The sequence below is a fragment of the Exophiala mesophila genome, assembly GCF_000836275.1.
Source record: "Exophiala mesophila strain CBS 40295 unplaced genomic scaffold supercont1.1, whole genome shotgun sequence".
Lineage (NCBI taxonomy): Eukaryota > Fungi > Ascomycota > Eurotiomycetes > Chaetothyriales > Herpotrichiellaceae > Exophiala > Exophiala mesophila.
Window position 1 is genome coordinate 4,514,065 of NW_015622504.1, and position 482,258 is coordinate 4,996,322.

The following is a 482,258-nucleotide window of genomic DNA, read 5'->3' on the forward strand; positions in this document are numbered from 1 at the left end:
AGGCGAGCAGGTAGAGCATGGCCATCAAGGGAACCAGGACCAAGTCGAGCTTGAGCAGCATTTTCCGGTCAAAAGCTGCAAGCTCTTGCTCGCCCAACTCGCTCAAATAAAGTTCCTCATTGGAAGGAGAAGCATTGTCGCTGTGCTCCTTGCCGGCAATTTCAACCTCGTTGAGATCAGACTTGTCTAGGGCACCTGCAGAAGCCATGGTTTTAGCTGGAAGAGATGTTTGAAGGGTGGATTTTAGAACAAGTTGCGTTCTGAGGGCACAGCGCCTCCTATGACTTTATAGATGCCAACGCAGGCCAGGATTTGCGAGACAATTTGGACCAATATTCATGGTCGTCGTCTAGCGAGTCCCCACGACTATGCCCCATGCTTCATGCTCCATGCTCCATACCCCATATTGCCAGGGAAGAATCCTAGGATGTACTCCGTAAGCCTAGAAGGCGCAACGGCGACACCCAACGGCAGATGGCTGGGTGGATAACTGGGTCTGACTTGGATAGGATTAGGAGATGGTATATTGGAAGGCCTCCGCCGTTGGGGAGATCTATATCACAATCAAGTGCCGTCAATAGTATCCGGAGCCGTGTTACTTGGCGTGTAGTAGGGAATGTTCCGGATGCCATGGGTCAATGCGAGCAGAACTACTAAGCTCCAGATGCTCTGGTCAGGATGCTGTACTCCGTACTGACGCAGTGAAACCGAAGTGTACTCCGTAAATACTGGCGAGTGGCAAGAAAAGTCGGGGGTTTGGGCGGGTCTGTCAAGCTGCCACCAATGACAATGCACATAATGGGTTCTGACCCATTATTAGGCACTCTTGGGATTGTCTAGGCACGACAGGGCATCAACTCTTGGCACTATCGTCCTTGTTCGCCTACACGATTGGCATATTTTTCTCTCGTTTACTGTAATAACCAGCATTCCCACGACAGCTGTTGTGTCTAGGCGGGCGACTGGCGACTGGCGCTCCTTCAGGGCTGGCGGATGTTTCTTGTTTACCAAGTACGGATATAATGCCATGGCTTCAGTTCGATCCGCCCTGGCAGTTCACTGGGCCATTGCACGTGAGATTAAAGACCAAGTCAATTTAGGCACGTGACTATTTAAACTTGAGCAGCACCTTCTTCCGATCAGTGTATCTGGAGTAAAATTGGGGGATAATGCTTCCGGGCAAGTCATGATACCCGAAAAGCCTCCTTTTACTCTACCTAGGGACCTAGACGCCGATCAGCTCACCCACAAAGGCTGTAAATACGAGCACATGGGTATTTGCGCCCCGGATGCAGCCCCGGATCCCGCCCCGGAACAAGTTTACGGGGAGTACTTCATGTGTTCATGACTGACCGAAAGTGGTAGTGTAGGCCGAGCAACCGAGGTATGCGATGTCTATGCGTGGTGTAACTACCTCATCTTAGACTAGTCGTGCCAGTGTAGGTAAGTATCAGTCAGTCTCCAAGAATTCTCAAAACTTAAGACTGGAAAGAAAAACACAAGATTCAGCTGCCAATTTCCTCCAACACTCGGCGTGGCAATGCCCAGCTCCGTGTTTAAGGGTGCGGACGAGGGGTGCGGGCCCGGACCCCCCGGACCCCCGGAACCACTCGGCCATAGGCTCCCTAAGCGTTATAATTGCAGCTAGTCGGGGGACTCTCACATGCTACTGTCTCCCCTCAGCCTTGGGTAAACCCATTGCGGCATGCAGACGCCACCAACCGCACAATATCCATTCTTCTATTCACATCCTTGTCTAAAGTCTGGCCTTGCTTTTTGTGAATTAATTATCAACTGAAGAGTGCTTTATATTAGTAACAATTGAACATTTTCTCTAGAGACAGATCCTAGCAGGGAGAAAGATGGTAAGTACTGGGGATTGTAGGTACGAGGAAGGTAAGTCGATCTTTGTGGCACCACGTGTTGTTACTTTTTAGTTCAATATTCACATGGAGGAGGTCGCGCCTTCCTCGAGGGGGCCAACACATCTCAACCAACACACATGAGGCAGGTACCGACCTACTTCATGGTTCCTTCCTGTGGCAACTGCATGGCGTACGGAAGTCACGAGCTGCAATTGAAAGAAACGCAGAGATCTCAGTTTATTGTCACTCTTCAACATCATCTCTTTCACTATTAACCTTCTTGTTCTACTTGTGCTCGGCTCCAGCTGACTCTAGTCACTACTCAGGACTCCCGCAATCATCCAACGTATGCTATACCTCCCCTAGTACCACGGACATAATCAACATCACACCACTACCAAGCCTTTTCCTCCTTTTTATTTGTCCTCTGACTCTACCTATCCAGGCCAGTCCTGTCCCGTCCCGTCCCTGAGTTTGGTCAACCCCGCCTCCCAGTTTCCCTAGCTAGAGCCTTCTGAATATTATTCCAACGTCGCCCAAAATTCATCCAACAATTCGTGTCGCTTGAGAGCCAGGTCAAAGTCAGCATACGGCTTCCCCGTCGCATAGGCCTCATACAGCCTGCCAATATTCTGAGCTGGCGTTGGTAGACCCGTCCACTCCTTCCCACCCTCGTCGATGGTGATATCTTCCACTTGGTTGGTTTCTGAATTGGAAAATCGAATACTCGTGGCGGCGGCAATCTGCGGCCCAGCACTCGCAAACTCAACCGCCAATTCTCCTTTGGTACCATAAATGCGCCAGATGGACCCGGATGTGTTGATGAAGCGATCACCAGCCCTCAGGTGGAAGCTGATCACTGCAGGAGGGTTTCGATCCAGCTTCCCCTGAAGGAGAATCTGATCTGGAGTGTTCTTGTCGTAGAGCTCCTCCGTCAAAGATCCGTCCTCCTTGGTTCGGTGCATCTTCCGTCTCAGGTTTGCTGCCAGCGGTGTGTACGACCCTGGCTTCAACTCGCCCACAGCGAGCAGGATCGAGTCCAGTATATGTCCACCGTAGATGGTCAACAGATTGCCGCCTACCTTACGGTCCATGAAATAGTGATACCGATTTCCTGCGGCGTTGTTCTGCCAGACGTTGATTGCACCCTGGAAATTAACGCTATGAATGTCCCCCAGACGGCCTGAGTCGATGAGTTCCTTGACCTTGAGCACACTTGGAGCGACACGGCCCTGTAGACCGACAATAGTCTTGAGATTCTTCTGACGAGCCAAGTCCGCCATCTCCCTTGCCTCCTCGGTGGTAGCACCCAATGGCCACTCGACGTAGACGTTGCGACCTGCCTTCAAAGCCGGCATCGCCACCTCATAGTGTGTATCCGCTCGCGTCGACACCACATACAGGTCGACGTCCGGGTCTGCTGCCAACTTATCGTACGAGTCATACGCCCTCGTCGACTCCGGCAGACCGTGGGCCTTGATCGCAGCTCGAGTCGATTCTAACGATGAATTACACAATGCCACGATCTGGTAATTTGGCGATGATACTAGCCGTGGCAAATGTGACGTTGTTGCCCATGCTCCAGCCTTGCTCGACAGACCGACAATGCCAACTCGGATTGGCGCCATCACGTTCCAGAGGATTTCCGATTATCGTTGCTCGTTGTTGCAAGTCTTGACCTTGCTTTTTCCCCTCAAAATTCGTCTAACCACATACCCTATGAGAAGAAGTTTGTTCGAGGTCTGGTCCACAGGGTTATAAGCACACTACAAACGACAGGTTTGTCACACAAGGCGATGCAACCAGGTGATCACCATTGCCCCGGGTGCCATGCGGGCGTCCGCCAATAGGCTGGCTGACAAATCGGACATGTCCTCCAGCCTGTGAGCTGTGAGGCTGATTTGTAAATTGAAACATGTTTTGATTTCATCATTCTCCAGTCAGCCAAGAAAATCTCCAACCGTCGTGAGTTTGGGGTAACGAGGGGATGGTGACACTTGGATACAGGGATAGTAGTGGTAGCCCAAATGTAGCGATGCATTGTTGAGGTCCTTAACTCAGACATTCCGCTAGAATTTAAATCACCGAGCAGACTTACTACAATTAAGTTGTTATAGTACGAGGTAGAAGAGCTGGTGCCAAAGGCGATTTTATGGGGCGATAATAGTTATAATACAGTCGGATGCGAGTAGATTATCACAGAAGAGGCTTAAGGGAGATGTTTAAATATATCATCCTATACTTCAGTCTATAAAGGTCGGTGCAAGAAACTCTCAAAGCGTCCAATATTTTGTGAGTGTCCACTTTTCCAGAAGGTCAACTCTCACAGAAAGAGCTGTTGTTGTGGCATCTCCAGGCCATCTGAAACCGAAATATCAGCCAGATCGTTGCTCTTCTTTTCGGTTGACTGTCAGGATTTGAAGTTTGGTACTGGACAGCCGAGGAACCTGATATCGCACAACAGCTGGTGGAGTTCCAATTCCCATCATCTGGGAAGGCACACAAGGTAATGAAGACAATGCGTCAGACTGATCTTGCAGGGGAAGATAGTAATCTGGCAATGAGGATGTGAAATTTCTTGGTAGGGGCATCGCTGCGGCTCGATCTGATCGATTCTGGACATAGTTGCCATTGTGACAAGGATAACTGAACATGCTATCGTATGGTGCCGCGTAAGATTCTCCCTGGCCGCGTTGATAAGCGTACATCCCTTCCGGGACATGCGATGCTGCTTTCCAGAATCCCGCTCTCAGAAGAGGCTAGGAAGGGTCATCTTGACGTAGATAATGGCTTTCCCTCAGGTTTCTTCCATGGTCATTGGGGAATCTGAATCGCAAGGAGCCATGGGCAGCAAAGTTACCAGAGCTTCCAAAAGTTCGACCAATAGTCACTTCACCAGAGACCTGCTTGCCCCGATTAGGTTCCTCCCATTCAAACGAAATCCAAGTTTCTGGAGAAGCTCATTGCGCGATGCCATGAACGACTTGAGTGTGGGGTTCAGCCGTTTGGAAAAAACAATGATCAATGATTTATTTCCTCGCTAGACTATGTTGAATCTAGATCATTCCTTCGCCGGACAACGTCGCCTCGCCAATATTTCTGACGAGAGTGCATCTAGCGTTCGTGTAGCTTATGGTATCGCCAATACCACACGCTGTTTATTGTGTTATCGATAAACTGTCGATTCGAACTTGTCGGATCTATGATGCGCTCCTGTTGGTACCAATGCCAATCTAGCATGCGCCAGAGCACAAACCATAGATTACCTCCTTTCCATAGGTACGAACTTTACAACATCTGAGCCTACAGATAACGCGCAACGGTAGAAAAGTAGGACTGAAGGTGCATTGTCTCTATAACCAATCAGAAATAATTCCATACAAATCTAACTCTATTTGTTAATTTTAGCCTCCGAGGCCCCTCTCTAATGCAACTGACATTGAATTGATTCGTTTAGTGTGGCCTACCAAGTCGCTACAACCCCACCTCGCTGTTCACAGTAACCTTATCAAAGGATAGGATGTCATCTTGAAGTACAGCTGATTATTTGTTTGGTAAGAAGTTTACAATCTGCCCCATCTTGTCGCCTACCGAGTTTGGCAACTATGCTCTAGACCGAGAGACAAGGGCGGTGTTAGGATCCTTTTGGTTAATTTGATCGAGTCGTTTCCTTAAACATTCCCCCCAGATATCGTCCAGATGACCATCGGCAATGTTCTGGTTGGCTGATCTGCTCATTTCTTGGGATTGACATGGTGCTATATCTCGAGCATATAGGTAGATTGCTCGCACCTTGAGTAGTGTTTGGTTGTTTCTCCCTTCAATCCTCCTGCACAGAAGCGCCTCGAGAAGAACTGGTGCACATAGCTACTTTTGTTTCACGCTTCTCTCTCTATCCCTCTCCAACTACCACAGGCACGATGCCGATCTATCTCAGCATGCAACGGGTGCGCTTTTCCAGCCCAGACGCGTACGAAAAGTTCAAGGTTCTCTTTGCCGATACACGCCGTCACCTAATGCAACTTCCTGGCTTCCTACACCTTATCTGGTGGGAGCATCCGGACGACCGAAGCTGGTATAACGAATGTAGTTTTTGGACGAGTCGCGGCGCATTATACGACTGGCACAAGGATACCTATCATAAGCATTGTAAAGCATGGGCAGCCAACGGCGCTATTATGGAAGACATTATCACTAATTTCGAGCTCGTTAATACTCGACTCCTCCGGATCTGCCCCGTATGCAACGAGACCCAGGATAAAAAGTACGATCTTGCACAGGAGCAAGCAGTGTTGCACGAGCAATGTCCTAAATGCGGGTTTCATTTCCCTGTTCTGGAAGAAACACCCTCAAGCTTTGCCGTGTTTAAAGATGCAGTCATGCCCCCAGCCGACAAAGCTGGGGGAGCGGGCGAAACTGCGGCTGCATAATCAGGCAGAAATCAATGAGAAGGGGCTATGATTGAATAATGCCAGTGATGACCCAGGAGGGTCATTCAGGTCTTTCGAGAGCATATCCAACCCAGGTCTAGTAAAGATGTGAGAGAGATTACAATGATACCTCATGGACCAAATCACAATTCCTCGCAAGTAAGAACGAAAAAAAAAGAATAAGATGGTCAGGGAACAAGTTTTTGGCCCCTTGGACATTACATGTGAAAACGCGCCTTCCGCCCAACGTTCTTGGCATGGAGGGACATTTCCCCGCACTTTGCGTGGCCTTGTATCAAAATAACCACGTGATACAATTGCGTTGAATCGTCTAATCGTGTCCTAAGAACTCTATGCTTCAGATGAAGATGAAAACTCTACGAGAGGAAGCAAGGGAATTCCTGCATATACGTATACGCTGTCTAGTCCATCCACAATATAGCGTCCTGCAATCTAGAAAGAGCCACTTGTTCGTCAATCTTCTCGACGTGCACCAAGTAGATAATGTGATGCTCTTCATCATGTCCCCTATCTCACAAATTTGGACCTTTTGAATCCCGTTCGGCTAGTCAATGTGATGACGCGTTGTGTTTGGCATCGCCAATCTCGGTGAAGGCTTTGAAGGTGACAAGCTCGTCCGAAGTACTTTCAATGACCAGCTCGGCGGTGGCACCGATAAAGTAGACCCAGCCTTGTTTGATTGGTTCCTTTTTCGGGCCAACACTGATGAAACCCTCACCACTTGTGGCAATGACAATGCTGGGTCCGTCGATTGCTTCAAATGTCACCTTGGCACCAGGCTTGTTCAAAGCTGACCGCACGACACTGAATTCCTCAATGGGCGGGTCATACAGCAAGGCTGAGCTGTTGGAGCTGTAGGCGGTCGAGTTGAGTGTGGCATAAGCGTAGTCGACAGGCTGGAGAAGTTGTTGTTCAGGAGGATCGTGGTCATAGGTCAAGATATCCGTCAGTGTGTTGACATCCTGGAATTTGGGGGTGAAGCCTGATCGGATCACATTGTCACTGCTGGCCATGCACTCGATGATATCACCAGAGATGTATGCATGGATATCGTCGGCCTTGAGATACATAGCTTGCCCTGGATTGAGCTTGACAAAGTTGAGGAAGAACAGAACAAACAAGCCAATATCGGCAGGGAACTGGCCATTGCAACGTTGAACAAGTTCGCAAAGCTCTTCGCTGGTGTTGACTGAAGGCCCAGGGGTGATGGAGCCAGACTCGGCCAGGGCGACCAAGTCTTTTGACTTGGAGGCCACCAGTGAGCGGTCAGATTTCATCAAATGGCTGAAGGCTGCCTTGAGTCGAGATTTGGCGTCTTCCAGGTTGGGAGAGGACTGTTGGGCTACCTCTTCAAGGGCCTTTGCATCCGCTTCTCCGACGAGTTCACGAAGAGGAGCAATGGTGGCGAGGAAATGAGCGATCTCCTTGAGGGGCCGGAAGCCACAAAGACCCTCAAAGGGAGTAATGGCCAAGGTCATTTCAGGCTTATGGTTGTCATCAGGGTAGTTTTTGGGGTCCTTTGCATGGAGCTGCTCCGCCAACTTTTTGTTGGGATGAGCCTGGATGGAGAGTGCCTTGTTGATGGAAAGGACTTTGAAGAGGAACGGTAATTTGTTCTTGTACTTGGCCGCAATGTCTCCGCCGAGAAGTTGTTGGTTATCAGTGACCAGGTCGATCAAGGACCGACCAGTCTCCAGGTCCTTGGAGGGTAGGGAAGGGTGTGTGCCCATCCATAGCTAGACACAGGACATCGGTATATGCCAATAAGATGGAAGTGAAGCAACTTACCTCGGCATATGGCTTGCTCTCCTGGATGGTGAACGAGTCTGAGGGTGTGGCGGCAGCATACTTGGCGGCAGCAGAATCGTTTCCAATTTTGCCTTGATATCGTCAGTTACAATCCTTGGAGCATCTGAAGAGGCTTGACTGACCCCAGTCATAGCTGTTGACACCTGCACATCGTTAGTATGTTCCTGTGAACTGTGGTTGGGAAGATTACGATTCGGACGTACCACATTGCAGGCGGAAAAGGGGGACTGGGGGCATGTTGAGATGAAGTCTGAGTGAGGCGTCGAATGTCCTGAATAAGGTCGGATTGGCGGGATGAAGCAAAGATCAATTGACCAAACTCGAGAACATAGGAGGATTGGTCTTTAGGAGAAGAAAAACTCAGGAGTAGCATTGGGCGGTGAAAATGACATGGGTTCTGATTGATGACAGCCACAATGGCATCTAGACACCTGAAGGTGGACATCGTCATGCAGGTGGCAAGATCATTGGTCGACGGGCATCGTTCCAGATCTGGCAGCCAACCCTACCGCAGCCTGTATGCTTCGCCGTACTCGGGGATGGGGTCACGTGACAGGCACCACCTACGTTGAAGCATACCATCTAATTCTGCACCTTCCTCCTCAAACGTGATATTCTTCACCAATCAACATGCGAGTTGGTGACCACTCAATTGACAACCTCCATCCTCATCATTGTCTCACTCTTTTTGTCTAAACATGGCTATATCTGTTTGCCAATCCAGGCGTAGCACTAGTCACATTTGATCACCGTCTCGCACTAGGTCTGCGCCGAGCCTGTTTTCTGCCGACAGAGCTGGTCGGACGTCGGACCTCCGAAACACAACGCGCTCACCAGGCCACTGGGCCGCGTGAACTAGTTCTGATGCTGGTGTGACTGCGTGCTTTTCATTTCAAGTTAAATCAGCTTGTTCTCGGCATATTTGTCCTTTCATTTTGTCTGGTCTTATTGTCGATCATTTCTGAGGAACACGCGACACATTAACTACACGGCATCCAACCACCAACCACCAACCACCGTCTTGAACCCAACATGAGCTCTCGACCAAGAGCGGGTCGGGGCGCGACAGGACGCGACGGCAAGGAGTCGGATCTTGAGAATGACATCCTCAGCAGGGTTCTTGAAAGTCTTCGAAAGGCGCAAGGATTCAATGACCATTGCAAGCGGCTAGGACAAGAGATTCTGGCTTTAGAGGAAGAAATCAAGGCTCAAGGCCGTAAGTCCCGGACACCTCCCTCTCGCCAGATCATGCCACCCCTGGACATCTGGCTAACACCCTTCACAGATTCGACCTCTGAACAGCATCGACGTCTTGACACCTTGTACCGAGACAATCTTCGATATTCGGAGATGGAGCGGAAGGTGCACGAAGACGAGGACATTGTCAATAATCTGGCAATTCTTGCTACGATGAAAACCAATGATGATCTTGCCCCCAGGAATGGGCAGCCAAAATCCCGCAAGCATCAACGCCCTGTCGCTGTGGAAGTTGAGGTACCAGCAGAATCCCCTGGCCCCAGCCCCGGTGATGGTCGACTGGAGATGATGAAGCGAGTCAAGGGTACTTCCCAACGAAGCTCGAGTACAGCAAGCCAGAACCGTGCAGCCGCCAGCGGTAAGGACGATGGTGTGGAACTTCACAAAGGGATCCAAGCAGAACGGGCTGGGCAACTGGTCGCTGGTACCGAAGTCTTCTACAAATATCCCAAAGATCAAGCAGATCAAGAGGAAGGAGTGGGCATTCATGGCATTATCAAGAAAGTGTGGCAGGAGAAGAAACCGTAAGTGATGCAAAACGAGATCAGGACTCACCGCAGAAGAAGATGACTCTGACTATTTACAGAATTCAATACGACGTCAGGGACCCTGAAGATGACCTGTCTGGCAAGCAAACCGTGCGCAAAGCCACGGCGCGAGATCTGGTGCCCATCTCACAAGTCAACCCCGGCGTAGCACAATTCCCTAATGGAGGCAATGTCTTTGCCAAATACCCCGACACCGACACCTTCTACCGAGCCAAGGTCAAGAACTTCCAGAAGACGATGTACAGCCTGAAGTTCGACGAGGATGATAAGGAAATGCTCGTGGATGCTCGATTCGTTTTGGACTCGCGGCTTAGGTGATTAGGTATCTAGCAATCGCTTATGAATACATGAGATATGACTACAATTGAAATGAAACGTCCGATTGGCCGTAAATGAAATTGATCAACCCTTCAACTGACCCTTACTAGCCAAGTAAGCAGCACCAGAATCTGCCCAAATCTCGTAGACCTTGACCTTGTTCTCTTGATCGAATTCAAGCACATATGTAAAAACCTCATCCCACGCTTGACCTGTACTCGTCCACGTGAAACGAGCTTCTCCTCGAACCGACACCTTCGACGTCTCAACATCAACCAGATAATTGCCAAACCGCATATTTTCATACGACAGAAGAGAAGACAGGATGTTGAAGTACTCCTGAAGGCCGGACTGACCACGAAACTCTCGTCCTAAGAACGGAGCCAATCCTGGCAGGCCATGTTCGAAAGCCAGGACATTTCCGGAAGAGGAGAAATGAGACAGGATCTCAGCTGAAGGTTTCTGGTTTGCAAAGGCCTCGCAAAACTGCTTAGCTGCAGTCAATAGGTCTTGACGATTTGGATGAGACATTTTATTTCGGACGAGAGAGATAGAGTGATTTTATTGAGATACCTAACGATACGTCGTCATTGTTGTGCTTGAAAGCACCTGGGTCTTAGCGTAGGCAAATGCCAGGGTTGAGTTGCGTGGAAATTCCGGGCTGACCAAAGTGCTTAGCAATGTGGGTTTGGAGGTTTGTCAGGGAACAGGTTGTGCGCTCATGCCGCTATAAGTCACGTGTCAAACAAAGCCCCTCTCACCTGCACCTGCCTTGCCTTGCTTTGCCCAGTACTCCCCCGAGCAGACGATGTGACACATCCAGGCAAGAGCCATAAATCGCGATCTGTCATATTGAGTATCGTCATGATACATAGCGAGGGGGTTTCAGGGCTCGAGCAATCGACAACAGGCAGGCATCGAAGGCTACTCGGTTCGAAGTGGTAGTCGAATGCGTAGGCAGTCGCTCGACTGATGTTTGTTGGTAACCGCCGTTGTGTGTTGGATAGCGATGTTTTGAGCATTTTGGATTTCGAGGACTCACCTTTCTGTTGTGTTCCAGGACATGCATGCTATCCAGGACCTATAGGTATCTACCTACCTGCATGTACGCAGCATGTCGTTCGAGTGTGCAAGTGTTCAAGCGGCGGTCAGAGACCGCTTAATGATCCTTTGGACAGTAGCAAGTGAGCCGAGGCTCAAGCGCGTGTAAAGCGGCGAGCGGCTGATCAGAACGGGATGCGAGGTTTCTGGTCCGAGTACCCGTACCTGCTCATCAAACCCTCCAGTGCTCTTGCCTCCCCCGCGGCTTGGTAACCTTGCCAATAATCTTTTTCCATATTCCGCCATCCTCTCTCCGCTTTGGATTCGAGATGCTTCTTCTTCTGCGTCCTCTTCCTTCTCTCACCAATCTCCACACAGTTCCAACCGCATATCCCGCTCAAGTGACTCCTTCTGCACTTCGTCGTACATCGGATGACCTTTCGACTATAGAATGACGACTTGACGGCTCTCTACTTCAAACATCTGCCCGCCCTCCTCCCTCCGGGACCATCAATCATGGCCGGGCCAAGCGACGACCTCCCTGCCCATTCTTCTCCCATGCTATCCCCTTTGCCCCGACCCTCTGCACAACATACACCCGGTTGGACTGAATACAGTGATGAATCTCCTGTCACTCCTGGCTTCCCTGAAAATCTCCTCTCTCCCGCTTTTACCCCACCAGCCACTCCCGGTGCCTCAACTCCCTCTCGCCATCTTCATGCCGAACCAAAATCAACCCCCGTCGATACTTCCCTCGATGACCCCGACACCAAACAGCCTCGGCTGGTCGAGAAAATTCCAAATGTAGAGTGTCTAGTTCGTGCTCGCATACCCACTACCTCGGGCACAGAAATGTTTCTTCATTTATATCAGAACGACATTGACAACAAGGAACATTTGGCCATTGTATTTGGCAACCACATTCGGAGTCGCAGTCTTGACTCTGAACGTCCAGGAGAAACCGAGATGGATCGCATGATTCGTGGCGCTTATACTGGCAGACTAAGACCTGGCCGCACAAGTTCAAGAATCGACCCAGACCAGAACAAGAGGCCTTCAGGACTACCTCGGTTAAGAAGTGGTTCTGCGTTGAAGAACATGACCACTGTGGAAGAGGTGGACGACACGCCCTCTACAGCCGGCCCTGTTCTGCCTGTCAAACCCGCTCAAGATGAACAGAATTCAGAACAGGTCAAAGATGCGGCTGAAGGTGTCGCAACCCTCCTTGACAGCGTCCACATCAACCACGCTCACTTAAAACCCCCTCTCGTGCGCATCCATTCCGAATGCTATACTGGAGAGACTGCCTGGTCTGCCCGATGTGATTGTGGCGAACAACTCGATGAAGCTGCACGACTCATGTCCCTACCCAGTTCCAATGGGGGTGTCATTGTATATCTCCGACAAGAAGGCAGAGGTATTGGATTGGCTTCCAAGTTGAAAGCATACAACCTTCAGGACCTGGGAAATGACACTGTGGAGGCAAATTTACTCCTGAGACATCCCGCTGATGCCCGAAGCTATGGCCTTGCAACTGCCATTCTACAGGACCTTGGTCTGGGCTCTGACACAGATGCCGATAAACCACCTTCGGAGCAGGGTATTCGTTTACTCACAAACAACCCTGATAAAGTCAGGGCCGTCGAAGGTCCCAACAAAGAAGTTCGCGTGCGAGAGAGAGTCGCCATGATCCCCATTGCGTGGAGGACGGGCGGAAGCAAGGGTGTGCGAGGCATTGAAATTGAGAAGTACCTGGAGACCAAGATCGGAAGAATGGGACACATGATTCAAGAGGAATAGTTTTGAGTCCCTCTCTTGAACAACATGTTACACGGCTGAGAAGCTCGTGGCTCATGATATCAGTCGGAACAAATCCTTCATGGTACACGACAGCAGCTTCCGCACTTTTGACCGCCTCCTGGCCAGGGGCCACAGAATTGTCTTCCCGTCACAAGAGGCCAGAGGGAACGCCCCACCACTGGACGAGCGCTTCAATTTGGCCCACGGTGATTCCTATCATCCGTGCCCATCTCTGTTTGTTCGTCAGGAGATGACTCAACGAGATCACAAACCTGAAGATTGCATCAAGATTTGATGTCTGATATATACCACATGGCTGAAGGGGATCATGTCCCTTCCCCTAATGCCCAGCATCTAGGATGTACATGGAAAGAGCATGCACATAAGTCATAGAGGGCCATATATTGTACAGTTTGGCTAAGAGACTAGCTCGAGGGCGATGAGAGACGAGAGGTAGATACCTAGGTACCCAGAAGAGATGAACAGCTCTTGGGTGGGCGTTCATGGTCCATCAAACCCAAGATGGAAGCTTCTTTCCCATTAATCCGGTGACGGCCATAGCTTCAATATGAGAACGTCCATCACCAGAGCCCAAAATACAACTTTCTCTTCCTCTGCTGCTGCGGCGCCGGCGGCACTTCACCTTGCCCGTCACCCTCACCCTCTCCAACCTTCTCCACACTTTGAGCCTGATGTTCCAAATCACGCTTCTGCTTCATCTTCTCAGCAAAAGCCTCAACATCATCACCCACCTTCCCACCCTTGTTCAAAACATCCAACCCCGTAACCCTCTCTTCTCTCCCACCCCTCGCCCTCTCTTTATTCGTCAACCCATCATCCCACGGCGCAATTCCTCTCACATCAATCCCCTCCTCTTCCTCGGCATTCAAATCCTCCATTCCATGTGCCCGACGATACAAACGCCGTTTCTGTGCATCGAGAATCTTCTGTTGACGTGACGCGTTGGTCTTTTCCGTCGTGTAGTCAATATGGAGCCGAATAATCGACAGAGATTCGGTAATGTAGTTGATGGGATGAAATAAGAACTGGGATATCGGTGGGATCAAGTGTCCATAGGGAGAGGTTTTCAGGAAGGTTTGTGTCAGCGTTATGGATGCGAGGATTACCAATGTACCCTAAAGATCAAGACTGGTCAGTGACAACGTTATTCGGTTCGCCTTGCGAGAAACATGGGTTTCTTGATAAGTAGTTCTTGTCACAATACTCACCATCGTAATCCAGAGATGAATCGCGCGATTCGTCAGAAACCAATGCATGAACGTCCCTTGATTTGGAAACGTATGGGGATATGATCTGGTCTTTTGCTTCTCCTTCTCTTCTCTTGTTGCACCTTGATTATATGCCGCTGGACCAGGTGTGGGTCGTCGTCGACCGAGTCGCGATGGATGCGACGGCGGCCGGAATTGGTCTGGTCGTTCCAAGACAATAGGTTTTCCTTGGCTGTTGTTGTTTTTGTTGTTGCTGGAAGCGCCTGCAGTCACTCGTGACGAGGTTGAGAATGCTGGTCTGCCTGCTGCTGGCGCGAATCCCAGTCGCATACCCGCCGTTCGTCGGAGGCAGGTCCGGCATATCGATAATGAGAGGGAGCTTGTCTGAGATGCCATCGTTGGGAGGGGAGAGGGTTTGACAAGGTTGAGAAGGGGAAGGTCTGCAAGATGGAATATGACAGGGTAAAACAGGACCCAGCCTGCTTGGGCACTTGGTGTCGGTGAGCTTGAGGTGTGTAAATCAATTCCAAAGCTTCATGTTCAGTTCCTTTTCCAGAACTCGGAAACATTTCGAGGTGGAATGAGATCCGCATAATCTTCGGTCTTGGCAAAGCCATTGAACTTCCGTTTTCTTATTGGTTGGAACCACCTACACATACGAAGAACTCCTCATTACATGCTTCCACATCTTTCACATGGACATTTTGTACCAGGTTACATATACATCAGACGATGCTATAGGATTCAATCTGGGCTAAAATTGCTAGACAGTTTAGTCCTGTATTGGGAACTCCGCCGACTCTCCGTGTCCGTACATTTGATTTCTAGCTGTACACTATAGCCCCGTGTTCCCGAGGGCAATTAACAAATGAAATATATGTCGCTGTGAAAAGCTGACAATTGCAGGGATTGGGCAACGCAAAATGCAGCCCATACTCTCCGTTATCCCCGATAACTGCAATCCCGAAGCCCAAACCGCTCAAAGGCTCAAAACCGAAGCCAACCCCTCCAACGTCCAGATGCAACACCAGAGTGGGTGGTTTGGAGCTCCACTCCATCATAAAAATGAATTTAACAAATGGGAGGCGCAGCAAGACTCAATAACGTGCCCCGAACGATCTCATTCGGGGCCTGCTTTTCTTTTTTCCTCCGGTCAACGCAAAACTCCTCGTCATACTCCTGTTGAGCAGGATGCAATCTCTTTGGTGATTTTTCGTACAGGATATCAATAGATAATAATATATCATTCGACGTGGTTGCCAGTCACAAAACGCCCGATTTTAACGAGCGTCGTTGTTATCTGATTGATCAATATGTCTACCGATAGACTGACCCAGCTGTGAAAATGCTATTAGCCGCCGATGTGGCCCAGTCATTTTCCTCGTATGGTGGTGTTGGCCACAATGGCGGGGCCTGCTCGTTTTCGCTTCTCTTCTTGCTGATGTTCAAAGGTTGGGAATGATTGGAATGGGTCGTATTGAACTGCACCCCATCTCTTTTTGCTGAGGGGGATGGTGTCAGATACGGACCCTGAAGCGATGCGCTGGTGGGGATCTGAGGTAGCGATTGTCGGTTGTAATCTTTTTGGGCAAGTGCAGCACGGTGAAGCTGCGAGGATGATTGGCTGTGTTCATCCATGCGTCGTACTGCCCGGTGAGTGGATCGAAGGGCCTCATCGAGGAGCTCGTCTTCCTCTGCAGGAGCTTCATACTGATTTATAGGAAGTGGTCGTCGACTTCGAGGATTTGCGGGCAGCGTATTGTGGTTCGGTCCGTCTCCTGACCGACTTCCCTGTGACCTCGGAACGGAATGAGTCCTCTTGAGAGAGCCAGTATTGGAAGCTCTCTCTGAGGGATTCTTGGTGGTCTGTTCCGGTTGACCAGGTTTGTCGAGACTATATCTCACATTTTGTAATATCCGGTCAAGGTCTGAAAAGTCGTTCTGGTTCTCAGGGATTACGTTGTCCACCATCAATGAGGACCGGTTCGACCAGGGGACAGTAGCAGCAGCATTAGCTTCAACATCGTCACTGCTTGGAGATGCAAGCCCATGTCTGCCAGAAAAGCGCCGAGCTCGTTTCCGCAGATGTGAGAAGAAGCTCTCCTTCTGGCCACTCGGCGGAGAGACGAGCCCGCTGTTACCGTTGAGTGCACGTTCAGCCTCTTGTCGATGAATGTCGGTGTAGTGATTATGATGAGAATTAACAGACAATTGCCGTCCAATCTTTTTCGACTTTTCCTCTATGGCGGTCGAGGTATTAGATTTGGAAGGGTTATGTGTGGTGAATGTGGAGCTAGCTTGTGCAGTGACAGCGTTGGGAAGAGGTGAGATTGGTCGAATGGAAGGCAGAATTGGCATAGGAGCAGCCCCAATGGGATTGGTACCATTGGTCCAAGTAGATCGTTTACTGGCCTGAGGTCGCAGCCGCTTGACCAGAGATTCGGGTTCTGGGTGTACAGGTTTGGTCTCTGGGTTGTGCTGGGGAACAGCGGGTGCACTTTCTCTCGCTATCAGTGACCGTCGGAACCAGGATGGCTTGGAAGTGATGGTCGGGCCCTCAACAGTATCCTTGGAACGGAAGCTGAGATCGGAATGCTTTCGCCCCAATAATCTCGACGAAGACTTTGGTCTCAACGGGTCGATGGCATCTGCAAAGAACTCGTGCTCCATTGCTTGCTTGGACGTCGGGCGGCTTTTGGGATCCCACATCAAGCACCAGGTGACGAAAGAGCTGAAGGCCAAAGGCCACTGGGGAGGCGGGAGAATAGTCTCCATGGCGTGGGGAGCCATCTATCAACAGTCAGCCAGGTCACCTCATCAGATCAAACTAGTCGAGCTTACCTTGGGAAAGGAAAAGCCTAGCTTCTGAGCAAGTCTCGTTCCATCTCTCCATTCGCCTCCACCGACTCGAGACCCAGACTTCGTGTACCAGTTTCCAGGGCTTCCCATGATCTCACAAACACGCCAGACTTGGTCGACCTCGTTTCCACCAGGGAAGAGAGGCTTCAGGGTAGCCACCTCGACCGCCATGGCGCCAATGGCCCAGATGTCGACGGGAGCAGAGTATTCTCCAGCCCGCAGCAGGACCTCGGGAGCGCGGTACCATCGTGTAGAAACATAAGTGGTGTAAGGGAGTTTGGAGTGGGTCTCACGTGCTAATCCAAAGTCCGCAATCTTGATGGAATAAGTTGGCGGTGTGGCGGGTGGAGTAACGAGAGACGAGTAGCGGCTGAAGGTAGAATGGCTGTCTTGAGGTGCAGAGGTGGAGACTAGGATGTTCTCGGGCTTGATATCGCGGTGAAAGAAGTGGTGAGCGTGAATGTGATCAAGGCCGTTGAGAATCTGATACAGAATGCTTTTGACACTCCGGGCATCCATGCACTTGTGGTCCCTTGCCTTCATCAGCTGGTAGAGATTCCCATCCATATACTCCATACAAATATGAAGCTTCTTGCTGAAAGGATCCAGGAAGATGTCCAGGGCGGGAACCAGGTGTGCGTGTGAGGGTAGTGTTCGTAGGAAGATGACCTCTCGAAGTTCTAAGCAGGGGGCAAATGATTCAAACGTCTTCTTCATCGTCTTAATGGCGACCTGTTGACAGTGTCAGTCTTGTTTGTGGGGCAGAGGCAAACAATCCAATATACCATAGTGTTCCTCCGTGCAACACTGGCACCATTGGCTCTCACTCTGGCCAAGGAGACACTTCCAAAGCTGCCATCTCCTATCTCTTTGATCACTTCAAATCGGTCTTCCAATGCAGTCAGGGAGTACGAAGACGCCCTGCTGTTGTAGTCGGTAACAGCCATTGCGTCGGTAGGAAGGGTGACGTTTAGGATCAACTCTCTATAGTTCTCTCGAAGAGAGTCTATTCCGAGCGTGCTTTCGTCTCGATTAGGGCGACCCTTGGATCCATATAATGTACGCCACTTTCAACACGTCATTGCCTGGTTTCGCATGGAATGGAGGGTTGACGGGTGGTGTCTGATCTCTGTCGATTGAGAGAGAGAGAGAGAGAGAGAGTGAGAGAGAGAGTACTAGATGACGAGCTGTAATAGTGAGGGAAGGATAACAAAGGCGCGCAGGAATGATCGTGCAGAGTGGTGAGCAAGGTCGAGGTACAAAAGAATGATGCTCAGGTCCAAGACCTAATTCGCAATAGCCTCGAGGTGCAGTAGCAGTTAGTATGTAGGTTGGTACTGGAAGAGGTGGATTGGCGGTTGAGGATGCAGACCCGCAAGGGGTGGAGGGAAAGTGGATAGAGCCAGATGATCCCTTTCTTGATTGACACAGACTCTAGAGGAGGGTTGAGCTAACTAGGAGTGTGGAAGGACTGGTGTTAAGGGGGGAAAAGTGACAGATGGTTTCGGTTGTGTTGACGATGTGCTCGGACAATTTGCTTTGGGATTTGGGAGGCGCGTCTTTGCGAGAACGAGTGTGGGAGCTGGCAAGTTGCAAGGACAGCCGGGGCAAGGGGGCCTGGAGAGGCGTGAACATGAGGAGAGGAGATGATGAGCGAAGGGTATAGCGGATTCTGGGCCTAGTTGGTTCCCACCAGGGCTTGCTTTACCATCAGCCTAGTGGCGGTGGAATCAAGCTGGTGGAGGAAATCAGATGGAGTGATGTTCAGAATCCAGGAGAGAAACAGAAGCAACCCAGGAAACGAATCTGAGGCAGAGCCGGACGGACCCCAAACCCTGCCAGGATGGGAGAGGAGCCAGAGGAGCTCAGCCAGAGGCACCACTACGGAGTACACGGCCGTCTAGGCCAACGTCCCAACTAGGATGGGTGATTAGGCTGTCCGGAGTGTGTTGGAACCAGCACCCCGGCAGACACTAAACTCTGCTTGGGGGGAATAGCGTGGTAGCGTGGTAGCAGGGTAGCCTAATAATAATAAGGATACAGCTAAATGGTAGGCTCGGGCGATACCTTGCAGTGTTAGAAGCAGCCAAGCCTGCCGGGGATGGCCTCTGACTTTCGGCTTCACGGGCTGGCCCAGCATGCACAGCAGGTGTCCAATCATGTCATTCCTTGTTGGAGCAGGTGAATGCTGCCTACGGAGTACACTACGGAGTAAATCCCAGGTGGTTAACGCAGATTAATTGTCCGTGGCTGCCCAAGTGGAATCTATCGAACCACTGTTATGGTTCTTTGCCTCGCCCCGTTCCAACCCCATCGTGCCCATTCTCAAGCGTCGTCAGCTGTGCTGCACTACCAGCAAGCAAAAGATGCGTCAACAAGGCATATGACGAAGCATACCAGGACTACAAGGTCAAGATTGTTCAGTGGGGATTATGCAACTCAAGGATTGAGTCTTTTAGGTACTCGACGTGTCAGTTGTTCTCGATTATTGACGAATAGAGATGGCAGTGTCAAAGAAGGAACCATGTCAGATCGCTTGTGAGAGACGACGCTGGACGGCGATGGTACGGGGCGCGCTAGAAACTTTTCAACGCCTTACGCCTCACTGTAGCCACACATGAAGACTACACCATTTTGGTCCATCTACGAAGTACGCAGGAGGTCTCAGAGCGAGATTCTGACCTCACCGTAACGCGAAGAGTCGGACTGTGTAGATAAAGGCATTCTTTCTGTTATGAAAATTGTTGAATGTTGACATAATCGACTCGAACCTGAGAACTGTTTGCCGATTTGTAGGGGAATGCTATTCGCGCAAAGCGAATGTTAGCGAAGGTGTCAACCTGTCAACCATTCCTGTCATCACCGTCATTTGTAACCGGCATACGAGATCGCAAGAAATCAGAGCATTGGCCACACAGGATCTCTCCATCCGGTTCTTGAGGTCCTGTGGCCTTGAAAGCAGCTTCAGCTGGCTTGTCTCGCGGAAACGGCGGGAACTGAATTTGGCGGCCACTACTGGTCAAAAGACTTGTCACTCCATCATTGTCAAGACCAATTGCAAGTCGCCACACACACACCGCGTAGATGCGACCACGTTGCAAAACCCCTTTGTAACCTAGGTCAGACAGAATACTACCTGAGTACAAAATGCTACCTACCTACCTTATACCTAAGATTGCGCGCAAGATTTCAATCATTCGCGTATCAGTGGGAGTGCATGCAGACTGTACATAGATAAAAACCATTGCCCTCGTGGTTTTCAACATGGGAAATTTCTTTCACTACCACCAAACAGCAATTTTGGGACGCGTTTCTCCAGATCAGGACGCAAACTACAGCAGTGTACCAAAGACGCAGACTCGATAGCGAGAGCCACGTTGCTGGGAAATGGACACAAGTACGACAGGGCCCCTTATGGACTCGTGCATCGCATCGTACGGCTGTGACTGTGTCACTCTCGGCGGGTGACGGGTCGCTGCGATACATATGACACCAAAATTCAAGGGCTGCGGGCTAAAGTCACTTTAAACATGGCGGACGGCTGCCCCTTGGGCTAAACCTATCAGGATTTGCGTTCCTGGCTGGAAACCTGATGGGAGGAAGAGTCAAAAACAGGTTTGGCGATCAGTGCACCGTCCATGACCCTCCATCGACCCTCGTCGGCCCTCGTCCCTGGATCTACCTCGACGCGGAATGGTCCAAATGGGACGGGGCGTTGATAGTGCCGGCCAACGGTCTTGGTCAATCTCTGATGCCCGCACCATTGGCCCGGGACTCTCCACTGACACCATTTTTGACTCTGGGATGCGTGGCCTGCCGCTCCGGCCTAGCTTGCAGCTTACGCCTATGCGTAGACTTCAGGCCTACTCCGTAGAGATAGAGGACTCACTGCACTCCAAGGCCCAGAAGTCTGCATACTTGAGGGTTCGATGCTGACCTCATAGGCGCACTATCTGGGTTTGCCCACCGCCAACCTTCCTAAGCACTGGAGGCCGTCGAGGGCCGAGGGTCGCTCTGCTGGCTTCGCCTGCTGGCTCCTCCCACGCTCCAGATGGACTACCCGACTTTTCGGTTCTGCCCTTCCAAGCAATTACGGAGTAAATTCTCCCCCAAGTGGACCATGACTTTCCCTCTGGAAGGATGAAACTGCTCTGTGACATTGTGAATTGCCACTCACAAACCAATGCATCTGCTCCAACATTATCGTCACGGCACGAAGGGATAGGATACTTGCAGAAGGGGGTGACGGGTTGAGACAATTTCTCTATGCTCCCCGCTATCAGAATTGCGAGTAACAACAACCCATTGGAAGAGTTTCATAAAGACATCCGAGGCCGACTTGGCCCCAGTCGTTCCATGTTCGAGATTGCGTTGATTTCGCCGTAGTATGGCCTCAACTAAGCAACGCTGCGTGAAGATGATTCGATCTTTCCACCCCTCAGATTGATTCTACCTTTTGAGGTTTTTGTCGAGATTAGATCTTGGCGAACCAATCGCCTCGTTAACAATAATTCACTGGTTTTTGTTGGACGAGCCAGCCTCTGGATATCATGTCATTCTGTCCCTGCATGATTATCGATTATGAGATATGAGATACGAATCGCGATTTCGCCTCGAATATGTGCGTTGGACGACCTTGCTTGGGGTTATCGCATTCGTCTAGGAGATGATCTAGCAGAATGCCTACCCGTACATAGCTGCGGTTTAATCGACCAACGGGTTTCCCAGAGGCATCTGCTTAGAATAGTGTTGTGTAACAAGCCATAGGAAATCAGCCTAGACAGAATGCACAAGATACGGAGATCAGACAGATCCAATCACCACATGAAGGACGACATATATCACAATGCAAAAATACTGCGTGCCTAATAGCTGTGTCCAACCCTCGTACGTCTTGCTTTCCCTCTGTTGTGCCACTACTAGCTAGGAATCATAAGTGACGAGGTCATGTCGAGTGAAGCTTTGTTCATGCTCCATTGCCTGTTGCGTTGCGATAAGAGTCAATGGTATGTGGCGGTGGGGATTGATTGTTGGAGTTTGAAATCCTCCCCAAATATCATGTTTGTCAATCCTGGTATCTTTGGCCGTGACCCTCATCACAGTCATCTACCTCATATTGTATCCACGTGCTTCAAACGCACAACAAGAGTGTCACAATCGCTTCGGGCCCAATGACTCAATCACAGTTAGAATCATATGCTAAGTCCTCATTCTGAATCGCTGCTGCAAACCCTCACCCTCTCACCTTCCTCTGGATTCTCGATTCTTGGCATTGACTTCAACCTCACCATGTCTCGAAACCACAATCTTAGAGAGCAGTAAGTACAGAAGCGGTTTGTGTGTTCAAACTTATCTCCTCTTCGTCCCCCCTCTTCGCCCTCATCTTTTAGACGCCCCGATGCGCATTATTCGCCTTTCTAACCATCAACTTATCCCATCAGGTCGCGCAGAATGGCTTCCCACCACGGTCCTGGTCCCCAGCTCGCCAATGTCGAGATCGGAAGACTGTAAGCATGGACCGATCTTCTTCTCCTCCTCCTCCTTGATTACTCTGACTGGCTACCAGGATCAAATGCCGTGATTGTGGAATCAACGCCTTCCCTGCTCGGTTCTCGAACAAACAGCTTAATGAGTATCGTCGGGAACTCCTCAATGTACGACATGGCAAAGCCGCGACCCTTCCGAGATGCATCAGTTGCACGCCCGGCAATGTCCAAGAGCTCAAGTGCCGAGATTGTCGAGAGGTCAAGCCAGTCGAAGATTTCTCTCGGAATGCCAGAAGTCAACCAGACAATGCAGTAAGCCATCGCCCCCGACATGAACATGACATTCCATGGCAAGATACCTAACACAGTATAGAGGTGCAGACCATGTGTTCAGGCAACAGAGGATCTCGTCCCAGATCTCGAAGAGGCACTGGCCGAAGAGCAAATTCGCGAGGAATATGAGAAACACCCACACGGGACCTCAGTCTCATCGTCCCATCATGGCTCGACTTCAGGCTATTCACATGCCGACTATGCTACATCCGACTCAGCTAGTCAGCCTGCTTCTAATAGGCACGGAGTCTTTGTGAACAATAAGCATGACTCGGCCTGGGATGACCCTCCACAATCTACATCTTCCTCCGTTTCTCCCCCGAGCACAGTACACTCAGCACGGGCTTCCACTTCATACAGTCGAGCTCCTAGTGGTAGCACTCGAGGTGGATTTTCAAACATATCGGCATACAGACCACCAGTGGAGGTTCGTGTTTACGAGCAAATGCAGCGACAGCGACAATTGCAACAGCAACAACAGAGCCAGAGGGACCAAGGCAATCAGCAGGCTCGAGGCACTGCCAGCGGAAGACGAGATGATTCTGATGACGAAGAGGACTCTGACTTCGAATTGTGAATCACGGAGCCCAGATCAGAATGCAAGAGAGCAAAGTGACCTAGCATCAGAGCCATCGCCAACCATTGCAGATCATTACCTTAACAAAGGCCGCACACAATTTTTGCAGCAGCTAGCATCTCGAGTTCCAGCTCTCCATTCTGAGACAATATGCCTCGAGATCAGAGCGACAGATGGGTGCGAATTTGAATTTGCGATCATTTCTGCATGAAGGCTAATTAACTTGGGATGATTGCAAGCGACAGAGGTATGCTGCTTTGACCAGTGGGCGATGCTGCTCCTATCTGAGGCACTCATCGATGAGTTCTATTGAATCCTAGTTATTAATTAGTTATTAATTGAAAAATTGAAAAAAGCTACCTGGACTTTGTGCTTTGTTGCTCGTAAATGCTTGGGGTGGATATGGTAGTATAACTCTAGCTAGCGGGGAATTACAGAAGTTGTTTATTTTTAATCAACTAGATGTGAACTTGAGTGATGATTATTTTACGCCAGGAATGTCCCAAAACTACCTTAGTTGTCTAGCAATAATTTCTTTTGTTGTGTGGGCTCATTTCAGTGCAAGCTAAGTGAGAACACAAGGTATGTGATGGCTTTCAGTTGAAGTTGGGTATCAATGCAAAAGCGATGGTGATGTGTTGTATGGAGGTGCAGGTTGTACATCCGCCATCAAATCGGCAGGTCCTGCGGCCGCATCAGCAGTGTGATGGTCGTGGGAGTAGTTTCAGCCTTCAAGTGAGCGCTTCAACAAGGTCAAGCCCACACATTTCAAATCTATGCAGGTCGGTTCAGACGATAGAAGTGAGATTCTGGTTAATAATAGCTACAAATCCCAGAGGTACCGTTGACAGTCGTGTCTGTTGTTGAGGAAGCAGTTGAGTGGAAACTTTGACGCATATGTTCGGCAGACTTTCTCTTCATCAATGCCCTGCTAATTAGAATATGTCACCATGTTCATTATTAAACTACCACAATGCTCACCCTTTAGCCTTGGCTTCACATGGTCAGACACACAAGTTGGGCAATAAAACCTCACAGAAACCGGGCCATGAAGTTGCGAAAGTTGCAAAGGATGAAGCATGTGAGCAATGATGATAGGGCCAGGTACAAAGGGTCCGACTTGCCCCATGCATGCGGCATGGCTGGTGCCCACACGTACTCCGTTGGCTCTTTGCCGCTTGGCCTTCGCCTCTGCGGGTGCTGGGCCGAAGTCTCCCCTCTTGAAGCACCGAACAACCAGAATCATGGATCCAACCCAAGGAGACCTCATAGACCACCCACCCACACGCCCTTACAAACCTACAAACCAACGGCTCTCCCGCCCACCATAAACTTAAATCACCTCAATGACGAACTATGACAACCTTGATGTTTGCTATCAAATAACCGGTTCTGGATGCGCGGGCGGTGACGTACCATTTTGCCTATCCAGCAGGATTTGTTGCCTATTCCTCCAGTCCTAGGCATCTAGGCAAGCTCGTCGCATCGCACCGTCGAGCAACGTCTTGGGCCACGTGGTATGAGGTTGCGTGCATCATCAAACCCAGCAAACGATACGCAAGACCTGAGGCTGTGGTTTCTTGACTCGATCAGCCTGTGACCTTCCCAGAAGACGTGTAACCCGAGGCATGATTTACTTTTGAACGTCGGCTCAGAAGCCCTTGGTCGTCTGGCGTAGGCACGCTTGGAAGGTCCATCTCTGAAGTGATGCAATCGACAGATCCCGCTCCAGCAGAGCATCGATGCTCAGATATGGCATCTGAGGACCTTGCAACTTGAAATATCAGGTTGGATTGCCTTGATGCCCTTCCACATTGCTGTAGATTATCAGGTTATCATTATGTATCATTAGTGTGGTGTGCTCATAGCAGGAGGGACCCTGGCCTCTCTGGGTGCCTGGCTTCTTTCTTCCCATATCGAGTCGCATCCACCCGGCGACGGAACCGGCCTCATTCTCTTGTCTTCCATCGTCCTACTTACACCATCTCTCTGCCCTTCATTATCCATCGACTTTGACCACAGTGTCGCAACTTCACCTTGATTAAGACGAATACTGTCCAATCCATTAGCACTAGGCGCCTCTATCCTCCACTGACCTTTCGACCCAACTGGCGCAGGCTCGCGACGTGTCACCACCACTCCTCTCCCTGCCCACAGCCTTTCCCGACGAAACCCAGTTCTAGCCTCACCCTACTCCTCCTCCTACCACCCGCCTCGATATGAGATAATATTCCTCTTTCCTCTCAATCGAGGTCACACGGGGTACAAGACGTGTTTCACCAACAGGCTGCATCGTCTACAAGGCTACCTCCAGCCCTTGAAGCCTCCCACGCACCATCTACAAGATCCCCACATACCCGCCTGAATCCACTCTAAGGCTTTCCTAGTCTCTAACCTCTGGACAAGGAAACCTGACGAAATCAGCTGAATGCTTTGTGTCTAGCTCTCGTCCTTGCTGGGACTTATAACTCCCTTGCAATGGCGTCTCATGATGGCGGCCCATCATCAACAACTGCAAATGGCGAGCATGGCGCAGCGAGATATCTTCATCCTGGTCACAACCCCTTGAACCCCAATGATCCCAAGACGAGACCCCGAGGCACGTCAAATGGGTCTCTTGATAACTTCAGCTTTGACCCTTCTAGACTTCAAGCCCGTCTCCCCATCAATGAAGCGCTTCAGTCCGCCTTCAATAGCGCCGATGGAGGCTCGACTACCAGTATCCCCCCGGAACTATTACAACAGATCACGTCAGAAATCACAGCAAATGTGCTATCTCAATTGAAAGCTTCGAGTGTTCCACTGGCCAATTCGCAAGCTGCACCGTCGACCTCACACGTGGATGCGTCTTCCTCCACGGCAGGCTCTCCGCCGCTGGATAGAGCCACCGTCTACACTCCACCATCACCCCATCGGACTTCGGAAGACTTTGGTCAGCATCCCCATTCACCTCGATTTCCTCCGCCTTCAGAATCATCATCCTTCAGAGCTACTTCACCTCTCCCAGACAGACAACCACTGTCGCCGTCTCTTCATCCGACCAATGCCCCCGAAAATGAAGTAACACTTGAACGCACAAGCCGACCAAAGGGTCCTAAAAGACTATCTAGCGGGGGCGATGCAACAATTCTAGAAAAGGCCTGGGGCACACTATTTAGTGAGCAGGGTGAGGCCACCCCGCGCTTTGGCCAGTTCCTTCGAGGGATCGCAGTCCATCTCATTGAAGACTACGAGCCCAAGCAGAGTCTGGTTGTCACCCCAAGCAAGATGCAACGTTATTATGAAGAGACCAAGCTCTCCAATGAGTTGTACCCCTGGAACATCATTTTTGACGATCGAACGTCTTCGATATCGAGGATGTTTCGTGACATTGAAGCGCAGCATCATCTGGTACAGGATAAACTGGATGAAAGGCCAGATATCCCCGGCTTGACCCCTCAAGGCTTTCAGACCTGGGCGACCCTGTTATTAAAGGCCCATCCTGATCAAGAATTCGAAAGATTGGCAAAGACAGCCTTGGACATGCCCATCAGCAACCCGGACGATAAAAAGGAACGCTTTCCAAAAGAACTGTCCAGGCGACTGTTCCCTCGAGCTCCCGATAACCAGGTTGAATCCAAATTGCAAAAGTCCATGTCAACCCATTGCAATGTCACATTCAAATCACGTCAGAACAGCATGGCAGAATCGCGGTCTCAGAGCGTATCTTCGAATCCGCCCCCAGCAGAACCTGCCCCCAAAACAACTCTTCGACCTTCGGCTGAAAACCAAGAAGCAAGCGCCAATGGCGTGCCTCTCAGTCCTGCGTTGTCAAACAGCGGCCTGGAGCGGCAGCGGCAACCTTACTCTGGAGTGCCTACCTCTACTGCCCCAGCGCCTGATCCTCCCTCTCAGCAGGCGGTCATCGATGATGATAGTGAAGACATGCCGACCCCACAGCCGATTGAGCGGGAGCGCAAGCCCTACGTGGCCGCTCCCGGAGCTGGGAAGAACTATGACAACCTAGACAAACCTGTTGCGGCCCCTGAGACTCAGCCGCAACAATCTCAGCCTGAAATTAAGCTGAGCCGTTCAACCTCGATGCGTGACAACGCGCGACCAAGCTTTTCCCAACATAGAGCACCGCCCGTTGCAGTTCACCAGCGCGCACCGCCTCCGCCTATGGATTCAAGCGATAGCCGTCCGCACCGGGCTGGTAGTATGTACCACCGAGATCAGCCTCGTCGGACGCGGTCGCCGTCGGCAAATTACAACAACGGCGATGCGCAGTACATGCGAAGATCGGAGAGTGACGTGTCATACCCGCCTCCTCCACAGTACCCGCCTCCAGCGACTGACGGGTTTGATGATGCCAGAAGATACAGAGATTATGAAGCGCAACGAGAACGACTTGCGAATGACCGGTATGACGCTGCAAGGATGGCTGCATACGACCCTCGAGAGCGAGAACGGGATCGTGATCGAGGAAGTCGACCCCGAATGCAGTCTGTGTCTGATTTTGACGCACCGCCGCGAGGGTCATATGCCGGATACAATGACGAGGATTACTACCGAGAGAAGGGATATTCTGGCGGCAGCGGATCCTATCATGCATCGCCAGTTGTCAGTACTGGATTTCATCCGCCGCCTATTCACACAACTTCAGCCAACAGTCGAGAAGGACTATATGGCTCATACCCCCACAGTACACGATACCCCCCAACCAGTTACAAAGAAATGCCATGACGGAAGAATGATAATCGATGATGAGTGGAAAATCTGTGGCCAGGTGAGATCTGAGAGCTGGTTTCCTGTTGTCACAACCTGAATGACGAGCTTTGGTGCGAGGGCATTTTGTATGATGTCGACTGGAGTCTTTGGGACTCTACTTTATTTCAATTTGTAGATGCTTTTTCAACAATACCCCCTCCTTTTTTTGCATTTAGGCAGACGAATGTACCAAGATTGAAACGAGAAATCAATACATTTGCGGATGGTTTTTCATTCGTTTACGCTCTTGCTGGTGTGTTGAGGGAGAAGTGATGCTTGTCCATTAGTGTGATAGTATCGTGAAGAAGCATTAAAGCTTAGATATAGATTGCAGATTTTAGGCCCCTCGGGCATCTTGGGGCTCCTCGGCCTGCACAAATACATGATAAGCGAAGCCTAATCACGAACCATCAGCCATTCATCCGTGAGTTCGTGATCTGAGTTGGAGCATCGATGATCAAACTCCAATGATACTTGTCCTTGGACCATTTTGACTCTGTTCAACTAAAATGATGCTTAAAACACTCATGCAGATTCCCGATGTTTCGACCCCAGAGATCCCCAATGGATCATCATACGAGTACTCGTGGTTGACGGCCTCACAGACCATCTCATCCCTCCCGCTCCACACCTCGCGCTTTGAGTCCCTCACACACACCCTCGCATACAGATGCTCAACAGAGCCATGACCACCACCACAATTCAGTCACGCGTAATAAAATATACTTTGCAGCCGAACCCAGGCCATCCGTCACCACCATGGACATCTCACTTTTGCCGTTATCAGTACGAGCAGCATTGTCTACAGCTACCTTACTCACCTCCTCCCAACTCCCATCCTCGTCCTTGATTTGCTGTTGACCAAGGCACGCCTTTCCCCTACCTCCTACCACCTGAGTGCCCTGGACGCGAAGCAGCACCTCAACGCCCTCACATAACGACTCATTATGTCTCCTCCGCATCCTCCTCCATCATGACCCCCATCCACTCAAACCATGAGCTATAACCACGCCGAACAAAAGGAGCTCGATGACCCCATCGAACCGTCAATCTCAGACTCCACAAGCTCAGATGTCAGCGCTGATGAGAAGGAGGAAGAGGAAGAGCAATGGCGTCCGGACGAGGAGAGGGATTCGCTCCCGTCTCTCCCGGCCATCAATACCTCCAAACACTCTCGGCCCTCCAAGAGAAGCAACCCATACCAGCAACGTGGCATTCTGAAATTGAGACCTACTGAAGATGACCTTCCCACCAGTTGGTGGTTCGCATCCACTGCAATTCCCTTGATCGCCGCCACATTTGCTCCCATGGCCAATCTCATATCCATTGCTGCCCTGGTTGTCCCGTGGAGAAATAATGTCGTCGATTTCGATGACCCAGCCTTGTATCAATCCACCTCTGTTGGTTTCCCGGATCCGAAATGGTGTATCGACCTCAACATTGCTTCTCTGGTCTGCGGGTTCGTGGGAAATCTCTTCTTACTCTTCAATTTCACAAAACGTATTCGTTATATCGTGGCGCTACCCGCCACCATCATCTTTTTCTTCCTCGCCTCGGGCATCCTAACGGCAATCACGGCGACGATGAATGTCTATGTCCCACCCAATGCCGACCAGGTCTACTCACAAGGCTTCTGGAACGCCATTCTAGCTGCCGCTCTCTACATGTTCAATTCCCTCATTCTCTTGGTCAACATGGCTGGATATTTCCTTGGCCACTATCCCCAACATTTCACCTTGTCTGACGAGCAAAGAAACCTCATCCTCCAAACCATGCTGTTTTTTATATGGCTGGGAGGTGGTGCTGGTGTCTTTTCCAGCATTCAAGAGTCATGGGGATATCCTGACGCTTTGTATTTCTGTGATGTCACTATTTTGACCATTGGATTTGGCGACTATACTCCTACCGACGACGTAGGTCGAGGTCTCGTGTTTCCTTATTCTGTCGGCGGTACCATCATTCTAGGTCTCATGGTGAGCTCCATCCACAGATTCGCCCGAGAGCTCAGCACAGTCAATGTCTTGAGAAAACACGTCGAGACCCGTCGTGTGAACACATTGTCTCGGGTCGTGAGTGTGGACGACATGGTGTCTGAACAGAGACATATGCTCGAGGATGAATATGCACATGGTCTTAGACCCACCATATCTTCTCCTATACCCAATCCCCAGATCCAGCGAGACCTCGACGCCGCGGCACAGAGAAATGGCCTCCACCTCCAAACTAACAACAAAGCCCTTCCGAAGCAAGACCCGGCAACTGGAGACCAGTCTCATCCAGCCCGTCGCATCGAATTCAACAATACACCGAGGGCAACATTGAAAGAACAAGCCTCCGTCGATCAGAGTGAGCCCCACCCCAGTCAATTCCTCGTCTCCGCTCTCCGCAGACGACCCATCCGAAGAACCTTCAAAATCATCACCAAAGCCGGCGTCAAAGGCGCCAAAGGACTGAAACGGGCAACCTCGCGATCTCAAAAAGTCATCATCATGAGAGAAGAAAAAGATCGATTCGACGCAATGCGAAAAATCCAACTCAACGCCAAAACCTGGAAGAAATGGTATGCCCTGATGGTCTCCATCTGCGCCTTTGGTATCCTGTGGTGTATCGGCGCCGTCGTATTCTGGCAAGCGGAGCAAAGCACTCAAAACATGACATATTTCGAAGCCCTATATTTCTGCTACGTCAGTCTCCTGACCATCGGATACGGCGACCTGGCGCCGAAAAGCAATGCTGGAAAACCGTTCTTTGTCGTATGGTCTTTAATCGCCGTTCCCACCATGACGATTCTCGTCTCCGACATGGGCGAAACAGTCATCTCGAGTTTCAAACGCAGTACATTCAAAGTCGGCGATTTCACCATCCTTCCCAAAGCAGGTCTGTGGCATGATTTTCTTAGGTCTCACAGCATGATCTGGAACTGGATCGTCAGTCGAGCCGAGAAAAGAAACCGTGCTAAAAGACAATTACCAGTCGGACCGTCCGAAGACGCCGGTCTTCCCGATCTAACGATCGAAGACCTCGCCGACGATAATCCAAGTGAAGCAGAAATGACCAAACGACTCGCCTGGGCCATTCGTCGCACCGCAGATGATCTGCAACATGCGCCTGGAAAGCGATATACATATGAACAATGGTGTGATTTCACGCGTCTTATTCGATTTAGTCGTGTGGGTCTCGAAGCATGTGATGAAGCGGAAGACGGTGTGGTTGATTGGGATTGGCTTGAGGAAACTAGTCCCATGCTCAGTGGCCAGACGGAGTCGGAATGGATTCTTGATCGCTTGTGTGAATCGCTGCTGAGACTCTTGAAGAAGAACATGCTTGGTTTGGCGGGTACGCCGTTGATGGGTAACACGCCAACATCTTCATCAGTGAATTTCCGGTCGCCGATGAGTGACGGTGCTGGAACTTCGCCTTCGGCTTCGTCTTTCAGTTTCTCGCGTCGGCCGACCTTCTTTGAGAATCAGACTTGGGATTCGGAATCGGGCTTGAATACAGGTACAAGGAGGAAGAGAAGGACCAGCACCGGAACCGCTGGCACCACTGGTGCCGCGCACGGTCAGGGCCAGAGTCGGGGCCACCGTGACAATGCCACCGATCCCAATAACACATCGTTCCTGAGTCCTCCACCTTCTCTCACCACCCAACGTCGGCGACGCGCCTCAGGAGCCGACGCCCTACTCACATTCTTCACCGGTGACCGTGGAGGTTCGCATGCATATGCAACTGAGGCACCGCAATGGAGTAGAAAGGCTCAAGAACGAGCCAAAGAACGCAGAAGGAATAGTCTGACCAACCGTCGGCGAGGGCCTTTCAGCGGCCTCGCTCCTCCTAGTGCCACGTCTGCTGGTAGCAGCGGCGGTCTGGGGGGTGGAAGAGGTGGGGCTGGGGCGAGGACGATGAGGATGAGGCAGAGTGATAGAAAGAGTAAAAGCAAGAGCAGCGATGGGCAAAGAGACCAAGCGAAGGACAAGAATAAAGTCCTCGCGGGGCAAGATGATTGATTAATGATATACTGAACTGGGTCTGACAATAGCATTTGAAATCAATAGTGAGATCACATGACATATCGATGCTACAGCTTCATCTGTGTCGACCATCATACTGGCTCCTTATATCACCGACGAAACAAAAAGATCATCAGACATCATTTCCGGGAGGGATAAGAAAGAATCCATCAACGCACTAAGTTTGGACTTGTCTTCAATTGCCAACCCTGTCAGTAATGCCCGCACCCGCGGTTCAAACCATGATCTTTCGTCTTGTAGATCCGTCCCCTTTCTCGCGAAGAACAGGCCTGTCAGAAGGATCCACAGGAGGAGTTCGTGAGACTTGCCCGTCCAGATGGAATCAAGAGGCGTCAAGGGATTTGGAGGAGGTAAGGATGATGATGAGACCTGTGACGGTGACTGCAGTAATGCCTTGGGGTTGATTTCATTGCAAGGCAGAAGAATTTCATATTGAAGTTGACGTTGGAGTCGTCGGATCCACAGAGTCGACTCGGAGGTTGGAGAGTACATCTCGGACATAACGCATGCGACGTTGGTCTCTAGGACCTGAGACATGTGCCTCAGGACCAGTGCCAAAGCTAGTCGACAGCATAGTTCATTGCCGTAACTCGGAGGAGACAGAAGTCGATAAGTCAACCCACGACACCTCCACTGAAACCAACAGGTCTCAGGGCTCAGGCTCTCGCCATGGTGGAACCGCTGCCTCAGATGCTGAAAGATCCCCGGGATGGAGACAAGGTCCTGTATGATTTGCTTGAGGTCATTGCTGTATGTGACGGCTTCCAGCGCAGATGTGAAGCTAGAGCAGCCCGCCTCAACACAGCCTGGACCACTAGTTTGCAAGCAAGGTGCTGAAAGTGTAAATGGATGCACAGACAGGGGGAAAGATGATCTAGGTGGCTCAAACTTTTGAACAGGAGACACAAACCCGCCCATGTAGGCAAGCATATCATGCAGGTAGTTGTCTATGGTGGACAAATCAGGTTCCAGGGACTTCCAGAACGTCTTGACAAATTTGAAATGGGTGTCGGCGGCCTCATAGTTGCCCAGATACCATTCACAGACGCTTAGGTAATAGATGTCTAAGATGAGTTGCCTGTCTTTTATGGTCAGCTCCGTGTTGAGCATGCCTCGCAGCTTTTGCATTGCCTTGTCCAAGTAGCTCTCGGGCCCATTATCTGCTTGGAAACGGACGCCTGAAACCAGCCTCATTCGGCTTGCAGTTGCAGCCAAAAGGGAATACAAGTGTACTTCCTCTTGCATGCATCCTTGCACAATCGCTCGAATGATGGAAGAATGATGAGTTATCGTTCTGGATGGCGTCAAGCAGTCTTTCTTGGGCATCGACAGGAGGACAAAGGATAGGTAGTATTGGAGGACAGAATCGGCATTGCCATCTCGAGGTAAAGAGGCAGGAATCAAAGGCTTGAAGCTGGGAGATGTGGGGAATCTAATAATGCTTGGAGGCCATGTCACTGGTCTCGGCCCCATGATTGCATTCGCCTTTGTTTCGGAGTCTGATGATGTTGTGCACGATTTTCCCGAAACCGTAGCAGGCTGACTAGATTGGGTAACGATTGAAATCTGGAGCTTTGCTTGTGTTGTTTTGACTCGACGCCGTCTCGGCTTGGGCGGTCGATTATCCGAGGTGACCAGACGATCGAGACGGCATCTTGTTACACACTTGTCAAAACTCAGAGTCTCTGTGTGCGATGGGCAATCGTCTGAGCCAGAAGGTTGGCGAGTATGTGATAGAGCGGCATCCTGGGCCCATCGTTGAGCATGACTATTGATACTGGCTGCTGCACTACGAGATGTGGATCTTGACAGCAGATCAGACTTGGGTGTCTTGACGACGAATAAAAAGGAACCTTTGTTTGGACTCGGTCGCTGAGGTCCAAGTTGTAAGCTGGTGAAGTGCGCAAACTCAACAGGTGAATCCTGTCGCTGGCAAGCCATGGACGCAAACCTTTTATCGTCCACAGATACTTGTTGAAAGTGCCTTCACACGGTGAGTGTTGAGGTAGAAACATTGACAAGCGCTGGAGACTCAGGTGAAGCGGGGTCAAAGAGTCTTCTGGGCCACATGCAACGGGTCCCTCATGAGTACGATTGTAGTAGACCACAGTCAGCATCGGTTGGACTTGAGCTGCGATTGAACTGGCAGTGTTGGTTGGAGTGATTCAAGTGGTGCGGGACAATCGTTTGCCGCTGCTAAGCAGAAATAGGGAAACGAGATACAAGGATTGATAAGCTCGTAGTATTAGTAATCTCCAAACTTCCAAATTCCCAGAATTGATAGAAAAATAGCATGCGAAGATCCAGGACACACGATGGTGAATGTACATTACGAGATTCATTCCTCTCGTGTGGGGATCTTGCCATATTCATGTCTATGGGAAAGGTCTGTTCAACATGGTCTCACGGCCATTAAAACTCATAGAATATTTCAGTTCCAAAGTCCCAAAGCGTCATTGGAATGTTCTCGTCTCCTAAGAGTGTGCTCGTATGGCTCGGCAAAGGGAACATAGAGCTTGTCCCAAAGCCTGGTCCGATCGACGACTGGAAGCTAGATACAGCGGTCCTTTTTGGGCGGCATGACGAAGCTAATCCATGATCCGAAGCCTTGCGTTTCATGGCAGGATTGAGTGCTTGTTGTCGATGTTTCCCGTCGGGGAACTTAGACGAGGGCGAGGATGGCAGAAGCCTGGCAGAGGCTGGGTCCAATCGTACCTCTGTTCCCCAATTTTGAGCCTCTGAGGTTACTTGGTGGTCTTGTCTGGCAATGGTCTGGCAATGTTGCATATCTTGGTGAGGTGGGTAGGCTGATAGAGTAGGAAGGCGAGGCTCTATGGCTTTGCGTTCCCGAGGATGTTGCGATAAAATGGAAGAGGGAGGTGGTATTTGAGGTGGAGAGCTATACTCCTCAGGGAAACGTCTGATTGGAGCACATGGGAAGGTGGCAGGCTGTAGATCTCCAAGGGACACTGGTTGGGAATTCTGGTCAGAATGCTCACCATTTTGATTCGAAAAGCGGGTTGAGGGACAGTCGTCATACCCCACAAAACAGGATTCGTTCTGTTGGTAACAAGGCTGGGCCATAACGTCCTCAAGAGGCTGGAATAAGCCTGGCGATGAATTGTCGGTAGCCAATGATGAGGAAAGCTCCATTACTTCGTCAAAGCTCCTGAGGCTGAGGAGTTTGTTCAATGGTATTAGCGGTTTGGAAAATAAATCCATCTGTGGCATCCGTGAGATTGGCTTGTGAATTCGTGCTTCGTGTCCAGCTGGAGCGGTATGGTTCCAACAGAACTCACGTTCTGGAGCATAGCTAGGAAAGGTGGTGCATTTGCGTGGCATGTGTCCTGGAAAATCAGCTGTCGGGTTTGAGACAGACCTAGCTTGTGAGGGAGGCGGATGGGAACCCTGAGCATCCAAAAGACTAGAGTTTTGATCCGTATGTCTGCCGAAAATCGGGGAGTGTGAGGGCGAAGAAAGATTTCGTGCTGCCGCTCGACTCCATTGATGCCGTACTGGGGACTCAGACACTCGCTCCTGAACTTGCCCGAGATCGGCATCTCCTGAATTCCAAGAAGACTTCATTGGTCTTGTCTTTCTGAGTCCAGCCCAGTCACGTTGTGAAAGTAGGGTCTCCTTGAAGAGGTGGTTTATTCCAAACTCTTTTTTGGGCTGAGAGTGCTGTGGCTGCCTCTCTGAAGGTAAGTTGGTGGTGGGATTGCCTCGAAACTTTGGCTGCAGGATGCTTTGGATCTTGCTCTGGGGCAGTTTGTCCAATTCTGCGTGAAGCTTGCGAATGTGTTTTGATGTTCCTCGCTGATTGATAGGCAAAGCCGGTTGATGCTGGGCATGGATCGAAAATGAAGATCTGGAAGGACTCGAGGTACCTTGTTCGCGTAGTCTTGCTTTTGCAAAATGGCGTTTCTGGGATTTGAGGAGAGTGTTGGAGTTGGCCTTGGAATGGCGGTTCAGATGACCACCAGTCCAATTCATGGTACTGGATCGGACTAAGATCAGAAATGCGGAAGGAGAACCTTGTGCAGCGACTCGATGTTGCACAGACCAAAGATAGAGAGGACTCGGTAGACGGTAGACGTATGAGAGTAGATCTGAAGTTTTAAGAGGCCAGGGAGCATGAAATCATGGGTAGGAAGCAGACATGGACGAGATGCAGCGAGCCGTGGCTTCCTCTGGTTGACGCCTCCTTACCTGAGGCCTTCCTACCTAGTTATCCTGCATTGGATCCAGGCGGCCATCTGATCCAGAAATCCTCGTTTAACACGAAGGATTGTGAGTCTTTGATTCTTAGCCATCAGAGCTCTGATCGAGGTCAAGCAACTGCATCTGCAGGCCTGTTCATGTTTGAAATGGAACTCATGCACTTTGAAATCCGTCGGAGTGGCTCTGACTGTGAACCCCCGCACCTCAAGCAGCTATCCTCACCAGGAGGTTGAGACGCTTCGTTTAGCATCCACTTCACAACATGTAAAGTTCATGATGAATATCACGTATGCCCGAGGAGGGGATTGCTCGACACCGTGTGAGAGGATCACGTCAGTTGGAAAAGAGGAAACCTGCACCAATGACGAGAGCGTCAAGGCGCGGAGTCTCAATCTCGTGTAACATACCTGCTAGTATTGGACTTTTGGACACGGCTAATGGATTGTCGCTAATACTATCATCAAACTTCTAGGCTTAATATTGGCCAAAAGTATTTGATAACCTGTGTGGTGATCCGAGATACGATTTTGAGCTTCATCAAAGTGGTCTTGACATCCGCACGAGATTTGCTTCTCCGTATAGTCACGTGATCTCTGTCACGAAAACTTCAACCCACAACTTTTTTCACAACATGAAACCCTTTTTCTTTGTCACCCAACCAGATATCTCGTCAGATACATACTTCGCGCACCGTAATGCACAGATTGGGCTTCGAAGACCGAGAGCGCCGTTTATGAACATCCTCTGCAGCTCTTTCCCAGTCCAAACCCACGAGGCCGCCTTGTAGCGAGGTACGTTTTCTGCCCTTCTGGCAAGCTTTCTTATAGCCCATAACGACATCTATGATGAACCAAATTACAAAAAGCATAGTTCAACCGAGACATTAACGTCCTTGAGCGAACACCTTACCATCATCAAACTCTCTGAATCACTTAGCAATGCATTGTTGATAATTCTGTTTCTGCACTCGCGTGGTACAGCCGCTGACGGAAATTGTTTAACTAGATTGACTGCTGCCCGATTACCGAGGCACAGAGGTATACCGGCACGTGAGATGGGAAGATGATTGAGACGACGATCATGATTGTCGTGTCCCCGTCATAGGCTCCAGCCGGATCGTCGAAGACGAATAGGTACGGGCAATCATTGTCGTCATTTTTTATGCAAGTGCCGAGATGTACAGTCGCTACTTCGTAGGCGACTCGGAGAGGTGTGTTCCTGTCGATAAACTTCCCCAACTGGCGTTGTTCAAGATTACGCATCCTATACCCTGCTTCCACGGGTCCATGTACGTGGAAATTGACACTGAATTCGCGCAGGGGGAAGGACAAAGCATAAGTAGAAGCCTCCTTCCAAAGGCGCTGGCTGTATGGTAGATTTTTTGTGTTTGTTGATTTTCTTGGTTCCGGTTGGAGAGCTTTCTTTTTCAAACGTTACGTCACCGTACTACCCTGTCCAAGTACATCCTCGCCTTGCAGCTTGTTCTATCAGGCGTCCAGTGGTTACTAGTAGATTGCATTACTCAATAATGGACTCCCCTGAATCTCCCATATACATTTCACTTCATTCGTACTTGCTATACCTTGTCTCTTTGCCATTGTCCCATGACTGCACTGCCCGTCCCGACTCTGAGAACGAGAGAAGAAGACAAAAGATAGACAGGGGATATGTGATGTTCAGGCACCATGTCCGGGCATAGCATGACGCCTGAGAGTCTGTGGACAGGGCTATTTAGGGCGCTCTCCATTACAATGGTAAAGTGGCTAGCGATGGTCTCACCATTATAGGTCACCAACAGCTTGTGGGGTCTCATGTGACTGATTAGGTCGGTGCCCAACGGATGAGGCCAAAAGTTGAGTTCTACAAAATGCAGAGTACTCGGGCTGTGAAACCCAGTTGTCGATTCTCCTGCTTTTCTGTGTTAAGAGGGTGGTGTGGTCAGAGGCACGATACGAGAGGAGTGCAGTCTTCGGAAGACTTGGATCGTAGGAGAAGCTGCCACGTCAGTCGGTCGCAGCTGCACGCTGCAGGTGCTGAGGACGGGTCACAATCGTAGGAGTGGTCAGTTTCGAGGTGGATAGGAGAACAAGATCAAAACGGTCGAAAACCAAAGCCCTTGTTCCAAGGTTAACTACGAATGAAATAGGCCCTGTTGATCAATGCTGGGCGACGATAACCACACATGATCGACCGACGAGGGTGCGGTACGGGTCGGGCGTATCACTGATGAGTGGGGTCGAAGATCAGCAAAGTTGACTCGCCAAAGAAGGTTGCACCGGTGCGCGAGGCTTGCACCGCTGGCGCCGCCCGTTGCGGGTCTCGTTGGACATGACAGGCGAGTTTCCAAAGTCACTCGGTTGCCAACGGTGGAATTGAACAAATATGCCACCAACCATAGAGTGCCGAGTTTGATGCGGGGCCCTGTTGCAGTAAGAAGTGCATGAAGAGGCTTTTATGACAAGGTGGAAAGAGAGAAGAAAGGCAGACAACGGGCGAAGACGTGTTGGGGAGAGGAAATTCAACTGGCCGTCTTGGGAGCGAGGCAAGAAAGGCCAACACTGCCTACGCCCACAGTCGTGGTCACACTGGCCCACTTCCCACTTTCCCCTTCCCGCAGTTTCCAGTTTCCACTTCACGAGATGCCAGTGGCAGTCGCTCCTGCTCTCTCTCTACAGTATCATTCGACTACAGGATGACCTACAGGCTCTCTCAGTACTCGCAAGCACGACAGGCTACACTCCTTGACACACTCGCACTTGCCTTCGATTTGACTCACCGCTACCAATCAACTACTTAGACATGCATGCGGCAGTTGCGCTCTCCTGCTTGTTCCTTCCCTTTAAACCAACTCCCTCTCCCTCCCTGACCTTTTTCTTCTTCTTCCTTTTTCTCCTTGTAACTGACACCTCATACATCTCTTCACTCTCATACCAACTGTTCATGCTATAACATCACCTCTCAATTACCATCACAACTCTCAACACTTATATCGACTTGTCTGTGCAACAACCAATTTTGGCCATTTGTGGAGCCCTACATCTTCCCAGGAATCACTTCCCAGGTTAAACCCAGGCTTGCTTTTGTGCTTTTTGTCTACTGTCTTCACCGTCAATCCACCCAGGACTGCCACTCCAGGATTTGGATTCTGTATCAACTCTGCCGGTGCCACCATCTTCGGGCTGCCTCATAGCAGCCAAGCTTTAGAGGTATTACTTTTCCTTTTCTTTTCTACCTACCTATCTTGTTCGTCGTTGGCCCTCCCCGGGCCAGTTTGACCTAGTCACTACCTTGCCGGGAATATGGATCCTTTTTCTCTGCCACCACGATGGGCCATGTCCATTGCGTGGGTTGGCCTGCTGCGAATGCAGGAAGTGGGCAAAGCCCACTTCCCCGCAGAATAATGAAATGAAAAGCACGTTAGTGCTCTGCACCTTCTACCCAGGAATTGAAAGCCCACCATGGAGTTTGAGCCCCGGACAAATCCGTTGGATATGCCACATTGGATCTACACCCTGACCGGACGTGCGATTGAATCGACAAGGCGACTGGAGGCGTCAGTATCATGCTTGCTGTCCCTCTATGTCGAATGTTGTGACTCTCACCATTGCCCCAAGTGTGCCCGTGTCATGTCATCGACTTGTTTATCTGCCCCAAGGAAATTTTGGGGACAATCACTGTCATGGCCAAAACTCCTGGACAAATTGGCCTTATCCTGACGGTGACCTGCCACAATTTCATGGCCGACAATATCGTGCCCAGCCTAGTCAATCATGTTTGGACTTGGCTGTCACTGTACCCTATGTCTTGTGGCGACAAGATGACGCCACTCCTCTGGAACACCACATCTGGATCTCCTTTTGATTGTTTCGGGTCCCCGAACTGGCAACTTCTCAGCCAAGGATGTTTCCCAGTGCTTCTCTGCTGTCCTCGATCCTGTCGTCTCACGACGACACCCTGGCTCTACCTCGAACGACACTGCTCGGATGATCCACCAAAAGATAACCACCGGACCTTTTCCGTACCAGTCACCTGCACGCGTCCATGAACATTCTTATTTTGCCTCTTCTTGCACCGTAATATGCACGAGATACTAACCTCGTTGGTCAACATAGATCTCACGGGATACTCCTGGCCATAAATATGCAAAACCCCAGACGCTCACATTCGGGATCTAGCTCCCGCACCCACAGTTCCCTTGGACAAACCCCCAGGACCATGCCGATGATGCACCCGGATTTCCTGGATTATCCAAATTCTACCCTACCTGAATCCAATGGCTCCCGGTTTTCATTGTCCTCATCATCTTACCGTTCTCGTCAGGACAACGACTCTGACAGTTTCTTGTTCGAAGGACCCGGCAGTCGTGACTTTGGACTCTTCACTTCAGAGCCATCAACTATGAGTTATGCTCCCATTCATGTCTCGACTGACGCTTCCGGCGCACCGCTGTTCTCCACCGTTGATGCGTATGTATCGGAACCAGCGTTTGATTTTATGACCTCGACAGGCCACCAATGGAGCGAGATTGATCCCAGCAATCTCAGCCTCGGACCAACTTTCCAGGATGCTGTATTAGATCAAGACGTAATGCCTCCATATGTGGATATGTCGACTTACACTCCACCATCCGTGTACAGCTCGCACTTTGGAGACTCTGTCAGCTGGCCTGGCCTCCATCCGCGACCATTTACACCACCTTCTGAGCTTGAGCTTGAGCTTCAGCGGAGCCTAATGACCTTTTGCAATGAACAAGATGATCCCGCAACCACGGACCAGGACTCGCTCAACCGTGACACCAGTGGAATGCCTGGTTTGCTTGCCCGTCGAGCGGACTCATACTCACCCCGCACAACCGCTGTTGGAGACCTGGATCGCGTTAACAGCGTCAGCCCAAAGAGCACCATCCAACCAAGACCAATCCGATGTGCTTCTGAAAGGACCGATTACCTGAAAGCAGACCACCCCATTGTTGACCCCAAGACGACCTCGGAGGAAACAGGCGACCTTTCCAAAGCTAGGAGTCATGCATTCTATGAGGCCAAGGTCCAAGCAGACGGAAAATACCACTGCCCATTCTCTCGAGCGGAGGGAGACAAGAAATGCAGTCACCCACCGACACAGCAAAAGTGCATCTACAAGTAAGTTTGACCATATCCCTGTGTCGAGACATGCTCTAATACGTCGAGTACAGCAAATACCTAGATTCCCACCTGAGGCCTTATCGTTGCCGGCTCGCCGACAAGGGAGACTGTGACGACACCCAATTCTCGTCTGCCGCATGTCTCTTTCGCCATGAGAGGGAAGCCCACGGACTCTGGAACCACGGCATGAACCCTTTTCTTTGCAAATTTGCCGGTTGTGAGCGTGCCCGGGAGGGGAACGGATTCCCTCGAAAATGGAACCGTCGTGATCACATGAAACGTGTGCACGAATACACCGAAGTTGACTCGCCCAAGGATACCACTGGCACCATGGAAACCAAGAGACGGAGGGGATCCGGAGTCCCTACCTCTACTCCTATGAAGAGATCCGACTCTTCCACCAAGTCCAAGTCGCGCGCCCTGGCCGGAGCAGCTTTGCACGCGGATCTGACAGGATACGTGCCCTCACGAGGGCAGTCTTCCCGGACAAGTCATGATGTTTCCGCAACCCGTGCACTGCCCAATGGTCAGTATGCTCCTGCAGGAAACACAAATCCCCGGACATCCAGGAATGCCCAACCATATCCCAGGATGTATTCACATTAGTTTGATTTTTTGAAACTTGTCAATGCATGAAAGCTTTCAGCCAGTCTTGTATTATGTCTTAACAATCCCAAAGGAATTTTCCCAGCAATTGTGCAAGATTGTACATCCATATGGACCCCGCCAGAGGAGCTAGACCGGCACCATTTCCATGGCCAGTAGCATCTACGCGCAGCAGAATCAGTAATTCCATCAGGGCGAACACCGCCCTGGCTCTTCCCTTGTCGTCAATCGGAATCGTTGTTGGGGACATCTTGACCTTAGATGTGATCCATTTCCGAGACAGGCAGCTGGGACATTTTTCTAAGGAAGGCGCTGTATGAAACAATCATCCCGCAATATCTCCCAGGGTCAGGCCACTTTTTGTACGGAACAATCCCAGGATGTTTCCTTCTGGACGGAGCAAAATCTCGTAGGAACGTTCGCTATTCAGCACAGAATAATTGTCAGCATATTCACTCATGCCGAGTCCTCGGAGAGTGGGACACTGAACATAATGATGAATGACATATAGACATATACATAGAGCGCGTGCAAAAGGCTTTTGAATACGAAATGGTTTCGGGTTACTGAACTTGGCCGTCGTCAGTGTGTCCAGATGCTAAGTAGATTGTCAAGGGGGAAGGGGGAGGGTAGAGGGGCCGAGGGACTGACGGGCCAACCTTCAAACCTTGCCCGGGACCCCTAGGCTTTGGCAGTCAAAATTAGATACCTAGGCCTCTATGCGGGAGATCGAGTTACTCTCAGACGTATTTAGAATTACTCCAAGGCTGAGGCTGATGGGGGCCATGGTCCCCGAGGATTGAGGGGCTCTCATGGCTCTCAAGGCTGACGTACCTGATTCTGGGCACGTGAACGTGCACGTGCTTAAGAAATACTCCATGGGAATTTTTGGAGTTTGCATCATGGCCAAAACATCCACCTCACCGTGATGCCCGTAAGTATACCGACCCATCATCGTCTCCAGATGTTGATTTTGATACTAAGTCTATATCTCTGAGTAGCTCATTATCATAACGGGCCTTCCGTGCTCAGGAAAAACCTACCGAGCCGAGCAGATTGCCACCCAGTTGGAAGCCTATATTGCGTCAGACCCGAGTTTATCGAAACGCAGTGTACAGATCATCCAGTCACACCATGCTTCCCTAGATCGAAAAAACACTCCGTCCTCCTCCTCCGATCAAAGTCCGACTCCTGAAAATCAACCCAACGAGATTTCCACCCTCCGAGATGAAATCTACAACAGCGCATCTCGAGAGAAGACGGCTCGAGCAGAAGAATTCTCCGCCATTAAACGAGCCCTGTCCAAAGACAACATCGTGATTGCCGATGGATTGAACTACATCAAGGGCTACAGGTACCAATTATGGTGTGAAGCCAAGGCTGCAGCTACAAGATGCTGTGTCGTTCACGTTGCCGCACAGGAGGACGAGTGTCAGAAATGGAATCGTGAGAGGATGAGAGTATGGGGAATTGAAGAGGAGGATGGTGGAGACAAGCGGGATGTGAACAAGGGCGCAATAGATGCGAATAGTTTCGGTGAACTTGCGCCTGAAAGCCACACGGCCATCTATGGCGATCGAATGGTGGAAAAACCATCAAGCCGTTCGAGATCATCCTCGATGGATGGAATGGATTCAGATGATGAGGAATCCCGACCACGTCGACCCGTGCATGCTGACGACGATGGCATGACTCTGAAATCTCTGTATATCGGTAATCAAGCCCCCGAGACAACTCAAAGTAGTCGTGATGCCAGAGGAATAACCAACGCCACAACCACAACTCCACCAGAACAACGCACTCCCTCACCCCTACTACCACCATCATCAACATCAATAGCCGCACCACCACCACCACCAACCTCCTCCCCACCCTACCTCCCCTCCACCCTGAAATCCCTTCTCATGCGCTACGAGCCCCCTTCTCCATTCTCCCGCTGGGACACACCACTATTCACGATCCCCAGCTTCGACATCACGATACCCACAAGTCAAATCTGGGAGGCATTGTATCCCACACCCGCAAAGCCGACTAGTAAGAAAGCTCTATCTCAGCTGTCGAGTCGTGAACGGAGTGGATTCTCTAGTCAAGAGGATAATAACACCAAGAACGGTATCTCGTCGACTCAACCACCCTCGTCAATGGTCAAGAATGCGTCAAGTGTTGGAGTAAAACAACACGCAGCCACGATTCTACCTCAATCGAGTACGGCGGATGCATTGCAGACACTGGAAAGCACGACGATGGAAGTGGTGAAACAGTTGCTGGCGAGGGCGAGAGAGGTGGGGGTGGGTGGGAGTGTTAATAGTGATGGTGGCGATTTGACCATGACAATGACGGCAAATCCTCTGTCCGGTGTCAGCGGCGATCAAAACGACATCTCAGTTACGATGCATATTCCGCCTGGCTTGACGCTAAGTCAGCCACTCCTCCAGCGCTTGCGGCGGAAATATACACAGATCCAACGGGCGGGGATTGCGCATGGCCAGGGATATGTTCAGGGTCGTGCTGCTATCGTAGAGGGATTTATTGGATTTCTCGACGGGGAGTGGAATCCGGATGAGTGATGTGAGGTTTAGCAAGGGTGTCCGGGTCTGGAGTCTTCTAGAGCGAGTCAAATAAAGCTGTCAGATAATCGATCAACTAGAACAAGATTCCCTGTTTGAAGGTGGAATTTCATCATCACTATCATATCGTAGCAGTCTGTAGAGTCGTGAACCTGATCGATCGGTCTTGGCCATCTAATGTCCAATATCTTCCAAATCACCACTGGATGAAAAGTAAAACAACTCCATCGTTTAATGCGCCTTCAAATGATTGTCGACGAAAGAAAGCCATGTCCCTCAACCCCTCGCAAAATGACCCATCGTAAAAAACAAAATCCCTCGCGAAACAACTCCGATTATTGATTCGTCCTCATAGAAAAATCCAAGGTGGATGCAGATCTGAAAGCCAAGATAATCATCAAAAAGGAGCCGGGGTCCAAAGCCGACTTAAGTCCGTTTCGAAGGCATTAACCTCAACATTCTCACAATGAAAAGCAGGAAAACCTCATGTATTAGTTGTATTCCGGTGCGCAAATAAAAATTGAAAAAGGGGGTATCTGTCTACCACAGTGTTGAAGAGCAAAGTAGTGAGAATGTCTGATTCATGTCAGATTCGAGTGGAGTTTGTGAACGCATGTAGAGTGAAGATAATGGTGATTGGCAATTCCGCCGATAGCCCCGGACACCCGTTTGAGTAAATGAGCTCGGGGTTGTAAGCCCCGGGTATAGGCCAGTGCGTTGGCTGTGTGACGACTTGTTCTCGGGGTGTCGAACACCGGGTACAGTCAGTCCACGGGTGTCGGAACCAGTCTTCGGGATAGAGTCCGTGGGGTAGGAGTGTTTGGTGGGTTCAAGAGCTGAGCGTACTGAGCTGCGCATAGAACTTTTGATTGCAGCCGAGTTTTCCCTGGTGAAACTCAATATTCAGGCCAAGTCGAGACACTATGGTGGATCCCCGATCACATGTGCTGAGCGGGTGGCCTCGGCAAATGCACCCATCATCTCAATGGTGTAATCCCGTGGAATAGTCACCGCCAGAAATCGGGTATGGACCGGCCATGGACCGGCCATGGCAACAATCACGAAATGGACATAGGCTTGTAGATAGCTTGATGTAGAAGAGATATTGTATCGTCAAAGAGACACATCTCCAAGATCTCGCATCAGACAGGCCATTTGAGCGCGCTTTGCAGCCTCGGCTAGGAAGTCGGGAGGTAATTGGCCTGGAATAGACTGGTAGGCATGCGCTGGAGCCTCGTGCGAGAATGAGTTGGTGTGAGGATGTAGTTGATGATGGTGATGATGTTGTTGCTGCTGGCTCGTTTGATCGAATTGTTGCTGCTGGTCGTTGTATGTCTGCTGGCGCTGTTGGGCAGGATAGCCTGATTGTAGAGGCTGCACATTGAAAGTTTGCGTTTGACCATTTTGCCGACCAAAGAATGGCTCTGCGTCCATGGCAGATGGAGACGGCAGGGGCGCATTCATATGGGGATGTTGGTGATTTTGAGGCATTAGGTGTGATTGCAGGTGAATACCGAGCTGGTGTTGTTGGGGTGTGGGAGGAGGAGGGGGTGGTTGGAGGTTGTCACTGATTGGGCTGGGATGTGAAGTCGTCGAGGTACTTGAGGACTGAGAGTGGGAGTAGCTGTGAGGAAAGGCTGATGAGGAGAGACTGTTCGAGGCTTGGTGGAAATGATTTTGGAGTTGTGATTGAGGAGAAAGTCGAGCACTTCTCCTGGGGTAGTTGCTCATTTTGTGCTTGAGACCAGGAGTTGCTCAATTGTATCGAGGTGGTTTCAAAATGTAGCCGCTGAGCGGGCGGCTACTTTGAAGGGCAAGGGCCGGCGTTTGTAGAGGGTCGTTGGTGGAGGAGGTGGAGGTTGAAGAGGAATTTGGTCTGAATGCAGCCGTCGTAAGATTAGAAGAGGAGTGAAGAGGCGAATGATGAATCGGAGAGAGTAGATGTGGTCTTCTTGCAATGAGACTGATAAGTGTCGGTCGCAGGTAAGAAGAGAAGTGGCGGGAGTCAGAGAATAGTAAGAAGGCGCGAAGGAAGTCTCGCCGTAGTCTCCCCGGAAGGCGGAAGGAGTATCCAAGGACTTTGTTTGGAATGGAAGGCGGGAAAGTTGTCGAGTGCGAATGCGGAGGACCGAGGCGACCCCAGGGCTTAAAGTCAAAAGGTCACCAAAGTATGACGATGTTACTTCGGTCCGATCTGGATTGATTGATGATCAACGTTCCAAGTTTGAATTGGAGGCTTGGAGATGATGGTGAAGATGGAATCCTCGGTATGTCGTATTGGAATAGCGATCTACTACGATGATGATGATGATAATAGTAAGTACTTAGTTGAGGTTGCAGTAAGAGGAAGAAACGCCGAGGGACACCGGGTAATCTCGTTGGCCGAAGCCCACCCAGGGTGCCAGGCACGCAAACTAAGGCCCCAGGCACGACAAAAGACAGTCCAGGCACCTCGAGTAAGCAATCGTGGCAATCAAGCACCCAAGCAAGAATGCTGAATGACTCGAGTTCCGGAGCCGGGATATTGGTGGACCTATAGGCTTCGTGGGGGCGGGGCAAGCTCAATTAATCGGCCAGATCAGGGATTTGATGGGTGCAGCTTAGGAGCGTCTGGGGCAGTCACGGGCGTCAGGCGGTCCGAGAGCAACTGAAAGCGTAGATAGGAGTGATTGACAATGACATCCGCCACAATAGCAACAGGACAGCAGTACCCAAAGTACTCCGTTCACGCAGATGAATCAAGTGCGGAGGTGGAATAGCAGGGAAATAATAAACAAGATTGACTCGCTGGCAAGGTGACGGACAAGACAACTAAAAGGATCAGGATCAGGCTCAAAGTTTCAGCTCACTACTGTAAAAGAGGTGATTAAGTTAGATGATTGATGCAACTCCATGTCTGATTTCGATTCGGAGCGTCAAGTCGGTTAAGTCGGTCAAGTCTCTAGGTACTTAGGACAAATAGGTACAAGCAGTGATTCTGTGGTACCAGGTCCGTTACTCCGCTGCATCCGTCCGTCACCATAGGCATAAAGAGGATTGAATGCCAGGTTCAAGACGAGGGACCTTAGGTACCGTAACTGGCATGTTGTTAGGCATGGTGGCAATGGTCCTGCAGGTACCGCAAGTACCGCTAGGTAATTCAGGTTAGAGGCCGGAGGCGCCAGGACCTAAGCACCCAAAACCCAAGAGAGTCTCTCTCGCCTTGCCCTTGTTTGGTTTTACCGAGGGACTTTTGGTTGCTCTCATAGAATCTCCATGCCTGCAAATATAACCACCCACCCACCCATCCACCATGCCACCCCGCAGCCATCGCGACACGCCACCATGACCGGAACCGTCACCACAACCCACCGCAACAATGGATTGATTGCCACTGTGAATTCTTGAAGCAGACACGTGTGCAGCTAACAAGCAGTCGTGTCTGTTTGTCCTTTGGCAATTTCCCCTCCCGATGTTCCTCCGAACCACTTTACCAGTGTCCATATGGACAAGTTGCATGATCTTATCCGTGAGTGTCGCACCACTTGAAGAACAAGCAGCAGATTCATTGTTATTATTTGTTATCGTGCTTGACTACATACCTATTTGGGTCAGTCGTTCCCATCAACTACCTATCTTTGACACAATCTTGTCGATGCCTTCCAACAGTGGACATAGAGACTTCCTTACGTTTGATTGCACTGATCTGTTAGTAAGGTACTCCGTAGGTGCGCCAGTAGTTGCTCCTTGCATGACTCAGCACCGCTGCCAAGCCACAATTGTAGAAGAATCCTTTTGCCAATGCGTGAACATCAGCCTCGTCCCTCAAAAGGACCATCTTAGTTAGCATGGGCGACGAGAGCTCCAGTGATGATGAACCGGCCTCGGCGGCTTTGTTCAATGAACCCGAGGGCTACTATCAACCAGAAAAGCCAGCTACCTTCACCAACTACACCCTGACAAACGGGCGCCATTTCAACCTTCGCCTTGTTGGCCATAGTCCTCTATGGGTGTGTTGTTGAAATTCGACCTGACAGCAGTGTCATGCTAACAATCTCCCAAGGGGCATCTACTATGGAACGCCGGACAGGTCGTTGCGCAATATCTTGAAGAAAATGCGCAATCCCTTGTCAAAAACAAAACTGTCCTGGAGCTTGGAGCTGGAGCTGGACTCCCTAGTCTGGTCTCGGCCACTCTAGGTGCAAAGCAGGTCGTCGTCACCGACTATCCAGAGTCGGATCTCATTTCCAACCTTCAATACAACATCCAACACAACCTGACCGAAGCAGACTCTCCAATCTCCGCCCACGGATTTCTTTGGGGTGCACCTGCACAAGGTTTGAAAGACAAACTCAGCCCTGATGCTGACGGATTCCATCTCTTGATCCTCGCCGATATTCTTTTTAATCATTCTGAGCATGGCAAACTTCTGGCTACTTTGAGAGATTGTCTGGCCAAATCCAACGATGCAGTCGCTCTGGTGTTCTTTACCCCCTACCGACCATGGCTGTTGGAGAAGGACTTAAACTTCTTTGACATTGCCCGTGCTGCAGGCTTTACCGTTGAGCAAGTAATGGAATATACGATGGAAAAGGTCATGTTTGAAAACGATCCAGGGGACCAACAGTTGCGCAGAACCGTCTTTGGATACACAATCAAATGGGTGCTGTGACATGCTGATGCACGCTCTGACGCGAGCGAGAACGCGTCGTGGCGGGCGGAAAAGTTTGGAACAGTTTGGTTGACAGCCTCGCAGCTTCCCTTCTGGAATAACCTCCTGCCTGTACCGAATCCATGGAACAACAGAAGGAACCACTAGCTCTGTTGATCTCGATCGACACTTCAACAGTCGTTTCTGCCATCCAGAAACCTTTTGATGATAAACACCTCACTACCCCTGCACACATCGCCTCTCGTGCACTTTGTATGGAAACTCCTACAGTCCATCTCTTCCAACCAGTATCAGTTTTCCCCACCATCCCTTGAGGTTGTAGGCCCCCCCTGCGCATCCACATCCACCACCGACTGGTGACTCACAGCTAACACATCACAGTCAATCTCTTTCCTACCCCATTCAAACTATAACACAACATGCCTGTAAAGGATCGCATCAAGGAGGTTTGGGGGGACAAAGTTATTGGATGTTTTGGCACACCTGAACAAGACGAGAATCCTGATGCACCATCTTCTGGTAAGCTTCATACAAGGCTATCTGCCTCTAGACATCCTCGACCAAGTATTCTTACATGCTCGCTGTCCCCAGCCATGTATCCCGGCAGATGCACCCATGTACTTGAATCCAGAATGTGGTATCTCATCATCATTATGGCTTTAGTCTTCAACCCGGTGGCCGCGGAGACTCCCTTCAGAAAACCCATGGGCCGTGACTGGAGATTAACACGATTCTTAGCCCCCCAAGCGCCCCCCGCCACCGCAGCTGCTCCCACCGGTACCTACCAAAGAAGTCAGGGTTCCCAGATTCCGAATCCAGAGGTTGGGGTCAAAAATGATGTCAACGCAGAATACAGGCCCAACAGAGACCCCGGGGATGTCCAGGATGCCAACGGCACGTGGATTGTCCGAAACGTAGGAACTTTTTCCAACAAGGCGGTGTATACCTTCTCCGGAGACACATTGCCAGACGGACTCTATGCAAGCGATTACACTGTACAAAACAGGTTGGGTGATGACGGTCCCAGAACGGGCACTCTTTACAACCACAGATTTGACCCCGCCAACGTTCAGTTGAGCAATGGCTTTGTTCGTCTCATCGTGCCTAGTGGCCAAAGACCAAACCGCCGACCGGACAAGGCAATCAGTTGTGCCGAAATAGCCACAACAGAATCCAACATCATCAGCGCAAGTGTACGCACCCGCGCTGTGTTCAGCAAGGTGCCGGGCACTTGTCATGGCAAGTCTTCGGATTTTGTGTCATTGGAGTGTGATACTGACCTCTGCAGGGATGTTCTTCTACAAAAACGATACGCAAGAGATTGACATTGAATACTTGACCGACCCCACGTCCCTTTCAAACAACGGCCCGCGTGAACCGATCCCGATCTGGTACACCAACCAGCCAATCGATCCAGAAAATCCAGAAGACCACGATTCCACCTCTGAGACGGGACCGGCTCCCTTCGATTGTACCTCGAGGGTACATGAATATCGCATTGACTGGACACCAGAGTACACGGCATTCTATCTTGATGGCATCGAGCAAAAGCGTTTCACCGACAATGTCCCCACCACCCCCGGCTCGTGGGTGTGGAACAATTGGGCGAATGGAGATAAAGGTATGCGCTTGAGATCTCACACCCAGCAGCCACATGGAGACTAAGACATTGCTTAGGCTGGTCGAAAGGCCCTCCCAAAGGAACAGCCGACAACGTGTTCAAGATACAGAGTATTTGGATGTACTACAATACCAGCACCGAGACAACATGAATCATTTGAATAGCAGAGGAGGATCGCAACGATGAGCGGATGCAATCAATACAGGTCGTCGGTGTCTTGTTCAATTAGGGCACGGAGTTCGGACATTGAGACGGGCGTTTATTAGTGCATTATTGTGGGACTCTGAGTCCAGTTGTCAGCGGGGTGTGGTCAGAACATTCATTGCTGTCGAGTCGCAAAGGAACCCGGGGGGGATGCGAGTCGGAGGCCAAGGCCGTTTCAAATTGATAGTTACTTGAAGAATCAGCATCAACAAGCTTCAAAGGATTCGAACCACAGCAAACATGGGTGCCAATGTTGGACTGTCGTCATTCTGCCTTTGCTGTATAGATCAGTTATTGCCTAAGACGATGATCACGGGAGATCATGTTGGCCGTGCTCGCTTAAAAGCCGGAGGTTGTGGGACTGATCGTTTGGATCACTCTCTCTTGTGATGTCAAGTACAATAATGCCGAGTAACACGGTTGATCCGTGCCCAAAAGCCGTCTCTATGACGGCGAGGTTGGCCAGGCACGTGCCAGGCAAATTGAGTCTAACACACAAAAGCTGGTTTTCAGACCAAGCAAGGAGGTAAGAACGCAGACAGAATTTAGGGTGTTCGAGTTGACCAGGGGATTGCGATGTGGCATGTCGACCTGCAACTCCAGAAAGATGTCGCGCCCGATCAGCTCCGGGGGTTGTGGTGAGCTGAGAGCTGCAACAGGCAGTGGTTTCCTTTTAACCGAGCCCATGACGACAAAAACCAGCATGGGTCACGAACTCGGCAGACCAGCGTGTTCGCAAAGGACAACTAATAAAATACAGGCATCAATAAAATTAGTACTTGGCACGATAATCTGGAGAAGACGAGCTGAACGTGGGCAAGAAATCTGGGGTTTTCTTCCTATGTGGCTATTTTCCCCGAGGAAATGGGTTGACAATGCCTGGGCAATCTTGGATGAATTTGTTGTTGTGGGGAGGGGGCACTGAGGGGGTAAAAACTACCTAGGTACAGAGTCAGAGAAACACAAGTCATGGGAATTGTGATTGAACGCGTGTGTCGCACGCATACGAAGTTCATGTCAGAGCGGGCGGGTGGCTGGCACGGTGGGAGCGAGTTTCTGGAATTCCCGAAGAACTCCGAATAGCGTTAGATGTGAACAGGGATGATGACGATCGACTTTTGTTTTGTGAGGTGGAGGTGGGCGCGGGCATGGGCCGAGGGGCTCTGTGGGAGTGCGAAAGCCACCAAGCAGCCAAAGCGGCCAAGTGTCGCATGATGACATTTCGTTTACGATACGCTACGCTTGTCGCCAGTCGATAGGCGGGAGTATCGTTGACCAGGGTCAGTTCAATAGCCAAAAGAACACGAGAAGTCTAATAAGTACGAGGGTTTGAAATGTTGGTCGATAAATGTAGGTCTCTAGGTACTGTATGTGTCTCTGCATGTGTGAGGAGATTATAGCGGGCGATTGTTGTAGATAGGTACCTAAGGTAGGTAGTGATGGGTTCATGGGTATCTAAGGGAGGCTCCCAGGCACTCTTGAGGCTCCAATACTCAGATCCACAGCCTAAGAATACCTGTCTTCGGTGGGCGGACCGTCTCGCTTGCAGCGCGGTGGCAGGTCGTAGCCAAATAGTGTAGGAAATCCTACTGCCGTCATCACCACCACCACCCATAAAAGCAGGAGTGTTGCAGTGGGTGGGATTTTGCCTCTTCAAGCAGCCCTGTCTCTATCAATTACTACCCACCATCTAGCTCGAGTCTACGAGTAGAATACCTGATGTCCCCCATTCTTGAAGTAACCAGTGGATCGCGGTGAATAGATCGGTAAAAGAGGAAAGCTTGCATTTTTCCATCCACCTGCATTTTTATTTACAGTTCTGCAGCTGCAATATCACTGAGATGAACAGCCTCTGTTGCTGTGCCATCAGCCTCATGCCATAAACACTGTCAACACATTTCCCCAGCCACCCTTTAGGCACGGGTAAGGCCAACCTTGAAGCCGTTGAAGGTGTGTGCAGATCCAGGTGAGTCCGCGTCCTCAACGGTTTGTAGGTTTGGAGTTGTGGGTTTGCGGTCACAATAATGAGGGAAATAAATCATGCCTAGACAGGGGGTCCGCACATTCACGGGCAATTTTGATTGGCAGCGGGGCTCCAAGGCTCACGGCGGATAAAATCATCCCACTTTTTCACCCACGATTGCCCGCGATTGAGTGCCAGGTACACCTACAAAGACATCATTTTGGGTACCATCTGCAGGACTTGTCCGTGATCCAGGCGGGCCCGAGGGACTCGTCTTCAACTTCATTGGTAGTCTGCACCTTGCTGCAAGTCACCCACGTCTTTCACCCTCGTGGCAAACCCCATGCGCGTCCGACCTAATTTCGTCGCTCGCTCTGCTCCGTCGATCGCGAATACCCTCGTCGTGCTCCTGCCGTTGGTTTGGTTGCTCCTGCTCTTGCTGTTGAGTTGCTGTTGCCGTTGCCGTTGCCACAACCGTTCCTGCCTCACGGAATGATTTGCTTTTTTGTGTTTGATCCTCCCTGCCTGCGACCCTGACTTGGTTACAGCAACTCTGAACCCTCTACGACCTCTCATTTCTACTACACCTTCGCTTCTGTCTCTGTCTGGGGTTTCCTGCAGTTCCTAATTCATTTCTCAAACTCGCCTTCATCCTGGCACATTGTTGTCACCCACGGCCATTTCCTTCTTGACTTGTTCCACCTGGTCGACTCCGTTCTTGTCCGTCGTCTCAGACCAGAACCTTTTTTCTTTCTCTCCCAATTGGCCTGTCTTTCGTTTGAAACCTTTTCGGCTCTTTCTTATTAGTACTCACCACTGCCCCTCCTGGACGCTTGTCTTCCTCGGTACTACTGTGGTTGTCGTCTGAATCACCTCACCCACAGCAAAAGACCCGAGTCATAGAGTCCTTGACCCTAGTCCTCTCCGCAACATCATCCTTGACCCCGGAATCCACCGCATCCCATTCTCTGAACACGTCCGATGACGGGTTGAACCTTGCCTCTTCGAGGAGGACTAACGTCCCTACATCCCTAGCCGGATATCCTGCTGCCTAAAGAGCTCTCCAGCCTCTACCTGGTTAACATCTCTCCTACGACTCGACTTCAACACGTTGGCGGTCTAGTCTTGACCACGCCACCGCCGCCCGGTCTGTCCCAGATAGTCAGTCACCGCAACCAACAAGGGCGGACACATTGTCTGGCCTGACTGGGTCACGAGAATAGGAGCATTGTCATCAGGACTGCAATCACCACTGAGATGTCTCGGTCTCTGTGAGTTATATTCGGTCAGACTCATCTCCGCCTGTTTTCATTGACCGGACCAAATCAACTGCCTCTCCTCACCTCCATCGACACTCTTTACTGGTTCTCTAGGTCTGACAGTAACCAACGCTACCAGCCATGTGCAAAGCTCATGTCTTGAGATTCTGTTGTGGCCATGGCATCCTGATGGGCTTTGAGCTCTGCTCCTTAGGACCATGCGCTCTGCTCAAGACCACCGGAGTCAAGCTTCCACAACAACCCTATAAATGCTACAATTGCCAGAACAAAATCTCAAGCACACCTATCAAGCCTGTTGGCCCTCGAGGATCCTGCTCATCATCTGGAAGTTTAGATTCCGATTCATCAGGCGGCTCCACCATAACACCTCCAGCCTCCCCCATAACCAGGATCAATTCAAGAGCTATGGCACCGCTTCCGGGAGTCATCAAGCAGCCGGCTGAATGTGGCGATCTAGCTCGCAAGTTTAGTCGAACACAGTCATATTCTCAGAAGACATTTGCCTTTGCTTGTCAATCCTCGTCGCACTACCCTACGCCTCACTACATGAACCTACCCAGTTACTTACCTCACCAGCACCATTCATGCCCCCCATGTCAACTGGAGGAATTCAGGCACCAGGGGGATGTCGATGCTATCAGAACAGCTCGCGCCCAGTTTCCTCACCTGACTACCGACATGTTGGTCCGAAACGGCAGGGTCTGGGAGGACTGGCAACATAAGCCTACCCTGGAGAGTTTCGTGGAGGAGAAGAGAGTCGAGGAGCGTCAGATGTGGCTTCACGTGACAAGGAAATGGGCTCAAGATCTGAAAAGGACTCGGATCCTGGTGTCTGAGGAAGATGGCCTGGGTTTGCTGTGATGAGTTTTTATTTTATGCATTCCAGGCGTTTATTTGACGATGCCACGAAGATACATGGCGTTGGGGACTCGACAAGGGGAAACATTGGCTTTGGGAAGCTTTCCTTCGTATCTGATACCCAATGTCCCTCAGCGCGGCTTAGCGAGGAAGAGGGATCATTGGTATTTCACTTCACCAGGCGAACTTCGTTGTGATAACGTTGTTCTTGGGTCGCACGGTTCGATCTAGGGCCGAAAAGCCTTCATACATAATTCTTGCCTTGCTCTTCCCACCACGGAATGGAGCGGAATGTCGATATTACCTATAGTAAATCTTGCAATGATATAGGTGAGCGCGAGTAATGCGAGCCTACAGCATTGATGATAGCCAAGATCGTTGCTCTAGCAGCCTATCTATCTGGGTGCTGGTTGTAACTACCTTCTCCAAGACTTTTATCCTATTATCAGTCGCGACTTGACGCTCGAGAAGGGCAAGTAACCACGAGGCTAGCCTCCCAGCCCTCGGTACGACCCGCCTACACACCCTTGTAGGCTCTGGGCGAGGGAGAGCACGGAGGGGTACGTAAGAAATCAGTACTCATGAGGAGATCACCGTCCGTTTGTTGTATGCTTGTCAACTGGAGGATGTATGCATTGGGGGCCACATCTCAGCCTATGGATGTCCTTCGCGCGATCGAACTAGAATTTAAGCTATCGCGAACAAACTGGCTCACCAAAGCCCAGAAACCGATCCCAAAGTTACTCGATCAAGGACCCTTGTCTTAGGTCTTCGTATAGTCGTTCACCAGTGTCCCAGGCCATGGTAACTCAAAATCCACCTGGTGCGGAACAACGACCGCTCTTTAACATTGAAGACATTACTCGCCATTGTTTCTGATATGTCCAATCCACTTACATCTTGACCGTCGACTGAACTCATCTTTGGTTCCTTCTACTGCGACTGAACTACACATGTAAGACTTCTGGACTGTGCCCCGATCACACCTAGTCGCCCTGTGAAGTAGTAGAAATTGTGAAATTGACCACACCTCATCATGGACACAAAAGAGGGATGTCATTTCGACAAGGAAACAGGACTCACGGAAGGACTCCCATGTGAAGGAGTCATCGTGCCACCAACGCTCGAATCTATATCCGGGCAACGTTATGATGCCATTGTTCTCGGAGCGGGCTATGCTGGCCTAGTAGCTGCAAGAGATCTGGCGACTCGAGGTATACAAGACTTATCACGGCCGACAACTATGGCTATAGTCTGGTGAATGCTGACCTGGACTCCATCAGGACACAAGGTACTGCTTTTGGAAGCACGAGATCGCATTGGGGGCCGTACATGGACATCGGTCATCGAAGGATATCCTTACGAGATGGGCGGCACATGGGTTCATTGGGGTCAGCCTCATATCTGGACAGAGCTGTCAAAATATGACATGGTCGACCAGCTGGAGGACTCGGCCAAGGGTCTCCCAGGCGTCCAACACAGCACTTCATACTATTTTGAGCATGGCAAGCGGACAGTATCGTTGGCCGAAGACGTATGTGACTAGTTGTTTGTTGGCGGCTGGTATTCGAGAGTTACAGATTTGTTTATAGCTAACACATCGTGGAACGTTTCTAGGCCGACAATCTCAAGACTGCCTTGACAGCCTTCTGCGACGTTGATGGGGAGTTGGGCAAGACAGTCCTACCTATTCCCCACAAACCATTTGCTGCAGCCACAGAATTCACGAAATGGGACCAAATATCGGCAGCCGAGCGCTTCGACCAGATCAAAGACCGACTTACTCCTGATCAACAAGGAATCCTGCTCTCCACCATTGTCACAGCTTCTGGCGCTTCCGCAGATCAATTAGCCTTTACCGAGATTCTTCGATGGTGGGCACTGTCCGGGTATGACTCTGAGGCGTACATGGCCTACGTGATCAAGTGGAAGCTCAAGTGTGGTCAGACTGGACTGTCACTCCGTATCTTTCGTGACGCTCTCGCGTCCGGAAGCCTGTCGTATCGATTCTCGACACTAGCGAAGCGGATCGACCAGTCCGGTGGACAAGTAACAGTAACAACCAGCAACGGATCCCAACATGTTGCAAGCTATCTAGTATGTACCATTCCATTGAACACTCTCAACGACGTCGTCTTCAACCCGCCTCTATCTCGAAACAAAGTTCTGGCCGCAGCTAAAGGCCAAGTCAACCTCTGCGTGAAAGCCCACGCCGAGGTCGCTGGCACCGATCAACGCTCCTGGTGGGGCATTGCCTACAACAAAAGGCCAGGCATGATGGCCGGTGCATTTGGAGATGGATTGACTCCAGCCGGCAACACTCACCTTGTGTCATTTTCGTTGAACGGTGCTTTTCAAAACACGGCAGACCGAGGGTTTGCAGAGATGAAGACTGCATATGAGGAATTCACATCAGCTGAAATCAAACGATTGGTAAGTCTTTTCTTATTGTTATCAATCGAGCAGCTCGCTCCTGCTTAGACCAGCGCTGATGATCTACAAGCTATACCACCCTTGGGCTCAAGATCCACTCTCCAAAGGTACATGGGCTATGTACGGCCCAGGTTTCGCTACTCGCTTCAAACGAGACTTGCAGGCGAGTCAGGGGAGAGTTCATTTTGCCAGTGCAGATTGGGCGGATGGATGGCATGGTTTCATCGATGGCGCAATCGAGCAAGGAATACGTGCGGCGACGAAAGTATCTACAGAGCTTCAAAAAGTACCTTCTGCGAGGCTGTAACATGGTTGGATATATGGTTTGAAACAAACAGAGGTTGGTCTAGTCACGTGATAGAATAATCGCTTACAAGATCATGTGACATTTGTTCCGTCGTTGTTGCCTTGTTGAAGCCCGGGGGGGGTTGCAGCTCCTGCCTAGGAATGGTATCCCCGCAACGCCCGAGGAACCTATTGCCCATGGTTCCTTCCCCCATTTGCATCCCTACACTGGTGACACACCTACTCCGTATGCACCTTCCTGCGCATTCATTTGGCTCAGGCACCAGCCATTCCATTTTCCTCGATAATCACATCAACCATCATCGCACTTCCAGTTGACTTCCCTCAGTACACCATCACCAGGCTGTTGCCAGCACACGACTCCCTCGAAACCTCCAATCTGGTCACTCACCATGTTCCTCACTCGTCTATCCCTTCTCCTCGCTCTTCCCGCAGCCATCCGTGCGATCGTCGTCTACCCCGAGGCACAGATATTTCAGGATGCCCTACGACAGCCAGCCCAGCTAGCGCCTGTGAATCCTCGACTTGGTGTAAAGCATGTACTCCCTCCTCATCGCCCCTGTCAACATAATCAAGAGTCAGTGAAGCTTTCGCCCAAACTTGCAAGGCCCGCAGATGATCAAGAGGAGGGGGACGAAGAGGTCTTGCGTTCAAAATACATCACCTATCCCCAGATTCTCGAGGAGGACTTGCAAGACTCGTGGATAAAAATCACAAAACTACCGCCCAAACAGCTAGCGCCCAAGTTCGCGACACCATCGAGGAAGGCCACTGACACTCTTGACGACGACGACGATGAAGATAATCCGCTTCCAGTGGTCATCTGGCATGGTCTTGGTGACACGGCCGATGCCGCAGGCCTCAAAGATGTCGCCGATCTGATCGGAGACATACACCCGGGAACATACACATACATCATTTCTGTGGTTGGTACAGGCGGATCAGGTGACCGCCAGGCCTCTTTCTTCGGCAACGTTACCGAACAATTAGACCGTGTCTGCCATGCCTTGCACCAAGACCAGATCCTCAGCACTGCTCCCGCCATTGATGCAGTCGGCTTCAGTCAAGGAGGCCAGTTCCTCCGCGCTTATATCCAACGCTGCGGCAGTTGGGCCCCCAAAGTTCGCTCACTCATCACCTTTGGTAGTCAACATAATGGTGTCTCCGAATTCCAGAAATGTGCTGGCCCAACAGACTGGGTGTGCCAGGGCGCCAATGCCCTTTTGAAGAGCAGCTCCGTCTGGTCCGACTTTGTTCAATCAAGACTGGTTCCAGCCCAATATTATCGCGATCCCAACGACTTTGACAATTACCTTGCCCATTCCAATTTCCTTGCTGATATTAACAACGAACGAGATGTCAAGAATGCCTCATACGCGGAGAATTTGTCTCAACTAGAAAAGTTCATCATGGTGGTCTTCAATGACGATCGCACCGTCATTCCCAAAGAGAGCGGTTGGTTCGCCGAAGTCAATGTCACATCATCGACTGTTACTCCACTAAGAGAGCGACCTATTTACAAGGAAGATTGGATTGGGTTAAAGAAGCTTGATGAAAAGGGAGCTTTGGAGTTTGTCACCGTCCAAGGCGAACACATGCAACTGGCCGACAAGGACTTGAAGAAGTTGTTTGGTGAGTACTTTGGAACTGCTGGCAAGAAGTTTGAAAAGTCAAAGACAGACGACGAGAATGAATGGAAGGTAGATTTGTAGGACAAGATTCTGATATTTCGAGGCGGTCGTCCTTGCCAGTGATGGCTCCATAGTGTATAGGCCCAGCTTTGTTTGCAGCGGGCTGCAAGAAGTCGGGCGTAAGCAAGGACAGATATTTTGCTATGTACCTCAAATATTAACTAATACAGAAATCCATAAGAAACCAGTCTCTTGAACTGATAATCCACATGGATGATTATCCTGATCTTGACATTGCTCGCGTATTTAGAGTTGCACAAGATCTCCTTTGATGGATAATGACTCAGAGCCTCCCCCACCTTGACGGTCTTCCCATATAGATTGTCAAGGAAGTTCATCATGTTTGATTTAGATAAATCTACACCAATCTTCTGGATATCTGGATATAACCACGTTCATAGGCCAATCGCGGCCCTCCCTATCCCACCATGTCGAGCTCATACTCACCTCTAAACACCCACCAAAGCTGGACCCGCGATGGTTATCTAATATCAACCGACCCAAGTCTCATCCCCATCCCAGACCTGATCAAAGCCTTTGCATCACAACAAGTATACTGGGCCCAACCACTACCTGAACCCGCAACGCGCGACATGCTAGACCACTCACTATCCTTTGGCCTCTATACCACAGCCCCAGAATCACCCGAAACCCCGTCATCTCTGATTGGATTTGCCCGCTGCATCACCGACCAAGTCACGTTTCTCTACCTGACCGATGTCTATGTGCTGCCAGAACATCAATCCCACGGTCTGGGTAAATGGCTTGTCGGATGTGTCCAGCAGGTGGTCGAGCAGATTCCGTACCTAAGAAGGTCGATGCTCATCATTGGGCATAGCAAGGAGGAGAGGAAACGCTTCTATGCGAAACTCATGCATATGACGGAAGTGGTAGAGCCAGCCATGGTTTTGAATTGGAAGGGGCCTGGGAATGTTTTCTAATCGCCCAAGTCGGGTTGATTCCGGCTAGAGAAGAATGCTGTCTTTCGTTAGAAGAACTAAGAGATACAGTCCCTACCTAGAACGACCATCCACCGGACCGCCATCACAGTCCCGAATAGACAGAAATCAATCTTTGACTATTGCTTCGTTCGTACAAGATTCGACACTCATAAGATCCGAGAGCCATACATCACTACTTTGTACAACCATATCTTTCTTGTCCTCTAGACCAATCTTCCGATGGGCTGGTGTAAACGGCTTGGTCCAAGCGGGCGCCAATCACAACATGATGATTGCCGCACTCAACTCGGCAGTTGACCTTGTCGGGGTAAGGACGGGACCCTCAACGGATATCTGGGGATTGCTTCCCCGGAATGTCTCCGCCAAATATATGTGTGTGGATGATATATGTCGACGACATGAAATGGCTGTCACTTTAGTGTAGGAGAGCGTCTCGGTCATCAACAACGTTTAAACAATAGTGACATCGGGTAGTCACACTGTGTCTGCAAAGATGGGTCTTGTGGGTAGCAGTCGATTACACCTTCTCGCAGGGAACGCATCACTCTCACAATCCGTGGGAGGTGCTATCGTCATCATCCTCGCGGTCATTGTCCTTTATGCCCTCCGAGTCAAATATCGACCTGGGTTGAGACAATTACCTGGCCCACTTCTTGCCAGTATCTCTCCTCTGGACCGTGTGCTGAGTGCCGCTTCAGGCCAGCAATTCAGAATTCATCAGGCTTATCATGCCAAATATGGTCCTGTCGTCAGAGTCGGTCCTCATCATGTATCTTTCTCCAATTCCGATCTCATTCCTCTGGTCTATAACATTACTAGTCGCTTCGTCAAGGTAAATTCCATTCATGTCCCTTGGGCTTTAGAAAATTTCCCAATCCAAAACAAATCACTAATTGCTGTCTCTCACAGAGCGACTTCTATACATTATTCGACGTGAAAACCAAACATGGAAACTTGGTCCCCACCGTCTTCTCAGTCCGCAACGAAAAGCAACACAAAACACTAAAACGACCCGTCGCTAACGCCTACTCAATGAGTGCATTAGTCGAATTGGAACCCATGACCAATTCATGCATTGAAATCCTCCAACGCAAGCTCGATGGAGTGCAAGGCCAGGTATTGGACTTTGGCGAATGGTTACAGTGGTTCTCCTTCGACGTCATCACATCCATCACTTTTTCCAACTGTATGGGATTCATGGAACAGGAAAAAGATATCCAAGGAATCATCGACGCCATCGAAGGTCGTCTGGCCTACAACTCCGTCATTGGCGAAGTTCCTTTCCTACACCGATTCCTCCTGGGTAATTCACTTGTGGGTTATCTGGCCAACCAAATCCCATCACTTGCCAGATTGAACTCGGCCAAATATATCGTTCAATTCGCGGCTAAGCAGCTGGAGAGATATTCTTCTCGTGACAAGCAAGCAGATTCATTGAAGGATATGTTGGCTCGGTTTCGACGTTCACGCGACGGCGAGGAGGTCATGTCGAACGATGACCTCCTCAGCCATGCATCGAGTAACATGTAAGTCGGTCTCAGGGTGTCTTGTTGGGGCACAGAGTATTGATATCCTACAGATTCGCCGGAAGTGACACAACAGCAATTTCACTCCGCTCCATGTTCTACTACCTATGCAAAAACCCACGCTGCTACAAGTTGGTTCAAGACGAGATCGAGAAAATGGACAAAGAAGGCAATCTTTCAGAAATCGTCACTTTTGCCGAAGCCAACCGCATGCCCTATCTTCAAGCATGTATGAAAGAAGCCATGCGCATGCATCCCGCAGTTGGCCAATTACTCGAACGTCTGGTTCCAGACGAAGGGTTTGAAATCACTCCAGGCGTTCATCTCCCTCCTGGAACCATCGTGGGGATTAACCCATGGTTACCGGCTAGAGATAAGTCGGTGTATGGCGAAGATGCGGCGGAGTTTCGTCCTGAAAGGTGGTTGGAAGCAGATGTCGAGGGGTTGAAGCTCATGGAACGCAATTTTCTTGCTGTACGTTGTCGTCTCCCCCTTTTTCTCCTGGTGACTCGTAAGACAGATCTGTTGACTGACTAATCTCTTTTATAGTTTGGAGCCGGTGCTAGAACTTGTCTTGGAAAGAACATTTCGTTACTGGAAATGTCCAAACTGGTTCCTCAGTTGATCCGTCACTACGATATTGAACTCGCTGATCAAAAGGCCGAATGGCTTCTGACGGATAATTGGTTCGTCAAGCAAAGTAATGTCTTCTGTCGTTTGACTCGACGGACGACAGAAAAGCAATAGCCAAATCCTACCAGGGAGACAGCGTATGACTTAATAGGAGACAGCGGAATATTAATGATCAGACCCGTATAATGGGGGGTGGGTGGCTGTCCAACAAGTCCTCGGCCCTACCATCGCGAGGCACCATGGTACCTATTTGCTGCTGCGGGTCATGTGATTTTCTTCACGAGAACAGCAGCGTCTTTGAGCCATATCAGGGGTTGGTTCCTGTCGTCGAGAAGCATATTGACCTTGCACCTGCCATGAGGCACGGACCTAGACATTAGACCATCATGTGGTTAGGGTGTGACTAGGCTTAGCATATTACCTCGAGGATATCTTAAGGGATATACGCCTCCCTACTTATACATGAATTAAACTACATCTCTTGCATCACCGTGATATCATGATTCCGGATCAAGTTGAGAGACTCAACCGCAACATGAAGATGGCCGTAACGCAGAAACGATCCTTAAAGTAACATGGCACGAGGACAGCTTTCATTTTGGAACCCTCTGATAACCCCAGTTGCATGGTTCGCATTTCGCTCGATCTTGGCAATGATGACTCAATGCTTTGTGAATGGGCTCAGGGCATATAGACATAGATCTCGACGCGTTTTACACGATTAGATCATGAATGAATGGCTTTACTGGTCAAAAGGCTTAGGAAGCAGACAGAAGATGTAGGAGCATAGAAAGTAACTTCCTCAATCTATAACAACAAGTCTATTGAACCTGACCCTCTTACTCACTATCGCTCACGATATGCGGGTTCCCTGAGCCCTAATGCCCCAAGAATATAGACATGCAACCCATGGTATCAAGAAAATGCATCATAACTCCCTATATCCCACCCATCCGCTTATGATGGGAAATCACTCGACGACTTGAAACAAGGCTGAGCCGGATCCAACTTCAAACTCAAATATTTGCTCGCCAGACTTGCTGGGATAAGGTCCTGGAGGAAGATCTGTTTGCCCATGAACTTGATGGCTGCCTGCCATGAGACCATGAGCTTAACTCCTAAGGGAGTCACACAGGCGGACTCAGTGTCTGAGAGTACAGTTGTCGTGGAGGGATCGACTGAGCTGGAGGTTGTGGTTGCCGCGGAGCTATCGTCATCGTCACGTTTAACGACGCCGCTAGATGTGGCAGTGGGGGTGGCCGTGGCCGTAGCCGAGACGTTGTCGTCGTCATTGGTCTGGGCGGCGGTGCTGGCTGCAGCTGCCGGGGCAGACACGGTTGACACGTCACTGCTGTCGTCGCTGGTGGTGCTGGATGAGGTTGTGAAGATAGTGCTGAATGTTGTAGGCGTGCTGATCGACGCTGTTGAAGATGCGGTTGTGGATGAAGTTGCATCCACCGACCGAGTTGAGATAGTGATCTGATCACTTCCAACTTCCTGAACCCCCGAAAACGAGATGCCTGGTTGGAGAGTAGTAGACATGTCCCAAACCTCGACGTTATTCCGTAGGTACTTGATACCAGCGGCGATCTTCAGACCGGCATTAGCGGATAACTGGTCACCTTGGGCCTTGATGCTGTAGATCTCAATACCGCCAATTCCATTACCATCTTCCTGCCGTGAAAACCCTGGAGTCCCACTGGACGCGTTGAACTTGCCGCTGGTCACCTTGGTGGTGATCGCAAAGTTGAACTCCAGAGAGGCATCACCAAGCATGGTGTACTGGCCGCCCAAGTCGACGGTGAAATACGGCTTTGCTTGCCATTCGGAAGAAGGTAGGCATTGACTCTCGCCATCGGAATCTGGGGGGAGGGCAACGCCCAAATCAGGGATTTGGACTTCAGCGTCGCTGATCGCAGGTTGAGAATCGGAACTGCTGCTCTCGCTGCCGCTGTCTGCGGAATCGGTGGTGACTGGGTAGAGTCTGTGCCAGTATTTGCCGGCCATCCATTTCTTAGGTGCGGTAGACTTGCACTTGATGGTGACAGTGCCGCTGATCTTGCTGTCTGCGGCATTGTAGTCGACTTCCTTGCCGATTTCCTTGCTCCAGTCAGCTTTGGGTTGGTTCCAGAGAACGTTCTTCAGATACACGTCGCAAGGACCATTGGATGGCAGGTCCTTTTCGGGAGGTATGTCGTCGGCAGGGGGTTGGATATCGCACTGGCTGTTTGGAATTTCATCCTCATCTGTTTCAGGTTGGTCTGGGTTGACGACGATCCATGGAGTGACCAGCGTAGTCTTGTAGGTGATGTCATCACTGTATGACCGAAGGTTCTTTGGGTCAGGGAGAATAGCGGTGATGGTCTGAAGGACAGCGACAACTCCGATGACGGCGATCACAACTTCACCGACGACTGGGATGGCAGCTGCACTCCCAGCAATTTCGCCATCGGTAGCGAGCTCACCGCTGAGGATAATGATTGCCGCATCCCGAGTAGCAAGTTCGTTGGATCGGACTTTGTTACGAGACGCAGGAGTATCAGCATCAGCGGCGGCACCGCCTTTCGCAACCACAGGCACTGGCGTCACTGTAGTAAGGCTTTGGAGCAGATTTGCAGCTGAAATCAACTCTGGTGTTGGAGTGATAGAATTGGCAAAAGCATCGCCCAGACCTGAGTTGCCATCACCATTGAGGACGTCGATCAAGTTCTCGGCTTCTTCGTTTGGATCAGGGGTCAAGGCATTGTTGATGGCATCACTCGCTGCAACCATAGCTGAACCGGCATCGAGGACCTTGACACCAGTCAAAGTGTAGGTTGAAGTTCCACTATCAAGGGACCCTGGTCCGGGGAATTGCAATGCAAACATAGCTCCAGGAGGAGTACATTCGTCTGGGCTGTTGGTTGTATCTGTATTGAGAAAGAACATGGTCGCGGGGAATTTCAACAGACCCACGTAGTGGGCATAATTGGAGGCAGAGTCAGGGTCAAGTTGAAGCACCACAGAGCCACCACTACCTTGAGGACAAGTGACTTTGAGGACAGCGTTCTTGACGTCCGTGTTGTCGTCTGTCGACTGGGCACCAACAGACCGGAGCCCAGTGACAACTGCTAAGCAGATGACAAGAAGTGACAACATGGTGTAAGGCTGTCGCAGGATTTTGGTTTAACTAATCATGGAGGAATGGTATTCTGGAGTTCTCCATCTCGTCATTGACGACGCCTGACTTATAGATATCCCAACTTATCATTCTTCTCTCTTCATGCCTACACCTACATCGGTGGCCGAGCTATCTCGCATGGCTATGGCTTTCTGCCATTACTGGTGGCGCGATTCTGCTAACAATAAAACAATGCCAAGATGTCTAAGCATCGAAGCTTTCTGGAACATATCTAAAGCTCGGACCATTAGAGTGTGGCTTGCGTTGCGTAGAATCCGAGAAGAAGATTCTTCGCGTGCTCTCCTTGAAAACTTAGCATGAAGGTGGTCCGTGTTGCAAGGTCTCGACTCACGTGGGTCAACGTAACCTGTGGTGCAACGTAGTAGATGCCAAGAGGTACACGAATACTAAGACACCAAAAGAAGACCAGCGACACAAGTACGTCATTTTTTAACGATGTGCCGTTACATGGATCGGGCGGCATCTAATTCTGTAGAGTCCTAGATCTATAGGATCCATTGTTGGCAGGTCTTTTGTGACTAGATCATAGAAGCCGGGGTGAAATGGGGCTAATTCTCTACTCCGTATGCAAGTATAGGAGTCAAGCATCTGTGGCAAGCGTATGGAGCAAACAGGACAAACATATGGGTAAACATAGCTTTTTCCAGATTCAACTAATAATGATTCGCTATGTAGAGACAATACAATAACCGAGGCCACCAAAATCACCAATTATGTCCACCGTCAGGCAATGGCAGGGCAGTGATGACGCCACTTGGGAGAACAACCAGAGCAACACCGGCAGCCAGGCAGTCAGTGCCTCCGAGGATATCCTTCTCCAGAATGCAGGCAGATCGGTCATCGACATTGAGACCATCATAGATAGTGGTAAAGCCCCAAGATGCAACCTGAGGACTTGAGTAACTGGGTTCCTTTCCTTCGAATAGCGCAGCAATGGCGGTCAGGGGCTCCCAGTTGAAATGACCACCAGCTCCAAGATCGATCATTTGATTCACTCCCGGGCCGATCTTGTACAGTTGCCAATGGGTTAATCCCGCATCGTTCAGTCGATAAGTGTAGACTGGATTGCCACCGACCTTGACATTCATGTCGAGGGTCTTTGTGTTTTCGAAGCAGTGGAGACCCGAGTTCTTCATCTCCATCTCAAAAGACAGAAAATCAGGGGTGCTCCCTGGGGTGAAAGGATGAAGCTGGTGGTTTCCGTTGGCAGCCTGGCTACGGGTGGACAAGTCTGACACCCTGGTGAATTTGCGGAAGGCTACTGCCCAATCGTCGGGGTCCCTGGGATAGTATGCATAATAGCTGTCGATGTCGTCATGTGCGTAATCACCACTGTTTTGGTACACGCAGTCGTTTTCTCCATCGAAGCTGAGGGTGACGTTGTTTTGCGACAGGTTGATTATAGGCCAGATGGCTTGGACTCCTGCTTGGACGCGGCCGGCAAGGACGAGGCCGGCGGCAGCGAGGAAAAGGTTGCGATTGCGAGTCATGGTCGATTTGAAAATTTGAAAGAGTTGAAAGAATGGATGTGGTATAGAATTGAGTGGTTGACTTTGAAGATGAGATCGACGAACCAGGGAATGGAACTTCTACACTTAATATGTATACCGCTTCGACTTGAATTTGATTATGATGAGGCTGTACGTTTGATGCGTGGCCAATATTGGCATATCAAGACTAAGTGGAGCATACTTTCTATCCTTAAACCCGCCGAGTCTTCAGACCGCCGAGACACAAGAACAGTACAGTGAATCCGTCGGGCGTCGATAGGCGGGTTTACGAAAGCCAGATGGTGGACCTTGCGCCATGCGATGAGGCCCGAGCGGAGTTGGTTACTCCATGGTCTTCGGAAAAGCTTTCCACCAAAACCCCACTAAAGATAGATATTCTTTTTCAAGCGTTGAAAAAAATCAAGCAATTGCCTGAGAGTCTAAATCTCTGCTTGAAAAGATGTCATTATTCCTGAGTCGATGGTTCGAGAGGAGTGGTGAGCGGGCGAGTTACAAGTGGCGCAGCGTCGACATGCGCCACTTGAGGTTGGCTTCACCTCCATATTGCTTCAAGCAGCATGGGCCTGCCGTTAATGGATTAGCATAGATGAATGATACCGCGAAGAAGATAGTAGCCTATTTTAACTGGGCAATTCTCATATTGAGCGCACGAGGCTTTCAGTGTTGGTGCAACATGGCCAATTTATCGACCATCCCTCTAGCCTTGAAAGGGTTTGTCTTATCCCCGGCCCTCCTGGAGGTACTCCCAATGGCAGAAATGGTAGACAATTGACCACGAAGACTTTGAGATTTGCATGCACCCATGTGCACAGCCAATAGCTCATGTCATGGTGGCTTAGTCGACTTAGGTATGATCACTTTACTTCTTCATGGACAGCCCTTCTCTGATGTAGCTTCCAAGGTAGACACGACGTAGCGTCTTCCTACCCGCTCTCGTAGCGAAACTTCTATGCAGAAAGTGAGGCGAAGCCCAGTAATGAGAATTTTAGAGCACAAAAGGCGATGATAGAGTTATCATGCACGAGGCTGACAGAGAGGATATCACCTGGCCAAGGGGGCCGAGGGGCTAAGCTAATAGTCAAGGGAGAGAATCTATACATGTGCCAGACATCCTGCCTACTCCATATTCCATTCCTACAAGAGTAGCCTCCTCATACGGCACGAGTACTCCGTAAATCAAGCATTCTCCACGATACCTAAGTAGTAAGGTACCTAGTACCTAGTATGTATCGTGTTTCTCCACATATTTTTCTGCTTATGTTCATTTGGCACCAGATCGACACCAGGCAATCCCCCTCGTCCCCTCGTTCCCCATCGTCTCCCCTCGACCCCAGTGGCCCCTAAATCGCTCGGCGCGACATCGGCCGAGGGCCGCGATTGTCCAGCTCTTAACCAATAACAATTAAATGCTCAACTCTAATTTAATCATGGGTTTATCAGTCAAGTATAAACAAAGCGAGGTGGTATTCTTGAGATGAGCACGGAATGTTCAATGATTGGAATGACTTGAGATCGATTCAAGAATTGAAAAGGCCAGCACAGGATCAACCAAGAACATGCGCTCACAGGCTTTGAAGACATTGAGTCCCTCTCTCGGCACCTTCACTGTTGGACTAAGCAGAGGAGCATCGCTCAAGATTACTCGACCGCAAGCATTCCTACCACTGACCACCATCTCACCACCATCTCATCGCAAAATGTCAACTACCAAAGACTGGAATGCTACTCAATACCTCAAATTTGACCGTGAACGAACCCGCCCATCACGAGATCTCCTGGCCCAAGTCCCGCCACTTCCCACCACCCCAGGCAGACCAGCACACATCGTCGATCTGGGCTGTGGCCCAGGAAACTCCACCGCCGTCATAGTAGAACAATATCCTGACGCCAAAATCACTGGAATGGACTCCTCTCCCGATATGATCGCCAAAGCCAAACTCGCCCTGCCCGCCCATGAATTCATTCTCAGTGATCTTCAAACCTACCAGCCACCACCCTCACAACCAATCGATCTCTTCTTCTCCAACGCCGTCTTTCAATGGCTTCCGCACTCAGACCGTTTCCCCATCATCACACGCCTTCTTCAAACCCAATCTCCCGGCGGAGTATTCGCGTTCCAAGTCCCCGACAACTTCACCGAACCATCTCACGCCGTGATGCGCGAAATCGCCGCTCAAGGCCCATGGGCGGCAAAATTGGAAGCACTTCGTCCAGCGCTAGATAAGCTTCAATCCCCACAGGAAATCTACGATGAGTTAGCTCCAATGTGTTCGAGTGTGGATATTTGGCATACGTATTATCAGCATGTGCTGGAAAGTCATGAGGCGATCGTCGAGTGGGTGAAGGGAACGGGGTTAAGACCGTTTATTGATCCTCTTGATGAAGGGCAGAGAGAAGAGTTTTTGAAGAGGTATTTGGAGAAGTTGAGGGGGTTGTATCCTGTGAGTACTGATGGGAGGGTTTTGTTGAGATATCCGAGATTATTTGTTGTGGCGGTGAGGAAGTAGATGGGTAGATATCTAGGGAGGAGTGCGTCTATAGGGCTTTGAAGACATTTATGCTAGCTAGTCGATGGTAGAGTTCTACGTATATCACCCTTACTGTCTTGTTCTATCGACCTATTCTGCTCGTGTGCTCAGATCTGGAATTCATCTGCGTATCGTGGCCTTGATGATCCACCGTGAGAACCCATGAGCTTCATACGGTGAAACATTAAGTATATCCCGACACGCGATCTCACAGCTTCATACCTAAGCAGCCTCCTTTTCATTCAATTCATTCAATTCCTATTGTTTGAAATTTTTCGCGCCCAATCAGTTGATTCAGATGCAAACACGCGTCAATTGAGTCTATTGATCATTCAACTCGATTCACACCCATTCTTCCACCTCTGCAACCAAGCATAAATATCTCCTTCTTTTTTCTCACAGCACTTCTCTTCTTCTTCCCTATCCCTAATCCTAGCCCTGGTCCTGACCCTGTGATATGTTTCATTTTGCAGCAAGGGGTCAAGCTACTAAGTAGTACAATCAACTGCCAACATTTCGTCATTATTGCACACCGGTCTCAGTCCTAACTTCTCCCTCAATGATCTTAAGAAGATCGAGTTCTCACGCCGAGATCTCAAAGCCTAACACCAAAATGGCCACTTCTTTCACCTCACTCACTCCATTTTCCATGGGAGACTCGTCAGAGATTTCTGGTGATCATTTAGATGAGACACCTCGTCGTCGATCTACGCGAAAGCGTAAGTCGACTGAGAAATCTCAAGCGTTTTCCGCCACTCCTAAGCGTCAGAAGTTGACTTCTGCACCGTCCTCGTCCTGGAGAAGTTCACCACCAGTTTGGCAGTCTTCACCTGCTGGAACCACCACCACTAACATGACCAACGCCATGACCCAGACCATAACTCCACCAACCAACAAGCACGACACTCGTCACAAACCTGCCAATCTCAATCTCAAACACAAAGACAAACAAGACACTGTCTCAGCTTCAGTCGAAGACGACTCCCTTCGCCGTTCGTCGAGGAAGAAACGGCCTACCGAAAAGGTTGGAACTCCCGAATCACTCAAAACCCGTAAATATCATCGTCAACCATCATTGTCAATCCATGCATCTCCCGTTCGAGAGGATAGCACATCAAGCATTATTGTTGGTCCCATCACGGAAGTCGATATCGACATCAAAGTCGTCTCGCACAAACACAAACACACCATTCCAGCTTCAGTCGAAGACGACTCCCTTCGTCGTTCATTGAGGAAGAAAAAGCCTACTGAGAAGGTTGAAAGTCCCGAATCATTCAAACCCCGTCCATACCATCGTCACCCATCGCTCTCCATCCATGCATCGCCCGTTCGAGAGGCTAGCATGTCAAGCGTTGTTGTTGATCCCATTTCGGAAGGCAATGTTGATGTCAATGTCGTCTCGCAAGATTCTCTGCTGGCGGAGGAATCATGCGCTGAAGCGACAAAATACGCCTATACTTCCACCTCCACCTCTGAACAACAACAAACAGGAACAAGACTCTCTCCACCAACTTCCGGATCGGCCAACTTGCACCTTCTCTGGACTGCCGGAGAGCTTACAGACGATGAAATCGATCAAATCTGCGCCAAGATACAAGATCATGACGCGTGGCCATTCCCTCCTGGAGGATGTGATAACAATCCAAGTTTGAGACGTTGGTATATCCGTCAAATCTCGTCTGCTGTCATCCGACACAAAATCCCCTGCTATTCCGATGCTTCTACTCAGATGGAGTTCTTCTCATGCATTGCAGAGCTTTGCACCGAGTCGTTGCCCTTTTCAATCTCCTCTGCCGTCGCCAAAGCCAACAGTGAGATGCGAGTTGAATGGAAAATCAGAGAGGAGGAAGAAATTGCAAAGCAGGAGCGAGCAGACCGGAAGAAAGCAAAGCAACGATTGGACGCAGCGAAAAAGATGCATTCAAAGATGAACGACGATGCGGGAGAAGGTCATGGCGGAGATGAGTCGGAAGGAGCGATCATGAAATCAATCATCGATGCTATGCAACAAAAGGTTGAGGCTGTCAATCAGGCCGGTCGCACGGATGACATGAGGTTGGCAAGGAAGAAATGGTTGGGGTTTGTGACGACGTTTCTTGCCGATGCGGAGACAGTCTTGAATGAATTGGAAGGATTCGACAAGCAACCCATCGGTCTTCCCAGCCCGGAGAACAGTCAAGATGCATAGTCAGTCAGTCAGTGCATGGCGACGTCGCAGACAGAGGGAATCATTGAGCTGGTGAACAAAAAGTGAAATCAAAAGTAACATAGAAGAGGCACAACAAGATCAAAAGCAAATGTAACATAGAACAGCAAGGACTTGACTTGAACCAGAATGCGGATGGATATCTCATCACAATCGACATCAGACGTAATTTCTCGATTCCAGATACTATCATCCAACCAGAGGGAACATTGAACTCAAACTTTGGCCTGTGCGGCCAACTTGCGAACCTGGCTTTAGTCCTCTCAGCGACCTTTTTCTCATCGAAGATAGAAGTCACGCTGGGCAATTGTACCACGGCATCAGCCCAGGCCTTAAATTTGGGAGCTTGTTGCTGTAACTGTGGGAGAAGGTCTGGACTGAGCAAGTCGTACTCGGGTTTAGCGTGTGCCAACAGACGAAGAATAAAAGGGCCGGTTTGGACCTATTTCCAGCACGGAGAGGGTCACACTCGGTCAGCCCACATAGTTCATTACCTATTACGTCGGATCACATCGAAGAGAAGGCTTACCTCTGCCAGCGTTGGCTTGGAATGACCACCAAAAAAGGCTCCCTTTGAAGCATCCCAGGTGAACAAGGGCTCGACCTCCTTGACGACAGCGGCGACCAGATCCTCACCGGCCTTTTGTTTGTCCTCGGGGGACTGCGCACGCAGACTACCGAAAAAGTGGGGTAGGACCTTGGTGATGTATGTGTCGACGAAGAAGGCGACGCGAGCACGGAACAACGCATTGTCAACTGAGCCAGTCGAGGCGGGTAGCAGGTGCGACTCATGTGCATCAGCAAGGAATTGGCTGACGACGGCGGATTCTGTCAGAATGGTGCCGTTGTATGAGATGCTGGGGACTAAGCCTCGCTGGAGTAGACGAAGAATAGATGGTCAGCTCAAGCCCTTTTTTCTTGAACCATGGTCGTCACAGATAATTATGTAATCAATCAGAGTCCCTGACTTGGTGAAGGAGATTCCTTTTTCTTCAATGGGCAAACATAGATGATGCATCTGAATCCATACAAGAATGGTGACTTTCTTGATACGATCATCGACTTACAGGATTAATCTCGAGATACCAAGGATCACGAGGTCGATCAAGATCAATAATCTCCTCCTTGAAATCAATGCCAAGTTCATTCAAGGCAATATGAGCACGATGTGCCCAAGGACAGCCATGATTGGTATAAAGCAGGATATCTGGCTTGGAAGCGACGGCAGCGGCCATATTTGCGATGCGACGAATGAAGTGGGTGAAAGATGGATATTACAGTAAAGAAGATGTCATGAAAAGAAAATGGAGAAAGATAGTCTAACAAGCCAGATGTAGAACTTGTCTTACCAGGTCTCTATAGTAAAGGGAGAAATGGTGGATTGTGTTATTCAATGTCAAGATGGCGAGTCCCCGAGTCTACAAAAGATTTGTAATACACGAACGGGAAGGTGCGATGGATGGTCTCAGACCCGAAGTCGGATTCTAAGGAAGGTGGGGTAATTATGCATTTTAACATTATCCGGGAAGGAACGATCAAGCAATGCACTTTTGCTTGTTGCTCTTGCCTGAATTGCAAACTGTACCCATCACTATATTTTAGGAAGGTACGAGTATCTACTACAAGTAGCACGTGTCTTGTACAATATATCCACTGGATGGTCTAATAGACACTTCAAGATACGGCCTGATCAACCTTGCTCTACGCACAATGCATACTCTCATAGAATATCATGTTCAATACGCTAAATGCCAGCAATGATTACCTTTATCCTTTTATACACATAACCTTCATCCCTCATCTTAGTCCAGTCAACCCACCGTCCATAGTCCTTTATCATAGACCAGAAGCCATGGTCAGCCAGCGTCATCCCAATGCCCTTCCAATGCCCAAACTCCTCTTTGCCCCAGCCTTTCTTTACATGTTGGCTAGTTCTCCATCGATTGCCTTGTCGAGGAATGTCCGCCTCTCTCCAGCGGGTACTTCGCATTGAAGTCTTTGCTCCACCAACGCGCGGACTTGCTTTTTGGTCACTTTGTCCAGATCCACCTCACTCAGAACCATTCGAATTGCATCAACAATGTCTTGATCGCTGGGTCCTGCAGATGGAACTGTCCGGAAATCCATGATCGTCGATGTTGGTCGAGATGTGCCCAATCCTAATAAGCTTGGTCGGCTGGCCGCATGCTGCATCCCGCTCTGATATGGGTTGCGTTCTTGGTATGGGTTTGGCGAAGGAGACGTCAGTCGTGCTTGACTGCCCAAGCTCATCATGCTCATCTGTCTGCCATGAACGCTAACCGGTTGGTCGTGGAATTGGGTCAACCCGGTCATCGTGCTCGCCCGATTGTTCATACCAAACGGTGCAGGTGATCGGGGGGGCGCCACGTACGGATGCTGCTGTTGAGGGAACCCTGCCAGAATCGTGCTTGCCGGCTTGACGGACGAGTACTGGGAATGCATGTCATCCATTTCCATCACTCCTGCATCATCCCGGTAGCCACCTTCCATCCCCTTTTCATGATAGATTCCGCTGTTTCCTCGCTGCCCCGGTAGATTGTTGCTTGCCGCATAATCATCCCACCTCTGCAATGGAATTGATCTCGGGTCGAAGCCTTCATCCTGAATCGCCACCACCTTCTTGTCTCCCTTCTCTCCAATGACAATTCTGGTATTTCCCCAGCTGAAATTGTCCTGTTGCCAAAATGAGTAGATAGGCAGAATAAAGCTGTAGATTGGATACGCCATGATGTAAATGATCATCCATCCAATATGCTGCCATTGCCGTTTGATGATGAAGATGATGGCTTGCAGACCATACACGGCCGCCAAAATGATCAGGGACAGTAAAGGAAATTGCCCAGTTCCAGATGCCACACGATAGATGAGATATGCCAGGTACACACAGGTTGCCGGGAGGATCAGCGTTCCAAAGAGATCGATAAAGACCACAAATCTCATAGAGAAACAGCAGAACCCACACAGATCCTTGAGGAAGACTAATTCTGCAAGGTTGTGGATTGTCGAATTGATCCATCGTCGACGCTGCGAGAGAAGGACGGACCATGTCTCGGGCGCTGCTGTCAGCGCATATGCGTCTGGAACAAACTTGTACTTCATGGCCGGGAAGTGCTTGGTCATTAAAGTTGTCAAGTACCGATCCTCACCCAGAGACAGCAAATTCTTCTTGTGAAGAGTGTCCACGTCGCAATCGGCATACTCGTTGACCACCTTATCCGAAATGATGAGCGGCCGTCCTTTGTCAGCGGTGCGAAGACGATACATGCAGAAACTAAAATCCATTAGTCAACAAGCCAGTGAAAAAAAAAGGCATACACAACATACCATCCAGGCAAGCAGGTCACACTGCCAAAGAGTGATTCGAAAGCCTTGGAAAGATGATGAGAGATGTAGTACTCATACACTTGGATCATTGTCCACCAGCTTCGCTCTTCATTTTCCAAGCTCGTTTCACCGCAAATGCCAGCAATCTTTGCATCGTTGGCACATGCCGCCACCAGTCGATTGAGGGAGTCCTCTTTGACCATCGTATCCGCATCAACCATGAGCAAGTACTCATACAGCTCGGGGTCCACACCAATAATGTTGTTGATTTGATGGAACATCTCAAGTTCCAATGGAGACATGGGTGAACGGTGATGCACCCGATTCAGGAATTGCATCAGCAAGATCTGGGAATCCCGCTTGCCCCGGTTACCTGGTTTCGACTTGGCTTGCTCTGATTCTTTGCCCACCTTGATGACAACCAGGTATGGCACCACATTGCCCTCGTATTCGTACAGACCCGAATACACTTTGCCGTAGTTGAGCTGTTCATTCCCATTACCAACCGATCGGAAGGGTAGTGCAGGAGGGTCAATCTTGTGATCAACTCCGAGAATGTCCAGAACAATCTTGGGTGTAGGTCGGTCATTGCCACCTCCAACGATCATACCGTCACAGATGACACAGATTAGCTTTCTCTTGTTGTCATATTGGAGCGCTGTCAAGGAGTCGAGCGACTTGCGCAAGTGATCCTCACCCTCTGTGTAGGCGGGCACTTGACAGATGACAAACTTGTCCTGAGCAGCGGGTCTGCGTTTGGACCCTAATTGGAGAGCCGCCAAAAACTTGACCAAGATGACCGTACAGACTATGATGGTGAATGCAAGAAGAATCCAGTTGTTGACCACACATCGGGCCGACTGACGGAAATCAACCTTGGCAACGTAGAAGACATTGTCCATACAGTTCTTGCTGTTGAGGAAACTCGCACTGGTCCCCCATTGGTTTGTGATGTCCGTCCCCACGTTGTTTCGGATGAGTTCAGCGACATCTTCTGGAATGAAGTCGTACGTGTTGAAGCCATTCATCAACTTTAATGTGTAAAAATAATCTGTGAGGTCGTAGATGCCATTGTCAATGATGACCCATTGTCGTTCATCGTCATTCGCTTGTTTCTGCACTTCGCTTCGCCGGACCACCAAGTCACCCTTGTAGTATTCGTCAATCTTGGGTAAGAACCTCTGATCGTACCAATTTATACTGTACAGGGCAGAATTTTGGTCGGTTTGCAATTGCGGCCCCGAGAGATGGACGGCAGTAGGATTTTCGATAGCGTTCGGGTCTTGGTGCTGCAAGACGACACTTGGGTCCACGTCTAGACCGGGGCAAGCGACATTTAATGGAGGTGGGAAATAGGCATCGAGATTCTTGCCAGCCAGCTCCAACATCCTGTCAGCCGATGCAGGCGTGTCTGTATCAGAGTGGTCAATCCGGTAGAACTTGGTGATGTCGTACACTTTGCCACGGATGCTGACGTAAACGTCGTTCTCGCCTGTGTGGAAACCCACTTCTCTAGCGTTGAAGGCCTTGTCGAGGTTAGGACACAAAAGATTCCCAAATGCCACGATCCAGAAGATGATAATCGCGTTGATCAAAAATATGATGGCGACCAGTACCACCTTTTCTCGCCATGCCATGCGCACATCTGGACGCTTCATCCGACCGATGAATCGGAGTAGAACAGAAGGAATCCAGAATGTAAGAGCCCACACAAGCGAGACCCATGCCTGCCGTCCGATAGACGTCTTCTTCGATTCAATGTTTCGCGGGTCTCCAAACTCTGGGTCCAAATCACCAATATATCGACCCAGGTCAGGATCCCAATATGGATCTTGGCGAGTGTCGCCTTTTGGACCCAGACCATAATCCCCACCTATTGTGTGGGTGGTGCGAGCCATTGTTGGAGCAATTGACTTGGTTCGATCGCCAGCGGCCACACCAAGCAGGTTTTCCCGACTGTCGAGCATGCTCATGGCGTCGCCCATAGGCGGGAAGAAGCCACTCTCATTGTGTGGGGGGTGGGCAGAATATCCCGAGTTGAAGGGGTTGTCGTAGTGTGAGTCCATGGGTTTCATGTCAAGCATGGACTCGGCTTCCCACCACGCACTTTCACGCATCCAAACGCGTTCTCGTCCAATTATGACTTCGCCGTTAGTCCACCCCCGTTCCAGAAGAAAAGTCTCGATACCATCTGGGCCTTCTTTGCATCCAAGTCTCGAATATCTGGTGACAAACTCATCCACATCGAAGTCGGCGGTAAAATCGAGCTGTTTGTTCCGGTAATTGGCCCACTCTGGTAGTCGCCAAGAGCGGAGCTGGCGAGAGACAGCACCGGCGGACCATGCTGACGTTGCGGTTGCATGTTCGACAAGTGAACTGGGCGGCTCGTCGGTAGGATGGATGGATAGTTGGTACCATACCCTACTGCTGGCCAGGAGGCTTGCAAGGTCAAATCGGCCTTTGCGACCAAAATTTAGACCTTCGCCATCAACCGCATAGAGGAGATTGTGGAGAAAACTACCCTCTTCAACGCCCGTGCCAATCTTGACCAGAATACCCTCTCTCCTATCACGATCGTGCTCCTTCTCACGCATTTGAGCACCCTTAATACCGAGATCGACTTCCACTTCAGAGACAGCATTGTTCATTTCGCGGAGCACAGAGTGTCCCACGGATGAAATCTCGACCCCGTCATCCTTCATTTCGGCGTTGATTCCCAAGGAGTCATCGAAGACATTTCGGAGGGCGATGGCTTTGGCCAATGCTTCAGTTGGAATCTCTACCACTGAAAGACTGACCTCGTCTGCGTTTTCGCTTCCAGAATCCGGTGTAAGCGCTCCTGCTCTCATCTGATCGGCGATGGCTTGGTTGGCTTTCAACACGACCCAGTCGACGAGAGCCTCGTACATAGCAGCAATGAGGACTTCGCGATCATCTGTACTGCACTGCTTGCTCAGGACTTCAGGTTCGATGCCGACCAGTCCACCAACATCTTCACAGATTTCATCGAGGACGTCGGAATCAACGAGGAGACCAGTTGTCTCACCGAGTTTGAGAAGACCGGCAAGGGATGCCAGCAGCCCACGAAAGTCGGCACCCTTGATCCCAATTGCTTTGAGGGAGGAACGCCAGTCTTCGGCCGCTGCATCATCGTCTGCAGAAGGGAGGTAGGAAGGTGGATTGTAGCAGGCGGATCGGTTGAGTAGGGTATATTCAGAGGGATGTTGTAAGCCAAGAAACTCGCGTTCGGAGGGAGTGGATGCGGAGGTCAACAGGTAGTAGAAAACATCGAAAGCTCGGTGTCCAGGTTCGGAGGGGATCCTCAGCAAGCCACGCTCCACATCGATGCCGGAGCCAGACAACGCAAGAGTAAAGCCCGTTACAGTGCCAGCAAGGGTGACTGTATACTTCGCTGACAAGGCTGAATGTCTGAATGCGATGCCATTGGACGGGGTGACACATGAAAGGAATGGCCGCAATGCTGAAAGGGCGGTATAGGCAAGTTGAGGAGTGGCCAAGGGAATGACTTGTAGGGTGGGTACTAGCAGTGAAGGTGTGGACGGGTGTAACGAGCCTAGAATAATGCAACCATCTTCTGCTCGTCGTCTGGCATGTTCCCAGGCCCGGGAGGCTGCTTGAGCATCAACAATGCCTCCAATACGGCCATGAGCATCTGGATTGGTGGCAGTGAGCCAGGTATTGACGGCTATAGTTGTACTTGCATCGAGCTGATAGGTTTGGCCAGAGGAGTAGATGTTATGAAGAGAGTTTAACAAAGTCGTAGTTGATACCTGTGTAGGCTGCTGTGCTGTTGGTCGTCCTCCAACCAGAGAGGACTGGTTTGAGTAAGTGGAATAGCGATTGGCCATGTTGTTGACTCGTTCCTGGCGCCGTACCCCAGACTGACGACGACCAGGACGGTATAAAGGAGGGAGGGAGAAATGCGGAGGAATATGAGGTATGAAATTGTTATTTCCCCCTTTTGTGAGTTCCAATTACAATGTATGGTAGGACAATAATGTAGTGGGCTCGTAAGGAATCAGGAGATTGATTTCGTTTCGAGTCTTCGAGGTAGGGGTTGGAAATGGAGGGCCACAGTAGGCAAGACAGGACAGAACGTAATAAACAATAACAACGCTGCCATCAACGAACAAAAAGGAGAATAGCGAGAGTGATGTGATGATAGTGAGCTGAGAGTAAAGGACAGAGACAAAGAGACTTGTTGAGCAAGCAGTAAAGGGCGACGATGAGGTGCAATCCTCGTGTGTTAGGTTTGGCTGAGTGGTTCCAGTCCAGGTTGATGGGAAGATGGTGCCATGGTTGTGGGTTGTGTCATTCCAGGTTGTATCAACGTTGTGACAAAACCATTACAAGAGTGTAATAATCGACAGGGGCTTGGGGCTTGTTCGTCGCCCCGCCCGAGCAACCAGTTGGCAGTGAGAGTCGACCAGTCGACCAGGGTTTCCAAGGCCCAGGGGTCGGGCATCTAGCGTCCGAGGGAGGCCCTCGGCCCTGGGGTGGCCACTGGCGACCATTGGGGGCCTCTCGGGCCCTTCATCGCTGAAAAATAGCTTTAAGGTTGCGAGGTGGATGTGCCACCTTGGACTTTTTTCCTGGTGACATGAGCTCCACACTCTCATTTTAGGCATGACCCGTGCGGCTCACTGCAGGAATTGCGCCTGTAGTGTTCGCTCCGGGTGCCGAGAAAAGGTGAAAGTGCAGCCTGGAGCCAATCATCAGGACTCTTATGTTGTGCCTCTGTTAGATGAACAGGGCAACGGTCTGAGCGCAGACAAGCCTCACAAGGGTTCTCGTGTTGGAACTGTCCGACACGTGCTGCAAAATCCGAACGTGAGGATCATGGCAATAAACGATGAATAATGTGCCAAAGGATGTCATGATTGGGCGTTCTATCTTCCGTCGGGGTCTTGGTTGATGAGTGCATAGGGGGAAAAGACATGGATTCAGGCCTGGCCAGGACTACCGAATGCCTAAGAATAGGTAAACACCGCTGACATCCTTTGTCAGGATAACAGTTGCCAAGCTGGGTCAAAAGCATGGGGCGATTAAGGAGATCGGGCGAACCAAGGAAGGGAGTTACCGAGCCTCAATTGCTGGAGAGAAGAGTCCAACTTGTCCCCTCAACCCACGATTGAGTACTCGTCGGAGATGCTATAATAATAATTCAATTGGTGTGAAATCCTTTGCTCGAGACTTGCAGTCGCCTTCAGGCTTGTTTCAGTTGGCATGATTTTGATCGCCTGAGACAATGACTCAATCAGGGCCGCATGGACGTCGTCATTCGCTGGTCAAATGCTGCATGTCTCATCGGCCGCCGATGGCTGCAGTCAGGCCCCATTGACCATTGGGACCCGAATAAAATGTCTGGTTATGATTTTCAAGCGTGCATGTGGTAATAATGGGGTCATTTCAGCCTCAGGTAAGCCAGTTTCTCGGTAGGGCTTATAGGTGGTCACTACTGCATGCACTTTCTCTTCATAAGCTTACCCTTTCCAAGGGAAATGGAAGCCTGGTAGTTTAGGTACCTATAGCGATCTGCACCTAACACTGTCCATTATGTACAGCATCTAAAAATTGCCCACTGAGCTGTTTTTCGCACACAACCAAAATTCTTGGATAATTCTCTCCCCACAATGCCAGTGGGCTAGAGGCTTCCATGCTCCTTAGCGAACTGAAGTACGAGTCCTTCGGCTCCCATGAAAATGTTATCTCGACAACATTATAGCAATAGTGATTTCGACAGGCCAATACGTATATAGTGATCTAAGTGTCTTCACTCAACTTCCGGAAGTGTCAAATTCGAATCACAAATGTTGACTACCTCGGAGACGAACACACAGACAAAAAGCCTCACTGTCAGACTGTTTGTGTTCCCATCACCAGCTGGAGAGCGGCGAGGACCTACTGTGTACGCACTAGGGGCGCTAGGGGCTCTCAGTGGGTGTGGAGTTGTGGCGTGGCGCAGGAACCCCACCAACCGAGACTTAGCGCGTCTAATGACTTTGCTTGAGTCAATCGCCAGTCTCCAATCCTCAAAAATCCAGACCCGGACTTGCCTCTTTGGCTCCATTTGTAAACACAGTGACTTAATACCGGTCAGTACCAATGTAAATACACACAAGACCATGCATCCGCCACACGTTGACTGCGCCCAACATTGGATCCGCCCTGGCGAGACATCGACTGCGTCTGCATCTGCACTCACTTTCTCATTACACGATGAACTTCAATTGTCATGAACAGTGTCTGCAGCTTTGAGATCTCATTCTTCAGTATCTCGACAGTTGTCTATCTCAACAAAATCACTTGATCGTCGCTCATTGCCATCTAACTCATCTTTTGCTTCATCTTGCTTCCTACCAAAGTCGACATTCTCTACTGACCATTTTACCCTGTACTATCTGAACTTCCAACACAACCACATCGTCTTCGCAAAGAATTGTCCTTCGATGACTTGAGTTCCTTCCAGAAATAGGCTCTGGCCACACTCTCTATCCACTGGTTTCGTCTAAACACCCACAATGGCCACTCGGGGAAACGCTCCCTCACATATGCAGGCATCTTTGCCTGCACTCCCACCACATCTGCAATCAGATACTCATCTGACCGCTCACCTTGCCAGCCGCTTCCATGTTTCTTTGCCGGCTGCCAAGCTCTCGTCACAAGCCATCGTCTGCCTCAATACATATACGTCCTCAACTCGGGGCCCAAATGGCGAAAAGGAGGGAAGCGCCATGGCTGAGGCCGAAGACCTTGCACGAAGAGCATGGACGAGACTGGGGAACAGGGCTGAAGACCAGTCTATTGTCTTTTTGTGAGTACCGTCGTCTCTTTTCACGAGCCTATCTCATCCTTCAACAGCGGAGAATCTGGGTCGGGAAAGACCACCGTTCGATCGCATCTTTTAACTTCATTCCTCTCCTTTTCCTCGACGCCGCTCTCTTCCAAACTCTCACTCGCCGCCTTCGTGTTTGATACCTTGACCACGACAAAAACCACTACCACTCAGACTGCCTCCAAGGCCGGCTTATTCTATGAATTGCAATACGATGCCATGTCCTCGATCCCTACCCTCATTGGAGGCAAGATGCTAGATCACCGCCTCGAGCGAAGCCGGATCTCTCATGTTCCCACCGGCGAAAGGAGTTTTCATGTCCTCTATTATCTTTTGGCTGGTACAAGTGCCGCTGAGAAGGCACATCTCGGTTTGAGCAACCAGACACATGTCACCACCGCTGCCTCTGGCCTCACACGCTCTGCATCGGTAGCCCAAAAGAGATGGAGATATCTAGGACATCCAACTCAGATGAAGGTAGGGATCAATGACACTGAAGGCTTTCAGCACTTCAAGACTGCCCTCCGCAAGCTCGAATTTCCACGCGCCGAAATCGCAGAGATATGCCAGGTCCTTGCAGCCATCTTACATATCGGTCAGCTTGAGTTTGGCACCGGACAAGCCACATTGACTGCCGCAGAGGAAAGTGGTGGTTACTCGCACGAAGGCGGCGAGACTGTCACTGTGGTCAGGAACACCGAGACATTGGCCACTGTCGCCGCCTTTCTCGGCCTAAGTGCTCAAGAATTGGAAGAGAGTCTGCGCTACAAGACAAGAACTCTTCACCGTGAACGCGTCACGGTCATGCTAGATCCCAAAGGTGCTCGTGGAAATGCCGATGAACTAGCAACGACGTTGTACTCGCTCCTGGTCGCCTATATCATTGAAGCCATCAACCAACGAACTTGTGCGGCTGAGGATGCAGTGGCCAATACCGTCTCCATTGTTGATTTCCCTGGGTTTGCTGATCACCCTTCCACCGGTTCCACGCTCGACCAGTTGTTGAACAATGCCGCCAACGAGTCGCTGTACAATACCTGCTTACACGGCATTTTCGAACGAACCACAGAGTCCCTTGACAGTGAAGAAGTCAGTGTTCCCGCAACAAGCTATTTCGACAACAGCGACGCTGTGCGTGGCCTTTTGAAGCACGGTAACGGCTTACTTGCGATCCTTGACGATCAAACCCGCCGCGGACGCACTGACATACAATTCTTGGACAGCTTGCGTAAACGCTTCGACAATAAGAACAAAGCAATCACGGTGTCGACTGCCACAACAACACTCCCGGGGAGCAACTTTGCCACTACGAATCTCGCAGCCTCGTTTTCCGTCCGACATTATGCTGGTGAGGTCGACTATCCCGTCCACAGCTTAGTCGAGGAGAATGGCGATGTCGTATCTGGTGACCTTATGAGTCTTATGAAATCTACAAAGAGTGATTTTGTTGCCCTCCTGTTCGGCCAGGAAGCACTCAATACTGTCAGCCACCCCGCCGAGAAAAGCGCTATTGTTCAGGCTCAGGTGAGCTCGAAACCTTTGCGAATGCCCAGCATATCAAGAAAGAAGCACGACCAATTGCGGCGGATGGGGAGCATAAGGGCAGACCGTTCGCCAGCTCCTGTGGCAGAGTCTGCAGAGTCAGGTGCTCGTCCTGATGATCTACGGACCCGGCGAACAAAACCTTCGGCATCCGGTCTCACGCAAGGTGCTGCAGCCCAATTCCTGTCTGCGTTGGACAACATCACCAAATCCTTGACTGCTCCTAACGTCAACAACTATTTTGTGTTTTGCTTGAAGCCAAATGATCGCAGGATAGCCAACCAATTTGACAGCAAGTGCGTTCGACAGCAGATCCAGACATTCGGCATTGCAGAAATTAGCCAGAGGCTTCGATTAGCAGACTTCAGTATCTTCTTACCTTTTGGCGAGTTTCTAGGCATCGCCGACACTGACGAGGGTGTAATTGGAAGCGACCGAGAAAAGTCACAGCTGATTCTCGATGACAGACGTTGGCCTCCCAATGAAGCCAGAATTGGCAATACAGGTGTCTTCTTGAGTGAACGCTGCTGGGCCAGTATAGCGCTCACGGGCTCTCAGGCAGCTGCATACTTTGGCGAAGGAAACGCTCTGTCGCGGCCTGATACGCCTGGAGGCAACCCATTCTCAGATTCAAAATCACGGCTCGTGAGCGCCAGGGGCACCCCAGGCTCGATCTATGGAGAAGAGACCAAAGGTGGCTATTTTGGCGTGCGTGACTTGGATGCCAAATCAGAGGCAGGTGCTTCAGCATTCCACTCTGGCGACTTGTTCCGAAATCTCGAGACCAAAGAAGAGCTTGCTGAGAAGGGAAACAAAAAGAAAATGGAAGAGGTCGACGTCTTGCCTGTCAGTGGAAGTCGTAAGCGCTGGCTTGCCATCGTTTATCTTCTGACTTGGTATCTACCCGACTTCACCATTAAATGGGTGGGTCGGATGAAGAGAAAGGATGTTCGCGTTGCGTGGCGGGAGAAACTGGCCATCAATCTCCTGATCTGGCTCAGCTGCGCTTTTATGATCTTCTTCATCGTCTTCTTCCCAGGCTTGATCTGCCCCAGACAGGATGTTTACTCGGCCGCCGAACTCTCGTCCCATGACGGCAAGGGCAAAAATAGTGCCTACGTCGCAATCCGTGGCCAGGTCCTCGATCTCGGAGCGTTCATCCCCAGCCATTATCCCAGCATCATCCCTCATTCTGCACTCGAGAAATACGCTGGCCTTGATGCGACCGGACTGTTTCCAGTTCAGGTTTCTGCTCTCTGTCAAGGGAAAGACGGCAGGGTGGATCCGACTGTCTTGCTCGACTATTCTGCCACCAACATCTCTGGCTCTGCCAACGTCATCAGCTTGACGGATCCAAATCAAAGATACCACGACTTCCGCTATTGGACCAACGACTCGCGTCCGGATTGGTTTTTTGAGCAAATGATCATGCTCAAAGCCAACTACAAGAAAGGCGAGATTGGCTATACACCACAATATGTCAACACGCTGGCACAGCAGTCAAGGGCGATTGCAATTCTGAATAACAGAGTGTACGACTTCACCACGTACAACCAGGGCGGCCGGCCTACCAAAGCCCCATACGATGAAGAAGTGCCTGCCGGAGTAGACGTCAATTTCATGGACGACTCCGTGGTCAGTCTCTTCACCCAACGGGCCGGGCAAGACGTTACGAAGTACTGGAATAACCTTGCCATCGATTCCGCCTTGAAGAGTCGAATGCAACTGTGCTTAGACAACCTCTTCTTTGTGGGCGTGACCGACACTCGTAACTCGACACAGTGTCTTTTTGCGCAGTATCTCCTCCTTGCCGTCTCAATCTTCCTGTGCAGCGTTGTGGGTTTTAAATTCCTGGCTGCGCTTCAGTTTGGGGGGAGGAACGTCCCAGAGAACCTCGATAAGTTTGTTATTTGCCAAGTACCAGCATATACCGAAGACGAGGACTCGTTACGACGTGCGATTGACTCGGCCGCGCGGATGCGATATGACGACAAGCGCAAACTCCTCGTTATCGTGTGCGATGGCATGATCATTGGTCAAGGCAACGATCGTCCAACACCTCGCATCGTCCTCGATATTTTGGGAGTTTCCGAGACAGTTGATCCAGAGCCCCTCAGTTTTGAATCTCTCGGCGAAGGAATGAAGCAACACAACATGGGCAAGGTATACTCGGGCCTCTATGAGGTTCAAGGCCACATTGTACCATTCATGGTCGTGGTAAAAATCGGCAAGCCGTCAGAAGTGTCGAAGCCTGGAAACCGAGGCAAACGAGACTCACAGATGGTTATCATGCGATTTCTCAACCGAGTGCATTACAACTTGCCCATGAGCCCTCTGGAGCTGGAAATGCATCATCAAATACGGAACATTATAGGCGTCAACCCGACTTTCTACGAATTTATGCTACAGATTGACGCCGATACAGTCGTTGCTCCCGACTCGGCAACTCGGATGGTCGCCGCGTTCCTGCGAGATACAAGGTTAATCGGTTTATGTGGTGAGACATCGTTGACCAACTCAAAGGCATCGTTTATTACCATGATGCAAGTCTACGAGTACTACATTTCTCACAACCTGACCAAAGCCTTCGAATCGTTGTTTGGCTCGGTGACTTGTTTGCCTGGTTGTTTCACCATGTATCGAATTCGAGCAGCAGAGACTGGCAAACCTCTCTTTGTCAGCAAAGACATTATCCAAGACTATTCCGAGATTCGAGTCGACACACTGCACATGAAAAATCTGCTGCACCTCGGAGAAGATCGATATCTGACGACGCTTCTGCTGAAACATCATCCCAAGTACAAGACCAAGTACATTTTCCATGCTCACGCCTGGACGATCGCTCCTGATAGCTGGAAGGTGTTCATGTCTCAGCGGCGTCGATGGATCAACAGTACAGTTCACAATCTCATTGAACTTATTCCGTTACAGCAGCTCTGCGGGTTCTGTTGCTTCAGCATGAGATTTGTCGTGTTCCTCGATCTGCTGTCAACCATTGTTGGTCCTGTGACGGTTGTTTACATTGTCTACCTCATTGTTCTGGTGGCTACGCAGACCTCTGTGATTCCTCTGACGGCGTTTATCCTACTGGGAGTAATCTACGGCTTGCAAGCAGTCATTTTCATTCTGCGGCGCAAGTGGGAAATGATTGGATGGATGATCATCTATATCCTCGCGATGCCTATTTTCTCTCTTGGACTTCCCTTGTACTCTTTCTGGCATATGGATGACTTCAGTTGGGGTAATACACGACTCGTCACCGGAGAGAAGGGGAAGCAAATTCTCATCTCGGACGAAGGCAAGTTTGACCCTGATACAATCCCGAAGAAGAAGTGGGAAGAGTATCAAGCCGAGTTATGGGATGCGCAGACTCAACGAGACGATGTGCGGTCAGAATTCTCTGGACACAGTTACGGGACCAAGTCGTATCACCCTGCTGGGTCGGTTTACGACATGGACAACCAATACCTGATGCCAAACTCACGATCGGCCTCGCAGTTGGACATGCATCCACCGGCATATAGCGGAGGGCACAATCAATCCAGATTATCCCTGGCTCCAGCAGAAATGCTCGGAGAGGGTGGGTTTCTGCCGAGTGGTCGCTCCGTTGCCGATATGGAGTTATCTGATCTCATGGGGCTGCCGACGGACGACCAGATTCTCAACGAGATTCGTGACGTTCTGAAGACGGCAGATCTCATGACAGTGACCAAGAAAGGAGTCAAGCAGGAGTTGGAGCGACGATTCAATGTCAACCTGGATGTCAAACGGGCATATATTGGAAGTGGTAAGTCGACTAACTCTGAAGAGCTGCCAAAAACATGCTAACGATGTTCCAGCTACGGAAGCAATTCTTTCCGGACAACTATAAAATCATGATGTGTTGATATTTTGAGCGGACATGTATAGTGAAGGGAGGCGTACTTGTAAACAAGCTTGTTGGCATGAAGGTCAAAGCATAGATGGAGTTTTGTCAGTTGAGAATAATGGCGGACTTGGTTGATGGATGTAGCGAGAATAGCAGCGACAATTTTTCAACTATGCCAACTTGGTTTCAACTCAGATTAGCCATGTGTATGACGTGCAATGGATCGTCTCTCGTTAGACATCGAGTTATTACTTGGTCCCTGACAAGTTCCAGCATCCGCATTTTATTGACAAGACGCCGCGTAAGCTCATTACCCTGGCACGCCCGGTGGGTGGGTTTTTGCTTTGGTGTATCTCGGCTGGTCGGCAGCCACAAGGCTTGTGCTACTAAATGGCGTCTCTTCGGGTCCATGCTCCATGCTTTTGACGCGATTGAAGATCATTCTCTCTTATAATTGGTTCCACAAGAGACTCAAGTTCAAGGTTGTCAGCCAAAAGGTCAATTCAGTGACGTCGTTGCCCAACTCCCCACGTTTCCCTTCCCATCCAGTGACAGCTTTATTTCCCGGGGTTGGAAAGATACGAGAACCCATGTCATTGTTTTCGTAGGAGGAGGCTCACATACTTGTCTTGTAAGCTGGGTTCTGGACCCTGAGGTTGCGCGGCCTTCTTTGTATTTGACTTTGGGGCGGACATACATAGGAATACATACATAAGTACATCGGTAGGTACCTTGTGGTTGCGCATGATTGAAGAAGGCTTGGGTTGGGATTCTTGTGCTTTACAATCTTTCATTTTAATTCGCCTGGTCGACTAGCTAGCTTCTCGAACACCAAACCCATTGAAGTGCGATAACTAACATCCAGCATGGCCTCGCGCACCGCTGTCTGAAGACCTCGTCCGATAATCCTCAGGCTGAAACGTTATGAGAAGTCTCTGGACCATTAACAACAATAAATAATCACCAGTCACTCGACTCGGCGCAATCATGATACCCCAACATGTCTACGACTTATGCCAGAGTGGAAAGTCAGTGACGTCGGAGCTTGCCAATAACCCCTCTTTGACGCCCAAAGAAGCGGCGAAGGCCTTATTTGGAATCGATATCGAGGATGATGTATGCAACAAAACTCTTGAACTCCGACACCCAGGGGAGAAAGAGATCGAGCAAGCGCGACAGTGTGGGAATTGGGGGGATTCAAAACCGAGTGATTTATTTCTCAAGGTGAGAGAGCAATGCACTACTTAGAAAGCTACAGTCTCAAGATGTCGATACTGACAAGATTAATCAATTCAACAGATCTATCACGATGTCCTCTGCACACTGGACAAGAACCCACTCCTCGGATCCTGTTCACCATCTCTCCTCGGAAGCAGTGGAGTATGTCCATTGACAATCATGGCGCCCGTACCGGATATCTGTCGGCACATGTCCAATGTGATTGCCCGGGCCGAACATGAAGTCTTTCTGGCGACCAATTTCTGGATGCACTCGGAGCCGACCAAGCTGATCACGCAAGGTTTACGAGAGCTGTCAAAGAAGGCAGTGGCGTCGAACCGTAAAGTGGTGGTGAAGATTATGTATGATCGTGGGAGTCCAAAGCAAGTGAGTACTAGGAACAATCATCGCTCCGCGAGTGAGATGGAATCGGATGGGACAACGGACAGTGCTAACGTAGTCTACTTAGATGGTCAAGAATCACCTTATGGTCCAGGAAAAGGAATACGCAGATCCAAACGGCAAGATTCAAATCCCCAGTGCCGATCAGTTGCCCAATGTTGATGTTCAAGTCATGAATTTTCATACTCCTGTCTTTGGAACATTTCATGCAAAGTATATGGTTGTGGACCGCAAGATTGCGGTTGTGCAGAGTAATAATATTCAGGATATTGATAATCTGGAGATGATGACGCAGTTTGAAGGGCCGATTGTGGATTCGTTTTATGATATTGCTTTGATATCGTGGCATGAAGCTATGAAGCCACCTTTGAAATGCTTAGGCAGCCCGGCTATGGGCGGTCCGATGCCGACTTTTGGTGTGGAAAGCTATGCTTCTCTCTTTGAGGACAAGACTGGACAAAGTGCGCAACTCTATCAGGCGTAAGATCTCCTATGTGTCTTGTTGGGTTCGATACTGATTGAACTTAGGACAAACCCCGTTCCTGAGGGTGACAGCACTCTTCCGCAGATCGCGGAACATGGAGCACAGGTTGATCTTCCACAGCATACTTCTGATGACCCTCATTTTGATGAGGATGTCAAATCCGAGGTCTTACGGGCGGTCGCGTCTCTCAATCCACGACATGGAGAAACGAGAATTAATGCCGTGACTCGGCTTCTCAATACACTGATCCAACCGGATACCAAAGGAACAGCTCCAGAGATCGAACCAGCTCAAGGCATGACTCCTCTCATCCCCATCCCTCCACACGAGCCGTTTCCAATTGCCATGGTTTGTCGGAAACCCTGGGGTGCACCAACCAAAACCTCCGTTCACACCCCGCAGAACCAAGCATGGACAGCGGCATTGCGATATGCAACCAAGTCTGTTTTCATCCAGACCCCTGACCTCAACGCCGAAGCCCTGCTCCCAGAAATCCTGGCTGCATGTCGACGCGGGATCCACGTGACATACTATTACTGCCTAGGATACAACGATGCAGGAGAACTCTTACCAATGCAAGGAGGCCACAATGAAGGCATTGCGCATTATCTATACAGCGAACTGGCAGAGAAGGACCGTCAGAACCTAGACGTGTATGTCTATGTTGCCAAGGACCAAGTGCGACCAATCCACAACAAGTTCAAGCAGCGATCTTGCCATATCAAGATCATGATTGTGGATGGTCACATTGGTATCCAAGGGAATGGGAACCAAGATACCCAGAGTTGGTATCACAGCCAGGAGGTGAATGTCATGATTGACAGTGAATTGGTCGTGGGCAAATGGATCGAAGGCATCCGGCAGAATGAAAACACTCACCTCTATGGCAAAGTCGAAAAGGAGGGAGAGGACTCGGGGTGTTGGAAGGATTCAGAGACAGGGAAACAGGCTGAAGGAGCACTGGGAGTTGACCCTGGGAAGTTTGCTTGGGCGCGTGGTTTCATGGGTGCAATTCAAAGGGTCAGGGGTATGGGTGGATTCTGAATGCGTCTTTGGAAGGGAACATGGTGTTGAATGGTTTAATTATTGATACTTGATTCTTGATGCTGCAATACAGTCAGCCTTCAGTCTTTACCATTGACCTTTGACCCTTGAGCCTTCAGCCTGAATGTGGGTGTATCAAAACGTGCCTGCCGCATGTGACATGAATCTGATATATGTACGTGCCTTCCTGATTAATATATCATATGTTGGAAAAATAATCCGCCGCTTCCGAATTCGAAATTGTCACACAAGCCTCAACATTCTGCCATTAATTTGATCTCCTGCGACATCATCTGTCTGTGTCTTGATTGCCATCTCTTCTCCATACCACCATTCACAGAACACACGGCAAAAGGTTGATGACTACAGCATACCCTAACACCGCCTCTCCTCTAGCTGTCAATCACTCCCCTGCGGCCCTGTCCTCGGCGTGCGGAGTACCTCCTCCTCCCCCAACCCCTCCCCCTCCACGGAATTTCCATCCATCATCGGGACTTTGACACGGGACTTGGTCAATTCCAAATGGTCCTGCTTGCCAATCCGCAAACGCGGGAATAGGTTCCAACACCGCTGCTAGCCGTCCCTTTGACCACAGTTACCGAGCGTCCTAGCAACCGTCAATCCCTGAAACGATTGGTTTCCTCCTCCCATTAGGGGTGCGGTCCCCACAGACAATCATCGGGGCAAAACCTCTTAAACATTTCCCTCCAATATCATCATGAATCCCAGAAGCCCTCAATACCGCAAAGGTTCCCCTCGCCGTCACTCGCGCAGCATTGTGCCGAATCCTTTCTCCACTCCCTAGCTGGGGAATCGCTCTTGAGTCGTCCAAGCCAGGAAACAAGCAATAACAATGGATCCGAGACACACTCCCTCTTTCCCCGTCCTGTGCGGTATTGCCCCGCGGCACATCGGCTACGGTCTTACAATTAATGGAGGTTTGTATCTAGAGTAGGGAACTATTTACATGACCCTTCCCATCTCGAGGAGATTTGCCATACCCTTTTTGTGCCAAATCTTGTCCTCTCCTGTAATCATCGCCACACGTGCCACGCGTTTTCCTACTCTGGTCCTTTCACACAGGGTTGCACTCCTCCTCTCTCGTAAACACTTGAGCGCGGGAAACTGTTCGGGGTCTCGCAGACCCATCCTTTCACAAGATGGGTTCAATGGCAAAAAATGAGTGAGATTCTGCTGCCTCGCTTAGGTCGACACGACATTCTGACATCTCCACAGGCTGTATACGACCTCATTTGCCTTCTTTGAGGCACTTTGGGAGGCAAGTCACCGTCCATTCTACGCCCTGAACTATTACTGATGGCTCCCAAGGCGGGCATCACCCATGTCTTTGTCAATCTAGGCTCCGACCACCCTTCAATCATGGAGGCAATGGCCAAGGGTAAAAAGGAACTGGGAGACAAATTTCCACGAGTCATCACATGTCCGAACGAGGTAAGTAGTGTCTAACAAGGTACGGCTCAATGTGCTAACGCCTACGTAAGATGGTCGCCCTTTCCATGGCAGACGGCTACGCACGATACTCCGGAAAACCTCAGTGTGTCATTGTCCACGTCGACGTCGGTACCCAAGGCCTGGCTGCCGCAGTCCACAATGCCTCTTGCGGGAGAGCTCCTGTCCTGATATTCGCCGGCCTATCGCCCTATACCATCGAAGGCGAGTATCGAGGTTCGAGAACAGAGTACATCCACTGGATCCAAGATGTCCCAGATCAAAAGAAGATTGTGGAGCAATACTGCAGATACACCGGAGAAATTAAAGGCGGAAGAAATGTCAAACAAATGGTCAATCGTGCCCTTCAATGGGCGACCAGCGATCCACAAGGACCTGTCTATTTGTACGGCGCACGCGAACCAATGGAGGAAGATATCGTACCATACCATCTGGATCAGACGCAGTGGCAAAGTGTTGCACCCGCTGCCCTGCCAGTAGACGGTGTCAAGCTCATTGCCGATCACCTCCTGGCAGCACAAGAGCCCTTGATGATTGTTGGTTACACCGGCCGGAACGCAGAATCTGTCAATCTTGCCGTCCAGCTCGCCGACAAGATTCCAGGCCTCCGAGTTCTGGATACTGGCGGATCTGACATGTGTTTCCCCGCGAATCACCCAGCTTCCTTGGGCCTTCGCTACAGCTCTGACCCGGCCATCAAAACCGCAGACTTTATCCTTGTCGTCGATTGTGATGTTCCCTGGATTCCCACACAGTGCAAGCCTCGTGCTGATGCCAAGATCATCCACGTCGACGTCGACGTCCTGAAACAGCAGATGCCTGTCTTCTACATCCCAGCCTTCGCTCGTTTCAAGGCCGACTCCGCGACCGCATTCTCCCAGATCAACCAATATCTCGAGTCACAGACAGACCTGGCAGCCAGATTATCTAGCGACGCATACAAGACGGCATCAGAACAGAGGAAAGCGTCGCATGAAAAACGATGGGGAGAGTTCAAAGAGCTTGCCAAAATTCCTTCTGATCCCAAGAACAGCTCCATCGACCCTCATATTCTTGGAGGACAGATCCGAAAGTTGGTCCCAGAGGACACAATTTTCGCTGTCGAGGCAGTCACGCTGTCGTTGTTCATTAGTGATCAGATTGCTGCCATCCTACCCAAGTCTTGGATCAACTGTGGAGGCGGCGGTCTTGGCTGGTCTGGTGGTGGTGCGCTAGGAATCAAACTCGCCACAGACTTCGAGAACAGGAACCCGCAAGCCGGTGACAAATTCGGAACCGGCAAGGGCAAATTCGTCACTCAGATTGTGGGAGATGGTACCTACCTTTTCTCCGTACCCGGATCTGTATACTGGATTGCCCAAAGATACAGCATTCCGGTCCTGACCGTCGTCCTCAACAACAAGGGCTGGAATGCACCACGGCGGTCGATGCTTCTTGTTCACCCCGATGGCGAGGGAAGCAAGGTGGACAACAAGGAACTGAACATCAGCTTCGACCCAACACCAAACTATGCCGGCATTGCCAAAGCAGCAACCGGTGACAAGGCTTGGGCAGGACAGGTGAGCAATGTTGCCGAGTTGCTCGAGGAATTACCAAAAGCCATTGAGGCCGTCCAGAGTGGCAGGTGTGCTATCTTGGAGGTCAAACTCGGCGTAGATCTGGCCAAAGAGCGGGCAGCCAATGTCGATGATGTAGCAACGTCGAGTGGATGATAGATTTGCATTGAACAAAACGAAATACGCGCCTAGATACATATGTATACATATTGGTCTCACTAGCATGTCTCGTCACGTGTCTTGACATGAAAGGAATGGTTGGGAAGTGCGGGGCCACACGCGCCAAGAAACCACTTTACGCGCTTCGCGTCCGACGCGTTCTGAGTTCTGGCCGCCCCAAATTGTCTCAGGGATAGAGACACTCATCAGTCGAGTCTTCCTTCACAGCACACTTTTGAGTCCGAGACCACTGAACAACATCTTCAATAGTCAAAGATTCAAAATGGCGCTCGATAGTCGTCAGCTCCGTGATGAAGCGGTCCGCGACCGAGTCAGGCTCGCAACCGAGTTTCTCGACCCCACAGACCAAAGAGCAAAATCCTACCGCAGCGACATCGTGTTGATGCTGAATCGAGGTCTGCGAAGACTGGTAGTCAGCATTGATGAGATCAGAGCACATTCTCGAGAACTCGCCGACGGAATCCTCTCTCAACCATTCGACTACTCTCTGGCCTTTGACGCCGCCCTGAAGAGCATCATTGCCACGATCCCCAACCGCGCCGCATTCGAGCAAGATGAAGACACGCTCTACTACGTGGCTTATTCTGGCTCTTTTGGCGAGAATACTTGCAATCCTCGAACCCTAGGCAGTGGCCTGTTGAACCGTATGGTGTGTTTGGAAGGTATCGTCACAAAGTGCAGTCTGGTCAGACCAAAGGTCGTCAAAAGTGTTCATTGGAACGAGACAAAAGGGACATTTCTGTTCCGTGAATATAAAGATCAGACGATGACGGCCGACGGCCCTGCTAGTCTGAGTGTTTATCCTCAGGCGGATGCGGATGGTAACCCGGTATGTAAAGACAAATTCCTCGTTTGTGGATGGTGCTGATTCATTCAATAGCTGGTCACCGAGTATGGCTACTGCACCTACCGAGATCATCAAACCATTAGCATCCAGGAAATGCCTGAACGCGCCCCTGCCGGTCAATTGCCGCGTGGCGTCGACGTGATCATGGATGATGATATGGTCGATCGAGTCAAACCAGGCGACCGGATCCAGCTGGTCGGTATTTTCCGATCGTTGGGTAATCGCAATGCTGGCACGGGATCTGCCATCTTCAAGACCATTATCTTGGCCAACAATGTCGTGCTGTTGTCCTCCAAGTCTGGAGGTGGTGTCGCTCAGGCTACCATCACTGATCAAGATGTTCGAAATATCAACAAGATGTCCAAGAGGCGCAATGTTTTTGAGCTGCTCGCTCAATCTCTCGCTCCCAGTATCTACGGGCACGATTACATCAAAAAGGCAATTCTTCTCATGCTACTAGGTGGGATGGAGAAGAACCTGCCCAACGGAACTCATTTGAGAGGTGACATCAACGTCTTGATGGTTGGTGACCCTTCGACTGCGAAATCTCAACTTTTGAGATTCGTCCTCAATACTGCTCCACTGGCAATTGCCACGACCGGTCGAGGCTCGTCTGGCGTAGGTCTCACAGCCGCTGTGACTACCGACAAGGAGACTGGAGAGCGAAGACTGGAAGCCGGTGCCATGGTCCTGGCGGACAGGGGTGTTGTTTGCATCGATGAATTCGACAAGATGAGTGATATTGATCGCGTCGCCATCCACGAAGTCATGGAACAGCAGACTGTGACTATTGCCAAAGCCGGTATTCACACATCTCTGAACGCACGATGCAGTGTCATTGCGGCTGCCAACCCGATATTCGGCCAATACGACAGTAACAAAGATCCCCACAAGAATATTGCACTCCCAGACTCTCTGTTGTCTCGGTTTGATTTGCTGTTTGTGGTGACCGACGACATCGACGACACTCGCGATCGACAGATCTCAGAGCATGTTCTCCGAATGCATCAATACCGTCAACCAGGGACGGAAGAAGGAGCTCCAGTACGAGAACAAGCTACTCAGATCTTGGGGATTGGTGTCCAGGAGGCGCAAACAGCCAACCAAACCTCAGAGGTGTTTGAGAAATTCAGCGGCGTCTTGCATTCTGGCATGACAGTCAAGACTGGCCGCGGTAGCAAGCGGGGAATCAATCCCGTGAGCATCGCGTTCATCAAGAAGTACCTCCAATATGCCAAAACACGATGCAAGCCTATCTTGACCAAAGAAGCCAGCGATTACGTGGTGAATGCGTATGCAGACTTTAGAAACAACGATTTGGACGCCAACAAGAGGAGAACAAGTCCCATGACGGCCAGAACTCTCGAGACACTGATCCGTCTTTCTACTGCACACGCAAAGTCGAGATTATCGAGCCGAGTGGAGGAGAGCGACGCCATTGCTGCTGAGGAGATCCTGAAATTTGCCCTTTTCCGAGAAGTTGCCGTCAAAGAAGACGGCCGCCGGAAGAGACGCAAGACCCAAGACGTCGACATGAACAGCTCCGATGACAGCAATGATTCTGGCAGTGACAGCGATGATGGTAGCGATAGTGACGACACTCCATATCGTGGCAACCGGCCCGCGGCTTCAAGGTCGGCTCAACCACAGACTCGCAGCCAGCGGTCGACCAGAACCAATGGCACAACGAATCGCCGGACCCAGGAAGGAGATGACGATGACGAGGAAGAACCTACAGATGAGACCCAGACCACTACCCCATCACGACGGACACGTCAAACTGGAACCGAGTCACAAATGTCTCGCATGTCCCTTGCGAGCTCCATGCCTAGCTCTCAACTCCCCTCGACTCAAGCAGACTCGCAGTCACAATCTCGGAGGTCTCGAACTCAGACCCAAGTTCCAGACGAGTCGTCTTCAGAGTCAGAGGCTGAAGCTGAGACAACTGCGCCTGCGGCTTCGGCAGCAGAAGCCACTATCAGCGAACCGCGTCTGCGAGATTTCCGCAAGGCCCTGGGAGCTCTGACTCGGACAAGCTTGTTCCAGAACGACATGGCCAGTGTAGACGACCTCACGGTAGCTGTGAACCATCGTATGGATGAGAGTGGAAGTGAGGAGTTTGAGGAAGGGGAAATCCTGGCTGCGCTCAGAGCCATGAGCGAGGCGAATCAGATCATGTTTGTGGAGGACAGTGGAGAGGTGTATACGTTGTAAAGATTGGATGGGACTTTGTCTAGATGCAGGCGACGATGACGATGACGATGCTGCTTACAGGGGTTAAAATTGATATTGTATTGTATCGGCGTCCATAGCTGGTTGAGTGAGGTGGGTAAGGTATCTGGAAGTGACAGGACATGATTTTTCTTTGATCCAGTTCAAACTCGCCGCTTCATCTATGATTGTCATACCTTATCTTGAAGACTATTGACAAGAAGATTGACAAGGCTTTTTTACGGGAGAGAACCATCCCTTGGCCCGCCATGTTCTGCCGTGCCGTGCCTGGTGGACTACATGATGACATGCAGAAATATGTATGTGATGTGATGTAGTATGTAGGTATCTATCTACTCCGTACCTACAGTTCGAACATGCGCAGGAGAAGAAATGCCAAGGATGTCCAGCCGCCAAGCCCAACCAAGGCTTGGACAAAATCGGGCCGACAACGCCCAAGTCAAAGATGAGAGGACGAGAGGATTTGACCTTGTGTTGAATTACCCAACACCTAATAGGTTAGCTAACCGTTAGGTGCTTTCCGGCGAGCAAGGGCCGAATTTTAGGGGTCGACATGCACCACTGTGTAGTCCTAGCAGGGGTGAATGCCGGTAACGTGGTTGACCTTTGCAGGCCGGGGTGTCACTGGGTTCGCTGGGGGAGCCTCGGAGCACGGAGAAAGCAGGCGATTCGAGCCTTTTGAAGCCTTTCGAGTTGTTTTTTTTCCCTCGAGGGGCAATACAAACACCAGGGGCACACACGAGGGGCCAAGTGGACATGGCGGGGGTTGGGCGGGGGAACCCTGCGACGTCCACCTTCCACAACTCCTTTGTCTTTTGCTTTGCATATTAGGCGTAGAAAAGGATCACGTGCTGGTCGCTAATTCACTAATTCTTGGGGTTCTGATGGTGGGTTGGAAAGGACTTTTGGGTCAAGCCAGCACCTGCCATCACTGCCACTGCCAGTGCCAGTGCCAGTGCACTTGCCACTAATAAATTGTCTGCCGCACTTGCACTTGCCTCTGCCCAACGAGAGATGCAACAAAGCAAAGACAAACAACACCTGACCTGACAAGACACCACCAAAGGAAGCCACAAGCCACTACCATTGCTCCTGCCTTGTCTTTACCCGCTCCACAAACCACACAAGGTCCTCGACTGACCTTGCTTGCCATGCCAGGCTCCTACAGCTTCATTCATCGATCTTGTCTCAAGTTCAATCACCAGACAACCCCATCTCTCCATAATCAACATCATCATCTTCATCATCATTGAACCGAACACGTCCAGTGGCTTGAAACTCAAAACTCACCAATGCCCACGGTGGCCCGATCATCACGGCGCTGCTGTCCCCTCGCTCCATCATGACCACCTGGATTGGCGGCGAATCAACCTCGCCACCTACAGCTCTCCAGCCTGATGTTTCGACCTCGCCAGGACCCAAGAAACAACATCGCGCATGCTTGAATTGTCGGTACGTCTTTGACTAGGCTTCTTCAAACCCGAATCGAAACTATCTCTCTAATCCACTACTCTCGTCGCACAGTCGCAAAAAGGTCCGTTGTCACGGCGAACAACCTGCGTGTAGCTTCTGTGTCCGCCTGGGTCAATCATGTCGCTACCCCGGCCAGGTCTCTGCCTCCAGACCGAGTGTCGGTGCTGAAGACTCTGGTGCAAATAAGCTCTATGTAAGTGGTTTTATCGTGCGATTTCAAACAACACAACATGTCGTTGACCACTACTCTCTACAGCCAGCCTTATTGTCCAGGATAGCTTCCATCGAGGCTGAGTTGGACGCCGTCAGGAGTGCAAGCAGGTATGCCTTGCCACCCTTTTGTCCGCGCTCCGCACTCTCTCCACTCGCTTGTGGTACCCCCTTGGGCACAAGTTCGACCCCGGTTTCTGACTTGATTGATTGCAGCGACGAAAAGCCCAGAGGTCCTTGGTCTGAGGACGCGGTTGGACCCGATGAAGCGAATGCTCCCACTTGGAATCACATGACTCTGCATTCTACTGAGAGTACTAGGTAGGGATTGAGTCTGCCCTCTGGCAGAGGCACGTCTTGAAAGGATTGCTCACACTCCTGTACAGATCGCCAGGCGCAGTTCTTCCTCCGTTGGATGTTCAACTAGCAGCCATTAACGACTTCTTCCGCTACTACCACAGCCAGCCATATTGCTTCTTTCATGAACCGACATTCCGAACCCAATTTTCCCGAGGACTACTGCCAGACTATTTGATTCTTGCAGTCCTCAGCATCGCACTTCGATACTCCAAGACCTACGACAGTACAGGCGCCATTGCGGTGGATCTTGCCGCCAGAGGCTGGTCTTTGGTAGTCGCTGCTGCTTTCAATAGCGACCAGAACCCGACCTACCGTTTAGTGCAGGCTGCGACCCTCCTGGCTTTGTTTGATTTCACCGGTAAGACTACCGCTCCTTCAAACATGTCAGGACTAACTGCGGCAGCATGTAAACATGGCACCGCCTGGATCAAAATCGGAACCGCCGTCAGCCTGGCGCAGTCACTTCAGATGACGGATGAACCCAGTATGAAGTTGGCACCCGCATCACGGGAAGAACGTCGTCGAACTCTCTGGTCCATTTATTGTCTGGACAAGATGAGCACTTGTGGCAGACGTCGCCCTGCCCTCTTTCTCGACCAACATTGCAGTCTACACCTCCCCTGCAGCGACTTTGCATTTCACGCATCCACAGAAGAAATAGTTCCAACTTTGAATCAGCTCAAGTCATCCGAAGACTTTACTTTGTACATGGTTGATTCTCCTGCCGCGACCGTGGTAGTCATCTCGGTGCTCAGTCAAATTACTGAGTACTTGCTCCAAAAACCGAAAGAAGAGATCCAGAAACCGCCGTGGGACCATACCTCTCAGTACCCGGCAATCTGTACCCAGCTGGCTCGACTGGAGACCATGTTTGAAAATAATCAATCGATTCACGAACAACTCGAAGCCACTGGATCTCTGGATGGGGCTGTATCTACCCCTCTATCGGAATCAGCCATCTTTGCATATGTCATTTACCAGCTGTGTTATTGTGTCTTGCATCACCCTATTATCCTCAGGTGCAGATTTAGTATGACACATCCGAGGATCCCGACCAGCTTTTTGGCCCGTGCGCTAGAAAGTTGCCGTTTTCACGCCACTGAACTCACCAAGACTCTGATGAATGCGAAGAAGGCCGGCTATATTCTGGGGGCCTCATTTTATGGATATTCCATGTTGGTTAGCGGCACACTGCATGCATTGTTCCAGCATTCAGACGACGCAGAAGTTGCATTGTCATCGGCACAGATGCTTCAAGCCAACCTTAAAATGCTCGAGGAAAAGGCAAAGATCTTTGCGAACTCGGTGCGCATGGTAAGTCTGCCTGTGATCCTGGGCATGACCCAAATCTGACTGATGACTTCAGGGAGTCGCATTGATGCAATTTGCCTCCGAGGCCAAAGCATATCGTTCACTCATTGATCCTTCGTGCGTGACTCTTTATTTCGCGCCAAACGAAGTCGAGCGATTGTATTCGGTCATCGATTATGGATCCATGTCCACAACACCGACGCAAAATACCGAGGACCTTGATGTAGAGGAGATGTCCGATGGGATTGGTGGCCCTTATGACACCTACCACAACATGAACGTCTCGGGGGTTGCCACCAACACGTTCTATCCTCCGGCTGACCAGTTTCCCGCCTTTATCGGAGAGCATTTCGACAATGTGTGATCACTCGTCGTCCTGACTGGTTGTTGCCAGTCAAAATTGGAGGATGAAATTGTTTGCCAAGCCAGACCGGTGCTATTGACGTCGTCCTCCATGATAAGACTCAGGAGATGTTCAGATTGATCGTTGTTCAAGCGTAGATGACGAGGCTGAAAATTCCTGTTCCGATGGAGACGATCGTTGCTCTGATGGTTCTTTTCCCTAGGCAGGATGGCGTCTGGGAATGCAGACCAATTATCCATCGACCAGTTTCTCCACGTAACGTGGAAACCACACCAGTGTCAGGCCGCCACAGGCTATTGATTTTGACGCAATATAAGCACAACGTGCTTCTATCTTGAAATGTGTGTTGTCAGACGACTCTTTGAACAAGACCAACTCTTTTCCAAAATTTTCGACCAAGACTCGGACTAGAGGATACATGATTAGGAGCAGACTGAGGTCTTTTGCGGAAGATCAAGAATTCGCTGCAGTTCTCTGGATCCTTATTTGAAGGTTCATATCTCACAGGGAGCTGCGAAAGAACATGAGGAGGATTCGTTGCCTGTTGGAAAGTCAGAAGATGTTTCCCAACATGTTCGGACAGGGCCAGAATGCCATGTCTGGAAGGGGGTGAAACTGGGGAGGTCGATACCCAGCGAAACAGCCATATGTTGAACAATCATGGACAGGCGATGTAGGAAATGTTAGAGACGTGGAGACGCTGATGATGATCTGGCTGTGGATATTATGCCTCAAAACGATCAACTTTGACAATGAGGAGGCGTTTGAAGCGTTGGATACCAGAGACGTACGGCGTACGAATTGAGTACATTCCACAATGTCATTAAGTTAGGCTGAGTACTGCAAATCTGGTATAGTCGTCAGTGTGCGGCTCATATTCGGAATCAAGAAGAAATGTCGCCAGAGCGAGAAGATAGTGGATGAATCGATTAAGTTTTGGCAACATGAGGGATATTCCACCCATGAACAGCACATCGGCATAATGTCCGAGTCTCCTGTCGTCTTCTTGAACGTCGGATTAAAGACGGTCGTTAAGAAGACCATGTGGCGCACCTTATGTTCTATCTGAGCTCTAGAAACAAAATCCACGGCCCGCGAGATCTCGGAGTGGGGACGGTGGACTTGACGAGAAGGATAACGACTGGACGGACCGACCGGGTTGTCCTTACGGATCATCATCTGGATGCTTGAATTAGAGCTAGAAGAAAGCAGTCCGCATTGGTCCATTTTGATGAGTGTGATGGCCATGATTCATGGCTGGGAGAAGTGAGGTTGATTTGGACTTTTTTTTGGGTTCTGGCTGGTTGTTATTTGGGGAAGGTGCGAGGGGTGGGAATGGATGGATGAATTGGTTATGCCTTCCCTCCCATCTTTATTTTGTTGGCGAGGCGTCGTCAGCTTTATTTTCAAGGCAGGCGCAACGAGTTGAAGATGGTGCTCATGGTAGCAGTCATTATTGCAGCTGTAAGTAGTTCGGTGGCTATTCTTGTTCAAACCATCTAGAATGCATCACGCACATATACGCTCCGTATGTACTTCCAATCCAGAGGTGACACACGCCCAAATGACGTTGGGTGGCATGGGTGGGTACGGCGGCCACGGAGCATGTCCGAGTATGCACAAGGGACGTGCTAAGGACTTTGTACCTAGACTTATACTTGCTTACCTACTCAGACGCCAAGTATCGATGAACCGAGGCTTCTCAACGTCAACTCTCATTTATTTGCAACCATGGTTCTACAAAAGTGTGAGGGGTTGAATCAAGCTTCAGTATGTGTATGAGTATACGGTGGGAATACAAGTCCATGGTGTATTACGAGTCTTCTTGTGATCGAACATGTCCATTCAGTCACGGGGATCATGAGCCTCACGTCTGAGTCTGAGTCTGATTCATGATATTCTTACCTTTGATGATTCCAAGTACTGACAAACCATTCCCTTGACTCCTCCATACGAGTCCTTCCTATCCATCGCCCATCTTCTACCGATCCATCTTTTCCTTCTCACCATGTCCATCCCCAATCTCCCCCTAAAATTCGTCGCTGTATCCCCCATCCAAAATGGCGTCTTCCTCATTACGCTCAACAAACCCCAAACCGGCAACTCCATGCACCCGCGACTGACCCAAGACCTCCTCACCTCACTCCAATGGGCCGACCAACAATCCTCCATCCGCGTCATCGTCGTCACCGGCGCCGGCAAATTCTTCTGCACTGGAATGGAACTCGTCGAACGAGGCCCCATGGCATTCGGCCCCGACTCTACATTCCGCGCATTAAACCGCCTGTTGATCCTGACAGACAAAATCCTCATTGCTGCCGTCAACGGTCCTGCCGTTGGCTACGGAGTCACTAGTCTCGGACTATTTGATCTTGTCTATTCCGTCCCCGACGCTTATTTCTTCACTCCCTTCGTGAAGTGGGGCATGACAACGGAAGGTTGTTCGAGTATCACGTTTCCGAGGATGATGGGCCATCAAAAGGCGGCGTTGCTGTGTTTAGCGGGAGATAGGATTGATGCGAATGAGGCGAGTGGGCTGGGGTTGGTGAGTAAAGTTTTACCGAACGATGGGTTTTTGAATTCAGTGTTGGGAATTGCGAACAATGTGGCAAAGTCGTCGCCGGGGTCTTTGGCTACGACCAAGAGGTTGATGAAGACAATGAGTGTGCAGGATTTGCTCGATGCTAATGATCGTGAGTGTGAAGCTTTTGAAAAAGAGAGGATTCCAAGTGGGGATCTGGAATTGGCGATTAAGACGTTTGCAGAAGAGCAGAAAGAGAAACAAAAAGCGAAATCGAAGTTGTAAGCGACATGGTATCGTGAGCTGAGCGAAGGTTCATAATAAGCGAGCGACACAGTATATATGGAGATGCTCACCGAAAGATACAACGCAAAAGACTTCTTCAGGACCAGACCTCATCTCGTCAATTGTCCTTGTCCGATTTTTACCTTCCTCTCTTCACCTGTGATTAACACCTTCTTACCATGAGATGTCCATGAATCTGGAATCAACAATTCACATGTCGTCCAAGAGAACCCTGGTCCATCCAACTAGCAACTAGCAACTAGCAACTAGCAACTAGCGGTGACATGAAATCGAATCCTTCACAACCAGTCAGTATCACAGTCATGATTATGAAACAAAGACATGTTCCCACCGTGTCATGCACTGATATGACTCTCACTGGAGGTTTCAACCTCTGACTCTTCATCAAAGGAAGAAAGGCATATAGGACCATCGTTGCGACCTAGTTGCTGAGTTCTTCACACAGCTCATCATCAACAATCTCATCCGTGAAATCGTCATCAACACGCCCATCCGTGGACTGACCGAGAACTCATCCATCCATATGTCGATCAGGTTCTGATCAACGTCATTACATTCCTGCGTTGAGACTCCGCGTTGTCGATGAAGGGAGGATGCGAGCGTGCCGCCATCCAACATGTTTGCAACTTGATTGTTGGGTTCTTCATATGCTCATCATCGAATCTGTCTCACTTGTCGAACAGACGGAAACCCATCCATCCACATGCCGTCTCGGCCGCAACATCGTCAACGTCGGCTCGAGTCAATGTCAACGGCGTACATGCTGTATGTCTCCTGATGTCTTCTGGAGGTCGCCGATACAGTGAGAATCCATCGAAAAGAGAACGGAGGCCCACCGGATGGTTCGATCTTCGTCTGCTCATCGTTAGCCTCATCGGTCGACATTAAGCCAACACCAACGAATTGTTCTCTCCGTTCCTCCCAGGTTTCTTCTGAAGATCGCCCGATAGAGCGAGAAGCCGATGAAGGGACAACTGAAACCCATCAGTCTCACCTTTGTCAAAAGTGACTTCACAATCGCCATGATGATGGACATCGTCAACGATTCGTCGTTTGAGTTCCTCCCAGAGTCATCCTCAATGCCGCCCGATAAAGCGAGAACCCGACAAAGGTTAACAGAACCATGAAGACCTTGACACAAAGAAAAACCAGTTAGTTGACCGATACCAACGGCGTCTGTCTGTCTGACTTCCAACTCACAAACTCAAACGTGGGTTTGACATCAAACAACAAAGGCGGCGATGGACAACAGCCCGCTCCGCTCACGGCCCCTGTCGCAGTGGCATGAAAGCAATCTGTGGAGAAGAGACAAAGGCGGGTCCGCAGCAGAGATATAATGCCTGGTGTTGACTGCGGTGACTCCGCTTGCCTGCGCTACTGCGATGTGACACATAAAGTGGAATAAAGAATATGTGTAACAGCAACCCAAGACAGCCTTGCGGCATAATTCTCAGCCTGATAATAAACATGGCTTGCGACAATACAACACAAGATAAGTGCACATGTTCAACAAGAGAAGAATCTCTTCTATGGCGAACAGAAGCGAATTCACATGATGCTATTAGGCATGACGATGAACAGGATTTCTGTTCATGTGGAATGACAAGACTACTTTCACTTTTGCAATTTTCTTTTTGGATGACACTGACATTGTGGATCTCTTTACCCAAGCCTTACGGGCTGTCAGATCCGTTCAATCTGTTGGAGGTCCTCTCGTTTTCCTCCTTGCTCAACTCTCTCTCTCTCGATAGGAGCAATCCTTTCAAGGATGTCCAGGGCCATACAAGTCTTCTCCTTCAGCAACCTTTGCACCCTGCTTCACCACAGGGAGAGCCCCCTTCAATCGACCAGAGGTTCGTGCCTCGGCCACATCCTCTGACTCCCTTCCTGCCTCCATGGCCTCGATGTCGTTTGCGGTCAAGATGATCGCCTGGTGGCTCATCCGATCGGCAAAGCTGTCCGCTGACTCTCCAGGTCGAAAGGTGCCTCCAGCCAACAAACGGTCTCGGTAGACGTGAAACAGGTTGCCGTCGTACTCGGCATCGCCTGTGGCGTCCATGTTCCACGCCTGCCTCAACAGATCACATCTCGCCGCGAGCTCCTGCAACATGGAGGCCTCCACCGTCACCGCCTGCGTCTCTCGGGTCAATATACTGAACCAGAGGTCTCCAACGAAGTTTCGACAGATCATGTTGAAAACCCGCCCGAGCACCCCCTCCAGTCGAGAGCTTGCTTGCTCCAGACTCTCGCAGGGTTCCACGTCGAAAACCACCTGTACAGGAGACTGGACCTCCCGGCCCACAAGGCCATCTCCTTCTTCCTGACCCTCGTCCTCCTTTGTCCCATCGACCTGTGCCTCCGCTTTCTTGCGGGGTTGCCGCTTATGGCCCGTCACCTCGAAGTAGATATGGTCTTGTTCTCGACCAATCCCATGTTGGAGGAAGTTCCACGGCCTCCCTTTCTGTCTCTTGGCTCGGGCGTCTTGTGGGAGCGCGTTATAAATTCGCGGAGCATCCCAACCCTCTGCCACAAAAACTCGGAGCATCTGACCCCAGACGTGGTTGGCATATCGCTTTGCGATCTCGTCCAACGTCAGGTGCGCAGGGAGCACTGTGTCTCCTGCTGGATAGTTAGGATACACCGACTTGCCGATACGTGCCCGATCAACGATCAGTGGCCACTTTGTTCGGGGCTCGGTTTCGTCCCCAAACAGCGCCATCAGATCGCTCCCAGAACCAGCCCCGAGCGGAATTCGACGAGGGGTTCGGGGTAGAACGGTCCCCGCTGGATATCTAGTGTGGACCCCAGACTTGGTGATCGATGGCCGATGGTGTTGTGACCCACCCAGTGACGGGAAGGCCACGGTTCCACCTTGGCTCTGGTCACTTGCTCTTGCAATAGGCTGAGTCACCTCAGCAGCAGTATCTTGCTGAGGCACACCAGCACCCAAACCCAGGCTTGGATAAGCAACTGGCCCTGGGCCGACCATAGCCTGGTCGCCATTCATCATTCCGGGATCCACCCTAGCTTCGGCGGTGTCGAACCAGCTAAAGTCAATCGGGAATTGACTGTCGTCGACTAAATATCGGACGCCAAAGTCCTCGTTGTAAGGAAGAGGAACGCTGTGACCTGCGTCATTATCGGGTGTCTGAGTGGCATAGTTGTAAGTGCCATTGGTCATGAAGGGATTCCATTCCAGTCCCTGGTAGGTGTCAGTTGAAGATCGAAGTGGATTGGGCTCAGGTGTCAGGGGCTCCCATACCTCAACGTCACTTGGCATCATCTCATCAAGAGGCGGATATACTGATTCTCGAAGGTGGTCGTCGTTGTTGACGCCACCTCCGTTGTGCTCGGCGGCCTCGTATTGAGGCTCCACCACCCAAGCAGGACTATCTTGTCTTTGTCTCTGCTCGGGTGCTTCACTGATTCGTGAAGCAAGCTCTGGGTTCTCAGTGAATGCCAGCATGTCTTGTTCTCTCAAGACTCGCTTTGCCGACATTTTAACTGAAGGAGAGGATGTAGAGGAGGAACAAGAATTGAGAGAGGTGAAGGTAAGCTTGAGAGAGAGAGAGAGTGAGATCGCTGACTCAAGGTGATGGTGGTGTTGATCTGTATGATCTGTCGAAGGTCAGCTTTCTTCTTCTCGATGAACTTGTGGGAGAGAAAGGAGACAACAAGAAGTTCGATGGAGAAGAATCTTACTTATATGATGACCGTTCTTGTTGTCTTGTCGAGAGGAAGTTGGAACGATGATGACGGTGATATTGAATAAAAAGGAGGGAAAGATGGATGGAAGGCTCTGTTCCAGGAATATTTATAGGCTGTGTGTCTGAAGCCTGGAAGTTGAGAGCGAACGGCCAGGTCAGTCAGAATCAAAGAAGGTCCGGTCACAATGCCTTCTGATCACGAGGAAGCCGCTCACAGGTCAATCCTCAATCACCCAGGAATGAACGCGCCTTGTCTGGTCTATGACCGAAGGAAGGAGTATACAGAGAATGGTTTGAAGGATAAAGAGGAAAGAAACGGATATATTGAGAGTTTCTCTTCTGGTTTGTTCCTGGTTTTCTACTCGGTTTGTTGTGGCTTTGGGCTTTGCTCTTTGCCTCTGGCACAATGGATCTGATAGTGAAGACGCGTCGCTCTATCAGCCGAAGAAATCCCGGTCTGTTCAATTACAGCAGCCTACAGGTTCAGTCTACAGTTACGATCATCTTGAACAGACGGAAGAACAGGTTCTTCCGATGCTTTTACAGTCAGAGGTGATCCCAGGTTCTTTCTCGTGACTGTTTGCTGAGTCTTTCGTGAAGATGGAAGAAGAAAGAAGACTGGACCAAGAGAGGGACAATGACTGAAGGATCAGAGACAAAGCGGCAGAATGGCATCTCGAAGTCGATCTGATAAATCCTATAAGAAGAGACATGCTGCTGCTGCTTCTTCTTCTTCTTCTTGAATCAGGTTGCTTGCAATCCTCAAGCTCTCTATTGGGCGGGATTGTGGGTGATGCCTGAATTCTGAGGACCCACTTTGTTGATCTGCTTCTGATTCTTTTTCAATTGCCACCTTCTTCTTGTTCTCTCTCTCTCTCTCCCACCTCTTCATCCTCTTTCTCTTTAACCTTTTTTCTCTTCCTCTTCCTCCCCTCTCCCTATCTCACTCTCCGTCGAGATCTTTCCCTTCCTTCCTTCCTTCCTCCTCATCTCCTCTCATCCTCGACCTCATCCTCCTCTCCCACGTCCTCATTGACTTGACTCCGTCTTGTCTTGATCTCGTTTGATCAAGACAAGACGGAGTCATGTCAATGTCTCATCATGGTGACAATTGTCAGTGCCTAGCATGATGATGAGGTAAGTGAGTCACTCGGTCGAACAAGACTGTCAATATTCCCTTCGTTTGACATCTCATACTAACAGATTAACCTCAGTATAAATAAAATTAGCGAACGCCCGGGGTGTCTTACCCCCATCAAGGAGATTCTCATCTCAGGGTTCTAGCCCTCCTGGGGCTCTGCTCTTCGTGGCCAAGTATACATGTTCCTAGCTCTATGGCCCATTACAACATGCTAACAGCGTACTACCCGATAGTCTAGGGCCCCTTCTTCCTAACGAAGGGATTCCAACCCGACGCTGATTCATGGCACTGGCGCAAGCAGCGCCATGTATTCGGCGTGTCAACCAGCTCCATGACCCAAACAATGCCCAGGGTCTTTACCCTCCAGATGCTCTGCTCTTTGTTGCCAAGTATATACCATCCTAACTCAATGGACTACGACTATATACTGACAAGTTACCAGTTTGTCTACCCAGCGCTCTATTGAGCAACTGCAAGAGGCATGCGAAGGTGTCTTTGGATCCTATTGTCCTTGCCATACGAAGGTCAAACACGACAAGAATGGGCATCCTTACGCCTTTGTCCAATTCCATGTACGATTTCTTACCCCCCTCCAGCGATACCAGAATTACCTAACGAAGAAAACAGAACATCAACGATGCCCACGTAGCCGTCGAAGGCTCTAAGGACTTATCGCTAAGTGGTCGTAAGATCCGAATCGAGTTTGCTAAAGCAGAGCGTGAGTACCTTTCCTCCATAGAAGAGAACTGTCTTGTACACTGGCTGATCTAACTAGGTGCTGTGATTCTTTCCCGTATCGACGGGTATGCCATCTCAATGAATGAAGCAATGAAAGCTCTGGAGGTTTACGGCGCCATTGAAGCCTGTAAGCCTAGCAGCCTAGGATGGCAGACGATATAAACTTTATCGGGCAAGGAATTACGGAGGATTGCAGAATGGTGGTTTATTATTTACAGGGCTTGTTGGTCATTGACCTTCCACAGTCCAAACACTGTCACTGACAGTACACTTGGGAATATTCGTCGGGCGGAAAAGATCACACTCAGACCTTTTCCACCGGGGTTGCTAGCTGGGACTGATCAAAAACCGAGAAAGGGTACGCCTGGTAGACACCGAGGGCTCTGGTTGTAATCTCCAGAATCAGGAAACAAAGTTTTAATCACAATCGTAGAGCATAGTCTCTTTCTTTCTTTGCCATCGACCAATGACTGTAGCTGTAGCTTGCAACCCTGCCCTCAAGTTTGTTGGGCAACCTCTTGAGAGACAACTACCACCCAGATGCGTAGAAAACGACGTGCTGATACTGATCATTACTCAAAAGAATGACTTGAAGTCTCAAAACAACCATGATGACTCAGAATCAGACTCGGCCAGTAGATGCGATGAAATTAATCATCGATCATCTCATACCCTCACCAACACCCAAATCTACTGATTCCTTGGTTCAACAGTGAAAAGTCACATTCAGAACTTTGGAAATCCAGATCGGCATCTTTTACCATGAATATTGTGTCTATAACCTCTTCCTTTTGAGGGTACCAACTGATCTACCGTCTACCGTCTGGTGGGCGAGATATGACATCCAACGACATCCATTTGAGCCCTCTGAGAGCCTCGAGGAATCTGGTGTACTGTCTTGACCGGGATAGACAGGAGAGGGAGGGAGGAAACTAGTATCAGCTCACATGCTGGTCCACTTTTTTCGCTTACTTGAATTCGCTGCTCTACCACCCTGCGCTGGACGCAATGTAGTGGGGCAGCAGGCGAGACAAATAGCATGTGTACAAAGTAAAGCTGTAGCTTGCAAAAAGACTCAAATGGCTTGAATTTTCTTCGAATATGTGGTGGACACGAATGATATTGAAGTTCCAAGGTAAGTAGACCACTCGAGTGGTGTGGTGGTGTTGGCTCAGCCTGCGCTGACCTTTTCTGAGGAGAGAAAGGATGTTGGGCCAGCACAACCACCACCCGCCACACCACCACACTCCTTCAAATCTATATTTCCTGATCCCCCCCATCTTCAAAGCTATGAGCTGAGGGTTTGGCTAAGCATAAAACTTGACTTTCTTCATCAAGACCCAAGAATGAGAACGACGAAACTCAACCCACTTTTCAGAGATCGATAAAACCATCGAAATCTCTGCAAACCCTCCTCCTGACTGTAACCCACTCCCTGTTTCACAACAACGATATCCCCACCGAACTTGACATGCCCATCTGTCCAGAATATCCTTACACGAGGTGGAATAGGTCCCAAATCGGGGATACATCCTGAATTTGCGGATTGCTTACACTACTCAACCGAGTGGAAAGTGGCGCCGAACGCGAAAGTAACGTCAAGGTAAACAAAACCAACCTTATTTCAGTCCACATATTAACAGAAGCTCATCGTATATACCCGAATTGAGAAATCATCCCAGCAATTTCCCCAAGGGATTCGAGGAGCCCGCTCCAAAGATACAAAGTCATCCTTTGGGAGTCCCCACGATTGGAAACTCTCAGCGACAACTCCTCGAAGGGTTCAATCAGATCAAGTTCGATAGAGACATCGTGAGCAGAAGAAAATAATTGGATAAACGAGGACAATTGAAGTTCTTTCAAAGGAGAAAATATTTGGTTTGAGTCTTCCATTCAATCACATGGATTGGCTCGAGTGTCTGCGCCGGTTGCTTTGATGGGGTTGGGGCCATAAGAGGACCATACTCCCTCCCTGGCTCCACTGTTTGTGCAGGATGTTATGAGGGAGTCGGTGGCATTCCTAGCATCACTGGCCGCCGTGTGTGCCGGATGCTATGGAGGGGTTGGGGGCACAAGATGGTCACCAAAATCCCACGCTGGATTGACAGTCTTGTGCAGGATATCATGAGGAAGAGGGAGATACAGGGGGATCAAACCCCGTCACTGGCTCATGTTCACTATTAGGTCAAGTTATCTGGTCTAGCTATTCGGAGAGGCGCTGGAGCTACAGGGAAAGACCACTTTTGCCAACCAAGTACTAACCACCCACTGTTACATATCACCCCAACTTCCAAGCTCCGATGCACTCTCCAGGAGATCCCACTTCAGGATTGTCACCCGCTCCTCGCTCCTCGCCACTATCAAGTTCTCTCAGTCACTTCTTTACGGAAAAGAAGTATACTCTGCCACAACACAAGCTCTCTAAGAGCGCTTTCGCGCCAGTCGGTTTGCTAGCCAGGTAAGGTCCCCGACTGGAAGATTCACAGGGAATGCAACCGAGGCCAAGATTTGCACCGCCAACAAATACCAGCACAGGATGCAGACGACAAAGCCACATGCCCCGGCCGCAGTCATGAGATTCGTCGCTGCGATCCCCTCGGCAGCCTTGAAAAACACCCCCGAGAGGCACCCTAGCATAGGGACCAAAAGTAGGAACGTCAACATAAGCACCAAGTTGGTTTTCAGGGAGGCAATAAAGTAGATAAAGCAGAGTAAGCCCATATAAAGCGGGAAATATGCGAATGTCGCATTGAAAGTGGGGTTTGTAAGTGCTGTCTCTGGTGATTGTGGTTGATAAGCCGCGGCAGCATTGTAGAATGGAGTCAACGTGGCTCCGAATGACAGCCAGAAAGCTCCAAAGGATCCGAAGACTGCAAATTGGAAGGTGTGTCCAAGGAAGAACTCGAGGAAGGACGCAATAATCATGAGAAGGCCACCGAAGAAATAGAAGACACCGCTAGAAGAAGGTCAGTCTCTGGCTTCTTGCATGGTAAATGAACGATCAGGACTTACACTTCAGCGGCTCCTAGGCCGCCGGCACCACGCCACCCCATCAAAGCATTTGTTACGGGCGTGAGGGACATCAGAAACCCAAGTAAGGCCCTTGATTATTCGTCAGTATACATTGCCAATATTCACCCGAAGCAGGGGGTATATCATACATTGGCATTGGATTTCCCAGAGCAGCCTGAACACCGGCGACCGGATTGAGCTCCATCTCGATGTGTTTAGATTGGGTCTCGGCAGGCACTTGATCTTCGAACTTGTGTTGTTCCACGTTCTCTATATCGGATAACGAGCTCTGGCCGTTGGGACCCATTGGACGTGTGGAAGCCTAGAGTTCGTGTGTGTGGGAGAAGGGGAAGGGAAAGACAGACAACTGGATTACTAGATGTAGATAGTGGAAACCACTGATTTATTGACAAGACGCTTTACTCAAGTCTTGTAAACCGCACAGGGGCTTGGGAATAGTCGGACGATGTTTATATATTCTTCCATCTATTCAATGGGCTTGGTGCCACATTCGTAGTCTGAGTGGAATTGGCCCGGAAGCAGAGCCCAGATACAAGCGAACAGGAGAAACTCAATACAAATTATTGCTGTCAAACCCCAGCTATTACGGGGCGATGGATCTCCTGGATGAAGATCCCTGGCATCAACAATGACGGGGGCTTTCTGGGGCTCCGCATTCAACTCCTAGCCTTTCGAACTAGCGACAGATAGAGTCATTCCCTCGGGCCGTCTGGAGGGGGTTGGCTTGTTTCGGTCAACTGGAAGAGAATTGTCAAAAGATGGCTTGATCTGAGCTGGTTACACATAACAAAGAACTCAGTTCAAGGCTACGGAGAGCGAATGGGGCAGGCATGAGGACCACTAAGAGCTCGCTCCACTAGGAGCACATGATTGGATCGAACGCGCTAAGGATAGCGTTTTAACTCCTTTTCAATGCTGTAGCACTCTGGAGCGGCTCCGCCATGAGGCTCGCAGCTCACAAGCCCTGTCTTTTTGTACTGTAGTCGACAGCAGGGAGATTTCGGTGTATGATTTACAGTAAGACTCGAAGTAGAGGATACTTGATAAACTATGTACGTGTACCTTGATAGAAATGGACAGTAAGGTCAACTAGGCGTGATGTGTGACTTGAAGATACAATCACTGCCGCAGTGATGTATGCCAACATAGAAATAGAAGCTTCAGAGAAGACAATCCAAGAACATCATAGTGTTCTAGATAGACACAACCTCCCTGGTGTTAACGGCCGGATTGTGGTCTCAGCAAGCTCAGTGGACGACAGGCTATTCGATACCTTGTTGCTCAAAGTTAGAGGTGAAAAATCCAAACCATTGCCGTATTGTGATATTTCTAACCTTTCTTTGATAGGCATCGTTCTCATATCTCATAGCGAAGAGGCATCCATCGAAGACCTCATCACGCTGACCGATGTTAAATCTCTGGCACACTTTGAAAAAGACGCAGAAACTGGCGATAGCGTTGCGAACTTTCACTTCGACCTCCCTATTGATGCTCCAAAGCTATTTGGCGGAACTAGATACCTTCCACAGTCAGGCGCAACCAAAGGCCACGCTTCCCAAAGCCCAAGTCCTGGTTGCCTCGGTAGTCCGAGGATAGTCGAAGGACTCTGTGAGGTTTTGTACTGGATAGATGCAGAGTTTCGACTCAGGGGACAAACTGTTGGCTGTCTCTCAAAGCACCTCGAAGTCTCGAACCTCTACCCAGGGTTCCAAATCACATTCCAGCAACCAATTCATCTTCCCCTCAAAGAATCAGGTGGACTTTTTCAGAAACCCAGCCATGAGATAGAGGTGAACCTTTCGTTGGTTCTTCAGCAAGGAGAGCCACCCCAAAAGGCCCAAGATGAGGCACATGGTGGTTCAAATGGGTCTCTTCAATTATGTCTTGCGATGAACGCCCAAAGCGTTTCCGAAAGGCGTCTACCTTGGAACACTAGACAGTCGTTGAAATGCTACATCGACTACAAATGGGAAACGAAGTTCTCTTTTGCAACTGGCAGGGATCAAATGGAAACGAAAACGAACCTCGACTGTAAGCCGCTTGTCTTCCGTTCGAGGTCACAAACATCAACCAAGCGTTGCGGTGTCTACCTCCGGCCTGAGGTGGTGCACTCTTCATCTCACTATTACTCTGCACTCTGTCAGCTCGACCTCGCTGTCCCCAAATTCATCCAAGAGCCGTCTTTTCAGCGAGGATTACTAGCAAGGGAATACAACTTAATTGTGTCCATTACCTTTGACAGGCTTGACGGGCTTCGGTTGACAGGAATCGAGAGGGTTTTCGAATTGGTAGTAAGCCCTGACGAAGAACACACGAAGGCTATCTGTGATGGAGGCATGCGAAATGGAAAGTCGGGTTCAGGCTCGCAAAATGAGGACGGTGCAACGAAAGCTGCTGTTGGGTGTTCAAATCACTTGCCACTCTATTGCTAGCTCCAATCAGTGGAGAATCGACTGCGGACCAAGCTTGTGAAACCGAGGCAGGTTGTAAAATAGTGTCGTGGATAGGTTCAGATCTCTAGTGGAACTTGAAAGAGATGGTACCTGAATAATAGGAGGTTAGTCTAAAGAACACTCGGTCAGAAGGAGGGGCTTTGATAGTAGCCGGGCCATACATAGTGTTGATGCCATAATAGATGCAAGATTCTGAAACTGGGACAAACCAATAATTGGCTCCGCACCTCGCTTGACGTCCAACATAAGTGAAGCCAACTTGTTCCTTTTTGGACCACTGGTCGGCTACAACCATGGTATGTGTGGAGAAATGCGAAACTTCCATTCCAGCGCCAGGTCCTGGCAGCCGAGACTGCTACGCATATTGCTCCATTAGCTTCACACTTTACAATAGGAACTTGAAGATCCGTGTTCTCGAGCAAATACGAAATTGGTGGACGGCGTCTCCACAGCTGCGGCCTCATGGGTGTGCGGAAATCACGAGTTTTGATATCACGCTGGGCCGATGCCGCTTATCTATGTACCGGAGACATGTAAAAGTAACCAATAGAGACAAAATGCAGAATTAATTAGATTCCTCTTTGTTCAAGTCCACTATCGAGTTATGGTCGGAGCCCGCTACGCCGCCGGCTCCGCATGCTTTGGCATCTTTAGACTTCCCCATGGGGCGTGGCGCGGGGACTTTCGAGTATGACAGAAGACACTTTCACCCGGGAACAAACCTCCACCCAGGGATACTTCGACTCGCCTTGGTGCCGAGCACAATTCCAGGAGGTGTGTTAGCTCAAGGATATAATGTCCATAAGAGTAGATCGAGGCCACAAACAGAAGTATCAATTCGTGAGTTTTCATCGCAAAGAGAAACATTAGCAATGGCACAACCAACTGTCTCATCAGGGAGTTCCCTCAAAACGGAGTTGACCCAGTTTGCCCATCGTCGTAACAACGAAGGGCCTTATGCTGATAATTTGGACGTGGATGTCTTGATCGTGGGAGCTGGCTTTGGTAAGACTTGACTTCCCCAACTGCACAAACAATCGAATGAGCTGACTTAGGTTCCAGGTGGTACGTATCTGCTGTACGAGCTTCGCAAAGCTGGTTACCAGACTGTCGTGTACGATGCTGGTACATCTTTCGGAGGCACTTGGAGATGGAACATCTATCGTAAGCCGACCAAACATGCTCGCTGGCCGACAATGCTAACCTCCTCAAGCGGGAGCGAGAGTGGATAGCGAAGTTCCTATCTACGAGCTTCCAATTCCGGAGGTCTATAAAGACTGGCACTGGACCACCAACTATCCAGACTGGAAGGAGCTACAAGCTTACTTTGCTCATGTCGATAAAGTCCTAGGCCTGTCCAAAGATGTTGCTTTTCAGACTGTGGTCGTTGGAGCTGAATTTGACGTCCAGTCAGGAAAGTGGACTGTTACTACATCTGATGGTCGCCACGCAACTGCTCGATTTCTCATCGCAGCCACTGGTTTTGCAGCCAAACGCTATGTGCCTCCTTTCAAGGGTATCGACAAGTACAAGGGTGTTATCCACCACACCTCTTTCTGGCCGAATGAAGGTGTTGACGTCAAGGGCAAACGAGTCGCAGTTGTTGGATCCGGAGCGTCAGGAGTTCAAGTTGCTCAGGAATGGGGACCTGAAGTCAAGCAAATGTACTCTTTCCAGAGAACTCCAAATCTCGCAATTCCGATGGGGAAGAAGGCCCTTACAAAGGAAGAACAGGATCATCTAAAGGTCAATTATCCGACGATCCATGAATTCCGTTATCGATGTTTTGCGGGCTTCCACTACGATCTTTGCGAGCGAAATACCTTCGATGATACTCCAGAAGAGCGGGAGGCCTTCTATGAGAATCTATGGCAAATTGGAGGGTTTCACCTATGGCTCGCTAATTATAAAGACTACCTCTTCGACGAGAAGGCTAATCGCGAGACCTATAACTTCTGGCTTAAGAAACAACGAGCTCGTATCAGCGACCCGGTTAAGCGAGACTTTCTTTGCCCACTTGAGCCACCCCACCCTTGGGGAGTGAAACGACCCTGCCTGGAGCAGAACTACTTCGAGGTCCTAGACCAGGAAAATGTCACGATTGTCGACATCAGTGATAAGTCAGGCAATGAGATTGCTGAGTTCACCGAGAAGGGAATCAAGACGACAGATGGCAAGGAGTATGAGGTCGATGTGGTAGCCCTCGCTACCGGCTTCGATGTCGTGACTGGCAGCCTCACCCAGATGGGCTTGAAGTCTATCAAGGGCACATATCTCGACGATGAGTGGAAGACTGGAGTAAACACATTCCTGGGTGTCACTATCCCAGGCTATCCCAATCTATTTCACGTCTACGCGGCGCACGCTCCAACACTGCTATCTAATGGGCCTTCGTGCGTCGAGGTTCAGGGCCGATGGATCAAAGACGCTATTAACATGATCAATCGACAAGGTATCAAATATATCAATCCCACGACCGAGGCGAGTGACGAATGGAAGGCTAAGATTACCCATCTAGCCAACCAGACACTCTTCCCCAAGGCCAACCGGAGCACATACATGGGAGGCAGTATTCCAGGCAAAGCCCGCGAATTCGTTTGTTATCCAGCGGGATTAGGTACCTATGGAGCGGAGATCAGGGGGCATTTGACGGGCTTCAAGGGGTTCGATGTTGTTAGGCCTTAGTAAATGTGTTGCCCAGACTCACTCTTCAAGAGGGTACTGCTGCAAAGGTGGACCGAGGTAGATAAATAGACTTTACATTCTCTACAAAATATGGCGAGGCTAGTCAGTCCTTTTGCTGTAGCCATCATCGATGTTAGTGAGCATCAATTGAAATTAACTTATGTTGTCTCCCTCAAGGTCCTGGGGCCCTAGCTCCTTTGATTTATGAGTGAAGCCCATTTTCTACTGAGAGAGAATGACACCAGCTTACATACCCAAATCTACTCGCATTGTCAACAGGAAACGATATGGGAAGTGTTGGACAGGTCACAGTGACTATCTGACACTGCTCATCCTGCACCGTTGTATAATTTCCCAATATGTGTTGACCAACTGTCAAGTTCAGAGAGCGGGACCGCCATCGGGAATCACAGAGCTCGAGTCTAACACACTATAACACACTAGCTCTGATACTACGTTGCCCTAGCGCACGGTGTGCTGGGGCGGAGAAGTAAGCTTTTCTTCCATAGGTTAGTCCAAGGTTGGGTAAAAGGCGGCTCCGCTCGCCAAGGCCGGAGCCGCTTCGAATGGGTTCGTCACACTCTTGCTTCCTTTGAGCCTAACGCCCATAGCATACGCGTCAAGTTGTTGCAATGCCCTCGAGTTCTCCTCTGAGATTAAATGACAGACAAAGTAGTACTACCTTTTGAAAGGCGGAGCCAAACAGGCGACAGAACAGCTAACCCCATGATTCGTTCTGCCAACCCCCGCTCTGGGGTTACGGCACGCTTACCCTCCTGGGGAACCCTGTGTCTACGATTTCCAGAAGTTCAGCTGCTTGGTGTTGTTTTGAATTTCAATCTTACTGCTGATGCTCATCATGGGGACAGCGCTTTGTACACATTCGGAATTCTGGAATTGGAGCGGGTCCGAAGTCGTGGATCATTTGGAGCGATAAAGAGAGCGCTTAGAAAGAAACTGTCGCTGCTGACCTCAAGAAGGCTACCATATATGACATGAATCCCTAGAGCTTTACAGTCTCAACAAACTTATTCATATTCACTACCACAGTAAATCAATCTGCCCCCAATGGCGAAACTAACCTCCACCGGTGTCTCGGCTTTGCAAAGCCTGATGGACAACATGACCGCCGACCCTGTTAAGAATGCAGCGGGTGTCGTCTTTGTGGCAGTGAACAAGCAAGGAGAAGCGCTCTTCGAACATGCTTCAGGTACTGCCGGCTTAGGCATAGATACACCAATGACCACCGATCACTCTTTTTGGATTGCGAGCTGCACCAAGATGATCACTGGACTTGCTTGCATGCAACTTGTCGAGCAGGGAATCTTAGCACTGGATGATGTCGAGCTCGTTGAAAGACTCTGTCCTGTAAGTTCTCTGAGTTCTCGCTTGGGCGTCCCTGAAGCTGGCTACAACAATATTTCTGCCCTTCTTCAGCCACATTTCCTGGCTTCATGTCTGGCTCTGGCTAACCCCTTTTCAATTGCAATAAAACAGGAGCTGAAAGAGGTCAAAGTGATTGAAGGCAACCAGCTGGTTCCAAAGAAGCGAGGAATTACTCTTCGTATGCTCCTTTCGCATACAGGTCAGTCTCCTCTAGGTTTTTTTGACAACCTACACATGGTTCCTCAAAGTATATGTCAACTAATCACTCCCAACAGCCGGCTTTGGCTACTCCTTCTTTGACAAGAGATTGAACGATTTCTATGGCGCCACTGGACTTAACGAATTCTCCGGGCTTAAGTACGACTATCTATCCCAACCTCTCGTAAACCAACCTGGAGAGGTGTGGGAATATGGCATTAATATCGACTGGGCGGGCATATGCCTCGAACGCGCTACCGGTTTGACGCTGAATGACTATTTCCAAAAGTATATCCTAGAGCCCATAGGGCTTTCGCACATTAATATGTTTCCCACCGAGGATATGAAGTCGAAACTCGCATATATGCATTCTCGCGACCTACACACAGGAGATCTCCAACTTGCAAGAGACGGCCACATCAACCGCGCTCCTCTTGTTGCTACCACCAAGACTGAAAAGGACGCCATATTTCAACAAGGCGGCGCCGGCTGTTTTGCACGGCCCAACCAATATGCCCAAATCATCAGCGTATTGTTGAATGATGGCGTCCACGCCCCGACAAACGTGAGGCTGCTCAAGAAGGAGACTGTCGAGGCCATGTTCACGAACCAGATTCCACAGCTACCCGATTTCGCGAGACAGGGCATTTCCCCTCCCAAGTTGGAATACTCAAACCCTCTGCCTGAATTATACCCAGAGCCGCACGACGTTCCTCAAGGCTGGGGTCTCACCTTCTTCTTGCACCTTAAGGATAGTGCGGTGCACAGTAAAGGCACAGGCTGGTGGGCTGGCCTACCCAATCTGTTTTGGTGGGCTGATCGGACCCGAGGCGTCGGAGGGATGATCGCAACCCAGATCATCCCGTTCGCAGATCCAAAGGTAATGGGGCTCTGGGCAACCATGGAGGCGACCATCAATGCAAACCTCGCTCCTTGAGCCTAAGTTATGACAGCCCTGCTGCTAGATGGAATATTTGAGTCCTGGGGTATCCACGGTGTATGGAAATAACATGGTCTGAGAAACATCCATAATACACATGTAGAAAGAAACATGGACAACAGAATAGTAGATTTCATGTAATTTCAAGGCTCCCACAAGAGATCTGATCTGGAGATGTCATTAAGATAGAAGAAGCACGATTCCACCCGCAAATATCGAAGCTCTAACAAATTGATCAATTCCGGGCGAAGCGAACCATTCTTCGCTTCAGGGAGATTGCTAACAGAAACGCCAAATCCGACTTTCTGCCAAGGTCAAGCAACGCTTCAACGCAATAACCCAAGCTCGAGTAAAGACGCTCCTGATCTCCGGAAACCCACCTGCCCCAGGATGGGTGGTTCTCTGTAAAAGACTGGCTGTTAATCTCACCAAGCCAAGTCAGAAATTGAGTCGATATTCTGGCGAAAGAGCGAATCATGATCTCAGTCCAGGGCTCTGTGAGAAGGGCACCGTCGTTCACAGTGGGATGAAAGTCATTCATCTGGCTGAAACTGCAGTCTTCCCTCACTCGGCCCACTCGACCTAGATCTCCCATCTCAAACGCGCTTTGCCGCCGAATATGGAATAAAAGCCCACACGATTTCCGAATCGCGGAATGACGTTTGTCAGTCTTCCCAGATCGATCTAATCTCTCAATAAGATCCGCTAGAAGGTAGCAAGCGAGATTCCAGTGACTTGTTAAGACTGAATACCATGACTGGATTTGTGGATGCAATTCGTCATGATGCTGGATGCAGGTGGTAACCAGCCCGCCGAAATTCCGGTTCCAGTGCTCATAAACCTTTAGCGCGTCCACGATCAGCAGTTCTAGCTTTGCAGGCGAGGAGCGCCGGAAATGCGCATTTTGCAGTTGCTTGACTTTCCGGTACAAAAGAGCCTTGACAGGAGCCGCCTCGGAGAGGAGGGTGCTAGCAGTGGTTTTTGAGAATGGCCATTGTAAGAACCCTCCCGTGATGGGCTCATGGTTTCTCTCAAGAAAGTACATACCCCAAGGGTTGGCCTCCATCTCAGGGTCTGTACCATGCGCGCTGTCCGGAACTGAAGAAGATTCTCGGGCAATGTGTACGGCGCGAGTCTGGAGGTCGCTGGAGGTACCATTCCGAGCCGCTTTCTTGTCGTTTTCGTTTAGAATCACTGAATCTTCGTCGGACACAATTGGTAGACGGTTATTGATGGCCGAAGAGAGTGTATCGCACATCATCACTAGCCAGAACAATTGGTTGAAAGTCATTCGATCAGCGAGAAACTCTTCGTCCTCTGGAGAGGTCGATTCACTCGTGGCAGAGGCAGCATCAAGCCGGGCCCGGCTCCCGCTGAGCTTGACTCGCCTGGCAGATAGCCGCATGAGAGAGTCGCGCAAGTGCAGAGGATCTTTGTCCAAGTCTAGCAACTCCAGGGTTTCAGCAAACTCCGTTGTAGTCTCGTTGCAGGCGGATGCAGATGGTTTGCTTCCCTCGTCATCACTCCACATAACACCCTCATTAAACCATGATGTCTCTGGCGTATTCGTCTGGAAATAGTCATTGGTTTCGTGGCCGTAGTTCTTAACGCGTTGGAAGTCTTCCTGAGTTAACGGTCGCTGTGTGAAGCCAAATATCACCTGGGCAAATGTAACCTGGAATGAATCGATGTTTATAGCCTTTTGCAGGGCCTGGTAGGCTTCATTCCAGAGTGTGACCTGAAGGGATCGATCAAAACTTGCCAACTTGGTTTCGGCAAAATCAAATAATGAAGCATTGATCAGTTTTTCAAATTCTTGGAAGTGTTGCTGTCCAATCCCTTCCCTGTCTCCACCAAAGAGATTTGATACACCGGCTCCACTAAGTTGCGACCACTGGGATGCAAACGCCATTATTGTCGCGTGTAGGGCGTGCGACGCAAGCTGCCGTTCTCTTGTTGTCAACGGTCGCTCGTTGAGTACACAAGACGGGCGATCGAGCCTTTGAATTCGGCGAATCATACCGGTCTTGCTGACCTGTCTGGACTGAGGAAATAGATGGACTTGCTGTTGGCGTGTAAAGATACCTTCATTGTTGTAGGGGCAGCTCTGTTCTGTCACCCAACATAATAACGCATTTTCTAGAGTGTCGGAGTAGATGCGCTTTAGGCTTGTTGTAATAAGGGCTTTGTTTGTCTCTTCTGCAAGAAAATGGGCCGATAACGCTAAACGCGGCGCGCTCTGGGTCGATGCTCTTCTTTCATGCACATTTGTGTCGTCGCTGGGGATCGATGTTTGAAGGTGTAGAGATGGGGTCCCATGCCCAAATCCCGTACTCAACATGGAATACAGGGATTCAGCCCCGTCCTGAGAGTTCGAACGTTCACCATCGGTGTAGCTTTCGTCCAAATGAGCTGGTAAGATAGCCTCCTGGGTGGGCGCCCACAGGGCTGGATTAACAATATTAGGCACAGGGGCGTTTGGGTAAAACTCGACTAGATTGTGCCCCGTGGCTGGTTGAGAATTGAACCCATCAATATTATTGACTCGGTTGAAGTAAGAATCAAGAGGGGGCGCATGATACACCTTCTCGTTGTTCGAGCCATAAAGACAGGGGCCCGCCGCTTCTGCATCAGTGTCCCTTCTGCGCCTTCTGGGAATAGGCGTTCCTGTTGCGGGCTTGGATGTAGTCTCTAGTACTGGAGCCTTGTCTTTTAGTGGTGTGTGTGTCTTGGTAAATGCCTTCAGCGGGTCTAAACCCCCAACAGTGCACGTCTTTCCCAGCCTCAAGCAATTTGAACAGCCTGTCCACTGGGAGAGGGCAGCATCACAAGCCCGTTTGTAGCGCCGACAGTAGTCACAGCTCCGGTTTTGGCGCCGAGTGGTTTGATAGCGGTACTTGGTGGTAGAGTCAGTCATTTTACTAGAGGCCATAACCACAATAAGCTCCTTAGCATTCACCGGGATCAGGTAAGCAAGAGTGTGGCAGACAAACCATAACAGGGAGTCGATGGGATGGATTAAAAGGGCCACGAGGGCTTCTGGGTCATCAGGGTTCTGTGGGGTGCCCCAACCTTTGTGGAGCTCGCATCCCATCCACCGATACGGCGAGACCGCGGGGTCGGGTTGGTTGGATTAAAGGTGCGTTGGAGTTCTGGCTAGCCCTCGGCCCCTCGGGCCTAAGGGGGGCTTCGAGAGGGGGAGTGTCTAGCTCGGGGCTTAGCTTACCCGTCTAGCTTGGTACTGCACCTATCAAGACTCCCCTAACGCCAACAAACGTTTTCCCTCAAACCCTCTCTCAGAGGAGACATCTACCTTCTTCCTTCCAAGAGAGATTAGTGTCAAAACTCAAGAGTCAAGAGTCAAGACCAGTCAATAGAATTTCCTGCCACCTAACTAGGTTAAGTCACTTAGTTCGTTCATTCTAACCTGTGCCGCAAAGGTGCCCCGGGGGTCGGCGAGGTGCCTAATTCGAAGTACTCCGTCATAGTCAGTAGGTTCAAATACAGTATTTTTTTAAGTTACCTAGGCTAAGTCCTAGATCTCCAGTTGCTGAGTCTAGTGATCATCATCCAGGGAGTTACTTTCATTTGAAGCTCAGCCCCTAATGTGTTGTCACGGCTACCTGTCATAGGCGGGCGCAATTCTGCTCCCGCACAACGCAGCTGGGCGTGTCATTAATATTGCACAGCTCATTGCGCCCAAAACATACTTGAAGCCAATTTTTTGGTGGCCAGCTCGGTGCAGGTTCCTGGCTAATGATCCAGTGCGCACCTCCTTTACTCAGGTCTGTGGGCTATTTATGCTGTTATCATTTCGTGCTCAGAATGTTTCCTGCCGCCGAGTCATGCTCCATATCTGAAAAAAATTACAGTCATTTGTACTCAGGGCAGAGTTCAAGAGACAAGGCTCGATGGAGAGTCCTCCCAGCTCATTATTGATACGACTGATTGGCATGATGATCCTGTCCTGTGGCGCGGAGTTGTACACGGGCTGCTGGATGCCAACAATATTGTTGCTTGTAATTATAACACGTGACTACTATGACTAACAAGGAAGGTGCAACGAGGTGGATGACTACATCTACTCGTCCTCCTCCTCCTCCTCCTCTTTTAGATAGAACAAGCAACTCAAGACTCAGTCACTTTACCAGCTATTTCAGCTACAGGTAGGTGGAGCGATAGACGTACAGATAATCACTCCATCGTCAAGTCGGTCGTCATTGACCTTTTGGGTATAAGGTGCTGTAAAACGTTTCAGTTGTTGAAAAAAGCCCAACGATTGGTCCCTATACTCGGATTTCTGTTCTAGGGATAGATTAGGCCAAATCAAAGCTAGCGGCAGATCTGGGGCCCGCAAGCTCAATGTCAGTTGTACAGGATCTTCCGAATCGCTGAGTCGTCTAATCTCTTTCACCAGTGGAATACTTAGATCTGGTTGCTCTTGTAGAAACTTCCACGTCATATAGTCGTTCCCTAGGAGCCCATCGTTGATTTGATCCTTTACCAACCATTTGAGTCCCATTGACCATACAACCATAGCGCCACGGGTATGTCAAATCCTGATCCGAGATAAGTACGGCGAGGTGGTGCTGGCTCTAGTTATGGGATCGCAGACAACAAGAAGTGCCACAAACGTCGAGGCTTAACTACATATGGTATTGGTGTTGCAAAGAAGAATTCCTCCTGCCAATAACATGGCCAAGTCGACCAATATCCATGAGGTATCTCTCGCTAGTCAAGAGTCTCCAGGATTCTATCATTTCGTCGTCGTTTGCATTCAATGACACCAACTTTCCCATGTACAACTCCGTTTCTAGCCTCTAGTGTACAGTTGACCGTAGAGTCTCAGCAGTCAACGTTTCAACCCTCATTGTTCGCCGGCATCAAGCCGATATTCTCAAGGTAATCGAAATAGTCGTCGAAATCGTTGCGCTCAAGCATGGGAATGGGAGCGGGAGTCGTTCCTGTCGGTAAGTTAGAAGCTTCTCCACCATTCTGAGCAACTACAGGGACTGCAGGGGCTGCAGGGACAGCAAGGACTGGAGGAAACTGGTATTCTTCAGGGATTGGAGGGAGTTCGTGGTTCATAGGTCCAAAATCGATTTCCTCATCAATAAGGAACTCATCGTCGCGAAATACAGTGTTGGCAGCATTTTCTTCATACCATGCGTCTGGATGAATCCATTGATCCCAATCCACATCGGGCACTGCTTCTTATTGTTGTATAGCCTGATGGGCTTCTCGATAGTCTTGAACTTGACCTGCCCATCGAGCTTGCTGGTCGTCAAATGCTTCTGGATTGCCGTCACCTGTATTATCGCCGCTGATAGACAAGGTTGATTGCTCACGGGCTTCTCGCTGGGCGAGCAAGGGGCTGCGAATTGGCGAAATCGGATCTTGAAGTCTCTTGTTAGCAAGGATTTCGGCGGACAACACCATATCTTTGGACTCACTTAAGAATAGACGGCTCAATGCCTCTAAACGATTGCTCTCGACGGCCAAAAGGTGCTTCATTGCAACGAGTTGAAGCTCAAAACTCAGGACCTTGTTCTCGAGTGTAGAGTAGAGATCTTGTCCTTGATCTTTGAGAAACATAAGCATAGCTTCAAGCAACTTGTTGATGGTCAGCTCTCGAAAAGCATTCGCTTCTCCCTGCACCCGAGCAAAATGCAATTTTCCAGCAAATTCTTCGACGGCTCCCACTCCATTCATCGTAATATGCTCCTTTTCATTCGCTGGTAAAGTGTCCCAGTTCAAAGAGGCTTTGATTGATTGGCACCATGCATGTTGACGGCTCCATGAGCTATTCATACCGGCCACAAAGTCCGCGAATTGGTCGCTGAAGAAGAAGTTCATTTTGACCAATTGCTCTCGGAAAGCAGTCATGATTTGTTCATCTGTCGGCGCCATGGGAAGCTGGAGTCGCTGCTGCTGCGGAGGGGCCAATGGAGCAGGCATAGGCTGACCTGGCACTCGAAATCCCGGCAGGATAGTCAACATGGGATCCACGGTTTGATTCTGTACAGGAAGAGGAGGGTCTGGGCCTCGATGTTTGACCTGGAGTTTGGAATTGCCCACGTAATTGGTAGCGCTTCGTCTCGTAGCCCTGGAAGTCATCAATGCATAGATCTCGTCGTCAGACATGGCTTTTATACGTCGCTCCAGTCTCTTGCCCAGAAAGTTGGCTCGATTTCGCTCTTCTTCAGCTCCTCTCATGATGTATTCCTTGCATTCCTCTTGGCCTTCACGGCTCATTCGCCGCCAGATGTCTCCACCAGTCCATTTGTGCTTAATAAAGGGATCAAGCCTCGCTCCGAACAAGTGGTTGGGGTAGTGGTAGCAGAGGTCTTCGAGGGTGATATTGTCGGCGATTGGAGTCTCCCAGTTTGGAAATGATGGCAAGTGGCGAGAGGTACGAAATCCCAAGTCGTCAACCATGGATCTAGGCTCGGGAAACTTCGGGTTTGAGGGGTATCCAGCATTGTTCATGGCGTTGTTTGCATCTGTAGGATGTTCGCTCGTTGCGGTCGCTTGAAAGACAGGCAGCGTGGGATCGTAGCCCGTTCTTATATTGTAGGGGTTCATTTCTTTTGAGAAACGAGTCGTTAGCGTCTTGATTCCTCGAATCTAGCGGTCACTTGCCTTGAAAGCTTGCAAATAATGCCAGTGAAAGGAGTCTGTGGCACCGAGGAGGACAGAGAGGGTACAGTCGTTCAGATGGTGGTCGTAGAAAGGTTTGACGCTTTGTGGCCAAAGGTGGTTGCGGATGTTAAGATCAATTGACCGGGATCTGGATAGGAAACGCGTTTAGATCCTTGCTTTTGCTCCAAACCCTGTTGAAGTCTTAGGAATTGATGGCAGTATCGAGTCAATCTTCTTGAAAAGGCGAGAGGCTTCGGATCGAGGATTTTAGCTTCGAATATGGAGGACAGAGTGGGATAGATCAAAAGAACGTTAGTTGTTTTATACCTTACCGAGAACTGCTCCTCCTTGGAGGCCTGGAAGCCTGTCACTACAGCCTCGACCGACAAAGAAACGGTAATAAAGAGCCATAACATAGATCTATATACCAGGCAGTTCCCCTGGCCTCACTGTCGACATAGGCAGTGCCGAAATCTTTGTCCGTTCGAGTGAAATCAATATGGTAACGCTGTTCCCTGAATATTGTGGTACTTTCCCTTATTAAATATAAACCGTTGATGTTCCCTTTGTTCCTCCACCATGCCATTTGTACTTTAACAACCAGAGATGTTACTCGTTTGTTACTGGGTTGCTTTGTTTATGACAAAGGGAATACAAAGCTGGCAAAAGTCTGTACTTTGGACCAATCATTTACGCAAACTCGTAAAGGAGAACGTACTCCATGAAATCTGAATGAATTGCTGTCCAGAACTATTCTGTATGCAGAGGTATCAAGTGCGATGAAAATCGCTTTCAAGCTACTTCAGAATTGAGAACCCGTATCATTGAAATCACCTAGAAAATTTGACCATTTTGATTGAGGCGGGGTTTCAGCAGAGAAAAAGAAAACCCAGCCTCAAGAGCTATTGACCTTGTTTCTTTCACCAATTGTAACCCTTGAAGCCCATGAAAACATCATTTTTGATCCCCGTCTGGTGCGATATGGACTCAGTCCCCCTCTCAGAGCGCTCGTAGCTTCGGAGCTTTGCCACGAAGTAGTGAGGTCTCAACGGCTGGAGGATGATCTTTCTAGCTGGATCATTGCCACCCACCAATTCAGGACTAATCGACTGCCTGAGAGCGTTTATTTTGCTGTCCAGGCTCTTGATCCGTTGGATGACTCGATGGGCCTTGATGTCGTCGTCGCATAGAGCCATAAACTCCCGGTGCCTGGATCCGGACAGAACAAGATCGGGAGACGGCACGACAGCTGCTTGACCATCAGTGGGACCCATCAGAGCTGCTGGCTTTGGAGTCTTGTTGGCAGGAGCGTTGGCTTTAGCCTCTAGTAGCCGATCTGGGAGTCGGATTCTCAATCCATCTTGGGGGTCAATCGATGTAATGACGTTCGAGGTTTGTGCCGTCGTCTCTGACTTCCTAGGGCGGCCTCGCTTTCTAGGTGGTTCGTTTTGGGGGGGAGCTTCTGCTTTTCGCTTTCTTGTGGCCATTCCAGGTTCTAGGATATGTCAGCCTTGTTTTATCAGAATTCCCAGCGCACTCACCCTGAAGTCCCGTGTTTGTTACATCCTGAAGTTGTTGGGAGAACGGAATCCGTGGCAATAATGGCCTATACATGGGTGGTGGTCCTTTGGCGAATCTTGATTTATCTATACCATCGTCAGACCTATAGCGAGCTAAGGAAGGGTACATGCCAGTCTCTGGAGGTGCGGCAGGAGCTGACTTTCGAGTTTCCGGGATATTCGATGTGGGATCCATTGTTAAAATGTGATATTACTTAGTCGAGTTGGCCTGCTGAACTTCCACTGCTTTCCAATTGATCGAAGAGGATGTTGGGTTTGGGGACCGTTCGAGGGAGATGGATGAAGGACGAGAAAGTCAAGCCTGTCGATCTAAGGGTTGGAACTGGGGTCTGTAAAGACAGCGTGGGACAAATACGAAGCCAGATGAGACGTCAAATAGAAGACGATTGATGTGTTGTTCCCAAGGGTTCATCGATAGAAAAGGTTGAGATAGGGGAAAGGTTGACAACAGTTAGACAGAAAGCTGATTCAACGTGACTTGTCGGAGGGCAGAAGGTCTACATGACACGATAATTCACGGACGTGGACAAGCTGATACACTACGAGAGCCTTGACTATCACCTACTAATTCCGTGAATTCTCAGAGAAGTCACGACATAGGATTAAAGCAGACTCCCCTACCCCCAGGCTAGGAAACAATGCCGGCTATTCAGGATGCCAAGCGTCGCTAATGGATGAATTGTGATGCCTGGAGCTTCTGAGGCAAAGCAATTGAGTCATAGCACAATAGAAAGGGCAGAAAAATTGTTCTCACCAAGTGAAAGAGATGCCTCACTGGAGCTATTCTTCATCGTTACTCCAGAAGGACAGTTGTTCGCTTCCGGGCGAATGATTCACCGAAGATCTCTTTTGTGCCTTGGTCTGTTTAGGACTACAATCAAACAAACCCTCTGCGCTTCAGTCAAATGCTCCAATCAGTACTATGTGGACTTGACTAGAAGCCGTCTTTTTAAATGCTATTGAAGCTCAAAAGAGAGTATACCAATTCCTCCACCTCGCCCACCTCCCGAAAGTCCTTGCCCCTGGAAACGAAAAGAGAATGTTGAGGAAGAAACACACATCTAACCAACTTGCCCCTGGCGGTTGTCGAAAACCTACATCTCTCTCTCTCTCTCTCTCTCTCTCTCTCTCTCTCTCTCTCTCTCTCTCTCTCTCTCTCTCTCTCTCTCTCTCTCTCTCTCTCTCTCTCTCTGCATCAGTCAGTAATATAGCCATGAGTTGGCTGTAGTCTCAAGACTTTGTACGCCGAGGTCACCAAACCTTCTCTTCCCTTATTCTCGTTCATTTACCCACCCTAGGGTACGACTACAGCCATCCAAGGAAGATCTCACGTTTCTCTCGCCTACTAAAAGCCCCAAAGGAAAGATCAAGGCCTCATTGCTGTCTCAGCCAAACATTTCAACGATGTTCGTCGTCGTGTGGCCCTATTTTTCCAATCAGGGGCACCCAGCCTTGCCAAGACCACAAAGGAAAACCTTGAACCAACGTCCCCATGGAAGACAGAGGAATCGTACCAACAAACTTTTAACATCAGATGCATCATTGCATAGATATTACGACACCTAATACTGATAGACTGATGCGCTCAGATGATGTGAAGCAGTACAGGCCGGCAACTTCCAAAAAGCCACACGGATGCGCCGTAAAATTATCCAGACAATAGTCTCAGTATTTACTAACTCTATTTTCTCTGTTAACAGGCATGAGCTGAGCTTCTGTGAGCAATTTAAGCTTATGAGGAGCTGTATTTGCCATCAGAAATGATCCAGTGATGGTATTTTCTTGCACTGACCCTCGTGCCATGCTGAGATACTAAAGAACAATCGAAGCTTAGCACACCATCTTCCATACTTTTTCTGTCGAATCTCCTTGACTCATCACTTCTTTGAATGAGATGAACCTATTTGAGCTTTCTGTTTGTTCATTTTGGATCTAAGTCTGTCCTTGGCGCGCCGATGATATCTCTCAGTTTTCAAATTCCTGTAGGTTCTTTTGCTCTGGCGTCTTGGTCCGTTGATCTCGAGCTCTTCAAACAGCTCAAGCATCCCGTCATCACCGAGGATCTTCATTCGATACGAAAACTTTCTGTCCATCGTTTTGAAACCGCCATTTTTCAGGAGGCCATGTTTCTCCCACAAGTCTTTGGTGGACTGGGGAATTGCGTACCACAAATCATTTGGTGTGTAGTGATGTTGCATCATTTCATCTATATACTCGTCTCGGATATGATTCGGATAATCCCTGATTAATTCTTGTACTGTGACATGGGACGGCACAGGACTTTCAAAAGGAGGGAATTTACAGAGGTTAAGGTACTTCCCGTGCCACTGGACCTCAACGTCAGACGTGGGAGTGGCGGACTGGCCTGAGGAGGTTTCTGCAACCTGCTCCATGGTTTCAGACTCAGAGGGGTCTAGAGATGCAAGTAGACCATAATTACCTCTTTTCCTTTGAGTTTATGAGACATCGCACGACTTTTACTGTGATGGAAATGAGTATATAATTGAGAGACAAGGGGGAGAAAGGAGTGCTGCCTCGATTTATATCTCTTCAGCCTGGTCGTTTGCAAGATCATGAGTTTCAATTATGTGTCAGACGCACACAAGTGACTGCCAATTTATTGTTTGTCAGTGGTACTACCACTGCCTGTAAGTTGAGCGGATGGCTTCAGAAGCCTACCCGTTGCACTATACAGGTAGTGGACTATTACTTGGACGAACGGTTTGTTCCTCGAGGAACTTGCTCGCTCAGAGCGGCCTACGATGACTACTGAATAAGGTGCCAAGTATAGATGTCTCTATCAGAGTCATAATTACATTGTAGGTTGTAATGGAAACTAAAGATGGTTGTGAGTGTGAGAGTCTTGGTCTGGGTGTGTGACGTTGAAAGGAGGTGATCAATATCAATCGACTCCTGCTCAATCGGTACAGGCAAGGACCATTGAAACAGAATTTTCGACGTCGGAATCTCGAGACGAGTGCTTTCCATTCCCATCTTGGGACATTAATGTGCCCAGACCCTCGCCACTTCAACCTGAGCATCTCTGGTTGCTGACTCATCTCGGTGTTCAAGTAGCCTGAGAAATGGCTCATTCGTGCCGATACACAGGCCACCGGCCCTCTATCCGGCATTCTCAACTAGATTTTCCCGAGTATGCTGACACTTTCTCCCTGTCGTTCAGGGCCGGCACTCTGGCTCCCACAGATGGGCAGATAGAGTAGTCATGCGGCGACGTGATCAATCGAGTGATACCAGATTTCCCATACAAAGCTGGCTCCTGCCCTGAGTCGTAGTTGTAGTCGTTGCCGCTCCTTCCCAGAAATGGCCCAACAGTCCCGATTGGGAATTGTTGAATGTATCAAGTATAGTTTCAACTACCATACATATTGAGCTTCAAAATCTTCCTCGAACCGCGTACGTAGTAGATTTTGGCCGGGTGCGACATTTGCGCTCACCAAACTGTCTGTAATAGCGGGTTCGTTGGCCGGCGTTGAAGCCCCAGTGAATATGGATTCTGGAGACTGTGTATCGTGAAGCGGCAGCGGATATGTCGAGTCTTCTTCGGGGGCTGGTGGGGGTGAACCAAATTGCTCTCCTTCGGGGTTGGCCCTATCCTGTGCTCTGGCGAGTGATTTTGCAGCTTTATCACGTTCCCACTGTCGCACTGACTCTGGAGAGTCTAAGGGAAACTTGTCCCAATATGCCAATCCGTAGCCGTCTTCCGTCGAAGGTCTCTGGCCGATCCCCAATTTCTGTGTCTGTGTTCGTACAGTTGGCCCGTCCTGGTGAGGTGCCGCTTCTCTAAAGGACAACACTAGCAGTTCATCCGGCACAACAGCAAGGAGCTTCGTCAGGACTGCCTCAGTCTCAATCAGCCGAGCAATCAGCCGACTCGTGAATTTCTTCTGCGGACCCCTATCACGATATAGTCGTTAGTTGATGGCACTTTATCACTGACATGACCGCTCGAAACAAATCGTTGCGCTAAATTATTGTTGACTGCACACCTTTTGCAGGGCTGTGGCCACTGACAGGGCGTGTTGTGTGCTCGGCATTGGATACAGAGAGGCCTGGACCATGATTAGTTTGTAATTGGAATGGCAGAGACGGTATAATGCTTTCTGGGGCTGCCCAAAGGACCACTGCTTACTTTTCACCACTGCACTGGGGTTCCAGGCTCGAGTTAGTAGAGTATTACTTTCATTGTGCTTGCATTACACCAAAACGTAGCTCACCCTGTGTTTTCGAGCCCTGCAGGCCAGACATGCTGTCCTTATGCGGCTAGACTTCTGTCTGGAGTCGCTGCTCATGTTTTGAAGGAATCATTCGGTATCAAAGAATGGAATTTGATCACATTACACGCTGAGGTGCCTCAAGAAGGTCATAATAAGGTGGCTTGGGACCATGCGGTTAATCTTAATGCCGCACAAAAGAAATAGAAGATGTCAAGATGCCAAGACATCACGTGCCGTTCTGGGGCCTCAGCTTTTATCTTCGTCGTTTGCCTCTGCCTCCATTTTCATGTCTACGGTCTGCATTTTTACTACCAGCATCTATGGAAGTGATGAAAAGCATCAGAGCCCTCTCCAAGTGCCAGAACTGAGCCACATTCCGCTGAGGTCAGGTCGAGTACTCTGATGTCGCAAAATTCCGCATCGGCCGTGGTAGAAATCGGAAGTCTTTGGACCCGCAATCACGGCCAAAGCCAATTCGTGGGCAGCTCATCCGGCGTCTTCTTTGTTCAGACTGTTCGAAATGCATTCTCAAATGCAGCGACGGACCTGAGTAGAGGTCAACAGCACCGTGGACCATCTCCTGACCCTGCAGGATTGTCATCATGGTCCCCGGAATTGATCTATGGAAGTGAGACGCATACAACCCCGCGGGAAGGTGTATCAGGAGTCTCTTCTTCTGGACAAACGACCCTGTTGCATGATAGCCTACCTGATTACCCTACAGCTCGAAGGCTTTGCAAGTTATATTTCCGGACATGGCAGTCTCTCATACCTTTCATCCATGCTCCCTCCCTTTTGACAGATCTTGAGGAATTGAACTTGGACAACAGCAATTCCAACACAAAGCTTGGTAAAGATCTGGCAAAGGACACCATTCTTCTTTGTGTGTTACAGATAGGTGCTCTCGAGGACACAGAAACGCAGAATCGATGTGGACATGGTGGGTCTTTTGGTGACAGTCTGCTTCCACATCTTGCTGTCATCGCCATGAATGACAGCTTGACCTCAATCCAGGCCCTATTGAGTTGCCAGCTGTATTTTGTTGCCACAATGTCTTTTCATGCGGCCTCGATCACAGGTGGACTGATCAGTCGATCTATCATGAAGGCTGGTCTGCATCGATGCCCCTGGCGCTATCCTGGTTTGACAAGCCTGGAGCGGGACATGCGCAAACGTGTCATATGGAGTGCATATGTGTTGGATAGATTCCTATCTCAGGCACTTGGTCATCCGTTAGGTCTCCAGGATGCAGACATCGATGTGTGTCTGCCAGGCACAAAGGAACTTCATGAACCGATGCAGCGTGGAAATTCAGCTGCAACTTCAGCCTCGGTCGACGACACAGCCATGCCTTTATCTTCAACACATAGAGAGGGACGTACGAACTTGGTTGGACGAGCCCAAACGAGCACTGTTCAGTGTGACGTCCACCCAGACACAGCACTTCCTGAGAAGCGATCTCAGCATGTCAGCTCAGCACCAGACCTACTGTCTCTCCATGCCGAGTGGGTTCATGGCTCACAATTCTTAGGTCGGACGGTCGATACATTCCATGGCTCGATTCACGTACGCTCTGCGTCCCCAGAACGAGCATTACGTCTGAAAGCTGATATCGATGCGTGGGCCAACAGCTCGGTATATGAGGTGACTTCGACTCAGCTCGCAACGAACCTCGATCTTGATGATATCCAACAATCTGCTGAATATTTTGCCAACGTGTTCCTATCCACATATTACCACCATATGGTCTTACTGGTCAATCGGCCAGCTCTGTCCAAGGAGCGCAGTTCTGCAGAGTTTCAGGCTGCTGTGCAGAAGTGTATTGGAGCGGCAAAATCGATCCTGCAGATCTTGAGCGGTCACATGGTGCGACAGCTCCGGATATTCTGGCCTGGTCATCTTCTCGCTGTGTGGATGAGTGGACTTGTCATAGCGTTTGCTGGTCGCATCAACGCGTATAACAAGACCAAAGCTGCTAAGTACGGGTGTGACAGAGCGATTTCACTTAGTCAAGACTAACATATGAATCCAGGGACATATCTTTAGCTATCAAATTGCTCGACAGTATGAGCCAGCGTTGGTCAAGAGCCATCCCTTGCCGTTCTGTATTGTCACTTCTGCTTGACAACATTGTTGAGCAGCCACAAGATCCAGGCGCCAATGCAGCTTCCACCAGAACTTCCACCCAGCCGAATATTGCGGGAGAAATACGAGGGATCCCAGAAAACACACCAAGCAATGCAAAGAGTCCGAGCGCTAATTCGGAGAATTCTCAACATCGGCGAAAACGGACAAGATTATCAACGAGGAGAGATGCTAACTCAGAGGGCGCACTTCTCGGGCTAGAAGACACTCCCAACTCCCTACTAGCCGCCAACATGACTCGTCCTGACATTGCGGATAACGCAATAGGTGGGGTCGGAGAAAACGGACGTCAGTCAGGAGAACGTCAACCAATCCTTGATAACCCCATGACACCGTCTCATGCCGATGCATCCATAGCATGGCAGAATCAGCAAGCGACCTCTATGGCTCCCGCAGCTCTCCAAGAACGTTCGGATTTCGATCCATTCCATCAAATGGACACTTTTGCAGACACAGGCAACCTCGATGACATATATCTTGACAGTATGGGCTGGGATTCTCTACAGCAACTTGTAACAGATCTGGACTGGTCTCTATGACGGGCTAGACCGGATTTCAGGACCATCGATACAAAGTTGCGGATAAACTTGTACAGGTTTAGCCGCTCCCGAGCTTGGCCGTACCGGTTTGTTGTCGGCAGGCAAGTGATTGTCCAAATATAAACAGACCAAAGGCCGCTACATGATCTCGTACTGCTTCATGCTCTCCATGACGGGAGCAAGTAAAACCCGATCATGATGGCGCTTCGAAAACCGCGGGTCCTCTGTTTCAACCCGGTGCGACATGCATTGAAGGAGCTCGAATCCCTGCAAAAGGTTGCAAACGTGGAAGTGGTAAGCAGCAAGTCTCGTGAAGAGTTCTTCCGAGACATTACGAGCAAGTACGAGGACGTCGATGCGATATATCGAACATCTGCAAGCGGGACAGTGAGTAATATCTCTTCCCGGTCACTTCGGACTGTTTCTCTTATGCGACTAAGGTTGCTGGCAACTTCGATGCGCAGTTCATATCCCAACTCCCTCCATCCGTCAAATATATCTGTCACAATGGGGCTGGATACGATCAAATCGACGTCCACGCTTGCACTAAGCGCAATATCACCGTAACATATGCTCCAGACCCGGTCACAGCGGCAACCGCGGACTTGACAATGTTTCTGCTACTTGGGGCTCTTCGTCAGTTACAACCCGGTATCCGAGCTATCCACGAAGGCAAGTTCAAGCAGGGAGTTGGGTTTGGCCATGACCCACAAGGCAAGATTCTGGGGATTTTAGGTATGGGCCGTATTGGGAAAGCGGTGGTCAAGCGGGCCCTGCCGTTCGGCTTGAAGCCAGTATATCACAACCGCAGGCCTCTCCCGGTCGAAAAAGCTGGCGGGGCAGCATATGTGACATTTGAAGAGCTCCTGTCCAAGAGCGACATTATCTCGATCCATGTGCCGTTATCATCCGCTACGAGACACTTGATCGGGAAAGAACAAATCGCACAGATGAAGCCTGGGATGGTCATAGTCAATACAGCTCGGGGAGCTATCATAGATGAGGCAGCCATGGCGGAAGCCTTGGACGAGGGCCATATCGCAGCAGTTGGCCTTGACGTTTATGAGAAAGAGCCCGCGGTGCATGAGAAGCTACTAAACAATGACCGCGCATTGTTGATTCCTCATCTAGGCACTCACACGACGGAAACACTAGCCAAGATGGAGGCATGTGCGATGGAGAATGCCCGTCGCGGTGTTTGTGGAGAGCCTGTTCTGACGATCGTACCCGAGCAGTGTAAATAAAAGAGACATAGGACGAAAACTAGTAGATGTGATGTAATCTCCGAACTGGGAGATGAGTGTGTCACCGCCTGTCGTGTCTTTAGCGGATAATTTAGTTTCTTCGAGATGCCATCCCACATCTTGCGGGTAAATGAAACTCCGCAATGCCCCGAGACGGGTCTTACCATCCGACGAATTTCAGCATTGAACTGATTCAAGCCACAATGATGTTGGCTTTTCACAGGACAATATCTCTCGAGGGAGGATAGTCGTCATCGATGGGTATCAATCGAATTGAAAGGGAAGTGTTGCGCATCGTAGAGAAACATATTGAGCAGAAAGGAACGGTGATTGAGACTTTGGCGCACTTCTTGTGGTCAACACTAAACGCAAGGAACATGTCGCCAATGATGGACCCCGACTTTTCCTACTTAACTATGGTTGAATGTTAACTCTGGTCATTCTTGCTGTACATGTTGTCGCTACCAATCCACTCATCGTTGCGGGACACCTCCAGCTCCTAGCATCCACGATTACGTACTCGCATAGGAGTTCCCCAGATGACGAATCTTGGCTACCGCAAGTTCTATCCTCCGTCCCCAGACCAAGGTCAACCGTATAATTAACTTTCGTGCTGTTATTGGAAGAAAATGCGCGACAACATAGCGCTCGTTACGAGGAAATGAGGAGAAGTGGGGAGACCGCCAGAGAGTCTGTCTGTACGAGTGGGCTGTAACGAACCAAGTACGAGTGTTCCTCGATCATGGCTCTCCATAAAATTGCAAGTCAGATCTAGCTGAGACTCCTCGCCTCCCCACTCCCCTTGCGAGGAGTGTTCCTGTTTGCTCCCACAGGACAGGCCGAGCGAGTCCTCTTCCACCACTGTAAGAGTGGGCACACAATAAAAAGTATATACTGTCCCCCATTCTAACCCACAGCTCAGTGACCCATGGGCTACACCTCCGGGGTCGCTTCTGATTCGACCGTCCTGACTGACGGACCACCACATCTAGATGAAGTATCTCCAATCAGGTGAGTTCTCACCGTCTTGGAGGGTATCGGTATCGACATCTTCGGCCTTGAGAACACGACCTTGAGCCTTGTTTCGGCGGGCGTTCTCGCGTCTCATCCATAGACCCATGGTGAGGACGGAAATGATGCAGACACCGTTGCAGCAAGCGGTGGCGACCAGAGTAGGCCAGTAAGATGGGGCATATTCGACTCGGAAGGTGGCTCCGGAGATGATGCCTCCCAAATTACCCAGGCCGACTAGGAGACCCGTTCGGGCAGCTCGAGATGTTTCGTCCAAGTCGTTGTTGTTGTGCCATGAATGGACCAGCACGGACGGGATGTACGCGCCACTGGCCATCAGGAAACAGGCAAAGTACGCGACACCTTTGTTGTTGAGGGCGTCGATGGCGGCCAGGATCACCATGCCCACGAGCGACAGAGACAGAGCCCCGATGATGTGGAACGTCCGTTCGCGGAAGTAATCGGATGACTTAGAGACACAGAGGAGGACAACGAAACCAGTGGCATTGGGCGCCACGGTCCACAGGTTGGTCTTGATGACGGAGTAGCCCAGACGTTGTACGATCTAGAGATAAACAATGTTAGAAACGGAGATTCCTTCGGCTTTCGCAGTGTGAAAAATCATGTGACCAAACTCACCTGAGGAAGAAAGTTGGAAGTAGTCGCAAATGCCACGGGGTAGGTAAAGCAGATGAGCATCCAGAGAGCAAAGTTCCACGACTTCCACGTCTCGAAAGCGGCCTTGAAGCTGAAGGCGGTGTTGACCTTGCGCGACGAATCTCGGAGGGCTCTGGCGCGGGCGCCAGCACGTTCGCGGTCGTTCAAGAACCAGGCTGTTTCTGGGTGAGCGGGGAGCCAGAAGTAGGCAATGACGCCGAAGATGACGGTGAGAAGACCCTCGATGATGAAGAGCCATTGCCAACCGTGGATGGTGGGATGGTCGATTTGGAAGACGCCGTAGGACAACAAACCGGAGAAGGCAGCTGCGAGCAAGGCGCTACCGAAGAAGATGGCGATGCGGAAAGCCAATTCGCCACGGGTGTAGAAAAGAGTGAGATAGAAAACCACACCGCAGTAGAAACCAGCTTCGAAGCAAGCGAGCAGAAGTCGCAGGGCCAGCATGCCGCCGAAGTTGACCGCGGCTGCTTGAATGGTGGCCATGGATCCCCATCCGACCATCAAAGTGGGCAGCATGATCTTTCCGGAGAAGCGCTTGGTGAGCAAGTTCAATGGCAGATCCATCAGACCAAAAGGAACGTAGAACAGCAGAATCAGCAGCGAGTACTGGTTGCCGACGAAGTTCATGTCAACATCCATGCCGTCCGTCTTTGCATTTCCCAAGTTGCTCTGTCGTCCTTTTGTCAGTTGATGCGTCCGAAATGTCAAAATTGGAGCCTCTAGCATGATGGGGAACGTACACGATCAATGGCGTTGAAGAAGTACATCTGCGCGAGTCGGTGTTAGCATAGTTCAAAACCACAAGGTGACTTTTGTAGAGCAGTTCTCCCACCTACCAAAGACAGATATGGAAGTAGATACATGTCGAGCTTGCGAACTAAAGAGTCCAACTGTTAGCCTGGGCCGATCATAGATGACGGTGGCCTCTCTTACGGTACGACTTTTCCGCCGAAGCGTCGATTGCAAGCAAGACTGAGCCATTCTCGGTAGATTCCTTTGTCTTCTCATCATACGGGATTGCCTTGTCGGTGGTCGGGGTGATAGATTTCTCCATGGTGTCTGTCGTTACAAGAGAATTAGGCTTCGAAAATTGACTTGGTCCCTGCTGGCGAAAGTCACAGTGCTTGTGTACCTTGAGACGTTTCTTGCGTCGCTGCAGAGCTGAAGAGGTTCATAGACAATAGCAAGATGGTCTATTATATGTACAGGAATGATTCCATCTCTAGATGATAGATAGATAGATTGATAGATACTTGGCTAGCCAGGCCAGACTTGATGGCTTGGATGCCGCCCCAGACCCACCTTAAATGTCGGTATCAGAGGATTATCAAGCGGCGAGTCCAACGACATTGGTTGCAGTTTGGTCCATTCAGTAGGAACTAGAGGATTCAGGGCTCTAGTGCACGGGTGACATGCCCAGGAGAAGGTTGGGCCAGGCGAGAGATCAGCCGTGTTGCTTGCTGCCAACGCGGTGCGCACATGGCCGGATAAACGCAAGAGTGGGGGTCCGAGATGGGAGAGGCTGTTTTTGGAAGGGGTCCATAATGAGTACTAGACGTTTCTTGGGACTCAACCCATGGGTATGTTGAGCGCAGCAGTAGTACGGATTGTGTGAGTTTGTGTGTGTGTATCATGACTCAGACGGTCGTGACGAGTCACTTATCGCAAGATTTCTCCACCCTGATACTCCCGATAAGAGAAGTTACGTATCTATACTCAACTACATTCGTCAGAGCCTTTCCGAGACTTGGCAACATTCTGTCGGTGCACATTTCCGCCCTTTAAATAAGTAACCCAGATAGCCCAATCCCCAACCCGTCCATAGGTCCCAAGACGGAGTGAGAGAAGACCAATGGGCGGGCGGGAGGTGGCTTCTTTTCTTCCAGCGATGAACTAGAATCGAATTCCTGTCCGCCAAGATGGGTCATGGCCACACATTTTTTACGCCACATCTTCAGGAGATAGGATGTCCTTGAGATTTATGTGTTTTCTCCGTCGAAAGCAAGGTGGGTGAGATGACATCGGAGAGTTTCCGGTGGGTAAATGGCGGTTCTCAAACCCCCATGATAGGTTTAAGTGATCTTCCTGAATCCAGACTCTAGACTACGAATGGCTAGATAACTATCAACGCAGCCACTGCGAATGCGCCTGTTCGGAACTTTGATTCTATGCTCCACTGTCAAGGTCAAACTCAACCCATCCGCCTACGCCGCCTTGCATTTGTACGAATATGTTAGGATAAGACTTTCCTGCTCTTATCGGCTCTCCCCCATCCTTGAAACAATCCACTCATGCGCTTTTACAGCCAAAATCGTCACGACAGGTGTATCTACCGAGGCTGAGGGTTCTCATTGGTTAACAAGCCAACGCCTTGTACAACATCAAATCGATTATACAAGCGCTTATCAGTCACACCACACAGCGACTTTACTAGGTATACGTATAGCCTATAGCGAGATGAATGACTCGTCTAGCGTAACGACCATAATTCCTAACTCGACCTCCATGGCCCCTTTCGGCTAACTGGACCGGCTGTTAGCAAAGGGGCGCCGGTATAGATCGTCCTGACCTCCCCACCCAAGAGTACCTAATTAGACATCTCTATAGTAGGACTCATACGCCTCCTGGGTGGCCTCTACTATAGCCGTACAAAGTCGCCAACACGGCTTCAGCGAAGATATGCTGTGGTGGCTGGCTTCTTACTGTGCAGTGCAGTCCAAGGCATACGTCCACACATGCCCTCCATCCTCCTATCTTTCTGTCACCCGGGAGTCGCGAGAGATAAACAAGATCGCACAGGTTGATAAATGCCTCAATAGCAGAAGAAGAAATGCTGACGATAACACACAATGGGTAACTACTCTCTTATCGAACTTTTGAGATGCACTTCTCTCGTATTCCGCCATTTTTCTCTCTACTAGTCGTGAGGATTTGGGCGAGCTAAGCACCTTCTATAGCTATCGTATCGAGGAATTCCAATTCCTCATTCTCTGTGCCACTGTTAGGCCGTTCCTGCCGCCAGGGACGTTGCACTTGCTAGGCAGGAGCGGGAGTGGAGGAGTAGGCAGGAGCCAGCTGGGCTGGCCTGCCTACTCCTCAGCAGTTGTTTCATCCTCTCTCATGGGAGATGTCTTAGCTTAGATAGACAGACTTCATTACAGCCACCACCTTTGAATTGAATAAGAGTGTCTAATATTCTATGGCACCACTTTTGCGACGACAGACCTCAATCTAAAACACCTCGAGATCGCTGACTAAGATAGGGATATAACAAATATGATAGCTGCTTCACTCTCGCGTTCCTCCACTTTGGCTTCGTGGGTAATCCTACCGATGGTCTGCCCACCCCTCCTGCTGAGACACTCTGAGTGCCCACTATTGCTGGAATCCAGGTCTATATGGCTGCGTGCTGCTGGGTCTCGAAGGGCAGGCCAAAAGCAATGACACCCACTCCCATCCACATGCCCGCAGAGACATAGATGGGGACGACTGTAAAGTCCGAGAACGTGCCAATCAGACTGGCGCAGAGCCCACCAAATCGCAGTAACGTGGCTGCCATACCTGTGCCCAATCCACGGTGGGGGGCGGAGTAGCTTTCTGGTGTGAACGCGTACATGATGGCGTATTCTGTCAGGGGAGCAAATGAGTTAGACCTTGAAATGAAATCCCGTCTTGTCTGAATCTCTTGCGGGGTTCGATTGCTGGTGGAAGGGGTGTAGACTCACCAAAATTGCCCCATAGTCCGCTGATGCATGTAAAAGCGAGGTCGGCTGCTGGAGAACGAGCAGCCGTGTAGGAGAAGAGGAACACGCCAGTGATAATGGCAGAGATACCCATCATGTACCGGCGACCCAGACGTGTTTGTACGGCAAAGGCTGCGGCCAATGGGCCTACAACTCCAACTGCAGATGCAATACAGTAGTTGCGATATGTCTGGTCGAAGGATGCATCGTTGGTGAACTTCTGTGCGAGGTATGTCGGGAGAAAGTTGAAGTAGAGAGGGTAAGCAATACTACAGGAATAGACACAAGCAACAATTAGTTGATCAGATCAAAAGCGGTTATCAAAAACGCATTCTTGCCACGCGTGAGAAGGGAGTAGTGCTTGCTTACCCAATAGTCAGCCAGATGATCCAGATGATGGTGGTATGCTGGGCGAGTTTGCGGGTGGCGAAGAGGTTCTTGAAATTGGTGGATTTGAAGTCTTTCAGATTCTCTTTCAGAATCTGTTTCCTGCTGAGTCCCTGTCGGCCTGACTCCTCAGGACTGACGATAACACCTAAGTTTGTATCGATCTCTTGCAGCATTTCCAGCCTCAGGGGCTCAGGCTTGCCGTTTCGTCTGGCCACATAATTGACAGCCTCCACGGCCTCAGCGTCCCGATTCTTCGATAAGAGATACCGTGGCGACTCGGGCATCTTGAATATAAACATGCGGATAAAAGCGAAGGACAGGGCCAACGATCCGAGTGTGAACATGACATAGCGCCTGTGGATGAGAAATTAGACACCAACGACTAGGACAAAACAAACAGTGGAGGGTGTCATTTACTTACCAGCCCATATTGTCTTCCCTGCGGCACGTCTCTGGTGTAGAACCTGTTGGACAGGTGAAGTTGGCGATAAAGACCCAACCGATCAGCGAAACGATGACTTGCCCAAAGTTCCACCAGGCAGACAATGCTGTGAGCAGATACTGGTGGCTTCCAGGGACAAATTCAAGGAAGATCATTGAATCGACGGGCACATTACCGCCGGCGGCAGTACCAATGATGGCCCACATGACACAAAACCCGATAAAATTGTTCACCCCTCCTACAGCCAGACCAAAGATACCTCCAATAAGCAGTGTAAAGTTGAAGGCGGGTTTGCGGCCAATGAAATCTGCAGAGATACTCCAGAAGGAAGCACCGCATATCAAACCGACGTAGTAGGCGATGGAACTGTATGCGACACGGGTGACATTAGGCAGCTCGAGCCTGACTGCAGGTTGAATGGTACCGATTCCCTGAGACCAGCTGTCATGGTTGAACATCAGCAATCTTTCCTTTCCCCTTTTTTTAATCCCTCGGACGTGTCCTAAGACCACTCACAAGTTGTCTGTAATCCATCCAAATCCCGTCACGACAAAGAGTTCGTACTGATAGCGCCCCATACCGATTTCCTCCATGCACTTGCTAACAAGCTCCGACTTGAGACGGTATGAATCAGTGATGGAGTTGCCGTAAAACTCTCGATTGGCCTCATCATCAGAGTCGCGGAGTTTCTCCATGGTTCCTGTGATGCCGGACTCGACCCGTATGGGAGCGGTGCCGATCTCTTCGTCGGTCTTCTTCTCAACAGACATCTTGGAGTCTTTATAAAAATCGCAACGCAGTCCGTGGAGGTTTGGAGTCAAGCAGGGAGATTGTAGTTGGACTTGCGATGGTTTAGAGGTTGGTCATGACACTTATAGTGTTTATTCTTTGTCTGCAGTCATCTGTGCGAATGGCGTCTTTCCTACTGTGAAGTAAGTTGTGTTTAAGCGATAATCCTGCGATAATCCTATCAAAGTTTGGTGTGTGTATTTCCCTATCTGCAGCAGGGATGTAAAATCCTTCCACACTCCAACATGTGCATACGCATATACGTATGCGCACGGAGTAAGTCGCTCCAGGGATGACGGGCGGTGGTTGGATGAAGCCAAAGAGGCGGGGATGGGCACGGGTAAGGTGATGCTTGTTCTGGATGCTTGATTTTGGACGGTCGCAGCACGGGGTTACTTTTCCCGAGGGCGAACCAAAGATGGGGGGGTGATCATCAAAGTTTACTGATCTCCCCCTTGACCGGTCGAGGTTCGGAGGCGCTTGACAAAGGTGGGCGGAGACTCCTGGTCAATAACATCTAGGCCTCGTCGATTGAGACCGAGGCATATAGTGGTGCCACAGTGTTCTAGACTGGTATTGTGCCTTTCCAGAACATTGTGAGACACTAGTTATCATAGTACACTGTGCCAACGTGTAGCGTTATGAGAACGTGGGGAGAGAAGCGCATGGGTCACGGGAATTGTCACTTTAAGCGAACCTATGGAAGTTTTGATGTAGATGCAGTTCTTGTCGCAATATCAAAAAAGAATGAAGCTTCATAAACCACTGATACATGACGCTAATAAAAACTACCACTGGTTCTCCTTGTAGCGATAGGAATGGGCCAGAAGGACACCGCTGCGCATACAGCAGAATATAGGACAAGCAACAAGTTTATGCCGTGACCGCAGAAGGACCTGGCGCCGCCGTGGCAAGTGATGACTTGAACGCGGTTGCAGCACCGTAGCTCTGCTTGTAACTCCCTCCAACTGCACCTTCAACCGTGATGGGAGGATATTTGGCTGGTTCGCCTTCTTTCCGGCAGTTAGGAAGGCATTCAATCACGTAGTCGGGGTTACCGCTGTAGAAGAATGGGATCGAGTATCGCTCTTTTCCAGACTTGTTGATGACTCGGTGAAGATTGGAGATGTACTTGTCGTTGGACCTAAGGATGATTAGCGGTGAACTATAGCTACTGGGTCATAGACGTATTTTTTCTTACCATCTCATGAACATGTTGCCCAAGTTAACCACGTAGGCACCTTTAATTGGTTCAACCTAGACCTAGGTCAGTTGCTTCTCAGGGACGATGGATTACTTGGGCAATGACTTACATCGAGCCACTCGTTCGTGGTTTTTTCGTAAACTTGAAGACCATCAACCTCGTCTTGCATCAACAGCGTCACAGATCCGAAATCAGTGTGTGCGCCAATACCTCTGGAGATCTTTTCATCGGAATCCGGTGACTGTGGTGGATAGTGCAGCAGCCTCAGTGTAGCCACAGCGTCGGTGGTGAAGCCTTTGAAGTATTCAGGGTCGAGGTCTAGGGTCTGAGCGAGGACAACCAGCACATCCCTTGCCAAAGCATGCATTTCTCTGTAATATCGCATCGATGTTTCTCGAAAGTTTTCGACATTGGGAAGTCCCTCAGGCCAGAAGTTGGGTCCGCTGTTCAACTTCTTCTGTACAAAATAAGGATGATCTTTGCTGATTTCTTCACCAATATAGTAGCCTTCCTTTAGATCTGGGGAGGTGCCAGCCTCGAGAATCTGGGATCCGATCTTTTCGTAGCCTCTGTTCCAGGTGTTTTTATCTGTCGAGAGTCAGGTTTGTGTTGTTGCCGCCGCCCACGGACCAGGATTGCACACCTTTGAGAACCTTTTCCTTTTCTTCTTGTGGAAGAGCAAAGAACTCTTTTACACATTTGAGGAGGTCTTGTTGCAATTCGGCTGGAACACGATGACCTGTGATCTGGAAGAATCCGTTGTGCAAACAGCACTTTCTGACCTCCTCAACCAACTTGGCTTTGGCAACCTCATCGTCGCCATAGAATACTTGATGCCTATTAGCGGTTACATGCCAAGACTAGATCAACAACTATCTTACCAGAGAAGTCCAAGATGGGGGGAGCCTGTGCGATAGTCATATTGTCGATGGGTTCTTTAGTGGGAGTTGATGGCGGTAAAGTCGTGAAAGATGTGCTTCTTTGTCCACGCGGCCGGTTTAAGAGCCAAAACTTGTAAGTGTTTGTCCTTTCTTAACAAACGTACAGAAGTCTTGTATCTCGGTTTATTCACAAGAGGTTGTACGTTCGTACAGACAATGACGGTGTTGAGATGAACATCAGGTGACCTTGAAACGATAAGAATTGGGCACAGGTCGGTATGACTTTTGAGCACACACCACACAGAGAGTCGAACAACCACGTCTAACTCTCTGCATGACAGTTGTTCGAAATGGCCCAAAGGTGGGAGTGGGACAGAGATGCATGGTTCCACCCCCGGCTAAAAAGTGGAGGAGTTTCTGTTATCTCAAGGTTTATTCATGACTTTGACTAATCGATGGTCCCGCCACCCGACGTCTCCAAGACTTCGAGACTTCAAGACTCCAATTGTACGACTTTGACTGCACAAACATTTGGTACGGCTGAAGTCGGCGATATCTCGCCCTTTGATCTCAATAATAATCCAATGCTATACTCTTTTGGTTCGTCAATACCATAGATATCTCTTTGAGGTGATATTCTATGGTAGGTTCCCACCTATTCAGTCTCTCCACCAGCAACATCATCACCACTGATCACCTTAAAGCACTGCCTGTAACACTCCTTGCCAGTCATCTCTGCAAAATGAAAATGTATCCAACCAACAGGTTCCAAAGTCACACTCGCGATGGCATGGCAGTGAGCTTTCTGATTGTGGCCTCAACTGCCTGGACCCACTTAGCAAGTCCAGCCTTGTGAAGGGCTTGTTTGAGCTCCAACTCCGATGTTTTCGAACCGGTCTGTCGAACCTCTTCGCGTCTGGCTACCAGTTGAGGGTCTTTGGAGAGTAGCTGCAGGCAGAACTGAGTGTATGCGGTACAAAAGCAGTTCCAATGGTCGCCTGAACTGACGTCGATTTTGTATCGATTTTCTCCGATGCAGGGCCGGAGAAGACTAAACACATACTCAATGATGCTTTCAAAGGTAATGTTTTTCGATTTGCTCAAATCGAAGAGCCTTTGGGACAGGCCCTGCAAGAATTTTCTGCGGTCATTCTGGAGCTTGTCATTGTTGTCCTGATGATCGATTGGACCTTGGCCATTCATTGCATGCGGTCTTGGTTTAGGTTGACCATTCGGACGTAGCGCACTTGTGAGGTTTTGGTTGATGGGGGCCTGCATCATCTCCCTGCCCATTGATCGATGCTGGGCAATGGAGGGATTTTGAAGGCGTGGGGTTGAATCTGGCTCGGTCCAGCCCTGGGAAGTTGCAATAGGTGCAGGCGAGTTGTGGTGGTAGAGTGGAGACTGGCTGTAGGCACTGACTGTGGTGGCAGGTGTGAATCCTGGGCACACCGGAAAGATACCCTGAGGATTCGCTACCATAGCAGACGTGGGCTGTCGATACCTTTGTGAGAAGCCGCCGTAAGCATTCGTGGGAAAGGCATATGAGCTATAGGCGTATGCCGGAAAATTGCCTTGGGGATCGGTTGCAAGGACAGGCATCGGTCGATGATGTGTCTGAAAGACCCCATCAGTATTCATAGCAAAGTCACTTGGAGGCTGGTTGGCTCGTGAATAGACAGCAGCAGTTGGTGTTGAATCAGGGCCCGCCATCGGCCCAGCATGTTGGAATGGGGAGCCTAGGGCCCTCGGTTCCAAACTAGGTGAGGGCCGGTGCATCGGGGGTGCGTAGCCCATAGGTCCGTAGGCTGGAGCTGCCGACGCACTGTGAACGTCATGCATGTTCGTGTTCAAGCGGCCTCCTGGTGGCAGTTGGACAGTCGCTGTTGAGGAGGTTGGCGTCTGTCTGTTCGGTGGAACAACATGCTTCGGTGCGACTGTCAGGTTGTTTGGTGCAGGCCTCGGAGGAGGGGCAGGTGGATGAGTTGCTGGTGCTGTATATGCTTTGGTTCTTGGCTTTTTGACTGGTGGTTCTGGAAGTTGTTCAAGGGTTTCAGGAAGTGGTGTGGGGACAGATGCATTGACATGGGTGTACATTTCTGTCATTGTGCGTTTTCTCTTGTTGGAAATTGGTTCAAGAGGATTCTGTGCAGCTTTGTCGTTAGAAGTTAATCTGCAAGTGGACGCCGTGACGCCAATTCTCTCCATTATCGCTGCTTGTGATCTGGGAATGTTGGTAGGAACATTGTGTAGTTGAGCAGGCGTATCCAAAACTGGGGCGACGGCCTTTGTTTCACGTTTGCCAGATCTGTCGCCAGCTGTTTTACTGGAGAGACTAGCAGCAAGTGGATGGAAGACTTGATTCGATTTGACAGGTAGCGTGGCTGGCGCAGTTTGCTTTTGCTTCTCTGGGATGCTTTGTCGGACACTGGCCGGAGGCAGGAGCGCAGCAAGGAGGACAGCCGGGTCTTCTTGTTGAAGAAAGTTCTCAGGAGCGTGCACTTCAACTGCTGTTGCAGATTCTGCCTTTTCAAGGGCTTTTTTGAAGTCGTAGAAGGAGACATCGTCGGTAATCTTGGTGTTGTTTTCCAGGAGCCTGGTGGTGATGCGATACTGCTCATCGAAGTTGGGGGTCTCAAAAGTAGGATCTTCAAAGGTGGCGTAATAATTGTTTTGTTCGACTCGTATACGGCCGTGGAATTTGCGTTTAGACACCGGGTCTTCTTCGAATGTGAAGCTGTCCTCGCCCCATCGATGGCACAAGTAATCTAGACAGAAGGTTAGTGAGTGATAAAGGGTAAAGGGAGGAAGGAGAGGGGAACAAACCTCGTTTAGACTTCATCTGAGTTGCATGATCCATGGCATCCCAGTCATCAGGTTTCGGCATACCAAAGACCAGGGTCTTGCGAAAGATGATTGTAAGGTGGGTGGGAGGTGATCTTCGTTCTTCTTGAAAATCTGCTGCCCAGACGTAACCTGGGGGCAGTGGCGCGGCTGCGTCAACGTCCTGTTTCCTGGTATGTCTCATGGTTTCGCAGGAAGGATGAACGACCAGAGGGGGATCTAGGAATGAGCGAGAGGAGACTAAGCTCGAGGGCGAATGAGGGATGTGGGTAGGAGATGGAAAGGGGGGCTCGAACGTTGAGAAGCAAGAGTCTTGATGAGTGCAAGATGAAGGAGACAAAGTTGAAGAACGAGAAGTCAGGTTGGTTTGAGAGATCTCGCAGAGACTGGATGAAGAGTTGACAACAAACAGATCTGGGGAAAGAGTGGTTTGGGGAAAGGGGAGGTGCGAGTAAAGGCTTGGCAGGGAGATTCTGCCTGGTTCAACACGCTTCTGAGCGTAGACTGCGTGTTGTTGACGAGGACGAGAGCAAGCAAGGCGTGAACGTGGACGTGGACGAGAACGTGGACGTGAATGAGGACCTCTCGGGTCATTCACGCTATCTGGGGTGCTCATGGCTGGGGAAGCTCTGCCGGTCGCCATTCATGGGTCACCAACGATCGTGAAAGTACCTATAGTCAGACGCAGAATGACAAGTGGAAAGGACAAAAGCAGCAGCAGCATTAGCGGCGGATTTGGTGGCTAGTGCCTGAACTCTCTCGTAGATCATTGTGTTATTGGCTTGTAAGGCCACAAACTTTTTCATTTTTCTTCCTTGACCCTTTTTTGTCCAACAATGAATGACACAACCTCTTTTCATGAGAACAATAACAACTCGACACAATAAAGACCATTGTCGACCAACCTTGATTTGATATCGAGATGAATCAACCTTTGACGCCGACGTGAGGGTTGATCTCGTCTGGATAGGGGTTGAGCTGAGGTCGCTAAAGTGAAATTCTGGCATGATAGAAGCAGAAAGAATGATAGGGTCTCCAAACACACTGAAGCCCTTTGACCACGAATAAGGACGAATTCAAGTGTGGCAATATCATCACGTTCTGTCACATTGCCCAGCAGGACGTACAGCTAAAAAAGAATAAAAACACATCTTCATATACCTCTTATCCAAAGGTTGGACCATAGAGAAGTATACAAGTACAGAATTTCGAAACGGTGTCAAAGAAAGGGACGTTGAACTTTGGCCAGTAGACGCACGAGAAAAGCGCATCAAGGGTTGGCAATCGCACAACTAGAAGGGGCAACTTAAGCGGCCGGGAGGACCCATCAGGCCTGTAGTTTACACGTGTGCGTATACTGTATACCTGAGACTGTCCTTGCTTAGGGATCATGCAAAGTACAACGTGACTGAGTGACTTAACTCTCACTGGAATCTCCTGCCAGCGGGAAGGTCTTTAGCTTAAAGCCGAGGTAGAATGAGTCATTGTGGATTGTGCTTCGGCGATAGTGAGTCGTTCTTGCCTTCCCAGTATGATGCGGGGAGGCAGGCGTGGAGATAACAGAAGCCGATTACAGACTCCGTGTCTCAACAACATACCACCCACAACTTCATCCAGTTCTCAATAATCATTGTGATATTTCGACATTGAGCTAGGTGGAGACAACGTCCTAATTCGTCTTGGTATGTTCTTTGGCCATCGAAAATACTCTTCGATCTCCACCACTATATAAAATCCGCTCGTCTCAATTAATGCCACTTACGATATCATCTTCCTTCAACTCTCCTCTACCCACGATACCCTTCAGAATCCTGGTTCACCAAAAATGGAGTACGTCAACCTCGGAAAGTCTGGCCTGAAGGTCTCCAAGGTTATCCTGTACGTACCATAGTCAGCAGCACGTGACAGCTTCCACGAGTACTAATCGTCCCAGGGGAACCATGAGCTATGGCACACCAGAATGGCAAAAATGGGTCCTTAATGAAGAGGATTCGTTGCCACTGCTTGAACATGCCTACAAGGTTGGCATCCGCACGTGGGATACCGCCGACGTCTACTCGCATGGTCAATCCGAAAAGATCATTGCCAAGGCAATCAAGAAGTTCAATATCCCTAGAGAGAATCTGGTCATCCTCAGCAAATGCTACTTTGGAGTCACTCCTGATACTCCAGGTGCACCAATCTCCGCCGTCTCCATCAACGATGGCGAGATGGTGAACCAGATCGGTCTGAGTCGGAAGCATATCCTCGACGCCGTAGATAAGAGTATTGCCAGACTGGGTACCTATATTGATGTCCTACAAATCCACCGTTTGGATCGCGACACCCCAAGAGAGGAAATCATGCGTGCCCTCAACGACGTCGTCGAGTCTGGTAAAGTACGCTACATTGGTGCTTCGAGCATGGCCGCATGGGAGTTTCAAGAACTGCAGAATATCGCTGATCGTCACGGCTGGCATAAATTTATCTCCATGCAGAACTACTATAACCTGATCTACCGCGAGGAGGAGAATGAGATGATACCCTACTGCAACCACACTGGAGTCGGCCTAGTTCCATGGTCCCCCGTCGCACGAGGTGCCTTGACCCGTCCATACAACAGTCGAGACACCACTCGTGAGAAGACCGATGCTTTTCTGAATTTTCTGGTCAGATCACGCAACGACAAGGTAGATGAGGAGATCATCAACCGCGTCGAGGAAGTGTCTAAGAAAATTGGTAAGAGTATGGCTCAAGTGGCCATTGCCTGGGCATTGTCCAAGAAAGATGTTACTCCAATTGTTGGCTTGGGTTCAAAGGAGAGAATTGATGAGGCAGTCGAGGCCATCAAGGTCAAGTTGAGTGAGGAAGATATCAAGTACTTGGAAGAGCCATATATGCCCAAGAAGCGACAAGGATATTGAGCTTGAGCTGAAGCTTCTAGGTTGAATAGCACAAAAGTAGGACAAGAATACATCTAATCAAACACAATAATGGTTAGGTAGTCTAGTTATGGCATGGATGTTCCAGAGCGATTGCAAACTGTGTCCCTTGGTGTGAATGTTTTCAAATCATCTTTAATATTCTCGTCATCTCCGTTCTCACCATCAAGCACCTATGACTCTAATCATTGTGCTTGTCTTATGAATCAAATTACCTCCAGAACAAGTACTGGATCGTCGACTCTGGTTGCAATGGTCACATCGCAAACAGCAAGCACTGGTTTTGGCACATTCATGCCGGTCTCCTATGCTGTGAACACTGCAAGTGAAAATGGAAAACTCCATATCAAAGGAAAAGGAACTGCCAGGTGGACAACGGAAGGCATGACTTCCAACCTCGTAAACTAGGTGATTATTGGTAGTTAGGTAATAATAATGCAAGGCCTTTTGGTTCGCAATTGCCCATGACCATTGCTTAGATTTGACGTGATTTGTGAATGATCTCAGAGATCCTTGTACTTGTACTTGGCGATCCCAAGAATCAAGAATCGACGACCTACATCTGAGCCATGATATACTTTGCTCCTACTTGTCCACAGTAACCCCCATGGCTGAATCACAGAAAGATTCTAATAACATGATGGTGATGGATCTAGCCATCGAACCAGAGTTGGGCATGATACCAATATCTGACTTTTCAAACCGGGATATTTCTTCTACATGGATTCACACCACCAATGCCCTCAAAGGCAGGCCAAGCGTAATATGGCATTTCTTAGATGACACAGATGAAGAATAAGATACCCAAAACATAGCCAGTCAATTACTCAGCGACCCAAACGGCAGCCATGCCCCTATACGAAGAAGACAGGTCAGTATAGACTCGAAGGAAAAAGGCGATGTCGTGGTGGGAGAACGGCGGGGACAAAATAGCAGGCAACTCACATTCCAGTTCCAATACACATACTAGTGACACCAATCTTCTTACCCGTCCGCTTCAACTCAGTGAACAGGGTACTGACTTGACGGGCACCAGTGCAACCCAGGGGGTGGCCAAAGGCAATAGCACCGCCTTTGGGATTGACCTTTTCAAAGGGAATGCCGAGTTCCTTGACACACCAGACGGCCTGACTGGCAAAGGCCTCGTTGATTTCATAGATGTCGACCTTGTCAGGGGTCAGGCCGGCCTTTTGAAGGGCAACGGGGATGGCCTTCCATGGACCAATGCCCATCAATAGGGGCGGTACACCGACAATTGACGACGCGACGTATTTGCCCAGGATGGGCTGGCCTAGTCGTTCGGCTGTCGATCGCTTCATGAGCAAAACTGCCGCTGCTCCGTCGCTGACCTGCGATGCATTGCCGGCGTGGATGGTTCCATCTTTGGCAAAGGCGGCGCGGATCTTGCCCAGAGACTCAACTGTGATTCCTGGTCGGACACCATCGTCTTTGGACACTGTCACGGTCTTCTCCTCATCGGTCTTGGGGTCGGTGTATTTGACTGTGATAGGGGCAATTTCTTCATCAAAAAGTCCAGCCTGCTGCGCCTTGAGAGCCTTTTGGTATGAGCTTGCAGCAAAAGTGTCCTGATCAATACGGGTGACTTTTCGGTCTTTGGCCATTTGCTCAGACAAGACACCCATGGGCACCTTGCAGTTGGCGGCCTCCATGTGATTTTCCAGCAGATCACTGAACTCAGTGACTGCGCCTGGTCCATATTGGCTGGACATGGACTCGACACCAGATCCAATACCAATTTCAATCATGCCAGCCTTGATGGCGTTGGCAATGTCAACAACGGCTTGCAGACCCGAGGAGCATTGACGGTTGAGGGCCTTGACGGCGGTGGACTCAGGGAACCCTGCCACTAAGGCGGCGGCCCGGTATTCAGTGGCACCGCCACCTGGAGCCAATACACATCCAGTGGCAATATCTTCAACAAGCGCTGGATCGATCTTGGAGCGTTCAATGAGGTTCTTCAAGGTCAGGGCAAGGAGGTCTGCGGCAGCGGTGTCTTTCAGGAGACCTTTGCCACCTTTGGTGAAAGGAGTGCGGAGTGCGCATGTGACAACGACATCATCGGGAGATTTCTGGAGAAGGGCTTGAGCAGGGTTGCCGCCGGTCAATTGGGAAGAGACTTGGGATAGTCGTTCTTGTGCTTTGTTTGGTGCTGGAAGATCATGTTAGCTGGCTGTCAGAAACGAGAAGAGGAGGACTGGATCTGTTTGGGATCAACGGTTGTGGTGGAAATTACCTTGTGCCATTGTGAGGGGATGAGAACGGTACAGGTCAGATTGGATGAGTCAAAGATGTGGAATATAGAAGAGAAGAAGAAGAGCAGAGTGGAAAGGATTTATGATTACTCGAACATGGCTGAGATTTTAGTGTCCCAAGAGACCATGGGATGGATTACCATGGATACAGTGTCGGTGTCGGTGTTTCTGAATGCATGTGCGCGAATGACACGGACGCTGCGTTTAGATGGAAAAGACCGAGGCATTTGGAGGAATCACGTGGATGATGATGTCATGCGTATTGGATATTACAATCCGCCCTATCTTTCACGTGACTGTTCTCAACAGCGGAGCATTAGTCTCAGTATGACATTTGATATTCAGGAAATAATTCGCATCGGACCACAAGGACCTCTACACTCATGAGCCCGCCAATTGCTCGCTGGCTTGCCCACCATGTCGACAACGACACAAGCTACCAGAGCAATGGCATTCCAGCGACACTGCCGATCCGGGCTTACAACCCATCGCCCTAACCTCCCCATCTACCGCCACGCTTCAAGCTCCTCATCCTCCTCTCCATACTCGCCCTCCAACTTCACCCGCCAATTCCCCTCTAACCGCAAAGGAACCAACAACTCATCCTCACACTCCCATACCCTCGGAGCCCCTCGGCCTACTTGGGCTCACCCACGAGCGTCGCGCGGTATGCCGATGGACATTCCCGGCTCTAAGCTCACGTTCTGGGTGTGGGTCAAAACGCTCTTTGGACATGTACCGAAATCGAATTTCAAGCCCGCACCTTTCCACGTAAATAATAACCCGTACCGGGCGCGCAAGCAGTGGCCGCCTGACTTTCGAGAGTTGGATCCAAAACGACAATTTCATTTTGAGAAGACGTATCGGAGACGTGCGGCGCTGAAATGGGCGCGGCCCACTTGGAATAAAAGTATTAAGATCCTGCAGCAGACGATGATTACGATGACGATTTTATACTTTGTGTTCTTTCTGGAACCGGCACATGGAGAGGGAACGCCGTTTGATGGAGTATGTTTGTTTCCCGAGTATTGGTTTATGAGTGAATGAATGACTGACTGACATTCGATGCTTCTAGTTTCGAGTTTGGTTTTTCGACAAGATGAAGAATTTGGGTCAGCTGCCTGAGTCGACACGATATGAGGCAGAGAAATTAAGCGATGAAGCAAAAAGCAAGCTGAAGAAATCGGACAGTGAAGAGATTGAGTCTTCTCCAGTTGCAAAAGCTTGACAAATGAGCGCGGTGTATTGCTTTGTATCGACTACTTCTCTACTCTACTCTAATCTTTGATGCGGCAGTGGAGCTATGTGGAGCTACGACACCTTACCTATTCACCTCCCTTCCTCTCGTCTCTCTTCCTCGCGTCACCTTGTATGGCCAACTCTACGGCGATCCGTCTCCTTGAATATCCCAGCGATATTGCACATTGTCTTGGTCGGCATCCTTCTCTCCCTTCTACTCGTCGAGGAGTTTAGGCTTTGCCAAGCCCAACCAGAACTAGTAGGGCAATGTTCATGACGACCAAGACAAGCCAGATGAGGGCAGCGAGAGCGGCAGTCAACCAGTTGTTGCGCATGTTGAATTCCTGGCCACGTTGTTCGCCCTCCAAAGTGTGGACGGTCATGATGTGACTGCGACAGGTAAACCAGATCAAGGGTGCCGAGACAAAGGGCAAAATGACACTGAGACAGACTTGACTAGCGGTCAGAGCTTTGTTGAGACCATCACGACCAATGGCACCAGCAATGACAATACTGGGAACAATGCTGATTGAACGGGTGATGAGTCTGCGCAACCATGGCTTGATCGTCCAATGAAGCATACCTTCGGACACCATCTGGCCTGCCATGGTACAGACGATACCGGCTGAGGTTCCAGAGAGCAGCAACGCAATGGCAAAGAGAGTTCCTGCGGCCTTGGACAGATTCTCGTTCAACAAGTTGTATATGCCGAAAAGGTCGGCTTCGGTGGCTTCGGTCTTTGGGTAGAGGGCAGAACCTGAGACGATGAGAATGGCCGAGTTGATAAAGAGGGCAAATGTGAAGAGAGAAGTGGCGAGTTCGACGATGGAATACTTGAGACACGATTTGATGGCATAGATGGAAGGAACGTACTTGACGTCCTCGTCATCCTCTTCGTCGAGCATGATATGGCCATTTTGGCGGTCGAACTCCTTGAGCCGTGGTTGGACGACTCCAGATCCCAGGAAGATGGAATGAGGCATGACCGTGGCGCCGATGATACCGCACGAGAGGTATATACCATTGCCCTCGACGATGGCCGCGGATGGAAGATAACCTTTGAAGACCTGACCAGCAGTGGTGTTTTCCAAGTAGGAAAGTTGAATGCAGAAGCAGATCATGACACCAAGGACCAAACTCATTACAAAGTACTCGAATAGTCGTAGTCGGCCCATGGAGCCATCAGGACGGTAGAAAATGAGGAGCACGAGCACATCTACCAGAGTAATGGCACATCCGGCCACGAGGGGGATGTTGAAAAGCAAGTTTAGAGCAATAGCAGAGCCAATAACCTGTAGGTTGTCAGAACGAACAAAAAACAAAGGGAAAATCCAACGCCACAAGACTTCATCTCACCTCAGCAATGTCAGTAGCAATAATGGCTGCCTCAGCAAAGACATAAAGGATTAGGTTAAGCCATTTGGGCAAATGCTTGCGACAATTCTCAGCGAGATCCAGACCAGTGACACTGCCGAGTTTGATACAGAGGGACTGGAGAAAGATAGCAATGATGTTAGACATCAAGATGATGAACAAATGACGGTATTGAGTAGCAGCACCGGCCTCAACATCGGTGGCATAGTTTCCAGGATCGATGTAGGCGACAGCAATGAGGAAACCAGGGCCAACGAAGCGGGCGTATTTTTGCAAAGTGTTGACACTTTTCTTGACAACCCAGGCCGAGAAAGCGAGAAACGAAGCTGGGCGTGGGCGTGGGCGTTGAAAGTCCGTGGACGAGGATCCGACATGTGCAGCAGACTCGTGTACCACAGGATCAACCTTGACAGAGAGGGTCTTTCCAGACGTTTTAACAGGCGAGTCACTGGGGAGAGTCTGCACCACCTGGATTTGTTCTTGTTGGTCGTTGTCCAAACTTGAATCCAGGTGTCTTTGTTCGCGGAGATTGACTATCCCATTGAGATCTGCTCGTGTGGTCAAGTCCGAGTTCAGATCTTGAGGGTTCTGGTTCCAGTCAGGATGGTCCTCTGTGTTGTCTGGACGAGAGGGACAATTCATGGTGGGCTGCAGCTCTAATATGCAGAGCGGTGCCAGGCAAAGTAATGTAGTTGTAAAAATGGGTCAAGTTGAATTGCGCGTGTGAAGGGAAGAAAAAGAGTGAGATAGAGAGAAGGTCGGGCTCAAGAATGATATACAGCCATTGCGGTTTCTCCCGAAGAGCTTCGCCGACAATTGAGGAGATAGACTCGAAAGCTAGTAAGGTGGCGGTGTGCCAGTACTACGGTTTCCGAGAGATCCTCCTTCGTTACAAGTGACAGGGTTTTGACACGCAGAGCTTGAACTTACCGCTGTTTCGATTCCTGGGGGTTTGCTCTGTTCTAGGCTGGATTCTTTCGTGTTCGGTAGGGCCAGGGATTAATCAGGGATATGAGACTTGATACAAACACAGATGGATCAATTCGCATGGCTGCAGGTTTGCATCTTTGACATCCGATTGACAGACACAGAAGTCGGTTTGGTTTGACATGCTGAACCCTCTCCTGCCCCCTCTAGAACCGAGTTTCGGGGGTTAAATGCCCCCCAAGTGGCGTCCAAAGATACCTGCCAGGCTTCCTAAATAGTTATAAGCTCAGAGACTGGGGCGCTTAGCATTGCTTCTTCACTTGGGGATCACACCCTAATGGGGTCAAGATTCGGGCGACGGTAGGAATGGGTTCAAAAGTTTCTAGGCATCATGCCTGGGCATTAGCTAAGGTAGCTACTGTAGGCTTGGATTCTCTGCGTCTGACCCAATAAGCACTACGATAAATAATACTGCCACAGACTCAGTCCAGTCACGTGTAGTTCTCATCTGCTCATTCACCACCCCAAGTCATACGTCAATAAACACTCATGGAATATCACAGGTGAACATATGTAGGTAGGCAGTATTGAAATAGTCCCTATTGATATTAAAATGCCAACTGAGAGCTATAATCCCCACTCCACGTCTTCCTCAACCAGTCTTTCACAAGACATACTTGAAATCTGGATGGTGATCACCCAACTTCTCAATCTGTTGTGCAAAACTCAGGTCTCCCATATCTCCCAACAACTTTTGTCTGTATTCTGGGTCCTGCTTCTTCTTGTTGGCTCGGTGGCAAACAAACATGGCTACTGCTGTCAAAACAATAGCAATGACGTTCAAGGCCAACAAGAATTTGGCTGCGAACGGATAGTAAGGCGCATCTGACTGAGGGAAGATCCAAGTGCTGATGATACCACCGCAGTTGACAGCAATACAAGTCATCGCTACACTTGTGGCACGTCGAGTGTGTGCAGCACAGTTGTTGGGGACCCAGGCGATGAGTGCTGGCGCGTTGGCATACACTCCTCCAAGTAGAAAGAAGACCCCGGCATATCGCACTCCCACGCTGCGACCAACAAGGAACATGATGGATCCAATCAACGCGATGAAATATGTGATCAACATGGGAATTCCTCGCATCATGTACTTGTCGGAGTAGTATGATGTGAAGATCGTGAGCACCAATCCCCATGCATATGGAGGTACACTCATCAGTTGAGTTTGAGTAGTGGAATAGCCCATCGACCGGATGATTGAAGGAGAGAAGTATGCCAATCCAAAAATCGCACAGCCTGAACAGAAGGAACACAACCAGACCAGGAAAAGATGAGGGTCCTTGAACACCGACAAGACTCGACCGATTTTGACTTTTTCCCCTTCAGAAATCTCAGCGTCGAGCTTGAGTCGCTCGATACATCGATCTCGTTCATCCGGTTTGAAGAATTTCACGCCTTCAGGATCGTTGGGGAGACAGAGGTAGGTAATGACAGCCCAGACCACGGTAAAGATACCTTCGAGACAGAGGATCCATCGCCAACCTGCCATGCCTCCAACGCCATCCATCTGCGCAATGGCCGCAGCTAATAGCCCAGAGAAGGCTCCACTGAGAGATGCTGCTGACCAGAACAAGGCAATGCGGAGTGAGAGTTCTTGTCGTCGGTAGAAGCTGCTGAGATACAGGATGATTCCAGGGAACAATCCACCCTCCATCAGACCCAGGAAGAAGCGGCAGACAACCAAACCGGCATAGTTTTGTACAAGGCACTGTAGAGTCGAAATAATGCCCCAGGAAAAGCAGAGAAAGGGGATGTAGATGCGAGGACCGATCTTCTTGATGATCAAATTGGATGGAATCTCGCTCACAATGTACGGGACATAGGTAACCGTGATTGCTGTCTGATATTGATGATCTGTGAGTCCAAGGTCGACTTGAAGTCCAGCCTAAAACTATGATTAGTCCAATTTCTAAGGCTTCGCGCAACTCATGTCATGTCATGTACGTACCACACGAGCGTTTCCAAGATTGGCGCGATCAAGGAATGCAAGTAGATAAACCATGGTGATTATGGGAATGACAAACAAATCGAGCTTCAGCAGGATTTTCTTGTCCAGTGGTGAGGTCTCAGGACCGCGCTCATCTTGCAGATTGACATTAGTCTTCTCTTCCTCGAAGAGCTCGGCCTCCTTCTCCGCCGCAACGGCAGTGGGATCCATTGTCATGTTGACTGATGAGATTTGTTTTCGTGTCGCAACACAAAACCAGTTAAAGTGATTAAGAAGTGAATGAGAACCCCTGCTCAACCAAGGCCACGATGTCGTATTATATATTTGCGCCTTGAGCTTCCGCTCTCGCCACGATTTGAATCCCCAGCTTCCACGGTAAGGAGAAAAAGGGTCAAGAACTAGTCTGTCGAGAAAGTGTCGTCTGACAAATTGGATCCATCAAGGCATAACAAATCGCTAACCCAGATTTTGCCTCTGGGGATTTCCCAGTCGCTTGAATAGAATTGATAGAATTCCCCACAGATATACCGACTTTCCCGGGGAGTAAGGGTCTGTTCTGGAGGCTGTTTGCACAGTCTAGGCTTCAATGCATGACCCCAGAAATTTTCAAAAATGGGGAGACAACCTCCAGATCAATGTTGCCGTGGAGAGAAAAACGTGTCAAGGTGGTGTGTGTCAGTACCATAAAAGTCAAGGCGCCGGGAAACCATTGGAAAATTGGTGGGTACTACATCACGACGCCCGGAAAATGAGCGGGTCTCTCAATGCCGCCTCTTGTGACATCCTATCGGAGAATGGGTGGGTCTGTGGTAGCATCACCTGAATGTGTTTTATGTTCGTTCAACTTAGGCTTCTGTATGAGATGATTCGACGACATATCTCTTCAATAGCCAAGAGAGAGGGCTCAATAGAATGCTACTCGAATTGATCTCATCTTGCCGAGTCCGGAGGCAATAACAAAGTGTAACATGCAATACAGTCAAATCGACCCTCCAAATGCTGGATGCTACGGCTGGGAACCCAAAAGGCAAAGGCCAGGCCCTGTTGCTGGTGGCAAGGACTTGGGGCGGGAAACAATTATGCATTAGCCGAGGATGCCTTACTTTTATACTCTCTTGGACCATTAGACCTTGGTAACATCAGGTAGTCGAACCACGATTAGAGTAATCCAACACTTACACACCATCATCCGTTCTTCCATTGACCTGTACCGACATCAAGGTCATCAACATAGACTGAACCTCCCTTAGACACACTCTTTCCATTACCATCATACCAACAACCATGGGTTCCATCAACGGCTTCCCTTCTGACCCAGTCTCCAACCTCCGACCCGTCACCAGATTCATCACCACTCACCGCGAAGACGGTAAAGCAATTGTCCACTCGTCCGAGCACGGAAAATGGCAAGGCATGCGCAACAACGAAGTCGGACTCAGCCTACTATACACAACATCCGAGTTCCCAGCGCAACTCAACAACGACATCGACATCAAAACACACGAACAGGTCGAACAGCAAGGATCTGGGTTAGTGAACCGAGGCGGCAGTGTTTGTCGAATGTGTGATTTTGCGCCTGGCAATAATCCCATGATGCATCGGACAAAGAGTTTGGATTATGGTGTTGTTTTGGTGGGAGAGATGGAGATGATTCTCGATTCTGGGGAGGTCGTCACCCTGAAACAAGGCGATGTCGCTGTTCAACGTGGAACTATGCACGCTTGGAGGAATCCTAGCGCTACGCAGTGGGCGAGGATGATGTTTGTGCTTCTTGATAGTCATCCGATTCAGTTGGGTGGTGAGGCTTTGGGAGAGAAGTTGGCTCCCGAACAACATGAGATGACAGCCAGTAATAATCTTTGAGGTGTGAATAGATTCAACATAGATGATGTACAAATCGATCTATCTCTCGCATGCAACAACCTTGAGTTGGATAGAGAGGATGGGTATTTGGCATGTGAACGCCTACAGCATGGAAGTCAGATACTCTTACAATGTTGAAGTTATCCTTAAACTACTGTTGTTTGACATTCGCTTCACTCGAGGTAAACAAATCAAACATAATCAAGATTTCATTTTCTATCTATCCAAAATCATCATTACTCTTTGTTCATCCAGTACGACCTCTCAGTGAGATTATGATGTTTGATAGCTTCCATGGGAGCCTTCTTGGACCGCTCCATGATATTCTTGCTTGATTCAAGAACTTGCTGTCTCAATTTCGACCACTCAAAGCCCACGAATTGCTTATCTTTCTTGACAACTCGTCCGTCAATCAGCACCGTGTCCACATCGGATGCATTTGCATACAGGACCAAAGCCGCCACTGGATCATGAACAGGAGTCAAGCGAGGAGAGGTGGTTTTGGTAATGATCAAATCAGCTCGCTTGCCGGGGGTAATGCTTCCAATAACATCCTTGAGACCCACTGAAACGGCACCTCCCATGGTGGCAAACTTGAGGACCTCTTCACATTTTCGCGTGATAGTGGCAGGGGGGCCGTCTGATGCTTCGTTGTCGATACCTCGTTGCGATTGTAATAAGAGTCGCATTTGTTGGAACATGTCGATGGGGTTGTTGCATGCCACGTCAACTCCTAAGCTGTGCTTGCAGCCTTTGGCCTCCGCTCGGAAAGACAGATTGGGTCCCATGGCCATCTGCAATTCGGTTTCAGGAGTAACTGAGATGGAAACGCCAGCTTCCTTGACCAATTCCATCTCGTCGTCCTGAAGCGACCCGCAATGGCTGAAAAGCAGATCCGGCCCAAGTAGATTTTTTGCTTTGAGCTTTCGAACAAAGTTGATTCCACGATCGAGCTTTCCTAGGGAAATGTGGCCTGTCACGAGAGCAGCACCAATCGAACGCCCGTATTCCAGCTCTTTGATCGACTGGGAAGGCGAGTATCGCTCGATCTCTGCCGGAGCAAATCCGAATCTCAGCAGATCATGGGGTCCATTCTCAGCTGAGAAATGTTCTTCACGAACCCGCTTTGCATCCGCATATCTCCAGTCTGGGGAAGTAGCAGCAGTAACCGTCCCTGGGGCAACACCTTCCCAGTTATGGTTGACAAAGAGACCGTAGCAGAAGGTGGCGCGCATATGAGAATCCTTGAGAGCCTTGACAGCGGCATCGGCATGTGCGGGAGAGTTCATGATGTGAGAATGGTCAATCATAAAGGTGATACCTGCGTCGATTGACTCCAATGCTCCCATGAGTTCTCCGATATAGACGTCTTCAGCGGTGTAGCATGATCCGTACACACTTCGAATGTATAGGAAATAGTCTGGGAGGAGCATGTCTGAGGTGACATTCTTGAGTTGCGTTTGCCAGGCATGTCGATGGGTATCGACAAATCCTGGCGATACAATAGATTCTGAGGCATCAATGACTGGTAGGTTGGCTGGTGCTTTCAGTCCTTTTCCCACCTGCGTGATGATTCCGTTCTCAACGATAATGTCACAATCTGATTGGACGCCGATGTTGTCGTCCACTGAAACGACGGTTCCGCCTTTGATGAAGTAGCTGTTTGCCATTTTTGATGGAAGAGTCACAGCTGTGTTGAAGATATTGGGAGAAAGTTTGAAGATTGATGTTTCCCAGTTGTGATTCAAAGTAAGGCCGCCCGAGGCATATATCCAGAGCTGAATTTCTCTTTGAGGTTATGCCGGTTTCTAGTAATGCGACAACTTCTTCTTGGTGGCATTGATTAAATTCCGAAGAACCACTTACACATTCGACAGCTACATCTTGGCCTGCAGGTGACCCCTCCGCCCCTCTGGGGTGCATGACCATCATTGTTGATCCTAGCAGCAGTTGGAGATGGATGGACTGTGCTGAGGAAATTACATAATTACCGATACCTCTCCAATTCATGATGCTTTGATCAAAGCTTAATTAAGTTGGCAGAAATGACTCTTAGGACTATGGTGTCGATTCGGGGACTGTATTACAAGGACTTTGTTACACATAGATCAGGCGATCTGAACAGATCATCCTATGAAGGAAACCTAGAATCACAGGCACGTTGAGATTCTTCATGGCTCATGCAATTGCATTATCATATGTCTCCCATCTCGGTCCGAGGTTCCCAGCGCCCTGCTCTAAGCTACAATCTATTAAAGTGGTAATTCATACGACTGTCCTCGTGAGGACAGCACCTCCCAGGAGGGCAACGCATCCATCTCACTCCAGTCAATCATTCCCAGATTCTGGGGCATAGGCTCGAAGATATTGGATGCATCCAGAATTGGCTGGAAAAAGACAGGCTGCTGATCGTAAAAGTCTGGGACAGTGGTGGTCATTGCTGGGGGATCTTCATAGACAACAGTAGAGCCTGTATCCTGGTTGGCAGGACCTGTATCTATCATTCAGTGTCAGTAGTACTCCTAAGTAGAATTTCGAGTGAATAGGTGGAGTGTCACCTTTTCCCGCGGTCGCAGGTGTTTCTCGAGAACCCCAGTCCACAGCTGGCGAGGTCGAAGGGCTACCTATGTTTTGTCTGCCATCAAGCCCGAGATCCATGACTTCATCCCCTTGAACTGAATAGCCATCGTCCTTCCAAAGAATGCCATTCATGCTCAAGATGGAGGATCTTGCGCGAGCAGCTGTAATACGAAACCCGTTGAGTTTACCGGCGCTTAAGTTTTTAGGCTCGTCGTCTAGCCCAAGGGGATTTTGGGCATGAGTTTCGGTGAGATACTTTGCGTAGTGACCCTATAAAGCAAGTCAGCAACTATTTCTTTCTAACCAGTCAATAGATATCCATACCAGTAAGACAATGAACTCCCAGTACTTGGCCATGCCTTGAATGACCTCGAGATTGGCTTGAGTGTTCCTGAGAGTATTTTCTCTCACCCCAGGGTTCAGACACCATCGGAACGGTACTTGGATAGCATAGCTGCAGTAAGCTGCATAGCCAACGAAACTTGGGAAGTCTGCCACTTCCTGCGAGAAGTCCAGTACCATCTGGAGAAACTGAGAAATTGCACAGGCATTCTCATACGCTAGTTGCGCCGATAGCTGTTGGGCTACAGCGTGGTTTGGCTCATCAGGACCCCAGGAGAACAGGGGTACAATTGAAGAGTGCAAGGCACAAAGACATTGGTAGTATACCACGTGTATGAGAATGAGTTTTGTGAGATCCACGCGAAGAAATGATGATAGGTTGGAAGGATGGAGGCGCAAGTTTTGGGGGACGCGATCCCACCACTGCCTAATCTCAGCGTCAAGACGATGAATTGCTGTAATTCGGGCTTGAGAATCTCCGTCAAATGATTTGATCAAGGTGTTTACCGAAGACCTAGTGATTTGTGTCAGCCAGACAACCGAGATGTGATCGAGAGGATACCGACCAATGCGTCATGGCTCTAATCATCTCACTATAAATTCCTCCATTCGTCTTGCCAGAACCAAAAGCACATGGGCGCATGTTGCTGGAGCCACGTTCAAACTCTTCCTCGGCCCACGGCAAGGGAAGAGCAGCTAGACTTTTTGAGGGGCTGATAGCAAACATGCTGTCAGTACTGTGGCAGTTGATTAGATAACAAGCCCAGAAGCGTCGGCGTGACAATTCGACGTCGAGTGAGTCCCTTGTTGTTCCTACTCTATTGACAAGATTTAAGACATGGGCGGTTTGCATTGCATTTCCTGACACGTCAGCACGAAACCTATCGAAAGGACAATTCTAACCTTTGTGGATGTATGATCTTCTCCACGACCCCTGAGTATACCAGAAAAGACTCAGAGTGGAAAATGTGACGATATTGTCCTCATGAGGTATCTCAACTTCGTTAAGAGCTAATTTTCCAGCGCGCTCTGCCCAAACGCGAGCAAATTCTTTGAAGGGATTTTCTGACTTTCCATTGTGATAGAATCTCCGACCTGTCAGCAAAGCAGTATAGTATGCTATGAGGAGACTCACACGGCTCCCATAGCACAAATAGTCAAGAGAACATGAGGCCGAAGCGTCCGCCTCGACCTATCCTCTTCAAACTTAGCCTTGTGGAGAAGCAGTCGGGCGTTGTAGTGATGGGAGAAGAATGTGTCAATGAGCTCGGAGGCAATTGACTCAGGAATGCCTAGATAATCGGGGCTTTGAAGAATAGTCAAGGGATTCATCTGCGGTGTTGGTAGGCGCCTGACTGGAGAGTCTCGTGAGCCATTGCGGAATGGGGAGACGTTATGAGCAAGCCAGGCTCGATCAGACAGCTTTCGACGCTGATTGTGTGCACCTGGAGCATAGATACACTCTGTGTCTGTTCGAGCACATCGTTTACACTTAGGAAGATCACCTGAACACCGAGCCTGCGCGATGGTTGGACTGATTAGCGAGATGCTTATGGATGCAATTATCTAAAGAACAGCGTACCCACCTTGTGGTGTTTACATTGTTGACAAGCAGTGGATGGTCTCCCAGGCGTCAGTGAAGATGCCATCCTTCAGGACTAGTGGAGACGCGGTATTGCTTCCAGGGCCAGAGTTGCATGTATTATGCACATTCAGAGCGCATGGCTTTTGGTCACTTCGTGGGACCATGTGAGTTTGGCTTCAGGGTTGGTGGATAGGACGATACTAGCGCCTGTTAGAGAACTATATAAAATGCTGATAGCGAAGCAAATAGAACAAGATTTCGTCTAACAAAAGATTCGAGTGGCGTTCGATGTCAGATGAATTGTCAATATCGGCACGTGACCAGGGTACCCGCTTTTGCAAATGTTGGTGCTTCGACTTGGGACTTAGTGTCGCTCACCAAAGATGGGCGTAGACCTAGCTGTATGACTCATACAATTATGCTGAGGACTGTACAAGGGTCGAAAATTTCAAGAACCTGGGAGAGACGTAGAGATTGATTTGACTGCGTGACCTGAAATTCAATTCAATAGTCAATCACGTGTTGAGCGTCGCAGCCGGCTTTGGTCGGGAAACTACGTCATTCTCCGTCAATCGGGTTATTGAGGCATGGTGATGGGCCAGATCGTTTGAACATGCCCGGGTTGTGATTCCTAATGCCGTGGGTCTCGACTTGTAGGATGGGATATTGTGTCAGAGGTGCGGACACGAACTCATTTTTAGGCAGTTGGGTCGGGGGTTTGCAGACGCGAGGTCGGGAAAGGGATCGCGTTCGAATATCGAAAGAAGAAGCTAGATATAAACAATAAGAACGCTTCTAGAGTACAATAATATCCACAAAGGTGTGGGATGGTCATTTTGCTCGCCAATACGTCTTGAAGTACAACCATGGTACAATCTTGGATTCCAGTAAGCGACGACTCGGATTTCTCTCTGCAGAACCTACCATATGGTATCTTCAGCACCGCAGAGCATGACCGACGCATCGGAGTCGCAATTGGGGACCAAGTCTTGGATCTCAAAGCACTTTGTCAGTCAGAAGTATTTAGTGGACTTGGGTTTGACACAAGCACTCTGCTGGAGCCGACTTTGAATCTTTACGCAGGTCAAGGCAGAAATGTCCATCGCAAAGTCAGGGCACTTCTGCAGGAGCTATTGCAATCACAGACCTCGTTGGGCCATGTCCTCCGCGACAACCAAGAGTTGAAACAAAAGGCGCTGGCGTCATTAGAGAATGTTGAAATGCACCTTCCGATGAGCATTGGCGATTACACCGATTTCTTCACCAGTCCATACCACGCTCAAAACGTAAGCATAACCCGTCAGGGTGAGAGAAGTTTCGCTGACAGTCGATCTCTATAGTGTACTGACCTTGTTCGACCTGGGCAAACATTACCTCCAGGGTTTTTCAAACTCCCAATTGGCTATGGTGGTCGCAGCTCGTCGATCGTCGTATCCGGCACGCCTGTCCGTCGACCACGGGGCCAATTTGTGGTCGACAATAATCACACGTTTGGGCCCTCGCAAAAGTTAGATTTCGAGGTCGAGTTCGCAGCCTTTGTCGGACAAGGAAATGAGCATGGGACTGCCATCGATGTAAACGATGCTGAAGAGCACATATTCGGACTGGTCCTCCTGAATGACTGGTCTGCAAGAGACATTCAGAGGGCTGAGGCTGGGGCACTGGGGCCTCTGAATGGCAAGAATTTCTGCACCAGTATCTCACCGTGGATCGTTACCTTGGATGCCTTGGAGCCATATCGGACGAATACTTTGACCACGGTAAGTCTTGAATGGGCAGTTGTTGACAAGATCACTGAGACGATGGGGACAGATTCGGCTGCAGCCTTACCTCGAAGGAAAGAATGACTCCGTCCACGATATTCCCGTCGATGCTTATATCCAAGGTAAGAATAATGTAATGTTGACCATAGATGACATACACTAAGTGAGACTATAGTGGGTTCGAAGAAGTACCGGTTCTCTCAATGCAACACCAAGTATACTTGCTTTTCGTTCGGACAAATGTTGGCACATCACACCGCTGGAGGTTGCCCCATGAGGCCAGGTGATCTGTTTGGCACAGGAACATTATCCGGACCAAAAGAGTCCGAGCTGGGCTGCTTTCTGGAAGGGAGTCGAGATGGCAAACAGCCTCGTGTCATGCAGGCTGTGGGCTCGAGCTCTGAAACCATTAGTCGTGCCTGGTTGGAGGATGGAGATATCGTCCATTTCACGGCACGGCAAAAATGCAAGGATGGACCTGGGTTTGTAGGATTTGGAAGCTGTAGTGGCCAGGTCATCAGCAGTGGTTGACAGAGCATAGGAGTGATCCATCAGACAAGGCTGAGATCAGGGAATTTGGTGTTTGATAAGTGCCAAAAGTACCACCTCAGCCCGCCGTAGATCTTGGCACCGATACCCCAGTGATTCAATGCTGAGAAGCCAGGGTTCGCGACTGTTTAACTTGCCGTTCTTGCTAAAAACTGCTGGTGTCTTGGATGGCCCCAGTATTGCCCCACCTTCTCCCAATCTTCATCTGTCAATTGGCTGACTCCCTGGTCGAACCTTCCATTCATTCTGGACTCGGTAATGCACCACTGCCTGCTCATATTGGCCGCCAAGTGCGACGTATGCGTACGAGGTTCCCCATCCATTCCACTTCATCTCAATCTTGACTCGACGGCCTGCGAGGGTCACTCCAGGACCACATCATGACACTCGTCTTGTCTCATTCCATCAACAACAATCAACTTCGCTTTCCCATCACCATGCCGCCTCCATCACCACCCTGTGGCATTCACTCTGGATGATATGTTGGACTTTGTTCGTCAATACTCTTGTGCCTCGAAATTGTGCCGGCCTCTTCTACTTCGACCGAATTCTGCATCCTCACCACTTGCCTGACCACCGAGTCTGCTAGTACCCTCGGTCTTGAATCCTCAAAATGCGAACTCTCGCGGGCCTTGCCACTCCTTAGCCTCAGCCAGGCCGTGACCTGTGACCTGCCTCAGCATGAGTGCAGGGAATATATACCAACCGCTGCAACGTCGCATGCGAAGAAGATCCGATCATGTCTCTCCCACCTCTCCTAGTTATACGAGACGCTTCAATAGGCATGGCGAACCCTTCAGTCCTACAGATGCGCCCCCTCTGATCCCTGAGTCCGACCAACGCTCTCCCAGGCCACGTCTTACCCCGGCCCATACCGACTTCTATCCTGCTCAGGCTCCCCTCTCCCCACATCAATCATATCCTCCGACAGATTCCTTTCCTTACCAAAGATCCTCGGAAGATGCCACCACGGATACCGTCCGACCGTCCGAAGATGTTCACCGACCAGCCACAAGCGATGCGAACAGATCTGCTCCATACACAGCCACTTTGGGCGCACGCCCGTCACCTGTGTCCGTTCAATCGAACTCTGTCGATTACAAAGAGCGATCCTCCTTTGAGCCCATCTCAAGAGTCACCGACAATACTTCCTCTCCGACCCTACGTAATTACAGTTTCTCCTCCCCACCGCAAGATCGATCCCATTTCGACGACCACGCTGTGTCCAAGGGTTCGACCGCCAAGAAGAGCAGGCTAAATCTCTTGAACCCGATGAGTCTATTAGCTCGCCGCCGATCGTCACAGAATCAAAAGCTGGATGATTTCAATCTCACCATTAATACTCTGTCCGTGCCGGCTCTCCCTGACAATTTTGAGCCCAGCATCCGGGGAAAGCTCGTCCATGATTTTTCCGCGCCGCGTTCACGTAGGCAAGTCTCTCAATCAGATGTCAGCTTCGTCGAGTCTCCTGGTCTACGAACAGGCGGACTGCCAGACTCGAGTCGCCTCCAGGATCCTTTTGGTGGTCGAAATGGCCCTCTAAGTGGGGTCTCAAACGCCTCCCACAGTCCTATGTTCAAGGAAAACTTCCAAGATGACCAGACCTCTCTGCAGCCGGAGCGTACTGGCTACTTGCACAACCATGCAGCGTACAACCGATCCTTCGACTCACAAGATCCCACCAATATCCCGGCGTTTGCCAAGCGGCTCCCTGCTGTAGTCCCTCAGTCTGAAGTCAACTCATCGTTACTTGAAACTGACCATCAAGCTGCAGCGGAAATCCCGCTTGCAGAGCCGTCACCTCCTCCTCCATCGCCTCCTCCAAAAAGCACTCCATCACCAAAGTTTGAACCCCCTCCTCCAGCTGCTCTCCCGAAGCACATGACGAGTACCTCATCTCGTTTCAGCTTCCAGATGGGCGGGAGTGGCTCCTCTGTCCAGGAAAGACTCTTGGAGGAAAAGCATAAGCAACACGAAGCAACGCGGAAACCTCCGGTCGGAGAAGTCGAAGAGGAGGAGGACGACGATTATGCAAACTACGACTTTGATGCGGACGATGGATTCGAGGAGGAAATCCCCAGCTTCAATGCTGATCTATACCATGATGGAGGTTCAACACTGAGTGGCATTCAGAACAGCGCTCTGATTGCACGCTATCCCATCGACGAAGACCCATTTGATACATCTGATCTTCCCCAAGGCAATCTGTTGGCTCCCAAGTATTTACCAAGCGAGAGCACAGGTGTTCCCGAAGCCGAGGTCGGACCAGAGCCTGTACTGGAGCCCAATTATGCTACATCACCACCATCTTTGCCTGAGTCTGTGATCAAGGAAACAACGTTACATCGCCACTCGCTCCAAGGCTTCCACTTCACCCCTCAATCTTTGACATTTAGTCCCACCAGTACAAACAACGCCTCCCAACCCACGCCACGGGATCACGAAGGATTCCCCATCGGAATTGCCGACTCCAGAGTATCCTCCCGAGCAAGTCACGATGCCCTGGAACAGAAAGATGCTGGTATCGAGATAGAAAAGCTTTCGCTGATTGGGGGCCTCGGAATCACGACGCCGGCTGCACGTCCTCGGAGACGGTCGAACCACGTCGAACGGCCACACGCCCAAGTCTTTGATGACGACGATCTTTACTTTGACGATGGCGAGTTTGGGGATCTTGGGATTGAATCTATTGTCCCAACATTCGACGAACAAACCTTGGACGATGAGAGTGGACAGATTCGGAACATCCCAGCGGAGAATGCTCGCAAATTGGCTCTTGCACTTCACCACGCCGTTGGAAACGATGATGGAAAACTTGCACCGATTTGGGATGGGCCGACGGCTCATGCGCCCCAAGACGATCTCGAATGGAAGCAGCATGATCACCAGCGCCAAGTGAGCGATTCAAGCCTAGAACAAGGCAATAGCCTGGCCGGTCTGACTGAGACTAATCTGGCGGCATATCACGATGCACTCGCCATGGCAGCCAACCAAGCTGCCGTAGAAGGGCGATTTGATCGCAAGGTGAGCTTCAGTCAGAACTCGGACGACACGTCACAGTCATTCGAAAACAGCCGACAGGGAATCGTGTCAGCAGACAGTCGCTTCGGTTTTAACTACAACATGGGAATTGCTGAAGACGATGGATTCCCTTTCGACGACGATATGGACGATGATCCTATGATCGCCGAGGCGAACGCTGAAGCCTTGGAAAATGATGAGGACGGGTTCTATGGTCAAGAGTTTGGTTTCTATGCCCGATCGAATACCAAAAGCAGTACCGAGATTGTGAATGGGGGTTATTTTGGCGAAAGAGGATCCAGTGGGGTGAAACGAAGTCATAGTGGCAAGGCCAATTTTCAGGAGCCCAGCCTGACGCCGATTACAGAACGAAGTGAGTGGAGCACAAGGAATTCGGTGGTGTCGCTCCAGATGCCCGGTGGTATTCCGGGATCGGCTCAATCAATCCCCAGCCCAGGAATTGCTCAGCTTCTGGAGCTCGATTCTCCTGGATATGATGAGGACATGAGCTTCAGTGCATTGATGCGACTTCGTGGTCGAGCATTTGGGGGCAGCTCGTCGAGTCTGAACAGTGGAGGTGGACCACCTCAAATCAGCTCGCCCTTGGCTTACCCTTCGCACCACCCTTTCGGTCACGGGGATCATCACGGCGTGAGGATGTCTTCAGGCTTCCACGGGCGATCGTCGCCCGTGATGGGTATTCCGGAGTCGGAGGAAGAGGACGAGGAAGATGGTCGTCCGACCTTGACGCAAAATACGCCACGAAAAAGAATCCCAGAGCCTCTGGTCTTTCAGTCGCAAGAAGATTTGCCCTCGTCTCCAATGGCAGTCCCAGCAGAACGGCGCAAGGGCCATCACAGCCGCAATAGTAGCGGCGCCGAGAGCGTCAGTTATCAACGAGAAATGGATGGAAGGTGGGTTTTGGAAAGACGACGAACGGATGAAGAGACTGGAGATGAAACAGTGGACCGCGAATACCTCGCAGGCACACGGATCTGACAGTATAAACATGAAAAGGCGAGTAACAAGTGAAGATACTTGTGCAAAATAGATTGGTTGAGCGAAAGCAACGTCTCAAGATACCCATGTTGGAATTGAATAGCCCTGCCGTCTTATAGTAGTTCTAGCATAGCGCAGGATATTGAGGGTTATTGTTTGGACGAGAAATCTTACATGTGGACGCACTGGTCCGTCCGTTTCTACAATAGCTGTTATGCAAATAATAATAACACTGGTCCAATTTTATGAAGCTGGAGATGAACAATGCGGAATTGGATGGATTCATTCCTCGCAGATAATTCGGAAGATGCGGTCGGGAGCTGAGGGCGGAGCTTTCACGGCGTTATGGAGACTTGGAATTGGGGTTTTGGGGGGTCGTGATTGGATGCAATAAATCCCTTGAGGTTTTTATCCGCGGAAGACGGGGACGGAGCGTCATGGGGTAGATGGAAATGGATGTGTCGACGAGTAGATTGGTTCTACGTATGTTCGTGGTGCTATTGAATTGTATGATACACGTGTGTCTCCGTTGAGCCAATTCTTCAGACTCGAAACGTGTTGACATGGATAGGTACAGTACTTAGATTGAAGATCTCATCTTCCAAGAATTTGGACGGGAGGGACGTGGCGCCGCTGGGGTCACCTCCGCACTTTCGGCTACAGGGGCCTTCAGAAGAGTGCTTAGAGGGCCACGAGGTCTTGGAAAACAGCATCGTCGGCGGCCCCTTTGGGCTCGAACGCGGCAACCATGACTAACGCCCCAGGCGTTTATTGGAGCCCAGACGCCCGGAAGTTGCACCGTCGTGGATCAATCCAGGCGGAAAGCAACCCCAAAAGGCCGCAAATCTGGCGTTTGAGTGGTATTGTCAAACGGGGAGCCGTGACTGGTTCCTTGGACGTGTTAAATGCCTAGTGCCAAGTAGGTGTGGCCACTAACGCGTTGCTAAGTGCTCATCTCGTCGCTTCGTTGGTGCTCACTTGCAGGTGCACCTGCCAAACTGCATCATAATTGCCGACCCCATTTTGGCAGGCACATACAAAGCAAAATGAAGTAGGTGCAGGTGCGACTCCAAGTGCAACTGCAACTGCAACTGCTTCGACTTCTCATTCCGGACTTTCTTAGTGACCTCAAACACCTTCAAACCTCATCTCGTCTCTTTCTCCTCATTACCTCACTACCACCTAACACCTATTCTCACTTCCCTTGTCATTGTTCCTAGACTCCCTCGCTGCTGCCACTCTTTCCGAGGCTCGCGTCCATTCTCTCTTTGTCATTCTCACCTCCTATGGACTGCATCCTGGAATATTGAGCTCCAACAAGCTGACCTCGTTCCGTCATGTATCGATGCGCCGTCGCCAAACTCCCCCCTCGAGCTCAGAGAGCTTCGAGATCCCTATATACTGCCTCGGAAGCTAAACTCATCTCCACAACACAAAGGACATGTCTCTCCAGTGGCAGAAAACCGCTGGCTCTCCTTCTCCGCACTTCAGTGCCGCGTAGAAGCTATGCCATTGCTGCTGAGGATACTAATAAAGGAGTTGTATGTCATTTGTTGCTCTTGCGCCCGTTTATTTCAATGTATTGCAAGCTAACTTTAGCCCAGGATCCCAATGATTCCTTCCTACAGGGCAACACTGCAAACTATATCGATGAAATGTACCTAGCCTGGAAAGAAGACCCTTCCTCCGTCCACATCTCCTGGCAAGCCTACTTCCGCAACATGGAAGATGGCACCATGCCCGTCTCACGCGCCTTTCAGCCTCCTCCGGGACTCGTCTCACAGGCAGAAGGAGCCATCGGAATCGCCCCATCCGCTGTTACCGGTGGTGGAGATGTTACAAATCATTTAAAAGTCCAGTTACTCGTCAGAGCATACCAGGCAACTGGTCACCACAAGGCCAAGACTGATCCCCTTGGTATCCGCGGCGAGGCAGATGCATTTGGATACCGCAAGCCCAAAGAGCTCGAAATCGATCATTACGGGTTCACCGAAAAAGATCTCGACCAAGAGTTTTCCCTCGGTCCTGGTATCCTTCCTCGTTTTGCCACTGAGGGCCGAGAAAAGATGACGTTACGCGACATTATCGCCGCGTGTGAAAGAACTTACTGTGGAAGCTACGGCGTTGAGTACATTCACATCCCCGACCGTGAACAGTGCGACTGGATCCGGAGTCGTGTCGAGGTGCCCACCCCATTCAAATATTCCACCGACGACAAACGTCGCATTCTCGACCGTCTCATCTGGAGTTCCAGCTTTGAAAGCTTTCTGGCCACCAAATACCCCAATGACAAGCGATTCGGTCTCGAAGGTTGTGAAACCCTAGTGCCCGGTATGAAGGCCATGATTGATCGAAGCGTCGACTACGGCATCAAGGACATTATCATCGGCATGCCCCATAGAGGTCGACTAAACGTCCTCTCCAACGTCGTGCGCAAGCCCAACGAGTCAATCTTCAGCGAGTTCTCAGGAACCACCGAAGCCGCCGATGAAGGCTCTGGGGACGTCAAGTACCATCTTGGCATGAACTTCGAAAGGCCTACTCCTTCTGGCAAACGAGTCCAACTGTCTCTCGTGGCCAACCCCTCCCACTTGGAAGCTGAAGATCCTGTGGTTCTGGGAAAGACACGTGCCATTCAACACTACAACAATGATGAGTCAAAGCACCAAACCGCCATGGGCGTTTTACTCCACGGTGACGCTGCTTTCGCGGGTCAAGGTATCGTCTACGAAACCATGGGTTTCTACGCCCTCCCCAAGTATTCTACCGGCGGTACCATCCACGTCGTCGTCAACAATCAGATTGGTTTCACCACTGATCCTCGCTTTTCCCGATCGACCCCTTACTGCTCCGACATTGCCAAGGCCATCGATGCCCCTGTTTTCCACGTCAACGGTGACGATGTCGAGGCCGTCAACTTTGTCTGTCAATTGGCCGCCGACTGGCGTGCTGACTTCAAGAAGGACTGCGTCATCGACATTGTATGCTATCGCAAGCAAGGCCACAACGAAACTGATCAACCCTCCTTCACCCAACCTCTGATGTACAAGCGCATCGAATCTCAAGTCCCTCAACTAGACAAATATGTCAAAAAACTCTTGGATGAAGGCACCTTCAGCAAGGAGGATATTGAAGAACACAAAAAGTGGGTTTGGGGCATGCTCAACGACAGCTTTGAGCGTAGCAAAGATTATCAACCTACTGGCAAGGAATGGTTGACATCTGCATGGAACGGCTTCAAGTCACCCAAGGAACTTGCCACCGAAGTCCTTCCCCATCTTCCAACTGGCGTTCCCTCCGACATTCTGAAGGAGATCGGAGCCAAGATTGCCGACACACCCAAGGGATTCACCGTTCACCGCAATCTGAAACGTATCCTTGCCGGCCGAAAGAAGGCCATCGATGATGGCAAGGGTATTGACTGGGCTACTGCCGAAGCACTGGCCTTTGGCACCCTGTGTCTCGAGGGCCACCATGTTCGTGTTTCCGGACAGGACGTTGAGCGTGGAACCTTCTCCCAGAGACATGCTGTGCTCCACGACCAAGAAAATGAAGGAACCTGGACCCCGCTGAACAATCTGTCCAGCGAACAAGGTGCTTTCACTATTTCCAACTCGTCCTTGAGTGAGTTCGGTGTCCTTGGATTCGAGTATGGCTACTCTCTCTCTTCACCCAACGCCCTCGTCATGTGGGAAGCCCAGTTTGGTGACTTTGCCAACAACGCCCAATGCATCATCGATCAGTTCATTGCATCAGGTGAGGTCAAGTGGCTGCAAAGATCAGGACTTGTCTGCTCCCTTCCCCATGGCTACGATGGCCAAGGACCAGAGCATTCGTCAGGCCGCATGGAGCGATACCTGCAATTGTGTAACGAAGAGCCTCGCATCTTCCCCTCACCTGAGAAGCTCGACCGTCAACATCAAGACTGCAACATGCAAGTTGCGTACATGACCACTCCTTCCAATTACTTCCATATCCTCCGACGACAGATGAACCGTCAATTCAGAAAGCGTAAGTCCAGCCTCCACAGAAAGTGAAACAAAAATGGCTAACAGTTTCCCCAGCACTAATCGTCTTCTTTTCCAAATCTCTTCTGCGACATCCTATTGCACGATCTAATCTTGAAGACTTTACCGGAGAATCTCATTTCCAGTGGATCATCCCGGATCCAGAACACGGCAACGCCATTGCCGAGCCTGAGGAGATTGACCGCGTGGTTCTTTGCACTGGCCAGGTCTATGCAGCATTGCACAAGCACCGTGGCGAGAAGGGCCACACCAAAACTGCCATCACTCGAATTGAACAGCTCAACCCCTTCCCATGGGCACAGCTAAAAGAAAACTTGGACACTTATAAGAACGCCAAAACCATTGTCTGGTGTCAAGAGGAACCCCTCAATGCCGGTGCCTGGAGCTTCGTCCAACCTCGTATCGAAACATTGCTTAATGAGACGGAACACCACAACAGGAGACACGTCATGTATGCGGGCAGAGACCCAAGTGCTTCAGTAGCCACAGGTCTCAAGGCTAGCCATGTCAGAGAAGAAAATCAACTGCTAGAGGACGCCTTCAGCGTCATGCAGGACAAGCTGAAAGGCGAGTAAGTGGTGGTCAGAGTGGCTAGTACAGAGACACTCTTATTCATCGCGTGTTGAGCTATGGGATCTTGCATTGCTTGTATCGATGCAGGCGAAAAAGTGGATTTGGCGTGTCTGGATGCTATGAACGTGTGCAAGAGGCTAGTTTTGCAACAATCTATCTTTACATACCTTGATGAATCGTGTATATTATGGCCAATTGATGTTGGCATGACACAATCCTCACGCCAAATGGCATCGATTACCAGTGCAACAGATATGACTCGACCTGATCCAAAGTCCAACAAGCCCAACAATGGGGAACTGGGCCCATAAGCAGAGAGGCACTTCTCATCGATGCTCCCCACAGAAATGGTCTCCATTTCTATGCATAGAGAAGCCCTCGGTCCTATCTTCAGCCCCAGATTTGCAGAACAGGACTCTAGAATACCGTGGGAACTTTAACCTAGTCTGGTGAAGATCTTCTCGGAAATTGTGCATGAAGCGACGTGGAGATGGACAAGGCGCCCGATACTACTCCGTAAGTGAAGAATCGATCACCAGATTTGTCATGTGTCAGAGTACGTGGATCTCTTTTTCTCGGATGGACTCTCTCCTCTTGCACTGAGACATAACGGAAGACTTCTCCATCCGTGGATGACCCCAGTTTCGAGCTTGATGACCGAGTTGATGCTGGAGACTGACTGATCATGCTTTGAGTTCAGCCGAGATCTGCGGACATCCTGGAATGCCAACCATAAACTCCACTCAATCTTTATATATTCCGTTTGACATGTTCGCATTGGACCTCCCCAATTCGGCCTCATTCTTTGGTTGAAGTTTGTTTTCCCCGTGTCTTGCTGTCTCGCCCACTCGTTCACAACCGTCAACCGAGATCCTAGCGTCACAGCGCGGCAAGATAAGCATCCGCAACTGCAGATGCACGAGATGCAAGAGGTCTCAAGCACAGGGTTCGACACGTTTAGGTTCAGCTTGGGCTGTCCTTGTGCCATCTTTGATGATCTGCCTGACGTCGAAATCTCTTTTGGACCAATCTTCTGTTCTTGTCGGAACTGGCCGGGGCGGGAAGGTTGGCTTGGGAAGAGTGAAATAGTAATAGGGCTGCAGGGGCAGCGCACCCAGAAGACGGTGCAAATCATCCGTCCTCCATGTCCAAATGAAGCCTGGGCCAGGTATGTCTTGACTGACTCCTCAGCCGACTGTCACTGGTTCCCAGGAGGTAGAACTGGAACCAACTCCTGACCTTTTGTTATTTGGACAATGTACATGTCATCATACGCCATCTCCAAACCATCCCTTCTTCTTGAGGACCATTCAGCTGGATGACGGTTGGATTGACCACTTTACCTCCCAGAACTCTAACTCTAACATTCATGACTGCATCTGTGGTTCATTGAAGCGACGCTGTGTGTGTGCAAGCATTTCGTAAGCACTTCGTAGGGGGGCGAATTTCCGACATTGAGGAGAAGAATGCATTTGAAATACTCCTGTGGTCTCGTCGAGGGACCATGTCTCGATATTTTCCAAGCATTACTGACCGCGGACATGATCATTTCACGTAGCTAAACCCAACTGGCAGACTTCTTGACTGCCCAAAAACCACCAACTACGACATGACATCCCACTACATTTCCAATCCGTCCTGCAGCTTGCAAGCGGGCCTTTTAGTGCTCCCATCATTCAGTGAATTTCTGTCGGAGAATGGGATTCCCTCAGACTTTTCTGATCACTCTGGATATCACGATAAAGGGACACGTTCGAGTTCTCCTAAGCCTTTAACACAAGGTCTCCTTTCATCTTCAAGCCCACCATGCCATACTCCCTTACATCCAGAGATGACGCCTATTTTGCGCATCTCACCCTGGGATCCTGTTGGAGATGACTTTCGCGGTATCTCCCAGACACCAATAAACGACAAGACGGCTCTTCCTAAACTCAGCTCATTGCTTCAACATGTCCATGCTGATCATCCTTCTGAACACCAAGACATGAGTCTCACGAAAGCCGGCAAACCAAGAAAAAGATCAGAGCGAGCTTGTACACGATGTCGTGAATTGAAGGTAAAGTGTGAGCCAAGTAATCCCATGTGTTCACACTGCTGGAGGCGTGGTTATGTCTGTGACTTGGTTACAAGGTAAGTCGAGACCTGAGGACTCTATTCTACATCGTCGACATCTTTATACAGTCCGACTAACCAAGACTCAGACCTCGTATTGGTCGTCCAAAACCCGATGCATTGCAGCTGCGGCCTGAATATACCCGGCCATCAAGGCAGGATAGCCCGGTATCTCCATCTTCCGACCAATCATCACGACTATCTCCCAGTCCATCGATTCGAAGAAGCCCAAATCAACCATTCGGCAACGATAGTTGGCCTCTGGAGCAGCAAGATATTTCCTGGCAATCGTTGATTGATCATTCAAGACCAAAGAACACCGTCAACCTAGGAAAAGCAGAATTCTCCAAGGACTTCATAGTTCCAGAAACCAAACCCTCGTCCTTACCAGACCATATCCCTACCCACCGTCTCCACTTCACACCCGATCTCGATCCTTATATCATCGACCGCAACCTAACTATCTACTACATCACTCAATTCCTACACAACCTCGACCCTACACTCGAAGAATGCATTCCTCGCGACCTCGTCATGCCATGGGTCATGGCATGTCGTACCAAGACAGCTGAAGATAGAATGCTCTTATATGCAATGCTAGCTATGGGTGCGGGCACTGGATCTGCTTCTGGATCGAGTCGAGAAACTCAATGGAATAAAGACGGGTGTGTCTTTGCCAGAATTGCGCATTCATTGCTTTTGACATGTGGAAATGGAATGGGAATGGGAATGGGAATGGGGAATTGTGGTGATCAATTCCACAACCAGAACCTCAAAGCTGGCCACGATCATGACAAAGAACCTCTGCAAATCAGCTTAACGCGTCTGACATTAGCCATGCTAGCGATATCACAAGGTCGCTGCGATGAGGCACGAGATCTCTGTCGTCCATCACCAATACCACTACAGGGTCAAAGACATTTCGGTGTTGTGCCGGAATGGGTGATCGATATTGATACACCCTCGACTCCATCTTCGACGGCTGTGGTACCATGTTCTACGTGGGAAGGGATGCTTGGTTTGGATCAGGATAAGTTACTGAGGTGTCGGAGGACTGTGGCTTGGTGTCTTCGTTTGATTGGTTCTTTTGCTTCGTCGTGGTCGGGGCGATGACAGAGGATGGAATGAGATGATGAGCTACAATAAGGGCTATGGTTGGGAAGGAAAGTAGGGAACATGTATGTAGAAATCAATACTTGGATGGCATTGGCATAGGTCTTTAACTCAACTTCTTGACGACCAAATGTACTCCATCTATGCAAGACTTTATGCATGCTCGAAATGAAATGATATTCAATAGATTTGAAAATGCCATGTTATGCGTATGCTTTTCCATTGCTTTAGACCCTCATCTCAATGTCTCTCCTATTTTTGGCCCCCAATGCCCGAGTAGCATCGTCGTTTGGAGTGTTATTGCCGAATCCACAACCACCATCCCGTGTCTGAGCAATGACAGCGCCGGCACATTTGCCAGAGTTGAATCCACAACACCCAGATGCGCAATCGGCATCTCTAAAGCATTGGCCGGTGATGAACTGTCTTCCATTCCCGTTGCCGACGTTTTGTGATCCGGGGATGCTGGTGTCGATGATGTTGTTGCCGTTGCCGTTGCCACCCGTGTTTCCATTGCCATTGCCATTTCCTCCCCCTGTGTTGCCTGCATTTCCAGTGTTGCCCGTGGCAGGAGGGGGGTTGGCTGGTGACATGGCTCCACCGTTTCGGAAAGCTTGTGCCGCTCTGTCATTCGGGGCATTGTCACCAAACCCGCAGCCACCATCACGTTCTTGAGCAACTACAGGGCCAGCACATTTTCCACTGTTGAAGCCACAGCACCCTGACGCGCAATCAGCGTCGCTTGTGCATGCACCGGTAATGAATTGAGTTCCTGTGGCTGTAGTGCCAGGGTTGGCTCCACCGTTGCCACCATTATTGTTGTTGTTATTTCCAGTGTTACCACCACCCGTGTTGGGGTTGGCTGGAGCAGGAGAGGTGGCGCCTCCATTGCGGAATGCTTGAGCAGCTCTGTCGTTGGGTGTGCCATCACCAAAGCCACAACCTCCGTCGCGTTCTTGGGCCACTACGGGGCCTGCGCATTTACCAGAGTTGAAACCACAGCATCCCGAGGCACAGTCAGCATCACTTGTGCAAGGACCTGTGATGAACTGGGAGCCCTGGCTGAAGACGAGTAAAGCGACTAGCGGGGTCAGCAACAGGTCGAGGCATGGCTTGGGTGAGCATCCATCTGACTTACGGTTGAGCAGGAGCAGGAGTGTGACGAGAGAATTTGAGCATGTTGAACGAGGCATTTTCAAAATGGCTGACTGACCCGCAGTCTATGAATTGAACGAGAAGAATGAAAGAAGAGATAAAGACAGTACAGTACAGGGCTGGAGAGAATGAGGCCAGGTGGGCTAACAGGTCATTTTGTACCACGGTGGAATTAGCTTGAGTGAGAAAATCCATTGGACTTGCCTTGTATCTTCTCCTTTTCATGGTGATCAAGGAATTCCTGCGCAAAGGGCAGCGACATGATCCTCGAAGAACATCAAACACGCTACGAGGATGAGGTCAGGTAAGCAACATGAGTGGTTAAGGATGCAAAGGAGATGAGAGGATGAGTCCAATGACCAATGCCAAGTGAACATGAGGTATATGGGATCTCAAACACGGCATGAGGAGGCTGATACGGGGATAGAGGTTGTTGACGATAGTTGACAGGACAGCCTGGGGCGACGATGGGGAGGTTGTTTGGGGACAGGATGCACAATCTTCAAGGCTGAGATTTCATTGGTTGGAGTGTAGCAAGAGATGAAGCACTTTTTGTGGCAGGCACGACCGGCACGTGCATCCTGTGTTTCAGATACGCGTTGGGCTGCCAAGTGCGAAAATGACGCCACGGAGATGTACTCTATGGTTCTCATTGTCTGTTAGGAGACAGAGATGTTGACATGACCATAAGGATGCAAGTTGAATGGGTAAATCGAGTCTGTTGGGTGCGACAAGGGTAAGCATTGATACAAGTCGTTTGGTAGCGAAAGGGTCTGTGTGAACAGTGATGGCTGGGCGAGAAAGTTTGTATGTCATTGCTCTTGCCTATCAAGAAGAAGGAATTCTTCTACGCTCCTTCCATATTCCAAAGGGTTACGCGTCTTCTGCCTGGGCTGAAAAGTATAGGCAAGTGCAACCCTAAAGGTGTTCCCACGGTTCGCCAATCGTCGGGGTTGATTCTCAGGCCATCGGTGACCACTAAAAAGAGTCCGAAGTCACAATTACCTACCTAGGTAGGGATTCCTACGTAGGATGCCACGCATACCTAGGGGTTGATTCCCACCGCCCTTGAAACCTGGAAATTTCGGCGCTTTAGCGAGTGTCAGTAGCCTAACAATGCTATAGCTAACAGAAGTGCTCCGACCCCAATCATGAGTATGTGCGAAGATGTACAGTGATGCAGCAATGACGGAGGAGTCTGCTACCACTCACAGTGAACAGTACCTAGTAGCTACTGGGTCAAAAATGATTGATAACTCATTGTGCACCTTTCTCGTGTCTATGCATCGCTCTGGGTCCTGAAGTGAGAAGTGAGTGTGCTTGGAGACAGCCTTCAGTATACGGACACACGCCAGGGGCTGCCAAGCGATCAGCCTTCTTCAGTGTATCGCGATTCCAAGTTCCAAACCGCTCATTGCGTGTCCTCACAACATGGAAACATTGTGATACTCTCATCCTCGCTAATCTAATCGCTAATCGACAATCGTCATGGCCAATTCGCGATGATGTTTTCAGTCTCAGATTTCGTGGCTCGAGTAAACCACTCCGGGCACAAGACCCTTGCATTACCTCAGTCGAGTATGTCTACATGTAGGTCTTGAGATGCCTGGCTCCCTCACTCCAGCTGTTCAGCCTCTCAATCGCCTTTGATCTATCATTTCCGGCTATACCGTTCCACGAAAGTCATACTGTTGGGCCTCAGTCGTCACCGATACCCTACCTTCGTTGGTACACCTCCGTCCAGAATGGGTGCAGAGGTATCTTGACGTGGACCGTTATTACCCATACAAGTTTATTCAGGCTCGCATGTTATTGCGGTTGGTTACGAAGGGCGGGAACCAGGCCTCAGTTCCATCGATGTCCTTTGACAAGGTCGCCTCTAGGTAAGGATGCATCATGAGCCTGACTTTCCCGGCGATCATCGTTGTACACAACAACCAACTTCCCGTGACGTATCGTGAAATGCTTTGTCGAGTTCATGCTGCAAGTGTGAGTGAGCGTGCGGCGTGCTCCTCACTTCTCGGCACACTGAATGGTTCAAACCACCATGTTCCAACGGCGCAAACACATCTGTTCGCGATGTCTCTGAATCTTGCCTCACCCTTCATCGGTCTCCCCATCTTTTCCTGTCCATCGCACTCCAGATGAAACGACATGTTCAAATTTCAGTGTCTGGTTGTTTTTGGTCGAAACAGTCACACCTTCGATAGCATCAAGCCGATCTTCTTGTGCAACCAATGTAGTGGGACTTGAGATACCAAGCAACTATCAATGGCAAACAGAACCTCCAAGCTTGGCTCTGGTTCTTTGCTACAGGGAAAGAAAGCTGTCTATCAAATTTGCGGCCTATTCAGCAAGAACAACCAACATGTGTGGCCTGCTTTGTAAGTCCTTTTCCCCTATCTCAGTCTGTTACGGTGATACTGACGCCCTAAAGTGCTATGCAAAGCAGACAGCCGGTTGTCATCAAGCAAGCCCTCCCAGGTCAACTTCAAAATGAGATCGAGGCACTTCGACTCTGTCAGGGAAGTCCGTATGTCCGCCAATTGATTGACACCACTGAATCCCCTCCCACAATGGTCCTGGAACACCTAGATACAAGTTTATTTTCAGCTTCACGTCATTGCCAACTCGACAAGACCGACTTGAAGCAGGCCATCAAAGCCTCGTTGCATGGACTCTCACTTCTACACGGGTTTGGTCGAATTCATAGTGGTAAATTTATCTCCTAATTCGTCCCAAAACACTGTTTGGCGTAGATCTAATCTTTCAGACATCAAACCAGACAACATCCTGGCCAATCGTGGCGCAGAAGGTTCATCTCGTTTCAAAGACATCAAACTTTGCGATCTGGGCGACTCGATTATTCAAGATGCCTCTCGGGGTCCACAACGCTTTGTAACTGGTACAGCAGTCTACAGAGCCCCTGAAGTCATTCTACAAGCACCTCCTACAACTTCACTGGACATTTGGGCTCTGGGTGCAACTGTGAGTCAACTATTCATCATAAGAAACCTATTTTACTAACAATCACCCAGGCCTTGTATTTCCTCGTTGGCGACCACCTTTTTGCACCGAAACCACACAGTCGAGATGACAAGATGGTCAACCGCAAAGTCCTCCAATGCCAGATGCAGTGTTTCGGCCCATTTCCAGACCAATTCGTCGACATTTTGCCTGCTGAATCCCAAGCAGAGCTCCAAGAGCTGTACAACTCGAGAGAATTCTACCCCAACCGATGGCCGGATGCATTGGCAAGTGTATTGGATCCTGAAGATGAGGACTTCATTCGAATGTTACTGAAGCCTGACCCACGAGATCGACCAGCAGCTGCTGAAGCACTTCAACACACATGGTTGACAGGTATTTATTTAAATTGACGAGTGCCATCGCATTGAGGTTGGATAGAACCGCGTAAAACACTTGAATTCAATACATCTCATCTCTATTTCGTGAGACATTGAACAGAGCTATCGATAGCCTATCAATTGCTAACCCTGTCAGTTCTACCCTTTATTTACGCCTAATGACCGTCCATGCTTGAATCCATGCCCCTCGTCGCTAATGCCCGCCAGAGATATATCTTGATTGGTCCTGGTATGGGGTGGTGTCGCTTTCTCTATGCATCGTGCAGGAAGCAAGTGGTTACATGCGGGATTCGCGAGTACGGCATTCTCAGGTCGGCTATTTGGGAGGCAACTATCTGGTTTAGCCCGTAGAGTAGCAGAGCCGTAGAGACGTAGGGGCGTTCATGACGTTGAAACTCGCTAGCGGAATGATGGCGCTCAAGGCTTGAAATGAATGAACAACCAATCATTACCCGCTCATGACAGGCTCACTACTAAGGTACCTAGTAGCATATAGTATTGTTAAGGGGCCACATGATTCGCGTCAAACACTTGTAGAGGATGACACGAATGTGAATGGAGGCCTGGCGGATGTAGATATCCATCAGCCTCAAGCTCAAACCCCGCATGTCAAAAACACGCCCTTGATCCAGACCCTCGTATCACATGGGAGCAGGATGTCGATCAGGGTCCGTCATAGGCATCAAGCAGAATAGCATCAGAGGTCATGACAGAATTGTTTTTTGGTAGGAAGATTCAGTTTCAATCAATGCACGGATACGCCTGCAAGTCTGCAAGAGCAGCACAGCCTCTTTGTGACTGAACCTACTTGCTGTTTCACATGTGACAGGATTGATCGTATTTCAAGTCTGAGCGCAAAATCATATGCATCCATATGTAACACCTATACTTTCCTCAAGAGAAACCCAAATCTACAAGGAGAAACCCAACCTCAAACGACGAGAGACTGACTAACACCGACGTCGACTCAGCCCCCGTGGCGTCGACCATCCATACATTCATCCATCAATCAATATGTCGAAACCGCCATCGTCAACCACCAATATCACCACCGTCACAATCTCCTGCCACTGCCAAACCAATCGTATAAACGCCACGATTCCAACGGCAAGTCTACCGCTGAAATCGGCTCTCTGTCACTGTCATTCCTGCCGCCATGTCACGGGGCAGATGTTTGCGACTTTTGCGGTGATTCCTGCGGATGTGCCTGGGGAGTTCCAGCATAGCCATAGTGGTGGTGGTGACGGTGATGATGGCACAGCCAAGGTGATTAGATATCAATCTTCACCGAATATTACTCGTGTGTCATGTCGTGTATGCGGTGCAAGTCTGGGAAACGTCGAGTATGAACGATCCAGCGCCAGTGGAGTCGATGGGGAGGGGAAGGGAGAGGTTTTGGAATGGGAGGCTGCAACTGGATGTTTGTGCATTTCCTCTGATGGTAAGGATGGAGTTGTAGGAGCGGTGGAAGGAGACAATGCAAAGACAGATCTTACAGGGAAATTGGATAGAGTACAGCTTTGGGTGGAGGATGTGCAGGACGATGGAGGTGCTGTTGGTTGGATCAATGCGGGTAAGTTGAGCGGTATGAATCGATTTCGGCGTGGGAGAGATTCAGACATGGTCATGGATGATGAGGTCAAAGCCATGCTGGACTCTGGGAGTGCGACTTCTGGTGGTAAGCCATCGTCAATGTCGATGTCAACGGCCGAAACAAAACTCCAGGTTCGGTGTCATTGTGGGAATGTCGACTTTGATATTACCCGGCCAGAACCAGATTACAATGAAGGCACGGGAAAATTCCCTTCGTTTTTCGACACTTGTACATCCTGTCGAACAGCGACGGGGTTTGAGATCTTGAGTTGGATTACGGTGCCTCGACGGTTGATCATGACTCCCGCTACGGACTTACAGAGTTATCTATCCGACTCTTCCAAGGTGACTCACTATAAGACATCAGAGTCGGTGGATCGTTATTTCTGTTCCAGGTGTGCAGCATCCGTGTTCTACTACAAGCATGGCTTGGACGACCTTGATCTCAGTTTGGGCCTCTTGCAATCGCACAGTAATCGAGAGGCCAGGATTCTGGACTGGTTGGAATGGCAGAAGTATCCGCAAGTCTTGTCATATACAGAAGATGCAGTGGACGAGAACTTGGTTACATCGTTGGCACAAGGTCTGAAAGTTGAACGAGGGGAGTCCACAGTAAACAAGACCTGAACATGTCAACCAGGATACAGTATAGAAGCTACCTCTGGCTCTCTGATATGATGATTAAATGGACATTTCTGATGTTACATGCATCTCAATTTCCGGACAATCTCTTCTCGGCTGCCTTCCAGTTGATAACATCCCAGATGGCATTGAAATACTCGGCTTTTCGGTTCTGGTATTGAAGATAGTACTAGGACTGTGTTAGTGAGGGAGTCCACTTGTATAACGTATTAACCACAGAATCTTACAGCATGTTCCCACGCATCAACCCCCAAGAGTGGCTTATTTTCTCCCACGACAGGGTCCTGGTTTGGACGAGTCTGAATCGAGATAACTCCAGTCGGACGGTGCTGGACCAACCAGGCCCAGCCTGAGCCTTGAATGCCTGCAAGAGATTTATTAAACGCCTTCTTAAATTCTTCCAGGCTTCCCCAGGTCGAGTCAATTTTTTGGGCCAGCTCTCCCGATGGAGGTTCACCACCTCCCTGGTTCTTTGGTGCCAAATTCTCCCAGAACAAGGAATGGTTGATATGGCCACCACCATGAAAGACGAGGGCCGGGGTGAGGGTAATCTTAGTCTGGACGTCGTTGCTAGCCTCAGCAGCCGCAAACTGCTCGGTAGCATCGTTGTATGAGTTCACATATGTTTGATGGTGCTTGCTATGGTGTAGCTCCATAATCTTGCCACTGATGGCAGGTTCCAGGGCGCCATAATCATCTGTGGCATTCATGCATCAGCTTTGAGCATAGATGGACATGGTTCTAACATACAAGCCAAGTCTGGAAGGGTAACCTTTGTTCGGACGAAGGTTCTATCCGCGCTTGTGACGGACCGGAGGGGGTTGGAAGCAAAGGCAGTAGCTCGGAGGGTGGATGGACGAGCGGCGGATCTGAGGAGAGAGGCCATTGCGGACGTCGATGAGGAAAAAGAGGATTCAAAATTGCTTGCTTGGGTTAAAGAAGTTGACAGGGAGATTGAAGGAGGACGAGGATATAGGCTGTTGATATGAGGTATCAATTTGGTGCTTGGGGGGCAGCTCTAGATATCAGTGGAAGGTCCAGGGTGCAATTGAACCGCCGTAACTTCCCCGAGCAACAACCTCCAATTTTACGTCAGCGTTGATTTCGTCATAGTTCGGATCAATATTTCTTCCTTTTCCGGACTCGCTCCTTCCACCCTCGCTGTTGATCTGCCTGTTCTGGTTAGCATCTATTTTCCCCAGATTCTGCCTGCGCATTGTCATCTCCGACGCCAAAAAATTCATATCCCCTCCCCCTCTAAAGTCACCACCACGTCGCATCCTTCTCACAATTCCCACTGGTGACGATGAGTGACTCATCAGATGACGACCAGCCTCTCGACCTCCGCGACTATGATGAAGACGACTCCGAAGACGATCGACCCGCTAAACGAAGAAAAACCACAAAGATTCTTCGTAATCGTGCCCCCGCCTTTGTCAAATCCTCCGCTCAAGAAGAGGAGGATCAGGAAGATGAGGACGAGGACGACATAGACGATGAGAGACCCTCTATGGGTCTGGGATCCGGTCTGGGTCGTCAGGCTGGACTTGGCATGTCTGGCTTTCGAAACTCCTTTAACATTGGGGAGTATGACCAAGATGCTGAAGCCGATGCCACCAACGAATCCTACGACATGTCTGCTCAATCCCAACCAGAAAAGCCTAGTGGTCAGGGCCCATCTGCTTTTGGTGCTGGGGGCAAGATCCAGAAGAACTCGTTCGCTGCTCGCATGATGGCCAAGATGGGATACAGTGAGGGCCAGGGTCTGGGAAAGACTGGTCAAGGAATCACTGCCCCTATCCAGGCAAAAGTACTCTCGAGCAGAGCTGGTCTAGGTCAAGGAGGCTCTGCCGAAGAGCCGAGAAAGAAAAGCGATCGAAAAGAAGGAAAGCCAGCCTCCAGAACGTCGACCCCCGGTGCAAGTACTCCACGCATCAAAGCCCCTCCGAAAGCAAAGTATGCTGTCACAGCCATCGAGTCTCGTGGTCTTCATATACCCGAGACCATGAGGCAGATCATCGTTGATGCAACTGGCGCAGAAACCAAGACTCTGACTTCCTTGTCTGGCTTTTCCACTCCCACGCGCGAGGCGTCTCCTGGTCCCAACCTGGAAGCTGCCAAAGCCACCGCGCGAATCAAACTCCAGCTGCAAGCATTTGCCGATGCCTGGGACTCGACAAAAGAGCTCGAGGCTCGGCTCGAGACAGAAGATACACAACTTGGAGCGGCCTTGACACTACATGACCAAGAAATTCAACGTTACAACGAGATTGCCTCGGCCTTCGAACGAGTGACAGTCGATGATTCGTTGGAATCCCGCGATTGGAGCTCTTGCATAACCCGACTACAGGCGATTCAGTCAAAATATGCCTCTTACATCCAGGACCTTTCCCTACCTGAACTCACAGCCTCGTGTCTCGAAACTCCATTTCGTCGTGAAATGGCGGAATGGGATCCTTTGGGGGATCCAACCCACCTCATCGCATCGCTTAGATCGATATCTCCACTTTTAGAAGTCGACAAGTCCATCAACGTCAAACACCGCAAGCGAACAACTTATTTCGAGTCCCTGCTTCTCCTACATTGGTATCCACTTGTTCGTGCCACACTCACCAAAAGCTGGAACATCTACGATCCCGACCCAGCCGTCAGTTTCATCACAGCATGGACATCAGCCTCCCCAAGTTCAGAATCATCACCCGAACTCCCACCCTCACCAATCGCACCATCATGGCTTCTGTACAAACTTCTTCACGAGGCCATCCTCCCACGACTCATCGAGGGCGTCAAAAGATTTCCCCGAGCCGTTGAATCCACCTCACTCACCACCTCAAACTCATCACGGTCTAAATCGACAAAAGCGCCCCCTCTACACGAATGGCTTTTTGACTGGTGGACCCTCCTCTCTTCATCCGAACTCGACCTCGAGCGATTCCCCGAACTCCAATCCCTAGTCAAATCCAAAGTCGACAGCGACAGCTGGCCAATGTGGAAACCGCTCCTGGGCTCCAAGAGCAGTCAAGGCGACAAGAGATCCAAGCTTGCTTCACAGACATATTCTTCATCGACATTCAAATCAGACTCGGCTGCTGCGAAACAGACTTCGACAATTGAAGACGAAATTTCATTCAAGACCATCGTGGAAGATTGGTGCAGCGAGAATAATCTATTGTTACACTCGAGCCATAAATCCGATACTTTTGGCCGGATGTTGTACCGATTACAGGATGCTGAGGCGAGGAATCGTGGAGTATTGGTATATCTCGAGGATGACGTTGTGTTTGGCGTCCAAGGAGATCCATATGCATTGGATGATCGATTAGTTCGATTAGCCAGAGGGGCTGGCGGATAAGTAAGGCGAACCATGGTCATGATCACCATCATGCGTTGATGTCACCCGCTGTCACGCGCTAGTAGCCACTTCACGCCATTCACGCTATGCTTTCCTCGTACCAGAGAAGGATTATTAAGTCGAGGATCAAGTACTTACCATACAAGGAGATGACTTTGCACGCCTACTCCTACCATGCGGATTTGAATTCCGATTGATACCCCTTATAGACATCCTGATAAATCCGGCACTTGATAATTTATTATTTCAAACCTTCAAAGTAGATAACTTGATTGGTCGTCCATCTTACTTGTTTATTATACACATACCATAATGCTCCCTTGATCACGACTGATGTGTTTCGGACATACAGCGGATCGTGACAAGGGTCTACGAGCAATGGAGGGGGGGCCGAGGGGCCTCATGTGCACACAATCAGCACATTCCAGTCAACCCAAGTGGGCGCAGGTCGAATGTTGTGACGGGGTCGATAAGAAAACAACAAGACTTCAATATTGAGAAACAAGATCAGGACCAACAGGTTTGATTACATGAAAATATAAGCTCTCTTCTCCCAAATCAGAATATCTTTTTGCTGGGGAAAACAATCACAAAAAGAACAAATTCTATCAAATCGACTAACCCCACATGGCGAGATCCAAATGACGCGGAACAGAAGGGAGAACAAGATGCTCTTCCTGCTCCCTACTTCCTCCCCCGGTCACGATCTACGAGCCACAGGTCCTCGTTGAATAATATTTCCCCCAACTGTGGCGTCCATCTTTCAACATCAGACATGTCCACATATCCCAACCATCCATGCTATTTTCCCTCTCTGTTACTCAATCCAGCAGGGTCGTCCAAATGCAAGATGGTGGTGGTGGTTATGGCGATGAGAGAATATGATCTCCGTTCAGGAAGGTGAGGAAGACACTTTTTTACATCTATTACAAAAAGTCGAATTAGTCTCGTGATCTCAGTCTGCTGGGATGAGAAACTTACGCAGGCAGCACCGTCAATGCCAATGACCTTTCCGTTGACCCATTCACCGTCCTGGGAAGCCAGGAAAGCAGTGACACGGGCAACATCAATGGGCATACCGACACGGTTCATGGGAGACCAGGTGGCAGCATACTCGTCGACTTGCTCGTCGTTGAGGTTCTCGCCGTTGGGGATATACTCCTTGCACACGGCGTGGTACATGTCAGTCTTGATGCCACCGGGGGCAACAGCGTTGACGGTGATCTTCTTGTCACCGCAGTCGATGGCCATGCAGCGAACAAAGGTCTCGATTGTGCCCTTGGAGCCGGAGTAGACGGTGTGTTTGGGAACGCCCTTGGCCTGGCCGGTGATGGAGCCCATGAGGATGATGCGGCCGCCAACCTCGAGGTTCTTGTAGGCTTCACGAGCCACGAAGAATTGACCTCTGGTGTTGATGTTGAAAACACGATCAAACTCTTCCTCGGTCACATCCTTGAGATGGCCGAATGAGACGACACCTGAGTTGGACACGACAATGTCCAACTTTCCAAAATGTTTCTTGGCCTCGGCAAAGAGGTTCACAATCTGCGAGACGTCGCTGACGTTGCCCTGAACGGCAATAGCGTCACGTCCGAGAGCCTTGATCTCAGCAACGAGCTCATCAGCAGCTTTTGAGGAGTTGGCATAGTTGACACAGACGTCAGCTCCACGGCGGGCAAGTTCGAGGGCAGTCTCGCGTCCCATACCACGGCCTGTACAAGAAAATCATGGTCAGTTGTGATGCTTTGAGGGGTTGAGGTCGTGACCGGGTTGAGGATTTGGTTTCAGGGGTAAAGGAGCGGTGGAGTTGGAGAGCATGGACGAGGGGAGTATTTGTCGGCAGGGAAAAAAAGATGATAACGACTTACCTGAGCCGGTGACGAGGGCGACCTTGCCAGTGAGGAGGTAGCTAGGGCTTGCCTCAGTACCGTTGGCAACTTTGGCAGACATGGTGGCGGTGAGTGCTTTGGGGGGAGCGGTAAGGGTAAGATGTTAAAAGTGGTGGGTGGAAATGAGTTATGAAAGGCGAGGAGAAGATGGGATGGTAGATGGGATGAGAAGGGGAGTATATACAATTTGAATGGAGGTGAGATGTAAGGGAGAAACTGGAGGAATACGATAGGATAAAATAATATGAGACAGGATAGGAGACAACTGTTTTTTTGTTGTTGGAGGGGAAGGTGTTGATCACAGAGACACGCTGCCAGCAGTACCAGCAGCCGCACCCACACCCAAATCCACATCCACAACCACGCATCCACACAAACACCAGCACCAACGGAGTCAAAAGCCAGGGACCGCGGGTCCTGGTCCTTGCACCCTGGGTTGGTCCTCCAGTCCTCGCACTAAAACCGCCCCCAAGAGGACACTTTTCGTTGTGCCGATGCTATTTAGGGGATCATCAGCCGCAGGCTAGTGCAAGGGCTTTCCCCAGTGGAGGCTGGCCGCAGGCCGTAGCCACCATGCCACCGTGCCACCTTGTCAGGGTCCGTCCACACAGGAGGGTCGAATTGTGTAACAAACCACACACACATATCGTACATCTGCAGCTGCAGATGCAGATGCATCTATCGGTCGCCTTGTAAATGGTAGAGAGCCTGAGATCCATTTTGCTTACAGACAGAATGCCTAAATGGTGTTTTCAGATGATTGTGTCGTCAACAAGTTATCTCAATGAATGTTATCTTGTACCAAGGTTGTCGATGTACAAAGACGGAGTTATCGCTTAACCCTACAGTAGTAGAAATCCATCACCGATGGATCCTGTAAATATACAATATGCATCCCACAACCATATGCTCGCCTAGTCACGAGATCACAAGTATGCCATTCTGATTCTCGATATCATCAGCATCTGGTCGCCAAATTCTTCAGGCCTCTTTGTGTCTCAATGATGCTGTCAGCACTCCATTCTCCAGGTGTGTTTCGGGTTCAGGGGCCTGACTGTTGGAGGCTGTACAGAGGAGAGGACGCCTATAAACTCCTCGAATTCGGCCGAAGGGCGTGGCGGACAGCCAAGACATGCGCCCCAGTGCCCCATTCTGTGGGATGTTGGGCGAGTATCTCAGGCCGAGGGGCCCCTCGAGCAGCAACAGCAGCAGTCAGGGGCACCCTTTTGTCTACAGGGGATTTTGACTCGAAGAAACAAAGCATGCACTGTCTACATCTCGCATGTCTGTGCCCCAGTAAATCTCGTGGTAGGTGGATCGTGCACCAGACAGTTCTTGGGCCAGTTCATGATCCATGAGTGAATCCATGGCTTTCTGCAGGACGTAGAGTATGTACAGTAAATAATCATAACAATGATGAAAGCATCACTCATAATAATGACAACGGCCTCCGAGCTTGCAGCCTTCAAAATGATGCTTTTCAAAACTCCATGCACACATAATGCAGGCCTAGCCAGATCTTGAACCTAGTCAAGGGACATTAATAGATTCGTAGGGTCATTCCGTCTCGGTGTTCAACAACTGTATTGGATCGTACCTCCGTTGATCGTACTGTGTGAGACCCTTTCGCCAGTCGGAATATTAATTGTACAACTTGCATTTGAGAATGAATTCCATACTGCCAATTTGTTGAGGGAATCCCTCGTCACTACTCGTCCACCATCCTTTCGTCAAGATTGTCGTGCCCAGCCCAGTGGTGGCTCACCACATCCTTGGTATCTGGAGGCGGTGAAGCTCCATTCAAAGCCGTGCCTGAAATCGATATCAACATGCAAAGGCAAATGGCGTGGATGCCTCAGGACGTCAGATATCAGGCAAGCAGTGATTTACATACATAGCAACGACTGGACTATATGCCTACCCAAATGTCGTCCTGATCTCCATGTCAATGCCTGATCTGCCAGTATCAACAACTGCTTTTGGTCATGTTAATAATTTCGTACATGCATCGCATCGGACACTGTCAACGGCCCGAGATTTCGCGCGAATGGCGAGGGGGTCGCTTCTGGGCATCAAGGGTGGTACAAGAAAGGGTGTTTCTTGATGGGCGCCGAGATAGTCAATTTCCACGCACGAGAAACAATGTCCGGCGCTAGTCAGACATTCCACGTGACGGGGCCCGTGCGTGGGCATCCAAGCTGACAAAGACATCTCACATTTCATCATCTCACATCATACATCTAAACAACTATTATTATCATTGGAGTGCCAGCAGCCTCGCATCCTCTACAGCCACTCGCATCATCTTCTTGAGTTCGGCTTTCCAGTTGCTCTCTCGCCATCGTTCCCATTCACCAAATCTTTGGTCAGACTCGAGATTAAGCGTCTCATAGCCTTCCTTGATTACTTTCTGTATTGCAGCTGGAGACTGATGGGTCTTTTTTCCATGCTGAGCTTGGAGAAGATTGTGGTAGTGTGTTGACACACTGAGCAAGGCCTCGACTGATCCATTGAGCTGATCTGATGGTGAGCTGGAATCGCAATATGCTTGTTTGAACTTGATCAAAACCTCGTTGGCCTCAATTAACTTGTAGAACAAATCGTCAAAGCTTGCTGGATCAGGGAGAAAGCCGTCGCCCTTGCTGAGACAAAAGGCTGCCAGATTAGCCAGCACACTACACAAGTCTCGGTGAATGTATCGCAGATATTTCAAATCACTGGCGTATTGTGTCAGAAATCGCATCAATGAAATGAGCGAGCCCCAGATGTACGCCCAGTGGTGTTGTAATCGGATCTTGTATTGCTCAAGATGGGTGATTACTCGGAGGATGATACCAAGCGCCAGACCATACAACTGGACGTCGAGCTTCTTGCGAAGATTGTGACTGAGTATGTCGGTGCACAGGTCAAGGATCCCCGTTGCTGGAATCCGCGGTGAGGTGACTAATGGTAAGTGAGGAGCCCTTTGTCGACATAACCGCACCGTCATCTTCGAGTCCGTCGAGGACATCTTTTTCGCCAATATGGTGTCTTCGACCATGATTCTCAGGGATAACAGACTGAGCACGGCATAGGTCGACTGCCGTTGGCCTCGGTACGCATGATGCGAGATGTATGAGGTGGAGGAAAGGAAAGTCGAAAACGGGGCCAGCTTGTCTTTGTCGAGGGGTGAGTTGAAGAGGTTTGCAGCGAACAACTTGTTGGCATGGACAAATGAGTACAAAGACAAAATAGAAGAAGCATCGTAGTCTGGTAAGGATGAAAATAAAACCTTGACTTCCTCCTCTGTCAATGGAGGAGGCTTGTTGGCATCGCCGGATAGACTTCGAAGCCCAACCATGGTCAAGGTCGAGTTAAGATTCCACGGCGGAGGATAGTCGTCCTGAGCCTCGATATATCGATCGCGAGAACTGAGGGAAATTTTGGCAAATTGCTGTACCAGGATCCGGATCGTGTCCTCGTTGACAAAATCCTCCAGACGATTCTGATAGACATTCTGAGATTCGAATTTGTTGTAACTTGACAAGACTCCGACGACGACAAATGCTTTGGATGTAGCACCGGGCGATTGTGAATGAACATCATGCACATACTGGATGGAAGTCAGAAGGAGGAAATAGGAATGGAGACTTTGTAGCGCACCTTCATCAAGGCGGAAAATAGATCCCTGTGCATGAAATACGAGACGAGGCTCGTGTGGAAACCACCTGCGACCAACGCTAGGACGGTGTCGACAGCCTTGGTGCGAAGTACCGGGTTACTGGCCAGACGGATCATTGATTCGAGGCTGTGGACAAGATCGGACATTGATTTGTCGATTGTATCCAAGCCGGCCAGGACATCGATGACATCGGTGTTGGGATTAGGATATTTCTTATCGAACACGGCACAAAGGAATGCGGTGAGGTTCTTGGCTAGTCAAAACGGAGCCAGACACATCTTGGGAGACAACCCACCTCAAGAGCATTCTCATCCCGGGGACTGATGCCTGACGTAGCTTCGACGATTGCTCGTTTGAAAAAGACTTGCATCTGAGTCTAATGTGGCGAAGGAGTCAGGTGAGAGGTCAGGGGTCAGGGGATAGAAGCGCAAGGCTGAGCATACCTGCATATGGAGGAGATCGAAGGCTGTCATTGGTTCAAGGATTTGATAGAGCCTCTGCCTGTCAGGTTTGAGCAGGAAGAATTCCCTCCAAAAGCCCTCAGATGGCACTGAGTCGAGGACATCATCATTCGCAAGGACATTGAAGAGATGAAGATATAATTGAACAATCTTGGGTTCGAAGGAGTCTGGGCGTAATTGTTGGGTCAAGGGAGAATCCATTGGGGAAGGAGTGTGCGGGATAAAGGTATCGTGCCCAAATCAGAAAACATCATATGTCCTTTCAAGGGGAGGAAATCAATTAAAGAGAATAGCGTGTTGGTCACATAGGACTTTCAATGTGATGGCATAAGATAGTCAAGAAGCATTCTGGGGCCAGATTACACCTAGAGAAGAGATGGAGTGGAGGATGAAGAGCAGGGCGTGCGGGTATGTGAGCTTCTTGGCGTTGGGTCAGTCATTGGACCACTGGACGCTGTTATGAGGGCAAAGTACGTAAGAGTTGGGACTCTGGGAAGAGGGCAGACTTGTGCGGTTTCCAGACAGAATCATGTGCCATGTTAAGGCATCACAGTCGGCATTAAGACAGCAATCTTGTTCAAAGCAAGATATGAGTGACATGCATAGAGAATGGAATCACATTCACAACCAACGACAAAGGGGAAGATGGCGGCAACCAAGTGTTGGAAGGGGCATTTTAATTGCATTAATGCTGATTGGAGGGAAGCCTGGACTAAGCGACTCAGGCACCAATCGCACCCGGTTCCTGCCCCGTGAACAGTTGGCCGAGCGCCTTCCCGGAATCCGGCTGACAAAACTCGGAGCGAGATGGCAGAGCAGGAGCGAATGACCTCAATCTTGGCCTTGGTTCCTTCCTTGCCAAAAACACTCAACATCCTCACAGTCATTCAATTCAACCTTCAACCTTTACGCAGTCTCTCACTTTCAACCTGTGTTACTCAGTCGTCTCATTTTACTCCTTCTGGCCATTGAAGAACGACTCCATGATCATCCCCTAACAATCATTTCCCTCTAAACACCAGCAATCATGTCCGGTGCATACATTCTTCCCGTTACAACGTCATCCGCCACCTTCTTCCGAGCACTCGCATCAGCCTCTATTGCCCGGTCTTGCTCTCACGCCTTTCGCACTTTCTCATCGAGTAGACTTGTCCGACAGTCTTCCAAGAGAGAACTATACACCGTCCCCTCGTATCAACCTCACAGCCTGCCCGCCGGCTTCCCTCTCCCACCCCGAAACACCGATGTCCCGGACACTTCTATTGCTGGGCCAAAATCCCAGTCGGAGGAGCCACATCCAACTCCCCACCCGTTTGAACAACTAGGGAAGCAGAACCACAATCTTCAGGAGGCCGCAAGCATACAAGTACCAGAGCGCGAAGCGCAGAAGTCTAAGCCGGTAGAGGCGCCCGAGGTCAAAGCCACCGAAGCGACCGAACCCAAGCCAACCAAGCCTCGACGGAGCAAATTACGGGCTAGAAAGGCAGCCATGTCAATTACACCCACGGCAATCTTGCATCTGAAAGAATTACTCGATCAACCAGAGCCCAAGATGATTCGCGTGGGAGTCAAGAACCGAGGTTGCTCTGGACTTGCATATCATCTTGAATATGTGGACAAGGCGGGGGCATTCGACGAAGTGGTGGAAAAGGATGGAGTCAAAGTCCTGATTGACAGCAAGGCATTATTCAGCATCATTGGCAGCGAGATGGACTGGATGGAAGATAAACTGAGCGCACGATTCGTCTTCAAGAATCCCAACATTACAGAACAATGTGGATGTGGAGAGTCGTTTAGCGTGTCATGAAAGACGGGCAGAACAGACCGCAGATTATATTTAAAAGATACCCTTTTCATAATCAATCACTCTCACATCGTCCCATTTGGAACCGTTCTTTTGACCAAAGGCCTGATGTATCGGGTCTTGCGAGACATAATAATCGCGATCTTCTTTCGAGGCAAACTCGACGACAAAACCATGAGTAAAACCGCCCTGTATGTGAAACACAGCCGCGGAGTTAGATGTGATAGCCATTAGTCGGATTGAACAACTTGATATGACTCACCTGTGCACCTTCAGGACTATTGTCCACCCCACCTGAAGCCGACAAAATATATGTCTTATTGCTGGTTGGATGGATGCATGTATCCTTGAGGTTGAGCATGTCGTCGCAGACCTGGGACAGGGGCGGTAGTGTTGTCAGTGTATGTCACACAATAGTGTATATTCCTCTGACAGGAAAGGGTGGGGAGAGTATATGCACTTACCGCTTTCTTTTCGTCCTGAGAAAGAGACGATTTGAGTTTAAATAAGACAATATGGACGAGTGTCATGTTGAAATTGACTTTGAAGTATTGTTGATGTATGAGATGTGGGTAGATCAAGTGGTACAGGTACAGTACCTAAGTAGGTACCTAAGTTGGTGGTTGAGATCGGTGGTGTATATATTTTTACGATTCGAGATGGTGAGACCACAAGTATGGAAGCTGGAACTCCGATTCAATTAAGGCTGCGGAGACCGTTCTGTAGCTTCGTAACCTATAGCTGCTCTCAACGGTACCTCGATATATTTAGGTGATTGACTCACTCGAAGCCCAAGGATTTCTACATGTATATACAACATCAATATCCTCGATAGGCGGCCCCCCATCCTTGTCCATCCTTGGACTCTGTGCGGGGCAAGCCCTCAAGCAATTATTATTATTTTATTGACATAAGAACAACGCTGGCAGTCTGCGCTGTTGCCCCTCATTGAACTTGTAATGACAAGCTACGCATAATTTGTTATCTTCAATGCCCTTCAACTTGATACTTTATTCACCATACCTGGTACCTAGTACATTCAGCATCAGCTCTTGGTTTGAAACTTACTCCAGGGAGTCTTTGTTAGAGCTTTCTGACCGAAGTACATTTCTAATCCCAAACAATTACTTGCCCACCAACATCAACCACAAATTGGGTTTTATTCCGAATCCCACATCACATCCCCTCGTCCGTCCATTACTCCGATAAGAACATAAGAACTTGGACAGATCGAATACCCAACCTCACCTTTACCAAGCCCAAACCTCACTTCTCTCTCTCCTTCCCTTCCTTCCCACCCAGCTACCTTCTCTCCCTCCCTCCCTCACCCATCAGCCATGGCAACACACTCTCACGACGGCGGGGCCGCACACTCGCACGACCATTCCCATGACCACTCAACCCAACTGCCCCCTCACGGGCACACGCACGAAATCTACAATGGCCCTGGCTCGTACCTCGAACGAGAAATGCCCATTGTTGACGGACGCGACTTCGCCGACCGAGCCTTCACCGTCGGAATCGGTGGGCCCGTAGGATCAGGCAAAACCGCACTTATGCTTGAACTCTGCCTCGCCCTTCGAAAAGAATACAACATTGCCGCCGTGACCAACGACATCTTCACACGCGAAGACGCAGAATTCCTCACAAAACACGGCGCCTTAGCACCTGAACGAATCGTCGCCATTGAAACCGGTGGATGTCCTCATGCCGCCGTGCGAGAAGATATCTCGGCCAATTTATTGGCGTTACAGGGCCTGCATGCGAAATTTCAGACTGATATTCTTTTGATTGAGAGTGGAGGGGATAATCTGGCGGCCAACTATTCGCGGGAATTGGCGGATTTTATCATCTATGTCATTGATGTGGCGGGAGGGGATAAGGTGCCGAGAAAAGGAGGGCCGGGGATTACAGGCAGTGATTTATTGGTTATTAATAAATGTGATTTGAGTGAAGCGGTCGGTGCGGATGTGGATTTGATGGAGAGGGAGGCGAGGAAGATTAGAGAGGGGGGACCGGTGGTGAGAGGAGTGATAAAGCATGGTGTGGGTGTTAAAGAGACGGTGGATATGGTGTTGAGTGCGTGGAAGAGTACAGATGGATATATCGAGAGTAGGAGGAGATGGAGTAAAGGTGCGGTTAGGGGAAGTGGTGAGTCGCCTACTGTCAGTCGGTATTCTCATGTGCCTCATGATTGAGTTGGGTTATATAAAAGTTCATGACAACACACCTCTATAGTATACTTCTGTATACTTCTTATAGACCTGCGGGGCAAGACGTCGCTCTAGATAGCACAAATGCGACCAATCTAAAGAAATGCGGAGACTCAAGCGCAGTTCAAGCACACTTATTCACATCAGGTATATTATCATACACGATGGACGCAACGCAGCGTCAAGTCTAGTCTAGTCTGGTCTTCCTCTAATAGCGCACCCAAACACCAGACACTCGCTTTATTCTATACTCAAACCCCTCTCTTTGCAAATCTCGCCAACGCAGGGCCAAAATCCGCCTTCTCCCTCTCCAACCTCAACCTATCCCTATCTGACCTCTCCTTCTTCATCTCCTCCAACCTCAACCTCTTCTCATCAATAATATTCTTTCCTCCCTTCTTCCTCAAATGTCTTCTCAACGCACTATTCTTCCCTCTCATACGATTCTTATCCTTCAACTTGGCCAACGGATCCAGCGGCGGGGCATCCAGATCCTTCTGACGCGCACGCTGCTCGGCGCTCCGAACATCCAAATTACCAATGAAATGAGGATCCAATGCAATAGTCTCCGGTTGGAGTTTAGTGAGGAGTGATTGCACTTCAGTTTCCTGGCGTTGTTTGGTGGTTTCGTAGGGATTGGCTTCCAAAGCATCGTAATTAGGTTCGCCTGCGCCGGGGACAATGATGCTACTGAACCCCTGTGCGTGTGAAATGCCGAGGATGTCGTCGTAAGGACAGAATTCGACACGTTCCATTCGAAGGCCGTCGTTGCCCCAGCTGAGGTAGGGGGATTGGACTTTTGAGGGTTCGCGGTTGCTTGAGCTCGTGAAGAGGTCTTTCCAGATTGTCACACTGGTGCCGGTGCCGATGGCGGCTAGGCCTCGGTCGGAGATGGAGATGCTGGATGCTGGTTGTCGTGTGGTGTAGGAGTGGATTTCTTTCATGGCGCGGATGTCCCAGAGTTTAAGTCGTAGATCTTGTCCGCCGCATAACATGTAGTGTCCTGAACGGTCGATTCCGATGGAGCGCACAGGGCCAGCGTTGGCTTGGATTTTGACCAGTGGAGTCGTTGAGTTGGGCGACCATAGTGACACTGTACCGTTTTGGTGTCCCACGTGTAAGATGGCATTGTATTGGTTTTGGCTCATCGCGGTCGGTGCTCCCTTGCGCGTCGAGTATTCGGACACAATCTGTCCCGTCGAGGTGTCTGTGTACCGCAGGAACCCGCTGTTCTCCACGCCAGCCAAGAGGAAATGATATGGCAGAAACTCTAGGTGTGTCGTCTCGACGTATTTTCGGAGACAATGGATCTCGACACCAGCATGATCGTAGATATAAGTGTGTTTCTTCTGCGCCACTGCAAAGTATTGGTCGTTGTGGAGCCATTTCGCATCTCTTACTGTCTCGTTCAAATGTAGTTCACAACCTGGCTTGCCGTCTCGCCAGTCACATGTGGCAATGTGTCCTTTCTGTCCCGCCAGGAGCAGACTTCGTCCATTGCGGGTATAGTTGGCTGTGTAGGGGCCCAAATCTAATTTGAATTCGATTGACTTTTTGGCCTGCTGAACACCGACTGCGCTCAGGATATCGTCTTGTCGAACTTTGTATGTCTTTTCAAGCTCCGTCTCTGGCTGCAAGAAACCCTCGGTGTTCTCATACAGAATTTCCGCATCTTTAGCATGTAAGACGGCGGAGCGGTATTTGTTCTCAATGCGTTTGAGGTTGGCACGCAGCTTCTTGTCTTTCACCTCGTTGATCCGCACCGGACGACCTCTTCCGTACTTTTTGCGGGCCTCAGCCAGATGTTTCTGTTCCTCCTTCTGTTGTTTGGTCAGGATTCCAGTCGGTGCTCGCTTTGCAGGCGGGGATAAGTTTTGGATGGTCAATTGACCGTCGCCATTTTCGACAAGTTTCTCCATGTTGGATTGTGAATTTGGGTGAGATGGAACTGGTTCATCAATTGACCATGCACACAGGCTTCTAGAAAGTGTGAAGAAGCCTAGACACGGCCATAGATCTCCCTTGCCCAAACTGAACAATGGAGAATGATTTTTTGGTTCTTTCTACTCGTACTCCAAATTTGAATTTCACTGCGGAGAAACCTTGGCACGAACCATCTTGTTTGGGTCTAGCTCAGCCTTTCCATATCTCTACCAAAAATAAAAGCGGGCCTCGCCTTTTACTTCACGTGATAAGTCTCCATGGAACCGCCCATTGATGAATACGTTTTTAACGGGTGTAGCCTAACTATCGTCGTGTTTTGGATAATAGGCTCGACCGGTTGATCGGTGGCCAATTCCGGTTGCAAGTATTGGTTGGCCTTCTTCAGTCTCTCTCATCCACTCAAACACAAGAAACGAGGCAGATTCTGAAACCCCGCACCAAATTTATGTGTCTGTCTCGACCGACTGGCCGTCAGTAAGCGCCTAAAGCCACGCTATCAAATTGCCTTCCGGCACTCAATCCCCTGCCAACCATCTCTGTTTGAGCATGCGACATTCTGATGATAATTTGGCCATAGAGGCCGGTCAATGGCTTAGTCCTTCTACATGTGGTGCCACAAAGAAGAGCTGGACATTATACTGACCCGCGCTCTCTCCTCATGTTTCAGACGTGCGGTCAAGGCCACAGAGAGGAAGAGACCTTAGAACTACTTCATTACCATCCTTCCCGCAATAGCTAATAGACTGATTCATTTTCCAGACTCTCGTTCAACTCTGTACTATAAGCCCTTTTGAAGCTATTATTCTACCCTTATCCTTTGTGCGGCGTAGCCGCTTTGATTATCACTCACCCCTTCAAGCATTCCGTTGACACGAACGTTATAAGAATGCGACTCGACTCGAGATCCTTTGTTGCCGCCTTGTTACTCGTTGGAGCGCCGACAAGTGTTTATCCATGGGTCATCCCATCTGGAGAAAGCGGACAGCTAATTGGGGGCACTTCTTCGACATCAAATGATATCAAGATTCCAAGTCAACCTGTACCAGCGTTGCTGGACAAACGCACACCAGAACATAGTCACTTCGCCGAGAAAGCCAAGCGACAAAGCTCCGACAAGGTCCTCAGTGATCCCAAAAACTCTGGTTTCCTGCCCATCGAGTTTGACCCATCTCCTCCATCAAACTCCACCCAAAGTAATGAGAGTACCAACTCGACCAATGCACAGCCATCCCTTGACCCGACCACCAACAGCACTACTGCTGCACTACCTCCATTGAATGGCACAGATGTCGTCCCGAGCTCAGCGATTGAACCTCCAGCATCGACTGAACTTCCATCAACCGACCAGAGCATTCCCACCAATGTTCCACTCCCAGATGTTGGGGATGACACTGGGGTAGGTGGAGTTCAGGATACCACGGAGCCTTCCACACCTACAGTCCTGGGTTCTTTGGAACCAGGTTTACATTTTGTGCCCCATAATCCATCCCTATTGCGCAGAGCATTGGAGCGGCTGCAGCGGTTCGCCATTTAGGCGAGTATGACCTCAACCGGAGAAAATGGGCCTTTGATTGTCATCAAACCAGGGATCGACAATCTGGATAGCGCTCAATGGATAAGAAAATGTCGTCATAGTCTCGCCAACCAGAGTAACGGCCTGTTAGTATAGTTGTTCGTATGGGTTTTGGGTGCTTTGTCCATAGTTTTTCAGCCCGCTTCGATCAGATAGAATGGAGCCATGTATTTATGACATCCGAGACGAGGTAAAGAAGCCAGTATCTTCCACAGTCGTCAGCCGCAATGTTTGGATGGTTCCCTGGCCATGGTTATGTCGACCGTGTTAAGATTGTAGAGCCACCGCTGTAACCACTGTGATTGAGAATGGGAACTCTCCTGAGCTTTCATGCGTTGGCCCTCCCTTTCCTGGGATAAGAGTCTCCATGAATACGGCTGGAGATCTGACGTTGTGCCGAGTTGTTTGAATATTCATACATGGGTATACACAGGATTGTGTCTATCATTCGCCCACTGGTTCTGGCCTGCCGCTGAATAGGAGCTTGTACTTGATCACATCAACCAAGTCCAGATCTCCACTTGACTCGTCCGCAACTTGGCTACTACTAGTAACCGCGTTAACCGGTCTTTTTCGGAGAACTCCCAGAGGCTTGGGGAGTTTCTTGACTTCGCCAGTCAGGCGTTGATGTTTTCCCACGTATAGATAGACTCTTTTCATCCATTTCCCTTCGCTTTGGTCGCCGTTCTCGTAGAAAGGGAATTCAAGACGGCCAATAGGTGTGTTTGAGGTAGCCTGGGATGATAGTGTGTCAGTTTGCGCAGTCGACATCGGAGTGTGGATGGTTCCTTGGATCTCGACGATGGCCAGGCCGGAAGGTGTCTGTAAGGTATAAGGGAGTGGATTGGAGCCTATTGAATCAATCCCCGGATCCCGTCCGTCCAGGAATAAGTCTATGGACGGCATGATCGTGCTAGAATTGGTGCATACTTCGAGCCAAAGAGTCAACAAAAGATGTCAGAATAGAGACGATCTCGACCGATCTCGCGACGGGTTAGGCTGCGCCGCTTGCGGAAAAGTGGAACTTCAGGCGAGGAACACGAAATCACGTGCCAAGGCTCAACGACATGTCTACACAAACTCGAGACTTCTTCTGAAAAATGTCGACCAGGAGCTAAATTATTTGTCATTGACCAAGTGCAACATCATTCATCACACAGTAGCTTTAGAGGAATTCTGAATTCTATCACTCTATTGATGGTGGGATTGATAGGAACCATGGAGAACCCTTTTCGACGCTGCATGCAGCACAGTAGTCGAGGCCAAGTTGACCAAGATCTGAGTTCACAAGACCAGGAATCAAGATGCTCGGCACTAAGGCAGATCTTCACATTGGAAGGATGAGTAATTCAAATTGCCCCGCGTATGGATCTCCCGGCCACGTTGTATTCTGATTGAGGTAAGCCCAAATGATGCCTTCTCTCCCTATAGAAGACGCACCATGGCGCTCCTTTGATCGCTATCAAAGACCTACTACTGTTAATGTTTTCTCCGGTTATTTTTGCGATAGTCTGTCAAATTTCTTGACCTTTCTAAGCATTTCCAGAAGGACATGCTGGCAAGCCAGAGTCGAAGATCCGAAACAAACAGGACATGTCGTCGAGGCCTACTAAAGGCAAGACAAGACGTTAATTACGACACTTCATGTGCGGCTGATATAGAAGCCTCTTAAGCACACTTTTCTCTCTCTATCGAGTCACGCCCACATGCCGGGCAGTGGATCTTTACTGGAATCACTGAGCATGGCCATCGTCTTTAGACCGTTTCCAATTGACACTACATCTATTCTGTGAGCGCGAGGGCGAGAAACCGGTGAAGTTCATTCCATTCACTCATGCCTCGACTACGAGACTTCTTTGATCCTGTTCGTTTGATTCGTCGGCCAATCAGCTGGATCGAGAGTCCTGATTCAGATAGCTTCATCGCCGTGTCCAATGGTTAAAGCCGAATGTCAACGCTTTCGAGTCCTGCATATGCTTCACCTCTATGAGTCGAGGACTGAAACATGCTCGCGCTCAACCGGCGATGACGAGGGATGATGAATCTGATCTGTCTGCTTGCAATTAACCCCACCCTAGTCATCATTTTCTCCTCTGGGGCAACTCTTGAATCTAGGTTCCGTTTTCTGAAGCTATTGAGCCAAGTGATATCCATTATCGAAACCTGGAGAGCCCATCTTACAGACCTGTATCTTGTTCGCCCAGACATCGTTCAGTCGAGTCATTCTATTACAACAAAGGGACCAGACAAGGCCTCATTCAACACTACATGGTGACATGAATGTGCCTCGACATCTTTGTTTGATCTTAGTCCTGCCATTATCTTCAAGTCAAAGAGGACTTAGAAGGAGAGAAGCGGCATCACCTAGGCCTCACATGTTCACTCCAGCACCAGCCTCTTGTCACAGCAGACAGATATTAACGTAACTCACGTGAGTGTGATCACAGTGATAGACGATCGTGAAGTTGAACTGCCCTGACCTACTTTCTGCCTCTGGCAACTACAAAAACGCGTCATCTTCGCTGTTTCTTATTGCCTCTCTGAGTCTCTGATTGCTAAACAGTCTTCTAACAACACTCTCCTACTCTCCAACCTCATTTTACTAATATTGTTGCTCCTCCTTAGCTTCCTTGACCCCATCTCCGGCGATAATCCTCAGCAGATCTAGCATTTTGCACCAGACTGCGCCAATCGATCTCTGACAGTCTGCCCACCGACGCTGCTATGCACCCTGAACACACTGAGAGTGCTGACACAGAATCAGCTTCGAACCCTCGTCCCTGTCGTGGTGGTCGTGGTAGAGAGCATAATCACCAGAACATGATCTCTATTGAATCACACTCATCGTCGAACCAATCTTCATCCCAATCGCCCAAGCCCAACGCTGCACGGGCCAGTCCTCCTCAGGCTCCGCAAGGTCCACGAGGTTCACAGGCTCTCATACTGGCACCAGGCCCTTCTCACACCGCGTCAATCACTTGGAAGAGTCCGGCCGTGCTACAGAAGGAAGAATACGAGCGGGCTAAGCAGCGAATGCGGCATTTCGCCCCGGAACAGCTTCGACCGATCGCCAAACCCACCTTTGGACCGTCAGAGATCTTTCCACGAAACGCTAGTGAATACATCAAACATAAAAAGGACATTATGGCGATGCGAGAGACACAGCTCTTACAGGACGCGGAACAATTAAAAGATCAGATGAAGGCATGGGAGTCAATTCCTCCAGGACTGCGAATGGTCAGACCCGCTTTTGGTGGAAAAGTGTTCAGTGACGGAATGAGCCCAGTCTTGATGCAACAGACAGTCTGGCACGGAGAAGGAGGGACTGCGGAATGGCCTAAGATGGAGGAGTATCAATGGAACAAAGACAATCGGCACTCTCACACTGCCCGTGCCCAATCGGGTCATTTCCTTCCCCCTCCGCGTGAACCAGTGAACCCAGAGGCCACCCAAGAGACCGACCAGGCGACCGACCAGGGGACCGCCACAGAGAATGCAACAGAGGCCGCCCCAGAGGTTCACTCCCTCGACAGACCAGTGATCAAGGCAAACCCCTTCGACGAAGTACACCCTCCCTTTTCCAAGGGGCTTACACCGGACTACTACAATAGTCACAACATTCTCCTGAATACCGACCCAACATTTGAAGAAAAAGGTAAAGAGTTGGTCGGAACAGGCTTGATGAGCGAGGTGGGCGAGTGGAAGAAACCATTCGTACCTGACTGGCAGAAGCCCCCTTCTAAAGCAGATGAAAATCATGTCAATAAGCCAAAGGAGCAAACACTGTCGCCGAAAAAACAGAAAAAGCACAACGACATCATGAGGTCACAATTGAGCATCGTGCAAGCCATGTATCAACCCTTGCAGACAAACATGGGGGTTGGACATCGGCAAGCTATGCACCAGGGTACCCTTCCTCCTCCCATGTACTATCCAAGCTATGCAGGAATCGAACCAAACATGGCGCACCAAGGTCAGCAAGGCGAGGTAAGGTACCCTGTCCATGGAATGGCACAGGAAGGCCACCCACCTATGTTTCCGATGGCTCAGGGTCCTAACAATGGCATCTACACCAACGAAGGGCAGTACATGTACAACGGTTTGCCCCTGATCGTCGAACCAAACATGGCCAATGTTTTACCTCCGATTGTTGGCCCAAATATGCCAAACAATCTCCCACCAACGATGCCTCGAGCCATGGAATCAAACATTCGCAGAGGATTTCAACCTGGCATGAATCGGAATATGTATAATGGAGTCCAACCTGACATGGCTCCAACTCTGTATAACGGTGTCCAACCTGGCACGGGCCCGTATATGTATAACGGAGTCTGGTACCCTAACGTGGGATACATGCCGCCTCCAAGCGGTGGCCAAGGCTACCAGTATCAGGGAGCATTCAATAGCCACAATCCTGGTACTGACCAACAGCAAGCACCAGGCCAATACCCAGGTGCAGGTCCGGCATGGCAACAAGGACGCTAGTGGCGTTGAGCTACACAGAGTTACTAGCTGTGAGCTCACGACTTCTTCGTGCTTCTTTGTCATGGTAACAGTCAATACCACACCGGACATTGTATGCACGCACGCCAAGGTCGGGAGAATGTGAAGAGGGTGTTAAGAGGCTGGTCTTGACTGACACGAAAATATACAAAAAAAGAGCTTTGATGCAACGCCAGCGATGATGGAGTACGATGGAGAATCGGGCCGCGAGCAGGCAGCAGCTGAATGGACAGCTTGCCTTGGATTTGTGTTTTGCAAGGGAGAGGGAAATGACTTGAGTATAGCAATCCTTGGAGGCGCCGGAGCAGGAAGCTGCCACAAGCATTGGCCTTGGGATCTGGATATGTGATGAGTACAATGATGGGGAGCAACAGAGCTGGACATTACGACAAGAATGAATTTGGCTTGAATTGGGCTTGAATTTGGGGCTTTCATGAATCAGGGTATCGACCTGGAAGCAGTGCTGAGTCATTACAGACAATAAAACAATGAAGCAATGAAGCAATGCCAGTAGCTGAACAAGAATGCTACTGTGTCTGCCAACTAATGTGTATTTATGTAGTCCAATAGTAGTCACTGGTGTAATTTGGGCGATCTTGGATTAGGAGCCGAGGTGCCGACCGACAATAGATAGCATTGAGTGATACGCATGCCTTGATACCTATCTCTATAACGAGGTTAGGTATGTAGGTACCTAATCTCTATGCGTAGGGGGGGTATTGTATGGATAGGTACAGTACAGTACATATAGTTTCAGAGTACCTACCTTGGGTACCTACCTACCCGCGAATAGGCTGTAAGACTGGGTGTGGGAAGGTCCGAGTTGAATCGAGTCAGTTGGTTTCGATGCCCCACTCCTGCCTCGATTTGATTGATTAGACAACCAATGAAATGCTGTATTTTGACACCTGTGTTGGAGGAAGGTGCGGAGGAGAGAAGCCAAGCGAGGGGACTCCGGGGAGCAGGTACGAAAACGCCCACATCCTGTGGTACGTTCTTCTTCTACTCTTTCTCGTCACTTGTGTAATTATAAGCGGCAAACCTCCACCAAAGTATGGCACCCTCGAGTGTCTCAAAACGTGGGGAAGCCTCAATGCCAAGTTCCCGGCACAAGATCCTAACAGCCACTGCTCCGTGAGACCCGCCAACTCTATTGTCAACCATGAGGCCAAAAGGTTAGCTTTGGAGACCCCGGCCAAGGAGGCTCGAGCAGCCAGTTACATCCCACCTTCACGGTCCTCTTGCAACTCCTCATCTCAAGTCAGAGCCGAACCGACGTCAGGGTCTAAAGACCTCGGCTGAGCAAGGACGATCGGACTTTGGTGAAGTTCGGTTCTCAATCTTATGGACGTCTTCAATGTGGATTGTTTCTTTGTTTTCCATTCTGTACATGTCCCTCACTTCTTTATAGCCAACTCTCGTCAATGGCTCGTAAGTATACATGACCCCGTCTCAAGCCTCCCATCACCTGGCAGTGACTAATACAAAAACTCCAGTCACCGCAGCAGCAGTCGCAGGTGGGCTAGCCGCTGCCGCCTACTTGGATGCCAAATTCCATATCCGCCATGACCTAGTAGGTGCCTCGTTGCCCAAAGGGCCAAAAGCCTTGGAGTTTGTTGCGCAGAGATGGAAGGAAGGGAAACCCCTCATGTACCACGTGTTCAAGGATCATGCCGAGGGCTCCAATGCCGACAATTTATTCCTCATCTTCGAGAATCGCTCCTGGACCTATAAGCAGTTCTTCGACGACATCCATCGAACCGCCAATTGGTTGATGAAGGATCTCGACGTTCAGCCCAAGGAAATTGTCGCCGTCGATGGCACCAACTCTCCAGAGTTCATGCTACTGTGGTTCGGCCTTGAGGCGATCAACGCATGCCCGGCCTTCATCAACTGTAATCTGACTGCTGGCCCTTTGACCCACAGTGTCAAGCTCTGTGATTGCCGATATCTCCTTGCCGACATTGCAACTCAGCCATTAGTCCAGCCATGCGAGGCTGCCATCTCAGAAAGCAATGTCAAGACCATCTACTACGACGAAGCCTTCTTCGCCAAACTGACCGATACCACACCTGTTCCGGCGTCTCGACACGCAGGCATCATGCCCGATGATATATGCAGTTTGATCTATACTAGTGGTACCACCGGTATGCCCAAGGGAGTGGTGATGGGCCGTGCCCGCGAACTTGTCACCGCCTGGGGCGTTTCAAAGTATCTCCGCCTCAAGCCGGGCAACCGGATGTATACAGCTCTACCCCTGTATCATGGAGCCGCACACGGACTTTGTGTGACTCCCTCAGCCTTCAGTGGTAGCACCGTCGTTCTTTCTCGCAAATTCTCCCATAAGACCTTCTGGCCTGAAGTTCGCGCATCCAAAGCCGATATCCTTCAGTATGTTGGGGAGCTTTGCCGGTACCTCATCAACGCGCCGCCTTCCCCAGATGACAAGAACCACAACGTACGGCAAGCCTGGGGTAACGGGATGAGACCTGACGTATGGGAGACATTCCGCCAACGTTTCGGCATCGAGACCATCAACGAGTTGTACGCCGCGACCGATGGGCTGGGGTCAAGCTTCAATGAGAACCGTGGAGAATTTGGTCGCAGTGCCATTGCCCTGCGTGGGGCCTACTGGCATTGGCTAAACAGCGACAACGAAAAACGAGTGCGCATAGACATTGATTCGCAAGAGATTATACGAGACTCGAACGGGTTCGCCATCGAATGCAAGACCGACGAACCTGGCGAGGTGTTGCACCGAATTCTGGACCCGAACAATGTCGATGCAGTGTTCCGGGGATACTACAAGAACCCAGAGGCCGGTCAGAAGCGATTCCTACGCGATGTATTCAAAAAAGGTGACATGTGGTTCCGATCTGGAGACATGATGCGGCAAGACGCAGACGGACGGGTCTACTTTGTGGATCGACTGGGCGACACCTTCCGGTGGCGCAGTGAGAACGTGTCGACCAACGAGGTGAGCGACGTGATGGGCGAGTTTGATCAGATCGCCGAAGCCAACGTCTACGGCGTAACGGTACCTCATGCCGACGGACGTGCTGGCTGCGCCGCCATTGTCCCCGTGCAGGGTCTGTCAGCCGACAAGATTGACTGGCAACGCCTGGCGGAACATGCCATCTCGAATCTACCTCGGTACGCCGTACCCATCTTCATCCGTGTGGTGCCTCAGCTCGAATACACAGGAACCATGAAACTACAAAAAGGTCCCCTGAGAGCCCAGGGTGCCGACCTCGAGAAGATTCGAAAGGCTAGTCCAGAAGACCGTATGTATTGGTTGCCTCCAAATGCTAAGAAATACGTCGAGTACAATGAAAAGGAGTGGGAGGATCTCAAGGCCGGGAGAGTCAAGCTATAGATAGTGGTGTGTATGGATGACGATCTAGAGAGAGAAAGAGAGAGCTATCTATACGTACAGGTGGCACGGATGTAGAGCCATCTATACTAATAGCGATCGTCTATCTGTCTGTCTTGCGGGCTGGCTTGTTTGGATAAATATATGGCAATTCCATCTATATTTATGCAGACGGGAGACTAAATCTACAGGACATCAATCAGGAGGTACTACTTAAAACATCATCCATCCAACCTTCCACTACATGATGGCGCTGTTAGACACGTTCACGCTTATAGTGAAGAGAAGAATCTTTGATGGAAAGGTCGTAATCTATTTGTTTGGTTCATTCACCCATAACCATACGTATCGATAGCGAGCTGCCCTAACACTTGCGAAGCTGCCTTCAATCAGTATCCATCGTGTCATCCTTTAACCTACACTGCCAAAATCCCAAGGTCTTGCTCGCAACAACAAAGTGGCCATTGCTTCATTCAGCTGGTGGCCGACTCATTCGCGCCATTCACCAATTTCGGAGACCCGGTAGGACAGACGTACCGTGTCGCTCCTCCAATCTATAAATGTCATCGAAGCGTGACATCGAGATCCTTCAAACTCCGGACAACAACATCGTGGTTCTTGACCCATCTGCCCAATTCCCGCCCGCCAGCGCTATGCTATATGTGTCGTTTGTGTGGTGGGTCGCATCGCCACAGTGCCAGTCGCCTTGGTTGACGTTATCGAAGTCGTTGCTAGTGTTGTACATAGGAAGGTGACAAGTCACCCGAATCCTGCATGTTGAGAGACAAGGCGCTCTCATACAGCGTTCCAGACTCGAAGGTATCCGCCTGGATTCATCATGAGAGAGAGGCCCATGGATCAGAAGCAAATGGTTCATTCGAGTGCTCGTTTGAGATCGTTCCATCTCAGCTTCAGAGAGTCATACTCGCTGTTGAGCTGTATATCCGTTAGCTCTACGGTCAAGAAATTGACCAGGTTGAACAAACTCACCTCTGCATACTTCATCTTGTACTCGACTAGTTCACGCTCCATCTCGGCCATTTGCTCTTCCATGTGACGATTCTCGTTCTGGACTTCAATGTTCCTTTGCATGACTTGCTCCGTCGTGGCTCGCATTCTCTCCTCGACATTGGCTGCTTCACTTTCGGCCACTTTCCGGAGCTCCTCGACTTGTCCTGACAGACTTTCATTTCGATCTTGATACTCTGTGTTTTCCACCTTGAGCCGCACAAGCTCATTGGCGAGTTCAATGTGTTCGGCGTCTGACTTCTCGGCTCGCTTTTCTAACGAGCGAATTTGAGCAGCTTTGGTAGCGCAGTCTGTCCTCAAATTCTCTAGTTCGGTTTCCCTGGCCTTTTCGGCCTTGGTGGTGGTTTCAAATTCTTCTCGGTAGCGAGCGAGCATCTCTGGTGTCAGATTGACCGCACATGCATCCTGAACAAGGAGGTCGGCTCGATATACCTCGTTATCCGAACCACCGGAACTGCCAAAGAAGCCCGATTCAAGGATAGACTTTGAGGATGGTGCCGAGTCAATATATACGTCGAAAAGTTTCTCCTTCAAAAAGTTGGTCAAGGCTTGCATGTCGTTCATTGTGAGCAGGGTCGAGACATTTCGTTGGATAACAGCCATTCCGAACTTGAGGATGGCTCCTTCGAGGCCTTCGCACAAGATCAAGTCATAGACACGCATGACCAGCTGCAGAGGAAAGCGATAAGCGAAGAGGGTGAGGAACCACTGGGTAGCATACAATTTTGGTGTGACCCCTCTTCGGTTAAGATGGCAGTAGAGCGCGGGCTCCAAGTCTTCCAGGAGTCTCTCGAATTGATAGAGGTGTAGGTGCAGCCCGGGCATGTCTTGGACGAAAAGATCGCGCAGTTGGTATTTGTTCATCAGGCGCACCAATAAACAGAACGTCTCCTCTTCAGGCATAGTGAAGAGAATGGGCATGATAATGAAGTTGAGGCCTTGGGGGTAGCCCACCGCGTCGTCGTAGAGGGCATAGGCACGACAGACATTGAACAAAGCATCCTGAAGACCAGACGCGGCTGCGTATTTGGAGTAGCTCGTTCTTGAACCCATATCGCGTTTGATGACTTTCTCGAGCTTGGCGAGAGCCACGGCATCGTCTTTGGCCTTTTTCGCTCGGAGGGCGGCCAGTTCGGTCTGTAGCTTTGCGTCTTTTACAGGGTCAGGAGACTCAGCGGATGGGGAAGGGGATGCGACTGGGAGGTTGGCGCTAGTGGCAGGATTAGAATGGTCAGATCGTATAGACGATCTCGATGATGCAACCGAATCCTTTTCTTTGCCAACCCCATTAATAGTGGGATGAGGAGTCGTGGGAGTGCTGTGGCCGTTCAAGAGGGGCGATTTTGGTATGGCGTCCTTTGCCTCTTGGGAGGTTGTTTGTGATCGGAGATCCCAGTAGACTGCTTCCAGGTCGTCGTTCTTGCTTCCTGCAAGAACTTGCCAGATGACAGGGCGGATGGTTTGTGGAATACCGCCGCTGATAGCCTGGGTGAATTCTTCGGGGCTTGTTCGAGCGACCGCCTGGGGACCCTCATTGACGACCTGCTGCCAAAAATCCCAATCGATCGGAGTGGTCAGGTCGGCGGGAGCGGCCGAAACACCAGAAACGGTGCCAGGGGCAAGATTTGGGTTGACAGGAACGGAGTCGGTCAAGGGAGATGTGGGAGACAAGATGGGGCTGGAGATGGTATGCTCATTTGGCCCAATGCTAGCAGGACTTGCAAGACCAGCACCCAGACTGCTTGATTTTCCCACCAACCCTGCTATTGCCCCTGCCTCTGGCTTGTCAAGGTCGTCCAAATTGGTAACACCGGCTTCCTCACGCAGTCTCAGCAACTTGAATTGTTCTCGTAATAATCCCCTTGAAGAGTGCTTGTGTCCATTTGAATTCTCTTGGCCATCCTCTGCGATTCGGGTGGGGAGGTCGGGGTTGCTTCCGAGGGTGGAGGTGGAGGCAGCAGTGTTGCGGCGAGCGTCGATGCCTTGCCTTGAGGGGATGGGGGGAGACTTCAGATCCTTTTGAGAGGCCGTCGCTCGACTCAGCCATCCAAAGGGAGTGGTAACTTTGCGACCAAAACCTGTCGGGGGATTCGGTTGTGCCGGTGGCGGCTGAGGAGAAATTGCTCTTGCATCTCCTTTTTTGGGAGGGGCAGGGGGCGCGGCCCAAGGAACAGAAGGCAGAGAGGCAGAAAAGCCTTGAAATCTGGACGGCCGTGGAGGTGGTTTTGGCTGATCAACAGGCTGGGACGCCGTAGGGGCATCAGCAGCTACAGGTGGCTCGATTGACTCGACAGGCTCGCCAGTTTTTGTAGGCGGCTGTTGGTCCTCAGGAGGTTCCTGCGGCTTGTCACTGTCGACTTCTCCTTGGTCTGCTACCGGCTGCGAAGCAACCTTGTCTATGGAGCCTGCGCTATCTCTCGGTCCAGTTTCAGAGTCGGGGGCAGAAGAGACATTGGGGGAATCGGCGGCGGCGGAGTTTCTGCGAGAGGTCGAGCGGGTATTGGTGTCTTCATTAGCATCCTCAAATTTCTAGAATTGATCAGTCACTCTGTAGAGGCGGTTAAGAAGGGGGATGGCCATACATCCTCTTTTTCGGGATTTTCTGGATTCGGCTGATTGTTTTCCATTTTCAAGAGGTACTTCTTCAGGGAATTACCACCATGGTTCAGCAAACTCTAAGGAGAGGAGGGAAGGGAGTCGAGCGAAGGACTGAGAGAGAGTCGTGTGACAATTGGTGAGGAATAATCTGGTGATGGGGCGGTTGGGGATCGAGGACGACGCAGTTGCAGATTGGATTGAAATCTGATCAAATGCGGTAACTGCAGGTGAGGGAGGCACTGGCAGCCAGCGTCCAACCGGACCAATGCGCCGGGGAAAGGGAGAAAACGAGTGTGAGGTGCTGAGTCACTGAGTTGGAAGGGTTGATGAGGTGAAGGATATAGCGAGATTTGGATGGTAGATGGTCGGACAGAGACTTGAGAACATGTCGTTTCGAACAAGGACGGAGGATGGTGAGGACAAAGAGCACACGGTGGAGGGTCAACGTATGTTGGTGTTGAGAAAGTCTAATAATGGGCAAACAGCAAGGCACTTTTTTGAAAGATGAAGTATGAGCCGCTGAGCCTGTGACGGATTGCTAGTTCTCTGGATCGGCATTTTTAGGCGTTAGCTTTAGGGGTAACAGGCCCACGGGCTGCTCGCAAGTCCTTCCAGTATCTTCCCTACTCGCACCCTGGATACTCTCTACAGCGAAAAGTACAGGGCCTGATGGGGATTGGGTTCTGGGTAATTGGCCAAGCACTTGACTAAGTCCTTAACTAAGGTATTTAGGCATAGACTGGCACCCTAGGAACTGATGCGAAACCTGGCACATGGGGAAAGGTCCGAGACTTGAGACTGGACCCTTTGTGGCGGCGGTGCACTTGGGGACTCGATCAGTGCCTTTTCAGGAATCCCTGTCTACCATGTAACTGTTTCTATTTACAGAGCGCACACGTGTGATGCAATGTGGTTTCATCTCCAAGAACCGAATGAATCTGCAGTACTGCAACATTGCAGCAATGGAAGAGAGAAAAGTTGGACAGACTCTACAAGAATAGAAAGAAGTACCAACAAAGGGTGTCAGGGTAAGTGCGGTAGGCACTCTGCGTGTGTGGCGCGTCTCGACAAGTGTGACGCGTCTGTTCGCGTCGAACTCATTTTGGCTGCCATGGTTCTTTAATTACCACTCTCCCTCTTCTCTCTCACTTTCTCACCCTCCAGTTCCTCCCTGTCCAATATGTAGTTCCTAAATGGGTCGCATGACACTCGACTTCTATGAAATAACCTCCTAAAAGGGTCACTGACTGTTTATTGTCACTTGTGCGGACACTGTCACTTTCAAGGAGCCGCTACTTGACAAGTTGACAGTCCTGAACCGAGTGGGCACCAATTATACGACAGTTGCTACTGGAATAGGGACAAGACAGGATTTACGGAGTACACTGGGGGTTCCTCTCCAGGCGCACGTCCTAAGACCTCGCCTACGAGAACAAGCCACTACTTAGAGGGGCCGAGGGGGCCGAGGGGCCCCTCGGGCTCTTTTACCAACAAATCTCATCAAGAATCAACCGAGCGTGCCGACTTGGATTTGAACCATGAAGGCAACGTGGCTCATGCTCTTGGCAGACGTTGATCGTCAACGGCGCCTCGAGAGTCAAGTTCTACGTACGATGCCATCATGCTTGGATGACCCTGCTTTCACCCTGTATTCTAAAGGCCTTTGATTATCAGTGCATTTGCGCCTTCAACTTCTTGAGTAACAATTGACCTCAATCTGGCCACACGCTCGCCGTAAATTATATCTGATCGGCCATATTCTAACCAGGCTTAAAGCCCCCTATCCTCTGTTCTGGACCAGGTTTCGTTCCAGGTCATCCCATCGACCTGCTCTCAGCGGATCCAACTTTTTCACCGCTTGGAGCCACTCTAGAACCTGGCTGCTATCATTTTCATCTTCGTCTCCGTCTGGATTCTTCTTTAGCTTTTTCGCCATCAAAGCGATATCAATGAGTGCCAAATATGCCCATTTGCAATCATCCGCATCTTCCAAGATCTCCTCGATATATTCTTGCTCTCCTTTCAGGTAGTCTCTTCGCTGCTCATCTGTCAACTGTGGTGCCATGCTGTTTGGTGCCCGGTCCCCATCGAAGGTGCACATCAAGTTTTGATGGTAGAACCATAGCGATTGATCATATGGGTCGCAAAGTGCCTTGTGAATTAATTCCAGCTCTGTTCATGTTAGTCGACGAATCGCACCAAATATCGTTCTCGTCATTACCTTCATCGAGCATTTGCTTCCGTTCTTCATCCGTAGCATCTTCTTCGGCTAGGATCCTCGTGATGAGCTGGCTCCGATTATGCCATGCAGAAAAATTCGACAGGTTTGCTCCAATCATCTTCTTGGTGTAATTGAACTCTGGTCGTGCCATGCTCTGGCCCTGGAGTGTCTGACTTTCCAGGTTTTGTACCACCAACCGTCTATACCCCCAACCATGAAAATTGCGACTATCCCGACTCAGCATCTTGCCCACCAACCCCAATTCCTCCTCCCAGATCTTCCGCGATTGCGTACATGGGAGCAGAAGGCTTGACTGCTCCAACAGCCAGAGCCGATGATTCCAGATCCAGTAGCACTTGGGAAATTTGAGGAGAAGCGGAAACAAAAATTGCAAATCCATCTGAATGATATCCAACGTTTCGCTGATGCGATTTTCCGGCGACTTGTCACCGTTTTGGACTGCCTTGTCCAAATCGGAGAATTCTTGGACAAAGATCCGCCGTCGATGGTTCCATACTGTGTAGTATTCTGGATTTCTCTTCAACAGCTCTGCCGTCTTTTGAAGCAACTCGGGGCTAAAGTCCTTCGCCGCGACCTATCCCATTCCGTTAGCTCGTTAGCTCGTGCTACCCATCAAATTCATCTCACCTTCTCATTGACTTCTTCGACAAGGCCTTGATACTGTTGGATTTCTCGGAGCTCTTTCTCCCGATTTTCAGTGGTCCGCTCCTCCCGCACCGCCGTCCGCGGCACGCCATGCTAGAATCACCTCATCAATAAGATCGCTTTTTGTGGGATAATATCATCATCTGCTTACACTGGCCATAGACTGTCATCAATTGGAAGGGTACGAGTAGTGAGCCGCAGGTCGTTGCCCTCAAAATGGGACACGTGTTGAGGTCGAGAAAGTACAAGAATGTGGCAAGAGCGATGTGGTTGATGTTGCCTGGCCCAGCGGCCAAATGCGGAAGGCACTCTTCCACTCCACTACCGCATCTTCTGGCTCGTCATCGCCCCTCCATCTCATGTCCTCCATCTGCCATCACACTATGCACCCAATGCTTAACACTACTATTTCTTCATGCAAGGGATGCCCTGCAGCTAACATTCTTCATAGGTACCTACATCCGCACAGCACGCTATCTCTCTCCCTTTCTGTGCCCTCTGTGTACCAGTGAATTCTTCTTAGGACTGCACCAAGATCTCTTCCACGTCTCTGCTGGGCTCTGCCTCTGCACAAACCGAGCATGAATTTTGAAGCAGAATACATTTGGTCTTTGATGGGCTATCTTTGGGCATGAACCATACCGCCTACCACTTTTCATTCGGTGGTCTACATATCGCACTGCGGTCTTCTTCACGGACTTGACCTCCTTCAATGTCCCTCTCGGCATTCCCAGAGAGTCACCTTCATGATCCCTCTTTCATGGCTCGATATCAGCCCTCTCCCGACCTCCAGGAATTTAGGACTTCAACCACGAGGCCTATCGAAGTAGCCGACATTCGGCAGAATCCCACAACGTCGCAATCTGTCCCAGAAGTCCACTCTGCTCAGCCGAGTACCCCAACCACTGGCAAGCTCTAGCAGAGAAAATGCATTCGAACCAGCAACATTGCCCGTGCTCGAGCTTCGTTTGCATCACCTGATCGCTTCATCCCTCAGAGGCCGATCTATGTTGAGAAGAGGTCATCTTATCAGACCAGCCATCCGCCAGTCCTCCTCCCGCACCGTGAGCAGTACCACAGACAGCGTGACACCACTCTCAGTCCATTTCGGTCCATCAGCGGTACAAGGTCGCGAGATCTGGTCAGACAGAGACGCGCTCAGAATGTATATGATCTCCGGCCCCCGCGTTATACTCCTTCATTTATCCATAGAAATGATACTACGCCGGCCCATGTTGATGCAAACAATGCTTCGCAAGACCTACGTCAACCCAGTGGTGGCTTCTGGACGGTGGGCGGAAGGCTTTCTGCACAACCTGGCCAACTCCAAGGGATCACTTCTGCATCGGCCGAGCTGCTTGTGAGCGGCTCAACTGCTCCACTGCACGCTGCAAACTTCTTGGACCGGCCGACACGAGAAGACAAGGTCAACGATCACGAGCGACGCTTGGCTCTGGCTCTTAATATCGACCCAGCAACCCGTATTCTGCTTCAATTTCACGATAAAGATCACAAGGCCAGAGATATTGTCCTGTCCGCCCACAGCCCCTTTGTATGGACAGACACTGCGTGGAAGAGGCAATTCGATCCACATTGTAAGCTTCTCACTCTCCGCTGAAGATCTCCTGACTTAGACCTAGCTCTAGCCTCGCCCAAACCTCTCGTCCCAGCTAATCGGCGCGAGAAGGGTGTGCCAACCATTCCTTTTCGCGTGTTGGATGCCCCGAACCTCAAGGACGACTACTACTGCTCCATTCTTGCGTATAGTCGGACCTGCCATACTCTGGCTGTCGCTTTGACCCAAAAGGTCTATCTTTGGACAGAGAAATATGGCGTGCGCTATCCTCCAATTCCGCCTGTGAGAGCCACAAATTTCGTAACGTCCCTTGCATTCTCATCCGAAGAAGGAGGCAAAGCTATCCTTGCCGTAGCACGGAACAGCGGAACTGTTACCCTCTGGAGCCTACTAGAATCGCGTCCTCGTTTTGAAGCTCCGCATCTCTCGCCAGCAACTTGCGTCGCCTTCAAACCAAGTCCAACGAGGAGGCAGTCAGCCCGCTCCTCGCATATGGCTTTGAGCGAGGACCTCCTTGTCGGAGACGACACTGGCACAATCCACTACTATTCTCTCGAATGGCCAAACTTTGCTCGTGGATCTCTGACTTTACTCGCAAAGATAGATGCGCACAGCCAAAACATCTGCGGTCTAGCCTGGTCTCCAGATGGCCGATATTTCATGTCCGGCGGCAACGATAACCGCGCTCTTTTGTTTGATGCTGACTTTGTCCTTGAGACCTCAAGTTCTCAATCTGACCGCCAAGTCGCAGTAACTAGTGGACTAAAACAGGGCGAGGATGGAATTCATGGGATGGTCGGAACAGTGATGACTCCTGAAGCGTCACCAGACCGTAGATCTCCAAGATCTTTACCCGACGAGTCGAATTCCAGAGGGCGAAGTTTCGAACCCATCCAAATGATTGGGCTGCCCAGCCCGCCGCCTACTCCATTGCGAAGTCGACCGGCGCCGATCTTCGCTGCCTCGCAAGTCAATGTGCGAGCAGACAACTTACCTGCCACGAATAGTTCCCCTCTGCACCATGATCCCAACGGCTCTGGTATCATAGCCATGTCCGATGTCCATATGTATTCTTTCTACCATGCGGCCGCGGTCAAAGCAATTGCCTTCGCGCCCTGGCAGCCTACACTCGTGGCAACAGGGGGTGGAAGCAATGACCGTCAAATTCATTTCTTTCATGCAGAATCCGGTGCCACCTTGGCTCTGATCAATGTATTCTCTCAGGTCACAAGTCTAGTCTGGAGCACGACAAGGCGAGAAATTGTCGCGACTTTTGGATACTCACAACCAGAGCACGATATTCGGATCGCAGTCTTCAGCTGGCCCAGTTGTGATTGTATTATGAGCATTCCTTGGGACAGAAAACAGAATGGCGAGATTGGGCGTGCCTTGTGGGCCATTCCGTATCCTGGCGGGCCCAACGATGCGGTTCCTACGAGAAGACAAGACCCTGGGGAGGATGGCTTTGCCGCTTAGGAGGCTGTGCGAGTACGAGAATTGGAGCAAAGCCGAAGATACGCACAGGCGGCTGCGAGTATTGACACTCGATTACGGCGAAGTTCTGCCCCTAGCCCTGATGGGTCTGGTGACGGTTCACGGGAATTCAGAGTTGCACGTCGATCTACAACGTGGAAGCGGGCAGGTTCCTGGTCCCGGCCACGTGATGCCTATCGTAAAAATCTCCGAGGCGAAGGTGAGACATGGGCGAGCCGGACAGAAGAGGAAGGAAGCCTGATTATTGCCTGCTGTGACCAGACGGTGAAGTTCTTTGAGGTGTGGGCAGGTAAGAGCAGGGGTACCGGCCGTGGGCTGGGGAATCGAGAGGGTGTTCTTGGTGGCAGCCGTGTCCTGGAAGGGTGGTGTGAAGCTGTTGGTGTGGATGAGGTAGGGTTTGGAGAAGAAGTTATTCGATAAAGATGGAGCCGTCTCGGTCCATCCTGGTCATATTGTTAACTCGACGGAGGGACGTGACGAATCTATCACTACGAGAACCCACAAGATCGTGCACGCAGGGGAGCATTTGGCTTCTATTCAAGGCTGGGACGCCCTTGGCCTAATTTTTTGATAGTCTCTGAATCGGATATCATTATCGAACAAACGCGCTGTATGTGGTAGCATTGCATACAGGACAGGGCTTTTTCGAAGCCTGTCATGTCTTCCCTCGCTGGAAGATCGTACCCCTCATCAAATATCTGCAACGCAGTAGGCACACGGTCGGTCTTGGTCGAGACGCCTCCCTCTAGAAAGGGGGAACCATTCTTGCCTCTGCATCGCGCATAGCCGATCGACCATACATAGGTCTTAACCATATCTCCGTAGAACATGTCGTACACCACCAGTCTATGCAATCAATAATTCACTCGAACATAACCTCGTCCAGTCGACAGCCTCACCCTCGTCCGCTCCTCCAAAGCGAGTCGGTTTTCCATCTCTCACTTTCGCATGCTGCTCGTCTTCTTGGAGCTTTTCTTCTGTTTTGATACAGAGGCTTTCGGCTCAGGCGATCGACCGACATCTACTCCCTCTTCGTCGTCGTCATCGCCGGAAATATGGACGTCGTCTTCATCTTCTGCAAATGAAATCTCGCCATCGTTGATGAAATCGTCCATTTCCGAGTCAGATTCTTCTTCCTCTTCGTCAACGTCATCGTCATCGTCATCGGAGGAAGATCCATCTTTGGATGAAGAGTCCTCACCCAGACTGTCGCCTTGGTCGTCGGGATCTGAGTCTTCAGCACCAGAAACTTCTGCTTCATTATCAATGAGTGAGCGTTTCCCACCGTTAACGGCGAGATCGTCCTCATCATCGTCTTCGGACTCGTCGTCGTCAGAGTCGTCGTCGTCAGAGTCGACGTTTCCGTTGAGAAGAGGTGAAGGATCTTCGTCGTCGGACTCTTCGTCATCATCGTCGATTAGATCCTCTAGAGCGCGGCGAGTTGCTTTGGCGCTGCCACGGCCTTGAACGCGTTTCTTCAATGGGCGGGAAATGTCTTCGTCGAGGTCTTCGCTGTCAGAACTGTCCCAGGTGTCTTTGCCTTCGATGTAGATGACGCCTGGTTCGTCTTGGTCGTCACGTGTAGCTGGTCGCTGGGCAGCAAGTTGTTTGCGGAATGCGAGTTGCGCGTCCAGCATGTCGAGTTTACCCTTGAGAAGGAGAAGACTGTCGAGTGTTTGGGTTCGTTGCGTGAGGACATTGTAGAGAGTGCGGACTTTGGCATTCACATCTGGTTGGGCGGCAATGGCTCCGCCGTGAGCAATGCACGTCCATTGAACCCATGTGATGAGATGTCCGTATCGACCAGGACGGCTGGAGAGTCGTTCGGCGAGTTTAGAAAGCAGGATTCCGGCAAGAGAGCTGTCGAGACGTTGAATGGTGTTCTTGACAATGTTGATGTCGAGAGTGTGTAGACAGGCTTCCAGAAGGTTGTTGTCGTTGGTTCGAAGTGATTGCGTGAGAACAGTACCGAGAGACATGCCCGAGGGGATCCTGGGAAGACCGGGTTTGACTGCCAGTGCGGATGCGTCGGTTCCGAAAGCATCAATGATGGTAATTGTTTCAGGGTGTTTTGAAGAGAGCATCTCTCCGAACGAGGGCTCCAAAACTTCAGGAGCAGCATCGACCATGGCTAGGTCTTGGTCTTGATTAGCCGTATTGTCATTTGCTTCTTCCATCTCCTCGTCTGAGCCAGCTTCAGGATCTTCTTCATTCGAGTTGGGATCGACATTTTCGATGTTCTCATTGTCCTCATCAGCGGAATCTTCTGCCTCACTGTCGCTGCTGAGGATCTCGACTGCATCGGACTCGGGGGCTGCTCCACCATTGACCACAATGGTTTTTGAGTCGTCGACATGTGCTTTGCCCATGTCCTTGACGCCATTGAGGGTGGCTGTGTTCAAGGTAGATGCCGACTTGGTCCGGACCACTTCCTTGACGCCATCGAATAGAAGTTCACCATTGCCTTCGTCTTGCCATCTAACCTTTTGGAAACACAAGTCCACTCCGCTTACTGCTGAAACAATCACCAGATCTGGGCCTTGGAGAGATGCCGCAGTTATTGTAACTCCCGTTGATTTCGTGTCGGCACTTATAAGCCGGACAGACGCGGAAGCTTTCTTGGTGAGGTTTTGTCGGCTAGACCTAGATTCACCAATTGCCGTGGTGGTTGGAGCAAATGGATCCGAAAACAGCTCGACGACACCAGCTTTCGTGATAGCCGCCACCATCTGGCCCTGGCCATAGGAAGAGACAGGAGCATCGGAAAAATGTGCCTCAACGACCCCACTTCCCGCTACCAGTGTCTTCACCAAAGATTTCTGCGTAATGTCGTAAATGTTCAGGAACTTTTCGTTGTCTGCTGCTAGAAAGTATGGCGATGCTTCCGAGTCGCTTAAACCAGAACGGAAAAGGGTGTGAATGGGGTTTTTGAATGCATCGAATCGGTCGATCTGAATGTTTTCGGATGCGGTGAGATGGATTGCGAACGGGGAGGATGATGCACACAGAATTTCAGGAGACTGTGTCGATGGAACAGCAAGAATTGAAATGGCAGGATCGGGAAGATTAATGGATCTGGAAGAAGGGTGGTCAGTCTCAACTCAATCTTGGAATATAGAATGGACAGCATACCTGATAGGTTGGCCCTTGACCAGGTCCCATTGCACAAGGACACTGTCTTCGCCTATGCTCCAACCTTGTTTGTACTCGCCAGGAGTGAACTTGAAGTCGCGTACCCCTCTGTCATGTCCGTGAACAAGGGTACCCACGACTTTAGCCTCTGCAGGTGAGAAGAAATAGATCTCTGAAGTACTGGTGGCGTAGGCAACTACCGCAGACTCGGAGGCAGCGTTGTCTCGCTTACGTTTCCTCTTGTCGGACCCTTGTCTTTGGTCGTGGAAGTCCGGTCCGTAGTAGCCCCAGTCGAGACTTGTGATCCTCGCTCCTGGCTTGGTGTCATGCTGACAACGTAGGCGTCCAGAGGATGTATCATGTATCCGCAGTTGTTGTGAATCAAAACTCTGGATGACGGACGCAAACAAGTGAAGTTGAAACTGGGATGGAGCAAAAGCGGATTTTAGTATGGACGACTTTTGGGAAGAGGTTGTCGCAGAGGAAACTGAGGGCGAAGCCGCAGAGGAAATTTTGGGGACGGCGGTGGAGGAGTGCTTGGGACCCATTGCAGCGATAACCTGAATGGTGAAGGGTGGCAGAAAAGAAGAGAGATAGATTGACAGTGAACCACGACTATGGCATCGCGGTGTCGTCAAGGATTGTTATGGGGAGCAGAATAAATTTGCTTCAAACTGCACCTTTTGAAATTTCGACTTTGAATGTCGACGCAATTGTAAAGCAGAAAAAAAGTAGGAGCGGAGAAGCGATACCACTTAGACGGGCAGACTAAGATCCGTTCCGGTTAGCTTGCGGCTATGGACCTGTCATTTGAAATCGGCAATAGTTTCTCCAAACATGGTCATAGCCTAGCTTTATTAGGAGGAATAATCTTGCCAGTCTACCTGAGGCATCAGAGGACGACGACGGTGATCTATTCATCTTGTCCAAACTTGAAACACCTCTTCTCGCACTCCTCATAGCCTTGTTCTCAAATAAAGATCTACGCACTTGGATAAAGATAACCAGATTATTTCTCATCTTAGAGACAGACATCGTCAGGCAGTGCTGTGGAGAGCAAGTCATAGCCCTGAATGCACCCTGGTTTGCTCATTCTTTGATCGCAACTCTCATGATCTTTTCATTGAACTGCCTTCGAATGGTCTACTTGCTCGCCCGTCTGCTGGAACTACTCAACTTTAAGCTGGTAGCCACATCCTTTGTCTGCAATTGAGTGAGGTGATTTGGCGCCCCAATTCGAGTATGGACTCGACAAATTTCCGTAGATGCAACGAACGCAATACAGAGATGTCAACTGGTTCAGAAGGACAGACTCGGCAGTACATGCCTTGTGACACTTTCGAGTCTTTCAGTGTTTTTGATGAACCAAGAATTTCTTGGAGCCCGTTGAGCGTTCAGGGCCAATGGATGTTCATTCTGCCCGTGATTGGAAACATACTCTCGTTGAGGCCAATTCATATCCTCCCAGGACTTCTTTTAAATACTGAAACGTCGACCATGTTTCTTTTTTCGCAAAATGGCACGATACATTAAGGGTATCTTACGGATCCTTCAGAGATGGTGCGCAACATTGACTTTGGACCCAAAAGGGATAAATCAGTTTCCGGAAAGCAGCATTTCCACGGTTCAGGACCAGAATAGCTTCTATGTGTTAGTTGCGTAGGGTCAACAAATATGGACACCTGGTCTGAGGAGGTCAGGGAGGTAAAGAGGGGGCGGATGCTCCGTCCTTGAGGTTCATTATTTGGTGAGAGCTTTGCCTTGGAACATGGCTTCAGGGAGGAGCAGAGCACCCTACTCATTGAAGAACCAACCAGTATTGAATATCATGAGTTGAAACCCAAAAGGTCTTTCTTCAAGAGAACACGATTCTCATACGGAAAAGGAGCGTGAACTGATTAATCAGATAAGCTCGGAAGACGCCGGAAATTGCCTGGCGCATCAGGCTGCGATAACGATCCAAGCTTGAAAACCGCAAATAATTCAAGGGCTATCAGCGGCTGAGAGTCAAGCAAGTTTGTTTCGCAGGTGCATGCAGTTGTACATCGGAGTTTAAGGTGAGAGTGAGGTTGGGACTTGTTAGATGTAAAATCTAGCCTTGCAGCTAGTTAACTCTGTCTACGGAGTGGTTCTGGAGTCTGATTGTGGTCATGTGATGCAATCCAATTTTTGGAGTTGTAGTATGTGTCACGTGCCACATTTCCGCAGAACGAGTGGCGCCTGGATTGTGGTACTTGGATCTAAATCAGGACTCATGGCCTATCTTTCACCGTTTGACGAAACTCGTATCCGCGTTTGACTATTGATGCGACCAGCGTAGAGAAGACAAATAGACCAAGCATATCATGTTTGTTGAAGAATGCAAAAAGATCGATTTGTACGGAGTAGATGTAGAGATCGACCAAGTAGTCAAAAATGTCGAGGCAAGCCCACTATTTTCTTATGTTCAAGTAGCATTCAACTAGTAGGATGGAGTCTAAAAAGCTTTCCAATGCGACAACCAGACCCAGGCGGGCGGAGGATTCGAGGTGGCAGGGCTGCTACAAGTGGCGCACAGATGCATTTCGCACACGTAGAGTTTGAATCTTCCTTGGCCTTGCCTTGCCTTATTGAGTCATGGTGGATCCTGAAGAATCAATCAAATGGTCCAAGGTCCACGCACGGAAATGGGAGAGCAGGGATTATCGAAGGACAAATGGAACCATTGGTGGAAAAGCCTTCTGGTGGAGGGACTGAGGGTCCGCAAGCCGCAGGGATACGGGTCGGTGCCTCGTCGCAAAGACCGAGGCTACTTAAGAGAAACATTTCGCGCCCCTCGAATTCGCTACTCCTCAAAGTGTGGTGCACCTGCCTGCGAGCGATTTGTCGCCTAACCTTCCCTACCTGCCCTTACCACCACTCACGACCGCACCTGCCTCACAATCGCGTGCCTCCCTGCACTGGTCTGGTTGCTCCTGCCATCGTTCCTTTACCTAGCATCTACCCTGCACCTGCACCTGCACCTGCACCTTCCTCACCACTAAACAATTCGCGTCACGGTCTTACCATTTCCCGCCAAGCCACGATCTGATTTGTTCACCGTCTTATTTATCCTCGCGCATCCCAGAATCAATTTGACGCGCTCAGTTGGTCGTCTTTGTTTCTTCCTCTACTCTTTTTCTCCAACTCCAAAACAACAAACGCCATCTCCAATCGCGTTTTTTACTTCTATCCCGCGCCACCCGACCGTTTTGCATTTCCATTATTCTGGTTCGCAATTCAATCTTCAACGGTCGCCACCAACCTGTCACTGCTGCCTGTTCCAACACACGCCTTCACTGGTTTGTCACATCGCAGCACCGCAGCCTATTCATCATTCTCTCACCAACTTCTTGGCACTTACCACAGTCACATGACCCTTCGGCGCCGGGTTTTTATCTCCGCCAAATAAAACTCCCACTCTCCCAGTGTACTGGTCATCATCAGGCTGGTCGATCTGAGAGATACAGAGTTTCTCGTCCCGGTTGCCACTTCATTGTGTCAGCTATACTCACCCTGCCGACTTCGCGCACGCGATCGACCCTCGAAGATCTCATTGGCTTCTCTCCACTTCCATCGCCTTGCAACGCCACCTCGTACTTTGTATAACAGTACACTTAATAATTAATCCTGCCTCTTTTCTGATTTTCGGCTGGTCCGATCTGCCATCACTCTCATTTTGGCATCATGGACGTTGAGATGCAGTTGGAGTCTAATGGGTTTGTTGAACTACCGCCGATCTTTCTGTCACATGATCTGACGTTTTCCAGACTGCCTAAACAGTTCGAATCCACATCAAATCAACCTCCAGAATCTCATCTTACCGAAAATCTCGCCGCATCAGTTTCAAATTCTGAGGCAACTCTCAATTCACTTCCCCCCAAACCCTTTGTGGCAGAACCTTCACCGCAGCCCGAGTTACCACAGACGGCACCGGAAGCAGTTACTGACACAATACCAGCGCTACCTCCAGAAGTGACGACACCGGCAGTGAATGGTATCAGTGAACACGCCCAGCCAACAGAGACCAGTATATCTACCACCATCCCCGATTCTCTTCCTTCCTCCACAATTCCCGATGAACCTACCGTGCCACTCCCACCACCACCCACAGCAACAACAATAATATTGGCTCAAGAAGACCACCCCACTGACTCTGGTATCCCCTCCTCGATACCCGCCGAGTCACAAACCTTAACCACTCCAATCGAATCCACGCAGGCAACAATGGAGCTTGCCAAGCCCGTTGCTGACCCTATTCAACCACCGATCTCCGACCTACGAACAGAGCCTCATTCAGACGCTCTTTCCGCGGACGCAGTGGCGGCTGTTGAGGCTGAAAAACACAAGCTTGATAATGCCGCTGATGATCCAATCGCGCCTGCCAAACTCGAGACGGTCGAGCACCTTGTTTCGTCCGAAGCAAGTCCACTTGAACCTGTGACCATTACCCCTGCGGAACCATTAACTGCCACGGGTTTGCCCTCTCCTCCTGCGCAGTCCCCACCACCTGCCCCTAGGCCTGAACCAGCGACATCGCCCAGCGAGAAGCCAGTCGAAGAGCCAACTGTGGTATCTGCTCCGTTGACATCCGAACAACCGACCCCAGTTGCAGCAGTATCACCTACTCCGGAGCCAGTCGTCTCTGCCGAGGTTGCGCCTCCCCAGCCCGAGGAACCGGCCGCACCTGCACCAACTCCTGCTGTCATGACACTCCCAAACATCCAACTGGAGGATCAAATCATGACTGAGGCCCCCCCTGCAGTAGTCAAACAAGCTCGCGAACGAGAAGATGACGGAGAGGAGCAAGATCGCGCTGCGAAACGCATCAAGACAGACGAACCAGACCAAAAGACTGAAGAGGCGACGTTCAAGGTGCCTGATGTTCCCGCCCCCGTCAGCCAGAATTCCCCAGCTCCCAATGGTGTCTCAAGCAGCGTTGGTACTCCAGTTGACGGCGACGACTCGGTGACAACTGCGCGACTCGCCCACATGAAGAAAGTTATTTCGAACTTGAAGAAAAGCAACGCCTCGTCTGCATTCAGACTGCCCGTGGACTATGTCCACTTGAACATTCCAAACTACCCCGATATCATCAAACACCCAATGGACCTGAGCACGATCGACCAGCGACTGAAGCAGAACAAGTACACCTCGGTGTCCGCATTCGTGAGTGACTTTGAGTTGATTGTCAGCAATTGCTTCGCTTTCAATGGCCCTGAGCATGGTGTTTCGCAACAAGCCAAGAAGATGCAGTCTTCGTTCAATGGGCAGATGGCGAATCTCCCCAAAGCCAGCATTGAGGACCCTTCCAAGGAGAAGAAGGCGGCTCGCAAGCAGGAGCCCACCAGACAGGCACCTCCACGTCGCCCGTCGGTTTCAACGGCGGTGCAACGCCCGGTGGTTGCCAATCCCTCGCCCAAGGCTGCCGCGCCAGCAACACCGTCTTTTGCTCCCGGTCCTGATGGTATCCCACTGATTCGCCGTGATTCAAGTTTGGCGGATGGCCGTCCCAAGAGAGCCATTGTGCCCACCAAGCGAAATCAAGAATTTGGTAGTGGGCGACCAAAGAAGAAGAAGTATGAGCTGCAACTCAAATTCTGTGAAGAAGTCCTCAAGGAGATCTCGCATCCACGACATTGGACCATCAATCAATATTTCACTCATCCAGTCGATCCTGTGGCCTTGAATATCCCAACGTACTTCCAGATCATCCGCAAACCTATGGATCTTGGCACGGTCAAAACCAACCTAGATCAGAATGTGTATGAAAAGGCCAAAGACTTTGAAGAAGATGTCCGGCTCATCTTCAAGAATTGTTTCAAATTCAATCCCGAGGGTGATCTCGTCAACCAATCTGGACATCAGCTGGAAGCTCTGTTCAATCAGAAGTGGGCCGCCAAAGATGAGTGGCTTGCTAGTCGCGAGCCTCCTTCGGAGCCTCAGAGCGAAGCCGAGGACGATGAAAATGCCGAAGAAGAATCCGAGGAGGAGGCAGCAGACGACTCGGACGAGGAAGAGGCGGCGCGACAACAGCAGATTGCGCTACTGCAAAAGCAAATGGAGGAAATGTCAAAGCAGATGGCAGGTCTGACCCAGAAGAAACCCAAGAAATCCAAATCTCCATCGACCAAGAAGCCGAAAGCGAAAGCCGGCAAGAAGGAGAAACAAGGCCCTGGCGCTGTGTCTTCTGCAAAGGACAAGAAGGACAAGAAGAAGCCCAGCAAGTCCAAGGCGGATAAGGACCGTGCTGTGACTTTTGCCGAGAAACAATATATTTCGAATGGCATTGCCATGCTCCCGGAAAAGCAGATGCAAGAGGCCTTGAAGATCATCCAGTCCAGCGTGCCGTCCTTGGCCAACAGCGACCAGAATGAGATTGAGTTGGACATTGAGGAGGTTCCGACTCATGCGCTTCTCAGACTGCTCAACTTTGTCAAGAAATATGCTGGTCCACCACCAGTCGAGATTCGGCCAGAGCAACAGGATGTGTACAACGCGCCTGCTGTGACCAAAACCAAGAAGAGCAAGCCAATGAACAAGCATGAGCAAGAAGCTCAAATCGAAGAGTTGAGAGGCAAGCTTGGCGCGTATGGTGGAGCTGTGTCGCCAAACGCAATGCAGTCCATCGAAGGTAACGACAGCAGCGACGATGACGATGGGTCGGAGGAGAGTGAAGAAGAGTAGATTGGTGCATATTGGACTTGATGGCTTGTGAGACAAGGGCTATTTTGCGTTGATAGCGTTGCAATGGACACTGCCGTCGATTGGCACGAATACCCGCAACAGAGCAGTTGCATATCAATTCCCGGGACCGGGTCTCGGATAGCTTCAGAGAGAGAGAGAGAGAGAGAGAGCGAGAGAGGCATTGATGGAGCTGTAGGATTTAAATCTGAAGTTATGCATGAGAAAGCTGAGAGAAGAATGCGAGCATGCCCTGACACACGGTATGAATTGAAACAGACATGAAGTATCACATCAAAACCGTATGGCATCCATGCAAATGAATGCGGCTACAAACTTGGCTCTTGCTCGGACGTACCTTGGATGTTTTTGTTGGGGGGTTTGATAAGTAATAGACTTGGTGAAAGTAATAAGGAATGAATTTGATGAAGATAATAAGGGATCGTTGTCGTTGATCAAAGGGTTCAGTCATAACCTTTGAGGGGCAATGTAATGTAGCTGTAATAACTGTGATTTTAAAGAGGCGTATAGAAGAATAAGAGTCTCCTACTCGAAGACCGAAGGCGGATGGACATCTTTTGTAGTTAGGAGCCGTCTGCTTGTTGTTGACTTTAGAAGTAATGTAGGTGTAATGACCATGATGTCAAAGAAACGTCTAGAGCGAGAGCCTCAGGATTTAGTAGTGGACATCGTGGACACCTCTAGTAATGCCCAGTAAAGGCCGTTCCGCCTGTCGTGACTTCAAGTCGTCTGTCAAAATCAGACAGAACGAGAAATTCAAACACGATATATGTCCGCTCGGCTCTCCAATCAGCTTCCAGAACCAACCTACGACCTCGACCTCATCAAGACTGCTTCCATAGACGGAAAGTCAAAGTTCTTGATGCTTGAAATTCACATAAGCGGGTCAGTACGTACGCAGACCCAACAAGCAAGCAGTCACCTTCTTCAGCAAATACTAGTCGCGAATTGAAACATGGTGTCCGCATCATCATAGTTTTTTGAGACCATGGTTCCGCCAATATCACCACAGATATTAGAGCAAAATCCACAGTTTGCAAAATTATGGAAGCACCTGACGACCGAGATTCTTGACGTGGACGCGTCGCAAAAGAGTCTCAATGAAAAAAGACGATGGGTTCCGCGTCTAGCGCCGGACAATATTGTCTCTGGTGGAGATGCGGTGAGTCATTTAAATCGTTCCAAGACGGACGATAATCATGAGGAAGATGAAGAAGAAGACCAAGACGGCGAAGAAGAAGGCGGAGAAGACGACGCTCCCCAGGATTGGAATGGTCCAACGGAAAAGAAGCGAAAAAAGGAGCAGAGGAAGGACATCGACCAACAAATCGAAGATCTCCGTATCCGACAAGCAAGGCGCGAGATTTTGTCGTTTTCACTGAGTCAAGCCGCATATTCTACCGACGGACCATCAAGGGAAGAAAGTCTGTCACGAGAAGAACACCATACCCGCGGTACCTCATGGACAGACTCAGCAACATTATCCCCGGAAATCAAAGACATTCTTCTCCTCGTCTCGACATCTCTCGAACAAGACGACGAAACTCTCCTACCCCAAGAAGACCGTGACCGATTCATAGCAAACTTGGACACAATTTCCTCGGCCGTAGGCCAATATCTCATCACTACAGAAAAGCGACTCGCTCAACTCGCTCAACTCGCATCTCTCGCCACCACCGTTGGCAATGGCAACGGTGATGGTCATGGTCATGACACTGGCAGCGACAAACTCTCCATAACCACAACCGGTCTACCCACCACAAACTCTCCGCAAACACCACCCTCTAATCTCTCCACCCACCTAACCCTCCAACTCCAGCACCTCAACCACCTCCACACCACCTCCCTCCCCACCTCCCTCACCAGGCTCCACGAAGTTAATCTCAAACTCCAAACCTCTCAACTCCACGCCCTGCAAACCCTACTTACCCGACTCGAAAAAAGTAAACACGGCATCGAAACACGGCATAGTCTTGCTCGAGCGGCTTTCTTCGTCGCTGTGGCTCAGACGATGGATTTAAAGGTTCAGGTTATGTTACTTGAGGCGAGGCAGAGATATGTGGTGGAAGGGGCGAAGATGAATGAGTGGGCGGGTGCGAGGTTGAGAGAGTTGAGGATGGAGAAGGAGGGGTTGGATGAGAAGGTGGACGAGTTGAAGAGAGTGTGCGATGAATATGAGGCTGTGGATCCGGGAGGGAAGATTATGAGGGCGTTGGGGATGAGGTATAGAGATGTAGAGGGGGGGATTACTGCGGTGAAGGAGGATATTGAGAGGTTGGAAAGGGGGGGAGGGGAATAGGGATAGAGAGGGATGAAATGTGATGAAATGGGATAGAGATGGAGGGATGGATGGGAAGATAAGTCAGCTACATCTAGATGAGGAGGATTCACGGATCGTAATGGATTGTACTACAAGTCTCGATCCATAAAGATGGTTAAATGAACATAAATCTCGACGCCTATAATTCGGAGTATCTAGAAAGTCTCCATCTCCCTCATTTTCATTTCATTGTGTCATGCTGCTCATTACATGAAATTTTATTTCATCATTCATAAACTGTTGCCGGTCGAGGCCAGACCCGTTTATACAGACTGACACCAATGGCGTCCATCGGGTTGATCTTTCCGTCAAATGTGGCCTTGAAGTATCCGTGCGTACCCAAAGGCTCCTTGATGAACCCCTGGCGACCACGTTTGGTCCACAATGGAAGAGCGGCGAACCAGAGCACGTCTTCTCGACTGAAGAACATGTATCGCACTGTCACGAGCTTCTTGTGAATCTTGAATGGTGCGCCAGTAAGAATGACTCGTTTGGCGATGACGCGCGTGTGTGACGGTGGGATGGTGGTTGCAGTTCCAATAAATTCCAGAGGAGAGGTTGAGGGGTTGCTGGTGCTCGGTGTAGTGCTGTCAATGAGCTGTGGTGGGTCTTGCTGATCGTCAGTGGCAGAGGAACCGCGACGGAACACGAGCACCGGTACAGATCCCCATGTGAGAGGCCCAGTGAAAGTGGCAATGGAGGTGCCACCTGGATGTAGGAAGCGGTCGAATTTGTGTACATCGTTAGGCGTCTGTCCAGAGGCAGATAGAATAGGGTTGATCAGTAGTCTCCGATGGCCAATTTGCACAACGAGTTCGTCCTTAGACTTGAGTGGGCCTTCAACGAGAGAATGGAGGGTCAAGTTGAGATTGATGACTGCGTGCTTGTGTTCGTGACGAAGGAGGGAGAATAATGAAGATGGAGTTGTTGTCTGGAGGGACGTAGGGACGTTTCGAAGCTCGATCTCAACCTTGGTCCCAGCCACAACACCACCACCGAAAGATTCTCGAACGGCCGCAGTGTACGACTTTTTGTAGTCGGCAATCTGAAGGAGACGATTGTAGTCCAACGGTTGATATGGTAAATCCTCGGCATGATTCCATTCGCTGGTTCTGAGACTCTTTAGACCACGATATTTGGCAAGGCGTTCTCGAGCAGCGACCTCTGGATGCAGCTCAATCTCATCAGGGAATTCAAGATCTTCTTCGGCTTCTTGTTTTCGGCTGGCTCGATGTTCCTCCAATTGTCGTGCCTCTTCTTCATCGTCGGCATCCACGTGCATCTCTGACTCTGGATATTCTGAAAGACCACCCTCAGTCATCCCATCTCCTTCATTCAGAACAAATCCATCCTCAGGACCTAACTTTTCAGCCTCCATATCCATATCACGGTCAACATCATCATCCATGAACTCCGAGTCTGAATCTGACACATCATCTAGATACCAGGCCGCTTGGTAATTGGAGGTGCCTTCGGGAAGTTTCTTGGGTCGTGCTGGGATATGGGAGTTGTCATCGGAGAAATAATGGTGATCGTCGAGGAGCACACCCTTGTGGTCGTTGGTTGCTGCAGTGCTCGCAATATCTTGCATGTCCACCTGTTCTGGGGCGAGCTCGGCGAGATCGTCCTGCTCTGCTGATGGTGACCATGTCTTGACAGGTATGTCGGCATCCATCTCATCTGCTTTGCGCTTGTGACCTTGGGCGGGTGATTCTTTAATGCATTCAATCTGGAAATCACCCCATCCTGGTATATGGACCAGACGATCAGCATTCAAACCTTTTCCTCGAATGGTACCGGACACCGTCACATTGCTCGTCGAGCCTCCTTCAGTGTTGGCAGCCCACTCCACATTCTCAATCAACATCCAACTCCGATCATCTCGCCAGCGAATGCCCCTGGTTGAGGCAGTACACAAACTCCGCACCAAGTTTGAGCAGTCTGACTTATTGTCGAGATTTGAAAGTCTATCCAGGCTGGGGAAGTAATGGCCAATCGAGATTTTCAAATCAGTCAAGTGGCGGGACCGTTTCGCGGCAGGGACCTTCGAGTCTAAGTCTTTGACCACAGCGGTAACATTGGTGATGCCTTGTCCTTCAATGGCTCTTAAAAACGAGTCCTCCTCTTGTCCAAAAGTCTGGTCTGCGTCGAGGACAAAGATGACCCAGTCGGCTAATTTGCAAATATCAAGGGCATTGAGGAGGTCGAATCGGGCAGGAAGATAGAGCAAGTTGCGACGAAATCGATCGACTCTGGCGGGGACGGTCCCCGTGGCGGACTCTGGTCTGGAAATATCGACACTCTCATTCAGGTCTCCGATGGCGGAATATACATCGACCTGGCTCGACAGAGGGACAACAGCGATATGTTTGGCGGCACCGTCGGCACCCTGAAAGATGTTCTCCTCATGATTGCGTTTCTCTCTATGGTGCATACGCAGTTGTTTGGCTTGGTTTCGTCGGGCCAATTTGGACATGACTTGTTGATGGGGTGTTCCTCTTTTGCCTTTTTCCGGTCTGGAACTCTCGACCTTGCCTGTTATACAGTCAGTATTCAGTCCCGGCATGGGCTGGGCTGGAGTTGGTGATACCTTTGGCGCGATCCTTCAAAGCACTCTTGGAGGCAAATCGAGATTTGAATGGTTTATGATCGACTTTGGTGGTGTTCCTATGATGGTGGACAGAAGTCTGCGTCGGGGCCATCTTGACTGTAGTCCCCGAGTCTCCAGCTTTGAATCTGAAGGGTAGAAGGGACATAGTCTACACTGCGTCCTCGACTTGTGAGATGGTCTAGAAAAAAAGATGCAGGTGGGATGTTGCCAGAAGGGGTTAGCGCGGGCTCAAGACTTGGCGTCTGGAATTTTACTATGGAGGAAAGAGTGAAGAGCTTATGACGTCATGGCTTATATGTATAATTCCAGCCATTGTTTCTATCATAACAGCAATCATTGGCCCGATGGTGATGCCGATAGACTCATTAGACAATTGTGATATATGATCGAGTGGCTAAGGACTTTGTATCTCTAGTTATGCGACTTTCATATCAGCTCTAAGCCCATCCCATGCCTGCGCATGCACGAGTGTACTTTGTCTACTCTCATCCTCGGCCCAAAATTTCAGTCCCCAGCATCGTTTCGATGCAGGGTATACTCTTGTCGAGAAGGTACATCTCGAGTTTGCAAACACCTCGACCACCGATTCATCGAAAAACACTCTTAATTCCAGCAGTTCTCTTTCCTGGTAACCGCCCCTTTTGAATGAGAATAGGGTAAAAGGAGCTGACTCGGCAAAGGTAAGTATATTGGGGTCGATTTTGGTAGAATCTGGTCGTTCAATCTGGAGTGTTTCCGTTTCCGGAACAAGATATATGGAGGTTGAGGACGTAATGTCGTGGTCTTCATTATGAAATATGCTCAATCCGATGCGGGTACAAGCGTCTGAAACCTGGAGAAGAGCGGACAGCTCGAAGCGGCAAGTCTGAACCCCCATGAAGCAGTCTCCTACCGGTGTCAAGGTCGGTGATCCCTCGATCGCTACTTGCCGAGTGTCCCTTCGTAGTGCCTGGAGACACGATGCGGGTGCAACGCCTAGGGTCCGGATAATAAATGTATCCTCTGACTCCGGTGTGACCTCCAGGGAAGTGATTTCTTTCAGTTTTGAATTAAGTGCCTTGGTGACACCTTTCAACGTGATCAAGCTTAATTCGCGAGGTAATGACAGTAAGCCGCTCCAATTTTGACGGTCAACCAATTTCTGTGGTAAGTCTTCCTCGGTGATCCAACCCCATGCTATCTGTTTGGATGTCGCCGGATCACGAAAGATGTTGACGGCGTAGAGGAGCCCATGGTCGAATTTGCCCCCAAAAGTGTACTCCATCTTGGGCACCTTTTGGCCTTGGTCATTCATATTGGTGGTTAATGTCCCCGACATCCACTGCAGAGAACGCTCTGTTCGAGGGAATTTGGTACTTTCTTGAGGATAAGCAGCAAATGTTGACTCAGGGTGAGAAGTGTCTGTGCCTTCTCCTCCAACAACGATGAATTCTCTGCTAGATTCGTTGTCATGGTCACTCAATGTCATGAAGCAGGCACATTCCCAGTTGATGCCCATATCACCTGACCATCTTGAGATGTTGTGATTCAGACCAACATCGACGATTGCGTTTATATATCTCCACTGAGTCAAATTGGATGGATTGACAGCGTAGAGAAATGCAGTCGGGGTGCGGTGTCGAACACCGCCCGAGATCATGCCGTACATTATATCTTCTGATGGGTCAATGTCCAATAATCGATCCATAGCAGGCCATCTCGACACATAGGGATCTCTCCAACCCGTCACATCAATTCCAACAGGTGGCTCTGGCAGAATAGGATTCGCCTTCGTCTTAGACCAGGTCAAGCCACCATCTGACGACTCTGCAAGGGCCAATGTCTCTGTCCCTCGAGTATATGGCAGGGTATAATGTAACGGCAGGCGACCGACGCCGGTGTAGAGAATTGTTAACTGACCTGGCTGGCCGTCAGGACTTGTGGGCACAAGACAACCGGTGAAGCAGCCCTCTTTATCATACCACGCCTCAGGTGTGAGAGCGCTGATACCTGATATGGTCCAATTGATCATATCCCTGGAGAATGCATGATCCCAATGGATGGAGCCCCAAGCAACGGAGCCGTGAAGATTCCGTCGAGGATTCCACTGAAAGAAGAGGTGATATAGTCCAGTTGTCGCATCGTACCCAGGGCCACAGGGATCATTCATCCACCCTGTCGGGGCTTGGACGTGGTATAGCGGTCGCCAGCGTAGAAAATGCAATGAAGGAAGAGTAAATTCATAGAGTGACTTTGATCCTGGTCGTTCGGGGATCTCGGGTTGGGTAGGTTCGGAGTCGACTGGCGCATTAGAGGTGTCGGAGGACTGGTTGGGGGCTTCGTACTCGGCCAAAGTGCCTGCGAGGCTGCCTGGGGCTTTGAGTTGAAGGGGACGAGCAGCCATGTAATGCTGCGGGCGTCGCAAGTAACGAACCAAGTGGCCCCAGCCAGAAGGAAATGTAACGCGACCAGACGGACCATCTTATGTATGATCAACAATAAGGTGGAGCGACATTATCAGGCGGATAATCTTCAGAATTCGGTAAGAAGCGCCCCGCAGGTATGAACATGTTGATAGCCAGTGAGATCATCGCCTTTCGAGGCTCAAATAAGAAAAGGCCGAGAGATGGAAGAAGCGAGACTCAGAAGAAGAAATCCACCAACGGGTAATCAATCAGACACGCAACCCCGTAGATATCAGCGCCTCAATCCACAATTTCTCCATACATCTTTAGTCTTTACGTCTTTCCATAGAGAAGCTCATCTTCCAAGACGAAGACTCCATGAAAGCGGGTCGACTCCAAGTGACATGGAGGGTGGAGGCACTCATTTATCAGCGATTGGCCTGAGAAGGGCCGAATAGAAACGTCGGAACCTGCGGCCAAGGTTTCTTGGAGTTGAATCAACATATCTTAGGTATCTGACCTGAAAGACGCGTGGCGATGATTATGAGGCTCTTTTGGCTATACGAGATAAGCCAACGAATCCAAGAATCAGCGCAATCCCAGCACACCGACTGTTGAATGATGAAATATCATGTTTTTAGTTTCACGTGATGGTCTTTGTATTAATATTTCTGTAAATTCCTTTTCATCTTCATCACTATCAATATCCCAAGCTCGATGAATTTTAGCCAGTTCGCTCATCAAGCACCACCAGAACATAACAACTATGACTAGAAAATCGCCTGTCTCCCTAGACTGGAGTTGGCTTGCCTCGCCAATCCCGCCATCCAGGTGGCGAGGTATCAGGGACCGTCACTGTTGTTGTCACGGTGATTGTTGAGGTTGTAATCGCTGTTGAAAATGTCGATCCGGTCGATGAAGTCGCCAAACTTGAAGTCCAGGACGTACAACCGGTGGCTAGTGTCTGGGTGATCGTTTGAGTCGATACAGCAGGCTGTTGGGATGTTTGCGTCACGATAAATGTGCTGGTAATGATAGTGCTCGACACAGTCGATGTTTGAATCACGGTGGAGACACTCATCTCAGTAGTGGCTGGCACTGTCTTGGTTACTGTCGACACATTGGTTTGATACACTGTTTCAGTGACCCTTGGTAACGTGCTTGTCCACACTGATGTTGAAGTTACCGTCCTTGTTCCGGTGCTCCCTAGTATGCTGCTGACGAGTGTCGTTGTCGCCTTTACCGTTGGGGTCAGCGTACGAGACACAGTCTGTGTAGTCTCAGGGATATTTATTGTCCTCACAGCTGTTGAGACGACAGTCAATGTAGTGGATGGTACACCTGTTGTCCGAACTGATGTCACTGTGACTGTACTCCTGAGTATCGCCAGCGTCGTTGATGTGGTCGTAACAGTGGCAGTGCTTGTAGCCGTGCAGCTAGACTCAGTCTTGACCAAGACAGATGTACCGGTTACCGTGGCCGTAGTCCAAACAAGTGTTGTAGAAACCAACGTAGATGTTTTCTCGATCGTAATTGTCGAAACTGACGTCGGTCCTGGTGGTCCAGGAACAGTGACTGTGTTCGTTCTTCCTTGGACTGTTGATGTGATCACCGAAACACAAGTCGAGCCAGTGCCGACCACCGTCGATGTCGCATCTACTTGACTCGCACTTTTATCTGCACTCGTGACCATCGTAGTGGCTCCAGCAACGGTGCGTGTGAGAACCACAGTGGATGTCAATATGCTTGTAGAAGTCCATCCAGGAACTGTGATCGTGGAAACCACTGTTGTGGGTAATGTCACTGTTCCGAACGAGCCTATGCTCGTGACAGTTGGACCTGGCACAGTGACGGTCGAGGCAGTAGGTCCAAATGTAGGATCGGTGGTGATTCTCTCGGTCACTGTGATGATACTGCCTTGACAACTGCTCTGCTCACCCCCGTACCCTCCACCCCCGTATCCATCACCACCATATCCTCCACCACCATCGTAGCCTCTCGTAGTTGTCACCGAGTCGCCTCGAATCTGAAGTGGATTGGCAGATGCGAGTATGCTAGATTGCTGTTAGCCAAGTTGCTGCAAACACGTCATGTCGAGCTCTAGATTTCAATTATAAAATTGACACCCTCTGACAAAACTTGTAAATATTGGGAAACTATACTTGCCTTGTTGAGCATATGGCAAAGAGCCATGACTGGCCAAGTGAGGCATGCATGCTGGCCAAGGACGTCTGTATATGCGCTCTTTTGGTCCTTTTGGGAGATCGACCGACCTCTAGGCTTTGGTCAATAAGCGATTTTCATGGCATGCTGGCGAGGTTCGAGGTTATATATACAAAGCGCCAAAAACATGTTCATGCATTGTATTGCTGGAGACTTGTTCACCTTCCACGAACAGAGTCTCGAGGCGAACACATCATTGTTCCTGACGCTGTGTCGCTCCGGGGCAACTTCTGAGCTTGGTGGTCAGATGTAGTCCAGATGTACAGCATCACTACACAGCATCTTCGTAGTCCTAAGTGTGCCTTGCTTTGGCGACCAGGGCAGTGAGCCATCGTCGGACAACCTGGAAGCTAAGAATGACATTCAACACACCATTTCTGGTACCTACAGATCACGTTGCATCCTCGTGGCCACGACCAAAAGTCGGTATATAGTAGACTCGAATGTGTTGTCTCCAGGGGGAGTACAATACAAACAGGGTGTCTCAATCCGACGTTCCTGCACGCCCGGTATGTGGTAGAGTACAACACAACCAAGCCAGTCAAGTTATGAACATATTGAGTGAACGACAACCAGGCCACCGCAGGGATGCTTCTATCCGTCCTTTGGCGTCGTTATCTAGGTCGGTGAACTGTGAAGAAGGCCCCACGCTCTAGATGATCTCCCCAATGCCGTCCTATTAAACATTACAAGTCAAAGGTAAAACGTGAGTGGTGCAGGGATCTACTCCAAAGCAACCCGAAGAAATCATTGCTCGCAGAGGGTGACATCCATCAGGTCTATGCTCGCGGTCACTCACACACAACCAAACTTTGCAGAATGTTTTGATCAATAGTTTGGAACCTGGTCGGTGGTACAACATCTGAATGTTCTGCGCAGGGATGCTTGTGGTGGAGCCTGAAAGACGTGATGATCTGCCAATACCTGAGATGACTTCTGGCAGGTCCTTGTAAGGAGGACACCATGGTCGAGGTGCATTTCTGCCGATGTTAAGAATACAATTTCAAACAATCTTTTCGAAGGGCGTTGTTTAGGTGCAAACCAATTGGTTACACAGGGCTCGGTGACAATAGGTGGACCTTAAAGTGTGTAACGGAAGCGAGGATGGCGATGGCCTAGCATGCTCTCCTTGCCTTCTGTCAGACGATAATCCCGGTCACCCTTCGCTCTCTTGACATTTTCCCAGTGGCAATAAGTTATACCACTCGCAACAGTCAGAATACATAAGACAAGGGCGCCGATGTTGATGCTATGTCCTAAAACATAATCTGGGCTGAGGTAACCGAGTCAGAAAAGAATTAAGAAAGACTATGTTGTACTCACGCATCTTTTGACAAGTAGGTGAAGGTAGCTATGAAAGCTGCACAATTGCTGTTGTGGTTCAGCCTAGAGCGAAAATATAGGTTTATCGGACTCACGCAAATGCAATCTCGAAGCCTGTAGCCGTGGCTCTCACGAAATGAGGGGCTGTATTGTTAGAAAGCCAACCCATGACCCTGACAATGTAGTAAGTGGATGTTTGTGGGGGACAGGAAGGAGACACACATTGGTGAACACGGGAACACGCCGCAGGCGACGAAAAACGTCCCACCATAACGCACAGATGGGCGCTCAGCGGCGAGAAGCATGACGTATCCCACGATTGCCAACACGCAGCCCAGAATCATGAAGGGGCCTCGGACTTTGAGCTTGTCGGAGAGACCAGCAGTTATAAGGACCAGGAAAAAAGCGGCCATGTTAGGCGGTACCGTGAACAGTTGAGCTTTTGTACTTGAATATCCCAGAGCACTGATGATGGTGGGCAAAAATAGCGAAAAGCTCTAAGGACTGGTCAGTCACGAATCGTAATGGGGGAATGATGTAGGGTTACATATAAGGGTATCAGAAGGAAAAACCAGGCCAGCGAGCAAAACCATGTATTTGGGCTAAGAAATGCCATGCGAACCCAATGCCAGTCGAATTTCTCATGATCAACATCTTGTTCCGTGGCTGCACCGCTCGCATCAAGTCTCATTCGCTTTACGGCAAGAAGGCGCTCGTCGTCGGTGAGAAATTTACACTGGGCCGGTGTATGGGGCATGAAGCACAGAGCAAGCAGTCCAAAACACACTGTGATTGCACCTTCAATGAAGAAGATCCATGGCCATCGGTTGTAGCCACCATGCTTGATCTGGGCCAGACCGGACGCGAGTAGGCCACCAAAGGCGCCACTGAGCGGCGCTGCGCAATAGAAGAGGCCAATTCGAAACAGCATTTGGTGTCTTTCGTAGAACATGGCGAGATAGACAATCATGCCGCCTAGCAAGCCACCTTCAAACAAGCCTAAGAAGAATCGGGCGGCGATGAGCCCGCCATAAGATTTTGTGAACCCAAGGAACGTTGAGACGAGACCTAGGAGTATGAAGGTTAGACGAGGAGCTGAAACATGCGTATGACAAGAGAACTGGTGGATAGAAAGGCGAGGACAAACCCCAAAGAATGATCAAAGCTGGAAGGTAATTGCCAGCTTTGAAATATTTGACGACCCAATTCGAAGGGACGTCAACGAGGATGTAGGGGACGTAGAAGACGACTAAAGCAATATTGAATCTTGTCCCATACAGGTTGAGATCTTCTACAAGGCCATCAATTCTGGCATTGCCAATGTTGGACCGGTCAATGAAGGCAAATAGCCTTGTCAAGCCGCGAATTAGCTTTACTCGACTAGTATAGGATAGATGCGATAGAGAAGAACAGTGGAGGGGGGGGGGAGGGCACTCACCAGATGCCAAAGAGCCAGAAGATTATGTGTCTGTCAAATTTACGATCCAAGCGTTTGCTAAGAGCGGGATCTATATCCTCGACGGTTTCTGCATTCTGAGCGTTCTCCTGAAAGGTTTCTCCTTGTTTTTCAGGCGAGGGTTGCTCGACTCGCGTGGAGGTTGTGGATGAGTCGTCACGAGCTGCCATCAGGACGTCTATTCGCACAGTATCGTTCTTTACTTTTAGGTACCTCGCAAAGCCTATAACAAGAGGTAGGATTGCTTAGGAAACTGCGAAGCACAGTATCAAGAGGGGCGTTTTACTCCATTTCAAGATGGGACAATTTCGTTTCGGGGTTTTATCTTGATATGACGAAACCCACGACATGACGACGAAAGCATGTCGATCATTGTCAGGTTTGTGGGTATTCGGCACCTCAACTCATACAATTCTGCATAGAGTAAGTGACTAGGAATAGGATAGGCCAGGGTATGTTATGAGGAGGTGCGGAGAAGCAAACTTGGCGGGGTCTAGCAGGTGCTTAATTGGAGCAAGAAACCGTGAGGGATGAGGTTCTTGAGACTCTTGAGCGCGGTAAGAGGGGAGGCGAAGCCTTGGCTGAGATGGAGTGGTGGAACATGACGTCGAGATCAGGAGTGGCTTGTTGCCACGAGTCAGCACATCAACGGTATTTCATGCACCGATGTGAGATGTCCCTGATGTCCCTGGTGTCCCAGAGGTCCCTGACCACACTCGGTTGTTTATCATGTCCATCTCATCTACCAAGTCCGAGGGTGCCTGGTGGTCACGTTGTTTCTTGAAGTCGAATGAGGAGTGACAATGAGAGCACCTTCCATTCGGGGTCGATAGCACTCCTTCCCTCGGTACTTGTCAAGGATGTAGATCGCTCTTTCCATGGAATTATGATGATTAGCAATGCTGATCGACTGCAAGTGCATCCGTATGTACATGCAAGTACGGTACCTAAGTAGATATCTATCTAGGTTGGTACCTTCCTCTCATCAGCCTCCACAGGTAGACTCCAACCATTGCCCAGGAGATTCAAGATCGGGTATCAAGGTCATCACATTCGTCTCGTCATAGCACTCATTCCACGAACACAAGCCCGCTCCAAATGTCTAGACCTTGAAACTGCTCACGCCCATCTCGCCCGTCATCCAACATGGAACCTTTGAAAGGTTCATATAGCTAGAGCCCATCATCGCCATCTGGCGCAATCCATGAAAGACATCGCTGCCAGAGAAATTCAGATTAACTTGTGCTGATTCGTCTTGCGCTGGCCTTGAATCTTGCTCCACTGATTTCTTTTGGGCATCTTGAATTGTGACATGAAAATGATCCAATGCACAATGCTGAGAGTTGTTTTCGGGTCCGAATCGGATTTCCACGTCCTCAGACTTTGCTTCAATTCGAGATTTCGGTGGTAGGACTTGGCTGGTGGTTTTTTCTGCTTGGACTTGTGCATCCAGATGATAAACACTGTATGCCCCTCCGCCCGTGCCTGGTCTTCCATTCCCTTTCAAGTTTCTGATCGTGCGAAGAGATTTGGTTGTCAATTTAGTTGGTTCCAAAGCCCATCTTTGCTGCGCACGTGACAATGCTTTGGGGATCGCTTCGAGGATAATTCTTTTGGTTGCCACAAGGTCTAACTTGGCTGACAGGCTACCTGAACTGTCATGCATACCTTTTGACTGTCTAGGAGAGCTTTTGGATCCAGAAACCGACACGTAGATGTAGGGACACCCTCCTGGAAGTGCGATATACATAACTCTTCCGCTGTCTGTAGCATGCCTTGCTCTTCGGGGTACTCGCGCCCCCCGCGGAGTGAAAGCTGTTCCTGTGCTAATAAACAATCGGATGATAGACATGTCATCTGGTGCTGGTAGTCGGTGTAGATGATAGTGTGCCTTGACGAGTGGAGAGATCTCGCTGCGTAGTGAGGCGAGGAAGGTAGGAGCGGAAATGTGTGGGTAATCAGCCTCAGAAGTATCATGGCTCAGCTTCCGTCTCTTTCTGCCCCGGTCCCCTTCGTCTTGTGCGATTTGTTTGTCTTCTGACTCAAGTGGCACTAATTTGAGTGCACTCCACCTCAATGCGGTATCGTTTGCCTCGAGGTGCGCCATATCAATCATGGCATATTGTTGTAAAGTCAAGCCTCGTCTCCAGTCCCCATCAACAATTCGATCAATAACATCTCTCTTGCTGAGCTCGTCTGGATCTGTTTTCAAATTTTTCCAAAAGTCGTTCAACGCTCCAATGTCTTCGGCCGGCGCATGCAGGTAGTCTTCTTCTTCGGCTTCGTCGAACCCTCGGTTCCCGGCAAGGTACGGGTTGGTTGAGGTGGTCCATTGAATAGCAAGATCCACGATCGCATCTCGCGACAGTTTGTAAAGGGCCTTTGAGGCCATGACTGCCAAAATGAAAGAACACTGTGTATTAGAAGTTGAAGTCGAGCCTGCTGGTCTGCTCGAAGCGTCATTGTAAACAAACAAGATGCCATACTGAATTAGGAAGGTTAAGCGAGGCTTGGCAAATACCTGCTTCGAAATGTGAATTCGATCTCCTAAGCCATATCAAGCTGGACTGCTCTCTACAACCATTGCCTGGAGCTTGTGTGTGTTTATGTATCAAATTGAGAGGTGAAATATTGATGGTCCCTCGACGTGGTGCACAAGGAGAACGTGTCGGTATCACTCTATACTAGAAGGTTAGTAGACCGTACACGACACTTTGTGCTTCGCCGTGGTTCTTTGACAGTGTGGGGTGGGCGATTGCAACAACCTGCCCGTCAACTACGTGAACAGCACATGCTTCTCGAGATCTCCAGACGCTCAACCATCCGGAAAAGGGATGTCTCTGGGAAGGTGTGCTGCAAAGCAACTTGTGGAGACAGAGGGAGGATCAACGTGATGCCGGTAAACCAATCAGATCATGGATTCATGACGCGATCCGTCTAGAGACCACGATGGGGGTTCTTTACGAGAATGGGCCTGGATTTCGGCACTACCATCTTGGAATGGTGGAGTAGGCGAAAGTTGTCCTGGGATTAAGCAGGTTGCTGAATTGAGAAAGACACGTCCTAAACGTTGTCAGGTCGAGTTGAAGGAAGACGAAATATAAATACCAAGTGACACTTTGGGCAGTGGATTCGACAGCCTCGCAGGACGAACCAGTCAAGCCTGGGGCATTGGGGCTCCGGCCCTGCGCATAGTATCAAGGTATTGTGCGATGGCGAGACAGCCACTCTGAATATGAACAAGCGAGGTCATGAGTTTATCACGATGCCCATCATGCACGCATGCCCACGCTAGTTGCATGACCTCTTTGAAGACGTTTCCTTTCCTGACGAGTTCTGTCAAAAAGGGCACCACTTCCTCGTGTCCCTGCGGACATGCCACGCCTGGACAAAGAAGGACGCTGCTCAGTTGAGCAGACCCTAACCCTCCAGACTTGAGCATGGAGAGACATGACTAAAAGCTAAGTGAAGTTGTACTTAAAAGCCGGTGCACCCAAAACAGCCCCTCGGCGTTGTTGTCCAACGCTCAAGCGATGCTCCAGACTTTGAGTGTCAGAGACGTTGTACTATGTGATTAGGTTCTCGATGTGCTTAGAAATCCACGGCGGGATGCCCTTCGAAAGCGCCCTATAAAACTACGGCCACAGAACCGTCTGGACCCACAATCGGGAGGCCCCTTGGGTCCTTGGACAACTTGTAGCCAGTAACAGCCAGTAGACAGTCTATGGGAACCCTCGACAGTGGGTAACCAGTCGAATCGTCACGAAACGACACCAAAATTGCCATAAATGCCTATCACTGGTGGGATGTTTCTCCTAATTCGATCATCAAACCTTTTGTTCGCGTCATTTGGTCAAATTGTCGACTCTGTGCGCTCGCCCGGAGACAGACATTTGAATGTGATGAACTATTATGGATGATGATGATGATGAGTCGCATGACTTAGGGGATATCGAGGTACAGAAGGTTGAGTCATTGACCAGCTAACGCGTAAAGAACTCGCGTAATGTAACCTGTGATGCTTTTATGTAGAAGAGAAATATTATTATCCAGGGGGTAATTGTATCCCTTTGATGGAAAATGATTAGTCTTTGAATGAATTGTGTAAAGTGTGTGGGATCGGTAAGCGTTCGGAGAAAGCACCGCGGCTTTGTTGAGTTGCTCCGGGCGAGAGACAGCCAAACAACTCAATCTGAGGGGCACTCATGTCCGGGAATTTGGCCTGTTTGTGGTTGGTAGTGGGGGGCAGTTGATGTACAACCCACCGCCCACGGGCCACACTTTCTAGGCCTAAAGGGCAAAGTGATGACTCGTGCGGCAAAAACCCGCAGCAGTTCCTCCCACAAACGACTATTATTCCCGAGTTCTTGGCGCCGCCGCCACACCGAACACCGAGGGTTGGGAGGCACAAGGGCGCAAGGGCACGGGATATTACCCTCACACCTCATAATAATTGTACGAGCACATTGCATTGTACAGGCTGTAGGTTCCGGTGCAGCCCCGCCGTGCCCGTCTCTCTCCCACGCTTCGTCTTCGCTAATTGCACCACCAGGCCAACCCACCCCAAGCCTACCCGACAGGGTGCAGCTGAGGTCTGTCCACTCGCCTTCCTCACCACTACTATTTTCCCTCTTCCCCTCCTCTTTCCTCTTCCTCTGCTAAAATCACTCCATCTACAAACTGCGCCTGCGACTGCGACTGTCGCCCAACTATTCCTCCACCAGCGCCAACAGACATACTCACTCTTTCAGTCTGAATGTCGGGTCTGGAGTCACTCATGTCGCACACCTGATCGCTCTTTTACCCCCCACCTGACAAACTCGCACGGATTGCGAGAGTGCATTGAGTAGCAATTCAAACTGATCCTCTCACCACATCCTCACCGACACCACACCGATTTCCAGTCTTCCCACGTCTTCCTCATCGTGAGTGAGGAATATAGGCCACAAACTCTCTCGTTCAGCATACAATGTCAAGTTATCGAGGCCGAACCGGGCCCAACTTCTCCGAGTACCTGAACAACCTCAATTCGTTGCCCTCTCCTTACGACCCAGATCAATTCCAAACCGAGGAAATCGACGATCTTGCCATGTTCACCAACACTGACTTCACCCACTTTGATATTCCCCCTTTGGCCGATGATGCCCAGTTCAACTTCGATCTGAACGAGTCCAAGAACAACACCAGCGTCAAGTACGAAGATCTCCTTAGTGGATCCGAGCCCATTCAAGGCTTCCACCCGCAAACAATCCCAACAACAGCAGCCGAGTCAACCCAGTTCTTCGGTTCCTACAATACTCCCATCCAGCCCGCCCCGACTCCCGGCTATGGGAACATGGAGAACCGTTCCTCACCAACCTCCACCACAGGCGGCGGGCATCCAGCTCGTCCCAAAGCCGAGTCAACTGACAACCTCAATCTGAACACTGAAGAGCGGTCACGAATAGCTGCAGAAGAGGATAAGCGGCGTCGAAACACTGCAGCCAGCGCCCGATTTCGAATCAAGAAGAAGCAGAGAGAGCAAGCATTGGAATCGACCGTCCGAGAAGCTCAAGAGAAGAGCGCCAAACTCGAGGCGCGGGTCAACCAATTAGAGATGGAGAACAAATGGCTGAAGGACCTGATAACGGAGAAGAACGGAATGCAATCCAAGGAGGAGATGGCAGCGGCCTATCAAAAGTATCGCAAAGACAGTGAAGAGCGTGACCTGAAAGCTTCTGAACACACCACCGGTGTTGGAACCAAATAATCTGGTGACGAAACCCAAAGGGAAAATTTCCATGTTCTTTAGACTGTTTTATTCACGGTAGCCTTGGGCTTTGATTATGATACCAAACAAATCATATTCTTGCTACTCATTTCTTCTGTGCAATATCACTTAGAGTTGACTGATCAGGGCATGGTTCATGTAGCAGTGCATTCGATGGCCATCGACATACTCGACCATTCGTGCCAGCCATGTCATGCAGCCTCGCGAGTCATGCTTCAAAAGAGGAAAGAACAAGACAGCTGCGTCATTGTGCGGCTCAGCAGGCAACGCATCATTTATTGGTCACTCCTCTCAATGCTGGTAGACAGGGATGACGGTCTTGAATAGCCAGGCTATCTCATGAGTAGGTAAGGTCTACATAGCTATATCAGACATGGCTGGACGTCGTAATTGCAACACAGATCACCGATAATCGTAAGTGTGTGACTTGGAGCTCCAGAACCGAGGTACCATTTGCAAATGTATGCCTCTTACATAATGTGGTCAGTTTGTACCAGTCAGTGGTCACTATTCAACATTTGCTGTCGAGGGCCAAGGGACAGTGAACGTGGACGTGGACGTGGACGGTGAATGGGTGATTTAGAAATGATGTGTTCTGTGGCTGTACTGGGACCATTGTGCTGTATCATTTGCGTGTACGGAGTATACACGAAAGAGGGGTAAATGGCATTGAGGCAGGCATAATGCCAGGTGCTAAGCACAAAGCACTACGGAGTACTTACTGCCTGTGTATAGGTGCCTGACCGTAGCCCGTGCACCCTGGATATGCGTAATTGGCGGTTGGCTGTTCGATACCTATAGGCACCTACCTATCTACCTAATAAGTCTCATAATTAAAGGTCCTTAGCACCGTAGCTCGGGTACCCGACGATAGCCTCCTCGGCCTGGATTTGCCACGCTATTGGCCACGCAGTTTGCCTCCAAGTTCTGAACCACTAAACCCCACCAAGTGAAGAGTGTGACTGGCCAATTACCCTGGCATGCTGCCTACCTTACACTCACCAGTAACAAGTACGGAGTACCACCGAACCTAACCAGACTAAACACACTGCCAAACCGGCCAGACTGCCAGCCCCTCGTGACGCTGCCTTACGCGGTGAATGCGGACTACAAACTGCACTCAACATCACAGATTGATTTACTAATAATACCGTCGCAGTCTCACAACCTGCACAATACATCATTCATCTGTCTACGCGCTGCCACCACCTGCTTCGTTCCTCATCGTCTTTCATCTGCCAAACCCTGTCCTTGACCACCTCTTCTTCCTTTATCAGGCCACTCCGCACCACTGAAATCGCCTCGCCGCCTCGCCGCATCATCAGACCTTCGCACTTCTGCTCTACCTACAGCAACCTCAAGCCATTCAGCCATTTTCCACCATTACTGGCACACAACCCGTGCTCTGACACGCTCGCCGAGCGCTTCCTCTCCCCGATCCTCTAGCCATGTCCGTCTCGGTCGCTGAGCTTGACGCCACCGTCAAGGCCTTTCAAGAAGGCAAAGGCGACCTACAGAAACAGGCTCAGCAAAAGCTCAACGAGTTCAAATCCAATCCAGATGCCTGGTTGATGGTCGATAAGATTTTGCAAGAGGCTACATATCTTCCCACAAAATATCTCGGTCTGCAGGTGCTTGACGATGTCGTCAACACTCGTTGGAAGGTTCTCCCACGCGAACAATGCTTGGGTATCCGAAACTTCGTGGTCAACCAGATCCTGTCCTCCTCAGAAACCGAAGAGTCTCTCAAGGCCAACAAGCTCTTCATCAACAAACTCGATCTAACTCTTGTCACCATCCTCAAGCAAGAATGGCCACACAACTGGCCCACCTTCATCAATGAGATCATCTCCGCCTGCCACACCGGCTTGTCCGTCTGTGAAAACAACATGAGCATCCTGCGTTTATTGTCCGAAGAGGTCTTTGATTTCTCCCAGGACCAAATGACTTCGACAAAGGCTAAGAACCTCAAGACCACCATGTGCGCCGAGTTCTCCTCCATCTTCCAACTCTGCAATGAAGTCCTCACCACCGCCAATTCCATTTCTCTCGTCAAGGCCACTCTGGAAACCCTCCTCCGTTTCCTCAATTGGATCCCCTTGGGCTTCATCTTCGAGACCAAACTCATCGATACCCTCGTCTCGCGCTTCCTCGAAGTCGATCAGTTCCGAAACATCACCCTCAAGTGCTTGACCGAGATTGGAGGCCTGCAACTTGGCCAACAATACCAGTACGACGACAAGCTCGTCCAGATGTTTACCGAAACATTGACCGTCGTTGCGCGTACACTCCCTCTCGAAACCGATTTCCGCGATGCGTATGCCAGGGCTGGGCCGAGAGAGCAGGAGTACATTCTCAACCTCGCCATCTTCCTTTGCAACTACTTCTCTGTCCATCTCCAGACCATTGAACGACTGCCAAATACCGACTACCTCCTGCATGGCCACTTCTACTTGATCAAGATCAGTCTGATTGACGACCGAGAGATCTTCAAGATCTGCCTCGAATATTGGACAAAGTTGGTCCAGGAGCTGTACGAGGAGATGCAGCAACTTCCCATCAATGAGATCAACCCACTTGTGGCCATGGGTGGAAGCACACTGTCCAACGGCGGTGCTCCACACCCCAGCACATTGGCGAATTATCCCCTCCGTAAGCACAAATATGCTCAAGTCTTGTCCAGCCTTCGCTCCGTGATGGTCGAGAAGATGGTGCGTCCTGAAGAAGTGCTCATCGTCGAGAATGACGAAGGAGAGATTGTACGTGAATTCGTCAAGGAGAGTGATACCATTCAGCTGTACAAAACCACTCGTGAATGCCTGGTCTATCTCACCCACTTGGACGTCGTCGATACCGAGAATATCATGTCAGACAAGCTGCAGAGACAGGTGGATGGCTCAGAATGGTCCTGGAACAATTGCAACACCCTATGCTGGGCGATCGGCTCGATATCTGGTGCCATGAACGAAGAAACCGAGAAGCGCTTCTTGGTCACGGTAATCAAGGATCTCCTCGGTCTGACCGAAATGAAGCGCGGCAAGGACAACAAGGCAGTCGTGGCCAGTAACATCATGTATATCGTGGGACAATATCCTCGATTTCTCAAGGCTCATTGGAAGTTTCTGAAGACAGTCGTCAATAAGCTGTTCGAGTTCATGCACGAGACCCACGAGGGCGTGCAAGATATGGCGTGCGACACATTCATCAAGATCGCAAACAAGTGCAAGCGTCACTTTGTCGCTCTTCAACCTGGTGAGACAGAGCCATTCATTGACGAAATTGTTCGCAACATGCGCAAGATCACCTGCGACTTGACCCCCCAGCAGATCCATACTTTCTACGAAGCTTGTGGCTACATGATTAGTGCCCAGGGCCAAAAGAGCGTGCAAGATCGTCTGATTGACAATCTGATGAGTCTTCCCAACCAGGCTTGGGATTCAGTGATCCAGCAAGCAAATGCCGATCCTTCGATTTTACAAGACGCCGATACGATCAAGGTTGTGGGAAACATCATGAAGACCAACGTCGCAGCCTGCTCGTCTATTGGAAGTTACTTCTATTCTCAGATCGGCCGGATCTACCACGACATGCTTAACATGTACCGGGCTTCGAGTCAATTGATTTCTGACTCGGTGGCATCAGGCGGTAAGGACCCACTCGCTACCATATTTTCTCATGCTAACAATATCCCAGGTAATGTCGCCACAAAGACGCCTAAAGTTCGAGGCCTGCGTACCATCAAGAAGGAGATTTTGAAGTTGGTCGACATCTATGTTCAAAAGGCCGATGATCTGCAAATGGTCAATGACAGCATGGTGCCACCCTTATTGGACGCCATTCTCCTGGATTACCAACGCAATGTGCCAGATGCGAGAGATGCCGAGGTGTTGAGTGTCACCACTACAATTATCCACAAGCTACATGTACGTTGGAGCCCCAAGCGATCTCGGCACATGGTCAGAGGCAGTGATGCAAGGAAGGAAACATTTGCTAACAGATTGCAGAATCTCATGGATGACAAGGTCTCGCCAATTATGGACAGCATCTTTGAATGTACCCTTGAAATGATCAACAAGGATTTCCACGAATACCCAGAGTTCCGAGTCGAATTTTTCAAGTTGCTGCAAGCGATCAACCTCTTCTGCTTCCCCGCTCTCCTGAAACTAGATGGACGACAGTTCAAGTTTGTCATTGACTCTTGCATGTGGGCCAGCAAACACGACAACCGCGAAGTCGAAAACACCGGTCTCTCCATGTGTCTTGAGCTCATCAACAACATGGCGGAGACCGAGCCTCAGACAGCAGGAATCTTCTTCCAACAATTCTACATCTCCATCCTCCAGGACGTGTTTTTCGTTCTTACAGACTCTGACCACAAGGCAGGGTTCAAGTCGCAGTGTATGCTGTTGGCACGCATGTTTCAATTAGTGGAGCAGAACAAGATCTCTCAGCCGCTGTATCAGCCAGATCAAGCAGCACCTGGAACTTCGAATAAGCAGTACGTCAGCGACTTCACTGCACGACTCCTACAGAATGCCTTTTCCAATCTCAAGGAGGTCCAAATTCAGCATTTTGTTAATGGCTTGTTTGCGCTGAATGAGGATGCTACCAAGTTCAAGACACACCTCCGAGACTTTTTGATCTCACTAAAAGAGTTTGCGGATGACAACGCCGAACTCTACGCAGAAGAGAGAGAACAGGAGAAGAAGAACATGGCAGACGCTGAGCGCGAGAGGGCGATGAAGGTCGGAGGCCTCATCAAGCCATCTGAATTAGATCAAGATGATGAGCTGTGACTAGAAGAAGAACTACGAACCGAGTTCGTGAAGCCTTCGGGAGAACAGCCGGAGGAACCGTCTGTCGCACACTATGCTATGGAGCAGCCCAGTCCACAAGACGAGTATGAAGACGGATGGCTGTTTTACAAGGTGTAAACAGATGTGATGTGACCGGGACGGGCCCAGCCGGGGCAGGACGGAGCACGGGAGAGGGGACGCCGCCCATGGGCTCGGATGCGAGCAGACGAGAGATTACATTGTATGACGTGTTTCCTATTTCTTCGGCCTTGTCAAGATACCATAAAAGTGCAATTGGGCCAGGACTGAGCATTGGGGCAAGTGGTGGATGTCTAGGTAGAAACTTGCTGGGGTGCTGGTCAGAACAGGAGATGACGACGCAGGTCATCTCCTGACCAGACCTCTCAAGCATGCATATGCAGTAAGACGTGAGAAAGGTTTAGAATACAGCAAAGGTTCAAGACAGGAGAGAATTGTATCAGCATTCATCATGTCTGGCCATAAATCAATCATGACAGGTAAGGATGGAGGTGGAGGCGGATCGTCCAGCAGCGCCCGTCGAGTCGTTAAAGGGCATGGTTGCGCCTGACCTTCTTAATGCGGCTGGCTGCAGCAAACATGGTCCCCTCCACCACGTCCACCACGTCCACCATCTCCAACCATCTCCATTACCACCCATCATCAACGTCACTTGACCTCTCTTGGACAGCCCTACACCTTTTCGTCTTTTCGTCTCGTGGCCCTTGGTCGACAATCTCACTCTCACCGTCATTCCAAGTTCTTTCCAAACGTCCACCCGACCTTTACCGACGACGATCAGATCCCACCACCTCAGCCGACTACACGCCACACACGTGCCACTACCCTGCACCTGCATGGGTGTGATCTGACAACTGTTATCAACCCCAGTAACCTCAAAGCTGGGATTCGGTCAAGTTCTAGTACCCTTCCAGTGTTCCTCGCCTTTCTATTTAAGGCTTTGAAATTGTCGAACCTCCTCGCCACCACAAAGACGCAGGCCAAGTCATAGTCACACGAAGGAGAAAGAAGACTAGCCTAAACCCCCACCTAAATCAACACACATTACAGCCATGGCCTCATCAAGATCCTCTCCTACCCCATCATCTCAGTCGCGCACCCCTTTCAGTCCTCAGAACGGTTCAGGGACGACTGGAAGCACAAGAAGCCCTATGCGTGGACAACGACTCGCAGCTGGGTCCGCCACCCAGACAATTACATCCTCTGACGTTTCCTCATCCCATTCACCCTCACCCGACCGCCTCGTCCTCCGTCTCCGCGGTGCACACGACGCATCTACTCGAAGCCCGCGACGTCAAATCACATGGGCCGAAGACGTTATCGACAATGAGGGTCTCGGACGCAAATCCAGCAAGGTGTGCTGCATATACCACAAGACGAGGGAGTTTGGAGAGAGCTCAAGTGAGGACGACAGTTCCAGCGACTCAAGCGATGACAGTGACGCTGGTGGAAGCGACAGCCCTGACGACGGCGGCGCCAGAATGAGCGGCAATAGAAGAGGAAGAAAAGCTGGCCACAATCACGGTCATGGACATGGAGATGACTGCGATCATGCTGGAGACTCCGGTGGCAAGGGAAAGGGAAAGAGTACTGGCAAGAGGAAGCCCAGTCCCAATGCTTACGAAAAGATGCCAAAATACTCCACCAACAAGACCAGCTAAATGGCATGGAGCGTGGTAGGCTGGATAGCCTATCTGCCAGCCAAGATTGAAGGCGCTGATTTCAATTTCCAGGATGTGCCGCCATGCCCTGGACATTTGTCAGTCTCATACGTCAAACACGAGCAAGGCCCACACGAATTTGTCGTAGGGCTTGGTCACCTTTCGTCTGTTCGACCTCGGCTTCCACAACGACACTGACCCCTCTAAGACCAACGGCGGGCGGGTCTGCGACCCGATTTCACGGTCGTTTGTTCCTCGGCTAAAAACTTTTGTTCCATGTTCGCGAATGGTTATCCCCTACGTCCAGAGCGGTACTTGCGAGTCCCACCGGTTTGCAGCACCGGCTGCCCCGTTTATCAACCCCTGAGAGACATGTTTGCAGCAAGGGGCCATGATCAAAGGCTTGACACCTGTCTTGGTGGTCTCATTTGACTTTGCAGGGAATAGAAAAGAAGCCTCGAAATGTATGGAGATCCACATTGCAATCCACACATGGCAGTGGATCTCTATTCTCTCGCATTATGGGACAATGTCTGGCATCTACTTGGCTACAACATTGGCGAAGGTAGTCTTGAGGACATTATGGGTCAAACTCGATGAGATCTTTTACCTTCTCATGTGAACACGTGGGAGATGATGTCTCACGACGAGAATTGGCGCGAGCAAATTCTCCTCGTTACCCCAAAGATACAGGCCTAGAGGACTGTGGGCGAAGTACGGAGTATGCCCACTGTACTATCGCTTAACGTAACCGACTAACGGCCTAGTCTACCGCACACAGGCTTCCCTACCGCAAGCTTCAGGTAGATTTGTGGGCCTTGCTGTCGGGGGCTGTCATTGCGATGTACTCTGTATGCTGGCACGCTGGTACGCTTGGCTCTTGGATAGCTGCACTCCGCAAAGCAGAGATTATCTTTGCGGGTTAGACCCCATTACTCCGGAAGAACTAGATACAGGTACCGGGGCTAGCGAGCTCCACTCGTCCGTCTGACAGGATGACTCTCGAGTCTGGAATGCGTCTATCGAGACATCGTCCCTGATCTAAGCGAATCTCGTTTCGTGCCGGACGAGCCATGAGTTCGTCCTGTACGGAGTAAGTTACGACTACTCCGTACAAGTTGCAACTCACGAGTGCGCCAGACCACGCTTCTCCAACGGGGTTCTGCATCCCACCTTACTATCCTGGGGTGGTAACACGAGATGGCAACCATCATGTCCAATAGCATTGTGTCTCACGATGGGGACGGCCCGCCCTTCAGGGGAGGACGCAAATCAGCCTCCCAGGTAGGTATCAAAGAACTAAATCATCTGAAGTCCTTTTTGGGACCTTTTCCGGTCGCAATTGCCTCTGTAATCATGTACAGTATAAGCACCTTCCATTGCACCTTCGAACCTAGTCGCTCTTTCCAGCCATGGGAGGTTACAGCAACAAACCTGCAGGCAACTCGCCCTGGTCTGGGATTAGGGTGACGCCGCCCTGTGTTCACCACTGGCTCACCCAACCCCTAAGTTAGTATATGTGTACTTCATAGTAAGAAGTCGACCTGTCATTATTGGGTCAGGCTTCGAGCTGCTTCTCTAATTCGAAGCGTATGTCTACACCGCAATGCTTGCAGAATAAAGTCTTGATTTATGTATTGTATCAGTGCAATGGACACATGCATTGACCGCTTGTCCATTGTGCTTTTGATATTCACCAACATTGGAAGGTTGTTGGGGATGCAACGACTTGGTCATGCCCTTCAGTCTCGTAATTATGGCAGATCTTCAGTTTAGACTGGGCCCCATATTAAAAGCGGCCTGCTTTGGCATCGTAGGCTCGAATCTTGGCATTCCTGTTAGGCGTGGTCGGCCTCTCCCTCTTTCTTCAACTCTACTATCAGCCTGATGTCGTTCATGTTTCTCGAAAAATGTCACACTCTCTGGTTTGTGTCTTCTGACCTATCCCGGCATGTGGCAGCTGTCATACCCATTATTACCCTCCGCCGTCAATGATCATCATCTGGTTCTGGCCGCTGTCAATCAACAGCATGTCACAGACTGATGATCGACGGCCGACGGGCGGCGAGCCAAACCAGAATCATCATCATGACACTTTCGAACAGCCATGCGACTCATAGATGCGACTCAACAACAGTCAGACGCACACCCTTGTCCGTTTGACCCTGCAATCAGCCCTCGCTTTACGGCCACACCTTCCGGCCCCTCGGAAGGTCAACGCGGCCAAGGACTCACTAGTTGTTAGCATGCCTCGGAGCGTTTCCGTGTCTTCAATAGACTCAGGCTATACAGGCGAGGTTTTCAAACGTCAAGTCCTCAAATACACAAGGCAGGTACCGCGGACAGACGCACATGGAAAACGTCACACCATGAGAAGCATCCTCATTACACTAACGAGTTCTTGATATGACGGAATCGCCTTTCCCATTGCCCCGGGTCCACACCACCATTGGTCTCTGCATGTGGCGATCCCTGTCTGGTCGATTCTACAATACATCCAATCGCTCATGCAGGACAAGTTGCACTTCTGGTTCACGCTATACGAAGCTATCTATCGTTCATGCTTTGATATGATTGACCACCAGGCCGCTGGCCCCTTGTATGCAGATATTTCCCATTGAAGAAGCAAAGGTCCCGGATCAAGCGAGTCCTAGCGAAGAATCCGCATACCCGCCTCCACAGTTCCCTCTCTTGTTCCACGCTTCATATCATCTTGCCATGTGCTTCAAGAGGAAAGCTTGGTCTGTCACTGAGACAATGCAAGCTAATCAACTGCGCTCACACTTCACTGCAAACGCGGCCTAGTCACTTACTTACCAACCCGCACTCTAGTTCCAGGTTACGGGGAAATCTTATGGAGCCTCCTGGGGAAATGCAACCAGCCCTTGGCATTGTTCACCATGATGCCTCCCTTGTCCCTTATGAACAGATGGTGGTAAATTAATTCGTTTCCATCGATAAAAATTCGTTTGGTGTGTACGGAGCATCTTGATGCCTCCTCTGCCCCTCCAAACCCATGTGGCCTCACCCACAAATTGAAAAATATAACATCTTCTTACCCCTTACCCATACCCCAGTTCTTCGGCGTTAAATTCTGATTCTGATTCTGATTCTCTACGCGGAATGCTCGTTACGAATCTGGCATTTGTTCTCCCCTCGTTTTGTTCTCATCATGCCAATCTCGGAATCCCAAGGACGAACACTCGAAATCGTCGAGAGGGTAGCCTCGACCTTCTCTCTCCTCGGCACTGCCTTTATAGTTACCACGTTTATCTTGGATAGCAACTTCAGGAAACCTATCAATCGACTCGTTTTCTTCGCAACATGGGGCAATCTATTGGCCAATGTCGGGACTCTCATCTCGAGGTCCGCCATCCATATGGGTTCGACTTCTCCATTATGCCAGGCTCAGTCATTTCTCATCCAATGGTGAGTCACACAACAATTCCTCTATCCCTTTCTCTTGCCCAAGACGCTGACTGTTGATCTTGCAATAGGTTCATGCCAGCTGACGCACTTTGGACTTTTGCTATGGCCTGTAATGTCTATCTATCCTTCTTTCGCCATTATGACTCGAGCCAGTTGAGAAGGCTAGAATGGACATATTTTGGTGCATGTTATGGTGTTCCATTGATACCAGCTCTAACATTTCTTTTTGTGAGCACACCAAGCAGAGGCAAGATCTATGGGGATGCAGTGGTAAGTCCAAGTCCTTGTCTATCTATACCCAAAACTCTCCAAAGATATTTCCACGCTAACAAATGTCTTAAAGCTCTGGTGCTGGATTTCACCCAAATGGAGCGTTCTCCGGATCGCCGCATTCTACGGCCCCGTATGGATCGTCATCTTGACAACGATAGTTATCTATATACGAGTCGGGGTCGTCATCTTGAAGTGGCGCAAGAAACTCATTTCCATCAACGAAAGCACGTCACGCGACTTTGCAATGAAGGAATTCACACCACCTGCACCACCACCGCCACAAGGGTCGGAGATCCGTTGTGAGGTCACCGTCACCAGTCAGTTGCACGATACGTCAGACTACTATTCAAAATCACAAGGCCCGAACTCTCCACGGAGCACACACATCGAAGAGACAGAGGTACCTGATGCAATACGAGAGCGACACTCTGTCATCACGCCGTCCCAGCCATCGTTCCGGGGAATTCAGACTACCGTGGCAGCAGCGCGACCTCCTATTCGGACTCTCGATGCCAATAAGGCGACATTAAGCTATTGCAAGACATCTCTACTCTTCTTTTTTGCCCTTCTCTGTACATGGTACGTGATCTATTCGACCATTATACCTTACCTTCTTGCCAGTCCCTCACCTTCTTTCCCCTCTGCCTGCCCTACCTTACCTCATGCTAGACACCGACCTAACCATCATCTTATGATCTCCAGGGTCCCATCCACCATCAACCGCGTCCACGCACTCATAAAGCCCGACGCCAACATCTTCGGCTTCGACCTCGCATCAAGCATAGTTCTCCCCTTACAAGGATTCTGGAATTTCATCATCTATGTAGTAACGAGCTTCGCAGCATGTAAAGCCATATTCCGACGGTTAAGATTCGAGTCCGGGCTGTTTCCATCACGACGACAAAACAACAATCCTTCACATACCCACTCGAATCCTCGACGAACCTCATCCTTGACCCTATCAAAACATAACCGTCGCAATACCCTAGAATCCGACGACACGAGAGCAGAGATTGCAATTGGATTTGAAACCAAGAATCGAATGGTGGATCATAGTTATACGAATCGCAGTTCGACCGATGATGAGATTTTGATTCAAGGAGGAGACGCGGAGAGGGGCGTGGGGTTTGATCGCAGATAAGGGGGGAGAGGGAGAGAGAGAGGGAGGGGGGAGATGTTACTTGTTGGCTTTGGTGTGGAAGTTTTAAAAGATTGGAAAGAGAGAGCTAGCTAGCTACATAGCTGGAAGGCAAGAGGGTGGCGTGGTGCATCCTCAATGTATTTGTATAACAGGAGATGACGGGACCTCGGATATGTATGTACAACGTATACTAGGCATTTCGTAATATAAGGTGTCAGTAGAAGAACCTCAGCCTCCACTATCTGGAGACTACTGAGGTAAGGTATATTTGTGTGTATGTGCATACATTTCTATAGAATAGACGTCCATCCTGGCAAAACACGCTCCTAAGGGATGGGCATGCCACCCACCATCTTCTTTACCAAAAACGATGAAACTTGCAGATCAAACAGTACAAATAGTCTAGGAATGATTCAGTGCACGTACAAACTGTTGCGACCACACATCATGCCACTGCTGCGGCGGTCGGTTGCTGGTGTACGGCCATTATAGCACTATTGACTCAAACCACGACTCCTCGCCACGCCACTCGGGGCATTGACCTTGACGCCCGATTCTAATCATCCAAGAGGTTTGGTTCGCCGTTAACCTGCCTCTCACCCTCTGCATTGTCCCTCGTGTCCTTGTTGCCCTTGGGCTCCTTCTTTTGGTGTCCTTTGCGAGCGTAGAACTCATCCAGCAACTTGGGGTTGATTCGGTTGAGTAGCTCCTTGGGGAAAATGCGCAGCAAGTTCCAGCCAATGTCCAAACTGTCGAAAATGGTGCGCTTGTCGTATGGACCTTGCGAGATGAACTGCTTCTCAAACCTTTCCAAGAACTCGAGCGAAAGTTTGTCTTCAGAGCTCAATGCTTCCTCACCCACGACAGCCTTCATTGCAGCAGCATCTCGACCAATGGCATACTTGGCATACAATTGGTTTGAGACATCACCGTGATCCTTTCTCGTGAGACCTTCTCCAATGGCAGATTTCATGAGACGCGACAATGATGGCAAGACATTGATGGGCGGGTAAATACCCTTGTTGTCGAGTTGTCGGTCCACGAAAATCTGGCCTTCGGTAATGTAACCAGTCAAATCGGGAATGGGATGCGTAATGTCATCGTTGGGCATGGTCAGGATGGGAATCTGAGTGATGGACCCGTTTCGACCTTCAACACGACCGGCTCGTTCGTAAATGGTGGACAAATCAGTGTACATATAACCAGGGTAACCACGTCGACCAGGCACTTCTTCTCGGGCGGCAGACACCTCTCGCAAAGCGTCGCAGTAGGCAGAAAGATCAGTGAGAATGACCAGGACGTGTTTCTCGAGCTGGTAGGCATAGTATTCGGCCGTGGTCAAAGCGAGACGAGGAGTGATGATACGTTCAATCGTAGGATCGTTGGCCAGGTTGAGGAAGAGAGTGACCCGTTCCATGGAACCGTTCTCTTCAAAATCTCGTGTGAAGAAGCGAGCAGTTTCCATGTTGACACCCATAGCGGCAAAGACAATGCTGAAGTTCTCCTCGTGGCCATCGTGAACACCTTTTGTGGGTTTCTTGACCAAGCCTGCTTGTCGACAAATCTGAGCAGCAATCTCGTTATGGGGAAGACCGGCAGCAGAGAAGATGGGGATCTTTTGACCTCGAGCGACCGAGTTCATGGCGTCGATGGCGGAAATACCAGTCGAGATCATTTCTTCGGGGTAAACCTTTATCCCGGTTAGTATTCGTGGGGCGCAGGAGAGTAGAGGGGGTGTACTCTTGAGTAAGGGTTGATGGGAGAACCATTGATGTCCAAGTAGTCTTCAGCCAGCACCTTGGGGCCCTTGTCTATAGCTCTTCCTGATCCATCAAAGATACGGCCAAGCATGTCTTCGGATACACCTAGTTTCAGACTGTGGCCGGTGAACTCGACTTTGGTCTGTAGTTTGTGAGCTTCTATGTAGATCGGCGGGTTAAGGAGGAAGGACCTTCTTGACATCGATACCCGGGGTTCCTTCGAACACCTGTACGACAGCTCTGTTCCCTATACGCAACGTATATCAGCGGGGAACTTGGGGGTAATGCATTGAACTGGTGTGGCGCAGGGGCGAGGAGTAACATACCTCTTGCTTCAAGCACCTGGCCTGATCTCTCGGAGCCATCTGGGAGGGTTAAACTGACGATTTCGTTATATCGAGGGAATTTGACCTGGTGGGGAATGCGTGTCAGTCACCGGGGAGTGAAGCTTTATCTCGATGCGGAACTAACATTGTCGAGGATGACTAGAGGACCGTTGATACCCCCGATGGTGTTGTACTTTAGTCTCGGCTTGATTGAAGGTGCACGGAAGTCGGTGTCGGCCATGATGATGGCCTATGGAGGATGTGGAGGAGAGAGAGGTGGAGGAGAGTGTAGAGGTGCTGGGGGAGCGCAGCGGGAGGCAGAAGGAATTATTTGGTGATGATGGCTGAGAAGTAGAGCAGTGGCAGTGAGTTTAGCAAGTAGAATGGCAGGAGCAGCTGCAGCAAGAAGGCCGATCCACCAATAGATTAGCGACGATGATGAATGGTGTATGCGGACAGTCAACCTAAGGTGCAAGCTCTGGGTACAACAGCAAATCTAAGCGGGAATTATTGGACTAGTCCCAATGTTGGAGCTCATATCAGGTCCAATGGGCCCTTACAAGTGTCGAGATAGCAGACATCGGTACCTGGACCAAAAAGCAATAGTGTCATGATGAGCTAGAGGACTTTATGCTTCGCAGAAGTCACATGATATACGGATGAGCATGTGAAAACTAAGTGAAACTTCCCCAGCCGTTTGCGTTGAGGCTCGTAGGTGGTACGGACCTCTTTGTGTTTGCCTCTTAAGTTAGGGACTCCTCATAAGTGGCCTTGACTGACTGGTTGACCCCTCTGCCTCTGTGTTCGTGGACTTGGCATAGTGACGTGGTGAGTGCCCACCCGCTGCCACTTGCTGCCTATGCACAGCGTCCATTGCCTGACTCTCCAATTCTAAGCCTATCGTAACACTTCGCCGCCCAAACCCTGGGCCCGCAAAAAGATTGAGTCCAACACCCAAATTTTCAGACATACCTTTTTGTCTGCCAGTGTTCCCTCCCCACCACTGCCTGTTTATCCCTGGGTCTTTCATAAAGACAGGACTCCATCTTGACTTGTTTCAATTTTCCACTGTTATTCTTGTCGACTTGTTACTCTGTCTCATCGACAGTCTGGTCGTCAATCTCTCGGACTCTATACCCCTCAATTGGCCCTTGAACCACCCCTCCTGCCTGCGGCTGGCTATTGTTGATAAGACAACACCGCCGCCACCACTGCCTCCTCTCGCCTTCCTCTATCCTTCATCCTTGCCTTCCTAAAACAACAGTCAATATGGTTGTGTCATCCTCCAAGGCTGCCCGTTTGGCCAAAAAGGCCGAAAAGGGAGACAAGAAGACCGTTGCCTCCAGAGTTTCTTCCAAGGCTGGCTCCAAAAACCCCTCCACCGCCGGCTCCAAGGCTTCTTCCGTCAACGGTGAAGAGGATGAAGATGACGCCCCCGCCACATCCGTCGATAAAATGGACAAGGTCAAACAACTAACTGATCAACTGGACAAGCACGGTCTATCTGATCGAGTCACCACCGGTGTATTGGCTTCCGTTGAGTCTAGCCGGGACGTCAAAATCATTTCCGCATCTCTTGTGTTTCACGGTAGGGTCTTGATCTCGGACTCGACCCTCGAGGTCAATGCCGGCAGACGATATGGTCTCTTGGGAGAGAACGGCTGCGGCAAATCGACGCTGCTCAAAGCCATCGAAAAACGAGAATTTCCCTTCCCCGACCATTTGGATATCTACCTCCTCAATGAGGGTGCTCCTCCCACGGACCAAGGTGCTTTGGAATGGGTTGTCAAGGAAGCTGAGAAAGAAGTCAAACGACTTGATGACCTCGCAGAGGAAATCCTGGAGAGAGAGGGCCCTGAGAGCCCTGCCCTTATGGATGTATACGAGGTAAGTCGTGCATCAGATGTTCAAAAACAAACGTGACTCTAACACAATTTAGCGCTCCGAAGCAATGGATCCCAATACTTTCGAAGTCCGAGCCTCACTCATTCTAACCGGTTTGGGCTTCAACAAAAAGACCATCCACAAAAAGACCAAGGACATGTCTGGTGGGTGGAGAATGCGTGTGGCTCTTGGCCGTGCTCTGTTCGTCAAGCCTTCTCTGCTACTCCTCGATGACCCAACTGCCCATTTGGATCTCGAAGCCTGCGTGTGGCTGGAAGAATACCTCAAGAAATGGGACAAGACCTTGATTCTTGTTTCCCATTCCATGGATTTCTTGAACGGAGTGTGCACTACCATGATCGATATGCGCCAACGACAATTGATGTATTATGGTGGTAACTACGATTCCTATATCAAGACCCGAACTGAGCAAGAAGTCAACCAACAAAAGGCATACGTCAAGCAACAAGAAGAAATTGCACACATCAAAAAGTTTATCGCTTCCGCCGGTACATATGCCAACTTGGTCAGACAAGCCAAGTCCAGACAGAAGATTCTCGACAAAATGGAGGCAGATGGTTTCATTCAGCCCGTTCATCAAGACCGTGTCTTCACTTTCAGATTTGCCGATGTCGAGAAACTGCCGCCTCCAGTCCTGTCGTTCGATGATGTCACTTTCAGCTACTCTGGAAAGAAGGAAGACAACCTTTACGAGAACCTCGATTTTGGTGTTGACATGGACAGTCGAACCGCGCTCGTCGGACCCAACGGTGTGGGCAAATCTACATTGCTACGTATCATGACGGGCAAACTCAGTCCCACCAGTGGAAGTGTCAGTCGGCACACACATTTGAAACTCGGCCTCTATTCGCAGCATTCTGCTGATCAGCTGGACTTGACAAAGTCTGCCTTGGACTTTGTTCGGGACAAGTACGCTTCCACTTCTCAGGATTATCAATACTGGAGACAACAACTTGGCCGATATGGACTGTCTGGTGAAGCACAGACGGCTCTGATGGGCACACTATCTGAAGGGCAACGATCTCGTGTTGTATTTGCTCTTCTTGCTATTGAAAGCCCCAACATGCTGCTACTCGATGAACCCACCAACGGTCTTGATATTCCCACCATTGATTCGCTGGCTGATGCCATCAATGCCTTCTCCGGCGGTGTGGTCGTTGTTTCCCACGATTTCCGGTATGTTCCTCCCTACCTAACAACATCCGAGCACTAGCTAACGCAGAAACAGACTTCTCGACAAAATTGCAAAGGACATTATGGTCTGCGAAAACAAGACGGTGCGCCGATGGGATGGCTCAATCGGAGAATACAAGAACCATCTGCGGAAAAAGATGGTCTCTATGGGACAGGTGTAGAGTCTCAATCTGCTACTGCCGAGTCATTTCTGCGTCATATTTTGATGAATGGCCTGTTGTGATTGGCACACCGATTGATTGAGGAAAATTCCTCGAGAGGGATTTCTCCAGGGAGATGTGTGCATCTGAACTTCAAAATTGCAAGACATACTGGTTCGCCCATCTCGCAGCACTGCAGGCGTTTGGGATAGAATGATTGATGATGCAGACGAGGGATTTCTCGGATACCTGACTATGAAGTCCACTCGATACCATGATTCCCACAAGACGAGACGAGACGAGACGTGCAACGCCCATGACTTGGACATCTCGATAGACGTTACCAGACTAGGTTATCCAAGATTCGAGAAGTTCATGCCGGACCTCGCTGACCAGGAAGACATGTCATGAGGGATATGGGGGAACGGGAGACTTCCCTTTGATCTGCAATGATGCCCAGAGCACTGGGTATCACATAGCTATGACGCATTGATAGAAGAAGACCATAGTTTTTGCAATGGTCCAAAAGAACAATCCACACTTCTTTCCAAACCATGTTCATCCATTTGTGGCAAGCGTATCTCGCTGTTAGTCGTCCATTCACTTGACAAGAATATCCTAGGATAGTCCTGCTTATCATCATCCACATCTATCTCATCTCTGGGACCACACTATTCCGCTTCATCATCCTCATCCCCGTCGTCCTCCCCATCCTCCTCATCGTCATCCTCAGGCCCATCCTCGTCCTCTTCTCCATCCCCATCAAAAGCATCCTCCGCCAACTCCACTTCGCCCTTAACATCCCACCTATCCCCCGCCGCGGCACGACTAACATATTTCACAAACCTCAAAGTACCTTTATCTCTGAGCACGACCGAGAATTTATTCCATGCCGGTGAATTAGCAAAGAGAATACCACCATCATCATCATCGCCACCTTGACCGCCATTCGAAGATCGATACACCGCCGGGTCGGATCTTTTGCCAACACTTGGTAATGGTTTGGATGATGATGTGTTCTCTCTATCATTATCCTGGTCATCATTGTCATCTTCGTTGTCGTCGTCGTCGTCACCTGCCATATATGCCTCTTCACCTCCGAATTCGATATGTGATGGTTGATCAACTTTGACTTTTGGGGTTTCGAGGGCTTTGCCTTTCCCTTTCCCCGTGGATTTATCTTCGACATCGCCATTAATGTGGCCTTTAGATCCACCGTTACTGGCCAAACGCTCGTGCGCACCAATAGCTGCAGTTGTGACATGGTCTTCTTGATGATTGATATCTCCGCCTTCATCCTCATCCTCATCTTCATCTTCGTTCTTCGCCTCCCATCCCTCACTTGGAGTCATGGAGATGGTGAATTCCAGTTGTGGCTGATCGCCCTGATATGGATTCGCGAGTGCGTAGTCCTTACCACGACGGAATCTCCTTGCAATGGCGTTCTGACGGACTAGACTCTTGGCTCTGATGCCGGTCACGAGAGCGAGCCATTTCTTGAATGCGTGCGAGTGCAGCAGATCGGTTAGAATGCGTGAAATGGGGGTTTTGTCTTGATGTAAGGCTTCCGAGCCTTGAAGATAGGCATATCGATGTTTATGGGGTGGGCGAGCGACTGCCCATTTGGATGGGTGAGCAGATACCTGCTCCACGGCTGTGTCGTCTGATTGTGAGCTGTCCTGTTCAACTGAGGAGATATAGTCCTTGAGTTCGGCGGCGAATTTGGCGTTGAAGAATTGTTCGAGTTCCAAGCTGGAGGATTCTTCAAAAAAGGACTGAAAGTCGCTGATCATATCTGGAGTTAGGAAACTCGGTGAGATGTAGTGAAGGAGGAAAGTGAGGTCTTGTTCAGTGAGAAGATCATCTTCTGTGTCGAGGTCATCGCCGGGGTCAACCTCGAGTTTTGCGGCCTTGCTGTCCATGACATTGCGAGGTTCGTCGAAATGTCGGAATGTCAACTGTGGTTCATCGAACTCGTTTGCAGCGCCTTTCAGTTGTGCGAGACTGGATCTCTGTGCTTGTGCCTGTTCGATTCCTTCTTCGAACCCGTCTTCGCCTTCTTGAGGGATATGGAACCACCCACTGATGGCCATGCGGATCCTGCCGCCATCGACTTCAGGCTCGCTGGGGTGGTATACCTCTTCGACGTCGTGATAGCTCTCGCCTGGTCGTACGGCGAAGAAACTCAATTGTCCAAAAGAAGGTGGGATGTTGAGACTATGCTCTGCAAGAGGGACTTTGATGTCCTCGCCAGCCTTGTTCCGTTTCGGCTCCGTAGGAAACAATCGCAATCCTCCACCCCATTCCGGTTGCCATGGATGGTCTGGATCTGTCAAGTATAAGATATAACTGACTCTTCGACTGCCAATGACGTCGTCATGACAGAGCAGGTAACTCCCTGGAGTGTAGACATTGACCGCCATATCGGTCTTGCTCCCGGAGACTTTTCCTGCGCCTGTGACATGAGACACCCAGTGTCGGAACTCCGAACTATACAGTGCATCTCGAAGTCTGACCAGGCTCGGTAGATGTTTCAATGCTTCTGCGTCGAGGTTGGACAAGTTGGCTAGGTCGCCAGACTGGTGGATTCGATAGATGTCCGTCTCTTTCAAAGTAAAGTGGATGTGAGTCGTGATCTCGTTGCGCACGGCGCGGAGGAGGTCTTCTTGGATCAAAGAGGGGACAACGGCATGAGGATAGGGACCGGATTGTTCGTAGTAGGAGCGGAACGACTTCTGGGTGTTGGGTTCGAATAAGTCGTTGCGGAATGCTGACTTTGTGTCGATGTCCAAGGTCGACCGCTTTTTGGCTGCAGGAACCTGTGCATGTTCTAACGGCCTCTTCATGGTGATGAGGCTTGTGGTTTAGTCCTTTACAATCAGCCGTACAGATTGAAGTAGAACCGCCGGTCGGGACAGCGAGGTTCGAACTACTGTAGGTGAAGGATTTCTTGTAACATGGACAATAAATAAAAGTATCAATTTATGCTGTGGAGAAGAAATAAAAATGTGGGTCGCCGCAACCAACGTCTGATGATACAATCGATGAAAACTTATGTTTTTGGTTCAGTCACACCACTTTCTGGGACTTGAGGTATTCCCACTTGAAACGATTCTGGCCGGAACATCGACATGACAAAACTCAATTAGTCCCGGAAGAGGGTGGCACAAGAAGTCATGCAGCTATGTGGGAATTCATACAAGATGTGGAATAGCATCATAAGGATCACGTGAAACGAGATGTAATGGGCACAATTCAACATAGCGTTCAATGCAATTCGATAGATATGTACAAGTCCATTCAAGTCATCTGGACTATCATGCCGAGTTCAAACTATGCTCAATCGCTCAAATCAGTTCGCTAAATCACCGCTTTCATATGCCAACCAAGAGTCGTTGCCGCGAAATATGTACTTCCAGAATCAGTTGGGTATCGCAGATTTCCTCGTCGCTATACTGGGCATATCCAGGTTCGTTTGCAAGATTGCTAGTGTTCAAGGGCGTAAATGATCAACCGGCGGGCCTTTCCTTGCCGAAAAGCCCAAATCCTTTTGACTTCTTCGGACGATGGGGTACTAATGAAGTCGCTGAAGGCTTTGCGCCTTTTGCAGAGGTCGTTTGGTGCTCTTGTGCAGTCCAAGGTCTGTCATCATCGTCAGTGTCGACCAACAGACTTGCTCGTAGACCTATGCGTGCTCGGGAACTGTTTGGCCTCTTCTCAAGGTCTCGCAGTTTACGGGAATTGGCCGATGAAGATGAATGACCCGGCCTCAACGGTAGATCCTCGTCCCAATTGCGTAATGGGAGATCTGAGCATCGGGTCTGGGTGACACCGTCCTGAGGGAGGACCAACTCCTGCGCCTCGTCGGCCAAGAAGGCCCGGTCGAGGCTCCGAAGGGGCTTCTGTACAGGTTTGGAGCGTGGGGATTTGGAATGCTGGGAAGGTTGGAGCAAGACTTGATCGTGTAACGAGTCGTTGGTCACTAGGATAGGGTCCTCTTCGGTCTGTTGTGTGGACGGAGTCAGAGGTAAGTTATCGCGAGGGGAGGGAATAGGTGACATGGAATAGTCAGGGACCATATCAATGGTCGGCGGGGACTTGACGTCCGGAATCGCCCTCCGCCTGGTCGAGGATGAAGGCCCAGAGACTGCCTTATTAGGAGGGCAGTCTTGGCTGCTAGTGTTTTGATTTGAATGAGATCCAATGAACTCGCGCAGATACGCTGGTATTTCGGGCATCTCCTCGATAGATGCGTCGGTTGCCTGCCCAGCAGAGCTCTCGGGATTACTCTTGGAGGAGGAGCTCTGAGATTTCATGGAGCCGGCACGTTTGCGGGCTTGGCCAGGCATTTGCATGGCAAGGTCCCCGGAGGAATTGATGGAAGGGGCGTAGAATTGAGTGTTGGGTGCCTCTCTATTCGAAAGTGTAGATCTTCCACGACTTCCAAAGGAGCCAGATGAGCTGGAGTTCCGCCTGTCGTAAGTAGCTCTGGCACCTCCTAGTCCTGTGAACAATGAAGAATCCATCTTCTTCATTTTGGAACCATCCTTGTCCCTTTTGTCTCTCTGCTTGATGCTTTCAGGTAGGCCATCCCATTTGCTGTTGACTTTGGGCACATAATCGGGCATCTTTTCCATCCTCACATGGGGGACTTTGGCCGGATTGGTAGAACCATGTTGCGCAATCATTTGAGCGGCGACTTGGTTCAAGGCCACCTGTGTGGGTTCTCTGACCTGAAAAAGGCCCCCAAACAAAGAGGGTTTCTTTTTGGCCAGAGGTGCATTGTTAATTGAGTTGCCCCCGTGCTCAACCTGAGTAGACTTCCTTTGAGCAGCTTCTTGGGCAGCCTGCCGTAGTTCCTTGATGGTCATGCGGGGTTTTTCACTCGGCTGTTGGGGCGAAACGAGATTCTCCCGCTCTTCACTCTGGTCTGTGTCACGAGTGGTGGATTTGGACCGTGAGTTTGACTTGCTTACATTGCTGAGCTCTCCGAGAGGTACGCTTTCTTGTGAGTGAAAGGACTGGCGATTCTTCAAATTGGGAACTGCAGCAGAAGCGCCGTCCTTGCGACGGCCAACGGGTGCCGGTTGCATGGCTACGTCGGCAGCTAATAGTTCGACGAAACTATAGCATCGATGGTTTATTTCAACATGATGGCCACCGAACTGAGTGTGAGACTGGCCGAGTTCGAAAACGACGAAATGCACCGTCGGAGCAACAATGTGAGCCAAGTGGCAATGGGATGCTGTGGTCGGTGGCCACTGAAGTTCCTAAGTCATAGTGATCCTGGTTGAAGTGGAAGATGTGAAGCTCGAGTAGAGATGGGTGTCGAAAACGCTGGAGGATGGAACGAAGAACCTTAGAGAAGACGCCGTCAAGGAGAATTCATATTAGGCATGATTTTGGCGTGGGCAGTTGGGGAGTGGGTTCATATTGGCAGGGCCATAGGGCGTTGGGTGGATTAAGATCGTAGATCACGCGTCAAAGATTTGACGTACCAGTGGCAACACATCTCATATTTTGGTGGGCGTTGCGGCGGCTCTTACCGAAGTCTACTACTGTACGCCAGCCTACGCATGTTGCTGGAAATGGCGAACAGCCGGGGGATGAGGTCGAGGTGAGGGTGGGATTGGTTAGTGAGGGATAGAGTAGAGAGAGGCAGCAGGGGGGATGGGATGCACATGGCTGGAAGAGGAACGTGCTGGCTGTCATTAAGCAAAGGTAAAGCTCCACATGGATGAATGGGTAGCAGAAACAAGGGGGGTACTGGAGGGCACGTGGGCACGAGGGCAGATCTGGCAGTGCTGGCCGCAGCAGGAATGAGAATTAACGTGGATGACGAGAAGCCGACGTTGAATGCTCGGGACCAAGACGGAGAGAAAAAAAGATGGCATTCGAGGCAAGGCGAGAGGTGCGAAGATGATTCTCCACTGTGAAAGTCTTGGACACAAGGAACATGGAGTGAGTGGCTGACGCAAGTGGAGGTTCGGATTGGTGGCAGTACACGTAAATGACAGCATCAATGGGCAACTGCGGCAGGGAGTTTAAACGCCTCAGAGCAAAAGCTGAAGTAAGTTTGCATTCAACGTGGCAGGCTTTTAATCTCGGAGATCAGCATGAGTCTATTCGTCCATGTAGGAGCCCTGATTCGAAACAAAGAGGGGAGCAGAAAGTGAAAGCAAAAAGAGTCAAAAAGAGCTCTGGGAGTTGAGACTTCCCACCTTCCAACCTTCCAACTTGCGTGTTGAGCAACTGCCAGTCATTCGTGTGAAAAGTGGCAGGCGCTGGTGCCCAGGCTGCAGCCTGCAGTCTTGACAGGGAGCAGGAAAGAACGCCACGCGACTCTGTTAAAATCCTGTACATAATGCATACGGAGGACGAGTATGTACGGAGTCTAGTAGGTCGCACCCTTCTTCTTCCCCACATTCCCATCCAGCGCGTTGTTGTCTCAATTCAACTGCACGGGCCACAGGGATTGTCCCTGAGACACATTGCCATGTGAGCTGCGACACGTCAAGCGTCAAGCGCATCCTTTGATCCATGATCCTGGAGACCTGTAACATGTTCACTCGTTACATACACTGTACGGAGTAGAAGTCTTGCCAGTATACAGTGGTAGCATTGGTAGTGCTCTCGTGCCCGACGCTTACGCTTACGCTTACAGACTACTCAATCGCCGCGCTAATTAAGATCTCGATCAGATCGGGGGGCTACCCCATCGCATCCGCACCCCGAGAGCCGAATCACTCGGTAATCTTAAGCTGAAAGTGTTCGGTGGCTTGTCAGCGTCCTTGCTCGGATGTTCCCATGCCCCCTCTCTTGACAGGACAGGTAGGTTCCTGGCAGGCACATCGTCGTCCCTTTCCTTAAGCCCAACTCTCCACCTCCAAACCAGACTTGCATCCACGTGGAGCCCTTTTGATGGGTTCGACTGTAGCTCAAGGGAGTATAATCTGATACATTTCTCACGAAAATCCTTTGAGACCCCCGGAGAGGGCGTCCAGAATGAGACATTGTCGCGATTGAAGTTCTCCTCCTTGTTAAAGTGCTTGTCTGGGGATCCTGGCCTCCCCCGAGTACAAATGCAGGGGGGCTGAAATTGATATTGCATGCAGGCTGCCTCAGGCCCTGAAGCCCTATGTAAGGTCAGCCCTTTTTTCTTTTCGGGCTTTGGGTGGAGTTTCATGGGACACGCACAGGGCAGAATGAGCCCACGTCGTCTACGGGCTGGCACGTGGCAAAAAGCATCTCAAGCTGCCTGGCGAATCCGACCAGGCTACGGAGGGATAACTGCCTACCATGTTGATGGATTATGGTGATATTGATATGATATCTTGGCTATCACAGGATACACTTGTTGAGTGCTGCCCAAGTACATCTGACAGACATCTTTCAAAGTAGAGTCATACGCTCCATATGGCGTTACTGAGGAGAGACAAATCGAAATGGCGGGAGGCTATCTCCGGCGGGTATTGGTCGCTCATTCCAGGTGCCTTGGCGCCCAAATCATAACTAGAGTCAGGCCGAGGGGCCGCTTGGTCCCCGGGGGGCACTTCCGCAGGTCTCTAACCCATGTAAGCACTGGTGGCACTTCAGATTAACACTCCAAGCAACACCTGAGTTTCTTGCCCAGGTTAGAGGCTGCATCTGCGCCTTCCAGCGCCACAAGTAGTAAACTCGTCGCTCCAAGCTTTGACTCATCATCCACTTTCTTGTTCACACATCAATCAACATAACAAACTTCGACATCAAACATCGTGCGCACTCACGTATTGTCTCACGGCGGCTTTGTTTCTCCGTCTAGATGGTTCAGAATATCGAAGACATCCGAATTTCTTCAAACTCTGGGTATCCAGCACCCTGCATCCTTGCCACGCACCCCGCTATCACTTGCCACGCATCTTGAGAGACTCTTTCGCGCTGGATTCAGCCCCTCGGCCCCATTCTCTTGACCTCTTCCCCGGCTCGCCAATCAGTCGCCAGCCACCACGCCCAAAGGTTGAACCGTTTCCTTGCCCGTTGACCATCCCCACTGCTCGGTGCCTAGAACATCTCCTTTTGCATCATCCAAACCTGGTTCACCAACCTCCGGCTCGCAATACTCGGGCTCTTTCAGCAGCTCCTTGTCACATCCCTCACTCCAATGACCACGCCAAGCGATTCCGGTCCCAGGGACACCAGTGGTCCTGATACGTCCCCATCTGCACCGCTCAAGTTGGTGATGCCCGAAGACCACATCAACCAGGCCACTGGGGCACATGATTCTACAGATCCTGCAGCACACCGTCTCGCCACGCTAGCACACGAGTCTACAGGGAGTCCAGAGAGACCTTCGTATTCTCCTGTCACACCCACCTTGTCCCATTCAAGTGCGGCTGCCAATAGTGCGACTGGTGCAGCCTCGCCCCCGCCTCAATGGGTGGATGAAGCCGACCTTGAAGCATTACCGCTCAGTCTTGATGACAACCCCGATGCCATTGCTCTGCGAGCCGCCCTCTCCATTCTTCAAATTCAACGTCAGCAGGCTCTCAAGGACATGCGAGATCTCGATAGAATGAAAGCTGCTGCGCTCCAAGACCCAGATCAATTTGTCCTTGACCTCGAGCAAGGCAAATTAAATCGGCCATCCAATCCAGGCGTTGGTTCGGACAGTTTCGAATCACCAGGTCAAAGTCAGGCGGATAGCACCTCCAAGTTTGGCAGGTTTCCGACTCCGCAGAACATAGCAAGAACGCCTCCTATCGAGTGGAAGAAGTATCATATTGTGGGGGAGCCACTAGATCGCCTCCATCAAGTCCAGCAGCACTACCCAGGTTTTGGTCAAGAGCCACACCCTGGATCAGCCAAACCACAGCCACACGCAATAGCCGCGCCTTATCGCCCTTTTTCCGACAGGCTCGATGACACCGATCCTCGCATCAAGAGTCAACCTCCGGAAAGCTAAGGCCATTGTGCGCTGCATGCTGTGCCTTGAAGTCATCCCCTGATATCGTCCCAGTCGACCCGACAGCCATCGTCCTTACTGACGGTGCGCCCAGAATCAAGATACCGTTCTCCACTTGTGTGAGTTTGGCTATTTCTGCCTTCTAGACGTTCAATTATTAGCATCCGAAGGCATATCATCAAAGCGTGTGAACAACGAACCCCATCTCTCAACTCCTCAGAGAAATCTTGTTGATTGCCGAGGTGTAGGCTTTGTAGCTTCTGCGATCCTTGGCGAGCCGAATGCGACGGCGTTTCACGCAGAGAGGGCAATGGGGGCCTCTCATCATGGCCGCCTCTGTTGCAAGCCCAGAGCTGACCAGCTGCTGATCGCCTCCCCAGTCACCGTTGGATCTGGATGACTGGACAAGGTCTAGAAACGTGACACAAGAGTAGCACAGCCGATAGTTGATCGGCATCCAACTCCTCAACCGAACCAGGACTTTGAGCCGATGAACTTTGGTGATTTTCGTGGGACGGGGAAGTCTGTGCATAGTTGGAACAGTGTCGCCTCGACGGGTAATCAAGGCCTTTTTGAGACTGTTGTATGCTTCTGCATGGCTCTTGGACGTCATTGCGAGTATGGCACGGTCTGGGACCTCGAGTGAAGCCCAGATCATGTCTTGTAGCTCGGCAGGCAGCTTGCAGATGCCTTGAGGCACAGGGGGGGTGGCGGAAGCGGTGGCAAGGATCTAAGATCAGATTGGCACATATCTACTCTGGCTGTTTCAAGATCACTCACGGCATCTGGGATGACAGTCTCTCGGAGCTTGAATTGACGACCATAAATCATGAACTTGTGGTCCTTGATTGTATCAACGGCCTTTTGCAGTTTGTGGTGCTCATTCTGCACTACAGCCTCCGCAGATAAGACGCTGAATATACGCTCCCGACTTTTTTTGTTAGCGACGAGTCTAGTCTGCGACGCTGGTGGAGGACTTACTCAAGGGGGGGCGGTAACTTGGCTACCGATGCCGCCAACATGTTCAATACTGCTTCAATGGTGAATCGCTCAAAAAGGGACATCATCCGTTGATGTAGAATCAAGAACAGGCAGAAAAGAAGAAGAAAGGCGGGGTTGGAAAAAGAAATGTTCGAGACGCGGATAGAGAAAAAAGAGTCAAGATCTGAAAACAGAACTGCAATCATGTCGTGCAGCGGAAGGGGAAACGTGAGACATCTAGAAATCTCACAAACGAAGGAATGAAATTCACCGTTTTGATTCTGAATGGGATGGACTCTGAACTTGGACATGTGCACACTTCGTTTGTCTGTCTTTCACAGTCTGCATCTTGACTCACAACTTCTACAGTCAATATATCATCCGTGAAGTTGAGGACAAGACGGAGTCAAACTGTTACGAAAGGCGGAAACTGTGTTAGCATCTCAATGATCACATGACAGGCATAGTGAAAGTGTCGACATGCGTGTATCACAATTGACACAACCAAACTCATCTCTTTTTTGACCTAGAGCAGCCTGTTGAAGTAGTAGTAGTAGTATAGATTGTGTCTATCCTATCTCGATGACTCAGCCTTGTCGAAAGGGGTGGATGCCATGTCACGTGCAGTCTTTGATGCCTGTGTAAGTCACGTGATAGCCCTATGACTCTCCAAACTCCTCCACACGTCATCATCATTATTGATTGTCGATCTCAACCTTCCAACCTCAGTGATGTCATTGTAGCCAATTTCCCATCTACCGAATGGTTGACCACCACCGCAATGGCCCTGCAGAGGCCCTGCAGAGACTGTCGCGTTATCATTCGGGGTGCCTTCTCAAGATGACACCATGCAATGACATAGCAATATAGCAGTGCTTCTAAAAAGTCTGACACCACCCTTCACTAACCATCCCAATCTTTCTTATACACTACTAGGTCAATAACTTTGAGCACCCGAGATACTCACCTCTATTCCCAATACTCCTGCCCTAGCTGTATCAGACGACACCGTTAGAGACTTCCGTTGCACCTGCCGCCCTGTCAAAACCAAGATCTATCTATCTACCGCACTCGGAAATTTCTAACTTCCCCAGTTCGTCCTTAATTCACTTTCTCCCAAACAGCCTCCCCATCGAGAGCTGCCGTTACAATCAAGTAAACCTCTTCCCTCACCTCCACATCATTGCCATCATGTCAGCCCTCGACCCTTCAGGCCCATCCCAGCCAGGGCAGCAAACGGGACTAAACCAAGCCAACAACCCAGCAAGCAAGACATCCGCAGAAGAGATCAAATCACAAGACACAAGTGCAACGTCGTCACGAACCATCGACCACCGATCAACGCACGATGTCCCATCATCTCACGGGGAAGCAGCCCAGCCGTCGGCATTGGGCGCTGGCGACACGGGCCCACTCAAGGAAAAATCAATCCCTGAATCCGACCGACAGGGCTACTCGACCGGAGATAGCAATCTTGAAGGCGAACAGATGCGCGCTCCCGGCGAGGGTGAGGTCGTTCAGGCGGTCCGTCGTGGTGGTGGCGGTGGGCATCAGGATGCGGACTCGTTGACGGAGAATCTGGGTAGCAAGACTGAAGAACATGCGCAAGAGTTGCATAAGATGGGTGAGAAGACGGGAAAGGAGCTTGAAGAAGAACAGGAGAACGAGGATTGGACCGGCAAGAAAGCGGATATTGCTCAGGCTTTGGGGCAAGATGATCAGGCTCGTCCGGGCGTTGTTCTTGCTGCTGAGGACTGAGTCTGTAGGTTACATAGGGATGGGTGAGCGGGTCGTTGAGTTTGCGATGTATTTCTAGGAAGCAGGGCAACAGATGATCAACTCAGCGGAGCTATACACATACAGAAAGACAGATACCCAGTGTACTTTTTTCAAACATTCTTCGGTAATTTTCTGCATGTTCCGTCTTCACTACCGTAGATAGCCATCGGCCTCCTTAGGAGGAGTGAGGCTGACATGAATCATTTTGGCAAGACGTTGATGTTAAACTCCTCCATGGCATATCTCGAGTCGTATCTGGACATCGTTTGCAGTCGTTGGTCAGCTAGAATCCAACAAAGACAATGCAGGTGTTTGTTCTTCGTTGGTGAGAAACAAAGATATGCTCACTGTTCATTGACGACTCACGACAAAGCAGACTGATTCGCCGGCTGCTTTCAACTTTGAATACAAAATATCAACATCATGTGTCATCTTTCCTATAGTGGCTGACATGCTTCTGCGCAGTCTCGGATTGATTAAAGACTCTGCATAGATTGCAATCACAAAATATCACTCAGCGCATCTTGGAATAGCGACAAACAAAAACTCCACTCACAGTCATGTGTTATTACACAGCTTATGTCTTCATGACATGCGGCCATGTTGCAATGTCGGAGTTCCCTGTCCATAACTCACCTTGTTCCAAGAGAATCCTGATTAGAGGACGCTGTGCCAGCCGACAGAGCAATACATCCGCATCGCCTCCTTCATCTATAGAGACAGCGGTGCATGTCGAATATGCTAGACGGAATATACCTCATCCAGAAGAGGACGAAATCCTGTCAAACGGGATGTCCAATAACTTGGTGATCGAGTCACCACCCGTGGACCAAGAAGAACAAGGCACGGCTATAGACTCTGTTCTTGACTCCGAATGTCACGAGAAGCTGATCCACCCTATGCATACCATCAGCCTGGAGAGACAGTGTAATGTATGCATTGAAGACCGAGAGACTCGTCTACAAGCATTCTGGCAGCGGACGCAACAGGACATGAACGATCGACTGAATTCGCGGATCTCAAGCATGGGCTCCAACGTCAGCGGTTGGCAAGGTAGAAGATTCCGTGCCACCGGTGGAAGTACATCGCCATCGCTCTTGTCGCGATCACGGTCTTCGACGAATGCTGCGGTCTCAGACATGTCGGCGGACTCACCAGCGGTCAAAGTTACCGTTGCCGCGCCAGAAACCCCCCGTCGTAGCAGTACTGTCGAGTCCGAAGCCAGTTTTAGCACAATTTCGAGTCCTGCGAGTTCAGCAGCGGTCGGTAATTTTATGAGAGGAATGGTGGGTTGGAAGTCAAGTGACTCGATTGATGGTTCGACTCTCTTCTCAAGCCCAAAGACCAATCGACTGTCCTGGTTTGGGACACCCATCTCTCCAAAATCGCGAACACCGGTCGGTCCAATTCCTGCCGTGAAGGTGGTGGATCTTGATGAGGTCGCTTCACCGAGGGCAGAGAGGGTGTCGAGGACTGTGTTGTCATTTGGTGGATTTGACACTTGAGGCAGAGGATCGGTTAGAATCGACCGTATTCGGTAGCGAACATAAACAATAATGAAAAGATATAGAGCGAGAAAACATGGAATCTGGAGTCTTTATTGTGACCATAGTGAAAAGCCAAACATGCATAATTGGAATCAATGAAGACTGCGCAACTGACACAATTGGTAAATATATTTGGTAAGGCAGATAGTAAGTGCCACTGACGGAATGAACAATAATGAGATGGTTCTTACAATGAAACTATTCCTATTCAATCTTATCTTATCGATACCATCAGATTAGATTCGATAACACCCTGACAACATGTCTTCGGGGCAACATTCCTTCTGCTGCGCCGCAGTTCCCCGGCGGAGTAGTAGGCAACAAAGGTGCAACTGCAGTCTTGGCGTCCGGAGCTCTGGCTGGACCGTAGCAAATCACAGACGTTTCAATGTCAGGAACGCATTCGAGACATCGACAACTTACTCTCAACCAGCCCTCATCCTTCACGTCAAACGGGAAGAAACCAGCTGCCTGTTGACGACTGTCTAGACGCGTGGGCGTTGGGTGATATAAAAGCTGCGAGAAGAGCAGTCTGCGCCTAATCACCAATCACTCAACCCGAAACCGTCACGACCAACAGACCGAGGTTTTGCGCATTCCTCCCTTCTTCATTCACCAATATGCCTACTCCCGAGTCCGAAGCCTTTCTTGCGAAGAAGCCCAAGGTTCCACCTACATTCCAAGGTGTTGACTTTGCCGACCACCAGGCCGTGGTCGATGCCAGAGATGCCATCATCAGAGAACAATGGGTCACGGTGATGATGAGGAGATTAGTGGGAGAAGAAATGGGTACGTTTTGACTACAATTGGTTTCATGGGAGGAGAGGGGTGCTCGAGGAAGTATATGGAAGAGAAATGGTTACAGTCATCCGGTGCTGGACGTCAAGAGTCTCCCTCGAGTTTGCACACGTCTCCCTTGAAATGAAGATGATGGATACCTCGGAGAATACAGGGCTAACAAACCTTCTTGCAGGTAAATGCTACGCCCGCGAAGGAGTCAATCACTTGGAAAAGTGCGGAAAATACAGAGGTATGCACGGCCAGTTTTGGTCCAGACTCTTCCACATATCTGCGAGTCAGTACTAACCTGGTCGCCGAACGCTCAGAACGATACCTTCAATTATTAAAAGAAAACCGAGAAAAGGGATACCGAGGCCAACAGCAAAACTACATGCCAGGCGTCGACGGTCCAGCCGGTGGCCCTGAGATTTACACCAACTATCCTACTGCTCAACAGGCCAAGGGCACAGCAGGCTCCGACAGCCGACCTGGAAACACCACTGGAAAGGGCGGCGATGTTTTGTACTAGACAGATTGCGGGGAGCAATCCAACAAGATGCAGCTCAAACACCCAGATCAAGCATCCAATTGCACTCACTGTACATACCTTTGTAGTAGGGATCCGGCCTGAATGGAGTGTGGGGAATTCATACAAAAAGACATGATTGACCAGATATTATTCCCGACTTTACCGCGAGATCTTCTGGCCTCTGGTTTCAACGATAGGCACTGAGTAGCCAGTAGCAATGCACGGCCGAAGATGACATTGTCTGCCATGGCTCTTGTCGAGGAGAAGCCCAGCAACCCCTCATTATGTCGTTGTTCGAACAGGGATTATGAATGGCTGGGCAGAACTTCTCCCTTAGTGTCAGGGTCAGACGTTGGCCTCGCTGGTGTTGTCCGTGGCTGGCAATTGATCGCGAGGTTTTTGGAAGTCTATCATGTCACATCCTCATCACCATCAACATGTGGATTGCTTCGGATAAACACGGTCTCTCTAATAATAATTCAGAAGGAGAACTTTGGTGGGGCTGAGCGGACGTTCAATGCTCCCAGTGCTTCACCTCCAAGCGTAACGAAATACTTCCTACTCTTGCGTAAATAGTACAATTCAACAGACCACGGAGACAACGTCGGACCGAACCTCATCATAAGTCCGTTAGTTATTAATACACTTGCAATAATGGTAGACCAACATCCAAGTTCTTCTCGGTGTTTACGCTGGTCGTCGTACCACTCAATCCTCCTTGGTGCTAAGAAATACTGCACCAATGTGAATGCGTAAACTTGACCAGCCCCAGTTTTGTCGATCAACACGTTTCCTGATTCATCTTTCCACCGGATCGTAGGCATGTATACCATCCATGGATAGGTACGGGCTTTCTGTTCACGACTACTGTACTGTCAACATTGAGTACCTGGCCTCTCTTCTCATATTTTTCCCGTGTGAGCATTTTTGACAACATATCACATGATACTCGGGCCGTCATGTCCCCTCGAACACAGTCCTTCGCTGTGGTTTTCTTCTTACAGTAAGCACAGCGAAATATGGCAACTCACCACACCCCCTACAATTCCCACATGTGATTTGAACAAAAAGATCGAGTTGTGCATTTGTTAAAGGCCTACTTTTTCTGTAAATTGTGGTAGAAAGCTAGCAATATACTTCACTTCCTACAATGTATTTCTCCTGTATGCTTCCTCCCACGCAGCCCCCCCTGATAGATGGACTCATCAATCATCTACCACTCACAGCTTGTTCTGTGCAGCAAAGTCGGCCAGAGCCTGCATCAGAGGAGGGCTGAGGGCATCGTATGACTCGAGACCAACGCTCTTCAACTTGTTGCGCACCTCGTCGAGTTTGCTCTCGGGAAATCCCTGCTCAGCCAAAGAAGGCACGAAGCCCGCAAATTGGGGCTCTTGCCAGCCCTTGTCGTCGCTCAACTCAACGTGCACAAAGTCGAGACCCTTGAATGCGTGATCCTTCTCAATGCGTCCGTACAGATGTGCTCCACAGTCCTTGCATGCGTATCGCTGGATGGTCGCCGCAGGGTTGACAATCTGCAACTTGCTGCCGTTGGCGGTCACCGACAACTTCTCCTTGGGAACAACGGCGACGATGGAGAACAAGGCGCCCTTGGGCTTCCAGCACAGGCTGCATCCACAGGCGTGATTGTGAAGGACATTAGAGTCTAGTGTAACCTCAACTGGGTTGCTAGAGCACAGGCAGTGGAGTTTGCCGCCGACGAAGTTGGGGTCGCCCTTGCTGAAGCCGTTGTCGAGGTTGGGGTGAAGAGAGTAGGACATTTTGAATTGCTTTTTGTGTCTTTTTGTTCTTGTTGATATATATGAATCGGTGATGGATGGGATGGTAGGTGTTGTTGGGCTGGAGTCGAGGAGAGAGTTTATGTGGAAATAGAATCCAAAGAAACCACAGAGGAAGGACCCGGCCTCTTTTATCTAACCCAACCCCTCCTCAATCCTAAAGATCAGCAATCCAAGAAAAAAACCCGCTCCTGGATCGGAAAAGACGTAAGGAAATGCTGCTGAGGAGGGGTAATTTGCGATACAGGGCTCGTGTCTCATGCATATTGAGGAGTCGATCCAAACAGGTAAGATCCTCTACCATATCCGGCCACCCGATTCTCATCCACTGGAAACGGATGGACCCATGCGTCAGGGGCCAGAGTATTCGCACACAACTAACCTGCTCGGCAGTTGGCGGTGACTGGTGCCCTTGCTTGGACGACGTCGGAGCATTGCGTAGATGTGGAGCGTCTTTGTTGTTTGTCGGTGGCCCCGGAATTTCCGAGTTGTACCTTACCTTTCCATCGAGGCCTGCTGGTTTATGCGTTCAGGGACTTACCATCCACAAACAGCCCCAAGCACATTTTGTGCGAGCTGAGCCTTCATCTACAAATGAGAGTCCTACCACTCTACCCACAGGGCACTGTCCGTGGGCAATGGTTACCGATCTGCGATTTTCTCAGGTACCCTCCATGTTGTGAGGAGAGGTTGATTCGTTATGTAAGCGGCAAGTCCCACCCACCACATGTCCCGCTCCCCACATCGCGGAACAACCTCCCAGGCACTCCCTTACTCGTGCCAGTCAAAGTCATCTCACAAGGTTCCCCACCTCGGACATACTCCGTAGACATGGGAAGCTCAATGGGGTCCCGATGTGTCGTAAGTTCCGGAATATCTTGACCTGAAGTGGGAATTAAGTCCATTGTAATAGCATGGGATTCGGACTGATGAAATGCTGTCACGGGTGAGACACCGACATTTCACACAGAAGAAACACCAGGTGAGGTCGGCGCGTACACGGTGTTTGTGTCGATGGCGTGCTTGAAGTTAGTGCTCGTTGCAAAGTCCAGCTGGCTCATGGCCCATCGGGTTAGTGTTCTGGATATAGAATCTGCTTCCGGTGGGTAAGGACGTAGCCTTATTCCGGGGGCTTGTCGGCTTAAATTGTAGGCGTCCTCTGGTAGGATATATTGTGTGGCATTGTGGCCTAAAGGCTGAAATAAAAGATAGAGCTCCGTGTTGTCTGGATCTAGAATTGAGAGCCCAAATGTCACTCAGAGAAAGTCACGTGTGGTTTCACGACGTCACATGACGTTCACGTGACATGGAATTAAGATTCGTCCATGAGCTCGGCATCGTCAACTCTCAAGTTGAACCTGGTCAAAGATTCCAAGACAAACTCTCTATTCATGTTGAGGTTGATCGAATCTGTGGTATTGTCATGTTGCCTGTAGTAATTTGCCCTCCATAATGCCGTTCCCATTCGTCCTATCCACCACATCCAACATCTCTTTCCAATCTCATCTGACTTCAGCTACCCATCCATCGTTCCCCTCTTCAGCCACATCTCAGAGAGCAATTCTGCGCTCAGCGTTGAAAGATCACAAGAGACTTCACCCGGCTGATCAAGCGGCCAACCTTGTCAGTCTTGCCTCGACGACTCAGAACTATCTCAGATATCTCTTATCCCTCGACTTTGCACTAAGTGGGAAACCCGTAGCAGGGGAAGATGTCGACATAGCCTTGGTCAAGGAAGTCGAGATTGAGTGGAGGCCCACTTTGACTTCGAACCATATCCCAGGACGGGAATTGGAGCGAGTCAAAGGAAAAGGTTTGGACTATGAAATCTATTTTGTCCATCATACCCTTGCCTCGATACAGACTCTCGTGGCTCGACAATCACTTCTCGGGTTGTTTGCATCATCAAGCCCCAGTCCAGAACAGCGGACGGCACTGATACAGAATGCCACCAAATGCCTTAAAATGGCGTATTCCATTCACTTCTACCTCATCCAACGAGCAAATTCCTCCAGTGATGGCCCACCAACATTCCCACCCAATGCTGTTGATGTTTCTCCATCAGTGCAAAGTGCGCTGCAGCGTCTGGCGCACGCCGAATTCAATCTTCTCTGTGTTCTCAAGGATGACCCATACCCAGCATTGCTCATACAATCTCGGAACAAAGACGATAGAGAGTGGATGATCAAAGCCCCAGAGATACCCAAAGTCCGGGCTCAAGTCCTCACCAGGTTATGTATTGGCGCCGCAGAACATGCCACCGCGGCGAGTGCCTCATTGAAAATTGAAGGATCGAAAGTCTCCAAGGATTTCATTGAATACTGCGACGGTGTAAAGAGAGCCGCCCGTGCAAAGGCTTGTAGATTTCAAGCCATTGATGAAGATCTATCAGGAAGCACAGGGAGAGGCATCGCGTGGCTGAGAGCAGCCTTGAATGAGCTTGGGGTGGATGTGGGCAAGGACGGCTCGAAACCATCTGGACTTGGCAAGCTCAAAGCGTCATGGAATGAGAGGAGGGAGGACAAGCGGATTGAGAAAGGAAGTGGACATTGGGGAATGGATGGCGGTAAGCTTGAAGAGGTGCGGATCGTTGAATTCCTCCACCAAAAGATGAGCAAAGAAAACGACACGATCAATGTTCAACTGGTGCCCGAATGGAAGCCTTTGTTGGCCATGCTCCCAAGCGGAATGAACATGCCGATTGATGAAAGATGGAAACCACACCTGCTCGAAGAGGACGAACTGGCTTCCATGAGAGCGCCTCCTGACGAGACTGAACTGGGTGATGTCGGGACTTCGGAAGATGAAGATAGCGACCCTAGGCAGCCAGTCGGAGCATTTCCAGGAACGCATCAGGAGTATGGAGGAGGGGACAGGGGATATTACTGAGGGAGAGAGCCTTGACCTTTGTCAGTGATCTTGAACACAGAGAATCCAGACTCAACATCGAGATATGACAATGACAGCCACTTTCTGACTGTCGTTGCCACTTCTGACAGACAACGACCACAGATGATTTCAACGACGATATGTACAAGTATATGTATATTTGCCTAAGGTGTCGTTGGTATGCACGCACGTACAGAACATTCTCCGTATATCGCTGGTCCACTGCAAGGGAAAGGAGTCACTGCAGCCCATCTACCATGATTCGTTCTTTCCTCATGAGTCCTGTTGCGCTGATGCATTGATGGACTCTGATTGGCTGTCGCTCTTTCCCCACCCCTTTTCCCCTTCTACCGCGTTTCATCCAACGTTTCAGACTTGGATTTGTTCTCCCTCTTCAAGAATCTGGCGATTCCCATTCAATCATCAATGCCAGTTTTGTTCTCGACATCCAATCCAACCGGTAAGCACCTTGTGTTGTGGGATGCTTGTATTGCCGCCAGCATGCCAGTGGCCTGACGACCAGCCGAGCTGGCGCCATCAACCCGTCTACGCAGACCTACTTCCCGGCAATGCACACCATCACAGCGCTTCCTTTGGATGACGTCCATCGTGGCGTGGGTGATGGCTTGGACAGGGATCTCCAAGGGGTCATGATCGATTTTGGTCGACGGCGTGTCCCTTGTTCGTGTTGGCGCCAGGGTGTAGGCAATTCAGACCAGGTTTGGACTTTTTGATTTTTGCGCGACCATGACTTCATTGCCCCTCTGTTAGAAGTTTGCCCTGTTGTTCCCTGCGGCGCTTCTTCCTGCGCATCCTGCCTTCGTTCATGTTTTCCTTTCGATACAGCTACCTTGAGCCTCCTACTCACTCTTTCGCCGCGTGTCAGGCGGGACAACTCTACCTGTTGCTGAACACGACGCCCATCACAATGCCAACCATCCATAATCTCGCTGTCGTCTTCAGTACACTGACCATCACATGTGTGTCGACTATGCCACTCGGCACTAGCCTAGAAGGACTTTTTACTGTGTTTGGACTCAATGTTCAAACCGACACGGTCGCCGCAGTTGCATTGGCAGACTCAGCAACCGCGATATTCAGAACCACACCACGATTACGGCGGCATGACCATCATGACTCCACCGACAATGACTCAGACACCTCGACATCGGCAATCCCATTTTATTCCCTGGGACCGATACCCATAATAACTATCATCCCATTAAGCAGCGACGACAGCACTGCGACTAGCGTAACAGTTGATTCAATATCAACGACGTCGAGTGTTGAATTACCAGTGACGACATCAGACCCTTCCAGGGGCAGCCTGCCGGATGGAATCCTCACTCTGCCTCCCACAACCGCCATCAACACCTACGCACCAGCATTCGAACCTGTTCCAGTTCCGATCGCTCCGACTACTACCTCTTCTACTGATTCTCCCACTCAAACAACCACTGTCACATGTCCGTCGCAGCTGGCGTCGACCACATCGATAGAAGGCGATATTTCTTCACCGATTACAGACCTACCCGTCATCGTCACTGTTATTCCTCTTCCGGAGTCCTCCTCGTCGTCAGAAGCTCCATCCTCAGATCCAAAGCCAGCACCTTCAACCGTCCCTCCCTAACAAAAGTATCAGGCCAATGCTACAGACAGCGACCTGTAATATTAGCACGAGTAATGAGTTGAATGGATGAATTTGACAACGAGATCTACGGCGAAGACATTCTATCGACTTTGGACATTCAAGATGAAAAATCATGGTGTGTACTATATTCATACGTCCATGAATGAATGGATGGACTGATTCAACAAGATGATTGGGAAAAGGAAGAGTTTAGAGAGATATGGGTTGATTGATGATGTTAATGTGACAAGATGGATATGATGAGTCGAGACTCCTTTGAGAAGCACCTACCCCTATCGGTGTGGCCCCTCTGGTTAGGGCAAAGGTAGTCGCAATGTCTGATATGATAAAACATGATTTGAGAGATCCAACGCTCCGTCAATAGTGAGCCGGCCTTGCCAGCCTTGCGGTGCCATTCCACGGTTCATTCAGTCCTCGTTTCGTTGTGAACTCCTGTACCAGCGCCGCCTTTTGGTTATAGCTGTCAACCAAACTCTACATGTGGTACATCCCTAGTCTTCAAACACGCCATCTTACAGGACCTCGCCGACAATCTTGGCCGCCTCTTTGTATGTGGCCAGCAGTTTCTCGCACTTTTCTCGTTCCTTCTTGATACCGTCGTCTTCGTACAGAAGGTCCGCAAACAGTTCCTCCTTGTACAGCTCACTGACCAGTCGGTTCTGGACCTCGTCCCGCGAGTGATTGACCAATAGATGCATAATGGCCTTGGGAACCTGGTCGGCAATTGTTTCGCGCACAATGTTGAAATAACTGCTGATCAAACGCCGGATCAACTCGGTCTCGAGGGCTTCTCGGTCTGTCAATGCCGGCTCCGCCGGATGTTCAGGCTGTGAATTGCTGTTAGAGCTGGAAATCTCCCACATGGGGTATTCACTTACGAATAATGAGTTGGACTCGCCGCCATACTCCGAGGGAGCGGTTCCATAATCATCGACCACAGCTGGTGGATAAGCCGGGGATCGATCTGTGAAGCTTCCTCGAGTCTCTGGTCTGCGGATGCTCTGAGAGAAACTGGGCTCGGCACTGTGACTGACATGTCGCGCCCCTGGTCCATTGGTCGCTGTGGCTGAGGGGAGATTGGCGGACTGGATACTGCCGTCCTTACCGAAGAAGTAATTTAAGAAAGAATCTTTGGCCCCAGGAGCTCCAGTTACGCTTGAGATGCTGCCATTTTCCCGGTCTCGAGCGACGGCAGGTGACATGCTTCGACTGAGTGCGGGGTGTTTTCGCACGGGCAAAGATGTTGGCTTGTCTTCGTTCTCGGCCTCTTCATCGTCAGGGGTAGCAACCCCATTCGCGCCAAGCTGCCTCTGTCGTTGTTTCTCTCTTTTCCTTCGCTCCTCTGCCTGGGCAGCCTTCTTGTCTTTTTCGTTCTTGCTCGCAATGACCGAGGACATGGCGGCGGCAGCTCCGAGGAAGTTGGGATGGTTAGTGTTGATGTAGGCTCGCTGGATGGAGATGAGGGATTCGACGTAGGTTGAGCTGGGCCCCAGTCGTTCTCGCAGGAGATCCGACACCACTTCAATCAGCTTGCCCTGCAATCTTGGGAATCTCGATAATTCGGTTGAACCGCACGTGTGGCAAATCTTGATGAGCTCCTCATAAACCAGTTCCACGCACCGTTGGCTGGGAATTTCGAGGAGCTTGATTTGAGGCTTGACCAGGAGGTCGAAGGCCAGCTCAGGCACGAAAAGGCTGGGCCTGGGCCCTGTCGAGTTCCGGATGGCAGTTCGAATGTCGAGGACGGAGAGATTGGTCGTGGGGTCGATGGTCTCAAGGGAGTTGCCAAAGACCGAGTTGAAAATGTAATAGATTCTGGCACCACCACACAGCTCCTTTGTTGAGATTTCAGATGATGTGCCGTCGATGGAGGAGATGAACGAGGTTGCAAAACGGGTCATGAGTTGTAAAATCAAGGAACCTCGATGCTCCTTGCCGCTGAACTGTTTGCTGCCGTAGCTGGCCAACTCTTGTTGTGTCTGGCCCATGAGAGTGTTCAAACGAGCTTTGATGTCTGGTAGTCGGTCGCGAATGTGACCCATCAGGGTGGTATTGAGGGTCTTTGCCAGATACTGCGTTCCACATCTTGTAGCCATGTTCCGGTATGCAGGGTGATGTCTGAAGAATTCTGCTTCGGACCGCAAGGACTCTGACATGGGCTTCTGGGTCTGAATGTCTTGTTGTGATCGATTGACGACACCGATGAATCCGAGCTTGAGGGGGTAAACGCGGCCGGAGAGAATATCCATAGCATTGGTACCATGGTCCATCAGGTCCAGTTTTGTGAGAACACCAATTGTCCGTCTTCCCATGGGATCGACATGGCGGGCGAGCTTGAGAGCTTCGGAATTGACAATGTCGACATTGGCTGGAGAGACGGCGAGGATGATGCTGTTAGGTTTGGCAATGTATTCGGAAATCAAGGTGCGAGTTTGCTTCTCGATATCTGCGGGTTGGTCTCCGATGGGGACCTTTGTTAAACCTGGCAAATCGACCAGGGTCAGGTTGAGGACGTGAGGAGAATATATCTTCAGGTTGATGGGCTGCCTGTTGATGCCTTTGTTGTTGCCCGCAATTCTCGCCGTCTCGTTTTCAATTTCAGCCCTGACCTGGTTGAAATCTGTGAATTTGCGCCCGGGAATATGATGAAATTCGGCCCATTCGCCGTGTGACGCGACACTGGCAGGGGTGTGGGGTGCAAGATACTCGCTTTCGCCATTGACATCCTCATCGTCGGGAGGAATATTGATGAGCTGCAGGATCAACGGTCGTCGTGTAACGATACCACTACCTCGGGGGAGAAAGTCTCTGCCGACAATGTTTTCGAGAACGGAGGATTTTCCCGAGGATTGGGAGCCAACAACAACAATCTGCGGCAAATCGAGAGAATCATTGCCGATTGTGTTGAAGACAAGATCCTGGAGTTTGTTGACGGTGCGGAGGAGATCGTCGCCGAGGGTGGCCATTGTCGACGACCGTGGCCGAATTGGCAGGGGACGTGTCAAAAGAGGGAGAGGATGGGGAGAGGAAGAAAAGTTGGCAGGTAGGTTTGGGAGAGTGGTGACCTCAAGGTGGGTGAGGGAAGGATGAAAGACACGATGGAGGGTTTGTGCGTGTCGTTCGTGTCGTGTCGGGTGGGATGTATCGACCAATTATAGACTGTACAAAGGAGAAGTAGCTGGTGAATAGAGACAAGATGGTAATGGTGATGAAGATAGAGAATGAGATGGAGATGGAGGGCAGCAATCAAGAGCGCAGGCACATGTTTACTGTGGAGATCTTTAGAGGCAGGAGCAGCAGGATATTGGAAACTTGTTGGTCGCAGCTGCCGCACGAGACAAGATGGCGACGCGGGTTGCGCATCAAAAATGGACAGTGCCGAGTCTGGAGTCGCGCAGTAGCAGTTGCAGTCGCTGTGACTGGGTGGTTGTAGAGCCCGGGGGAGATGATGGGGGTCGAGGTGCCTGAGGGGTTACCTAAAACCACCTGAGAAGCTCCCTGTAGGCATCGGCATCAGCATCGGCCACAATCGGGCGCCTGTGGCTGAATGCCTCATGATTGGATTTGGAGAGAGAAGCCACCTTGCTAAAGCAGAGCGAATAATTCAAGTCTGACAAGAACCCAATGCACCCGTGGACCCCCTGACTTGCCCTTTGTGTCCTCCAATTATTCGTCAGACATATGTTCCGATTGACTTTCTCATGATTCGCCCCTCCCAGGCTTCCATCAAACTGCTCTGACGTCTTCGCACCCAACGGGCGGAGGGCCATGTATTCACCAACCTGATTCATCCTAAACGAGCCAGGCCAACTGATCAATTGCGCGACTTTGCGGGGTTTATTACGACATGTTCTAACCAGCAAGTTGTAGTCCTCACCCCGTCGGATTGAGGAAGCTTTCATTGCCCACCATGGTCCCAGTCTGAACATCAATATACCCGCAATCATGAAGTTTCTCTCGAACAGATTGTTGACTTGGCTGGTGATAGCTACAGTCTCCTCGGCATTACCACTGAGAGACCTGGGCCACCAGATGATTGTTGAAAATGACTACACCTTCCGAGACGCCATTCGTGATACACTCAAGGATAGCCAAATCATAGGAGATGTTCTCGACGACTTCACCCCAGATTACTATATCGATATCACCTACCCCAAGCATCATGAATCCGTCCGCCTGGGAAACGACATCCCTGTTCCATTCGTCTCACACCGCCCAGTCTTCACCTTCCAACCTCTGAGCACGGCGGCGTCACCCGCCGTGGAAACCAATAATGCCACATTCACCCTCATCCTTACTGATCCAGATGCAAAGTCGAGAGAGGATCCCAAGTGGTCGGAGATGTGCCATTGGATTGTCACCAACCTGTCATTGCCACTCATTGACCCATCTCCAAATTTTGGCGTACTCGACTCCCAGGAAACCCTGGGGAAAAAGTCGGGCGAACTCGAGGAGTACTTGCCACCAGGCCCTCCTCCCAAGACAGGACCTCATCGATATGTCTTTGTCTTGCTTCAAGGCGATTCGTCCTCTTTGACTGCCCCAGCAGACCGACAGCACTGGGGATATGGCAAGGTCCGACACGGGGTGAGGGATTGGGCAGACCAGAATGATTTGACTGTGGTCGGGGCCAATTTTTTCTACGCCCAGAACAAAAAGCAGTAATTCCCGGCATATATTCACCCGTCGGCCTCGTGTAGTAGCCTTAGTTCGTTCAAACTCCGTGAGATAGAATTCATAGCCTCATTGCCTTGCTTCATATGCGTGTCGAGAGTGGCTGTTGACGCGATATCAGCCGCCTCGGCGGCAAAAAGCCAGGGTTGAAGACGACTCGAGATATCATCTTGATGCTCAGCTTCCATTTTGCCAAACACCGTCGCGGCATGCTTGAGACGCCCTGAGTGCGCCAGCATCGGGAAAGCTTGTAGTAGTTGGCTCTCGTCACTGACTCTATCGACCATCTGGGCCAACCTGACATCCAGACTTGATTGTTGCTCGTCTGACAGATTTTTGTGGGCATTGGCTCTGCTTTCTTGTTGTCGGAGCGGCAATATTGTTTTCTCAATCAGGTTCAGAATGGCCACGAGATCTGCCTGATCATTTCTTGCACCGTTCTGCCCTGCCGCCAGAGGCTGTGACTGATCAAGTCCAAGACTCTTGGGCGCCCGTGGAAGCTCAGACCGAAGCTTTTGTTCGAGAGAAACCACTTGTCTTCTTGCTTCCAGGTAATTTTCGTACTCGTGGTCGATGACCTGCTCCCATGATATTGGCTCGTCACCGTTAGATTCTTCCACGACATAACCTCGATCTTCATCATTTCCATGTTGACATTTGTCCAAATTCTCCTCCACCCAAGTTGTCAGTTGACTTCGAGTTTGCTGCAATGCTGACAGACGTTGTTCTTCACTTGGTAAAGCAGTCGATGAATCCTGGGTCTGCTTCAAGGAATCCAGTGCTTGCCTCTGCCACTTGGCTTGATGTCGTGCTCGAAGGACTGCAAACTCCAGTTCCGTCACCAACTGTTTGACATAATCGGTTGCCTCTTGAATCTGAGCAGTAAGATCCTCGGGTTGATGCGTGGTTGCATTTGTGGACCCCGAAATATCCAAAGTCGACACACTTCGAGAATGCTTGAAAGCATCCAAATCTTCTGTTAAACACACCAAGCTACTATGTCGTTCCTGTAGCCGTAATAATTGGCGTCGTGCAATGAGCAGGGACAGCCGTGCTTCCCGGTCCCCTCTAGCGGGAGTGGAATCCTCATGGCCAAATATTTGCGCCCGTGCTGCAACCTCTGCGTACTGACGCCTGGCTTCCTCATTTGCTTCAATGGCCTGAAGATAGCGCTTGCGAGCGATTTCGACTTGTTGCAGCCCCGGCACGGTATTGTCTGAATTGTCGCTGTCGTTGTTCTGGCGGGTCGAGGTCGAAGCACTGTTTGGCTTGACCAGCTGACCATCGAGAACTGGGCGATACATTGCTTCAAAGATGCCGCGGAGAATTCTAGACTAGTACTTGTGCATCGAAGAATGTCAGAGCTTGGAGGATCTGCCTGTGTCAAGGGGTGTCGTGTATTTGCTGTCGCGACTGTGGGTTGATAATATCCGTCCGCGTGCCTTCCATGTTTGACCAGCGTTCCTTCCTCCCCGTACAGTTAAGTTGAACGCGTCACGCGCAAGTCATCTTCATCGTGTAAAGCCTCTTTTGATACGAGATAGGCACATAGTACTGTTGATTTATGTACGGTGTGTATGCAAGTTGTGGTACCACGATGGACTTGGCTTCATCGTGTTGGAAACTAGTCAGGATTGGCTCGGCAGGTGGGTCGCGGTTCACGAGCACCCCAGATTTTGCTCTCCTACATTCACATTCTGAGTAGCAACGCCGATGGCGACATGGATTAAAGGAACATTTTGGTTGTTCTCATTCTCATACCTATAACTTAACTACTGCACTGACTTGGCGGCCATGTTGCCTGTCGTGGGTGTTACATTAGCTATCCAGAGCCATAGCAGGACACACGAGGACCACCAACAAACATGTCCGCAATATGTGGATCTCCATCGTAGAACAGACCCAGTCCTTTCTGCTGCCCAACCAGTGACCACCGAGGCAGCCACATGCCTGCCTATACAGTGTAGAGTGCCTCTCAGAGATGAGGACTGCACCAAGGTATCGCCATATCAACAATTGTTATGGGAGCATGTCACCAACACGCGAGCAGCAAGTCCACCTCCTCCGTGCGAGGGAGGAGCAGTACTTTTCAACCAGGAAGCCGGGCACGCTCTGTCTCTGACGATAAACTCCCACGAATGTGTGTTCCTCGGCTGTTGGCGCTCTCATGAGGGCTCTGTTCGTTTGGTTCGATAGTGTGCGGCACGACGACGGACTGCCACCTGCGCTCTCGTAGACGTGTTCACCGTTCGGTGTACCCTTTCAGTCCTTTTGGTCAGGAGATCAAGAAGGGCGGATCAAAAGTGTGACCCTGGTTGGAGTGATTGGAAGCATATATGCGACTCCTTTTAGGCTTTCCCACCAACTCGTTTTCTTGCTTCCATCAACATTTGAACCAGTTGACGACAATCGTCACCTTGGCTGCCTTCTTTTTCTAGAGCACGCTCCAGCCAGTCCACAGCATCGGTCCACCGTCCCATCTCCATCAGACATTTCCCACCAACAATCCAAGCCTTTGGGTTTCCAGGCATGCGTTCACCATTTGGTCCCTGGCTGGGGCCGCTCTTGGCTTCTATGCTGCACTCGGCATCGTTGAGGCCCTCAGGCCAGTTCTGAATCCCGACATGCGCTGCACCTCGAGACAGGTACATCAGAGCCAGCTCTTCCTTGACCAGTCCCATTGGTTCCCAGCCTGGTCGAGAGGCTGCCATGTCAATGGCAACCCCAAGGAGACGGACGGCATCGGCGTGATTGCCCTTCTTCGACGAGGCAGCGGCCGAGTCTCGCAGTTTATGGATCTGTGCTGTTCTTTTGGGATTGACTGGCATCGGCGGAGGTGGGACATTGTTCGGAGTATCGAGAGATTTGAATGTTGTGTGTAGACTGTTTAGACTTGCAAGAGCATCTTGCAATTCTTTGTCCGATGAGAGGGCTGTGACCTGTTTGGTCTGAGGGTCGATGTGAAGAGGGAGATGTGTGTAGGTTTCGAGCGCATCCTCGGAAGAAGCCATTTTATGATGTGATTCGATGCCTTTAGTCTTGTATCTGGAGAACAACTGTTGAGGTTTGCGTTTGCAGGAATATATCAAGTATCCTGCGATAGGCCGTGGATGATCTCTACAGACTGAGGAATATCTGGCAACAAGAACAAACATTTGTGATCCGCCGTATAATCATAAAACGCGAGGTTCACTTGCAATCACGTGACAAGGCTCGTCCCCTATACCTCCCATGTATAGAAGTGTATCGGCACTGAACATTAAGTGAGTGCCTAGAACGTGAAGCCCAGCGAGTCTGTTGCTCCCATTGACGCCGCTCTTCCTCTTCCCAAGTCAAGTCATGCAATCCTTGCTCTCTTAGTTGTGCGAACAGTTGGAGTGCCTAGTCGTAGTTTTCATTTGAAGTCCATCTGTCTCAGTGTACGAGGCCTTCCAAGGAGTCCTAGAAATCCGCATCCTCATTTCCGCCGTCTCCATATCGATAAAACTTTTCTAGTTCTTCATATGTAAAGCCTAACGGACCTGGAAACCTGACCATTGATCTCGTCCCAGTGACTGCCATGTGTTTCAGAGCCATTCTTTATGGTTTCATAAGACAGACTGTGGCGTCTGGAAGAGAGTAGAAGATTTCTACACAGGCTTGAAACTCTCACTCCCTCTTCCACCATCTTCTCCGATTGCCCTGGTCCTTTGGGTGATGTCGTTACCACACAACCTCAGCCCCATCATATTTATTAGGCCCTTCAGCATTCTCCCAGCCTGGAACATGAATGTTCAAGAATTTTCCGTTGGTCGTCTGGTTACTCTCCATCAAGATCCTGATGACTTCGGCTGCGCCAACACTGACATCCAAGTCCGCGTCCTGCGAACCCATGTCTGTTCGAAGCCACTTGATGTGAACAAAAACTGAATGTTAGCTTCGTGCGACAGAGAGGGCTCGAGGATAGGAGTGGGCGTACCCCTGGCGAAACGACAAAGAATGTAAATCCATCCTTCTCATATTCGAAGGCGTACTGTTTAGTCAACATGCTCAAAGCCGCCTTGGAGATTTTGTACGCCGCAACTGGAGCTGCTCGGAAATTCTCACTATATCCTATGGAACCAAGCGTGGTAGATCTGCTCGAAGAACGGGATCAGCAGCGAAGAGCTCAACGCGGTGGAGGCAATGGGTATTCAGAAGAGTTCCGGGCGTGGTCCTTGTACTCACATGTTCAAGACCGTTTTCCTTGTGCCGAGTTGCAACAGTGGTAACAACGCCGCCGTCGTATTGTGTACGGCTTCTACATTGACCTCCAATGCTTCCCGCAGATTGTCCATAGCCGCAATGCCATTCAGTGAGAATGGCATCACGCCTGCGTTGTTGATCAAAACATCCAGGCCCTTCCCTCCGAGTTTCCCCTTTAGTTCTTTCACTCCGGCTTGAACTCCAGCTTTGTTTGTGACGGGCAGATTGAGATGGACGACTCGACCTTTTGATGATGTCACCAAGCTCTGGAGAGCTTCCGATGGTTCCGACCTCGTGGCTGCAAAGACGACGGAGGTATCAGGATGTTTGGCCAGTTGAGTGACGAGTTCCAGCCCTAAACCACGGCCACCGCCGGTTACGAGATAAGAAGACATGTCGATCGAAGCTGTTGGTAGGTCAATTATCAATGGCAAGTCTTAGCCAGTTGCAGTACTTGTATAACATCACCCTTGAGGCCAGGTCACTGCCAGAACTCTCGCTTTTTATAACAAAAGCCTATGTGTGAGTGAACGCTGTTGATCACTGGTACCTTCGATGGCAGTCAGCGCCTTGGCACTGACTTCTCCATGTACTCCGAGTCCACTCGTACGAGTGAGTTGTTCTGTTCCGGCGTTAAAGACCTCCATCTCCATTCTACCTCCGAATCGATACACAAATCTTGCCTAGTACATCCCTGTCACCCTAAGATCTACAAAAGTAAAGACTTCTAACTGCCTATATTATATCGTGATTGGCGTCAGGCCCCTGCCTTTCGAAAGAGATACTCCTGTTGCTGTCTATCCACACATTACATTCGATGAGCGTGAATGTGTTGAATGTGGAATTGGCGGGTTAGAAAGCGAGAGACAGTACGAGCGTACGAGGATATACTCATACATAGATACTTCTCTTCAACATCTATCCGTATTGGGAATTGAGATACACAGATTTCAAATGTTTTAGAGTATGATATAGCAGCAGCAAATTGCTAGGTCCCATTTTGAACTCATTTACCTATATGTATGAATGAATTATCCACGGGTCTTTTCAAAGAGGTCTATGGCATTTGGGCGATGCTTGTTCATCTGTCAGGATTTGCAACGAATCAACGATAGCCTGGCGCGGAGCTAGGCAATCATATTATATAGGCCTATGCGTATTTCCAATTGATGCATTGGGCCCGAGGGTCCTTGTACCCGCGTTAGGCCTTCCCCAGAGCTGCAATTAAATGGGCGTCTCGGCCGAATTGTTGGTCGTGTGGCCCAGGCGCTAGCTTCCTCTGACAGCCCCTCACAGCCCTTCTCTTATCTCTTCAGGCAAGCTGCTTTATGTCTCATTTCTTCGAATCATCGAGTCTGCCATGAATCATAACGGCTCAACATCTCCGTGTCGTCTTTCGCTAGAGGGCGATGGGTGACCCGCTTTGTCTCATCTACATAAACTACCAAACGCAGTCATAGCCCTACAGCTTTTTCAATAGCGATGCCGGATGCCGAGGCCAGCCATCGTGTACGGGTAGCCTGCAAAGGCTGTAATGCTCGTCGTGTGAAATGCGACCGCTCTCTTGCGAGCAATCCGTGCTCCAACTGCCGGCGAGCCGGGACAAGGTGCGAACTCATCGTGTCGAGAAGAGGAAAGTATGTTTTCCGTCCACCTTTCGCTGTGGAGACGCAGAGGTGATAACCCTCACAACATTAGGCACAAGCGGGCAGGCCCAAGCCGGCAATCTGATGCACAACAAACAACCTCCAAGGCACGAGGCCCAAGTCTCGACTCGACGCCGGTGGATAGTGCACGAATTTCGGGTCCAGAAACCAGCTCTTCGGAGCAGAGGCAACGATGTGTCAGCCCCTCTCTCCCAGACTTTGCGCTCTCCACGTATTCTGGCAATTCTACGGGCAAGATCGTCTACATGGGCGATTCTGGCAACATGAAGTACGTCATTGATGAAGTCGGCGATCCATTCAAGAACATCGACAAGCAGTATTCAGCATGGGGAGACAACCTGCAGAACTACATGGTCAAGAAGCTGGGATCAGCAACTCAACTGACCATGAAGAGCTTACGATCCCGTGATGAGCAGCATTTGAAGAGTGTTGGTGCGTTCGATTTTCCTCGCAAAGAAATATCCGACCAATTGTTCTCCACCTTCTTGGAATACTCCTACCCGGTATTCCCATTGTTTAATCGAGCAGATTTTGCATCATTGCATGCATCCGGGCGTTTATCACCCTTGGTGCTGAATGCAATATATATGCTGGCGTCATTCCATTGTCCTGAAGACACCCTAGGAGATCTTGGGGCGTCTTCAAGGTATCTAGCTTGCCTGATGTTTTATCGGCGCGCGAAGGCCCTTTACGACGCAGACTTCGAATCAGACAGTATCGCCACTGTGCAAGCGACGATATTGCTCGCAAATTGGTGGGGTGGCCCAATGGAACAAAAGGATACATGGCACTGGCTGGGTCTCGCTGCCGGCCTTGCACAAGCTCTAGGCATGCATAGAAAGTGGGTTTAAGAACTCTTCTCATGCAACATGCTAATTTCAATGTTAGCAAATCCTATGCAATTCTTCCACCCCTTCAACGGAGCTTATGGAGGCGGACTTGGTGGGTTCTCTACGTAAGTGGATGATTCAAAACGAGAAACCGACCGAGCTTGACTAACCATTACTGGCAAGATCAACGACGTACACCATGCAGCTGTCTATGGCCGACCGCCTCATATACATCAGGACTATTGCGATATTGATTTGCTAAACGAGGCTGATTTTCCAGATTATCCTGCTGATGTGCTCGACTTGACGACTCAGAGCAGATCATACCTCGTCCATTCTGCCAACCTGGCGTCACATGTGAGCAGATGTCTCGCTGCTAAATTCTCTCCGGTACACGATCCAATGGTCGAGCAAAAAAGTTACCAGCAGCTTGTTGATTTCGAAAACGAGTTAGAGCCTGATTTCCGCTCTCTACCTACGAACATCAGTTTCAAAAATGGATACTGGCCAGCGCTGATTCACCTGTATCATTCTGACTATCGCATTGTATTCCACCGCATGCTGTCCGCCACTTTGGACCATAATCTCACGTTTATCGCTGCAACCAAGATCAACCGCATCCTGGAAGATCTTCTTGCATCTGGAACATTGTACCGTGCCCCGTTCATGACCCTTCCAGCGATATTTGTGTCCATTTTGGTCAACATCGTGCATATACGCAAGGTCGACAGCCATACTGGGATAGTCGCGGAAAATCGAGCCCGCCTGGCCATGCATATCCTTGCAGAATTCGAAAAGATCTGGCCTATGGCTATGTGGACGAGACATCTGTTGGATGTCTTGCTCAAGCAGTCGATTTCTCCTTCACTAGGAAATGCGTATTCATCAACAGCGACACAATGCTCGGAGACAATTGAAGTCCGAGCTACACAGCATGTGTCTCATGCTGAACATCACCAACAGCAACAATCAATACGAACAGCAGCTTCGCCGCAAGTGGAGCGATGGGGTTTATCGGATTTCGATTCCGGGAATAATCAAGGACCGTCTGCACTGGAGCACGTCTCACCACAGCCGCGTTTCGATTATAACAGTACAACAAGGTATGCTGAGAGTCCTCAGCCGATGAGTTCCGACATGCCTTTGATGTTTCCCATGATGAATTTATTTGAAGATGCAGGATTAGGTCCTGATGACTGGCCAGTGGATGTCAATGTCTTTGAGTATTCCCCAGACGCTTCAGGTGTGCAGCTCGATACTGGCGTGCACGAGTCACCGATGCACATGTGAGGTTGCTGGGGCCTTGAAGTGTAACTGTTCATTTCAGTTGACGGGCCCCGGATAGAGAACAGAGTATTTTCACTGCACCTGTGATGCCTTCCTGGATGCTTATGAATACATAGTAGTTCTTGTTGTGGAGACCGATGCGAACAATATCTAGACAGTATTCAGAGAGGTCATCATATCGAACGTACTCAACTATGTGCTACTAAATAGTATAAGGCCATTGCCGGCGTCCTTCATCCCAATTACATTATACAAAAGGCCCAATCACCATCGGGCTACCTCTACAAGCGACCTCTGTATTTGATCTCGAGCCACCGAGTGGGAAGATACAACAGGATTGATGTGACCGCGCCAAGCGGGTACGCAAGATCTCCTGTGTGCCTTGCAATTGGTCCAACATACCAGGCCGTGGACATTGAAGTAATGATGAGTGACCAAGGCGCCACAGTTGCGATGACGGCCGGAATGCCCGATGGCAACAAGGCGTGACTGTTCCAAATCTTGGGGTCAATGCTTGCTGGATCCGCCTTACGGAAGACGAACCACTCAGTCAAGAATACACTGACTGCGGGCCCAGTGATGTAGCCGGCGATACTGACCAGGGTGGTGAGGGCAGCTAGGAAGGCTCTCGAGGCAGCGATACCAAGTCCGATCATGGCCCCTGCAACAATCAAAACCAAAATGATGCGCGGCATTCTGCGAAGCCAAGGAACAACTCCGACAGCGAACAAGGATATGCTGTACATATCTCGTGCCGAAGTCGTCACAATCGAGAATCCCAGGATGAACAGGACAAATCTTCCAAAGTTGCCAACCCGTGAAGTCAGGATCTCACCAAGGGCCCCGCCCAAGCTACCTTGCTGATAAGCCAATAGCCATGTTTCGTTGGCTGGTATCGAAGCCCCAATGGCAGCTCCAAAAATCATCATGAGGGTGAAAGGGATGTATAGACCGGTAAAGCAGTACAAGGCTAAGCGAGCCCTGGGAGCGCGTGGTGGCATGTAACAGGCGTAGTCTCCGATGATAGTACCCCAAGTCGCCATGTTGGAGGCGCAGATCGCGACTGTTGAGAGGTATGGCCCTGCTCCGCTCGAAGTCGTAGGTACTCGGTTGTGCAAGCCTGACGCACCACAGCCGACGAGGATGAAGAGAGCAATCGAGTTTGGAATCCAGATGTATTGGCAAACAATGTGGAGGCATCTGTACCCGAAGAAACCGATGAATATGGCGACGACCATGATGATAGAGATGCCAGCTTCGACTGGGAGCGTGCCAGGCCGGATTGCGGCAAGGCATTCCCCTCCTGCGACTGCAGCCAGGATGCCGAAAATTCCAATCTCAATGATAATTATGACACACACAAGAGCATTGGGGTATTTCCTGGGTCGTGTGTTAGCCACGTTCCAGCGTTTGACGGCTTTGACCTACCCGAATACATAGCGATACTGCACAGACTGTCTCATGCCTAGAAGTGGCGCCAAAGTCAAGATGTAGAGTGTAGGAAGGATAAACAACAGCTGCATCGTGATAATCATTATTATCGCATGGTTCAAAGAGAGTCCGAAGACCAGTGTAGGCGTGGTGCCAATGCTTAGCCTGCGTCCGACAGTCAGCAATAAATCAAAGTCACCAGCACACCTCAAGCACTCACGGCAAAATAGAGATGAAGGAACCTCCAAAGAGCGTCATTATGTTGTAGTACTTCGTGTGAGTCCTGGCTTCTGGAGGAACAGGCTCCAAGCCTCGAATCTCGACTCCGCCAGAGGCCAGCTTGGTGAGAAGTGACTTCACCTTGTTCCCTGTGATAAAGTCCTCTATGATCGCCACCTCCTCCCCCTTTCCCCCGATCTCAGAGTCTGGCTTCTCCATGTTCTTCTCGACGTCAGACATAGTGGTTTTCTCGTTTACCGTCTGGTGATCTGCCATTTTGGCAAAGGCTCGTGGTGTGATGAACTTGTCAACACTCCGCTGGGTCACGCTGACTTTTGTAGATCTGCATGACCTCTGCTCTGGTCTTGCAACAGACTAAACCACTGGATGAGATACGCTTACAAGCATCTTGATAAGAAGTAGCCTCCACAACACGATCCGAAGGCTGATAACCGCATCTCTGTGAAAGAGGTTCGGCTTCATGAACAACAGTCATGTCGCCGACTTGCAAAAATTCTTCGGCGTTATGCTCAAAATAGCCAATAGCGAGCGTGGTTCGAGACCCACAGCGTTCAACCACCATATTCACTCAATTGTACAGGACGTCGCCAGTCGTGGACCATGTCTCTTAATTTGCACTGTCGTCGCTACCGAGCCTCACTATTGAGACGGATCAATTGCTGGAGAAAGCCTTACGATAAGCAATCACCATAAGCACAGGACTCAAGCAAGCCACCCATCCGCTCCTCTTCCCCCGCGAAATGAATCCTCCAAACACTTTGATAGAGATGTCACTTATTGACGAAATGTGGTCTCGGGGCGCCGCTAGACAGAAACTGCGGCAAGGCACCTAGATGCGCACAGGCTAGAAGCGAGCAGATCGTTGTCTCGGTGTTGCAACCGAAACACAAAATATTGTATGCAAATTATCTAAGATGCACTTTGGGCAATCAAGTCTTCTAGCTGGCCTACAACGGTGTCGGGTATCTCAAGGTCCGGAAAATGTGTCTCTCCCTTCAAGTCTGTGAATGAAAACCAACTGTTCTCCGATGCAAAATCTTCGTGCAGCTTCCGATACTCCGGCTTGTTTAAAGGGTGAGAGAACACATGGCGAATAGGAGTAGGATTTGAAAGTTTCTTCATCCGACCCATTGGCGATCCATGAGCCTTGTACGCACCTTCGATAACGCGACAAGACAACGACCACATGAAGTGTCCATAACTGGACATGCAGAACTTGAAATGGTCATGCACCGCTTTGTTCTTGCTCCCGGCGAGCCAATCATCAAAGAGTGCCTTGCGAGCTGTCCGCCAGGTATTTACTCCCTGCATCGCCTTTAGTCCAGAGGCAAACTCTGGTGGCGGTGCTGTCATGATCTGGTCAATCATCAGAAGACAGAGGACCCTCTGTGGTCCAAGGCGATCAACGATTTCCAGAGCAGGCCAGCCTCCATGAGAGTGGGATATAAGATAGAATTGGTCGACGTGAAGAGATTCTAAGAGGGCCAAGGTGTCAGAGACTTGTTCTTCAACCCCAAAATCATCGATTGCGTCGCGACTTGGGCCATGTCCGCGGTAGCAAACTCTGACTACTCGATGGTTTTCTGCCAGTAATGGGAGCATTTCGTCGTATAGGCGCAAATCGTGCGCCCACCCAGATAGAAGTACCACAGCTGGTCCATCAGCGGAGCCTGATTCGTCGTAGGCGATTTCAACACCATTTATTCGTTGGGTTAACAGCATCGTTTGCTCAACCATGGTTGATGTGAAAGTTGACGTGGTCTGGACTAGACGATCCTGGACTCGTGTGGGTAGTGTTGAATAGAGTGTTAAGGGGTTGATTTGTTATCGATAGTCGTCGTGTTACTTGGACTAGGGCTGATGACAAGCCTGCGTCCGCAGTCCTGTTGTGCTTTAAAGATGAAAGTATATCGATGAGGTCTCGAACAAGTTGACACGATAGCGGATGTGGACTCCTTGGTCGGCGACATGTGAGTTCGCCGAATGGCTGCCATGGTAAGGCGGATAGCGCTTATCCCAGGAACGCGGATGACGCCCAGACTTATCCGAACAGGTGACTGGCAATAAAGATACGTATGGCTAATTCAAAACATAGTAGAAACCTACTGCCTTGAATTCCAACGATAGCAACGACCTTTCTCACGTATTGGCTATGGCGGTTGAGAATAAACCAATCATTGTGATTGGTGCCGGACTCGTTGGGCTTACATTGGCCCAAGGTCTCAAAAAGGCTGGATTCAAATTCGAGATCTTCGACAGAGATAGGAGCATCGATGACAGACCTGCAGGATGGGGCATCACCATGCACTGGGCGTTGCCTTCCCTACAAGCCTGTCTACCACCTGAGCTCTTCGCCAAGATTCAAAGCATTCAGGTAGATCCTGTGGCTGGTGGTAAAGGTGAGGAGTCTCTAGAGATAACTCCTGTCACAAATATGTATCTGACATGTGCTTAGAACATGACCGATATAGATTTCTGGATCTTGAGACTGGACTTGAAAAAACGTCTCTTCCATCATCGACACACTACCGACTGAATCGCAAGAAGTTTCGACAGCTTCTTAGTACTGATATCGATGTTCAATGGGGCAAGCAGTTCAAAAGCTTCGAGACTACTGCCAATGGCGTACTTGTTCATTTCGTTGATGGATCTCAAGTAGAGGGATCACTGCTACTGGCGGTGGATGGAAAGAACAGTCGAACCCGGCGAATGCTCTTGGGAGAAGAGAACTCGCGACTGATTCCTCTTCCTGTGGGCTTCATGGGATTTACTCTGTCTCTATCTCCAGACATGATGCAGCCTTTCCGAGATATCCACCCAGTGCTCTGGCAAGGATGTCATCCGGGGTCCGGCTACTTTGTGTTCTTTTCGATGCTGTCCACTCCCGAGACGAATGGCAGCGCATCCACCGCCAAACCCTACTATGAGGGTCAATTCAACATGAGCTGGCTAATTGAACAGAATGGGCCGACGCCTAAGACCCAGGCCGAGCAAATCAGGAAGGCGAAGGAGGCAGCCATTAGCGACTCGGGCATGTTTCCAACTCTCAAACAAGCAATCCTGAGCATTCCTGAAGACACTCCTTCACTTGAGATCAAGCTGGAAGATTGGCCAACCCAACACTGGCCTTCCCATGGAGGTAGGGTGACACTGTTGGGTGATGCTGCTCATACTATGACAATGTGTAAGTATATCCCCATCGTTGTCCTTTGAAATCAGTTACTAATTGGATATAGATCGTGGTGAAGCGGCAAATCACGGCATCTACGATGCTGCCGGTCTTGTCTATCAGCTTTTACAGTGGCGAGAGAATGGAAAGCCCCTCGAACAAGCTATTCAGGAGCATCAAGCTGAAGTTGAGGCACGGACACATACAGCAGTTCTTTTGAGTCGCTATGCTTGCTTGGAATGCCATGATCTTCCCAACTTGACTGAGAAGAGCAAAGTATTCCAGGTTTCTGGTTTCAACGCTGGGGTCAAGACTCAGAGTACGGCTTATGACTTCTCATCCCTGCAAAGTATGCCGAGTCATAAGATGTGAGCATTATGGGATGTTATGCATGAAGTGGCACGAGTGGTTCTTGACCATTCCTTCTTGCTTGGATCAACAGGGAGGGGCTTGAAACAGAGCGCTTCGGGTCGATATGTTTTCATATTCATGCGATAGTTTTAATGCATCTGACTGAAGCGAGATATAACCCTTCTCTTTTCCATTGCCTTGAGCCAGAATGCCAGGACGTCGAAGTGTTTGGGGAGGCGTTCTAGGCTAAGGCTGAAGAAGGTGATACCGTAGAAATCTGCCAAATCTACTCCTTGGCTATTACGCCTGTTAGAACTGGCCAGCCTAGCCTCACGGGAGCAGAAGGCAGTTGAGCGTAATAAGCTGACGTGGCTGACTTGATTAAGCCGAGATTAGTGATTGCGGGGGAAAGTAGCCGCAGAATCTCGGATAGAAGCATATCGCCGATATATGATCCTTGCGGACAATTGGCGGTAATAACACAATCACTTATCAATGATTAGTTGCCTACCGTACCCCACCGGGAGCGATATCAGTTGGCCAGAACGTACAAGCTATATCGTTGTCTCGGCACCTGGTGGTGGCTGACCATGGTATTTCAATATCAGTTTGAGATAGCATTTCAAACTCCCTAATACCTGGGCAACCCAGAACTCTTTTCCATCCATGTCCCAGCCTGAGGTCGTTCCCATCGAACTGCCTGTCGGCAAAGTTCTCGCCCTCAAGGACAAGGACATTATCCGAGCACGTGGGGTTCCTTATGCTGTGGCGGAACGCTTCCAACCACCCCAATACCCTGCGAAATGGACAACAGCCAAGGATTGCACTCAGCCGGCTTCACTATGCCCTCAACTCCCATCCAGACTAGAGGCTGTCATGGGCCCAGTGACAAATGGTCGAAAACATGATGAGGACTGTTTACACGTGACGGTCACGGCTCCAGTGGATGCTGAGAATGCAGCTGTGATGGTTTGGTTTCATGGAGGAGCGTTCATATCGGGAGGAGGCGACCTCGATTGCTATCAACCTTTGGATCTTGCGAGACGTGGTATAGTATGCGTCAATGTTTCCTACAGAATTGGTGTCTTTGGGTTTCTGATGATCCCCGGGATCGCCCCTGCACATCTTGGACTTTTGGACCAACAAGTCTCGTTACGATGGATTCAGGACAACATATCAAGTTTTGGGGGTGATCCGAGCAATGTCACCCTGGTGGGACAGTCGGCAGGCTCCGATTCCATTATATGTTTACTTGGTGCTGAAACGGAAGAAACTTTGTTCCACCGAGCCATTCTCATGAGTCCTCCATTGCGTGAAATAAAAGAGAGGGTACCGACAGTGGATGCACTATCGGCCAAAGCGCACTCACTATTTCCGGAAGATCCACGCAAGATGTCTGTTTCCGCGCTACTCGATGTCCAGAAAAAGCTGTTGATGGATCCGGTACGATCTCAAGTCATGCTATTTGCTCCGGCTCTCGGTCATTCCCCTCTACCAAAGGAAAATGAATTCGATCAGAACGTGGCCCGACGCGTGAAAGAGATACCCATTCTCATAGGATGGACATCACACGATGGGCGACCCTTCGCAAAAATGATGGGTCCACAGAGGCAGTGGTACCAACTTCCCGTTGTTGGCGATTACTTGGAGGCACTGGGCACCTGGTATATCACCAAAAGCTATTTCCAATGGCCTTCGCAAGCTTTTCACAACCAGGTCCTTGCTGCTGGTGGCAAATCAACTACCTACTCCTTTCAATATCATCCAGAAACAAGTTCGTTGGGTTCTTGTCACTGTATCGAGCTTTCGTCGATTCTAGGAGAGTGGGACAACTGGAAAGGAGCGGCCATGGTCTCTGGAGACAGTGATGAGGTTGGAAAAGTCATTCGGGGCATTGGCGGGAAGTTCTTGGACTTGTGGGTGAGATTTATGAATAAAGGGAACCTCAAGCCTGGTCATATTGTGATAGACGAGCATTTTGATCGACCATACGATTATTTCGAGGCAAACTCATGAAGGGCTTGAAGTTCTCCTCGGAGCGCTTCAGCAATACACCACCCAGCGGGGTCAGAGAATACAAGATACTTCTCAAGTCATCAAAGCAGCCTTATTTCATTGCTCATATCTGTTATCTAGAACAATCCTCATCTTAAAAAAAGCTTCGCCAACTACTCGATCTCCCAAGGCACATCCGCGTTCCGCATATATGGCGCCAATTTGTCTACTTCACGCAGCGTTTCTGCCTTGACTCGACCATTTCCGAGATATGCCCACATATTTCCCTTGCGATATCTATGGTCATAATGTTCCCACTTGACTTCTCGGATCGTCTTCATGAAATGCAGAGCCTATATGAGTCAGTAAATTATGAGACTTTAAAGGGATGTTCGCGTGGAGAGAAGAGTGCTTACCGATCCACCCCAGATCCACAATTTTCCTCCCACAATATTGTTCTTATACCAACTCTTGCAATTCTGATTCCATACCGAACCCTTATGCCACTCATCGATATATTCGTATAGTTCATCCACAGGCTCCTGTTTAACTTCCAAGGCACGAATCCCTTCCGTTTGAATCTTCGCGGCGCATTTAAGAATATACTCAACACAGACTTCGTGCGACGGTAAAGCCGTACCAGCCGCCCAATTTCCTCTCACTCCGTTGACGACGAAGTAATTTGGGAACTTTGGAACGGCCATTGCGAGGTAAACTTGCGGAGCTGGGTTGAATTCGTCTTCCATCGTCACACCATTGACACCACGGACCTCGAATGGTGGAGCAAACGCCAGGTTAAAGCCGGTGGCACAGGCGATAATGTCCACTTTGTGTAACTTGCCCGATCCATCGACAAGTCCTTCAGCGACCACCTTTTCAATCTCTTCATGACATGTCGTCACGTTGGGTTTCACTAGAGCCTCGAGGTAGCCATCCCCTGGAGTAATGCGACGACATCCCGGTGGCCATGATGGAATAAGGCGACTCTTCAACTCGTCATGACCAGGTCCTATTCTTCGTTCCATTTCCAGACGCATTTGCTCCTCTGCGGACTTGGAGACTTCTGAACCTGAGATGAACATGTCGAATAGATTGTTTACTGCAGATTCGAGCTTTTTCCGGTACAGGAGATGGTATTCTGGGTCGTCTTTGAATCGTTGTTTTTCCTCCTCGGTGTAATAGTATTGGGCAGCAGGCTCGGTTTGTTGAACCGGTTCGCCTGATGGATTCTTGACTGATTTGTTCTTCTCCTCTTCCAGTGTGGCACCGCCGACAGGCGGCGAGATCCAGGTCACAGAGCGCATAAAGGAAGTTAGGTGTTTAGCTGTCTTTTGGACTTGAGGTACCATCTGAATAGCTGAAGAGCCGGTTCCAATAATAGCGACGGTCTTATCTTTCCAATCTACACTGGGATCCCAGTTGGCGCTGTGGAGTAGTTGGCCCTTGAAGTCGTGTAGACCAGGGATCTTGGGCCATTTCCATGAATTTAGAAATCCGGTACCGTTGATCAATACATGGCACCAATCCTTGGTCTTTTGGCCATCTTTCTCAACTTCAACCTCATCTAGTTTGAGTTAGTTCGGATTCTGGTCTCATTGGAACGGCAAACTTACAGATCCCCTTCTCTTCAATCCAAGTCGCACTGAGAACTCGAGTATTCAATTGAATCCATGGTCGTAGCTCGTACTTGTCTGCAAAATCTTCGAAATATTTCTTGATCTCGGCAGATTGTGCGTAAAATGAAGACCAATTTGGGTTGGGCTCAAAAGTGTATGTATACGCATGAGCAGGCCTGTTGTTGTTCATGTGACATGAGTATGAGACCTGGACTTTCAACTCAATAAACAGACCAAGACACTTACACATCACATGCACAACCGGGATACCGATTCTCATACCAAGTCCCAGCAACACTAGGATTTTTATCATAAATCTGAAGTTCGTACTTTGGAAACATTTTCTTCATCTTATATGCCACCAACAGTCCCGCAGCACCAGCACCGACACATATTACCCGCAGATCATTTGGATTCGAATGCCAGTGCTGCTCGATGTGGAAGGGCTCATGGCCGGGAACGTCTGTTGAATGAGGCATGATGCTATTCTGACGGAGTATAGGCGCAAACAAATCGTCTTCTCCGTCTTCGTCCTCACGCTTCAAATCCCTGAAACGCGGGGGACTAGCTTATATAATGTTGATGATTAGATTTGGCCTTCACTACATCAATCATATCGGCAAACTTCGCGAGATGTACGGTACAAGTAATTGGGGAGGAGTATGTTCTTGAGCCGTGAGCCGAGCAAATCAAGAACCGAGAACACGGAAGCCTCCCCTCTGTGTTGATGGAATCATCGCGTGTGTTTCTCATGTCATTAATAGTGACATAATGGACATTTGGGGGTGGGCAAATAACCGAGTCATAGTGTACTGACTTCCCCAGGTTTGTTGTGGGTCTAATGGAGATCGGTCGCTTTGCCGTGAAAAGCGGAGTGTTGCGAGTCAGAATGCGGGTTGTCATGGTATGGGATAGACTGGATCTCCATATACCGTCTCCACATGTTTGTGAAGACGGTTGGTAAAGGGTGAATGCTTAGTGAGTTGAATACTAGATCATAATGGTCGGGTGTCTCGACGATTGAAATTGACTAATGTACTGACGACCTACGTCTATTATTCTTGTTACTACTATACTACTCTCCAAGATCTCTCAGACTTTTAAGTATGGGAAGACGACAAGGACCCAATGCCCCCGGAGTGGCATTCGTCACCGGAGCTGCCCGAGGCCTAGGCAATGCTGTAGCAGTATCCTTTGCTAAAGAAGGTGCTCGTGCAGTAGTGATTGTTGATATCAATGATGAGGCGACGATGAACGAGGGAAAAGCCAAGGTGGAAGCACACGGAGCGGAGGTAATCCAAGTCGTGCTCAAACAAGATTCCATCATCTAACATACAACGATGATAGTGTCTCGCAATCAGAGCAGACGTGACCAATGAAGCCGATGTCAAGCAGGCAGTTCAGAAAGCAGTCGAGAAGTTTGGGAGAATCGACTACGCGGCCAACTTTGCAGGGATCGTTGGACCACCAGACTCCATCATCAATCTAGACGTCGACAAGTGGCGGAAGACATTGGAAGTCAATTCGACGGGTGTCATGCTTTGCACGAAACATGAACTTATTCAGATGATGAAGCAGGATTCTTTGGAAGTGTACGTTACTCTTCTTCTACCTTTCACGCCCAAAGGTTAGGGTCAGGTGTACAGTATGCGGGATCAACACTGATGAAAACTATAGAGAGACAGGTCGACCACCACAGCGTGGCGCCATCGTCAATTGCGCGTCCGTCAATTCTCTACAGAGCATGCCGGGTACGGGGCCTTACACGGCTTCAAAACATGCGTGTTATGGAATTACCAAGACGGTTCGTTATCTCTATTCCATTCATCCGTTCTATAGATCGATATCCTCTCAAACTAACTATTTGGTAGGCGGCATTGGAAGCCAGAAGTCATGGCATTCGAGTCAACGCTGTATCTCCCGGGTTTCTCGTGACCAAGATGGTGGAAGAATCTGTGCTGGAAGGAGATGTGGCCGACGTACGTGGCATGGCTATGTGGAAGACCTTCGAGGCAAGGCAAGGACGTTCTGCTGTTCATGAAGAAATTGGAGATGTCGTTGTTCTTATGTGCTCGCCTCGTATGAGTCTCGTGGTGGGACAGAATCTGTTTATTGATGGGTATGTGAAGTTCTATATGGATACAGGATATGACTACTGACGATATTAACAGGGGTTTTACCATCAATGAAGGCGATTCGTAGCCTAATGGGATAGCTGTGTTCTGCCACTGCCATGAGGATGCTCTTGAGTGATGCCTTTGAGATACGCCAAAAATCGAGAAAGGGTGTTGGAACGGGAAGACACATGACTTCTCTCAAAGATGGTTACCTAAGTGTTGGTGGTAGCAACCTCTGAAATCGAAGCATATAGATCGTCCACGACATCTGCATTAATGGTGACTTTATAGTTGGACCTTGGGGACAGAATCAAAAGTGGATATATGGGTGATGCTTTGACTCGAGTAAACACGACTCACAACGCCTCCACTTGATGGGATATCGATCTCGCCAAGGGATATTCTACCGAACTGAATCAGATTTGAAAGACACAGATCATGTGTCCATCTTAGGAAGGCTTCCATGCAATTTCCCCATTCAGAATGAAGTGATATGTAGTCTTCACAGTGTATGTTGTTGTGGAGTAAGGAAATATATGGGTCGCGTAGGCGTGAAACCGGAGATACCTCCGCCTTGGACAAGTCACCCACATCGTTGTCTTCAAGGTTAGCGGCTCAGTGCATGTTCAACTTACCGCAGCTCCTCCTTCCTGGCGGCAATCTGTCTACAGGTGAGTAGTAATACCTCTGGCACAGAGTTCCCATGGACAGGAAGCAATCCTCCAGAGGCTATATCAGACGGGGACATTGACGAGAATGGTCAGAGGTTGAGCAATAATCCAGACTTGAGACAGGGCTGTGAAATGGTATTTCATTACAATTTTGCTTTTGACCTTGCCAGGGTTGCTTTTCCGGCTCTGGAGTCATTTGGACGACCAAGCTCGGCAGTGATCCAGCGACCAATCTCCGCCATTTTGACAATATCTACACCGGTCTCACATCCTAAGCTATGCAGGAGGTGGACGAGGTCTTCTGTGGCGACGTTGCCCGTAGCCCCAGGACTATATGGACAGCCACCGAGTCCACCAACCGAGCTATCGAATATGCGGACACCATGCTCAAGTCCCACAACCGTGTTGACGAGGGCCATGCCGTAGGTGTCGTGAAAGTGTAAGGCAATGTCTTCTTCCAGAATGCCGGCTTCTTTGAGCGTTTGGAGGAGTTTTCTCGTCCGTGGGGCGGTGCCCATACCGGTAGTGTCTGCGACTGAGACTTCATCGCAGCCCATTTCTAACAAAGATGCCGTAATTTCGGCGACTTTGTGAGGATCAGTGTCTGGACCCTCGTATGGACAGCCCAGGGCAACAGAGACATAGCCTCGCACCCGGATATTATGCTGTTTTGCCAGGTCCATGATGGGTATGCATCTTTCTAGACTCTCAGCAACGCTGCAATTGGTATTCTTCTGTGAAAAGGCTTCGGTGGCAGCGGCAAAGAGCGAGATCTCGGTCGAGTTGGCAGATGCCGTGGGAGTCGGGGGTTGTGATTGACCAGGCTGAGGAGAGGGAGGAGGAGTGGGTTCTGCAGTAGGATTTTGGGCATTCTTTGCCTGGAATATTTTAACGAGGTTGTCTAGGCCTCGAATATTGGGAACTAGGTAGTTATAGGCGATGCCATGAGGCGCAGGAGGTGGAGAATCAAGCAGTGTCTCGAGAATATCTGAAGTGGAGGCCATCTTGGTCGATCACGGTCAGTCTGTGGATCTCGTGAGGGCTGGGTACGAGATCTTACCTGAGGTACCCATTTGGCTGGAACGAAAGATCCAGCTTCCAGATGTGTCACGCCTGTCCCAGCCAGTCTCCGGATGAGTTCAAGCTTGGTCTCTAACGAAATGGCGGTCTTTTCGTTCTGTAGGCCATCTCTCGGACCAACTTCAACTATTCTTACATGATCGGCAGCCTTTCGTGTAGTTGTGGCAAAGGTACGGGAGAGAGGTCTGCGTATGAAAGGGAGGAGGCTTGTGGTTTTGTTCATGGTGGGCAGAGGACTGAGGGGGACGAGGTTGTACTTTTGTATTCACACTGCCAACCCTTCCCTGTTTAGCGAGAAGAGGTGCTCAAGTGTAGCTTCGCGACACGACGGATTGGCAAGAGGAGTTTCCACTGGTGGTTCAGGGCAGAGGTGAAATGTGAGTTAGGGCAGCCTTGGTACCTTTTGCAGATGTGGTGTGGTGTGAGAAGATGCGGAGAGAAGCTGCTGCTTGGAGCGGCAGGCGCTTGATTCGGTTAGGCAGGTGGCCAGCCTGGGGCAACTGCGGGGATCTCAACGGCGAAGTCTTTAGTTATGTGGTTCAGTGGCAAGCCCCTCGGCCTCCATTCGGGTGCCTCCAGGGGTAAGCACATTGGGGACTTGGCGGTGTTCTCCAGGCTTGAACTGGGCGGTTTAACGGCTGCCGAATACCCAATGCTTGAAGCCTGGAGAAGACTGTGTGATTTGACTACCTACCTCACCTATATTGCAACCTATGTCCAACAACCACATCCGCTTAGGCTTTGAGTCTGAACTGTCCTTTATCTACAGCATCCAACGCCCTCACTCCTATGACACAAACACTCGACAACATGAGTAAGGCAAAGTCATACCAGATGACGGGAAGATAGGCAGTTGGTTGGGATCCCTCTGTTACAAGGACACCACCAACTGGAGATCCCCAAAGAGCCCCCAATCCTCGTATAAAGTAGATGAACCCATTGACTGATGCGTATGCCTGGGTTCCAAAGACCTCTATGACAGTCACGGGGAACAACGAATTGTAGCCTATATTTGATGTAAGCAGAGCCCCTACAGTCACTGCCAGTCATTGCGTACTCACCTCCAGCAAAGATGCCATATGTCACGACAAAGGTAACCCATAGCGCCATGTCATCGGCGTGGGCACTTGACAGCCAAAAGGCAACGACAGTGATGGCACTTCCAAGCACACTAAGCACTAACGTGTTCTGCCGACCTGCGATATCGGCGACAAAGCCCATACCCAGACGGCTGGCCGAGTTCACGGCGTTGTTGATGGCAAGCAGTGCCGCACCACTGTTGATGATCAAGTTATTAATCAGGGACAGAGGATTCGGGTTTGAGTTCTCCTTACAAAGCAGCAGTATACCCAAGCCTCGTGCTGTATTCAGGCAAGAAAGTCAGCGGGACAAAGTTACCAGCGGCTTGGGCCATTGCCGCCAACGCCTGTAGTATAAATGTTCCCTTCCTTGCTATTTTAATATCGACCAAGGTTGCTCGCCGGGATAGACTACGAGAGGGTGGTGTGGCCAGAGCGACTGGGATGGATATTCCGAGGTTGACGATTCCCAGTATACGTAACGTCCAGGCTGCTCCCGTCCTGTGCAAAAGGACCCTGGTCACGGGTGCATACGTCAACCCGCCCAATCCAGCGGCCGACAGGATGAATCCCATGGCAGAGCCTCGATGAGCGTCGAAATATTCTGGAGCCACAGCCACAACGGGGAAGTAGAGTAGGCAGGTCCCGACACCATAAATGATCCCTTGAGTGAGAAGAAGTTGCCAGATCTGCCATGGACAAGTCAGTTTCAAAGGTGCGAATCAATCGGATTGCAGCGCCCCATTCCTACCTTGTGACAAAAACTGGCAAGGATGTAGCCCAAGCCAATCAGGATAGCACCAGCTATGGTGACATATCGAGGATCTTTGGACCTGGCCATGAGGGGATTGACGAAAATGGAACCTCCCCAGGTCAGCCCAGCACCTGCGGTACCCACAAAGGCAACCATGGCCTTGTTGGAGACTTCGCTAGGGGCCAGAAAAGGATCGACAGGACTGCTGCCATCGGTGAGGTAGTGTTGAAGGAAGACACCGTACGCCTGGTTCAGGCCGATGGTGACGAAGACGTCCGAAAAGGCACACAGCAAGATGGTAATCTGTCGACGTCGCGAAACCGGTCGCATCGCTGGTTGGGCGTTTGAAGGAGTCACGATACGCTCCAGTCCAGACTCATCGTCGCCTCCTACCAACTGAATCGACTGAGTCGATTCTGGGAGAGTGGGTGAGGAGTCAGAGAGTCCATTGTGGCCAGCTCCAGACCTGGTCTGAATTGACCCTGGTTCACTAATGCGTGTTGCCGACATCTTCTCCCTATGCCCAGCATAGTGTGTGTAGACAAGAAGAGAAAAAGACGTACCTGGGAATGTTGGAGATGTCGAAACTAATGTAGATTAGGTAGGTGGCATGGGTTCATGGGTGCATGGGTACTTAGGTAGGTAGGTAGGTACCTACTCCGTACTTCGTATGAAGATCTCTTTCGTCCTGTTACCCAACTATGACATCAAAAGTTCCGTGCGGAGAACAACGGGGGCGACCAACAAGGGTCGAGGGTTGTCATCGGGGGACAAGGGCGCTAAGTGGATCGGCGCGGGGCTTGATCTATGCCCGGAGTGGCCCGAATAAATCTCTCTTCTAGGGCATCAAGGAGAAAGCCTTCGCCGGAATCAACCACTGAGATTGAGAGGATGTCTTATTATTAGCTAGCATCTCTAGAGCTTGCTGTCCACCAATGTGGAGAGGTCGAAATGAGTCATTTTGGCTTTGATGAGTCCCTGCGACCAATGCTAATGCCTCAGTCAGAGGCATGTCTATTCTTCTTCTGCATCATCGTCTCCATCATCGTCATCATCGGTGCTATCCTCGTTGTCCTCGCCATCTCCCTCATCCTTGTCATCGCCTCGTGATGAGAGCTGACAGTTTGGCGGTTCGACCCGTTCTTCTAGACCCTGCTCGGATCTGCCTCGTCTGCCTCTGCCTACGAGCGAGGGAGTTCGCGATGTGGCTCAGACTCCGTATCGGATTCCGCCATTGGTGTTTCCTTGACTGCCTCGGTCTGCTCGGTCATATCCGCATCTTCATCCGTCGCCATTTCCTGCCGAATGATTGCCATGCTGTAAGCGAGTCAATTTGCGTGTAGCTCAAGTTGTCAAAGGATACATACTCTCGTCGATATTTGTCGACCATAGCCTGGTTGCTGAACTTGCGCTTCTTCGTTGGGTTGGTCTCAGATTCCTGATCTGAGGTGTCAGAACTGTGGATGTCAGTAGAGTTAAGGATGCGACAGATTGCCAGAACAGAGATCTAGATCAACTCACACGTTTTCTACCACCAGGGATTCAGAGCAAGGGGGAGGAGGTTCCTGGCGATGGAACACGTTGGATGAGGTGTTGGCCTTTTCAGAGATGATGCGACCATGACCATCTCGCTTGGAGGTGGTAGAAAGCACCGGAAAGTCAGTTTCCTCTGGCGGAAGCACTGGCAGTGGACATCGCAGAAAACCAGTAGAGTCAACGAAGGGCTGCTGTGGTTGAGAAGGGCTGTTGTCAGAAGGAACCGCGGCCGGCAAGAGTAGACTTCTGAGAACATAACCCATCCCAGCGCTAGCGCGGGTCTGGTTGTTATGATGCTCACGGTTGTCCGACATTCTGTCAATTCGGAGGAGGACTTTGGTTGTAGTATGTCTGGGGATAAGACGAGCGCGAGAATTTGGTTTGAGATGCGAGTGTGTGATCTCCAACTCGATCTGAACAGGAAACCAACATCACAGGCAGGGTACGCGAAGGAGGCTGTGAAGATCACAACACACATGCACGTGCGTCTATGTAGTGTAGCGTGACATGTGAGATGGCATATCAATTCATCACCATTGCCCTGGTGGTGAATGGATCTGGCCCATGGTAGTCGCACCCGCTACGATGGTGTTTGACGGGATGGCCTTTGTCCTCGTCTTTTCCGTTATGGTCTCTTCAAAGCTCCATCTTCTCTTTAGAGATGCTCCCCATAGGTGAACCTAACGCAGGGCGCATTATAGACACAGTTCCCCGTAGCAATCTCCACCAAGTTCTGAAAGATAGGGTACTAATGAGGGCTGTGTCTGTGGGAGAGAAAGACCCAGAGCAGACATGGTAAGGTGGGTGGAATTGAGGTCGCCGAAGCCATCGCCATGGCAGGCAGACAGCTTTTCGGAGCAAGATGGAATAGGAAGGATCGTTGTTGCACATTGTTGCTGTCACCATTGCTCTTGCCCTCATGGACCGTCATTCTTAGGAAGGTGCAACCAGGCTCGATGGACGCGTGCTTGCCCCGAGTATACGAGCACACACACGCGTCCACTTTCTTACCATCCTGTAGACAAGGCAAAAGGACCAAATCAATTCATGGTCATGTAAAAATCACATTGGCCGCACAAAATAAACAACTATTACGAGTCGAAACTTGATTGTCGTTCCGGGTCCAAGGCGTTTAGACGCATGCAGGTCCCTCTCCAGCCAATCATTGCTGTGGCGGTCAGGGACTGTGGCAGTGCCAGGCACAACCACTGCCCATTAATGCAACCAAGATTCGACCTACAAGCCAGATCATCCTATCGCCTGCCCCGTTGCTTCTCTCAATGTTTGACTACGCCTCGCCTTGCTTTTGCGACGGGCAATGGAGTCAGCCTGATTCTGGTGCTGAAAGCGCCAGGTCGACATTCAGCATCTGACTATAATCGGTCAACTTCCACCTTCAATTTCAACCGTCGCTTCAGATCCCACTGGACGATTCTTTATCTCTATGACAGCAGTTCTTCATAACCCCCACTAGTGACACGCAATCCCACTGTTTCGACAACAGCTAATGATTCTACGTCGTGATTCATTCCCTTCACGTCTCCATCTTCGGCGTGACACACTCAAACTGACAATCTCCCTCCATCGACTGTCTTTATGGACTCATAGACACCATTGCCGGTTGAGTCAGATTGTTAAACGCCGGTACCAAGATCATGCTATAAAAATGCCCATTTCGACACAACGTCTCATTACTCGCAGCATGATCTTCCACCATCAGTACCCAATGACGACAAACTCACCACCCAGGTGTATTCTCCAGGACACCATTAATCTAGGAAATTTCCTTACTTTGGACGAGGCTACCATCCTCCACCAGATCCATGCCGCGTTTCAACCTGAGCTGGAACGCCTGAAAAATGCCACCGCGGTCGAAGGAACTGCTGAGCAGCGTCGCGCCAACGGCACTCCTGACCATCCAAGCCCATCTCAGATTCTATATGGGACCAATTACGACGAGATCAATCGTACCCTGGTGGGCGTTCTCGCCCTCCGTTGGATCCTGAATAATGATTACCACCGATTCACTCAAGGCCAGCCTCTTGATACAAAGTTGACCCAGTCTTCATTTCAGTGGCTCCATGATCTCTTCTTTCAGGGTCTGACCTGCTCTGAAGACATGTTTGCCCTGATCTTGTCCATGGTGATCAATGACTTGGGCAAAGACCCCAACCTTGTCACAGACTTTGAGTCGCTCACTCATAGATCCATCCCGGACCAAAATCATGATGCCATCTTACTCGAGGCTGCCAATGTCGATATGATCCCTGCCTTGCGATACCTGACCGAAGAGAAAAAACAAGAAGTCTTGAAAGGCCTCGAACTTGGTTCGGAGCTCAATGCGGGACAATTGGCCCAGGCGGAAAGTGTTCCATTCAACCTAGAGGGCCTCTACGAGATGCGCGGCCATCTACACGCATTCGAGCTCAAGTTTATGGAGCAGATTCTTGACGTTGCCGCTGCAGCTGGTCACCTCGATTGCAGAGGTGCCAAAAACTTCATCGAGCCCGTTCACCAAGCTTTTAAAATGGTACGCGAAGTCTCTCTGGACATCATCGACGGCAAGTCCAATCTACGTCAGGGCTACGATAAGGTCCTTACAAAACGTGGCAATCTACTCGTAAGAGCTGGCTTCCGCAAGCTGAGCGTTGGTGCCGATGAAGATAGAGCGCTCCTCCGTCTGCTCACCATGGGACGTACCACAGACAAACATCAAGCCGAGTTGTTCAGCGAGGCCTTCCAAGCCCTTGAAGACCCTGTCAAGGCTCAGCTTGTCCGAGGTCTGAATATCGATGGCAATGTTAACGAGACTGCCGTCTTGCCCTATTACATGCCCGCAATCATGTCCAAAACTCTCGAGAGGACGCGAGATTTGAGCCAAGAAGATAGGCAGAGGGCTCTAACGAGCTTGATGAAGTATCTCGCTAGAGTTCTGGCCACTGACCCGGGAGACACGCGCTATACCCCAGACGGCCAAGTTCCAGGGATCATAATCGAACGTAATATGTCGATTGTCCAGGAAGTCATCGATAGTCCGGCTTTCAAAGCCAACCCAAATTTCGATGCCTTGGATGTTCCTGACGGACATGTCCTCCTTCGGCGGCGTACCAGTCAGTCCATGTGATCACTGGGTCAATGGTCAGAAGAAACACAACGGACCCAAACTTCCCTGAGGGCTTAGCGGCAAGCCTTTTGTGGCAGCGACAAAAACATCCCTGATACCCGGCTCAAGCAAACCTAGATCACGATTATCATCTGTTCATATGATGTGCGGACACGCTAAGTGGGTATACAGAGTTTGACCGGTCCGTAACTTAAGGAAGTCCGTGTTCGGGTTGATAGGTCGAACCATCTATTCCTTGAGGACCTCCTCAAGTGCGTTGTGGATCACGATATCCATTTTATCTACCTCGCTGCCTTCCACCAGACCTACATATTCCCCTCATGCCTACGACTTTCCCTCAACCATTCTGACCTTTCTCCCAATCACCATACCGCCTCCTTTAGTCTTCGAGCCAACAATATGGACGCCGTAAACCTCGCAATCCAATTAGTCACCTCACCCGCGGGCTCACCTCCATACCACAACCATACAGTCAACGACAGATATTCCGGATGGACTACGGGGGGAGGCACCACTTTCGGCATTGTCGTTCTCGCCCTCCTCTGCATTCTCGTCCTCCTAATTCTAGCAACCGCCCATGGCGTAGCACGACTCCACGAATCTGGTTACGACCACCCATACGTCAGGGCAGTGATAAGACCCAAGGAACACAATAATTACGGCACGGTTGGCGACATGGATAAACCTCAATACATTGACATCGAGTCATCGGTGGACTGGAAGGTGGACGACGACCGCCTCGCCTACTTGGCTATGGCAGATTGGGATGTTGTCTAGGCATATCTAGAGATTGATTTCGAGTTCCATCAAATCAAATCAAATCAAATCCACTGGTTAAGGGGGATAGGTTCAGCGACACCAGGGCTGACGGACTTTCACAACTTCAATGGTCTGTAACATACCTTACTACTAGTTAGATCAATTTTAAGATGAGCCACAAGGCAGCAGTTTTATGAGTGGATTCAGCCTGCTTTATATCTCCTTAGTATCCAGCGTAAGAACCATAGACACACACGCGTATATTATACATTCACCATTCACTGATCATGACGATAAATTCTCCCTCCTCTTCCCCGCCTTAGCATTCCCAAACAAATCCCTCCAAAACTCCTTAAACCCATATCCCTTGGTCCCATCCTCTTCACGAATAACGCCCTCATGTCCTTTCCACTCCTTGGCACCAACCGTGGACCCAAACCGTTCCAAAACCCCTCCTTCCTGATGCGGCATGACAGCGATCTTCACCACGGGTTTGCGACTGCGCTGGAGTATCTCGTCTGGCAATGAAGGTGCAATGTCGGCAAAACAGCGCTTCAGTTCACGCGCTAATGTGTAGTAGGGTTTCTGTGCGATCTTGGGCGCCATTAGGTTGTAGCTCCGTGTTAGACTGTTGAGCTCTTGGATTGCAAGGGTGTGGTATTTTAATTCGGTCTTTTCCCAGTGAGGGTCACGGAAGGGGTGGGGCATTGGTAGGACGCGGGGTGTTGCTGGTGATGCTGGTGATTGAGAGGGAGGGGATGAATGAGAGTGTAAGGGTGAGTTGGTGGAGTCTGTGGGTTCTATGATTGTACTGGGATCTGTTGTGGTGGTAGGAGTGGCGTTTATCTCGGTCGTACCTTCTTTGTCGTTGCTGGTCTCCGTGGCAGACTTCTCTGTCACGGTGATCTCGACCTGGTCTGGTGATTTCTGCTCCGACTCCTGCGACTCCATGGGCAAGCCTGCTGCGAGCCTCTCTTCGACCGTCACCGTGGTCAGCACCCCGTCACTCGATATGGAACTCAACGTTTCCCTTTTTTGTATTCGAGGATTCACCAGTTCTTCGGCCAATGCGTATCCTTGTGCTCGGCGAACCTGGTCTTGCACTGTCCCTCCGGAGCTGGCGATACAGCGAGCCGCGTGCCTTCGCCAGTCGTTCCGTAACCGACTGCGAAAAGTGGCCACCAATTTAACCAATTCTTGCTGTTTCTCAATCCAAGGTGGTACGATCTCTTGTTTCTGGATGATCTTGTTCATGAAATACTCGGTCGTGTCGAGAAAAGGGCTGTTGGCATTGTAGTCTCGCTCCACATTGATACCTTTACCACGAGAAATGTTTTTGAATTGTCCTCTAGCGATGGCGTCTTCGATCCGTTCGTTTGCAAGACTTGTCAGGCCTTGGAGAGATGTGGGCATTGGTCGAGCACCTGGGCTGAATCGTTCTTTTAATTCTTTGCGCCATTTCTCCCGCTCCTTCTCATCCATATCATTTTGCTGGCTGATGGCGTATATGCTTGTTTTGTCTCTTGCATTCGCTAATCGGTTGGCGGCCGACACGTTCTTCTTTGGGCCTGGATGGAGATTCTTGTGGGGGAGCGCCGGAGGTCTGTAGGGCGACCGGAGTTTTTTATGACTGTCATCGAGCATTCTTAAAGCTGCGTCATGTAGAGACTCGGAGCCTGTCCATGGTTCTGCTCCAGCTATGTCGCGTGTGCCCTTGCCGGCGGCGTCCTGCGACGGAGAGCGTTAGTAATTTCGCTGGTGGCAAATAAGGACGGGATGTCTCTTCGAACGTACTGGCATATTGACTTGACTGGCAGCTCGCTGGTTCTGTCCGGGAAAAGATGTCTGGGCTATCCTCTCCTCAAGTTGTTTCTTCAATTCGTCTGAGAAGACCTCCTTCATAAGTTTCTGGTCACTTTTGCTGCCCGTGTCCATTGTCTCCTCCGCCATGTCCGCCAGACGTCGGGACATCGCCCCTTGCTCCTTAACCTCGTCATTGGAAGCATTTCCGGTCTTCCCGGCTTTTGGAGGTGTTGGATTCTCGTCTTGAAGTGGCGAGAGGACGCGGAATGAACGGCGGATGAAGGTGCTATCGTGGACGATCGCAGGGGCAGGAATTCCCCGCACTTTTTGAGCCCGAAGGCAACGAGCGCATGTCCAGACACGTCTGGTCGGCGAGCTCATCTCGCCAGGGGTTGAAACAGTACAGATCTAGTACTTAGTAGATCTGACGAAGGAAAAAGACGCAGAGATGACATGGCGATGGAACTTACTCAAGTGGCCATCTGAAATCTACACATTCTGGATACATGTTTCGACGAAGCTCTTCTCCGCAGTTTCACTTAAAGCCGTTATCAGCGGCAGGTGGCACTCAAGCAAGTGTTAGGCACGTGACCATCAAATCATGTCACCCACTCCCACAGTACCCCACGACTTCCCACTTATTATTAACCCCTGCCGAGCCTAGCCTTGCCAATACCTGTCATTAACAACGAAGTACTAGGTATTCATCCACGTCTTAGATTACCCTTAGGCGGGTACGATTAGAAATAAATCTAAACGAAGCAGCGATGGAACGATTACTACGACTTATGCGTACACCGACCTTTCATACCAGAAAACTCGATGTTGATTATATTCGTATCTCAAATCCATCTATGTATTTTCTTGTCAGAGGAATGAAATACATAAGGTGAGGCTTATGGGAAAACATTAATGGTGGATAGGGGATTATGATTAGCGGTATATTTGCTTCCTCTATGCTTTTTCTTTTTGGCTTTTTCTGATACTCACCTTGAACTACCTCTCATGTACTTACCTGTCTCGATGCATCAACTGCTGACTAGTTGCATCGCACAAAATTGCTACAACAACAATGCCTCCAACTCTCCATGGACAGCGTTTAACGACGATGTCTATGACCGGTTCCTCGCGGAGCACGCACAGGCATTAGAGTTTGGTCGTCACCAACTGTGGCCGATTGCCGAGGATGGCTAGTAATATTGTCACGTTCGCGATGGTTCGATCCGGAGCGGCCTTCTGAACGTCTCGTGGACACCCCACGTCTAAGGTCGCTTGACTCGCGAGGGACGAGTTGGTGCTCATTTCGCTGTCGGAAAGTTTCATCGTTGTAACGGTCATTTCGGGAACTCTCACCTGATCGCCGAGCCGGACGCTCTCGAGCAAAGATACGTTCCAGCGCATTTACAACACGGGGTCGCTCCCGAGTCTGACGGGTCTCGGATGGCTGGATGGTGCGAACACGCTGAGTAGCTCGCTCATGCCCATCTTCTTCTGCAAGCAGGAGGCGCATCTCACGAGGAGTTGCCAGACGGCACAGATGAGGAGCACTGGACTCATCTAAACGGATGTAATGCCGTCCTCCACCGCATTTTGAAATGCAACCGTGGTCTGCAGATGACATGACTACCGTCGCAGGGCTGTGACTGGTGGCCTTCTGCATAACAACTTCAATTGCTCCTGACATGTTGATATCTTGGCCGGATGGGACAAGCTAGTTGGTGCTGATAGTAGTGTTGTTCTCGCACGCCCGCTGTTGGATTTTGATTTCGAATGTTGATGATTCTGACAGTGGGCGTTGCTGTGTGGTGAACGAGGAAGTTGGAGAGTTCGAAGCATCCCATCGACTCTTGAACGACATATAAACATATTCTCTTCGGTCCCTTTGTCGGAAGACAATAAAGAAAGCATTCATGCGAAATTCTCAAAGTGCAGCGCATACGCCATAGAGCTCTCTTTCTCTCGTCAACAATGTTCTTCCTAGGTGCATTGTGTCGATCAATCAGTTGATTGTGTCACTGGATCTCAGAAGGATTGTTTCATTACCTTGTCTGCACATTGTCTGAAGGATGAGTAGCCCGAAGCATGCGTTGCGCTGTTGGGCTCCAACGGTGTCAGTATAGGGTAGGTGCCGCTTTTAAGTCTACAGGGTACATGACTCGCAGCCTGCACACCAAGACCGCCAAGGTGTGATAAATGTTGCAAAACCCGCATGAGTTCTAAGTCACGTGCAGAACTCAAATGTACGTTTCTGCGCTTCACTCGTCACAGATGCTCTACCGTAGAGACATAGCTGGAGCTACATTCCACCGTACTAAATCTTGGCCAATTTTTCGACTGCAGCTTCAAGCCTACACTGTGCTACTCAATGTCGATGGTGGTCTGCTCATTACACCTTCAACGCCGCCATTTGAAGTCACTACCTACACTCGCTTCGGAGCCGGTGGAGCGAAGAGGAGGAGGAAACTATACTACCGTGCCTGGCCTGGGATCTTCAGCGTACCCGTGACTAAAAGATCCCGAAATTATCACGTTCCATCGCAAGCTGCGGACGAGTCGTCAACGACTTTTGCCAAACAGCTCTATCACTTCGACTATACCTTGCCGACCCCCCACCGTCCACTCGACCTCGCCTGTGACTGAAAAGCGCCTGGTTAACAATGCCTCCTAAAGGCGCTTCGACGGCGCTGAGGCCGATTCGATTACAATCAGTGGACAAGCTCCGAATCCGACACCCTGACACACAAGCACCCACGCCATGCCTGGGAGCCATGAGCGCCATGCTGAGTGAGTGACTGAATGAGCCCAGACTGACCGGACCGGATTAACTGACGGTTGGAATGTATAATAGACTGCTGGGCTTCGAGTGCACACGGCGGCGGGAATTGCGCTCATTTGGAAGTTGCGTTGAAGAATTGCATGGACGCGCCGGTATGTGGAATGCCCTCTTATCATAGTCTAGTGATTTCTGCGAGCGAGTCCCCGGTCAGATTTGTTGTGATGGATCAGTGTTTACGTGCTGTGCATATGAGCTAACGGAGGATTCAACCCCCTGCAGAAACAAACGAAAACAGGCAAGAGCACGATCAACTACCATTTGGCAAGATTATTCCCCAAAGTCTCGGGTCCGAGGAAGAAGTAAACAGGGTTTCACCTAATTTGGGACAAGAAGTCTCTCAATATCGGGGGGAGTATTCGATATTTGGCTACCCTCGAGCGAACTATCAATTTGTCTCTGGGGACAGAGATCCCACGCACATCCGGTCCTGACATCAGGGATTCTGTCTAGTGACAGACGAGCTTGTCCCCCATCTCCAAGAGGACGGATCACTCACTGTACCACCCCTCTAATCGGCGACATCCACGATGTGTCGCACGACCGCGAGACTGTAGGTGGTCACTTGGGCCATACGGCCTCTCACTGCCGCAGTCCACGGCATTTGGGGTCCTGGAAGAGGCGATAGGGGATGACGATTGATCGAGCTTATAAGGCCACGAGTTGATAGATTCACATTCCATCTGTACAACAAGATACCAACCAATTCATCCAGCATTTGGAAACCGCCTACCGTTTTGCTTCGAAAGACAACAACAGTCTTGGCTCAACTCCTGCCTGTGGTGCGATCGGAGTGGGGTTGACAGTCGTTTGATTGATCACGGGATGGGATTATGATTATAAGTGAGATCTGCCACGAGTGTAAGACTAGTAGCACTGAGGAAGAAACTCATGTCGGATCAGAGAGATTTTATTGTACAAGAGCTTGACAAGACTAAAGCTATTTATTAATGTGCAAATTTGAGTTTGCTACGTTACCAGTTATGCTGCTGTAACGTTATCGCCGATGCTATAAATCGAAGTAATGCTAGAATGCTGATGCTGATGCTGATGCTGATGCTGATGCTGATGCTTGATGCTAATGTCGAGTTCGTGTCGTGTCGTGTCGTGAGATGCCACATGAGTCCTTTTTCCATGCTGTCCCAACCGTCAATGTCGCTAATATGCTAGTGCAGTGAAATCAACATGCTTTTGACCCTGGCAATATCCAATAAATCCAACGCAGAACCCGTGTGTGTGTTGCGATCAGCCATGATACCGTAAGAAAAACAATCCATATGAAACGCTGTTGAGCCGATACCCTGAAGGCCCATGCCTGTTGACAATCCATGGTCTCGTTTCAAGCTGAAAGGAGGCTCCTTTGATCCCCTATGATCTTTTGAACATGAAATACCCATACATTCCACCCACATCTTGTTCAACAATGGGTACTTTTCTCATTCCCCACCAGCGGGCGCCCATCTTCCAAGGTCGAGAGCCATCGTCGATAGTTGAACCCTGCAATGGCTGTCGGACATACCAACCTCTCCGTCCAAGTTCCTTGACCACCCATTCGGGCCTTTTGATATGGGCGTTGCGGCGTTTGACCTCCTGGAGTACCTCTGAGCTAAGTTCGATGACCTCTAGAGGAAGAGACTCCTGGTCGGTGATGCAGAAAGAGGGTGAATAGGAGAGAGACATTTGCGTGACTGACTTAATATTGGTAAGGTCAATGTAACGCAGAGAACTGTATGGGGTACGTTTGCTTGGAGACGAGCTGGTGTTGGAGTCATCATCTTCGGACTTGAAGAGCTGCTTAATGTCGGAACTGAGGCTGAGATCTGCGCCGCGAAGGCCGAGCTCTTCGAGATGGGGAGATAATCGTCGCAAGGCGGGAATGTGCGTTTGATTGACCCGGGCACCTCCCAAGTTTAAAGAGCGTACAGTTGGTGGGAGGGATGCCAAGAGTCGGCTGACATCGACCTCGCTCAAAAGTCTGTGGCGTGATGAATCAGCGGAAAGGTTGAGATAGACGATGCTGTCTTTGATGGCGGGGTGAGTGGTGATGAATTTGACCACTGCAGACCCCTGCAGACCTGTGCATCGCTCCAGGTTGAGGTGGGTGATCTTGGCAGTTTCTGGAATCGAGAAGAGGGCCTTGTCGTTGATCAAAGTATGTGCAACGTCGAGATGAGTGAGACTGGCAAGGCGGGGGAGAAGAGTCTCGAAGACGACCGGTTGAAGGGTGGTGCATTCGTGAAGAGACAAGCCTTTGAGGCTTGGCAATGGGGTTGAATCCATATTTTCACAGACCTGAGTGAATGCCTGTGTGAAGGGGCGACAGGAGCAAGCGCAGAAGTCCAATGCAGACATTAGAGGCATCTTGAGAAGGGTGGAGATGATGTCTGCGTTGAGTTCGTCGTCGATATGCTCGTGGACGAGGAATGCTTGGAGATTAGGGACAAGGTCGAGACATGCTTTGAGGGTAGTAGGGGTTAGGTAAGGCTTCTGGTTACGAGCGTTTCTGGCACTACCAAAACCCATGTTGGAGTAGTGAGAGAAGTCAAGCCACTGGACCATCTCGCCAAGTGCCTTGTCGTTGCCAATGCTCCTCATAAGTTTGAAGAAAGCCTTGGACTGAGGAATGGAAACATGTCGATACATGACGCGGACAGCGGCGGCATGCAATCTCGATGATGCTAAAGCACACGAGGCCAGGTCGACATGAGGGCGAGCATAAGGATCAGCGGTATGGTCCACTGTGACATAAGAGAAGATCAGGTCGAGAATCTCTTGGGGCATGCTTTCCAAGTATGAGACGGGCTGGTCTTGGTGGATGGGGTACACTGGTAGTTCGTCGAAATCATCGAAAATGGCGACCTCGTTCGAAAGGTCTGACTCATATGGTCCGATGGACTCCCTGACCTTCTCCCTCCAGATGTCGAGGCTGAAGCTAGCTGGGTGAGGTTGAACGCGGGTGATTTCTTTGGCGAAGGGGAGGTTGAAGAGTTTCTGAGCGGACCGTCTCTTCTCGAGCTCATCGAGAATCTTCTGTAACTTGCGGGGTTGACTCTTGAGATACCCGGAGAGGCGAGCAGAGACGTGATCTTCATGTGTGCCGCCGTAGTGGTATGAGCAAAGACCCTTTGTTTTGCACCATTGTGTGCAGGGCCATGCAATCCACTCGACTTCTTCGAGGTCTGAGGAGGATAGGGAGGACTCGAAGGATTGGGGGAGCCCATCACCCGGCTCTTCCTTGACCGAAGCATACGAGAACTTGCGTGTCGAGTTCATATCTTCAGGTGGGAGAAGTAGGTGTGGGCGAGGCTGTAAGGTGAGGCTTTGCCGAACTGTGTGTAGAGGTGGCGTCGCTGTTGAAGTATCAAAATCCTGCGACGGGGTAGAAAGTGAGCGCAGGCACTTGGGTGTAGATGGCGTTATCTGTGGCGAAGATGTGTGCATTTTTGCTGATGAGGGTCTTATGAAGGTCTGAGGGTCTGTCAGGAAAGAAAATGAAGGCTCGGAGATGCATCCACTGTGCAAGGGGAAAGGACAGGGTGGGCAGGGTTGGTATAGATGAATAGAGGTTTCATGGGGGTAATGAAAATGGCAGACTTTGCGGTGGTGACACATTGTTTTGAGAACTCCGCAGGTTGCCGCGCTCTCATTCATCAGAGTTTGAACGTGGCGAGGGACAAGCCAGGGGAACCACTGCAGGCCGAGCAAAGCCACTGAAAACTCACGCTTGACCTCAGGCAGGCTCCAGATGATGTTATTTTTCCCCAGATTTTCAAGCGGGAGGCGGCAACACTGCCCAAAGGGGATCACGTCAAAGGCTGTCTTTGTGCGTCTTCTGATCTTTTTTTGCTCGGCGCTAGGTTTGCCCTCCGGTCTGCGCTTGGTCTGCGCTTTCGGAGTCACATGAATCCGGCTGACAATGTCCACCACCTGGTAGAGACTTCTAGGCTGTGTCATAGCGTACTAGCACCTACGGAGCTCATAATCACCTCACCTCGTGACAAAGCCTACCTTGAGATTTAGGCAGTAGTTTTGGGAGCTCTCTTTATCCATGGCTCTGGAAGCCGCCACCGGCCGAATCATTGTCCATGCAGCCCCTGTACAAACAAGGACCCGAATTTCCGACCTTGATCGTTGATGATGTCTGTTGGCATCTTTACCAGTGGTAATGGCAGAGACAGTGGCAGCAACCGCCATAGGCGGAGAGTTGATGAGTCGAGGAAAGTGGGCGAACGATGCAAAACTCTGTGTCAATGTTGACACAAGATTACTTGATGGAAATTCCACGCCTGGAGGGACACCTTGGCACTACCGCAAAAGGTCTGCACGCGCCCCTGCAAAGTTTTCCTAGTGGTTGAAAACTTGCGACTTTCGCCCTACTTGTGTCGCCATCGCACCTGCCCTTGACCTCATCTATAGGCATCATCCAGGGCTTCATTGGAAGTTTCAGGCGTTGAATAAGCGGCAATCTCCTTTTCTGGTCCTCACTTCCTCAGGCACGGCACGCCAGGTCACGTTGTCTCCAACTCTGCCCAGACAAAACGTCGCTTTAGTCATAAAAATGCCTTGTCCCTTCCACTACCATCCTCCTTCCTTTAACGCTGCATTTCATGACACACCCGTACTACATCGCTGCATTGTATCGCTGTATTCTGGGGTCTTCTCCGCATTTTGATCCCTGGCTATCGGTTACACCGGTACACATTGTGAGGGTCTACTAAAACTGACATCTCCGCGGCAGCGGGACTTCCCCTCGAAGGCTGGGGAAGCCGTCCGAAGTGCGGTGCATGGACCTATCTCAGTAATTTGACTCACTTTGACTCAGGTACTAGACCTTGCTCCCAACCGATCGATTGCTCATCTACTCGCAAATGCCGTCGAAGGCTTCACTGAGAAAGCCATACCGAAAATTGCACGAGCTCTTCCATACGCTTCAAGGCTAGACAATCAACAGAAGCCACGTTGTGTGATTGGAGATTAATACCATCCTGTGGCTGTGAACATGTACTCCGTATGTCCCTTTCCTCACCCGTGATCAGGTCAGGTGACCGTCTCATCATCACCTGAGTTTGGATAAGGTTTCCGTCAAGAAGTGATTGTCCGACGAGGTTTCCAAGCCTGTGCTCGTACTGCCCCTGAGAGGCTAGACCGGTCTATCAAGACCTTGTACATCTTTCGACTCTCATCGTACATGATCGGACTATGCTATGCCCATCCTACTTGGCTTCTAGCCCGGACAGTCTTAGCATCATCGAGGGTCTTGTCCAGTGGCAGCTAAGACATATCAACAACTGTAGAAAGGAGATCAGCCAGCGCAACACTGACAGCCTGGAGAACATGCGAGCCGATGGTAAATGTGACAGTTATGTGGTGGGTATCATGCACACGCTATAGCATCGTGTGTTGATGCTATATACTTGGACACCATACAGGGCTCTTTTCCCGGCTCAGATCGTCAACCGTTGTATGGTTCTAAGCCACTGCAACCTTGGTTGTCGGGTTTTGTACTCGATGCAGTGTCTTTGGGCTATTTTCATCCTCACTCCTTGTTCCCTCCTTGGTCGTTCTCCACTGCCACTCCCATAGCACGGGCAGGAAACTCCACAGGTCAAAGTCGGGCCACAGGACATCGAGGAATACAATCTGCGTCGATTCGTGACACTGCCAGAGCAGGAAATCTGATAGTCGGCTGACTCCACTTGTCCGTACCAGTAAATCCACTGGTGGGTCCGGCCCTGTATACATGTGAGAGGTGAGTGTATCGGCTGTGATGTTCTCAGGATTCAGAAATTGAGCTTCTTTGTTGGAGGCAGTGGCCTTGGATAAAGGATTCAGACCAGTTGGTGGGGAACAATCGTCTTGGTGGAGTGTTGTGGATGTGGAAACGCTCGAAGCGTCGTTTTCCTGATCAGACTGAGGCTGTGAGTTTGACGAAAGAGAGGTCGTGCTTGAGTTTGGAGACTGGAGGTTTGTGCTTGAAGCATATATAGGCAGGCTTGGTGCAGTTTCCACCCGCTTGTGATCCGAGAGATGCTGCGACCGGATCGTATTTGCTATCCGCTCTTCCTTAAAAGGACTTCGATGGCTCTTGTCCGATCCTGGCTGCGGAATCGGCCGACTGTATTCGACAACAGTGTCTCGGACTGCAGATGTGATTTCCTCCCTGCTTGTATACGGGAAGCAAATGTTCAGCACGCAGTTGCCATTACGAGATGTCATTTCAACGGCGCGGTCAACGGCTTCGAGGACGTCAGGTTTGATGAGTTCTCGCTGGCCAAGGATTCGGACACGAGCACCGTATCGATCGAGCAAGTCGCCATGCTGAACAAGCTGCTTCAGCTTGATCTTGGCCATTTCCATAAGCCCATCGACCTCATACTTTGATCTCTTGAAATTCTCAATGCTGAAGGCGTAGATGGTAACATGTGTCACACCTGATTTATAGCAGACCTCGAGGATCTATTATTAAACAATCAGACCAAGTTCAACATATGCAGCATTGCAACAGAGCCTACCTTTGCCAAAGCCTCAAACCCCAGGTTATGGCCTTCGATTGTTTCAATTCTGTGGTCTTTGGCAAACCGCCTATTTCCATCCATAACGAACGCGACATGCTTGGGAACCGGGCCCTGACGAAGGGCACCAATGAGTAGCTCCCGGAGCTGATTCAGTGCCCATTCTGCCGGTGGGGAGGAGAGAACCCATTTGCGGAATCTCGACATGATTGTGGGAGTCTGTGTGTGAGGAGCGGTGAGTTGGAGATGTGGTTTGGGGTTTGGTTCAGGTTTTCGGAGCGACTGAAATTTGGTGTCAGAGAGCCATGATGAATGACTTAAGGTAGGTATAACATGATTGACAACGGCATCTCTGACAATCAAGGATTAGAGGGAAAGGGCAGCCACAGTACACGCAATGGCAACAAGAATGATACGTGGCTGGAGTGATGATAGACAAGCTGCGCCAATGTCGAGAAATCTTGTTGAATGTCTCCGGGTGACGTACGTGGGAAGGATAGTTCCGCCGCAGCCACCAAATCTAATAAAAGTAGGCCCTGTGGCCCCCGGAACTGGTTATCCAGGTGGCCAGGCACGCCAGGCACCCAATTATTGGCCTCTACGCGTACGAGTATGTAGCCTGAGGAGTCGCTAGATAGGTACATTGGCCTACCACACCAACCATAGTCATGTCTCATGAAATGTAGGTAGGCTGAAACCTGGAAGTCCCAACCTTTTTCCAGGATTCGACACTGATGGCATTGCAGGGCAGAAGTTACTCGCCACTCACGTGGAAACACATTCGCCACAAACGCTGAGGAATTTGATCACGTGGACCCAGCCTGCCTGCCTTTTATGGCCAGGCGATGACAAAGTCATGTGATCTTGTGCGACTGCGGTGTTCGTACTCGCAACTGCTAGTGGCGCTGCGTTCTAACCTAATAAGTTTGTGATTGCAGCTGCTTTTCTACTCATGACTCGTAACCACACACAATCACGTGCATGCGTCAGGGCCAGAGCAGGGTGATGAAATACTGACTTACGAAGTGTAGCCTAAAACTTAGAGGCTGGTCAAGTGTCACCAGATATGCTTCAAGCCCGAGGGCCCGCCTCGGCCTAAGTAGCGTGCCTAATGGGCGTTGATTGCCCACTCTAACAGTAGCGATGCTTTGGTACTCCTTCTACTTGATGGATATCTCACTCTTAACATCTGGTTGATATTCCAAAATACCCCTGCCGTTCGTCACTGAAGCTTGCGTTGCTTCACAAGAAGTGCAAATATCAGTCCAATGGTGACAAAAAGAAGTGATGCTCCTATATAATAGGTCAGTCTCCATTCATACTTCTCACATTACACCAAACGCGGTAACAAAGAACTCACCATACGTCCACTTGAGCGCATGGACATAAGATCCAACAAGTGCTTGTGCAAGCCGGGCTGGCAATTGATCGATGTAGTCGACATTCGCAGTGGCTTTGTCGATGATCTGTAAGTTTCAGTTTCCTGGACGACTTCCAGAATATGTGGCAAAGCAATCACGAACCTCTTTGCGTTTTGCAGCATCGACACCCAGGGCAACAAGCCGAGCTTCGAAGCCAGCTCGCAAGACGGCTTGCAGGATAAAGTTCAATAAGGCAAGTCCAAGGATGCCGCCCAAGCCAGTGAAGAGGTAGAGTGCAGATATCGCTGATGCCATGGTCTCCTTAGCGACACTCGCTTGCAGTGAAATAAAAGCGGCACTTTGCACCAGTCCTGTGCCAAACCCCCTGATTTACATGTCAGTATGTGGGATCTGATGCCTTTCTGCAGAGATTCACTCACCCGGGAATAATGTAGAGAGACTCAGGCCAGCCAGTATTTCCATTCCACCGAAGTGAAACAAGGATATAGCATGATCCTGCCAAAAGAGTACCAATGATCATAATGGTCTTATACTTTCCGCTCCTATAATTTGTGATATCAATAAGCATTGCTTACTCAACACAGCCTGTGCCTAAGGACGTAGGTAAATTAAGCAGAGGCACAATAGATCATACCTTTGTATCGCTACCCCTGAGAGTATTCCAGCGATAGTGTTGCCGAAGACAGCGGGGAAAAGATGAGCACCGGCTTCCGTGTTTGATACCCGTTCAGTGACTTGAAAATACAGAGGCACAGAGAACATGAGCTAATGTCCATGGAAGTCAGCCTTGAGTCGCTGATTCAAAAGAAACTTCGGAGAACCGGCGGAGCCAACTTACACCAGATTGAGCAGCAACTTGCAGAGCCATAATGCCAATAGATAACACCACGCCCTTGTTGTAGAATATCTCGAGCGGAAGAACAGGATCCTTAGCCCAACTTTGCTCAATCAGAATAAATATCCCGAAGAATATCATGGCACTGACAACCAACGTAGGAATGGCGGGGTGGCTCCATGGGATGATGATTCCCCCAATCTCGAGTGGAAGTAGCAAGGAAAGGATCAAAAGTCCCAAAAAAAGAGCTCCCAGGAAGTCAATCCGACCTAGCTTTTCTGAGATCGATGATTTCTGTTGCTCTTCATCGTCCTTGGTCGACACATTAGACGGAACTGTCAGTCCAACACAGAGCATGGCCAGAAGCATGAGCGGAGCCTGGCCAATAAAGGAGAATCTCCAGCCAACTTTATCGGCTAGCCAACCACCAAGAGGTGCTCCAATGCTCCGTCCCAGTGTGCTTAGAATGTTCACAAACGCTCGCCAGCTGGCTACTTCTCGAATAGGTACGAGATCTGTGATAATGATGGAAACCAGCACAGTCATTCCGGCTCCTGCGCTGCCAGATATAATCCTGCCTAGGATAACCTGTGGCATTGATTGACCAAGGCCACTGTGACTGTCAGAATGGCAACATGGGGCAACACTAACAACTCGGAGGCAGATTGGGTTTTCAGTGCACTTACACCACTAAACTATAGGCACCGTATGTTAGCCCTGCTTTTAATACGAATGGAGAATGGAATCCGAATTTCCACTTACCAACCGATGGCAAATACCAGATAGCAGGTCAAGATCGTACGCTTGTGCCCGAAAATGTCGCCCAATTTGCTCACCTAGGAACTTCAGTAAACGATTCCAGGCTTCCGGTTATATGATTTGTTTTGTAGAAGTATCGAACTTGGAACTGCATACCGTATTCTGTGTCGCAGCGCCTGCAAGAGCAAAAGCTGTGAACAACCAACTTGAGGAGTCTAGTGCATCGAACTCCGATGCAATGGTTGGGTGAGTCGCCATCACAAGGGAAGTATCTGCGTGGAATATGAAAACACCTGGAGACATGGATCGGTCGTCAGTCAGACACTCTATCAATGAGAACCTTCCTCTCAGCAGAGATCAAAAGTGAATGCAATACCGATTGTCAGCACCATAATGGTACGTAGCATGCCTTTCCTATTTGCTGGTGTTTCCTTCGGCGGAATAGCCTCCTCCACATCGTCTTCCTCGGCTCTTTCATGTTGAGTTCCATACACTCTCACTGAGTGTGAGGAACTTTCTGAGGATAACGATGAGCATGATGACGATGACTCTGAACTCGTTGTCGACTTCGAATGATCTATAGTCTTTGTGGTGACCAAAATGTCTGATTTCTTGCCCAAGAGTCCAATAGACTCTGATGGCTGGTCATCACTGGATGGGATATTGTGGTTTGAGGCGGTGGATTCCATTGTTGCTGCTGATTGCAACGAAGTCACGCCGTCTCGATTGTCGAGTAGTAACGATAGTCTCACAAAACCACCATCTCTAGAAAGGACCACCGCAGTCTTGCAAGGCTACCGGTGTCGAGAGGCCCCAAACTAGGATGCAGATTTCCATGCACGGAACCGGATATTAGGTTAACATCCACGAGGACTGCGATTCCACTATGCAATTGTGCAAAAGGCCCGTAGCGTCCTGCTCCCTGGCCTAGATGAAGACGACATTTTAGTGTCAATGACGAGCTTCGAACCGGTACTCGGGTCCATCTCGCCTTTAGACGAACCAGTGTCATATCAGGTCGAGATACCAGTGATTGGCAATTACGACCCGCAGAGCCGCTAAGGTACCTCAACACAGACATCTTGAAAAATACAGCTAATTCATGTCCACATGAAAAAATTTTCTTATCTCAAAGATCTATGGTTATGCAGATGCCGCCAAATGCTTTGACTATACGGAGTAGACTGGAGGGAGATGCGAATGCGGAGTTACGGGGTCGTCGACGATGAATTGCGTGATTTGAGCGAAAAGAACGACATCGTCGGCAATACTTCAAGATACCTTGGCAAACCACAAACGGGCACAACCAGCAAATGTGCATAACGTGTGTACAAAAACTATACATGGGAATGTCCTTTTGACTGTGGTCTGGAATTAATGCGTGGGAGAACCCAGAACTTCAAGTTTGGGCTTGCTCTTGATTTTAGTGGGGATAAGCGAACGTTTTTTCGCCCAAGTCGACATTCACCATATTTTACATCTTTGCACCGTCATCTGACATTTTCTCAGGACTTTTCTACTTGCTCTAACCGTTCCTAAAGGGGGAAGAAAAAAGGTGGATCTCGTGAGTTCTACCACCATTCGCTCGATCGGATTCCATTTCCATAGACCAGTCCATCCTTCTCGAATTGGGGGCCTTCTGACTCGATCAAGTACCCAAGCTCGCACCGATTGAAATGCACACGTGTCTGTGCTGTGTAGAAATCATCAAACCGTGCTGACAGGGCATCTGGCAGGCTCTGCACATTGCCTTGTGGATGGAGCGACTCCCATGGTTTGACGCAAACGCGACCCTTGCACGATTTGAGGACAAGAATCAGTGCGTCCAGCCTGGAAACAAGCTGTTCAAACGGCACTTTGAAATGTGTAGCCTTCTCTGCAGTAGGTGCTAGAAGATTTTTCACTTGGTAAGGATCCGTCTGCGCAGCATTAGAATCAGCATTATGGTTGGTCTGAAGAAGGGCTTGTTATATTTCTTACCTTGAGATCATAAAGCTCGTTCTCGCCATTGCACCATACGGAGTAGTAAAGGTTATACTCATCGCTCACGACGCGGACTGCCTTGTAGGTATTGTTGAACTCCATGTGTCCCACATCTTGCTTGCCGCCACCTTCGAAAGTCGCCATTCCCCAGTACTCGACGGTGACATGCTCGTTGCGCGTTGTTTCTGCCTCTTTGAATTCTGGCTTAGTGAGTGGAATGGCAGTTCCATCCAGACCATCAGGTAGAGAGGCCCCAGCAAGCTTCAGAAAGGTTGGCACAAGGTCCGTGTGAGTTGTAACAGCTTGAGTTTCCCCATGAGGAACATTGGGGCCGCGAACAATGAGAGGGATATTGATGTCTTCTTCAAAACCACACTCTTTTCCTGGGGGAAGCCGATGTTGGCCTAAGTGGTAACCGTTGTCGGTTGTATAGAAGACATAGGTATTATCAAGAAGACCCAGTCGTTCGAGTCGGTCGAAGATGCCGTCCACCAGCTCGTCGACGGATTGAAGGGTGCGCAGTCTTTGGCGGTAAAAGTGGTCATACAGCGGGATATCCTCCTCAGGAATTTGTGGCCGTTCGGCGATCCAGTTGGCACCCGACGGAGTTTTGGGGTTGAAGTTAGGAGTGCGAGGTAGCTTGACGCCTTTAAATAGGTGTTCATGACGATGGGCAGGCAGAGGCGGTTGAAAGGTCACCAGCTTTGCAAGGTCATCTGGATCTGGAGGAATGATGATGCCATCTTTTGGGACATCTTCAATGTTGAATTGGACGTTGGTGTGAGGAGCGGGTGGTGCGATGCCCAGAAAGAATGGCTTTTCGCCCTTTGCAGCCTCTTCTAAGAACCCGTTTGCTTTGCCTGCAATCACATCAACGCTATGCTGGCCTTCGTAGCTAACCGGGGGATCCTGGTTTCGCTGAAAGGTAGCATTGTAATAGCGATAAGTGAAAGGATCAAGCAGGAAGTCCGACTGTGTCCAGCCAGCAGGGAAAGGCTTATTGTAGTTGGTCACATCGTGCGCATTGAACAATTTGCCCACGTAATAAGTGTCGTAGCCAGCCTGTTGAAGCCAGACCGGCAAGTATGCAGTTTGAAATCCTTGGGATACGAATTTTGGATATCCACCTAGCAGTTTCGTCAGCTTAACAGTCTCCTTGGTCATAAATTTCAAATGAATATAACGAACCATATGGTGGGAAAACATCCGTGACATTAGTGTTATGTGCGAGTTTTCCTGTGAGCAATGACACCCTCGAAGGACAGCAAATTGCAGTGGTGCAGAAATGTCGTTTATACTCAGTTCCCTTTTCCCGCAAGTGCTGCTTGATCAGAGGGAGGTAATCAAGAGAATTCATATGCAGGTCTTGATCGTCTGTGAGAACCAAGATGATATTTGGAGGCCGCGATGATTTTTCACCGCTGTCTGGAGAAATAAAGTGCTGCTTATCGAGTCCCCATCCTGCGACTGCTCTGACAAGCAGAGCAGCTGTGAGCAACCAGGTTGAATGCATGTTCACGGCACTTTCCTCGTTGTCGCTCTGTACCTTATTTCATGGGAACAAGCTCTTGAGGCGAGCAGCTGATAGCTGGATGTGGCTTGCTTATGTATCGATCCAGTCTCCATAAGCTGGATCCTGTACAATTACGATGAGCTAGTTCCTTCTCGAGTATCTTTCCTATACGAGCAAGTGAATGAACGTCCGAAAAGTGGAGCTCGCCCCGCTTATTACCGAGTGGAGTCATTACCTGTAACTGGCGTTACCGTATGAAGGACACCATGCATTTGGTACGCCATGTGGTTTGTCAAATACGATATCGATATCGTCCACCGGCTTGTTACGGGGCCTTGTCTTTTTTTATGTCCTCTTTATGCTTTCAACGCGGTTAGGACTTCTCACTGCTGTTTCCACACTCATTTTCCGCACTCATGCAGTGCACCCCGGTCTGACCACGCTCTCACTTAGCTTTCTGTCTGCATCCTAGCCAAGCGAAAAGAGGGGACGGTTCGTTGCCACGACTGAGTACGAGCACTGTAATTCGCTCTGCTAAGCCCTCAGAGATGTCCATCCTTCTAGATGATTTCTCATTGAACCCCTGGGCAGACCAAGACAATGTTGAGGGACCCAGACCGATCTATTCTTTTCGGTTTAGCGGATTCGTCACTTTAGCAGCGATAACACCATTTTCTCGAGCATTGTGCTGTCAGCTATCTTTATCGAAATCTGAATCTATTCCTCGTTGTGGGGTCATGGGTAAACGAAAAAAAAAAAGATGGGAAAAAGAAGGACCGTGGAGCCCGTGATAGGCAATCGATTGATGTGGCTCCATATAAGGCAAACCCGAGTCCCATGAATAGCAACTCCGACTCGTGAACCACTCTGTCGAAACGGCGCTGTCGACGATCACCTAAGTTACAATGGCAGAAATCATATTGGAGAAAGACGCCTTGGGTGATAAGGGTGTCCAAGCCACCGAGACACCCCTGGACATTGACGGAGCCACGGAACGTGACTGGACAGAGCAAGAGGAAAAGAAATTAGTACGAAAGTAAGAACTGACGACAGCAAAATGATGGCGTTTGAATTTATTTTCTAAAGATATTCGCAGAATCGACTTTATCGTCATGCCCCTATTGATCTTGACATTCTTCACTCTTCAATTGAATCGCGGCAACATGTGAGAAACCCGCCTTCTTTGCATTCGTCAATTCTTCTGACATGGGTTCGACTCTCTTAGAGGGAGCGCGCTCACCAACAACTTTTTCCAAGATGTTGGTATCACTCAGAATCAATTCAATATTGGCCAGCAGCTACTCTCGGCCGGTATTGTGGTGTTCGAGGTATGGCTCCCCTAGAACACTACTGGAATCACATTTCGGAGTTCATTCTAACTTAGATTTGCAGATCCCAAGTAATATGATGTTGTACAGGTTGGGTCCAGTGAGTTGGCTGGGTCCTCAGATCGTCGCCTGGTAAGATGCCGAGAAGGCTTCAACCTATACAATAAATCGAGCCATACTAACCGAGTGTCGATAAAAGGGGACTGGTGGGTACATTTCAAAGCTTTCAGAAGGGCCTCGGTGCCTATCTCACAACCAGACTGCTGCTAGGGTTAGTCTGAACACCCTTTGTTATAGCACCTGTGCACAATTTTCTAACACTTTGAATAGCATTTGTGAATCCGGATTCATCCCCGGTGGGCTATTCACCATGACTCGGTACTATAAGACCCAGGAGCTTGGCAGAAGGTTTTCTGCCTACTTTTTGGGCAATATGGTTGCATCAGCATGTAGTGGACTCATGGCATACGGAATGTAAGTCACGATCCACGGATGGTGTCTCTCAGATGATGGCTCACGATATCAGCATTCGACACCTCAACCAAAGGTCAGGCCTTGCTGGTTGGCAGTGGATCTTTCTGGTAAGTCTAGCCGCGACCAGATCAGGCTGCGGAATTTCGTATCAGGAGAGAGGATTGCTGATAACTACCTTACTCAGATCGAGGGTGTGATGGCTATTGGAGGGGGCATTCTGTTCATCCTCCTATTCCCTCGAGACAATGCCAACCCTGTAAACTTGTTCGGCTATCAATATTTCAACGAACGTGAAAGATACATCCTCCGTCAGCGCCTGATTCTCGACGACCCTTCAAAGGCCAGGAAAGGAGGTAGACATGTACCAAAGGCAGATCTACGAAAAGTGGTGAGCATTGAACCCAAGCCGGCTACAAGGTAATCACTAAAGCATTTAATGCCACAGTTCACCAATTGGCGCCTGATTCCCCATGTTATTACCACAATTGGAGGCATTGCACCCACACAGGGCCTTGGCTCATACTTGCCAACGCTGGTCATTGGAATGGGATACAGCCCATTGGATGCCAATGCCATGATTTCTATCGGCATATGGCTGCTTGTATTTGGGACATTACTATGGGGTTATCTTTCGTTAGTCTCTCCTATCAATTTGACGGTATCTCCATGGACAGCAACGCTAATGCTCGGCATCTTCAGGGACAAGTTCAAGATTCCAGGACGACTCGTATTCCTTGGCTTGTTGCTCTATTGGGCGTTCACGGTATGTCAAAATCATCGCGGCTGATTTTCTTCTCTCGTAGAGACGCAAAGTTGCTGACATATAGCTTTTGATAGCTGGCAAACCGACTTCTGATTTACAATCCAAATGGAGTTACCAGATTCGCGGTGCTAACCGTCGGCATGATGTTCTCGACATGTTGGCGTAAGTCTGAGGTTAACCTTAAAATCCCTTCATCCGATGGCTGACATTTGAGGTTTGCAGATGCTGTCCATGGGTCGTGGCTGGCAATGAATTGCGTCACAGAAGGCGAGAGATCCGTCACCATGGCCATACATATCATGGGAGCCAATCTGGCTGGTATCATCGGTGCTCAGCTATTCCGGCAAGAGGACAGGCCGTACTATCCCAAGGGTTGGATGGCTATCTTGATCCTCATCACATTTGCCCTGGTGGCATCTGGGGTGGCTAACCTCCAGTATATCATTCTAAATCGCAAGGGCAAGTATCCCAAGGGGCACAAGTATAGATATTAGGCCTCGAAATGAAGGGTCAGGGCTGAGAGCCGGCGGTGTTTCGACAAAAGAAGGCCCGGTTTCGCGGGACACCAGAATGTCAGTTGGGTTGGGCAAGATTAGAGGCATTTGGTGATAGCAGTGCGATGAGATATCGGTGTGAGACAAGATTCGTATGGAATGGATCGTTCCGTGCATTTCTTAAGGGTCACCTGGAGATCAACTATGCTCACCTACAATGTCTCTTTCAAGGATGGAAGAGAGAGTCGCGGATGGTGCATAGTAATGAGTGTATGACCAAGTGATACGCAACATATCATTCACGATCAGTAAATCTCGGATTTTCTTTGTCTTTGCCCATCTCCTATAAGAGCTCGGCCTCAAAAACTGCCCTGTAGATCCCAAAATCTTTTTCCACAACCCCTGCAAGTTACATAATTCGAAAGGATTCTCTCTGGCGGTTGTTTTCCCCCTTGGGGAAACAATCGACACGAGAGTTTTCCAGAATCAGGTAAGCAGACCATCTTGGGGAAAGCGTCATAGTGACATTGCATGATTGATCAGCCACGTTTTCCCCCGCACTGATGAATCAATACCTTTCTACGGTAAGTCTACCGTAATTGTGTTGCCCACATCGTGTTAACGGCGTGCGTGGTCTAGATTGTTTTACTAATACTGCAAATGTTTCATTTCCATTGAAAATTGAGCGCAGCGAAATAGTATAAATAGGTCAGTCGATTTCCATCGCCATCCTCAAATCCAACCTCATCAAGTTTCCCCTCATCATCACTCGAGTACCTCACGATCCACAATGTCAAGTACAGGAAAGTCCGTCTTCCTGATCGGACCAGGATTCATCGGCCGCGAAGTCCTTGATCGACTTCTCGCCGAAGACTATACGGTGACAACTCTCGTGCGCAGGGAAAGCTATGCGCGAGAACTTGAACAAAGCGGCGCAAAGACTGTTCTCGGCGGTCTAGATGACCGAGACATCCTCATTCAACAAACAGTCGCCAACGATATCGTCATCCATACCGCCACGGCGGATCACTTACCATCCGTCGAGGCAGTTCTTGCAGGAGTCGAGCAACGTGCCAGTAAAGGCCAAAAGACCATCTTCATCCACACAAGTGGAACAAGCCTCATCGGCGACGACGCCAAGGGTGAATACCCCGGCGAGAAAATCTATTCCGATGACAAGCCTGAGGAAATCGATGCTCTGCCGGACACTGCACCGCACAGAGATGTCGATTTGGAAATCATCAAGGCGAAGAAGAAGTTGGGTCCAGATGCACGTATCGCGATTATGATTCCACCTCTAATCTATGGAGCAAACCCCAAATATAAGCGTCTATCGATCCAATTGCCTTCGTTGACGCGATTCGCGCTCAAGAATGGGTATGCCGGACACGTGGGAAAGGGTGCATCCATTTGGTCTCAGATCCATGTCTTTGACCTGGCGAGAGCATACATTACGCTCCTGCATTGGCTGGAGACAGCAAGCAATGAGGAGGTCGCCAAATCTCCGTATATCTTCTGCGAAAATGGCAAAGAGTTTGCATGGGGAGACGGTGTGGCGGTCATTGGCAAGGCACTTCACCAGGCGGGAAAAATCGACTCCCCTGAGACCAAGACAATTCCTCATGAACAGTACGGGGATTTGTTTGGCGACTGGACTGACTGGGTGGTTGCTTCAAACTCGCGAAGTCGGGCCACTAAGTTGCGCGAACTAGGATGGGAGCCGAAAGAAAAGGGCTTGTTTGAGTCTCTGGTGGAAGATGAGATCCCTATTCTTCTTGAAGAGTCAAAGTAGACAGAGTGGGAAGGTTTATTACTAGGTATTTATTGACGTTGGATGCTGGTTCGGCGTGCCTTTGTTCTGATCAGAAGTCTTCATTTCATCTAGCGTATCTATCTCTTTACAGTCTTGATCTAATGTCGGGTTTCTTGCCAGCTTCATCTGATTCTAACTCAGCCAAGAGAACGCCTTCGGCGACATCATCACCTTCGTCATTTTCCAGCTCGATTGCCCATTTGATGATGCCGGCTCTCGGACTTCTAATCTCCAGCTCCATTTTCATTTGTTTGACAAAAGCAATCACTTCATTTTCCTGCACCTCGTCGCCATCATCCACCAGCACTTCGACTAACTTGCCACTGATTGGTAGGACGATATGCGTCTTGTTATTTGGATCCCCGCGCTTGTGAGTTGAAGCTGTTGCATCTGCCGATGCCGTCGTGCTTGCTAAAGACATCTTGTATGACCGAGGCTGCACTCCTGGTATTGTGTATGCGACATCTGCGACCAAGGCTTCTGGAAATTCATTCCGTGTGATACGCTCGATGCTGAGATGATGAGGGGCAGGCTTCGTCTCGGACTTGACATTTTTGTCTTCGAGTGTAACTGTCCAGGCATCTCCCTTGCGGAACAGAGTGCCAGATCCGGCAGAATTAGCCGTCTGGCTGCCACCAAGTGAGAGGGCCGGTAAGTTTGAGTCGAGCTGGTCGACGCTCTGTCCAATCTTCTCTCCAGACTCGACTAGACTTTCAAGGTTCTTCTCGAGCCAACTGGTGTCTGTGTTGCCAGAGGCGAAGACTTTGTCATTGACGATTGCTCGAAGAAGATTCAAGTTAGTCTTGACCCCAACGATCTTGGTATCTGCCAGCGCTCGTTTAGCCTTTGCTATCGCGGCTGAGAATGTTGAGGCCGTGACAATGATCTTGGCCATCATATTGTCGAAGTCGGATCCCACGACGCCACCTCTTGATAGATGGGTATCCACTCTAACTCCATTGCCTGAAGGAAGGTGGATATCTGTGACCTTGCCAATACTCAAGGAGAAGCCAGATGTTGGATCCTCGGCGCATAGTCTCAGCTGGATTGAAGCTGCTGGAGGAGCTTTGTCGGCTTCCCACCACTCGGCCAACCTCAAGTCTTCAGAGTCTTGCAATCCTTGAGCAAATAGCAATTGCTCACGAACGATGTCGACGCCGGTAAGTGATTCGGTAATGGTATGTTCGACCTGCAATCTGGGGTTGATCTCTAGGAAGAAGAACTGTCTTGACTTGACATTGACAAGATACTCCCAAGTTCCCAGACCGAGATATCTCAACTTTCTTGCCATTCTGACAGCAGAGTCGATGACTTGAGCAATGACCTTCCGTCGCTGTACAGGGGCAGGGGCAATTTCGACGATCTTTTGGAATCTTCTTTGAACACTGCAGTCTCGTTCCCAAAGGTGCTTGATGCCACCTCTCCCATCGCCGATGATTTGAACCTCGATATGTTTGAAACCATCGACCGCAGCTTGCTCTGCAAAGACAGTCTTGCTTGGTGATTCAGCAATGCATCTCTGAACGGCATTGTCAAGATCATTTTGACTCTTGACCAGGCGAATACCTCGACCACCACCTCCATCAACCGCCTTGATCATCAAGGGATAACCAACTTGGGTAGCGAAGGTGCGCACATCATTCGCGTTTCCTGTTGGTCGGTCCATGGCCTTCAGGACGGGGACTTCACATTCCATGGCCAAAGCCTTGGCTTTCAACTTGTCGCCGGTTCTATCGAGCACTTCCCAGCCAGGACCAACCACCAAACAGTTGGCCTCTTCCCACAATCTCCGGCTGAATTCGGCACTTTCACTCAAAAATCCATAGCCGGGATGGACGGCGTCGATTTGATTGTCCTTGACGATGCCAATGATAAAATCAATATTCATATAAGATGCGGGCGAGGGAGCTTTGACTGCATGATCTGGCCGCCCGAGACTGACATGCGTGGTGTCTGACTCCGTATAGATAACAAAAGTTTCTGGAGGGTTTGGGAGTTCGGTACATGCTTGAAGAATGCGAATGGCGATCTCACCGCGGTTGGCGATGAGGATCCGCGAGATTGGCCGTTGGACGGGGGGCATCTTGGGAACGTAGAGATGGCGCCGGCTCCTGGATCCTGGATTCTATATAGAACAGAGATCTCACAGAACTAGCCTTTCGACGATGAGGTCCAAATCTGAAGACTAAGAAGGGTTGATTTGGACTCTGGACAGGATTGAAGGAACCTCGTTTACCTCGATTGGACTTGGTGAGCCGGATCGAGTTCTCCACAATTTGGTCGGTGCTTTCCTTTACTTGAACCGCAAACTTACCGAGGCAGTTGGGACCCGCGGCCAAACGCGGGGAAGGACCGATACTCCAACAGCAGGCGCGACTCGTCATAGCATCCTGGTTAAGATGCCGAACAGCCGCTATCAAATCTCAAGGGATTGTGTATGGGCCAAAACTCTCGTTCCTGAAAAGTTTCAAGATAAACAAAATTACTTGGGTGTCGAAAAGGACGACGCTTTCATTTGGTCGACTCTCTGCAAGTATCCGGATCTCCATCTCCAACGAGCAGAGCGTGGGATAGCCTTCCAACAGATCATCCAACTTTGACTTGTGGTACTGAAGGCGTACTCATCCCTGATCTGCATCAAGTATAAGTGGAAATCATGGCAGGCGGCAAAGATTCCAAAGGATCGCCTGCATCAGGGTCTAGTGTCAATGACCCTGTCTACTCACAGCAGACATCATCCCCAGCAAAACCAGCAGCTCAAGCGTCAGCACAAAACAAGGCTTCTGGAGGCCCGAAACCAGCAGAGGATCCGGTGTATTCACAATCCGCTGCAGTGTCAAGCAAGAGCCAGATCAATGACCCAGTCTATGCGCAACCACAGTCTGCTCCATCCACGCCAGGTGGCCAAGTCCTTGGACCCGGAAAGGGGTCTATCTCCCCAGCTACAGATCCAGTCTATTCACAACAGACCCAAGCAACCTCGAGACTTCAACAACTCAATTCTCAAGTTTCTCCTTCTCAACCTGAGCCTCAAGCCAACACAAAAAAGACTCGAAAGTCAAGAAAGTCATCAAAAGGTGCCTCATCCGATGAACCTCCCGGCGACTACGCCGACATCATGGAGCACATCAGCACGCTCAAAAAGATTGCCAACACTCCTGACCCCAATAACCGAGGCTACACACGCCAGTTGACATCTGGCAAACTTTGGGCTCGAGAACGTATTGCTCAACTGGTCGATCCTGACTCATGGCGTGAAATTGGTTCCATCACTGGTACCGTCACATGGCGAACTGATCCCAACAACCCACAACGCGAACACATTGACGCCTTCATTCCTTCCAACAATCCCCAGGGATTTGGACGAGTCACATGTGCACGAACTGGCCAAACGCGACAGGTCTATTTGACGGCTGATGATTTCAGCATACGAGCAGGACACGCCGATGGTGCGACCATGATCAAGACGGTCCACGGGGAGAAATTGGCCTTGAAGAACAAGATCCCTGTAATCAAGCTCGTGGACGGGTCTTCTGGTGGTGGCAGCGTCAGCACCATCAAAACCCAGGGGTACTCCTACATTCCCCATGTAGTCTTACTCTCCACGGTGGTCAAGCAACTGAACGCGGGTATCCCTAACCTGGGCGCCGTGGTTGGTCCTGCCATCGGTCTCGGTGCGGCACGAGTAGTCAGCACACACTTCAGTGTCATGGCTGGCGATATCGGATCGTTGTTCAATGCAGGCCCCAAGGTAGTGGAAGGCGCCACCTTCGAAGAAGGCCTCAGTTTCTCGGATCTGGGAGGTCCTGGTGTCCACTGCACCAACGGCACCATTGACAACCTCGCGGCCAATGAAGCCGAATGTTACGAACAACTTCGGACCGTCCTTGGCTACCTACCCGACTGTGGCGAGCTGCAAGCCCCACCAACGTCCAAGTGCCTTGACGACGTCAACCGCGAGGACATTGCCTTGCGCAGCATCATCCCTCGCCGCAAGGCTCGCATGTACAATCCCTACACAATCATCGAGAGCGTGGTGGATCGCGGCTCATGGTTCGAGATTGGTCGTTTATGGGGCCGCACTGGCATCACCGGTCTTGCGAGGCTTGGAGGGCGACCGGTTGGTATCCTGAGTAACAACTGCGAGGTCAACAGTGGCGCACTGGATGCCTTGGGAAGTCAGAAGTTGTTGAAGATGATCAAGTTTTGCGATGTGTTCAATCTGCCGATTGTTCAATTCGTCGATGTCCGTAAGTATTCACCTCCACCCAAGAAAGTCCCCTTCATCACAAAGCCATGGGATACTATGGCTTGCACCATTCCATCCTTCCTACTTCAAGGCGAAGAAATCATAAGCTAATCTCATATCCCCAACAGCTGGCTACGCCATTGGCACCGTGGCCGAACGCACCGCGACGATGAAATGGGGCGTTGAACTCGGCAAAGCATACTATTCCACTACCACACCGATCTTCTCCGTGATAACACGACGCGTTTTCGGCGTAGCAGGCGGAATCATGCTCGACTCCCGCGACCCAATCCAACGAATTGCCTGGCCATCCGGAAACTGGGGCTCGTTGCCACTCGATGGTGGAATCGAAGTCGGTCATCGATTCGAATTGAAACAGATCCGTGACAAGGAAGGCGAGGAAGGTTGGAAGAGACGATATAAGGAGTTGGAGGATGAATATATCCGACTCATGAACCCGGTACGGACTGCTCTGCCGTATAATGTCGAGGAGATTGTGGATCCCAAAGATACAAGAAAGATTGTGTGTCGTTGGACACGTGAGATGTATGGTGTGGTCATGCAGGAGAGATTGGCGGCACGCCAGAGTGGGAGATTGCATGCTGTTTTCACTTGATCGTGGGAACAAGGATCTGTGGGTTGTGTATTGTCTGGTAGAGAAATCGTCAGCTCATATGCCTTTGCAGGCAGAGCAAACAGACATAGACGACGTAGATGTAAATAGGTATATACAATGGGAAACCGAAGACTCTGCATCAGGTTTTCCCTGCTTTCTTTCCATTTGTCATGGGACATCAACCAACCCATCACCTCCATCTTCATCTTCATTTCCAAATTTCAACCCCGTTGATCCATCTTCCTCGACATAGCCTTGTCAAAAACACTCGGTCCCTCCTTCAACCCCTCCGTCTTGCCTATTCCCTGCAAAGTGAGATAAACATCCGTTCCCCAACCATACATACTCTGCAACGAGATCCCACCACCGAAATACTCGGCATACGCCCTTCCCAACGGAAGCCCATACCCCAGACCCGCAATGGTACTTTGATTCGAACCACTCGAGGCAATGGCATTCAAACCATCCGAATTCCCATTCTCCGCCACTGCGGCATCCGCCTCTTCTTTATTAAACGTCGTAAAACTATAACTCCAAATATTCGGCAACGCATCCGGAGCAATGCCCCCACCTCGATCTCTAATCCGGAGTGTAATACACGGAGCAGCTGTATTCAACGGCTCGACATCTGCTTCTTGACTCGAGACATATTCCTCTAGTCCATCCTGACTGAAATCGTAATTCGTCTTTTCCGACACGGACAATTTCCGTAGTGAATCGAGTTTTGTCGCGGAGCCGACGTCCGGGGCGGTGGCGATGGTGATTTCAATTGGATGGGCTTCGTTGCCGGATTCGATTGTGGCTCGACATGCATTTTTAAGTAACTCGGTGATGATGTATTCAATGTGCATTGGGATATGTGCGAATTCGGCCTCGACTTCGCCGTTGATGACGACTTGTGGTCGCACTCCGTACTTCAATTCGCAGATCTCTCCGACGAATGATTCGCACGTGCGTACGATGCTGGCGGGTTGCAGGGCGAGGTCGATGACGCCGACGTGCGTGGGGTCGGGTTTTCGAAGCGCGGATTCCCCCGTGCTGGCCATGTGCAGAGCAAGGTGTTGTTCGGCAACGAGCCGCGTTCCAATCCGCGCGCGGAGGTGTTGGTCCAGGAACCGTGTGACTTCCATGGGATCGATGTATTTACGACATTGGAGGAAGCCTTGCGCCAGAGTCGGGATGGTGTTGGAATGGGTGCGGACTAGATCAGCCATGACTTCGGTGAACTTCATCTCTTCTTCAATGGTGGTGATTTGTTTTTTGTAGAAGGGTTCTAACGTGGAGAGGGAGTGGAGGTAGTTGTTGTAGATGGCGGACACATTGGGGTTGGCGACGACGATAAAGGGGAGATTGCGCAGGGCTTGGATTCGATGGGCTAAACGGGCGGGGAGGCGGGAGAGTGTGAAGTTGGCGGAGGAGAGGAGAGCGGCGTCGTTGAGAGGGGGTTTGCCATGTCTGAGGGGATATTGGTTAGACTGGAGACAGGACGAGGCGAGAAGGGGAGAAGAGCGGCGGGCTGATATAGATAGATAGGTAGAACATACTTGACGAGGTCGGCGAGAGTTAGAGGTTGACGAGGTTTGGCTGCGAGTCGGGAGATTTCCTCGTCTGATATGGTGGCATTGGAGGGAGGATGAGACCATTCATTGATATTTGGTGGAAAGGGCTCTTGGGCAGTTGAGGACTGAGAAGACCATCTCGGCTGGAGGTATCGTCTAGCTGCGGGAACGCGATGTGGAAGGGCGTGTTTGAACATGACGTTGGTATGGAGACATGGACATTCTCCTTGAGAACAACTCAGCTATCAAAAATCGGAGGATAGAGTGAGTGAACCAGAAGTCATAATACAGAAGGTCGATTATCTTTGACGCAGCGCTGCACCATGTTGAGGATCCTGTTGAGGATCCTGTTGAAGATGTCACCAAGTGATGTTGATGCCAAGACATTTTGACCGGCAATAAGCGCCTGCCAATCAGAGGACGAGTTTCTCAGCCTTGTGTGTGTGGATTGATATACTTTGTAAGGGAGGTTGCAAGTAGGAGGGGTGATAGTATGGTCTAAAGTGCTTGTTCTGAGTCGAGTGAGATAGATTCTTGTCCGAGAGATATCAAGGAACAATAAAAACATTTCCACTCCCTGCAGGATTCCCTGCCTCGTCAAAAGCCTTCTCCCAATCGTCCAAACCATATTTGTTGATACACACACTACCATGCATTTCCCAACCGTTGATCGGAGATTTAAGTCGAACAACACCTGCATCCACCAGCGAAACAAATGCACGAATATCTTCCCTGGTGTACATGGACCTCCCTCGAATTGACAGATTCCTGTGCATGGTTCTGGTGTATGGCAAGGCAACTTCGTTCAAACCTTCCAAGAAGCAGACTCTTCCACCACGTGGATCGAAGCGTACAAGTTGCCGAAGAGCGCGGTGAGAAGTCGGGAGTGTGTTGAGAATCGAGGTAGTGGTGGTGGTGTTGTAGACATGATTCACAATCAAAGAAGGAGAAAGAACGGGTTTTTTGCTAGCTCCGAAAAATAGAACTTGTGGCAGGTTCTGATATAACTATGACCAACGAAAATAATACATTAGCAATTTCTCAGAGCCCATCCTCATTCTCACCTTGACTCCTACGAACACGACATATAGGTGAGCTGCAGGGCGCAGGGCGCAGGGAGGCAAGGAGGACAAGGAGGACATGGTAACATGATGCCAAATCCAGAGTCAACTCTTTACTCTCACCAATAGGCATGTCGACCATCTGATCAACAGTCGATGGCACCTAGGCTGAGTTTGTTTCGAGCGGATTACGCGTGTTGGAATGAATACCAGGCGTAGAAGATCACACGACGTGAATCGACAAAAAGAGCATAGCGTATATTGTTGATTGCTTCCCCAAAGCAAGTGCGGGGTGGACGGGAGCCTGATTTGGCGGGAGGCGGGGTTAGTGATTGCTTGTTTGTGCTATTTCCGTCTGCCTCTCTGTTTGTCTGCGCCGTCTTACTCCTTTCCATTGATCTGTCTCGACAAGCATGACTGTAAAGAGATGGGACACACATACACACACAAACCAAGCAAAGCATGCTTTGGATTTCGAAACAATGCCTGACGCTACAAACGATGAATCACAAGAATCTCAGCCTCCTCTTCACCCCATACCCCCCTCTGTTCCAGTAACTACCATCATCACCTTCACACTCTTCTCCTGCTCCGCGTCGTCTTCGCCGGTACCTCCTTTAGAATACCAGCACTGGGAGGCCTAATCGACTTGCCTGGCTCCTTCGACTCGTGGCGGTCACCGTCCTTTGAAGCCTTAGACATACCAATGTCCCTCTCAACGTTGATGGCCGGCGCCGGAGCAATTTCCAAGCTCTGCGTTTTTTTGGGTGCCGGTGTACCATTGACTGTCCCCACGTTGAGTTTTCGGAGTTTCCGCACCTTCTTAATTTGTTTCTTCTCCTGCTGCTCTTCCACCGCAGGCGTAATGTTCTCCCCTTCATAGACTTGCGCAATCTGCACAGGCAAATCTACCTCGGCCTCATTCATCTCCGTTGCTTGCGCCGACGGCTTGATGATTGTTCCGTCTTGACATCGAGCCAGCTCTTCCGCCCAACCTACCTCCTTCGCTTTCTTCCTCTTCTTCTTACTCGCTTCACCTTCCACTCCTCCTATTTCTGGCTGTTTCACCCTCGCCTCAGCATCAAGCTGCCTAAGCCTCTGTTGAACTGATTGTGCCAGCCCCTTGTTTCGCTTCGTGTTGGTTCTTGTTGTCAATGCCAATGATTGCGTTTCCTTTTGCATAGAAATAAATTCGGTCCCATTCAGTCGCTTCAGCGTAATGCTGCTCGGAACCGACGTCACTGGCTTCTGTGGCCGTGGTAGTCTGGTTATCAGCCGGGAGCTTCGACGGGGAGAGCAGAGATTTGCCTCTGTATCATCTTGAGGTGCGAGTACTGTCTCCCTGACCTCAGCGATACCATCTGAGTCGGTGCCATTTTCTGCCACTTCAGTTTCCTCGTTTTCCTCCATCAAGTCCTCCTCTTCCACAGCCTCCCCATCCATAGTCACAGTCTCCAGGCTGGAGGATGACCTGGCTGCTTTCTGAGCCCGCGCCCGACTGAGAAAGTCATTCAGGTATGCAGTATCATCGTGGTCCACAGATAGTGTGCAAGTAGGTCGAAGTAGGAGGTTCTCTTGCGAAATTAGGACTGATTCCGTTGTTGTGTTCGGATCTCTGACGGGCCGCGAAGTCTCCTCCACCCCGGACTGTGTTGCCAACTCGTCATCACTCTTCAAATCAGCGGCTAGCGGTGAAATGTCCTCGCACATATCCGCCTGGCTCCTACTCTCGACCGCTCCATCAACATTATGGCCGTCAACATCAAGGGGAGACCCTTTCTGCTCCTCCGCCAGGTCCCAGTCGACAAGATGAGCGACCTTCCTCTTCGGACTCTCCGCCTCATTTCCAATACCTTTATCCCACTTGGAATTCACATAATCGATGTTCTCTTTATCTTGTTCTTGTTGCCCAATATGAGTTACACGCAAACGCTTGACCGGTCTCATGATCGGTTGACCATCACCCTTGCGCCAATTCCCCGTCTGGTTCATGTTGACACTCGCCAGCGGCACCCGCTTCCATATTTTCTGAGCTTCATTCCGCGGCAGATGAGGCGTGGCAGGCCGTCTTTCCCAGGCCCGGGGCAGTGATGTGACGCGTCGAGGAGTGAAATTGAATCGCTGAGGAGAGGCATCCGAATCATCCTGTGTGTGAGGGTCCTGGTCTTGTTCGGGGCTGGAAGATGATTCCAGAGACGCGGTCTCAAAGGATAGTAATTGTTCTCGCCGTGTCGGCGTGGAACAGGATAAATCAAGTGCCATGATCAAGGGTCGATGGATGAAGATAGCTTTGATGCAAAAACTATTAATGAAACGCAATCAGACCACTGTGGTTTCTGCATTTATGCCAGGCGCATCACGTCCGCCGTTTGTGTGGTGGGTTGAAATACGAAGGGGAAGGAGCACGAGACTCGTGAGACGCGATTGGCGAAGTTCCCTCACCATGTTTATCCTTCCCGATTAGGTTAGCTTCCTGCCAGCTTTGCATTCCTGTCCCGTCATCATTTTGCCCGACCATCATCATCATCATCACTACCGTATATCTCACAATCCTCTTCGTTTCTCGTCCAAGCACTCTCTCTGGAAAAGAACAACAAACGAATCCCAAAACATACCCACGTGAGCATGAGAGTATCAATAGGTATTTGATTACTAGTACCGTATGGATAGAACGTCAGCCTATGCAGCATCAATCCAATGCTGTGCATGGATAGCAGTTGATTTGACCAAAGTCTATGCAACCATCCGCGCATGTACAGCAAAAGTGTCATCATCAAAATCCTTGCGTGCTTTTGTGCCGTCGATACTTTCATCACTGCTCTGCTTTTGTCTCCATTCGTGTGCGCTCATATTCGCTCATTAAGATTTCTGCATCTCCGTCACAGCCATAACTGTGTCCCAATCACTCCCAGGACCTTCCAAAATCCAAAATCCAAAATCCAAATTGTCCAATCGCTGCAAAACCATGATTTCATGCTGGTATACAAAATGATGTGTGCTGTGGTGTGTACATGACTCGTTGCCTCCCCGTGGTTCCCTGACTCCGAAATAAAAGAAATTTGTGGGTGCGTGCCCGGACCATGTCCCGGGCGTCTGTATCTCAGATCCGCGTGCTATGCACAAAAAAGCAATCTGGTAAGAACAGGTGAGAAAAGGAAAGTGGATTACGTTTCACCATTAGTTGGCGGGATAGTGCATGCCGGGGTAAAACTCGGCTGGCTGCATCATGCCGTTGGGATACGCTGTAGGTGGTGCGCTGTGGGGCATTGGCATAGGGTAATCGTCGACATAAGTTCCAAAATCCCATGATGGCATCCGTGTGGCAGGCGCAGTCATGGGTTGTGCCGGGATGCTCATGGTATTCGGAGGCATCTGAGTCAGGGTTTGACAGGGAAACTGACCATTGACACTGTAGGCTGGTGTGTACTCAGGCATCTGCAGCTGCAATGCAGGAGCTGATGTTGGGACGAACGATGCCGAAGGCGGTCCCTGCATGTAGGCAACATCATTGGTGGAGAAGTACTGGCCTCCGTGAGATGGTACATAGCCTGTCCGTGGGGACATGTCATAGTAGTCGGCATGTCCTTCGGAATGTGGACCGTGTGCAGCCTGAGGGGTAAGAATGGCTGCAGCGGTCGACGAGTAACTCGCTGAATATTTAGAAATGATCTTCTTCAGCGCAGTAGAGAGAATCTTCCATGGAAATACTTTGACATCCTTCTCAATATTCCGAGGTTTAGGGTGGGGAAATCCCATGATGACCTTGAAGAATTCTTCGCTGTCAGCTTTGGACTTGGACACGGTCATTGGTCGGAAGCCTTCGAGGTTACGGCGTATACGATTCTTCTCTTCGACCGTGAATCTGACACCCACCAACGCCTCAAGAAGGTAGATGGTGTCCACCGACGTGACGTAGAATTCGTTCTTCTCCTTCCACCAGATGCAACTGATGCAGATACTGCCAGACATTCGATCTTGAGGAGCGACAGGCCCGAATTCTGCGTTGATTGTGCAGCTGCTCTGGCTGCGTTTGAATTCAACCAAGCGGCGTCGTGCCTCACGTTCTTCGGGCGTCCAATTCAGCTTCATGGTCTCCAGATCACCCTTGAGCTTGAGGTTTGCCTTGAGGGGATACATTGCATATGGATTGAAGTTTTGTGTCTGTCCAACAGCAACATTGTTCACGACCCCTGGCGGGGATTGTTGAATGGTTGAAGTTCGAATGAGTTTGGGAGCAGACGACTTGACCGGGGAGCTTGCTGAGACAGCATGGGGTAGAGGGGTCATTGGTGCTCCAGGGGATTGCTCACTCTTGACCGTGGTGAAGGACGGGCTGAATGAGGGGGTGTGAGGTGATGGAGCAGCCAGCGAGATTTGGGAGGCATTCGAGGTAGAATATTGATGGCCAGATGGTCGAGGGGATGAGCTATATCCTGGATATGAAGGGAACCCAGTACTGCCAGTGGGAGTTGGGACAAATTGTGAGTATGGAGATGTGTGTCCGCTAAGATCGTAATAGTCGCCATTGGGATCTTGGACGTGGACCTGAGCGACTACACGCTTCTTGTGGATTGGCAACATATCAAACTCATCGACGCTTGATGATTTCCGCTTGATCTCGACAGGGGCAGTATCGAAACCATCCACGCTCGAGGCTTTTCGTTTCCGATGGTTCATGACGACCGAGCTGGTGGATGTGGCACGTGTGTGGGGAACGCTGAAGGTGCGAACCTGTGCATGGTTGACTTGGTCGAGGCTCAAACCCGTTGCTTTGCCAACATCCATGCCTTGATTGTTGAGGAATTCTCCTGACGGGTACTTGAATTCAGGCTCTACAACGTGCGGACCGCCACCGGGATGTAGGAGAGGATGATAGTCATGGTCCACTTCGGAGAAGTTGCCATAAAACATGGGACCATGCATGGCAGGCTGTGGTTGAAAGTCTGAAATGGTTAGCAGACTGCCCAGGTATTAATCAAAGAGGAACTGCATACCAACAAGGCCACGATGAGGAATCTTATCATAGCCGGACATTGGGAGAAGCTGATCAGGTTTGGCTTCAAAGCCCTGCTGAAGCTGGTTGGCAAAGTGCTCTCCAACAACGACTGAGGACTCGGGGGAGTCGTCGACGATGTATGGAGTTTGCTGGAAGGTGGGAAGGGGCTGCGGAACAATCAGTGATTTTGAACCCAGAAGGATATCTGGTCATCTTGTCCGGCCCCCAAGCAGCAGCGGAGCTCAGACAGAGACCTGGGATGGGAGATTAACGAACCTGGAAATGTTGGAAAGCCGTGGACGCCAGATTGCCGGTAGTTTGAGATCAAACTGGGAAAAAGGGCGAGGATAGAGGGGTAGGGTACAGAAAAACACTAAGCGAATGTGGTTGCTGCTAAACGAGCGTGGGTGACGAGACAAGTGCTTGTCTCAAATCGAAGCGAATGACGATATCAATATTGCTATCGAGATCGAAGGTTTTTGAGAGTCCAAGATGTGGTTCCTGCGACGAACATTCGATATGATGGGTGGGATCAAAGGCTGGTCGGGCTTGACGCCAAAATTGACGACTGGACCGTCAAGGAAGGGACTGAGCTTGCCGAAGGCGAGCACAGGCTGGATATGGAAGGGTGGAGAGGAGGCTGATGACGGATGATTGCAGACACAACTGAAGCTGGTTCCACTCGAAACCAAGTCAGGCAGTATGCTGGCGAGAGCAATCTGAGGAACAAAGAAAACCAGAGAGATGGAACGAACAGCAACGGCTGAACGACCGAACTATCAGTCAGAATCTGAGACGGCCCGGAGACCTATTTAAAGGGAGGTCGCCAGTGCAGTGGGTAGCCGAAGGGGGAGATGGACCTAGGGTAGTTGTCCAAGCGGAGCAGGTTCCAATTCACGACCGGAGAGTCAGGCTGAAACTGCTGTGACTGCTGTGACTGCTGTTGTCAGTGAGGGTTCTTCACAGGAGGTGAGTACATTCCCAGAGGTTGGAGAGAATGATGCAAATTGTGGTAACAAAGTAGGAGTATTGAATTGCAAGCAAGGAGGATTGTGGCGGCGAATCGAGGGGAGGGGGACTGCGGGTGTGCCAAATATGGCATGTTTGTAATTCCACTCACCAGGTAAGAGAGAATCTCCTTTGATGCGAGACAGATCAAGGTATTGTCCAGAAATTCAGGATCTTTCTTATGGTAGGGTCGATATCTGGGTGGAATTTCAGTATATTCGGTGACCAGATCAAGTTGGGATATCCCGCAACGTCAATTGTCGAGTATGTGACCACTATTGCTGATTTTCAACACTCCTGGTAATGATGTTGGTGTACAGAATTGGTTGTTATCCAAGATCAAGATCGTATCAAGACTGCCAGTGTAGGAGAGAAATCTGGTGTGGAGTGAGGATGGAAGGTGGAGGCAAAATTGTTGGGCTTTTCAGCGAATGTATCGAGGTTGAGGACTTGAGCGATTGATGTCCAACGACGGGCGATGTTCACAAAGGCGTGGGAAGCGAGTGCGAAGGAGTCGAGAGAAAAACGAAAGTATGGTCTGCGAAGAGAACCAGAAAGTACAGAGCGAAAGTGGTGGATGGAGTTGGTGGAGAGTGGGAACAGAAGATAGGTGAGCCGAGGAGAGAGGGGGATGCAAATGGCTATATCGGCCTGGGCTCGAGGGAGGAGGCAATTGTGTGGGAATGGACCAGGTTGGGCGACTAGGTCTGCGAGTGGCAGAGTGGGCAACGATGTACGGGGACTGGACGTGGACGTGGGCGGTGGTAGTGGTCACCCCAAAGCCTGGCAGCGCATGCTCGGCGGCTTTTCCGGGAGAGGCAAAAAGTGCAGGGCCAATGACACGTCCTAGCGACGGAGGCGTAACGAGTTTGAGGGTTAGGTTAGTGGCAGTGACGGGCTGGTGGGCAAGGTGGGCTCAGGGTTTGGTCGGATGGGGTACGATGGAACATGGAAAGAGTCACAAAGAGTTTAGCTTGGAGATGGGGATAGGCGGATAGGCGGTTCAGGGATTAGGAACCCCCCCGGCCCTTTCGAGGACGAGGACGACGAGAGTAGGCTAGGCAGGTTGGGGATTGGTACAGTACGAGCACACTGTGACTAGCACGCTGTAGACTACCAAGATACGAAGCCTTTGAGCATGCGTACGCATTCATCCCACTCCTGTAGATGGCAGTGGACAGTGGCAGGCAGGCCGCCAGACAGGATTCGCAAAAAGCGGAGACGTAGATGAGCATAATAATATTATGGGTCACGGGAGAAAAAGACGATGCGAGGGCACGCGAATGATGAGAGGCAGTGAGAGGCAGTGGTCTGTCACCGTTTTTACCTCTAGCCTCCAGGGCGGTACTGGTAATAATGGCTACAAAATACGTTGTGCACTCTTCAGCGAGTCAGCGACTAACCTAACCTAGGAGGGTCCTCAAGAAAGCACATGTGACGAGAATGGCCGACAACGGGTCAACCTTGAAGAAGCAGCCCTGGCGTGTGGATTGTCCTCTGGCTCCTTGGGTTGGGGTGTTGTCGGGTGCATGGCCCAAACGTTCTACGAGGTCAAGAGTCAAGAGTTTCTGTGTTGCAGATGAGCTGCATGAACCACCGCTAGTCAGGAGCCCGGTGGTTTCCTCTCGCAAAAGACGGTTGGCTTGCAGAGGGCAGGCCACCAAGGTCTGAGACTCGAACAAGACGGCCTAGAGGGTTTGTGCGAGTGTCTGAAGATGGAACCGCGAATAGATGGACTGGAAATAGCATACGATGTGAACAACAGGCGAGGAGAGACGCCGTGTCAGTGTCGTGGTAGGATGCGTAGGTGATGGGCACAGGCCAGTCGCTAGTCACCGGCTGATGACGGAAGGACAAGATTTCCAGTGCGGACCAGTCGAAGACCCGTCAAAATAAATCATCCCTACGAGCACATACTCGGTACAAGTTGTCTCCTGTGTACAGGACCTCAGTGCTCAGGTAATTGACCTCGGAGACGGAATGAGTGCAAGCCAAGCTAGGCCAGTGGCGAGAATCAAGGGTGGAAAAAGAAGTTGCGAGCAACATTGAGCAGTACTCCGTAGGCACTGACGGCCGAGGGCTGAGAGGCTCGCCAGGATTAGCAACACACGCATCATTGACCCGATCGCCACCATTTCAGGTTAGACTGGGAGCCAGCCGTGCGTGCGTGGCAGCCAGACAATTAAGCATTTTAGGTAGTGACAGTGGTGCGATGGAGGGTCCATTGGGTCCCAACTGTCCAAGGCGGGTTTGCACAGCCTCCAAATGCACTATTACGCTTTGGGCAAGCTCTCCTCTGTGGTCATGCAATTTTCTGAATGGTCAATTTTGAACATTTTTACTTTCTCCTTTGCCGAACACAGTCTATCCAGAATTCGGAGGAGGGGATGGAGAAATGATCACAACATCTCTTGACACGGCCATGTACATAGTGAGAACCCCCACCCACCGCCATGCCATCGAGAGAGCAATTCGTAGAGTAAGGGGAGGCCTGCATTGTTGGCCACTATCATCCTCGGCCAGTCCTGGAGTGAGGTTATGAAGAAATTCTTTTGCAGGATTTTATTATTATTACGCAGGACCAGCGGGACTAGCAGTGGAGGAATGCTGCTCAGTGGGCACCCGACAGGCGTGACAGGACAAGGAGGATTTTTAGGACTGAAGATCTCCCGGTGCTGGTAGGCTCATTCCAGCCCCTAGGGCCCTAGGCCAGCCTAAGCTGATAAGGGCCCTAGCCCCGTGTGATGGTGCTTTGGCGATGTCTATTTTTGAGTCCACCACCACAGCCGAACCACGCTAAGTCACCCTGGTCAGTGGCTCTGGGAAACAAGAAGCAGGATGCAAGCAGCAGGAAGGAGGAAGGAGGAAGTCAGCAAGTTTGCCTCCTGGCGACACGCCCACAACGCCTATCCCAATGTTGTTTGGCGCCCAAGTCGGGGTGCGGAGACCTTTTACCAATCGATCTTGAGGGCGATCCATCTGGCTTGGAGATAGCTTGGTACCAGCCTACCAGTACGCCGTAAACAAGTACTGAGGGCACCCCTTACACTTGCAGTCTTGTTGACGGCCAAATGGCGATGGACCGTTTGAGTGGGAACGGCAATATCAGAGGCCAAACCATTATTGACATTATTATCCCTCGTAACACGGAGTACGGAGTACGCGTAGAATGGGTTGACACGCGAAGACAACCATACGACAACATTTGTTGTGACATGTCCACGTCAGGGTTTTGGGATGCTTCTTCGTCTTGGCCTGCAGTGCCTGCCAAAAGCCCGGAATGCCTACCTGCCTTACCGTTCTTTACAGATCCGGAGTTTTTTTGATCTGTCATCTGGAAGATGCAACGCGTTTCCCCGCCCGACCTGTGGCAATCAACGGTCCTTGCATGATTCCACAATGTCGTTGTTGGACATGTAAAAAGTCTCCTATACTTTGCAGGCAAAAGATGATGAAGTACAATGATGGATCCTGCAGATCATCATCAGGTACTGCCACTCCGCACTGCCACATTTGCCCGTTGGTCAGTGTAGTGACGGCGATTACCCACGGTCCACCTGATTATTATCAGCGGGCACTGAGGGTTCCATTATCCACTCCGCGGCCTACAAACAGCTCCTGTCACGCTGTGTCTCCTATGTAGGTGCCTGACTTTTTTTCATAGCCTGATTCTGCGTATATTCCATTCTGCACATGGCATGACGATTCATCATAAAAAGTCTACTTTGACCATTGCCACTTTCTCATCTCATCACGAATAATGGGCCACACATCTGGCCACTCTGCCGCCACGGCCATGATCGATTTCCAATACGATCTCGTTTTCCTCATGGGTCACTCGAAATGAACATCAGGTACATCCTCCGTAGCTACATCCCTAATTTCATCCTGCCTGCCGGCCTCTGCAACATAAACTTAATGATGTGCTTGCCTGGACGACGTGTGCATTAGTCTCATGGGGCATACTGCAAAGGTCGCAGCGCGGATGGCGGGTTGTGAGTTTCATCTCGTCGCCTGGGCCTTAGCGAGCACCAGCCGTCGTGACTCTTACTGTGGTTCACGCAAGAAGCCAGAACGGTCAACTGCATTCAGAGATGATACGGATGCCGACTCCGATGAGCAATGCCAATTCCATCCAGATTGTGACGACTCTGGCAACACGGGGCACGGCGCTGGACGGAGGGTAGACGGGCTCTGTCCAAAACGTTGACTTTGGTTAGTAGCAAGCAGCTTCAAAACACTGGAGGCTCTGGGGAACCTTGATCCGTAAGCCACGCGTGCCTGTTTTGGGTTTAAGCTGACGGCGGCTTACCGGCCAGCGTCACGCCTTCCCTCTCTGAAAATGGCCTTGGAACTTCTGGCGCGTTTCCAAAACCCATAGTTTCTCTTCAAACCTACTCCGTCCTCGCTTCTCAACTTCTTACCTCTCTCATCAAGCTCCATCAAGTCTATCCGTACAGCCATGATTCCACTCATCGGTTTCCGTTACCCATCAGAGAGTCAGATACTCGGAGGCTGGTACAAATGCGCATACGGAGTAGGTTCCCTAGGTAGGCAAAACCCTCATCCAGCACCTCCACTACTGTGTTTCGACCTGACATCAAAGGTCCTTTCGGAGCATTGCAGTCTTTGTCCTCCCGACTCCTTTTCGTTATAACTTATTGCAACCATGCCGGACTCTGGCTCGCAAAGCCACTTCCGTTTGTTCCCCGTTGCCAGGTCAATCACCTTTTTCGAAGCCATCGCAGATGGCGGGTGTTCCTGCAGCTCGCCTATGCGTAGGCGTTCGCAGCAGATAATCACGATAATGCAGCAGTCCGTCTGCATGCTCTACGTATGGTTCTTGCACGCATGGACGCTACGTTTCGGCCATGACCCAATATTGCCTGGCTCTGACTTCACTCGTCCACACTTTACCCGATCAAGGTATTGCATACTTGACATTGAAAGACTGAGAACCATATCAATTTCCAATGACTAGTATTCACCCAAGCGAGGCTGGCTAGATCTGCATGTCTCCTACTACTTACATTATCACGCTCGAGGCAAGTATAGCTTCCTCCACCCCGCAAGGCTAAGTTTTCGTTCCAAGAGCACCATGCCGTGCTGTAACATACAGTAGCAACTAGAATCCTTTCACCACAACTTCCGCCGTGTTCGTCCAAACCCTTCATTTCCCCTTTACTCGCCTCTTCTAGACGACGGATGACACCACCTTTCCTCGTGCTTCTCATCTCCTCGAATCTTGGCGGGTCGCAAAGACTTGCCACTCATCACCAATGCTCGAACACAGGAACAGTTAGCATAGGTGGGTTACAGCTGGCAAACTATCGATTATTCAAACACGTTCCCCGCATAGACCCTATACAACGAAATCATGATCGGGGGGAAGGCGGCGTTTCAGTCTGGCGCATACGTAAAGGTCCGTCAATATGCACCTGGGGCGAACTCAGGTCCGCCAGTGTGCATTCCTGGTGTAACCGACCTCAAAACAGTCATGCGTTTGTTAGAAGTTCTAGTTGACGTGGGTTGAAACCGACACAGAAACAATGTCCTCTACCTACTGTACTTCTGTCACCATGAGTTGACGAACGACAACGATCAAACACCAGACGCGAGGTCCCAGACCCCATGGACTCATTCTAGTCACAATCCAGGGAGGTAGCCCCCTCCATTCCCCCTCCATCCTGCTGCTTTTCTTAGCAACTCTTTTGTCTCACATCAGATCTATCTAGCTTGCGAGGCTTGCTTGCATGAGGTTCGTTTGAAAGATTGTCCAGGTCTTGCGTTTCAACGCGTCAAAGATCACCCTGTGCCCTGGCGAGTCCAAAAATACTAGCGCCCATTTTGTACCACCTTCATCATTGCTGTTCATGCTGTCGATCCGCTATTGCACGAGGTTCCTCCAAACATGTGCTCGTTTCCACACCGCAGGTCGCATATGCAGACGCAGACGCAGACGAAGACGCTTTTTGCGTCCGGTGTGTCCTGCACCACTCAAGTCGCCAAGCACCCGACGCATGGGCTACACAGGAGCTCGCTAACCCCGAGATTGCAAGACTCGAAGATTCAGGTCCAGCCTCGGGTTCTATCTTTTCATGCCCAACGTCTCTCAATCGCCCCACAGACCTTTCTCGAGGAACTGATCGCAAGCAACATCGTCCAAACATATGGCGCTACAGGCTTTGGATTCCTTTCGCTGGTATTTGTGCTTTCGTTGTGCGACGACACAATGGTACACCACAGATGGGTGCCTGCATTCGCGCATAGAACAGGATTTTCAGGGTGAGAATGCGCCGTGTGACCCTGCGGCCACTGAGCAAGCGCAAGCTATGCATACACAAGGTAACCCGATCGTCTGGGCTTGGTTCTGCGAGATGTCTTGGATGTGGTCAATGGTGGCATGGCTAAAATAGGAACTCGGGTAGCACGACGTTGACGCCCCTGGCATTGGGACGCTGGGAGCTTGCATCAACACACCCAGAATCGCAAGTCAGGCTTGACCCCGTGGTCAGAAGGAGGGAAACTTGGAAGTCGGGGATAGCGTGCCTTGCAGATTTTGTCATGTCTAAGCAAATGCTATCTTTTGATATATTCCGTATCTCACAATTTACTAGTAGAAGTACCTGCTGGAATCTCCACCACTAGTTTTCCAAACTGGGAGCCCTTGTGCATATCATCGAACAAGGTATTGATTGCGGCGAGATCGAGACCTTGAACCGTGCGGGAGACCACTGTATGGACCTTTTTCTCTCTAATGAAATCAACCATTTCCTTAAACTCCTTTCTAGAACCCATGGTTGAGCCTTTGACCTCAATGTTTTTGAGGACGGCTTGCATCAAGAATGGCATCTTGGGCGAGACCGTCATGCCGTAGACTGAGATAATACCTCCGTTCTATTCTTTGTTAGAGTTGCTCAGCAACAGCAAAGGGAAATGTTACACCGACCTTTAACAGTTTGGAGCCACGAGAGACAACATCACTTCCAGCACCATCAATGATTGCATCAAGGAGCTTATTCTGTGCTGGCAACAAGGCCTGCAGCTTCTTGTCCCAGTCCTTGTCCTTGTAGTTGACACCCCCCTTTGCACCCAAGGCGATGGCCTTCTTGATCTTCTGTTCGTCGCCACTTGTGACAAAAACGTTGGCGCCCGAGGCTTTGGCAAATTCCAGAGCCATCAGAGCCACACCGCCGCCAATGCCGGTGATGAGAACGTTTCGACCAGGCTGGAGATTGCGCTCACCACACTTGACCACGGTGGCTCGCCAGGCTGTGAGACCTGTCAACGGAAGCGCCGCAGCTTCAGCATTGGACAAGTGAGATGGTGCCACTTCGAGTTCGGACTGGTCGGTAACCAGGTACTCCTGCAGTGTGCCGATCGGGCTGGTCTTGGTGCCTCCGAGGATCTGGTAGCCCTTGGGGTCCTCGGGTCCGTCGAGATCATCTTTCCATCCGGTACCAGGGTTCAGGATCACACGTTTGCCTTTCCATTGCGAGTCGGCCAAAGGTCCCAGTCCGACCACGGTGCCCACTCCATCCGCCAGCAACGGCACGCCAAACCCAATCGCCGGGTACAAGGCCTGACGGATGAAGAGATCGCGATGGTTGAGTGCCGCCGCGTGTACTTGCACCAACACTTCCGTTCCCTTGGGTGTGGGCTTGGGCACTTCGTCCAGTGACAGAGGATAGTACACCTGTCCGGGCTTGCCGTCTACCTTGGAAATGGACACTGATTTGGGCATTTTGGAAGAATGTTATGTTGTGTTAAAGTGATCTGGTAGGAGTGGGTGAGTTTTAGATAAACTCTCCTATTGCTGTCGTATTTAACAGTTGTGGAGAATATAATTGCCCGTCTCGGGGGTTTGTAGCCTCGACTCTTGCTTATCAATGCAGTCGGCGAAAAGTCGCGATTGCTTCGGTTCAAGGTATATCAAATGGTAGAAGAGGTTGGACAAAAGTGGCACTTGTACCGTAACAATCACGAGGATGATTGCAAAGAACCCCTCATTGCTATCTCAGATGTTGGTGGGGTCTCCTATTGCCCGGCCATGCTCTGTGTTGCTCGGCCATGACTTCATTCAGCCTCGGCTCAGATGAGATTCATACAAGGACTACTTGCCGAGCATGAAAAGATCCGCCCTAGCACCTGGTACGGTCAAGGATAACTATGGATGTGCATCCTTTATCATGATAGTCACGTGTCGTCTCTCCTCTCCAGTCCCCCAACAGTAGTAACTCATCAAGAACATCCAGAACAGTAGATCACAGTGCTGGTGAGACACGTTGTCTCAGGAAGAACTTGTAGATTCTCAAGAGACAACTTGATTAGGTAGCGTTGCATAGACACAACTCCACAACCATAAGCCAACTTCATTATCTATCAGACTTGACCGTTGAGACCACAGCTGACCACCAGTCGTCTATTGCTGTCAGGCTTATATTTAGGTATCCCCTACCTTGAAAACATGACTTGGCTCACCGAATCAAACCCCGGAATAAAGATGAGAGAGCCTCGAGAGGCCCGAGAGGCATGATATAGAAGCCTAATGATTGGCCAATCGCTGACGAAACAATGTTCTTCCAGACAGGGAAGTCCGCACAGGCCTCCAGCGACGCCTGCAAATTCCTTCAGCCCCTAAAGTGCATCCCCGCGGTTCGGCCGAGGGGCTTAAGTCGACCTGCGAGGACGCCTAAAACAGCGCTCATATGCATGCTCCGTCCGTACCTATCGTCTCACTGTTCTCTGGAAAACTCCTTACCAAAGATCATCAGGGCATTCCCCAATTACATCCATTTGCCCATATGGGATTTCTCCACGGTTGCGCCGCTAGATACGGGCTTGGCCTGAGGACTTGTTGGTTCAGTTACAGTTGGCTTGGGGCTTCCACGTCTCGCGTCTCGCGGTGTCGCTTCCTTCCACAAAGTTTAGACTCATCGGCATCTTCCTCTGAATAATAAGCTGGGTTTTTTGGCCCCGTGGCTTCCCTGTTCGGCCCTGATCCCTCTGCCTGGTCGTTCCTTCCCTCGTATCTGTTTCAGCTTCAACCAAGACCCAAATTTGAACCTGAATTGAACTTGACTCATGCTTCATTCATCATCAACCGCCATCTTCACCTCCACCACCGCCATCGCCATCATCATCCCTTCTGATATCATCCCTACAATAACAGCGCCTGCAACCTTGCCATAGAAGCATCGCCCTCAACCACCCCATTCGCCTCTCGCCGGTCCATCTATCTACTGTATATTCTCAAAAACCCGCAGGGCCCGCGGAGGTCACTTCATCGCATGAAACGAAGAGTCTCCGAAACCCCTCATTCGACGACATCGTCTCAAGCCGTTCCAAGCTGGCACCGCTATCGTCCCCCGTTCACTCTTGAACGTCCACCATGGGCTCCTTCGGAGAGGTCACGGAATTTGGTCATGGCTTTCGTTCACATTTTCTTCACGATCTCAAGTACACAAATCTCAACCATGGTACGTGATCATTTCACTCAGCTGTCAGAAATTTACCGGCATGCCAAGCTAGACGAGGCTGCCCGTGATCCACATGTCACTTCCATGTCAGATTCATACGCCATGAGCCTCATCCTAAACAGTCATATCTCGAAGAAATCAACAATAGCTGATGATGGTTTTGTACAGGCTCGTTTGGCACATACTCCTTACCAGTTCGCAATGCTTTAAGAGGTAAGTTTAATTAAATCCCCACTTCGTCCTTCAACGCCATTTACGTTTGTGGCTTGCGCCAGTCACCTGCACCACCTCGCCCACTGCACATGATCGAAGCTCCAATCGTATGGATCTGACCTTTGAGTGCGATAGGCTACCAGAAGCTGGCTGAATCGGCGCCAGACCGATTTCTTCGATACCAGTACGTGGACCTATTGAACAAATCTAGGGAAAGGATTTCAACCCTTCTCAATGCCCCTGTCGATGATTGCGTCTTTGTCTCCAATGCCACCACGGGTATGTTGTCTTCCCCACGCCGTCTGCGTATCACCTCTCACACATATAGCAGGCATCAACACAGTCCTTCGCAATCTCCAGTACAAAGAAAAGGACTGTATCATCTACTTTGACACAGTCTATGGCGCCATCGAAAAGACGCTGCTGTCCCTCGTCGAAACCAATCCGCAAGTCCAGCTGAGGAAGGTTGGCCATGGACAAGACTTTGCTTACTCTCTCCCATGTACACATTCCGAAATTTTGAATGCTTTGTCGCAAACTATTTCTAGGGTTATTTATGATGGCCTTACCCCCAAAGTTTGTGTTTTCGAAACCATCGTCTCTATCCCAGGAGTTCGATTTCCGTTTGAGAGAATCACCAAAATGTGCAAGGAATATGGCATTCTTAGTGTCATCGACGGCGCTCACGGTGTCGGACAAATTGCTCTTAACTTAACCCAACTTGATCCAGACTTCTTTGTTAGCAACTGCCACAAGTAGGTTATGATCACCTTGTGGCCAACCCCTCATTCGTTGCTAATGCTACGTTTCCAGATGGTTATATACCCCACGAGGGTGCGCGGTGTTTTACGTGCCGGGACGAAATCAACACCTCATCCGTACGACCTTTCCCACCTCTCACGGCTATGTACCTGTCAGCGCAGCAAATGTCCGTCAAGTCCTCCCAGACACCGGCAAGTCTCCTTTTGTCAGTCTCTTCCAATTCGTCGCCACTGCCGACAACACTCCTTACTACTGTGTACCTGCCGCTCTGAACTTCCGTCAGAATCTCTGTGGTGGCGAAGAAGCCATCTACAACTATATTCGTGACATTGCTCAACGAGGAGCTGACTTGCTCGCCATGCTTCTTGGTACTGAAGTCATGGACGACCTTGACGCTGGTTTTGGACTCAAGACCATGGGTAGCTACGAAGCTAGCGTCCATAGAGAAGGAGGAACTTGCGGATGGAAAGGCGGCCTCCGTGACTGTGCAATGGCGAACGTACTTCTTCCTGTCACCATCGTCGGCGCCACCACACGTGGCAGCATCAGCATGGGACCTGGCGGTGCTGGTAGTGCTGGCGGTCTCTCGCCGGCCCTCAGACAGAGTTCTTATGGGTTCCCTAGCGCCGGCGCAACAACCGCTAGTACCACTGCATCGCTGCGGGCGGCATCTGGAAGCTCTCTTCTGGATGCATCCGTTCGTTCATCGTCTCCGTTGAGTTCCCCTAGCCTCTATGCATCTGGGCCAATCATTATCCAGGAGGAGGATGTGATGAAGCATGTCGAATGGATGCAGAAAACTCTGTTGGATGAATATAATACTTTTGTCGCCATTTACCAGTACGATGGAAGACTGTGGACGAGGATTTCGGGTCAAATATACCTGGAACTCAAGGATTTCGAGTGGCTCGGGGGTGTACTGAAAGCGCTATTGGAGCGTGTGCGCTCTGGTGAGAGCCTAAGGGGCAAGAATGCTGCTCCAATCCTTCGAGATATGGACTTTGGGAACCTGGCTATTACTCCGACGGCATCGAGGCAAGGACCGGGAGCATCAGTGAGGCGGTACGATGCCGCCAGTGGAAGCTGGGTCGATGGCTAGATGAAGACAATATTTCAATACATTTCATGTCCCTGATATACCCGAACTCTTTCCTCCGAGCCCGTTTCCTGTGTTTGCGCGGCGAGCCTATTCCATGTGCTTGGCTGGGATATCGAACTTCATCGATGTGGACACCATCGGTCTTCCACCTCCATCTCCATTTAGAACTGCTCTGCATGCTTGCTAAGTCTAAAATCTATTCTAGCTGAATCGTATCAAGATAAGTCCCGTTTGGTATACAAAAGCTCAGACAGTGTTACTAACCCAGACCCGTCCTTCAAATGGTTCCAAAAAGTGTGAGTCAATCACTCCGTCATATGTACTGACAATCAGATCTTCAGAAAAATCCCCAACAGACGGTGGGGTGCTCAACGCTTGCCGTGTTTGGGAAAAGTTCAATGCCACAGATGCTGTTCTCTTCGAACCTCTCTTCTCATATATGAAGACACTCCCATCCTTGTCCTGCACAGCCTGATATATACCATGGACAAGGACATCAGCATATTGCTTGCGGATAGCCAGAATTAGTTTCCAATACGAGAGGACTGAACTCTTGTCATGGATCTGATTCTGGGCATTGACAACCTTATAATTGTCGTGGACTCGCATCCACGGTGTCTCGGACCCTTGAGTAAAGCCCGCGTTGGGATTTGCGTCCCAGCTCATTGGAAGTCGAGTATGGTCTCTTGCGAGATATTGCAAGCCACCCAACGCACGGGCAAGAGCTTTAGAATCCCCGTGTGTCTGTTTCTTGACGCTCTCGTAATGCATGATGCTGCAAACATCCTTGTATTCGTCGACAGACCAGTCCTCGGGCGCATTAACCATTCCCAACTCCTGACCCTGGTAAAGAAACAACGTGCCAGACAGAGTGGCCTGGAGAGTAGCCAGCATTTTTGCACTTCGCACACGGTTTTCTTCGGTGGCGTCGCTTCCCCATCGTGTCACTGATCTGGCCTGATCGTGGTTCTCGAGAAATGTAGTTACCCAACCGTCAGACCCGTCCAATAAGTCTTGTGTGGCCGCCACAGCGGCTGTCATGTCCGGAAGAGTCCATGATTCGCCTCTGACGACGTCGAATCGGTCAAAGAGGCCTGAACCAGCGCCGACTTTCATGATGTCGAATTGGAAGACCATGTTCAACTGTTTTGCAGCGGCTGAGACATACGACAAGACATGATCCCGTCCATGTGTGGCAGGCAATTCTCCCACCGTCATAGTTGCTCCATATTGAGACATGACTTCGTACATCTCGCTGAGGAACTCGTGCATGCGAGGACCGTTACAGAACTGCGATCGTGCAGGTTGGAATTCTGCATCTGGTTCTGTGACAGGAGCGTCCGGGAGGCCAGGCTGTTTACTATACAAATTAACGACATCGATTCGGAAGCCATCAACACCCTTCTGCAGCCAGAAATGCATCGACGTTTTATAGATCGCTTCACGAGTCTCTGCGTTCTCCCAATTGAGATCCGGCTGTTCCGTAACGAATATGTGGAGGTAGTATTCTTGTGTTAACTCGTCCCATTGCCATGCACTGCCGCCGAACAAGCTGGCCCAGTTATTGGGAGGATGTCGATTCCCATCGGCATCATATTTAGCTGGTCGCCAGATATACCAATCACGTTTAGGGTTATCTTTCGAGGAGCGAGATTCCTTGAACCAGGCGTGCTCGTCGGACGTGTGGTTGATGACCAAGTCTAGTAGGACTCTCATTCCACGTCGGTGGCAGGCGTCAATAATGGCTTCCATGTCTTCGACAGTGCCGTATGGAGGATACACGCTTTCAAAGTCGGAGATATCATATCCCATGTCATGTTGAGGACTGTTGTACATAGGACATATCCAGATAGCGTCTGCGCCGATGCTGGAAATATAGTCGATACGCGAAAGGATTCCGGGAAGATCGCCAATACCGTCGCCATTGGAATCTTTGAAACTTGCTGGGTAGATCTGGTAGATGTTGGCTTCCTTCCACCATGGATGGATGGTGATAGTCATATTTGGTGATTATAAGGTCGAGAGGAGCAACAAGGAAGGATAAGAAATGCCGGCATACGTGATTTCTGGTTAAACGAGATGCACAATGCAATGTTATCATGGATTTGGAAAAGGTAACAAGGGTGAGTGGGTGGGTTGGTACACACGGAATCATATGACTGTGCAAGCAGTCGGCGCATCGAAGAGCCTATGCCCGCACTGATATAACTTGATATACCGGACAAGAGTAATTTCCAGGCTCTAGGTCCAGTCAGGAATTATCTATTCCATGCCGGCCCGACATCGTCTACATTGTCTAGAATGTCATGCTCTCTCGCTTGGACCTAGTGCGTGGTCGGACTATTCGTATTCAGTAAGCATTTAGCTCCACTCATGCCTTCTTTGGACATATCGAAAGATTTTTCTATCCCATTTCCCCACATGTCGGCCCGGGAAGTGGATCGAATAGCCACGCGACCTCTGCATATCAGGGACTTTTCAATTGTCAAAGCCCGGGGAGACTGCTTTTCGCTTACGAAGGCTTCCGTTTTCTCCACGTTGTCCACACCACGACTCGTATGGAATGGCGGGAAGAACGGGGAAACAGGCTTCATCTCCACGAAAGAAAAGAAGAACCAATCGATCCTTATCCGGACGTGGCAAGCGAGGTCTTGGTAAGAGAGGGAACCCTGGGGATATAAAGACCTCGATCGTTCTCTGAGGATTTGTCTCTTCACAAACTTTCCTTTTCCTCTGCGATAAGGTCACTGCCTGCCTTTTCAAAGGAGTCTTCATCTTCTATCTTCAATCTCCCCAGAAACAATCGGACCTTCTGTCCTCCCATCTCCCCAATGACAGACCAGAAAGAAATCTCCGTCGACCAGAAGGAAGGTCCGAACTCCCAGACCGCCTCTTTCAGTCATCAAGCCAGCAGAGTCGACAATGACAATCACGATGACTCGCTCTTGGACGGAGCAGCCAAAGCCACCGTTCAAGAGCAGACCATGGGTCTGAGGAAAGGTCTCAAAATGTACCCGAAAGCCGTCGGATGGTCTATCGTTATCTCGACCGCTATCGTCATGGAAGGCTTTGACAAAGCCCTGATCCGGAGTTTATTCGCCAATGTTGCTTTTCGAGAACAATTCGGACATGAACGCCCTAACGAGACATACGACCTGGCACCTTCATGGCAAACAGCACTCAGCATTGCATCCGTCGTGGGCGAGATCCTAGGCTTGATGGCCAACGGTATCCTTGCCGAACGGTACGGATACCGCAAGACCATTATCCTCTCACTTATCCTCACTATTGCATTTATCTTCATCACCTTCTTCGCCAAGAATGTCAGTCAACTCCTCGCCGGTCAAATCTTGATGGGTTTGCCTTGGGGTGTCTTTCAGACAATTACGGTCACTTACGCCTCTGAAGTTTGTCCGGTCGTTTTTCGTGCATACCTCACGACTTATATCAATTTATGTTGGGTGTTTGGCCAGTTCATTGCAGCCGGGGTTCTTCGAGCCATGACTCAACGAAATGATCAGTGGAGCTACAGAATTCCTTTCGCTTTGCAGTGGATGTGGCCTATTCCCATTATGATCGGTGTGTTCCTGGCGCCGGAATCTCCCTGGTGGCTCGTTCGGAAAGGAAAGCGTGATATGGCTAGAAAGGCGCTGATCCGTCTTGCTTCGCGAAACCAAGTTGATTTTGATCCCGATGCGACGATTGCAATGATGGAACATACCAATGCCATGGAGAAGGCTCTTTCTGAAGGTACTAGCTATCTTGATTGTTTCCGCGGAGTTAACCTCCGTCGAACGGAGATTGTTTGCTGTACCTGGATGGTTCAGATCTTTACTGGTGTTGCTCTCTCGGGATACTCTGCCTATTTTTACATCCAGGCAGGTTTGGCCCCTCAACACGCCTTCACGATGACTATGGTGCAATATGCCCTTGGTGCGGTGGGAACCATGTGTTCTTGGTTCCTGATGGCTCGGTTTGGTCGTCGACAACTCTATCTTTGGGGAATCGTCGCGCTGTTCACAATCCTGCTCATCGTTGGAATTGTGTCCGTCTCTGTCCCCTCCTCTAATTCTGCAGTTGGATGGGCCATTGGAAGCTTGCTCATCACCTGGACTGCTCTCTACGACTTAAGTGTCGGTCCCGTTTGTTACGCACTAGTATCTGAATTGGCATCAACTCGTCTGAGAGCCAAATCCGTCGTCCTCGCGAGATGTGTTTATAACATGGGCTACATCGTTCTGGGAATCCTAACTCCCCGTATGCTCAATCCATCGGCTTGGGGATGGGGTGCGAGATCTGGTTTCTTCTGGGCTGGATTCGCGGCGATTTGCTTTACCTGGGTGTTCTTCCGCCTGCCGGAGCCAAAGGGCCGTACGTACGGAGAATTGGACATTTTGTTCGAACGCCGCATTTCAGCAAGGAAGTTTGCTTCGACAGTTATCGATCCTATCGAGGACGGAAAGGACATTCTCCACGACACGAAATTGCCGACGGAGGAGAGAGTGGAGAAGGTTTGAGTGTAATTTAGTCACCATGTCAGGGGAATGAGCAAGTCAAGTGACTCATGATCAATTGTTCTCATCCATGATCTCTCTGATGTCTTTTCATGTGACTCGAAAAGTCTTGGTAACGTAGTATGGACTATGGCTCATAGTACGCCTTTCGGTCACCTACGAGTATGTGTAGAACCGCCTCATCAGACGCTTTGATGCATCTGACTAATTGCCTCTAGTGGCGGTGACCATTCATAGCTTAGTCTAGTTCACTCCAGGGCCAGGCCGAGGGGCCATCGGACAAGGATATTTACTACTCCGTACTGTCTGTACTTTCGAAGAATGGGAACCTGAAAAGCCCCACAACCAATCTGCTAATTCAGGAACATGTCCACCGGTCCGTGAACCGACTTCTTCTCACCTTCTACGGACCCAGAGGAGCAATCATCCTATCTTATCTTTGGCTTAGGTCGGATCCTCCACACTCAGTAATGTGACCCAACCTAGGCTGGCTACCTACATGACTAGTTCGAAACCGTCACCAAATCCACGACAACAGCGCGCCCTACAAGCTTGCAGTGCTTGCAAACGTCGCAAAGTCCGGTGTACCGGTCAACAACCATGTTCACAATGTGATCGTCTCAGTATACAATGTGTTTACGTGGGACCTGAGGTTCTCGCTGTTGGTCGGTCGCGTCTGGGTGTTGCGAATCGAGGCGCTATCATTACTGAATCTCGAGCGCAAAGCAGCAATGATGAGTTGTCTCTCACACATAGTCAAGATCAAGCTCAAGCTATATCTTCTCCTTCAGTTTCTATCACCGCGTCAAGAGCTACCGCTCCGGTAGATGCTTCTCGGTATGGACCCGTGTTTATGTACAGTCTGGTATCGGATTACATGGCTAAATTGTATCCGATTTGTCCAGTGTTGGACGAAGCCGACCTTAGGGTTCAGGTTGACATGATGTACACTAATAATGATGCCGCTACATTGGTCTACGCGTTTGCTGCTCTGGCCGTGCTGTTGATGCAGGTTTCTGAGACGGGTGGGGAGTCTGGCTGTTACAGTCAATGTGCTGAATTATTGGCTCTGTCTCTCCAACACTACAAGCCTCTTGATTTCGATTCGAAGCCGAACTTGACTCGGATCATTGGTTGCTTGTTCCTCGAAATGGGTCTTCTTTCCGTGGATCGAAAGGACTTGTCATTCTTTTATCTGCATCAAGCGATTTCTCTGATGCTTATGCACGGACTGGATTATTTTTTGGGAGAAATCAACATTGATCCAGTGGAACGGGCACGTCGAGAACGAGTCTACTGGGTTTGTTTCATCCATGAGCGACATCAGGCAATCGAGGGTTCCAACATGATTTGTCTGGAACCTTTGCCATCCTTGCCGGATGTGGCATTCTTGGCATCGGATTCAGTTGGACGAGGTTGGAATCATATCATTCAGACGTTTTTGGTCATTGATAGGGATTTCGTGAGGTTTTGGAAAGGAGATCGGTCGTCACTCACGGCCGACTGGATCCAGACGAAACATCAACAGTTCACGGATCCGTCATGGGAACTTGAGGTTTCGACACTAGCACCTACCCAACAAGCAGACCTGATTATCACACGTCAGTGGTTGCGGACGCTTTTATGGCAGATGGCCATGTCCAAAGTCCTACTTTCATCAGCAGCTGGTCCGTCTGAAGGCCTATCACTGTCCATGCCACTTCGACTGTCCAGCCAACTCAAAGCATGCTTTGACCGAGTCTCAAGCCGGAGCGTGGCAATCGACGTGATAGGACTGATCTCCAAACTGTTTGAGATTACAAATACCATCGCCGATGTTCTTGTTGCTCTTCCACTGGGCGATTCTGTTGCGGAAAAAAGGTCTCGCATTCAGGATTTCCTCTTTGCCAAGAAGTTCCTCTTCGACCTACCGCATGTCAAGCCGATTTACAGGGACATCCTCGAGGATAAAGTGAGGCAGATTAGGCATTCATACAATGATTCAAGGTGGGATGATTTGTTCTTTGAATTAAATCTACATTAAGACAAGAGGGAAAGTTAGAAAGCATTCGTGTAGTATCATGCGGCCAAAGGGGGTTTTATAGAGCGCTGAAGATAATGCCCACAGGAGGTGTAGTAGCACATCTGAGCGTAGCAAATGAACCCTTAGTCTTAGATATCAGTCGTGGACTTTTCTAGGATCGATGGAAATTCACAGGGTCAACGGTTTCTACCAATACTTCCAAGGCTCTCTGATCAAATCAGCGATGGCTAACGACTCAAGTGTCTTTGAATCTATGCAGGGGATGGGCTAGTGCTAGGAACGGCCATGCTGTTCGATCCTTGCCACGTCACTCCACCCACTTGCTTTTTCACCGCCAACAGCCTCATATCAACGTTCTCATAACTCTACTGTCAATTTATAGCAGACCATGTCTCGGTGGGCCAAACTTGATCTGAATGCCCGGGAAATGAGGAAAGCAAGGGAAGAAGCGGGCAAGTTTCTGGGCGACGATCCACCCATCTGGGACGATTTAGGCGCTGATACTCAAGGGAGAACTGTCGACAACTACATCCGGTATCTTCGTGAGCACGACAATAACATCATCGCGAATAAGCTAGAGGTGGACAAGGAGGCTATTTATGAGCTGCTGCGCACTCGCACCAAAACAATTCGCCGTGAGTATGCCACCAGTCTCGTGTACGGTACTCATTCATCAATTTCCAATAGATTCTCGTAAAAGCAAACCTTCAACATGATATTTTACCCACCAGCATACACGCCCCCGGCGCCCCGCCCTCGCCCACGAAGGCTGCTATCCAACAGGAGATGGCTAAAGCTTGAATAACCGCCGCGCCGCGGGGGCCGGGGCCGCAAGAGCCTGCAGACCAACGATCTGATCGAATATCCAAAACTCGAAATCCAACTGCGCGATGCTATTATTCGAACGCAGGCGGATGAATTGCAGTGACTGCGTGATCTCAACATATATCATCTATTCGGACGATCAAGTGTCCTGTGAGCAACATTCTCATGTTTGGCATGAATGCTGTGGAGAGCTTGCAGGCTGGAACAACAAGCAGATGCTGAGAACATATGACACGTGTACGCCGTGGTAGCCAACTGAAATGGACCGTGAACATCATGGTCGGATTTACTGGCAAAGATGAAAACCCGCCGTGCCGGAGTCCGAAAGCCGCGGTACTACTTAGCCGGCCAGATTCGGGGGGAAAACTTCCTACACCGCGTCGAGACGAGCAAATGATAGGAATTGGGAATGTAAATTTCACCCGAAGCATTTTTATTGCATGGCACGCATGGTTTGAAGATCGGACAGCCCCAAGACGCCAAGGGGGGATGATGGCCTGCGGGGACATTGAGCCACAGGTTTTGCATGCCTTAATACTGGTTCGCAATCCAGGCAGACCAGGTCTGAGGTCAGTGGTCCAGGTGGTCGGTCTACTTGGGTGCTTCATCGATCAATCATCTCATCACCCAAGTCTCGGTGAGGAAACACTGTGCGTGGATTGGTGCATCTTATCGTGGCAGCATGGCCACGTAGACGATCCCAAGAGGTTTTTAACCCTAGGTCGCATGATCCCTCATCTTTGCGTGCTTGGCTTTCTATCGTCACTGGAGATTCAGATTTCATGTACTTGGGGCTTGGTAAGGTCTTGGACTGCAGACAACAAGCCCCAACATAGCCCCAGTATAGCCAAAAACCTACACCGATCCAAGAAAATTTCCTTCACAAGCTTTGCATCTTCAGGCTTCAGTCTGTTACTTTTTGTTGGCAATATGTATGCCCAGCCCTGCCAGTTTTGTTAGTAACTTCTGGGCGAAGCAAATGATCACCAGTCCCACCTCGTCATCTTGACGTCGTTAGAACTCGCAGTTGTGGCACATCTCAGCCGAAAAAATGTGTTGGCACGTTGGCAAACCAAAGCAAACCAAACCGGCTGTGTTTCGATTCCTGTCGGCCAAGTTAGGTGGAGATGGATGAGCTTCCCCTCCAAAGACTTGCAGACTTGCCGCCACAACGAGAGTATTCTGTGCCGAAGACAATGACTTGCCACGATTGACAGACTAAGGTAGACGCGTGGCAATGCCATGAAATCATTGAGATGAGTTGTTTTCTGTACCTCTCTTCCAGCTTCCTAAAAGTCCAATCTTTTATTAGTCAAGTGATTGAATAAAAAAATCACCCATTCCTCACATCTCATACTTATTATACTTATACTTTCTCATATATCGATACCCCCCATTCAATTGAAGCAAGCATTCGTTGCGCGTGACCGATTGTTGACCCTACTTACTCGAAGAGATACCCGTCTCCCAGATGGCATCGACTCCGACTCAACAAACCATCTACATTGTCTACAGCAACAGCACCAAATTCTTCGGTCAACTAGCATATGGCATCCGTCGAATGAGCACCACTGTCGGCAGTACACCTTGCCCAGCACTCGAATTGACACACGGTGGACTCAGCACCACGGAACGACCCGAGTGGGTGGAAGCCAAAAAGTCCATCCCTATCCCTATTCAACAATTGCATTACGACGAAATTCCTTCAGATGTAAGTATTGCATTCGCATCACATCATGCCTATGGATTATCCTTTTGGGATCGAATAAGAAAGTTCTAACTCCGATCGCTTGCAGTTGAAAAAATTCATCGAATCAAACAAATACGAATATCCATGTGTGGTGGCAAAGGGAGGAACTAGTGGTCGATTCAATGTCCTGTTGGCCGATAGTGAGATTTCAGACTATGCTGAAGATCCCGCCAAATTCGTCAAGATTCTCGAATATCGTGCAGTTCAGGCTGGTTTGACGTGGACGAAGTAAGGTGGTGAGTCAGTCAGTCTCAATTCGGCTCGACTTGATTCAACTCAGTTCAGCTTAGTGTTGGCGGTGTTAGAAGGTCGTGAATTTTGTTTGCTGTCCAGCAGTATCAGATTGTTTGTCTGATTTGACGTTATACCAAATTCTCACGCTTAGGAAGACGAATATAAACCAAGTCTTTGGATCGTTCATTTCAGGACAATCGATCGCTACATTGAGGGATTCAGGACTATTTCTTGACATGTGGTTTCAATTCAGACGGCGGTATTGAGTTGACGGGACATCCATTCCCCGTCTCTGTCTTATGGCTCGCCAGACCAGGCGAAAATCATCCACCGTGACGGGCCCAGCTGTATGCATACCGACTGACCTGATATCGATCGATATCCTCGGCTTGGTTTCTCACTATTCTCATTCCCGACATTCGTTCTCACCATGCGTGCTCCACTGGCTTACTAACAAGCCTTGCTAGGGTTCCTCCACCACCCGAGACGTTCTCTCCACTCATTTCTTGGGCCCCCATGGGCCCTCATGAATACCCATTCATACTCATACTGACAAGATGAAGCTGTGGAGATAAGATGGTAGTGGAGAGTCTCCGAAACTGCTCCAAACGATAAACGAGACGCTATCACATCCCAATCTCATCACCATTCCAGTTGTCCATACAATTGTCAATACCATTGTGTTCGTAGACCAATCGGTTTCACCCATCACCCGTCTCACTCCCTACCCCAACCCACCCCTATCTAGGTACAGATTGCTTCAGATACTCATCCTCGAAAAGCTCTTCCGCCGACGGCCTATCCTCGGGAAGCCAACGCAGGATCTTGCGAGCAAGTGCAAGGAGCAGCTCCTTCTCTCTACCAACATGACGCTTCTCACGGATTTCCAGTGTTTGATCGGGGATTGGCGTCGGGGCGATCCAATTACCTGAAACACGGTATAGGTCAAGCCTAGTGGTGTCAAAAGGAGGCACTGATGAGGCCCATCAGGTCCATTGATTTGAAAGCTGTCTAGAACAAGACGTAAACGGTCTTTTCCAGGATGATGGTCTGCCTCGATGGAACGAATATGTCGAGAGATTGCCAGTTCATTTTCGGCGTCTTCTCCGGCTATACAAACTTTGATTGCAAGCAGGGTATGTTCACTGGGAACTTTAGCCGCTTTTCCCACGAGAGTTTGAAGTTGAAGAAGGCAGAAGAAGAAGGCAGAAGAAGAAGCCATGGGTTAATACCTACTTGAGATCCCGACAAAGCCAAACCGTGGATGCAGTGCCAAAGCCCAACTTGGCGACGATCTGATATCTAGATTGAAAGACCTCGCCGAGTCGGACAGGATAAAATCTTTCAGCCTTGTAATTTGGAACAGTCTCCTCTTCGATGATTTCATTTGATGGTAGTATCTCAAAGCCTTCGGTTGGAAAGATTCGAGGCTGGCGCGCTATTGTCTTTGGGGCTGTAGCCATCCGAGACCGCTGAGTCTGGAAGGTGGCGCGTAGGTTGACTTCAATTGGGAAGACTTTGGCAGTCATCAGAGACCACGGCAATCGTCGTTGTGCCCTAATAGTACGTAAGGCTATTGATCCCATCACATCTTGTTCTGAGGGGCAAATTCTGTGAGATCTCAGAATGGAAACAATGTTTCACCATCCAAAAGGGAGCGCGTGGAGATAGTAGCACAAGTATTAGTAGCAGTAAGCTTGGGGTGGAACACAAGCCCCCCTTACAATCAGTCCCCAACCCCCAGCTCCCTTTCACAAAATCAGTCATCATACCATTCTCATTACTCTTCTCATTCTTCTCAAATAATATCATCCTCATCAAGTGATTAAGTGCTTACATCCTCTGTTCCAACGGCATCAAATAACTCAACGCGACCATTGGCAAACACGCACCATGCCAATCTTTATAAGCATAACTCAATTCAAACTGCATCCTGACCGTCAACGAATGCAAAAAGATATAATGCTCCGTATTGTATGAAGCACAATACCAAACCAACAAAACCCAATGCAACAAACCAATCCTCTCACCCCATAAATCCGCTCCGGGGTCGGAAGCATACAGTGAATGCATTAGATCCGCTACGGCGGTTCCCTCCGATCCAAGTGCTTGCCAACTTCGTCCGGTTAGGAGGGAGCGGACGAGGAAAACCGACGTGAGGCGACAGGTTTCGTAGACGTGGTCGTTAGGAAAAGGGGTGGTGCGTTGAGTGGGGGATGGGATGGTGAGGATGTTTTGGCAGAGTTTCTGGAAGAGGATGGGGTCTGAGGAGTAAGATGGGGCTTTATCTTGGGTTTGCGATGGAGTCTGGGTGGTAGTGTCGCTTTGTTCGATTTTGATCTTGACGATTGTTGACATTTGTTCTAGTAAGTCGCGGAGATGTGGTGATTGGACGTGAGGAAATGGGTCTTCTTCTTTCGGATTGATTCGACCATCGTAGACGGGTGAGTAGAGTCGTGGATCGGGATTGGTTCGTGGTCGGGTTGGGTCCTCGAGCCGTTCGCCGTATTCTGATATCACGGTTGCGTGGGTGAGAGGTGGTAATGAGGCCATGGCTAATCCCCGTACGGGGATGTGACATCTTCGTTTGACACTGAAAACCCAAAACGAATACAGGTCAATCTGTCGTGGTTACTGATATCAGATCAGACGTGGACTTACAGGCCAATTGTAACCAGTGCCAGGACGGTCCTGTAAAAGCTCGATTTCTCACTTAATTTCCATTCACGAGCTTGTGCCAGTAATGTTGCGCCGGCGTATCGATGATGCTGATATTCGGCGGCTGCTTCTTGTCCACCTCGGACCTGATGAGAGAAAAGAGTCAGAAACGAGTCAGAATCCTATCTCCGTCCTAAGATCCCAGGAATGTGTTTCGCACAGGTATCCGGAGAACAACAAGTTCATTTCAGGTCACTCACCAACCCACAAATCGCCATACACGCCACTGCGGCAATACATCCCACAATCGACTCCGGAGTCAACTGTCGAATCGTCGAACGAACATGATTAATCGCTTCGAGTTTCAATGCCGTCGTCACTGAACTCATCTGACCCGAAGTCTTGCCATCAAGTTGAGTTGAGCTCATAAGAAGCATGCCGGTGAAGAATGTGGGGTCGTGTGTACCCATAGGCCAGACGGTGTTGTTCATTCGTTCTTGTCCGAAATCGAGGAATACTATTGAAGAGAAGAGAGGGGGATAGTGAGTAGAGAGATATAGGGAGACAGGACAAGGCATGTGTGATAGGATGATATGGTGATGTGGCGGGATGACTCGATCGAGACATTCAAGAATGAATGTGAATCATGCCACGATATATCACCACCACCACCACCACCACCAACACCACCAACACCACGAGGCCGAACCCGAAATCGAAAACAGGAGAGAGACAGTGGTAGCTTACCATTCCGTTTAACTCTATTCAATACCCCCGGCGACTGCCTCTCAATTTGTAATTGCGGCAAACACCTCAACGCATCGAATTCTGCGCCAAAGGTCAAAATACCAAAATGGTCGCATTTCTTTCGGAGAAGCATTTTCAATTCCTTAGATGACATCACATCCATCAGTCCGACATATCTCCCAAAGACCTCTTTCATTATCAACATACCTCGTCATTCCTTCGCCGTCGGTTGTGCTGTTCTCTCGTCGTATGAGAACGAATCTGACTGAGTCGATCTTTATCCATACTCCCGTCTCCTCTCATAAGGATGAACTCGATTTCTTTTGGTTTGACATGATGTCGACTTTGATTTTGATGGTGGTGTTGTCGTTTACGGCACGATGTCTCTCCTTCTCGTTCTCGTTCCCCTCCCTTGGCCGGATTCGAGTTCGCAATCGCATTCGCATTCGCATTCGCTTCAACTGTCGATGTCGACATGTTGACATTATTGTCGGCTATTGTCACTCATTGATTGATTGATTGATTCCTTTATTCGGTTGTTGACCTTTGGGACACACAATCACGCACAACGTATAATGCACGACGCACGCCGTGCATGGATGTAAGAAAGTCAAAAATAAAATCGGTAGCTAGATAAGGTAGCAGTAGTTGGTCAACCATGACCAATGCGAAAAACAATCAACCCAACTGTATCGCTCGCGAATCCTACCGGCTTCGACTTCTCACTCTGGTTAGGACAGGACGCTCAGGTCAAACAGGACACTCTGGTTAGGACAGGACACTCTGTTTAGAACAAGTCAAGTTCACTCAAGTCAAGTCGGTCGGTCGGTCGGTCTGGGCGTGGGAGAAAGCAGAAACCTCTAGTAGTAGAACTCGGACCAGAAGCTCGTAACATGATCAAGCCCGGCGGTCAAGTTGGCCTGGCACGAGCTGGCCAGAACCCAAGACCACCGCCCACACTCAAGGATGACCGACCCTGACCACTTATAATTGTTCGGCGTCGACAGCTTGAGCCTCAAATAGGTAAGACGTCGCGAATCCTAAACGGCCAGATCCTCTTTAGGCAGGGTGACTAATGCTTGCATAGTACTTGTGTGGACCTAGATCTCGCTTCTCGCTTTTATGCTTTCTGCCCATGCATCATTCATGGCAATTCTTACGAAGCTGAGCAATCTCCACGAACAATCAATGATGACGGAATCAAATACATCCCTTGTCCACAGAAAAATACGAATACCTAGAACAGGAGGCGCCTTATAACAATCGTGGGCATTTCACGTGACTACCTATACGCTTCGACCCCGCCGACATCCATGCTCTTTGTAATGCATAATTGGTATACAACATGCAATAGTGCGTGATACGGCCAATACCGCTGATCATGGCCCAACAAAGAATTTGGCCGCCTCTGCAATGTCAGGGTCGCCATTAGCAAAGTCCCATCCGACAATCCGAGAATCCTGGGAGCAACAGACAATGCGACGGGCATCAAATTGAAGTTTGAAAACTCGGGATACTGATGCTGGGGCTACGGGATGATGTTGGTTTGGTACTGGAGCTTGACCACCTGTGTTATTGTTATGATGTTGGTGATGGTGGTTATTGGTCACTTGAGCTCCTGGTTGACTAGTAGCCGATGACCCTTGTGGCTGGGGTTGTGGTCCAGGGGTGGGACCACTACTGTTGGATATATTCGACCTTTGAGGTTGATTGACTGAAGGTTCTTGAGCAGGAGCCTGCGTTAGTGCATGTTGTACTGTTTGAGATATAGATGCCGCCGCATCGGGCAAGACGGTACTTGGAGATTGGCCTTGGATGGGTCCAACCGACGATGTCACGCTCACGCGAGCATTAGTCGAGCTGGTTCGCCAAGTGCCCAACCCCGCTGTACTGGCTGCCCCGAAGGCGTTTAGCAAGCCAGATCCCAGACCCGCCATGCCACTTCCCACTGCTTGTTGCATGACCTGAGTCGCGGCAAGAACAGCCTGATGATTGGCATTGGAGGAGGAACCGACGTTGGAGCTTGAAGATTGGCCCTGTGTTAAGTGGGGAGCCTGAGGTGGCATAGGCGCCGCAAGCGTGTTCGGAAGAGGAGGTAACGTGGCGGCAACATTGGGTGGTTGTGATGGGCGCGGCCGAGCACCATCCGGGGTATGAGCGACCTGACGAAGCCGTTGTGACTCGACCCAGTCGCCTTGGGCATTCTTTCGCCAGATGATGATGGTTTCATCGTAAGATCCTGACACAATCCGACCCCATTTACTCCCACCACCACCAGGGGGAAGCTTGGAATTGAGAGCCATACGACTAGAGCCAAATTCGCCGTTTCTGACACGCCGAAAATACTGTCGGTCATCTGGGACAGTACCATTCGCGACAGCCTGAAGGAACTTTTTCTCAACCTCACGTGCCGTCGAAGCGTCGTCGGCGCCGGGCATATCTCCAAAGCCGGCCTGCACGGTCCGCACGAGGTTGGTGTGGCCCTTGAGCTCGGCGACTTCGGCAGAGGTGAAGGGATCGTAGATACGAACGGTGTTGTCACTACTTCCACTGACGATTCGTTTGCTGTCAAACTGAACACAGGCAATACCCTTGTGATGCCCTTGGAGACTGCGCAAGAGTCGACCGTCCTTAACGTTCCATACTCTGATGAGCCGATCACCAGAAGCCGATACGATAAGATCTCCATTGATCTGGATGGCATTGACGGCGGCGCCATGACCCTCGAGAGTCATCAGGAGAGTGTAGGGCTGTAAGGCTCGAATGCTGCCGTTGGCAATGCGAGCCTCTAGGAGGGAGGGTTCGACTTCGTCGAGGTTGACAATGTAACTCGGAAGGCGAGCCGAACTTTGGCGAGAATGTTGTGGGTAATCAGGGTCGGCGGCGGTGAGATGCTTGCGGTTCCAAATCTTGATCTTGCGGTCTTTGCTGCAGGTGACAAGGTATCGATGATCGAAGCGAAGATTGAGAACGGATTCTTCGTGGGCCGAGGGGATTTTATGGATTCGTTCGCCGGTGGAAAAGCGCCAGACAATCACGCTCGAGTCTGAACTTCCAGAAATTATCACGTCTTCTTGTTCGGTGGGATCGAATTGCAAGCAGAGGACCGACTGAGAATGACCTAACAAGGGTTTACCACGAAGACGACGCGTTTCGAGATCCCAGACTCGGAGAGATCTGTCACGACTACCACTGACTAACCACTTGCCGAAGAATTGGATGGTGTAGACGCATTCGGTGTGGGCTTCTCTTGGATATGATGGATGTGGCAACTGGAATGTGGTGTATTGTCCGTTGGTCCAATTTTGTTCCAGTCGTTGGCGTTGTTTGTAAAGATTGAGCCAATTCAACTTCTCACCGCCGTTGCTGTCGTAGGTGATGAGTCGCGACTTGAATGGAGGTTCGGTCTCGGGTGGCACCTTTTTCCGGTTATTTGGAGGGTGAGGAAGTGCAGGAGAGCTAGACACATAATCCATCTCGTCGCCCGAGTCGTTGCTGTGGCGTTTGTTTGGACGTTGGGGAGAGTTGGCGAGACTGTTTGGAGCATCTTGCATTTCTTGATCGTCGGGGTCTGAAGGCATGTCTGAATCTGCCTCAATGGTTCCGTGTTGCTCGCGCCATTGTGAAACGTCAGCGGAGCCTTGACGACCCCTGGACTGGAGCCAGTCTGAAGTAGCACGCTTCTTCAGCTGAGGCTGACCAGGTCGTGGGAGACGACGGCGGGTTCCATGTCTGGTGATGGATAGATGAGTGTTTTCAAAGGCTTTAACTTCAGTAGTATCAATTCCCCAACCCTGGCTCTTGTAGAGATCCTGCCACAACATGGTGTCCATAACACGTGCTCGCCAGGTGCGAGAGGCCAACGACGCCGTCATGAGGGTACTGGCGTCGAGGTATGAGAAGATCTGACATGTTATTTCGGGAGGGAGTTTCTCCAAGGGATCCATGTGTAATAAAGGCGTCAGTCTTTCGACGACGGCTGCAATGCTTGATGTCCGAAGGGTTCTTAACACCTCGTACGCGATTTCAGCGCGAGATTCCTCGTTCTGAGAGAGGACCCAGGCCTGAAAACGATCGGTGGAGGGAGTAATCCGACTGCTTTCATTCTGACTGGCAGTTTCTTCGGAGAAGCCCTCGTCAAGTCTGAAGGAGGCGGAGGAAGAGGAGATGGAACGACCGCGGTAAGAGTCCATGAGCGATAGAAGGGTAGATGAGCAGTAGGCTGCGGGGAGATGGTGGGAAGGTGCGATGGAGATACAGTGTAATTTGAAGGCGTGTTTCTGCGAGGATTAACAACAATTAGACATGTTGAGAAGTAGAGATCCGAAGATGGATGAGATGATTGTAATGTTGAGACAAATGGTGGACGAGAAGAAAAGATTGTCGTCGTAGTGTTGGTGTTGGTGTTGGTGTTGGACGAGGGTACATGAGACACAAAAGTTGATGCCTGTCAGGTCAGGACGTGATGCATCTGAATATGCGTAAGCAGGTAGTAGTACTTAGTGCCTTGGAGTACTGGCGAGTAATAGGTAGGTTAGGTATGTAGTTTAGGTAGGTTAGTTAGTAGTACTTACCTAGGTAGTTAGTAGTACTTTACTCCGTAGTCGTCGTACAGCCAACAAGTATCACGTCAGTTGTGGAAGGCACAGATTGTTGAGTAAACCAAGAATCCTGCCTGGTCGCGCCTGCCAGTTGTAGCAAATGCCAGCAAGGGCAGGAAGCACTGACAGAAGCCTGGTTGCAGTTGCCTTGTTTTGGTGGCCAAAACTTAAAAGGCAGCCAATCACAACCGCCGAGACTTTGTGTGGCTTCATCGACTTCATAATTCACAAGGCTGAACCATGGATAGCGTCGAATTCAACTCCTGAGGCTTGCCGATGACGCGAGGACTTTACATTAGGGTGATATCTTGTGCAAGGATAAATCAATCTTGGACTCATACAATACCTGTCGTCAAACATTGTGGCATGGTACCCAGGTAAACTCTACACAAGACCGGGTTGCACCGCTCATCAACACGTCAGTACCCAAGGTGCTCGCTAGACACTCAAGTCCCTCGTAACTCATGCTGCTGTCATTTATATTCATGGATCCTCCTTGTCTATCTTTCCTTCTTCGGCTCCTCATCCTCGCTGGCCGGTGTCATCTGTCCATCCGAGGCCATGTCCCAACTGCTCTCGGTGGCGGTTTCAATGCCCTCACTTTCCCTCTTGCGTCCCCTCTCACGCATCGCGCCTCGGATTCGCTTGCTAACTTCATCGAAACTCTCCTTATTGTCCACACTGCTGAACGGCCGAAGACCACCAGACATTGATAGAGCCCCGCCCGCGGAACTGCTGCGACTGCGGCTTTTGGGCGTCGTTGGCCGTGATGCGAAGAATCCAAACCCACCAATGTTGCGGAATGACTCGTTGCGAGGTAACAACCCAAATGAGGTTCCAGTTGGGGTGTCTGGTGACTTGCCCTCGGGACCCCCAGACGTCGGTGTCGAAGGTTCTGTCGCTTCAGTGATTCGGGGTTCTTCTGGCATAGTCTTATAGCTGGACTGGTATGCCCCCTCCGGAAAGGGATCCGCCACGATTCTGTTGGCGTCAAAGTCAGGGAAGACCTCTGGTCCGAGGTCATTGATGACGTCTGTGACCTCAGCAGACAGTGCCTGTCTGATGGCCCTCAGCTTGACCAAGCGGCTCGAGGATCTCGGATCCAGCGCAGCAACCAAGGGAGGTAGCGACTTGAGCACGTCCATACCAATCTCTCCAATTCTTAATGCTGCAAACGTGATGCTGATGCACAACCCCAAAAACGAAACGGCAAACAGCCAGATGGGTACAAAATCGGGCACATAAGTCCGAGCGAGTAACCACCACGGCACCTTGTTAGTGTAATACCCACCATTCCGGTTATACACCAGCCAGAGCGAGACGATAACTATATAGTAAGCATAGAGGACAGGCGCAAACGCCATCGCCACCAACAGCTTCCAAGTAGTAATGACATCTCGTCCCTGCAGCTTAACCGTGGAGGCTGCGAGTGCTTCGCGAGACTTCTTGAGCGAAATGAGCTTGGTCGTGACAAACACTGGCCAGAACATGGCCAGGCCCGGCAGAGTTCCAATGCCCAAGACTACCAGTTCGCCGAGCCGATAGATCAAGGTGCCCAGGATCAGCCACCAAGGGCGCTTGGAGGCATTGCCCCACTCCACCTGGTGGTCGCGGATTCCCAGGGCCCGGAGCTGACGGTTGTAGTCAAGTACATCTTGCTTGAGTTTCACCACTCTTGGGTCGTCCTTGTACTGGGTATATCCTTTGACAAGTCGCCGGTTCAGCTCGACTACCAAGGGAAGAGGAAGCTTTTTGCCGGTGGGATTATAGAGTCTGCGGGCGGCTTGGACGAGCATGAGGGTATCGTAGTCGGGGCTTGACTGTGTCACGGCGACCAGGCCTTGGAAGACGGTCTCGAGAAGGGAGCCAACGGCGTTTCTTCGATCGCCCGCCTTGTAGGCAGCCACTTGATCTGGGTGGACTTCGATGGGGTGGCCAAACTCAATGACGGCCCGGGATCTGAACTTGTGGGCGTGGAAGTAGTTCATGCCAATGGGAATGATTTTAACGCCGCAGTCGGGGTTGTTCGCCAGAGCACCCAGAGCCATGATGGCCACGCCAGCCTTGAGAGGGAGCAAATCCGGGCGATCATGACTACCGCCTTCGGGGAAAATGCCGATGCAACCTCCATCGTCGAGCTCTTCAAACACCGAATTGTAGACCTTTGTCTGGTCGACAAATGGAGCAACGCTGAATTTGCAGCCGCGGGAGCCGTTAGAACCACGACCAGGTGTGTCGGATCCACTCTCGGGCCCATTGCGATTTAGGGACTCCAAGGCTTCTGGGGTCTTGAAGGGTTTCTTGAGGCGAAGCTCAGTGGGTGAGATGATCTCGGCGATTTCGGTGCTTGGGGTCTGGCCTCTGACTTTGGGCAGGACGATCAAACCACCGATTTCGAACTGCCCATTCTTGAAATTTGTCCCGACGCCGTGAATGAGGGTTGGGTCGTTGTCCTGGTCGGGCATGAAGATGTTGCCTTGAGCAGGTTTAACCTTGTCCAAAGCTCTTCCAACGGGGATAGCTCCTATGGCCGTCGACAGAGTTCCAATGAACTTTCGCTTCGTGGACTTTTCGGCGATCAGGTAGGAGATTCGTCTCTTGGCCTCTGTTTTGAGGATTCTCATGAGGACGAGGGAGTCGACAAACTGAGGGACTATTAGTTGACATGTTGGTACTTTCTTGGGACAGGACACGACAGACCTGGTTGGCATGAGGAGCAGCAACAAGAATGATTGGGCCCTTTCGAGGGACTTTCCAAGCACCTCTTGGATGAACTTCGCGGAAGAACAGGTCGATGAGGACGGACATGGCCCACAGGACCAGGTCGTAGAGCCATTTGATCTGTCGTCGTTGACGACGCTTTCTTGCCGGACGAGAGGAAGTCTGAGTTCTCTCCATGGTATTTGGTCCGGGCGGGAGAGGTATCAGTTGAGTGTTGGCCGGTTCGAGGGAGAGGCTGCTCCTTGATGGGGCAGACGCCGCCGATAAGATGCCCGGTTATGCCCAGGCATTCGACGGCGGAGGAATCGTAGAGAGGCAGGGAAGTGGTAGGGAGGCGATGGTCCAACTAGTGGTAAAGATCGAAGAGTGGAAGCTGGTGTCAAGTAAATTGCAACCATCAACATCCAGCTTGTGTATGGTCACAAGACAGGGACTAGCAGAGAAAAGATGTTGAGATGGTCGAGGCATGCGTCAATGGACCAGGATGCAGGTGAGTGGATCGCAGGTGACGGAGGAGGGAACGTTGGGAGAGGCATGGGTGCCCAGGTGAGTAATAAATGTCAATGTGGGGATGGGTTATTGAGGGTGCCGAGGGGCCTTGTGCCTAAGTTAACAGCCCAGACTCTCGAATTTAGTTACAAACGACACAAGGCTTCCACGCTTCCAAGAGCTCTTTGGGCACTTGACCCCCTCCATCTTCCAATCCCCGGGGGCCCCTCGGGCATCCACACCATCCCCTCGTCCCTCCTTCGCTTCCCCAACGTCTCCAGTTCAACCCTGTTCACCAGCTTATCACGTGCATGGAGGGGGAGGGGCAGTCTGGACATCGAGATCGATATTGATCCCATGTACAGTACTTAGATGAGAGTATTAGTTTCATTCAAGGTACTAGACATGTAGAGGCGTCAGTCAGGGTGGTCCAAAAAGACTTTCGCTTGCCGCCTTGATGCTATTCAGAGTCCACACGTCATATTATATATACTTTTTGTCCCTATTCGTCTTCAATAATATAGTTAATCTACGTATAGCATATTAGCAGCTCATACAGACATCACTCCACAATCTACTGACACACCCGAGATACTCATTAGAGGCTATTCGATGCTCTACGACTGCCAGTCAATTACATTCCCAGTACTGCTATTTCCCTCTTGATGGCTTCTACCACATCCTGGGCTGTCTGATAGCGGTAATCCCAGCAACCCTTGATCACATTCCCACCGCTCGACTTGGAAACGTCTGGAAACTTGCTCGCTGTGAATAACTCGTTCACTTCCTTCTCATAAGCAATTATGCCCTCCATACTCTTAGGAGGCGGGCCCTCCCTGTATGGCCAATATCCTGTCAGGATGTTGAAGAAGACAGATCCGAGACTGAAGATATCGGTTTCCCGTGTCGACACCCAGGGCTTTCGGTGGTCGAAGAAAGGGTCGTCGGGTAAGTGTCCGCCATCTAACCCCAATTCTTCACACACGGACCCGCCAAAGTCGCAAAGCCACAGGTCTAGTGACGGAGAAGGATCAACATCATCGCGTGGTTCGACTGTGGCATGCACCAGGTAGTTTTCAGGTCGTAGATCCGAGTGGATCACGCCTTTCTCATGTAAATATGCAATGGCTTCGGCCGCCTGCAGAGACCATTTCCAACGTAGAGCAGTGTCTATTGTTGGATTGTTGGAGTCGATGTATGCCTGTAGGTTTCCATGCACTGCTTCGCTGAGCAAAATGCCCGTGTCATTGACCCCGTGGAATCTATCAACAAGGCTTAGCTTGAGGCCATGGTCTCATTGGGGGGTTTTGCAAACGGGACGATCCTGGGGTGACGACCCAGTCTTTTCAAAATTTGCGCTTCCACGTCAATTGCCTTCGCATTATGTTCCTCCAGCTGTTTATGATTGGGGTTCTCTTTCGAAACTTCCATGGGCGCCTTGACGACGAGGCCTGGACCAATGCGAGAGAACTGCGAGGTGCTACTGACATAGTGTAAAGGCTCCATTTTGTGATGTATGCGTCCTCGATCTCCGAGGATGTGATGAGGGGATGGAAATTGATGAATGGCGGACTTTCCAGGTTTGAGATACTTGGACGATGTCAGGCTCGACATACATAGGTGGGTGGCTGGGCGTTTGGACACTCGTGACACTTCATGGGTCCCTTGTCTGCAGCGACTGGTTGCTTGCAGTTGAACAGAGGCAGTGTGCGCCTCGGTGGCTGGTCCATCAGTTTGCTCAATTGAATTCCTTGCTCTCTGTAGGCAGCAGCATGAACCTGCCAAGTTCCCTGATCCCAGTCCAAAACATGTGGCTAGCGGAGAGGCATGTACTCCGTATGTATGTACTCCGTATAACCCCTCAGTCGATCACAAGGGGCTAGATTTGACCACCAGTGTGTTTGATCACAGAGCACTTGGTGATGCTCAAGAAAGGGCTCAGCTAAAGCTCAGGGTCAAGCTGTCCTTGCTCGCCCTCTAGGATCAAACCGTGAATGGCATATAGGTTTTTCGTTTCCGAGTAATTTAAATAGATAAATAGTTCTTCTGCTCCAGAAACCTGCCACCATCCACAATCAACCACGTATTCTCTTGTCAGCCACAAAGGATCTTCGTATGAACCGACAACCCATCATTCCTCGAGGCCCGCAAACATCAACAAAACTATCAAAGTGGTTGATTGATTGAGAAAGCTTCAGAACCTCGACATTTGTCGTGAGCATGTCGATAACCTCATTTCCAACCTGAATGTTACTGCAGGTGTGATTCGGCCTGGGGACCTTTGATTCAACTTCACCCTTGACAAAACGAAGAGGGGCACGGCGGCCAAGGCAGCCACAATAGATTGAGACAAGCCATCGATTTATTGGCCGAGGAGGCTATAATGACAAGGCTCGACAAATATTGCTGGCACAGTTGTAGGATGACGAGTGGTTGGGCGCCAGGGAAACCGGCCCCGGGTCCGGTGCGTCGTGGTATACCAGACATCTCGTTGGGTGTACAGAAAGATGTTGAGTAAGTATTCCCCGCAAGGAGACCTTAATGATCCAGCAGAGTCTGTTGCGTAGGTATGTAGTCCGCACAAGGCGCGTTCAAACTTTTGTCGCAGGAGATGCAATATCAGTGCGCAGCTTATCAATGCTGCGTTGTGCCTCTTCCTCGATTCGTTTCATGCGTTCCCTAAGGTGAAAGTCACGATCTTTCCACCTAGACTCCCACATGTCCTCGACCTGGTTTCTTGCTCTCTCCAGCATCGACTCGATATTCTCCTCAAAGGCGTTGAGGCGTTGCTTGAGATCATCAATCATAAAGTCTTTCGCTCGCACTTGTTGTCGTAAAACAGTATCTTTCTCATGCAGCCTCACACGCATGTCTGCAAGCTCTTTGTCTTTGAGATGCAGAGCTTTCCGATGTTCATAGTCGAGCTTTCTCATCATTTTAGTATAGTGCATCATCATTTCATTCTCAGTCTCAACTGACATTTGCGACATTTGCCTGTGGATCCCGAGTTTGGGCTCGTCTGAAGGGCTGGGATCGCCCTCTGGTTGATCAGGAGACTGGGACTCATTATCGGCAGGAGCAGATACGGCAATGCTGATAGGTGGTTGTGACTGATGCAAGGTGTCTGGTGAAGGCTGGGCAAGTTCTTCTTGGCTGCCCTGCATTGATGGTGCATTCGATTGTGCACGAGACACAGAGCGTGATAATCCAATTCTTTGTAACAGAGGAACATGGCCACAGGAATCAGAGGAGGTCGGACCTGTTGTACTGGTCCCCATAGCCCAAGTTCGATGCCATGATCCTGAATTCTGGCTGGTGGGACTGCCTCCCCGTGCAAAGTCGTCGCCGGCTGGGAGGTTTACAACAGTGTTAAATGGGTGTTGTAAGACGGACCTGCCGTCCCGGTTGTCATCGTCAATACTTGCACCTTCTTCCGTCGAAGCCAACGCAATGTCAGAGACATGGCTTATTGTAGCCAGGGAGGAAGATCGGTGGATGGAATTTTCTGGTCTGGGCGGACTGACACTCTGCTCAACTCCGCGCAATCTGCTAAAGAAGTCATCATCCAGAGAGACATCGACGATCGAACGAGGCGTTCGAGACACATCTTCTAAATCCAAGTCGTCTGTTTGGATACTTTGGCCTCGATCGCTAAGTGAAAGGTTGTCTAAAGCGACTACCTCAACGCTGCCGGCTTGACTTGGGCCGGAATATGGAGGCGGAGCATCCACGGTGACGCGGGAACCATCTCGATTGATCCTAAAGTATTGACCGGCAACAGTAATATTGATACTTCGAGCGTCATCTTGCAGAGTGGTCGTGGAGAACTTTGTGTGGGTAGAAATGATAGAAGAGGCACGACTATGTCTTCCAATCGGCGTGTTATTGATCTCACGCACCCAGCTGGGGACTGGCGATGGTGCTCTGTCTTGGGGCAAACCTGTGGTGGGCAAAAGAGATTCGGGTGGTGCTAACTCTCCCTCAGCCACGACGGGCATGGGATCTGTTGGAACGTTGTTCCCTAGAAGAGCGCTCTTGAGACGATACATCAGATGCTATGGATTTGAGGTGATTCGGGTCAAATTTGAACGGTGGAATGAGCAATGACTCAAAGGGAGGTTATCTGGCTAGGACATTGCCAGAAAGTGTTGTCGAAACAAATGCTAGAGGTTCATCTCCGTGTACAGCTCGAAGGAAACTGTCGAGCATTGAATCAAGGTGTCATAAGAAAGATGGAGTGTTTGCCTGACACCGTGGTTGGTTCAGTGATAAGAAGGTCAAAATGTGGTTGCCTTGGAAATTTTGGGATGTAAGTAATGATGATGATGTTGGCGATAGCATTATAACCGCCTGAGCGGCCTGGGCCCTCGGGCTGGCTGCGCTGCCCCACTCACGCCCGAGAGTACCCATGCAGACAGCGTGAACCGAGGGGGACAATCTTTATGGCTTAACGTGTTGGAATCATGACAATGACATGGCTTTGGTAATATGATATCTGAGGGTCGAGGAAATATTCTTGAGGATCTTTAATATCTTGTCCGGCATGATGGCAGCTAACAGTAAAATCGAGAAACACAAGGTGGTTGAAGAAATCTACAAGGCATTTGCCATGGGAATGTCGGTGGTGGCTGGCAGCAGCATCACCAGTGGCAGTGGCACCTAAACTTTCATGATTCAGGGCCCTCGGGCAGAAGAGGTACTCAGGTCCTGGCACTCACGCATTGCGGTGATTAAAGCCTCGACGTCATGACAGTTAACTCCGGGCCTATTCTAGGGAAGGCTGGACATGGCCCGAGGGAGATTTTAGGTAGCAAACCACCTGGCTAGGTAGGTAGGCCAAGGGGGCTTCAGCGTGACCGTCCTTCCCGCCAAAAGCTCTCGCCTAATCGCCATCGACTGCATAATTTGATGCTTGCCCGTTTCCCTTGGCAGATCCCAACCCTCATCGTCACAATTGGCTCACTGGTTGCCACCACGTACTTATTAGTATCACAAACCAACGCGTGACTGTTTATTTCATCTGCCATGCGGAGGGAGAGGCTTCAACTTGATTCTCTGACTATCCCTCCGTGAACCACGTCAACGTCTGTGCCATCCCGCCATCAGAAAACCAGGTCACTCCGATACGTCTTAGCCGACAAATCCCCGGCCTCGAGGGATCCATCATCCCAAATCAGCCTTCTGTTGGTCCTGGGCCCAGAGGGAATTGCCGCCATGTCAATCAAGTAGGTCACGGCTTACGATATTATGAGACTATCTAGCTAACACTGTGTCTATAGTTGGGTCATGCTCGACGGCCAACAAGGCTTCGTCCCTCTGCCTAACGAGAGAATTGTCCATAAATCATCTCCAAGGATTGCTTTATCTATCACCACCCCGGGGGCTTATCCAGCCAACAACCCCGTTGATATCCACTGTAATTCAGGTGTCGCATATTTAACAAATCAAAGGGTATGCACGGTTTGACATCAACCTCCCAGATCTTTACTGATGGGACATACAGGTGGTATATCTTCCTGACAAGGCCACCCAAGAGCTTCAGTCCTTCTCCGCCCCCATTCTGAATCTGCACGACACTCATGTTACATTTCCCTGGTTTGGCCCCAATGCCTGGCTTGCCGTTCTACAACCAGTCCCTGGGGGCAATTTTCCCGATACTCAATCCGCCATTGAAGTCAAGATGACCTTCAAAGAAGGCGGGGCACCCGATTTCCATTCCAATTTCGAACACATCAAAGAAAGGCTGCAACAAGTGGTCTCACTGGCCCGAGAAAACAACCTTGGAAGGCGACAAGACGGCTTCCTAGGCGACGTGAATCTGGATGCGGTGAATCTCGATCAATTACCTTCATACCAAGATTCTGGAAGAGATAGGATGGCGTCACCGGACCGAACCACGGAAGCACAGGATCTGCTGCACTCGCCCGTCAGGGAAACACCCATCCTTGCTCCGATACCAAGACGGCCGGGAGCGACATCAACGGTGAGGGATACTGGAACCCCTGCCGATGCCCCTCCTGGCTATGAGGAAGCACAACAACAAAGCGTTCAAGCCGAGTTGGAGAGACGACTGTCACAACCTCAGCCTTAAGACGAGAACAGGACATAATGATTATCTGTATTTTCATATAGCCTAGGATTGGAGTTCGGCGTCGAGGTGTTCAGACCAGCTCCATCCTTGACGACAGAGTCCATGTCGAGGTGGGAGGCTTGGCATGTCCAAAGGGATGGACCTCAGTAGCCAATCATATGCTCTCTAATTTTTGTCTCCCTACTGTAGCGAGTACGACCAGTTGCACCTTCCTCAAGTGCAGCTTTAAAGTTTAGCTTCCAGATCCGACGTCGTGATTTGCATTGACATTCGGAGCTCTCTCACACCTTCAGTTCTATTCGACACTGCAGCATCTCTCTTTCACATCCAGTCAACCGGTGTATATCCTTGTTGGCTCATTGCCTGCATCCCTCCCCCATCTTGTGACTGTCGACTCGTCATCTACCCAGCTCCTTCCACCACCGCAACAATGGGCATCACAGATTTCTTCTCCGACCTGATGAGCTCCCTGGTGCAGGAGGTTCACGCCGAAGCTCCTGCCGACGAGGAAGAACCCACCGAAGAAGGCGAAGAGGAATCAAAGGACGAAGAAGGCGGTGATGATGCCGAAGGAGAAGAGGAGGAGGAGGAAGAAGAAGAAGAAGAGGAGGAAGAGGAACCCGTGGACCCCAAGCCACTACTAGAAGAGGGTATGTCTGAATCTGCACTGCAATACCTGCATTTGGCGGAGATGAGATGTCCCCGACAATGGTTAGATCACCGTGCTAATTGAGTTTCCAGAGTGCGCACGATCAAGCGCATGCGCCGGCTACAAGCACCATTTCGACGAGTGTGTTGAGCGTGTCACTTCTGCCAGTGAAGAAGGCAGCGGTGCAAAGGAAGACTGTGTCGAAGAATGTACGTTCCCATGAGTTTTGAGACAAAATTCTGCCCATGAGTCTTCCTTGACTAATTCTGTCTAGTCTTCCATCTCCAGCACTGCGCCTCGCAATGCGCGGCCGGAAAGCTGTTCAAGCAGCTCAAGTAAACGAGTCGACGCCCGCTAGCTCCATCGATTTCAATGACACTTCAAGCTCTTGGTCTGGAAATGGAACTTTACCTCCATGTTGAAAAGGACATCCGAGTCCAATACCATCAAGATTCTCCAGACACAAATCCAATCAACTCACAAGATGTCGAACAACATCAGCAAGGTCGGCTTCTAGCTTCAGGTCAGACAAGCCACCAGAAGCTAATCTGTGTCCACATCCTCCCGCTTGTACAGCTACACATCTTTGATAATGCGAAAGAAGATAAAATAAAAGATCTGTCCATCACAACCTACCCCTATGAGGTGATTTTGACTTGTTTCGACCTTTGTCAGCAAGTCATCTATGAGAGCCGTTGCGAGATTGCACATGGATTTTGTGTATCTCATCGTTGCTTCATCCCAAGCCCATGATCGTGACTGGCCAATGTGTCCTTTGAAACCTACTGGAAGAGCCTGATGGGCAGTCAAGTTGAAAGGTGAGATAGGATCCGACCATGTATGACCTAGGTACTTAGGAACATTACACGGTCTCGCGAGCAAACAGAAGCGTCATTGGAATCTTGCATATTCTACCCAGCCTCGTCAGGGGATGATTAACGCAGTAATGCTGCAACTCGACCTTTGCCTCTGCCTCTGCTTACCTGCCCTGAGTATCATGTTATCTTCACTGCTCTCCAAGGGTTTGTCCACGACTATTTGACCATCGTTGAAGTTGTCGTATTTAGATGAGGCTCTACTCTCCTCTGTACCGTTCATACCGTTCCTGTCCATGTGATCGTTGTAAAGCCACAGGCGCAGCTTCCCATCTGCCGTAGCCGGCGACTACTAGAGAAAAGATCTCCCACCAAGGAGACTCTCTCACTCTCTCCCTACAAGTCTTTGCAACAGTCATTACAGCTAAAATCCACTCAGAGTCAATACCATATCTTATATATAAAGCTAGTAACTCTACCACAGAAAAGAACCACTCAGATTACCAATCTCGTCTTCCTCCCATCTTTCTCAACTCACCTAAAGCACAGGACCTTGCCACTCACGCCTCGCCCGATCCTTCCCATCCAAGGCAGGGCAGGGCAGGGCTGGGCTGGGCTGGGCTGAGCATGCCTGAACCCATTTGAGCACGGCTGGAATGTTGCATGAGGCGAGTATGCCGGTGAAGCTGGCTGGCTGAGTGAGTGAGGTGATCAGTCATTGATTGGATGGTTAAACGACTGGATGACTAGATGACTAGATGATAGGTTGACTGCTGTACATGACTGGATGGGAATAAAAGTAGGAAAATGTCACCTTGTTGATCTTGGGTCAGGTCTAGAGTAATACAGTAGGCGTGCTTGTACTATAGTCGGGCGTCACTTCGCTTAGCATGCAGGACTTATTAATATATGTACCTTATGTAGGCCTCAGCCTGTTTATTGTTGAGGGCTGGCTGAGGACCCAATCTAGACTTTATTATCATGTTACCTTGCGGCTCTGCGGTCTGCTGTGTTGGCAGCTATAATACCTTAGGCAAGCTCACGCTCAAGCTTATGTCCTGGTATGTATACAGGATATATTGCTTTGCCCGGTTGAATGTCTTGATTTTGAAAATGGCATTGATTCATTCAACTATGAAACCAAATAACTGGATGGTCGCTTGGATCGCTGCGCTGCTCAACACTGGATTGCAAAACGTCATGGTATATCGCTCAGTTACACAACAACCGATACCCTGACAAGGTTGTTTCATTAACTCCTTCCCTTGTCTTGCCCAAAAACAAAAAAAAAAACGCCGTAAAAGGTTGAGCCAAAGGCTTGAAAGTCTCACAACTTCTTCAATGACCATGGTCCTTTAGCAACTTCTCGATTATATGTCGTCCATTGTCGATTCTTCATGGTCATGGTCATGGTCATGACCTCGTACGGTCATCCTGGGCTCGCACGGGCTCTTCAAAACTGTCGCTCACACGGATCTCCTGTTCCTCTGAGGAACTCGTGCCTTGATCAGCTTCCCATCTCCGCGGTCTGACCCGTTCTTCTCGACCGAATAAGCCCAATACCAAAGCAAAGGGCACGGCGACCATGGCCAAGGTTGCCTGGAAGATGAGGGCGCGTTTCATGTTCAATGGAGGTGATGCATCTCGACCTGCTTTCAAAGCGTCCATAATGATGATGAAAATACCACCGAGTAATTGTCCTCCACACCAGCAGAGACTGCTTCCCAACTCTGGACCTAGTGGATAGTGGATCTCGACTAGGAATTCTAGTACCACGGGAACCAAGCCAAAGCTTGCGGCGCCCAGGATCGCGCAGACGACATATACATATGCCAAAGAACCGGTCTGCGGCGCCCAGATGAAGATAAGGTAGGCAAGCCCAATCATGGGTACGGTGAATTTGATGTATTTGAGATAGAATTTATATCGGTCGATGACTGGAGAGGAGATGGCGGCGCAGACCAGTCCGACAACGATGAGAATGGCGCCTGCGATGCCGGCATCGTCTTCGCTAAAGCCATGAGGTTCGAGGATCTGGTTGAGAAGGCTGGAGATGGCGTTGAAGAAGCCGACAAAGATGGAATATGGGATGAAGACGAGGTAGAACTCGGGACTGTGCATGAGGGTGGTCACGTCGTGTTTAATCGTGTTGCGGTCGAGTCCGTCTGAGAGAGATTTGGAACCTGCTGACGGTGGGGTGGGTGGGTGCGAAGGAATGAAGAAACTCGGTACACAGGCAACAGAAGATATGATGGCAACATACAGGATCATGTTGGGGATGTCGGATGGGGTTGAGACCCAGAGAGGAGAAATTAGCTGGCCCAAGGCAGCGCCAAAGGGATTGGCTAGGGATGCGACCGCGGTGGCGGTGGTTCGACCTCGGGGACTGAACCAGAGGTTGCTATAGCTGGTAGGAGATGACAGGACAAACGGCTGGGCAAATCCGATAAGCAATTGGCCGACCATGACGCCGGGAAAATTTGAGGCTTTTGTCGCTCCATACTTGATCCAGTTGCCGACCAGGAGGAGGGAGGCAGCAGCCATGATTGCGGTTTTACATCCGAACCGGTGTAAGACAAAGAAGGTGAATGGGGTGGCAACGACAAAGGCGAAAAGGAAGGCGGTGGAGATCCAGTTGATATTGGATTCAGATGTTTGGAAATACTCGGCGGAGCTCGTCGACACGGGAGCGAATGCTATCCAGTCCCACGACACAACAATATTAAGCAGGACCAATTGGGCAAGGCCGAAGAATCGGCGCTTGTATACTTTGTATGGGGTGGAGGAGGAGGTTGATACCAGAGACAGCGCTGGAGGAATGAGGTGAGTGTTGACGTCGAGATTGGAAGATTGCGAGTCGACAGACTCGCGGGACTGGCGCTCACCTGGAGCTGATCCCATCTGTGCCACGTTCTCTTGATCGGGGGCGCCCATGGCGGCTAGTTGACGGAAGGAAGGGATAGGTGCGAATCGAGTCGAGCGGGTGGGAGAGTGGTCTCATTGACGGTCCACGAGGAAGGGAAATGTATGGCAACAGTTCCACGACTGCCGATGGTGGGGATTGCGCCAGAATAAAGAGTCGACAGCGAGTGAATGGCTGCTCGTGGAATGTGACGGCTCCTCTATGAGTAAAGGGCTCATATGAAGCACACGAGGGTTTGGTGGTACCGAGGTGAGGATAGATAGATAGATAGCAGGGTCTGAGCGTTAGCGCATGCGACCTTGTCACATGGTGCAGTGTGCTGGAATGGACGATTAAGCGAATTTGGAGATATCCGCCATCAGAGGTACAGGGTGAACACGGAGACGTTGAGTGTGATTTGGTTCATGTTGGCACTTGGGATAAGGATGATGAGAGATGATATATCGTCGTCGATTGGGGGTTCAAGCATCGAGTGTGGATGTCACTACGGAAGTCCGTCGCGCTCAAATCTTCGACTCCATAAGCAAAGCACGTGAGGACGGATTGAATGCGGTTGCCGGAGAAATGTCACGTGCACAGGAACTCCACAAGCATGTTGATCCGGAGTCTGTAAATCCGAACGACACTGCCTACCATGTGGTTGGCGGCAGGTGCAATTGGGGTACTCCGTAGGGACTCAAGCCAGCTGAGAACCTTCCAAATTCCTGTCCAAGAAACCCCCCTGGCACGCGGCCCTCGGCCCCTCTAACCAGGGCCGAGGGGCTTCCCACCCATTCGTACACATGGCTTGCCAAACGGGAATAGCCATGAGATTAGTGAGTGCTTGACTCGCCTCGTCCTCCGAAGAGAGCAACTTTACAAGTGTTTTTAATTTGGGATGAGGAATGAGTCATGATTGCATGCCAGAAATGGGGTTGACAGGTTGGGATGACGGGGTTGATGCAGGCTGGCTGTTAACGTCTGTGCCTTGCATACCTACCTACATACAGTGAGTGCATTCCTTGTAATACTGATATCATAGGGATCATAAACGTACACTGTCTGTCTATCGATTGAGTTGTTCTCTCCCATGGATGTCCACGTGTCTTCTGAAGTTGATAACTACCAGCGACAAGAATAGGCATCCATTACCGTAATTAGGCGTCAATTTCCACAGAGAAAGCCCGGGGATGGCGGGGCCAAGGGCCTGAGACTCTCCTTTTACACCCACAATTTACCCGCTACAGTGTCCATCCCTTTAATTAGACCGCCCACTAGGAGGATACCAAACGACCACCATTGAGAACATACTCCCTACCTAGGCACCTACACAAAGTGAGAAAGTGTGTATAACCCAAGGTCCGTGTGCCTCAAATCTCACATTCCCGCAATTACGTATCACGCCTATTTAATTACTACGTATACGTGATTTTAATCAGTCCCGCTCCTTCCAGGGACATGTGGGTTTCGTCATTGGTTGAAATTGCTCCTTCCACTGCCTGTTGCTTGTGTTGCTTGTCGTGTTGGCCATCATCGTCGACCTCGTCCACTCATCTTCTGGTCGACGACTGAGGCTCCATCTGCCGAGCGTCCAGTTGACTCCAACGAGTTCCCTAATCCATACAACAAAACACCATTCTAACCATCTCCACGCGCCCACTCTTGTTCCATGTATACGCCGTACCACATCACTCGCACTATCGATTAGACGCGTCCACCCCCGACTCCCGAATCCCTTTGTTCTCTCGAGCCGTGGCCATTGTCCCAATCGCTACCCTAGCTTCATGAGTCTTCGGCCTGTAATTCGCTTCGCTTGTCCTCCGGCCCCTGCTTCCACCCTTTGCGCTACCGCAGTAGCACCAATCTCAGCCCTTTCACGACACGTACCCCTGTCCTAATCCTCACTCTTTTATCGATTCCTTCATTCTGGTCAAGACACTTTAGGTACCGTTTGCAAACCACAGCCGCCCATCCTACATACTCCTGCATCGACTCTCCTATAGCCAAGATCTTCCTCACTCCTCCCTCACTGCGACTTGTTCCTGGTTCGACGTCCTCCTCCTTACTTGTTGGCCTCTACCGTCTTACAGCATGCGCGACTGCAAAATCTCACCCTCGTAGTATCCGTGAGCACGAGCCGGTGGACTTTTTGGCACCATTTGGCTTGGATAGTGGCCTGTCTGATCTGTTGGTGACAAGCAGAGACGCGGAGATAGTCACCAGGCCGGAATGAGCGAGGCATAATCTCATCATGAACCGCTTTCAGTTTGGATTGAGGAAATCCTCCGACAGCATAGACGACAATCGAAGTCGTTATGTCCCCAGTTCTGTCTACAGCGCAGGTGGCCCGGGGCCTATTGCGGAGGATTCACCGGCGATTGGACAACGGCCCAATTTCATGTCGGGGGCGTTAAGAGGTCCTTATGAAGAGCAGACACCCCGATTCATGACAGTAAGTGTTGCTGACCGCTGCAAAAATGAGGCCTCACTAACATGGCTCAGCCCAGCTTTCCTCCTCAAAGAGCCAGCCGAAATTCCACACTTCTCAACATCAATGACCCGGTTGCCATGCACTTACTCACCGAGACCGCCATCAGTGATAGCAGGGAGTACGAGGTCTTGTCCTTTGAGGAGGTAGAGCAGTTGAAAAAGGAAAAGGTGTACCTCCGGGGCAAGGTGGAAACAACGAAGAGGAAATTGGCCCTTGAAAGCAAACTTCGAGATGCCGCACAATCATTAAACCGACTCTACACAAAACGAGAGAGCAATGACAGTCCAGAATCTCCACAGAAGAAACGCAGGAGCTTCCTGGGCTCTAAGCAACCCGAGCCTGATCCAGTCGCTCGCGCCGATATCGAGTTTGCCTCGAGTAACAAGAAGGTGGAGGATTTGAATCGAGAACTCAAGGAGTTGGAACTTCAACTAGAGGACATCGAAAAACGCATTCTACGCCACACCGCTGGAATTCTGCAAATGACCCACAAAGGTCTGAAGAAAAATGTGAGGAGAACTGAACTACCTCGAAGCCCTGAAAGCATGACAAGCCAGATGAATGGTCGAAACTCGGACGACTTTGACGAGCGAAGCCTCTATCAAGTTCCAGACTATGTCACCGACTTTGCCCCTCCTCCACCTCCCAAATCTCAATCCGCGAAACGCGACGAACAGCCCCTTGATAACGTCGCCAGCCGCTTGCAAGAATTGAATTTGAGGGTGCATGCGATGGTTAACCAGGCCGGCTCTCAGGAACACTTTGACCCACCACCGATGTCGACCGACGATGCCGTGGCAGGACGAGTGGGTGTGCAGATCCAGGCATCGCTAGGCTACCTGTCACAAGCTCTGGACGCCATGGAAGCCTCTCGAACCCGCGCGACTGCCGCCGTCGAAAAATCGCTTTTTGATTCTGAGGATCAAGTCGAGGATGTCAATTTGCGTCTTCAAGATATGCTTGAACGCACAAACTCGGTCGGCCACAGCCCACTCCTGCCCTATGACGAACCTCGAGGCAAGGATCTGCAATCTCAACTCGCCTTCTCCTCCGTTGTGCTCGAACGCTTAAACTCGCGTGTTGAAACACTCGTGGAGCACAAGGATATCTTGACTCGACAAATTCAGCAACAACGTGAACTGAACACCAAGTCTGATGCGGAGCGAGATGAACACATTCAAACTCTGACAGACGAGCTCGAAAGGTCCAAGAAGCTGAATGAAATCGCCGAAGAAGAAGCAAAACATTCTCGAGACCAGATGGAGCTCCTCATGGGACAACTGGATGCCGCCCAGCAGGAGAATGTGCTACGAGAACAGCAGCGCGGCGTGGATGACAGCAAAGCCTCTAGTGCAGAGCTCGCTGCGAGCAAAGCCATGGAAGTCAAGCTTTTGGCGGATTTGAAAGCGAAGCAGGACGACCATTCGCGTGTGCAAGCTGAGCTTGCTCAAGTCCGCAGTGAGACCGAAACAACATCTCAAAAGCTCCTTGTGGAACTGGACGAACTCAAAAAATCCAAGGAGCAGGACGAGGTCGAAATCAGTGCTCTTCGACAGCAGATAACAGAACTCCAGACCGCAAAAGACAGCGCCGACGCCGACCTCCTCAAAGCTCAACAGGAGACAAATTCACTAGCCACCGAAGTCGCTCGAGTACAGACGGAGCTAACTGTGGCGAGAGCGGAACTGGACGGTGCGTATGGCTCTCGTGCAGAGAGGGCAGCTGATGTTTCGATGAACCCAGCTATTCAGAAAGAGTTAGACACCCTAAACTCGCGGAACAAGGAGCTGGAGACCCAACTAGAATTCTTGACTTCTCAACACGAGACCAAAGGAGCTGGTAGTGCCGAACTCCAGAACAAAGTCAATGCTCTACAACAAGAGCTAAAGGAGATGATCGAGGAATACGAGGTCATGACCAAACAAAGCATCGAAGATGAAAAGGAGAGGGAGAGACTGGAGGAAACAGTCGACTCTCTCCAACAACGATGCGAGACGGTCGAAATGCATTTGAATGAAGAGAAATTGAAGTGGATGGGAGTCAATGTGGAAGCACCAACCGAGACCATGTCAACGATGGTGCTCAAAAACGAATTCAAGAAGATGATGCGCGAGACAAGAGCGGAAAATCTCAAGACGATCCGAGTGAGTCTCATGACCTAAACAAAGTCACGCACCTTGCTAACATGATGATAGTCGGAACAAGAAGAGCGTCGTCGTCTCGAAGGCATCATCAAGAGCATGAAGAAGGAGATGCAACAAAGACAAGCCCGCAAGGCTGCTGCCTTGCCCAACGGATCAACAGAATCTCGTTGAACATCCACCCACGAGAATCATGACACATTGACGAACAACACCAAATTCTGAAGAAGAGCGAGAGGCGCAGCGAGAGGGCGACATTGACATCAACATTGCATACAAGCCGGCGGGAGTAATGCGAATTGTATAACTGCATAGCAAACCAGAAAGTATGTATCAACATCTGCCAACATGGATATAGACACGGATGGCAGGGGATTTGGGAGCACTTGTATTGGACAATCAGTGCTATGAAGCGAACAAAAAACAAGGAGATATCCATTGGGTCATCTGGGTTTATATATATATTATTGTATAACCAGCATCGCTGGTTAATTCCGGACAATAATTCTATTGAAATGCAAAGATTTCAACTCGAATTCTTCTTCCTTCAAGGTTCTTTCCAATTATATTCCTTTGAGACGCGCCTTCTACTCTTTTTCGTCTTGTCAAGGCAGTTGCCATGCTTGCAACCATGATCTGGCAATGGCTTCGACAACTTCGTCTAACCAACGTGTCACCATCCATCCAAGTCCCGGCCTCTATCATTACTATCGTTGCTCCTCCGTCACATGGTCACATCCGATGCATGAACAACTCATTCAAGCCGGCATCCCACCAGACCTCGCTCAACATGCATCCAATTCCCATCCCAGGCCGCCGCTCATTCTCTCTCCATGACGCCGACGTCAACACCCGATCCAGCTCGAAGGTAAGAACAGCACACGCCAGCGAGCCAACGCCATGCTCTCCATCTATCACCAGCTTCACCAGTAGCAATACCACCTTACCAACCAATCTGATCTACCCACTTCAACCTCTGAACCCTCCTCCAGAACGCATTCCCACTCCACCAGGCCTCCCCCGCTTCGGCAGCAAAGAAGCCCAATTATACCGGCTCGTACCGCCATCCTCGCACCGCTTTACAACCTGGGGTCGCCGTTCTTCGCGACGAGGCAAGAAAAAACGTCAAGACAATGACTTGAGAGAATCGGTTCTCCGTGTTGCACCGGTAGTAGGCCCGCTCGCTCGTGCTGATGACGGAACATGGATCAGAGGAAAGTTTCCAGTCCGTGCGAGTGGACATGGTGTCGGTGGTGGTGTCGGTTCTGGATCTGGATCTGGCCGTTATCGAATCCGGGCAAGAGCAGATATAGATAATGGAGATAATGGTGGGTCGGGGAGTAGAGTCGAAGGGAGAGGGAGGAGTACATTGAGGGAAGAAGAGAGTGTTTGGTCAACAACATCGGGACGAGGGTTGGGATTAGGACTGGGAGGCAGTGGCAGTGGTGATGCAAGTGCTGATAGGGATGAAATCCTGTCACCCATGTCTTTTTCTCCGCCTTCGCCTGTTTCAATTACAGCTCGTCTTGGTCCACCTATGCTCTGGTCTGGTCAGGGGTTGGATGATGCGCAGAGAGGGAATGGGGTTGACAATGGACAAGCACTTCCTGGAGATGGAAGTGGAAGAGGTGAGATTGTCAGAGATCGAGGAATGGCTTGGTGGATGAGTCTATGTCATCCTTTTGATAGATGTTGTTGTCGTGGTGGGAGGGGGAGTGGGAGTTCATAGTCGTGAGGATGAGTGAGGCCATTGTCATGGTGTGAGCATGGTATGGACTGGACTGGAAGTATTACTTTGATATCATTAATCATGCACTCAGATTTTGTTCTTCCTTTCCTTTCCATACCTACCTAGTAGGATGCATAGGAATGCATAAGAGTGTGTTGTCATGTCATATCCTCTCATGATACCAACTCATCCCGTCCTAGCATCTTCGCCATAGGATCATCCGCCGCAAGTCGATTGCGTTTATACGACTCAAGTTCTTCTTCGGTAATCCCGCTCTGTAATTCCTGAAGCGTTCGTTTCTTTGCTTTAGACTTGGGTTCCCTAGATTGGACCTTGTTGTTATCCGTCTCTTCTTCGCCGTCATCTTTGCCATCATCCCCGCCACGGCTCTTCTCATACGACTTCTCATCCTTATCCCCTCCATCCCCCCCATCCCCCTGCCCCTCCTCCAACCCCGTCCCCATCCTCAACTTCTCCGTCTCCTCCCACGCTCTCTTCCCTTCCTCACCCGTACAATAACTATTCTTCACCGTTGAATGACAACATTTATATCCCCAAGTAAAATCCCTCCACCAACTGCCCCATACACTCGTATGATTATTCGTCATGATATCCTCTGGGTATTTGGACCGTGCTTTGGGACGGGCGGCTTCACCGGCTCGGGGTTTCACACGTCCAGATTCGTCGTATTCGACATAGCGGTCTGAAGAAACCACTTTTGGTGGGGGTTTTCGGTGGGGAATGGAGTTGGGATTTGTGGATGAAGATGATGGGGACGAGGTTGAAGATGAGAGGAGGAGGTGCTCTGAACCGCCGTATTTGTCGAGTAGAGCTTTGCGCGCTGCCATCTTCTTTGCTTCGGCTTCGGCGGTTTGTTTCTTATGTAGGATTTCGCCTTCGGTGGGGTTGGCTTGGAGATGGAGCTTCTTGGTCATGGATCCAGAATTGGATGCTCCTTCTTGGGTTTCCCATGCGTATTTTTGCGCTTGGGTGAATGCGGAGCTGTCGTCCGTGGATGGGCGGATGAAGTTTTCCTCCGCGATGGAAGGGTCGCCTTCAGCAGCGTTGGAGAGGGATTGTGAGGATGTGTCCATGGTGCGAGTTTTAGGGTCGTATTTGGCGGAATCGAGGTCGAGGTTGAGTAAGTATTTCGCTGTGTCTTCACGTAATCGTAATTGACGGGTTGATGTAGGTTGAGAACGTCCCATGTCGGTTTCTTCGCCGTATTTGGCGTCTGACTCGGTTGTGGTTCCATCGGTTGCGGCTGTTCGTTTCATGGTCTCGAGTTCTTCGTATTCTTGAACAACGGCATCGTATTCTCGATTATCGTACCCGTTCCATCGATCGCGTTTGGCGTCGAATCCGAGTTTGACATCTTCAATATGTTCATCTGCTTGGATGTCCTTGCCTGTCCATCGTGCACCTTGTTTCCGCGGTCGACTGAGACACTCTTTGGTTTTATGGGTCATGGCGCCACAATTCTCGCAGGCGCCTTTGCGGAATTTCGTGGCGGCCGGGCCGACTTTCTTGCCTCGATCGTACCATTTTGCTTTATCGAGTGTGTCTTTGTTGACGGATTGGAGACGTTGATGTTCGAGGTAGTCGGCGTCGCTGGAGGAGATGCCTTCAGCCCAGAATGGTCGTTTGGAGATGAAGGATGGAATGTATTCGTTGCGTGAGAGATCGGGGCCAGTGGGAGGGGGTTTGTTGTTGGACATGCTGGCAGATGTGTGTAGTGAGTGATAAAGGCGGTAGGAGGAGGGGGGATCGTAGATGAGAAGGGTGTAGACAGGTTGTTGTGTAGAGACTCGTGGTCAATTCTTCTCAGAGGATGTCAAAGTCAAGTGGAGAAGTTGAAGTTGAGATGAGGAATTAATGGTCTAGCCTCGTAGCCTCGTAGCCTTGCAGGAGAGCCTTGCCACTCAGCCTTGTCATTGTCCCGCAGCCTTGCATCATCATAGAATCATGTCAACACAACATCAACCCCACCGTCACCACCATCACTTGACGTGCCGCCTCTCAGTCCGTGGCAAATCATTCTGGCCATGGCAACCTCTAGTATTTACGTGACATGATCTTACAACCGAGTTTATGTCCCATGTATCATGTTCACTGCTCTGCCTTTCCCATTGCATGTCCGCAGTCCAAAGCGCCATGAAGACCAATCCATTGCCGGAGTAAAGACGCGTCCCAATTCCTCCCTCCTTGACCTTCATGGATATATTCCGAGTTCGTCTCAACTGCCTCGATCACTATCAAGCCGTCCCAATCGATCAGTTTGACCCTCCTGTGCCACATGGCGCAACACGCGAGAATGCCAAACAACGTCCTCGAATCTCCGTCATTCGGGTTTTTGGCGCAACCGAGACCGGCCAGAAGGTCTTGGTTCATGTCCATGGCGCTCTACAATATACCTATATCGAGTACAGTGGTAGTTTGATTCGGGAAGATGTTCAAGTGGCCATACAAACCCTCCAACTGTCCATCGACCATGCGCTTGCGGTTAGTTATCGCAAGAACATCTATGAGGGCAAACATCGATATGTCGCTCACATTTCCCTGGTCAAGGGAGTTCCGTTCTATGGCTTCCATGTCGGTTACAAGTTCTACCTCAAGATCTATCTTCTCAATCCTTTGCATATGACACGACTGGCCGATCTGTTGCGTGAAGGTGCTGTGATGAAGAGGGTCTTGCAGCCCTATGAAAGTCACATGCAGTATCTGGCTCAGTGGATGTGCGACTACAATCTTTATGGCTGTGCCTACATCGACTTTGACAAAGTCAAATTCCGCGGTCCTGTTCCCAAGTATGTCGATTTGACAAACCCTATGCATCAATGGCATGATAGGTCGATTGACCCAAAGGACATATCGGATGAGTTCACATTACCCAAACAGAGTCTTTGTGCGCTGGAAGTCGACGTTCATGTCAAGGACATCCTCAATCGCAACAACGTGGAAGCCCGCCTCATCCACCATGATTTCATCGAACGAGTCAATCCTCTTCCGATCGATGCTAAATTGGTACAGAGTATGGCTGGTCTATGGAAGGATGAGACGCGACGGAGAAAGGCCAGGATGGGCCTAAAAGATCCGAATAGTACTCCTTTTCCTCCCGAGGTCTTGATCTCTATGTCTGCCGATCCTAGAAATACCTCAGATGGTGGATGGATTCATGAAGAGGAGTACCGCCAAAAGATCGCTGGGCTTGCCATTCAGGAGTTCGAGAAGAGCGATCAAAGAAAGCTCGACTTCGAAAATTTTGTCAAACCCGTCCCAATGGAAGATACAGTTCAGACCGCGTTGGAAAGCGTCGAAGATTTGTACCCCGACAAGTTCAATGACATGGATACTACCCATGGTCAGAGCGATGAATTGGCCTTCCGGGACGGTGGTAATGTCTCTACTGAAGGTCATGCCGTCATCGACGAGACTCGCGCACAAACTGTCACAGAAGGATACGAGAGGAGCTCTGAAGAAAACACGCTGTCCGTGGACGCAGCTACTAGTCATTCTCCTGAGACGAACGGCCTCAAATCACGTTCGGAAAGTCCAGGAGATCGCCTCTTAACCACCCCAATCAGCTCGTCAGAGTATGCTAACTTTGGCATCCGCCCAGCCGGGGACTTTTCTCACGTTGACGAAGATACATTTCAGGTACCCGAGCAATATCTCGATGTGCCAGCCCCAAATGTCCGCAGCATCAAAAGAACAAGATTTGGAAATGCACCCACCTTCAAATCTAGGAAGAGACAAAAACAGCTAGTAGATGAAGACAACATCCTCCCTGATGTTAGTTTCTCTGGCTCGGAGGATGAGGCAGATCTGGTCACGGACGCTGAGGAGCTCCTCAAGGACACCGAATCTCCTTCACGGCAAAAAAATATCAATAGGTTAGACGGCCAGCCCGCCACAAAACATGGTCGAGATGCAAAACAGCTCGTCGAAGGCGTCATGAGCCTATCTCAACAGTCTACACTCGGTTTTCCCACTGTCAAGAATTCGAATGAACCATTAACAGCTCTGAGGTTGAGCCAGAGGAGCAATTCCTCGCAAAAGCTACATGATGCTTCGCCCACCAAGGTAGACATATCTCCCATCTTACCAAAGACCCCAAAGACCCCCGCGCACATCATGGGCAAATCTTCACAGCATACCCTTCTTTGTCCTACCACAGGCAAAAGTAGATCCTCGATAGCGGACACATTTGTTAAACTCAAAGGTATACCACGCCCAGCAAATCACTCTCAGGTCGATGTGTATCAAGTCAGGCCGCCTCCATTCAGCCAGGTTGAGAGCTCCATGTGGCATGAAGGTCTTCCAGATGTCATCTACCAAGAAGCATACTACAGCAATGAAGGTGATGTCCCCGACCTGCCGAGAGAGTATGCAGGACGAGAATTCAAGCTGGAAAGCACCACGGTGCCATATCTTCCTGATTTTGATGCGTCCGGCACGTCTCTCGCTACTTTTGGCCGAAAACCTGCAACGATACTCGACCAGTCTGCTGAGTCTACGCTAGACAATCAACGAAGGAAACGTTGTACGATCTCACAGTGGAGTATAGCAGAGGCGCCACCCTCTAGGTTGGACGTGTTAAAATGGGTTGATGAGCATCGGTCTCTCTCCTTGCAGCCGGTCAATGGCCCTGTCCAACCCAATTCTCAGACAAAGAAGCTATCCCAGATTGATGGACCTACACAAAAGAACAAGCACGGATTCAAATATTCTCAGAAACTTTCCAGCACAAGTGTACAGCATGAGACCCAGTACATGAGCGTGATGGCGCTAGAAGTGCATGTCAACACACGAGGCTCCCTTGCACCTAACCCTGATGAAGATCCGATTCAGTGTGTTTTCTGGTGCATCCAAACAGATGACGAAGACATAGAGTACAATGGAAGTAAGGAGGGGCGCCACATGGGCGCTCTGGTAGTCGGCAACGAGCCGAATATGGCCAGAAAGATTGGGCGCGATGTTAGATACTCCGTCGAGGAGGAATCTACAGAGCTTGACGTGTTTACTCGGCTGGTTGATATCGTCCGGCTGTACGACCCAGACATTTTGACAGGCTACGAAGTGCATAATAGCTCATGGGGATATCTAATCGAACGTGCACGGGTTGCGTATGACATGAACCTCTGCGATGAGATCTCTCGCATGAAGTCTCAGTCTCACGGCAGGTTTGGGAAAGAAGACGATCGATGGGGTTTCAACCATACCTCTACCATCCGGGTGACTGGACGACATACGATCAACATCTGGCGCGCAATGAGAGGCGAACTTAATCTGCTTCAGTATACCATGGAGAACGTCGTGTTTCATTTGCTACACCAGCGCATCCCTCATTATGCTTTTGCTGATCTTACCAAGTGGTACAAGAGCAAGAATCCGCGAGATTTGGCCAAGGTTGTGGAATACTTCAGCTCTCGAGTACAACTTGATCTGGAGATTTTGGCAGCCAATGAACTAGTCCCAAGAACAAGTGAGCAAGCTCGATTGTTAGGCGTCGACTGGTTCTCTGTGATTTCTCGAGGGTCACAATTCAAAGTGGAATCATTGATGTTCCGAATCGCCAAACCAGAGAACTTTATCTTGGTATCGCCGAGTCGAAGGCAAGTGGGTGGACAGAATGCGTTGGAATGCCTGCCGCTAGTCATGGAGCCACAGAGCGATTTCTACACCAGTCCTCTACTGGTGCTCGACTTTCAATCGTTGTACCCAAGTGTCATGATCGCATACAATTACTGCTACTCGACGTTCCTCGGTCGGGTTGTCAGTTGGCGGGGGACAAACAAAATGGGATTTTCCAATTATCAACGAGAGCAAAGATTGATCGAGTTGTTGAAGGACTACATCAATATTGCGCCCAACGGGATCATGTACGCCAAGACTGAAGTTCGAAAGTCGTTACTTGCCAAAATGCTCAGCGAGATTCTGGAGACGCGAGTCATGGTCAAGAGTGGGATGAAGGTGGATAAGGACGACAAGACGCTGCAGCAATTGTTGAACAACAGACAGCTAGCACTGAAGCTGATCGCCAACGTGACTTATGGATATACGTCTGCCTCGTTCTCTGGTCGAATGCCATGTTCAGAGATTGCCGACAGCATTGTTCAAACGGGAAGAGAAACATTGGAGAAGGCGATTGCGTATATTCATTCGGTGGAGCGATGGGGTGCTGAAGTTGTCTATGGCGACACCGACAGCCTGTTTGTGTATCTGAAAGGTCGAACGCGAGAACAGGCATTCGACATTGGAGAGGAGATTGCCGACACGATCACTAAAATGAACCCGCGACCGATCAAGCTCAAATTTGAAAAGGTATACCATCCGTGTGTTCTGCTGGCAAAGAAACGATATGTTGGGTTCAAGTACGAAAGTCGAAATCAGACTGAGCCGGATTTTGATGCCAAAGGCATTGAGACGGTGCGGCGGGATGGGACGCCAGCCGAACAGAAAATTGAAGAGACAGCACTCAAGATGCTCTTCCGCACATCAGATTTGAGCCAGGTCAAGGCCTTCTTCCAGGCTCAATGTGCCAAGATCATGCGTGGCAAGGTGTCTATCCAGGACTTTTGTTTTGCCAAAGAAGTTAAGCTGGGGACATACAGTGAGAAGGGACCGCCGCCACCAGGGGCTCTGATCAGTGCACGACGAATGCTGGAGGATCCACGGCTAGAGCCACAATACGGCGAGAGAGTACCCTATGTGGTAATCACAGGGGGGCCAGGTGCAAGACTGATTGACCGTTGTGTCGCCCCTGATGTACTGCTCAACGATGCACATTCGGAGCTGGACGCCGAATACTACATCTCGAAGAATCTGATTCCACCATTGGAGCGAATCTTCAATTTGGTCGGCGCTAATGTCCGGCAATGGTATGACGAGATGCCCAAATACCAAAGGATACGAAGAGTTGATGCAGGCATGATGATCGAGGGGAAAGAGATGGGAGTCACCAAGAAGACATTGGAGTCATACATGAAAGCGTCTACATGTTTGATCTGTCGAGACGCTCTGGACAGCGAATCTCCAATCTGCAGCAGCTGCTCCGAAAGACCGTGGCACAGCATCCTGACTTTACGGTCACGACTGGTCAGAGCCGAACGAAAGGCATCGAGCTTTTCCAAGGTATGTCGATCATGTTCAGGGTTTGGATGGAATGACGAGATACGATGTGACAGTAAAGACTGTCCCGTCTTTTACTCCCGTACACGACAAAAGACAGCTCTGGCAAATGAAGAAGCGCAGTTGTTGCCGGTGTTGGAAAGTTTGGAGCGAGTGGAACGGGATGAGATATCATGGTGAATGTATATTATAGGGAATTGGATACGAGAAGGGGGTTGGTTGGTATACTGAGCGCTGCATTGGAAGGCGTTTGAATAAGGGAGGGAAGGTCTCAAGGGTGGATAGGATAGCAATATACCTGGATAGTCATTCCTGAGCACGATTGATGATGTATAGGAATGAGCATGGTAGTTATTATGCGTCTTGTTATGTTCTTCTCTGGATGAATGCTGAATGCTGAATGCTGTGCTTACATACTCTTATGGTTTTATGCACGTGGATCGGATCGGATCGACTCGAAATCGTGGCTGGAAATCTGGAAGTCACGACGTCATTTTTAGTAGCGCTTACTACCGAAGGAAGGAGCGACTGGGCATGTTTCACGCCTGCCACCTGCCGTGGAAGTGGCATCCCACCGCCAAAGGTCGCCGAGGAAGGAGCCAACCAGGCTGCGTGGGTGACTGCTCGTGCCCCTCCTGCGCCTGTGCCTGCGCCTTCAATTCCTTCGTGCAGCCTTTCCAAGGCAGAAATGACGCCCATTCGGATTCCAGCCTCCTGCCCTGAGCCTAGAGCCACTCCCACTACCATCTGTATCTCTGTTATTATCGCCATCATCACCAACAACATCTAACAAAACACTTCACGTCCATTCTCTTAAGAATCACCCCCACCATTTCACCCAGTCCAGTCCAGTCTTGCTCAGCCTCGTCTCACCTTGACCAATTCCACTCACTCCCCTCACGGTCGCACTCTCTTCTGCGCACCGTCATTCCCTCATCTCCAATGCCGTGCTAACAGATGGGTCCTTTCAAATGGTTCCTGTTCGTCTATGTCCTTGGGGGCCTCACCTTCATACCGCTCCTCATCCTCCTTCTATTCCTTCATGCCTACTATACCCTCCCCATACCCAGCGAAGAGATGACAGAGTCAGAACGCAATGACCCAGCCGGCCTCAAACACCCCGATGACGAGAAAGCTATCTTCAAGACAGGCACAGATGATCTAGCAGAAAAGTTCCACCGCAAACATGATTCCGACGTCGCTGCAGGTTACTTTGCTGTGTGTCGAGAGTATGTTCCCGGAGGAGTCAATGGCAAACCTCCGGACAAGCTCACTCCAGCGGGAGATGTCGTTTCCACAGAGTCCCCCAGTGTCTACCAGACTATGTACAGAAGTATATTTGATCGCTCACAAAAGCCTACCATTGAGCCAAACAAGGATGGGCCAGGAAAGACGGTCAAGAAGGCCAATAATGTCTTCTATGTTGTTCTGAGGTATAATGTCTAGTCGGCATGTTGATTGTTTTCATACTAATTGGTATATCCAGACACGGTCATCTAATGCTGTACGATGATATCCAGCAGCTCGAGGTTCGCTATGTCATCTCGCTTGATTATCACAATGTCGATATCTATGGAGGAGGTGAGGAAATCCCAGAGGGCGAACTCTGGATGAAAAAAAATGCAATCCGCCTGAGTCGCAAGAAGATCAGGCCCGGCGATTATACCTCGTCCTTACCATTCTTCCTCTTCAGCGAGAATCTCTCCGAAAAGGAAGATTTCTACTTTGCCATTCTCAAAAACCAGGAGAGGAATATCGGAGATGATGCCCCCCTTCCTCAGGAATTTGAGGTTCAGCATATTGTCACGCTGGTCCAGAAACTACACTCGTCTGAGGAGCACCTTCAGACGCGATGGTTGAATGCAATGATTGGCCGGTTGTTCTTGGCCATGTACAAGACCCCCGAGATGGAACAATTCATTCGCATGAAGCTCACCAAGAAGATCTCCCGGGTCAAAAAGCCCAACTTTATTACCAAGCTTGCCTTGCGAAAGATCGACACGGGCAATTCAGCACCCTTTATCACGAACCCTCGACTTAAGGATCTCACCGTCAACGGGGACTGTGTCGTCGAAGTGGATGTCAACTATTCTGGCCATTTCAGGATCGAGATTGCCGCCACTGCAAGGATCGAACTCGGATCACGCTTCAAGCCTCGTGAAGTCGACATGGTGCTGGCTGCAACGTGTAAAACATTACAGGGCCACGTTCTCCTTCGATTCAAGCCCCCTCCCAGCAATCGTATTTGGGTGACCTTTGAGAAGATGCCACAATTAGATCTGGACATTGAACCCATTGTTAGCTCTCGCCAGATTACGTACAACGTGATCCTTCGTGCCATTGAAAGTCGGATTCGCGAAGTCGTTGCAGAAACCGTGGTTCTACCATTCTGGGATGACATGCCTTTCCTTGACACCATCAATGAGAGCTATCGTGGTGGAATTTGGAAAAGAGAGGCCGCTCCTGTGCCTTCCACGGACATCCCGGATGAAGAGACTGAGGATACGGCCGAATCTGGGATCTCGGGAGAAAACACTCCCTCAGATCTCAAGGAAGAGCGAATAATGAGTATGCCGGCCCTGCCAGACAGTCAAACATTGGGGAAATCCAATTCGGGGAAAAAGTCAGCCACTTCTTTGAACGAGTTCTTGGGACTCAAGAGCCCGGACTCGCCTGAAAAATCGGAGCCACCCACCCCAAGACTCCTGAGGTCAACATCGTTCGCCAGCGCTGCCAATCCAGCCGTTTCAACCAACCATGCAGATGGGGGAACCCTGGGTCGTGACGCTGAGGTGGCGTCCCGGAGGGAGAGTGTTGCTTCTGTTTTAAAGGTGCTCTCGGCGAAACAAGGGTCAGCGAACCCTTCTCCTGCCAGCTCTCAAGCTGGTTCCCCACCAGTTGATTCATCAATGGCAAGTATTCTGAAGGGGAGAAGCGATAGTGGCGCTTCAACCATGTCGAATGAGACGGATCCTAAACCGTGGGACCAGCAACATACGGCTGATTCTTCGGTATCGCGGACGCCGACCATGTCGAGCATCAGGTCCAACGACTCAACGTCGACATTGGACAATAAGAGCGACAGCCCTTCGTCTCAAGGGTCAGGCCGACCAAAAAGCTTTGCACAAGCCGCAAAGTCATTAGGTGCCACAGATAGGAAGCAGGCTCTTGCTTCACTCAATGCCGCAACTGCCGCTGCTCAAAAATGGGGTTGGGGTGTATTGGCGCGCAATCGCCAAAGAGATGGAATAACACCGGGCGCCAACGGTGATGGGGCTCATGATAATATGCCGCCGCCGTCGCCACGAGAGCCTATGGGGAGAGGACGACCACTGCCACCCCCTGGAATCCCCCTTCCTCCACCCGAAAGGCCGAGTACCAAGGTGGTACCCAAAAGAAAGGCTGTACCTCCACCATTTCCACCACCACGAGCCGATACCAGGAATGGAAATATTGGCAGTGCCAGATCGTCGCCTAAACCCGCCCTACCAGATCGACGAAGACGGCAGAGCTCTATGATGGGGCATGACGATGTGGAGGATGAAGTGATGGTGGTTGAAGCCCCAACGGAATCAGCACCCACGAGCCCAGCTCCAAGCGCAGATGAGAATCATGACGATTTCTTTGGACATGGAGAGGCTTCGGCAGAGGAGTTGCCTCCCAAGCCACCACTACCCGCACGACGCAGGAGTGAGAGTCCACATGAGGACTTTACACAGGGCCAAGAAGAATTGGAACGACGAGAAATTGGCATGTATACTTAATGATAATGAAGATATGAGCAGACCTTACCATGCATACAGCATGAATACACTTATATGACTCCTCTAGTATCTTAGACTGTGAGCCTGGGTGGATTATTGACATGATGTGACCATTTGATGCTGAGTCACGTGACAAGGATATCGACTAATGTCTACGCCCAGGAGGGAAGTGGTCTGGCTGACTGCGAGTGGTAAGACTGGGTGAAGACCATGGAGTCCGACCAGTGGTGTCAGCCAGTCATACCAGTGTTTGCGCGGCTCTGTCTGTTGTGCTGACGACGACATCTCATGGCACCCTGCAAGCCAAGGGATGCGGTAAATATCTTCTATGGATGTACTCGTATGTGAGTCTAGGTAGGCAACAGTAAGCCCGCACTTAGATACTAACGGTAGTTTAAAGTCGATCTCTGTAGTGGCGGTTAAAAAGCTGTAGCCTGGGTGACTGGTCAACAAGCGTGTAATAGTTAAGCCTTAGGGGCCGATTGGGAGGCTAAGAGCCCGGACACATCTTATCTCGTCCATAATTACCGCAATTAGTCACCGACCAACACCTGGAACTAATAAAATAACTGCTTCCCACGGCGCCGAAATCGCTTCAAGTAAACAACAGCACCCTGGTTAGCACCAAGGTCATCATGGTCTAGGTAGGCACTATAGGCTTGTGTAGTCACTATGCTTGGAAACACCAGATGATCAAATCACTGATTCATCCTGGAGTCCAATTCTCCTTTGAGATCTTCGTCTTACACAAATTCCCTGCTGTTCATCAACGCCATCTAACTTGTACCTACAACTGCACGCCTTCAGCCTCCATTGTGGAGACCAGTCAGAGCCCAGTGAGCCCTAGAAGCCAGCATTGGATTGGCAGATCCCTCATCCTAAACTCCGTCTCTCCAGAAATCCGTCTGCCTACGACAACTCAATCCTACTGCGCACGCGTCCTAAACCCCATTATTATGTCAGTATCCGTTTGACGGGCAACACAAGGTTCTAGGTCCAGGTTCCACCACCCGCCGCTCAAGCCACTCAGTCACATTCAACCGTGCCACCTGCGCCTCGACATTTCTTCTTGAAATCGTCACCCTGGCGTTCTTTGTAGCACCACCCCCAGACTCGGTGTCGAGGAGGAAGTCCAACAGAGCAGGTGCTGTCTACGACGGCTTTGGCAAAACTTCTGCTGTTGATGATTACAACCCTCAATCTCCCACCAAATCCTCCAAAATGTCCTATCCAGGTCTCGCCGGCACCGGCACCGGCCGCAATGTCGACATGAGCAAGTCCGAGTCTGAACTGGCCATTAACATTCGCAAGGCCACCTCGATCGAAGAGACTGCCCCAAAACGTAAACATGTTCGAAGCTGCATCGTCTACACCTGGGACCACAAGTCGTCCATGTCCTTTTGGGCGGGCATGAAGGTTCAGCCGATACAAGCTGACGAGGTTCAGACCTTCAAAGCACTCATCACCATACACAAAGTCCTCCAGGAAGGTCACCCCGTCACTGTAAGAGAAGCACAACAAAATGTCAATTGGGTCGAGTCTCTGGCTAGAGGCATGACCGGAGAAGGGCTCAGAGGCTATGGCCCCATCATCCGAGAATATGTCTTTTTCCTTCTGGCCAAGTTGGCTTTCCACCGTCAGCATGTCGAGTTTAATGGTCTCTTCGAGTATGAGGAATACATCAGCTTGAAATCCATCAACGATCCCAATGAGGGGTACGAGACCATCTCCGACCTCATGACTCTGCAGGATCAGATTGACACCTTCCAAAAGTTGATCTTTTCGCATTTCCGTGGCGGCGCCAACAATGAATGTAGAATCGCTGCTTTGGTGCCTTTGGTTCAAGAGAGCTATGGCATTTACAAGTTCATCACCAGCATGCTGCGAGCCATGCACACAACTACTGGAGACGACGAGGCCCTCGAACCTCTGCGATCTCGCTATGACGGTCAACATTACCGGCTTGTCAAATTCTACTACGAATGTTCTAACCTTCGATACCTGACCTCCCTCATCACCGTTCCTAAACTTCCTCAAGACGCACCCAACCTCCTCGCCGAAGATGAAGAGAAACCGGCTCTTCCCAAAAGACCTGCTCGAGAAATCGAACAAGCACCTTCTCCTATCGCAAAGAACGACACCCCCGATGCCGGTCCTCGAGACATGGACGACTTCTGGTCCAAGGAAGCTCAGCGACAACAAGCTGAATATGAAAATGAACAGAAGCGGCTGCAACAACAATGGGAAGATCAACAGCGACAACAAATGATTGCCCAGCAAGAAGCTCAACGGCAGTTTGAAGACCAGCAGAGAATGCAGGTCGAACAACAACGTCTAGCGCAGGAACAGCTCATGCGTGAGCAATATGCTGCCCAGACTCAAGGCCGAATGGCCGAATTGGAGAGAGAGAATCTCAATGCAAGAGCTCAATATGAAAGAGATCAATTGATGCTTCAACAGTACGATCAACGTATGAAGAATCTCGAAGAACAGTTGCAACAGCTCAACAACAACTATCAACTACAGGCACAATCCAAGGATGATCAGATTTCGTCTTTGCAAGAGCAAGTCAACACCTGGCGTTCGAAGTATGAAGCGCTGGCCAAGCTATACTCGCAGCTTCGACAAGAGCATCTCGACCTGTTGCAGACGACAAAATCATTGAAATTGAAAGCCGCGTCTGCTCAAGAGGCCATCGACCGTCGAGAACGTCTGGAGCGGGAGATGAAGACCAAGAATCTCGAGTTGGCCGACATGATCCGAGAACGCGATCGTGCTTTGCATGAAAAGGATCGAAGTGTTGGTGGCCATCGCGAAGAACTGGACAAGCTGAAGCGAGAGTTGAGATTTGCCATTGAACGAGCCGAAAATGCCGAAAAGGCAAAAGGTTCCGAGTTGTCGTCGATGTTGGCCAAGTACAATCGTGAAATGGCGGATCTCGAAGAGACGGTTCGCAGCAAGACGAGACAACTTGACGATATCCGATCCAAACATGGAGAGAGAAATCTGGACCATGAAGCTGTCCTACGCGAAAAGGACGATGAAATTGAGATTTACAAGTCGGGCATGGAGCAGGCTCTCGAAGAACTTGAAGAGCTTAAGCTGGGTGGTGGTGAGGCTGACGGTGCCTTGGATGGTGCAATTGACGAGGTGATTAAAAGCAATGTCACCAAAATCAACGACATCATTGATTCCGTTCTTCAAAGTGGAGTCCAGCGAGTCGACGACGCTATCTACGAACTCGATTCTCCCATGCAAGCTGGTAACCAGAATGCCACGGCTCCATATGTGCTTTCACAAATCGAAAAGGCATCTGCCAGTGCTACCGAGTTTTCAACAGCATTCAACAACTTTATCGCAGATGGACCTAATAGTCCTCACGCAGATATCATCAAGTCAGTGTCGATATTCGCAGCATCCATCGCAGATGTGTTGTCCAACGCAAAAGGTTTGACACGGTTTGCAACAGAAGAAAAGAAAGGCGACCAATTGACCGACTCAGCCCGACAAGCTGCTTTATCCACCATCAGCTTCTTCCGTGGTCTTCAATCCTTCCGACTCGAAGGATTGGAACCGATGCAGAAGTCAGATGTGGTCATCAACAATAACCATGAAGTGTTGATGAAACTCCAACGCTTATCCAAATTAGCCGACGCTTTCGCACCCAAGGGTAGCAAGATCAGCACCTCGGGCGATTTAGGCGACCTGGTCGATTCCGAATTAACCAAAGCCGCCAAAGCCATCGAAGCCGCGGCGCAACGCCTCGCCAAATTAAAGAACAAACCTCGCGACGGCTACACCACATACGAACTCAAAGTCAACGACTCCATCCTCGAAGCCGCCATCGCCGTCACCAACGCCATCGCCCAACTCATCAAAGCCGCCACCGACTCACAAAACGAAATCGTCAAAGAAGGCCGCGGCTCTTCATCCCGTACGGCCTTCTACAAGAAAAACAACCGCTGGACAGAAGGACTCATCAGCGCCGCGAAAGCTGTCGCTACATCCACAAACACATTGATCGAAACTGCAGATGGAGTTATTTCAGGAAGAAATTCTCCAGAACAGTTGATTGTCGCGTCGAATGATGTAGCGGCTTCGACGGCACAATTGGTGGCTGCTTCGAGGGTGAAAGCTAGTTTCATGTCCAAGACGCAAGATCGATTGGAACAGGCCAGCAAAGCCGTGGGGGCGGCTTGTCGAAGTCTGGTGAGGCAGGTTCAGGATATTATTAAACAGCGACAGAAGGATGATGGTGACGCGGTGGATTATGCTGCTTTGAATCCTCATGAATTCAAGGTTCAGGAAATGGAACAACAGGTAAGCACTCGCAATTTGTTTTAATTGGTCGGTTTGAAATTGTTCTCTAACGTGTTGGGCTGTTTTAGGTCGAGATTCTGAAGTTGAGAAATGCTTTGGACGCAGCGAATGCGAGGTTGAGTGAGATGAGGAAGATCTCATATCGTGATGATTAGGATGGAGTATAAGGAAGGTGGTTTGTGATGATGCGGTGTGGTGGGAGTGGGCTTTGGATTGGTGGTGATATGGCATGGCATGGCATGGCATGGCATTGTAGGGGTATAGGTAGTTGATTGTGCAGGACTTCCTACATCTACATAGTCATAGGATGTGATGTGATGAGTATCTTATCTAGGTACTTTCCTTACCTCTCTGTCTAACGAGATACTCGCTTAATGGGCGATTTCTGGTCGAGGCTATGCGGTACATTACCAGGTACATGGTACATGGTGACATGATGGACGATGCTTTTTAGTCATCGAAGATCATCATGGACTATGTAAAAATCAAGTCGAAATAGTTACCTATCTGGTATCGAGTATCTTCCATTTCCATCTATGAATCTTACCTATCTTCCATTCCATGCATATATCCTGTCTAAAACTGAGGAGTGTAGCTGTGGAACATTCGATGCGATCTTGCTTCAGTCTTGTCCTACAGCTTGGCTGTGAGGCGATCACCGCTGGCAACTCTATGACCATTCTGGTCAAAATCAATCTTCTTGCCTGTGAGCATGCTCTCCTGCAAGGCAAGGGCAATCTCGAGAGCTTTGACAGCGCTCTCAAGAGGAAAAGGCATTTTGGTGTTATCGAGACAACAAGTAGTAAACTCATTGGCCTCTGCAATAAAGGCGTCGCGGAAACGAGCATAGTAATGGGGTGCAACCTCACGTCGAATACCAGTCGAGTCATGGATCTGAAGCAGATTTGTCTGTGGTTGAGTGTTGATGGCCAATTTTCCCCGTGTGCCAGTGATCTCAGTGGTGTCTTCCTGACCAGCGGCCGTCATGCGTGAACAGAACAGCTGCGCTATCTTGCCACCGTAGAATTCGACAATACCGAGAGCGTTGTCACGATCATTGTATCTTTCTATCTCGGGGCTGATGGCGCTGATGCCTACGGCGCTGACGGATTTGAGGACCGAGTTCTCACCAAAGAACCACAGTGCAAGATCGATATCGTGAATGGAGTAGTCGACAAAAATGCCGCCAGATGATTGGGCGTATTCGATGGAAAATCCAGTAGGGTCGAGTTTGTCACATGTCTGGCTGCGAAAGACAGATGGGCGACCGATCAGACCTAATTGGAGTTTTTGGTACGCATCTCGATAGCTGGGATCAAAGCGTCTGGAGAAGCCACAAAGGACTTTTTGATTTGGGTGTTTCTCAAGAGAGTGATGGTAAGCGATTAGCACGGATTGGGACTAATAAATAAGGAGTGCGCAGTCAGTACCAGTGGCAAGGTCCAATGTCTAGTGTCATGAATTGTGGTCCTCACTGTCTCGATGGATGTGCTAAGCGGCTTCTCACAAAGGACATGCAGACCAAGCTGAATGGCTTTGATGGCATGTTCAGCATGAACAGTAGTTGAAGATGAAACGACGACTGCCTGAAGGTCGGTTTCTTCTCGAAGCATATGGTCGTAGTCGAGATAGGTGCGGATCCCTTGGAGGCTCTCGGTGGCCCAGGCCAACTCACTGGGGTTGGGAGAGCAGACGGCCACGAGTTCAGCACGCGGTGTCAGGTGATGGAAGTGTAGAGCATGGCGCGAACCCATGCGGCCGAGGCCAACGATGGCAACCTTGAGTTTTGGCGAGGACATGATAATGAGACTTGTTGGTGGTAGTGTATATGTGGTACAGTAAGTACCTACCTACCTAATACGTCATCATCGTTGATACTGCAAGAGGTGCAACTGCAATACCCACTGCAGGTGCATTCTGGGCTCTTGCCTTGATACTTGGTTACAGTGATATCACATGACTGACTCGGTTGTTCGAAGGAAGCCTAGACCTGAATTTGTATGTCTCCGAAGTCATTAGTACGTACAGTAGTGCTATATACAGTCACCGTAAAAACAATCATCAGATCTTCCAAACGGATAAAACCCATAGCCGAATAATGACCAAAGACAGATGTCAACCCTTTTTTCCTTTTCTGGTGGAGCCGGAGGACCGGCCCTGCGCAATTAATTCTAGTTGCGGGCATAGCGCCAGTCCGAGAAATTCTCGTGATGGAGAGCAATGCGAGAGCAATGCGCGTGAATGACATTGCCTGGGCGGTAATTGGTCGGGCTGCGTGGAGCCAAAGCCACGTTGGAGTCAACAACGCCACAGTCAAAGGGCCACCCCGTGACCGAGCGGCTTGTCCAGAGCTGCTTTCGGCCACTTTTGCGGCGACCTTCAACGCCTAGAGATACTGTTGTGGGCACAGTCAGGCCAGTCCAGGGCCGCCTAGAGCCCGAGGGCCATAGTCAGCCACCTAACCATTGGCATAAACCCGCAATCCTTGCCCTGTCCACTCCGTCATACATTTCAGTACTTTTTTCGCTCCGACTTGCCTTCAAGTTTCTGTTCTCAACTTTTACCACCACTTGCTTAGAACTCCTTTCTACCTAGATTCCTCTATCAACCTTACAACTTGACCTCAAGACCTCGTGTCAATAACCCTCCGCACCACTCTCGCTTACACACCCTTTCCACCTACATTCACAATGGCCAAGGACGAATTCAAGGCGGGTAAGTGCCACCCTGGTGAAGGCGCAGGATAGCTTTGCAGCAGCTTCGTTGGGATGATTCAAGGCTCGTGGGTCATGGTCGAGCTTCACAGCTGTCCAACACGCTCCATACGTGACGATGCAGGTGTGCGCCTATAGTCATGCCACCATCCGGAGACCTTGAGACCAGCTTCCTTATCTCGGTCGCTGAGTCCAATCGAAGCTACCACCACCTTTACTTCGTACATTCATTCTCGCGACATGATATGGCCTGGTCATATTGGACATTTCAATTGCTGAACGAACTGTACGAACGTGACGAATCAACCTACCAAGCTGCTGCCACCCTTCCTGCCGCAAAAGCCACTGCCAAAGAAACAACAAAGAAAACAAGCTCACATACTTTTGTCTCAGGTGACGCAAAGAAGGGTGCCAACCTCTTCAAGACCAGATGTGCCCAATGCCACAGCACTGTCGAATCTGAAGGCAACAAGATCGGCCCCAACCTGCACGGCCTGTTCGGTCGCAAGACCGGTTCCGTCCCAGGCTTCGCCTACACAGACGCCAACAAACAGAAGGGCATTGAATGGAACGAGGGCACACTGGTGAGGATATAATTTAGCCAGATTGGTCCATGCATGTATGCTAACACTATGCAGTTCGAATACCTCGAGAACCCCAAGAAGTACATTCCTGGTACCAAGATGGCCTTCGGTGGTCTCAAGAAGGGCAAGGACAGGAATGATCTGATCACGTATGTGTTCGCATTCTATCACACACTTAAACTTGAGTGCTAACTTGTTGCTTAGCTGGATGAAGGAGGAGTGCAAATAGAGCACCATCCTTAGTCACGTGGACTTCCTTTGGACATTTTGCCTTGGCGAGCTCGATTTATCTGAACATGAATGAATCCGGGATCAGCGGGTGCTGTATCATCAAGATGGGGGAGGCGTCAATAAGCTAATGGTCGGGTTGGAACATGCATGTTGTATGCTTGCGAGAGGCTTGCTCCGGAGAATCCGGTCCCCGAGCCTCTCTGTACATAATCTTACCCTGGTACCATGCCACCATCCCATTACGTCTGTGCCTGGAACAGACCGTCCAGAACAGTGTATAGGGCCAGAATGGAACTACTTTCTCTGCTCCACTCTTTGTCTTTTTGGTTTGATATTTGCCATCTGGAAGGTAAGGTAGCCTGATGACCGTCGGCACGGGCCACCCAAATCCTTCCACAAAAACCACCCATCTTTGGTCCAACGAGACCAACGACCAACTCTTTGAAGCTCTTGCTAGGACACTGTCATTCTCCAATGAATGCAGTCATTGACAGGAGCTAGATATGCGGCCAGTAGGTGCCTTGCATCACTGATCCTTGTTCTGAGAGATGTTTGCGCTTCTGATTGGTCGACAGATACCCCTCCTCACCACTCCCAAGTTCACTGCCAGCTGTCCCAGCCTTCAACATTTCACTCTTCTCTGGCACGTTTGCCTGACGAGGTCGCCTTGAATGCCACTGGTGCCTCAAACGACAGCACAATGACAGTCACCCGTTCGAGCTGACCCAGGTTTCTCTCCAGAATGGGAAAAGTGGCTGGGTTTCGCAGACCTGCATATCTCCAGAACTCGGCCATTCCTAATCTGCCTTCTCAAACATCGTGAACCATTCCTGCAACATTCATTTGCGAACACTCTTGACCAAGTCCTTTCATTCAGAATTCTTTGTTGGTTTCACCTATCTGATTCTTCTGCCTAGGTTCGTTGCCTGGTGACATCTGATCCGACCGATATATCTACCATCCGCTGACTGACAGGTCGACCGCTACCCCACCTTGACCAGCCTTCCAGCCTGATACCCTTGAACCCTGATACCAGCATACTTGCGCATGCTACGATCCCTATTGCAATTGCATCTTAGATGGCCATGATGGCTGCCGCACCCTTTGAGCGGTTCTATGCAGAAGATGACAATGGTGACACACATTCTCTCATGGAAGCATCTATCGAAGACTTTGAGGAACAAGAGCGACGGTCTCCATTGATGCCAGGTTTCAGGTCAATTGAAGACGAAAGCGAGGCTGATGATAGATCGAGCGTGGGATTGCCGTGGTCGCCGCCTGGGTTCAAACCCCGAAATGCCAGTGTGAGTGGATGGTTTCGACAGGACCCATATGGTAAATTCGACCTGCGACCATCAATCAGCCCTTCGCGGTCACGTCAAACAAGTCCAGAAATCTATCAAGATGCCACAGAAGGCGACCCTGATATTACGACAGCGGTGAACACCCCTTTGCCGGCCGGGGCTGATTCCCCGATGAGACAGCGGTCACCTGAGGTGGAAACTCGACAGGAACAAGATAACCATCCGTGGGATCAGACGGAAAACCCTAATAACTGTATGATGGTTGTCATTAATTCCTTTCAAGGTCGTCTGCTAACATGTTTCGTGTAGATATCCGCCTTCGTTTGCAGGCGGAAGTGCAGCATCGAGAACCTCTCACCGCGCTGGCCAACTTCCTTCAACAAAGTTTTGACAAAATCACAAAAACAAAATCTACATTTTTATTCTACGCGGGGACTACATTGCTGTGTGCGATGATGATGAGACTCGTTCTTGTGCCGCCTCCGCCTGCGCCAGTACCAGACCTGGTCAAATTATCCACCCTCGCCAAATCTTTTGAGCCATTGATCTTCTATTCCGAAAATGGCTATACACAAATTACTGCACTTCAGGAAACAAGCGTGGCTGTTTGGGATTTGGGAGAATCAGTACGAAGTGCCAACATGACTTCTGCCCCTCTGATTGTTCGGTCCCTGGACGAGTTGTCTGAAAGCCTCAAGACTCTGGGTCTCGAGCTGACGAGATTCTTCGCCGATGTGGATTCAGACGTCGACAGTATTCTCATAGTCATGGACTGGGCCAAGCGAGAATTGGAGGGGCTGTCATCACCCCAGGCACATTCAATTGGGGGTGTGATATTCGATCACATGCATGGGCTTTTGAATCGAGGAGGACTTTTGGAGTCAAGTAACGGCCCAACGGCAATGGGTCAGAGATTGACTGATGTTTTTGGGTCGAGCTCGCCTCAGAAAACAAGAGCCACGTTGACGAGAACTTTCCATGAATTTCTCAACGTCCTGGAAGAATCCATCAACAGCGAGCTCACCCATTCGACCGCCCTTTTCGTTCTCTTCGAGTCTATCGATCGACAATTTCTGAACCTCCAACGAACCGTTGTTCGAGAGACGGACACGCAAGAGAGGCTGGAGAATGATCTCCTGTCATCATTGTGGACACGAGTTCTTGGACCCAATGCTGTCATGTTGAGGAAATATGAAAAGAACAAACAACTATTGTCAAGTGTGCGAGCGAGAACGGTCAACAACAAGCATTTGCTCATGGAACACCATGGCCGACTCCAGACGCTTAAAGTAAATCTGGAAACTCTCCGAAGAAAACTCGTCAGTCCGCTGGTGAGAAGAAATGATTCGGTGACGATTGACAACGGTAGTGTGGTGGACCAGCAAATCCGAGGTCTCGAGGGAACATACGTCTACCTCAAAGATGTCCGAGAGAAACAGAAGAGTAAGCTGATGGAGATGGTCTACGGCGCAAAGCCAAGTCGTGCAAAGCTGATCGGTGTGGATCAAACGGTTGTCGAGTCAAGGGTACTGGAAGCACGATGAGATGAAACTGAGATGACTGGACGAGCAGTGACCAAGTTGAAAAGAACAAAGTCATTGGATACGATTCGATTGAATATGAAATAGGGATTCTTAAGTTATTTGTATCATAGCACATGGATAGGGTTATAGAGATACAAAGTATTATTATACACAGAATTCCCATACGTATGGTTGAGAGCATAGAATCGTGCTCGTGTAAGTGTGATGCCTTAGCCGGAGATAACAACCTGCAGGTTTATTATCTCCACAACCTCTCCGCATGAATTTCTCCATCATTCATTTTTGGGCAACACGAACATCTCGAACAACAACTACTACGAGCACGCTGAAAGTTAGAAGTCCAGACCGGAGAGGAGGATAAGGTGCCCTCATCGATCCACCACCGCTGACGGGTGGAAGCCACCGACAAATCGAACTTTCTCCTAGTTCACACCTTCAAACCTTTCCCTTCCCCCCGCCACACACGACTCGACACAATCATGCCCTCGTTAACCACATCCCTCCCTTTCTCGCCCGCCGAGCTCGCATACCTACATACGTCTCTGGCCTCGGTGCCACCTCTCCGACCAGATGCCCGACAGTCATCGACCGACTTTCGCCCTTTGCGCGCCGAAACGGGCATTCTCCCTGCGGTTAATGGAAGCGCCCACGTCGGTTTTAGTGACGGCCGTGAAGCCATTGTCGGTGTCAAACTCGAAGTGGAAAAGACCCCTAGAAACCCGGCCTTGGTTGCTGCAGAGTCTCTTGTCGTAGACGGTGCCATGGATTTGGATGGGCAAGATCAAGAGAACAGTACTCCACAACGAAATCCTGAGTGGGTGACGTTGAATCTCACTTTGCCTGGTTTGAGGGACGATGATACCAATCTAGTCTTCTTGGAGGAGATGCTGCGAGAGCCTCTTGTTGTTTCGTCTACATCGTCTTCACAATCCCCCTCGCTACAGGATAAGCTCGTCATCAACCACCGTTGGCACTGGCATATCTACATTGATGTTCTCCTCATCTCTCCCCATGGTCTGGCTAGCTACCCACTGCCTCTACTGAGTATGGCCACTCATCTCGCCCTTCGAGACACCCGTGTTCCAAAATTAGCCAGCCAAGGCGAGGAAGATCCCATTGCCAATGACGACTGGATGGCTAGCACTTTCTTGTACCCTCGCGAGTCCATCTCCCATCCTCAGACAACCTCACCGGCAACAGAGAAACCTCCGGTGACATTACTCGTCGTCGTGGTTGGTGAAAGCGTCATCTTCGATCCCAGTCGAGAAGAACTTGCCGTGGCCGATGCCGTTGTGGCTGTCAGTGTTGGTGTCGGTGGACCTGATGGCAAGGATCTGAGACTACTGGCAACGAGGATGATCAACACGCCGGCAAGAGACACTATGAAGGGCGTTCCACAATCTGGCGAAGTTCAAGAAGGTATCGATGTTCCTGGCGTGTGGAAGCCGAGAGTGGGAGGTATCAAGAGAAGTGTTCTGAAATCAGTCATCAAGGAGGTATTTGCTGGCGGTGTGGCCAAGGATGTCCTGGACGGTCTTGATGGATTTATTGGCTTGGAGTCTTGAGGAGACTTGGTAATTCCTTCTGCATGATATGGTTCCTGCCACTCGCGTCTCCAAATGCGACAAACGAGGAAAGGACCGTATTGTCTGTGGCCGGTCGTACCTTCTTTCCGCAACATGACTGGAAAGGCGAATTCCTCATTTTCTCGCCGTCGCCCAGTCAAGACGACACCTCTGCCTGCAGCAGACTTACACCATCCACGTCATATCTCGTACCAACCATCTATCTTATCGTACGATATACCATCATCTCAAAATGTCAGCTCTACGCATTGGGAGACCACTTGGGAGCCCACTTGGGAGCCCACCGCCCTACAGCGCTGCTCCTGACATGCCGACCACGTCGACGAGTATGCCCAAGACGACTGTTGAACAAGACGTTGTTGTTCTTGAGGATGGCTATATTGCCATTCAAACTACGATCAAGACAAGGCACACGACCATCACCACCGGCCTCATCGTAGGACGTTACCATTTGATCGTCTCCATCACCACTGAGTCGACTGCCATCATGTTGACCGTGCCACCTATCGAACATAACCTTGATTGTCCAGAGGACAAGCGCGTCTACAGCACAATGTATGTCGACCACGATATCCAGCCATTCTTCCAGCAAGCTACCTGGTGATCTGGGTAGAACAGGAAGATGCTAGGAAGACACAGTTGTGGAGAAGATCGGCCTAGGGATTTCCTCCGCTAGTCAGATGAGGCTGCACAATCGTGTTCACACGGGGCGGCAAGGATACAAAGACGCTGGAAATGGATCCATCCTCATCCTTTGGTGTGATCGAGGACAGGAGGGTTGTCTCTTCGAAGGGCCCAGCAAAACCCGTTCAGGATTCCAACAATTCATCTTTCGCAATTGACGAGATTCTATCTTGCATACCAACATCATCGTTCGCTCAATCATGACCAAGTTGTATTGACAATAAAAGACCCTGGCATAGTGTAAGCTCCAACCAAGATCGTCTCTTGCAATTCACTTCTGTTCTTCTCATCGTCACAGTCACACTCATATCTCATATCATCGTCCTCTTTCTCATTACCATGGTCAGGCCCCTGACCCCGCCGCCACGCCGTCATAAGATGTCGAAACGCCATGTCCAAATTCTCCGTCCTCCCTTCCCTCATGTCATAGTACATCTGAGCGGTCCGATCCAGGTCATCCTTGACATCGCCACTCACGTCGACCGTGAAAACAGTTGCTGCATCCGCCAAAACATTCATACACTGAACACCAGCATGCTGTGCAGCCAGATGCAGAAGCCCCTGACCGAGACCATCCTTACATGTCAGATCGGCACCATGCTCCAACAACTTGGCCACACAAGAGGCCTGGTCGTATCTAATGGCCGCCAGCAGGGGAGTCCAGCCACCACGCATCGTGGCAGCAATGTCAGCACCGAACTCGATCAGCGGATCAACCAAGGCATCATTGTCGAACATGACTGCATAGTGAAGAGGAGTCTGCTGGCCATAGGCGCGGGCATTCACATTTGCGCCACACTCCAGGATCGCTCGCACGATTTCGTCACTCGATCCGACTTGCCGATAGCAGTAGCAATGCAAGGCAGTGCGTCCTGAAGTGTCGACAGCATCAATCTCAGCACCACCCTGATGCAGCAAATGCACAACGGCAGCGTTGCGTGCTATATGCAGAGGCAATTGGTTGATTCGACTACCAACGGCATGCGATGCGCCATGGTCCAGCAACGTCTTGATCGCATCCAAATTCCCCTGAACACACGCCCACCAAAGCGGCGTATAATGTCGTGAATCAACGCCATCAATATCGGCCGTCGACGAATCAAGCAGTACCCCCAGATCCAGCTTCGTGATTCCTAATACAGCTTTATGCACGAGGTTATACTGCTGTTGCGACACGAAGTCGTCCAGATCGATTTCTCTCAGGATCTGGCTGTCACTGACGACGAACTGGCCCGGCGGTCCATTAGATTTCTGCGCCTGCGTCCACGCCCGCTCCATGACATTACTGCCATTAGCAGCTCCAATCGTCAGATCCGCACCTTGATCGATCAGAAACTGTGTGACATCTCTCCGATTTAGCGTGAAAGATGTATGGACCAATGTCCATCCGCCACTGGAAATGTCATAGATAGAAGCCTGCTGCGTCGCAAACATGTTGCGAAGTCTATTCAAATCTCCTCGTGACACAACCGAGAAAATCTCGGCTGAATCCGGCAAGATTCTCATCGTGTTGAGATTGATGTGCGTGTTGAGTGCTGTTTTCTTCACGCTGATTCGGACCATTCGATCCAACATCCATCCTGGTAGTTGGTATGTCATGTTTCCACTGATGTCTCGTCGTCGTTGGCATTGTCGCTCGGTGCATCGGATCATGGGAAGTCCGTTTCCTGGCATATCGATTGATAGCCGTCCGAAGATTCGGCTGAGCATGGCGGGCGTGGAGAGAAGGTATGGGCGATGGCAGATGCAGCTGCATAAGCTGCGGCAGATGGGAATGTCTTTGTTGGTGGATGTTGCTTTCATCGTATTGGGGGTGTAAGGCTCAGAATTGGTACTGTTGCTGCTCCTGCTGCTGCCGCTGTTTGTATCGAGCAAGGTCTGATGCTCAGCTGTGTTGGTCTGAACTTGAGTCTCCGTCTCCAGACTGGAAATCGAAACCACAGTCTCAACCGCCGTCGCTGTGCCGTATGACTGTCTCTCCGACACAACAACAGCAGCCATACTTTGAGCACCAGTCGTCGCGGACAATCCAGCAACTTCAACTTGAGCCGATATATCCCCATTTCCACGTCCATACCCATAGATCAACTTCTGACTCGACTCCACCAAACTCGTCGTCTGAAACAATGAAAGAATCTGAATATTATCCTGAATCCTCCCACTCACCCTCTGCACCGCTTTATCCGTCGCCAAACTCTTCCACGCCCGAACATACTTCTGCCACATTCGACTTTTATCATGTGGTGGCACAATCTTATCAAACATGTTGATTAACTGTGCAATATGTGCGATGGTGTTCTCTATGATCGGTAGCATTTGTTCCTGTTCTGGTTCGGATATTGAGTAAGCCCGAGTTTGAATTTGGGTTTGAATCCGCTTGATGACGGATATTATGGCCGTGAGTCGGATTTTGAGCGTGCTGAAGACATTGGGTTGATCGTTGTTTATGGCCGAGAATTCGTTGAGTCGGACGATGAGTTTGCTGCCGTGTTCGATGAATTGCGCGATGGCGGCCACCAGGCCGATTATGGCAACGACTTCGGCCATGGATTTATTGTATCTTCTGGGGGTTTGAGGTTCTGAAGTCGTGCAATCAGGTTATGTTCTTATGTTTCCCCAGGGCCTAACTCAGCATCTCGAAGTCAGGTCAATCATAGGTGAGAGAGATGCATGGGTGTTTAAATCAACCCCTCAGGCATTCTCAATCGGTTGACTCGATGTATGCGAATTTGAAAGGCATAATGATAATACGTTGGCAATTCTACGCTTGAAATTCTAGACCTGGAGTTATGACTCTGCGAGGGCAGATGCAAGACTCAGCCTCACAACGTCCATGGCTACCTAGATCGCTACGAGGATGCTGGTCGGAAATATTCAGGACCGGCCCGATTCGCAGATTGACTTCGAATGTCTCTAACTGAATGTGGTTTCGGTCGTATTTTCGCGGCGTTGTGCTTGGGGGCGATAACTGACACGAGGTGTTCAAAGACGCCACACGTGATGCTGACCCTTTTCCACTGGCGACGACGTCGCTGTCGACCATTTCATGCGTCTTATGTTGTATCTCCTAATATCAAGACCAGGATTAACTAGAACGAGGATCGACTACTACCGTTAAGTTATCTGACTAGTTAGAACAATGACATGCGGTGATCAACGGCCACCGACAGCAGCACCCCTATGAAGTACAAGTGTGTTGCGCGTGTTGCAAGCACTGGCAGTTTTGATCACAAACAGTAAGAGGAACATAACGAAGAATGATAACGGAAAGAATCAAATACTACTGAGTACAACACAGTTATGTTGTGCTCTACAACTACACTTAGTACTGACTTACCTAAGGTAGATGATGACATAACACCTCAGAGTCATAAGGCAATGAGTTGACTACGACTACACTAAGGACAATGATAGGCCCAGATAAAGATAGCATGACCTACGACTACAACTACTGTAAGTATAAGGATAGGCCTAAGGGGATAAGGATAGCATGAACTACGACTACGACTACAACTACAACTACTCTAAGGCTAATGATAGGCCTAAGGGGATAAGAATAGCATGAACTACAACTACAACTACAACTACAACTACTCTAAGGCTAATGATAGGCCTAAGGGGGATAAAGATAGTATAAACTACGACTATGACTACGACTACTCTAAGGATGAGGATAGACCTAAAGGGAGAAGAATAGCACGAGGGGCTTTGTGGCCAACACTGATGAATGTCGCCTGGCACAAGTCAAGCACACATTGCAATGAAAGCAATGCATAATCTGTCAAGGCACAATGGCATTTTGATGATGATGTTGCGTTAGCAGACATCCTACCAGAGGGAAGGGGAGGGGGACTACCAGAGGGAAGGGACAAGAGGGAAGGGACAAGAGGAAAGGGACAAGAGGGAAGGGACAAGAGGAAAGGGACAAGAGGGAAGGGACAAGAGGGAAGGGATAGGAGGGAGGTGAGGTACCCGACACAGTAAACTGTGCACTCCAAAGCCGACCCACCTCACAACTGGCCACAGGATCAGTGTGAGGCACCTCAGTTGAGAGGACTTACCTACTGTGGACTTGGAGAAGGGAAGAAGAAATGAAGGGGGAAAGAGCTGTTACTTATAGAAAAGAGGAAGGGTCTGGAGGGTGACAAGATCAACCTGGTTTCTGCGAGACTGATTCTGTTGAGATCAGAAACCATCATTTTCCTGCCATTCACATCTTGATCTTGACGATCTACTGGGGAACCACGGTTGTTGGGAGAATCTGCCCCTGATTGAGTTTGCAGTGAATGACATTTCTTATGGACAATGGCACTAGATTGGCACGCAGGTGAAGATGATGGGCTGTTATAATGGGGCAAGTGTTCTGGATTGGACAATTGAATGGGAAAGGCTGGCGATGTATCAATCCTTCTGGTTGAACCATAGAAAGAGAACCTTAATATGTTTGCTGCGGTGGGGTGAAATATCAACTCCATTCATGTGGGATAATTACAGGCAGTGAAGTTGGGTGTGTTTTTCTTATAGTGGAACCATATATCACGAGATAGAAGAAACCAACTATATCGACAAAGTGTATATGGTGCTCGATAATATGGTTGGCCAGCCATATAAATTCTACGCTAGTGGGTTATATAAACTTTCAACGACATGGAACGGGTTTACACATCCACGGACAACGCGATGTTGCTATGGGTCAGAAGGAAACTTAGAGGACTACATCCTTCATCTCGTCGCAGCCACCGCGCCTAGCTCAAATGCGACAACAGATCGTAGATTGACCGACGACAATGCCTGATCCATCTCTGGTACGTCCACATATTCTTACCCTGATTGTAATATCAAACCATCAACATTCCTATCAGACCAATCACTCAATCATGTCAACCAGACTTTTCAACCAGCAGCACTGCCTAGGTTTGTTTTTCAATCAACAACCTAAGTCATATCCAGCTTGTGGGATCAGAGTTGAGCGACAACAGAAAATTCCCAGGCCCACTAGTATCCAAGGGATACGTCTCTTCAGTGCCGATGGTAGTGGAAAGGATCAAGTGCAAAGTTAATGATGTTCAACTTCGGGAACCAGACAGACTTCGCGAATGACTTCCTACCATCGAATGTGAAGGACAGGGTTGGAATGCCTTGGTGGATCCGGGACCAATATCTGCATATGACTTTCAAAGCAACACGACAACACGGCCACTCTCAACAAAGTCAACTTTTCTGGTTGTATCTGGACAGGACTAATATTCGATTCTGTGATCAAACCAAAATATATCACCATAGAACCCAGCCTATAATTTCGAAGACCCACCCTTGCTATTCACTGGTGATACCTTCGAGGTATCCACCGGTGTCCACCAAGGATACACGTCAGGTCCATCAGCAGGCAACGCACCCTCAAACCTCGCTGGCCTTTTCTCCAAGAAACTTTGCACCCCTTCACTATTATCCTTTTTCATGTGAATCCCATCTAGGATTCTCGAATCAAGAAGGTGAGTCTCTTCAGCGCTGAGTGGGCCTCGATACATGAGATCTCGCATCAACTTGGTGGAAACGATTGACGTATTGTTGGCAACCTGATTGGCAAGCTCGAGGGCTCTTTGCACAGTTGCTTCGGGAGTTGGCAAGACCTCAGCAAACAAAGGGCCGAAATGGGGGGAATCGGCAGTGTAGACTCCACCAGTCGTGGTCAAGAAGAGTGATCGTGAATGTCCAATGAGACGAGGAAGGAAGAAGGAAGAGCACGCCTCCATGACGATTCCTCGTTGGCTGAAGACAAATCCAATCTTGGCCTTTGCGTATGCAACACGGATTGCTGCCGGTAGACACATTGTGATACCGACGCCAACGGCAGCACCGTTGATTGCGGCAATGGTGGGTTTGGAGCATTGATGGATGGCAAGGACCACTTGGCCACCTCTGCGACAGCGACAGCGTCAGCACCAGTACATGTTGTAAGTATCTTCGTTTCTCGACTTACGAATCTCGATGATCGGCATTTCTCTCACGCTCCTGTGTGGAAGACTCTGCGTCTTTCCCAAATCCCAATTGTAAATCCATCCCTGCACACATCGATTTTCCCGATCCTGTCAACACAAGACATTTGACTCGTGGATCCTTGTCCACAAGTCGATACACCAGCTCCAGATCATCTTGCATTACAAAAGTAAATGCATTCAATTTTTCTGGTCGATGGAGCTTGATCAAAAGGACTGGCGTTGGAGTCGGAGATGATGCCGGTACATGTTCCACTTTGATGTGGCGAAATGGTAATGAACTGTATGATGTTGGCAGCTGTTGGTCACTCATGATGGTCGTCGAATCAAAGACTATACTACTCGGCAATCTGGAATGTCTACGATCAAAGGTATAGAACTTGCGCTCGTCGTGTCGTGGCCAGATGTCGATGTCCTTAAACCGGACTTACCGAGGCGAACATGCCGAGGTGAAGATGCTACTTGGAGCCGGCATCCTGTTGGCCCTGCCGTTTTAGTGGTGAGGAGAGAGTTTCAGCCAATTAAATCAACTTACTGCCTCAGCTTGCTGGCTGGGCCCCAGGGACGAAGGTGTCAGAAAAGCTCGTCATAATTTGGTCGTCAAAGACTCTCTTCGTGTCGTGGAGTGAACAAGTTGGTCTATAGCAAGCAGTCTGTACCTACGTAGTTATGCCAATTCACAGCAGAAAAAGCCGACACAATCGTAGTAAAGGCTTATTTGATCTTGTGCGGAACTGGTCCTTGATGAGTAAGTCCACAGTAAGGACTATAAATTCTATTTTCAGCAGTGATGGCATATCAGAGACACCAAAGGAATGGTCACAAATGGTAATGGACAAGCTCTTGTCTCCATACCTCCATGCAAACAACGATCGCGACATCCGGACCTTCAAGCAGGTCCGAGGGTCCGAACAAATGGCAACCAGCAACCAAGACAAGGCGGGTAACTTGGCAACGCAACACCTAAGGTACGTACCAGTCGTAATCGTATCAATGCTTCCTAAACCGGAAAATGAGACGTCGATTGTTCAGTTGAACTTGACTGTAAAGTTCAGCGGCAATTTTTCCCAGCTCTTGCTGACTGAGAAAATCTTGGTCCTGCGAGGATTTAGAAGCCAGTCAATCATTCGTATGATGGCGTCGCTTTGAAATCAGGCGTGCACTCACATGCGAAATCTCATCAAATATGCCAATCATGATTAAATTTCACCGGTTCTGCGAGCTAGCAAACAAGACATCAACCCAGCATAAAAGGAAAAGGTGGAAAACTTGAATTAGCCATGCATCCTGACTTCACGCAGAGTATCATAGACGCGCAAGCACAATCGCATAGACAAGCATTGATTGCCTTGGGGTGTAAGAATAACAAACAGTGCCACCGAAAAAGTATCGCCATGGCGAGTTCCACGAATATTCTCATCTCTGGTGCCAATCGAGGTAAGTTTGAATGGTTGGTGAGATGGAACCATGACGGTGCTCGATATCGATGGCACAGAGAATAGTGTGACTGACTTGACTGACACGAGAATAACAGGCCTTGGTAAAGAATTCGTCAAACAATATCTCGCTCGACCGAACCACATTGTCGTCGGCACTGTCCGCAACGTCAAGAGTGCTGACGCGCTTGATCTCCTCAACCTGCCCACAGCAGAAGGCACCAAACTCGTGCTCGTCAAAATCGAATCAACCTCAACAACCGATGCATTCGAAGCCGTGAAAGAACTCCAAGCCCAAGGTATCTGGAAACTCGACGTGGTGATTGCCAATGCCGGGACTGTAGGTCAACAAGGACCGATGGAATCCATCAACCCTCAGAACGTGGCAGAAGTCTACATGGTCAATTCAGTGGGACCGACCTTTCTATTCCTTGCTGTCAAGCCACTTCTCGATAAAGCCGAGTCGCCGAAATGGATGGCCATCAGCTCTGCGGTTGCGTCGATTCAAGATTTTCAGAAGTACTCTTTCTTCAAGATGTATCCGTACAATGCGTCCAAGGCGGCGTTGAATCACTTTACCAAGACGATTCACGTTGATTTTCCTGATATTGTCGCTTTCTCGGTTTCTCCTGGGTGAGTGTCTGCAAAAACAGAAAGAGATTTTTGATAGAATTCAGTTCCCAAGTTATTTGAAAGGTTACCCACCAGCTAACAAATGGCTCCTCCAATAGGTTTTTGGAAACCGACATGGGACGAGGTGCAGTCAAAGCGTATGGACTTGAAGAACCTCAATTCGAGGACATGACCTCAAGCGTACAAAGCCTCATTGGAATGGTAAGAACATCTAGATGAACTTCGTTGGATTATTAGTGGAATACTAATAACTTGTCAAGGTGGACAATGCAACGAAAGAAAAATATTCTGGACAGTTTATCAATTTCAACGGCGACGTCATTCCTTGGTAGATGAAGAAGGGACCTTCGTCATGGAAGTTATGTCTGAGCAGAGTCGGAGAGTCCTCTTTATTTAGAGTTGTGTCTTACTGAAAGTTCTTTGAGAAGGGAGTTTGTAGTCAACTTACTTCAGGCCGATCTTCGTCGAGATTGGTTTTAGAGCGAACGCATAGATCGATCAAGTCCTAAAGGAGTCGTAAGCGATGTCGTAATCGTCATATACTCGTAGTCAGCCCCCTCGGCCCCTCCCATGCCCATGATTTAATCTCCCCTCATCATCAGGCAAAGACCCCAGATTCCGCGTCCTTGCAGATTCCGTGAACTTGCATTCCGTGCTTGGACTCCCCGACCAGAACTCTGATTGGTTGTGAGAGTGAGGAGATTCTGGATCTCGACTATTCCTGGGATCCAATACTAGGAACTTTATCTGGGGGGAGTGAGGTACTGGATGACCTAGTAAAGTATATAAGAGAGTTATCGAGGGATAGCAGCCTTCAGATATCTAGAACAGATAATTTCTCCATCACTTCAGAAGACGTCTACCACCAGTTCGTCACCATCTCATTCAACATGGAGAATCCACTAGTCTCACGAATTAGAGAGAATGCTACTGACCAGACTCTCGCCTTGGGGGTAGTAGCCGTCATCTGCATTACCTGGGTAACCTGGCTGGTCATCAGCAGCGGAAATGCTGGTCTATCACAAGTTCCAGGCCCGTTTCTTGCGCGGTATACAGATGCCTGGAGCCTATACCAGGCGCGGAAGATCGCGAGAACTGGAGAAAAGGGCCGGTTTCACAGACAATTGCAGGACCAGTATGGCGATGTCGTACGCGTTGGTCCATATTCAGTTATCGTCATGGATCCGGATGCAGTGCCTGTCATCTACTCGGTGCGGGCGCGCCTTGACAAGGTAACATTCCCGAGTCTCAAGCATGAGTCGAGAGCGTATGACTGACACAAGTTTCCAAAGGGCCCGGCTTATATTCCGTTCAGACAACCAGGGGTAACGACCAGCTTGCTGAGTATATCCAGCGAAACGACGCATTCGCAATACCGCAAGCTCGTATCCAATGCATACTCGATGTCATCGCTCAAGGGCTATGAACCATATGTTGACGAGATGGTCAATCGCTTTATGCAGGTGTGTGATACACACGCCGAGAGCGGTGAGCCCATGAACATCAGTCGATGGACGCACTTTTGTAAGTTTGGGAACAGAGTAGTTGAGCGATATGTAACCAGCTGACCGTGTCTAGACTGCTTCGATGTTGTGTCGAAGATCACCACCGGCACCGCTCTCGGATTCATGGACGGTGCTGGCCAAGATGCCTTTGGACTTATTCAGCGCATCAGAGAATTCGGAGTATATGTTGCCGCAGTGGCACAAATGCCATGGTTGCATAAAGTATTCCAAGACAACTTTGTCTTTCGCAGGACCAAGCCATCGCCCTTCATGGCGGCTATTCGATCCAAAGTCAATGACCGAATTCAGAATCCCGACCCAGAAGACATGCCCCGACCGGACTTGCTCTCACATTTTGTCGCCGCTCATAAAGAAAAGCCACTCATGGACGTCAAGCAAGTCATGATCTCCACGTCTGGGAATTTAATTGCTGGTGGCCTGAGTCCAAGTTCCACGTTTGACTGTCTCTGCCAGTATCTCGCCAATCATCCTGAATCGCAGGATCTGCTGTACGCCGAGCTCAAAGATGCCGGTTTCTCCACGCCAGCAGGATTCGACGATGTCAAAGACCTGCCGTATCTGGAAGGTGTCATCAAAGAGGCATATCGATTGCACACCACCGCATCTTTCAACTTGCAGCGTGTCACAGGACCTGAAGGTCTTAAGCTTCCCAATGTGCCTTATTCTATTCCTCCGGGTATCATGATTGGCTGCCCTGCCGAGTCAATTAACAAAGACACCCGTATATTCGGACCCGACGCACAAGAATACCGACCAGAGCGTTGGATGCGCCAAGAGGGCGAAAGTGATGACGAGTTCATCACAAGGCGAAAAGTGTGGGATAGGACCGACTTGACATTTGGTCAAGGGTCCCGGACGTGTATTGGCAAGAATATTGTCCATCTAGAAATATTCAAGGTTGTTGCAACCTTGATGCTTGCGTTCAGGGTATGTTGCGGAGTATTCCTGAAAACTACTTCATGCCGCTAACAATTTGCACAGTTTGAGCTGATAGGTCAAGCAAAGAAGGGAGCCGTCTTCGTGCGTGTTGTGTCCAGAAAGAGGAAGTCCTGAAAAGAGGGAGTCTGGGTATGATAATCAACCTCTCCCAGAGATTCACAAGCAAGGACAATGATGAGGGGATATTGTGAGATTGGTCTAAATCAGCCGTTTGAGACATCAAGTATTCTTGGGTACGCGATATTTGGAAGCATAGATATCCCGTCAGGTGCTTCGTCATCGCATTTGTGTAGCTCTGGGCCCTGTTGATGCATACTGGGATACCCGGGGAGGCCAGGAGCAATCTCGGGAGGGATGGTGTATGGGATAGACAGTTGAACCTCGCACAAGACTGAAGCAAGTTCGGAGGAAGCGTCAGTACATATTCTCATGTTAAATCGATTGAGGCAGCTGATGGCAGCGCACATTGATGTGAATGCCAACTGGGGTGTGGATGGGGAAGCTTTGTCAAGGATTGAAGCCACGAGGGAGTGTTTGACGAGAGAAGCAGCTTCAACCATCAAGATACTTCCATAGGTCGTCCATGGCCGCGAGCGGCCCCGCACACTGAAGTAGTGGGATATAGATGTGAGGATGTCTGCGGCGATTGATTCCGCGCTGGGTGTGGGGGAAGCGATTCGCAAAGTCGTGGTTGGAGTAACGTCGGATGACCGGCAACGAATGTGTAGACGTAGCATGTTGATGGACTGCTCTTTTATTTAGCTGTCTGAGCTCCCTAAGAAACCTGGGGATGGAAGGACTCTCATACCTCATGAACGATTAGCTTCAACCGGAAAGTACGGTCCTGATCTCCCAGGTCGAGAGATCCAGGGAGGGACAACACATCCCATAGGAGAGAAGCTGGTATTGATTTCCGGAGATGTAGCAGGGATATTTCTGCTTCAGCCAGCAATTCGGGATTTTGGACTCCCTTTGTAGCTTTGAGACTGAATACCTTCTCCCAGGAGAATAAGACCAATTGAGTGAATTGCACACAGAAGCACACGTAATCGAGCCAGACCTGTGTGCGATTTGAGGGCATGGGCCAATCTTGCAGGCCAGCGTTGAAGTCGAAGCCTCGACGTTCTTCAGGGTCCGTGAAAAGGTCTAATGCCGTCGAAGTAGGAGCCAATACAGCAAAGTCGCTATGTTGGATCTTGATCCGTCTTGTATTGGCTAATGCGAGGCGACAGTCCATGAAGCACAACGTCCACCACAGTAGACGGCGATAGTCTCGCTCACGAGCGCTGAGAGGGCCCCACGAAGATTCGTCGTTCAATCCCACGCCAAAGGCGACATCGACCGCAGCAGACATGACTTTCGGCAACTCTGCCCTACGTTGAAGAATCGTCATGTACAAGACACGGAGAAGGTGAAGGCGAAGGAGATCCAAATCTGGCAAAGGTTCAAGGACTTCGAGAAGTCGTTGGCTCTCGCAAAACCATTCCTGTGAAGACTTGATATAGTCTTCGTCGGCGTCTCTGGGCTGTGATTCCCCACCGAGGTAGACACCTATGGCGGCCATGGTGCAAGTAAGTGCCGCTAGGGAGATGTGTTGACGTTGAAGCCCACGAGATCTGTAGCCGTCCCGAAACATTGCTGCCATGCGAATGTAATAATCGGTCCGATCGATGCAGGGATAGAATGCCTCTATCTCGTCGAAGAAACATTGAAGAACACGGCCCAGATCTCGAGTTGGCTGAAGCCTTGTTTCAATGATTGTTGGAGGTATTTCTGAATGACCTTTTTGATAAGCAACATCATTGAGACGTGGTGGTGGTGGAATCAGATACTTTAAGTGCTGATGGTGAAAGGGTTGGCAAGCCACATCGGCTCCTCGCTGGTCTGGAGTCAACTGGATAGCCTTTTGAACTTCATGTTGCTGGCCTCTGCCACTAGCAGGTGTAGATGGCGGTTCAGTCTTTTGACGCTTCGCTTGCCGTTCACCATGGAGGTAGCTGCAAGTTCTGGCTCTTGCAGTGATACATGGTCGGCAGGGGTATTGGCCAGAACACTGAAGCCAGGTCAGCGATTCCATTCTGTGTAAGACTTTGAGGCTTCTGTACCTTTATCTTCCTTCGCTTACATTCCTCGCTGTAGATTTACAATCTTGTCAGAAAGGCACCACCGTTGACATAGAGGTGAGATTCTTACCATGCGATTGAGGCGTATGGTGCTCGCCGCTTGGGCAATGCCTGCCTATGCATTGGGGACTTCACTTGGTATCATCTAGCACAATTAAACAGAATGGGCTGGTCATGTATCTAGCTTGAATTCAAGATACCATCGTCTAGCCCATCGTCTAACAATGAGTCTTGCAACGGATACTACGTGTAGATGGGTTTGTCACCGTTTACCAGTAGCGCTCTAAGCCTCGGCAGAGGGGGTCTGGGGTATGTGGATTCGGCCCCTCGGGCGTCCAACCGCCTGTAAGAATACGAGGATTGGCGCTTATTTTTTGGAGGCATGCCTAGAAAGATGTGCATTCATAGCCTTTTCATGCTTCAGAACCATGCTAACATGTGTTTTATATCCTTGCAACTCATAATGCAGACCTTGATGAACTAATGATGCCCATGGAAGACTCCCTGTACTTTTGATATTACATGACCAAGATCTCTAGGCTCTCTCACTCTCCAACGCACTGAATTTACCACCCACTTCCAGCTCGCCGGCTCTCTGACGACCTCCTGCGGTGCCACTTTGACTAGACTCCTGAGTAGGCTCAGTGTTGACTCCTTCGAAGTCTCGCTCGGCCAAACGACCAGGGTCGTTGACCCCACCTACATTGCCAGTGAACGTCTTGGTCTTGGGGATACTATCTGTCAGGTCGGCATCATCCAAGTTGGACCCTTTGGGCTTGAATGTCCCAGACGGAGCAATATCCCCTGTTACGGCGCCTGTGTAATTAGGCGCAGTGGGGACATGCGGTCGAACACCGGCCCCAGCAGAGGCATTGGACGTTGCTGTTGCTGACGAAGATGTGATGTTGGAAGTACCAGAGGCAGGTGTTCCAGACGTTGATGTAGTGGTGGCTCCAAAATCTGAAGCACCTGCTGGTCCAGTGCTTGCAGACGAGCCAATGGTCTTAGTGGAGGGTCCTCCAGAATACCCTTGCAGGGAGTGAGTGCCGCTGAATTGAGGGTCGTCCAGAGCGTCAAGCTTGAGTCCGGTCGTGCCACGCTCATCTGGACCCGCACCCATAGCGTCCTGTTGCTCGCGTGCGGCACCAGAAGGTGCCGGATGGAGAGCGCTCGCGGCCGAGGTGTCTGTGGTGTTTAAAGTCGACGAGGCTCCCTTGACTGACAGTGGGACAGCATTGTCGTTTTGGGCAAACCCACCACCTTGCTTGATTGAATCAGCAGCTAGGGAGTCAGAAGTCACAGCTCCTGTGGGTTCTTGAGAGACTTTCGAGGGGTCGAGTTGGGGGGCCCTGGAATTTGCAGCATAAGACATGATGGTTTGATTGTTGACTATTGAAGGATAATGCTTTGGGGATTGGAATCGTAGTAGCTCCTTGTGGGTATTGTCTCGTATGAGGAAATCGCAATAGATGAACCTTTAGGAAAAAAGAAGATGAGAGTTCGCCCATGTTTAATATCATCTCGATGGTCTAAATACTCTGCCTCGCCGGGGTGAACAAATCAGAGTTGATAGAGTTCTATGATCACGTCGTGACATCATTTTGGAGGGTTTCCACTATTTGTGAAGTCATGAGCAGAAAGCATGTGCTGTGGAAAAGCGTACAGGCACACAGGGCTCAATGATCCCTGCAAGCCAGTTCCAAAAAGAGTGGCTCGGAATTGTGTCTTGAAACAGATTGCGTTATCGCTGTTTGGATTGGTTCTACCACAGTCCTTGTTCGTCTCTCATCATCTAGCATACTGTATCTGGGAACGGCAAATTCGTGTGCAAACTCCCGATAATTTTTTTGGTTCAATGTTTCTATGCATATGTCGGTCTTGTCGGTTGTAAAGAATTCCCATGATCTGCAAATCTCATGGCAACAGAAGTACATCTGCCGCAAACGGCCCAAGAATCGATCCACAAGATGTCAAGGCTGAGATCAACACAGCCGTAGGGAAGAAAGAAAAACGCTTGACCTGGTATCATGCTTGAATTACAAATGAAGAAGTGACTCAGTTGAGAGGCTTTGAGTCCGTGTCGGGGCCCATGTAGGAGTTTGCGTGCTTAGTTGAGGTGCTTGCGGGCAAAAGTGGGCAGGACGAAGCTGGCTTTGTGGATCTCCTTGTTGTAGTATCGGCACAGCTTCTCTTCCTCCTCGGGGGTCCATGTGCGGAGAGGCTCCTTGACGTTGCGAGAGGGGTCCTTGCAACAAACCATGAATCCAATCTGGCCGGAAGGATAGGTGGGGATGGTGGTGTAGGCGTATTCGACGACGGGGAAGACTTCCTTGCAATCTTTCTTGAGCTTGGTGATGAGTGGAAGGTGAAGCCATTGGTTTTCAGCTGGAGAGAGACACAAGTCAGTACATGATTGTCACAGTTTGAATAGGGTAGACTGGAGCACAACTGCTCATCAACAACTATTGTGGGTGGGGAGGATGGGAGCGCACAACCTTGGGTAGTAATGACACCACCCTCTTTCAAGGCTCCGTAGAGAAGCTCAAAATAAGGTTTCTGGAACAAAGACTCTGCTGGGCCTTCAGGATCACTGCTGTCGGTGATGATAACGTCGAATTCATCTTTACGGTCTGCCAGAAACTTGAAACCATCGCCGATAAAGGTCTCGACGGCAGGATGTTGATAGCCAATGGACATGCCGGGCAAGTATTTCTTGCTGACGCGGATGACAGCTTCGTCAATGTCGCAGAGGATGGCCTTTTCAACCGTCTCGTGCTTGACAACCTCACGCAGAACACCGCCGTCACCGCCACCAATGACAAGAACGGACTTGGGGTTGGGATGAGAGTTCATTGCCAAGTGTGTGATCATCTCTTGATAAGAAAACTCGTCTCGTTCGGTGCATTGGATGACGTTGTCAAGGACAAGGACAGTGCCATGATCACTGCTCTCAAAGACCAGGACGTCTTGGTATTTGGACTTCTCGTGGTGAAGGACCTGGTTGACCTTGAGGATCATGGCCTGGCCTGGCCACATGTCGGAGATTTCTCTGAACCAGCCATCTGTCATGAAAAGCAGGTTAGTCAAAGAGTAGCTGCGTGAGGGGTGCGTTCGTCACCGACCTTTGATGGTGGGGTGTGTGATTTCGGACATTTTGAGTGGGTGTGAGAAGTTGAAGTAGCGAAAGTGGTGAGGTTGACGGTGAGTGAGGAAGAGCAGTCGTGGACAACGGTAGAGAGAACGAAAGAGAGACAGGATGAAGAAGTAGTTAGGCAGCGAGACTTGTTACATTCAAGCAATCAATCTGCTTCACCAAAAAGGTCAACCACGCAAGATTGGTACCGGGCCGCGTGAAAGGTGGAAATAGAGCCAGGTACAAACGAATCCAACAACTGGTTGTCGAAATTTTTTGTTTTCTGAGCGGGGCAGAAGTCTGCAACGAGGGGGAATTTCCAATTCGCTGCAATTCGACCCGCAAGAATGTCCAGGTTGGGCTGTAGCCAGTGGTTGTCTTTTGCCCTGTGGATTTAATTCGGTGAAGTTACGGTCATTATTGCCTTATGAGTCTCTTTTAACCTACCATTTACGTACGAGGCGATTTCAATTGATCTTGGGATATTTGCGTAGTATTCAACAAGTAGGAAGAAAGTGGGAGTGTGGGGTGACTTGGGTGATGGCAAAGTCACGTTTCTTTTCTTTGAAAGAAAAGGGAAGTCACACTTTACAGATAGGCAATCCCACTGACCGCTTTTGGCAATCACGATGGATCATGTGGTCACTACAGGAAGCAGTTCCTACCTAAAGGAAGTTAGGTATCACAAATAATACGTAGTTGATGATGTAGGTCGTGTTGTGTTCAGAGGCAGCAGACACAAATTCACACGTGACAGGCAAGGATGAAAAGGAACGGAGAATTGTTGTTCCCTCCCGCCATCCCAAGCCACCAAGATCAGCCGGGGAAGTCCGGATTGGCGCCTCTTTGTGGCTGGTGCAGGCACCTGCCTCGCTGTCACTGGTTTCCTCCGCCACACTCGCCTCCAACAACGACAACGACGACAGTGGCACAGTTTGTCAGTCTAGAATCCTTGTCACCGACCAGACCGAATCCACTCATCCTCATCGCCACTTTGCATTCTAACGCATCCCAGGTTCACCAGTTCTACGCTAGAGTATTTGGCAGCGACTTCCACCCCGTTACGTCCGAGTACGACTATGCCTTGAACGTTGACTGCGCCTCCATCATCCTACACAGGCCTGTATCATATCTTACGGTCGTTCCCTCTTTCTTCTCACGCCTCACATTCTTGTGCCACTCCTCCATACAATCCCCATATTCTCTGTGTCACTGCGTCGTTCCCTTGCCAATATTACCATGGCTCAACCCACCCAGCAAGCAGTGTCACCACTACAAACCCAGAATATCTCGTCTGCGGCTTCACCACCTCTTTCTGCCCCCTCCTCTCCTGCGTCCCTCCACAAGAAGCGATCACACTCTCCATTATCCCTAGATCTATCGAATCTCCCACCCCTCTCACAACCTGCCCCGCCTTCAAACACCCTTCTGATCACTCGACTTGACGATGCCAAAATCTTCCACCCCGCCTCCCTCGCGACGATCCGCCAACACATCAACTCCATCGCAGAACTCAACTCATTCTCCCCGTTGAAATCTATGCACCGCATCATCTGTTCATTCCACGACATAGATGCTGCAATTCAAGTCCGGCAAGTCATTGACGGAACCGCATTCCTCGGCCACTCAGTCGCCAAGTGTTACTTTGGTGAACCTACACCGATTGGCGATGAGAAGAAATACCTTGACCGCCCCGACGCTGGCCGACTCTTCTTCATCTCTCCACCACCGAGTCCACCTGTAGGTTGGGAAATGAGAACAGAGGACCCACCTAACAAGCTGGTCCACGCCGACGACCTGGCCAGCAAACTAGCAAAACTCAGTGGCAAACTTACCACCACATTCACCCCCGATGAGTCTGGCGATACAAGCGAAGAAGAACCCGCCACGGCCAAGTCTTTGCAACCAAATCACTCACGAACACGATCGGGTATCTCCGTTGAAACCTCGCCGACGACTGACACAGCATCGCCGATGAAATTGCGAAGTCGCAGCGCAACACTGATATATGACCCCAAGGATCACGGAGATAGTCCGGCTCTTCCAGCAGTGATGTTGGAGACCGAGGATGACTCCGATGTGGAATTGGACCAACCAGAAAAAAAGATCTTGGAGCATACATCGAGACCACCGGTGGAGTTGATGTAAGAGGTGTTTAACTTTGGGAACATCATTAAGCAATATTTGCCGGGACCGGACTAAAGCACCTCTTGTTTGTCTGGAGTAGAACAGAGGGTTCAAGGCGTTGAAATTTGCAGAGCACAGCCAGTTGGACTGCGTGAGCTCAAGGACGGCTATGGGAGATTATAAGAGGGGTACGGCGCATGCTGGGTCTTTGAACCAAGCCTCACTTTCTCTTGGGATGTTCAAGATGAGGCTGGAAAGAAAGAAATTCAAGTCGGATAGATCACGTGGCCGACTATTCCACCCTACAAATCACCAAAACAAGACAGAAAGCAGAAAATGACCTAATATCATGCGAAGGGTGCGGGCGCATCAACATTATTTTAACGGATGGCAAGCCCATGTCACTCATGCCCATCAATCAACGCCGTGCCTATGCTAAGATCAGCTTCATATGGCTGCCATGACACCTCGTGCTGTGGTCGTGTCGCTGCAACCATTTTGAAACGCCTTTGGAAATGAAAATCCGAGACGCGTTGCAATAGTAATCACTCGTCCACCCCTTTCCATTTTCTGTACAATTTTTTGTGTTGCTCGAAAAAGACCATGGTGCAAATGGTCTGAGGCCCCAGTCGGATGAAACTGGGTACCCATCCTCTAAACATCCACAGCAGACCCTCCTTTCTGGTGGCTTTGGTCAATAGAGTCAAGATCGAGACTTTTTCACCAGCACTCATGACTCGAGTCTTGATCACATCCACCGGAGAACAGATGGTCGTAGCCACGAATCCAGCGGCGAGTGATGCTGTAAAGTGAGTGCCAAGGTTGTCCGACATACCCAACTTTTGGAGACACATCTGTTTGAAGACATCATATGACGCGAGTTGTGACGAAGTCATGAGAAGTGCTCTTGCGCTGTTGGCCTCGACGCCGCGGAAGATGCTCGCCGGGCCTTCTTCACGGATCATGCGAATCAACCCATCAAGCGCATGCTTATAATTTCGTCGCTGGTCCAGTGGCTTGCTCGCATCTGACTGCATTCGGACGTTGAGTACGTCACCTGGATTCCCAGCAATGCCTCCCAGGAATCCTGCAGCCGATGACATGAGAACAAGATTCAAAAGAGATTGTCGTGGTTTAGGATTTGACTCGGTGGGTATTGGAGCGAATCGCGTTTTGAGGTCTTCGTAGACGCCGAAGCGAACAGTCGAGTACGTCAATTGACGAAGAAGGGCCGCGGAGAGGCCCGCATATAGACCAAGAACTCCCTCATTTCGAAAGACGAAGGCGACGGTCCCAAGGGTCGTCTTTGGAGCTTGCGCCGTTCGTGTTTGGAGGCGGACTTTGACTGCGCAAATTTGTTAATAAGGTACAAGGATGAGAAGCTAGGATACCCTACTTAGATCCAAGGGATGAGTGACCACGGCAGCTAGAGAAGCTGCACTGCCGCCGAACCAGAAAGGATATCTCAGGGCTTGAGACTTCTTCTGTGGTTTGTCGACATGTTGCAGCGACTTGGACGCAGGGAGAGCGGTTGTGGACATGGCTCCATTGGACGAACGGTCGTCGATAGGGACAAGGGGGGATTTTCGATAGGTAACAAATGCGTAGGCAGGCGACAGGACTCTGCTGAGGATATAGGGAAAAGCGAAAGCGATGACTCGACTGAAAGGTTAAAAGGGCGTTTTACAAACGAGTGTTACGCATTTGGCTCCTGGAGCAATCGCGGAGATACTCCAAAAAGTTCCAGCAAGAAACTAGGCCTCGTCCGCCCAGTGCCGATAGTATGCGCGAAGTTCGGAGGGTGCGTGCTGCTTCCGGGAGTGGATGACGAAAGACTAGTGGTTCCGAGACGAATCTTGGTGCATTGGATGCACTGGCTTTTCGAGATGCAGCCCGAGGTCGGCCAGTCGGGCCGTGGCCGTTTCGCAGCAGGCCAGAATTAACCGGAACTCTCCATTACTGGTACCCAGAAATTGTGAACGCCATGCAAACATCTGATAAATGAGGTTCGTGAGATTCTCAGCCTCGTGCAAAGACTGGATAGGACCGGGAACAGGGTGGCTCCTTCCCTCGAAAGTATTCTTTCCCATCCTAGGAAACCAATAACCGAGGACCGGGGAGGAGCAGCGCCCAAGAACGCCTCGACGCGTCTGGGGTCTGAACTGGAAGGAGCAATTCGCGGCTGATCGTAGCTCCCCAAGCAAAAGTTGCGTATCCACAAAACACCTGACCACAACCGCACTACACTATAGCAAACTACACCAAACTGCACGGCACGGCACCCTTCGCAGTCCATCGGCCCTTCACTCCCTCCAACTCGGCTTCCCCGTTCCTTTGACGAGATGAAGCTGCGTCACACCGGCGCCTTCATCCGTGCAGCGCGGGCCGCACGCATCTCTTCACCTTCCCCTCCCCAAAAGCTCATACCATATCCATACGCATCGTCAACATGCTCAAGATGGTCCAGCACTCAAGCAACTTCGTCCGAGTCCTCCGCAACTCCCTTCCCTGATCAATCCACCCCTCTCCCACAGCAAGTCGACCCGGAAAAGACAGCTGCCGCATCAGCCTCGGAAGCAAAGTCATCCTCCGAGCATCAAGATGATCGTGAAAAACAACTACGACAAATTCTTCTTGACTTGGACCAGGGCAACAAGATTGTCCACGTCAATCCTGGATTGTCCGGGGCCAAAATTTTGGGGAAACCATATCTCTTCGATGCTACAACCAACGTTTCACAATCCATCCTCGACCTCGTCGGCAGAAATCTGTATGCGAATCCAAACCACCCCCTCTCCATCACTCGAGAGTTGATAGAGTCATGCTTTGCCTCACCAACTTACAATCACTATACGGTTGCTGATCCAGTTGTCACTGTCGCCGACAATTTTGATGTCCTTGGTTTTCCTGCTGATCATCCTGGTCGAAGTCGTACCGACACTTACTACATCAACTCGTCTCATCTTTTGCGAACTCATACCTCAGCCCACCAACACGACGCATTCAAAGCACTCTCCACAGATCCAAATGGCGCCACAGGCTATACCATCTGCGCCGATGTCTATCGTCGAGACGCAATCGACAGGTCCCATTTCCCGATCTTCCACCAGATGGAAGGCGCTAGGATTTGGGGCCTCCCACGGTTTGATCCCAACGTCCCCAAGATGGACCGTTATGGCCACGAGCGCGAGCGTCTTAATACAATTCTCAGTGACATCACCACCATCCCCATTCATGAGGCTCGTTTCAGTGATCAAGCCGCCTCGTTCTACCCAGAGAAGAACCCGATGCAGCTGGAACATCATCCGGACGAAGTCAATGCCGTTGTTCGACACTTGAAACGGAGCCTGGAACATCTTACACGCACTATCTTCTCCGCTGCTCGCGCCGCCTCACCTAGCGCTTCCACGCAGCCACAGTCTGAACTGAAAGGCCGCTGGATTGAAGCGTATTTCCCCTTTACCTCGCCGTCTTTTGAGCTGGAGGTTCTCTACAACGGTGACTGGCTTGAGCTACTTGGCTCTGGTGTTGTGCAGCAGCCCATTCTCAACAACGCCGGTTTGCGCCATCACATCGCCTGGGCATGGGGTTTGGGCATTGAACGATTCGCCATGCTCTTGTTCAACATCCCTGACATCCGGCTTTTCTGGTCCACAGATCCCCGATTCCTCAACCAATTCACTCGGGGCAAGATCTCTCGGTTCGAACCCTTTAGCAAATACCCGGCCTGCTATAAGGACATTTCCTTTTGGATCAATCCATCCCCAGCAGCATCGTCGCCCATTCATCCTGATCCATCTTCTTCGACCGGAGCAGCCGCAGCTGGCGGTGATGCGACGAAGGCATCGCCTGGTGAAACTCAGCCAGCAGCGTTCCATGAAAACGACGTCATGGAAATTGTCCGTGACGTGGCCGGCGCTCTGGCTGAGGACGTGACGCTCGTCGATGAATTTGTTAATTCGAGTGGTCGAAAAAGTCTCTGTTATCGCATCAACTACCGCAGTCTGGAGCGGACTTTGACCAACGACGAAGTCAACACCATGCACGAGCAAGTCAGCCAACGCCTTCAAAATTCGCTTAACGTGGAGCTCAGGTGATGGGACTATTCGGGCGTGTACGATTAAAAGTATTCTACGTGGCATCATGGCGAAACCGCAACCGTGTACAAAACATCTCGACTCTTCTGGTTACAAGCATGTGAAGATAGATAGAGCAGAAAAAAAGTTAATTGTTTATCGACGGGACATGTTAGCCGTCTGATCTACAGGATACCTTGCCAGAGTATATATAGAGTAATATGACAATCCACAAGAACATGGAATTCCTCGCTTGGATTTGCAGGCTCAGTTCAAAAGACTCCTTTCCCAATGCTACAACCAAAGGGACAAACGTCTAGTTTGCTATTCCGACCCCATAGTTCCCATCACAGAGTTCAGTATGTGTGTGTGTGTTCGTCAGAGGCCATGCGAGGATTGAGTATTCTTTCCAAGGGACATGGCAGTGTGTGGTTATTGTTTTGTACAAGTAAAAGGGTATCTTTCATCGCCCTCGGCCAGCAGCTATTCTTGAGGCCATTTTTGGAGTGGAAGGTCAGGTTGACGCGAGACGAGGTAAGTCGACAGTGGTCGCTTCCTCGGTCGGTCGATCGATGGGTCAGTCGGTAGGTAGGTATGTGAGTCGGTGAGAGAAGTGTATGGTCGTCTGTGACCTGGTGTACCCAAAGGGAAGAGATCTCATGGCCAAGTGAATGGGAGATTCCTCTTGGGCTGAGTGTTTCTCGTCTGTAAAGTTTGTGTTTCCTTCTCGGGAATGTGCCAAGTTTAGGAATTCTTGACCACGCCGACCTTTGCAGCTCGAATGACCCGTCCATTCAGCTTGAAGCCTTTGCTCTGGACGAAGAAGACGTCGCCATCTTCTTTGCCATCGACCTTGGTGAAAAATGTGGCCTCGTCGGTGTTGGGGTCGAATTTTCGCCCGCTGCCTTCTGTTGGGTCGAATCTTTCGAGACCGTGTTTCTTCAGTGTGTTGAGGAGAATCTCTTCTGTCATGCGCAAGCCTGAATGTAGAGCGACTAGATCTTTGTCTGGTGTGGATGATGAACCTTCACCGGTGGATTCAGTGGAAGTGGTGGAGGTGCCGTCGGATTTTCCAAGGGCTGAATCAGGCACAGCTGTCAATGCTCGATCCAGGTTGTCTATTGATTCGAGAAGGTCGGCTGCGAATTTTTGAATGGCAAATTGTCGTGCCGAATCCATGTCTCGTTTTGTCCGATCTTGCAAATTGCGGTAATCCGCCACAGAGCGTAGATATTTGTCCTGTAAAGGCGAAAACATTTTATTAGCTTATCAAGCAACAGGACTTGCAGCTCGCTGTGTCGTGAGCTGGGGCGATAGTAGCTGGCCACGTACCTTGAGGTCAATGATTTCCTTGTTCTTCTTTTCAAGTTCGGCCTTGTGAGCATCTTCCTTTGCTTGCTCGGGGGATTTGGCATCATCTGTAGCAGGAGTCTCCTCTTGAGTTTTCTTCTCCGCGTCCGTTGATTGGTATCTTCGAGACACCCATCGTGAAGGCAATGTGGAGGAAGGACTTGGTCGAAGGGAAGCAGTGAGCGGCGAAGAGGAGAAGTGAGCTCGGCGTAGCTGAGGCAATGATGACGCCGATGTTGATGTGAAGGCCTCAGACACGGCGCGTGACTGGCGGAGGAGCTGTTTTCGAAGCATTGTGAAAAGAATGCCTGTGTTGAATGTGTGGATGAGCTGGATTGTGGTGTGTGTGATCAGTGTGTTGAACTTTCCGAGATGAAGAAGGTACGATGAGGACAAATTTTCCCCCACTGCCTTCCTTCCTACAAAAGAAGTGGAGAGACCGGAGATTCGTCACGTGGTCTGGGGAATTTAGTGCCAGATCCCTTGGAGACGACATTCAACTCAACATTGACCTATCCTAAGAGAAATCTTATGCCATTTGATAGATTTGCAAATATTATGCCATACAATCAGTCATCCAAATAATGTGAAATGGATGTTACTTCGATTTCCCGGGGTCAGAGTCCAGCTTGCTGTCATCAACGCCAGGGAAGACAGCGACCATAGTGTCAAGAAAACTCCTGCCCCTAACCAACTGAAGTAGGAGCAGAAGCCTTCACCGGGATTATACGCCTAGGACCAAATCTCCTTCGCCTTTTCCCATGCAGAAACTAGTGCACTGCCCAGTCCAAGAGCCTCATTGGCATTTTTGCTCTGCTCTGCATCAACATCTCTCTCCACCTTGATGCAAGGCACATCGACAACTCCCTTGACAGCGTGATCATTTTGGCCGACGTAGTGTCCATTTTCACTGGCTTCATGATCGGCGACTTCACGATTCTTGACCTTTAACCCGCCATTCTCGGTTCTAGGGTCGGGCATATGCCGTGATGCTGTCCCAACGCTCAGCCATGGCGCAAGCATGCTGAACATTCTGTGTGGTCTGAGAGAGATTGCGGTGTTGTTATGATGATGGTGATGATATTTCCTGGTCACATGTTCCGATCGTTTCACCAGGTCCGCTCTGGCAGCAGGGTTTGCGACTTCATCGCCTTCAGAACAGCTGTTGGCATCCGGCACGCTCGCCCCAAATGTGGTCTTGACCAGAGATGTGAGTAGACCAAAGAAGGGTGCCGGTCGATAGTTGGATCTTGCTGCATTGCTGACGGGCTGGGCTGTGGATGTTAGCCACACTGACACAGACCCGGGATTGCCCACGAGCCCTGTACAGGTTGCACCAACTGCGCAGCAGCCATATCGCCCCGACACGTCCGTTCCACAATAAGTCCCGTCCGGACAACACGACTTCTCATCCTTGCAGATGTTGTAGCCTGCCTGACAATGCGGAGTTCGTCTGAACAAGTCTACTGGGATATGAGAACTGAATGATACTGTCTTCGTCCCAGTTGTTGTGGAGTAAACAGTTGAACGGACGAAAGTAGTTGTGGGAAGGTCGCCCTGGGTCATTGGCCATGTTTTGGTAGGTGTATTTTCTGACCAGCGAGTGTTAGTCCTAGGAAGCGGAAATTCGCTAGAACAGTTTTAACATCAGTTAGCTCAGACAAGACATACCTTCAAAGTCCTGGATCTCCACCACCTTATGTTCACCATCATGGTCATGGCTGCTACCGTCACGTTGTCTGACACCAACCGCATGGTTGCTGCTACCAAAACCGTGAGATCCTCTCCATTGCCATTTCGGTCCTCCGCCGGCAAGGGGGAATGCCCAAGGTCTTGAGGTTGGGCCGTTATAGTGACCGACGGTGACAGTAGAATGAAGGGTCGTGGTCGAATGCACGGTCGTGTCTGGATCGTCCCCAACACGGCCGGACAGGACCGACGAGTAGAAGAGAAAGATCGAAAGTAAGGCGGTGAGTCTCATGGTTGTTGAACTGTGATCAATTGTCTCGTTCTTTGCAAGAAGTGGGTTCGAATACTTGAGGAGATTGTCAAAAATACTCTCAAGATGAGAAACCCAAAAGAGGGAGAAGATAGGATCAAAGTCAAAGATTAAGAAGGAAACTGTGACTGCAGTCGAAATCAGAGATCAAAAGTCTTGTGACAGACTGTTGCAAAATGGCCAGAGTCAGATTTCTTGTAGGGATGATTCATGAGAAATGAATCGATGTCATTTAGTGAACAAGAGTCACCCAGTCTCACCCTTCATTATTCACTCTGTAGGAGATATATGACAGGACATTATTATGTTTGTATATCAAACTTGTCCGAGATACTCACAGATTATATCGTCGACTCATATTCTACGAAATCAGAGCGCCTCTTGTAAGAAGTGACAGACTGAATCGTTTGACTTGCTTGTTTGTCACCTTTGTATGAACCCCGTTCTCATGTCGCACCACAGATATGTTGAGGCGAGTTTGTCATTATGCAGAATGCTATTCGATTCTTAAGATTGTTTTATCCGTAAACGGGCTTCTGAGCATGATGAGCAAGAAATTGGAGCTGGAGATATAATGGCTAAATATACGATATGAGAAAACGACGCAGAAGCACGTGCGAGAACAAGCCCTTTGCCATTTCATGATGATGATGTCAAAGATATCTTAGATAATCTTATGATTTGGAAACGAATGCTCATTTGGATTCTATATAGTTCATTGATGGATAGACCATCATCTAGCCTATTGGCCTGTAATCATCGAAGCATGATCACTCTAGCTCCGTCAGTTGGCAACTTGGGATGGCCTTCCGGGATCGAAAGGTTTCCTGGTTTTTGACATCTCAGTTCAGGAGATGCCTAGTACCTGCGGCCCATTTCGAGATATACAATGTCGAATTGGTCGAGATATCGGGCTTAGTCTCGTAGATTACTTGTTGTCGCCTTCCTTAGCCTTATCCTCTCCTTCGGTCTTGGTCTCTTCAGTCTTTGAAGATCCATCACCGCCGGAGTTCTTGTCTTTCTCGTCGCCTTGGGGGCCAGTCTCTCCTTCCTATTACAACAAAATCTTGTTTAGCTGAATCCGTCCCATTCCCAAAAAGCAGGTAATTGTGGCAATTAGTGAGGCCAAGGGAATGGCCCATCGGCATCAATAGACTTACTTTGGTTCCCTCCGGGTTTTCCGCTGGTGGTCGAAGGCGTTCGTAGGAACGTACCCGGTAATGAGGTTGAGGGTATGGTGGACCATACGGTCCACAATGAGGCCATGCATTCTCGTCTTTCGTCATGGTTATGGTTACTGGTGGTGTATATCCAAGGTTATGACCCGCTGGGTATGATCTGGGGTGAAAATCGATTCGGGGACGATGATATTTGAATGCCGGTGGTGGTAGAAAAAGAAGGATCATTTGAAAGGGAGACATCGAGCGCTTATAACCCCCTACATGACTGGGCTTTTGTGCTGATCGTTGGATGAGTCTAGAGATGTGACGAGACCTGTTTGTTCAATGCGTCATTGGTGACACAGCTGAATCACGAAAACGATCATGATTCAGAACAGGCTCAGAGCAGAATGTTCGAGGAGTTTTGGGCCGGTTGCTGCAATGACTTCAGCGGCAATTCCTTTGATAGATCCAGAATCGTCGAGCTTGGACTCCTCCCAGCCTCGTAGATCCTGTTCTGTTAGTATCTGAGCATAATTAATGTTAGGCAAGTCCAAATCTCACCTCCAGATCAATCAACATATCTCTGACGACAAGCTTCCAATGGTCAAGGTCTAAATCTTGTACTTGTTCTTTGGTCAGAACCCCTGGGATATTGTAATCGAATAAGGATCCTTCTGGAATTTCGGCATCCTCTTCATCACTGCCTGCCTCGTCCAATTCCAGCTCGTCATCATCGCCAAAGTTCTTGGCTCTCTCTTTTGTAGTTTCTGGGGCATTTTGCGTAGGAAGAGACAGCTGTGTTGGTTGTGCCTGACCGAGTAGCGCCACGTCCGCTCCCTGACTTCGATACCTCGAAGGAGAGAAGTAGTTGTTTTGGTCGAGTTTCTGCTGATAATCATCATCGAAGAGGTTCCATTCGTGTGTTTCGGGATCTAGATTAATGTGAGGAGGGAGTCGAGGCTAGGCCTGAGCAATACTTACCGAGAAGGAAGCTGGGACGGTATGTCGCCTTGTACCGCATTTTGATACACGAGTGTATGTAATAACCTTGTCACGAATGAGCTAAAATCTGTAGAGCAAGAAGAATACAAACCCATGTAGTAATATTCATAGCCTCCACGGAGTGCAAGATCAATTTCTCGAAGGGCGCTAAGCTTGCCAAAGTTCAAGTGAGAATAGTCAGGATCATAGCTATATCGTCAGCACAAGGTTAAGCGGGTACCACAGAGGACTGACAAGAGATACACCGAGCTTACGGCATGAGGAAGTAGATCGAGGACACCAACAGCTACGAGCTTTCCGTCAAGACGATAGCATTGATGGTAAGAACCGAGCTTGAGAGTTTTGCCTGCAATCTTCAACGTTCTCTGGTTCAGACCTGAGCACAAAAATCGTTTAAAGTCGGCAGTTTGCCACCGCGAGGCCGGATCTTTGTGGACTTTGAATTGGTATTGGCAAAAAATTGAGTACCTGGGGTTAGTTAGCGCCTCAGAAAGAAAAGATGGTAAACGACGGTGCCTACTTTTCCTCGGTGAAGGAATCACTCTCAAGGTTGACTTGGAATATGTGTGCTGGCTCAATTGGCTTCGATGATTTCTTACCAACAGGTCGCTTGATATTGTCGTATTCAGCTTTGTGAACTGCAGAGGTCAAGTCAAAAACTCCCCTGAGTCGACGCTTCTCCCTGGCCAAGTCAGCTCAAATAAACGTGGCGCTAACCAGAACATGGTCGAGACGTACTCCCTGCTCTGTGGACATAACATTGCCGCATTTCGCTTATATTCTGGGCCTAGAATGTAGGCATTGAACTTGTTGATCGGCTTCTTCTGCTCATTACGTGGCTTGAATTCGGCGGCTTTAAGCCTGGCAGGAAAAGGAATAAGCCCCCAAGCATGGCAAGATCAGAGACAATGCTTTTACCTAATGGTATAATGAGGACAACATGCCCTTAACAGGTCCGGCTTGTAATACAATGTGCCAGATCTTCGCCAACCTCTGTCCATCAGTTCTTGATAGTGGTCCACGCGCATGTTGTCACTCGAGACATAGAACATAGAGCCTGGAGTGGGATGAGTGAGCTTTCATGTTTGCATGACTACATGCAGATATTTGACTTACTGCCGGCTGATGTCTTGCAATACCCACATTGACTCCTTCTCTGATAGCCTGTACGAGTGTGTTGTTAGTACTGGCGGTCACGTGAGGCAAGATCAATCCAGCCTCGCACATCAGCCTGCGGGTTGGATAGGGAAACCGGAAACCTACCAAGTGGCTTCAAAATTGTAATATCGTTTGCCATGATGCCGAGATGGATCACGGTCTGCCGATGGACGGGCCGTGCATGAAACGAGAAAAGCAGATGTCCAATTGATCAGGCACACGACAATTTCGATGGCCGTCAAGTTCGTAGAGGATGAGACGGAAGAGTGATGTCACCTGACCAGACTGCAGGTACCTGGGTAATGACGAATTCAAATTACTTATCGAGACAAGTCATGGGCTTTCCAATCTGCAGCACAGCAGCGTGGGATGCAAATGCACACGACAATGAGCCGGTGCCAATCAAGGACCCGGTGATAGAAAAAGACAAGGTTGTCGGTGCCAAAAGTGAGGCTGATCAATGGTGGTTGGAGAGGAAAGGAAGCCCCCCACTGAACTTGTCAGTCAAAGTAGCTCGCGTGAGCACTGAGTTGAGGAAATGGGGACTGGCGGTGGAAACTTAGAAGGCAGCAGTGGATAGGAGGGAATTGTGGCAAGGTCAGGGCATAGAATCAGCGAGATTTAGACCAGTACAAACGTTGAAATAGGCACGTGTGTCAGGCTCGCGTGCTTCCAGGTGCAATGCATGGAAGACAGAGGGTTATCGGTGCAGATGGGCGTAACGAACCAAAGCCCGGCGCAACGATTTCTGTGGCCCTTCAGGCCAGTCGTTACGCCAGAGATGCTGCAAGTCATGCTTGTCCACATCGCTAAGAGCCTAGCGCATTATATTGGTTTGGTTGACAATCATAATGGACCGACCACGATCTCATCACTCGACTAGCAACCGATGGATATCCTTGATAGATCAGGACAGGATAGTTGAAGCACCTGGTTTCTCGTCTTTGCAGTGTGTTCGGGAGGGTTGTCCGGATATGACAAGAATGTCTACCTAATGAATGGCGTGCATCAAACTTTACAAGTAAGTTAGGCGCCGCCTGAACATGCTTCCGGGCCCTGTAACTCTCTGCCCCCAGGTGGGTGCTTTGGCACCGTTCGAAGCACCGAGGATTGATGACTATGAACTCCGAGGGCTCTCGGCTCTTGTATATTTTAGGCACTGGGTCTCTATTTTTCAGCTACCTTGGGTACTGTTGTAGGTAAAAACCGAGTGTACCTAGGCACTTAAGCTTCGGCTGAATTGAGCTTCCCCCGTGTTACATTCAACCAACACCTCGCTCAATGCAAACGAGCGCCAGCACTAGGGAGGTTTCATGCCGTGCCTGGACCCTGTGTCATATCGTGCACAGAGCACCACTCAAGAGTCACGAGTCAAGCGTACCCATGGAACTCGGTGCCTCGCGCTAACCACTCACAAAGCTCCTACTTTAGAAAACCTTGACCGTAGGTGTGCCTCGTACCTTTCCCGTTGGCGTTGGCGTTGGCGTTGGCGTTTCCAGCTTCGTGCCTACTTCACCTCCTCGCCCTCCCACGTCGGATTCGGACTAAGCAACCTTGCCCACCTTCCTACTGTCCACCCGCATAGAAAAAAACATCACACTACAAATTATGGCTCAACCCATTCTCAAAGCCTTCCCACGTTCAACCTCATCCCTCAGCCCCGTCTAACACGGGACTGAAGGCTCTTGACTCACTCTTGCGCGCTACCGCAACCAAACCACCATCACCATCACCATGGGTCCTCTTTGACTTCATCTTCATCTACCCTCCTGCCTCTCTGCCTCTCTGCCTCTCTGTCCTCGACTACCTCCTCGTCTCCCATCAAACGCCCTTGGAACAACACCTTGAGAGTCTTTTACATTCATTTCATCACCGTATCGCAGTAATCCTCCACTCATTTTCCGTCCCTCTGCCCTCATCGGTGTGCAAGTTTGAAAGGGACTTTAATCCTCCCTGTACCAGACCTTGAGTTCGGCTTTCATAAGTTTGACAAAAAGAAACTGCGGTCTCAATCATGGCGAAGCAGTACTCCATGACCTCTCGCAGCGGATCTGATAACCAGCGTACGTACCCACCGGTCCCCGAGTCATTCTGAACCCCGGCTAACCAGCTTCCAGGTTATGGATCGAAAGGCGAGAGGCTCGTTGCCGGCATTGTCCCGGTCTCCTCTGATCGAAGCCGCGTCCTACTCATCCAGTCCACCCGACGAAATGGCTGGGTCCTGCCTAAAGGCGGCTGGGAGTTGGACGAAGCCACAGCATCCGCAGCTGCGTGTCGAGAAGCCTGGGAAGAGGCCGGCATTATATGCAACGTCGACAAAGATTTAGGACACATCGCCGATACCAGACCCACTGGCGCATTATCCAAAAACGCCCCCAAGGCGAGCTACCACTTCTTTGAAGCCACCGTCACCGAGGAACGAGCAGAATGGCCTGAAAAGGACAAACGTACTAGACAGTGGTTCACCTATACTCAAGCCGTCCAACACCTCACCACCCGTCCGGAACTCTTGGAGGCCTTGAAGAGGAGTTCACTCAAGAGGTGATACATAGTATATACGGCGCCTAGGGCTCCCTTTGGACCCTTGCCATGCCGTTTTCCTAGCGCCTCTTCGACTTGCCTGTCATTCATCCAAAGGCATTGATAGAGCATCTGGGCCATGCAAGAGCATCCCAAACTCGTTCTCGTCCCGAAAACGACAGAACAGTGATAGATCATAATAGATCATCAACATAGGTGCCATGGCGGCATCGTCCAACGTGACAATGTAAGACTCTTGTAGGTGCCCCCATCGTGTGTCATGGTCACCCCGCAATCGGTTTCTTGTTCGAACCACGACGCTAGAGATACATACATACTGACACGAGTCGTAATCGACATGTATGCTCATCTAAAAACCTTCATGACAAGCATTCAGGTAGGCATAGAATGCACAACAGGTATTACATGATGATGGATTTCTGTCGAAGACAGCAGAGATATGTTAGATAGAGTAGCGTGACCGCGTCCAACTCGAGATAGTGTGCTATGTACAGAGAATTGAGTCTTGAGTCTGAGTCTTTGGCGCCGATTGTCCTCCACATACATCATCCTGCATGCAAAAGTCGCCAGTGTCAAGTACACATGATGGACCCCGCCGTGCCGTGGGACAATCCATGACCATTTATTGTGACTTGTTTTGTGTTTTTCTTTGGCGAGACTGCCACATGGATTTGGGTTTTTACTGCTTCTTGATACATCTCGTCTTGGTATCTCTGTTCTGCTTTCCTCGCCTTGTTCTCTCCATCGTTTCTTCACTAATGTTCCAAGTCAACGGGGAAGTTGCCCGCCTCACGCTGGTCGTTCCATCGCTGCACCCAGCCACTGGGGCAGAGCGAGCGATACGCAAGGTAGAACTGTGTACATTGCCACACGTCAGCCTAGAATTCGGAACCCATGGGGTAATGATATCTGATTCTTCCACGCGATTTTCCACCTTCTTTTCGACATCATAGCTCAAGCTCTCAGGGGAGGGGAATATTCACCTGTCTGCAGGGCTTAAAGTCCTCGCCCTTGGCCAGGATGCATTTATGGTAGTCGACGTAGTTTTGCCAGCAGTGCTTGGTCCTAGTGGAGAGGGAAGAAAACGTTAGTAAGAGTGGCGTTCTGGTCGGAAGTATGTCCAAAAAGATTGCTGGGCGTCTCGTGCATCATCAATCGAAGCTTCAAGCCCTTTGAATCGAGGGTTCAGGCAAGCTTAAGGTGATCGAAAGGAATTGCGAGGGGGATCTTGTCGGTCGTCCACGTACTGATTCTGGTTGGGGAATCGGGCGTCGTAGCCAGCTAGAACAGAAAAAAAAGAAACATGTTAGCCTGCCATTCTTCTCCATTTCTCAATCTTCCTCTTGTCGCTGAAGAGCCTGCGCTCTCCAGCTCTTATTCATGAAGGTTGCTCTCGTACCAGTCACGAACTTGAAAGGCTTGGTGACGTTTCCACCGAGCTCTTCTGGGTCGGGAGGGGTGATCTCGTGCATGACGGCGGTGGTAAGGGGACGGATACTGCGGCGGTAGCTGTACGAGGGTGAGGGCGGAGGTGGAATTTCTAGAGACTGCTTCAATAGCAACAGAGGTCGTAGTAATGAAGCTCCAAAAGCGTCCAGTAACAAGAGGTCCATTACTGGTGGTCTGAGGCTCGGAGGTTGCTCACGCTGCCAAGACTTTTCGAAGCAAGCTAGGCTGTATTTGGATGTTGATGCTGCCGCCCTATCATGGCCCCTCCCTCACTGTGGTATCAATATTGCTTCAGCCTTCCCTACCCATTTTCAATGCGACGTTTCGAGGGAAAGCCTTTTCTGATCCTATGAAAGGCCAACGAAATAGCTATCAAGCTCAGGTAATGAGATACTTCAACTCTCTTGCATCAGAAATCCTGTAAGTCATTTCTTTCAATCAATTGGTCTCAGAATATGTACTGAGCATGTAAAATAGCACCTTGCATCTCCTTGGTAAAATAAAATATACGTCGCGAGTAGCAGCTGCAACTAACACTAAGTCGCCTACAGAGCTCTAGAAATCACTCCTATACACTCTCTCCAGGGCACTCACATGGCACTCCAAGATCACACGGATGAATTCAGAGGGTTGTTCCAGGTCACGCCAATGGATACTACTTTGCTTCGCTCCGTAGGATCACGATGATGGCAAGTCCATGCCCTAGGTAGAAATCTCAATATTCTTCTGCTCCTGATTGAGCTATAGTGAGGTCTGTATTGTTCCTGCTGCGTCTCCACGGGACCACTCATCAAACTTTTCCTTCGCATCTCGAAGAACGTCAAATCCTAGCAAGGATTTCTGATATGCAGCATCTCCCCAGTTGAATTTGCAAGCTCCTTGCCACTGAGTCGCGGGGAGACTGGCCAAGTCTCTGTCGCGAGCAATCTGTTCCTCTCCGTCGTGCAGATGATAAAAGTGTCGGGTGAGAACGGCACCAGCAACGTTGACTCGAGTTCTCTTTTTTCGAAGATCCTCATACAAGTGGAACAATCCCGTCAGTTGGGCAACTCGCTGTCCAGGGATTTCCGAGATGCCTTTTTGTTGCAGCTCATTCAGGAGCAGTCCAATAATTGCTCCATCCTCGACGGCCATCGCAGCTCCTTGGCCTTGGTACGGCAGGGTAGGATGAGTGGCATCCCCTAGGAGGGCAATGGGCCCCTAGGTTCCCATTGTGTCAGCTCCATATCACACAAGCAGTTGTAAGCGACGCAACATACCTTCGTCCACTTGTCAAGCGCCTCGAAATGCAACAGCTTCCATTTCAAGGCTGTTTTCAAACAGGAAATGATGATATTGAGGCTAAAGACAAAGTCAGTTCATGACTCCCCAACTTTTGCAAGGAAGTTCCGTACGCAGGATCCCAACCCTCGAAGTTTGCTGCCATTTCTTCCACACTGCCAGGCGAGGTCCGAACACCTTCAGGAAGATCATCCGCACACCTGCGCAATTATCAGCATCCTCATCTTCAGTCGCAATATTCGACTCACAATAATACCAAGTTGTACTCTGACTTGTTTCTCAAAGGGTAGAAGACTGCATGGCGTCCCGGGCCCAGCCAAACTTGTACGTTGGACTTGTCCAGAAGTTTGTCCACTCTTTCGTCCTTGAAGGCCTCAAGCTGTGCTCGAGTAAAGGTTCCCCGGTAGGCCAGATCTCCGGTCTCCAATGGCGCAAACGGCCTTCCCAGCACATGCTCACGAAGACCTGACCAAAGGCCTAAATTCCACGTTATTAGCTTCGCTCGCTCGCTCGCATTGGCTAGAAGGGGAATGTACCATCTGCGCCGATAACGACATCTGCCTTCAAGGTGCTACCATCTGCCAGATTTACAGTCTGGTAGCCAAGCGATGCCCCAGTCCCAGTTTCTACACTGACAACTTCGGCATTCGTCATGATGTTGGCGTCGAGAGATCGGGCGGCGTCGAGAAGCACATTTTGGTAATCGCCTCTGTGTACAGCCCTATTTCAAGTGAATGACGTTAGCTATGTCTTTAGGGGCATCTAGGAGGCAATTTGAATGACTTACAGCCACTGAGAACCATATTCTGTTTCCATCCGTTTTCCCATAGGCTTTTCGACAATGTCTTCGCCAGTCTTGTACCTCTTCAAGGTGAATCCGTCAACCGAGTACGCTCCAGCTTGTTTCAACTTTTCCCGAAGGCCAAACTCATCCATCACCCGACACGCATTGGGTGGAATATGAATGCCAGCGCCGACTGTGAGGATCTCCGGTGCTCTTTCAACCACTGTCACCGCCAGCGGGGGGTTCGCCCGCCGACAAGCGATGGCACATGACAACCCCCCGATCCCTGCGCCCACAACGACAATATGGAGTCTAGGAGCCAGCTTCTGAGGATATGCCATTATGTTAGAGTATGTTTGTATGATTCCTCAACTTTCGTGACAGACGGTTGGCCCTTTACTTACAGAAGTCTCGACCGTCTTGCCCGTCATCTTGGCGTTTTCCTAATGAACCATGCATGGAACTTGAGGTGCGTCTAGTCGGTTATTTCTACGGAATACTGAACACATTTCCACATCTTTGAGTGCTTGAAACACTCCTAGACGGATAAGAGCAACGCAAGGTGAAGGAGTGACCATGTTGGAGTTCCATCCACGTGACATGACTTGATGTCTTGTTCCGTTTCCTCGTTCCGACTGATGATATGCAGAAAGATATCCACATCTGTGTCTAGTATCTTGAGTGCAGTGCCCCAGTTTGACGGGTGCTCCAGGTGGCCGTGTGACTCTTTTTTGCTGTCATTTGCTACACCTGGTCTATCCCGTGCGTCCACCCACCACGACGGATTGACTAGTGCCTGCTGGCAAGACAACCGTACAGAACCCTGGCATTTTTTGTGTCAATTATCACAATTTGATGGGTCGAGCTAAGACCCTTCACCCCAAGTCCCGCTCAAGTTGTGTGGGGAGGTACTTTGACACTTGAATCTGCATCCGGGGTCGATGTGGTGTAAAGAAGTGGAATCTGGTACCCCATTTCCTCACTGCCAGTCCAAGTGTTCGCTTCCTCCGAGAGATAACCCCATATCTGCTCTCTTGGTGGGTATTGCGCAGCTGTGCCCCTTCTGTCATCTTGCAACACTTGCTTCGCTCCCTCATAGGATGTGATGAGCCGTGAAAGGCGTTCTGCTGGATGCCCAGAGACCTCTTGTTCTTTTGGTTACTCCGAATGACTGACCGCCGCTATGATGATGCCATACTCAGCTAGAGATCCGTGTATGATCGAAACGGGTTTGATGCAATAGATCTTGGGTCCAGGGCCCAACGTTTGTTCAACCGCCAGGTACGTCGATGTTAGGCCACCAAAGATCGTCGAACGCCAAAGCAGGATCGCCTGGAATGAGAAGAGGATTGAACTCGAAGAATGAAGAATTAGGGAAATGGCCAAAGGCATTGGTCGGTTGAAAATCCCCTCCGGCCAAGTGTTCAGAACCTTCGCTACCACAGTAAGGCGGAATGTTAAAATTGTTCCATGAAAGAGAACCCATATCATGATCGGCGGAGGTCTGGTAGCCCTGGGGTGGGCGTGCACCTGAGAATGAGTTGAAACTCGCCTCATCAGCAGACACATTCGTCGGTGGTGCTTTGGAGGCGAGATGGGCGAATCCTAGTCGGTTGAGAATACCTGGTGTGCTAGTGAACTTTTTCCATAGACGCTTCGAAGAGCGGCAGTGCAAATACATCTGGAGTAGACCCAGACCTTTTCCAATTACTTGTCGAGCATTCTCGGCATCGGCGAAAAGTTTCTTGTCGGCCTGTCCATATCTTCCTTGGACTTTCAGGCTGTGGACATAGACCAAGAATAGGGCGGAGAGTGCTGAAGATAGGAAGATGTTAAGCAAGGGCTGATGTTTCTGGTAGAGGTCTTGATTTTCGTTCATGTCGATGATGTGGTTGACGTTATCAGTTGCCAGCTGTGTCAGCTGTCGGACGCGCTTGGAGTGAGCCCGAGCATGTCGAGGAGAGAACAGTAGAGGGCGAAAGATGACAATTTTAAACTGATTCGCGCGAAGATAGAGCATGGACCGCACAAATTGTGTGCCTCGATCCAGGCTGGAGTTTGAAGCCATGCTAGCGGCTTCGTCGGCCACGGATTCTGAGCCCAAGACCAGGTCTCTCGGCAGGCTGTCCTGCCAACGACGGACCTGAAAATCCATATAGTCAAAGTCTTCATCCTTGATCTGTGGTTTTAAACGGCCACTACCATCGATTATAGATGCCCAAGCAGGCGGGCCAATTCGAGCATAAGCGGTCATCGCTTTGAGGTACGGTGGTAGTGTCTCCTGAGGAAGATCGATGTCGCTCTCTTTGAGCGTGAATGGAAGCCCAGCGTTGAAATTGAGTTGTCGGTCAAGAAAGGTGCACGTCGCCAAGACCACAAGGACCTTAGTTCGCTCAGCAGGCACAGGATATCGTTGAAGAAGGACTGGCTTCTGATGGAGACCCGACTCAAGCATCAAGCGAGCGGCGTTTGCGATGTACCGAGATGCCAGGCGATGATCATCTTGGAATGAGTGATAAAAGGCCTAGCAGTATGTTAGTGAAGAACCAGGATCTGATGAAGGTGCCGCGTACAGTTAGAATAAGTAAAATCTGACCAGGAAGCGAAAAGGCCCTAGCCATCAGCTGGCTCGCAACTGCAGATTCGAGAGTTTCGTAGATAGCTCGGGCCATGGAGCTTGCGCCGCCACCTTCAGCTAGTAAACCAATGGCTAACACCATTTTCAAATGTACCACGTCTATGATTTGGAGAGAATGCTGATCGCCCAAATCGATTGCTGCATTTTCGCGGGACAGCCATAGCAGTTGCGAGATGCTCTCGAGCCATTCGACTTCTAGCAAAGGGTGGAGAACTCCAAGACACTCATTGTAGGCGCGGATCAGTCGAAGCGCATCATCCAAGGTCATCTGTGGCAGAGGCATGGACGCCTGAGTAGCCGCCAATGGAGAGCATTCGAACTGTGCGCCATCAAACCCGTCTGCATCCTCGTCCGAGGTCATCGACCCTATCAGATTCTGGTCTTGTTGAGCGGTTGTAGCTTTGTCCGCGCCGGACTGCTCGAAAATCATTCGTGCAATTCCGAAACTGAAGTTGGCACTGGTTGGACCTGCAAATACGGGAGAGGTTGCTTGGACCGAATTCGGCATGTCTTCCTCTGCTTCTTCACTGCCTCGATCATGGGAAGTCGCCATGTCTTCGACGGCGTGGTCGTGGTCCGCATCTCCCCGCCTTTGCTCGAGTCTCGCCACTTTCTGTTGGAGCGATGACACGAGTTCTGTCAGTTCCGCGATACCTCTGGGATTTGGTCAGCTTCACGACATTCATGAACACAAAGACCTACACTTGTTTCGCGGTCGAGTATTGCGAACTCGGACTCTGTGGAGGTAGACGCTCCGACTCTCTGCCCGAATTTGTATAGTTGCAAGTCATCGACCGTCTTCGGCACAATCCACAGGGAACTGTGCCGTCACATCGGGTTTTGCGTCTCTTGCAAGCCTCGCATGCCCGACCAATGTAGACAGCTCTCTTGCGATCCGCAGCATCCTTGGCTCTTGAACGTCTGTGAGGCTTCTGCAATCTCTCTGTTGACTCGGTCTGTATATCAGACCGGACCTTTTCTTCGTTTGCAGTTTGATTCATTTGGGCAAAGTTGACACTATCATGAGTGCAACAATTAATGTGCTAAGTCAGCGACGTCGGAGGATCTATGAAGAGGAGTACGCCAAGGTGCCCTAGAAATAGGCGCTATTTTATGCGGTTGTCAAGGTTGGATCCAGGCTTCAGCAGGGTCCCGAGGTCCCTGTCAATTCACCTGACCAATCGTGCCAACTACGAAGAGGCGCTTTACCTCACGGACTGTGGGGTTGATCGCTTTTACTCGTGTGCAAAATCTACAGAACGCCCCAGATTAGGCACACCAGAACGCTTTGGAGTCAGCATCTCCCTGACTTCTCGATATTTGGAATGTCCCCTGTCCTCGAGTTCAATGTAACTCCGTGGTTCGTATGATCCTACCATTTCAAATTACTAGTTCCCTCCTGGGAGTGCCTCTTTGTTCACCTGCTCCAAAGTTCGTGATGTCTCATGGGAGGGGCCAATCTCCAAATATTTGAGATCGGACATGATTTTCTGGCGCAATTTTCTTCCTTTGACCATACTTATGAGAGAGTAGAGATCGTTTTTCGATGCAGTACAAGTGCGACTCTACAGCATTACTCTCCACGCAAGGTGGGGATCTTACCGACCCCATGCAAGACAAATACTTCCCTGCTCATGGGGTCATGACTTCAATTGCCTTTCTAGCCGCATTCCGTGATTTCGGAACGTGGCTCTAGGCGAAACGGACCCTGCGTAGCATGATCTCACAAGAAATTCAGCCTTGCCAGCCTTGCCAGCCTCTCACTCTCGTAGAGACATAGGTGCGAGCCATTGATAGAAGATAATGCTTACACGCATCAATGTGACAATATTGGTGGGATTCCAATACGCAATGACATTCACCGAGTTTCAATCTTATACCATCTGTTGACATGTTGACACATGATGTTCAGAATTTGTACGTCGATTGCCTTAAACAATCGACTATTTCGAGCCTGCGGCCAAGTTTGTTAAATACTTTAGTACACAAGTACAATAGGTATGGGATTTCAAGGCTACTATATGAGACTTAAACAACATCCCGGTCTGAGAAGGTCTAAGACCTTATGTTGATTATGTGTGCAAATCACCCTCCTCCATAACCGTCGCTCGGAAAACCCTATCCGTCCTCCTGTGTCAAGTTGTCTAATTGGAAGTAAGGATGTTGGCCCCAGCCAGGCGTCAATTAATCGACTTTTTCTCCTCATTCCACAGTTTTCCGACCGGGGAACCTCCAAGGCTCGTCAGAAGCCTCGTTAAAATATATTCTATCCTCGTGGAGGATGGGGTCCCGGGGTAACATATTTTGCATATTCCGTATTCATTCTAGCAGCTTGATGCCTTGTTCCGACGACTCTGTCCGAAGCCGCCACCGGAGGCTATGCAATGTTATGAGCCCAAGAGTAATGTCAAATACAGAGTTGGCTCACTGTATGACTCAGGGGCTCAAAATCTAGAATGTGTATCGCGTCCAGAAAGTGACAGACCGAACCGCAATTAGTGCTATGGACGTTCACATTCTAAGATCGATCCATTGAGGGTTCGTACAATGGTAGGACTGTCTCTGCATGCATCATAGTTGAGTGCTTTGTATGTCTCCTACTGCCAAAGTTCTTATTCCATGGTTCAAAAGCAATCTTGATGTGAGATAATCGATGCAAGGTCTACACTGAAGATTCCATCACCGTGTTTTGTTCGCCTCGTTAGCTCGTGGAAAAGACACCGGGCATTCATTCAATAGAAAGGAATGTTGTGTGGAACAAATTACGTCTTAAACTTTCTCTGGTTTGCTTGCGCAAATTTGATCTCTGAATGCGAGTGTCTGTTATTCTCCACTTGAGAGTCTCGACTTTGTCAGCATATCGCCAACGCTCTATTACATATAGCCATTGCCAATTGTACCTCCACAGCTAATGAGCTTCCGGCCAGAGTTGCGTCTAGTATGTAAAGCGGAACGTAGGATGGTCATCGCCCAGGTTGTTTAACTCTTCCTCTGGAAGGCTATAGCGATCATCTCGTCCACCCGCGTTCCGAATACGATTCTCGCGCCAGATGAGGAAAAAGAACGCCGTAGCACATATTATGCAGAACCAAACCATGCCGAGACCAAGACCGAATCCGAGAGGGTATTCGGGTGCCTGAGAGTTCAAGTAGATATTCGAGGCGATGATACCGCCGATGTTGCCGAAACCGAGTTGCATGCCCGAGGAAATGCCAGACTTGTAGGATCCTGAAACATTATTGCTCAACCAGGCGATAATGGTGGGCTGCACGACGAAGCCACCGCCGAGACAACAGAAGACGGCGAAGTATCGAACCCCCACAGCCACTGAATGCATGTTGAGCAAAATGATATAGCCGATCGAGGTGAGAAGTCCACCTGCCAGAACAATGCCGAATCGATGATTCAAGTAGTCAGCAACAAAAGAAGACGTAAAAGCACAGGTCATGCCAAAAATCCAAACTGGAATCGACATAACCTGGGCTTTGATCGATGTCCAGCCGAGCTGCCTGAGAATAGTGGGAATGAAGAAGGAGCCTGCATAGCTCGTGACGACGATACCCATGTACATCCCAATTCCAAGGTAAATCTTGACGTCGCCAAAGATACGCTTTGCCGTTCCTTTGGTCCATTGGCTCATGGTAGCGCCTTTTCTGTCGTCCGCAACTCTTTGCAAGACGACATTCCGCTCTTCTTCGTTGAGGAATTTGGCGCGATCAGGCCAGTCGGGCACGAGGAAGAATGCCAAGATACCGATCAAGAACGACGCGATTCCTTCGAGGATGAAGATCCAACGCCACCCACTATAGCCACGAACCCCATCGAGATGGGCAATGGCATAGGCTAGAAGCCCGGAGAAAGCGCCGGAGATGATGGCTCCGCAGAAAAGAAAACTGACTCGCCACTGTAGTTCTTTGCGACGGTAATAGGTCGACATGATGTAGATTTGGGCTGGGTACAAGGTTAGCAAGGAATGGTTCAAGCCTCACGATTTCGAGGTTGGAGTTTAGTAATAGTACTTACCAGGAAATAAGCCTGCCTCAAAAACACCAATGAGAACTCGACATACAACTAGACCGGCGAATGAAGCGGTGACGCCCTGGAGCGTGGTGACGAGACTCCATCCGCAGCAGATTATAGGCAGGAAGAGGGATGGTCGAAGTCTCTTTAGCAAGACATTGCTAGGCGCTTCGAGCAGGATATAAGGGATGAAGAACAGAAACAATACAATGTTCCAGTCGTTGCCTTTCATGTTCAGATCGGCCTCCAGACCTTGGATGCGAGCATTGCCAATGTTGATTCTAAGATGTGTGAGCAAAACTATGCCGTGCGTTTCGACTGACAAGCCTCACCGATCAATGAACGCGCAAAGCTGGAGAAGCAGGAAGATGGGCAGGATACGCCTATCAACCTTGCGCATGGTCTTTTTCTCAAGAGCAGGGTCGATCACAAACTCATTGTTGTCCTTTTCGACACTGGACGCCTCGAGTTGTTGGACGTAGTCGACCTCGCCGCCCGCATCCTTTGATCCCATTGTGAAAATCGGGCCAAGATCTCTTGAGGACCAAATTTCTGAGCCGTTGCAAATTTGATATTAATCTCGACTTCGAGCGAAAGAGCCACAGGTTCTCGTTTCTGGTCGCGTTGATAAACTGAATTCCAGTGCTGTGAAGCAGGTGCACCTCTTATTTAAGGATCGCTGGTCTCATCCACCGGAGGCATCTTGTAGTCTGGACACTTGGCGCGTAATCTGATAGCCCACGTGAACCCTTACATTCCCCAGCATTGACTCCGGAACTCCATGAAATCTGAATTTGGCCCCGAGATGTATAGCAGATTTGAAATGAAAACGTGAAAAGTGAACGTGTGGAGTACATTATCCCCAGGCCGTCACGGGCTGGGGAATTGTGGGGACTGTGATGGTGGTCGGAATGGTGGTGCCTCGTTCCGAAAATTTGGCACTAATTAGTCACTTTGGGTCTGTGGGCTCCAAGAAGAGCAAAAGTCAGTACTTTGGTCTCTGGCCTGGAGAACCCGAAGTGGTTGTAATACTGACTGTTTGGCTAGACTGCTGGGCAGGGGTCATCGATTAGTGGTCGCTGAACGCAAATTCCACGTCGCGGACCCCGCGGCCACCATCTCGGAATCAATTGAAAAAGCCCGCCCAATGAATGAAATCTACGAGTATTAATAGGCCCAAGTAGCCAAGCTTCCACTTTGTCTCCGAGATATGTTCTATGCCCCAGTGAATACTTTATCCCTACTGCTTTCTCTCATGTCGTCAATGGTTGCCTCAGACCTGCTAGATACTGGGCTGATGAGAATTAATCACAGCTGCCCTTGTCAAAGATGAGGTGAAATGAGTTGCTTGGGCTTCCTCGATGCTATGGGGGAAGCCCATCTATCTATAGTCAAACGTATGACTCTCTCTACAGTGTACAGGAGGCTGGGAGATGATACCATCCCTTGTACAAAGATGTTGTACCAAGGTGTTGGCGATTGGCAGCCCTGAATAGCAACATATGCTTTATGGAAACAACCTCCGGCTGGGAGATGGTCCAAGGGGAGATGAAATTCCGTGATCCACTAGGATGTATACCTGGTGCAGCTACCTGTACTTGTCTTCTCTTCGGCAATATCAGACCTAATCAAGAGTTCCCCCCATATTCATATCAAACAAATATCTCGATGCCTACACTCACATTGAAGCTTTATTCAGTATTCAGTTTGAGAAAAGACAATACACATATTTTCACACATTTCATCCTGTGACCGGAGTTAAGAGTCACAGGCATTCAGATCATGAGGAAGCATCAACATGACGACTAAGGATGTACCTTTTGGCAATGACTATCATGGGATCCCAACGAACTAGGACATCCTAAAGAACAAATTCAATTCCCCTCTATATCATATGTGGACTCCGAGTCAGGGTTCTTCACCGCTGGCGATTGTAGGCACATTCTCCATTTCATAGTAGAGGTCAGCGCGACTACCATGGCGTCAGAGAGCCGCGGCAAAGCATAAAACTCTTACAGCATGTCTTTTCTAGAGATACGTCGTTGACAGTAATAGGAATGCTCCTTCTATTCACCACGCTGATGGAGGTGGCAAGGTTAAGGTTTGCCTGGAAAACCCCACCCACAAACTAGCCAGCGATGTCTATGGGCAACTATTCAACATCTTCAAGAGGAAATAACTTCTTTCTCCTGTCATTGATCAAGCTATCCTGTAGGGATAGAAGCTACTGATACTATAATTCTCAGCAAAATGAGTCTGGGATTTCCATTTGACCCATTGCACGGCATTCATTATGCTTCTCAAAGACGGAGCTACCATTGTGGGGTTTTCTAAACCCGAAAATTCCACTCCTTGGTTTGTGGTTTAAGACCGATGTCTCTCGATTGGACGCCTTCACGATTGACATCGACAATGAGGGGTAACGCATTTGGGCTTCTTAATATGAATGCATACTTCTATGTCCGTCACCGGTGGTGGCGCCTACTCCTCCACAATCTTCAACTTGTGGCTACTGCTATTCAGTTAATATCTGTTTTGCCCAGAATCAGCCATGTCGCTACACGACGGAGATCTCAAAGCCGTTCGGCCAATGTTCGAGCTGAAAGGCCGCAATTACATCATTACAGGTGGAGGTCGTGGAATCGGATATGCTGCCACGAGAGCAATCGCAGAGATGGGAGGCAACGTTGTTGTCCTCGATATACTAGACAAGCCAGTGCAGGACTTTGAAACACTAGAGAGCGAGTTTGGAGTGAAGGCCAAATACTTTCATACTGATGTTACGGACGAGGCAAGCTTGAACGGCGGGTTCGAGCAGGCAATAGCGGAACTCGGGACCCTTGATGGCTGGTGAGGAGTCCACGTTTTACACGCATTAGTTGGCTCTGACGCATCTTATACAGTGTAACTGCAGCGGGAATCGCATATGACAAACCTTTCTTAGAGCAAGACTGGAAACAGGCAAAACGAGTTATGGACATTAATGTGAGCAAGACACAAGCTTGTACGGATATTTCCTTTGCTGATCTGGACAAGGTTAACGGCACATTCTTTTCGGCCCAACTCGCAGCTCGACAAATGGCAAAGCAAGGAACAGGCGGCAGTCTTGTCTTGGTGGCCTCCGTTTGTGCTCATGTTGCCCTGCCTGGTTCGCGGCTGTCTTCATATCATGGGTCCAAGGGTGCCGTCAAGATGTTGAGCACGGCTTTATCGATCGAACTGGCACCCCATCAGATCCGCTGCAATATTATCTCCCCTGGATATATCGAGAGTGATATGACCAAAGCCCTACGAGAACAGGTCCCGGAATATTATGAAATCATGCACACCGAGCCGCCTCTGAAGCGGATCGGAGATCGGAATGATCTTGCACCAGCTATAATTTATCTTCTGAGTGATGCAGCCTCCTATACTACTGGGGCTGAGATCTTGGTCACAGGGGGCATCCATGCTGGCAGGTTAGATCGATGATGGGTTGGGAGAAGAATAGCAAAATATGTTCTTATTGCAACGATCGAGTGTACGGATATCTGGTCTGCGACGATGCTCCTAATGCCTAGCTGACTAATTATTGATACCAAAAGTCTGGGTATGGGCTACGGTTCCAGAACAAACCCTTCATAATTGTTGTTGGCCGACTCCCAAATCTTCCTGCGATACGTTGGTAACCCCGCCATATAGTTCAATGCTTCGCGGGGTTTTCCAGGAATATTATCTCCGTAGTACCAGCTCTTGGCCTTGGAGAACAATCCTTTATCGCCCATTTCCAGTGTATGATCCCTCCATTGCTGCTCTGCCGCTTCTGTTGCCTCGATCCTTGTGAGATGGTTGTCACGCAGATGTGTTAAGCATGCCAAGATCCACTCGCCCTGACACTCTGCCGACGACGGACCTGTAGTGAATGCTGTCGGCGCCTGAGGTCCGTACATCATGAACATGTTTGGAAACCCGGCAGTAGTCATGCCAAATAAAGTCCGTACACCCTGTGACCATTTTTCCGCAATTGTCGATTTAGACTTCGTCCCTCGGATATTGATAGCCGTGATGCCACCAGTCACGCTATCAAACCCCGTGGCGGTGGCGATAAGGTCGACTTCATGATGAACGCCATCTTGAGTTTTAATGCCGGTCTCTGTCAACTCGAGAATTGGGTTTTCAGCGAGACTGGCAAGGTCCACATTCTCCTGGTTGAAAACTTCGAAGTACTTATTTTCGAGGCTGACTCGTTTAGTACCGAAAGGGTGAGGGGGCTTTTTTGGAGCGAGAATCTCTTGATTACGAGTACTGTTGATTCGAGGTAGAACACTCTGTCTCCAGAACTCGTAGGCCTCGTCATTGGCCTTTTGGTCGAACAGGACGTCCGAGTATGTCCCTAGCCAGAACTGCAATCCCCCACTCAAAAGTAGCTTTTTGTAGAACTCGTTCCGGACATCAATGCTGACTTTGTCGGAGAATTCTGGATTGAATTCGTAGTCATACCCAGCAAATGTCTTGAACATTAGCTCCCTCGTCTCCGGGAAAGCCTGTTTCCAAGCATTGTTATGACTAACATCATACGCTGGGTTATCCATTGGTAGAGCCATGTTGGGAGTTCTTTGAAAAACAGTCAAATGCTTCGCAACCTTGGCTGTCTCCTGGATAATTTGAACCCCTGATGCACCAGTACCGATGACAGCCACCTTCTTCCCTTGAAGGCTGACTCCATCCTGGGGCCACAACCCAGTATGGTAAATCTCGCCCTTGAATCTGTCACGACCTGGGAGAGGGGGTGTGTAGGGCTTGGAACCGAATCCTGTGCAAAGAATGACATAGCGAGCTCGCAGAGTGTCTGATTCTCCATTAGGCCCTTGCAAGATGTTCAATTGCCATTCGTTCGTGTCTTGGTCCCAATCCATTGACTGTATACGAGTTTGGAACGTCATGTGTTGCTCGAGGCCCCATACTTTAACTAGATTTTGGAAATAAGTCCGAAGTTCGGAATAGGCAGGGAAGCGTTCAGTCCAATTCACATCTTTCCAGCTTTCGTCTGAGGTGAGCTGGTAGGTTGGAACTGCGGTGTCGACGCGAGCACCTGGATAGCAGTTCCAGTGCCAGATGCCTCCAACTGCGGTGCCCGCCTCGTATAGATGCACATCAAACCCAGCGTCTTTCAATTTATGGAGAGTGTAGATACCAGAGAAGCCTGCGCCGACAATGACAACCTCTCTTCTCTGTGAGCTTGGGCTAATGGATCCCATGGTTGCTGGTTTGGAAAACCGAAACTGAGCTACTTGAGGTGGCTTCGATGGTTCGCTTTGTGTGCTTCTCTTTTCTAACTATAAGGCGAAAAGCTACTTCTGCACTATATGTGGATCACACTTGTACATCAATACGTAGCCATTTGTTGTAATGATCAATGACCATGCCGATGGAGAGGGATACAGGGATCATTGCCGTTGCAACTGAACCCCCCGCTTCGGATTCGTGATTCTGGACTCTTCGGCTTTCACACAGGTCCGGTTGCAACTGTGTAGTCTGTTGAGAAGGCCTTACTGCTATCATCGGAAATAACGGCCCACGGGTCATAGTATCCGAGAAAATTTCAGCTGACGGTCAGTCGTTGTGTGCAAGGGTCAGAAAGCCGACTAGATTGCGGCGGGGACGGTCGTAGTTCTCCAACGCCAGCATGGTCGCCCTGGAACAGTGGAGACCATGCTGCGTCGGTGACCATTGGCTAGGCGTGGTATTCATGCCGATTTGGTACAAACGTCAACAATTTGATTGTGTGGCATGATATGGCTATGAAGGATTATCAAATGTACGACTTTGCAGACGTTTTCGCCTTCTGAACAGTTGTAGATTCTTACAAGAACTTTGTTTTTCGAAAATGGCTGAAGGCACCAATTTACCTGCTCCGGATGTCGAGCCTTTTCCTGGCGCCAAACATCTCAATCATGCAACACAAAATGGTAGCACGCTGTCAACGGCTAGCACAGTTGAAGCAGGGTACAAGATTAAAGAGCAATGGCATTCACAGCCTCAACATCTTCGGGTGATACATGTTGGAGCTGGGGCCGCTGGCCTATTGACGGCATACAAAATGAAAAAGTACTTTCACGACTACAGCCTTGTCTGCTATGAAAAGCAAGTTTCACAGACTACTCTGTGATTGCCCATCTGACTGGTGGCAGAAATCCAGAAGTCGGCGGCACATGGTTCGAAAATCGTTACCCAGGATGTGCCTGCGATGTGTAAGCCAACAACCGAGCGATAAGTCCAAACGCTTGTTGACCATTTTAGCCCATCGCACGCTTATACGTACTCTTTCGAACCGAATCCAAGCTGGTCAAGCTTCTATGCGCAGGGCCCGGAGATCAAAGAATACTTTCAAAACTTTGCGAAGAAGTACGACCTAATGCCTCATGTGAAGCTCAACGCACGGGTACTCGGAGCAGTCTGGCAGGAGGAACAAGGCACATGTGAGTGAGGTCTCCGACAACAGATCCAGTTAAGAGCCTGATAGTTGTCCAGATGAGGTTGAAATTGATATCAATGGTGATGTTGTGCGCGACTGGTGCCACGTACTCATCAATGGAACTGGTTTTTTGAACAGCTGGAAATGTAAGCCGACCAATTGATCTTATGAGGTTGCTCTGACTAGCAGATAGGGCCCAATATTCCTGGTCTTCATGATTTCAAAGGCCAACTGATGCATAGTGCATCCTGGGACTCTTGTCTGTCATTCCAATCTTTCTCAACGCACAGCTGACATTCTATAGCCTGTGACTGGACTGACAAAAGAGTTGCTGTTATTGGGACTGGTTCCAGTGCCATACAAATAGTTCCACAGATTCAAAAGAGTAAGTCACGGAACTACAGGTCAGCTCCAGTTAGCTGATTAAATTAGAGGCAAAGAAACTGGTGGCATTCATGCGATCAGTGACATGGATATCTCCTATGATCGGGCAGGATACTCTTGAAGAGCAACGTGCTAATGCCAACGGCGATCTTCCTTCGGATGCCCAGTATTTCTTTTCCGATGAAGAGAAGGCTAAGTTCCGTGACGATCCTGAATTCCATCTACAATACCGTAAGAAGCTGGAATCTTCAGTGAATAACCTCTTTGAGATGTTCCTGAAAGATACAGAAACTAATCGTGCAGCTGAGAAGCTAATGAAGGCTGAGATGCACCGACGACTTGGATCAGGACATGAGGAGCTGAAAGAAAAGTTGATTCCTCAATGGCCACCTGGATGTCGCCGTATCACTCCTGGAGATGGATATCTAGAAGCTTTGATTCAGCCAAGTAAGATCCCCAGATATTCTCACGGCAGTCAGTTGACAGTGACAGATGTCACAACAGTCCATAAAGAAATCGCCAAAATAGTCCCTGAGGGAGTGGTCGATGATGATGGCAATCTTCACGAAGTTGATATTCTGGTCTGCGCCACAGGTTTCAATCTAGCCTTTGTCCCTTCATTGTAAGCATCCATCTATCCGAAAAGGACCCATGCTGAGTCTATCATAGTGAGATTAGAGGTGTCGATGGCATTACCATGGCTGAAGCCTTCCAGCCTGAACCTCGTGTATATCTGGCAACCACCGTCCCCAAATTTCCCAACTACTTCATCGTCAACGGAGTTCGCGGCAGCTGGGCGTCCGGTACAACACTGCCTTCACACGAGGTGTGTGTCGAGTACATCCTCAAGTGTGCCAAACGGCTTCAGGCTGAAAGGATCAAGGCTATAGAGATCCGCGATCGTCCAATCGATGAGCTCTATCAGCATATTGACTTGTGGCATGCGCGCTCAGTATGGGGGGCTGATTGCAAGAGTTGGTACAAGAACAATATAATCGGTGGCAAGCTTTGGATCTGGGGAGGTTCTTGTCTACATTTCATGAAAACACTCAAGGAAGTCAAGTACGAGCATTACGACTTCAGATATCACACAAACATGTGGGAGTATCTCGGCAACGGCCAGATCGAAGCCGAGGTCAAGCACGATTTGCCAAATTTGACGCCCTACATGCGAAATTCAGATGTCCCGTGGCAGATCTAATACAGGATATAAGAAGATTGAGATAGAAAGAACGATATATATAGCTTAGCAATATTGGGTACTTGCTCACAATGGATTGTGTTCAAAGAGTTTCGGGTTTCCTAAATTCGACGATGATTGATGAAGGTTGGGAAGCTCGTGAATGAAGAATCGTATTCTGATTCAGGTAGTTTGCAAGGTTCAATATAGTGTCCAGAAAACGTCATTTCAGGAGATCGAAAACATGCTAATGTACAATCAATAAAGATCAATTATCGATACGACTTCGACGACCCAGAACGTGTCTGTCGAGTAACCCCGCCTTTACCAACTGGACCAGATCATGGGTGACTCTGTTACACATGACTGGGAGCTTAGAGGCAATAGATTTAGGGTCTCCTTGGTGAAGACTACCCAAGAAAGGGGCACTTCGAGGTGGCCGATGGGTCCATGGGAATTTGGCTCGCCATGAGTCTGGATCTGGCGCGGTCCACAGTCCTTCAGAACAGGGGAGGTAGAGATCGTCTAATTCAGCAAAGGTGAAATTCGGCCTCGATCCACTAATTGCACTACACCGGCATTCAATCGCCTGGCACATGTTAGCATTGTGACGAAGATTTTCTGCACGAACATGGTCTCTAAAACTCACAACTACTGCCCAGGCAAGCCTTTTCTGGTGTTCTCGAAAGACCCACATCTTCCACAGAGGGGTCAAGTCTCCGTTGGCCGTGGGTAGCAGGGAAATCTGTCTCTGTTTCTGGTGATCGTCTGGCTCTGAAGTCTCAAAGGACAGAAGAAAACGATCTGCCATGCCATCGACATTGGACGATAGCGAATGAAGTCCCATCCTCCTCGAGTTGTCAAGCATCGATGTGCGCGCACCCAGTACAAAGTCAAGGAGAGTGGAGGATTTTGCACAAACAATGTGGTAGTAGGTGATACAGGATATCAGGACGTATAATGCGGGAGTTAGATTGGACGTATCTTGCTGTTCCATTCGTAGCTGCCACTATGTTAGAACCAGATCTGTCAGAAGGCGGAAAGGTCATACTCGAGATAGGAAGAAACAAAGTCGACTCAGAGCAATCAAGGAAAAGTCATGGGCCGAAGGGTCGGCTCCATAGCTGGCCCCAATGGCAAGGACGGCGCACAAGAGGAGAGGATGACAATGGTCAAACTCGGTGGTACCAGGATGGAGTGCCGGAAGTGACTGTTGATGGAGTTAGCCTGATACATTATGAAGTTTCCCAAAACGATATTTCGCACCGGATGGAAATTTTGATGGTATAGATCCCAGTATTCACGAGCAGTGGTTGATGAGATCTTGGGCACTTCTCGAAGCCACCCGCAATCGGTAACAAGCTCGATGCTTTTGTACATTTCATCGAGGCTTGACTGGTCTGCTATCCAAGGCAATGTGGTTGTACTGAGAATTGAATCATTGAATATTTCTTGAGGAGGGGTCATTTGAGCTGGTTCATCGACTGACGGCTCGGACAAACCGACGAGGCTTGCCATCTCCCAAGAAGGCGACTTGTCATTCATCATTATGAGGGCGTCTAGGTCGCTGAAATCCCCCACAAAAGGAGAATTAAGGCTGAGATGGCTGGGGGGTTGAAGATTGAAGAGGTCCCAGTCAAACGCTGGAGTCCTGCGGATGCTGTCATTGTCTAGTTGAGGGTCGATCATGTTGAAATCGACACGCATAATATCTGAATCTGGTTGAAGAATCTCGCTTTGTACTGGTTGGTCTGGCATGGGCACAGGAGTTGGCAGCGACTCGGCTGGAAAGACCGCAGGGTTATTCTCCTCACTCGCATTTTGGAGCGGGATCTCTGGAAGAGGTTCTGTTGTCGTTGGATCCTGGTGGGTGAGACCAGTTGGTCCAGGAGTAGCTGTATTGGCAACAAAATCAAACTGGCAGACTACCCCAGATTTCTCACAACGGACACAAGTCGGTGTACCCACGCACTTGATCTTATAACTGTAGAGCCAACACATCAACTACATAAATTCATCACGTCTGATGTCAGGGGAGAGAGTACTACTTACAACGCACACCTCAGACAACTAGTCCTTGCACGCCGTCGCCGTTTCTTCGGTCCTTGAGCACATTGATGCTGACTCCGTACGTGCCGTCCCAGTACATCTTTTCTCGAGAAAGGTTTGTTGCAGACCGAGCATGAAAGTGAGCTCTTTTTTTCGTTGACTCTCGATGTATTCGCCATGATGATTGTGTCGTTCAACTCTGCCATGGCTTTCGAAACTCGACAAGTGAAGAATGGGTTTATCTATTTCCAAGCGCCACTTCCCCTTCAGTACAACAATATTGTGGGATGTTGCAGGGAAATGGATACTGATAACAGGCTTGCAGCTCGTGCAGTAATTAGGAAGCGCTGCTCCGAGAAAGTTGGGGAGAGGAGGGGGAAATGCTGGAGACCTTTAGAATGGCACAATGGGGGCCCCACGGGGCCGATGCGGTTCAATCTCCGTGTACCATTATCTTGCCCGAGGGCAAAGATAATCATCAATTCGTAGATTACTGGTCTATCATGGCTGGTGTACCCATACTTGACTTGGCAGGGTTAGTTAGCCCGAAACCTTGACAAACGTGCCGTGGGTCCAGGCCAACGACCTTTAACCAGAGCCTGAGGAGTACCTATGGCCCCTCGGGCGCTCATGTGCCGCCCAGCCATCGTAGCATGTCACAAGGTGCCGAGCCCGTCTCGTCAATGATGCCTCGTGAAACTCTTTGCGAAGAACCAATTATTCTCTCAAAAGCTCGATTCACCACTTCAAGGCGACCATACGACATCCTAGTATCGAAAAACGCTTCAACTTTTCTCAATGAGCGTCCGTTCCGTCCCAGGTGATGTGCGCCACGTTTCTAACAGTCCAGGGAACACTCTTGAAAAGCCAGGTCTGGCTGATAGACTCGTTTATCTGGAGCGAAAATTAGAAGAAACGACCAGTGTCCTCAATGATACTCGTATAGCTCTGCGGGAATTAACTTCTACCAATAGGGCGGGAGCGTCTCCTTCAAAGATCTCGAATGGCAAAGATCTTTGGCTTACGAGAAGTCCGAATGCGTCAATCTCGCCCTTGTTCAATGTTCCGACCTCACAGAAGTTCTTGACAAGCCCACAGCCTACCAAGCCCTCACGCTTCTGCATGGACCTTCTCGAGATGGAGGGGGTGATCAGATATCATCTCAATGAGCAGGCTAGTCAGCCACCTGAGAACAGGGTGTCGTGAGTTGCGTGGCATTATCCTTCACAGGCTCGACTGATGGTTATAGGATTGATACTTTTGTTCAGAGAGGACTTTTGTCGCTAGTGAGAGACAGATGGAAGTGGTCAAATCGGTATTATTTCGAAACACTGGGCTTGGAAAAGCTAGGCCCCATCACTCGTTGGAGAGTCATGCCGACTTCCGAGAACTATCTGGCAGTGCAACCACAATTTCGGCCTACTAAACTGCAAATGACTCAATTCCACTGGCCAATCGTGGACTGGTTCCCGTTTGCTGATGTTAGAGATCAAATGATTGAGCATGCCGCCGAACTCGACCTAACGGATGTTCTCTTGGCCAGCATGAACGCCCACTGCATGGAGGTCGATGTCTCAGAGCCATTTTGGGATCCGGTCCAATACCAAAGCGTGGAAGGAGGATCCCCCGTCAACGGAGAAGGGACGACGGAGCACCACATTAAGTATTATCGTCTGAAGGACTATATCGATCACATTGAGAATCGAGAGAACTATCTACGGAGGACCTCTTCCTTACCCGAGCCGCCGCAGATATCCAAAGCTCTCGAAGCAAAGTTTATCCTCGCTTTGAGCTCGCCAGATACATGGTTCAAGATGGATCCGGTATTCTTCGAGCGCTATCCTATGCTTTTCTGCAAGGATGCCGTGGCTCGGGGTACTTATACATCGTTATATGACAACGATGAAGACTAATGTGTACAGCTTACGCCCACCCATAGACCCCAGTTTAGCTTAGTGCCTTCATCGTATTTCGGATATCTTTGTTCTAATAATGTTTGGTCCGTGAATGACACTGTTGAAAGCACGGCCGCAGGTATTGCATCTGCTCCGTTACCTGCATTAGCTGCTACCAAGGCATCTTGCGGGCCGAGGACTTGTTGGTCAAGTCTGTGGTCCCAAGTCGGTCAATATCTGGGGAAGCGGGGAATATTGTGGGGAGTTCCATGACCGGAGAAAACGTGCGGGTGGCCGATTATCCCTATTGGGTAAGATACTCATGATCGGACAAGAAAAGCGTGCACGACAAGGCTACGAGACCGGACGTTGCACACCGTGGTATCAAATTGAAATGAGTACATATCTATGTTGATGGCCCTTGATGATATTACGGACTGTATCAAGTCGTAAGGACCTCACGCAATCGTGTGGGATAGCCTGAAAATGCAAGAATTAAAGACACAAGACGTGGAAGAGAAGCCCCACGACGAGATGATGGACGTGGCGGAAACTGGTAGTCCAGAGGATGTGAAGCCAAAACTCACTCGAAGGAATGTCCTTCTCATCATGGCTATCGCAATGGCCATGGTCGCCGGTGGTGCTGTCAATGGCATGATAGCCACCACCCTTGCCCAGCCATCGTTCATCATTTACTTCGACCTCGACACCGGCGACCCAACCTCGTTGATTGGTGCCACCAATGGCATGTTCTACGGAGGAGGTGCTATCGGGGTCTTCTTTGGAGCCTGGGCGGCTGACAAGTTTGGACGACGAAAGGCTTTGGCACTCAACTGCATTTTGTCTACCTGTTGGCAAGCCCTGCAAGCAGGTTCAGTCCATATTGGCATGTTCATTGCGTTTAGGTACGTGCCTTCAATGCGAAGACAGGGTTTCAATATCTAACACTATTTCTAGATTCTTCTCAGGTTTCAAC

General features: G+C 50.0%; 155 protein-coding genes across 167 annotated transcripts; 74 read left to right on the forward strand and 81 right to left on the reverse strand.

Moving 5' to 3' along the window:
- Positions 1–2,127: 2,127 nt before the first annotated feature.
- On the reverse strand, positions 2,128–3,605 carry PV10_01438 (uncharacterized protein). Its single transcript, XM_016365651.1, has one exon. It carries the CDS (start codon positions 3,491–3,493, stop codon positions 2,387–2,389), a length of 1,107 nt encoding a protein of 368 aa, XP_016229300.1. The 5' UTR covers positions 3,494–3,605; the 3' UTR covers positions 2,128–2,386.
- A 2,180-nt stretch (positions 3,606–5,785) lies between these two features.
- PV10_01439 (uncharacterized protein) lies at positions 5,786–6,295 on the forward strand (the record flags this gene model as incomplete). Its single annotated transcript, XM_016365652.1, has 1 exon — positions 5,786–6,295. One exon carries the CDS (start codon positions 5,786–5,788, stop codon positions 6,293–6,295), a length of 510 nt encoding a protein of 169 aa, XP_016229301.1.
- Positions 6,296–6,590: 295 nt separating this feature from the next.
- PV10_01440 (mannose-6-phosphate isomerase, class I) lies at positions 6,591–8,498 on the reverse strand. The gene is made up of 4 exons (XM_016365653.1): positions 8,329–8,498; positions 8,248–8,268; positions 8,105–8,196; positions 6,591–8,052 (listed from the first exon to the last, which is right to left on the reverse strand). The coding sequence occupies exons 1-4, from the start codon at positions 8,360–8,362 to the stop codon at positions 6,865–6,867; spliced, it is 1,335 nt and encodes a 444-aa protein (XP_016229302.1). The 5' UTR covers positions 8,363–8,498; the 3' UTR covers positions 6,591–6,864.
- A 280-nt stretch (positions 8,499–8,778) lies between these two features.
- PV10_01441 lies at positions 8,779–10,338 on the forward strand. 2 transcript variants are annotated; one of them, XM_016365655.1, is made up of 3 exons: positions 8,779–9,341; positions 9,411–9,906; positions 9,969–10,338. In XM_016365655.1, the coding sequence occupies exons 1-3, from the start codon at positions 9,158–9,160 to the stop codon at positions 10,246–10,248; spliced, it is 960 nt and encodes a 319-aa protein (XP_016229304.1). In that variant the 5' UTR covers positions 8,779–9,157; the 3' UTR covers positions 10,249–10,338. The 2 variants fall into 2 exon arrangements, with proteins under 2 accessions (XP_016229304.1, XP_016229303.1); XM_016365654.1 differs by having other exon boundaries at positions 8,779–9,906.
- On the reverse strand, positions 10,222–10,896 carry PV10_01442 (uncharacterized protein). Its single transcript, XM_016365656.1, has one exon. The coding sequence runs from the start codon at positions 10,777–10,779 to the stop codon at positions 10,333–10,335; it is 447 nt and encodes a 148-aa protein (XP_016229305.1). The 5' UTR covers positions 10,780–10,896; the 3' UTR covers positions 10,222–10,332.
- Positions 10,897–11,593: 697 nt separating this feature from the next.
- On the forward strand, positions 11,594–15,085 carry PV10_01443 (GTP cyclohydrolase II). The gene has a single exon (XM_016365657.1). The coding sequence runs from the start codon at positions 11,806–11,808 to the stop codon at positions 13,087–13,089; it is 1,284 nt and encodes a 427-aa protein (XP_016229306.1). The 5' UTR covers positions 11,594–11,805; the 3' UTR covers positions 13,090–15,085.
- On the reverse strand, positions 13,406–14,844 carry PV10_01444 (uncharacterized protein). Its single transcript, XM_016365658.1, has 2 exons — positions 14,319–14,844; positions 13,406–14,225 (listed from the first exon to the last, which is right to left on the reverse strand). Exons 1-2 carry the CDS (start codon positions 14,712–14,714, stop codon positions 13,671–13,673), a joined length of 951 nt encoding a protein of 316 aa, XP_016229307.1. The 5' UTR covers positions 14,715–14,844; the 3' UTR covers positions 13,406–13,670.
- PV10_01445 (uncharacterized protein) lies at positions 15,056–18,940 on the reverse strand. Its single transcript, XM_016365659.1, has 3 exons — positions 17,963–18,940; positions 17,160–17,909; positions 15,056–17,108 (listed from the first exon to the last, which is right to left on the reverse strand). The coding sequence occupies exons 1-3, from the start codon at positions 18,122–18,124 to the stop codon at positions 15,636–15,638; spliced, it is 2,385 nt and encodes a 794-aa protein (XP_016229308.1). The 5' UTR covers positions 18,125–18,940; the 3' UTR covers positions 15,056–15,635.
- Positions 18,941–22,268: 3,328 nt separating this feature from the next.
- PV10_01446 lies at positions 22,269–23,893 on the forward strand. 2 transcript variants are annotated; one of them, XM_016365660.1, is made up of 4 exons: positions 22,269–22,495; positions 22,619–22,684; positions 22,744–22,975; positions 23,037–23,893. In XM_016365660.1, exons 1-4 carry the CDS (start codon positions 22,374–22,376, stop codon positions 23,571–23,573), a joined length of 957 nt encoding a protein of 318 aa, XP_016229309.1. In that variant the 5' UTR covers positions 22,269–22,373; the 3' UTR covers positions 23,574–23,893. The 2 variants fall into 2 exon arrangements, with proteins under 2 accessions (XP_016229309.1, XP_016229310.1); XM_016365661.1 differs by lacking the exon at positions 22,269–22,495 and having other exon boundaries at positions 22,556–22,684.
- A 1,583-nt stretch (positions 23,894–25,476) lies between these two features.
- On the forward strand, positions 25,477–28,567 carry PV10_01447 (uncharacterized protein). Its single transcript, XM_016365662.1, has one exon. It carries the CDS (start codon positions 26,052–26,054, stop codon positions 28,296–28,298), a length of 2,247 nt encoding a protein of 748 aa, XP_016229311.1. The 5' UTR covers positions 25,477–26,051; the 3' UTR covers positions 28,299–28,567.
- A 370-nt stretch (positions 28,568–28,937) lies between these two features.
- PV10_01448 (uncharacterized protein) lies at positions 28,938–32,530 on the forward strand. The gene has a single exon (XM_016365663.1). It carries the CDS (start codon positions 29,318–29,320, stop codon positions 32,327–32,329), a length of 3,012 nt encoding a protein of 1,003 aa, XP_016229312.1. The 5' UTR covers positions 28,938–29,317; the 3' UTR covers positions 32,330–32,530.
- Positions 32,316–34,539, reverse strand: PV10_01449 (uncharacterized protein). Its single transcript, XM_016365664.1, has one exon. It carries the CDS (start codon positions 34,292–34,294, stop codon positions 32,438–32,440), a length of 1,857 nt encoding a protein of 618 aa, XP_016229313.1. The 5' UTR covers positions 34,295–34,539; the 3' UTR covers positions 32,316–32,437.
- Positions 34,540–34,765: 226 nt separating this feature from the next.
- Positions 34,766–36,387, reverse strand: PV10_01450 (uncharacterized protein; the record flags this gene model as incomplete). Its single annotated transcript, XM_016365665.1, has 1 exon — positions 34,766–36,387. The coding sequence occupies exon 1, from the start codon at positions 36,344–36,346 to the stop codon at positions 34,766–34,768; it is 1,581 nt and encodes a 526-aa protein (XP_016229314.1). The 5' UTR covers positions 36,347–36,387.
- A 3,288-nt stretch (positions 36,388–39,675) lies between these two features.
- On the forward strand, positions 39,676–42,882 carry PV10_01451 (uncharacterized protein). Its single transcript, XM_016365666.1, has 3 exons — positions 39,676–39,780; positions 40,687–41,712; positions 41,766–42,882. The coding sequence occupies exons 2-3, from the start codon at positions 40,715–40,717 to the stop codon at positions 42,319–42,321; spliced, it is 1,554 nt and encodes a 517-aa protein (XP_016229315.1). The 5' UTR covers positions 39,676–39,780; positions 40,687–40,714; the 3' UTR covers positions 42,322–42,882.
- Positions 42,883–43,211: 329 nt separating this feature from the next.
- Positions 43,212–44,993, forward strand: PV10_01452 (uncharacterized protein). The gene is made up of 2 exons (XM_016365667.1): positions 43,212–43,255; positions 43,323–44,993. Exons 1-2 carry the CDS (start codon positions 43,250–43,252, stop codon positions 44,886–44,888), a joined length of 1,572 nt encoding a protein of 523 aa, XP_016229316.1. The 5' UTR covers positions 43,212–43,249; the 3' UTR covers positions 44,889–44,993.
- On the reverse strand, positions 44,920–47,422 carry PV10_01453 (uncharacterized protein). Its single transcript, XM_016365668.1, has one exon. The coding sequence runs from the start codon at positions 46,617–46,619 to the stop codon at positions 46,002–46,004; it is 618 nt and encodes a 205-aa protein (XP_016229317.1). The 5' UTR covers positions 46,620–47,422; the 3' UTR covers positions 44,920–46,001.
- Positions 47,423–48,715: 1,293 nt separating this feature from the next.
- PV10_01454 (uncharacterized protein) lies at positions 48,716–49,539 on the forward strand (the record flags this gene model as incomplete). The annotated part of the gene is made up of 2 exons (XM_016365669.1): positions 48,716–48,877; positions 48,931–49,539. The coding sequence occupies 2 exons, from the start codon at positions 48,716–48,718 to the stop codon at positions 49,537–49,539; spliced, it is 771 nt and encodes a 256-aa protein (XP_016229318.1).
- Positions 49,540–49,958: 419 nt separating this feature from the next.
- On the forward strand, positions 49,959–51,311 carry PV10_01455 (uncharacterized protein; the record flags this gene model as incomplete). Its single annotated transcript, XM_016365670.1, has 4 exons — positions 49,959–50,058; positions 50,131–50,778; positions 50,828–51,160; positions 51,217–51,311. 4 exons carry the CDS (start codon positions 49,959–49,961, stop codon positions 51,309–51,311), a joined length of 1,176 nt encoding a protein of 391 aa, XP_016229319.1.
- Positions 51,312–53,740: 2,429 nt separating this feature from the next.
- PV10_01456 (uncharacterized protein) lies at positions 53,741–55,972 on the forward strand. Its single transcript, XM_016365671.1, has one exon. It carries the CDS (start codon positions 54,728–54,730, stop codon positions 55,466–55,468), a length of 741 nt encoding a protein of 246 aa, XP_016229320.1. The 5' UTR covers positions 53,741–54,727; the 3' UTR covers positions 55,469–55,972.
- Positions 55,950–58,253, forward strand: PV10_01457 (uncharacterized protein). Its single transcript, XM_016365672.1, has 4 exons — positions 55,950–56,679; positions 56,749–56,999; positions 57,083–57,898; positions 57,969–58,253. The coding sequence occupies exons 1-4, from the start codon at positions 56,502–56,504 to the stop codon at positions 58,203–58,205; spliced, it is 1,482 nt and encodes a 493-aa protein (XP_016229321.1). The 5' UTR covers positions 55,950–56,501; the 3' UTR covers positions 58,206–58,253.
- A 168-nt stretch (positions 58,254–58,421) lies between these two features.
- PV10_01458 (uncharacterized protein) lies at positions 58,422–60,098 on the forward strand. The gene has a single exon (XM_016365673.1). The coding sequence runs from the start codon at positions 58,597–58,599 to the stop codon at positions 59,914–59,916; it is 1,320 nt and encodes a 439-aa protein (XP_016229322.1). The 5' UTR covers positions 58,422–58,596; the 3' UTR covers positions 59,917–60,098.
- A 129-nt stretch (positions 60,099–60,227) lies between these two features.
- PV10_01459 (uncharacterized protein) lies at positions 60,228–60,990 on the forward strand. Its single transcript, XM_016365674.1, has one exon. It carries the CDS (start codon positions 60,324–60,326, stop codon positions 60,834–60,836), a length of 513 nt encoding a protein of 170 aa, XP_016229323.1. The 5' UTR covers positions 60,228–60,323; the 3' UTR covers positions 60,837–60,990.
- Positions 60,991–63,798: 2,808 nt separating this feature from the next.
- Positions 63,799–66,154, reverse strand: PV10_01460 (uncharacterized protein; the record flags this gene model as incomplete). Its single annotated transcript, XM_016365675.1, has 1 exon — positions 63,799–66,154. One exon carries the CDS (start codon positions 66,152–66,154, stop codon positions 63,974–63,976), a length of 2,181 nt encoding a protein of 726 aa, XP_016229324.1. The 3' UTR covers positions 63,799–63,973.
- A 708-nt stretch (positions 66,155–66,862) lies between these two features.
- PV10_01461 (uncharacterized protein) lies at positions 66,863–67,746 on the reverse strand. Its single transcript, XM_016365676.1, has one exon. The coding sequence runs from the start codon at positions 67,685–67,687 to the stop codon at positions 66,902–66,904; it is 786 nt and encodes a 261-aa protein (XP_016229325.1). The 5' UTR covers positions 67,688–67,746; the 3' UTR covers positions 66,863–66,901.
- A 1,406-nt stretch (positions 67,747–69,152) lies between these two features.
- On the forward strand, positions 69,153–70,316 carry PV10_01462 (uncharacterized protein). Its single transcript, XM_016365677.1, has one exon. It carries the CDS (start codon positions 69,265–69,267, stop codon positions 70,213–70,215), a length of 951 nt encoding a protein of 316 aa, XP_016229326.1. The 5' UTR covers positions 69,153–69,264; the 3' UTR covers positions 70,216–70,316.
- Positions 70,317–70,638: 322 nt separating this feature from the next.
- Positions 70,639–72,481, forward strand: PV10_01463 (uncharacterized protein). The gene has a single exon (XM_016365678.1). It carries the CDS (start codon positions 70,796–70,798, stop codon positions 72,422–72,424), a length of 1,629 nt encoding a protein of 542 aa, XP_016229327.1. The 5' UTR covers positions 70,639–70,795; the 3' UTR covers positions 72,425–72,481.
- An 11-nt stretch (positions 72,482–72,492) lies between these two features.
- Positions 72,493–73,677, reverse strand: PV10_01464 (uncharacterized protein; the record flags this gene model as incomplete). Its single annotated transcript, XM_016365679.1, has 4 exons — positions 72,493–72,628; positions 72,691–72,884; positions 72,972–73,316; positions 73,510–73,677. The coding sequence occupies 4 exons, from the start codon at positions 73,675–73,677 to the stop codon at positions 72,493–72,495; spliced, it is 843 nt and encodes a 280-aa protein (XP_016229328.1).
- A 420-nt stretch (positions 73,678–74,097) lies between these two features.
- Positions 74,098–80,134, reverse strand: PV10_01465 (uncharacterized protein). Its single transcript, XM_016365680.1, has 2 exons — positions 75,788–80,134; positions 74,098–75,734 (listed from the first exon to the last, which is right to left on the reverse strand). Exons 1-2 carry the CDS (start codon positions 79,654–79,656, stop codon positions 74,360–74,362), a joined length of 5,244 nt encoding a protein of 1,747 aa, XP_016229329.1. The 5' UTR covers positions 79,657–80,134; the 3' UTR covers positions 74,098–74,359.
- A 1,830-nt stretch (positions 80,135–81,964) lies between these two features.
- On the forward strand, positions 81,965–88,292 carry PV10_01466 (uncharacterized protein). Its single transcript, XM_016365681.1, has 3 exons — positions 81,965–82,622; positions 82,670–87,972; positions 88,025–88,292. The coding sequence occupies exons 1-3, from the start codon at positions 82,330–82,332 to the stop codon at positions 88,054–88,056; spliced, it is 5,628 nt and encodes a 1,875-aa protein (XP_016229330.1). The 5' UTR covers positions 81,965–82,329; the 3' UTR covers positions 88,057–88,292.
- Positions 88,293–88,676: 384 nt separating this feature from the next.
- On the forward strand, positions 88,677–91,238 carry PV10_01467 (uncharacterized protein). The gene is made up of 4 exons (XM_016365682.1): positions 88,677–89,277; positions 89,353–89,658; positions 89,741–90,153; positions 90,202–91,238. Exons 1-4 carry the CDS (start codon positions 89,041–89,043, stop codon positions 91,199–91,201), a joined length of 1,956 nt encoding a protein of 651 aa, XP_016229331.1. The 5' UTR covers positions 88,677–89,040; the 3' UTR covers positions 91,202–91,238.
- A 1,082-nt stretch (positions 91,239–92,320) lies between these two features.
- Positions 92,321–94,440, forward strand: PV10_01468 (uncharacterized protein). The gene is made up of 4 exons (XM_016365683.1): positions 92,321–92,384; positions 92,438–92,480; positions 92,531–92,653; positions 92,704–94,440. Exons 1-4 carry the CDS (start codon positions 92,362–92,364, stop codon positions 94,381–94,383), a joined length of 1,869 nt encoding a protein of 622 aa, XP_016229332.1. The 5' UTR covers positions 92,321–92,361; the 3' UTR covers positions 94,384–94,440.
- A 178-nt stretch (positions 94,441–94,618) lies between these two features.
- On the forward strand, positions 94,619–97,638 carry PV10_01469 (uncharacterized protein). The gene is made up of 2 exons (XM_016365684.1): positions 94,619–95,236; positions 95,288–97,638. Exons 1-2 carry the CDS (start codon positions 94,670–94,672, stop codon positions 97,466–97,468), a joined length of 2,748 nt encoding a protein of 915 aa, XP_016229333.1. The 5' UTR covers positions 94,619–94,669; the 3' UTR covers positions 97,469–97,638.
- Positions 97,639–98,446: 808 nt separating this feature from the next.
- On the forward strand, positions 98,447–102,176 carry PV10_01470. Of its 2 annotated transcripts, XM_016365686.1 has the most exons (7): positions 98,447–98,938; positions 99,011–99,152; positions 99,216–99,280; positions 99,386–99,490; positions 99,556–99,887; positions 99,933–100,843; positions 100,896–102,176. In XM_016365686.1, exons 1-7 carry the CDS (start codon positions 98,829–98,831, stop codon positions 101,202–101,204), a joined length of 1,974 nt encoding a protein of 657 aa, XP_016229335.1. In that variant the 5' UTR covers positions 98,447–98,828; the 3' UTR covers positions 101,205–102,176. The 2 variants fall into 2 exon arrangements, with proteins under 2 accessions (XP_016229335.1, XP_016229334.1); XM_016365685.1 differs by having other exon boundaries at positions 99,556–100,843.
- On the reverse strand, positions 99,492–102,673 carry PV10_01471 (the record flags this gene model as incomplete). Of its 2 annotated transcripts, XM_016365688.1 has the most annotated exons (3): positions 99,492–101,745; positions 101,836–102,206; positions 102,258–102,452. In XM_016365688.1, the coding sequence occupies 2 exons, from the start codon at positions 102,450–102,452 to the stop codon at positions 102,033–102,035; spliced, it is 369 nt and encodes a 122-aa protein (XP_016229337.1). In that variant the 3' UTR covers positions 99,492–101,745; positions 101,836–102,032. The 2 variants fall into 2 exon arrangements, with proteins under 2 accessions (XP_016229337.1, XP_016229336.1); XM_016365687.1 differs by having other exon boundaries at positions 99,492–102,206; positions 102,258–102,673.
- A 285-nt stretch (positions 102,674–102,958) lies between these two features.
- PV10_01472 (uncharacterized protein) lies at positions 102,959–104,287 on the forward strand. The gene has a single exon (XM_016365689.1). It carries the CDS (start codon positions 103,213–103,215, stop codon positions 104,008–104,010), a length of 798 nt encoding a protein of 265 aa, XP_016229338.1. The 5' UTR covers positions 102,959–103,212; the 3' UTR covers positions 104,011–104,287.
- Positions 104,288–109,161: 4,874 nt separating this feature from the next.
- PV10_01473 (uncharacterized protein) lies at positions 109,162–109,779 on the forward strand (the record flags this gene model as incomplete). Its single annotated transcript, XM_016365690.1, has 4 exons — positions 109,162–109,268; positions 109,322–109,451; positions 109,507–109,597; positions 109,655–109,779. The coding sequence occupies 4 exons, from the start codon at positions 109,162–109,164 to the stop codon at positions 109,777–109,779; spliced, it is 453 nt and encodes a 150-aa protein (XP_016229339.1).
- Positions 109,780–127,874: 18,095 nt separating this feature from the next.
- Positions 127,875–128,709, reverse strand: PV10_01474 (uncharacterized protein; the record flags this gene model as incomplete). Its single annotated transcript, XM_016365691.1, has 2 exons — positions 127,875–128,449; positions 128,496–128,709. 2 exons carry the CDS (start codon positions 128,707–128,709, stop codon positions 127,875–127,877), a joined length of 789 nt encoding a protein of 262 aa, XP_016229340.1.
- A 1,702-nt stretch (positions 128,710–130,411) lies between these two features.
- PV10_01475 (uncharacterized protein) lies at positions 130,412–130,927 on the reverse strand (the record flags this gene model as incomplete). The annotated part of the gene is made up of 1 exon (XM_016365692.1): positions 130,412–130,927. One exon carries the CDS (start codon positions 130,925–130,927, stop codon positions 130,412–130,414), a length of 516 nt encoding a protein of 171 aa, XP_016229341.1.
- Positions 130,928–131,908: 981 nt separating this feature from the next.
- On the reverse strand, positions 131,909–132,906 carry PV10_01476 (uncharacterized protein; the record flags this gene model as incomplete). The annotated part of the gene is made up of 4 exons (XM_016365693.1): positions 132,770–132,906; positions 132,685–132,698; positions 132,540–132,604; positions 131,909–132,449 (listed from the first exon to the last, which is right to left on the reverse strand). Exons 3-4 carry the CDS (start codon positions 132,587–132,589, stop codon positions 131,909–131,911), a joined length of 591 nt encoding a protein of 196 aa, XP_016229342.1. The 5' UTR covers positions 132,590–132,604; positions 132,685–132,698; positions 132,770–132,906.
- A 265-nt stretch (positions 132,907–133,171) lies between these two features.
- PV10_01477 (uncharacterized protein) lies at positions 133,172–135,453 on the forward strand (the record flags this gene model as incomplete). Its single annotated transcript, XM_016365694.1, has 2 exons — positions 133,172–134,748; positions 134,802–135,453. 2 exons carry the CDS (start codon positions 133,172–133,174, stop codon positions 135,451–135,453), a joined length of 2,229 nt encoding a protein of 742 aa, XP_016229343.1.
- A 195-nt stretch (positions 135,454–135,648) lies between these two features.
- Positions 135,649–136,697, forward strand: PV10_01478 (uncharacterized protein; the record flags this gene model as incomplete). Its single annotated transcript, XM_016365695.1, has 2 exons — positions 135,649–135,840; positions 135,894–136,697. The coding sequence occupies 2 exons, from the start codon at positions 135,649–135,651 to the stop codon at positions 136,695–136,697; spliced, it is 996 nt and encodes a 331-aa protein (XP_016229344.1).
- A 988-nt stretch (positions 136,698–137,685) lies between these two features.
- Positions 137,686–139,440, reverse strand: PV10_01479 (uncharacterized protein; the record flags this gene model as incomplete). The annotated part of the gene is made up of 5 exons (XM_016365696.1): positions 137,686–138,273; positions 138,348–139,055; positions 139,127–139,153; positions 139,223–139,263; positions 139,320–139,440. 5 exons carry the CDS (start codon positions 139,438–139,440, stop codon positions 137,686–137,688), a joined length of 1,485 nt encoding a protein of 494 aa, XP_016229345.1.
- Positions 139,441–141,575: 2,135 nt separating this feature from the next.
- Positions 141,576–143,731, reverse strand: PV10_01480 (uncharacterized protein; the record flags this gene model as incomplete). The annotated part of the gene is made up of 5 exons (XM_016365697.1): positions 141,576–142,013; positions 142,112–142,398; positions 142,499–142,873; positions 142,941–143,402; positions 143,478–143,731. The coding sequence occupies 5 exons, from the start codon at positions 143,729–143,731 to the stop codon at positions 141,781–141,783; spliced, it is 1,611 nt and encodes a 536-aa protein (XP_016229346.1). The 3' UTR covers positions 141,576–141,780.
- Positions 143,732–144,423: 692 nt separating this feature from the next.
- On the reverse strand, positions 144,424–146,172 carry PV10_01481 (uncharacterized protein). The gene is made up of 5 exons (XM_016365698.1): positions 145,836–146,172; positions 145,598–145,783; positions 145,064–145,542; positions 144,952–145,007; positions 144,424–144,894 (listed from the first exon to the last, which is right to left on the reverse strand). The coding sequence occupies exons 1-5, from the start codon at positions 145,873–145,875 to the stop codon at positions 144,624–144,626; spliced, it is 1,032 nt and encodes a 343-aa protein (XP_016229347.1). The 5' UTR covers positions 145,876–146,172; the 3' UTR covers positions 144,424–144,623.
- Positions 146,173–146,609: 437 nt separating this feature from the next.
- Positions 146,610–148,863, reverse strand: PV10_01482 (uncharacterized protein; the record flags this gene model as incomplete). The annotated part of the gene is made up of 2 exons (XM_016365699.1): positions 146,610–148,603; positions 148,662–148,863. 2 exons carry the CDS (start codon positions 148,861–148,863, stop codon positions 146,610–146,612), a joined length of 2,196 nt encoding a protein of 731 aa, XP_016229348.1.
- A 1,327-nt stretch (positions 148,864–150,190) lies between these two features.
- On the forward strand, positions 150,191–151,707 carry PV10_01483 (versiconal hemiacetal acetate reductase). Its single transcript, XM_016365700.1, has 2 exons — positions 150,191–150,557; positions 150,613–151,707. Exons 1-2 carry the CDS (start codon positions 150,505–150,507, stop codon positions 151,580–151,582), a joined length of 1,023 nt encoding a protein of 340 aa, XP_016229349.1. The 5' UTR covers positions 150,191–150,504; the 3' UTR covers positions 151,583–151,707.
- Positions 151,708–151,981: 274 nt separating this feature from the next.
- On the reverse strand, positions 151,982–154,036 carry PV10_01484 (uncharacterized protein). The gene is made up of 3 exons (XM_016365701.1): positions 153,855–154,036; positions 152,546–153,770; positions 151,982–152,454 (listed from the first exon to the last, which is right to left on the reverse strand). Exons 1-3 carry the CDS (start codon positions 153,862–153,864, stop codon positions 152,424–152,426), a joined length of 1,266 nt encoding a protein of 421 aa, XP_016229350.1. The 5' UTR covers positions 153,865–154,036; the 3' UTR covers positions 151,982–152,423.
- A 229-nt stretch (positions 154,037–154,265) lies between these two features.
- Positions 154,266–156,418, forward strand: PV10_01485 (uncharacterized protein). The gene is made up of 2 exons (XM_016365702.1): positions 154,266–154,881; positions 154,949–156,418. The coding sequence occupies exons 1-2, from the start codon at positions 154,291–154,293 to the stop codon at positions 155,099–155,101; spliced, it is 744 nt and encodes a 247-aa protein (XP_016229351.1). The 5' UTR covers positions 154,266–154,290; the 3' UTR covers positions 155,102–156,418.
- On the reverse strand, positions 155,102–157,188 carry PV10_01486 (uncharacterized protein). The gene is made up of 2 exons (XM_016365703.1): positions 156,469–157,188; positions 155,102–156,404 (listed from the first exon to the last, which is right to left on the reverse strand). Exons 1-2 carry the CDS (start codon positions 157,126–157,128, stop codon positions 155,343–155,345), a joined length of 1,722 nt encoding a protein of 573 aa, XP_016229352.1. The 5' UTR covers positions 157,129–157,188; the 3' UTR covers positions 155,102–155,342.
- Positions 157,189–158,077: 889 nt separating this feature from the next.
- Positions 158,078–159,637, reverse strand: PV10_01487 (uncharacterized protein; the record flags this gene model as incomplete). Its single annotated transcript, XM_016365704.1, has 2 exons — positions 158,078–159,358; positions 159,422–159,637. 2 exons carry the CDS (start codon positions 159,635–159,637, stop codon positions 158,078–158,080), a joined length of 1,497 nt encoding a protein of 498 aa, XP_016229353.1.
- Positions 159,638–160,705: 1,068 nt separating this feature from the next.
- PV10_01488 (uncharacterized protein) lies at positions 160,706–161,284 on the forward strand (the record flags this gene model as incomplete). Its single annotated transcript, XM_016365705.1, has 1 exon — positions 160,706–161,284. The coding sequence occupies one exon, from the start codon at positions 160,706–160,708 to the stop codon at positions 161,282–161,284; it is 579 nt and encodes a 192-aa protein (XP_016229354.1).
- Positions 161,285–163,433: 2,149 nt separating this feature from the next.
- On the reverse strand, positions 163,434–166,221 carry PV10_01489 (uncharacterized protein). The gene is made up of 7 exons (XM_016365706.1): positions 165,793–166,221; positions 165,342–165,724; positions 165,110–165,294; positions 164,773–165,067; positions 164,189–164,720; positions 163,843–164,134; positions 163,434–163,781 (listed from the first exon to the last, which is right to left on the reverse strand). The coding sequence occupies exons 1-7, from the start codon at positions 165,853–165,855 to the stop codon at positions 163,537–163,539; spliced, it is 1,995 nt and encodes a 664-aa protein (XP_016229355.1). The 5' UTR covers positions 165,856–166,221; the 3' UTR covers positions 163,434–163,536.
- A 2,218-nt stretch (positions 166,222–168,439) lies between these two features.
- Positions 168,440–172,359, forward strand: PV10_01490 (uncharacterized protein). Its single transcript, XM_016365707.1, has one exon. The coding sequence runs from the start codon at positions 168,785–168,787 to the stop codon at positions 172,121–172,123; it is 3,339 nt and encodes a 1,112-aa protein (XP_016229356.1). The 5' UTR covers positions 168,440–168,784; the 3' UTR covers positions 172,124–172,359.
- Positions 172,360–173,207: 848 nt separating this feature from the next.
- Positions 173,208–177,795, forward strand: PV10_01491 (oxoglutarate dehydrogenase (succinyl-transferring), E1 component). The gene is made up of 3 exons (XM_016365708.1): positions 173,208–173,664; positions 173,728–176,134; positions 176,188–177,795. The coding sequence occupies exons 1-3, from the start codon at positions 173,461–173,463 to the stop codon at positions 176,724–176,726; spliced, it is 3,150 nt and encodes a 1,049-aa protein (XP_016229357.1). The 5' UTR covers positions 173,208–173,460; the 3' UTR covers positions 176,727–177,795.
- A 760-nt stretch (positions 177,796–178,555) lies between these two features.
- Positions 178,556–179,949, forward strand: PV10_01492 (uncharacterized protein; the record flags this gene model as incomplete). The annotated part of the gene is made up of 2 exons (XM_016365709.1): positions 178,556–178,854; positions 178,926–179,949. The coding sequence occupies 2 exons, from the start codon at positions 178,556–178,558 to the stop codon at positions 179,947–179,949; spliced, it is 1,323 nt and encodes a 440-aa protein (XP_016229358.1).
- Positions 179,950–180,163: 214 nt separating this feature from the next.
- On the reverse strand, positions 180,164–181,142 carry PV10_01493 (uncharacterized protein; the record flags this gene model as incomplete). Its single annotated transcript, XM_016365710.1, has 2 exons — positions 180,164–181,030; positions 181,088–181,142. The coding sequence occupies 2 exons, from the start codon at positions 181,140–181,142 to the stop codon at positions 180,177–180,179; spliced, it is 909 nt and encodes a 302-aa protein (XP_016229359.1). The 3' UTR covers positions 180,164–180,176.
- Positions 181,143–183,375: 2,233 nt separating this feature from the next.
- PV10_01494 (uncharacterized protein) lies at positions 183,376–184,631 on the forward strand (the record flags this gene model as incomplete). The annotated part of the gene is made up of 5 exons (XM_016365711.1): positions 183,376–183,488; positions 183,542–183,819; positions 183,878–184,092; positions 184,143–184,467; positions 184,609–184,631. The coding sequence occupies 5 exons, from the start codon at positions 183,376–183,378 to the stop codon at positions 184,629–184,631; spliced, it is 954 nt and encodes a 317-aa protein (XP_016229360.1).
- Positions 184,632–185,475: 844 nt separating this feature from the next.
- On the forward strand, positions 185,476–186,756 carry PV10_01495 (uncharacterized protein). Its single transcript, XM_016365712.1, has one exon. The coding sequence runs from the start codon at positions 185,487–185,489 to the stop codon at positions 186,690–186,692; it is 1,206 nt and encodes a 401-aa protein (XP_016229361.1). The 5' UTR covers positions 185,476–185,486; the 3' UTR covers positions 186,693–186,756.
- On the reverse strand, positions 186,325–187,730 carry PV10_01496 (uncharacterized protein). Its single transcript, XM_016365713.1, has 3 exons — positions 187,458–187,730; positions 186,935–187,404; positions 186,325–186,876 (listed from the first exon to the last, which is right to left on the reverse strand). The coding sequence occupies exons 1-3, from the start codon at positions 187,591–187,593 to the stop codon at positions 186,778–186,780; spliced, it is 705 nt and encodes a 234-aa protein (XP_016229362.1). The 5' UTR covers positions 187,594–187,730; the 3' UTR covers positions 186,325–186,777.
- A 247-nt stretch (positions 187,731–187,977) lies between these two features.
- PV10_01497 (uncharacterized protein) lies at positions 187,978–190,074 on the forward strand. Its single transcript, XM_016365714.1, has one exon. The coding sequence runs from the start codon at positions 188,014–188,016 to the stop codon at positions 190,057–190,059; it is 2,046 nt and encodes a 681-aa protein (XP_016229363.1). The 5' UTR covers positions 187,978–188,013; the 3' UTR covers positions 190,060–190,074.
- Positions 190,075–190,529: 455 nt separating this feature from the next.
- Positions 190,530–192,245, reverse strand: PV10_01498 (trihydroxynaphthalene reductase). The gene is made up of 3 exons (XM_016365715.1): positions 191,928–192,245; positions 191,041–191,771; positions 190,530–190,982 (listed from the first exon to the last, which is right to left on the reverse strand). The coding sequence occupies exons 1-3, from the start codon at positions 192,007–192,009 to the stop codon at positions 190,977–190,979; spliced, it is 819 nt and encodes a 272-aa protein (XP_016229364.1). The 5' UTR covers positions 192,010–192,245; the 3' UTR covers positions 190,530–190,976.
- Positions 192,246–194,146: 1,901 nt separating this feature from the next.
- Positions 194,147–196,674, reverse strand: PV10_01499. Of its 2 annotated transcripts, XM_016365716.1 has the most exons (4): positions 196,053–196,674; positions 195,905–195,985; positions 195,591–195,857; positions 194,147–195,540 (listed from the first exon to the last, which is right to left on the reverse strand). In XM_016365716.1, the coding sequence occupies exons 1-4, from the start codon at positions 196,269–196,271 to the stop codon at positions 194,206–194,208; spliced, it is 1,902 nt and encodes a 633-aa protein (XP_016229365.1). In that variant the 5' UTR covers positions 196,272–196,674; the 3' UTR covers positions 194,147–194,205. The 2 variants fall into 2 exon arrangements, with proteins under 2 accessions (XP_016229365.1, XP_016229366.1); XM_016365717.1 differs by having other exon boundaries at positions 195,591–195,985.
- Positions 196,675–196,927: 253 nt separating this feature from the next.
- Positions 196,928–198,032, forward strand: PV10_01500 (uncharacterized protein). Its single transcript, XM_016365718.1, has one exon. It carries the CDS (start codon positions 197,098–197,100, stop codon positions 197,875–197,877), a length of 780 nt encoding a protein of 259 aa, XP_016229367.1. The 5' UTR covers positions 196,928–197,097; the 3' UTR covers positions 197,878–198,032.
- PV10_01501 (uncharacterized protein) lies at positions 197,796–198,659 on the reverse strand. Its single transcript, XM_016365719.1, has 3 exons — positions 198,339–198,659; positions 198,137–198,247; positions 197,796–198,063 (listed from the first exon to the last, which is right to left on the reverse strand). The coding sequence occupies exons 1-3, from the start codon at positions 198,402–198,404 to the stop codon at positions 197,908–197,910; spliced, it is 333 nt and encodes a 110-aa protein (XP_016229368.1). The 5' UTR covers positions 198,405–198,659; the 3' UTR covers positions 197,796–197,907.
- A 240-nt stretch (positions 198,660–198,899) lies between these two features.
- PV10_01502 (urease accessory protein UreG) lies at positions 198,900–200,233 on the forward strand. Its single transcript, XM_016365720.1, has one exon. It carries the CDS (start codon positions 199,212–199,214, stop codon positions 200,070–200,072), a length of 861 nt encoding a protein of 286 aa, XP_016229369.1. The 5' UTR covers positions 198,900–199,211; the 3' UTR covers positions 200,073–200,233.
- Positions 200,234–200,277: 44 nt separating this feature from the next.
- On the reverse strand, positions 200,278–202,111 carry PV10_01503 (uncharacterized protein). Its single transcript, XM_016365721.1, has one exon. It carries the CDS (start codon positions 202,004–202,006, stop codon positions 200,339–200,341), a length of 1,668 nt encoding a protein of 555 aa, XP_016229370.1. The 5' UTR covers positions 202,007–202,111; the 3' UTR covers positions 200,278–200,338.
- A 676-nt stretch (positions 202,112–202,787) lies between these two features.
- Positions 202,788–204,558, reverse strand: PV10_01504 (uncharacterized protein). The gene has a single exon (XM_016365722.1). The coding sequence runs from the start codon at positions 204,508–204,510 to the stop codon at positions 204,049–204,051; it is 462 nt and encodes a 153-aa protein (XP_016229371.1). The 5' UTR covers positions 204,511–204,558; the 3' UTR covers positions 202,788–204,048.
- Positions 202,918–203,565, forward strand: PV10_01505 (uncharacterized protein; the record flags this gene model as incomplete). The annotated part of the gene is made up of 1 exon (XM_016365723.1): positions 202,918–203,565. One exon carries the CDS (start codon positions 202,918–202,920, stop codon positions 203,563–203,565), a length of 648 nt encoding a protein of 215 aa, XP_016229372.1.
- A 4,990-nt stretch (positions 204,559–209,548) lies between the features above and the next one.
- PV10_01506 (uncharacterized protein) lies at positions 209,549–211,483 on the forward strand (the record flags this gene model as incomplete). The annotated part of the gene is made up of 1 exon (XM_016365724.1): positions 209,549–211,483. One exon carries the CDS (start codon positions 209,549–209,551, stop codon positions 211,481–211,483), a length of 1,935 nt encoding a protein of 644 aa, XP_016229373.1.
- A 296-nt stretch (positions 211,484–211,779) lies between these two features.
- PV10_01507 (uncharacterized protein) lies at positions 211,780–215,546 on the reverse strand. Its single transcript, XM_016365725.1, has 3 exons — positions 215,092–215,546; positions 212,471–215,038; positions 211,780–212,416 (listed from the first exon to the last, which is right to left on the reverse strand). The coding sequence occupies exons 1-3, from the start codon at positions 215,134–215,136 to the stop codon at positions 212,354–212,356; spliced, it is 2,676 nt and encodes an 891-aa protein (XP_016229374.1). The 5' UTR covers positions 215,137–215,546; the 3' UTR covers positions 211,780–212,353.
- A 1,242-nt stretch (positions 215,547–216,788) lies between these two features.
- PV10_01508 (uncharacterized protein) lies at positions 216,789–218,217 on the reverse strand. Its single transcript, XM_016365726.1, has 4 exons — positions 218,146–218,217; positions 217,977–218,087; positions 217,329–217,923; positions 216,789–217,279 (listed from the first exon to the last, which is right to left on the reverse strand). Exons 1-4 carry the CDS (start codon positions 218,152–218,154, stop codon positions 216,888–216,890), a joined length of 1,107 nt encoding a protein of 368 aa, XP_016229375.1. The 5' UTR covers positions 218,155–218,217; the 3' UTR covers positions 216,789–216,887.
- A 537-nt stretch (positions 218,218–218,754) lies between these two features.
- PV10_01509 (uncharacterized protein) lies at positions 218,755–221,618 on the forward strand (the record flags this gene model as incomplete). Its single annotated transcript, XM_016365727.1, has 3 exons — positions 218,755–218,859; positions 218,914–219,589; positions 219,641–221,618. 3 exons carry the CDS (start codon positions 218,755–218,757, stop codon positions 221,044–221,046), a joined length of 2,187 nt encoding a protein of 728 aa, XP_016229376.1. The 3' UTR covers positions 221,047–221,618.
- A 21-nt stretch (positions 221,619–221,639) lies between these two features.
- Positions 221,640–224,897, reverse strand: PV10_01510 (uncharacterized protein). The gene is made up of 2 exons (XM_016365728.1): positions 224,197–224,897; positions 221,640–224,139 (listed from the first exon to the last, which is right to left on the reverse strand). Exons 1-2 carry the CDS (start codon positions 224,742–224,744, stop codon positions 222,003–222,005), a joined length of 2,685 nt encoding a protein of 894 aa, XP_016229377.1. The 5' UTR covers positions 224,745–224,897; the 3' UTR covers positions 221,640–222,002.
- Positions 224,898–227,036: 2,139 nt separating this feature from the next.
- PV10_01511 (uncharacterized protein) lies at positions 227,037–231,354 on the forward strand. The gene is made up of 2 exons (XM_016365729.1): positions 227,037–227,933; positions 227,985–231,354. Exons 1-2 carry the CDS (start codon positions 227,902–227,904, stop codon positions 230,899–230,901), a joined length of 2,949 nt encoding a protein of 982 aa, XP_016229378.1. The 5' UTR covers positions 227,037–227,901; the 3' UTR covers positions 230,902–231,354.
- A 385-nt stretch (positions 231,355–231,739) lies between these two features.
- PV10_01512 (uncharacterized protein) lies at positions 231,740–232,962 on the forward strand (the record flags this gene model as incomplete). Its single annotated transcript, XM_016365730.1, has 2 exons — positions 231,740–232,862; positions 232,928–232,962. Exons 1-2 carry the CDS (start codon positions 231,908–231,910, stop codon positions 232,960–232,962), a joined length of 990 nt encoding a protein of 329 aa, XP_016229379.1. The 5' UTR covers positions 231,740–231,907.
- A 417-nt stretch (positions 232,963–233,379) lies between these two features.
- PV10_01513 (uncharacterized protein) lies at positions 233,380–235,979 on the reverse strand. The gene is made up of 2 exons (XM_016365731.1): positions 235,830–235,979; positions 233,380–235,774 (listed from the first exon to the last, which is right to left on the reverse strand). The coding sequence occupies exons 1-2, from the start codon at positions 235,939–235,941 to the stop codon at positions 233,466–233,468; spliced, it is 2,421 nt and encodes an 806-aa protein (XP_016229380.1). The 5' UTR covers positions 235,942–235,979; the 3' UTR covers positions 233,380–233,465.
- Positions 235,980–236,162: 183 nt separating this feature from the next.
- Positions 236,163–238,452, reverse strand: PV10_01514 (uncharacterized protein). The gene has a single exon (XM_016365732.1). It carries the CDS (start codon positions 238,231–238,233, stop codon positions 236,266–236,268), a length of 1,968 nt encoding a protein of 655 aa, XP_016229381.1. The 5' UTR covers positions 238,234–238,452; the 3' UTR covers positions 236,163–236,265.
- A 572-nt stretch (positions 238,453–239,024) lies between these two features.
- Positions 239,025–243,406, reverse strand: PV10_01515 (uncharacterized protein; the record flags this gene model as incomplete). Its single annotated transcript, XM_016365733.1, has 7 exons — positions 239,025–240,288; positions 241,781–241,828; positions 241,876–241,953; positions 242,003–242,277; positions 242,328–242,848; positions 242,928–243,130; positions 243,219–243,406. The coding sequence occupies 7 exons, from the start codon at positions 243,404–243,406 to the stop codon at positions 239,025–239,027; spliced, it is 2,577 nt and encodes an 858-aa protein (XP_016229382.1).
- A 721-nt stretch (positions 243,407–244,127) lies between these two features.
- PV10_01516 (uncharacterized protein) lies at positions 244,128–245,765 on the reverse strand. The gene has a single exon (XM_016365734.1). The coding sequence runs from the start codon at positions 245,626–245,628 to the stop codon at positions 244,339–244,341; it is 1,290 nt and encodes a 429-aa protein (XP_016229383.1). The 5' UTR covers positions 245,629–245,765; the 3' UTR covers positions 244,128–244,338.
- Positions 245,766–247,728: 1,963 nt separating this feature from the next.
- On the forward strand, positions 247,729–249,094 carry PV10_01517 (uncharacterized protein). The gene has a single exon (XM_016365735.1). The coding sequence runs from the start codon at positions 248,206–248,208 to the stop codon at positions 248,983–248,985; it is 780 nt and encodes a 259-aa protein (XP_016229384.1). The 5' UTR covers positions 247,729–248,205; the 3' UTR covers positions 248,986–249,094.
- Positions 249,095–250,164: 1,070 nt separating this feature from the next.
- PV10_01518 lies at positions 250,165–254,317 on the forward strand. Of its 2 annotated transcripts, XM_016365737.1 has the most exons (3): positions 250,165–252,651; positions 252,700–252,929; positions 253,011–254,317. In XM_016365737.1, the coding sequence occupies exons 1-3, from the start codon at positions 250,455–250,457 to the stop codon at positions 253,800–253,802; spliced, it is 3,219 nt and encodes a 1,072-aa protein (XP_016229386.1). In that variant the 5' UTR covers positions 250,165–250,454; the 3' UTR covers positions 253,803–254,317. The 2 variants fall into 2 exon arrangements, with proteins under 2 accessions (XP_016229386.1, XP_016229385.1); XM_016365736.1 differs by having other exon boundaries at positions 252,700–254,317.
- A 160-nt stretch (positions 254,318–254,477) lies between these two features.
- On the forward strand, positions 254,478–256,943 carry PV10_01519 (uncharacterized protein). The gene has a single exon (XM_016365738.1). The coding sequence runs from the start codon at positions 254,894–254,896 to the stop codon at positions 255,500–255,502; it is 609 nt and encodes a 202-aa protein (XP_016229387.1). The 5' UTR covers positions 254,478–254,893; the 3' UTR covers positions 255,503–256,943.
- A 1,731-nt stretch (positions 256,944–258,674) lies between these two features.
- PV10_01520 (uncharacterized protein) lies at positions 258,675–260,345 on the forward strand (the record flags this gene model as incomplete). The annotated part of the gene is made up of 4 exons (XM_016365739.1): positions 258,675–258,931; positions 259,000–259,201; positions 259,275–259,783; positions 259,907–260,345. The coding sequence occupies 4 exons, from the start codon at positions 258,675–258,677 to the stop codon at positions 260,343–260,345; spliced, it is 1,407 nt and encodes a 468-aa protein (XP_016229388.1).
- A 212-nt stretch (positions 260,346–260,557) lies between these two features.
- On the reverse strand, positions 260,558–262,985 carry PV10_01521 (V-type proton ATPase subunit B). The gene is made up of 5 exons (XM_016365740.1): positions 262,577–262,985; positions 262,432–262,516; positions 262,297–262,352; positions 262,086–262,247; positions 260,558–262,035 (listed from the first exon to the last, which is right to left on the reverse strand). The coding sequence occupies exons 1-5, from the start codon at positions 262,670–262,672 to the stop codon at positions 260,902–260,904; spliced, it is 1,533 nt and encodes a 510-aa protein (XP_016229389.1). The 5' UTR covers positions 262,673–262,985; the 3' UTR covers positions 260,558–260,901.
- A 437-nt stretch (positions 262,986–263,422) lies between these two features.
- Positions 263,423–266,223, forward strand: PV10_01522 (ABC transporter ATP-binding protein ARB1). Its single transcript, XM_016365741.1, has 3 exons — positions 263,423–264,318; positions 264,371–265,512; positions 265,565–266,223. Exons 1-3 carry the CDS (start codon positions 263,701–263,703, stop codon positions 265,689–265,691), a joined length of 1,887 nt encoding a protein of 628 aa, XP_016229390.1. The 5' UTR covers positions 263,423–263,700; the 3' UTR covers positions 265,692–266,223.
- PV10_01523 (uncharacterized protein) lies at positions 265,902–268,619 on the reverse strand. The gene has a single exon (XM_016365742.1). The coding sequence runs from the start codon at positions 268,514–268,516 to the stop codon at positions 266,342–266,344; it is 2,175 nt and encodes a 724-aa protein (XP_016229391.1). The 5' UTR covers positions 268,517–268,619; the 3' UTR covers positions 265,902–266,341.
- A 262-nt stretch (positions 268,620–268,881) lies between these two features.
- Positions 268,882–271,064, reverse strand: PV10_01524 (uncharacterized protein). Its single transcript, XM_016365743.1, has one exon. The coding sequence runs from the start codon at positions 270,761–270,763 to the stop codon at positions 269,180–269,182; it is 1,584 nt and encodes a 527-aa protein (XP_016229392.1). The 5' UTR covers positions 270,764–271,064; the 3' UTR covers positions 268,882–269,179.
- A 2,342-nt stretch (positions 271,065–273,406) lies between these two features.
- Positions 273,407–275,191, forward strand: PV10_01525 (uncharacterized protein). The gene has a single exon (XM_016365744.1). The coding sequence runs from the start codon at positions 273,814–273,816 to the stop codon at positions 274,612–274,614; it is 801 nt and encodes a 266-aa protein (XP_016229393.1). The 5' UTR covers positions 273,407–273,813; the 3' UTR covers positions 274,615–275,191.
- On the reverse strand, positions 274,823–275,678 carry PV10_01526 (uncharacterized protein; the record flags this gene model as incomplete). Its single annotated transcript, XM_016365745.1, has 3 exons — positions 274,823–275,344; positions 275,395–275,545; positions 275,596–275,678. 3 exons carry the CDS (start codon positions 275,676–275,678, stop codon positions 274,823–274,825), a joined length of 756 nt encoding a protein of 251 aa, XP_016229394.1.
- A 650-nt stretch (positions 275,679–276,328) lies between these two features.
- On the forward strand, positions 276,329–277,462 carry PV10_01527 (uncharacterized protein). The gene has a single exon (XM_016365746.1). The coding sequence runs from the start codon at positions 276,787–276,789 to the stop codon at positions 277,351–277,353; it is 567 nt and encodes a 188-aa protein (XP_016229395.1). The 5' UTR covers positions 276,329–276,786; the 3' UTR covers positions 277,354–277,462.
- Positions 277,463–279,330: 1,868 nt separating this feature from the next.
- Positions 279,331–280,733, forward strand: PV10_01528 (NADH-ubiquinone oxidoreductase 12 kDa subunit, mitochondrial). The gene is made up of 3 exons (XM_016365747.1): positions 279,331–279,710; positions 279,895–279,951; positions 280,028–280,733. The coding sequence occupies exons 1-3, from the start codon at positions 279,542–279,544 to the stop codon at positions 280,228–280,230; spliced, it is 429 nt and encodes a 142-aa protein (XP_016229396.1). The 5' UTR covers positions 279,331–279,541; the 3' UTR covers positions 280,231–280,733.
- Positions 280,734–281,371: 638 nt separating this feature from the next.
- On the reverse strand, positions 281,372–282,771 carry PV10_01529 (S-(hydroxymethyl)glutathione synthase). The gene has a single exon (XM_016365748.1). The coding sequence runs from the start codon at positions 282,006–282,008 to the stop codon at positions 281,451–281,453; it is 558 nt and encodes a 185-aa protein (XP_016229397.1). The 5' UTR covers positions 282,009–282,771; the 3' UTR covers positions 281,372–281,450.
- Positions 282,772–283,424: 653 nt separating this feature from the next.
- On the forward strand, positions 283,425–285,101 carry PV10_01530 (uncharacterized protein). Its single transcript, XM_016365749.1, has one exon. The coding sequence runs from the start codon at positions 283,479–283,481 to the stop codon at positions 284,913–284,915; it is 1,437 nt and encodes a 478-aa protein (XP_016229398.1). The 5' UTR covers positions 283,425–283,478; the 3' UTR covers positions 284,916–285,101.
- A 742-nt stretch (positions 285,102–285,843) lies between these two features.
- Positions 285,844–286,667, forward strand: PV10_01531 (uncharacterized protein; the record flags this gene model as incomplete). The annotated part of the gene is made up of 1 exon (XM_016365750.1): positions 285,844–286,667. The coding sequence occupies one exon, from the start codon at positions 285,844–285,846 to the stop codon at positions 286,543–286,545; it is 702 nt and encodes a 233-aa protein (XP_016229399.1). The 3' UTR covers positions 286,546–286,667.
- Positions 286,668–286,754: 87 nt separating this feature from the next.
- PV10_01532 lies at positions 286,755–289,892 on the reverse strand. 2 transcript variants are annotated; one of them, XM_016365752.1, is made up of 2 exons: positions 287,445–289,892; positions 286,755–287,393 (listed from the first exon to the last, which is right to left on the reverse strand). In XM_016365752.1, exons 1-2 carry the CDS (start codon positions 289,530–289,532, stop codon positions 287,079–287,081), a joined length of 2,403 nt encoding a protein of 800 aa, XP_016229401.1. In that variant the 5' UTR covers positions 289,533–289,892; the 3' UTR covers positions 286,755–287,078. The 2 variants fall into 2 exon arrangements, with proteins under 2 accessions (XP_016229401.1, XP_016229400.1); XM_016365751.1 differs by having other exon boundaries at positions 286,755–289,892.
- A 439-nt stretch (positions 289,893–290,331) lies between these two features.
- On the forward strand, positions 290,332–291,433 carry PV10_01533 (uncharacterized protein). Its single transcript, XM_016365753.1, has one exon. It carries the CDS (start codon positions 290,512–290,514, stop codon positions 291,229–291,231), a length of 720 nt encoding a protein of 239 aa, XP_016229402.1. The 5' UTR covers positions 290,332–290,511; the 3' UTR covers positions 291,232–291,433.
- On the reverse strand, positions 291,246–292,544 carry PV10_01534 (uncharacterized protein; the record flags this gene model as incomplete). Its single annotated transcript, XM_016365754.1, has 1 exon — positions 291,246–292,544. One exon carries the CDS (start codon positions 292,542–292,544, stop codon positions 291,246–291,248), a length of 1,299 nt encoding a protein of 432 aa, XP_016229403.1.
- A 422-nt stretch (positions 292,545–292,966) lies between these two features.
- On the reverse strand, positions 292,967–294,328 carry PV10_01535 (uncharacterized protein). Its single transcript, XM_016365755.1, has one exon. It carries the CDS (start codon positions 294,249–294,251, stop codon positions 293,589–293,591), a length of 663 nt encoding a protein of 220 aa, XP_016229404.1. The 5' UTR covers positions 294,252–294,328; the 3' UTR covers positions 292,967–293,588.
- Positions 294,329–296,835: 2,507 nt separating this feature from the next.
- On the forward strand, positions 296,836–299,488 carry PV10_01536 (uncharacterized protein). Its single transcript, XM_016365756.1, has 4 exons — positions 296,836–297,101; positions 297,163–297,972; positions 298,020–298,086; positions 298,145–299,488. Exons 1-4 carry the CDS (start codon positions 296,947–296,949, stop codon positions 299,249–299,251), a joined length of 2,139 nt encoding a protein of 712 aa, XP_016229405.1. The 5' UTR covers positions 296,836–296,946; the 3' UTR covers positions 299,252–299,488.
- Positions 299,489–309,156: 9,668 nt separating this feature from the next.
- Positions 309,157–310,252, forward strand: PV10_01537 (uncharacterized protein; the record flags this gene model as incomplete). The annotated part of the gene is made up of 5 exons (XM_016365757.1): positions 309,157–309,342; positions 309,398–309,642; positions 309,728–309,854; positions 309,922–310,169; positions 310,222–310,252. 5 exons carry the CDS (start codon positions 309,157–309,159, stop codon positions 310,250–310,252), a joined length of 837 nt encoding a protein of 278 aa, XP_016229406.1.
- A 706-nt stretch (positions 310,253–310,958) lies between these two features.
- On the reverse strand, positions 310,959–312,311 carry PV10_01538 (uncharacterized protein). The gene is made up of 2 exons (XM_016365758.1): positions 311,899–312,311; positions 310,959–311,842 (listed from the first exon to the last, which is right to left on the reverse strand). The coding sequence occupies exons 1-2, from the start codon at positions 312,139–312,141 to the stop codon at positions 310,982–310,984; spliced, it is 1,104 nt and encodes a 367-aa protein (XP_016229407.1). The 5' UTR covers positions 312,142–312,311; the 3' UTR covers positions 310,959–310,981.
- Positions 312,312–312,519: 208 nt separating this feature from the next.
- On the reverse strand, positions 312,520–314,412 carry PV10_01539 (uncharacterized protein). Its single transcript, XM_016365759.1, has 4 exons — positions 313,749–314,412; positions 313,253–313,686; positions 312,980–313,194; positions 312,520–312,924 (listed from the first exon to the last, which is right to left on the reverse strand). Exons 1-4 carry the CDS (start codon positions 314,259–314,261, stop codon positions 312,653–312,655), a joined length of 1,434 nt encoding a protein of 477 aa, XP_016229408.1. The 5' UTR covers positions 314,262–314,412; the 3' UTR covers positions 312,520–312,652.
- A 228-nt stretch (positions 314,413–314,640) lies between these two features.
- Positions 314,641–316,354, reverse strand: PV10_01540 (uncharacterized protein). The gene is made up of 3 exons (XM_016365760.1): positions 315,273–316,354; positions 315,119–315,208; positions 314,641–315,068 (listed from the first exon to the last, which is right to left on the reverse strand). Exons 1-3 carry the CDS (start codon positions 315,599–315,601, stop codon positions 314,933–314,935), a joined length of 555 nt encoding a protein of 184 aa, XP_016229409.1. The 5' UTR covers positions 315,602–316,354; the 3' UTR covers positions 314,641–314,932.
- A 440-nt stretch (positions 316,355–316,794) lies between these two features.
- Positions 316,795–318,411, forward strand: PV10_01541 (uncharacterized protein; the record flags this gene model as incomplete). Its single annotated transcript, XM_016365761.1, has 1 exon — positions 316,795–318,411. One exon carries the CDS (start codon positions 316,795–316,797, stop codon positions 318,409–318,411), a length of 1,617 nt encoding a protein of 538 aa, XP_016229410.1.
- A 399-nt stretch (positions 318,412–318,810) lies between these two features.
- PV10_01542 (uncharacterized protein) lies at positions 318,811–319,188 on the forward strand (the record flags this gene model as incomplete). Its single annotated transcript, XM_016365762.1, has 1 exon — positions 318,811–319,188. One exon carries the CDS (start codon positions 318,811–318,813, stop codon positions 319,186–319,188), a length of 378 nt encoding a protein of 125 aa, XP_016229411.1.
- Positions 319,189–319,306: 118 nt separating this feature from the next.
- PV10_01543 (uncharacterized protein) lies at positions 319,307–321,432 on the reverse strand. Its single transcript, XM_016365763.1, has 2 exons — positions 320,965–321,432; positions 319,307–320,898 (listed from the first exon to the last, which is right to left on the reverse strand). Exons 1-2 carry the CDS (start codon positions 321,352–321,354, stop codon positions 319,456–319,458), a joined length of 1,833 nt encoding a protein of 610 aa, XP_016229412.1. The 5' UTR covers positions 321,355–321,432; the 3' UTR covers positions 319,307–319,455.
- Positions 321,433–322,072: 640 nt separating this feature from the next.
- On the reverse strand, positions 322,073–322,657 carry PV10_01544 (uncharacterized protein; the record flags this gene model as incomplete). The annotated part of the gene is made up of 1 exon (XM_016365764.1): positions 322,073–322,657. One exon carries the CDS (start codon positions 322,655–322,657, stop codon positions 322,073–322,075), a length of 585 nt encoding a protein of 194 aa, XP_016229413.1.
- A 2,181-nt stretch (positions 322,658–324,838) lies between these two features.
- PV10_01545 (uncharacterized protein) lies at positions 324,839–327,565 on the reverse strand. The gene has a single exon (XM_016365765.1). It carries the CDS (start codon positions 327,455–327,457, stop codon positions 325,175–325,177), a length of 2,283 nt encoding a protein of 760 aa, XP_016229414.1. The 5' UTR covers positions 327,458–327,565; the 3' UTR covers positions 324,839–325,174.
- Positions 327,566–328,435: 870 nt separating this feature from the next.
- Positions 328,436–330,795, reverse strand: PV10_01546 (di-trans,poly-cis-decaprenylcistransferase). The gene is made up of 2 exons (XM_016365766.1): positions 330,319–330,795; positions 328,436–330,262 (listed from the first exon to the last, which is right to left on the reverse strand). Exons 1-2 carry the CDS (start codon positions 330,523–330,525, stop codon positions 329,276–329,278), a joined length of 1,194 nt encoding a protein of 397 aa, XP_016229415.1. The 5' UTR covers positions 330,526–330,795; the 3' UTR covers positions 328,436–329,275.
- A 745-nt stretch (positions 330,796–331,540) lies between these two features.
- On the reverse strand, positions 331,541–333,983 carry PV10_01547 (uncharacterized protein; the record flags this gene model as incomplete). Its single annotated transcript, XM_016365767.1, has 10 exons — positions 331,541–331,611; positions 331,679–331,784; positions 331,842–332,064; positions 332,120–332,242; positions 332,335–332,465; positions 332,539–333,148; positions 333,222–333,230; positions 333,298–333,371; positions 333,451–333,587; positions 333,671–333,983. 10 exons carry the CDS (start codon positions 333,981–333,983, stop codon positions 331,541–331,543), a joined length of 1,797 nt encoding a protein of 598 aa, XP_016229416.1.
- A 6,459-nt stretch (positions 333,984–340,442) lies between these two features.
- PV10_01548 (uncharacterized protein) lies at positions 340,443–341,895 on the forward strand. The gene has a single exon (XM_016365768.1). The coding sequence runs from the start codon at positions 340,640–340,642 to the stop codon at positions 341,639–341,641; it is 1,002 nt and encodes a 333-aa protein (XP_016229417.1). The 5' UTR covers positions 340,443–340,639; the 3' UTR covers positions 341,642–341,895.
- Positions 341,748–343,745, reverse strand: PV10_01549 (uncharacterized protein; the record flags this gene model as incomplete). Its single annotated transcript, XM_016365769.1, has 1 exon — positions 341,748–343,745. The coding sequence occupies one exon, from the start codon at positions 343,743–343,745 to the stop codon at positions 341,748–341,750; it is 1,998 nt and encodes a 665-aa protein (XP_016229418.1).
- A 573-nt stretch (positions 343,746–344,318) lies between these two features.
- PV10_01550 (uncharacterized protein) lies at positions 344,319–346,637 on the forward strand (the record flags this gene model as incomplete). Its single annotated transcript, XM_016365770.1, has 2 exons — positions 344,319–345,912; positions 346,040–346,637. 2 exons carry the CDS (start codon positions 344,319–344,321, stop codon positions 346,525–346,527), a joined length of 2,082 nt encoding a protein of 693 aa, XP_016229419.1. The 3' UTR covers positions 346,528–346,637.
- On the reverse strand, positions 346,544–348,422 carry PV10_01551 (uncharacterized protein). Its single transcript, XM_016365771.1, has 2 exons — positions 348,072–348,422; positions 346,544–347,982 (listed from the first exon to the last, which is right to left on the reverse strand). The coding sequence occupies exons 1-2, from the start codon at positions 348,281–348,283 to the stop codon at positions 346,749–346,751; spliced, it is 1,446 nt and encodes a 481-aa protein (XP_016229420.1). The 5' UTR covers positions 348,284–348,422; the 3' UTR covers positions 346,544–346,748.
- Positions 348,423–349,720: 1,298 nt separating this feature from the next.
- PV10_01552 (uncharacterized protein) lies at positions 349,721–351,409 on the reverse strand (the record flags this gene model as incomplete). The annotated part of the gene is made up of 1 exon (XM_016365772.1): positions 349,721–351,409. One exon carries the CDS (start codon positions 351,407–351,409, stop codon positions 349,721–349,723), a length of 1,689 nt encoding a protein of 562 aa, XP_016229421.1.
- Positions 351,410–352,324: 915 nt separating this feature from the next.
- On the reverse strand, positions 352,325–354,181 carry PV10_01553 (uncharacterized protein; the record flags this gene model as incomplete). The annotated part of the gene is made up of 2 exons (XM_016365773.1): positions 352,325–354,090; positions 354,142–354,181. 2 exons carry the CDS (start codon positions 354,179–354,181, stop codon positions 352,325–352,327), a joined length of 1,806 nt encoding a protein of 601 aa, XP_016229422.1.
- Positions 354,182–361,694: 7,513 nt separating this feature from the next.
- Positions 361,695–363,122, reverse strand: PV10_01554 (uncharacterized protein). Its single transcript, XM_016365774.1, has 2 exons — positions 362,101–363,122; positions 361,695–362,048 (listed from the first exon to the last, which is right to left on the reverse strand). The coding sequence occupies exons 1-2, from the start codon at positions 362,893–362,895 to the stop codon at positions 361,755–361,757; spliced, it is 1,089 nt and encodes a 362-aa protein (XP_016229423.1). The 5' UTR covers positions 362,896–363,122; the 3' UTR covers positions 361,695–361,754.
- Positions 363,123–364,153: 1,031 nt separating this feature from the next.
- Positions 364,154–366,727, forward strand: PV10_01555 (uncharacterized protein). Its single transcript, XM_016365775.1, has 5 exons — positions 364,154–364,630; positions 364,799–364,843; positions 364,979–365,122; positions 365,175–365,598; positions 365,657–366,727. The coding sequence occupies exons 1-5, from the start codon at positions 364,543–364,545 to the stop codon at positions 366,702–366,704; spliced, it is 1,749 nt and encodes a 582-aa protein (XP_016229424.1). The 5' UTR covers positions 364,154–364,542; the 3' UTR covers positions 366,705–366,727.
- Positions 366,728–375,450: 8,723 nt separating this feature from the next.
- On the forward strand, positions 375,451–376,253 carry PV10_01556 (uncharacterized protein). The gene is made up of 2 exons (XM_016365776.1): positions 375,451–375,777; positions 375,863–376,253. The coding sequence occupies exons 1-2, from the start codon at positions 375,538–375,540 to the stop codon at positions 376,046–376,048; spliced, it is 426 nt and encodes a 141-aa protein (XP_016229425.1). The 5' UTR covers positions 375,451–375,537; the 3' UTR covers positions 376,049–376,253.
- A 537-nt stretch (positions 376,254–376,790) lies between these two features.
- Positions 376,791–379,932, reverse strand: PV10_01557 (uncharacterized protein; the record flags this gene model as incomplete). Its single annotated transcript, XM_016365777.1, has 7 exons — positions 376,791–377,001; positions 377,287–377,566; positions 378,081–378,643; positions 378,712–378,854; positions 378,969–379,225; positions 379,456–379,597; positions 379,663–379,932. 7 exons carry the CDS (start codon positions 379,930–379,932, stop codon positions 376,791–376,793), a joined length of 1,866 nt encoding a protein of 621 aa, XP_016229426.1.
- A 717-nt stretch (positions 379,933–380,649) lies between these two features.
- Positions 380,650–384,104, reverse strand: PV10_01558. 2 transcript variants are annotated; one of them, XM_016365779.1, is made up of 2 exons: positions 384,030–384,104; positions 380,650–383,926 (listed from the first exon to the last, which is right to left on the reverse strand). In XM_016365779.1, the coding sequence occupies exon 2, from the start codon at positions 383,646–383,648 to the stop codon at positions 380,835–380,837; it is 2,814 nt and encodes a 937-aa protein (XP_016229428.1). In that variant the 5' UTR covers positions 383,649–383,926; positions 384,030–384,104; the 3' UTR covers positions 380,650–380,834. The 2 variants fall into 2 exon arrangements, with proteins under 2 accessions (XP_016229428.1, XP_016229427.1); XM_016365778.1 differs by having other exon boundaries at positions 380,650–383,970.
- A 237-nt stretch (positions 384,105–384,341) lies between these two features.
- On the reverse strand, positions 384,342–387,270 carry PV10_01559 (uncharacterized protein). Its single transcript, XM_016365780.1, has 2 exons — positions 386,757–387,270; positions 384,342–386,701 (listed from the first exon to the last, which is right to left on the reverse strand). Exons 1-2 carry the CDS (start codon positions 386,952–386,954, stop codon positions 384,557–384,559), a joined length of 2,343 nt encoding a protein of 780 aa, XP_016229429.1. The 5' UTR covers positions 386,955–387,270; the 3' UTR covers positions 384,342–384,556.
- Positions 387,271–387,900: 630 nt separating this feature from the next.
- PV10_01560 (uncharacterized protein) lies at positions 387,901–388,772 on the reverse strand (the record flags this gene model as incomplete). Its single annotated transcript, XM_016365781.1, has 2 exons — positions 387,901–388,528; positions 388,582–388,772. The coding sequence occupies 2 exons, from the start codon at positions 388,770–388,772 to the stop codon at positions 387,901–387,903; spliced, it is 819 nt and encodes a 272-aa protein (XP_016229430.1).
- A 1,085-nt stretch (positions 388,773–389,857) lies between these two features.
- PV10_01561 (uncharacterized protein) lies at positions 389,858–391,315 on the reverse strand (the record flags this gene model as incomplete). Its single annotated transcript, XM_016365782.1, has 1 exon — positions 389,858–391,315. The coding sequence occupies one exon, from the start codon at positions 391,313–391,315 to the stop codon at positions 389,858–389,860; it is 1,458 nt and encodes a 485-aa protein (XP_016229431.1).
- Positions 391,316–392,228: 913 nt separating this feature from the next.
- PV10_01562 (uncharacterized protein) lies at positions 392,229–393,520 on the forward strand. The gene is made up of 3 exons (XM_016365783.1): positions 392,229–392,491; positions 392,546–392,717; positions 392,770–393,520. Exons 1-3 carry the CDS (start codon positions 392,481–392,483, stop codon positions 393,355–393,357), a joined length of 771 nt encoding a protein of 256 aa, XP_016229432.1. The 5' UTR covers positions 392,229–392,480; the 3' UTR covers positions 393,358–393,520.
- An 89-nt stretch (positions 393,521–393,609) lies between these two features.
- PV10_01563 (uncharacterized protein) lies at positions 393,610–394,947 on the forward strand. The gene is made up of 3 exons (XM_016365784.1): positions 393,610–394,007; positions 394,099–394,215; positions 394,281–394,947. Exons 1-3 carry the CDS (start codon positions 393,788–393,790, stop codon positions 394,343–394,345), a joined length of 402 nt encoding a protein of 133 aa, XP_016229433.1. The 5' UTR covers positions 393,610–393,787; the 3' UTR covers positions 394,346–394,947.
- A 989-nt stretch (positions 394,948–395,936) lies between these two features.
- Positions 395,937–398,192, reverse strand: PV10_01564. Of its 2 annotated transcripts, XM_016365786.1 has the most exons (2): positions 397,707–398,192; positions 395,937–397,631 (listed from the first exon to the last, which is right to left on the reverse strand). In XM_016365786.1, exons 1-2 carry the CDS (start codon positions 397,753–397,755, stop codon positions 396,235–396,237), a joined length of 1,446 nt encoding a protein of 481 aa, XP_016229435.1. In that variant the 5' UTR covers positions 397,756–398,192; the 3' UTR covers positions 395,937–396,234. The 2 variants fall into 2 exon arrangements, with proteins under 2 accessions (XP_016229435.1, XP_016229434.1); XM_016365785.1 differs by having other exon boundaries at positions 395,937–398,192.
- Positions 398,193–399,257: 1,065 nt separating this feature from the next.
- Positions 399,258–402,853, forward strand: PV10_01565 (uncharacterized protein). The gene is made up of 3 exons (XM_016365787.1): positions 399,258–400,175; positions 400,226–402,358; positions 402,410–402,853. Exons 1-3 carry the CDS (start codon positions 399,975–399,977, stop codon positions 402,527–402,529), a joined length of 2,454 nt encoding a protein of 817 aa, XP_016229436.1. The 5' UTR covers positions 399,258–399,974; the 3' UTR covers positions 402,530–402,853.
- On the reverse strand, positions 402,824–405,908 carry PV10_01566 (uncharacterized protein). Its single transcript, XM_016365788.1, has 2 exons — positions 404,207–405,908; positions 402,824–404,148 (listed from the first exon to the last, which is right to left on the reverse strand). Exon 1 carries the CDS (start codon positions 405,800–405,802, stop codon positions 404,258–404,260), a length of 1,545 nt encoding a protein of 514 aa, XP_016229437.1. The 5' UTR covers positions 405,803–405,908; the 3' UTR covers positions 402,824–404,148; positions 404,207–404,257.
- Positions 405,909–406,095: 187 nt separating this feature from the next.
- Positions 406,096–411,496, forward strand: PV10_01567 (uncharacterized protein). The gene has a single exon (XM_016365789.1). It carries the CDS (start codon positions 406,299–406,301, stop codon positions 411,393–411,395), a length of 5,097 nt encoding a protein of 1,698 aa, XP_016229438.1. The 5' UTR covers positions 406,096–406,298; the 3' UTR covers positions 411,396–411,496.
- Positions 411,497–411,924: 428 nt separating this feature from the next.
- On the forward strand, positions 411,925–415,034 carry PV10_01568. Of its 2 annotated transcripts, XM_016365790.1 has the most exons (2): positions 411,925–412,648; positions 412,702–415,034. In XM_016365790.1, the coding sequence occupies exons 1-2, from the start codon at positions 412,173–412,175 to the stop codon at positions 414,977–414,979; spliced, it is 2,754 nt and encodes a 917-aa protein (XP_016229439.1). In that variant the 5' UTR covers positions 411,925–412,172; the 3' UTR covers positions 414,980–415,034. The 2 variants fall into 2 exon arrangements, with proteins under 2 accessions (XP_016229439.1, XP_016229440.1); XM_016365791.1 differs by having other exon boundaries at positions 411,925–415,034.
- Positions 415,035–415,743: 709 nt separating this feature from the next.
- PV10_01569 (uncharacterized protein) lies at positions 415,744–419,830 on the forward strand. Its single transcript, XM_016365792.1, has 2 exons — positions 415,744–419,299; positions 419,368–419,830. Exons 1-2 carry the CDS (start codon positions 416,201–416,203, stop codon positions 419,452–419,454), a joined length of 3,186 nt encoding a protein of 1,061 aa, XP_016229441.1. The 5' UTR covers positions 415,744–416,200; the 3' UTR covers positions 419,455–419,830.
- PV10_01570 (uncharacterized protein) lies at positions 419,669–421,148 on the reverse strand. The gene is made up of 2 exons (XM_016365793.1): positions 420,775–421,148; positions 419,669–420,700 (listed from the first exon to the last, which is right to left on the reverse strand). The coding sequence occupies exons 1-2, from the start codon at positions 421,096–421,098 to the stop codon at positions 419,933–419,935; spliced, it is 1,092 nt and encodes a 363-aa protein (XP_016229442.1). The 5' UTR covers positions 421,099–421,148; the 3' UTR covers positions 419,669–419,932.
- Positions 421,149–421,657: 509 nt separating this feature from the next.
- PV10_01571 (cytochrome c) lies at positions 421,658–423,126 on the forward strand. Its single transcript, XM_016365794.1, has 4 exons — positions 421,658–422,014; positions 422,407–422,597; positions 422,652–422,746; positions 422,802–423,126. The coding sequence occupies exons 1-4, from the start codon at positions 421,990–421,992 to the stop codon at positions 422,824–422,826; spliced, it is 336 nt and encodes a 111-aa protein (XP_016229443.1). The 5' UTR covers positions 421,658–421,989; the 3' UTR covers positions 422,827–423,126.
- Positions 423,101–425,832, forward strand: PV10_01572. 2 transcript variants are annotated; one of them, XM_016365796.1, is made up of 3 exons: positions 423,101–423,745; positions 423,830–424,385; positions 424,442–425,832. In XM_016365796.1, exons 2-3 carry the CDS (start codon positions 423,908–423,910, stop codon positions 425,674–425,676), a joined length of 1,713 nt encoding a protein of 570 aa, XP_016229445.1. In that variant the 5' UTR covers positions 423,101–423,745; positions 423,830–423,907; the 3' UTR covers positions 425,677–425,832. The 2 variants fall into 2 exon arrangements, with proteins under 2 accessions (XP_016229445.1, XP_016229444.1); XM_016365795.1 differs by having other exon boundaries at positions 423,101–424,385.
- Positions 425,833–426,155: 323 nt separating this feature from the next.
- PV10_01573 (uncharacterized protein) lies at positions 426,156–427,241 on the forward strand (the record flags this gene model as incomplete). The annotated part of the gene is made up of 1 exon (XM_016365797.1): positions 426,156–427,241. One exon carries the CDS (start codon positions 426,156–426,158, stop codon positions 427,239–427,241), a length of 1,086 nt encoding a protein of 361 aa, XP_016229446.1.
- A 253-nt stretch (positions 427,242–427,494) lies between these two features.
- On the forward strand, positions 427,495–427,866 carry PV10_01574 (uncharacterized protein; the record flags this gene model as incomplete). The annotated part of the gene is made up of 1 exon (XM_016365798.1): positions 427,495–427,866. The coding sequence occupies one exon, from the start codon at positions 427,495–427,497 to the stop codon at positions 427,864–427,866; it is 372 nt and encodes a 123-aa protein (XP_016229447.1).
- Positions 427,867–428,144: 278 nt separating this feature from the next.
- Positions 428,145–430,493, reverse strand: PV10_01575 (uncharacterized protein; the record flags this gene model as incomplete). The annotated part of the gene is made up of 1 exon (XM_016365799.1): positions 428,145–430,493. One exon carries the CDS (start codon positions 430,491–430,493, stop codon positions 428,145–428,147), a length of 2,349 nt encoding a protein of 782 aa, XP_016229448.1.
- Positions 430,494–433,237: 2,744 nt separating this feature from the next.
- PV10_01576 (uncharacterized protein) lies at positions 433,238–434,255 on the reverse strand (the record flags this gene model as incomplete). Its single annotated transcript, XM_016365800.1, has 2 exons — positions 433,238–433,865; positions 433,927–434,255. The coding sequence occupies 2 exons, from the start codon at positions 434,253–434,255 to the stop codon at positions 433,238–433,240; spliced, it is 957 nt and encodes a 318-aa protein (XP_016229449.1).
- A 1,081-nt stretch (positions 434,256–435,336) lies between these two features.
- On the forward strand, positions 435,337–436,343 carry PV10_01577 (uncharacterized protein; the record flags this gene model as incomplete). The annotated part of the gene is made up of 4 exons (XM_016365801.1): positions 435,337–435,379; positions 435,477–436,011; positions 436,110–436,212; positions 436,272–436,343. 4 exons carry the CDS (start codon positions 435,337–435,339, stop codon positions 436,341–436,343), a joined length of 753 nt encoding a protein of 250 aa, XP_016229450.1.
- A 2,336-nt stretch (positions 436,344–438,679) lies between these two features.
- PV10_01578 (uncharacterized protein) lies at positions 438,680–440,553 on the reverse strand (the record flags this gene model as incomplete). The annotated part of the gene is made up of 2 exons (XM_016365802.1): positions 438,680–439,222; positions 439,285–440,553. The coding sequence occupies 2 exons, from the start codon at positions 440,551–440,553 to the stop codon at positions 438,680–438,682; spliced, it is 1,812 nt and encodes a 603-aa protein (XP_016229451.1).
- Positions 440,554–440,995: 442 nt separating this feature from the next.
- On the reverse strand, positions 440,996–442,156 carry PV10_01579 (uncharacterized protein). Its single transcript, XM_016365803.1, has one exon. It carries the CDS (start codon positions 441,969–441,971, stop codon positions 441,135–441,137), a length of 837 nt encoding a protein of 278 aa, XP_016229452.1. The 5' UTR covers positions 441,972–442,156; the 3' UTR covers positions 440,996–441,134.
- A 155-nt stretch (positions 442,157–442,311) lies between these two features.
- Positions 442,312–444,175, reverse strand: PV10_01580. Of its 2 annotated transcripts, XM_016365805.1 has the most exons (3): positions 443,722–444,175; positions 443,095–443,661; positions 442,312–442,984 (listed from the first exon to the last, which is right to left on the reverse strand). In XM_016365805.1, exons 1-3 carry the CDS (start codon positions 443,750–443,752, stop codon positions 442,707–442,709), a joined length of 876 nt encoding a protein of 291 aa, XP_016229454.1. In that variant the 5' UTR covers positions 443,753–444,175; the 3' UTR covers positions 442,312–442,706. The 2 variants fall into 2 exon arrangements, with proteins under 2 accessions (XP_016229454.1, XP_016229453.1); XM_016365804.1 differs by having other exon boundaries at positions 442,312–443,661.
- A 493-nt stretch (positions 444,176–444,668) lies between these two features.
- Positions 444,669–446,431, forward strand: PV10_01581 (uncharacterized protein). The gene has a single exon (XM_016365806.1). The coding sequence runs from the start codon at positions 444,972–444,974 to the stop codon at positions 445,878–445,880; it is 909 nt and encodes a 302-aa protein (XP_016229455.1). The 5' UTR covers positions 444,669–444,971; the 3' UTR covers positions 445,881–446,431.
- On the reverse strand, positions 446,218–447,566 carry PV10_01582 (uncharacterized protein). Its single transcript, XM_016365807.1, has 2 exons — positions 447,256–447,566; positions 446,218–447,204 (listed from the first exon to the last, which is right to left on the reverse strand). Exons 1-2 carry the CDS (start codon positions 447,398–447,400, stop codon positions 446,405–446,407), a joined length of 945 nt encoding a protein of 314 aa, XP_016229456.1. The 5' UTR covers positions 447,401–447,566; the 3' UTR covers positions 446,218–446,404.
- A 329-nt stretch (positions 447,567–447,895) lies between these two features.
- Positions 447,896–450,075, forward strand: PV10_01583 (phenylalanine-tRNA ligase). Its single transcript, XM_016365808.1, has one exon. The coding sequence runs from the start codon at positions 448,202–448,204 to the stop codon at positions 449,954–449,956; it is 1,755 nt and encodes a 584-aa protein (XP_016229457.1). The 5' UTR covers positions 447,896–448,201; the 3' UTR covers positions 449,957–450,075.
- PV10_01584 (uncharacterized protein) lies at positions 450,068–451,655 on the reverse strand. Its single transcript, XM_016365809.1, has 2 exons — positions 451,268–451,655; positions 450,068–451,174 (listed from the first exon to the last, which is right to left on the reverse strand). Exons 1-2 carry the CDS (start codon positions 451,577–451,579, stop codon positions 450,680–450,682), a joined length of 807 nt encoding a protein of 268 aa, XP_016229458.1. The 5' UTR covers positions 451,580–451,655; the 3' UTR covers positions 450,068–450,679.
- A 362-nt stretch (positions 451,656–452,017) lies between these two features.
- Positions 452,018–453,266, reverse strand: PV10_01585 (uncharacterized protein; the record flags this gene model as incomplete). Its single annotated transcript, XM_016365810.1, has 2 exons — positions 452,018–452,559; positions 452,957–453,266. 2 exons carry the CDS (start codon positions 453,264–453,266, stop codon positions 452,018–452,020), a joined length of 852 nt encoding a protein of 283 aa, XP_016229459.1.
- Positions 453,267–454,212: 946 nt separating this feature from the next.
- Positions 454,213–454,570, reverse strand: PV10_01586 (uncharacterized protein; the record flags this gene model as incomplete). The annotated part of the gene is made up of 2 exons (XM_016365811.1): positions 454,213–454,335; positions 454,445–454,570. 2 exons carry the CDS (start codon positions 454,568–454,570, stop codon positions 454,213–454,215), a joined length of 249 nt encoding a protein of 82 aa, XP_016229460.1.
- Positions 454,571–454,833: 263 nt separating this feature from the next.
- PV10_01587 (uncharacterized protein) lies at positions 454,834–456,746 on the reverse strand (the record flags this gene model as incomplete). Its single annotated transcript, XM_016365812.1, has 10 exons — positions 454,834–454,956; positions 455,009–455,379; positions 455,429–455,494; positions 455,541–455,638; positions 455,684–455,917; positions 455,970–456,131; positions 456,188–456,310; positions 456,368–456,506; positions 456,566–456,613; positions 456,713–456,746. The coding sequence occupies 10 exons, from the start codon at positions 456,744–456,746 to the stop codon at positions 454,834–454,836; spliced, it is 1,398 nt and encodes a 465-aa protein (XP_016229461.1).
- A 1,349-nt stretch (positions 456,747–458,095) lies between these two features.
- Positions 458,096–459,663, forward strand: PV10_01588 (uncharacterized protein). The gene is made up of 2 exons (XM_016365813.1): positions 458,096–458,670; positions 458,725–459,663. The coding sequence occupies exons 1-2, from the start codon at positions 458,622–458,624 to the stop codon at positions 459,150–459,152; spliced, it is 477 nt and encodes a 158-aa protein (XP_016229462.1). The 5' UTR covers positions 458,096–458,621; the 3' UTR covers positions 459,153–459,663.
- PV10_01589 (uncharacterized protein) lies at positions 459,524–460,761 on the reverse strand (the record flags this gene model as incomplete). Its single annotated transcript, XM_016365814.1, has 4 exons — positions 459,524–460,002; positions 460,132–460,213; positions 460,396–460,429; positions 460,548–460,761. 4 exons carry the CDS (start codon positions 460,759–460,761, stop codon positions 459,904–459,906), a joined length of 429 nt encoding a protein of 142 aa, XP_016229463.1. The 3' UTR covers positions 459,524–459,903.
- A 577-nt stretch (positions 460,762–461,338) lies between these two features.
- PV10_01590 (uncharacterized protein) lies at positions 461,339–463,093 on the reverse strand (the record flags this gene model as incomplete). Its single annotated transcript, XM_016365815.1, has 7 exons — positions 461,339–461,797; positions 461,857–461,938; positions 461,992–462,078; positions 462,127–462,355; positions 462,415–462,599; positions 462,666–462,988; positions 463,067–463,093. 7 exons carry the CDS (start codon positions 463,091–463,093, stop codon positions 461,339–461,341), a joined length of 1,392 nt encoding a protein of 463 aa, XP_016229464.1.
- A 27-nt stretch (positions 463,094–463,120) lies between these two features.
- Positions 463,121–466,301, reverse strand: PV10_01591 (uncharacterized protein; the record flags this gene model as incomplete). The annotated part of the gene is made up of 3 exons (XM_016365816.1): positions 463,121–465,186; positions 465,236–465,956; positions 466,003–466,301. The coding sequence occupies 3 exons, from the start codon at positions 466,299–466,301 to the stop codon at positions 463,933–463,935; spliced, it is 2,274 nt and encodes a 757-aa protein (XP_016229465.1). The 3' UTR covers positions 463,121–463,932.
- Positions 466,302–468,235: 1,934 nt separating this feature from the next.
- On the reverse strand, positions 468,236–469,834 carry PV10_01592 (uncharacterized protein; the record flags this gene model as incomplete). Its single annotated transcript, XM_016365817.1, has 3 exons — positions 468,236–469,251; positions 469,324–469,601; positions 469,653–469,834. The coding sequence occupies 3 exons, from the start codon at positions 469,832–469,834 to the stop codon at positions 468,236–468,238; spliced, it is 1,476 nt and encodes a 491-aa protein (XP_016229466.1).
- Between the last annotated feature and the right edge of the window lie 12,424 nt (positions 469,835–482,258).

Excerpts from the sequence above, each read along its gene's own strand:
- PV10_01438 (XM_016365651.1), bottom strand. The coding sequence starts at position 3,493 with ATGGCGCCAATCCGAGTTGGCATTGTCGGTCTGTCGAGCAAGGCTGGA.
- PV10_01440 (XM_016365653.1), bottom strand. The coding sequence starts at position 8,362 with ATGCCCCCAGTCCCCCTTTTCCGCCTGCAATGTG. Across the intron at positions 8,269-8,328 it reads CCTTTTCCGCCTGCAATGTG|GTGTCAACAGCTATGACTGG; the intron begins GTACGTCCGAAT and ends AACGATGTGCAG. Across the intron at positions 8,197-8,247 it reads TGTCAACAGCTATGACTGGG|GCAAAATTGGAAACGATTCT; the intron begins GTCAGTCAAGCC and ends GACGATATCAAG.
- PV10_01441 (XM_016365654.1), top strand. The coding sequence starts at position 9,158 with ATGAGCTCTCGACCAAGAGCGGGTCGGGGCGCGACAGGACGCGACGGC. Across the intron at positions 9,907-9,968 it reads GTGTGGCAGGAGAAGAAACC|AATTCAATACGACGTCAGGG; the intron begins GTAAGTGATGCA and ends GACTATTTACAG.
- PV10_01442 (XM_016365656.1), bottom strand. The coding sequence starts at position 10,779 with ATGTCTCATCCAAATCGTCAAGACCTATTGACTGCAGCTAAGCAGTTT.
- PV10_01443 (XM_016365657.1), top strand. The coding sequence starts at position 11,806 with ATGGCCGGGCCAAGCGACGACCTCCCTGCCCATTCTTCTCCCATGCTA.
- PV10_01444 (XM_016365658.1), bottom strand. The coding sequence starts at position 14,714 with ATGGCATCTCAGACAAGCTCCCTCTCATTATCGATATGCCGGACCTGC. Across the intron at positions 14,226-14,318 it reads TTCATCTCTGGATTACGATG|GGTACATTGGTAATCCTCGC; the intron begins GTGAGTATTGTG and ends CTTGATCTTTAG.
- PV10_01445 (XM_016365659.1), bottom strand. The coding sequence starts at position 18,124 with ATGGCTGTTACCGACTACAACAGCAGGGCGTCTTCGTACTCCCTGACT. Across the intron at positions 17,910-17,962 it reads TTGCACGGAGGAACACTATG|GTCGCCATTAAGACGATGAA; the intron begins GTATATTGGATT and ends CACTGTCAACAG. Across the intron at positions 17,109-17,159 it reads TAGGCTTTTCCTTTCCCAAG|ATGGCTCCCCACGCCATGGA; the intron begins GTAAGCTCGACT and ends GACTGTTGATAG.
- PV10_01446 (XM_016365660.1), top strand. The coding sequence starts at position 22,374 with ATGCTAAGTCCTCATTCTGAATCGCTGCTGCAAACCCTCACCCTCTCA. Across the intron at positions 22,685-22,743 it reads AATGTCGAGATCGGAAGACT|GATCAAATGCCGTGATTGTG; the intron begins GTAAGCATGGAC and ends ACTGGCTACCAG. Across the intron at positions 22,976-23,036 it reads GAAGTCAACCAGACAATGCA|AGGTGCAGACCATGTGTTCA; the intron begins GTAAGCCATCGC and ends AACACAGTATAG.
- PV10_01447 (XM_016365662.1), top strand. The coding sequence starts at position 26,052 with ATGGCGTCTCATGATGGCGGCCCATCATCAACAACTGCAAATGGCGAG.
- PV10_01448 (XM_016365663.1), top strand. The coding sequence starts at position 29,318 with ATGAGCTATAACCACGCCGAACAAAAGGAGCTCGATGACCCCATCGAA.
- PV10_01449 (XM_016365664.1), bottom strand. The coding sequence starts at position 34,294 with ATGGCTTGCCAGCGACAGGATTCACCTGTTGAGTTTGCGCACTTCACC.
- PV10_01451 (XM_016365666.1), top strand. The coding sequence starts at position 40,715 with ATGCAAAACCCCAGACGCTCACATTCGGGATCTAGCTCCCGCACCCAC. Across the intron at positions 41,713-41,765 it reads CAGCAAAAGTGCATCTACAA|CAAATACCTAGATTCCCACC; the intron begins GTAAGTTTGACC and ends CGTCGAGTACAG.
- PV10_01453 (XM_016365668.1), bottom strand. The coding sequence starts at position 46,619 with ATGAGCAACTACCCCAGGAGAAGTGCTCGACTTTCTCCTCAATCACAA.
- PV10_01456 (XM_016365671.1), top strand. The coding sequence starts at position 54,728 with ATGTGCAAAGCTCATGTCTTGAGATTCTGTTGTGGCCATGGCATCCTG.
- PV10_01457 (XM_016365672.1), top strand. The coding sequence starts at position 56,502 with ATGGACACAAAAGAGGGATGTCATTTCGACAAGGAAACAGGACTCACG. Across the intron at positions 56,680-56,748 it reads AAGAGATCTGGCGACTCGAG|GACACAAGGTACTGCTTTTG; the intron begins GTATACAAGACT and ends GGACTCCATCAG. Across the intron at positions 57,899-57,968 it reads CAGCTGAAATCAAACGATTG|CTATACCACCCTTGGGCTCA; the intron begins GTAAGTCTTTTC and ends ATGATCTACAAG.
- PV10_01458 (XM_016365673.1), top strand. The coding sequence starts at position 58,597 with ATGTTCCTCACTCGTCTATCCCTTCTCCTCGCTCTTCCCGCAGCCATC.
- PV10_01459 (XM_016365674.1), top strand. The coding sequence starts at position 60,324 with ATGTCGAGCTCATACTCACCTCTAAACACCCACCAAAGCTGGACCCGC.
- PV10_01461 (XM_016365676.1), bottom strand. The coding sequence starts at position 67,687 with ATGACTCGCAATCGCAACCTTTTCCTCGCTGCCGCCGGCCTCGTCCTT.
- PV10_01462 (XM_016365677.1), top strand. The coding sequence starts at position 69,265 with ATGCGCTCACAGGCTTTGAAGACATTGAGTCCCTCTCTCGGCACCTTC.
- PV10_01463 (XM_016365678.1), top strand. The coding sequence starts at position 70,796 with ATGATCTTAAGAAGATCGAGTTCTCACGCCGAGATCTCAAAGCCTAAC.
- PV10_01465 (XM_016365680.1), bottom strand. The coding sequence starts at position 79,656 with ATGGCCAATCGCTATTCCACTTACTCAAACCAGTCCTCTCTGGTTGGA. Across the intron at positions 75,735-75,787 it reads GTGACCTGCTTGCCTGGATG|TTTCTGCATGTATCGTCTTC; the intron begins GTATGTTGTGTA and ends AATGGATTTTAG.
- PV10_01466 (XM_016365681.1), top strand. The coding sequence starts at position 82,330 with ATGGCCACTCGGGGAAACGCTCCCTCACATATGCAGGCATCTTTGCCT. Across the intron at positions 82,623-82,669 it reads GACCAGTCTATTGTCTTTTT|CGGAGAATCTGGGTCGGGAA; the intron begins GTGAGTACCGTC and ends ATCCTTCAACAG. Across the intron at positions 87,973-88,024 it reads ACGGGCATATATTGGAAGTG|CTACGGAAGCAATTCTTTCC; the intron begins GTAAGTCGACTA and ends ACGATGTTCCAG.
- PV10_01467 (XM_016365682.1), top strand. The coding sequence starts at position 89,041 with ATGATACCCCAACATGTCTACGACTTATGCCAGAGTGGAAAGTCAGTG. Across the intron at positions 89,659-89,740 it reads ATCGTGGGAGTCCAAAGCAA|ATGGTCAAGAATCACCTTAT; the intron begins GTGAGTACTAGG and ends TAGTCTACTTAG. Across the intron at positions 90,154-90,201 it reads AGTGCGCAACTCTATCAGGC|GACAAACCCCGTTCCTGAGG; the intron begins GTAAGATCTCCT and ends GATTGAACTTAG.
- PV10_01468 (XM_016365683.1), top strand. The coding sequence starts at position 92,362 with ATGGGTTCAATGGCAAAAAATGA. Across the intron at positions 92,481-92,530 it reads TCTTTGAGGCACTTTGGGAG|GCGGGCATCACCCATGTCTT; the intron begins GCAAGTCACCGT and ends ATGGCTCCCAAG. Across the intron at positions 92,654-92,703 it reads TCATCACATGTCCGAACGAG|ATGGTCGCCCTTTCCATGGC; the intron begins GTAAGTAGTGTC and ends CGCCTACGTAAG.
- PV10_01469 (XM_016365684.1), top strand. The coding sequence starts at position 94,670 with ATGGCGCTCGATAGTCGTCAGCTCCGTGATGAAGCGGTCCGCGACCGA. Across the intron at positions 95,237-95,287 it reads CGGATGCGGATGGTAACCCG|CTGGTCACCGAGTATGGCTA; the intron begins GTATGTAAAGAC and ends TTCATTCAATAG.
- PV10_01470 (XM_016365685.1), top strand. The coding sequence starts at position 98,829 with ATGACCACCTGGATTGGCGGCGAATCAACCTCGCCACCTACAGCTCTC. Across the intron at positions 99,153-99,215 it reads CTGGTGCAAATAAGCTCTAT|CCAGCCTTATTGTCCAGGAT; the intron begins GTAAGTGGTTTT and ends TACTCTCTACAG. Across the intron at positions 99,281-99,385 it reads GCCGTCAGGAGTGCAAGCAG|CGACGAAAAGCCCAGAGGTC; the intron begins GTATGCCTTGCC and ends GATTGATTGCAG.
- PV10_01472 (XM_016365689.1), top strand. The coding sequence starts at position 103,213 with ATGTCCATCCCCAATCTCCCCCTAAAATTCGTCGCTGTATCCCCCATC.
- PV10_01481 (XM_016365698.1), bottom strand. The coding sequence starts at position 145,875 with ATGACTATCGCACAGGCTCCCCCCATCTTGGACTTCTCTG. Across the intron at positions 145,008-145,063 it reads CCACGAACGAGTGGCTCGAT|GTTGAACCAATTAAAGGTGC; the intron begins GTAAGTCATTGC and ends ACCTAGGTCTAG. Across the intron at positions 144,895-144,951 it reads GGCAACATGTTCATGAGATG|GTCCAACGACAAGTACATCT; the intron begins GTAAGAAAAAAT and ends AATCATCCTTAG.
- PV10_01483 (XM_016365700.1), top strand. The coding sequence starts at position 150,505 with ATGGAGTACGTCAACCTCGGAAAGTCTGGCCTGAAGGTCTCCAAGGTT. Across the intron at positions 150,558-150,612 it reads AAGGTCTCCAAGGTTATCCT|GGGAACCATGAGCTATGGCA; the intron begins GTACGTACCATA and ends TAATCGTCCCAG.
- PV10_01484 (XM_016365701.1), bottom strand. Across the intron at positions 152,455-152,545 it reads ATGTGTATTGGAACTGGAAT|GGGCATGGCTGCCGTTTGGG; the intron begins GTGAGTTGCCTG and ends TTCTTCGTATAG.
- PV10_01485 (XM_016365702.1), top strand. The coding sequence starts at position 154,291 with ATGTCGACAACGACACAAGCTACCAGAGCAATGGCATTCCAGCGACAC. Across the intron at positions 154,882-154,948 it reads AGGGAACGCCGTTTGATGGA|TTTCGAGTTTGGTTTTTCGA; the intron begins GTATGTTTGTTT and ends CGATGCTTCTAG.
- PV10_01486 (XM_016365703.1), bottom strand. The coding sequence starts at position 157,128 with ATGAATTGTCCCTCTCGTCCAGACAACACAGAGGACCATCCTGACTGG. Across the intron at positions 156,405-156,468 it reads TTGCTACTGACATTGCTGAG|GTTATTGGCTCTGCTATTGC; the intron begins GTGAGATGAAGT and ends GACAACCTACAG.
- PV10_01489 (XM_016365706.1), bottom strand. The coding sequence starts at position 165,855 with ATGGCATCTTCACTGACGCCTGGGAGACCATCCACTGCTTGTCAACAA. Across the intron at positions 165,725-165,792 it reads AACAATGTAAACACCACAAG|GCTCGGTGTTCAGGTGATCT; the intron begins GTGGGTACGCTG and ends ACCATCGCGCAG. Across the intron at positions 164,135-164,188 it reads GGGAGTTCATTGTCTTACTG|GGTCACTACGCAAAGTATCT; the intron begins GTATGGATATCT and ends CTTGCTTTATAG.
- PV10_01490 (XM_016365707.1), top strand. The coding sequence starts at position 168,785 with ATGAGTGCAGGGAATATATACCAACCGCTGCAACGTCGCATGCGAAGA.
- PV10_01491 (XM_016365708.1), top strand. The coding sequence starts at position 173,461 with ATGTATCGATGCGCCGTCGCCAAACTCCCCCCTCGAGCTCAGAGAGCT. Across the intron at positions 173,665-173,727 it reads AGGATACTAATAAAGGAGTT|GATCCCAATGATTCCTTCCT; the intron begins GTATGTCATTTG and ends ACTTTAGCCCAG. Across the intron at positions 176,135-176,187 it reads GAACCGTCAATTCAGAAAGC|CACTAATCGTCTTCTTTTCC; the intron begins GTAAGTCCAGCC and ends CAGTTTCCCCAG.
- PV10_01495 (XM_016365712.1), top strand. The coding sequence starts at position 185,487 with ATGTCGAAACCGCCATCGTCAACCACCAATATCACCACCGTCACAATC.
- PV10_01496 (XM_016365713.1), bottom strand. The coding sequence starts at position 187,593 with ATGGCCTCTCTCCTCAGATCCGCCGCTCGTCCATCCACCCTCCGAGCT. Across the intron at positions 187,405-187,457 it reads TACCCTTCCAGACTTGGCTT|ATGATTATGGCGCCCTGGAA; the intron begins GTATGTTAGAAC and ends TGAATGCCACAG. Across the intron at positions 186,877-186,934 it reads TTGATGCGTGGGAACATGCT|TACTATCTTCAATACCAGAA; the intron begins GTAAGATTCTGT and ends ACACAGTCCTAG.
- PV10_01497 (XM_016365714.1), top strand. The coding sequence starts at position 188,014 with ATGAGTGACTCATCAGATGACGACCAGCCTCTCGACCTCCGCGACTAT.
- PV10_01498 (XM_016365715.1), bottom strand. The coding sequence starts at position 192,009 with ATGTCTGCCAAAGTTGCCAACGGTACTGAGGCAAGCCCTAGCTACCTC. Across the intron at positions 191,772-191,927 it reads CGCCCTCGTCACCGGCTCAG|GCCGTGGTATGGGACGCGAG; the intron begins GTAAGTCGTTAT and ends TTTCTTGTACAG.
- PV10_01499 (XM_016365716.1), bottom strand. The coding sequence starts at position 196,271 with ATGGATTCTCCCTTGACCCAACAATTACGCCCAGACTCCTTCGAACCC. Across the intron at positions 195,858-195,904 it reads GGGATGAGAATGCTCTTGAG|AACCTCACCGCATTCCTTTG; the intron begins GTGGGTTGTCTC and ends TGACTAGCCAAG. Across the intron at positions 195,541-195,590 it reads TATTTTCCGCCTTGATGAAG|TATGTGCATGATGTTCATTC; the intron begins GTGCGCTACAAA and ends ACTTCCATCCAG.
- PV10_01500 (XM_016365718.1), top strand. The coding sequence starts at position 197,098 with ATGTCCGGTGCATACATTCTTCCCGTTACAACGTCATCCGCCACCTTC.
- PV10_01501 (XM_016365719.1), bottom strand. The coding sequence starts at position 198,404 with ATGACACTCGTCCATATTGTCTTATTTAAACTCAAATCGTCTCTTTCT. Across the intron at positions 198,248-198,338 it reads CTCAGGACGAAAAGAAAGCG|GTCTGCGACGACATGCTCAA; the intron begins GTAAGTGCATAT and ends CCCCTGTCCCAG. Across the intron at positions 198,064-198,136 it reads ATAGTCCTGAAGGTGCACAG|GGCGGTTTTACTCATGGTTT; the intron begins GTGAGTCATATC and ends TTTCACATACAG.
- PV10_01502 (XM_016365720.1), top strand. The coding sequence starts at position 199,212 with ATGGCAACACACTCTCACGACGGCGGGGCCGCACACTCGCACGACCAT.
- PV10_01503 (XM_016365721.1), bottom strand. The coding sequence starts at position 202,006 with ATGGAGAAACTTGTCGAAAATGGCGACGGTCAATTGACCATCCAAAAC.
- PV10_01504 (XM_016365722.1), bottom strand. The coding sequence starts at position 204,510 with ATGCCGTCCATAGACTTATTCCTGGACGGACGGGATCCGGGGATTGAT.
- PV10_01507 (XM_016365725.1), bottom strand. The coding sequence starts at position 215,136 with ATGGAAAACAATCAGCCGAATCCAGAAAATCCCGAAAAAGAGGAT. Across the intron at positions 215,039-215,091 it reads AAAATCCCGAAAAAGAGGAT|AAATTTGAGGATGCTAATGA; the intron begins GTATGGCCATCC and ends GATCAATTCTAG. Across the intron at positions 212,417-212,470 it reads ACAAGATGAAGTATGCAGAG|CTCAACAGCGAGTATGACTC; the intron begins GTGAGTTTGTTC and ends ACGGATATACAG.
- PV10_01508 (XM_016365726.1), bottom strand. Across the intron at positions 217,924-217,976 it reads TCGAAGAAGTCAATGAGAAG|GTCGCGGCGAAGGACTTTAG; the intron begins GTGAGATGAATT and ends GGAATGGGATAG. Across the intron at positions 217,280-217,328 it reads GAAGCAAATGCTCGATGAAG|AGCTGGAATTAATTCACAAG; the intron begins GTAATGACGAGA and ends TAACATGAACAG.
- PV10_01510 (XM_016365728.1), bottom strand. The coding sequence starts at position 224,744 with ATGGGTCCCAAGCACTCCTCCACCGCCGTCCCCAAAATTTCCTCTGCG. Across the intron at positions 224,140-224,196 it reads GTCAAGGGCCAACCTATCAG|ATCCATTAATCTTCCCGATC; the intron begins GTATGCTGTCCA and ends CCCTTCTTCCAG.
- PV10_01511 (XM_016365729.1), top strand. The coding sequence starts at position 227,902 with ATGGACGTTGAGATGCAGTTGGAGTCTAATGG. Across the intron at positions 227,934-227,984 it reads ATGCAGTTGGAGTCTAATGG|ACTGCCTAAACAGTTCGAAT; the intron begins GTTTGTTGAACT and ends GACGTTTTCCAG.
- PV10_01513 (XM_016365731.1), bottom strand. The coding sequence starts at position 235,941 with ATGGCCCCGACGCAGACTTCTGTCCACCATCATAGGAACACCACCAAA. Across the intron at positions 235,775-235,829 it reads TTTGAAGGATCGCGCCAAAG|GCAAGGTCGAGAGTTCCAGA; the intron begins GTATCACCAACT and ends ACTGTATAACAG.
- PV10_01514 (XM_016365732.1), bottom strand. The coding sequence starts at position 238,233 with ATGGCTGCTCGTCCCCTTCAACTCAAAGCCCCAGGCAGCCTCGCAGGC.
- PV10_01516 (XM_016365734.1), bottom strand. The coding sequence starts at position 245,628 with ATGGCCTCAAAGGCCCTTTACAAACTGTCGCGAGATGCGATCGTGGAT.
- PV10_01517 (XM_016365735.1), top strand. The coding sequence starts at position 248,206 with ATGTCAAGTTATCGAGGCCGAACCGGGCCCAACTTCTCCGAGTACCTG.
- PV10_01518 (XM_016365736.1), top strand. The coding sequence starts at position 250,455 with ATGTCCGTCTCGGTCGCTGAGCTTGACGCCACCGTCAAGGCCTTTCAA. Across the intron at positions 252,652-252,699 it reads TGACTCGGTGGCATCAGGCG|GTAATGTCGCCACAAAGACG; the intron begins GTAAGGACCCAC and ends ACAATATCCCAG.
- PV10_01519 (XM_016365738.1), top strand. The coding sequence starts at position 254,894 with ATGGCCTCATCAAGATCCTCTCCTACCCCATCATCTCAGTCGCGCACC.
- PV10_01521 (XM_016365740.1), bottom strand. The coding sequence starts at position 262,672 with ATGGCCGACACCGACTTCCGTGCACCTTCAATCAAGCCGAGACTAAAG. Across the intron at positions 262,517-262,576 it reads CTCTAGTCATCCTCGACAAT|GTCAAATTCCCTCGATATAA; the intron begins GTTAGTTCCGCA and ends ATTCCCCACCAG. Across the intron at positions 262,036-262,085 it reads CCATCAACCCTTACTCAAGA|GTTTACCCCGAAGAAATGAT; the intron begins GTACACCCCCTC and ends ACCGGGATAAAG.
- PV10_01522 (XM_016365741.1), top strand. The coding sequence starts at position 263,701 with ATGGTTGTGTCATCCTCCAAGGCTGCCCGTTTGGCCAAAAAGGCCGAA. Across the intron at positions 264,319-264,370 it reads CCCTTATGGATGTATACGAG|CGCTCCGAAGCAATGGATCC; the intron begins GTAAGTCGTGCA and ends AACACAATTTAG. Across the intron at positions 265,513-265,564 it reads GTTGTTTCCCACGATTTCCG|ACTTCTCGACAAAATTGCAA; the intron begins GTATGTTCCTCC and ends ACGCAGAAACAG.
- PV10_01523 (XM_016365742.1), bottom strand. The coding sequence starts at position 268,516 with ATGAAGAGGCCGTTAGAACATGCACAGGTTCCTGCAGCCAAAAAGCGG.
- PV10_01524 (XM_016365743.1), bottom strand. The coding sequence starts at position 270,763 with ATGCAACCGGCACCCGTTGGCCGTCGCAAGGACGGCGCTTCTGCTGCA.
- PV10_01525 (XM_016365744.1), top strand. The coding sequence starts at position 273,814 with ATGACCACGCCAAGCGATTCCGGTCCCAGGGACACCAGTGGTCCTGAT.
- PV10_01527 (XM_016365746.1), top strand. The coding sequence starts at position 276,787 with ATGTCAGCCCTCGACCCTTCAGGCCCATCCCAGCCAGGGCAGCAAACG.
- PV10_01528 (XM_016365747.1), top strand. The coding sequence starts at position 279,542 with ATGCCTACTCCCGAGTCCGAAGCCTTTCTTGCGAAGAAGCCCAAGGTT. Across the intron at positions 279,711-279,894 it reads ATTAGTGGGAGAAGAAATGG|GTAAATGCTACGCCCGCGAA; the intron begins GTACGTTTTGAC and ends ACCTTCTTGCAG. Across the intron at positions 279,952-280,027 it reads AAAGTGCGGAAAATACAGAG|AACGATACCTTCAATTATTA; the intron begins GTATGCACGGCC and ends CCGAACGCTCAG.
- PV10_01529 (XM_016365748.1), bottom strand. The coding sequence starts at position 282,008 with ATGTCCTACTCTCTTCACCCCAACCTCGACAACGGCTTCAGCAAGGGC.
- PV10_01530 (XM_016365749.1), top strand. The coding sequence starts at position 283,479 with ATGCCGTTCCCATTCGTCCTATCCACCACATCCAACATCTCTTTCCAA.
- PV10_01532 (XM_016365751.1), bottom strand. The coding sequence starts at position 289,532 with ATGGCCACCCTCGGCGACGATCTCCTCCGCACCGTCAACAAACTCCAG.
- PV10_01533 (XM_016365753.1), top strand. The coding sequence starts at position 290,512 with ATGAAGTTTCTCTCGAACAGATTGTTGACTTGGCTGGTGATAGCTACA.
- PV10_01535 (XM_016365755.1), bottom strand. The coding sequence starts at position 294,251 with ATGGCTTCTTCCGAGGATGCGCTCGAAACCTACACACATCTCCCTCTT.
- PV10_01536 (XM_016365756.1), top strand. The coding sequence starts at position 296,947 with ATGCCGGATGCCGAGGCCAGCCATCGTGTACGGGTAGCCTGCAAAGGC. Across the intron at positions 297,973-298,019 it reads GCTCTAGGCATGCATAGAAA|CAAATCCTATGCAATTCTTC; the intron begins GTGGGTTTAAGA and ends TTTCAATGTTAG. Across the intron at positions 298,087-298,144 it reads GGACTTGGTGGGTTCTCTAC|ATCAACGACGTACACCATGC; the intron begins GTAAGTGGATGA and ends ATTACTGGCAAG.
- PV10_01538 (XM_016365758.1), bottom strand. The coding sequence starts at position 312,141 with ATGAACAAAACCACAAGCCTCCTCCCTTTCATACGCAGACCTCTCTCC. Across the intron at positions 311,843-311,898 it reads CAGCCAAATGGGTACCTCAG|ATGGCCTCCACTTCAGATAT; the intron begins GTAAGATCTCGT and ends TGATCGACCAAG.
- PV10_01539 (XM_016365759.1), bottom strand. The coding sequence starts at position 314,261 with ATGTCGGCAACACGCATTAGTGAACCAGGGTCAATTCAGACCAGGTCT. Across the intron at positions 313,195-313,252 it reads CTTGGGTATACTGCTGCTTT|TGGTGCGGCACTGCTTGCCA; the intron begins GTAAGGAGAACT and ends GATCATCAACAG. Across the intron at positions 312,925-312,979 it reads ATATGGCATCTTTGCTGGAG|GCTACAATTCGTTGTTCCCC; the intron begins GTGAGTACGCAA and ends CATCAAATATAG.
- PV10_01540 (XM_016365760.1), bottom strand. The coding sequence starts at position 315,601 with ATGTCGGACAACCGTGAGCATCATAACAACCAGACCCGCGCTAGCGCT. Across the intron at positions 315,209-315,272 it reads TCCCTGGTGGTAGAAAACGT|TTCTGACACCTCAGATCAGG; the intron begins GTGAGTTGATCT and ends TGACATCCACAG. Across the intron at positions 315,069-315,118 it reads GTCGACAAATATCGACGAGA|CATGGCAATCATTCGGCAGG; the intron begins GTATGTATCCTT and ends ACTCGCTTACAG.
- PV10_01543 (XM_016365763.1), bottom strand. The coding sequence starts at position 321,354 with ATGAGCTCGCCGACCAGACGTGTCTGGACATGCGCTCGTTGCCTTCGG. Across the intron at positions 320,899-320,964 it reads CCAGTCAAGTCAATATGCCA|GACGCCGCCGGCAAGGGCAC; the intron begins GTACGTTCGAAG and ends TCTCCGTCGCAG.
- PV10_01545 (XM_016365765.1), bottom strand. The coding sequence starts at position 327,457 with ATGAATGAGAGCGCGGCAACCTGCGGAGTTCTCAAAACAATGTGTCAC.
- PV10_01546 (XM_016365766.1), bottom strand. The coding sequence starts at position 330,525 with ATGTCGAGATTCCGCAAATGGGTTCTCTCCTCCCCACCGGCAGAATGG. Across the intron at positions 330,263-330,318 it reads GGTTTGAGGCTTTGGCAAAG|ATCCTCGAGGTCTGCTATAA; the intron begins GTAGGCTCTGTT and ends GTTTAATAATAG.
- PV10_01548 (XM_016365768.1), top strand. The coding sequence starts at position 340,640 with ATGTCAAGTACAGGAAAGTCCGTCTTCCTGATCGGACCAGGATTCATC.
- PV10_01551 (XM_016365771.1), bottom strand. The coding sequence starts at position 348,283 with ATGTTCAAACACGCCCTTCCACATCGCGTTCCCGCAGCTAGACGATAC. Across the intron at positions 347,983-348,071 it reads ACTCTCGCCGACCTCGTCAA|ACATGGCAAACCCCCTCTCA; the intron begins GTATGTTCTACC and ends ATATCCCCTCAG.
- PV10_01554 (XM_016365774.1), bottom strand. The coding sequence starts at position 362,895 with ATGCCCAAATCAGTGTCCATTTCCAAGGTAGACGGCAAGCCCGGACAG. Across the intron at positions 362,049-362,100 it reads GTGGCTCCAAACTGTTAAAG|AACGGAGGTATTATCTCAGT; the intron begins GTCGGTGTAACA and ends AACAAAGAATAG.
- PV10_01555 (XM_016365775.1), top strand. The coding sequence starts at position 364,543 with ATGGGCTCCTTCGGAGAGGTCACGGAATTTGGTCATGGCTTTCGTTCA. Across the intron at positions 364,631-364,798 it reads GTACACAAATCTCAACCATG|GCTCGTTTGGCACATACTCC; the intron begins GTACGTGATCAT and ends GGTTTTGTACAG. Across the intron at positions 365,599-365,656 it reads TTTGTTAGCAACTGCCACAA|ATGGTTATATACCCCACGAG; the intron begins GTAGGTTATGAT and ends CTACGTTTCCAG.
- PV10_01556 (XM_016365776.1), top strand. The coding sequence starts at position 375,538 with ATGGCATCGACTCCGACTCAACAAACCATCTACATTGTCTACAGCAAC. Across the intron at positions 375,778-375,862 it reads ACGACGAAATTCCTTCAGAT|TTGAAAAAATTCATCGAATC; the intron begins GTAAGTATTGCA and ends GATCGCTTGCAG.
- PV10_01558 (XM_016365779.1), bottom strand. The coding sequence starts at position 383,648 with ATGGACTCTTACCGCGGTCGTTCCATCTCCTCTTCCTCCGCCTCCTTC.
- PV10_01559 (XM_016365780.1), bottom strand. The coding sequence starts at position 386,954 with ATGGAGAGAACTCAGACTTCCTCTCGTCCGGCAAGAAAGCGTCGTCAA. Across the intron at positions 386,702-386,756 it reads CTGCTCCTCATGCCAACCAG|TTTGTCGACTCCCTCGTCCT; the intron begins GTCTGTCGTGTC and ends ATAGTCCCTCAG.
- PV10_01562 (XM_016365783.1), top strand. Across the intron at positions 392,718-392,769 it reads CATATTTAACAAATCAAAGG|GTGGTATATCTTCCTGACAA; the intron begins GTATGCACGGTT and ends TGGGACATACAG.
- PV10_01563 (XM_016365784.1), top strand. The coding sequence starts at position 393,788 with ATGGGCATCACAGATTTCTTCTCCGACCTGATGAGCTCCCTGGTGCAG. Across the intron at positions 394,008-394,098 it reads CAAGCCACTACTAGAAGAGG|AGTGCGCACGATCAAGCGCA; the intron begins GTATGTCTGAAT and ends TTGAGTTTCCAG. Across the intron at positions 394,216-394,280 it reads GGAAGACTGTGTCGAAGAAT|TCTTCCATCTCCAGCACTGC; the intron begins GTACGTTCCCAT and ends AATTCTGTCTAG.
- PV10_01564 (XM_016365785.1), bottom strand. The coding sequence starts at position 397,755 with ATGGGCGCCCCCGATCAAGAGAACGTGGCACAGATGGGATCAGCTCCA.
- PV10_01565 (XM_016365787.1), top strand. The coding sequence starts at position 399,975 with ATGAACCGCTTTCAGTTTGGATTGAGGAAATCCTCCGACAGCATAGAC. Across the intron at positions 400,176-400,225 it reads AGACACCCCGATTCATGACA|CCCAGCTTTCCTCCTCAAAG; the intron begins GTAAGTGTTGCT and ends AACATGGCTCAG. Across the intron at positions 402,359-402,409 it reads AAAATCTCAAGACGATCCGA|TCGGAACAAGAAGAGCGTCG; the intron begins GTGAGTCTCATG and ends ACATGATGATAG.
- PV10_01566 (XM_016365788.1), bottom strand. The coding sequence starts at position 405,802 with ATGTCCAACAACAAACCCCCTCCCACTGGCCCCGATCTCTCACGCAAC.
- PV10_01567 (XM_016365789.1), top strand. The coding sequence starts at position 406,299 with ATGGATATATTCCGAGTTCGTCTCAACTGCCTCGATCACTATCAAGCC.
- PV10_01568 (XM_016365790.1), top strand. The coding sequence starts at position 412,173 with ATGGGTCCTTTCAAATGGTTCCTGTTCGTCTATGTCCTTGGGGGCCTC. Across the intron at positions 412,649-412,701 it reads GTCTTCTATGTTGTTCTGAG|ACACGGTCATCTAATGCTGT; the intron begins GTATAATGTCTA and ends TGGTATATCCAG.
- PV10_01569 (XM_016365792.1), top strand. The coding sequence starts at position 416,201 with ATGTCCTATCCAGGTCTCGCCGGCACCGGCACCGGCCGCAATGTCGAC. Across the intron at positions 419,300-419,367 it reads TTCAGGAAATGGAACAACAG|GTCGAGATTCTGAAGTTGAG; the intron begins GTAAGCACTCGC and ends GGGCTGTTTTAG.
- PV10_01570 (XM_016365793.1), bottom strand. The coding sequence starts at position 421,098 with ATGTCCTCGCCAAAACTCAAGGTTGCCATCGTTGGCCTCGGCCGCATG. Across the intron at positions 420,701-420,774 it reads TTAGCACATCCATCGAGACA|TCCCAATCCGTGCTAATCGC; the intron begins GTGAGGACCACA and ends CTTATTTATTAG.
- PV10_01571 (XM_016365794.1), top strand. The coding sequence starts at position 421,990 with ATGGCCAAGGACGAATTCAAGGCGG. Across the intron at positions 422,015-422,406 it reads CAAGGACGAATTCAAGGCGG|GTGACGCAAAGAAGGGTGCC; the intron begins GTAAGTGCCACC and ends CTTTTGTCTCAG. Across the intron at positions 422,598-422,651 it reads AATGGAACGAGGGCACACTG|TTCGAATACCTCGAGAACCC; the intron begins GTGAGGATATAA and ends AACACTATGCAG.
- PV10_01572 (XM_016365795.1), top strand. The coding sequence starts at position 423,908 with ATGGCCATGATGGCTGCCGCACCCTTTGAGCGGTTCTATGCAGAAGAT. Across the intron at positions 424,386-424,441 it reads GACGGAAAACCCTAATAACT|ATATCCGCCTTCGTTTGCAG; the intron begins GTATGATGGTTG and ends TGTTTCGTGTAG.
- PV10_01579 (XM_016365803.1), bottom strand. The coding sequence starts at position 441,971 with ATGTCTTATGCTGCAAATTCCAGGGCCCCCCAACTCGACCCCTCGAAA.
- PV10_01580 (XM_016365804.1), bottom strand. The coding sequence starts at position 443,752 with ATGTCCGAAATCACACACCCCACCATCAAAG. Across the intron at positions 443,662-443,721 it reads CACACACCCCACCATCAAAG|ATGGCTGGTTCAGAGAAATC; the intron begins GTCGGTGACGAA and ends TTTTCATGACAG.
- PV10_01581 (XM_016365806.1), top strand. The coding sequence starts at position 444,972 with ATGGCTCAACCCACCCAGCAAGCAGTGTCACCACTACAAACCCAGAAT.
- PV10_01582 (XM_016365807.1), bottom strand. The coding sequence starts at position 447,400 with ATGTCCACAACCGCTCTCCCTGCGTCCAAGTCGCTGCAACATGTCGAC. Across the intron at positions 447,205-447,255 it reads CACTCATCCCTTGGATCTAA|TCAAAGTCCGCCTCCAAACA; the intron begins GTAGGGTATCCT and ends AAATTTGCGCAG.
- PV10_01583 (XM_016365808.1), top strand. The coding sequence starts at position 448,202 with ATGAAGCTGCGTCACACCGGCGCCTTCATCCGTGCAGCGCGGGCCGCA.
- PV10_01584 (XM_016365809.1), bottom strand. The coding sequence starts at position 451,579 with ATGCTTCGAAAACAGCTCCTCCGCCAGTCACGCGCCGTGTCTGAGGCC. Across the intron at positions 451,175-451,267 it reads AGGAAATCATTGACCTCAAG|GACAAATATCTACGCTCTGT; the intron begins GTACGTGGCCAG and ends TCGCCTTTACAG.
- PV10_01588 (XM_016365813.1), top strand. The coding sequence starts at position 458,622 with ATGGCGAAGCAGTACTCCATGACCTCTCGCAGCGGATCTGATAACCAG. Across the intron at positions 458,671-458,724 it reads CAGCGGATCTGATAACCAGC|GTTATGGATCGAAAGGCGAG; the intron begins GTACGTACCCAC and ends ACCAGCTTCCAG.